This window comes from Rhinoraja longicauda, chromosome 11 (assembly GCF_053455715.1).
Source record: "Rhinoraja longicauda isolate Sanriku21f chromosome 11, sRhiLon1.1, whole genome shotgun sequence".
Lineage (NCBI taxonomy): Eukaryota > Metazoa > Chordata > Chondrichthyes > Rajiformes > Arhynchobatidae > Rhinoraja > Rhinoraja longicauda.
The window spans coordinates 25,756,593-26,246,343 of NC_135963.1; the positions used below are offsets into that span (position 1 = coordinate 25,756,593).

General features: G+C 41.1%; 12 protein-coding genes across 28 annotated transcripts; 5 read left to right on the plus strand and 7 right to left on the minus strand.

The window, feature by feature from the left end:
• Positions 1-242: 242 nt before the first annotated feature.
• On the minus strand, positions 243-11,544 carry LOC144598391 (leucine rich adaptor protein 1-like). The gene is made up of 2 exons (XM_078408514.1): positions 11,059-11,544; positions 243-3,586 (listed from the first exon to the last, which is right to left on the minus strand). Exons 1-2 carry the CDS (start codon positions 11,305-11,307, stop codon positions 2,993-2,995), a joined length of 843 nt encoding a protein of 280 aa, XP_078264640.1. The 5' UTR covers positions 11,308-11,544; the 3' UTR covers positions 243-2,992.
• A 20,868-nt stretch (positions 11,545-32,412) lies between these two features.
• LOC144598392 (uncharacterized) lies at positions 32,413-111,819 on the minus strand. 3 transcript variants are annotated; one of them, XR_013547855.1, is made up of 4 exons: positions 111,403-111,819; positions 61,473-61,564; positions 55,297-55,419; positions 32,413-33,951 (listed from the first exon to the last, which is right to left on the minus strand). XR_013547855.1 is itself a non-coding variant. In XM_078408515.1 (2 exons), exons 1-2 carry the CDS (start codon positions 43,285-43,287, stop codon positions 33,785-33,787), a joined length of 513 nt encoding a protein of 170 aa, XP_078264641.1. In that variant the 5' UTR covers positions 43,288-43,604; the 3' UTR covers positions 32,413-33,784. The 3 variants fall into 3 exon arrangements, 1 of the variants encoding a protein (XP_078264641.1); XM_078408515.1 differs by lacking the exons at positions 55,297-55,419; positions 61,473-61,564; positions 111,403-111,819 and adding an exon at positions 42,942-43,604; XR_013547856.1 differs by lacking the exons at positions 32,413-33,951; positions 55,297-55,419; positions 61,473-61,564 and adding an exon at positions 103,593-103,947.
• Positions 111,500-126,677, plus strand: ebna1bp2 (EBNA1 binding protein 2). The gene is made up of 9 exons (XM_078408511.1): positions 111,500-111,830; positions 115,613-115,696; positions 118,699-118,871; positions 119,025-119,148; positions 119,990-120,079; positions 122,353-122,428; positions 122,603-122,708; positions 123,799-123,967; positions 126,540-126,677. The coding sequence occupies exons 1-9, from the start codon at positions 111,765-111,767 to the stop codon at positions 126,591-126,593; spliced, it is 942 nt and encodes a 313-aa protein (XP_078264637.1). The 5' UTR covers positions 111,500-111,764; the 3' UTR covers positions 126,594-126,677.
• Positions 126,606-180,001, plus strand: LOC144598385 (fizzy-related protein homolog). Of its 4 annotated transcripts, XM_078408506.1 has the most exons (15): positions 136,857-137,040; positions 139,638-139,699; positions 144,530-144,731; positions 152,056-152,178; positions 153,313-153,376; positions 156,105-156,232; positions 158,222-158,304; positions 159,171-159,354; positions 161,787-161,852; positions 163,298-163,400; positions 164,772-164,956; positions 167,295-167,528; positions 170,510-170,614; positions 173,387-173,479; positions 175,174-180,001. In XM_078408506.1, the coding sequence occupies exons 3-15, from the start codon at positions 144,657-144,659 to the stop codon at positions 175,213-175,215; spliced, it is 1,485 nt and encodes a 494-aa protein (XP_078264632.1). In that variant the 5' UTR covers positions 136,857-137,040; positions 139,638-139,699; positions 144,530-144,656; the 3' UTR covers positions 175,216-180,001. The 4 variants fall into 4 exon arrangements, with proteins under 4 accessions (XP_078264633.1, XP_078264630.1, XP_078264632.1 ...); XM_078408507.1 differs by lacking the exons at positions 136,857-137,040; positions 139,638-139,699 and adding an exon at positions 126,606-126,729; XM_078408504.1 differs by lacking the exons at positions 136,857-137,040; positions 139,638-139,699 and adding an exon at positions 136,180-136,356.
• Positions 175,596-204,537, minus strand: LOC144598386 (AP-1 complex subunit mu-1-like). Its single transcript, XM_078408508.1, has 12 exons — positions 204,394-204,537; positions 203,121-203,277; positions 202,948-203,015; positions 199,092-199,222; positions 196,986-197,133; positions 190,361-190,487; positions 189,062-189,195; positions 187,838-187,909; positions 186,436-186,594; positions 183,932-184,057; positions 180,390-180,465; positions 175,596-179,007 (listed from the first exon to the last, which is right to left on the minus strand). The coding sequence occupies exons 1-12, from the start codon at positions 204,433-204,435 to the stop codon at positions 178,988-178,990; spliced, it is 1,260 nt and encodes a 419-aa protein (XP_078264634.1). The 5' UTR covers positions 204,436-204,537; the 3' UTR covers positions 175,596-178,987.
• A 7,068-nt stretch (positions 204,538-211,605) lies between these two features.
• On the minus strand, positions 211,606-302,456 carry ipo13b (importin 13b). 6 transcript variants are annotated; one of them, XM_078408502.1, is made up of 21 exons: positions 302,448-302,456; positions 299,891-299,963; positions 292,219-292,952; positions 280,039-280,179; positions 277,477-277,618; positions 268,856-269,022; positions 267,045-267,165; positions 266,734-266,881; positions 262,519-262,700; positions 261,645-261,671; positions 260,317-260,451; positions 246,584-246,727; positions 246,333-246,413; positions 243,815-243,952; positions 240,142-240,238; positions 230,372-230,424; positions 229,185-229,251; positions 227,265-227,323; positions 225,226-225,315; positions 221,173-221,354; positions 211,608-214,585 (listed from the first exon to the last, which is right to left on the minus strand). In XM_078408502.1, exons 2-21 carry the CDS (start codon positions 299,951-299,953, stop codon positions 214,489-214,491), a joined length of 2,868 nt encoding a protein of 955 aa, XP_078264628.1. In that variant the 5' UTR covers positions 299,954-299,963; positions 302,448-302,456; the 3' UTR covers positions 211,608-214,488. The 6 variants fall into 6 exon arrangements, with proteins under 6 accessions (XP_078264629.1, XP_078264628.1, XP_078264626.1 ...); XM_078408500.1 differs by lacking the exon at positions 302,448-302,456 and adding an exon at positions 300,638-300,717; XM_078408501.1 differs by lacking the exon at positions 302,448-302,456 and adding an exon at positions 300,249-300,581.
• An 8,589-nt stretch (positions 302,457-311,045) lies between these two features.
• Positions 311,046-341,709, minus strand: armh1 (armadillo like helical domain containing 1). Its single transcript, XM_078407959.1, has 12 exons — positions 341,628-341,709; positions 337,690-337,923; positions 332,625-332,693; positions 328,068-328,234; positions 326,853-327,049; positions 325,523-325,607; positions 323,350-323,460; positions 318,469-318,541; positions 317,216-317,345; positions 312,068-312,145; positions 311,483-311,564; positions 311,046-311,378 (listed from the first exon to the last, which is right to left on the minus strand). The coding sequence occupies exons 2-12, from the start codon at positions 337,893-337,895 to the stop codon at positions 311,356-311,358; spliced, it is 1,221 nt and encodes a 406-aa protein (XP_078264085.1). The 5' UTR covers positions 337,896-337,923; positions 341,628-341,709; the 3' UTR covers positions 311,046-311,355.
• Positions 341,710-342,169: 460 nt separating this feature from the next.
• On the plus strand, positions 342,170-347,650 carry tmem53 (transmembrane protein 53). Its single transcript, XM_078408512.1, has 3 exons — positions 342,170-342,320; positions 344,486-344,577; positions 346,888-347,650. Exons 1-3 carry the CDS (start codon positions 342,266-342,268, stop codon positions 347,584-347,586), a joined length of 846 nt encoding a protein of 281 aa, XP_078264638.1. The 5' UTR covers positions 342,170-342,265; the 3' UTR covers positions 347,587-347,650.
• Positions 347,651-355,165: 7,515 nt separating this feature from the next.
• On the plus strand, positions 355,166-372,015 carry echdc2 (enoyl CoA hydratase domain containing 2). Of its 2 annotated transcripts, none has more exons than XM_078408509.1 (10): positions 355,166-355,400; positions 356,628-356,695; positions 360,219-360,306; positions 361,321-361,407; positions 361,987-362,079; positions 364,340-364,396; positions 367,718-367,905; positions 368,234-368,284; positions 370,635-370,682; positions 370,791-372,015. In XM_078408509.1, exons 1-10 carry the CDS (start codon positions 355,214-355,216, stop codon positions 370,866-370,868), a joined length of 945 nt encoding a protein of 314 aa, XP_078264635.1. In that variant the 5' UTR covers positions 355,166-355,213; the 3' UTR covers positions 370,869-372,015. The 2 variants fall into 2 exon arrangements, with proteins under 2 accessions (XP_078264635.1, XP_078264636.1); XM_078408510.1 differs by lacking the exon at positions 355,166-355,400 and adding an exon at positions 355,427-355,897.
• Positions 372,016-379,926: 7,911 nt separating this feature from the next.
• On the minus strand, positions 379,927-410,815 carry zyg11 (zyg-11 family member, cell cycle regulator). 6 transcript variants are annotated; one of them, XM_078408518.1, is made up of 15 exons: positions 410,694-410,815; positions 406,165-406,330; positions 401,662-402,419; positions 399,552-399,692; positions 397,850-398,026; positions 396,113-396,177; positions 395,781-395,880; positions 392,706-392,756; positions 390,619-390,780; positions 388,020-388,067; positions 387,328-387,395; positions 386,575-386,704; positions 383,777-383,829; positions 383,050-383,147; positions 379,927-382,465 (listed from the first exon to the last, which is right to left on the minus strand). In XM_078408518.1, the coding sequence occupies exons 1-15, from the start codon at positions 410,715-410,717 to the stop codon at positions 382,269-382,271; spliced, it is 2,238 nt and encodes a 745-aa protein (XP_078264644.1). In that variant the 5' UTR covers positions 410,718-410,815; the 3' UTR covers positions 379,927-382,268. The 6 variants fall into 6 exon arrangements, with proteins under 6 accessions (XP_078264644.1, XP_078264645.1, XP_078264647.1 ...); XM_078408519.1 differs by lacking the exon at positions 410,694-410,815 and adding an exon at positions 409,768-410,298; XM_078408521.1 differs by lacking the exon at positions 410,694-410,815 and adding an exon at positions 409,501-409,755.
• coa7 (cytochrome c oxidase assembly factor 7) lies at positions 410,107-416,542 on the plus strand. The gene is made up of 3 exons (XM_078408522.1): positions 410,107-410,514; positions 413,244-413,384; positions 414,195-416,542. The coding sequence occupies exons 1-3, from the start codon at positions 410,406-410,408 to the stop codon at positions 414,641-414,643; spliced, it is 699 nt and encodes a 232-aa protein (XP_078264648.1). The 5' UTR covers positions 410,107-410,405; the 3' UTR covers positions 414,644-416,542.
• Positions 416,543-456,486: 39,944 nt separating this feature from the next.
• LOC144598075 (protein shisa-like-2A) lies at positions 456,487-477,975 on the minus strand. Its single transcript, XM_078407962.1, has 3 exons — positions 477,794-477,975; positions 459,935-460,074; positions 456,487-456,785 (listed from the first exon to the last, which is right to left on the minus strand). The coding sequence occupies exons 1-3, from the start codon at positions 477,973-477,975 to the stop codon at positions 456,607-456,609; spliced, it is 501 nt and encodes a 166-aa protein (XP_078264088.1). The 3' UTR covers positions 456,487-456,606.
• Between the last annotated feature and the right edge of the window lie 11,776 nt (positions 477,976-489,751).

Genomic DNA, 489,751 nt, shown 5'->3' on the forward strand with positions numbered 1-489,751 from the left:
CAATATTGCATTCAGCATCTATTGGAATGCTAGCACATCACGTAGCCTCCAAACTATAAATGAATAAATAAAAAATGATCTATAAAGACAAATGGCCAATATATAAAGCATTCAATGGATTGATTGTAATACTGTTTCACCAATTCATTATCCAATTACTTACGCACAGATTGAAATTTGTAAAGAGTTTAATATTGCTGTAACTGCATTAATCTGTAATATTTTAAAGATATCTATGCACTCATTAGTAACATTGAAAAGTATATTACCACTCTATGATTATATTTTAATCATAAAACTAAGCTTTGAGTTTTATAGTAAAATATAAATTGTATAATCATTATTAAATACAGTTAACAATAGAACAAAGCAGCTTAGTACAAATATTTGTTTGGTTAGAATATGACAGCAAAGTTCAAACAGAATTGATTTGAGGGTCTATCATAGTATAGATTAAATTCAAAAAATTATACCACACAGGCACATACCACACACATCTCACACACGTGCGCAATTGCATAACAACACGGCACATTAACACTTTAGTGCATTATATCACTTTGCTAAAAAATGTTTATTTTCCTACTTTTGTTAAAATTTGGCAGACATTTCAAACTTTTTGCTTTAAATCAATACATATAAGCTATAATATCAATCAATTTTAGACAGTACAATAATCAATTAAACTAGAGAGTTCAGACTTGGTTTATCCATAATTAAGACAGTCACTCTTTATCCCAGTTCTCAGTCCAAACAGGCAGGATAATCGTAAACTTGCATTCAACTGGCAAATTCTTGCTAATTCATAATGGCTAACATTAATGCATATGATTTTCACATTGCTGTCTAACATTTGCTAGCGTACATTATAAATTAGACCAAGCTTTATAAGTGTGGAGGTACAATATAAATATGAACAAAGCAGTTTTTGGCACTTTTGTCAGCTTTGCTAGAGACGTACGTACTTTAGCCCATGCCAAACGCATTCACTACTGCACTGTATTAGAGGATACATCCTACTAAATAAAAAGGCCAAGGCATGGTCTGAGCTTAGCTTGTGGCTTCATCTGGGAAAATTGGGAGAAGTGATTCAACTAAACCACAGACCCAGCTGGAACCGTAACAAATAGCAGGAATGTTAAAAGCTCAAAGCTTGCGGGATGAAGGAGAAACTTTAACCCGACCACATCTCCAATAACCTTGCAGGGCTTCCCTGCCTAATGCATGCCTGATCTGTTGGAATGATGAACATCTTTAAATTATGGATATACAGAAGGACCAAAGTTCAAGACAAAATAACCCAAAAGAATTTGCTTCCCTTTCCACCCCACATTCACCAATCAATCTGTCACAATATTTTAAGCATGCAAGAAGATTGTATACAGTTAATACATTGAATATGTTCTTAATGATCTGCAAACCATGTACACGTTTCTAGTTTATGATGAATGTTTTTGTCTTAAATAAAGTTATTTAGTGTTTTTGAATGGAAAGAATAATCCAGTGGTTTACAATTCAATAAAATACTGTATCCAGAAGTGGTTGAACAAATCATGTCAAACTATGGTTATGGTATTGTAGAACTTTAACTACTTCAGCAAGAACAAAATTCCCCAGTTACCAAAAAAATCCATCATTTAAAATGCTGAAAAATCTTTTTTTTGTACCTTCTCAAAATTGGTCAAGAAATGTACACCAGATCTCCAAACACAAAATTCCCCAATAATTACATGGAAAGGTGGTCATTCCTGTAATCTCTGCAAAAGTACAAAATATTAATGCTACCATTTTATTGGAAAACAGGACCTTTGGCAACCTTCCTAAGGTTTGCTTGAGCAAAGTATATCTATGGAACCAAATGACAGTTGAGCAAAAATATCTCACTCGTGGAGGGAGAGATTAATTCACAGCATTGGCCTGTAATTTATTAAGAACCAGACCTCTGTCTTCAACAGATCAGAAAAGAGGAATGTGTGTAAAATTCTCCCTGACAAGAGACTAGGACCATCTACAGAAGGAATTATAGCTTTGCAGAAATTGCCCAACTATTAAGTTTACATGACTGTTCAAACCTGCTGAGCTTTGGAACCCTGCCCAGTTTAGTGAAGGAAAAACTTTACTAAATGAGGGGCTATCTTCATGCGGGTAAACATGACTTTTCAATTACTAAAGTAATACCTCCAACATGCACCAATACTGCAAAAAAATGTAATCCCAATATTTTGACTATATTTTAACTTCATACTTCATAATGACTGAAATTATTGATCTCCCATTTAATATAACATTTAATTTAAATTCACTGCCAATCCCATGTGTTACAAAAATGGTACTCTGCACATAGCGCGCATCATATCTCCGATATACATTCATAAATTCATAAGTTCTAGGAGCAAAATAAAGCCATTCGGCCCATCAAGTCTACTCCGCCATTTAATCATGGCTGATCATTCCCTCGTTAATAGCCATAATCTCCAAAATGCATTTGGAATTATAAATGTATTATGGTACTGAGTCAGTGCGAAAGAATTTCATCTTAATTTCTGGTGCAATCCAATGTTACGTCCAACTTAATTGTGTTTTGTACCAGTGTCAATTTAGCCCTGGACTCCAGATTAAAATTGCATTTACAATACAACAGTGGTTCACAGTGACAATTAACTATTTTTCACTGACTCCGATTCTAATTTGCAATCCAAGTCATTGCAAATGGTTAGTTTATCACTGTCACCCACAGGCTGATCTAAATGTGGTCTCAGTGACTGAAATCTCACTTCAATTCTCCAATTTCCAAAAAGTGACAATTCTCAGACCTCCACTCTGAACCTTGAAGCATTTTACTTTTATTACGAGTAACTTCAAATGTGTTTTTCTACACTTTACCATTCTGACCACCATATGTTTCAATTTGACTATTGGAGTCTATGCAATGGTTTGATGGAGATAAATTGAAAAATCATTGCTTTGATCGAATAATGTCAACCCGACCTCCTCACAGAAATGTTACATCATCTTGCGACTGCACCCAGTGCCAATGGGCATCATATTCAATGTGCATTTTATTTTTGCAACCATCATAATCAAGCTTCCCATTTTTCTGTATCTTCATTTTCCCACCATCTTTGCATTGTTTATCATGAGAGAATTTGTTTTCGACATTGCAATCTGCAACAAAGTTCCCTTGTTTCTCTAGAAAGCCATTCCCAATACTGGTCTGTTGGCAATGTATCTCGTTGGGATATATTTCTTTCTCTGTTGTGGTAAAGGGGCCTTTTTGACTCGATGGTGTTGAGGACAACGGATCTATGGTAGGCTGACAGTACTCATCCATATCATCTGCCAGAGTGTCCAAAAAACTTCCAATAGAAATCCCATCCAATTTATCATTTGGATCCTGGAGACTGTTCCAGCTTCCTCTCCTCGAGGTCTCCTGGCTCTCCACAAGGCTGTACATACTGCTCGTGAGACTGCTGCATCTACTGGCAAGGGTGCCCTTTTCTTCCAAAATCCACTTCACTGCCTCAATCCCTTCATTGATGGACATCAGCTGGTGCATTATCTTGATATCAATTGCCCTTAGATATGCCTGGTGGTAAAAAAAAAAAGACATGTCATTGAAATATCACTGAAGCTTCATATTTTACTGCCCAAAGAAAAAAATATTTGTTCAATAGTTTTTGATCTTGATGGTTAGGTATATTTAAATTAAAAATCATTTTAATTGTCATTCATGCAGATTCAGTGCAAGTGCAAGTACAATGAAGCTTTACCCTTAATCTCACAGTATTATTTAAATCAAGTAATTTAATTTTGAATAAATGTCTTTCAAAGTATGTTATCTGTATTTATATCTGCTATATTTCAACTCAGAGAATTTAGCATTCAATCTAAACATATTCTAAATATTTCCTTCCCCTCCCTGAATCAGCTCATTCATACTGGGCCTTCTTAGTGCCACTCTGATATAAGCCATTGGGAACTCTTTATCCTATTTCCTTCCTTTCAGTGAGGAAAGCAATTTGCCACTGCTTATTGCCTCGTGCCCCATCCCAGTGCCACCCACCCACTCAATTATCATATCAGAGGGGTCCGTAGCCCTGGAGCCACAGCCATTATTGTGTTGCCTTGCTTGGGAAATAAATCTGTTCTGCAACCACATATCTTTACATCTCTGGTAATAATGAAAAAGGAAATATAAAAAGAAGTTCCACAGAGCCTCTGTTTACCACAGAGGTAACTACAGCCCCCCAGAGTTAATGGCATTAATTCAGGTTTACAACTTTACCTACATTTTAAATTAGGGCTCAAACTATTAATTTGCCATTGATCTGACAGCAGCTATAATTACTATGGGGAGATGATTACCAGCCCAGGAGACCAGGTAATGTACAGAATCTATAAGATGCTGTTCAAATGACTGCACAATTATTTTTAAATAGGACAACGCAGGAACGCTTTAATTAAGTGGCTCATAAATAGGTTTTTGCCTGGGTTCCTTTAGAGGACATCCATAAATCATTTTTTTGTTCAAAAAGTGAACATCGTTTTTACACCTCAACTTCCACATTCAGGATAATTAAAAAAAAACATGGATTGACATTCTCAAACTGTGTTTTGAACTCACATTCTGCATTAGTAGTTCAAAATTCCAGACTACCATTCCTGTATTAAAACCACTCCCCCATCATACACCCCTTGAACTCGAAAACGGAACTTACCATCTCACAAATAATGATATCAAATACTTAATAATCATTTCCCTAGTGCTAGTATTGCTCTATAAAGCCATCCATGATCATAAATTTCTGACAGTGGTGTGAGTCATTGAAATGGATACATTATCATCACTTTCTGACAGTGGTATTAGGGAGTGTCTCTCTCTCTCTCTCTTATTGAGAACCACTCCTTCAGCTGCCACAATACAAAAATTTAGAATTTTGTCCCTGAATCACTCCCCTCTTTCTTTCCCCAACTTAAAACCTAGTTTCTTGACCAAGATTTTGTCCATCAGCCCAAATATACATACCCTAATAACAAGTTTTGTTTGATAGCATGCCCATTAAGTGACTTGAGATAAAAAGTTTTATAAAACCATCAGCTTACATTGGTTACATTACATTACATTACACTGAGCTATTGATCTGAATATTGATGAGGTTTCTTGCAGATCTGCAGTTGCAATGTAGTGGAGAATCAAGAAGTGTAGGAAGTCTAGTGAAGGTAGATGGCCAGCCGGGGGAGTCCAAGAGGAGGGGTTCCGCTGGAGACGGGAGAAGGGGTCATCACTGGGTGGCAAGGACTCCTTCCCTTGGAAAAAGGCTCGGAGGCGGAGGCAACGGAAGAAGAGCTCCACGTCATGGCGGACCCGGAACTCGTTGAGGTGGGGGCGGAGGGGAATAAAGGTGAGGCCTCTGCTGAGGACAGACTGTTCGCTATCTGAAAGGGGGAGGTCAGGGGGGATGATGAACACCCGGCAAGTGTGGGGGTTGGGGTCGGATGAAGGCAGGCGAGCAGATGGAGGTCGAGGCGATGTCTGGTGGGGGTTTTTTGTCTAGTGATGGCCAGCAAGGGGTCCAAGAGGGGTTCCGCTGGAGACGGCAGAAGAGGTCATCACTGGGTGGTGCGGACCAAAGGGGTCATCAATGGGTGGTGAGGACTACCCAGAGCAAGAAAGAAGCTGGGGAATTAGCTCAAATGGTAGAGCGCTGGCTTAGCCTGTGAGAGGTAGCAGGATCGATGCCTGCATTCTCCACTGGTCTATTGGATGCCGGCACCCACCCGGTGCCAACTGCCTGGCGCCATGATGCTTGGTCTCTTGCTTGACACATGGATGTGTCAAGGTGCAGGAAGGAGGTGGGACAGCAAATCTTGTCAGCCTTTGTAGCAGTCAAGAAATGTTGGCCTGTGTGATTTGAAAAAAGAGAAGCTTTTCACGGTACCTCGGTACACGTGACAATAAACTAAACTAAACCAAACTGATATGTGTAGTCCTGGTTAAGGCATCTCTGCTTCACATCGGTTGAAACTGGGATTAATTGCTGCTGCAATTGGGATGGGAGGTAGCTCCACCAAGTGGCAAATGCCTCCTTAAATGAAGAGGTGCAGTGGTCATAAAGCCTAAATTGGAATTGCTTCAATAGCTAGAGCGATCTTTTTAAACAAAGTTAAGAAAAATCAGAATGGAAGCAGAAAACACATTTGTAAACACAGATCAAGTTATTCTAATGGTGGAGAACATACAATCTGATGAAAAAGTACAAGAAGCCCAATACTAAAGCAATAATAAAGATGGACACAAAATGCTAGAGTAACTCAGCAGGTCTGGCAGCAACTCTGGAGAAAAAAGATGGGTGACGTTTTTGGTCAGGACCCCTTAAAGCATTAATATCTGCTCAATTTTATCAGAAAGTAGTGCAAACAATCTGAGGGTTAGAGGCTAATGAGCATTTCATAAAAGCACTTGAAATTGTTTCTATGGGAATATTTTGTCTTCACTTTACAAATAAGAAGTAAACACATCCCTACTATTCTCTCTGAGGGGCTCCTCACAATTACCCCAATATATGGCACTAAAAGCTCAGACAATTTCTAGTTCTCTGACATCTTACATCTTCTGGAGTTTGAATCATTTGACCTTGGGTGATTTTAACTGCTGTAACAGCTCATAATGGAAATTTGGAGAAGGTATTTTTTTAATAGAAATTCCTTCTCCCAAAGAGTACTATACATAAATCCTCTTTTATTTCTGTTTTCCATCATAAGACTTCACATCGCTGAAAGTACCACAGAACAACCAAGTGCATCTCTCGTCTCCTTTCAATAAAATAATTGCTACTGCTATGATTCAGTCTGATGGCAAACTCAATAGCTTACTTGGAACACCAAGCAGTTTATGCAGCAGATAAGATTTATTGGTTCACACTATTGTTGCGCATACTGGCAAATGATGTCCTGACATTTTTAACATGGAAATCCCAGACGCACAATAATGTGTGCTGGAGAACAAAGATTTGAAACATCAAGGCAATTAGAGGGAAATAAACTGTACAAATTATCATCAACTGTATTAATATACAAAACCTTATCTGTCTTTTCTGGAAAACACTGTTAAGTGCATGAGATAAAGCTGGATATTTCCTCTCGGGTAAGACTGTGGTGTTTGTTCTCACAGAAGAAGCTCCAGAAAAGATGGAACATTTTTAACAGCCCTACATTATTAGCATTGCATCATTAGTGTCACTTCCTAAACCAAAGGGAGGGGGGGGGGGGGGAAGAAAGCTGGAGCGGTTTTACATTAAAATTGTGCAATTTAGAAGTAGTTGCTGGAGACGACTGGAAATACTCCCAGACGTCCAATGGAAAGTAATTCCAGAGTATAGACAGGATAAGGATCAGTTCAGGAGCTAAGAAGTACAATGTTGTTCTTTGTTCAAGGTAAAACAATAAATTCTACTGAAGTGTCATCACCTTGAAATGTTAACTCTTGATTCTTTCTCCACAGTTACTGCTTTAAGTCTTGAACAGCCATCCCATTTGTTTTGATATGGAAAACAAACTTACCTTGCCCCTTCTCGCAATGCATCATTCTAGACCCTAAGTCCAAGGTTAAAACAGCAGACTCAATTCTGATTACTTCAGAGCTCAAACTAAACGCACTTGCAGCTGTCCATATTGTGGGAGTATTACAAAAATAAGCGCACTGTGCCTTCTGCAGTTGAATTATCTAACCTAGTTTCCATCATACGTGGATGATCTAATAAAAATAAATTTCTCCCTGCTGTTTCTGCATCTATCCACTTCCTAAGAATGACCAGATAATGAATATTTCTCATGCATTTAATGCATTAGCTATTAATCACGAATAGACTGTTGACACCCTACAAATAGCAATATCTTGGATGAATCATACACAATTAAAACAATGTTTAAAAAAAAGCAGTGCTACAAAAGCAAAATACTGTGACTGCTGACAATTTGAAATAAAAACAGAAAATTTTGGAGATTCTAGATTGATCTGACACTAACTGTGGAGAAGGAAACAGAGTTTGTGCTTCAGGTAAATCAGCTTCCATCAGGACACCAGACGCTGGGTGCTATATGACTGAATGTTTAGAGTTTTGGAGATCCCATTACAGAAAGTATATGGAGGCTTGGAACAGGAACAGGAATACTTTATTGTCACATGTGACTAGGCACAGTGAAATTCTTTGCTTGCACACAAAATGTATGCAGAAAGCAGCCAACTACGGCGCTGACAAAGTTACAAAGCAGGCCGGTTTCCCCTTTTGCCCCCCCCCCCCAACTGTTCCCACTAGCCGGGTCCCCATTGTCCTTTATCCCCTCCCCCCCCCCTATTGTTTTCATTGTTCTCCCACCATCTCCCTCACAGCGGTCCCGTCACGCCGGGTCCTCCATTGTTGTTCCCCTCCCCCCTCACGGTGGTCCTCCACGCTCTCATCGACCATCGGCCGCAGGTCGACCCGCGAGGTAACGCCGCGGCTGCGAGGCTTCACCACCTCCGGGTGCAGAAAAAAATGACGAAGATGTTACCTGGATCTAGCTATAAGGGGAGGTTGAATAAACTTGGATTGTTTTCTCTGGAGACTTGCTAGGGGTATATAAAATTATGAGAATCATCTAGTAGAATATTTTTCCCAGGGTGAAAATGTCAAGGACGAGAGGGAATGTGTCAGAAGGAACTGTAAATGCTGGTTAACACCAAAGATAGGCAGACACAAAAGGTTGGAGTAACTCACTGAGTTACTCCAGCATTTTGTGTCTCTCAGAGCTAGAGGGAATGTCTTTAACATCATAAGGGGAATATTTAAAGGAGATAAGTGACAAGTGACAAGTTTATTTTTACACAGAAGGTGGTGGCTTCCTGAAACATGCTGCCAGGGCTGATGGTCGAAGCAAATACATTAGAGGCATTTAAGCTTTCAGAAAGGCACATAAAAATACAGTGAATGGAGGGATGCAGATCACGTCCAGGCAGAGATTTGTTACCTTGGCATCGTGTTCGGCAAAGACATTAATAGACAATGGGTGCAGGAGGAGGCCATTCGGCCCTTCGAGCCAGCACCGCCATTCAATGTGATCATGGCTGATCATTCTCAATTAGTACCCCATTCCTGCCTTCTCCCCATACCCCCTGACTCCGCTATCCTTAAGAGCTCTATCTAGCTCTCTCTTGAATGCATACATTGTGGGCTGAAGGGCCTGTTCTGGTGCTGCACTGTTCTATGTTTGAATTGCCATTATATTAATGCCATAAAATGTCACATTCAGAACTAAAGTCATAGAGTCATACAGCATGGAAACAGGTCCTCTGACCCAACTTTCCCATGCTGACCAAGATACCATCCACACAAGTCCCAGTTGCTTGTGCTTGGCCCATTTCCTTCAAACCTTTCCTATCCACTCCTCTGGCATTCATATCAAGCACTGACACCGACCGAAACGGGATCCATTCATCTCCAACAATGTGCATTAATAAAGTTAGCTCAGGTGAAATTAGAAGAAAAACATGAAAAAGGGGAAAAGGAGAGGAAACAGATGCAATAATTTCACCTTTAAAAATACACAGCAAACATTGGTAATACTTAAAATATTATAAAAGTAAATGTCAATGCGAGCTTTGGCTGGATGAATGTGTATGTGCGCAGCATAGCCCTGAAGATAGGACAGATATCTTTCTGTGTCTGTGGTCGGAACTAACCACTAGACCTGGGTGTGGTTTAGCTGCAAGTGTCTGTGGCCAAGACTGAATCAGGTAAACAGAAAACATTGTCCTGTGCAAAATAATGGATTTTTTAAAGCGAGATCATGCAATTTTGTGGATTTGTTCATGCACCTGTTATTCCTAATCTTTAACTCACTCTGTGTTTTGATTATTTTTAATCTAAAGAATTGGCTAACATCAGGACGAACCAACGTGTAACCAGAAAAAACAGAACTGCAAATCTGGCCAATATTTTCAACAAAACAAAAACAATGATCTGTCAATGGTTAAAGCACACCATTAGTCAGCGCCGATGATTTTTTATTTCATCAGTCCTCTGTTGAAAGCCGTGCAGGGAGAGAGCCCCACACATGACAACAAATGCCAGCGATCGCCTGCACCCGGAGGCGAACCTCAGGATTTGGGGCAAGCTAGTGCCTCAGATCCTAGTGGACCTGGTCGCACATTAAAACGTGCAGTATGCTGAAGAGAATGACCACTCATCACCTGCACGGATAGGGTAGGTTTAGATGGATATGGGCCAAAAGCAGGCAAGTGGGACTGGTGTCGACGGGGCATGTTGGTCGGCGTGGGCAAGTTGGGCCGGAGGTCCTGTTTCCACGCTCTGTGACTCCAAAGAGTTTAAAATATAAAACGATGCCCCCCACCACCCACCCACTCCCAAAGCAAAATCACTACATCGCTTGCAAGTTCTCTCCGGTCCACTGGGCGTGACGAGGACTCCGCCGCCCTCACCTCTGTTTACAAGCAGTAGAGGAAAGGGTTAAAGGCACGACTGGCTTGGGCGCCACCTGCTTTGGAAGGGTACGTTTAGCTTTTGGCTTGGCCCGGCAACCCGCAGGAACCTCCTGTCATGGAAGCGTTCATTATCCCTGGGTCCCACTGGGTTATCCCTGGGTCCCACTGGATTATCCCTGGGTCCCACTGGGTTATCCCTGGGTCCCACTGGGTTATCCCTGGGTCCCACTGGGTTATCCCTGGGTCCCACTGGGTTATACCTGGGTCCCACTGGGTTATCCCTGGGTCCCACTGGGTTATCCCTGGGTCCCACTGGGTTATCCCTGGGTCCCACTGGGTTATCCCTGGGTCCCACTGGGTTATCCCTGGGTCCCACTGGATTATCCCTGGGTCCCACTGGATTATCCCTGGGTCCCACTGGGTTATCCCAGGGTCCCATTGCCCCCGACTGAGCGAATGCAACAAGCCGGGTGAAGGGACACAGCTGATGGGGCAGGCAGTCCCCTCTGACAAGTGGGGCAGGGGTTACAGTGGGGTGGGGGCAGGATAACAGCCGGATCAGCGGACGTGCACCTCACCATTTCCAGCCTCAGCACTCGGATCTTCTCCTCCAGCCCCTGAGACTGTGGTGTGGCCGGAGCGGACACCGACTCGCCGCTGTCCCCGGGGCCGCCAGAGTCCGCCTTGTCCCCGGGAGCCGGAGCCGAGCCCGAGCCCGTGTCCTCCCGCAGCCAGCGCAGCAAGGCGTCGGGCGTCTTCCGTCCCACCTTGTGCTCCAGGTCCGTCAGGCTCAGCTCGGGCAGCGCCTCGCCCGCACTCTCCTCCATGGCAGAGCAAGGGCAAGAGCAAGAGCAGAGCGGCTGTGTGAACGGTGCGAGTTCAACCCAGCTCAGCTCAGTGGGCTGCCCGTCTCACCGCCTTCTGCCTGCCCGCTCCACCTGCAGCCATCAATGAATGAATGAATGAGAGAGACACTGCGGTGAAATGCACCGCCACAGCCTCCGCTCTCTCTGCTCTGCTCTACTCTACTCTGCTCCGCCCCTCGCTACCGTACTGCACCTAAACACCCCACTCCCGGCAACAGGACTTGAACCCCTGCCCTGCCCTGCCCCTCCCTTCCTGCCCCTCCCTCGACTCCTCATCACTGCCGGCTTTCACACCTAGAGAAGCAGAACGAAGAATTGTTACTTGTGCAGGAAGGAACTGCAGGTGCTGGTTTATACCGAAGATAGACACAAAAAGCTGGAGTAACTCAGCGGGACAGGCAGCACCTCTGCTGAGAAGGAATGGGTGACGTTTCAGGTCGAAACCCTTCTTCAGATTGAAGAATCCCTTCTTCAAGCGTCACCTGTTCCTTCTCAGCAGAGACGTTGCCTGGCCCGCTGAGTTACTCCCGCATTTTGTGTCTTTCCGAGGAATTGTTACTTTGTCTCCTGGATAATATTCATCTTTCAATCATCAAATCTGTTTCTCATGTTGCTTTTTTATGGGGAAAATAGCAGCCCATATGTCAGCTGTGACCTCACGTCAAAGCAACTTTATTGCCGTGAGGTATTCGTCACACACTGCTTTTATCAAGGAGGGATAAAGTTAACTCGACCAATCTCAATTATTTAGAACATAGAATCCCAACCACTAATTAAATCTTTTCCAGGTATTGGGTGTTGAGAGAAGAGAGCTATTAAGGTAAGACTGCACCAACAGATCAAAGAAGATTTTAGGAATTAAGTGTGGAACAGGGTGTCACATCAAATAGCTGTAACACTGAGACTTCCCAATGTTTGGGGATCAAGAACTAGAGGGCTTAGGTTTAAGATGAGAGGAGAAAGATTTAGTCAGAAATTGTGGGGCAACTTTTTTCACGCAGCAAATGGTGGTTATATGGAACGAGCAGAATGGTTGAGGCATGCACAATAATAATAACTACAAGACATTTATTTCAAGGGACATGAGTCAAACACGGGCAAATGGGACCAGCTTAGATGGGCACTTGGTCGGCATGGACAATTTGGGGCAAAGAGTTTGTTTCCATGCTAGATGGCTCTGTAGAGGAGGCATGGTTCATGATGCAGGGATCATGAAGAGATGTGCTAATTAGAATTGTAAATGTTTCTATATAATTCCTTCAATTTAAAATTATGGATTTAGTAAGATAACTTCTTTCTTGGTTACCTTATAGTAAAATTGTTTAAAGTTTTTTTTAATTAAAGCAAATCTTTGATTAAAAAAGCTGAACGGAACTTAAACGTTTCTTCAGGTTTGATTTCCTTTATAATGTGAAGAGTTATTGTAATGCATTGGAACATGACAATTATTTGGAATGAAATGGAAGTTCTATGTTTTCTCAAGAATGACGTATATTACAGTCTGCAATAAATGTCAAACATTTTAAAGAATTGAACAGCCATTTTCTGCAGAGTTACTATGATCAATGTTTCTTTAGAGTGACTAATCATGGTATAAACTTATGTACTCACCCTAATTACTCCACTTACTGAAGAATGAGAAACTGAAAAAAATCAGCTGAGAGTAGGAAATATCAGTATTGGAGAGATTAATAGAAATGAAATATAATAAAACCCTTCGACAATGAACTGCATGCTAGGGGGTTTGAAGGAAGTAACCGTGGAAATAATGGGTGCTCTTCCACAATTTTCTAGATTCTTTAGGGCCCCACCCACTATTTTTCAGTCTTTAGGACGCCCATTGCCTGATTCCTCCGATCAACCTGTCAGTCCCTTTAAACCTCCATCCCCCACCAGGAAGGTCTCAAGGCCCTCTGGTTCTTCTGCTAACAGAGACCCAATCAATTTCCCTGTGCTAACGCTCTCCTCTGCCTGACAGAACTTGTCCTTGCCTTCAACAAGTTCTCTTTTGACCTCTCTCACTTTCTCAAGTTAAATATGCAGCCATGGGCATTCGAATAGGCCCCAGCTATATCTGCCTTTTTGTCAGTTATTTCGAACAATCCCTGTTCCAAATGTACACTGGTACTGTCCCCCAACTGTTCTCTGCTCCATCAGGGTTGCCTCCTGCACAACTTCATCACTAACTTCCAACCTATCCTCAAATTCCCCAGGTCTATCTCTGACACCTCTCTTCCCTTTCTTAATGTCTCTGTCTCCAAGAAACTGACATCTACTATAAGCCTACCAATTCCTAGTTATCTGAACTCCCACCCTGCCTCCTGCAAATACACTATCTCCTTCTCTCAATTCGACTGCCTCTGCCGCATCTGCTCCTGAGATGACGCTTTAAATTCTCGACTTCCAAGATATGCTTTCTTTAGTAAACATGGTTTCCCCCTCGCTGTCCTGGATGGATCCCTCACCCACATATCCTCTCTGTCCCATAGTTTTTCATATTTTTCATATTTCAGATTCAGCGCGGAAACAGGCCTTTTCGGCCCACCAAGTCCGCGCCACCCAGCGATCCCCGCACATTAACACTATCCTACACACACTAGGGACAATTTTTACATTTACCCAGTCAATTAACCTACATACCTTTTCTTCATACATAGTTCTTCTCTCACTCACACTCCCCCGAGCCAGAACAAGGATAGAATTCCTCTGATCCTCACCTTACATCCCACCAGCCTCTGCATCCAATGTATCATCCTCCTCTTGGTCAGTCTGAAGAAGAGTCTCGCCCCGAAACGTCACCCATTTCTTCTCTCCAGAGATGCTGCCTATCCCGCTGAGTTACTCCAGCATTTTGTATCTACCATATCATCCTCCAATATTTCCGTCACTTCCAATGTGATCCCACCACCACTAGCATCTTCCCATCTCTACACCTTTCCGCCTTCCGCAGACCGCTCCCTCCACAACTCTTTGATCTCTGGGTTCACGTCCCTTCGCACCCACACCATCCCCTCGCCAGGTACTTTCTCCTGCAACTGCAGATGTAAAACCTTTCTCTAAACCTCCTCCCTCATCTGCATCCAGGGCTGCCAGCAGACCTTCCAGGTGAGACACAGATTCATGTGCACCTCCTCAAAACCCATCAACTACATCCAGTTTTCCCGATGTGGCCTCCTGTACATCAGCGAGACCAAGCATAGACTTAGCGACCATTTCGTCGAACTCGGTCCATCAAGGCATACTGGATCACCCAGTTGCTAACCATCTTAACTCCCCATTCTAATGTTGACCTTTCTGTCCTGGGCCTCCTCTATTGCCAGTGAGGCCACATGCAAGCTGGAGGAACAGCACCTCATATTTTACTTGGATAGCTTACAACCCAGAAGTTTTAGCATTGAATTCTCCGATTTTAGGTTACCTCTGACAACTCCTTCCTCCCCCTCCCCTTTCTCCCCCATGCCCCCTTTTCTTCTCCTTCCCCTTGCCCCATCTGGTCTCACACCTATTTCTCCCATCCACGTCCACTGATATTCCTCTGGCTCCGTAATTCACAACTCTTCAGATCTCTTTGTCTCACACCATCTGTTTTTTCATCTCTGGCCTTTGTCCAACCATCTGCCTATCAAAATCCTCCCTCGTCTGTGTTCATCTATTACCTGCCATGTTTTGTCTTACCCTTCCTTTCTTCCAGCTTTTTTCCTCCTCTCCCCACACGAACAGTCTGAAGAACGTTCCCGATCCCAAATTTCATCTATCCACATTCTCCAGGGATGCTGCCTGACCCTTTATCTTCTTCTTTATGGAATCAAGTATGGTCAAGGTAAGGTCAAGGTTGGATAGTAACAAATGGAACCACTACTTATTGAGTATAAGAGTCATGATGTCATGATGCAGCTTAATAAGATTGTTGTTAGGCAGCATTTGCAGTATTTCATTGCAGAAAGGATGAGGAGGCTTTGGAGAGGGTGCAGAAAAGGTTTAAAAGGACGATGTCTGGATCAGACGGTAATAGCGACAAGGAGAGGTTGGTCAACCTTGAGTTGTTTTCTGTGGAATCACGGAGGTTGAGGGTAGACCTGATAGAAGTATATAAAATTGTGAGAGGCATGGGTACTCAGAATCTTTTTTCTCAGGAGGGAAATGTTAAGTAGTAGAGAGCATAACTTTAAGGTGAGGGGGCAAATTTCAAAGGCAATATGCGGAGCAGGATTTTTACACAGAGGGTGAAAGGTGCTTGGAACTCGCTGCCAGGGGTGGCGGTGGATAGTGGCTTTGAAGAGGCTTTTAGATAGACACATGGACAAATGGAGAGATATGAATTATATGCAGGCAGATGAGATTACTTAATCTTGGCATCATGTTCAGCACAGACATTGTGGGCCGAAGGACCTGTTCCTTTGTTGTACTTGTCTGTGTTCTATGTTTTATATAAGAAAGGAGGGTAAGATAAAACAGGAAACTGCATATCAGTTAGGCCAAATCCAGGCCAATTATTGCCCCATTATTCTAGTCTTCATCATCAGCAAAATGCACTTGCACACATAAGCCACGTCTGGAATCTGTCAAATATCACTCAGCTCCTGACATTATACATTGGTCCAAAAGTGGATATGAGCTGAACTCAGATGAAGTGAGAGTAACTGCCCTTAACACCAAAGCAGCATTTGATAGAGTAAGACATCAAGGAGCCCCGGCTAATCTGAATTCATTGGGAATCAGAGGAAAGCCCTCCACTGGCTGAAATTATACCTTGCACAATGGAAGACGTTTGTCACTGAAGATAGGAGCAGAATTAGGCCATTCGGCCCATCGAGTCTACTCCGCCATACAATCATGGCTAATCGATTTTTCCCCCTCAACCCCATTCTCCTGCCTTCTCCCCATAACCTTTGACACCTTACTAATTAAGAACCTGCCAATCTCTGACCCACCCAATCTCTGGCCAAACTCTTGGCCTCCACAACCACCTGTGGCAATGAGTTCTACAGATTCAGCACCCTCTGGCTAAACAAATTCCTCCTCATCCCTTAGGCTTGTCCTAGTTCTAACAATCTTCAGCTGTTCTTCCAAGTGTAAGGTCATAGAGTCATAGAGTGATACAGCGTGGAAACAGGCTCTTCAGCCCAACTTGGACACACCGGCCAACATGCCCCAGTTACACTAGTCCCACCTGCCCAAGTTTGGCCCATATTCCTCCAAACCTGTCTGACTATTTCTTAAACATTGGGATAGTCCCAGCCTCAACTAACTCCTCTGGCAGCTTGGTCCATACACCCACCACCCTTTGTGTGAAAAAGTTAACTCTCAGATTCCTATTAAATCTTTTCCCCTTCACCTTAAACCTATATCCTCTGGTCCTCGATTCACCCACTCTGGGCAAGAGACTTTGTGCATCTACACGATCTATTCCTCTCATGATTTTATACACCTCTAAAAGATCACCCATCATCCTCTTGTGCTCCAAGGAATAGAGTCCCAGCCCTACTCAACTCTCCCTATAATTCAGACCCTCTAGTCCTGGCAACATCCTCGTAAATCTTCTCTGTACCCTTTCCAGCTTGACAACATCTTGACAACATCTTTCCTGTAACATGGTGCCCAGAACTGAACACAATGCTGAAGTAAAGATGTTCACTGATGATTACTCAATGTGCAGTGCCATTCAGATAACACCATTGGTCAAAGATCAGTCATCAGAACTGTCTGGTAAAGGCTTAGTGAAGTGAAATCTTAACTCAGTTTCTCTTTCAAATAATGCTGTCTGTCCTTCCAGCACCTTCAGTTATTATTATGGCCCAGACTCTGTTGAGTTTCGAAGAATGAGATGATCTCTTTGAAATTCCTTTTGAGCCCAACAGAGTAGCTGCAGTGCTATTATTTCCCTTGTCTGGATGGATTTCTAGTGCTGCCATTGAGGGTCTGAAGGCACCAGCGGACCAAACTTGAGGAAATAAAACACAGCCTCCAGGAGGAGGTGAATCATTTGAATCAATACTCTTAAGTCCTTGGCAGTAACAAAATTGAATGACATTACAGGTTAATTAATCCTGAAGGTTGATTAAATTTACAGTGGTTTTAGATTTTTTTTTAGAGATACAGCTCGGAAACAGGCCCTTCGGCACACCGAGTCCGCGCCGCCCAGCGATCCCCGCACATTAACACTATCCTACACACACTAGGGACAATTTTTACATTTACCCAGTCAATTAATTTACATACCTGTACGTCTTTGGAATGTGGGAGGAAACCGAAGATCTCGGAGAAAACCCACGCAGGTCACGGGGAGAACGTACAAACTCCGTACAGACGGCGCCCGTAGTCAGGATCGAACCTGAGTCTCCGGCGCTGCATTCGCTGTAAGGCAGCAACTCTACCGCTGCGCCACCGTGCCGCCACTGGTTGACTGAGTATTTATATATAAATATCCAACATATGAATATGTTTATGAAATAGGTAATTATGTGGGGATTGCTACTTAATATGGGTTTGGTGTTTTTCAGAGGAAATCAATGTTGGAAATATTGATTGTATATATATCCTTTAAATATTATGTGCACCGGATGGTGTAACCTTTGATGCATTGTTGTATTAACCACCACTGTTGGTTGAGTGTGATCTGCTTTCATTAATGGATATTTGGTTAAAAGCTGCTTCCAACCTACTTGCTTTATTAAACTGCAATGTTGAAGAATGTATGATCAGCTGCTGTGTGGGAGAGTTTGGGTTGCAAATGGAATGGTGAATAATCAAGGACAGAGTTGAGATGTGGTGGTGGGTGTGAAATGTTGAAATAGTCCCTTTTGAAAATCTTTAAACACAGGCCTTTGTGGCCAGCTGCAGCTGGGACTGTAAAATGGCACGGGAATGGCACCTCTTGCATGTGGACTCAGTGGGCTGTTCGGTACATTCTGTACTACCCGGGGCATTGTGCTTATGTACAGGGATAGTCTCGCTGAGCTGTCTGCAAAAAAAATGTATTTCACTGTACTTGGTACACATAACAATAAAGAAACCACTGAACCATTGAACCATCCACCACCATAAAAAGGTACAGGTAGGAGGTTTCAATTGCAGTACGTCACAGCTTTGAATCTTTTCAAATTAATCCCCTTTAAGCAATGCTATTGCACACCTCACTGTCTGTGTAAGGACTACCTCTGCATATGTGCCTATTGCTATCCATTGCCATGCACGTGTGAATGATGTTCCCAATAAAGATTTAGAAGGATATTGGCCAAATGTGGGCATATGGGGTGAGCTTAAATGGAGCTAGCTTAAATGGAGCATCTTGGTTGGCATGGACAGGTTGGGCTGAATGGTCTGTTTCCATACTGTATGACTATATGATGGTCTTCAAACATTTATTGCATGCCATTGCAAGTACCGTGGTTGGCTTAGTGTCCCTATGCAATATATTAGGGCACCTTATCTACAGAGGGCCTGCAAACAAGTTCACAAGCTTCAGAGAGGTATCATATCATATCATATCATCATATATATACAGCCGGAAACAGGCCTTTTCGGCCCTCCAAGTCCGTGCCGCCCAGTGATCCCCGTACATTAACACTATCCTACACCCACTAGGGACAATTTTTACATTTACCCAGCCAATTAACCTACATACCTGTACGTCTTTGGAGTGTGGGAGGAAACCGAAGATCTCGGAGAAAACCCACGCAGGTCACGGGGAGAACGTACAAACTCCTTACAGTGCAGCACCCGTAGTCAGGATCGAACCTGAGTCTCCGGCGCTGCATTCGCTGTAAAGCAGCAACTCTACCGCTGCGCTACCGTGCCGTACCGTACCGGTAACAGTATGTGCAATGTGATAGAATGTCTAGACTTTAGACTTGAGAGATACTGCATGGAAACAGACTCTTTGGCCCATCGAGTCCACGCCAGTGATCCCCTGTCCACTAGCACTACCCTACACACCTGGGATAATTTAAAATTGAAGAAGCCAATTAACCTACAAACCTGTACACCTTTGGAGTGTGGGAGGAAACCGGAGCACCCAGAGAAACCTAGGTGATCACAGAGAAAATGTACAAACTCCGTACAGCCAGACAGGATTGAACCTGGGTTTCTGGCGCTGTAAGGCAACAAAACTCTACCACTGCGCCAATGTGCTGACTTGGCTTTCTAGCCCACTGGGGCTGCCCTGGAAGATCCAGACCCTCTTCAGGCTACTCATACAGAGGCAGATGTCCACAGTGCCTGTCGGGCCCTGCCCTGTCATATTCTGAAAGGAGCTCGTCCGACCAGATCTCAGGATGGCCCTGGACACCTGACTTGCACAGGTCTCCTTTTAGGGAGTTGCTAACCGGGCACTGCTCGCATCCCTCCAACCATATTCCTGGATGAACAAACCCCTCGTCACAACTAACAACATTAATGAGCGTTGATTACTTCTTACCATTCCAAAGCCCTCAACTACTGACATTACCACCTGATTCCTAAGCCTACTAACCCCACACTACCTAAACTACTTCCTGACTTCCAAGCCCACTGCCCACACCCAGCCCCAGATAAGCCTTTTCCCAACCCTACCATCCTACCCCTACATCCACCAAGGTACCAAGCCCCTGATTACTGATCCAGTCCCTGGCTGCAAACACCTTCCCTGCTCCCTCTCAACCCATCAATTGGCATCAATAAACCATTGCCCTCTACCCTACTCTCTCCTGGGGTCTGCAGGCCTAGCAAGGTCCCATCCTTACCTTCTGCATTGCAGAGATGTGGATAACGGCCTGGGCGTGAGGCCTATTCGGTGGCACAGTGCAAGACTAATGAAAGACTTTCGAAGAGCCCCCTCCCCACCCCACACTCACCATCAACAACATCACAGTCACATCTGTGGAGTCATTTAAGTTCCTTGGAACCATCATCTCCAGGGACCTTAAATGGGAGGCCACCATCGACTCCACAGTCAAAAAGGCCCAACAGAGGATGTACTTCCTGCGGCAACTGAGGAAACACAATCTGCCACAGGCAATGATGGTCCAATTCTATACTGCTAACATTGAGCCCGTCCTCACCTTCTCCATCATGGTTTGGTTTGGCTCAGCCACCAAGCATGACATTCGGAGGCTGCAACGGATCGTTCGATCAGCTGAGAAGGTTGTTGGCTGCAACCTTCCCCTCTTGATGAATTGGAAGGTGACTCCAGACTGTCAAAGCAGCCACAGCCAGAGATAAAGCAGCTTATTTCCATGAGTAGTAGTTCTACTCAATAACCGAAGTCTTTTGTCTCATTTTTGCTCTGGTTTATTTTCTTTGTTTAGACCGTAACATTTTATCCTTATTGTTTTGATGTGTTATGCTTTATTCTTAATTGTTACCTGTATGTTTGTGTTGTCATTTGTGAGCGGAGCTCCAAGGCACATTCCTTCTATATGCACATACTTGGCCAATAAACATATTCATTATTATTATTATTATTATTATTCATTATTTATTATCATTAAGAGCCACTAAATCTGCTCACACTGGCTTACCGGTCAAACCACTGACAGACCATGCTCTCACCAATTTCACAATCAATGTTATACTTCTCTATTATTTAATAACATCTCTGCAATATAATTATATGATACGATACGATAAAACTTTATTCATCCCTGGAGGGAAATTGGTCTGCCAACAGTCACAACACACAAGGTACACAAAAACTTGAAATTAAAAGTGAAAACAAAAAGAAAAAGGCATGCGACTGTTGGCTGGCTGCCGTGTGCACAGCGCCTGCACCGAATCAAAAGAACAAACAAACACAGAGTTATCCCCTGGGCAGAGGATTCTAAACAAGAGTGCTTCCCCTCCCCCCCCCCCCCCCCCACACCAGGTCCCCCATTGATTTCCCACCGTCCCCCAAACCGTGTCCCCATTATCTTCCCCCCCCCCCCCCTCCCTCCCGCTGCCACCGCCGAGGCTCCCATCGCCACCGTCGCCGAGGCTCCATCGGCCCAGACAGGCCTCGCCGCCCGGCTCCACTGCAGTCCTCTGGGAGACCTGTGGGCCGAGTCTGGCCTACCGGGGTGCATTCCGGTCTCCGTTCGTCGGCGGAGCGGTTGTTCAGCGGGTGGATCGAGCCCGCGTGGCTCCCCGGGACACTCCCGTATTGGGTGATAGTTCACACACTCAGGCCAAGCAGTACCAAAACAATTATCAAGCAAAATGCAGAAACTGCACATTTACTGGGAACTGGGTGGTCCTGAGCTAAGAGCTTAGAAATACTGGACATATTTGTTGGTTTAATCTGCTCAAATGTCTCTGAGATGGGTTACAGCCGAAAGCTTTCCTGCTGTATTACAGCCATCTAGGTTTACCATACTGATTTGTGTCAAATGACAGGAAACGGATGCGTTTAGGGACTGATATAGGCTTAGAATTGTTTTGGCTTCCTCTGACAGGATTAGTATTAAACTTTGTATTTACATTTTCTCACTCGTATGAAGACTGGCTGCTGTGCAAGGCATTATTTCAGATATTCCACTATTTTGTTATAAAATGCCTTTGGCATGGAAAATCATCTAAGCCACTTTGCCGAGGCAAGGCAGGAGCAGCATTTTAAACAGGAGACAATTCACTGTAATACCTTCACAACTATATATCATTGTTTTGCTCCACAAAAATAATTCACCTTTGCTTCTTTTCTTTTGCCTTCAGTTTATTGACAGCCTAGTTTTTGATGTAGTCATTCACCCAGCGTCTAATGTAGTGGAGCGTCTGCCAGAATATCAATTTGAAAGCTGATACCCATAGCATAATTATTAATAGGATTTAAAAAATATTTTTCCACATTATATTTTTATTGTTTCATATTTTATTATAAAATATTGAACCATTTGCACTATCAGATTAACAGACCATTTCATCAATCTCTATCCCCAGTTATTTCCTATTAAGTCAGCCAACTCCCACATAATCCCCTCTGATTCTCCCGTGGCAGGAGCCAACTAGCCTACAATGGTCCACCCTACTGCTACGCTTCTGAGCCTCCTTGTCTGAAAGGACTGCAGGTTAAACCACCTGAACTGAATATAGAGAGCCCTGGGTCACTGTGTCCCACTGGAAGATTGGGTTATTTCTCAGGTCAGAGGGGTGCTACTTCCATATTATTTGTATACAAAGCCATCAGTTTCCATTGGTTTGTTTCAGCCCAATGAAAACTCATGGCTGAGTATTTAAAGAGTTCATCATTCAGCCTCTATTACTCTGATACATTGATTGGTGTTCCAGGATGTGGTGCAAATGTCTCTTTAAACAAATTTACAATTTCAACAAGAAAGTAACTTACTTTGTGTGGTGTAGTCCCTGAGTTCTTTCATGTGAGTGAGAAACTAGACGGACAAAATGATCATCTCTTCCACAAGGGGCTCTAGTTTGAAATAAAAACTGACAATGGTGGAAACAGTTAGCCACAGGCAGCATCTGCAGAGAGAGAAAAACAGAGCTAACTCTTCAGATCAATTGAGCTTTCATCAGAAGGTAATCATCCTGGAACATAACCTTGATTATTCCCTCCACAGATGCTGCCTGACCTGCTGAGTATTTCCAGTATTTCCTGTTGTTAGATTATCATTATTTTCATTGTCTCGCCTTTGCCTCTCCAGATTGATTTTGCAAGTCTCTACAAAAACTGGCCTCTACCCAAAGAGCAGTTGATCCAAGACACTTAACATAGTAGCAAGCTTAAAGCTAATCACCCTGTAATACCATATGCACTCTAATATGTTTTTAACGACTATCAGTTATTTCTGTCAACTCACATTTACAGCTTTGACAAGAACAAGGTCCTTCCGCTCACTCCCCCCCCCCCCCCCCCCCCACATAAGATCTTCGCAGTAGAGATAGAATATCTCTTTGTGTGGTGTAGTCCCTGAGTTCTTTCATGTGAGTGAGAAACCAGCTAAAATTCAAGACCATTCTGTCCTACAGAAACATGTAAACCAGAAGGCCTGGGAATTGTCATGGCTATTCTGATTACTAAGGTCACTCCTTATATTCAATCACTGTTCGCTGCAGTTCAATGGGTAGCATTCTTGTTTTTGAGTCAATAAGTTGTTCTCTCTCTCTCTCTCTCCTCTTTCTCTCTGCTGTACCAGAGTATCTTCCAACACTTCAACCACCACCTTATGACTCAGAGGCTGGAATGTTACCAACTGACACCAAAGCATCAAGGCTTCAACTGGAGCTAAACTGAAGCAGGTGCAGAGATGAGCAACATTGAGAAGGGAGGTCAGAAGCTGAACACTCTTGGGAGTACCTGAATGACACTGGAACAGTAACAACAACTTGCCTTAAATTACAATCCCAAAGGGAAATGCTGAGGTTGAAACCCCTCAGGTGCAGCCTGAAACAGGTACCCGTGCAGGATCCTGTTCTGGTGAGATGTATGGACGCTGGCACATGGCACATTATCATGCAGGGAATGTAGGGATATGGATTGTATGCAGGCAAATGAGATTAGTTTATGTAGGCATCATGTTCTGCACAGACATTGTGGGCCAAAGGGCCTGTTCCTGTGCTGTACTTTTCTATGTTCTATCTTACGTTTTGGAGAAATTTGATTCAGAAGCAGCAGAGCCACCATTGCCTCAATCAACATGTCAAAATGTTCAAAATCCCAACTACATTGTCTGTCTCTGTCTCTCTCTCTCTCTCTCTCTCTCTCTCTCTCTCTCTCTCTCTCTCTCTCTCTCTCTCTCTCTCTTCCTCTCTTCCTCTCTCTCTCTCTCTCTCTCACTCTCTCTCTCTTCCTCTCTTCCTCTATCTCTATCTCTCTCTCTCTCTCTCTCTCTCTCTCTCTCTTTCTCTTTTACTCTCTTTCTCTCTTTCTATATTTTTCTCAGTCTCTCCCCCTCCTCTCTCCTTCTCTACTCTCCCCTCTCCTCTGCTCTCTTCTCTGCTCATCGGATTCAAAATAGACTAATTGTACATTCAGATATAGTCAATCAAAATGTTAATTAAAATAAAAATGAGATCCTGTGCCAGTGAGATTAAGCATGAAGAGATTGCAGCATAGGAAATAAATAGTTGCATCTTTGGATATATTTGGTGCTGCTAACTGTGCATGCCATCTTACAAGATACAGCTTTAACTTCAACAATACAATGCTGACCTCCAGTGAGCTGTTCAGGAAGGAACTGATGTCTTCCACAAGATGGCACCCTTGATCAAAGATTTACTTTTAGAAAGCAAGTGCTCATACACACTTCACTGTCGGTTATCCAGAGTTGCGGAAGGGACGGCCTCAATGGGTTGAGCAGAGCCTTGAAACCACAGCAACAGCCTGCCCATGGTGATCACGGTGTCCATGTCTACCCGCAGTGCCACAAGTCTACAGCAACCGATCTACCTGAAGATTATTCAGTTAGACAAGCCTGAGGCAGGGGCATGTCTGCCAGCTCTACCCTCAGGCCCTGCTCTCCCTCTACAATGTCAAAGAGTACCAGTGCCAGGCCCATGAGCATGATAGAATCTGTAGGTTGTGCCCAGCTGCCCAGCAATGCTTTACATGCATGGCCTCTGCTTGCATGCACCCAACATACTCAACAGTCAAGTTAAGAGTCAAGAGTGCTTTATTGTCATATGTGCTGGAAACGGAACAATGATTTCTTTCTTGCGGCAGCACAAAAGATATTTAAACAACACAACAGATATATATATAAATATGTGTGTGTAACACACAGTCACACACACACACACACACACACACATAATTTATATTTTATATATATATATATATAAATAATACACATATATATATATATAATTATATATATATATATATAAAAAACACACACACACACACACACACACACACACACACACACATATATATATATAATACACATATAAACAAACAATAATAGTGCAAAGACAAAAATAATGCCCCCAAGTGTATGGAGTTTGAGCTTATTTGGAGGTTGTAGCATTTAATAGCCTGATTGTTGTTGGGAAGAAGCTGCTCCTGACCCTGGACGTTACAGTTTTAACGCTCCTATACCTTCTTCCCGATGGAAGGAATGAATTGAGAGTGTGGCCAGGGTGGTGTGGGCTTCTCATGATGTTGGCTGCCTTTTTGAAGCAGTGACTCTTGGAGGTCCCTTCGATGGTGGGGATGTCAGTACCCGTGATGGATTGGTTTATAATTGTCACATGTGCCAAGATACAGTGAAAAGACTTGTTTTATGTGCTATTCAGGTAAATCATTCATACTAAAGTATGATCAAACCTTACATGAGTACAAAGGATAGTACAAAAAGAGAAAGGAAACAGAATATGGAATATAGTGTCACAGCTACAGACAAAGTGCAGATTAAAAAATAGAAGGACTGCAACTAGGCAGTTTATGAGAGGACTTTTCAAGAAAAATCGATAACAGCTATTCTTGAATTTAGTGGAACGTGCTAACAATCTTTTGTATTTTCAGTCTGACAGGAGAGAGAAGTGGGGAATGAATGGTGTCCTTAGTTACGTGAGTACTTTCCCGATGCAGCGTGGAGTAGATAGATTCTATGGAGGGAGGCTGGTTTGTGTGACATACTGTGCATCCACAACTCGGCAATTTTTTGTGATCTTGGGCAGAGCAGTTGCCAAACAAAGAGGTGATGAATCACAGTACAACGGTTTCTATGGTGCATCTATAGTAATTGGTAGGAGTCATTGGAGACATGCTGAATTTCCTTAGTCTCTTGAGGAAGTAGAGGCATTAATGTGCTTTCTCTTGGCCATAGTGTCAATGTGATTGGACCAGAACAAAATGTTAGTGATATTTATGCCTATGAAATTGAAGCTCTCGACCATTTCCACTTCAGCACCATTGATGCTGACTGGGCCTCCTTGTACACCATCTCATTTCCTGAAGTCATTAACTAGCTCTTTTGTTTTGCTGACATTGAGGGAGAGGTTGATTCCTGACATCGTTTTACTAAGCTCTCTATCACCTTCCTGTTCTCTGCCTCATTGTAGATCATGTTCTGGCCGACGACAGTGGTGTCACCTGCAATCTTGCAGAGTTAGAGCAGAACTTGGCTGCACAATCATGAGTGTATGTGGGGTATAGTAAGGGGCTGAGAGCACACCCTCGTAGGCTACCAGTGTTGAGAATCATTGTGGAGGATGTTTAAACGCCTATTCTTACCAATTGCAGGCTATGGGTCGGGAATTCAAGGATCCAGTTACAGAGGGGGCAGTACTGAGTCCTAGGTCCAGGAGTTTGGAGATGAGTTTAGTTGGGGATGATGGTGTTGAAGGTGGAGCTGTAGTCAATGAATAGGAATCTGATGTGGGTGTCCTTGTTGTCCAGATTTCCAGCAGTAAATGTAAGCCAGGGAGATGGCATCTGCTGTGGACCTGTTATGGCAGAAGGTGGATTGCAGTGGATCAATGTTGTTTAGCTTTAGTTTAGCTTTACAATAACTAGCACCATACGTTAGCACTGTTCTACACATAGGGAACAATTTACAATTTATTTTACCGAACCCAATTAACCTATAAGCTTGTATGTGTTTGGAGTGTGCGAGGAAACTGGAGCACCCGGAGAAAACCCATGTGGTCACAGGGAGAACGTACAAACTCCGTACAGACAGTACCTGTAGTCAGGATCGAACAAGTCGCTGTAAGACAGCATTCTATCGCTGCATCACTGTACCACCCTGTCTGTGAAGGCTGGACCTGATGTATATATTTGACCAGTCTCTCAAAGGACTTTATGGCACTGATTAATTCTAGCCTCTCAGCCAACTGTGATGAAAGGTTTGGTCAAATAATTAACTTTGGTCTTTGGGAGAAGAGAAAAAGAAATGGTTAGATGGAGAGGTACAGGATTAGTGGTTCCAGAGCTAAGGACCTGGGCAACTGAGGGCACCATTGCCAATGTGGTGGTTAAATCTGGAGACATCACGGAAGCCAGAGTTGGATGATTGCAGATATTTCAGAGAGTTATGGGGCCAAAAGGGTTTTACACAGCAGGGAAAACAAAGGCAAGAATTTTTAATATGAGGCTTTTTTTCACTGAAGCTGTACTGGGTCAACTAGCACAAAGGTGGTGGGTGAATGAAACTTATTGTGAGCTAGTGTCACAGTTTTGGATGAACTCATACAGCTGAATTAAATCAAAACTCCCAGATGATGAAAATCAGATATAGAAACAGAACATACTGGAAATAAACAGCAGTTCAGGAATCCTTTGTGGAGAGAGAAATAGAGTCAATGTTTCAGGTTGATGGCTTTCCACCATAACTTGGAACAGTAAAAGATGAAGATGCAGAGAAAGCAGAAGAGGGAACAGGAAACAACAGGCAAGATCAATGACAGTGTGAAGAGTGGAGAAATTAAACAGCAGAAACAGAATTTTAAAGCACAACGAAAATAACCAATAAAGGGAGAAGAATTTTTTTGTAAATTTTGGAGAACATACTACACTCATATACATCTCTCAATTTATTAAGTATGTTCTAAAACTTAGAAGAATACAAACAAAACAAAAGAGAAAAATGCTATCACAGCAATCACAATGAGCAGATAATTAGTCTGGACCTAGATGGTCAGGTACCCAGAGGTAGATGGGAACAAATACAGACATGGGTCAGGAATGTACCACAGCCAGGTCCAATTCTCATACCTGCACACCTGTCTTGTATTTTCTGTCAAAGATCATGCATATTACAAAGAACTATAATCAATATTTTCCCAGTTGATTGGTTTTGAACATTTCCTTGATGAGGTGCCAAAGACCTTGACAGGAGGATTTTTGCAATTGAAAGGAGACGATCAGAATATTATAAGGTCAGCAGGTCAGAAGCTCATATTCAGTGAGCAACTGACAACAGGAATAGTGAAGTGGTATTTTTAAATGTCAGCCACATAGTTTAATTTAGTTTAGAGATACAGCGTGGAAACAGGCCCTTCGGCCCACCGAGTCCACACCGACCAGCGATCACCCGTTCACTAGCACTATACTACACACTAGGGATAATCTACAGAAGCCAATAACCTACAAACCCACACTCCTTTGGGATGTGGAAGGGAACCGGAGCACCTGGAGAATACCCACACAGTCACAGGGAGAACGTGCAAACTTCATACAGACAGCACCTGCTGTCAGGATGGAACTTGGGTCTCTGGCACTGTAAGGCAGCAACTCTGCCGCTGCGCCAAAGTGCCACCTAAGCACATACAGTTTTGCTAACTGAAAGCAGTTAGCGTGGGTGCATGAAAAGGAAGGCAGATACAAGTGGTCTGGCCTTATGGAGGGTAAGTGTGAGGCTTTGGCTCCAGAGCTGTGGCGTGGAGGAATATGGTAAGATAAAGTACAGTCTTTTTTTTTCTTTTGTAAATCTATTGTTCTCCATTGCAGAAAAGCTGGCAGGTAGGACAGTGGTGTGATCCTCCAGGAGGAGGTAGGAAGTTAGGGAGGCTTCCAATGTGCCCGAGGACTACACCTATGTGAGGTGCATCCAACTGCAGCTCCTTTCAGACCGTCAGGGAACTGTAGCAGCAACTGGATGACCTCTGGATCATCCAGAAGATTGAGGAGGTTATAGATAGAAGTCACAGTGAGGTGGTACATGCATGGGTATGGGCAGAAAGTAGATGGATCCCACCAGGAAAGGGAGTGGACAGAGAGTGCAGCAATCCTCTGTGGCCATTCCCCTTGACAACAGGTATGCCCCTTAGGATACGGTCAGGAGGAGATGACCGGACAGGGAAGACCAGCAGTCAGGTCTGAGGCATTGGGTCTGGTTCAGAGGCACAGCTAGGAAGGGTGAATGCAGGCAGACCCATAGGAGGCTTGTTAGTTAGGGGGCAGACAGGAGATATCTTGTAGCAGATGCACAACATTCTCAAGAGGGAAGGCGAGCAGCTGGAAGTTGTTGTGCACATCGGCACAAATGACGGGTATGAACAGAGATGACATTCTATAGAATAAAAACAGGGAATTAGGCAAAAGATTACAAAGCAGGACCTCCAGGGTAGTGATCTCTGGATTACTCCCAGAGCCAGGTGGTAGTGAGGGTTAAAACAGGAAGCTAAGACAGGTGAATTGGTGGCTGAGGAAGGGGGCAGGAATTCTGATCTTTGGTTCATTTGGATCTCTTCTGGGGCAGAGGTAACCTGTAGAAGAGTGATGGGTTGCATCTGAACTGGAGGGGTTTACCAATATCCTGGCAGGCAGACTACATTGGTAGAGGGATGGAATCCAATGCCAGAGTGAGCCGATAGTCACCGAGAGACGCAGTGAGGAAACAAGCCCTTTGGCCCAACTTGCCCACACCGGCCAACATGTCCCAGCTACACTAGTCCCACCTGCCTGCGTTTGGTCCATATCCCTCCAAACCGTTCCTATCCATGTAACAATGAGAGGCTGGAAGTCGGAATGGAAGGCACTGAATGCAAGTTCAGTAGAGAGGATAGGCAGGAGCACGGTGGGGAACAAGATAGAACTGTTGGTTTCAGTTGCATTGATTTCAATGCGAGAGACCTGACGGGTGTGGCGGATGAACTTGAGGCATGGATAAGTACATGTGACTGGGACAATATAGTCATTACAGAAACCTGGCTAAGGGAGGGACAGGACTGGCAGTTTAAGATTAAGATTGATTAAGGAGAATGATATGGCAACAGTCTGAGATGACATTACTGATGGTTCACCTGGTGAGGGTGGAATTACGAAATCACATGGAATGATCACCATGTTTGGAGTGTACTATAGGCCCCCAACTAGGCAACTGGAATTAAAAGAACAAATATGCCAAGAGAATACAAATATGCCAAGAGATACTACAAGACTATTAGGATTGTCATAACAGGGAATTTTAACTTTCCCAAAATGGGCCGGTACTGCAATAATGGCATGGACTTAGAGGGGGTGAAATCTGTCAAATCCATTCAACAAAGTTCCCTTGAGCAATGTATAGAGGGCCCTACACGAGAGAGGGCAAACCTGGATCTGCTGTTAGGACATTGGGATGGGCAAGGGACTGAAGAGTCAGTGATGAGCTTTTGGAACCAGCAATCACAGTCCTATTAGCTTCAAAGTAGTTATGGATAAGGACAGGGCTGACCCACAAGTTATGAAGTTCTAAATTGGTATTAGAAAAGAACTTGGTAAAGGTGATCTTACAGAGGTGTGTAAAATCATGAGAGGAATAAATAGGGTGAATGCACAGAATCTTTTACCAAGGGTAGAGGAATCAAACACAAAAGGACGTAAGTTTAAGATGAGCAGGGCAAGATTTAATAGGACTTTTTCACACGGCAGGTGGTGAGTATTTAGAACAAGCTGCTGGAGGAGGTAGTTGAGACAGGCAGTGTAACAGCATTTAAAAGACATTTGGACAGATACATTGATAGGAAATGTTTGAGGAATATGGGCCAAACACAGGCAAATGTGACTAGCTTAGGTGGAGACGAGTTGGGCCGAAGGGCCAGTTTCCATGCTATATGTCTGACTCTATGAGCTAAGAAAGTCCAGCTAAGCAGTTTAAAAGGTGAAAATATAGAATGCTAAACCAGCCAACAAGTTTTAAGGAGATAATGAACGGACCAATGGAATAAATGTTTCACAGGGCCCTTTTCCTTGGTGAATACCAACTTGGAGAAAAATGGTTGGCATAGCCTCAAGAGAAACTTCCCTCTTTACATTGAATCTACAATGATTCAGTCAGTCGAATTTAGTTTCAGAAGGAAACTAGCATAACCCTACTATTAAAGAATGGAGGGAAAGTTAGCCTGATATCAGGAGTGGGACAAAAGAACGATAATGTGAAGAAATGTGAAGTTATAAGTCAACAAAATAGGAAAACACATTTTATTTGAATTGGTGAAAGGCCAAAAAATGCTACTATTCAGAGGAACCTGGGATTTCTTATGTCTGGTAAACATATAATTAAAGGATGCAATTTAGTCTTCATTAAGAATCAATTGCATTATAAAGAGATGTTTCATAACTGTATGGAGTACTGGTGAGATCGGATTTGGGCATGCATAAAGCTTTTGGCCTGGAAATTTAACAATGTAGCAGAGTGTGAGGTTGGGCTGTCTTCATAATGAACATTATTAATCTATTACAATATACATTGTGCAATATATAGCAGACATCCCAGTAATACTTGAATCATAATTCTATGATTCCTATTTTGCATACTCTTGAGACTAGATGTGCAACTGTAGCTCAGGAATGTGTCAGTTATTAAACTGCTACGATTTAGCCTTCACAAGGAATGAATTTATCTTTTTTTATGAAATGAATCATATTTGTACATTGGGAAATTGAGTGTCCATGTATGTGTAAGGATAAGATGCAATATTTAATCTGAAGGTCTGCACTTTTTCTATAAAGATGCCTTTTGTGAGAAGGAACTAGAATGCTCAAAGTACTTTAATTCATCATCATGATTTGCTACTTTGCAATTGCACAGCTAATATATTAATTGCACAATCTAACAGAGTAAACTATTGTGAAATGTTGAAGCTTAGAAAGCATTGAAGCTACTCAATAACAAACAAAATATGTCTGGTATTAGGTCGCTTTATGTTCAGATTTTCTTGACTTATTCAATACAGAATTGGCATCGGCAACATGTTAGATATTTTACACAGAATTATAAATTACAATGACCTGGAATTTACAGTGGAATGATAATAGAACAAAATCACTATTATTATTCATACAACGGGTAATATACAGTATCCAATATTCTCACTGTTAAAATGTTGAATGAGATTTGTTGAATAAGCAGAACTGAGTTTTAACGCAATTTTATGTTAAAATTTTATGTTAAAATTACAGATGAATTAGGGGATTAGAGGAAGATAATTAGGGGATTGGACACATTAGAGGCAGGAAACATGTTCCCAATGTTGGGGGAGTCCAGAACAAGGGGCCACAGTTTAAGAATAAGGGGTAGGCCATTTAGAACGGAGATGAGGAAGAACTTTTTCAGTCAGAGAGTGGTGAAGGTGTGGAATTCTCTGCCTCAGAAGGCAGTGGAGGCCAGTTCGTTGGATGCTTTCAAGAGAGAGCTGGATAGAGCTCTTAAGGATAGCGGAGTGAGGGGGTATGGGGAGAAGGCAGGAACGGGGTACTGATTGAGAGTGATCAGCCATGATCGCATTGAATGGCGGTGCTGGCTCGAAGGGCTGAATGGCCTACTCCTGCACCTATTGTCTATTGTCTATTGAATTGTTGCCAAATTGTTTATGATATTAAAACTTCTATCCTGTGTAAATTGCAAACTTGACTTTATTCTGCAGAAAACGTTTAGTCAATCATTATTAGTGTGTCTTACTCCCGGGTTTGTTCGTTGTCAGAGATGTCCAGTCCAAATGTCTTCTTGACTTTTTTCATGCCCAATAAACTGAAAGCCATATTGGAATAAGAGAAAAATGATGCAACAGGACCCACCAAATCTGGTGGCCATCTTCTCTCCAAGCAAATGACAAACACCATTCCTTTCCTCCTGATTTCACAATACTGATCAATGTGAACAACTGCTTATCACTTATAAGCAATTCCATGACAGATCTCCTTAACTGAGGGGCCAACAAAAGGGAACAGGCAGCAAGTAATTAGTCGAGTTTGTAATCACAATATTACATTCATCACTACATGGATGCTTTTCACATCTACTACATATCACAGGTACATTCTTACAGCAAGCTCCACTTCTCAGTACGGTGGGTGTACAATTTAGTGAAGTATTTTTGTCATCTAGTGACAGACTTGAGAAACATATAACACGATGAAAAGGCATAATTACAATTGATTTTAAAAAGACAGTTGAATGATCAATCACATGTCCAGTATATCCAATAATAGTATATTTTATATTCACACTTTTTTAAAAAAAGTCATTTTCAGTTCTTCTCATCATTTACATTTCAAAATTAATTCAGCCAGTTCAAATTATTGAAAATATATCCTATAAAATGATGCAAATCAAAAATAGTACAGCACATTCCATCTCCCTGTGAAACACCATTAACATTTTAGTTTCTGGTTTTCTTTAAATAGCATTCAATGGTCAGTTAATTCTCAATATGATACTTTAAAGGACCACCAGACTGCAAAAATATCTATAGACCTAATCCACTTGAATTTTAGGAAAATGAAGGTTAATATATGTACACATGTGCGCTCAAGTGCAGGGTGGAAAGGGGAAACAGAATAAATGATCTTTGTATATAAAACAATGTCCACCGTTCATCGTTCCAAAGTTATGGTTATCATCGTTCAAATTGCCACTCTTGGGAAAGCTAAGAAGAAATTGGCAATATTTTTCTCTTCTTTTCCATATTCATCTTTAGTCTGTATGTAAGAAAGGACTGTGAGCAAATGCTGTATTCAGCTACTCATTCGTTTTTAATTAAGTAAAGAAGAACCTTTTGCATTCACATTTCATCGTGTCCCCAGCCTGAAGCTTTGTCACTTTCATGTCGCTTGCGGTACATATAAATTATCTTCTATAAAAATCACCAGTTCATCTGGTTTGCCACCGACTCCCTGGTGCTTGCTGACTACTTCATTCAAGCTGCTGGAAATACTTTTTATTTCACTTTTATTGCTGCTGTCATCTGAAGGTGGTCCAAATATCCAATCTACAAAAAAGATCACGATATAACTTAGAATGCAAAAAGAAGAACACATTTACGATGATGAAAGTACACTAAAACCCAGGTTATCGTGTCACAAATGGAACTGCATTTCATCTAACAGTAGTATTGGAATATTTTGTTCAAAATAGGAGATATCCTTTCAAAATGATTTCAATATCGGATGTGACTGTAGTTACAAATAGCAATCACTATCTAATTGACATATGATCACTTCAGTCCCCTGTGTCTAATTATCATTTAAATAGAAGATTAATGAAAGACCATTTTCCAGATGTCAGGTTCCAGCTCAATAAATGTGAAACAGATGTGGGGAGGAAATCAACCAAATCCTGAAAACAGCTTCTTTTTTAAAAAACATCCAGCCTTTTAAATAACAATTTGTAAAATCAAGGTGTCTTTAATGTTCTTTTTATACATTTATTCAGTGCATGTTTTTTTAAATCAATCTCCCCATTCAAATGCTGATTTCATTTCGGTGTAGCATGGCTAACAGAAGGAATAATGACACATGATGGCTGCAATTACAGGGAAAATGGCAGATGTGCAGCAATAATCTGCTAGAATAACATATCTGCAGAGCTGAATTCACAGAGGATAATAAATGTATTGAACTAATTAGATAGATGGGCTTGATCTGATTTTATGGGGAAAAGTGGATGACATACTGAATCACTTTATTCCATGGTATAGGGCAGGTGTGTACAACTGAATAAAGAGACATAAAAAATACAGGCTCTTGCAGAGAAATAGAACTGTTTACATAAGAAGCCACAGATAAATTGGACTGATTAGTTGCAGAAAAAACAGTAAAACTGAATGTAGACAATAGACAATAGACAATAGGTGCAGGAGTAGGCCATTCAGCCCTTCGAGCCAGTACTGCCATTCAATGTGATCATGGCTGATCACTCTCAATCAGTACCCCGTTCCTGCCTTCTCCCCATACCCCCTCACTCCGCTATCCTTAAGAGCTCTATCCAGCTCTCTCTTGAAAGCATCCAACGAACTGGCCTCCACTGCCTTCTGAGGCAGAGAATTCCACACCTTCACCACTCTCTGACTGAAAAAGTTCTTCCTCATCTCCGTTCTAAATGGCCTACCCCTTATTCTTAAACTGTGGCCCCTTGTTCTGGAGAATGTACTGAATAACAGATACCTGGATTTCACTACATGAAGAAAAAATAATAAGGGACTATTTCACAGAACTTAAGAGATCCATTAGGCTACATGTGTGGGAGTTGCACTGTGTGTAAACCAGACTAAAAGAGCATCCATCAGTGAACCAGGATCAATACCATGATACAACATTTTTTTTAATTCATATCATAATCCGTACAGATATCTGTCAACCTGTAAAATGGATTTTTTTTATTTTTATTTGGTTATGTTTCAATCCTCCAACTTAAACACTTTACCTCTTTGGATAGTTGACTCATTCTCCGTTCTGGAATAACAATTAAGTCTCTTTTCTGCCTCTGCCATCGTCTTCTTCCAGCACTCTCTCTCCCCTCCTGCTAGAATTCTCCAATTCTTGACTTTCCCCTGCCTTGTTTATTTCTTCCTTCGCTCCTCAGATTTTATTTCTCCTCAGCCTCTTGACTCTCCTATTTTCTGTTAATTTGCTTGCCTCTATTATGATTTCTTACCTCACTTCATTGCTGAGTGAGAGGGAGTTAAGTTTTGCATTTCCCTTAGAACAGGTAAGTTCTGTGTTTGGTGCATGTGAATAGCTATCACTGTCTGTGAGGTATGGGACCATGAACATATTTTTAAAGTCAATCATTTTTCTTACAATGATTCAGATCTATTCACTGGCGAAATATAATCTCCCTATGTGCAAACCAAGTGGCGTGTAAATTTGAACTCCTACCCATTTTACACAGCAAGATCATAAAAGAAGTAAATGAAGAAATAAATGACCAGAATTCTAAGTTTCGCTCACTGAATGATTTCTCTTGTGAAAGTCCAAACAACTTTCATTCAGCAGTGTGATGGTCAATACTTGGTTCTACAACGGGGTAAAATGTGTCATAAGAATTGCAAACTACTAATATGAATTTCACCAAACACTTTCTGACGTAGATTGCAGATTAGGGTGAGACCCACTGGTTATAAACTTTTAAGCCTATTTTAAACACGTCAAATAAATGTACAGAGTCACAATCAAAGCGACCCATCTACATTTCTATACAAATACAGAAAATGGTGGAAGAACTCGGCAGGTCAGACAGCATCCATGGAGAAACCAATGTTGTTTTTTATGTTTCAGTGAGTTTAGGCAAAAAAAAAGGACATTATAGTGGTGCAGCGGTTGAGTGGCTGCCTTACAGGACCAGAGACCCGGGTTTGATCTTGACTACAGATGCTGTCTGTATGGAGTTTGTACATTCTCCCTGTGACCATGTGGGTTTTCTCCATGTGGTCCGGTTTCCTCCTACATTCCAAAGATGTACAGGTTTGCAGGTTATTTGGCTTCTGTAAATTATAAATTGTCCCGTGTGTGCAGGATAGTGCTAGAGTACAGGGTGATCCCTGGTCCGCTTGGACTCGGTGGGCCGAAGGCCCGTTTCCACGCTGTATCTCTAAAGTCTAAAGTGGGTGATGGCACATCAGAAATTGAAAACCATTGCCAGTGAGCCGGTCAGTTTAGTACCTTCCACTTCTCATGTCGTTTTGAAATATGCAGGAGAAAGGGCCACGACAATGTGCAGATTTTAACTAAAAAAGCTGCAAGTAGTATGTCTGGAGCACACAAGTAGAAACTAAACTCTCAGTAGGGAAAAAAAAACCCTGCAGATGCTGGTTTAAATCTAAGGTAGATACAAAATGCTGGAGTAACTCAGCGGGTCAGGCAGCATCTCAGGAGAGAAGGAATGGGTGACGTTTCTTCAGATTTTTAAAAATTCTCAGTTTTGCATCTCAGCACCTGACTCGGAAACGTAGTGATAGAATGCTGCCTGGCCTGCTGAGGTCTTCCAGCATTTTCTGTTTATGTATCAGATTTCCAACATCTTCTGGTTTTTGCTCCAATTACCCCTCCATCCCATCTCACTTCTTACATTAGAAAATAGACAAACTAATAAACTAATGGTGCAATCTGTTTCGTAGGCTCTTGCACCTGTTTATTGGATTACTTTTCCAGTTATCTGATTACACAAAACCAGCTGCTAAATGTTCTGCTTTTCACAAGAGCGCTGTGGCCCGATAATTTGCAGGCAATTATTATTATTATCTGTCGATCTTTCTGGTCCTTTTTTCAAAAAAGGGGGAAAGGAAGATGCAAAACTGACCTGCCTCTTGGTCATAAAAGCTTCAGTGACAAAACCAGCAACATTTGTTTATCCTATGGAAAGTGTATTCACTGGGAGCACCTCCTGCTGTTTTTGTTATTATTCACTGTGGACTTTCACAGGTTAAAAGTTGCTCACCGTTAATTTGTCTTGAGAAGGTGGTGATGAAAGTGCCTTCTTTAACTTCTGCAGTCCTTGAGGTGTTGACATACCTACAATGCCGTTACGGAGGGAGTTCCAGAATTTTAACCCGGCAACAGTGAAGGGCCAGCGACATATTTCCAAGCCACCAGACTGTGTGGCTTTGAGGGCAATTTCCAGGTGACACAACTAAGTTCTCAAAGTTAAAGTGTCCCACCTAATGGGCCATGATGAGGCATTGTACCAGTGTAGTTTAGTGTAGTTTTGAGACAGAGTGTGGAAACAGACCCACCGAGTCCACGCCGGCCAATGATCCCCGCACACCAACACCAGCTAAGGACAATTTTACATTTTACCAAGCCAATTAACCTAAAAACCTGTATGTCTTTATAGTGTGGGAGGAAGTCGAGCACCCGGAGAAAACCCACGCAGGTCACGGGGAGAACGCACACACTCTGTACAGACAGCACCCGTGGTCAGGATCGAACCTGTGTCTCTGGCACTGTGAGGCAACAACTTGACTGCTGTGCCACCATGGCGCCCTCAGTAGATTACAGGAAAATAAGCGAGTGAATGGGTTTGATGGGAAAGCATACTCAATAGCTGAATTGCCTCTTTTAATGTCACAAGAAAAAATAGTATGGTCTTTGGAGCTATATAGATCAAATCCACTAAGACCAATGATTTTTTTCCACCAAGTCACAACAGCAAAGATGACAAACGTGGTTGATGCTGATGACTTGAGTCATACATTCCTAGAGTCATAGAGTGTGGAAACAGCCCTTTGGCCAACATCTGCCCACACCAGCCAACACGTCCCATCTACCCTGGTCCCACCTGCCTGCATTTGACCCGTATCCCTCCAAACCTGTCCCATCCACATACCTGTCTAATTGGTTCTTAAACACTGCAATTGTCCCAGCCTCAACTACCTCCTCTGGCAGCTCATTCCATACATCCACCACCCATTGTGTGAAAACGTTACCCCTCACATTCCTATTAAATCATTCCCCCTTCATCTTAAACCTATGTCCTCTGTTTTTCGATTCCCCTACTCTAGACAAGAGACTCTGTGTGTCTACCCAATCTACTCCTCATGATTTTATACATTCCAAGAAATAGAGTCCCTGCCTGCTCAACCTCTCCCTATAGCTCAGATCCTTGTCCTGGCAACATTCTCGTAAATCTTCTCTGTACCCTTTCCAACTTGACAACATATTTCCAATAACACGGTGCCCTAAACTGAACACAATGCTCTGACTTAAGCACGGAGATCAGTAAGGTTGCATGAATGGAAACATGATTTTTCCAAAAAAAAATTATTTGTTTTCTGTAGTTTGGAGGATGCAAATATTTGATTTGATGTTTCCCTAAATATTGATATTCCAGTTGGTGATCAGTAATTACTTTCTGTTTCTTTATTCCATCTAGCTAATCTTATACCCTGTAAGAAACATCTTAAAATACCTTGTTTTAAATGTTTTACATATCTGTGCAGTTTGTACCTATTCACATCTTCATTTCACAACCTCCAATTGGTACCTCTTATTGGTAACACCATTCAAACTATCATTATTATTGAATCAAGAAACCACATCCTTCTCAAAATGGCTTAGGATGTTTAATACTGATTATCTTAAAGTACCGGTTATCCGATGTAGCGTCTTTTGTGTGGATTTAAGCATATAATCTGTGCTGATGTTTCAGGGCAGCATTCATGTAGGGAGGTTCCATCTGCCCAGTCATACAGATCTAAAGGATTGCGAGGAAAATCTGTCCTATTTCCAAAATAAATAAGATTAATTATTGATTGTGTTTGCTTTTATTACCCTGTCTGCACAATGGTGCAGCTAGAAGAGCTGCTGCCTCACAGCGCCAGAGACCCGGGTTCCATCCTGACCTTGGGCGCTATCTTTGTGGTGTTTGCATGTTCTCCATGATGGCTTGTGTTTCCTCCAGATGCTCCACTTTCCGCCTACATCCCAAAGATGTACGGGTTTGTAGGTTAAATGGCCTCTGCAAATTGCCCCTTCTCTGTAGGGAGTGGATGAGAAAGTGGGATAACATAGAAGTAGTGTGAACAGGTGATTGATGGCCAGTGTGGACTTGGCATACCAAAGGAGCAGTTTCCATGCTGCATTGAGTCACTGAAGCAATCATAAAGTACAGAAACAGGCCCTTTGGCCCATCCTGCCTGTGCTGACCTAGATTACCCATTTTTAGATAGGCACAAAAAGCTGGAGTAACTCAGCGGGACAGGCAGCATCTCTGGAGAGAAGGAATGGATGACGTTTCGAGTTGAGACCCTTCTTCAGACTGACCCATCAATGCAAGTCTCACCTGCCTGCGTTTTGGTCCATATCCTTCCAAACCTTTTTTGTCAATGTACCTGTCCAAATGTTTTACATATGTTGTTATTGTAATTAGTCATTCAATCAATAATAACTATGATTGCTCAAGAATAGACTGAATCATGAACTGTTATGGAAACCCATTGGGAAACCAAGGAAAACTATAGTCAATTAGGCCACTCTCTTGCAGATATTCTGCACAGAAAGTGATTTTAAGCCATTTTCTGTTCATCATTGGCATACCATTACTTGTTCAATTCTCCAATAATTATGTTGGCTATTTTGTTTCCGTTCACCGAAGTTGGCTGTAGGGATTGAACGGGTCATTATATCCTCGAGATATTTCTCAGTAACGTTTGTGCCAAAAAGAAATGTCCCAGGTGAAAGGGGGGAAAAAATCATTCCAGCCCAACTTCGAAGGTATCACAAAATGCTGGAGTAACTCAGCAGGTCGGGCAGCATCTTGGAGAGAAGGAATGGGTGACGTTTCGGGTCGAGACCGTTCTTCAGACTGATGTGGGGGGGGGCAGACAAAGAAAGGATATAGGTGGAGACAGGAAGACAGTGGGAGAACTGGGAAGGGGAGGGGAAGAAAGGGTCAGAGGAACTATCTAAAGTTAGAGAAGTCAATGTTCATTGACTGGGCTGGGCTGTAAGCCAGCCCAACTTCAATGGAAACTATTTGAGCTTCCGCTGAAGTGTCTAGTTTGCAATCGTACCCAAGTATCCACATTCCAAATACATCTCCTTCACAAGTATCCACATTCCAAAGACATCTCCTTCACACCACGGCATCGTTCACCTTTCAGAACTTTAACAAATATGCTGAAATGGCACTGTATGTGAAATGAAACCGTCTATGCACCAAAAGCAGCAGTGCGAGCGAGATAAAGGGCTGATCATCCAGATCATTTGCTGGAGATGAGAATTTTACAAACACAACAGGTTAAATACTGGTTGCAGATATTTGTTTCACCAAGCAAAGCTTTGTGCAGCAATGTAAAAATGTAAATCGTGTTTCTGGCGCGTAAATCTATGGTCAGGGTAATTTAAGATGTTTGTAATGCTGTGGCAAATGCCTTCCCTGTAACCCCTTACCTTTTTAAGAAATAAACAGGAAGTTTGCGGATCGGGAATTGATATGGCGATTGCTCCACTTTTTAGTGGCAATCTAGGTCGGCCCCCGGGTTTCTAAGAATAGGTGCCTCCTGGGAGCTTTGAAATCACATTAGGCAAATTCTGATAACGCTGAATGAATATATTCTCGAATCTAAACAATTTGAAAACAAAATACTTCCGTTGTTAACCACGTCTACTTGGGAGTCAACTATGATTCCAAACTAAATCCCAATTGTCGTCTGATCTTTGCCAAGTTTCCTACCCCGGCAATCCAATTACATCGTCTGCGTTAAAAAAAAAACTACAGGCGAAAATCGTTCCGTATCGCCTGGCTGACGATGGCAATTTTACTAAAATAATAGCAGAACTTTATTTCCCAAGTTATACTAACCTTCACTCGGAAGAAAATCTCTACAGATGAGTTGAAATATGTTGCTATATTGCGTAACATTTTAATACTTATACCAAAAAACAAATGCAGCATTCCGTATTTCAATCCTGAATTTTTAGACCGTGTCCTGGGATTGTACATGTTAGATACGATAGTGGTATTTAAGATACTTTTGGATAGGTATGAGCAGGGAATGTAGGGATATGAATTATGCGCAGGTAGATAAGAGTTGGCATCATGTTCGGCACAAACATTATGGACCGAAGAGCATGTTCCTGTGCTGTAGTGTTCTGTGTAGGAAGGAACTGCAGATACTGGCCTGCCCCGCTGAGTTACTCCAGCTTTTTGTGTCTGTACTGTTCTGTGTTCTATGTTACGTTGAGAACAAGAATCGTTGGAACTAAAGCCTTCCTTGTGAATTGTACAGTTCTGTAACTCGGGACATTTCTAATAAGGTTACCTTTGCCGAAGTCTTTAGCAATGCCTTCATTCCAGATAAACAGACCAAATATATGAGGTTAAGATAGCACACTCCCTCTTGCCTCCTTGTTAAGGATTCGATTGCATATTTCATAAGTTTTCTCCCTTTATTTTGCAATTCAGTTGTTGCAGGATGCCTAATTGTAACTGAAATTGAGCGACAGTGGTGTACCCGAGTTTATTGTGATGTGTCGTCATCTGCTTCCAATTAGATCTGACTTCTCATTATTTTATTCAGGCACGCGTGTCATTCTGTGCAAGCCTTTTATGCGGCGATGGTGTGTTAATGAAATAGAGGGAGCTGACCTCAGACAGAAGATCAAATATAACGCGCGTTTCGGCAGGTACGTTGCGGCAGAAGTAACTTAGTGTTTGTCCACCTAGGTCCGGTGCTGGTACTGAACTCACCAAGCCCCAGTCCCACAACACAACTATTCAAGGAATACGTCAAATAAATTGTTTAATTAAGTTATTCCTCGAATAGCTTAAAAAATAACAAGCTATTGTACAATAGAATAGAGAATAGATCTATTTATGGGGGGGGGGGGAAGTTAAATACATAAGAATTATTTATTTAAGTGATTCCTTGAATAACTTAATAAATACGAATTCGTTTTATAGACAATGGACAATAGACAATAGGTGCAGGAGGAGGCCATTCGGCCCTTCGAGCCAGCACCGTCATTCAATGTGATCATGGCTGATCATTCTCAATCAGTACCCCGCTCCTGCCTTCTCCCCATACCCCCTGACTCCGCTATCCTTAAGAGCTCTATCTAGCTCTTAAGTTTTAGTTTAGAATAGAATAGATCAATTTTAATATAGAATAGATGTATTCATAGAATGTTAAATAAGTAAGAATTCTTTATTTTAGTTATTTCTTCAATAGGTCCATGGTTAATGTGTCTATAAATTGCCCTTTACTTGCTATCTTCGTGTTATTCGTCGTCTTTTAGTTCTAAGTAAACTGATTTCAGAAACTATGTTACTACAAAAATAAATCTGATGACATTAAATAAAATCATCTGTTCTGCTCGCTTAGGTGGGGTTCCAAAAATTGAGGGGGAGAGAGTTATATTTGAATAAGTTGTCATAAACTTTCCATGTGTAAGCAAAGGTCGCAATTTTATTCGCTCTGTAAATAGGTGCGGTTTTGTTTTTAGCCGTTCAAATAGCATAATGGTGAAGTCAGCTACTCACCCACAAAGTGATGGGCAAGGTCCTTGATGAGGTGCCCCACAATAGCATAAGCCACAGCCACCATCACCAAGGCGGCCATCAACAGGTAGAGCACAGCCTTGGGCAGTGGGATGGCGTCCCGAGGCGGCGGCTTGTACTGCTTGTTCAGCAACTCGTTGTCGGAGAACGAGTACTGCAGGAGATGCTCCATGTCACCCGTGGAGTTGCTGGCGTTCACGGCTGCCGCCGCCGATGTCGTTGCCTCCAGCGACTTTTGCACCAGGTTGGCGGTGGTGTTCACGACGGGTAAAAGGCGAGCGAGGAAAGTGATCCAGTCTTTGAACGCGGTCCCATTACACACGATCATGCTGCCATGGAAGGGAGCAGAGACCGACCGGCGGACTGTGTACTGGACCCTCGCACTAATATCCACAGCGTGGCCAGACAGGGCAGCAACAGTTTGGAGGTGTAAACTGGAGCGGCACACTGCAGTCTGTGCAGACGGAGAATGAGTGCTGTCTAACGCTGAGCCTGCCTCCCATGGATTAGTCGCAGCCAGAGCTCCGGATGAGCTTACACTGGGCGATAAACCAGCTGTGTGTGTGAATGTGTGGGGCGGGAGAGAGGATACTCGGCAACAGTCTCTGGATCTCCAATCAGGGGCGTCTCCCTCACTATTTTTAAGGCTCAGGTCCCCCCCTTCCTCATCACAAAGTTGCATCCAGATTTCTCGTGGACCTTCATATTCAAAGAAGCAAACAACGAAGCGGAAACCGGGTTGGAGTGGTGAATGTTTCCAGCCGGAGTGGTCAGACTCCGAAAATGCCCTGCACCATATCTCAGACCTCTTTGCCACTAGAGTAGTCCCCATGTTATGATTGCCGATTAGGAATCGCCGGTCATTTGGCACACAACAAATGCCCACTAACGATCATATAATGTTGGTTGGAGAATAAACTTCGGTATGTTCCCAGGTCAGGAAGAACCTTCGTCAGGTCCTTCCTCAAATTAGAGCCACTGAATCTTTTGTAAACATCCGGGAGGCAGTTCAACCTATCGCCCTGATGCCAGTGAACAGAATAGAGTGAAAATGCAAACTAGATGCTCTAGTTTTACGTCTCTGGTTAAGAGACAAAGTGCCTGAGGCACAGCCCACACAGTTGGCCGACTGGGGTAAAAGCATCGCCCAGTGGATCTGAAGGCAGAGACCGTCCTGCTTGAGGGTAGGCACAAAGTGCTGGAGTAACTCAGCGCAACAGGTAGCATCTCAGGAGAGAAGGGATGGGGGACGTTTCGGGTCGAGTCCCTTCTTCAGACTGATGTCAGGGGCCACATCTGTAGTTATTTCCTAACATTCCGTCTTGATTGAGTCTGTGATTGATTCGTGCTGTAGATGGACACAAAAAGCTGGAGTAACAGCGGGACAGGTAGCATCTCTGGAGAGAAGGGTGGCGTTTCGGGTCGAGATTCTTCATCAGATCAGATCAGATCAGATCTGAAGAAGGGCCTCGACCCGAAACGTCACTCATTCCTTTTCTCCAGAGATGCTGCCCGTCCCGCTGAGTTACTCCAGCTTTTTGTGTCTATCTTCGGTTTAAACCCGCATCTGCAGTTCCTTCCTGCACATTGATTCATGCTGTCTTGACCAAGGCCACGATGAATCCCGCACACTTTTGGCTCCTTTATCTTTCTTTTTTTAAACTTCAACTCTCCCTGGTTTATTTGCAAGCAGAAATGATTTGCTTCCACTTGTGTCCAATTTGAAGTCAGTTGTGTGCTATAGCCATAATATTATAAAGCCATTCCAACCCTATTTCTAACATTCTTCACATCAACACACATACAACATAAGCTATTTTTATCTACATTCCAGTTACCCCACTTTCTACATTAATCCTTGTCCATTTCCTTATTGTTCCTCCACCCTCATTTCTCCTCTCCACTGCTTATCCTTGAAGCCTCCCACACCAAATAGCTCTGCAGCAGTTAACCTTCCTCCACCATATTAATATAAAGCCTTTTCTTCCTGGTTTGCTGTCCTAATGGATATCACTGTACTCTGTGACATACCCGAGATACTTCATTTCATTAAAACCCTAAAAAGCTTTTCCATCTGCAGCTTGATCTCCAACTTTGGGAAGAATTTCCCATGATAATTTGTTATTCTGAATATCGTGAAGTCAGCAGCAACCATCTAAAATGTATTTCCAATACTCTTATACATAAAATTTATTCTACACTACACTTGCAATGCCAGTGAGAAGATCCAAATTGTGACTAGCCTTTAACTTGTTCTGTTTCAGTTTCAGATGTAACACTGCGCCAATCATGATCCTAAATTGGATAAGTTCTGCATTAAAAAACTACTTATACAAATCAAAAGAAAAGACATTTCACAACCAAGGAGCCAATTATTTTCCTGTTGTGGGAGTGGGTGATTTCAACAGGTCAACTAAGATCTAGCCTAGCATGCTATAAGAGAGATAATGTAGTCTGCAATTTAATCTTTAAACAGATAGTGAAACAACAAAAATGATGTGCCATAAAAACAAGACAAGAGGCCTCTCTCTGCTTTAGGCCGTTGAAGAGTAAGTCTAAACAGTTGAACATCTGGAACATAGTATACTCTACTTACAAAGTTAGCAATGTAGAGAATCAGAATGGCATTCAGGTCCGATTGACAACATATACCATCATTTAAATAACAATGTAATGCTTCCACCTGCTTTGTTGAATCCTGCGCTGGCTTCATGAACTGACACGATGTCTGAAGAAAGGTCTCAATCTGAAACCACCAATTCCTTTTCTCCAGAGATTCTGTCTGACCCGCTGAGTTACTCCAGCTTTTTGTGTCTATCTTCACAATGGATGATGATGTTGGGCAGGGCAGGGTGCAGCAAAATGAGATGCTTTCTTTTTCTATTACTACCATCAGTGCCTTCTGAAATCTAAGTCTTATTCTACCCGAGTCCCATTTGCACTGACCTCAGGCAGCACCCTCATCCCAAGTTAAAATCTCCACAATCTCCTGCTCTGGAGGGGCAGACTTTTAAGTATCCAGTTTGTCTTCTCTCCCTTCAGTGGATATTTTTAAGGCAGAGATAGATAGACTTTTGATTAGTACAGGTGTCAGAGATTATGGGGAGAAGGCAGGAGAATGGGGTTAGGAGTGGGAGATAGATCAGCCATGATTGAATTGCAGATTAGACTTGATGGGCCGAATGGCCTAATTCTACTCCTATCCCTTATGATCCCCATGCCCAAGTTAATATCCACCCATCAGGTTGCCACTGGATATTTCTATTCTTTGGAAACATTCTTTTTTTTAAAATAGGGTTAAAGAATTCACCAGGACAGAAGCCAGTACATTTATGTGAGACTAAATTTAAGTGATACTTAGCTTGAAGATAGTCAAAAGTTAACATGCACACTTATCCTTAAGTTCTTCACATTTGACAATGTTACTTCCTCATTTTCAACATGCCAGTTTGTGATGTAAATTCATAGCTTCTTTTTTGAATTAAAGTATTTTTGTTTTTTGGAGCATTTTTTAAAATGCAATGTGTTTCCAATCTAATTACACCAAGGACCCATGGAGATTTGCATATTTTAAATGGCGTGTTTAAAATGCAAATATTGAAAAAAATCTTATTTAGCCTGTGATATTCCTTTAATTTAAGTGTAAGTATGTATGGAAATTCTCATTTTTTAAAATTACAGATGACTCAGGAAATGTGGAGCTCACAATGGTCCATTGTTGGCTGGCGAAGAGGAGATAACAATGGAATACATACAGTAATATTAGCAAAAGGACAAGGGTGGGAGAGGGACGGGGAGAGAGGGAATGCAAGGGTTACTTGAAGTTAGAGAAATCAATAATCATGCCACTGGGTTGGAAGCTCCACCGATCTGAGTGAGTCTGACATATATTGTGGACCTCCCCTGAGCGGCTTGTAAAACAAAGGTGACTGTATCCTCTTTGGTGCAGCCCTGTGCAGCAGGAGGACATTTAGTATTAAAGACCCCTCACGTGGGGTGGGCTCGGACTGAAGTGGAATGGGAAAAAAATTAACGTATCCACGAAACAGCCTACAGCCAGCCCATGACTATAAACCACAGCCCTATTAGTCAGCTTTCAAACACATCAAGATGCTATGAATGTACCCATCATTCAGAAACATCAAAATCATTTTTAAATTCTTAAAATTAATCAAGCTAATATAATTTTAGAAATGGAATGAAATAGCAAAACAGGATGTATACACAAACACCAACTACAAACATGTAAATTCATTTTAAAATGTTAAAGATTGTAGATTAACCAAAACCTACCCACGCCCTGTGCAGCCATTCCTATCAATTCAAATTAATATAAACAGCATTCTAATACCAGATCCAATCTAGCACAGTTTGTGCAAACAGATACTCCACCATAAAAGGTTTGTTTTGCATGCTACCCGATCTGTTTGGAAAGGATAGAAACCAAGGCTTTTCACTCTGTCTCGACAAGTGACAATAATAAACCTAAATTTAAAATGCTGTAGAATTGCTATCAATTCCCACTCAGTTGCTGGGCTCCAGTGTCATAACACAGTCAGAGATTCCCTGGTAAACAGATGTCTGGAAGTTCAGGAATTCAACATTCACACAACCTTGTGAAAATACCCAACTTGATGGTACTTATTGAGGAAAATGCCAGCAGTACTGCACAGAACAGACGGCATTGCCAGCAAAACTCAGGATATTGCTGCAGCCTCTCTAAATGTTAAAAGATGTTCAATAATGCCACCGATAATCACCCTGATATTTAGAGTAATTTGGGTGCAACTTTAGAGATACAGTGCGGAGACAGGCCCTTCAGCCCACTGAGTCCGCATTGACCAATGGCCCCCACATATTAACACTATCCTACACACACTAGGGACAATTTACATTTATACCAAGCCAATTAAACTACAAACCTGTACGTCTTTGGAATGTGGGGAAACCGAAGATATCGTAGAAAACCCACGCGGTCACAGGGAGAACGTACAAACTCCATACAGACAGCACCCAAAGTCAGGATCGAACCTGGATTTACTGGCGCTGTAAGGCAGCAGCTCTACCGCTGCGCCCACATGCCACCCTGATTAGTAGAACAAAGTGCAAAAAAGGATGTATTTCTTGAAATGATAGTGTAAGTTCTATGGTGAAGAGATTGAGTGTACGGTCAACAGTGATTTCTGAATTTAGCTGAAATTATTTGTATTTGGCCAGTGCCTACTCTATTTTCCAATACACCAGTGTACTTATAAGAAAAAGGCATTATATATCATGATAGAGATTGCATTTGTACACACAATGCAGATGTGTTTGCACCATACGCATTTACATCAATGGCTGAAGCGTCTCAATGAGAATAAAGAAAGTATCAAAATCAAATTCAGCAACAGAAACCAATCATTAAATACTGCAGAGTAAACAGAGACAATCATCTAGGTTCATAGTACAAAGAATACCATCCTCTGCCTTAATTACAGCAGGTGATTATTCAGATAATATAAGTGCTAAGTCTTTAAATTTTAATTTGATGCTTTGATGGTAATTTACCAAAGAATGTAAAACAAGTGCCCTCACATACACCCTCTCCCAAATCATTTACTGATTGCTTAATTCAATATTTCTGTTACTTCTCCAGAATCATAAGAATCAACTCGTGTTAAAATAATAAATATCAAACCCCAGCAAAATTGATTATAACGCTAAAGATAAATGATGGTCTTCAAATGGCTCTGCTTCCTCTCGCTTCAAAAGGAATAGTAAATGTTTGATTTGAAAAGGGGAATGGAAAAGAAAATGACAGTCAAGACTGAAGGAGCTTAAGATCATTTGTAACAATCTATCCTGCTGTGGTTCTCTGAGCAGCAGAACATTTGGGCAAATGCTATTTACAGATCCCAGCACAACATCCTGCAGATCATGATTAACTTCAGAGGGCACTTTAATGGTCAAATTGTTCCACACTTAAAGACACTTTTGCAATGCAATATCAGTCATCACTGCTGAAAATTAAATCTATACTAAGCAAACAGATTTAAGGAAAAAGCTAATTAAAGCTACTCTTCCACATATTATTTTATATAATTTCCAGGATATATAATTTAAGTTTTAACTGAGAATGATACAGGTTCCATTATATCTTTTAAAAAAACCTAAACCAAATAAAAATACTTTGGAACTGAATTTCATGAAATGGAATGAAGTGGTAGTTTGATGAAATAACCAATTATGTGGCACATAAGATACAATGCAATCAACAAATGGGTGTGGATGCAGTAATCCTGAGAGACATATGCACAAGAAATAAACTGTCATCCGAGTGTCTGATCTGAAAGGCAACCATGTGGATTCCGGACATGGTAACAGTCCATGTTAATATGCTGATAAGAGAATTCTAAAAACCTTAGAAACAGTATGATAAAATGAGAGAGATTCATGACAGAAATGAGCTGCAACATGCTGCCCGATCAGAAACTTGGTAAAATCCCAAGACTGGGTGTTTATTTAACATTCAAGGTGTTCACGAAGGACAGAGAGGATATAAAACATAGGGAGAGGGGTAATGTGCACATTAATGTCAAGCACAACTTAGGAAATAAATGAGATGGATCCTGTCCAAATGGTTGAAGTGATTATTTGGGATAAAAACTACCTATAAATATACCCAGGTTAGCATTAGGTTCTTCCAAACAAGGGGAATAACCTGCTCAAAAATGTTTTTAGAAAGTGAGTCTTCAATCAATATAACCAAATAGTGATTATAGTCTCGTTCGGTACCTGATGATGTGCAAGGGTAACTATGGAAGGAAATATCCAATCAGTATTTGCAAGTCACTTAATCAACACATAGAAAATGAAAACCATTATTTCTGGAGTACAAGCAGAACAGAATGATCTTTAAATTGGCCAAATTCATAACAATGAGGCAAGATTCCAGATAAATGGCCACTATCCATTACCTACTAAAAATTCTGATTTTTTTTTAGTTACTCTAGGAATTGTTAAAGCTTGTGTTTTTTAGAATGAACATATTTTAATACTATGTAATACTTTCTTTTGTAATATATTTGCTTCTTCTGCTAGTTTTATATAGAATATCCACTGATTAATACCTAACTGTGACATTATCATTAGTTCAGCATTTGTCACAATCTGTGTCGCTCAGGGCCGGATTAAGCTAGTGCCGGGGCCCCTAGCTTATGTTATAAAGGGGCCTTAAATGAAAAAATACACATAAATATTAAAACATAAATTATTTACTTTTTCAATTTCAAATATCGAAAGTAACAATTTTAAAGGCATATTTTCTAGATTTAGCATGAGCAAATTTGTTGATGATATTGGAAATGTCAATTTCACACAGAAGTTCATGTTCAATGCTCATTAGAGTGAGGTTGTTCAATCTGTTTTGACTTATGGTACGCCTTAGTTCATTTTGAATCCTTTTCAGTCTTGTTTGGTGCCAATATGAGAAGCAAGATCAGCTTTCAACAGTTCAATAAACCACAAATTCTTCACCAAGACTTTCTTCCAGATCTTCCCGATATGATTTGATAAGATTTGATGACCTCTTTACAATCTCTTCAGATGTAAATGACTGTAACTGATGAAGGAATCCAAATACACCATTCACCTATTGATAAGCTTTCTGGCGTTTTGACAGGGCAGAAAGCAAGCTATCAATAATTGCAAGAAATGTTTGGCTTTTAAACTTCTGAGAAGGCGTTTGAGATTCAACAAGTGCTGGAACCACTGAAATCATCATCTGCGGGATTTCACGTGTTCTCTTCGAGTTTGTTGTTGATAATCTTCACACTCAGTCAGATCCTTGGCTTTTTGCTCAATGTCTGAAAAAGTAGACCGCATAGCTTGAATATATCCATGCAAGGATTCATAGAGTGCACAAGCTGTGTTCAAGTCTTGGCCAGAAGCACTGGTCATTTGAAAACGCTGCAATACTTGATCCCACTATATGACCATTATTCCTGCTTCCATCTTCACCATGGTTGAAAGTAGTCCACGAGCCTCTTGTTGACACTCTGCCTTCTGATCAATGTTATTTGAAATGTCATCCAAGACTTGTTTTATTGCCGAAAAGCTGTGTAAACATGCTTTTGTTGCATCTGCACGAGCTGACCACCTGGTATCTGACATTCTTTTCACAATGGGCGAATGAGCACCACCATCAGATAATGCAGCAGAAAGGAGATCCCACCGATAAGTAGAAGCAGAAAAAAATGTGTACAGGCTTTCTACAAAGTCAAAGAAAATTAATGCTTCTTGACAACATTCAGCAGCACATTTTCCAACCAAATTTAGTGAATGTGCAAAACATGGAATGTAATCCGCAAACTCATTCAGCTCTTTCATTCGTGCTTGTAAGCCACTATACTTGCCACTCGTGTTGCTGGCATTGTCATAACTTTGACCATGGCAGTCTTTTGAATCAATGTCATTTTCCTTGAAAAAGTCAAGTAAACTTTGAGCAAGCTGTTCAGCACTATGACCTTCCATATCCAAAAACTTCACAAATCTTTCAACTGGTCCAGACGGCAAAACCTAGCGCACAGTCAAAGTCAGCTGGCCCACATTAGATATATCTGGAGTAGAATCCAATGAAACAGAATAATACTTGTATTTCTTCACTTCACCGATATTGTGATCCAGTATGCTGGATCCAATCAGATTGATGAATTCCTCACATGTTGTTTTAGATAGCTATGATTTATGTCCCTTTCCTTTGTTTGCATGAGTATTTATATGCTCTGCCAGAAAAGGGCCAAACTTGGCAAGTAATTCTAACAACCCCAAGTAATTTCCATTATGAGGAGAGCCAACAGTTTCATCATTACCACAAAATGAAAGGCCTCGTTCTGCTAAAGGGCCGAATGGCCTACTCCTCCACCTATTTTCTATGTTTCTATGTTCAGCCCTGTAGCAAAACCTATCCTTTTTCTCCAGAGATGTTGCCCGACCCACTGAGTTACTCCAGCACTAGCCATCTATTTTTGGTTTTAATCAGCATCTGCCATTCTTTTCTTCTACAAGGAGAACAAGGTCCCTTTGTATCTCAGATCATTTGGATATTATGCTTTAAGTAAAATGTGTTTGGCTAAATTGACAAAGGGCCCATGAGTTAGTGGGCAGTGCATCAAGGGCCCTTAGGTTGGGGGAGGGGGGGGGGTGCAGCAGACACAGAGGTTTGGAGGGCTTAGGGACAGTGTGGGAGTACCAAGGATTTAGGGGCAGGGGATAGATAGAGTTTAGGAGTGCAGGAGATTTGGAGGATTGAGAGGCAATGTGAGAAATAGAGGTTCCAAGAGTTTAGGAATGAGATAACAGTGTTCATGAGGTTTGGGTCTATAAGAGGGAGACAAGAAGGATATAGGAGGGAGATGGCAAAGGTTAGGGAAGGGGGTCGGGGGGTGGGGGGGGGGGGGGGGGGGCAGAGGCCCCAAGGATATAAGGGAAGGGGAAAAAGAGGACCTGACAAGAAACGGTAAGGGCTAACTCAGCGGCTCAATTATTGTACCGTTACCGTATACTGAATAGTTGGCAGGTGATTTATTCAAGGACTCATTCCTTTAAGAATGTTGGGATTTTAATCAAGCCCTCCATTATTATCCAGGATTAGAAATATAGAAACATAGAAAATAGGTGCAGGAGTAGATCATTCGGCTCTTCGAGCCAGCACCGCCATTCAATATGATCATGGCGGGACGTTTCAGTGCCCGGTGCGGCTCGGCTGCGGGACGTTTCAGTGCCCGGTGCGGCTCGGCCGCGGGACGTTTCAGTGCCCGGTGCGGCTCGGCCGCGGGACGTTTCAGTGCCCGGTGCGGCTCGGCTGCGGGACGTTTCAGTGCCCGGTGTGGCTCGGCCGCGGGACGTTTCAGTGCCCGGTGCGGCTCGGCTGCGGGACTTAACATCGCCAGCGCGGCTCGGCTGCGGGACGTTTCAGTGCCCGGTGCGGCTCGGCTGCGGGACGTTTCAGTGCCCGGCGCGGCTCGGCTGCGGGACTTAACATCGCCGTAGTACTTTTTTTTTAAACTGTAAACGGTGCGCAAATGATTAATCTACAACAATATCAAGTAAATAAGAATTTTGGAGCGGCTGTGCTCCATAACATTCTATCCAGAATGTAATGGTCTTCAAATCATATTGCATCTCAGACAAGAAGCTAACTATTAATAGCATTGAGTATGATGAATGAGATGTTCTTAGCAGTGAACAGGTCTAAGACTTACTGTGAAGTCACCTTGAGTTGCACGAGTTACTTAACCCATTACAACCACCAGTGGCGCAGCGGGAATTCTTTCAGTAGCTAGATGAAGGTTAATTAGTGTGGTGATTTGCATTGCAGTCCACAGAGATCAAAGTACCTGAGGAATTAAATATTTCTTGATATTTTTTCTTGAAAGTGTCCATAGGGATATTTTGTTCTCAAGTATTTCACAGCTCTACTGACAGTACCCAGATATCTAATCAAATTTAAATCCTATCTTGATTAATTTATTACACTTGTTCAAAGCACCTCTGACTGGATTAGTTCTTTGTCAAACCCAATTTTGTTGGCTGGATACACTTAAAGTCACGCATAAATTCTCTGCAAAATTAGATATGTGCCTCTAAAATATTTTCTGCTTTTTATTTTGGTGCCTCTCAACTACTATTCCAGCAAGAATGTGAAGCAGCGATAATGAGGTGAAAATTACAGTAGATTGATTTATGTCAATCCTACATAATTTCTGTCTCATTTCCATCTGTCTGTCTGAAATTGGGTTGGCACTTTGCCCAGCTAGTAGAGATGGTGGCAAGAAAGAGGGGTGCATTCAAATGTGTTTAAAGTCACAGTATATCTGAGACACAATAGACATATCTGAGACATATCTGGGCAACAAGGTGGTGAAGTGGTAGAGTTGCTGCCTTGCAGCGCCAGAGACACGGGTTCGATCCTGAATACGGGTGCTGTCTGTACGGAGTTTGTACGTTCTCCCCTGCGTGGGTTTTCTCCGAGATCTTTGGTTCCCTTCCACCCTCCAAAGACATATAGGTTTGTAGGTTAATTGGCTTGGTATAAATGTAAAATTGACTCTCGTGTGTGTAGGATAGTGTAAGTGTGCGGGGATCGCAGGTCGGTATGGAATCGGTGGGCTGAAGGGCCTGTATCCATGCTGTATCTCTAAACTAAACTAAACTAAACTAAAGGAACTGCAGATAATGGAATCTCAGCAAAATACAAAGTACTGAAGTAACTCAACGGGTCAAGCAGCATCTATGAAGGGAATGGATCACAATGATTCAGGTTGGGACCCTACAGATTAAGACAAACCCCCTGACTCCTGGCAATTCAATTTATGCATTAAGAAATCAGAGAAATAAATTCCAGGTTTATTAAATCTACCCCTCAACAACCCTGGTTTTCTTTTATGTAAAATATATTTTTGTCAACTTAACATAAAGTAAACAAAATCTCCGACACCACAAAAAGTGAATTGCTAGAGGAACTCAGCGGGTCAGGCAGCATCTGTGAGGCAAAGGGATAGGTCGAGTCCATGCATCAGGACTTCACTAAAAATCGACTATCACTTTGCCTCCATAGTTCCTCAGCATTCTGTTTTATGCACCTTTCCAGCATCTGTAGTTACTTGCATCTCTGATACCACTACAGCATACAGCTTTTCAGCATGCTGAGGTTTTTGAATAAAATGTTTGTTGTATTTGGTTTGGTTGATAGAGGAAGGCTTCAAGCACCCTTCCTCAAACACACTCTCCTGTGGTAATTTCCACTGCAAGGAGAAAAGTCAAAAGCGTAATGCTAATGCCCAGTCTCAAACTGCAGTCAAGATTTCTGCTTCCCAATGAATGCATTATGAATTATCAGTTTATGAAACAGATGAGAACATTATCTTCTGAGCCACACCGTGCACAGATGTATAATATCAACATGTAAATGTATGAAGGAGAGGTTCTTGTAGATTTCATTCCTGTTCTGAAATGGAAATATTTACCAAATAAACAGCTTCAAATATACAAAGGCAACTTTCATTATTAATTCTAAAGAATGAACTGATCTGAGAAATATTGATTGGTTTGAGAGTTCCCCAGGAACAGAGTGACACATATACCTTCAAATTATTTGAAACATTATGTTCTGTGTGGAGGTTAAATTACCGGATTGGCATCCAAAGTACTGTAGCATTTATCCTGAAACATTCATTCAAATCCCACCAAGGTAAATTTAAATTCAGGCAATACAATGAATATACATTTTTGTTTTTAAAAAAAATTGTTCAACTAATCGTAAGCATTAAAGCACCAAAATGTTGTAAAATCCCACCTGGTTTACTGATATCTTGGAAGGAAAACTTCCATCCTCGCCCGGCTCCAGATCCACAATATGCTTTACTCTTAACTTTTGCTTCTCATGTTAGAGACAGGGTTCGCCTGGAATCGTCCCAGCCTAAATAAAGAATAGATATGGGAAATAGACACAAAATGCTGGAGTAACTCAGCGGGACAGGCAACAAATCTGGAGAGAAGGAATGGGTGACGTTAAGGGTTGAGACCCTTCTCTAGTATATCATAGCAAAGAAGAGTGGGAAGCCAGAGGATTGGGAATCTTTTAAAGAGCAACAGAAGATTACTAAAAAGACAATACGGGGAGAAAAGATGAGGTACGAGGGTAAGCTAGTCAATAATATAAAGGAGGATAGTAAAAGCTTTTTTAGGTATGTGAAGAGGAAAAAAATAGTCAAGGCAAATGTGGGTCCCTTGAAGTCAGAAGCAGGGGAATTTATTATGGGGAACAAGGAAATGGCAGACGAGTTGAACCGGTACCTTGGATCTGTCTTCACTAAGGAAGATACAAACAATCTCCCAGATGTTCTAGTGGCCAGAGATCCTAGGGTGACGGAGGAACTGAAGGAGATTCACATTAGGCAGGAAATGGTGTTGGGTAGACTGATGGGACTGAAGGGTGATAAATCCCCAGGGCCTGATGGTCTGCATCCCAGGGTACTTAAGGAGGTGGCTCTAGAAATTGTGGACGCATTGGTGATCATTTTCCAATGTTCTATAGATTCAGGATCAGTTCCTGTGGATTGGAGGGTAGCTAATGTTATCCCACTTTTTAAGAAAGGAGGGAGAGTGAAAACCAGAAATTATAGACTAGTTAGTCTGACATCAGTGGTGGGGAAGATGCTGGAGTCAATTATAAAAGACAAAATTGCGGAGCATTTGGATGGCAGTAACAGGATCATTCCGAGCCAGCATAGATTTACGAAGGGGAAATCATGCTTCACTAATCTTCTGGAATTTTTTGAGGATGTAACTAGGAAAATTGACAGGGGAGAGCCAGTGGATGTGGTGTACCTTGACTTTCAGAAAGCCTTCGACAAGGTCCCACATAGGAGATTAGTGGGCAAAATTAGAGCACATGGGGTACTGACATGGATAGAAAATTGGTTGACAGACAGAAATCAAAGAGTGGGGATAAATGGGTCCCTTTCAGAATGGCAGGCAGTAAATAGTGGGGTACCGCAAGGCTCGGTGCTAGGACCGCAGCTATTTACAATATACATTAATGACTTGGATGAAGCGATTAAAAGTAACATTAGCAAATTTGCAGATGATACAAAGCTGGATGGTAATGTGAGCTGTGAGGAAGATGCTATGAGGTTGCAGGGTGACTTGGACAGGTTGTGTGAGTGGGCGGATGCATGGCAGATGAAGTTTAATGTGGATAAGTGTGAGGTGTCCTAGTGCATCATTCACTGAAAGGAAGCATGCAGGTACAGCAGGCAGTGAAGAAAGCCAATGGAATGTTGGCCTTCATAACAAGATGAGTTGAGTATAGGAGCAAAGAGGTCCTTCTGCAGTTGTATAGGGCCCTAGTGAGACCGCACCTGGAGTACTGTGTGCAATTTTGGTCTCCAAATTTGAGGAAGGATATTCTTGCTATTGAGGGCGTGCAGCGTAGGTTTACTTGGTTAATTCCTGGAATGGCGGGACTGTCGTATGTTGAAACACTGGAGTGGCTAGGCTTGTATACACTGGAATTTAGAAGGATGAGAGGGGATCTTATTGAAACATATAAGATTATTAAGGGGTTGGACACATTAGAGGCAGGAAACATGTTCCCAATGTTGGGGGAGTCCAGAACCAGGGGCCACAGTTTAAGAATAAGGGGTGGGCCATTTAGAACGGAGATGAGGAAAAACATTTTCAGTCAGAGAGTTGTAAATCTGTGGAATTCACTGCCTCAGAAGGCAGTGGAGGCCAAGTCTCTGAATGCATTCAAGAGAGAGCTAGATAGAGCTTTTAAGGATAGCGGAGTCAGGGGATATGGGGAGAAGGCAGGAACGGGGTACTGATTGAGAATGATCAGCCATGATCACATTGAATGGTGGTGCTGGCTCGAAGGGCCGAATGGCCTACTCCTGCACCTATTGTCTATTGTCTATAAAAGATTCATCCAGACCTGTAAGAACATTGCAAACATCTGACCAAAGTGACATCCAAAGGTTAATAATCTCATTAATAAGAATTATGGAAAATGTTCTAATCACAGGAGAGTGAGTGGGTTCACTGAATGTCTTACTTAAAATGTAAATTGAAAACAATGCATCTTAATCTTTCAAGCTTGGGTAATCAACAACATGAATAGAAGAGCAAAGTTACACATAGCTCTCCAACCTCAAATATGATACCCTAATCTTCGCATAATATTAAACCTAAACAAGCACCACAGCGATCTTTCTGAACAATAGTCTAATTTATATCACAAATAATACACCACTGAGGTTCATTTTAAATCACAGGCCTTGAGTGCCAGGTCCCTGCCACCTACATCAGCTGCGAAAAGCAACAACTAGTGGAGGCATTAATTGAAGGAATGTTGAAAATTGCATTGAGTGTCCAGAGCATTTAATGTAGAAAGCTCCGACGATGCGCCGCGGCGGTGGCAGAAAGCTCCCTTGATGCACCGCGGAGCCGAACGAAGACAGACACAGTGGCCACTGAGAACATCGCAGCGGGCCACGGAGAACAAAGATGGACTCAACAGGCTGCCTTTGGCCACATCCAGCGGCAGGCCTGGTTCGCAGCTGCAAAAAAAGATACCTCGGACTGCTGCCAACAGCCCTGATGACCTAGAGTCGAGGAGGAGGGAGCCGCTGGCAACCACGAACGCAAGGAGTGGGCCGGTAGAAGAGGGACCAGGGTATTGCTTCCAGCACCTTCAAGGTCGGCTGCAGGAGACATCCCCAAGACACAAATGCGGTTGGACGAGGAGAGGGACATCAGTTCATGGGCTAAGCCAGTGGAGGGCGATGGAGGAGACCCTGCAGCAGCCTGGGATTTACCTGGATCAGGCACGCTCCAGTACATCCAGCATGTAGGCCAGACTGTGGACTTTGGACTTTTACCTGTTGTAAATGGCACCAAAATATGGCAACAGTGCATGTGTAAGCTGTGCAAAAAAGAATTTCACTGTCCGATACATACATAACAATAAAGAACCATCACACCATTGTGAATTCAAGTGATTTTTTTTAAAAATCTGCAGATGCTGGAAATCTGAAATATAAGTAGGAAGTGCTTGAAATACCCAGCAGGTCAGGCTGTGTATAGAGTTAGGAATTCATGTCAATGATCCTTCAATGGTTAGCAACGTATCTTAATCATTCAAACCAATTACCTTTCATTATCTCTCCACAGCTACATAAGTATCAGACTTTTGTACCTCTGTCAAGGTCAGCTGAGTGACAAAGCCAGGAATACTCAACCAGTAAATTGGAAAGAAAAAGTTCAGATACAAACTTTTCACTTTGGAATCTCCACCTGCTGAACTTTATCTGAAGAAGGGTCCCAACCCAAGATGTCACCTATCCATGTTCTCCAGGGATGTTACCTGACCTGTTGAGTTACTTCAGCACTATGCCTTTTCTTTTAATTTTTTCACGTATTTTGCTATTTTAATATTTGAAATAATTTGATAGCCTTTTACTGTGTTTTAATCAATAATTTATTTAAATGTAATTCCTTCTAATATTTAGCTCATCGGAAACATTTAAAAAGACTCTTGCCAGCTTTGACGGACTGCACCACTGGCTTTGCCTTCTCTTGTGTGCTGACACAGCATTCTGGGGCGGGGGGCTCTTGTGGGAGGGATGGGGGGCTAGCAGTATACCAGCAGAGACAATCAGCACTGAAGTTTCATTGTGTATCAATATCCAAGGTTTCAAGGTCAGTTTATTGTCACATGTACCAATTAAGGTACAGTGAAATTTGAGTTGATTATCTCTCCACAGCTACATAAGTATTACAAGGTCAGCTGAGTGACAAATCCAGGAATACTCAACCAGTAAATTGGGAAGAAGAGGTTCAGATACAAACTTTTCACTTTGGAGCCCCCACCTCCGGAACTTTATCTGAAGAAAGGTCACATCTCCAGAGTTGGAAGGTCCAGGTCAAATGGATTGATCATGAATTTGGTTGATTGGCCAAATCAAGCACAATTCAGCCCTATCGAACGTAAATGCAACCTGCACATCAGTGGAGATAGAGGTAATGATTGGAGGTTGGAAGGAGCAGCAATGGGGAGGAAGGGATTGATCAGATCTTTATTCTTCATAACTGTAGCTATAAGTTTAGTTTAGTTTAATTAATTTTCACGTGTACCAAGGTACAGTGAAAGGTTTTTGTTGCGTGCTAACCAGTCAGCAGAAAGACAATACATGATTACAATCTATCTATTTGCAGTGTGTAGATACATGATAAGGGCATAACGTTTAGTGCAAGGTAAAGCCAGCAAAGTCCAACCAAGGATACTCCGAGGGTCACTAAAGAGGTAGCTAGTAGTTCAGCACTGCTCTCTGGTTGTGATAGGATGATTCAGTTGCCAGGTGGTATACGTTTTCACACTATAACTATACATTACAACAACTTGCAAGTTTATAGCAATGACAAAATCAAGGCTTTGTACGTACCAGAGCTTAAATTTAGCTATAAAATACAATAAAGAATATTGGGGCTTTTAATGAACATATATCTCTCTGTAACAATATATCAGCACTATCATTCAAGGTTTTAAATTGCAGCCAGGTCAAGAAAACTGTAAAACTATATCACTTAGTTATTCCCAGACTCTAAGGAAGTATAAACTAATTTAATTGAATGGTGAAGTCATTAATTAATGACTTGGATGAAGGGATAAAAAAGTAACATTAGCAAATTTGCAGATGACACAAAGCTGGGTGGCAGTGTGAACTGTGAGGAAGATGCTATGAGGTTGCAGGGTGACTTGGACAGGTTGTGTGAGCGGGCAAATGCATGGCAGATGCGGTTTAATGTGGATAAATGTGAGGTTATCCACTTTGGTGGTAAGAATAGGAAGGCAGATTATTATCTGAACGGTGTCGTTAGGAAAAGGGGACGTACAATGAGATCTGGGTGTCCTAGTGCAACAGTCACTGACAGGAAGCATGCAGGTGCAGCATGCAGGTGCAGCAGGCAGTGAAGAAAGCCAATGGAATGTTGGCCTTCATAACAAGAGGAGTTAAGTATAGGAGAAAAGAGGTCCTTCTGCAGTTGTACAGGGCCCTAGTGAGACCGCACCTGGAGTACTCTATGCAGTTTTAGTCTCCAAATTTGAGGACGGATATTCTTGCTATTGAGGGCGTGCAGCATAGGTTCACTAGATTAATGCCCGGAATGGCGGGACTGTCGTATGTTGAAAGACTGGAGCGACTGGGCTTGTATACTCTGGAATTTAGAAGGTTGAGAGGGGATCTTATTGAGATCGGGAGTCCCGAACCAGGGGCCACAGTTTAAGAATACGGGATAGGCCATTTAGGACGGAGATGAGGAAAAACCTTTTTCACTCAGAGAGTTGTAAATCTGTGGAATTCTCTGCCTCAGAAGGCAGTGGAGGCCAAGTCCCTGGATGCTTTCATGAAAGAGTTAGTTAGAGCTCTTAATGATAGCGGAGTCAAAGGATATGGGGAGAAGGCAGGAACAGGGTACTGATTGTGGATGATCAGCCATGATCACAGTGAATGGCGGTGCTGGCTCGATGGGCCGAATGGCCTACTCCTGCACCTATTGTCTATTGTCCAACTACCTACTGCAGCTGGCGTCTGATAAAAAGTGAACAATTTTATGATTGCAGCCTGGGTCCTTTGGGAAATCCATTGTCACATCTGAACACAAGCAGATGGTGAACTGTCTGAAAGCTCAGTGTACAGGTGCCTGATAATGGTGTAGTCGATATTACCTGCTGTGCAAAACTTAGAGAGATTACAAGAAATGCAGCTGCAGAGTAAAATACCAAAAACACATGGTAATCGGTGTTTTGCCCCTTCATTTGCCCTACTGCCATTGCCACTCTTATCACTGTGGATACAGATGTGCCTCAAACTCCTCCAATATAATTTGGAATGAGAAATAACATTACAGTTATCAGTTTTTACATTTATACCAGAGGAAACAGACAGTAATTTCTGGAATACACACGTGCACAGTAAACATGAGGGTCAAGGTGGTGTTGTCAGTGACTGGTGGTTGCTCTCCAGGGGATGCGGTTTCATGGACTACTCCAGTGTAATCTGAAATCAGAGAAATGACAGGTTCCAGCTATTTAGAAAAATATTATTGAAAATGTTATGCTTTGTGATATCAATGCAGTGAAATAAACCACAATTACTGGTACACAAGCCCTGTGGGTCTTAAAAAGCTGATATAATGCATGCAAATTATCATTCCCTAGGAGTGCTCCTTCAAAAGTTCCTGTTTTTTAAAATAATAGAAATTAATTTATATTTAAATTTTAAAGTAGTTTTTGTGTGATAGTTTCCCTTTATTTGACTGACTGGATTGCCGTTACTTTAGCTCATCTGGTACTGAAACTTTCCATTATTCCGTAACTATTCCAAAAGACCCCTGCTGGCCTCTTTTCCTTAAATTTAACCTCACCCAAATCTGCTATCCTTTCCTAACTCATCCCATTGGTCCCATGCTTGCTGATGTGCAATGGTTTCCAGTTGAACAATACCTCAATATGTTCATTCTCTTATTTTGAAATCCCTCCATAGCCTCTCCCATCCTACCTTCAAGCTTAGAGTCACAGTCACACAGCATGGAAACAGGCTCTTCAGCCCAATTTCAGCTAAACCATTTGCCTGCATTTGCCCCATATCCCTCTAAACCTTTCCTATCCATGTACCTGTCCAAATCTATATATTAAAACTCTCGTTTGTTTGTTTGTTTGTTCCTGAACTACAGCCAAAATGGTACACGATAGCGTGATAATTTTGGGCCCACCTTACTCACCGTCGTCCCTTTGGTGCCAATGGAAGAGGTTTCATTGAAATCGGTGTTATATTTTTAAAGTTATTCACATTTTAAAGTTTAAATCTATCTCCTAGGGAGGGAGGGGGGAGGGAGGGAGGGGGTGGAGGGAGGGGGGAGGAGGGGAGGTATGGGGGGTTGAGGGGGATGGAGTGGGGGGGAAGGGGAAGGGGGTGAGAGGGAGGGAGGGGAGAGAGGTGGTGGGTGGAGGGGAGAGGGGGAAGGGAGGAGGGGGGGACAGGGGGAGGGGGGAGGGGCAGAGGGGGGGGAAGGGGGGAACGTACAAACTCTGTACAGACAGCAACCGTAGTCAGGATCGAACCCGGGTCTCTGGTGCTGTAAGGGAGCAACTCTGCCGCTGCACCACTCTGCCATCCCATTCTGTCTGACCAGAATTCCTGCACACCTATTTTCTGGGATCAAACTCCCTTGGTGCCAAATTACCAGAATATTCTGGTCTTTCTTATTTCTTCCATCAATATTCTTACCAAAATTTTGGAAAACCTTTGGGCTTTGATTATTGCTCTTCCTTCTGCCATTGTTTTCCAATATTCCTGCTGAGCTTGAGGTGTATGTCTCACTGACTCCTTCATTAACACCCATCCACAGCCGAGTCATCGGAAGTTTAATGTTAATTGATCCTTCCATCTGCATGAACGTGTCCCAATTTCACTCTATCCAATTAATGCGGATGCACAAGATGCAGGATGCCCAGTAAAATTGGAAGGCCCCACCACAACAAAACACAAATTCAGGTGCCAATATAATAACATGAGCAGCTGCAAGTCCAGTCACACCATTTTACCAATGACATCCTGAATATCCAGATCCTGATCATGACTTTGATAGCCATATTTGCAAATATCATGGCAAGCCAATTCAAAAACTGAATGAAATACTCTCTGCCCCTTAATAACTCTGTATAATCATCTTTTGTCCCCGACCGCAATCCGTGACATAGAAGAATCAACTGCCTGATAAATCAGTTATGCAATTAACTGGAGATTTCTGTCATCAGAACTCTACAGAATAATTTGTTTACTTTACAGTATCATTTGTTTCAGAATTGAAATAGCAAAATTACATTTCAATGAATGTATTGGCACATAATAAGTGTATATATTGTTCAACACATTTAAGTTATTCATCACTCTGCGCAATGAGACTGTCCTTTCAAACCAAAGAACGTCCATTCGTTATACGTCCAGTCATCAGAGCATCGCCGAAAAACATGCAAATCTTCCCAATGATTTATGGAGACTAGTGTATGAACAGAATCTATTTTACAGGGGTTATATTTGTTAATCTTTTCAATTAACGTTGAATATCGCCCTGAGTCAAGAGTCAAGTCAGTAGTGTTTAGTTGTCAAAGGTACCGACGGCAAAACAAATAAATTCTTACTTGCTGCAGCTTAACATGCCCGTAAATGGAATAACACACAAATAAATATATAATGATCAATAACACAATAAATTAATAACCGTAATACTCGATAATCAGTAATATTGCAAAACTGAAGGCTGAAGCGCAAACAAAGAGATAGTCCATAGAAGATTATAGTTGCTGAGGTTAGTTTTCCAAGGTATTCTAGAGCCTGATGGTTGCTGGGAAGAAGCTTGAACTAGGTGGTCATGGTTTTCAGGCTTCTATACCTTCTTCCTGATGTTGGTAGTGAAATGTGAGTGTGCTCAGTGTGCTGCAAGTCTTTTATGATATTAGAAACATAGAAACATAGAAAATAGGTGCAGGAGTAGGCCATTCGGCCCTTCGAGCCTGCACCGCCATTCAATATGATCATGGCTGATCATCCAGCTCAGTAGCCTGTACCTGCCTTCTCTCCATACCCCCTGATCCCTTTAGCAAAAAGGGCCACATCTAACTCCCTCTTAAATATAGCCAATGAACTGGCCTCAACTACCTTCTGTGGCAGAGAATTCCACAGACTCACCACTCTCTGTGTGAAGAAATGTTTTCTCATCTCGGTCCTAAAAGACTTCCCCCTTATCCTTAAGCTGTGACCCCTGGTTCTGGACTCCCCCAACATCGGGAACAATCTTCCCGCATCTAGCCTCTCCAACCCCTTAAGAATTTTATATGTTTCTATAAGATCCCCCCTCAGTCTTCTAAATTCCAGCGAGTACAAGCCCAGTCTATCCTGTCTTTCCTCATATGCAAGTCCCGCCATCCCAGGGATTAATCTGGTGAACCTTCTCTGTACACCCTCTAAGACAAGAACGTCTTTCCTCAGGTTAGGAGACCAAAACTGCACACAATACTCCAGGTGCGGTCTCACCAAGGCCCTGTACAACTGCAGCGGAACCTCCCTGCTCCTAAACTCAAATCCTCTTGCTATGAATGCCAACATACCATTCGCTTTCTTCACTGCCTGCTGCACCTGCATGCTTGCTTTCAATGACTGATGCACCATGACACCCAGGTCACATTGCATCTCCCTTTCTCCCAATCGGTCACCATTCAGGTAATACTCTGCTTTCCTGTTCTTGCCGCCAAAGTGGATAACCTCACATTTATCCACATTATATTGCATCTGCCATGCATTTGCCCACTCGCCTAATCTATCCAAGTCACTCTGCAGCCTCCTAGCATCCTCCTCGCAGCTAACACTGCCACCCAGCTTCGTGTCATCCGCAAACTTAGAGATGTTGCATTCAATTCCCTCGTCCAAATCATTAATATACACTGTAAATAACTGGGGTCCCAGCACTGAGCCTTGCGGTACCCCACTAGTCACTGCCTGCCATTCCGAAAAGGACCCGTTTATTCCTACTCTTTGCTTCCTGTCCGCCAACCAATTTTCTATCCACCTCAAAACTGAACCCTCAATACCGTGTGCTTTAAGTTTGTACACCAATCTCCTATGTGGGACCTTGTCGAACACATCGACTGGTTCTCCCTTATCCACTCTACTAGTTACATCCTCGAAAAATTCTATAAGATTCGTCAGACATGATTTGCCTTTGGTAAATCCATGCTGACTTTATCCGATGATTTCACCACTTTCCAAATGTGATGCTATCACATCTTTAATAACTGACTCTAGCATTTTCCCCACTACCGATGTTAGGCTAACTGGTCTATAATTCCCCGTTTTCTCTCTCCCTCCCTTTTTAAAAAGTGGGGTTACATTAGCTACCCTCCAGTCCTCAGGAACTACTCCAGAATCTAAAGAGTTTTGAAAAATTATCACTAATGCATCCACTATTTCTGAGGCTACTTCCTTAAGCACTCTGGGATGCAGCCTATCTGGCCCTGGGGATTTATCTGCCTTTAATCCATTTAATTTACCTAACACCACTTCCCGACCAACCTGGATTTCCCTCAGTTCCTCCATCTCATTAGACCACCGGTCCCCCGCTATTTCCGGCAGACGGTTTATGTCTTCATTACCTGGTAATTAGATGCTAGAGCAAAAAAAAAGCCCGGAGCTCAGGTAGCATCAATACGATATATTGCAGCCTTTTTGAGGCAGAGCCTCCTGTGGACCTTTTTCAGTGGTGGGGAGGTCAGTACCTGTGATAGATCGGGCATCTCTGGTTGGTGTGGACTCGGTGGGCCGAAAGGCCTGTTTCTGCACTGTATCTCTAACTAAACTAAACTAAGATGCTACTTGAGCTCCGGGCTTTTTTTTTGCTCTAGCATCTAATTACCAGGTAATGAAGATCTTTCCCCTTTGATAGCTGGTAATGACATGGAAGTGCCACTGGGATATTTTGTTGGTGACCTCAGACATGATCTGTTTGCACCCAGCTTCATTAGTGCTGACACATTTCAAAATATGCAAAAATAAATAAATATTAGCCATGAGGAAAAGTATCTAAAACAGATATGCTTGGCAATAATGAAGAGTAATTGGGCAGGCAATTAAACATTGCTGGCTGAAAGTCAGAATACTTTATTCAGTAATGACCAGTCCCTGGAATCAACTCTTAATTGTGATGAAGTTTAACACTGCAGCTATTTCTTGAGGTATACAATCCACAGCAGAAGGACAAATCAACATCACAATCTTCCTGCAGGAGGACTGGAAGTCAGATTTAAAGTCGGTGATTGGTAGATGGACAAGAAGTCACAGTGAAACAGGAGTAGGAATAAGCATGTCTAGAATGAAAGACTGCTTAATTGATCTGAAAATGAATAGATCTTGCATGCACAAGCCCCACCCAGTTGTTCAAGAACTTGGGTTTCCTAACCAGCAATTTTTAAAGTATTTTCTCTAAGATACCTCCAGAAAACATGAACACGCCGTTCCTGGCCTCAGTTGTCCATGTCTCATCTGGTTAATGACACTAGACCCAATCAAACAACTTTATCAATCAAGATTAAATTTATTTTTATTCTCCTGAAATAAATGTATCCGCTATTCATCATCTCTTCTTCCTAAGCCTCCTGCTCCTCCAATGCACCCAGACTAGAATCAAGTAAACTGTTGCCCTGAGATTCTTTCTGCCTCAAAGAGCTCTTCTGATACAGGGATCTTGATTCAGTTTATGACACAACTCTGAACAAACTCCACTGAAAGACATTTTACAACATGACATCCAGCACAATTCCTTTGTTCCCTATCAGATAATCTCTATTAGTATTCCACCAGTAAGGCCAACATAGATCCAGAGCTAAAATGTCCAAGCACCCACATTTTCCAGTAATGGTCTGCAGATACCATGAGCCCCATGTTGAACGTTTTATTCTTTCCTCCAGTTTTTCAACACTGAGGCCTGCTGAGCCTTGGCTAGGACCAGACAATTCACCCAAGACTTAGACTTAAGAAAAACACAAAGTGCTGGAATAACTTAGCAGATCAGACAGCATCTCTGAGAAAAATTATGAATGATGTTTCTGGTCAGGACCCTACATCTGAAGAAGGGTCCTGACCCAAAATGTCAACTATCCTTTTTCTCCAGTGATGCTGCCTGACCTGCTGAGTTATTGCAGCACATTGTGCCTAATTTTTGTGTAAAATCTAGATATCAATATATATTGTTTTGATCCTAAATGGACAGAATAGATTTTCTTCTCGATTATTTGCAGGTGTTGCTGCCTTACAACAGAGAACACATTTTTTTAATCTCAAGTGCACTCCATACCAAAAAATTAATTTGATTTGCAAGTTATGTTCTATTTCACAATGAATTCAAACATCCAATTCTTTCTAATAACATGACAATAACTGTTCACAAAATGGAAATAATTAAATTGAAATGATTAAATATTAACCAACAATGCAGTCTCATTCAGTTTACATTCATATGCATCTTTAAGGTCTGTTATACCACAAACATATAGGGATCTGCATTGTTATAGATGCAAGTATATTAATTGTATTTATTGCAGTGCATCCCTCACTAGTACAATGCATTCTGTTTAGAATAACCAACATTATATCTGCCTGCAGCACATAGCCTGTGATCTGAAAATAAACATGATGTAAGCCACAGATTTGGAACTTAAAGCGTAAATATGAATCAGAACTCTGGGAACAAGAAGACATTATAACAAATCTGGGACTAGGATAAAAAATGAATCAGAACTCTGGGAACAAGAAGACATTATAACAAATCTGGGACTAGGATAAAAAATAGCTGTTTTAGTGTGCTTATGTAAAAATGTATTTGGTAAACACCTTTTATCAACAAGACTTCATGAAAGCTAATGAACACATGAGGTGAGAGAAAAAAAACTTATTTGGTATCAACAAATAAATCTCTTGGAACCTGCACGCACAACAGTAACCTCAGCAACTATATATTTATAAGGACTGTGTCTTTGGTTGCACTTCGGACTTCGGTTTGCATGACTATGGTTACCTTGCAATATGATTATTAATTTTTGTATTGTTGATTATGATATATTTATCTTTGTGTTATTGCATTTATGGACCTGTTATGCTGCAACAAGTAAGACGTTGCATTACGATTAATGTTCTGTTGCCGGTACAAATGACACTTGAACCATCTGAACTCTTTAATTGTGTGACGCCTGCATGATTGCAAGCCTCATATTCTCAGTACAATTTTACACAAGTAATGTCAAAACAGGTATCATTCAGCAACTGGTGTGCCTGGTATTGATACCCCAACAATCTGAACCTGTGCATGTCATAAGCACATGGAACCTAAATCAAAAATCTGCAACACATAATGTGCACGATTGGTTGTTAAATACTCTTCTATCACAAAGCACACTTTTGAATTTCTAGGTAGAGGGCAGCACAGTGGCACAGCGGTAGAGTTGCTGCCTTACAGCGCCAGAGACCCGGGTTCGATCCCTGGTTTAAATCGAAGATAGCTGGAGTAACTCAGCGGGACAGGCAGCATCTCTGGAGAGAAGGGATGGGTGACGTTTCGGGTCGAGACCCTTCTTCCGACGTTAGGGATAAGGGAAATGAGAGATATAGACGATGATGTAGAGAGTTAAAGAACAATGAATGACAGATATACAAAAAAATACAGATGATAAAGAAAACAGGCCATTGTTAGCTGTTTGTTGTGTGAAAACAAGAAGCTAGTGTGACTTGAGTGGGGGAGGGATAGAGAGAGAGGGAATGCCAGGGCTACCTGAAGTTAGAGAAATCACTATTCATACCACTGGGCTGTAAGCTGCCCAAGCGAAATATGAGATGCTGTTCCTCCAATTTATGTTTAGCGTCACTCTGACAATGGAGGAGACCTAGGACCGAAAGGTCTGTGTGGGAATGGGAAGGAGAATTAAAGTGTTTAGCAACCGGGAGATCAGGTAGGTTCAGGCGGACTGAGCAAAGGTGTTCAGCGAAACAATTGCCCAGTCTACATTTGGTCTCGCCTATGTACAAGAGTCCACATCTAGAACAACGGATACAGTAGATAAGGTTGGAGGAGGTGCAAGTGAACCTCTGCCTTTCAGGTTAGGCAGAAGTTCAGTGCAAACACGGTGGGCTGAAGGGGATGGTTTTCATGCTGTATCTCTAAAACTAGAACTAAAACTAAAGACTGGATTGCTTGCCTTGCCCGCATACTGTTTATTTTAGAGAGACTTGCAATTCAACATCTCTTTAAGCACTGTGTTTCTGCTCAACAGTCCTTAAAAGACCTTTGAACAGCTTCAAGCACAATAAAGAGCCATATTCCTTTGCATCTGACCATTAAATCCAGGCCAAATGCTTTCACCATTTGACCATGAAAAGCAGCTGCTGGGAACATCAAAAACAGACAGAATCCTGTGGGTGCAATTGTATAATACTTTATTACAGCAATTTTTATTCCAGTGGAAGATCAGAAAAATAGTTGCAATTTCCTAAACTCAAGTATTCAATTTAAACTTTTTTGTCAAACTATTTTAAATGACGCAAAAGATAATAAAGACTGACAACAGACAATACAGGAAAGCTTTTGATCTCAATACAAGGCAGTAGCACTAGAGTTTAAGGCCAGCAATCCATGATACCATAGATAGTCGACAGCTGGATCTTGAATATCCCACAATTGAGACTGCTACCATTCATATAGTAGTCCAAATGCAATCTTACAGATGTCCCATACTGTTGTAATCTGCTTCACATAACCTCCTTCAATGTCCACTACCAATTTTACTAACCATGCCATCTACATTCACATCCAAATAATTAATATAAATAACAAATAACTGTGGAGTTCATTAGCTCTCAGGAGAAGTTGGACAACTTGGATTGTTTCTCTGGAGCATCGGAGGCTGGCATCGGAGGCATCGGAGGCTGTGGAATTCTCTGCCTCAGAAGGCAGTGGAGGCCAATTCTCTGAATGCATTCAAGAGAGAGCTGGATAGAGCTCTTAAGGATAGCGGAGTCAGGGGGTATGGGGAGAAGGCAGGAACAGGGTACTGATTGAGAATGATCAGCCATGATCACATTGAATGGCGGTGCTAGCTCGAAGGGCTGAATGGCCTTCTCCTGCACCTATTGTCTATTGTCTATTGTCTAAATAACCTGTTAATTGTGAAAGTTATATTTGGGTCGATAGTTGAAGTCTTTACCCAGAGTATTTATGTGAAATATTAGAATGCAGTTTATGATGAGAGGAGAAAACTTAAAGGAAGTTTGTGAGACAAATATTTTACACGGACTGGTTGGTGCCCAGAATGAGCTCTTAGGAATTGGTACTGGCAGATACAAGAGCAATGTTTAATAGGTCAGAAACCTAAACAGGCAGGGAAAAGAGGAATATGGAACATTTGCAGGCAGATGTGGTGAATAGACTGGCATCAGGGTCAACACAGACATTGTGGGCAGGAGCTTGTTCCTGTGAATGTGCAGGGAATGGCAGAAAATGGATCACGTGCAGACGGAGAAGATTAGTTTAATGCTCAATGTTTTATGTTCTATTCTCTTAAGGAATTCCCATACCATTTGAATATATGTAAGCATGGTATATAACTGCTATATCTTTAAAGTGAAAGGAGATGTGCGGGGTGATGGGTGCTGGAATACGTTCCCAGAGGTGGTGGTGGCATTTAATAGAAGCACATGGATTATGCAGGGAATGAAGGGGTATGGATTGTGTGCAGGCATAATGTTCAGGACAGACATTATGAGTCAAAAGGCCTGTTCATGTGCTGTAATGTTCAGTATATCTCATCAGAGATTAATTTATCTAATGTAATATAATGTTTATTGGTGAAATGGTAAGAACCTGTTTTTTTCTTAAATAAATTCCCCCGCTTTACCTAAATATGGCAGGTTATTCAACAATGAGAAATGTTCCACCTTGCATTATTTATGCCTCTCACAATAAAACAACACTTTTTTTCTAATTAAATAAGAAATCTAAGTGAAGTCCTTTATGTTTTATCATGGAGCTGTTTTAAATTCCAGTTTAATAATCCAGTTACCACAACACTTTGAAGCTGCACATCAGGTCATGAAATGCACTGATTGATGTCCACATCTGAGACAAACCTTTGCTGATTGCTGATTGCAGCCGCTGTTCCTCACCAACCTAGGTTTTTTCAGTATCATCTCAGGCAGGAAGCCCACATGTGGAGTAAAGAGCCTCAAAATTCATTTTAAACATTAGTCAACAGAAAATGAAAATAAATAACTAAAATAGGTCTAGGACCATTACATTTATAAACTACTGTAGCAATGACAGATTTTAATATACACACACACACATATGAATTAGAAGCAGGAATATGCTACTGAGCCACTCAAGCCTGCTCTGCCATTTAATAATATCATGGCAGCCTGATTATAATCTCAATTGCCCATTTTCATCTATCCTCCTGTTTATCAACTTACCTCTGCTTTAAAAACGTTGAAAGATTCTGCTTCCATCACTCTTTGAAGAGGAGACTTCCAAAGACATGGCCCTCTACCAAGGCCAGGAATATTTAGTTGCCCTTAAATAGTGATGGCACATCTGAGTGGCTGGACTACTTTAGAGAGTGGTGAGGTCAACTGATTTTGTGTGATTCTGTGTCACATGCATGCCAGTAATACATCAAAATATCAGCCAAGATTAGAGCCGATAAATTCTAAATACTCACTAGGACACATCTAAGTGTGACAAAGTGGGGCACCTCTGCCAAAATCTGGGCTACAAGATAATTTATATAGCTTAGCCGCATCAGCAGTTCAACCAATTTTATTCTTCAGCTGACTGATGATGGCCTTCCGTCACAGGATGGCACTTTGGCTTCTGAGTGAGAGGCTTCTGGGTTTTAATACACTCTCCATATCCTTCAGTATGGACATTTAATTCGATGGGCCAGTGCAATGCAGTGAAAGTTGCTACACCGTCAGAGGAGCTAGCCTTTGGATGAGATGTTAAACCGGAGGCCCATTATCCTCTCCATTGTGTATATAAGGAACTATTCTGAGCAAAGAAATAGGGAAATATTCCAGTGCTTGGCCAATATTTAGCCCTCGTTCAGCAACACTAAAATAGCTTATTTGATCTATATATCACATTATGAAAGTTGGGAACTTACTTTATGCAAATTGTTACCATACTCCTTACAATCCAAAGCAGCTACACTTCAAAAATACTACATAACCTGTGGGGCATCTTGAGACCTTCTGTAAATGGTCTTTTATATGGTGGACCAATGTAAACTTCAGGATAAATTATCCTTAATTCTCCACATTGCGAGTTCCATTGAGCTCTTCACACGTATTTCCCAGGGTAACTGCAAACTCCTCTAATAGGTACTCTCGTTTCAGATGTGAACCAAATGAGCAGCATATGGATAACCCACAGCTTCATGATCCAAGTGGCAGTCTCACCAGAAGCATAATTAGGAATTTGCCATGTGCTGTGTTTGATTCTCTAACCATGTAAACTAATGGGCAGAGAGACAATATTATTATTAAACTTATCATTCAACCCATAACATAGAATAGAATATTGCTCGTGCTTCAGTCTTGACCAAACCTCTGGGAATGTTGCGTAAGAGCAGGTGGGGAGAATTACTTTCTTCCCCATTCCCCCTCCATTCCCAATGCCTCATCTGGACACGCACCCATTTCTTCCCCCCCCCCCCCCCCCCTTCCTCCCCCCCCCCCCCCCCCTTCCACCAATATTCCTCCTCTGGCTTCACAATTCACATTTCTTCTTTTCTGACATCCTGACTGGTGTCAGGGGTTATGGGGAGAAGGCAGGAGAATGGGGTTAGGAGGGAGAGATAGATCAGCCATGACTGAATGGTGAAGTAGATGATAGCCGCATGGCCTAATTCTGCTCCCATCATTTATGAACTTTTGAACTTATCTCACACCTTTTGTCATTTCACCTCACACCTTTGGCTAACCATCTCCTGTTCAACCAACCCCCCCCCCCCCCCCCCCCTTCTCCCCCTCCTCCACACCGGTATCTGAGGAAGGATCCTGACCCAAAATATCACCTATTCATGTTCCCTACAGATGCTACCTGACCCGATGTGTTACTCCTGTACTTTGTGTCTTTTTTTGTAAACCAGCATTGCAGTTCCTTATAGCTCCAGGAAGAATTACAATCTCCACTGAGCTTCAACAAGAGTTAACAGTGTAAATTTAACACAGAAAAGTCAAGTTTGCAATGTTAACTATGGATAACTACATGAAGATTTAAATACCTGTTGGAATATAATTTGTTTCTCCAGACTGGGCTTTTTGTACAATCAAATGGAGTGCAGTTTCAAAGCAGAAGCAGTAATTTTCCTGCTTTCTCCTTGGGGCTGGACCAACGACTGCACCAAAATTGACCCGTGGGCTTTAGAATACATCGCAGTCTGAGAATTCTATAACACAACGTCATCAATCAAGTCAGATGAAAGGAAAACTTTTGCCCTCAATCTCTTCCTTTGAAGAATATCCCAGTTCTTTTTCAGCCAGCAGTAATTATAATTATTTCCACCGCTTGAACAGATAGGGATATTTATGGTTGTCCGGAGAGGTGTTTTCTAGGTCAGTCCTGAAGCAAAACATTACAGAATTTTCCTTTTGTTATGTGTTATGTTTAACACCATCACTAACAAATAGATGTGATTATTAACACAATGATAAACATACATATATTTACTTTGTTTCAAACAATTTTGACTATTTACAATACTCAGTTTAATTAGGTATTGTTCGTATCCAATTGCATTAACAATACTGTTACCTCCACTGGAAACCAATGATTAATTTCAGGTAATACTCTTTACTGCTCCATTTAAGGACCAAGGCAAATGAGCCTGGCTAAAAATCTACATTTTGCAGACAATTTCATTAATTTCATGGAGGCAAGAGACTGCGGATGCTGGAATCTTGAACAAAAATTAAGTCCTGGAGGAACTCATCAGGTCAGACAGCATCTGTGGAGGGAAATTAACAGACAGCCTTTCAGGTCCCTACCCAAAGCATCGTCTGTCCGTTTCCCTCCACAGATGTTACCTGACCCATGAAATCCCTTCAGTACTTTGTGTTTGGTTCACTAATTTGATATTCTCATTCTCACCTTCAGACCATAGATCAGAATCAGGACTGCAACAGAATTGGACAAATTCATTAGGAGAAAGAAAATAGCTTCCCACTGGATATGACAAAATAGAAATCTTATTGTTTGGTGCAAGACAATACTTATTTCTATTGCACTGACAACATATTATGCTGATATGGAAAGGTAAATAAATAAATGTATGCAATTAATTAAATGTAAATCAATGAATGTAAGTCAACTACTTTGGGAGAAATAACACGGAGAGTCAATATAATTTAAATTATACAATTTTGAGTTAAGAATACGGTAACATGCATAATTAGATTAAACTTGGTTACGTATTTACAAATCATTGATCAGATGGTTAAGAAACCATTTTGTGATACAATTTTATAAATGAATATTCAATTAAAAAAGGTTATGCCAAAAAATTATTAATTTCTAGCTAAACCTGAGCTAAAGTATTACATACAATTCTGAGCCCTGCACTCTTGGACAGTGTGGGTCAGGAGGTCTACCCAAATTATGCCATAAATGAAGGATTCCAAATATATGCATGGATTAGAATAATGCACTCGATTTCCTCAGAACAAAAAAGTTGGAGGAAAGATATAGTAGAGATATGCAAAATGATAAGGTGTTATGATATAACAAGTAAGGAGAACCTACTTCTAAGCCAAATGGTATTTGGCCTTAATAACAACAGGTTTTGAAAACGGAAGTAATAATGCTTTGTAGAAACAAGGAGCTGCAGATGCTGGTTTATAAAAGACACAAAGTGTTGGAGTAACTCAGCAGGTCATGTAGCATTTCAGGAGAACATGGAGAGGTGATGTTTCAGGTCGGGACCCTTCTTTAGTCTGCCAACTTGCATTAAAGATGTTTTGCTGCAATTGTGTAGGACTTTGACGAGACTGCACTGAGTATTGTTTACAATTTTGGTCTCCGTTATAAAATTGACACAAATGCTGCAAAGATTCATTGATTGTATTACAGGGATGGCAGTTAGTTGTCTGAGGAGAAGTTGAATAGACTAGGCTTGAATTCTCTAGTATATTTACAGAATGAGAAGAGATCTCATCAAAGTTTCTGAAATCTTATGGGGCAAGTCTGTGTGGGTGCAGGACAGATGTCTCCCTGGTTGAGAAATCAAGAAAAAAAGGGTCACAATATCAATATGAGGAGCAGGCCAATTAGGACTGAGATATGGAAAAAAGAGAGCAATAAATCTTTGGAAGTCTCACTCCATGAGGGCTGAGCGTTCAAAACAGAGAAACAAACCTAATTTATCTAACCTTTCCTAAAACAACACACCCTTTCCAAATACCAGTCTAGTAATCCTTCTCTAAACCATATGAATGTGAATCCTTCCTTAAATAAGGAAAGCAATACTGTACACATTTTTCCAGATACAGGATAAAGGGAATACCATTTAATGCAAGATAAAGTCTGATTAAAGATGGTCCAAGGGTCTCCAATGAGGTAGATGGTAGGTCAGGACTGCTCCCTAGTTGGTGATAAGATGGTTCAGTTGCCTGATAACAGCTGGGAAGAAACTGTCCCTGAATCTGCCAGGTCTCATCAATTCCCTGTATAACTGAAGCATTACCTCCCTACTTCTGTACTTATTTCCCCTGAGCAAAAAGTCAAAGAGTTTTTTTAAATTTTCCTAATTACTTGTTGCTCTTTGAAAATCCTGTGTTAGGACATCCAGACTTCTCTGGATCTCTGTGGACACATCAGGACTGGTGCACAGAAGATAAGCACCAGCTAGATTACATCATGGTGCGACACAAATGGCGCAACAGTGTCATGGAAACAGAAGCGTACAGCACTTTTGAGACCGTGAGCTTGGATCACCGAGTGGTAACAATGCGAGTGATGCTTAGCCTGAGGCAGCCTAAATTTACAGGCCCCAAGGAACTGTGGACTGGAAGTTGTTTTCCTCTCGACCAGATCTACAGGCCCAATACACAGTAGAGGTGGAACCGCTTCCAGATGCTGGAGGAGGAGAAACAAGAAGAAGAGGAGGAGAAGGAGGAGAGGGGAGCTGCTGAGGCGAGGGAAAATGCTACGGTTCACTATGAACGGTTCTTAGAGGCCAACTCTGAGGCAATGAAGCCTACCCAAAGTGAAGCATGTGAAGAGAGGTCGCAACTCTGAGCACCCGGAAGTAGTTGCAGCACGGAAAGTAGTTGTTGAATGCCAAGAGGCCTACACTAGGAGCAGGAATGAGCACCTGAAGACAGCCAAATCCCAACTCATTGAGGTGCACGACAAACTGAAGGAGGAGGAGGATGCAAGAATGATAAAGGGTGCCAACGATGGCAAGCGCTAGGAGGGTTGTGAACGAGATCAGTAGCAGAAGGAAGGCCAAGTCAGGTCAAGTCAACGGGAACTCTCCAGAGGACCAAATCAACACGTGGTTCACCCACTTGAAGAACCTATTTGGATCACCTCCAACAGTCATTGAGGAAGATGAGGAGACTGTCCTTATGGATATACAGATTCATGATGGCCCCTTTATTTTGGAGGAACTACGAAAAGTGAAGACCTCGCTGAAGCAAGGGAAGAATCCAGGCCCTGATAACATCTCTCCAGTGGTGTTGAAAAACTGTGAGCTCGATGACATCATGCTCAAGTTCTGCAACACAGCGCTAATGACAAAAGACAAACCAACACAATGGTCACAATCCAACATCATCCCCGTCCGCAAATCTGGGAGCCTGAAGAAGACTGACAACTATCGTGGCATCAACGAAGAAGTGGAATATGCAAAATGATGAGGATTTTGAAGGCTTATAGTATCCCTCGTCTCCTGAGAGCCATTGAGGTTATGCACTTGGGCACCACGACCAAGGTTGTCACCCCGGATGGCGAGAGCAAAGTGTTCTAAATCCTCGCGGGGGTCTTACAGGGAGACAGGCTGGCACTCTTTCTCTTTGTCATTGTCCTTGATTATGCAATGAGGCAGGGGCTCAAGGAACACGAGGACCTCGGCTTCACAATCACCCCAAGGCGTTCGAGAAGAATCGGGTCAGTCAACTTGTCAGACCTCGACTTCGCTGATGACATCGTCCTGCTGTCAGACCAAATTGGGTAGGCACAAGAGCTGCTCGGCAGGGTCGAGACAGAGTGCGAGAAAGTGGGCTTCCACCTCAATGCCAAGAAGATGGAGTACATGGCGTTCAACGGTGGTGACCATGAGCCTATTAAGACCAGTGGCGGTGCATCCCTCAAGAAAGTGGAGGACTTCAAGTACTGGGAGCGAGAATGCAGAGATCGGAGAATGACATCAAGGTCCGGAAAGTGCTCGCATGGAAAGCCCTTAATATCACGGGGAAAATCTGGACGTCTCGGATGTCTAAGGGTCTCAAACTAAGATTCTTCCATGCAACTGTAGAGACAATATTATTGTACGGGTGAGGCATGGACTCTCACTCGAGCACTGTCTAAGTATCTCAATGGTGTCTACACCCCAATGCACAGAAAAGTTCAAAATGTCAGTTGGAGGGACCACACCACCAACGCCCAGCTCTATGTGGGGATTCCACCTCTGACCAAGAAGATTAGGTCGAGAAGGATGAGGCTCGCTGGTCATTGCCACCGCCATTCTGAAATACCAGCAAACAAGGTTGTGCTGTGGGAACCCAGCCATGAAAGACGGAACCCGCGACGACCAAACAAGACAATGCTGAAGACGTTGATGGAAGACACATATGTGGAGACAAAAGAGGAGCTTGCCAGCTGTATGGAGGACAAAGATGTGTGGTGCGTCCGTCACCATGCCCGTCGGAAACCAGCACCACTGCGTCGTTAATTTTTTTAACTATTTTAAATAAAAAAATTAAATGTATCTCAGAGTTTTACAACTCTCACCAACTTTAACTTTCACCTTACTCAAATCATTTATTTAAATAGTTTAAAAAGTTTAGCCAGAGGGAGACAGAGGAATTGACAGAAATTTGCATTAGACAAGAAATAGTATTGGGTAAACTGATGGGGCTGAAGGCTGATAAATCCCCAGGGCCTGATAGTCTGCATCCCAGGGTACTCAAGGAGGTGGCTCTAGAAATCGTGGACACATTGGTGATCATTTTCCAATGTTCTATAGATTCAGGATCCGTTCCTGTAGATTGGAGGGTAGCTAATGAAAGAGAAAACGGGGAATTAGAGACCAGTTAGCCTGACATCGGTGGTGGGGAAGAAGCTGGAGTCAATTATTAAAGAAGTAATAACGGCGCATTTGGATAGCAGTGGTAGCTCGAGGATGTGACAAGTAAAATGGATGAAGGAGAGCCAGTGGATGTAGTGTATCTGGACTTTCAGAAAGCCTTTGATAATATCCCACACTGGAGATTAGTGGGCAAAATTAGAGCATATGGTATTGGAGGTAGGGTATTGACATGGATAGAGAATTGGTTGGCAGACAGGAAACAAAGAGTAGGAATAAACGGGTTCCTGTCAGAATGGCAGGCAGTGACGAGTGGAGTGCCGCAAGGCTCTGTGCTGGGGCAGCATCTATTTACAATATATATTAATGATTTAGATGATGGAATTAAAAGTAACACAAGCAAATTTGCACATGACACAAAGCTGAGTGGCAGTGTGAACTGCAAAGAGGATGCTAGGAGGTTGCAGGGTGACTTGGACAGGTTGTGAGTGGGCAGATGCATGGCAGATGCAGTATAATGTAGATAAATGTGAGGCTATCCACTTTGGCGGCAAGAACAAGAAGGCAGATTATTATCTCAATGGTGTCAGATTAGGAAAAAGGGAAGTGCAACAAGTCTTGGGTGTCCTTGTACACCAGTCACTGAAAGTAAACATGCAGGTACAGTAGGCAGTGAAGAAAGCTAATGGCATGTTGGCCTTCATAACGAGAGGGTTTGAGTATAGGAGTAAAGAGGTCCTTCTACAGTTGTACAGGGCACATCTGGAGTATTGTGTGCAGTTTTGGTGTCCTAATTTGAGGAAGGACATCATTGCTATTGAGGGATTGCAACGTAGGTTCACGAGGTTAATCTCGGGATGGCGGGACTGTCATATGAGGAAAGATTGGAAAGATTGGGCTTGTATTCACTGGAATTTAGAAGGATGAGGTGGGATCTTATACAAAGATATAAAATTATAAAAGGACTGGTTAAGCTAGATGCAGGAAAAATGTTCCCAATGTTGGGGGAGTCCAGAACCAGGGGCCACAGTCTAAGAATAAAGGGGAGGCCATTTAAAACTGAGATGCAAAAAAACATTTTCACCCAGAGAGTTGTGAATTTGTGGAATTCTTTGCCACAGAAGGCAGAAGGCCAATTCACTGGATTAATTTAAAAGAGAGCTAGATAGAGCTCTTGGGGCAAGTGGAATCAAGGGGTATGGGGAGAAGACAGGCACGAGTTACTGATTGTGGATGATCAGCTGGCTCAAAGGGCCGAATGGCATCCTCCTGCACCTATTTTCTATGTTTCTATATCATTAAGCTGAAAATATTACAAAAAGGATTTGCAAGAATGTTGCCAATATGAAAGGGACTGAGTTATTGAGGTTGGGCAGGCAAGAGCTTTATTCCATAGACCATGGGAGACTCAGGAGTGTTCTTTGAGGTGCATAATATCACAAGGCGCATAACACGGTAAATGCACACAGTTTTTTCCCCAGGAAAGTGGAATCAAAAACTAGAAGGCACAGGTTTAAGGTAAGAGATTTTAGGGAAGGAAATCTTAAGTAAAGATTTAAAAGGGACCTAACATACAACTTCTTCACATAGAGGAGGGGTTTAATTTATAGAGAAAAAACACCAACTGTTAGGGCTGAAAATTATTTTTCTATGAACTATTGGATCCTTTGCAATTCCAAGCATTTTCTTCTCACCTCCATCCAGCATTTTTTTAATACCTGTATTTTATTTTCATGAAATGGCTATCATCCCTGACATTGTTGCAGGATGGAATAATACACCATACATTTCTCAAACTATTTTGAGTCAATGTTTGGAATAATGTATCTGAGCGAATATTGCAATTGTCTGTCCACTTTTTATTCTCAGTAGCATTATATCATTTCATGTCTGTTGGTGTTTCTGAAGGAATCCATGAAAATAGCTGCACAATGGCGCAGCGGTAGAGTTGCTGCCTTACAGGGCCAGAGACATGGGTTCGATCGTGACTAGGGGGGCTGTCTGTACGGATTTTGCACGTTCTCCCTGTAACTGCGTGGGTTTTTCTCCGGGTGCTCCAGTTTCCTCCCACATTCCAAAGATGTGCAGGTTTGTAGGTTAATTGGCTTCTGTAAATTGTCCCTAGATTGTAGGATAGAACTAGTGTATGGGGTGATTGTTTGCTGGCATGGATTCGGTGGGCCGAAGGGCTTGTTTCCATGCTGTATCTCTAAACTAAACATTATAATCATGAATTTACACTCAGCATTCTGCTTCAATTCCTATCACTTTTTCCACAAACTAAGAATATAAGAAATCTCTTTCTCTCTCACGCTCGCACACAAACACACACACGCACATGCACAAACACACACACGCACAGATATATTTCTGTTAAGGAAATTTACAAGATTTGAAAGTTATTCAGGCTGGTGTACAACTAGTTCAATAAAGAAACTGATTTCAGAACCCCTACTGTGAAGATAGTTCCATTCAAAGTAAAATTATGGCAGAAATTTGCTTTGGACAGTTTAATTCTGAAATATGGACTGGATCAATATTCCATTAAAGTAGTATAATCTCACTCACACTCTATTTCCAAGATATAGTTTGCACTTCTTCTTTCCATGGTCAAGTTATTGATTTTCCTTCGGTATCATAAAGGATCCTGTGCCCAATCAATTTCATCGCAATGCAAAATATGAGATGGACCAGAATATAAAAAGATTTTGAGTTATCAAAAATTATTAGTTGAACAAAATGAATCACGGTCCACTGAGGAGACCGATATGTTTTATAAGAACAACTTCCATCATCTGCCAAACTCAGTCACTGTATGATAAAACAATGTTTTCAACTAGTATGGACCTGCCTCTTCATCGTGGTTATATATGTGGGGTTTGAACACCCTAGGTGACGGCTCTTTAATCATCAATTATTATATAAATTAGCCAACTGGTCCTTGTGGAGATAGTTATTGGTGTTTGCATATTCATGCCAGAAGGCTGTTAACTTATTGTAAATGAATGAGCCATTAATTTTTCTGATTTATTCCCAACAGACTTGTCCATCAGTTCATCTGTAGCTCCACCACTGATATCCTTTTTAGGCTACTTCCGAGGGTTTTCAGGGAGATTTCTGAGTAAAACATTCCACTTACCATTTTCCACTTTTCTGACTTTTATAATTTCACCACCTTATGTTAAGATATGACCTAAGAAACATTGAAGTTTAAAAGGGAGGCAATTGGTCCATGCCGCTGAACACAAAGTTATTCAACCTCATTGCATGCCCCAGCTTTTGATCCATAATCTTTTGGGTTAAGGCACATAAATACTCTTCAAATTCCAAAGTTCTGCATTCTGATGAGAGCATATTTCATTAACTTTTAATCAACCCATTTACCTTAAATGTGGCCACACTACTTGATGATTTCTCTGTTGTTGGAATATTTCCTATACATTCCATTTTTCTTCTGTCATAATTTTATAAAGCTCAATTAAATCTTCATTTAGCTTCCTGTTTCCCGAGGAAAATAGCCACAGCCTAACCAATTCTTCCTCAGATCTATAAATTTCCAGTGATGACAACATAATGTAGTATGTGTACTGCACTGAGTTTGAGTTTGTTTAGTCTCACAGTGCTGACATACCCTTCTTTTGATGTGATAATGATCGTGACATGACCTACATTTTATACAGCTCTTGTCTAACCCTTCAACATTGTATGTCATAGCCAACAAAAGGTTTTTGCTTTTTTACTTCTTAAGCTTTTTGTCCTACCTGGCAACTTTTAGGGATCGGTGAAAATGCATTCCAAATCTCTCTTCTCAATATCATATCATCCTCTAGTCTTGCCGTTTCTACCAAATGCAAAATCTGACATCTCTCTGGATTGAATTCCACTTCCCCTTTGTCACCTAATTATTATTTTTAGAGATACAGCGCAGAAACAGGCTCTTCAGCCCATTGAGTCTGCACTGACCAGCGATCCCTGCACATTAACTACCCTACACACACTGGGGACAATTTCACACTGATAAGAACACCAATTAACCTCCAAACCTGTGCATCTTTGGAGTGTGGGAGGAAACCAAAGATCTCAGAAAAAACCCCCGCATGTCATGGGGAGAACGCACAAACTCCGTACTGACAGCACCCGGAGTCGGGATCGAACCCGGGTCTCTGGCGCTGCAAGTGCTGTAAGGAAGCAACTCTACCACTGCGCCACTGCGCCACCCTTGATCTCTCCATTGATGTACTGCTATAACTTTCTCCCATATTATTCACACGGCCAACTTTTCTATCATTTAGTTCAGATATAAAGCATGGAAACAGGCTCTTTGGCCCGCCGAGTCTATGCCAACCATCGATCACACGTCCATTATAGTTCAGTTATCTCACTTTCCCATCCACTCCCTATACACTGGGGGCAATTTACAAAGACCAATTAACCTACAAAGCCGCACGTCCCTGGGATGTGGGAGCACCATGAGGAAACCCACACGGTCATAGAGAGAACATGCAAACTCTCCACAGCTGGTACCCAGGGTCAGGATCAAACCCAACACTGGCTCTGGTCACTGGCACTGTGAGACAGCAGCTCTACCAGCGCCACTGTGTCACCCACCTTTTAATTATGGCACTTGTATTTAAGTCTCAAATGTATTTATGTCTAAAATGGTGCTGTCACAAAAATGAAAGGACTTAACAAATAGCCATCCAATTACTGAAACAGCTATCAACCATTATTTGTGGCTGACAAAGTTTCACAGGTAGTGGTGCTGCTGCTTCACAGTTCCAGTGACCCAGGTTCATTCCTCATTTCTAGTGCCTTCTATGATACTATTTCATACTGTTGAAGCAATTTTAGATTCAATTTGTCATTTCCCCCAAGCTTTTCGCCTTTCTGACCAGTCTTAACATTTGTATTTTATCACAATATACTGGTTAGTGTAGGAATAAGAACTCTGGACAATATTCTTTTATTGCTACCAGGCTAGGAAATTAACTGAAACACCTACAGTCTATGTAGCAGAGCTATTCATGGAAGAAAATGATCAAGGTTTGAGAGGAATTTTATCAATCATGTCAATCATTGGTTTTCCAATCTGGAGCATTAGGTTTTAACTCTGGATTTATCTTTACTCCGGTTTTCTCTTTCATGTGAAAGCGAATGCTTCTCTGTTTTAAGTTATTACTGGTCCCTCAGGGCAGTGTCCCAGGCAATCCATCTTCAGGTTTATTCCTGATCTTCTCTGCATCACAAGGTCACTACTGATTGCATAATTTTCAGTTCCACTTGCAATTCTTTAGTTAATGTAGCAGTTTGTGATTGCACACAGAAAGATATGAACTTTCCTGATCTGATAAGGGGACTAGAGGTAAAAGAGCCATTAGGAGGCAGTGATCACAACATGATAAGTTTTACTCTGCAAATGGAAAGGCAGAAGGGAAAATCGGAAGTGTCGGTATTACAGTATAGCAAAGGGGATTACAGAGGCATGAGGCGGGAGCTGGCCAAAATTGATTGGAAGGAGGCCCTAGCAGGGAAGACGGTAGAACAGCAATGGCAGGTATTCTTGGGAATAATGCAGAGGTTGCAGGATCAATTTATTCCAAAGAGGTGGAAAGACTCTAAGGGGAGTAAGAGACACCTGTGGCTGACGAGGGAAGTCAGGGACAGCATAAAAATTAAGGAGAGGAAGTATAACATAGCAAAGAAGAGTGGGAAGACAGAGGATTGGGACTCTTTTAAAGAGCAACAAAAGTTAACTAAAAAGGCAATACGGGGAGAAAAGATGAGGTACGAGGGTAAACTAGCCAATAATATAAAGGAGGATAGCAAAAGTTTTTTTAGGTACGTGAAGAGGAAAAAAATAGTCAAGGCAAATGTGGGTCCCTTGAAGACAGAAGCAGGGGAATTTATTATGGGGAACAAAGAAATGGCAGACGAGTTAAACCGTTACTTTGGATCTGTCTTCACTGAGGAAGATACACACAATCTCCCAAATGTTCTAGGGGCCGGAGAACCTAGGGTGATGGAGGAACTGAAGGAAATCCACATTAGGCAGGAAATGGTTTTGGGTAGACTGATGGGACTGAAGGCTGATAAATCCCCAGGGCCTGATGGTCTGCATCCCAGAGTACTTAAGGAGGTGGCTCTAGAAATAGTGGAAGCATTGGAGATCATTTTTCAATGTTCTATAGATTCAGGATCAGTTCCTGTGGATTGGAGGATAGCAAATGTTATCCCACTTTTTAAGAAAGGAGGGAGAGAGAAAACGGGTAATTATAGACCAGTTAGTCTGACATCAGTGGTGGGGAAGATGCTGGAGTCAATTATAAAAGACGAAATTGCTGAGCATTTGGATAGCAGTAACGGGATCATTCCGAGTCAGCATGGATTTACGAAGGGGAAATCATGCTTGACAAATCTACTGGAATTTTTTGAGGATGTAACTAGGAAAATTGACAAGGGAGAGTCAGTGGATGTGGTGTACCTCGACTTTCAGAAAGCCTTCGACAAGGTCCCACATAGGAGATTAGTGGGCAAAATTAGGGCACATGGTATTGGGGGTAGGGTACTGACATGGATAGAAAATTGGTTGACAGACAGAAAGCAAAGAGTGGGGATAAATGGGTCCCTTTCGGAATGGCAGGCAGTGACCAGTGGGGTACCGCAAGGTTCGGTGCTGGGACCCCAGCTATTTACGATATACATTAATGACTTAGACGAAGGGATTAAAAGTACCATTAGCAAATTTGCAGATGATACTAAGTTGGGGGGTAGTGTGAATTGTGAGGAAGATGCAATAAGGCTGCAGGGTGACTTGGACAGGTTGTGTGAGTGGGCGGATACATGGCAGATGCAGTTTAATGTAGATAAGTGTGAGGTTATTCACTTTGGAAGTAAGAATAGAAAGGCAGATTATTATCTGAATGGTGTCAAGTTAGGAGGAGGGGGAGTTCAACGAGATCTGGGTGTCCTAGTGCATCAGTCAATGAAAGGAAGCATGCAGGTTCAGCAGGCAGTGAAGAAAGCCAATGGAATGTTGGCCTTCGTAACAAGAGGAGTTGAGTATAGGAGCAAAGAGGTCCTTCTACAGTTGTACCGGGCCCTGGTGAGACCGCACCTGGAGTACTGTGTGCAGTTTTGGTCTCCAAATTTGAGGAAGGATGTTCTTGCTATGGAGGGCGTGCAGCGTAGGTTCACTAGGTTAATTCCCGGAATGGCGGGACTGTCGTATGTTGAAAGGCTGGAGCGATTGGGCTTGTATACACTGGAATTTAGAAGGATGAGGGGGGATCTTATTGAAACATATAAGATAATTAGGGGATTGGACACATTAGAGGCAGATAACATGTTCCCAATGTTGGGGGAGTCCAGAACAAGGGGCCACAGTTTGAGAATAAGGGGTAGGCCATTTAGAACGGAGATGAGGAAGAACTTTTTCAGTCAGAGAGTGGTGAAGGTGTGGAATTCTCTGCCTCAGAGGGCAGTGGAGGCCAGTTCGTTGGATGCTTTCAAGAGAGAGCTGGATAGAGCTCTTAAGGATAGCGGAGTGAGGGGGTATGGGGAGAAGGCAGGAACGGGGTACTGATTGAGAGTGATCAGCCATGATCGCATTGAATGGCGGTGCTGGCTCGAAGGGCTGAATGGCCTACTCCTGCACCTATTGTCTATTGTCTATTGTCTATTGTCTATTGTCTAACACTGAGGCACGGACTGCTAAAGGGCCAGTCCCACTTAGGCAATTTTTTAGGCGACTGCTGGCGACAGTCATAGTCGTAGCAGGTCGCCGAAAAAACGGTGACTGGACCCCCCCCCCCACCCCCCCCCACACGACAATGTCTATGACAAGCTACAACAACCTACCACCTAGTCCATGTCAAGCTACGGCAAGCTACCGACAACCGGCAACCCAATCGTCGAGAGTAGGACATCCACCTACGATCGCACCTACGACCACACAGGTGACAACCTACGACAACCAAAGTCAACCTACGTCCACCCGCGACAAGCTACGACAAGCTGTGACCCTGTCGGCGACAACTGAAGACAATTCACGTCATTTTTGCCTCCGGTTTTGACGCCGGTACCTGTCGCCGATTGATGTAGGTAGTCGCCAATGGAATTCACCGAAGACAGCACCGGCGACAACCTATGTCACCTGGCGACAACCTACGACAGGACCTATGTCAGGATATGTCAAGCTACGCTCATTGGCGTCAAACCACTGGCGCCAAAATTTTTTCAACATTATGAAAATCCAGCGGCAACCAGCAAGACGCTACGACTCTTTGGAGACCACTCATGACCATACAGGCGACACCCCGGCAACCATGTGGCAGCAGCCTAGTCGCCTGTAATCGCCTAAAAAAATTGCCTAAGTGGGACAGGCCCTTAAGTGGCAAGCAACATGTGTGCAGAGTCATGACTAAGAATGCATTCCAGCCTCGTCCCTTTGACGGTCAGTCAAAGGTATTAGCAAAGCTGAAATCTCCACTTTAAGCATCTGGGAAAATGGAGTGAGGGAAGGGGTAGTGAAAGTTCATTAGATGGTCACCATTGTCTAGAAACGTAACTGATTAGCCTTGTAAATACCGAGATTTCAAGAGCTGTTCAGAAGTTTGGGTGAGTGCAACTCCAACAAAAATCTCAACACCAAGTCGGACAAAATAATGCAATTGGTACTCTAGCCATCATTTTCTCAAGGAAGAATTAGGAATTTGCATTAAATACAAGCATTTCCAGCAACATCCACACCCAGAAAATAAATAGAAAGTTTTATCCTCGAAAACGTTCCAATTTCAGAGAATCCCACAATGCAGAAGGAAGCCCTTCTGTACCAGGGAGAAGGCAGGAACGGGGTACTGATTGAGAATGATCAGCCATGATCACATTGAATGGCGGTGCTGGCTCGAAGGGCCGAATGGCCTACTCCTGCACCTATTGTCTATTGTCTATTGTCCTAACATTTGTGGAACAAAATGCAATTAATCCCTAATCTATCAAAGTACCCAGCAAATTTCAACATGGTGTGCTCTAGATACTGACTCTTTGACCAATAAAAACAATCATGTTCTATGTATTCGATCAAAATCTCCCCAAATTTGAAACAAGGAGAACAATTCTAGGGGAGAACATCACTTTTGTTCATTTACATTCTAATAATTTTCTGTTCCATTTTTGGTTTAATTAGGGCGTTGTATAAAAGATTCTAGTACACAAATTTCCTTTTTAATATGGGTACGTGCTTTAAAATAAAAAAATTGGAGTTGATTTGCTCTTCTTAATTTGATTTCTGCTGCTTGTTAATTCTCCTCTTTGACAGTCCCTCAATTGGGACTGCGTTGCTTTCTCTCCAGTTCTGAGGAGTATGAGATTTCTGCATGTGATTTCCTTTCACATGGGTCTGCAGATCAGTGACCACATGGTCTTACCAGAGTGAAATAAAATGAGCAGGATCGCAGTCCAATGACATAGAGATCCAAAGGTGACTGGGTGGGTTACATTAACAGACACAGTTGCAAAAACACACATTTCAAATATATTCCTGTATTTTTCGCAGTTAAGCCACTGTCCTTCACATCAATGAATCCACAGAACTTCTTTGGTTATCGATATAATGGATTTGTACTGCGCCTTCTTTAATTCACACATTATCGCTGTTATTAAAATGATTACAATAAAACCAATTATAATATTGACATCATCCTGCTAAGTTTAATGGAAGAAAATGTTCCCTTAAGTACCATTTCTGTGAGGTGATTGTTTACCAATGATTCAATATTGATCATTTGCAATTTACCATTCCCCGTATTAATCAGAATATTGCAATTTGCTTATAGCCTTATTTCATTATAAAGCAAGTCACTTCAGTTATTTTGTAGCTTTATTCAAAATATTGATTACCACTTCAGACATCGATCACCACCTAAACCTAGTAAAATACAATTGAGAATATGTTACACTAAGTATTAAACACGGACCAGAGAAAGGGCCGCATAGCGATTTTGTTACTGGAGTAGCAAACCATAGGCCCAGCCATTAAACTATAGAGACAAGTTCCAATCCTACTGCTGCATCCAGGGAATTTAAATTCAGTTAATTAAAAAGTCTGAAAAAATGCTAAATTTGAATCCTTAATGTCCTTGAGAGAAGGAAATCTCCAGCCGTACCTAATCTGGCCTATGTACAACTCCAATCATGCAACAATGTGGCCAGCTCTAAACTGGTCATGTTGCACCTTCTATACTCAATGCCATGTTCTACATCTGTATGTAACTTATTTTCTCTGTCTAGATCAAAATGGACCATTTGCAACTGGTTTCTGGACTTACTGACCAGCAGACCTCAGTCAGTTCGAATTAGACATAGCATATCCTACACCTGACCCAACACTGGTGCCCCTCTGCGTTATGTGCCCTGTCCCTTGCTGTACTCCTTGTACAACCATGACTGTGTGGCAAGTGCAGCACCAACTCAATCTTTAAGTTCGCTGATGATACCACTATTTCCGGCAGGATCACTGACAATGATGAGACAGAGTACAGGAAAAAGATCAGCAAGTCTATGCCATGGTATCAGGCAGCAACCTATCCTTTAACATTAACAAGACAAAGCAGTTCATTGTTGATCTAAGGAAGTGGAGGGGTGAACACAACCCTGCCCTCATCAATGGAGCTGCTGTAGAAATGGTCGACAGATTCAAGTTCCTGGGCATCCATATTATCTGCAATTTAACCTGGTCACTTTACACTGATGCAGTGTATTTAATTTTTTGGGTGTCTGAGGGGATACGGCATATCGATGAGGATTCTCTCAAACTTCTTCGGATGCACAATAGCAAGTTTTCTGACCGGATGTATTTCAGCCTGGTATGGCAACTGCTCTGCTCTTGACCATCTGAACCTACGATTGGTAGTCGATGCAGCCTAGCATCAAAGGCCTGTCACTTCCTTCCATCAGTCTCTTCATAGTGTGTTGCATCAGGAAGGCTGGAATTATCATGAAGGATGCCTACTGATGGCCATACCCTTTTATCTCTTGTGTAGGAAGGAACTGCAGATGCTGGTTTAAACCGAAGATAGGCACAAAATGCTGGAGTAACTGAGCAGGACAAGCAGCATCTCTGGAGAGGAGGAATGGGTGACATTTCAGGTCGAGAACCTTCTTCAGGTCTCGACCTGAAATGTTACTCCAGTATTTTGTGTCTATCTTCCCTTTTATCTCTTCCACCTTTCAGGAAGAGATAAAGGAGTTGGAAAGGCCAATTGTCCAGAGTTGAAGAGCAGCTTCTTTTCAGTGCTATTAGATTCCTGAACTAATACCTTTGTTGCGTGCCTTCCGGGAGGTGCTGCCAAGTACTCTACCTCTTAAATCCTCCCTCATTCAGTTATTCTGCTATTAATCACAATCTCGGGTTGAGACCGAAGTTGGGAGCTCCAAGCTGCACGAGGTTTGACAAGCCCCGCCCCGGGTAGTTAGCCCGGTGTGGGGGAGCTGAGATGCCCCTCCCCTCCGATGCAGGAGCTTGATTGCCCCGACGAGGAAGGCCCGCCGCCGGCTACGGGAGTCAAGATCGTCCCGTCAACGGAAGGTTAGAGGCCCCCAATCGCTGGAGGACAAAGAAGGGAGAGAATGAACTTTATTCGCCTTCCATCACAGTGAGGAATGTGGAGGAGTCACTGTGGTGGATGTTCATGTTAAAATGCTTTTTATTGTTATGACTGTATGGCAAATGAAATTCCTCGTATGTTGCCAAACATACTTGGCTAATAAAGTATGATTGTGATTGTGATTGATTGTGATTGATTATACTTCAGTATTTTTGTACTACTTCAGATTACACTACAATCTTTGCACCATTCTGTTGTGTTGTACTCATTGTTGTATTTATCGTTATTGCATGTGTACTGTTTACTCTGTGAATAAGGGTTCCGTTACACACTGGTGCCTATGACAATAAAACGAATCTGAACCTGACAAGACACCCCCTGCTGGCCACACATGAAGGGAACTGGCTAGCTGGAAATGTAAACAGGCACTTGTTCCCAGTAACTACTGAAAATTTACTCTGTTATAAGATTATATCGGAGCCACTGCAATATGGTTGATCTTCTTGGCAACAATCTCTGAATGGCAAAAACTCAATGCTTGCCATTACTGTTTTGATCTGAGGTGGCAATAGATCTTAAAGCCTGTTCTTGGCCTTGGTCTGACATGGTGTAGGTGCAGTGAGCAGACATTGAGGACCTGCAGCACGTTTGTGCTCCACCATCAGACTCCATGAGGAATCTGGTATTGAAGAGCACTGCTAAGTCTCCAGTGGGGCGTCTAACAAGTTTGGGCCTTGGACATTTGACAAACATCCCGAATATCCTGGCATTTCCAGAAAGCAAATGTATTTCCTAACCAATTCTGGCACTTTCTCGCCTCTGCTGTCATCTTTGAGGTCATTTATTGGTAATCAATGGACCATAAAATATCTTCTTTGAGATTTATTTATCAGATATTTTCAACATAGACATTCCCTCACGGTCAAAGCTCTGTACTGGGAAACATTTCAAAGCTTCAGTTTAGTGATGTGTGGCTATTGGATCTCCATTAATCATCCCAGGTAGCTTCGGTGATAGTGATCCAAATTTTTGCATGAATATATTATCCAAGATTTAGGTGCTTGATGTCAGAACAGCAGCCAAGTGAGGTTGGTCTGCCATCTAATCCCACCAAGCTCACAGAATTTTAATTTTAAATATTCACCATCTGTAGCATTTTCCCTAAGTGTTAATGGACTGCAATCCTCAGTAGGGGCTGGTTCCAAACTGCTGTAAATTGGCCTGTGAGTATGTATATCATCGTGGGGAATGGAAATATAATTATCCCAATCGTCACTGCAACTATCACTTTCATCATCATGGCATTGGAGAATTATTCAACAATTTTAATATATTTCTATGGTCACTCTTACTGAGAGAGGATTTTCTACTGCCAATGTTGAATTCCTTTGTCAGGTCAACGAACTGATTGGAGAAGGCCACATTTTGCTCTTTGCACCTACTTTGAAGTCTTCAGGATGTTGTCTCTTCTTTTGTTTGGTTAAATATTTTAAACAATTTAACAAAAGAGAGCATGGCCATTTAAGCACCTTACTAGCAAAAGAAAGAAGACATTTTCTGGTGATTAGCACAAAATGAATTCCCCTTCCCTTGTAAAGATGGACAATCAAAAGAATCCTGAAATTCTGCAGACCTTTTCTATGTGCTACATGGAATTGGTTAGAGCATTTCCATTGGGTAGGTATCACCAGCTGCTAACAGCTGGAATAACTTCCATGTGCTTTTCCATTGATTACCTTTTCATTGTCGCATCAATTTGGAAAGAAAGCATACATGCAGAAAAATGAAGAGTGGCCAAAATCATAAATCATCAATAATATTGCTTCTCAGACTGGAGGCCTGTGACTCGTGGTGTGCCTCAGGGTTCGATGCTGGCCCCATTACTGTTTGTCATCTACATCAATTATTTGGATGAAAACATACAGGGCAAGATTAGCAAGTTTGCTGATGATACAAAGGTGGGTGGTTTTGCAGAAAGTGAAGATGGTTATGAAAGATTGCAGCGGGATCTGGATTGATTGGCCAGGTGGACTGAGGAATGGTTAATGGAATTTAATACAGAAAAGTGTGAGGTGTTGCATTTTGGGACATCAAACAAGGGCAAGACCTACACAGTGAATGGTAGGCCTCTGGGGAGTGTTGTAGAGCAGAGGGATCTAGAAGTGCAGGTGCATGGTTCCTTGAAGGTCGAGTCGCAGGTAGATAAGGTGGTCAAAAAGGCTTTTGGTACATTGGCCTTCATCAGTCAGAGTATAGAGTATAGAACTTGGGAGGTCATGTTGCAGTTGTAGAAGTCGTTGGTGAGACTGCATTTAGAATATTGTGTTCAGTTCTGGGCACCATGTTATAGAAAATATATTGTCAAGCTTGAAAGGGTTCAAAGAAGATTTACGAGGATGTTGCCAGGACTAGAGAGTGTGAGCTATAGGGAGAGGTTGAGTAGGCTGGGTCTCTATTCCTTGGAGCGCAGGAGGATGAGGGGTGATCTTATAGAGGTGTACAAAATGATGAGAGGAATAGATCGGGTAGATGCAATCTCTTGCCCAGAGTAGGGGAATCAAACACTAGAGGACATAGGTTCAAGGTGAAGGGGAAAAGATTTAATAGGAATCTGAGGGGTCACTTTTTCACACAAAGGGTGGTGAGTGTCTGGAACAAGCTGCCAGAGGAGGTAGTTGAGGCTGGGACTATCCCAATGTTTAAGAAACAGTGAAACAGGTACATGGATAGGACAGGTTTGCAGGGATGTGGACCAAGCGCAGGCAGGTGGGACTAGTGTAGCTGGGACATGTTGGCCGGTGTGGGCAAGATGGGCCGAAGGGCCTGTTTCCACAATGTGTCACTCTATGACTCTATCTTAGTGTTCAAATTATACTTTGACCTACATCATCCAATCTCCAAAATTAGATTATTGCCATATTTTCACTGACATTATCACCTGAAAGTCACTTTTAATGAGAATGTTTTATTCATCCAAATCTATGGAATTTAAACTGATTAGGTAAGGCATTTTCAGAAATTTTTAGATTTGGTAACCTAATAAAAGTATAAAAGTAAGATGAAATTGAGGAAGGAAAAGATTTGAAAAGCTCTGAAGAGTCATTCGGAAGCCAATAACCTGGACAAATAAAATTGAAAATGACGCATTCCAGTCATGTGTAATGATATTCATTCATAATCAAGCATTGGAATTCCAATAAATGTGACAGGCACACTTTGAAGTGATGGGATTTAAATGTAAATCTTTAACTCTTCACAAGGTGATTCCTGATTTCTGTCATATTACTATGGATGTCTGCTAAGTTTAGAGATACAACGCAGAAACAGGCCCTTTCGGCACACCGGGTCCGCGCCGACCAGCGATCCCCGCACAGTAACACCATCCTATACCCACTAGGAACAATTTTTACATTTACCAAGCCAATTTACCTACATACCTGTATGTCTTTGGAGTGTGGGAGGAAACCAAAGATCTCAGAGAAAACCCACGCAGGTCACGGGGAGAACGTACACTCCGTACAGACAGCACCCATAGTCGGGATCGAACCCGGGGCTTAAGGGTGTAAGTTGCAGTAAGGCAGCAACTCTACTGCTGCGCCATCGTGCCGCACCTGTGAGCCAAAAATTGTGTTATCTATATTTATTTAGGTTTCTTTTTCTCTGTGGCATCCTGTTCAGGCTACCAAACTAAGATTACAGCCAAGATCTGTAACAATGTAAAATTCTAACATAAATGGGTACAGCCGAAATCAGAGGCAATCGCTGGCAACGACACAACTCTACTAGATGAGCTCAATGCATTTTACAACTGTTTGAACAAGCAAAATAAGTACCACCATGGTGCAGACATCCCCCAATGGCTCTACACCATACAACTTGGAAGCATCAGTCACATTTGGTTTCATGCTCATAAACACTTGGAGAGCGGCCGGCATGAATCGAATCCTGAGATGGTTTCTGAAATTGTTTGCCAATCAACTGGCCATAGTCTTCGTTGACTGCTTGACCTTCTCATTTCAACAGACTGCTGAAATGACATTAGACTAATGTTCACAACAGCAGCAAGGAAACATCCATCATTCCAGTCTTCAGGAAAAATAAAGTGACGTGACTCAACGTTTACTATCCAGTAGCTCTAACATTAAAGAATGGTAATAGCCCACATTTGCACCAATCTTCAGGACAATCTAAACCCCTTGCAATTTGGGTACAGGTAAAATAGATCTATGGAGGACGTCATTTTTCTTGTACTACACTCAACTCTAGATCACCTTGACAAAAAGAATACATATGTCAGGATGCTATTTATTGACTACAGCTCGACTTCAACTTCATAATTCTGATTAAGCTCATCCCCAGACTTCTGGACCTTGACCTTACAGCCCTGTAAAACTAGCTCTGGACTCTCTAACCAATAGACTTAATTGGTCATAATATTTCTTCAACCCAGACCAACAACTGCTGCCTCTCACGCTTCATTACTCAGTCCCCTGCTCAATACCCTCTACACCCATGACATTGAAGCCAAGTACAACATTTCTCTCGATCTTTAAGTTCGCCAATTATACCACAATTGTCAGCAGGATCAACAATAGTGATGAGATGGAGTACAGATATCAAGATACTTATATCATGGTGTCAGGACAACAGACTAGACGTTAATTTCAGCAAGCCAAAAGAATTGGTTGTTGGCCTAAGGAAGCGGAGGGTGAAGACAACCCTGCCCTCATCAATGGCGCTGCTGTAGAGTTGGTCAACAGCTTCAAGTGCCTGGGCACTCATAACACCAGGAATCTAACCTGTATCTTTACACAGATAAAGAAAGTGCATCAGCATATTTACTTTCTTAATTGTCTGAGAAGATTCAGCATATCTACACAGATGCTGTTGAACTTCTAAAATTGCCCTATATAAAGTATTCTGACATGATGCATCCATCTCAGCCTGGACTTGACCACCTGAACCTACAGAGAATGAACACAGGCCATCTATCACAAGCTTGTCACTTTGTTCCATCCAATCCACTTTCATGGTGCATTGCATCAGGAAGACTGGAGTCTGAGAGAAGATACAGGAGTTTGAAACCCTGAATGTCCTGACTTAAGAACAGCTTCTTCCCCATTGTTATCATATCATATCATATCATATATATACAGCGCGGAAACAGGCCTTTTCGGCCCACCAAGTCCGCGCCGCCCAGCGATCCCCGCACATTAACACTATCCTACACCCACTAAGGACATTTTTTTACATTTTACCCAGTCAATTATCAGACTCTTGAACCATTCATCTCTTGAACACCCCTTCCCGGAGATACTGTCACTCTTAACTCTATCTCATTCAGTTATTGTATTGTTGTACTGTTGTATGTTTTTCACTACTTCAGATTGCAGTACAATCTTGCATCATTCTGCTGTTTTGCACACAATTTATTTATTGTCGTAGTTATCATTTCCGAATGTATACTTTTAATTCTGTGTGTTTTATGTTAACAAGGAATTTTATTGCATCTGGTACATATGATAATACACTAACCTGAATCCGATATCACCTATGAAAGTGCTGGAAATATTGAGCAGGTCTTTGAGTTAACAGAATGTTAACTTTGTTTCTCATTGCACAGATACTGCCTGACCTACTAAGTGTTTCAAGCATTTTCTGTTATATTTCAGACTTATAAGATTATTAAGGGGCTGGACACGTTAGAGGCATGAAACATGTTCCCAATGTTGGGGGAGTCCAGAACCAGGGGCCACAGTGTAAGAATTAGGCCATTTAGAACAGAGATGAGGAAAAACTTTTTCAGTCAGAGAGTTATAAATCTGTGGAATTCTCTGCCTCAGAAGGCAGTGGAGGCCAATTCTCTGAATGCTTTCAAGAGAGAGCTAGATAGAGCTCTTAAGGACAGTGGGGGTATGGGGAGAAGGCAGGAACGGGGCACTGATTGGGAATGATCAGCCATGATCACATTGAATGGTGGTGTTGGCTCGAAGGGCCGAATGGCCTACTCCTGCACCTAGTGTCTATTGTCTATTGATTTTCAGTATTTGCATTTTTATACTTTCTATTTAAGATAGGACCTTTCCAGTTTTTAGTTGGTGTCCTTAACTACCCACTCAGTTTAGCATATTAAAATAACAGTCAGTCTCCGATGATTCCAGAATGCTTTATGCATTTAATTGAACTTTAAAATTCAGCAGGCTTTGCCTGAAGTGTTGAAGCTTGATTTGGTGTTATTTAAAGGCTCCGATCATATTTGGCCAACCTTTGGTGACCAATTGCCCCATCACTCTTCTCTGCTGTTATGCTAAAGACCATCTCAGCTGCCTTTGCAAACATTCCCCATCCCCCATCAATCCCTTCCCCATTCCCACCCACATTGTCTCCTCAACTCAATTCCAATCATCTCCCCATTTCCCAAGCATGTCCCAAACTATCTATTCATTCTGTCAGCTCCACAGGCAAATTCCACATTGTTAATTCCCAGTGTTTGTAATCAGAGCTTCAATATTGCAGATGTTGGTGAGAAGCTGGCACTGAAATTGGCTTGCTTATCTCGACTAAGTCTCGGAATCATATTGAAGGGTAGAAATAAATGGTGTTCACAGGACAATGTATCCTTGGGATAGTGCGCACACTTAAGGCAGATCACGGTGCAAGCAAACTCTGAGAATTTCCATCAATCTACCTCTGTTCTTTGCAGCAATAATTCAGTTTAAGCAGGACTTCCACTGCACATCCAGAAAATAAACATAGCAGACGAGGGGCATCTCCTAGTAAATTCCAAGCATTTGTTTATGAGGAATGGCAGGACTGTCGTATGTTGAAAGGCTGGAGCGATTGGGCGTGTATACACTGGAATTTAGAAGGATGAGGGGGGATCTTATTGAAACATATAAGATAATTAGGGGATTGGACACATTAGAGGCAGGAAACATGTTCCCAATGTTGGGGGAGTCCAGAACAAGGGGCCACAGTTTAAGAATAAGGGGTAGGCCATTTAGAACGGAGATGAGGAAGAACTTTTTCAGTCAGAGAGTGGTGAAGGTGTGGAATTCTCTGCCTCCGAAGGCAGTGGAGGCCAGTTCATTGGATGCTTTCAAGAGAGAGCTGGATAGAGCTCTTAAGGATAGCAGAGTGAGGGGGTATGGGGAGAAGGCAGGAACGGGGTACTGATTGAGAGTGATCAGCCATGATCGCATTGAATGGCGGTGCTGGCTCGAAGGGCTGAATGGCCTACTCCTGCACCTATTGTCTATTGTCTATTGTCTATTGTCTATTGTCTAACATCTTCATTGCTTTCACAATGGAAAATAAATGACAAATATGCATATTTCCACCTGTTTGCTGAGAATTTAAATTTAAGACTTACACAATCAAAGAAATGTTCTGCCAAGTGTCTTAGGCCATCATGCTGAAGCCATGTTGTACTCTGACCAGGCTGCACCATAATTAATCGTATTTAATTTTGCACATGTCAAGTAAGGTAGAAACAGTACAGAAAAAATAACAAGGTTGATTCTTCAAAGACTGAATTATCCAGAAAGGTTAGCAAAATTAGACATGTGCAAACAGCAAGAAAATTGTCAATTAAAAACAAAATAGTTTGTTTCAAGATGAATACTTAACTTGGTACTACTTCGACAGAAAATATTGTCTGTAAAACGTTGGGTTTTTGTAGATGGTAATTTGCTCTGTAATCCCCTACAGCAGTTTAAGATTTTAATTTATCTGTGTTGTGACTTGCTTTTTAATTAGTGCTCAGAATGTGTGGCATACTCTCATGGACATCTTGGGGGCTTTAATGTGCAAATATCAAAAAAACTAATTATTCATTGAGAATAACTAAAGCTGTAAGTTTACCCTGCAGACTATAAGTTTTCAGAAAGATATGAAGTCAGATTTTCTCCAAGGAAATAGTTCCAGGAACTTTAGAGATGTTGGCTTTGGGAGAATTATTCTGAACTTTCCTTCCATGGCTTCTCTGTCTTGAGGTTTTAAAATTATAACTCATCAACAAGGTTTCAACATGCTTCAAGAACTCAATAACAAGGGCAGGATCAGCTTTGAAGGTATTAATGTCTGCTTTTACTTATTAATGAACCATTATAACTCAGACAGATATATTAAATGCTCGGTTTAATAATCTTTTAAACATCATTACATTAAATTGTATACACTGGAATTTAGAAGGATGAGAGGGGATCTTATCAAAACATATAAGATTATTAAGGGGTTGGACACGTTAGAGGCAGGAAACATGTTCCCAACGTTGTGGGAATCCAGAACCAGGGGCCACAGTTTAAGAATAAGGGGTAGGCTATTTAGAACGGAGATGAGGAAAATCTTTTTCAGTCAGAGAGTTGTAAATCTGTGTACTCAGGAGCATTTAAGCAAGATTGGCAAGGGAGAGGGTCCCAGAGCAGAAATGAGACAAATGAAAATTTGGGGGCAAATACAGTAGATTTGTGGCAAATTTAGTAGACAGGATGGTCATTAGCGCGACAAAGAGAGAGGAAAAAACTGTGATTTAAATTTATTTCAATGCAAGAGGCATTGTACATTCTCATCCAAATTGTTTACATAAATGACAAACAATAATGGGACCAGTACCTGTGGATCACCGTCAGTCACAAGCCTCAGGTCTGAAAAACAATCTTCCCCCATCACCCTCTGATTCCTACCATCATGACAACAGGTAAGGTATGTACACTTGGGATGTGGATTGTCTCAGGGAACTGGGATATCACAGCCATAACAGAATTATGGCTGAGAATGAGGTAGTATTGGCAGCTCAACATTCCTGGGTACAGATGCTACAGACATAACAGATGTACAGGTAAGATAGGAGTTGCCTTTTTGATGGTGGTGAGCGTAACAACGGTGCTTCAAGAGCAAATTCTTGAGGGATCATCCAATGAGGCTATATGGGTAAAACTTAGAAACAAGGAGATGATCACATCCATGTGACAGTATTATATGCCCTCATTAACCAGCAGGAATTAGAGAAGCAGATGATTAGAAAGATCACAGATACCTATAAGAATAAGAAAGGGTGGTATTAGTGCAAGATTATATCTTCCCCTATATTGATTGGGTCACCCATAGTGCAAAGGGCTTGGAGGGGATGGAATTTGTCAAATCTGTTCAAAAAAGTTTATTTAAGGGCCCCACTAGAGAAGGTAAAAAGCTGGGTTTCCTATTATAGGGCAAGTTACTGAAGTGTCAGAGGGGGAGCACCTTGGGACAAGTGATTATAATTCAATTTGTTTTTAAATAATTATAGAGAAAAAAATAGGCCTGCTTCACAAGTTAAGATCCTGTATTGAGGCGAGGCCAAATTTGGAAGTACTAGGCAGGAACTTGCAGAGGTCGATTGAGTGAGACTGCTGGCAGGTAGAGGGATGTCTGGCATGTGGAGACGTTTAATAGTGAGATAGCAAGGGTTCAAGGACAGCATGTTCCTGTTAGGGTGAAAGTCAAGGCTGGGTAGTTTAGGGAACTGTGGTTGATGAGAGATATTGAGGCTCTGGTCAGGAAAAAAAAGAAACGTCATCAGATTTAAGCAGTGGGGATTAACTTCATCCATGATGAGTAGAAGTAGTTTTAGAGTTTAGAGAGACAGCGTGGAAACAGGCCTTTCGGCCCACCGAGTCCGCGCCAACCAGCAATCCCCGTACAGTAGCACTATCCTACACACGAGGGGCAATTTATAATTTTTACTGAAGCCAAATTAACCTGAAAACCTGTATATTTCAAATGTGGGAGGAAACCAGAGTACCCGGAGAAAATCCAAGCGATCACGGGAAGAACGTACGAACTCCATACTGACAGCAGGCAGGATCGAACCCGGGTCTCTGGCACATCCCGTTATACTTTTAGCAATGCATATTTATATTGCAAATTAAGGTGAAAGTGCACTTGAGAACAGCTGTCAGCAAATGAAATTTGCTGTCCAAACTTAACAATCAAAATTTTCCAGAAGTCATTTACAAACATTTAGTTTTAACTTTTCTGACCAGTTTATAAAATCAATTTGCATTTTCAGAAAAGGACTCTTGTGAAAGCTAGTTTTTGTGTCAAACCTCAATTCTTTGGTTAAATATTTACCAACAGTTCGATTAATCTTACATTTACAATGGCTGGACTTACATAGCATTGGACCATGGCTAGTGCATTGGACCACTAGCAGTTAGTCCATCTGCAAAACATTCTGTAAGCCATGTCTTGATTCATCACTTGAGGTTTCCACCCACCCACACGTACTTGGGCCAGACACAAAGGACCAGAAGTGCTGACCCCCTCACCAAAAATATTAAATCAAAGCAAAATAAGTAAAAGGCTTACCTTGCATGTACTTTCCTATCTAATGTGCAGGACTAAAACTTCTATTCAGATGAATAAAAGCAATGCTCCTACACCTGATGCAATTTGGAGCCTACAAGGAGCACAGTATCAGTGTGAAGTGAAGACACAATTACATTTGTTGGCACAAGTCCAGGACCTATAGGGGATCCAGCACGGGTGGCATAACCAGCTGGGAAGATAAAGAATTTTATCTTGAAATATGACGGAATAACCATGTTCCAGACTGCTGGACTGCTGTGACACTTTGCAAACTCTTTCAACACTGATATCTACAGCAGCCATCTGAGCTTGCAACAATAGATAAATTGTTTTGCAGTGTAGAACTCAGAACTTCATCTCTTTCAGTAATTAAATGCTGGGTGGTTTCTGCTTGTAATTACAATGGAATCTGACATCAGCCATTCAGAACTGTATCAGGATTGTGCCTCACAAAGCAACCCACTATCCCATAGTGAATGGAATCTGTAGTAGCAACTTCGGTCCTTCCCACTGAAGTCCTCTCCTCTTGCCACCACTTCACGGAGGAGTGGAGTGAACGTTCTTGATGCTATAGTGATAACTATGTTACAGTTTAATTAGTCGTTTATTGAAGTAGTGATACAAACAGATTACGATTTCTTCCATCATAGATCTGGTAAGAATTGTATCTCGCCATAGCTTCTCCGCGTCTGACCGACCTATCTCTGCATTCCCAAATATGCTTCTAATTCTGGCTCCTCCCAGTCCATATATGCCCATTATGCCCATATATGTATTCATCTCAACCCCCAAGTGTCCAAAAATAATACAACAAGATACAAAATAATATAATATGCTAAGACAGCTAGCAAACACAAATGGCTTCTACAGAATCGATTGTAGATGCTGGAATCTTGGGTAACAACAACTGCTGGAGAAACCCGGAAGGTCAGGCGGCATCTGGGGAAGGAAATGGCCTGAATAGGGCAGCTGTAGAACAGAGGGGACTCACAGAACTCCCATCAGAGAGAGGACTTCTTCAAAGTAGGCATGCTTTGAGGAGAACAGAACTCCCATCGGAGAGAGGAGGAAAATTCTTCAAAGCGGGCATACTTTGAGGAGAACAGAACTCCCGTTGGCGAGAGAACTTCTTCTAAGTGGTCATACTTTGAGGAGGCTTCATAGTGCTGCAGTAAAATAGAAACTAAAGTGACTGCAAATGCTGGAAAAAGTTCCTTCCATAGTTGCTGCAGGTATTGCTGAGTTTTTGCAGCAGTTTATTATGCTTTTATTTTTATTTTTTAAATCTGTTTATTAGTTTTTACAATTATTTCAACAATGAACAAACAATACGTGTAAAGATACACCCCCACCCCCCACCCCCGCCCCATCCCAGACGCAGAGATAAACATTGACATTAGTAAAACAAATACAAAGTTGTTTTTTTTAATTAAAAAATTAAAAATCAAAATTTTGATTACAGACAAGGGAGGAAGAGTGTAGGCAGACATATAAGCAGTCAACACTTTGGTTTATCCCCATTCTCTAAAACAATCATTAAAGTTTTTGCATAATTTAGAAACGGTAACCATGTTTCTTTAAAGCTTTCCTGTGAACCTTTAAGAGAGAATCTAATCTTCTCTAGCTTTAAGTGATATAACACATCCTTGATCCATCTATTATGAGTGGGTGGCAATACATGCTTCCAATTAAGAAGTATAAGACGTCTAGCCAAAAGAGAAGTAAAAGACATAATTACTTTTAGATATCGGGGGGTATTAGTTCCGGAAGGGACACCAAAAAGAGCTGTAAGAGGATTAGGTAGAATATCTATACCGGATATATCCCTAAAGGATTTTAAAATCCCCGTCCAAAATTTAGACAGGCGGCGGCACGTCCAAAACATGTGAATCAAGTCGGCAGGTGTTTGTCGACAACGGTTACATGCGTCACTCGTGCCGGGAAATATTCTTGCTAGTCTAGCGTTAGTGTAATGCGTGCGATGCAAAATTTTACATTGTATAAGACTATGTCTAGCACAAATTGAGGAAGTGTGAACAAGTCCCAGCACAGTTTCCCATGTCCGATCCGTCATGCCAAATCCCAAATCCTGTTCCCAAGCTACCTTAAGATTATGGAGAGATTCAGGCTTAATGGAGTCTATTTCAGTGTGTATAATTGAAATCAGCCTCTGCGCATTGGGATTCAAAAGAAGAATAGAATCAATTTCAGAGTAAGTGGGCTGACTTGGAAATTCTGGAAATTGCCTTTGTAAGAAGTGCCTGACCTGAAAATAGCGAAATAGATGTGATCGGGGCAAGTTGAACCGTTCAGACAGCTCTGGAAATTACAAGAAGGTCCCATCACCATACAGATCATTAACAGTTCTGATACCCTTATCAAACCAGGTTTGAAAAGTAAAATCAGTACATGATGGTTTAAACAAATAATTGCGATGTATTGGAGAATACAGGGATGGCCTTGTAAGACCAAAGTGTCTCCTGAATTGCATCCAGATCTTTAAAGTGTGCGTAACGGTGGGCATAGAACAGGCAATAGAGGTAAGCGGTAAACCTGAACAAACTAAAGAGCAAAGAGAGTACTGGCACGAGGACAGCTCCATTTGTGCCCAAAGAGGAGTGTTTTCCAGATTAGACCAGTAGAGAAGCTTCTGAATATTACATGCCCAATAATACTTAAGGAAATTTGGAAGGCCCATCCCCCCCCATTGACTTGGACCGCTGGAGATACTCTTTCCTGATGCGCCGTGGTTTGTTTCCCCAAAAAAAGGAAGCTATGGTCTGGTCCAATTTTACAAAAAAGCTTCCCCTAATAAATATTGGTATATGTTGAAAAAGGTATAACATTTTTGGTAAAGTAACCATTTTAATTAGGTTAATGCGACCGGCCAGTGATAAGGGCAGAGTAGACCAACGGTTAAAATCTTGTTTACAACGTTCTAGTAAGGGGAGAAAATTTGCATTAAAAATATGGGAGAAGGATTTAGTGATGACAATGCCAAGGTATTTAAACCCACTATCCATGCGCTTAAAAGGGAAAAGTGAATGAGGCATTCTTGTGGCTGCGGGGTTTATCAGAAAAAGCTCACTTTTCTGAATGTTCAGTTTGTACCCGGAGAATCTACCAAACTGCTCAAGGATAGATATAATAACTGAAACGGAAGAGTTGGGGTTAGATATAAATAAAAGTAGATCATCCGCGTACAAAGACACTTTGTGGGACCCCCCTCTGACAATGCCTTCGAACCTAACCTCGCTACGGAGCCAGATAGCCAGAGGTTCTATGGCGATTGCGAATAACAACGGTGATAGAGGACAACCTTGTTTAGTACCTCGTTTGAGGGGAAAGAAAGGTGAGTGTAAGTCATTAGTGATAACGGAAGCTACAGGGGCTGAATATAAAAGTTTAATCCATGAAATAAAATCTTCATTAATCCCCATGCTTTTAAGTAAGAGATGTTGACCATATTGATTTTGTCTTCTTTGGCAATTTCTGGGCAGCCATTGGACATAACCTGAGCCATGGCCATTCAAATTATGATTATAATTCCCAGTTTACTTCAGCTGTCGTTACATATTGTTCTGTCCTACAAGAGAAAGGTGTCAAAGAATCATACAATATGTTTACATTATATATATGTCAAGCATGATTGCAATAGTTGATAATGTGTAGATCAGCTGTGAAGATTGAAACAGTGTAGTGTCTGTGAGAATTTAATGCTCAAGATAAATTATGGAGCAATTCAAAATTAATTATAGAAAATCAAGAGATTTGCCTCTGAACACATGAATGACTAAAATCTAATGAATATAAATGATTTACCTAAAAATCTCACAAGACTGGAAAACAATAGATGAAGGAAAGCTTCAATTTCGTGGAGCCATGGTCAAACCTGACCTGGAGAATTGTGTGTTTTCTACTATATGGATTTCACTGCAACGAAAAAAAATCACTGTGTTAAAAAGTAACTATAAAAAAAATAAAACAGATTAAAATGTTACCAAGGGTAATATTATTAATGAATGCAAAAGGTTCATGGTGACGTATTTTTCACCTTCTGTCTGAGGAGAAATGGACCACTAATTAGATAGATGTGAAGTTCCACGTGTGGTATCAATATGGACCTAAACTAAGCATTCAATATTGCTGTGCAAAGGAGGTTATTGTAAGAAATGGATTGGAGCAGCCTTTGAATTTGATTTGGAAATTAGCTGCAAGGAAAATAGCAAAGAATACTGATTGATGGAATATGTGCTGTGCTGTCCACGAGGAGGTTGTTACACAACCTAATGTCCTTGCAGAGATTATACAGAGGGTCTCCTGGCCCTTTGTGGATCAAGTATATCTCTCCTCTTCGTCAGCAAAAACCTCTATAGGTATGGTTAGAAAATCTCGGGATTTTTTCCTCTATTCTGCAATTACTTTTCAGGTCAAAATAGTCTCTACAACAATTTATATTTGTCTTTATCTTTTAACTTTTCCTTACCTGTCAATTTCTTTCATTAAACTGCTGGCAAGATTTTCCATTCATTCCATCTGCTGTGCTTTCTGCACATGCAGCAATGGATAATTATTCAAATTGGGGACCATCACTGCTGCACCATTGGCCACCTTTGATTCTCACAATGCAGCACAAATAACATAATTGCTTTGGCAGTGAAAAATCTCTGCATTATTTGCCACTAATCAGTAATTATATCTGCGGTAGGTTCCTTGCCAACACCTGGATTTGGCTGCTTGCGAAAATCAAAGGTCACTCTCCTCTTCTACATTTCTATTCGAGGACAAACAAATATGTCACATCAACAGAGCGAGATATATGGGAGAGGCACATGAAGGCACACAGTGAGAAAATGCGAAACACAAAGAGAGACACAGAGCCCAGGCACACAGGGTGAGGCACGAGGTGAAACAGGATGAGACTCGAGATGAGGAACACAAGGTGAAGGTCTAAGAGTCAGGCACACAGGGTGAGGTACTTGGAGTGAAGCACAGGGGGAAAGGAGTACAAAACTGGTTCATGGTGATGTGAGGCAGACAGCAAAGCCTGCAGTGAACCACACAGTATGAAGGGCAAAAGATGTGGTACAGGTTGACAGTTAGGATTAGACTAACCGAATATGTCATTGGGAAAATAATGGAAGTTATTAGAACATAGAATAGTACAGCACAAGAATAGGCCCTTAGGCCCACAATGTCTGTGTTCAACATAATATCAAGGCCAGTTCTTATCTGCCTGCACATAATCAATAGCCCTCCATTTCTTGCATATCCATATGCCTATCCAAATGTATCTCAAACATCACCCCCAGCAGCATGTTTCAGACACTCACCACCATCTATGTAAAAAACTTGCACCACACATCTCCTTGAAATTTTGCCCCTCCTATCTTTAAACTATGCTCTCTAGTTTTTAATTTTTCCATCCTGGGAAAAAGGTTCTGGCTGTCCACCCTATCTTTGCCTCTCATAATTTTAGGTACTTCTATCAAGTTTCCCAGCAACCTCGAATTCCAGAGGAAATAATCCAAATCGGTCAAACTTGGCTGATATCCTCTTGTATTTGGAAAGTGTGGATAAGGGAATGCAGAGAAAGATTATTCATATAATTACAGAATTCAAAAAGGAAGCAAATTGGTCAATTATGCTTTTGCTGGCTAAAGCAGAATCATCAGCTCAATACCACTTTTCAGCTCATTCTATTTAAAAGAAAATTGGATTCAACGACAAATAATTTTGCATGGCTCTGCAGGTATGTTTTTCTGTCATTTGGTTCTTAGGACTGTAAATTACATTGTGCGTTATTTTAGTTGTGCTCAGCTAATAAAGTTAAACCTTACCTGAAACCATTAGGAATTTGTGGATATGTACTCCAATGTTCCTCTAAATTAGATTTAAATTCCATCTGCCACTTTTTGCACATTCGATCAGTCCATTTTCTCCAGTCTGCATTTTCTTCCTCACATCCATGCACAACCAATTTCTGAATGAGCCCTGTGATTATGTACCTTCAGCACGAGAATCCTCCTCCTCCAGGGAAGAGAGATTGGACTGTTGTGTAACTAATGAAATGCTTAGAGGCACAGAAATGGATCAGAATTCTCTACTTTAAAATGTTAATCACTAAGCTCATCATGATTTTTTCACGTCATGGATTTCGACAATTTTAAAACAATTTTAAAACTACATATAGAAATTAGGAGCACTTATGAAGGGTCTATCTACTTCCACCTTAACATGTGAATGGGTAGTCCATGGTTTGACATGGACACAGTGGGCCGACTGGCCCGTTTCCATGCTGTATCACTAAAATAAAATAAACCTTTGTTGCATTAATTTTCACAGTAGTTGAGATGCTGTGCAATGCCATCATTTAGAGAGCGCATTCAGTGGACAGCTCCCTTCTAAGAGATGATTTATTTGTATTACTCACAAAAACATCCGCAAAGGAACAAACAGGACTACGCATTTTATAACATGCATTACAATTTCTACACCTATTTGTCTTAATTTATGTAAAAGATCCCTTTGATAAAAGATTTTTAAGTGGTAAATAATACTTATTTTCAAAGGTAAGGTACTAAACAAACTCCGCAATGATCTGCTTATTTCAAAAGTTTATAGAAAGGTCTCTATGGTCCTTACAACATCAAGTTTTTCACTTATGTCCTCCAATCTTGAAATAAATGGAACTTGACAGGCCTTAACTGAATGAAATGGGATTTGTGATTTCCAAACCAGATTAGGGATCCCTGTATTGGTTTTCAAATAGAGATTCCTGAGCTGGGGATTTACATATTGTTCATCAAGATCTATTACATCTCTGCAGAAATTGTTTCCTTTCTTCAGGTTCCTACTTGCCCTGAATTTTCATTTGCCATGTTCAGTCCAGGTCAAGGATTATAAACTAATTCACATGCACCTAACTTCAGAGATGCAAAATCTTGGTATGCTGTAATATGAGACTGGTACTTGGCATTTATATAATTCTACCTTGATTCTGTAACAAGGTGTATGATGTCATGAACTAGAAAAATGCACGTGTGCATCAATTTTTTAAATCGTGTCTTCATTTAAAAAAAATCATACTTACCAATAAAACAAAATACAATTATCAATATCATTAATTGATACTTTTCAAATTATCTAACCAGCACATAGTTATATTACAAATGAACAAATCAAGAAGTCATCAGTTCTCTACCCACAATTTACCTGTTATTATGCAATTTGTGCATTGGTGGCAGAAGTGGTGGAGAGTGAGGTAAATGCTGAATGTAACGTATGCATCTTTTATTTTATGAATGAAAGCAGTCACTAAAGGGCCTGTCCCACTTTAGGCGATTTTAAGGCGACTGCCGGCGACTAGATTGTCGCCAACAGTTCGCCAGGTGTCGCGGGCATGATCGTGAGGAGTCTTCCAAGAGTCGTAGTGGATCTCAGCGCGTCGCTGAGAAATCATCTGGTTTGAAATTTCTCGGCGACAGCTGGCTTGTCGGCAGGTATCGTTGCTTATTGCGGGCGCTGTCGCATGCTGTCCCCAGGTTTGATAGGTTCTCTTAGACGCATTTAGAAGCACATAATATTAAAATAAGTAATTTCAAAATACCATAAAATGCTTGTGTTTAACCAATTTATTTACCGTTAAGACATTTGACAGGTAGATTAGAGGCGACAGTTTGACGGTCAGGTAAGTGTGGGAATTTTCGCGATGTTTATGGCCACTTTTTAAATTATTTTTTAATACAGCTATTAGTAAACTGGAAGTAAATCCATTTTTTTTCCTTGTTACAGTGAAGCTTGGTTTTCAAGTAACCCGGGCAAGATGTTTTATTTCAAAACTCTCAAGTACTTACCGACTTGTCAGTGATTTCAGCGAAAATTAGGACGCCGGAGAAGTATTGACAGCGTGGGAATTTTCACAATGTTTATGGCCATCAGCCATTACATTTAAAATGGGATCCAAACCCAGATATGCAACCCAGAAACCAGATATGCATCTCCCTTACATTTTCAAAGAATGCCCACACAGTTTTCACAAAAATCCACTTAACCACTTTAAAAATTAATGTTTTTAATACAGCTATTAGTAAACTGGAAGTAAATCCAGTTTATACCTTGTAACAGTGATGCTTGGTTTTTAAGTAACCCATACAAGATGTTATAGTTCAAGGCTCTCAAGTACTTACCAACTTGTCAGTGATTTCAGCGAAAATTAGGACGCTGGAGAAGCACTGACAGCGTGGGAATTTTGCGATGTTTCCGAAGACGCTGTAATTTTGACCTGACTCGGCATTGTCGTGGGCATTGTCGTCAGGTAAAAGAAAAGTTTGGCGATCTGCTACAACTTTGACAGTCACCGGCAGTCGCCTTAAAATCACCTAATGTGGGACAGGCCCTTAACTCTCAGAATCCTGCCAGACAATTAAATCAGACAGTTTATAGGGTTACTATTTCTTTTGAACAATTTTTTTGTTAGATATTTTATGTATCTTAGGTTACAAAATGACATTATATGAAATCACAACAGATATCCTCACTAATCTGAAATAAGGCAGAAATACAGAACTACTGCCTATATAATTGCTGATCAGGACATTGGCAGATCTGCCTGAAATCTTTTTAATTTTCTTTATCAACCAACAGAAACTATAATTGCCTTTTTTGTTCATTTTAAGGCTAATTAAGGAAAAAGGCACATTTCTTCACAAACCATAGGACCTGTTTGCCAAAGCTCTCAATTAAATATATAATTACAAAGAAGTATGCCCATTTTGACAACAAGCATATTCTGAGGAAAGGGCCAGCAACCTTAAAACAGAAACATGTTCTGATCACTGCAAAATCAATATTGATCGAATAATCCTAGGTTAGATTTCAAATCTGAATTTTGGAAGAAATGCTATAAGATATTTGCTAACACTTATCAAAACAACCACAATTGGCTGGATGGGTTTGTTAATATGTTTCTTGCTACTTGTGGACATTCTTAAATTTCATTAACACACTAAAACCACAAATATTGTCCCATCATTCACACCAAGATTGGATAGGACCAATTTCTAATCAGAAATCTCAAGGGCCAGACTAGATAAACATGCATTTTACAAATTCCACTCAACAAAAATTCAATAGCTGCGAAAGTGAAACAGAAGCCAGGATTTATTACTTAACTATGTTATAGGAACAGAATTTGAATCAGAATCAAGTGAAGTGAAGATGGGTTTATTATCATATGCTCAAATGCAGTGATGTACAGGTTAAATTAAAATATTGCTTTCAGCAGTATCACAGGCATATTGACAAGCCAACATACAAAATATAAATTACACATCCATTCAACAAGACAGTGAACAGAAAATGTCTGTGCAAAGACATTAGTGCAAAACACAATTAGAAATTAAGTCCATGGTGGAGCAAGTAGTAGTTCATGGTGCTCCTTTGGTGAGATAGGATTAGGGTTGTACAGGTTGGATTAAGAACCTGAATGTTGTAGAAAAGTAACAGTCCCTGAACTTCATAGAGTGGGATTTTAGTCTTTTGTAACTCCTGCCCAGTGATAGCAGCAAAAAGAGGGCATAGCCTGGCTTGTGAGGATCCTTGATGACAGATGCCACCCTCTTGAGGCATTGGCTCATGTAGATGGTAGGGAGGGCTGTGCCTATGAAGAACCAGACTAAGTCCACCACTCTCTGCAGCCTTGTGTGTTCCTGTGCATTGGAATTAATGTATCAGGCCATGATGCAACCAGTCAGGATACTTTCTACAGACCATCTGTAGAGGTCTGTTGGTGTATTTGATGACATGCCAAATCTCTTTAAGTGGCATGCCTTCATTAATATACTGATTTGCTGGGCCCAATGCAGGTTATTCGAGATGGCAATGTCCAGGAATTTGAAGCTGCTAACTCTCTCCCCACCACAAACCCACCAACGACAACCACCACAGAGTCTCCCGAAAAAAGAGACAAAGTGCTGGACCTAAGAAGGGTCCCGACCCAAAGTGCTGGACCAAAGAAGGGTCCCGACCCAAAACATCACTGATCCATGTTCTCCAGAGATGTTGCCTAACCTGTTGAGTTCCTCCAGCACCTTGTGTCTTTCTTTGTAAGACCCAATCTGCAGTTCCTTGTTTCTACATTGTCTCCCGATTTTCTCTTTCTAAATCTTCACAATTACGCTGTGTTTTATTTAACTATTATCTCCTACTTTTGTGTTGCATTATCATACTTTTTCTCATTTAAACATTCTTGTTGTCCACAATTAACACACAAACACCACAAAGATTGTTCCTTTAATCTTTAATCTTTTTGGTTCTTAGTGGAAGGACTATATTTTTGACAACATATGTATTTGGAAATGAATTTTTTAATCACTAAATGTTCAAATATATTTCTTTAAATGCCAAGCATTATTTATCTACTGTCAGACCATTTAATTTCCTAACCTATCTTAGCCAATTTACACTCGCAAACATTTAACTATCTTTTTGAAGGATGATCTTTATGATGGATGGAGACAGAGAATAAACAATAGGGACAATGTAATGTGTCACATATTCAAACCTTCGGGAAAGTGGCAAGCCAGAGTTCGAAACCCAACATGTGGTTGCAAGTAGCAATGAAAATATTTATTTTTATAATGAAGGGGTGCTCTGATCCGAAACTAACTGTGGCCGCTGGTTCATATCGCCCTCCATCTCTGGACATGACATTTTAATTGCTTAAAGGAAAACACAAAGTGTTGAAGGAAGTCAGGCAGCATCTGGGGAGGGAATGGCCTGACGAACCTTCGGGCTGTGACACTTCTTCAGACTGGGATCCCCACAGATGCTGCTTGACCCAGTGAGTTCCTCCAACACTGTGTGTTTTGCTCAAGATACGAGCATCTGCAGTTCCACGTGTCTACATTGACGGTTTCTCTTTCCACGGATGTTATGTGACCTGCCGAGGGATTTTTTTCCAGTATTTCTGTTGTTATTTCAGATTTCCAGAATTTGCAGATATTTATGGTTCATTCACTGTCAGCACATATTTTGTTACCTTTTTCCTCACAGTCCTCTCCGTTCGTCTGTCTTGCCCAGATGCTGAGCCTGGATAGGTTCAGGTCTGGATACTCCCGTCGCCCTGACAACAGCTCGGCCCTGTGCGCAGCGATGTAGTGTCCGACCTGCAACGAACTGACGCTTTATGGCTGCGAAAGAAACTATCTTCCTATCCGGACTGAAGCGAAAAGAGATGGAACATATATAACAAGATTGTTGCATTACGTTACACCCCGGAAGCGGTGCTATATAAATTGCGGCTTGCAGCGACCGCTTTTCGGAATTAGAAGGTGCGTGTTGCCGGCGGACAGCGGCTGGTGAGAACCGGGGAACCGCTTCCGCTTTGACCACGGCGGTGGCATGGCCGGCGACAGCATGTCTGAGTCCACGTCCGACTCAGAGAGATCGGATCTGTCCGATTTAGAGGTGAGAGGTCCTTTAATGCTCGGCTTCTCGTTTTGTAATCTCGGGGGTCGGAGGCCCGATGGGTTGGGAGCTGGGGACACGGGCCTGGTTGGAGACGGCCAGGCTCATGGCGGTGCAATGGTGTCCGGCGCCTGGTAACTGCTCGCCGTTTATACGTGAACTACTTGTCTTTAAAGCAGAACGGAGTGTTTTAATTACCGGTTGAATCAGATTTTCAAATCTCGCAATTTTTGATAATTATCGAAAAAGTAAGGAAAGTTTAGATATGTGGGGAACTGAAATGGTATGGTTTACGTGCAGGCAGAGGAGATCAGTTTGAATTGGCATCATTTCGGCACGGACATTGGGGGCAGCAGGTCCTGTCCCTGTGCTACAATGTTCAATGAAAGCGATGTACACAGACAATTGTGAGTGTAAAATTGTTTGTCGTTATATAGTTAGAAACAGAAAACACCACTGTGTTATACCGACCAATCGGATTGGTTATACTTGTTTCTATTTATTAACTGCGTTTTATAGACAATAGACAATTGGTGCAGGAATAGGCCGTTCGGCCCTTTGAGCCAGCACCGCCATTCAATGAACATGGCTGATCATCCACAATCAGTACCCTGTTCCTGCCTTCTCCCCATATCCCTTGACTCCGCTATCTTTAAGAGCTCTTTCTAACACTCTTGAAAGTATCCAGAGAATTGGCCTACACTGCCTTCTGAGGTGGAGAATTCCACAGATTCACAACTCTGAGTGAAAAGGTTTTTCCTCATCTCCGTTCTAAATGGCCTACCCATTATTCTTAAACTGTGGCCTCTGGTTCTGGACTCCCCCAACATTGGGAACATGTTTCCTGCCTCCAGCGTGTCCAATCCCTTAATAATCTTATATGTTTCAATAAGATCCCCTCTCATCCTTCTAAATTCCAGTGTTTACAAGCCCAGTCGCTCCATTCTTTCAACATATGACAGTCCTGCCATCCCGGGAATTAACCTTGTGAACCTATGCTGCACTCCCTCAATAGCAAGAATGTTCTTCCTCAAATTTGGAGACCAAAACTGCGCATAGTACTCCAGGTGTGGTCTCACTAGGGCCCTGTACAACTGCAGAAGGACCTCTGCTCCTATACTCAACGCATCCAACACTTCCGAATTTGGCAGAAAGTTTCCGCTTTCTTATTTCATTTCCACCATTCCGATTTCATAGAAACATAGAAAATAGGTGCAGGAGGAGGCCATTTGGCCCTTCAAACCAGCGCCACCTGACATTTTTCTGCAAAAAAGTCGGTAATTGCAATTTGTCAATTCGGCCGCTAAAGGTCACTAGGAATCCCCCGCGCCCTGGATGTCTCCCTGAAAATGTGGCACCTAGGCTGGGCAAGGCATCCAATCTCAACCTCATCGGGACTTCCATGGCTGATCGGTGGGTTGAATTTGCAACCTGCGGCCAGGGCTCTGGAACGCCAGCCCAGCTGGAGCCAGGACATCTCTCCCCTTTGCCGTCTTCCTTGGCCGGCTGGATAAAGCAGCAAAGCTCTGGAACTAAGAGTGGCAGAAAATCAGTGGTGGAACTGTAATGAGTAAATATTAAATTTAAGTGCAAGATTATATAACTATATATTAATTAAGATGGGGTTAAAATATAAAACACAGCAGAAAAGCCAATTACCATCTTTTTGGGCTGATTATCAATTAATGTGCGAATTTACTTCAACAAGTACTTCCGTATTCTTAGTCGAGTCGCATAAATCAACTCTTTCTTCATAACTTAGTCATACATTTTATGACCATTGTTCTTTTATTCAATACCAAGAGAATTGGGATGTGTAAGGAAAAAGCAAAATAGAAAAAACAAAACAAAACAAATTTGTCTTTGTGTTGCACAAAGTATCAAGTTCAATAACCTTTCTATAAATAGCAGAATATACTCATGATAGGCCTGACATTGTACATGTAGTCCAAGAACTGCAGACTGTTGGAAATAGTAGTAGTTTTCACACATGCATGTAGCGCATTTGGCGTGCATACTTTTTTTTGCTGAAAAGTTGCATTATGTGCCATATTATGAATTTTGATGTAAAATTCTGAATTTTGGACATCAAAATTATGAATTTGTAAAATCAAATGTTGGGAGGTCTGTATACTCAACTCTTGTTATGAAGGCCAACATGCCATTAGCTTTCTTCACTGCCTGCTGTACCTACATGCTTCACTGCCTGTTGTACCTGCATGCATGTTTTCTGGGATTGTTGCAATCGTCGAGAAGAAATGGCCAAATTATCTTCTGGGCATTCCAGTCAGCAAGAATGATAGATGCTGAACTATGCCAATTGGCCAGGGCACCTCCATGGAGCTTGGGGTTGATACATTCACTGGATGACCGTCAACTGACTACCTAAGCCTGCCTCGCTCTCCTTCCAGACATGATACGATAAACCCATTGGATGCCATTGTGCAAAGTGAACCAAAATGCATTACTTCTGGATGTACAGTGCTTTCCAATATTTTACCATGGGAAACTGGTAACAAGGATAAATTGAATCCAGATACAGATTAGTTTGTCTGAAGCCGAAGAAGTGCTACATTGTGTCTGACTCAATTTTTGTGCTATTGTACTCCACAAACCAGTGTACGCTATCTCTGGTAAAATGTAAAGTATCTATTTTGAGGATGGAAATGGCATAATTTTGCACTGTGCCATTCCATGAGTATATTACATGGTAAAACTGAACTGAACAGTACATTTGTGTGTTTGCATGTTGCAAATTGAGTTTGGAGACCACTTTGTTGTATTGATGATTCTGCAGTTAAGTAATGTAAGGCTGCTTATAGTTCACTCTAAAAATGGGAGGGAATGATGTTACTGATGAAAGTGGCAGTTATAATTACATAAACAAAGTGTATTGGTAATCATTGTAAAAATATGTAATTAAATCGAGGATTTAAACGTCTGGGTTAAGTTTAATTGTAGAATTTTACCTTCTGGATTATATTGCTATTTTTTAAAAGAAGAAAACAAAATGAGCACTATAGAACAACAATCGTAAACGTCCCAAGAATATCATTTGATTAGACAAACAATAAATTTCAATAACCTCAAATAGCATTATAAGATGTAATGTGGCGTTGGAGGAATGTCATAATCTCAACTACAGTGGTAAAAAAATGTCCACGTGGTATTCTAAGGGATAAACTGTTTGAATGTTAATCTGAGTTCATTTTGGGTGGGGATGTGGAGAAATACTTCCAAACTGTGTAAATGGTTTTGTGATAGTCAATGAAAATTAACTTTCATCACAGATTTTTATCTAAAAACTAATTTACTTTGGCTCCAACAAAAAAAAAACACTAAGTGGGTCAAGCAGCATCTGTGGAATGAGAAATTGTTCAAATTTAAGGTCAGCGACCCTTCATCTCTGCAGTGAATTTCAAAACATGAGGCTTAATTTTCAGGGGGATTGTCATACAAGGGCTAGCATAAATTTGCTAGCCCCTTGAAATCTATATATTTTTAGACAAAATTCAGAAGAACAGTGAGCCAATATAACATTACCTAATGTTCAAACAGTTAAAATGCCTTTCTTCGTAACCTATAGGGTCTGTGAATCAGTGTTTATTAAATTTGATAAGATGTTCAATAATGGAGATGACAAATTTAAAAACTTTAAATTCTGTATTTCAGTCAGAACCTTTTTGTTTTACTTTTACCTATACTTGTTGGGGGTTTGGTGTTGTCTGAACAAAAACATTTGTGTTTCTACTTAGTTACATTAAATGTTCATTTTTCTACAGCTTCAAGAGGCATATTCCAAAGGTCTGCTCAAACCTGGTTTGAATGTAGTGGAGGAGGCAGAGGAACAAGGTGTCAACAATGTGGTGAGTTTTAGCCATAGATTTTCTTAATGTAGTCTATAGAATTGATTGTCTTTTGCCGTAAGGTAACAGAAGCTGCTGCCATGATCTTCTGACACAGTAAAATAAGCACATTAATGGTCCTAATTGTTTTTGTTCTGTTTATTTTACTGAATCTGCATATCAGCAAGGCCACCAAGTCTATTCATCATCACACGTATCAAGGTGGACTAAGCAGTTTCTTTCTGTAACCGCTCAGTCCTTCTGAAGAAGATGCTTCTGCAGCATATTTTGTATCTCCCACATAAGATAGCTCTTATGTGTGACATAAGAACTCCCACAACTTTTGCCTTATTCTTGGAGATAAAAGGATTCAGATCCTATACATTATGATGAAATGGCAATGTATTTTCCATTCAAGATATGCAACTTTGAGGGGTTCCCATGCACTTAAACATTTTTGTCACTTGGAGGTAGAGGTCACACATTTCGACAATGCGGAAGCCAGTGCTCCCAGCTGCTTCTTGATGCCACATGGTGCAAATTGAAATGGCTGAAGAGTGGCTTCTGTAATGGAGCTCTACGAAGGAAGCAAGGATGGATTATCTATTTGGCACTGTGAGGGGAATGTGGTTGTGATTGCTTCAGCATTTGCATGTTGAGCCCTGTCATTGTCAAGAATGGGGATGTTCATGGGCTGCTTCCTTTCCATTGGCTGTTTAATTGTCCACCTGTACTCGCACCTGGATGCGGCATGACTGCGCAACTTGGGTCGGTTCTGTTGGTAGTGAGTCTGGGTTGGACACGACTTAATGCTGAAGATAGCGTGAAGAATAATCACGGCCATGTGGTTACAGTGTTGTAAATTTCTGTTATTGTGGATGATCTACAGCTCTTTATGCATGCCCATTTTCGAGCTGACAGATCTGCTCTTGAGTCAAGACACTTTTGATGGTATTGCGTCCCCTGCCTATGTTCCATAATACCATCCCATCTGGTGGGTCTGTTCTACCAGTGAAATAGGACATACCCCAGGCTTACAATGGAGGGGTCTGGATCACCATTGTAAGGCACAGTGCATTCAGAAAGTATTCAGACCGCTTCACTTTTTCCACATTTTGTTACGTTACAGCCTTATTTTAAAATGGATTAAATTCTTTTTTTTAAATCATCAATCTACACGCAATACCCCATAATAAAAAAACAAAAACAGATGTTTAGAAATTTTTGTAAATTAAAAATAAATAACTGAAAAATTACATTTACATAAGTATTCAGACCCTTTACTCAGTACTTTGTTGAGACACCTTTGGCAGCGATTACAGCCTCAGGTCTTGGGTATGACGCTACAAGCTTGGCACACCTGTATTTGGGTAATTTCTCTCATTCTTCTCTGCAGATCCTCTCGAGCTCAGTCAGGTTGGATGGGGAGTGTCAATGCACAGCTAGTTTCAGGTCCCTCCAGAGATGTTTGATCGGGTTCAAGTCCGGGCTCTGGCTGGGCCACTCAAGGACATTCACAGACTTGTCACGAAGCCACTCCTGCGTTGTCTTGGCTGTGTGCTTAGGGTCGTTGTCCTGTTGGAAGGTGAACCTCCGCCCCAATCTAAGGTCTAGAACTCTCTGGAGCAGGTTTTCATCAAGGATCTCTTTGTACTTTGCTCCATTCATCTTTCCCTCGATCCTGACAAGTCTCCCAGTTCCTGCCGCTGAAAATCATCCCCACAGCCCAATGCTGCCACCACCATGCTTCACTGTAGGTATGGTATTGGCCAGTTGATGAGACGTTACGCTTGGCATTCAGGCCAAAGAGTTCAATCTTGGTTTCATCAGATCAGAGAATCTTGTTTCCAAGAAAAACTCAGAGCAGGCTGTCATGTGTCTTTTACTGAGGAGTGGCTTCCGTCTGGCCATTCTACCGTAAAGGCCTGATTGGTGGAGTGCTGCAGATATAGTTGTCCTTCCGGAAGGTTCTCCCATCTTCAGAGGAACCCTGGAGCTCTGTCAGAGTGACCATTGGGTTCTTGGTCACCTCCATGACCAAGACCCTTCTCCCCTGATTGCTCAGTTTGGCCGGGAGGCCAGCTCTATGAAGAGCCATGGGTTCCAAAGTTCTTCCATTTAAGAATGACGGAGAAAACTGTGCTCTTCGGGACCTGCAATGCTGCAGAAATTGTTTTATACGCTTCCCCAGATCTGTGTCTCAACACAATCCTGTCTCGGAGGTCTACAGACAATTTCTTCATCTTTATGGCTTGATTTTTGCTCTGACATGCACTGTCAACTGTGGGACCTTATATTGACAGGTGTGTGCCTTTCCAAGTCATGCCCAATCAACTTAATTTACCACTGGTGGACTCCAATCAAGTAGAAACATCTCAAGGATAATCAATGGAAACAGGATGAACCTAAGCTCAATTTTGAATGTCATAGCAAAGGGTCTGAATACTTATGTAAATGTGATATTTCAGTTATTTCTTTTTAATTACTTTGCAAAAATTTCTAAACACCTGTTTTCGTTTCTTCATTCTGGGGTATTGTGTGCAGATTGATGATTTTTAAAAAAAGAATTCAATCCATTTTAAAATAAGGCTGTAACGTAACAAAATCTGGAAAATGTGAAGGGGTCTGAATACTTTCTGAATGCACTGTATGATTCCATAAGATCAACTGGAGTTTGCTTCACTGATCTGTTCTGCTCTCGGAACAAATTTGCTTTGACTGCTTTGGTGGATATGTCAATGCTGGAAGGTCCAGTTTTGAGATTTCTGTTTCAAAATGATGGCCTCAATAAAAATGAGTGCATGAGTTAGGCCAAAAGGCCTGTTTCTGTCCAGTATGTGTTTGTCTGAACTAGTCCCATTTGCCTGCATTTGACCTGTTATCCTCTAAATCTTTTCTATCCATGTACCACTAACTGTCTTTTAATATTACTTTTGTTTGTGCAAGTGCTTATGTCCTTATGTCATTGTTATTATGAAGATGATTGCATATTGACACTCCTTTGCATATTTGTGAATCTTCAGGTGGGTTTGAAGCAGTGCTTGGAAGACTTCAAGAAAGACCTGAAGTGGGTGGAGAGGCTTGATATGACAAATGGCCCAGCCGCTGACATCATTGCAAAGGCTGAAGGGAAATGTGTGGGAGAGGAGAGTTCAAACATTGATCCAGAAGATGACTTTCAGCGTGAGATGTACTTGTGAGTATAAGATTTGGCAATTTAGTTCTGTCTTGTAGTCGTATAATCACTTTTAAGAGCAGCTACGGTTACTCAAAAAAGTTGAAATATTCCTCGTCGTTGAAACAGCAAAGTTGCAAAGTCATTATTTTTTTAATTTTGCTTCTTGTTTAGTTATCGACAGGCACAGGCCACTGCATTGGATGCATTACCTCGGCTACAGCAGCTGAAAATCGCAACAAAAAGACCAAATGACTACTTTGCAGAGATGGCCAAGACAGATCAGCATATGCAGAAGGCAAGTAACTACCAGCAGGTCTTCATATGTTGGAGGGATTTTACTTTTACGGGGTTAAAGGGTTTGATACCAAAAACCATTTTACAATTTTGTAAAAAGCATAATGTTAATGATCTACGCAATGCTTCCTGACAATTTAATATAATTCAGGTAAGAAATAAAGCGTAAATGCCTGTACACAGGTGATTTGTATTTATTTACTGAAGCAGGCATAGACCCTGATTGGTTGTGATGGTGAAGCAAAGAAGCTTCAATAGAATGAGTGAGCAAAGACCTGCTGGATGCTTGGAAAATGTAAAGTTTTGCACTTAGGTAGTAAAAATAGAAAGGCGAGTGATAAATTGAAATGTTGATGTAGATCTCGATCTGTAAATCTGTCACAGAAACTAGGTGATGAGGTGAGAGGTATGTCGGTCTTTGCTGTAAGAGACTTTGAATACAGGAGCATTATAGTGCCTTGGTGAGACCACACTTAAGAGTATTGTAGGCATTTTTGCTCATCTTATCTAAGAAAGGTATGTATGTAAGTGAATGATTTTAAACCGAGTATTCAATGCAGCATTGCATTACTAGAGATGTTATTCTCCTGCCTAAAGTTCTACAGTATTCCAGCCATGTGTACAATAGCTTCAGGAAATATTAAAGGTTCCCTGTCATTACTTGAAGGATGTGTGGTGTTCATCCATTGTCTTTTTCTTCAGCATTCTTCCATAAAACAATATCGGAAAGCGTCAGGAATATTTCTCTGCATATCAATGAGTAAAGCTTAAGGTAGTTCACGGTGGAAAGTCCTCTGGTCTAATTCTTTTTTTTTTTTTTTTCTCTCTCCGCTGTTTTTCAGATTCGAGTAAAAATGATATCAAAACAGACGTCCATTGAAAAGTCTGAAAAGGCTAAGCAGCTCAGAGCATTACGGAAATATGGAAAGAAGGTATTTATTTTTCTGTGTATGAACATACAAGATTCGATAATCTCGTTGATTTATTTTTAATAAGAATAATTCAAATGATGGTCTTGTTTAAACAAAATATAGGGATGTTTGTCCATGGTTAAAATTCAGCTACTGTTACTGGATATATTCAGATATTGCAGGAGTTTGTAATGATATACAATTTTAACCCATTAGGATTTTTTTTGGTCTAGTGAAAATAATAGGGCAAGAATAATCAATGTTAACAACTTTATTTTACTTAATTATTGAGGCTTGATGAGTATTCTATCGGTGTTTTATTTAGGATGTTGAAAGACATTGATATAATTAGACTGTTGCAAAAGCCCAGGACTGAAAGATGTAACCATAAAATCATTGCCAGGCCAATCGGTAGAGTTCGGAGGCTGATAGATCTTAATGTAGTGGCAAAGCCTAGAATTCTCGCCCACAAAAGTATTGAAATGTGAGCTTAATTTTTTGAATACCAACTTGTTAGTTTTTGATTGTGTAAATAAATGTAGAAACATGGCTGGAGAATAAAGATGCAGATCAACAATGAATGTAGGAGTGGTACCAATGGCATTTAAGAATTGTGATATTTTAGGAAAATGTTTTTGAACTGAATTTTCAGTTTGGAGTGCGTGTGTTGCACTTTGACTCGTATAGCACAGAAACGGGCCCTTCAGCCGAACTCATCCATGCCAACCAGGTGCTCATCGATGCAAATCTCATTTCCCAACATTTGACCCATGTTCCTCAACCTTCCCACTTGCCTGTTTAACCTAAAGGGGAAAAAAACATTGTTTCCAGAGAATAGAAATGATAGGCAGCCACCAACAAAATGTCCTCAAGAAATTTACAATTACTTTACGAAAAGGCAAATCAATTTCTTAAATTGGTAACATTGGTAATAACGGTATAGCATTTAGTTGTTGGATATTTAAAGACTAGGCAGAAGGGCTGTTCCAGACATGCATAATAATGTGCAATCATCATAATCATACTTTATTAGCCAAGTATGTTTTGCAACATATGAGGAATTTGATTTGCCATACAGTCATACCAATAAAAAGCAACAAAACACACAAAATACATTTTAACATAAACATCCACCACAGTGACTCCTCCATATTCCTCACTGTGATGGAAGGCGAAAAAAAAATTCAATCTCTTCCCTTCTTTGTTCTCCCGCGGTCGGGGGCCTCGACCCTTCCTTTGTCCGGGCGATCTTGGCTCCCGCAGCTGGCAGTTGAGCCCTCCACGTCGGGGCGATCATGCTCTCGCATCGGGGGGATCTCAGCTCCCCTGCCAGGCCGGGGCTACTTGAACCTCCTGTGACTTTGGAGCTTCCCGACATAAATCTCTACCCGAGACTGCAAGCTCCTCGATGTTGAAATCCGCAGGCCGCAGTTGGAGCGTCAATCCCAGGCAAGGGATCGCAGGCTCCGATGACAAGTCCACGGCCCCGCAGTGGGGCTCAAAGTCAGTCTCGATCAAGGCCCCCAGCTCCATGATGTTAGGCCACAGAGCGACCGGAGATACGATCCGGAAAACAATCGCATCTCCGGCAAGGTAAGAGATTGAAAAAAGTTTCCCCCGATCCCCTCCCCCACCCCCCACATAAAACAAACCAGAGAACATTAACACAAACTTTTAAAAACAAACTAAAAATAGCAAAAAAGACAGACATACCGATGGCGAGGCTGCCATCACTGACGGCACCACCCGATGTGACAGTCTCCAACATATAAATAGCTACAAGTAATTTGTTGAACCAGAGCATTTATTATAGTTATATCTATATTATAGTTATATCTATGTGAAGGACTGGTCTCTCTTTTACCTTTGTTCTTAAAATCCATCGAGTGTATTCTATAATATGCATCTGTGTTCTAAAAAATTCAAGTGGATTTTCTTTCACAATTTTATCTGGTGTTCTCATGATAACCCCCTCCCCCCCAAATATTTTCACTAAATAGATTCCTGATTACATATATTTGTATTTTGGCTGTATGTACATACTGCTCTTTTTTATTGGCACCGGTAGTATCTTTTGATGCCATGAAGGCCATCGACCTTCAAGTACTTTTGGTTCAAGTGCCATTTCTTAATTGGTGACTAAGCAGTGAATGTTGGCTCACTATTCATATACACTAACAGTGTAACTGAACATGACCTTCAAAATATCCATTTATATATACTTCACTGGCACAGACACTGAACAGCAAAGGTGATTTGCAACTTATCAACAAATTCTATTCTTTATTCATTAGGTTCAAGTAGAAGTTATACAGAAGCGACAGAAAGAAAAGAAAGCCATGATGACTGCAGTGAAAAAGTACCAAAAAGGTTTGGAGGTTTATGCACATACATGACAGAAGATCTAAGGCTTGTATTCTTTGAAATTTTAACTTTTGTTACCAAATTATTGGGTCCTGGTGAAAACAAACAAGTTAGACATTCATGCAAAAATACGTGAAAGTGATTTTTTTAAATTCTCTCTAATTTTGCTTTGATATTCAGGACTTTCAGATAAACTTGATTTCCTTGAAGGTGATAAGGCTGCTTTACAGGGAAAGAAACAAAGCAGTGGAGGAGCAGCAGCAGGATCTGCACAGCAGAAAAAAAAGTAAGATCTTGATGAGAAAAGTACATTCTCAATCTATTATTATGTTTCTTGGTTACCACCGGTATAATCTGAAAATCAAGTGGATAATTGTTTATTGTTCAGAAAATGTAGTTAAACACAATTTTAAAAGAAATGATTTCTCAAAAGTCAGTGAACGAAATAATCGAAATCAGTGTAGGAAGTAAACACAAAATTTTGGAAATAGTTGATCAGCATCTGAAAAAAAGTGGGGAGTGGGTAGTTAATAACATTCCATACTGGGAGATAATGACAGTATAAATTCTGCGCAAATATGAGACCAAAAAAAGTGCAATAGAATGGAGTCTGGGGGGAAATAGAAAATGTGGAAAACCAGAAAGGTGATATAGGATTACTAAAGAAATGAGCAAGAAGGTTAGTTGGGATATATAAATGATGACAGTTGAACAGCTGCTGTATGAAGAAATGAAAGCAGAAGTTATTAGCTTAAAGTTGAGTTGAAACTGGAAGGCTGAATGAAGGGGCCGTTTCTTGAGGACTTTAATACATGGTGTCCATAATAGAACAACATAGAAGTCTCCAACTGGATGTCAGGCAATTGGAAGCTCTGATTCATTCTTGCGGACTATACAGGGCTGCATGCAAAGCAATGGAATGCAGTGTCAACATTGAAAATAAAATGCTGTTTCACTTAGCAATTAGACAGCGAGGGCAACTGTTGTGTCACAGTCAAGGACAGATCATGAAAGTTTATAAGATTTGACTTTTTTCCTTTTTGTGCACAGTGCTTGTATGGTATATTTGGATATAAAGGGATGTGCTTCATTTTAGTATCTACAGTACTTCAAGATCATTTTGTTTTAATGAAGGAGGGTATACCTAAACCATTTTGTCTCCTCAGCCAGCATTAGAGTCTTGATTGAATCTTATCGAAACCAAACAACATTCCGTGACCTGGGTTGTTGTGTATCAAGATAATATTGTATACATCTTTGTAAATTAGTCCTGAATTGATCATGGGTTTTTTTTAAATGTAAGTAGATCATTAATGGGTAAAACTGTAGAACTAGCGAGATTGGTTATTGAGAGCCATTTTTTTCTTTTAACCCAGAATAAATGCGAAAAGGAAATTTAAAAATGAAAAGTTTGGTTTTGGAGGAAGGAAAAAAGGCTTAAAGAGGAACACCAAAGAGAGTTACGATGACGTCTCCAGCTTCAAAGCAAAAATTGCACATGCAAAAAACAATCGTTTTGGAAGAGGAGGAAAGATAAATGCAAACGTGAGTTTTTAACTTCCATTATTTCAGGAAGAATCAACCATTAATGAAAAATACTATTTTAGAAGCCAGAAGATACCCACAAATACATTAATGTTCTACTTAAATATCTACCTGCCTCTGCAAATGAGGTTTAAATTCATTTGTCTTCCAACCAACTGGTAGGATTTAGAAGAGCAAGTTTACTGGGGAATTGTAGAGGTGAAAAAGCCAGAGTAATAACAGTGGTAGATTTAATGTAATCTTAAGATTATCAAGGATAATGTAAGGGAATAAAAGGAGTGAGGGATTTTGCAGTGTGCTTAGAAGAACCTACTCTGGCTCGATGAGGATTGATGCAGATCAAGTTGGAAAACATTTGGGAAACAAGACTTAAAGTAGCCATGGAAAAGGATATAGACCACTCAGGTAAAAAAACATCAATTTGAGAAAACCGTTTACTGAATGAGATCTGCTCGGGCAAATTGGAATTGAAAATGGATAAGTAGAATTGTAAATGAACAATAATAGTCCATTTGAAGAGGGTTGTACGGATATTTTCTAAGTACCTTCCTATGAGGGAGACAGCTAGGATTGTTTGATGTCTTGGTTTCCAGAGCAATTGGAAAGGGAGGCAGAATATAATCAGGACAAAAAGAGCTTGTGGCTGGTTTATAACACAGACGAGAAATAGCTGAATATAATGCTCAGGAAGAAAATAAAAAAATGAAGAGGGACATGTAAATAATAAATGGGTGGTAAGGAAAGAGGTGCTTCTGATCAGAGACCAAGGAATCAACTCTTGGAAAGAGGGCATGGCCAAGATACTAAATACTTTACAGTGGTCATTACCAAGGAAGCCAATGCAAGACTTGGCCAAAGTGATGGATCAATTAAAATTCTCACCAAGTTTCAAAAATTGATAATTATTAAAAGGCTTGCAGCACCTATTGGATAAATCAGTCCAGATGGGATCCACTTGAGTTATTCAGTAAAGACAGCATGGAAATTGCAGAGGCATTGCCCAAATCTTTCGAATATGTAAGGGGAGATCATGGGGACAGGAAAAATGTGATTGTTTTTATTATGTTGCGCAAGGGTGTGTAGAACAAACCCAGCACAAACCAATTTCTGCAGTTTAACTTCTGATGGAAAAACCTTTCAGAAACAATGAGTTTAGAATTAGCAGTCTCTTGGGCATGTACTGATTTGATCTGTAAAATCCAGCAAGGTGTTTAATTAATTTGTTAGATTTTGTTTTGGTGTGAAATGCAGTTGAAATGGTAGATTTTGAAAAAGGTGACAAAAGTGACACATAATAGGAATGCCATCAACATTGAAGCTCGTGGAATTGTGTAGTGGCAGTATATGGAAAATTAGCTAGGTATGAGAACCACCATTTTCTTAGTTGTACTGCAAAGAAACAGACGCTTGGGCCCATTGTGCCCACGCTTGCATTAATCCCACATTTTACTCTCCACGTCTTCTCCTGCCCCAGATTATCTATTCACTTTTGCACCCTGGGCAATTTACAGTGGCCATTTAACCTACCAATTTGGGGTGGAGAATGAAACTAGAATACCTGGAGGAAACCTATGTGGTCACAAGGATAATGATCAAACTCCACACTGACACACCGAGGGTCAGGATATAATCTGGATCGCTAGAGCTGTGAGACAGTGGCTCCACTAACTGCCCTGGATACAACTTCCAGATTTGCGAACAATTTAAAAGATGGTAATTTGGTGTACTTTTGAGGAGGATACTAATTGACTTTCAGAGAATACAGGCAGACAGGTGGAATAGGCTGATATGTTCAATTTCATCTGCTATAACAAAATATGAAGTATCTGTAGGGAGAAAGAAGTAAGATGATATCAATTAGGGCATGATTTGGGAGCATTTGTACATCATTGAAAGTTGTAGAGAATGCATACAAGATCCTGGATTTATTTAGGGATTATTGAGGCATAGTGTACAAGAGTTAGACATTCATGATGAACCTTAATACTGGTTTGGTTACATCTACAGTATTGACCAATTCTGGGCATTGCACTTCGTGAAGGATGTGAAGGCCTAAGAGAGCATGCAGAAGAGATGTACTACAATAATGAAGGAACTTAGTTACGCAAACTAATTGAAAAAGTTAGGTTTTTTATGTTGGAAACATTGAGGGAAGATCTTAAGGCGGTGTTTAACGCGATGAAGGATCAGGGCGAGAATATATTGATAAACAGAAAGTGAATGACAAAACAGTCAAAGGTGACATGAGGAATTTATGCAGCAATTGTTTGGAATCTGAAATGCACTAAATGGGAGGTGAATTTATTTTCCAATCAAAACCAATTTCCAGTTGATATTTTTTAAGACGGTCACATGTTTGCACCATAGAACTAAACTGAAGCTCTAGTTATTAGCCTTTAATGGAGGGACAGAAAAATTAGATGCTAAAAATGATAATCCATGAAGATGTACATCTTCACTCCATAGCTTCTGTTTATTTCAGATGCCTTACCTTTTGTTCCCTCATGGGAGAAAGAAAAGAATGCTCAAAACTTACTCACCTAAAATAGAATTTCTGCATTTTGTTTTGCAGAAGCGGCCAGGCAAAAGGAATCGACAGAAGATGAAAAACCGATCACAAAAATAAACTGAAAGTCGTTTTATTTTCCAGTCTAGTTTTCCCGCAGTGTGGGATTTAATGAACCTGGCTTTGCTCTTTTGTATATTTACATCGTTTACCTGAGGATGATGATACCAATAGAAGTGAATTCTGCTTTTGAATAGTAAGTCTTTGGGTTTGGCTGGACCCACGGTCTGGAAACATCATTAACTGCAAGTCAAAAATGATTTTATAATAAACAGTCATTGTGCATTTGAATTCTTTTGCAGTTCTATTACTTTTTTAGAGGGACGTGTGATCTATGATAAATCAGCTTGCTAGTGTTTATCTCCACAAAATTATCCAAACCTAACTGTTAATCTTATGGGGATAATGTCATGTACTGAGTGATTGATCTGAATGGAGATGAAAGTTGGTTATGCTGACTCAATGATGGCTTTAAAGCATATTATGTTTTGTCTGCCAAACATGGGGGTTTGAACATTGAGTTTGCATTTTTGACATGATGTATTTCCAAGCAAAGATATTTCCCCAAAATTTCTCATAAAACGTGCAAATATATAATGCAGTATGTACTTGTAACTCAATTCTGTATAAAATATTTACATAATTTTACATCTTATTGGAATCGTATCCATTTTTCTTCACATGTGACATGTGAACAAAGAGTTGGAGCTACTGGCACTGATTCTATCTCATCGATGTCCAAGGACAAGAGGCTAAGGACTGTGGCCTTTCCCCATCAAGTCTGTGGTGGCTGCACCCAGCTTTGGTATATTACGCAGCACATAGTCTGGGACTTTGCAATGTGCCAATTTGCAGCATTCACCAACTTCCCGAGGGACTTTTTATGAGGGACCGGAGATGTGACACGGTGCAATTGAACGGAATGTTATGTGATACTGCTTCCAGACTCTTACTTCAGAATAATAGGCATAGAACATCAACACCTAATTGGTGCTTGTATACCCCATAATCTCTGCATAGTTTGATAGTCATAGAGTGATACAGTATGGAAACAAGCTCTTCGGCCCAACTTGCCCACACTGGCCAACAATGCCCCAGCCTACCATTTACTGTGTAGGTCCTGCCCTTGTTCAACGTCCCAATATGCAACACTTCACACTTCTCTGTATTAAATTCCATCAATCATTCCTTCACCCACCTGGCCAATCGATCCAGATCCTGCTGCAATCTTTCACAACCATCTTCAAAACCACTCACTTTAGTATCATCATTTGATATGGCCACACAAAGGTTAATGACCATTTTGAGTAGATCTCGATGCTTTGCAAGAAGTTTATTCATAGCACTTCTATGAACGAAATCTATATTCATCCTCCAGATGAACTTGAAAACTGGTGCAGGGAATGAAGCACATCTGTGCAATATATAGCAACAGTGAAAACACCAGGTTTCTTGTGTAGAAACAAAGAACTGCAGGTGCTGGTTAATACACAAAAAGACACTGTGTTGGAGTAACTCAGCTGGTCAGGCAGCATCTTTGGAGAACATGGATAGGTGATGTTTTGGGTCATGACCCTTCAGTCTGAATGTCCTGGAATCTCACGATCCAGTTCTTCCCCCAAGTGAGAGAATATATTTCCCACAGCCTCGGTTTCTGCTTCACCTTGGCCTCAGTCAAACCAGTTCTGGTTGCATGCCCAGCCCATCGTGCAAACTAGCTGATGTCCCCACCCCTTCCATGTAATCCAGAGCTGAATGTAATGCTACATAGTGCTCTATGTTTCTCCTGCAAGCAATTTTCAAAGGGACTAGATTATCCAGAAGAGTGGTACAGATATGGGCCATTAGCAGTCTTTCAAAGCACTTCAATATAGTTAATATAAGAGCTACTGGATGGTAGTTATTGAGACGGGTCACTTGGGGACTGAAATGATGGAGGTTTCCTTGCAGCAGGCGTGTTCAGTAGATTATTGAAGATGCTGGTGAAAGACTGGCCAGTTGATTAGTACACAATTTCAGTACACATCCAGGAACACCATCTGGGCCGGCCGGGAGTTTACCCTCGTGAAAGCAGATCTGTCACCATGCTGAATGGGTCAGAGCCAGTGAGGGATGGCGTGTCACATCTTGGTGGAACTTTGTTACCTGTTCGACAAGGAAATAAAAGCATCAAGCTCATCTGGTAGAGGTGCGTTGTTGCCAGAGAACACCCCAATTTTGTCTTGCAGCCCATGATGGTGTTCAGACCCTGCCTCTGTTTAGCTTTCCATTTCATCTGTGTCCTCTGGACCAATCTCAGTTATCGCTGCGTACATTACATTCCTCCTTGCTTTATATCCTACTCAGCTGAGATGGCGGCAGAGGCTGGAATTCTGATAGTTTTTACAGGAGCTACTTCTGCTGTTCTTTGCTGTTGTGTTTCTTTTCATCTGACTGTTAGGCAAGGCGTAGTTTGTGAAAGGTTTTGCAGAGGTGGTCCATCTCCCCTCACAGGTTGCAGCATTTGGCTTGCTGGTAATTTTGTTTCTGGTGATCGTCCTTCCTGCATGTTAGATGTGATTTTTTTGCTTCATATCTTGAATTCCGCTGGTTTAACACATTCTTGTCCTGGGTTTGATAAAGCTCATGCCAATCAAGAAGTAGCATGGCAGGGTGATGATGTTTCCATCTTTGTGAGCTCTCAATTTCACCCTCATAATTCTTATGCTGGACCAGGTCTCCTTTAATTAATTAAATTATCTGACTTTGCTCTTTCTTCCATGGGAATGTGAAGAGAGATACTAGAACGTGGACCAACTTACACATTTTATTTTCTTCTCCGCTTCAATGCTTTGATATTATTTTTGGGGAGTTGAAGGATGCCTTAAGTTGATCAAAGTATCGACTCTGAGGAAAATCTTGCAGGCAGAAAACATCTTCAGACTTCTAACACTTTGCCCAAGTCCTCTCACACTTTTTTCTCTTTGGAGGACCTTGCATGAAACCATGGTGTTTTTTAAGACAGTTATTTGACCCTTCAGGTCATTTGAAAGTCATCAGTAACTTAATTTCAGTTAAATATTTAGCTTTTTTTCTCTTAAGTGTAGGTTTATTATTGTCACTGTACTGAGGTACAGTGCAAAGCTTTTGTTTACAATGCAATCAAATCAGATAATAGTATGCATTAATGTAATCAACCCAGACACACGTACAAAAGATAAATCAAAGAAAAAGATATGGATTTACAAGTAGATAACAGATTTTTTAAAGATTGGGGCAATTATATCAGATGATAGTAGATTCTCCTCTGGGACGAGCATGTAAAGAGTTGCCGCACTCCTGTGCCATCTTGGAAAAGTACTTAGGAGATCTAGCAATATTAAAAAATAAATACATTAATAAACATAGCACAAAAAGTAAGGAAATTTGTGTTTGGTAGATTATTTCTTTGTTGTAACAATGCTTCTTGGCAATGAATCTTATACCGTTGGAAAGCCTGTTTATTTCCCTTTTAAATGGTGCCAGATTTGTAAGGAACATGCATTTGTGGGATGAGCAGCAGAGCTGAGTATGTGGGTTGCGCCCATGAAAAATCTGCCAAATCTTCTCTGCCAATGCCAAACAGCTTATTCTGCCATTGACTCTTGTTCGGTGTTGTTTGGTGGATTGGATGATTGAAGTCTGAAGAAACAAGACATATTGGCAATTTAACAATTTATTCATTTAATAAACAGGAGCCTCAGTAGCGTGTGGAAGAACCATACACAGCCACAACAGCTTGGCACCTCCTCCTCATGCTGGTCACCAGCCTGGTCACACACTGTTGTGGGATGGCATCCCATTCTTCAACCAGCATTTGTCGCAAGTCAGCCAACGTGGTTGTGTTGGTCACTCTGGCACGAACAGCCCGCCCAAGCTGATCCCACAAGTGTTCAATGGGGTTGAGGTCAGGACTGCTGGCAGGCCATTCCATCCTCTCCACTCCCAAATTCTGGAGGTAGTCTCTGAGAAACCCTGCTCTGTGGGGGCGAGCATTGTCATCTTGGAGGATAGAGTTCGGTCACAGACTGTGGAGATATGGGATTGCCACTGGTTGCAGAATCTCATCTCGATATCTCTCTGCATTGAGATTGCCTCCAATGATGACAAGCTTCGTTTTTCCAGTGAGGGAGATGCCGCCCCACACCATCACACTGCCGCCACCAAAAGATGTTACTCTATCGGTGCAGCAATCAGCATAGCGTTCTCCGCGTCTTCTCCACACTTTGACCCTATGATCCAACTGCCGTAGGCAGAATCTGGACTCATCGCTGAACATAACGTTCCAGTGCACGTGTTGCCGACACCAGCGCAAATGGGCCTGACGGTGAAGGGCAGTCATGGCAGGCCTCCTGGCAGCCCTATGAGACCGGAGATCGGCTGCGTGCAGTCTGTTCCGAATTGTCTGGGCAGAGAGCCATCGGCCATATCGTCCTGCAAACCTTGACTGCAAATCTGTAGAAGACGGCATACGGTTCCTAAGTGCTGACAGGGTGAGGAAACGGTCTTCTTCGGGTATCGTCTTCTTGGGACGCCCACTTCGCGGCCTGTCTCTGACATCCCCCGTTATATGGAACTTGGCCTTCACTTTGGAGATGGAACTAGGGCTCACTCCAAATAATGCCGCAACTTGGTTTTGCGGAACACCAGCTTGAAGTTGCCCTATCGCACGGGCCCTATCCAGATCAGTCAAACGTGGCATGCCGATTCTTGGAGCTGACACCTACTGACCACTGTAGCAGGGCCCATGCTCACAGATGCTGCCAATCAGGTGCCAATCAGGCACCTGATTGTCAGCCCCTGGGGGTACCAGAAGCTCAAAACAAGAGTCAATAGCAACAGCAGAATAAGCTGTTTGGCATTGGCAGAGAAGATTTGGCAAATTTTTAATGGGCGCAACCCATATACTCAGCTCTGCTGCTCATCCCACAAATGCATGTTCCTTACAAATGTGGCACCATTTAAAAGGGAAATAAACAGGCTTTCCAACGGTATAAGATTTATTGCCAAGAAGCATTGTTACAACAAAGAAATAATCTACCAAACACAAATTTCCTTACTTTTTGTGCTATGTTTACATGTATCAATACCCCTTTCAGAAAATTTATGGTACAGAAATTTATGTATATATAAATATTTTAATGACTTGTTCGCTCAAATCTGATGATTGTCATTGCAAAACAGGCCGACTGAGCAAGAGTACAACTGCAGGACAGAACGGGGCGTGCAGATTGAAATTGGGTTGAGATTCCACACGCTGGAGATGTCTGCTTCCTCTTCCCTGTAGGGCCCTTGTAAAATTCATCTCTTTGGCTGACTTTTAGGCGTTTGCAAATCACTTTTATCTTGTCATCTACTTTTGTCTCGTTATGTTTTGGTGAAACATCTTGGTAGGTTTTCTTTGATTAAATGAGTTATAAAAATACAGTTATTGCTTGTGAACGATGTAGAAAGGAAGAGCCATTCAGTATTAAGCAGAAAGCCAACATGGAAATGGCATATTTTAGCATGAAATTAACTAGACACTGAAGCAAATGTCTCACGGAGGAATTGTGTTTTGTACAACGCATCTGGTACTCTGGTGGGTAAACTTGAATTGTTGATAAATTTTGATCAGAGCAAGGATTCTATGGTTCGAAGAACAGATTTTATGTTTTGTACCAACATTTCCCAGATAAAAAACATTTGTTCATGTAATCACCTAGACAAACAAAACAGAAGAAAGATTTGAACCTGAAATGTCATCTGTCCATTCCCGCCACATATGCCACCTGACCTGCTTAATTCCTTCAGGTTTATGTTTTAAACAAAACAGCGCTCGCGGTTCAAATTAGATTATAGATTTCAAGACTAGGCCATTTGTTCGATGCAGCATATGTTTTCGCAATGAAGAGAGCATTGGAGTTAAACTGACAGTCATCTGACACCTCTTCTGTGAAGACATTGCACCTGTGTGTGCGTGTGTGTGTCTTAAGGAAGTTGATGATGTAAAGAAGATCATTCACAAAACTGAGTATGGGTATATGTGGTGACTGAAGAATGTTGCTAATATCTAGAATGAAGGCTATTAAACTTTGGGCAGTTCTATAAACATTGGCATAATTTAAAGAAAATGTTATGGAAGGATGGATGGTCAGTTTACAGATCAACCACAATTTCATTGAATGACAGAACTGGCTGCAGAGGATGAATGGCTTCTGTTCCTAGTTTTCTGCAAAAGTCACAATTAGTGCCCACATCTATTATTTCCATCGGTGTGAATAAACTCCCATCAGTATGAAGAAGGGTCCTGATACAAAACATCTGTCCATTTCCCTCCACAGATGCTGCCTCGCCTGCTGAGTTCCTCCAGAACTTTGTTTTTTGCTGAAAATTCCAACATTGGGTTATCTTATGTTTCCTTTATATCGTTATTGGAATAAATTACAGTTATCATGAATGTTCTAAGAGTGTCATTAAATCTTGTTATATGTCCACTACATGATCATTTACCTTCAGTCAGCTCCCCATAAAGTAGCTGCTTGGATATTCTGTCATCAGACATTCACACACATTGAGAATAACAACCGGTATAAGAAGATAACTGCAGATGCTGGGACAAATCGAAGGTTTTTATTCACAAAATGCTGGAGTAACTCAGCAGGTCAGGCAGCATCTCGGGAGAGAAGGAATGGGTGACGTTTCGGGTCGAGACCCTTCTTCAAACAACCGTTGGATTGTCCTGTTTGGCACACAAAGAATGGTGTTCGTTCATATGAAAAAGCTAGAATGGAGAAAGCAAAGAGGAAAAGAGAAACTTGAAAATCAAGAACCACTGATGCTAAAGCATCCCTGCAACTGTGTCACGTGTGAAAGAAACTTCCAAACTCACATTGGTCTAATCTGTGCACATCACATTATGCGGGATGTAGACACGACAAACTGCAAATGCTGGTTCACACAAAAAGACGTAAAGTGCTGGAGTAACTCAGTAGGTCAAGCAACATCTCTAGAGGACATGGACGGGTGACATTTCATGTCAGGACTCTTCAGACTGATTCTCGTTTTGGGTCAGGACCCTTCTTCAGACTGATTGTCGATGGAGATGTCATACTAGATGTCGTGGTCTTATGCGAGGACAAGTAATGAACAAAAAAAAAATCTATTATAAAATTATTGTATGCTTTATTCAAAATCAGAGCTAATTGTAAAACAGGCCATTGTAGCTAAAACATGTAATCAATAATTGCACAATAAATATCTCAGAATGACTTTCAGGGATGTTGACAGACTTAAATTTTTTACATGTTCATAAAATTTAGGTGTCCAGTTCTGAGTGAGGTTATTGACGTAAGTAGTAATAGTTGGTGCAAAAATAGTTTTGAGTTTCCTGATTTTGCATTTACAACATGCTCGGGGACAGATACAATAGGGGCATTTAAGAGGCTTTTAGATAGGCACATAGATTTGCAGGGAATAGAGGGATATGGATTCACTGCAGGCAGAGGAGATTAGTTTAACTTGGCTTCATGCTCAGCATGGACATTGTGGGCTATAAGTCATGTTCTTGTGCTGGGCTGGTCTATGTTGTATGTTCCCAGCCCATTCTCTCCCCTGTCACTTCCAGCGAAACTTTTCATCTCACCTACTATCAATCACTGAATGTGCACCCACTTTCCCTGTATTTCACGAAATAGGTGGCAATCTCCTTTCCATTTTAATTCAATGAATCCACTTGATATGTTTCTATTATAATATTATTATAACCATGATTTGGCAGATAAATATAATTACTTATTTTTAGATATAACTTATCTTTAAATATAAAACGACCAGAATTCATTTGAAATGGTAATAATTTTAAGAGAAAATATGTTTCAGACAATAGACACAAAATGCTGAGTAGCTGAGCGGGACGGGCAGCATCTGGAGAGAAGAAATAGGTGATGTTTCAGATCGAGACCCTTCGTCAGACTGAAGTCGGGGGAGGGAGATACATAGATAAGGAAGTGTGAAGGTGTGAAAACTGGGCAAAGGGAATGGAGTTCAAGGAAAATGTAGAATAGACCACTGTTAGCTGGGAGAAGGTAACAACAAAGCAAACAGAGATAAAAATGTACTCGGAGACAGTGGTCGGAGAACTGGGAAGGGGGAGGGAAAGGGAGGGTTCCTTGAAATTAGCGAAGTCAATGTTCATACCGCTGGGGTGTAAGTTGCCCAAGTGAAATATGAGGTGCTGATCCTCCAATTTGCATTGGGCCTCACTCTGACATTGTAGGATGCCCAGGGCAGAAAGGTAAGTGTAGGAGGAGTTAACGTAGAGGAGGAGTTAAAATATTTAGCAATCGGGAGATCAGGTTTAAGCAGACTGAGTGGAGGTGTTCAACAAAACTATCGCCAAGCCTGCATTTGGTCTCGCTGATTTATAGGAGCCCGCACCTGGAACAGCAGATAGAGTAGATGAGGTTGGAGGAGGTGCATGTGAACTTCTGCCTTACCTGAAAAGACTTTAGGGGTCCTTGGACGGAGTCGACGGGGGGGGGGGGGGAGGTAAAGGGACAGGTGCTGCATCTCCTGCGCTGACAGGGGAAAGTACCTGGGGAGGGGATGATTTGGGTGGGAAGGGACGAGTTAACCAGGGAGTTGCGGAGGGAACGGTCTGCGGAAAGTGGAAAGGGGTGGAGATGGGAAGAAGTGGCCAGTGGTGAGATCCCGTTGGAGGTGGCGAAAATGTCGGAGGATTATGAGTTATACACGTCGGCTGATGGAGTGGAGGTTGAGGATAAGGGAGACTGTCCCTGTTACGACTGGGGGGAGGAGGAACAAGAGCGGAGCTGCGGGATATCGAGAAGACCCTAGTGAAGGCCTCATTTATCATGGAAGAGGGAAACTCCCGTTCCCTAAAGAATAAATGCATCTCTGATGTCCTGGTAAAGAATGAGGACAACTGTTCTCCCAGCCAACAATGATCTATTCTACATTTTCCTTGCTCTCCATTCCCTTTGCCCTGTTTTCACACCTTTACACTTGCTTATCTATATTTCTCCCCCCTGACGTCAGTCTGAAGAAGGGTCTCGAAACGGCACCCATTCCTTCTCTCCAGAGATGCTGTCTGTCCCGCTGAGTTACTCAAGAATTGTGTGTCTATCTTCGGTTTAAACTAGCATCTGCAGTTCCTTCATACAAGTTTCAGACAATCCTTGTTTGTACAGTGTGTCAAACACCTTGCAGCCTGTATATGACATCATAACGAGAATTACACACAGCCCTTCTGCCTCCTCTTGTCAACCACGGCTTAGTAACTGAAACTTTAGCTGTGTATTCCTGTTTTCCGACATTTTTATGTGTTAGAAATCTAAAAACATCAGATTTTGGGTGACGTTACAGATTTGATTCTAGAGCCTTTATTGACTGAACTTGCCTCCAATTTCACGAATAACTACACTACTGTTTATTACCAGCAGGGAGACTAAACAGACTGCTGAGAAAAGGTATACAGATAAGACGGTAAAGGTATCTTCTAAATCGATGCAGGTGATTACAAAAACACATATATACACACAATGAAATACATTTTACTCACAGTTCATTTGTCTGTGATGAAATACAACCCTCCCATTTATGGCAGCCATTCCCATAGTGCTGTGCACTTTCTTGCCACGGAGCCATATTGAGTAGGGATTCTTTATAAACAGGCTGAATGGGACGCGAAGGGTTTTTTATTTTCCTTATCCTGTCATTTTGAATGAGGTTACAGGCCACACACCAGTTTAAACATTCCACGGCGAAGGAGCAAATGATTTTTTATTACCGGTGCGCAGAGAAGGTAATCAAGTCTACTCAATTGCGGGGAAAGTCCTCCGTGACAACTCTGCATCCACGCACAGTAAACGGCGTTTTTGGGGGCACCAAAAGTGGACAGACGGGATGGAGATTTATTTCACTGCCGAACGTTGATACATTTCGTTGCAATGTTTCCATTGTGTTCCCGGAGATCTCGTGTTGCTCATTTCGAGGCGAGGCGTTCCATTTTAGAATGTTTTGGATTTTGTTGTGGTGTGAAATTGACACAACTGCCTGGTAACCAGGTTTGTTGCTATCAGGCCGGCCTTCCCTCACTATGTAGTCGAAAAATTATATTTGTGATTGTTCTCCCCTCTACAACTTTAATTAAAACCTCGCAACATATTTGACTTGCAATCCTTTTATTCCCTGACAAGGTAGACTTGTCTTCCGGATCTATTTTTCGAATAGTGCGTGCTCTTCAAATTTGATGTGTGTAGTTTATAGTCGTAGACGTAGCACAACTCTTTTCGTGAGTGCCGGGAACTTTTTCGAAGGGTTTGGACCGGCTAGTTGAACACCTCGGGAATTACATGTGTGAGCTTTGAGCTAATCACGGACGTCGTTTACCAACTGGTGTTTAATTTACCAGTGTCCGAGAAGGGGGAACAAATCGTGATTTGTGCGAGCGTTTGGACTTGTAAATTTTCTTCCTGGAGTTTGGAAAGTAAGATTGTTACATCTCCAGTTCTGGACATTGGCTATTATTTATTGAACTTTTCATTTCTATTTGCGACTGGATTGCGTTCATTCTCTGACACCGTCTTGTTTTATTTCACTTTTGTATTGTTTTGTGGGAATGTAATCGTAAAATATTGACAAGAGACATTTTAGGATTTCCTCTTTGCTTCTTTAATGTAACCATACCATTGAAGGTAACTATACCATTGCATCGTACAACTGAATACACGATTAATTATTCACTGTCTATGATTATTCATGATGTAGAAGTTTCCATTATAAAGATAGTAATAGGAATTTAGAATGCAAAAAGGTATACCATACCATATGTGTGCAGAAATATAGATTTTTCACATTATGGTAGGAAATCCTAATTTTAAAATGCTTCCTCATTTTAAGCATTTGGTGGCGATGGTAAGGCTTGAGAGAGATGTTTGACAATAGACAATAGACAATCACTCAGAGTTCCAATAATATAAAAGTAGAGCAAGAATCAGAAAATTAAACTGATGAGAATGGAAGGGTGACATGAGATAGGGGCAGAATATAATGAAAGAACGGCGAGCTGATAGTTTTCTTTTAGTCTGGTTAGATCATATAGAATAGAGTTGCACAATAGTGGCATTGAGCCCAATAAACTCCTGAGAGTTGAATTGTCTAATAGATAACATAAGCAATAGAAATGGCACCGATTATTCCTGCAGCTTCCCTTGCTGCTTTTTCAAAGTTTATTCCACTTTGATTACCAAACTCTGCTACGTAAATTTATCTCAGCAGTGATGGGATTAGAAGTTGTACAGTTGGCCTTTGCACACAAACAAAAATTGTATTTGGCTCCTGCTCCTGTTTGGTATATTGTGGCATCATCTGAGTGTGTAGTTGCATTAGGTTCTGCCCTGACTTTAATAGTTCTGCAGCCTGCATGGATCCTACTACACTGCATCACTTGCTGACATGCAGCTGAGGCATTGCAGTGCTCAGTCACCAGTCTCACTTGAGGAGCAGGAAGGAATAATATCAATGACTGCTTTATTTTGGAAAGATCTGTGAAGTAATTTTTCTGCATTTGGCTCTAATGTTTGAGCTCTATCAGTTCAATTTCAGAACAAACCACTGCATTGCATAAATGAGTGACCTAGTGCTATGTTTACCAGATTTGTTGTATGGAAGTACCTGGGTAATGAGATGAAACCAGAGTGTAGTGTGAAAGTACAATGTATCATCCAAGCTCAACAATATAGTGAGACGTAAAATTTTATCTTTGTTGCCACTGATTTACAGATATTTAGCATCTGAACCCAATGTTAAAAAGACAAAAGAAAACACTAGGGCTGGAGTAACTCAATGGGTCAGACAGCATCTCTGGAGGACATGGATAGGCATTGTTTCAGGTCAGGACCCTTCTCAGGCTGATTATAGTGGAGGGGGGAGATAGAGGTGGACAAAGCCTGGCAAATGATAGGTGGATACTGGTGCATGGGGGTTGAAAGGCAGATAGGTGGACAAAGGTTAGAGGTGAAAAAGAGACAAAAAGGTGTCATATAAGGAGAAAAGAAGAGGGGAATATAATGCCAGAGAGAAAGATATAGAGGGGGGGGTGGAATGTGATGGGAGAAATGGATGCACACCAGGGTGGGAAGGACGGAAAAAAAGGCGAGCATTAGCTAAAATTGGAGAAATTGATGTTCACACTGTTTGGTCGTAAGCTACTAGAGTGGAATATTAGGTGCTGTTCCTCCAGTTTCCAAATGGCCTTACTCTGGCATTGGAGGAGGCCAAGGATAGAAAGGTTAGGAATGGGAGTTAAAATATTTAGCAAGGAAAGGGTGAATCCAGTAAGCCTAGGCAGACCAAGTGCAGTGCTCGGCGAAACAGTTATCTAGTGTGCCCTTGGCCTCACTGATGTACAGGAGGCCACATTGGAAGTGCTGAATGCAGTAGATGAGTTTCAAGGAGGTGCATGTGAGCTTCTGTCTCACCTGGAAAGGCAGCTGGGGTTTCCTGGGTGGATAAGAGGGCAAACCTAAAATTACGCTGACTTCAAATAGATATTCTTTTCTCCCCGAGAAATATATACCCAATTTTCTTCTTTTTTTCCTTTGGCTACATTGGTCGAAATAAATGATGAATATGTGAATTTTAATATTTAGGCCATCAGACATGTTTTTGTTCAACTGACAATGTAGAAAAAAAAGTGGGATAACTGCTCCTATAGGAATGGGATTGAAGTTTATCTGAGGATATTTTGGGAGGGGCAGTGCGATTAGCTTAATTTTGCAGAGATTTGTAATATAGTGGATTTTAAAGTTAAAATACCATCTGTAAAATACCATGTTCTTAAATACATTTTAAAAAACCCAAATATAATGCAAATATATTTGTGAATATTGCTAAATTTAACAAAGATTTGAGTTGTAATTGTGATAGAGTAGTATAGTCAATGATTTAGTCTCTGGTGAGTAGACTGGTGACCTGAAGGGTTACTTCCCATTTTAAATTTATGTATAATTATAAAATTATGTAGTTAGATGGTGGAATCTTATCCTTGCCTCATTGATTTGAATTATGCATCCTGTTATATAGAATAGATCAGGACTGAGAAGCCAGTTACATAGAAGAGGATAGAGGTACCATTGCCTTTTATAGTAAGTAATCACTTTATAATGAGATATTAGAAATGTGTAGAATAGGTTATTTTTAATGAATGCAATTGAAGATGCTGGATATAGTGCAATTGCTCTGGCCAATTTTATTCTGCAATTGCAACAATCAATCACACCACTTGTATTTCAAGTGTTGATATTTTACAAAATTAATCCAAGTAATGTGACAAAGGATTGAGGATACGAATTTGAAATTAGTATTTAAAATGAAATTAGATTATGTTGCTTTGTAGATAAATGGAATTGACTACCATTATATAATGTGCATTGTAAATATATGTTACTACTCATCCCTTCCCTCCAGTTAAATTGATTCCTTTTCCTTGAATTCCAGTAAAAATCAGTTGTGGCGTTGGTGTACGTTTTAATTAGGAATAAACTCATTTCCGTCCTTTTGTTGAATTCAGCAATCTGAATTTTTCTTAGATTATGAGCTTGTTTGCACACTGGAACAGTGTCAAATCTATTCTTTAATAGGATTTCATTTTCTGATTCATTGTATCTTTTGCTTGTGTGTATCTGGCCCTGTGACTGAGTGACCAATTTCGTACTATTTATCTACTGTAGGACTGGCGCAAGGTGATGCTGCAGTGGCCGGTACAGGCTAGGGAGTGTTTCCTTTTTAACAAGCAATCCCATATTCAAAATAATAGATATAGATTGCAGAAAATTTGCATTTAAATAAGTGAGAGATTCTGTGAATCTGCAGAGTAACTTAACTCTGATAACAAAATCCAGCTGTTTGCCTTATTCTGTGATGACACTTTCAAAAGTTGTTCGGGCAATTTGTTTCGAGTATTATTTTCTGGCTAGCCACAATGTGCTTCATGAAATAGTTTTCATTTTAACAGGCTTTCAGTAACAACATACTATTTAGGTGCAGTCTTTAATACTTTGTGGAATTACAAACCAGGAGCATTCTTGTAGTTCTGAGGTGAAAAGGAGACATAAATGGAGTCAGCTAAGAGGTGGAGGGAAGGACCTGGGTGGAAGGGAATTGTGCTTTTCATTTGGCTGGGGATGGAAAGGAAAACATGGAGATATTTTTCATCTATGCTTGCATCTAGGATTTGGGAATTTAGGTATATAAAACTTCTAAGAGGCATTGGTAGATACGCTGAGAGGCAGACAGAACCACCTCAGGATGGAAAATATAAAATATTAGACAACAGAGCTAATAAGAGGGGCAAAGTTTAAAGGAGATGTGTGGAGCAAGTATTTTACACTGAGGGTGATGAGTGGCTAGAACACACTGCATGGAGTGATAGTGGAAGCAGAGGCTACTGCGGTGTTTAAGATACTTTTGGATAGGTACATGGATATGTAGAGAATAAATTATGTGCAGGCAGATATCTTAGTTTAGTTTATTGTCATGTGTACTGAGGTACAGACAAGCTTTTGTTGCGTGCTAACCAGTCAATGAAAGGACAATACATGATTACAATCGAGCCATTCACAGTGTACAGATGCATGGTAAACGGAAACTTTATCTTGGCCTTGTGTTTAGCATGGACATTGTGGGCCACAAGGCCTGTTCCTCTGCTGTACTCGTGTATGAATCCCTCAACCCCACCCTCTCCAATCGTTAATGGGACAGACCGGGCTGTTGTTAGAATAGATAGATGCCAACATTATCCTGTACTCTTTGCTGTTCCGATATAGTTTTGCAAGAAAGAAGATGGTGAGAGCAAACAAGATAAAAAACAAGAATCAATTCTGAAATAGGTACAAAGTGGTAAATGTTGTTTCTATGATTCAATATTTGTGCAGAGTGAATTAAACATTTCTAGATAGTATGTTGTTGAATGATTGAGGACTGGTATTGAGCAAACAGGGTGGACACAATGTGGCTGCCTTGCTAGAAGAGCTTAAAAAGCAGAGAATTTGGAATTGCATTCCACTTGAAAAGAGAGATTGGATACAATTTTATAAAAATCTTTAACTTAGTAAAGGGAATACACCGAATGGAAAATAGGTGACTATATGTGACTCTCGTGACTGGGAGCACCCGGTGTAGTGAGGCCTTGAAGTGCAACACGGTGAAGTTAGTGATTTGAAGTACAGGCTTTCACAAATTTTAATACCAGGTTCAATAAGGTTTAGATTTTTTAGATTTAGATTTAGAGATACAGCGCGAAAACAGGCCCTTCGGCCCACCGAGTCCGCGCCGCCCAGCGATCCCCGCACATTAACACTATCCTACACACACTAGGGACAATTTTTACATTCACCCAGTCAATTAACCTACAAACCTGTACGTCTTTGGAGTGTGGGAGGAAACCGAAGATCTCGGAGAAAACCCACGCAGGTCAAGGGGAGAACGTACAAACTCCGTACAGACGGAGCCCATAGTCAGGATCGAACCTGAGTCTCCGGCGCTGCATTCGCTGTAAGGCAGCAACTCTACCGCTGCGCCACCGGGGATAAAGACAAATGTATAAGATTACAGGTGTGATGGCATAGAAGGCAAATATCAACACAGAAGTGGTCTGAAATTGAATCATAACTTCCATGTGGAAGGTGGAAATGCACCTACACCAGGGGGAGTCACTTAAGCACAAATGAGCCTGAGTATCACAAACTTTCTATTGAAAATGGTATTTTCTAGGAAATATAAATCAGAATTACTTGCACATACCTCATTAGTGCAAGACTAAAGAAAGTATTTTCTAAAGGCTGGACTTGCTACACCATTTACGAGTAATTCTTGTAACAAACTACAAATATTAGTCACTACATGCGGCATGCACCAACAGCCATTGTAGTTTACACTGAAATGACTAGCTACTGCTTGGGCACCTCTCTACCGCTGTTCTGCTTCAGTTGTTTTCTGAGTATATTCAGAAAATTCCATTTTAACCTTGTTTTACAGTCAAAGTGTAGAAACAAAGAACTGTAGATGCTGGTCGACAAAAAAAGACCCAAACTGCTGGAGTACCTCAGCAGGTCAGGCAGCATCTCTGGAGAACATGGATAGGTGACGTTTCAGCTCGATGGCCCTTCTTCAGACTGATTGTAGGAGGGGGAAAGAAATGTGGAAGAGAGAAGGGGCAGGACAAAGCCCCGTATCCCTTGATTCTGTTAGCCGTCAGAGCTATATCCAACTCTCTCTTGAATTGACCTCCACTGCCTTCTGTGGCAGAGGTCACCTAGCCATGGATTCCATTTGCATTCTCATGGTGACCATGACATGTACAAGCTGGCAAGTCATTTGTTCTCTATACAGTTATTTTTGGGATGTGAATGATGCTATGTAAATACAGAATATATTCCTACTTTGAACTAAGCAAAGGGCCACATAATTGCGAAAGAGCAACTGATTTCTGCTTAATATTCCCTCTCGTTGTTGTTCTGAACTGTTGATTGCTGGGTCTGACAGATAGTTTTCCTGATTGTATTTTACTTCTATCCTACCTATTTTTGATTTATAATAGGTTAAACTTAAATGTTTCTAAGCATTAGGAGTAATGGTTGTAGTAGCAATTTTATGGCGTAGGTACCTCTAGGCATACTTTGAAGCTGCTGATCACATTACATGATGCCGGCCTGATGTTGAGTATTCGTGGGCTCCCAACTGGCTTATGTTTATGTGTGGTCTAGAATGACTCTAGTTTTGCCTTCAATCATAATTGCATTAAATGACTCCCTTGAACCTAAGGAGTTTGCTGGTGAAGTAAATCGACCTAAGCAAATCTGGTGAGGCAGATTATAGTGGACAGAGCCACCCACTGTCACTGCCAGGCTGCCAACGTCACGCCCGGCCTGCTCTGCCTCCCGGGCTACTTCCAGCCAGGGCTGCTGATGCTGGCCTGCACCGCCTTCACGGCCGGCCCACCAGCCACCACCACGGCCGGCCCACCAGCCACCACCGCAGCTGACCCACACGGCCACCACCACGGCCGGCCCACACAGCCACCGCCCACCGCCGGCCCACACGGCCACCGCCCACCGCCAGCCCAGATAGCCACCACCACAGCCGGCCCACACAGCCACCACCGCAGCCGGCCCACCAGCCACCACCGCGACCGGCCCACATGGCCACCACCATGGCCACCCCACGCAGCCACCACCGCCGGCCCACACAGCCGGCTGGCCCAGGCGGCCACCACAGCCGGCCCACACAGCCACCACCGCAGCCGGCCCCCACAGCTTCTTTGGCAGCGCCTGCTGCTAATGATCCTTAAATGCACTCCGGCTGCCTGGGGGCCGTAACCAATGACCCTTCTGCTCTTCCTCCCACCAACTGACCTGAATTCCAGTCCTAGTTCCTGACCGAGAATCTGAACAAGGTCTTGAACCGAAATGTCACCAATCCATGTTCTCCAAAGATGCTGCCTGATCTGTTGAGTTACACCAGCACCTTGTAACCAGCATCTGCTGTTCTGTTACTACTACTTGTGCAATAATATTCTATTACTTGGTATTCCCTCACTCAGTTATAGTGCACAATCGGCAATAACGCACACCATTCTTCCCCTCCCCCCCCCCCCCCCCCCCCAACTATAGTCTGTTATAATGGGGGTTTGCTGTACATTTATTTATCTGGTTAATATCTGGTGCACATGACAAATAAACACTCTAATATCAGTGGTAATGCTTTGTAAATTGCTACATAACATAATCTTGCCTTCACACATTAATATCAGGTAATAAATGATCTTCATGCAAATTGGACATTGTCAGCAACTGAAGTAACCTGTAGGATGACAGTTGTGATTTAGTATTGATATATATATATATATATTTGTCCATAATTGAGATCTCATTATTTTGGAAGCATAATTTGAGTTTTTTCTCTCTCTCTCTCTGCAGGAATGCGAATTAGTAAAGGCTGCAGGGTGAATGGGAGTTCATATCCTCAACTGGCCGACGGTGTTACCTGCTGTGTTGCTGCTGCTTCCCTGCTCAACTCCTGCAGTCGTGCGCATCCCGTGGAACTATGGACCAAGAATATGAGCGGAGGCTTCTTCGACAAACACATTTCCAAAATGTCTCAGAAAATATGCTTGCTCCGGTGAGTGAAGCAGTAGGTTCTGCAGCGAGTTGTAGATCAATATTGTACTGCTACATATAACCCTTGTGCTGGTGGATTGATCTTTAAAACATGGGTCTCTGGCGCATCATTGAACATGAGAAACGGAAGCAAGGTGTAGGCCTGTCAGTCCTGTGAGCCCCCTCTGCCTTTGGATCAGGTCATGGCCGATTTATTAAATGAAAGATACAGCACGAAAACAGGCCTTCAGCCCACCGAGTCCATGCTGACCATCGATCACCCGTTCACTCTAGTGCTATGTTATCCTACTTTCTCATCCATTCCTTACACATTCAAGGCAACGTACAGAGGCCACTGGGCGGCACAGTGGCACAGCGGTAGAGTTGCTACCTTACAGCACTTGCAGCGCCGGAGACCATGTTCGATCCCGACCATGGGTGCTGTCTGTACGGAGTTTGTACGTTTTCCCCGTGACCACGTGGGTTTTCTCTGTGATCTTCGGTTTCCTCCCACGCTCCGAAGACATACAGGTTTGTAGGTTAATTGGCTTGGGTTTGTATATTCGGTATAAGTGTAAATTATCACTAGTATGTCAAGGCATGAATTAATGTGTAGGGATGGCTGGTCAGTGCGATGGGCCAAAGGGGCTATTTCCGCACTGTATCTCTAAACTAAACTAAAAAGCTAAACTAAATTTACCTACAAATCCACCCGTCTTTGGGATGTGGCAGGAAACCAGAGCAACTAGAGGAAACCCACGACATCACAGGGTGTACTCTGTACAGACAGCGCCCGAGGTCGGAATTGAACCAGGTCTCAGTGAACCCTGTGAGGCAGCAGCTCCACCAGCTGTGCCACTGTGCCATCCAAAGCCAAGATTGATATGATCTTGGCTTCAACATCACATTCTCACCCTCAAGACCTCTGGTTCTTATTTGAAAATCTAATTTTGTAATGACAATTGAAAACAGAAAGCAGTGCGTGGGCTTAATTACTCACTTTAGAAGCGAGCGTATGCAGTCTCTACGGTCAATTTACATGTAAAATATAGGAACATTAGAAACTATTGCATGTGAAATAATTGTCTCTTTTTTAAGAGGCCTTGCCTCTGATTTCCTGCCTCAGTGTTAATTCTACACTAATCCTCTCCCACATCCATCAACATGCCCACTTGCAACCCGTCATTTACCATCACTGCTTCCCCTCTGTGTTGAGTGTCATTGGATTGATAGCTCTTTGCTCATCATGTTATCGCCATAGTAACCGCCTCCATGCACTCTAATCACAGCATCAAATTTGAGTGACGTGATAATTTCAAGGCTGATACTGGAATTACAAATGAGGCAACATTTTTTTTCTTCCTTCTATTTCCAAAGTATGGGCATCTGTTCCAAAGCTTTTGTGAACAACACAGTGGAAAGAACAAATGCCAATTCATACTCTTACTGCTTTCTTTGGTGCTTGGCTGCTCTGAGCAGTGCCATTGACGACATGTAACTTCACGACAAGCCGTGGTTGTAAATGACATGAATGGAGATATCCTGTTTCAGATGAGAAATTTCCGATAACGCCATCACTCAAGTGATCCGATTCCTAATCTCTGTACGTAACTGGGAAGGATGCAGGAGGTATACTGAGCTCTGTGATTTATTTAAAAATCCTTTTGTCTCAAAACGATTATTTTGTTTTCTGTCAGTCTCCCAAAAGTTGTCGATCTAACAGATTTGCTTCTTGTTCACTGTTATCGCCATACTAGGATTTGTTTTGTGGATTGTTTTTGAAAGTGCCTCCCCCTCCCCTGCCTCCTGGGGGTTGCTGTGTGCAGTGCTGCTGATCCTGTTTGTCTGGGAATGATGCTGGTTAGCAGAGAGGGGCAGGATTAAGCTTGTAGTAATTGTTATGGGAGGGGGGGAAATAATCTAAACTTGTGTCGCCCAGGTCAAATTTCAGAGGTTCTACATCTGATTGGATGTCTGATGTTGTTTGCCTTCTGGACTGATGCAACATCTGTATGAGATGAAAGCCTAGTTATAAAAAAGCATAGTTAATTTCACAAGGGAATGTTTAATACTCTTGGGGACATTAACCCTCCAGCTCTTTCCAAGCATTTCACTGCCCCTGTACTGTTATGTACAGAGACTTGCACACACTTGGTGGCTTATTATAAATGGGTAGACAGCAACATCTACTAAAGAATGTGCTGAGGCAAACTTTGGGGTCAGCAGATTTGAACATTTATCGATTGATTGCTGTGTGTCAGTGGGCAGGCTGGTATAATGCGACAGGAACCTCTGGCACAGTGATGAATTTAAATACAGTTGTATGAGCTGGAGGATGAGCTAAGTGGAGGAGGAAACGTATAGGGTGGCTCAGCTGGTAGATCTGTTGCCTTGCAGTGCCACAGACCTGGGTTCAATCCTGGCCTTGGGTGCTATCGGTGTGGAGTCGGTATGTTCTCCTTATGACTGCATGGGTTTCCTCCAGGTCCTCTGGCTTCCTCTCACATCCCAAAGATGTGCAAGTTTGTAGGTTAATTGGCCTCTGTAAATTGCCCCCTAGTTTGAAAGGAATGGGATAACATGGAAGTAGTATGGTCGGGGTGGACTCAGTGGGCCAAAGGGCCTGTTTCCATGCTGTATCTCTAAATTAAAACGAAACATTATGCTGTACATTTCTTGATAATGTGCAGCAAATAAGCAAGCCTTCTGACCTGCCTTCTTTCCCTCTATTTGTGTGCACTTGAGCTTCCTCCTGTGTTTCCATACCTGCCTTATAACCCCTTCTCCCTAAAATGTAAAAAAAAATTTGCGTGCAATCCTGTCAAATGAAGTCCTACTGTATGGGAGTACAATGAAGCTGTTCACAAATATAAGAAATACCAGAGAAAAATAGCAGAGTGAAGAATCTAGCTTTGCAGCATTATAGCATTACACATAGAGAAGTAGTCACACATATGCATTGAGGTAGATTGGACGATTGTGACTACACTCTAGTTTATGGGAGGACTGTTCTGTAGTCTAATAACTCGGGCACAGTTCCTGAATCTAGTGGTACACGCTTTCAAACTTTTATTTCATCTGCCCAACAGGAGAGGGGAGAAGAGAGAATGACCATTGATTCTATCTAATCTTCACGCTGCCTTGGAGTTATATTGGCTGCATTCCTGAGGTAGCGTGAAGTGTAGATGGAGATAATGGTGAGTAGTTGGTGCTGCTCATATGATTTTTTTTTTTCACTTGCCACATGAGGCAGATGACGTTGATTCTCCCTTTTAATAGGAATCCACATATTATTTGGGAGGAGAGGGTTGAAGAGGATCATTGAGATGACCACCAGCAGCAGACAGTAGGATTGCTCCTCTGTAATTACCCACACCCAACACATCTCTGAAGAAGGGTCTTGATCTGAAATGTCACCCATTCCTTCTCTCCAGAAATGCTGTCTGTCCCGCTGAGTTACTCCAGCATTTTGTGTCTACGGTTTAAACCAGCATCTGCAGTTCCTTCCGACACATCTTCCTTCCTTCCATGTGGTCTCAAAATAGTGCCTGTCACATTTAAACATTATTCACTTATCATGTATCTGTACACTGTGAATGGCTCGATTGTAAACACATATTGTCTTGTAGCTGACTGGTTAACACGCAACAAAAGCTTCCCACTGTACCTCGGTACATGTGACAATAAACTAAACTGAAACTGAAAATGATGTGTTCACCATGTGGGATAGACCATCAATCCCATTGCCTTCGGTCTGGAACACATCAAGTTGCCCAATTACCATGGTGTGCCAACGGCAGACAGCATCAGGCGGGCGACTGGAACTTTTCCTGAGATTTTCTGGGGCAACCTTAGGGTGGTCAGTTGTAGTCTATAAGCAGCTGTGGTGCTCGGGGAGAAAGATGATCGGAGGATAGTTGCTGGAGCTTGGAGAAGGAAAGTGATTCGCTTGACTGCAAGCAATTTGGGAGAAGGTTGACCATCAAGAAGAGCAGCTTGGAGAAACGGAAGGACATTTTGAGAAAGGTTTTGTGGGAGCCGGAGGCTGAGAGAAAGTCGGGAACCGAGAGATGAGGATTTGCTGCATTACACTGTGCTCGGCCCTGCTCTTCTCGAATACAAAAAGCTTGGCTAAGTAGGCCGGGTAGTCACTGCTTCATTTTTAGTTTCCAAATGTTTCATTATTTTTTCCTTTAGTTTGATTGTAACATTTTTCTTCCCACTTATGTTAAGCTGCCCATTCTTTTAATTTACTACATGTTTTAAGATCATTGTTAGATGAGAATAGGTGTTAGTTATCCATCAGTCGTCTGGAACAGAGCCATTTGTTTTTAATAAGTTATTAGATATTTCTAATATTGCCTTTGCTGTCTCTTCCCCGGATTTGTTTAAGCAGTTAATCTGCTGAGTTCGATTAGATTTTTCAGTGCGTTTGTGAGACTTTGCCTTTGCCTTCTTGTCTCCTTTGTAAATTCTGAATCATGCATTATTCCATTCCCTTCCTGCTGCTTGAGATTCTATCAAGTCTACCGCTCAGTATTTCTTGTCCTTTTCCTTTTGATTATATTTCATACTTGTCACTTATTATTGCACTCTCCTCCACTGTACTTGTTGCATGCCTCTTTTCTTACCCTCAGCTTTTCCTTTAAGGGGTCTCATAAGTGTCACCTAGTGCTAAAGAAGTGCCTTCGGCCCAACTTGTCCATGCCGACCAAGATGCCTCATCTAAGTTAGTCCCTGCATTTGGCCTTTTTACCTGTAAACGTTTCCTATTCATGGACCTGTCTATGGGTCTTTTAAATGCTTTTACAGTACCTGGCTCAACGATGTCCACTGGCAGCTCGTTCCATATGCCTAATAAACTCTTGAGTGAAAAGTTGCCCCTCAAGTTCTTATTAAATCTTGCCCCTCTCTCCAAACATATGCCCTCTAATTCCAGTACCCTGGATAAAAGACTCTGTGCATTCACCATTTTATTCCCCTCATGAGTTTATACATCTCCAAAAGATCACCCATCAGCCTTCTGTGCTCCAAGGAAGAAATTCCTGGCCTGCCTAACCTCTCCCTGTAGCTCTGCCTTGTGTCCTAGCAACATCCCTGTAAATCTTCTCTGCACTCTTTCCAGCTTAATGACATCCTCCTTACAGCAGGGTACCAAAACTGAACGAAATACTCCAAATGCAGCCTCACCAATGCCTTGTACAACTGTAACACGACCTATACACCATTCCCTGACTGATGAAGGCCAATGTACCAAAAGCCCTCTTTACCACTATCTACCTTTGACGCCACTTTCAAGGAACTAAGTACCTTTACTCCTCGGTCCCTCTGCTCTATGATACTCCCCAGTGCCCCACCATTCACTGTGAATGTCTTGTCCTGGTTTGACTTCCAAAATGCAACACCAGGCAATTATCTGCACTAAACTCCATTAACCATTCCTCAGCCCACTTGCTCAGCTGATGAAGATCATGCTGTAATTGTTGATAACCATCTTCACTGTCTGTGGCACCACCTACTTTCGAAACATCTGCAGACTTACTAATTATTCCGTGTACATTCTCATCCAAAACGTTGGTAGAAACCACAATGGGCCCAGCACCAATCCCTGAGGCACACCAATTGTCGCAAGCCAATTCTGTATCCAGCACAAATAATGCATAATTCAGAATGTACAAGTGTTTAGTCAGTTATAGTTTTTCTACAGAATATATATTTCAAGCATATCTAAAGTGTTTCCAATTGCTTTCCTGCATCATTATTCACTAATTTAGCCCATCGTATTTTCCCAAGTGCCATTGTAGCCCTTTCTATTGGTGTTCTTGCTTGTTCATTTGCTCGATCCAGTTCCCTCCTTGCCTGCTTTGCATGGTAGGCTATAAACAAGTGTGGTGCATATAACTGGAGCTCTATTTTGTTTTCAGTGTTATGTAACACCACTCACCAGTTAGCTACTCTTGGTAGTTTTATCGAGCCTGCATGTATTTCCCTCTGTCTACATGAATTTTATTTATTGTAGTGAAAGCTATAATGTTTTTTTGTAATTTGTTAAGTATGACTAAATCATCTCCCTTTTCTCTCTGGAATATATTATGCCATGCACCATTTAATTTCAAATCCTGTTTTGTTTTTTTACTGTAGCCCTATATCGGTCATTCATGATAAAATTAACTCCATGTACTGTGCCGTTGTCTCCGATTTCTTGTTTGCTGTAGATACTTGAATGCTGCTATGGTGTTTAACAGGGTTCTCAATAGCATTTGTATTTGCTCTATTTTTATCAATATTTTACACTATTCTATAACTCCGTATTCCCCAGGCACTTGCAATTGCCTTTAGTTCTGCTGGGTGTAACTGTTTACTCAGAGCTGGAAATGTGAGTGGTTAAAGGAAGAGAAAAGTTTATTTGAAGGGAGAAGTGAGCAACTTAATAGTTCTAATAAAATGGGAAGGACTACGCTGGCTGCTTTTGTCTTCTCTCACACAGCACCCATGACCTGAAGAATTGAATTTAGGGGCCAGGTTTATGGTGAACCCAGTTAAAAGTAATTTGTGCTGTTTTAGTGCATATGTTAAGAAAGCCGCAGGGGTAATTTATGGGTAAATGTTTACAAAGATGATGCCAGGAATAAGATACTGAGGGGGGAGAAGAAAGGGGAGAGGGAGCCACTTGCCCCGGCCCCGGACGGCCAGAGCGACCGTTGGGTGCGAACCTTTCCTGCAGCGGCAGCTCGACGGCAACGGCCGTTGCTTTGCAGCGGCAGCAGCGCTACCCCCACGTGGGACCCAGAACAGCGACCAATCGGGCGTCAAGTGGGAGGTCGGAGCCAGTCAATCGACCCCACATGGGGGGGGGGGGCGCCAGGAGCCAATCAGTACGCGCCAGACCACATGTGGCGGGAAGGTGGTAGAGCCGATCAAATTTATTAAAGTTTAAAAACTGATTTATTAAAGTTTAAAAAGTGAATAACTTTTAAAATATAACAACCATTTGAACCACAGGCCAATGGTGAGTATGGTGGGCCTAAAATTGTTGCACTATCATGTACCGTTTTGGATGTATTTCAGAAACGAACTAATATACAAGATGAGAGTTTTAGTCATATATATATATATATATAAATAAAGTATAGATGATGGAAGATGTTATACATTTGAGCGAATAAATATATCTTTAAGCTAATGATTAATAATTCAATAGTTGCACAATAATGTTGTCCGATTGTGTTCATTCATTGTTTAGTTCTTAAATAGCTTTTGTTTACGATGCTCAAGATTATATGCATTTTAGGATTAGTTTATCTTTTAAAATATCTACTGCTGATGCGAACACTCTTTTTAAACAGGCTGCCTTGAGTACGCGACATCTAACCTCAAACTCGCCAACAACCCTTCCTCGCAAGACAGGCGACCGATTTATACCAACGAGAGCGAGTTCCAACTGGAGCATCAACTTCCATACCATCAATGTAAAATAATAATCGCTATGATTGTAGACTAATAGTAGCTGTTGTCACCTTCTCCCAAATCCTTTATAAACTAATGATGAGGTTTACTGTCAAATAGGACTGATATTTGGGTATTTTGAGGGGAAAAATATTTCTGTGTCGGGTTGTGGACACGTTGAGCATGGCTGTGAAATGCATCTTGTGGTAAATGTGGGAGGTGCCTTATTCACACCAGTGCACTGAGGAGCTTTGAGTATCTTGTTACTCTTGGGGAAAAATTAAATGAACTGGGAATATTCAGCTGAACAACGACAGATGGAACTTTCAACGGACAATAAGGAATTTTCCATTTGTTGATGATTATTTGTAGTTGGAAAATTGCTGTAAGCACATGCAAGAATTTGCCATTAACTGCTACCTCTGAAGACCCAACTTGTTCAATGTCTTGTTTTAAAAAAAAACTTTATTTTATTTTTCCACCAGATTTCTTTTTTTTTGGAGAGAGTTAAAGTATTAAGTCCTGGTGAGTTTAAATGAAGTGCAGGAAACGTCACCTACTGCGTCAAATGGCAATCCATCAATTCCTCGACATAAGATAGACACAAAAAGCTGGAGTAACTCAGCGGGACAGGCAGCATCTCTAGAGAGAAGGAATGGGGTGACGTTTCGGGTCAAGACCCTTCTTCAGACTGATCAAGAAGGTTCTCGACCCGAAACGTCACCCATTCCTTCTCTCCAGAGATGCTGCCTGTCCTGTTGAGTTACTCGAGGTTTTTGTGTCTATGTTCTGTTTAAATCAGCATCTGCAGTTCCTTCTTACACAATTCCACTGCATAGATTGTGGGAATTTCCTGTGTCCCATGTTCATATTTAACATATCTGGGAAGGTGCAGAGAGAGGTTAGGTACCCTAGAAAATGTTGGGCAGGCAAGGGAAGAAACACGTTGTCCTATCGCCCATTGCGAAGGTTACCAGGGAAAGACATTCACATGTTCATCAAAACATCTGATCCCTTAAATATAATTGCAACCTTGTAACAAATACTTTAATCCATTCGTAATTACATTCTGGTATTAGCAGTACTGTGTTAATGATACATGTGGAGAGAAAATGTTCATTCAGTAGAGACTTTGCTGTATTTTTGGTCTTTATCAGGAAAATGGAAAATCCCCGAACCAGAATCGAAAAACAAAAGAAGCAAATTCTGACAATGGGAAAGGTACAGTACATGTCTATGTTGTTGTCACCTTGTTGAACTTGAATGTCTCTTTACATTGGGTGTTGCTGTTTGCTTATTGTCAGGACGTAAGAGGACTTTGTGATATAATGACCTAGAGTACACTATGACCTGCCCAATGTCCTGGTATTGTGCCAGCATTTATCGATTTGAATAGAGAAAGGTTTATCATTGACTGGAATCTATTGCATGCCATTGTTTGATCTTCTGAATTTTGGAAGATAGAAGGTTAATTTGTCAAGTGGGAAATAATTCTGATTGGAGAAACTAAGAATATTATAGCAGGTAAATGAACCATTAGTCTAGCAAAGCTGCCATGATTTTCACATTCAATTAACTCCCAGACTTCTGTATGGTTTGTATAACCTTTTACAACTTCTTAAAACTTGGGTCTACTTTTCTTAATTTAGGAAATTTAGGTACTCTGTGTCAATTATGATGTCATAACCATACAGCACAGAAAGAGGCCTTTTGGCCCAGGAAGTCCATGCTGTCCGCATTGCTAAAGAAAATGCATATCTTATCACCTTCAGTGGAGGTCACAAAAGTAGTTTCCTCTCCAATTATTTTCAAGCTGTTCGTCTTTCCAGAAAGCGATCTGGCACAATCCTGTTACTTATATAAGCAGAGAGGGTGACCGTTCCTCAAACATTCAGTGATGGCAAGACCAGAACAATTGAATTGTCCACTTGAATGCCAGTGGTTGTGGGAGCTCAGATGCTTCCTTCATTTTGTGGAAGTCGTTGTCCCCATGTGATCCGAAGGTTTATAAGGGGGATCTGCAGGTGCATTACATAGTGTGGTTGGTAACCTCGGGAACAATATGTGGAGCATGCTGGCACCGGGAGAAAGCTGAGCATACAGGAAAGACGAGCACAGACAGTATTGTAGCTTTGTTTCAGGCCACGTTCTTGCTATGCATGGCATTACTGGAGATACCATCATAGATATTTATCAATCTCCCAGTTAGGCCACCTCTTCCCGGATTTCAGTCATAATAGTGGGTTTGGTACAATTGGATTCTTGATAGTTAATTGAAAAGTCCATTCTTCATTTGCATCTTTAATTTTTCTACAGTTATGTTTGTGCTTTATTCTGTATAGAACTGTACAGCACAGGATCAAACCCTTCAGCCCACAATGTCTGAGCATGATGCCAAGAAAACTTAATCTCATCTGCCTGCACATGACCTACATCCCTTCATTCTCTGTATTCTGTGTATAATCTTGGTTTCACTCCTTCCCTTATGTTTCACTCCTTCCATTCCATGTTTGTGGTGTAATTTCTAAATCCAGCTTATCATTCAATGTTAGTGCTGGTAATTTGGTACTTTAGTTAATGTAGTACCTTTCTGTGAGCTTTGTATCCTTCACCATCTCTGACTTGCGAGCAATTGGTAATTTGAAGGAAGCTTTTGCTTCTTATGCCCCTTGCCATGACTTATAACTTGCCCTCTGGCAGGCTGGTTTGATAAAGCAGAATCATTTGGCTTTTTTGTCTCTTTTTACCCTAACTTTCTAGTGGGGGGGGGGGGTTGTAGTCCTTACTGATTTCCCCCTGGATCGGTTGTGCAAATAAAACACCTTTTTTTTTTCATTTTGGTTAACTCTCCCCTAACTCAGCATTTATGAATCAATGTAATTAAAGAGTTCATTAGACATTCCGTATCTGGCAACTGGAACTTTAGTTTAGAGATACAGCGTGGAAACAGGCCCTTTGGCCCACCGAATCCATGCTGACCAGTGATCCCCATTCACAAGCAGTATCTTGCACACTAGGTATAATTTGCAATTTTTTCAGTAGCCAAATTAACCTACAAACCTACGAGCGTGGGAGGAAACCGGAGCATCCGGGGAAAACCCATGCTCTCACGGGAAGAATGTACAGACTCCATACAGACAGCACCCGTAGCCAGGATCAAACCTGGGTCTCTGGTGCTGTAAGGCAGCGACTCTATGTGGTGCATAAACCTCTGTAATTTAGTAACCTGGCTGCTAAATATGGGGAAGATCATGGAAAAGCCTGATCTATCCATGTGGGAGTTGCTGAATAATGCTCATCATGCCAACATTAGCTAAATCTCTCTGCCAGCCCAGCCCAAATATTATATTATTTACAGCATGTGGTCCTGATGCTGGCAAATGGGATTAGTGTGGATTGACAAAAAGATCACTATAAACATGGTGAACCAAAGGGCCCGTTTCTGTGCTATACAACTTCATGACTCTATAACTCAGTTGGGAGGATTCTCCCATCTCGGTCAGCAGGTTATGTATTCAAATCCTACTCTGGAGGTTTGAATACAATTTCTAGGTAGTACTAATGGAATTCATAACTGACATGGATGCCACCTTTTGAATGAATGTTAATCCAAGTCCCACCTTGCCTCCCAAAACATCCATGAGATTTTTGAGGAAGTTTGAGTGACCTAATGACCTGACCTATGTTTACCTTTGTCAACATCACCAATAGATTATACACTAATTGTTTACTGCTATCGGTTTGAACTCGCGCTGAGAAGAATGGAGTCCTGATTTTCTTTCAGTCGTGGTTTATGTTACCAGGGGAGAGATTCGCCATTGTGTTTAGATATTGATTCCAAGTGGTGAATGAATTAACATGATGGTTTGACATAAGATGAGTTGCTGTTCTCCATGGCGATAACAGGGTAGTGGCATTGCTGTAATGAGAATTTCTTCCCCATCGGCAGATGGCGTGGCATATGCGGCCTTACTAAAGAACGAGTTACTGGGAGCAGGCATTGAGAAAGTAAGTGACCCACAAACTGAAGATCGGAGATTCCAAATGCCAATGCAGGAACGACGCAATCTATTCAGAGTAAGTGAGCAAAGTGTTCGATAATTCCATTATTTATAGACTGGCTAAATTAGCCCCTTTGTCTCTGGTCAGCCAAATTGTACTGTGCAAAATTAGAAGATGTTTTCCTGAATTGTATTATTAAACATGACAGCTTTACAGCCAGAGCTGTACCAGACAGCTGGCACTGGTTCTTAAACAGTCACCCTGTTGATGAATTATCTGCCCCGCCAGCCTTTTCTGTTCAATTCTGTTGCATCCACAATATGTTCTGGACTGCAAGTGACATCTTTTTTGATTGGCTTCCAAGCTACGTGTATGTTTCTTTTAATACTAAGACTGCCATTCATTCCAATGCTTCTAAATGCAGCATCTACAAATAACTACATCTGCCTGCACATTTTTTCTTTCTTTGCTGCTGTGATAGAAGATTGTCGACCCATGAGCAAAATAAAATAAAGTGCTGGAGGAACTCAGTGGGTTAGGGAGCAGCTGTGAAGGGAATGGGGCAGGTGACATTTTGGGTCGTGACCCTTCTTCAAACTGAGGGCAAAGGGAAGAAAGATGGAAGTGAGAGATGGGGGTGGGCCACAGCCTGGCAAGTGATAGTTGGATGCGCTGTGGTGAGTCCAGGTCAGAACGTGCTCGAAGGGCAGGAGAGCGCAGGATTCACAGAGGGGGAGCAGTGAAACAGTGAGAAAGGGTCTCTCAGAACTCCCATCAGACATTTTGGGTCAGGACATTTCTGCAGATTAATGGTGTATTCATGCCTCCCTGAAAGATGGGTAAATATTAGTGAGTGACACAGTTGCACAGCCGGTAGAGCCGCTGCCTAACAGCGCCAGTATCCCAGGGTCAACTCTGACCTCGGGTGCTGTTTGTGATCATTTTGCATGTTCTCCCTGTGACTGCACCCTCCCGATGCTCCACTTTACCCAGATGTGGGTTTATAGGTTAATTGGTCTGTAAATTGTCCCTAGTGTGTAAGGTGTAGGTGCAAAAGTGAGAAAACAAACTAGTGTGAACAGGTGATCAGCAGTCAGCATGGACTCGGTGGGCTGAGGGGCCAGTTTCCTTGCTGTATGTTTAATCAGTGAGAAACCCTAGGTGAGCAAGTTAATGTCTCATTGCCTGAGATTTCTCCTTCAGATCAGTTTGGTGTAAAGTTCAGGTGAATTTCTGTTACCTTTTTGAAGAGGAACCAACAATTTACCCAATGTCCCAAGAAACACTCTTCCCTCTGTTTATGGCATCAGAATTAGATTAATCAACTCTTGCTCTCATTGTTTAGTTTATAGATACAGCATGGAAACAGGCCCTTCGGCCCACCAGTACCATGCTGACCAGTGATCACCCGTACACTAGTTCTATCCTGGACAATTCCCAGAAGCCAATTAACCTACAAACCCACACGTCTTTGGAATGGTGCAAATTGTGCCAGAAGGTTAAATTGATTGAAAAGTAATTTGCTATATACTAGTTACTGGTGTGATGCCATGAGATCCCACTTCTCTCGTTGACTTATTCTCCTATGGATATTTAATTTCCAAATGATGAAGATGCATCCAGCAGACTCCAGATTCTCACAGATCAGCATTGGGGAGTTTCCTGGCTTCTTTGCCTACATTCTTGTGTACTTGCTCTTTTCCTGGTTTTGAAACACTTTTGGAAGGTTTTGATCTTAAGATATAACACAAAATTCCAATTACCACTGAATCCTTTTATCTGAATAAAATGCTGATTTGCATCTGTGTATTTAAGATTAGTGCGAAGAAAGACAAAGTGGCCTAATATTTTTAATTATTTATTGATGAATTTAGATGGTTCATTAAGATGGCATAAACCATTATTCATTCTATTATTCATTAATGATTCATTTTATTGTTAAATGTTTACCTTGTGCAAGGATTTCACTTGTCAGTACTTAATTCTGCTTCATTATGTGTTGCTCATGGCAATAGCACGTGACTTTCAATCGAGCTTTAATCAGTGTACTGCATTATTTTGCAGTATGCCTTGAGCACAAAGAGATCTACTACTGAAAGTGGGAATGAGATTTCACCGTATTCATTATCCCCTGTCAGTAATAAAAGGTAGGTTACGAGCATTATTGACTCCTTGTTCAGTAATGTTTTCAAGAATAAAGACTTGTGGTTATAGATTAACTTTGAAAACAAGTGGTTTGTGCGTTCTCTCAACTAACAGCCTGATTCCAAATTCCCGTGAGCCAAACTTCCACTGCTTTTTAAATAAGCATTCGTTTTTTTAATGAGTTTCTTTAGTGGTGAAACATTCTTTTCAATTGCTGAAAATTGAATTTCTTAAACTCCTTTTAGTTGCTTCCAACATGAACAATTGTGACAAATATTTATAGCCTACAAATGAAAATGAATCTTTTTAAGATGAAGTCAGCGTTTATTGAAGTAGTTCAGCTCACCCTTGAATGCCAAGTCAGCTGGGACTGCTGCATACAAATAGTTTCCGTGTCTGATGATTAGACATGCTTATTATATATATATATGTGATTGTAGAGTCAAGGATCTCCATGTTAAAAGGAATTATTTTGCTAACACATGCAGCACTTTAAAATATTACACATTTTAAGGGAAATTTTACTGACCTATGACAGATATATTTCCTTCTCTGCTTATTATAGATCTTTATCTATATCCACTATTTCCAAAGTGCTAAATTACCAGTCTCATTCAACAGTTTCACTGTAAACGTTTCTCTTGGGCTCATTACTGGAGAGATCTCGGCAACCAACTCTGGAACATATTTATAAAATAGGTTGAACCCACTGTGATATGTTTCAAAACTAAATTTGTCGATGATTTAAAGATTCTGGTCTGAATCAACCAAGACTGAGTTTCCTTTTTTCTCCCAAGATGCAATCAGCATACCAGACCTCTTAACTAACCATAAATGTAACTTTCTGCATTCTACCCTTCTTGAACAGTCAAAAGCTATTGCGGTCACCACGGAAACCAACAAGGAAGATTTCAAAGATTCCATTTAAGGTTCTGGATGCTCCAGAATTGCAGGATGACTTTTACCTCAATCTAGTGGATTGGTCAGCAGCAAATGTCTTGAGCGTTGGTCTTGGCGCATGTGTTTACTTATGGAGTGCGTGCACCAGTCAGGTAAAGTGGAGCTTGGCTAAATTGTTAGACTTGTCATATTAACTTTCTCGTATCTTTTCACATAAAATACAGTATTTGAGCATTCAGTAGAGAAGCTTGTCCTGCTGCAAGGGGTCATATTGTGCAGCTGCTCAGCCAGCATTTCCTTAGCAACAGCAGAGGTCAGAGGTCAGCATTTCATGCCAAGATGGCTGGACGATGCAGAGGCAGTCTGAAGAAGGGTCTCGACCCGAAACGTCACCCATTCCTTTTATCCAGAGATGCTGCCCATCCCACTGAGTTACTCCAGCATTTTGTGTCTATCTTGGATGTATCTCAACCTCTCTTTTGCTGGGGTCAGTGGCATGATTGAAAAAGTGCTGGAAATAAAAACAGAGAATGCTGGAAACACTCAGCTAATCAGGCAGCATTTGTGGAAAGAGAAGCTTATTATTTTTTGTGTTTTTTTTTAGTAAGTTTGGGTGAATATTTTGTTGTCTGCCACAATGCATCTGGTCACACCAACCATGTACCATTAAAACTGCTTTGTTCAGACTCAAACTGTACCTTCCTAACAAAGATATCTGAAATTTTGTTCCTTTAGTTTCTTAAGTTTACTTTGCTTACAACTTCCACGTTACCATCTCTGTTGTCTTCACATATAATCTACCTAAAGAACTGTTGCTGAGAACTGCAGATGGAGCTGCTCTGGACTTGAATAGAGGATTCTTGCATTCACTGACAGAGGGTGCTAGCTTGCACTCGATATTTAGAGTGACACAGAAGTTTTCTGATGCAAGCCAAGGGGAAACTTTTACTTGGCTTCTCTTCACAGCCAGGCAGGTAGATTACATGATTGTGAGCATTGTTTAATTTGTCACTACGTCCTCCAACATTTCTTGAACTGCGAGCCAGAATTAAATCCTCAAAGTTTGATAAGACAAAAGAAGCTGTGATGACCTGAAATTCGTCTGGGGCAGTGGCAGTGGTGTACTTTAGGAGGGGTGAGGCAGCCAAAGCGCCGACCATCGATCACCATTTGATGGCAACACTAGATGTGGGCCATTTAATGGCAACACAAGATGGCAGCCAGGCATCACTCCAACATTCGTGGATTAGGTGCATTGTAACAGCGCCTGCAAAATTGCACCCACCAATTACTGTTGTAGTTGTGAAAGAAGGACAGCAGATGAAACCTCTGGGCTCATACTCAAACTGAATGGTGGTTTAATGTCAGTCTTGATGGCTCTGTGTTAATGTGTTGTCGAGCTCTGTTAACATCACAGCTTCTTTTGTCTTGCCAAACTTGGAAGATTCAATTCTTGCTCTCGGTCCAAGAAATGTTGGGGGACAAAATAATGTTATGTGAGTGACAAAATAAACAATGTTGCCCCCTTGAAGTCTAATATTCAAAATTGACAAGGGTGCATTACCAGCAGAACCAGGAGCAGGGGAATGAATGAAGGTACGTCTGCAGACTGGGCTTTTTTTCCAGCAGCGATTGAACTCTCTTCATGTCCAGAAACAACAGGGACTCGCCGCTGCTAATAGAGGTTCTTTAATGCATTTATTTTTATTTGTTGCTTTTTGATATTTTTTTTATCTATTTCTGTGCAACATGACCTGCTTTTGTTTCTTAAGTTCTGAATTGTCAGCCATTGCCCACAGTTTTAGGTCGAGATCTTTCTTGTCCCAACCTATATTATTAAATAGCTGGCATTGGTAGAACTGCTGTCTTGCAGCTCAAGTGATCCAGGTTTGATCCGAATCTGTGTGGACTTTGCACACTTGCTTTGCGACTCTGTGGGATCCCCCTAGGTGCTCCAGTTTCCTCCATCACCCCAAGGCTGTGCAAGTTGGTAAAGTAATTACTGTAAATTATCCCTAGTGGAGAATCAGGCTGAGGTTGATGGGCTTGTGAGAGATTAGGGGAATGAAAGGGGTGGGATTGCTCTGAGACCCGGCGTAACTAAATGCTGGTCCAAGTCAAATGCATTGCTGCAGACAACAAAATATTCACTCGTTTTGTTTATTGATCGTGCTTGATATTTTTCACTGCCCACAACAATCCTCGTGGGTCCACTTCCTTTTACGGCCTCACATTTGTGAGGAAATATGGAAATGGATATGAATTCAAACTATATTTTCCAAGCATATTTTACCATTTATTTATTTATTTGCAAACGCAATCTCCCGTATTGTATTCTTGAGACATGATACAAGAATTGAGAAGGCCTTGCATTTGGCCTGAATACATTACTGGTTCAATGAATCATGTGGCTTCTATCTAATAAAGGATTCTGGTCTTTCGGGACAATTATTCTGTAAAGGCACCCAAGCACGTCTGTTAAATTGGGGGTTGGGGAGGAAACGTTGATTTATCGAGGGGCTGGATCATGTCTTTATTTAAAGAGAAAGCAGAGTTAATTGTGTTTTACTTTTTCGTTTCCTAGGTAACAAGGCTATGTGACCTCTCCATAGACGGAGACTCTGTTACATCTGTTTGTTGGAATGAGAGGGTGAGTGTAATCAGGCGCATGGTCATTGTTTGCTGCATTCAATTCCTGTTCTGCTCACTGACCAAATGTTCAATGAGAGTAGATTTTGTGGTACAATTATTTTCTGATATTAATGTTTTTTTTCCCTCTGAAAATAATTAATATAAATATTGTGAAATATTCTGTTTAGCCCATTCACTTTAATTAATTGGCTGTGCCATGGATGATTTCCAATCTGTGCAAATGATTAATTGTCACTCAGTCACTTAAACTGCTGTCTCTGGGTTAGTTGAGCTGTGTACCTATAGAAAATGGTGATTATTTTTTAGTGAGAGAACCTGGTGTCTATTTGAATGGGCCTTTGTCCTAAAGTTGTTATTTTATTTTTAAAAGAATAGAAAACTAGAAACTTGGACTTAAATAGAAAATATGTGAGCAGTTGTGTGAGGCAGCATTAGAATGCAGATGATATTTTCATGGAATGACTTGCTGTGCACATTTTGTAATTAATGTTTAGTTTAGAGATACATTGTGGAAACAGGCTCTTTGGCCCACCAAGTCCTTCCAGATCAAAGATCACCAGTACACTAGTTCTATCCGACACACCAGGGACAATTTATAGAAGCAAATTAACCTACAAACCTGCATGTCTTTGGAATGTGGCAGAAAACCAGAACACCCAGAAAAATTCTAGTGATCACAGGGAGAATGTCCCAGCTCCATACAGACAGCACCCATAGTCAGGATTGAACCTGGGTCGCTGGCGCTGTAAGCCACCAACTCTACCACTGCACTATTGTGCTGCCCCTAATGGAATTACTGTTGACTAACTTCAATACAAAGGCCAAGGGGATACTCTAAATATAATGACCAAATGATGTGTGAGCAATTTCTGCAGGGATAGAAGATTGTGCAACGGTGTACTGAGTGTTTCTGTGAAGCATAGAGATATATTTACTTCTTCCTTTCATCCCTCCCTTCATTTTGGCGGTGCCTGATCCATTAACTTGCGTCACAATTTCTCTCTGTCCTGGTTTTCAGCCCTCATTACCAGCACCATTGCTTTGCATCTTGAATTGTGAGGAAATATGGAAATGGATATGAATTATAGGAACTTCCATCTATTGCAGTGCTACAAACAGGACCTGGTCTTTGGGTGGCAGAATGGTACAACTAGTAAACTGCTGCCTCACAACTCTATTGATTTTTGGGGTTGCTTTTGACCTGTGATGCTCTCGATGTGGAAGTTGCTTGTTCTTCCTGGGGCTGCATATGCTCCAGTCTCCTCCCATGTTACAAATATATGCTCGGTACGTTAACTGGCCATTGTAGTTTACCTTCTGTGTGTAGGCAGATTGTAGTGTCAATGGCAATGTCGGAGGATTAACTTGGATTTGGCCAAAGAACCTGTTTCTGTGCTATATTGTTATGATTGATAAGGTGAAATATTCCTTTAACATACTCAGGGGAGTTTTGTGGCTGTGGGCACCCATAAAGGATACGTACAGATCTGGGATGCAGCAGCTGGGAAGAAGCTGACCTCTCTCGATGGACATTCTGCCAGAGTTGGTGAGTACTCGCTACTTGCTGGTCAATAGTTTAAAATGGGAAATGGAAGTGTGGGAGTATAGATATCATTAGATGGTATAGACACCAACTAAAGTGACTACCAATATCTTATAATGCCCCTGAAATATTTGTGGTATGAACATGTCCTTTGTTTGTATTTTGGATTCTGTAATTCTGCCATGAATCTTAAAACAATTAAGACATTCAGTGGTAAGAACAGAACAGCTCATCGACTTCAGTGGTGTAATGGTAATCTATTACCATTACACCACTGAAGGAATCTCTTCCTCCCCACTCCCCCCCAAGGATCAGTTGAAATATTCAGTAGAAAGATTGATGGGTTCTTGCTAGGCAAGGTTTACAGAAGTAAGGTGTTGCTTTAGTTGAATTGTTAAACAGATTTAAGGGACCAAATGAACTACTACTGTTTCCGTATGCCCAAAATAACGGTTTAGTTCAGATATCCCTCCATTGTGAGATTATTTTAATTGTCTTGTGTAACCTTGAATGGAAGAGCAGCTGATATTTAACAATATATTCTGCAAACTGAATAATTGAATGAGATTGGTCAGTAAGAAATGGAGAGGCTTGTGTTTTTGTATACCAACTTTATGTCTCTAAGGAATCTTGAACAAATGAAGTGCAGTCATTGTTGTAGGGAACAACAATGTTGCAGGCAGGCAGTTTGTGATGATCATGATCTGATTTTATATATATGTATGTCAATGCTTGATGTAAATATCGTCGCAAAGGTAGTCTAACTATACTACCTCTTTGCAACAGTGCCAAGGAATATTTCGCTTCTTGCTGTGATTGTAACCAGAACTTTAAAACATGGCTCTTAAAAGTGTGCAAATGCGGAAAGTCTGTTTAATGAAATTAGGTTTTCTGATGGAATGAAATGGCATTTTCTATTTATGCAGATTAAAGTTTTTTTTAATGCTAGAATCCATTATTATATAGATTGCCCAAGAAGAGCAAAGGTCATTATCGTAGTCCTGATTGTGTTCTAAAGTTTCAGGGTTGACAATAATTGCTTATAATGTAAATTTGTGTTTACACTATTAATGAATGCAAATCTATGATTGTTTCATGAATACATTGTCTTAATTTCCTCTTTACTATGCAATCTGTTAACCTATGTTATGTGAACTACAGGCTGATATGTTTTGATCATTTTCAACCCTGTCCGCTAATTTTCATTGTTACATTACAAGATCACCATCATAAAGTTTTGGTAACCTGTTAACTTTGAGTAAAATTAGGCTATTATTGCTTAAATATTTTACAATATTTCTGAAATGACAGTGATGAGGGTCATTTATACAAACGCTATTTTAATGCATTCTTGCTGTGTTGCTCAATGTGCAGGGGCTTTGGCCTGGAATGCTGATCAACTCTCATCAGGCAGTCGAGACCGTCTCATTCTGCAGAGAGACGTGCGAACACCCCCACTTCAGTCGGAGCGCAGGTTACAAGGTCACAGGCAGGAAGTTTGTGGGTTAAAGTGGTCTCCTGATCACCAGCATCTGGCCTCTGGGGGCAATGACAACAAGGTACCTGACATCTGTTCCAATGACATCTAGGATGGGTGCAATTGTCACGAGACCTTTTCATTTCTAACTGCCGGCAGGGACATCAACCGCCTCAGATTTTCCACTCGCCTGACTTACTCTAACCTCTCCCCTCCTGAACGTATAGCCCTCCACTCACTCTGCAGCAACCCCGACTTAGTTATCAAACCCGCTGACAATGGAGGTGCCGTGGCAGTCTGGCAAACTGACCTCTATCGGACTGAGGCAAGACGACAACTCTCAGACACCTCCTCCTACTTATCCTTGGACCATGACCCCACTGACGAGCACCAGACCTTAATCCCTAACACTATCACTGATCTCACCACTTCCGGCTCTCTGCCCTCTAATGCCTCCAACCTTATCGTTCCCCAGCCCCGCACGGCCTGATTTTACTTTCTCCCTAAAATCCACAAACAGACATGTCCTGGCAGACCCATTGTTTCTGCCTGTTCATGTCCCACCAATGAATTTCCACCTACCTCTACTCCGTCCCATCCCTCCCTATATATGTCCAAGATACCTCGCATGCTCTCCATCTCCTCAATAACTTCCGTTTTCCAGGCCCCCACTCCCTCATCTTTACTATAGATGTCCAGTCACTCTACACCTCTATCCCCCACCGGGATGGTCTTGAAGCCCTCCGTTTCTTCCTCGACTGCAGAACCAGCCCATCTCCATCTCCCAATACTCTCCGCATAGCAGAGCTGGTTCTTACCCTCAACAACTTCTTCTTTGACTCCTCACACTTCCTCGAAATCTGAGGCGTAGCTATGGGCACTCGCATGGGCCCCAGCTATGCCTGCCTCTTTGTAGGGTACGTCGAACAATCCCTGTAAATCCCCGTACTCTACCTCTGCTACATTGCCGACTGCATTGGTGCTACCTCTTGTACCCATGCAGAACTCAATGACTTCATAAATTTCACCACTAATTTCCATCCTGCTCTTAAATATACTTGGACCATCTCCGACATCTCCCTACCGTTTCTGGATCTCACCATCTCCATCACAGGAGACAGACTAGTGACCGACATCTACTACAAACCCACTGACTCCCATAACTATCTTGACTACACGTCTTCCCACCCTGTTTCCCGTAAAACCTCTATCCTCTACTCCCTATTCCTCCGTCTATGTCGCATCTGCGCCCTGGATGTCCTCATTCTTTAGGAAACGGGGGTTCCTCTCTTCCATCATAGATGAGGCTCTCACTAGGGTCTCCTCTATATCCCACAACTCCGCTCTTGCTCCCCCTCACCCCATTCGTAACAAGGAGAGAGTCCCCCTTGTCCTCACCTTCCACCCCATCAGCCGTTGCATACAACAAATTATCCTTGAACATTTCCGCCTCGTCCAGCGGGATCCCCTTTCCCCTCCTGAACGTATAGCCACCCCTTTCAGCGTTCCGCAGAGACCGTTTCCTCCGTAACTTCCTGGTCCACTCGTCCCTTCCCACCCAAACCACCCCCTCCCCAGGTACTTTCCCCTGCAACCGCAGGAGATTCAACACCCTGTCCCTTTACCCACCACCCCCCCCCCCCCCCCCCCCCGACTTCATCCAAGGACCCAAACAGTCTTTCCAGGTGAGGCAGAGGTTCACCTGCACCTCCCCCAACCTCATCTATTGTATCCACTGTTCCAGATGTCTACTTCTCTAGATCGGCGAGACTAAGCGCAGGCTCGGCGATCGTTTCGCTCACCACCTCTGCTCAGTCCACCTTAACCAACCTCCTCTCCCAGTAGCTCAGCACTTCAACTGCCCCTCCCTTTCCCAATCTGACCTTTCTGTCCTGGGCCTCCTCCATTGTCATAGTGAGGCCCAGCGCAAATTGGAGGAACAGCATCTCATATTTCGCTTGGGCAGTTTACACCCCAGCGGTATGAGCATTGACTTCGCTAACTTCAGATAGTTCCTCTGTCCCTCTCTTTCCCCTCCCCCTTCCCAGTTCTCCCACTAGTCTTCCTGTCTCCTACTACATCCTATCTTTGTCCCACCCCCTCCCCTGACATCAGTTTGAAGAAGGGTCTCAACCCGAAACGCCAGCCATTCCTTCTCTCCAGAGATTGTTCCTGGCCCGCTGAGTTAATCCAGCATTTTGTGTTGCAGCAAGGAATTACATACCAAGTATTAAAATGAATTGATTGCAAAATCTCGGAAGCTGAAATGGTGCGTGCTGTTAAACTATATTTCTGCTGACTGTGAGCAAATGGAGGGAGTGGATGGAAGTTGTCCAATTATTTTATCATATAAATAGGTTTTTGAGAGTATTTGAATATTTGTTCCATTGTGTTATTGATGCAACTTCTTTATCTTTCAGCTATTTGTGTGGAACAATTCCAGTCTGAGCCCAGTCCAGCAATATACAGAACATTTAGCTGCTGTAAAGGCCATTGCCTGGTCCCCCCATCAGCATGGGCTGCTGGCTTCAGGAGGGGGCACTGCCGATCGCTGCATCCGGTTCTGGAACACACTGACCTGTCAGCCGCTGCAGTGTGTTGACACAGGCTCCCAGGTCTGCAACCTTGCCTGGTCGAAGCACGCAAACGAACTGGTGAGCTTCTCAAGCCAAGCCTTGTGACAAACTGAATCTGCGGTGTGTTTGTAATCCAGTAATGGATGCATGTGGGTGCACGGGTCACATCAGCTTAGAAAAGCAATTATGGACCACGTTGTTTCCTCTGAAAGTTCCACTTGCATTGCAGACGACCTGTTGCCTGAAGATATTTTGGAATATATTAATACTAGAAACATAGAAAATAGGTGCAGGAGGAGACCATTTGGCCCTTTGAGTCAGCACCGCCATTCAGTGTGATCATGGCTGATCAGCCACAATCAGCAACCTGTACCTGCCTTCTCCCCGTATCCCTTGATTCCACTAGCCCCTCCAGCTCTCTTTCAAATTTCAAAGGCTGGAGCGATTGGGCTTGTATACACTGGAATTTAGAAGGATGAGGGGGGATCTTATTGAAACATATAAGATAATTAGGGGATTGGACACATTAGAGGCAGATAACATGTTCCCAATGTTGGGGGAGTCCAGAACAAGGGGCCACAGTTTGAGAATAAGGGGTAGGCCATTTAGAACGGAGATGAGGAAGAACTTTTTCAGTCAGAGGGTGGTGAAGGTGTGGAATTCTCTGCCTCAGAAGGCAGTGGAGGCCAGTTCGTTGGATGCTTTCAAGAGAGAGCTGGATAGAGCTCTTAAGGATAGCGGAGTGAGGGGGTATGGGGAGAAGGCAGGAACGGGGTACTGATTGATAGTGATCAGCCATGATCGCATTGAATGGCGGTGCTGGCTCGAAGGGCTGAATGGCCTACTCCTGCACCTATTGTCTATTGTCTATTGTCTATTGTCATCCAGTGAACTGGCCTCGACTGCCTGGCAGAGAATTCCACAAATTCACAACTCTGGGTGAAAAAGTTTCTTCTCAGTTTTAAATGGCCTCCCCTTTATTCTTAGACCGTGGCCCCTAGTTCTGGATCCCCCCAACATTGGGAACATTTTTCCTGCATCTAGCTTGTCCAGTCCTTTTATAATTTTATACGTCTCTATAAGATCCCCTCTCATCCTTCTAAACTCCAGTGAATACAACCCCAATCTTTCCTCATATGACAGTCCCTCCATCCCAGGGGTGAACCTACGCTGCACTGCCTCAATAGCAAGGCTATCCTTCCTCAAATTAGGAGACCAAAACTGCACACAATACTCCAGATGTGGTCTCACCAGGGCCCTATACAACTGCAGAAGGACCTCTTTGTTCCTGTACTCAAATCCTCTCGTTATGAAGGCCAACATGCCATTAGCTTTCTTCACTGCCTGCTGTACCTGCACGCTTACTTTCAGTGATTGGCGTACAAGGACACCAAGGTCTCATTGCACTTCCCCTTTACCTCTGACACCATTGAGATAATAATCTGCCTCCTTGTTTTTGCCACCAAAATGGACAACCTCACATTTATCTACATTATACTGCATCTGCCCACTCACTCAACTTGTCCAAGTCACCCTGCAACCTCCTAACATCCTCTGCAGTTCACACTGCCACCCAGCTTTGTGTCATCTGCAAACTTTCTAGTGTTACTTCTAATTCCATCATCCAAATCATTGATATATATTGTAAATAGTTGTGGCCCCAGCACCGAGCCTTGCAGCACTCCATTCGCCACTGCCTGCCATTCTGAAAAGGACCTGTTTATTCCTACTCTTTGCTTCCTGTCTGCTAACCAATTCTCTATCCATGTCAATACCCTACCCCCAATACCATGTGCTTTAATTTTGTTCACCAACCTCCCGTGTGGGACCATATCAAAGGCTTTCTGAAAGTCTAGATACACTACATCCACTGGCTCTCCTTCATCCATTTTACTTGTCACATCCTCAAAAAATTCCAGAAGATTAGTCAAGCAGGATTCCCCCTTCATAAATCCATGCTGACTTGGACCAATACTGTTATATATTCAGAATATTCAGTCCTTTTTAATTGACCTTGCCCTTCTGAGGGGAGCACAACAGATGTCCTTTACATTTGTGGCACAGTTTAGTTTATAGATACAGCGTGAAAACTGGCCCTTTTAGCCCACAGAGTCCGTGCCGACCAGCTATCCCTGTGCACTATCCTATACACTAGGGACAATTTACAATTCTTACCGAAGCCAAATTAATCTACAAACCTGTTCGTCTTTGGAGTGCGGGGAGGAAACACCACACAGTCACAGAGGGAATGTACAATCTCCGTACAGACTGCACCCATAGTCAGCATCAAACCCTGGTTTCTGATGCTGTAAGACAACAACTCTATCACTGTACCGCTCACTTCATTGTCCTCAGCACAGGAGGTGGCTACTCAGCCCATTGAGCTGATGCTAGCTTTGTGGTTTCTAATCAGTCCTTTACCCAGCCTATTTGTTCGCACATGTACAGACTACATAGAGAAAAGCCAAGCAGTCACAGGGAGAACAGACAGACTCCACACAGCCTCACTGGGGCTGTGCAGTGTTATGCCAGATCTGATTATAAATTTACTTTAGCGCCCAACTATCAATGGCAGAGTTCAGGGCATTTTGTCATTTAATTTTGGATATCAAACTTTTTAACAAAATATTTTCTCTCTTTTCCTCTTCCCCTCAGAGGAAGAACATTATCTTGATGCTTTGTAGCAGCGGGTGGCCATATCCCATAAGATAACGTGAAAATCAAAAAAACTAGGTGCTGGAAATCTGAATAAAAACAGAAAATGCTAGAAACATCTGTGGAAAAAAAAGTTAATGTTCTAGTTCCTTCATCAGAAGTGGGGGAAAAAGCTTTGGGTAGCAGAGAGTTTTGCCTTGTTCTATTCATCCCTTCCCCACTTTCTCTGATAGTGATCGTCCAGTTCTGGATATGACTGCAGCTCTTGGAGTGCAAGTGTTTATAATTGTGCCTCAAAGAGAAGATCAGTTGTCTTCAAGCAACTACAATTAATCTTATTCTGTACTAAATCTTATAATTGCATTAAGGTGCAACTTTTGTTCTGATACTGCCTTGTTTTGCAGGTTAGTACACACGGCTATTCCCAGAATCAGATCTTAGTGTGGAAATATCCATCCTTAACGCAAGTTGCCAAACTAACAGGGCATTCATATCGAGTGCTCTATCTGGTAAGTGTTTTAATGCTGTAACTAGTTTGGCTCCAGTGCTGTAGACACTTTAGTAATTAAGTCGTTACTGGGCAAAAAATGCAACATTTATAGGTGTAGATTGTCACCAAGTGACTAACTCAGACAATGTTTCACATTTCCTTAAGAATACCTGGAGAAGAGCAGCATTCTCAGTCTATATGCTGTAACTTCTCATTCGAACCTTATCAGAAACCCAAAACACTGACACTTCACATTGATTATTTTCCACTGTAAAATCAATAAGGTATCTTCAGGAAGTCTTAAATTGTATACAGTGATTGAACAAGAGTAATTTTGTGGTCTTCAATTTCACAAAGTGATGATGTCTACTTCAATTGTTTAATGTTCCTCGAATCCTATTGTTTTGTTTGAAAATCTTGTGCGGTGTCTGAGAAATTGATTTTGATCTATCGATTGTAACTGGAACATCTTTTACTGGCACAAGATTTCAGCATTTACATTATTTTTACAAAGGTTATTTGCACACAAGTAAATCATGCAATAGTTTTGTTTTAATCTCCAACTCTAGCTTTTTTAACACTTTACATTTTTTTTAAAACGATAAATTAAGAAATGAAGTAACTTCACACTTGTCTTTTCAAATTCCTGAACAGGCATCTATCACTACCTTATCTATAGGCAGAGAGCAATTCCTCACTAAAATTATTTTTTTAACTAATACGCTTGCAAATTATTTTCAAAGCTGTGTCCTTGCATGGACTTCTGAAAGTCAGCCTGCAGGGGGCACTCTCAGTCAGTGAGCAAGAGATTTCCAGTTTGAGTGTGGCGACTGTTTCAAATTAGTGTTTCTGTCAATGCTTTTATTTTAAAATAAGATTTCCCCATCCATCTGAGATTTTTCACTGCAGTCCTTATCATTCAAAACACATCCAGTTCAAGACCAAGTGGATTAATGCACCATTCTACTGGCATATAGGGCAAATAGATCGGTTGACGACGCAGTCAATCTCGGCCTGCACTTCATCCTCCAGCACCAAGACCACAGGGGGACTGATGCCAGGATTCTGTTTGTGGACTTTAGCTCTGTATTTAACACCATGGTGCCAGAGCTACTACACTCCAAACTCTCCCAGCTGACTGTGCCTGAACCCCTCTGTCAGTGAATCATCAACTTCCTGACGGACAGGAAGCAGCATGTGAGGCTGGGAAAGCACATCTCGGACCCGCAGACCCTCAGCATAGGAGCTCCGCAAGGCTGGGTACTCTCCCCTCTCCTTTACTCTCTCTACACCAACGACTGCACCTCCACAGACTCCTCTGTCAAGCTTCTCAAGTTTGCGGATGACACAACCCTGATTGGACTGATCCAGGATGGGGAGGAATCTGCCTACAGATGGGAAGTGACACAGCTGGCGTCCTGGTGCCATTGCAACAACCTGGAGCTCAATGCTCTCAGGACAGTGGAACTAATTGTAGACTTTCGAAGAGATCCCCCTCCCTTCCCCCCACTCACCATCAACAACACCATAGTTACATCTGTGAAGTCATTTAAGTTCCTTGGAACCATCATCTCCAGAGACCTTAAATGGGGGGCCACCATCGACTCCACAGTCAAAAAGGCCCAACAGAGGATGTACTTCCTGCGGCAACTGAAGAAACACAATCTGCCACAGGCAATGATGGTCCAATTCAATTCTGCTATCATTGAGTCCATCCTCACCTTCTCCATCATGGTCTGGTTTGGCTCAGCCACCAAGCACGACATCCAGAGGCTGCAACGGATCGTTCGCACAGCTGAGAAGGTTGTTGGCTGCAACCTTTCCCCCCCATTGACGAACTGTACATTGCAAGGGCCAGGAAGCTAGTGGGCAAGATTATCTCTGACCCTTCTCACCCTGGCCACAAACTCTTCGAAGCACTTCCCTCTGGAAGGCGACTCCGGACTGTCAAAGCAGCCACAGCCAGACATAAAAACAGCTTTTTGCCATGAGTGATAATTCTACTCAATAACCAAAGTCTGTAGTCTCTTTTTTGCTCTGGTTTATTGTCACCCACATGCTTAGACCGTAATGGTGTATCCTTATTGTTTTGATATGTTTATGCTTTATTCTTAATTGTTAACTGTATATTTGTGTTGTCATCTGTGAGCGGGGCACCAAGGCACATTCCTTGTATCTGCATACTTGGCCAATAAACTTATTCATTCATTCATTCCCTACTTTTGCAAACTAAAGTTAGTCATTTAAAAAACATAATTGCAAAATCCAAAACATTATTGGTGGTTGAGTCAAAGTACAGGAATAAAGAGCTAATTTATACCAATCCATTTCAACTGGATCAGGTAGTAGAAAAGGTGTTTTAAAAACATTACAAAATCAGTAACAGAACTGTCACTAACTTTTCAAGCAAAGGGTTGAAGGTTTTAGTTGTACAGGGTTGCTGAAGAGTTTTGAGGAAACTAAGATAAATAATTCAACCAAGGACAACCAGAAGGTAGGTTTTCTTTTGCTGTGGAAAATGGGCGGTAAAATGGTGGTCTCCTCCTGTTAACACAAGGTTTCATATTTGCATATCTAACCATAATGTCCATTAGAGCAGTCTACAGATCCAATACACAGATCCTAAAATTATACACGAAAAATATGGTTGTTTTTCTGACCTTCACATAGGGCATCCAACCAGTCTCCTGTTAGAATCATGGTGGGGCTTTGTGTCCTATTGCCCCCACATATGCGCATGCACACTTTCTATTTATGGGTTGGAATGATTTTGCCTTTCATTGATCTTTAGGCTATATCACCAGATGGAGAGGCTATTGTGACAGGCGCAGGAGATGAAACTTTACGGTTTTGGAACGTTTTCAGTAAAACCCGTTCTACAAAGGTACCAAGTGTTTTAATACTATTTGCTGGAAAACAATGATTTATTTTTGAGGGAAAAGCTTTGGTAATCAGTTGTGGATAAAATACTTTTTGTTCCTTTTACAATGTTTTAAAATGTTGTCTTTTTTTTTTTGCATCAGTTTGATTCTAATATTCAATTGCACTTGTTTGTGTTATTACATACAGCAGAATATTAATCGCTTCAGTCTGATTTGGGATTAAGTCATTAAAAAGACCTTAAACCTGGGGAGCCATTAATTTGTTAAATTATTGAGGCATTGGCTGTCCCCCATTTCAAATCCAGTGTACTTGTGACATCCTGCTTTAAGATTAAATATAAATCTCTATAATTGCACCTTTTTCAGCCTCTGTATCCCACATTGCTTCACAAGAAATGGAGCAATTTGTGAAAATTTGGTTAATTAATGGAGGAAACATGTTAGAAAATTGCACACAATAAAATCCTACAATCAGCTATGCGACAAAACCTTGAATTTTGTTGAAACAGTGATTTCCTACCCCCTGCAAACTCAATGCATCTCCCTTGCCCACTTTGATTCTCATCCACGAGGCCCTGTGCAGAGCAACACATGCTACAAGTATGTGGCCAAGCGTCACTATTACTTATTAACATTCCTGCGAAAGCATTGGGTTATTTTTAAAGTGACAAATAAAACTGGAACTGGTTCATGGAACCACAAACATTTGCAATACAAATACAATACACGGGAGGCTACTCAACCTTCACAGACACAGTGTGATAAAAGAAAAATAATTCAGGCAAATATACTTATAAATATATTTCCCTTTGTGGCCCTGATCTGTTAGTGATGTTGGTGTTCTCCATGTAGTTTCAAACACAAATATGTAACTGTTTATCACCCAGACTTTAAGCATTGCCTGCACTTGTCCTGACTGACAGAATTATTCAAGGTGTATCCTGCGATATGCAAAGATAGCCTTGCCTTCCTTTATTCACTAGCTATGGCCACTTAATATTCTCTCCTTCTACTTTCCATACTTCGAGCAAATCCTAGGCAGTGCAAGGACTCCATCTACTCGATGACCTCAGCCCAGCCCCATTCATCCACCCCCTCATTCTTCCTGACGGAATTACTCCCTCCTCCTCTGTCCCTACATTCCCACTAAACTGTTGACTACTTTGCTACCACCATAAATCATTTTCGTACAATTTCAGAATTGAAAGAACATTTCCTGGGCCTCTGCCCTTAAACTAACGAGATCCCCGCAATGTGTTGCCCTTTATAAGCCCACACCAACTCTGCACCGCACACCCACTATTCCCATAACTGGCGATCATGCTTTTGGCATTCTATACTCTAAATAGTATAATTTCCCCCTCAATTTCTTCCATTAAACCCATTGCTTTGGACCAATTATTCCTAAAGAAATTTCCTTTGCTACAAACCAATCTTTTATTCTTCACAATTCTTCTTTGAATTGAATATTTTTCATGCTAACTTAATGCAAGTTGTTGGGAGCAAATCAAAGTTAACAGTTGCATTTAATATTTATGGTGTTAGATTTTCTTTTAAATAGTAAAAAGACAGCAATTCAAATAAGTTAAACGGATCATTATTATGTCTTCCTAATGTGTTAAATCTGGTAACTGTTTACATGCATAAATGGTGCTTCCTGCTAGCACTGTTAATTGTTTAATTTCTCTTTTTTTAGGAATCAAAATCTGTTCTAAACCTTTTTACAAGGATACGGTAAAACTGTCCCAAAGAACACTGCTAAAGCGGATTCCGTCATTCCCAAACATAAGCAGCAGTAAAGTTCATCCGAGCTAACATAACCCCCTCTTCACTGTTTTTGTTCAAGTGGTCAACGCTCTTTCATTGATGAGATTGAGGCTGATTGGACAGGAGAAAGTTGGGACATTAATAACTCATCTCAACACAGGTGGATGAAAAAAAAGCAAAAGGAGTTGTGTTAAGGGATAGAGTTCACTTTATATATATCTATTTGTACAATGTGTACAGAAACTATTTATTGGACTAAGGTTGACACTTTGCTCTGTTAATGCTTGCATGGAAGTGGGAGTTGGATCTAGAATTTCTTTGAATCTTTTGTATAGAAAAAAACATGAAGAGACTTATTTGTATTGTCTTTAAAAATTGAAAAGGAAGACAACTGGTTTTTATTATAAATTAACCACACCCATTCCATGTGATCATTTAACAATATTTGCTTCTGGAGCTGAGGAATGTCATTTTCTGTAATTTACATTGCACTTACGAATCTTGTTCAGTTGGAGTAAAGTCATTACAAATGGGATCCATAATTAAAAAATATTTAACATGCAAGTTTAAATTTTATTTATAAACTACCTTCTAATGATTCCAGTAGTTTGATATCTGCCTTATGTGACTTCCATTCCAAGAGTAGCCACTGTAAATGTCCTCCTAGCATCATCTCAAGATGGCTTCAACTGAGCCCTCATCAGGAACTATTGTATTTCACTTTTGGGATCTAGAGCTGAAGTTGCAGTGTTTTTACATATTTGGCCCAACTTGTAAAAACATCCACCATAATAGTACACATACTTTTTGTTTCTGTTGGACCAAATTGGCTAAACATTCATAATTATTAAACGTGGCTTTTGAAGGGAACAGCTTTGACCCATAGCTCCTTTCCACTTACCAAATACACCAAAGCACACGCGACCTTGAATCTTGGACAACAGCTGTAAACAAAGGTTCTTTACAAGCCTTCTCCTGGTGTAAAATATTACTTTCTGGCAATAAAGGGTTAAGCTAATTTTCTCCTGAAAAAAGTGGACCATTGCTTGGTAGCTACCTCTTAGCAGCAGCCTTTGCCTTTGGTGAAGTTTGCCATTGCCTTTAATGTACCACCATTGACTTTTGTTGAATGAGAGGAAAATAGTACGTAAAGAGCAAGGCCTCAAACCAACACATAGCTTAGCATAGCAACACATAGAGAGGGCAAGAGTAATCCTTGTACCCTTATATACCTCTGACATTTGGACTACCTACATACAGCTTGCAGCATCTGAAAGATACCACTAATGCCATCTCTGCACGATCCTCCAAATTCACTGGAAAGATAAAACCCAGGACCAGGTCCCCTCCTAATTCAATGACCTCTGCATTAACTTCCTTGCTACATGTACTCAGTTGGCACTTTCAAGGCATCCACATTGTTCATATTACCATATCACTGAAACACATTCCATTCCAAGCTCATTCATGGGTGAAAATTATTAGATGAACAGAGAAAAAGATTCAATATGTTCAGAGCCTCCTTAGAAATAAAAAGCACGTTTCTTCCTGGCCCATGACCACTCGAGTGGAGCAATTGTAGTGAGAACCTCAAGTCCATGCACCTGGCTCACGCGGAAGCCCAGTGTAAACAGCGAAAGGAGTGCCTCTCCTCACAAACCACCCATCCACCATCAATGGAAGAGGTACCCATCAGTCACCTCAGGCTCCACAGAACTAGAGTTGAAACAAGTCGTCCTCACTTCTGGGTGCCAGCCAATGGTGATGAGCATGCAGAAAACAGTGGAAAATGGTTCCACTTGGAGCCGAAGGTTGCACTTTCAAACTATAGCTGGTATAGGACAGGAAGAAAAGTTTAAAGAAGAGTATTTACTTAGGGGTGTACAAGTTTGAGCTTATCACAGATTCTTAAACCCCTCAGCATTCTGTTTCCGCTTTGTTTCCCAGAAGACCTTATTCCACTGTTCAAAAAACATAACAGTTTGGAGAAAATTTAAAGATTTCCACTGGTGTTTTGGGCTACAGGTCTTGCTATTTACAAAAATCTACAGCAGAGACTATCCAGCACCCTACCTTACCCTCTGATTATTTTGTTCCATATAATCCCCTCCCATATAATTTATTAATTTCCATTTAACATCTTTACTATTGCTTTTACCCTTGTGCATGACTATTGTCCCTGCTATTGTATTAGAATAGGAGCAGGATAGTCCATCTGGCCCCTAGAGCCTGCTCTGCCATTTACAATGTTCAAGGCTGATCTACCGCTGATCCCAAAGCTCGGCTCCCGTTCTGCACCAATTCATTTAATCTTTTGAAAATGTATCTACCCATTTGAATATTGCCAATGATCTAGCCTCCAAAATCCTCCAGTGTAGAGAATTTTGCATCAAATGCACCACATCTTTGTGCTGACTTTCCTCTTCCTCCTGGAGTTCAAACACAGAGTGTTTCTCAGTGCCTCAATGGTGTTAAAGATTAGAAAACAATATGTACTTTTTGGCAACGACCAGTTTTCTTCCAATAATAACTGTGATGATTGTAAATGTGACCTTGAAGGATTAGCTGCAAGTTTAGTTTTCCTGCCCAGTACCTGAAACCTGCATGTGCACCTACTGCAGTGTTAGAAGGGAGCAAAAAAACTGCCAAATAGCAGCTGTGAGTGGCAGCAAGCAGAGTAGACTGGATGCTAAAGAGCAGCAACTGCAGTAGGAAGAAACTTAAACTCCCCCAACCCAAAATTTAAGAGGGAGATTGCAAGTTTTGCATTCTGTGACAGGAATACATGAATTGAACATCAAGTAGATACGGTAGTTGTTCCCCATAACAAAAGCTTAAAACGTACCTGATTATGATCACGCCAGATATGTGCAATTTAATTAAACTGCTTTGAATAACCACACTAACCAGATGTGGACCTGGGAATTGCACTCCCATGCATCAGTCTTGTGGATGATCCAATTTCCCCACCAACTGTGCCATCCCATAAATTCTTATAGCTTATAGTTTCAGCACATTACTTTCACAATGATCTGTTAACTGTTTTGCCTGTATATTTTGAAGGTAGTGTAGTTTTGCCAACAAAATTGTACTATCTTCCTGAGCTGCACTTTTTAATTATACGTTGGTGTTACAACTATGCCCATCCCCAACCTCACTTAAGATGATAAGCCACTACCGTACATCGCTACAGCAAGATCCAAACAAGGTCTGCTGCAAAAAATAAAGTGCCCTTGCTGCTTCTCCCACTGTTGCCTTTTTAATATTCCCAGAAATTTTTCTAAAATGTAAAGCACAATTATTAATGGGAGAATTATTAGCACAAATTGGAAGCATCAAAGTGCCAAGCCAACTAGCATTATATATTTTAAAAAGTCAGTTCACGATGGGTCTGCGCATGCATACATGTTTAATGAATGAGTATTTTCACACTGACAAAGTAATGGTATCTGAGGCTGTATTCACAACCTGATGGCATAAAAGACAGATGTAACTTCAGAACTAGTTGCAATAGTGGTTAATAACTTTTCTGCACAATATACAAAAGAAAAGTAAAATAAACAGTTATTCAAGTTAAAATTTGACCTTTTTTTAAATATCCTTACTGATCCTAACTTTATCCCAAAAGGAATCATGTACCAAGGTTTTTAGTTTCACAGTTTCAGAGAACAGTAAACTTCTTTTGAATGACATTCATACTTGGAATCCTCCTGGTGTTCTTTCTCTATGATCTTGACAATACTTTAAATGCGAATTTGAAAATCTAGGGAGAAATTACAGATGTGTTATTATGTAGTTCTACTTTTGTAGCCGTGGTCATCCCAAAGTACGCTACAAGCTATGTTAATCATGCCCCATGTGGAATAAGGCAGCCAAGTGAACTGGTAGGTTCATCATTCCAAAATTGTCCGGGGATATTCACACTTCACCGTCTGTATTTAACCAGATACTGTAAATGCCAGTGATTCCAATCGTGCCTCTCCTCAGGTTCCGAAGTTGGATTTGGGGATTTATTTCTATCTTTCAAACAATTCACAGAAATAAAAACATTACAGTGACAGTCTGCATAAATATATGGACAATTAGATAAGATTGTAAATTGGGATCACTTGCATTAGATTAGATTGTAAAGGGCCTGTCCCACTAAGGCGATCTTTTTGGCGACTGCCGACGACTGTCAAAATCGTAGCAGATCGCCAAACTTTTCTTTTACCCGACGACAATGACCACGACAATGCCGAGTCAGGTCGAGATTACAGCGTCTTCTGAAACATCGCTAAAATTCCCACGGTGTCGATGCTTCTCCGGCGTCCTGGTTTTTGCTGAAATCACTGACAAGTCGGTAAGTACTTGAGAGTTTTGAACTATAACACCTTGTATGGGTTACTTAAAAACCAAGCTTCACTGTAACAAGGAATAAACCAGATTTACTTTGTTTACTAATAGCTGTATTAAAAAAAAAAATTTAAAAGTGGTTCAGTGGATTTTTGTGAAAAGTGTGTGGGCATTCTTTGAAAATGTAAGGGAGATGCATATCTGGTTTCTGGGTTGAATATCTGGGTTTGGAGCCCACTTTAAATGTAATTTACTGAGGCCAAAAACATCGCGAAAATTCCCACGCTTACCTGACCGTCAAACTGTCGCCTCCAATCTACCTGTCAAATATCCTGACGGTAAATAAATTGGTTAAACACAAGCATTTTATGGTATTTTGAAATGACTTTACTTATTTTAATATTATGTGCTTCTAAATGCATCTTAAGAGAACCTATCAAACCTGGGGACAGCATGCGACAGTGACCGCAAGAAGCTACGATACCTGGCGACAAGCCAGCTGTCGCCAAGAGATTTCAAACCGTTTGATTTCTCGGCAACGCGCCGAGATCCACTACGATCTTTGGAAGATTCCTCACGATCATGCCCGCGACAGCCTAGTCGCCGGCAGTCGCCTTAAAATCGCCTAAGTGGGACAGGCCCTTTAGTCAGGATAACTCACTTTACATTGATATTTTTAGTTTGGTACCACCCAGTAGCACAATTAAATTGGCAGATCTCCACATGCATCAGTATTTCATGTTGTACATCACTGAACTCCAGAAAATACGTGTTATAAAATCATGCTTTAAATTTTTGAATAAAAATTACCTCCACTTTTTGTAAAGCATCGAACCCAGGAAATCGCTTCATAGGTCCCTTTTTCAACTATTCGCACGTATTTGATCTATAACAATCAAATTACAGTATTGAGATGTTTGTGGTGTAATATGTAATATTTCACTGAAGAAAATTATATTTGTATTGGACAGTGGTTGTAGAGAAAAATTATGTGGCTGCCTAGAATCTGTTATAATGCATCCAATATGAAACATAATGACTCCCACAGCTATCTTGACTACACTTCTTCCCACCCTGTCTCCTGTAAAAAACTCTATCCCCTACTCCCAATTCTTCCGTCTGCGCCCAGGATGAGGTGTTTCATACTAGGGCATCAGAGATGTTCTCATTCTTTAGGAAACGGGAGTTCCCCTCTTCCATTATAGATGAGGCTCTCACGACGGCCTCCTCTATATCCCGCCGCTCCGCTCTTGCTCCCCCTCTCCCCATTCGTAACAAGGACAGAATTCCCCCTTGGCCTCACCTTCCACCCCATCAGCCAGCGTATACAACAAATTATCCTCCAACATTTCCGTCACCTCTAACGGGATCCCACTACTGGTCACATCTTCCCATCTCCTCCCCATTCTGCTTTCCGCAGAGACCGTTCCCTCCGCAACTCCCTGGTCCACTCGTCCCTTCCCACCCAAACCACCCCCTCCCCAGGTACTTTCCCCTGCAACCACAGGAGATGCAACACCTGTCCCTTTACCTCCCCCCTCGACTCCATCCAAGGACCCAAACAGTCTTTCCAGGTGAAGCAGAGGTTCACCTGCACCTCCTCCAACCTCATCTATTGTATCCGCTGTTCCAGATTAGCAACATGACTATTAATGGTACTTAACTCATAGGACTTCTTTCCGTTCTTTAGGATTTGTTGAAGGAAATTGCTAATTTGTGAAAATATTTCTTCTAACAGGGCAAGATTCACTCAGGAGGTTACTGCATGGGGATGCAGTAACACATCCCCAAGACTATCAAGAGAGACAGAATTAAAGCAAGAGAACAGTGGGTGGGGGTGACAAATAGCAAAAGCAAGAGGGAAAGAGAATAAGTAATAATTTCATCAGATCAGTCATTTGGATTCTGACAAAAACTGGGTAGGGTGGTAAGGAAGGCATATGGCATATTTGTTTTTATCAATTGGGGCATTGAGTATGGTCATTGGAAAGTCATGTTGCAGCTGTATGAAACTTTAGTAAAGCCACATCAGGAGTATCTGGTCACCTCATTACAGGAAGGATGTGGAGACCTTTGGGAGGATGCAGAAGAGGTTCAACCAGGATGTTGCCTGGATTAAGGAGGATAAACTATAATGTGGACAAAAATTGATTGTTTTCTCTGGAACATAGGTGGCTGAGGGGTGACTTGATAGATGTATCTATATCAACTTTTGAGAGGATTAGATAAGGCAGACCATCACAGTCTTTTCCCCAGGGTGCCAATGTCTTAGAGGGCATAGGTGAAAATGGTTTAAAGGAAATGAGCGAGACAAGTTTTTTAAAACAGTGTAGGTGCCTGAAACGCACTGCCAGGGGAAGCAGCAATGATAGCAAAATGTAAGGCATTTAGACAGGCACGGGATGGAGTAGAGAGACGACATGAAAACAGAGGAATTAGTTTAAATTGGCATTAAGGTCAACACAGACATTATGGGCCAATGGGCCTGTTCCTGTCCTGTATTCTATCTTAAGGCTGATTTGAATTGATTTGGGATTCATCACTGTCTATCTTCTCTACAGTCTATGCAGACAGTCTGAATTTAAACTCAAGGTTTCTTATTATTAGATCAGAATTTCAAAGCCAAAGATTTGTTCACAAGTCACTTGAAATAATTGGATTTGAAACCGAGAAACATTGCATTTTAGACAGTTGTTGTTAATCACTCATTCTCGACATCCCACCAATGGTGTTGTGATGTGTACGGAGATGACAGATTAGACCAATCTGGGCTGAAATGTTCCTTCCACACAGGTGGCAGTGGTGCAGGGATGCTGTAACAGACATAGTTCCTGACCTTTGAGATTCTCTTTTCCTGTTCACTTCTTCCATTCTGGCTTCCTCGAGTACCATTTTCTGGTACGGCAAAAAAGGATGATCCAATGGGTGGCACAGTGGAGCAGAGGTGGAGCTGCAGCCTCAGCGCAAGAAACCCCAGGTTCAATCCTGACTACAGATGCTGCATGTGTGGAATTTGCACGTTCTTCCTGTGACAGTGCGGGCTTCCTCAGGGTGCTCTGGTTTCCTCCCACATTCAAATGATGAGGTTTGTATGTTAATTGGCCTGTAAATTTTCCCTCGTGTGTAGGACATAGAACTAGTGTATAGGCGATTGATGGCCGGCATGGACTTGGTGGGCCAAAGGGCTTGTTTCTGCACTGTATATCTAAACAAAAATCTCTAAACAATGTTTGTAATTCCCAGTGGTGCATGTTAATGTTGACAGTCTACAGGGATGTTCTAAGACAGAGTCTTTGAATTTCTTTATCTGACCACCATGTGATCATTTGCCCTCAGCCAACTCTCTGTAAAATAGCTGCTTTGATATTCTGTAATCAGACATTCTTCTGACATGTCCTGCCCACTTGATCTGTGACACGTTCAACAATGTATAGATGCTGAGGAGGTTTGGCTGGGACGAAATCTGTGTGACTGGAATCTTGTCTTGCCACTTGACGTGGGGAGACAGGTCATGTGGAAATAGCATGTCTGCTGTGTACTGTCCATGTCTCACAAGCATAGACTAAGGCAGGTATAACAACAGCATGTTACACCTCCAACTTAGGCTGATTCTTCTTTGTTCCTTCACTTTACTTCTCAGTTGCCCAAAAGCAGAATTAGCTTGTGCTATCTTGTTGACTTCATCACTAATATTGACTGATCTTGATAGAGTGCAGACAGGTATGTGAACCTGTCCACTACTAAAAGCCTCCAACCATCCACAAGAGAGTTTGGTTCTGTGCATAGGGCGTTTGGTGCATAATTTCTGTTTTCTTAGAGCTAATTGGGAGGCCAAAGTTGCCACAGACACCTACAAATTTGTCTAAAGTATCCTTGCAATTCAGCTTCCAGGTTTGCATTGTTCAGTCGTCAACAAAGAATAAGTCCCTTTTGGTGATTGCTCATACTTCCTTTTGACCGACACTCTCCTTAGATAAAAAGAGCACTGTCAAAGTTCTGAGGTTGATTCCATCTATACCAGAGTAGGTGCCAGCAAGATATCACATAGTATGATGTAAGGCAGTGGCCTTTCATTACATGCATAAGGACTATGCAATTTAACTGCAAGAATTAAGCTATCTCTTCCATGTCTAGCAGTGCTATTCATCAGTACAATTTTATTCATTTTAGGAAATATGCCATAAAAATAATTAATTAAATTCATCATCTTTCTGATATTGTAAGGATAAGCAGGCAAATTGGACGAGCTTAGATGGGGCATCTTGGTCGGCATGGGTGAGTTGGCCCGAAAGGCCTGTTTCCATGAAGTACAACTCTAAATGCACTATTTAGTAAAGAAGAATGAACTATACCTGCAAACCTGATGCTGCAAGGTACTGGATTTTGAACTTTACTTTGATTGGAGGTTTCGCTTCAGGTTCCTCTGCCTCCACACTCGGTAGTCCCAGATGAGCCTTCATTGCAAACTCTTTCCCTCCCTTAAACAATGATAATGCATCATTAGCCATATCTTATTCTAGAACAAGTTTTCATTAAAGACAACTCCTAATTGTTAAATGGCTATTCCCCATAATTATTTGTTATCATTGTTATATAACCACAGCAAATAAACTGTGTTCAAGGTATTGAAGGAAGATATTGGTCTCTAGTGGAGTCATCAACTCGTTGTAAGATCTTTGTATCCACTATTTGATTTTTGTTTTGAAATTACCACAAAATCTAATGCATGAAACTTAACCCTTTTTAAAAATCCTCAATATGAATTATACAGAGGCCTAAGAATATGTTTCTATAACAGATGGACACAAAATTGCTGGAGTAACTTAGCGGGTCAGGCAGCATCTCTGGAGAATAAGGCTAGGTGATGTTTCGGTTGACCCATTGCAGTACACGGAAATCTGGGACGGATCTCTATGTGTTCAGCTAATTTTAATTAAAATCCATGATATTCATAGACATGGACAAGGTTCTTCAGTTTACTCATTGAAGCAAAGCTCATTTCATGAAAAGTTATGGTTTCCATGGTTTCAAATAAGCTGCGTCCCGTTTTCATATTATAAATAACTTTTGAGGGGTGACCTCTATAAAACAGCTAATTATAGACTTGTTAGCTGAAGAATAACAACTATAAAACAAAGTTAACACAGCAAAATACCCAAAATGAATGAACTAGACCACTATAAAATGTCACATCACCAAGCCACAAATATGTAAATGATTTGGTTCTTAGAGAGGTTTTAAGAAACATCTTAAAGTAGAAGTGACGAATGAGGCAGAGGCTTTACAGAGAATTACAGAGCATTGAACCAAGGCAGCCAACACATGGCTCCCAGTAGTTCAGTGATTAAAAGCATTAAATGTGTCAATCCAGGAGTGCTAAGATCTCAATGGTGTTAGGGCTGAAAAAGGATAAAGAGTAAGTGTGACCACAGATGAATTTAAAACATTGATAAGGATGTTAAATTAAAATCGTAATTGAATGGGGTCCAGCATAGTCCTGCAAGCACATGAGTGGTGAGTTACAAGTGTTGGCACAAAGTACTGTTGCAGTGTTTTGGATGAACACAGTATTTGGTGAAAGATAGGAGTTTTGGAATATCAAGTCTAAATGTAACAGATGCATGAATGAGGATTCCAGATAGATCAGCTCGACAGTGTTAAACATCAGTGCTGCTATGAAGTTGAAAGTAGAAAGGCTAAGTGATCTCATGGATACATTGTCAGCAAACTCATAATAAAGGTTAAAAAATAACACCAAGATTGTGGAATGGACAATCACAGGGCTCAGCTTCAATAAGTGGCCTGGAAGAGGGATGGAAATGCTGAATAGGGAACAAAGTTTGAGGTCGGAACCAGAGAGAATGGCTTCAATCTTCCACATATTTCATCTTGCAAATGAAATTATCAAACTAGCTTTAATGATAGAAAAGATGCACAGGAGTTGACAGGATGCAAGTTTGCTCTGTCCCCCCTTTTGGCTTACCTGTCCCCCCTTTTGGCCTACCTGGCTTCCAGTTTAGAATACAATGATATGGGGTGGCCCATTATTTGTAAGGAAGGGTGATTTTGGGAACTACTAATAGCTCAAAATGTCAGGCATTAATGTGAATCTGACCACCATCTGTTGTATGTCCAAGGTACTATAGAAAAGAGAAGAGCTGTGCCATTAGAAAATAGTATCAGGGATCAGGTTCTGAAGGAAGTACACCAAGCAGATATTCAATGGTATCTGTAGTTTCAGTTTCATTGATTTTTGCAACAGGTGAAGCAGTGAATGAATTCTACTGCACATCATTGATAGCTGTAGAAACGGTTAGGCTTTTATCAATAATAACTCAGAAGAAAATAGGTTTCATTTTTAAAATTATGCTTAAAATGTTTTTCCTTTTGAATTAGCAATGACAGTTATGAAAACCAATAATTTATGGTGCAATTTAATATTGAATAATTACCATAGACATGGTTTGTTCTAGCTGATATACTTCTTACAGATCAGTAGGGACCAATGAGGTATTAGAAATATAACTATTTTCTTAATGCAAAATTCAGACATAGTAGATTCCACAGCAAGAAGCGAAGTTAGAATACAAAAGCATAAAAAGACATATTCATTTTAGACTCATCTGTCATTAATAGAGTGAGGTGTCAAAGTTAATAGCATACAATCCAGATTCATTGTTTCTGACAGAGCTAAGGTCTGAAGTGAACAAACAATTTTAATGTTGCCAGTATTTGAAGAAATGCAAGCATAAATATAGAACAAGATTTCCTGCTGTGATAAAAGACATTCGTGGTATTCCAATTATTCCAGATTCCCATATGAAATGAGATGGAAAAATATTTTACAGTAACTTACTTTAATTGAATTTATGGACCAGATGATAGCACTGTCTTCAGGAGCCCACACTACAGAACCTTTAACAGCGCTGAATCTTGGGGATGAAGCATCACTAGGGACAGGGATAATAATGATGACATCTGTAGCTACGAGACGCTCCTTGAATTGCCCTTTTACCTGCAACATCACAGACAATCAACCAGAGAAAATCTTTTCCTATTTTAAAAAAATAATTTGATGGCTTAACATACAATTCATTGCCCGAATGATGCTAACTAAATTATTTTTAGTAATTATTTGCTGTATGGAGAGTGCAGAGGAGGTTTACACGGATGTTGCAAGGCTGAACAACTTTAGCTGTGAGGAAAGATTGAAGAAGCTGGCAATGTTTTCTTTGGAGCAGAGCAAAGGGGAGCTCTAATTGAGGTCTATAACATTTTGAGTAACAAAGATAGGATTAGAGGGGAGATGAGAAGAAAAACAAATCACAGTGGGTGGTCGGGTCTGGAGGTCACTGTTAGAAAGAATGGCAGAGATAGGAACCATCAACACACATAAACAGTGCTTGGATATGCATTTGACGAGCTGTAATTTGTATGGTTATAAACCAATTGCGGGGAAAATATGTTGAGCTGGGTAGCTCTCCATCAGCTAACATGGAAATAATGAACAAAACAGCCTCCTGTGATGCAAGATTTATGTGGTTCTAAAATGTTAGTGCACGTTTGGTGCATATAAATGCTTCGTGCACATAAATGCTGTCAATTTCTCAAGCTAGGGAAAATAAAACGTTTCAAGATGATTTATTTTTGTTCTTCATCTAATTACTCAATGAGGAAACTATGTCAGGTGACAACGGATTGCAATGCCTTGATACTGACTCTTTTCCACGTTTGGAAAAGATGAAATATCTCCAAAACCGTGGAACATAGAACTGTACAGTACAGGAACAGGCTCTCGGCCAGCAATGACTGTGCCAAGTTTTGACACATTTTTACACAATAGTCAACCACGCCAAAGAGAATAAATAGAATTTATTTCTAAGTCTCTTCACTATGGGATGCAATACACTTGAAGGATCTGGAACTGTGCAAGTTTCCCACTGAAATGACCATGTTGAACCCCATCTTGAGCTTCAAAGTCAAAGATTAAAGGACAATTTCCTTGACCTCAGCTCTTACCATATGGAAGGTCGGCTGAGACATTGAAACAATTTCCTTGACAATTCATATGACCAGGGAATAATGCAAAGACATGGGAGGTTGGGTGGGTTAGGAAAAAGAGGGAACAAAACTGTTTTATAAGAATGATATGTTTAATGAGATTTCTTATATGGCACTGGGAAAAAAATAGACCAACTAAAGCATCCAATCTATTTCATATACACAACCATCATTGGCTCCCTACTCAAGTTCCTTACCTTTGTTATGATCTCCAGTCTGCTGTGTGCATATTTCTGTACAGTTGCTTCAACTATTATATAAGGGCTGACCTGAAAGACATGTGCTAAAGATAATCATTTCTACATCAATAATTTTACAACTCAATTTATAAGAAATCTATGCTCTATTTTGCTTGTTTCGTACATTAAAATCTAGAACATCATTTTCACGGCTTTTATTACTTCAAATTTAACTTTGCACCAAAAAAGCGAATCCTGCTACAATCTATAAATTACTAAAAGACTAAGCTCTTCAAACATTTCTATAATCAAAAATCTATCATTTTCAGTTTTACCTTCAGCTGTCACCAGAAGGCAACAGGTCATGGCGGCACAGTGGCACAGCTGAAAGAGCTGCTACCTCACATTGCCAGAGACTGGGACCAATCCAGTGCCCAGACCTCGGGTGCACTCTGCATGGAGTTTGTACGTTCTCCCCATGACCACATGGCTTGAAGGGCCCGTTTCCATGCTGCATTTCGAAACTAAACACATATTATTGACAAAATGTAGATCAAGGAGTGACCATGTCTGACCCGAAATGTCACCCATTCCTTCTCTCCAGCCATGCTGCCTGTCCCACTGAGTTACTCCAGCTTTTTGTGTCTATCTTCATGTTCATTGAATACCCCGTTTTATAAATTTATATAATTTATAGACAATAGATGCAGGAGTATGCCATTCGGTCCTTCGAGCCAGCACCACCATTTAATGTGATCATGGCTGATCATTCTCAATCAGTACCCGGTTCCTGCCTTCTCCCCATACCCCCTGATAGATTATCTTTTCGATTGAATTATTAATTTGGCTTATTTAAGTACAGATGATTCAATGTGTAAGAAGGAACTGCAGATGCTGGTTAAACCGAAGATAGACACAAAAAGCTGGAGTAACTCAGCGGGACAGGCAACATCTCTGGAGAAAAGGAATGGGTGACGAAATATCGCCCATTCCTTCTCTCCAGAGATGCTGCCTGTCCCGTTGAGTTATTCCAGCTTTTTGTGTCTATCTACTGATGATTCAAGGATGAGAACAACACATAGCAGCATGATGTATTATAAACTCATTCATGTGATACCTCACATGCCCAAATCATCACTTGGATGTTTTCTGAGAAACTTTCAAGTATTATAATAAACGTTAGACATTAAGACATTAAGACAGTAAGACAGTACGACATTAATAAAATCAGTCATATCTCACTTGATTGGTAACTCGGTACGACATCAATTCAAACTCTTTATCTGGTGGGATGAAGGAGATGACACGTTCATTCTCAAAGCGAGATAGCCGAACACACGAATGGAATTTTATATCTTCAAAATCCACAACAATAGCTGTTTTAGAATGAGAGAGTAAATATTAATAAGGATCAACTCTTTTTTTCTCATTTGATCTATAAATTAAATACAAGTCAGCGTAATTGTTAAATATTCTGCAGGAACCCAGATCATCTGAGTGTACATTGATTTGGATTCAAATGGAAACATTTGAAAATGTACAGAATAACAGAGTGATTTCTGGATAAGGATATAATTTCAGTTTGATACTATATCCCGAATCGCTGATATTTGTATTAAATGGTGTTGGTGTATTTTACACACGCGTATGTAACGTAACATGTCACATAACATTGATGCAACAAACACTGCTGTTAGTTGAGAGTTTACCACCTAAAAGTATGTCCCACTAATAGCCCTTCCTTCATTTGCCTTTCCAAGCAGTAACAGTGAGGTTGCTTTGAATAAAACAACATTATATTGAATTCATTCTCAATTGATGATCTGGAGAAAAGATATATTGCAAATAGTAGTCATTGAATTTGGGTGCAATTTGAATTCGGGAAAACATTGCTCCTCCAGATCGTCACCTTACAAGAAAATAATAGTGCTCATCACTCCAAAGTAACAATTTATAGACTCAATAAATACAAGTGAAATACAAACGAGAGCCACAGATTCAAGAATGTTATCACATAAGCAGCCGCAGTTAAAATCACTAACACAGGATTATAGATTTTAAAAGGTTATTGGGCTCTGAAAATATGTCGACGAGCAATAATTTCTATTTGAAAGTAGAGATTTGCTTTAATCTCCACTGCGTTACCCAAAATGGTAGTGAAACCAGATCAGCAATAACTTTTAAAAGGGACAAATATATTTAATTGGGCAGGAAAACAGATACAGAGCAGTGGTACAACATACAGTGGTAATAAGCAGGATAATGGATCTAATTAAATCAGTCATTCACAATAGCCAGAGGCACAATGATCTGAATGACAATGAGTTTCCATCTGTACTCACTTTTTGTGTTTGGAAAAGTAACAATAAATGCCTATATGTAAACTGTTAAATATATATATATTTTGGCTATATATACTGGCTTTTCGTACTTGTTAATAAATTTATCAAGCTCAGATAAATAGGGTCAGTGCGAAACTGGTCTGCTCAATAGGTCATTCTTTGGGTTCCAGCAATTTTCCTCCTGAGCAAATGTACTTACTTTGATTCTGGTTGAAAAGAGCATTGTCATTAAAGCATAAGCTGACTTCAGGCATCCCACTCAGGCAGCAATTAATCACAATTTGCCCCAGAATCTCACTGTTCACCACGGAGCCCCGAGTGTTTACCTGCAAAAATTCATATTATTAGAAAGAAAAAGCGCTTCACAAGGTTTACTATTTAATCAGTGGCTTTGATTCTGAATATTTATTTGACGAGAGTTTAGCAACATAACTTCAGAATGTCCCTGCTTTCCTCTCTATACCCTCCCCTTCCCAGTTCTCCCACTAGTCTTCCTGTCTCCGACTACATCCTCTCTTTGTCCTGCCCCCTCCCCTGACATCAGTCTGAAGAAGGGTCTCGACCCAAAACGTCACCCGTTCCTCCTTCTCTCCAGAGATGCTGCCTGACCCACTGAGTTACTCCAGCATTTTGTGTCTACCTTCGATTTAAACCAGCGTCTGCAGTTTTTTTCCTACTGAATATTTTTACTGTCATGCAGAATGTGACTGCTTCCAATTCGCCAACTATACAGTTTTATGGGATGACAGGAGGGTAACAACCTTTCCTAGTTTATGATCTAGAATTACATGGATGTCACAGCACAGAAACATTTATTATGCCAACCATCTTAAGGAAACCACAAATTTGAGAAACACACTGGCTCCAAATCAAATGATAGATGCACAGAGTGAGCAGAAACAGTCCCTAAATAGAACTCTTTCGGACAACGTATACAAGAAACTGTCCTGAACTTCTCCTGATTCCCTCTCTTTCTCTCGGGACCATTTTATATCCAAGTTGGTACCATTTCCATAACTGCCAGCCTTTAATCTTCTCCAATATTCTTATGTGTGATACCACACACTACATAAAATGGTCAATATATATTCTGTCCCTCCTTTCTTGCCTATCTGTTCCTTACAACTGATTGTGCTTTTGTTACTGCCAGTTTCAAACCAAGTTTATGATTATGCAGGTTTCATTAGATCATTACAAATAGAGTTAGGCATTAGAAATATGTCAATAGTTGTCCCACTTTTTAAGAAAGGAGGGAGAGAGAAAACAGGAAATTATAGACCAGTTAGTCTGACATCAGTGGTGGGGAAGATGCTGGAGTCAATTATAAAAAACGAAATTGCGGAGCATTTGGATAGTAGTAACAGGATTGTTCCGAGTCAGCATGGATTTATGAAGGGGAAATCATGCTTGACTAATCTTCTGGAATTCTTTGAGGATGTAACTAGGAAAATTGACAGGGGAGAGCCGGTGGATGTGGTGTACCTTGACTTTCAGAAAGCCTTTGACAAGGTTCCACACAGGAGATTAGTGGGCAAAATTAGAGCACATGGTATTGGAGGTAGGGTACTGACAAGGATAGAAAATTGGTTGACAGACAGAAAGCAAAGAGTGGGGATAAATGGGTCCCTTTCAGAATGGCAGGCAGTAACTAGTGGGGTACCGCAAGGCATGGTGCTGGGACCACAGCTATTTACAATATATATTAATGACTTGGATGAAGGGATTAAAAGTACCATTAGCAAATTTGCAGATGATACAAAGCTGGGTGATAGTGTGAACTGTGAGGAAGATGCTATGGGGTTGCAGGGTGACTTGGACAGGTTGTGTGAGTGGGCGGATGCATGGCAGATGCAGTTTAATGTGGATAAGTGTGAGGTTATCCACTGGTGATAAGAATAGGAAGGCAGAGTATTATCTGAATGGTGTCAAGTTAGGAAAAGGGGACGTACAACGAGATCTGGGTGTCCTACTGCATCAGTTACTGAAAGGAAGCATGCAGGTACAGCAGGCAGTGAAGAAAGCCAATGGAATGTTGGCCTTCATAACAAGAGGAGTTGAGTATAGGAGCAAAGAGGTCCTTCTGCAGTTGTACAGGGCCCTAGTGAGACCGCACCTGGAGTACTGTGTGCAGTTTTGGTCTCCAAATTTGAGGAAGGATATTCTTGCTATTGAGGGCGTGCAGCGTAGGTTTACTAGGTTAATTCCCGGAATGGTGGGACTGTCATATGTTGAAAGACTGGAGCGACTCGGCTTGTATACACTGGAATTTAGAAGGATGAGAGGAGATCTTATCGAAACGTATAAGATTATTAAGGGGTTGGACACGTTAGAGGCAGGAAACATGTTCCCAATGTTGGGGGAGTCCAGAACAAAGGGTCACAGTTTAAGAATAAGGGGTAGGCCATTTAGAACTGAGATGAGGAAAAACTTTTTCAGTCAGAGAGTTGTGAATCTGTGGAATTCTCTGCCTCAGAAGGCAGTGGAGGCCAATTCTCTGAATGCATTCAAGAGAGAGCTAGATAGAGCTCTTAAGGATAGCGGAGTTAGGGGGGTATGGGGAGAAGGCAGGAACGGGGTACTGATTGAGAATGATCAGCCATGATCACATTGAATGGCGGTGCTGGCTCGAAGGGCCGAATGGCCTCCTCCTGCACCTATTGTCTATTGTCTATTGATAGAATAATATTTCTAATTAGATCATTAGAAATATGCTAGAAACCTGCCCCGCCATTATGGCTATGGAACTGCTTCTAACATCTGCAATATCTATATCTGCTTCTAATTCCTTCATCTTATTTCTCGAATTGAATGCAGGTGCTTTGATTTGGTATTCTGTAACATCTTTCCATTTTTAATCAACCTATCTCCCTTGAAAAGTGCAAAAGATGTCAAAGCTCATTTAAGGAAGAAAGGAGAAGGGCAAAAATGATCATGAGATATTCTTGGCAGATAAGTTAAAGGAAAATCCTAAGAAATTCTACGTATATTAAAAGCGAGAGACCAGGCTCCATTAAGGATCAGTAAGGTCATCCACATTTGGAGCCACAAGTGATGGGAGAATTCTTAAATTAATACTCCTTTGTATTTACAATGGAGAAGATCATGAAAGCTAGGGAATTCAAGAGAAAGAACAGTGATGTCCTGAAACATATTGCTATTATGAACGAGAAGGTGTTGGCAGTCTCGAGGCACATGGAGGTGAATAGATCCCGGGGGCCTGACCAAGGTTATCTGAGGACATTGTGGTAAGCAAGGAGAGAAATTACTGAGGCCCTTGATTAGTCATGGGAGAGATACTGGGAGATTGGAGGTGGCTAATGTTGCGCTTTTATTTAAGAAGCAGGGAGCTAAAGACTGGTGCGCCAAACCAAAGTTACTGGAAGGGATTCTGAAACTGGGTCTGCCTGCATTTGGAGAGCCAAAGAGTGATTAGCAATAATCAGCATGGCTTTGTGCATAGGAAATAGTGTGTTACAAATTTAATTGAGTTTTTTTGTTCAAAGAGGTAACCAAGAGGATTGATGAGGACAGGTTGGAAAACATTGCCTACCTAGACTCCAGCAAGTGTCTTTTCAAGGTCCTACATGGTAGATTGGTCCAAAAGGTTAGATCGCATGGGATCCAGGATGAACTTTCCATTGTAGACAAAATTGGCTTTGGGGAAATAGTTAAAGGATGGTATATAGGTGTGCTGGACAGTGAAGAAGGTTGTTTAATATTAGAACAGAATATAGATCAATTAGAAATATGGGCAAGCGAATGGCAGAAAGAATGTATCTCAATAAGTGTAAGGAGGTGTATTTTGGGAAACTAAACCAGAGCAAGACTTGCAACAATAAATGGTAAGACCTTGAGGAGTGTGGTAGAATGAAGAGAGGAGGGAGGGGGAGGAGAGGGTGCTACACCAATGCAGGAGAGGTTTTTGCCCAAGGGGTCCACTTGGTCTAGTAGTTCCCTGATAGTGACGGCACAGATAGACACGGTGATGAAGGTGACATTTGATGGGACAGCGATTAAGTACAAGTGTTGGGATGTCATGTTACAATTGTACAGAATGTTGGTGAGACCACACACGCCTGGAATATTGTGTGTAGTTCTGATCGCCATACGATAGGAAGGATGTGTTTAAGATAGCGAGGATGCAGAAAAAATTGACAACGTTGTTGCTGGGACTGGAGAGTGTGAATTATAAGGAGAGATTGGAAAGGCTGGGACCATTTCTCCTGGAGAAAAGGAAGCGGAAAGGTGATTTTATGGGTCATAAAATCATGAAGGTCCATAGAAAACTTGGATTGAATTGAATTGAATAAATTTATTAGCCAAGTATGTATACATACAAGGAATTTTCCTTGGTACTTTGTTCGCAAGGATAACAACACGATATACAGTAGACAATTAAAAATAAAACATTATAATTTAAACATGTGAAGAAAATAAAATACCAGAGCAATAGGAGGCTTCAGACTTTTGGCTCTCGAGTAGAGCGACTGCTCGTGGAAAAAATCTGTTTTTATGTCTGACAGTCTGGAGTTGCCTTCCAGAGGGAAGTGCTTCAAATAGTTTGTGGCCAGGGTGAGAGGGGTCAGAGATGATCTTATCCACTCGCTTCCTGGCCCTTGCAGTGTACAGTTCATCAATGGGGGGGGGAAGGTTGTAGCCAACAACCTTCTCAGCTGATCAAACGATGCGCAGCAGCCTCCGGATCTCATGCTTGGTGGCTGAGCAAAACCAGACCATGATGGAGAAGGTCAGGACAGACTCTAAGATGGCCGTATAAAACTGGACCATCGTTGCCTGTGGCAGATTGTGTTTTTTCAGCTGCTGCAGGAAGTACATCCTCTGTTGGGTCTTTTTGACTGTGGAATCGATGGTGGCCTTCCATTTTAGGTCTCTGGAGATGATGGTTCCAAGGAACTTAAATGACTCCACAGATGTGGCTGTGGTGTTGTTGATGGTGTGGGGGGAGGGGAGGGCGAGCTCTCCTAAAGTCTACAATCAATTCCACTGTCTTAAGAGCATTGAGCTCCAGGTTGTTGCAATGGCACCAGGACGCCAGCTGTGTCACTTCCTGTCTGCAGGTAGATTCCTCCCCATCCTGGATCAGTCCAATCAGGGTTGTGTCATCCGCAATCTTGAGAAGCTTGACAGAGGAGTCTGTGGAGGTGCAGTCATTGGTGTAGAGAGAGTAAAGGAGAGGGGAGAGTAAGCAGCCTTGAGGTGCTCCTATGCTGAGGGTCAGCGGGTCCGAGATGTGCTTTCCCAGCCTCACATGCTGCTTCATGTCTGTCAGGAAGTTGGTGATCCACTGACAGAGGGGTTCAGGCACAGTCAACTGAGAGAGTTTGGAGTGCAGTAGCTCTGGCACAATGATGTTGAATGCAGAGCTAAAATACACAAACAAAATCCTTGCATAGGTGTCCTGGCGGTCGAGGTGCTGGAGGATGAAGTGCAGGCCTAGGTTGACTGCGTCATCCACTGATCTATTGGCCCAGTATGCAAACTGCAGGGGGTTTGTGATATTTTTCAGGTGGGCCAGCACAAGTCTTTCACGGGTTTTCATGATTACAGAGGTCAATGCGACAGGCCTGTAGTCATTAAGACCAGTAACAATAGTGGAGACTCTGAAACAGGCAGGGGCAGTGCAGGTTTGTAGGGACTGATTGAAAACTGTTGTGTAGACTGGTGCCAGTTGTTCAGCAGAGCTTGAGGGTAGAGGGGGAAACATTGTCCAGTCCTGGAGATTTCCAGCTTTTCTGTCTCCTGAATAGCTTTTCCACCTCCTCAATTGCTATTGTTAGTGATGGAGAAGTGGCCAGACTGATGTTGGGCAGCAAGGAGGAGGTGGGTAGTGGACGAGGCCCCAGTCTTTGCAGACTGGAGTCAGGGTGTAAGTGGATATGAAGTGGTGATTTGGGAGGAGTGGGTGGGGAAGTGTCCAGTCTTTGCAGACTGGAGTCAGGGTGTAAGTAGGTGTGAAGTGGTGATTGGGGAGGAATGGGTGGGGGGTGGAGGAGGATTGGGTGGGGGGGGGTGGAGGAGGATTGGGTGGGGGGGTGGGGGAAGGAGTGGGTGGGGGGTGGAGGAGGATTGGGTGGGGGGGTGGAGGAGGATTGGGTGGGGGGGTGGAGGAGGATTGGGTGGGGGGTGGGGGAAGGAGTGGGTGGGGGGTGGGGGAACCGAGGTTATGTTTCTCTTCATCAAACCTGTAGTAGAACTCATTCAGGTCGTTGGTCAGCTGATGATTGTCCAAGGAGCCTCGTGATGCTGGTGATTTCTTGCAAGCCCTTCCAAACTGAAGAAGTGTCATTAGCTGAGAACTTGCTCCTCAACTTCTCAGAGTACCTTTCCTTGGCAGCTTTGATTCCTTTTGTACTTAGCATGCCTGTAGAGGTCCTGTTGGCCTCATCTTTAGACTGGCAGAGCTGTCTGAGTTCTACTGTAAACCAGGGCTTGTAATTGTTGAACTTGATCCGGGTCCTAGTGGGAATGCAACTGTCCTCACAAAAGCCGCTTCCCTGAACACATTCCAATCAGTGCAGTCAAAGCAGGACTGTAGGTTTCCAATGCCCTCGCTTGTCCACTTTCTGCCTGTAGGTCGGAATCTTGAACTATAGCTATCAGTCTTAAACAGAAGTTCAATCAAAAAGAAAATGCTTAAACATTAGAATATAAATTAGTCACAATGGTTAAAAATGAAAATTAAATATAATTTCCCACATGTCAGATCAGTGTTGTACACTACTGAATTCTAGCTGTGCCTGCAATGATAGGCACAATTAACAAAATTGTGTGCATCAAAGATTACCTTCAAAATTGATACTAACCAGGAAGTTAATAGACTCAATGATGTCCATGAAAAGTTCATTCTTTCGGTATTTGATTCCTTCTGATCTCCAGGATACAGCATTGGTTACAGCAGCTGGAGGTCGAGGCGCCCCCTGCTTCAATTTGTAGCCTTCCTGCATGATGTATCTGTGTCAAATCATGGAGAAATGGTAAAAGGCAGATGTTATTGTGAATTTAAATATTCCATAAAACTACATAACAGCCACTTATGTATAAGCTAAAGGAGCAGAATTAGGCCATTCAGCCCATCAAGTCTACTCCACCATTCAGCCATGGCTGATCTGTCTTTCCTTCTCAACCCTGTTCTCCTGCCTTCTCCCCGTAACCCCTGTCACCCGTATTAATCAAGAATCGGTCAATTTCCGTCTTTAGAATATCCATTGACTTGGCCTCCACAGCCTTCGGTGGCAATGAATTCCCTCGATTCACCACGTGTTGATAGGACCTTTAAAGTTACCTCAAACCACCTTCGCAAAGAAAGAAAGGAAGGAAGTAAAACAAAAAGCAGGGTGCAAAAAGGGACGATAATGGATGAGGGAGATTCGATTAGTTTATTGTCATCTACACCAGGGTGCAATCAAATTCCTTGTTCACATGAAGTTCAGAGTTAACAGTACACATACACTAATGATAAATATCAGTACAATAAATACAATGACAAATTCAAAACAGCAAAATGGTGCAAGATCATAGAGCAAAATCACATAGGCTAAATACATAAGAGTCATTTGGAAAGGAATTGTTTTGAAAATGCAAGCTTTGGCAAGGAATCAGTTTTAGTATATTGGAAAGGAAAGGTGTGATTTAGAAAGCACAGCTGCGGAGATTTATACTGCGCATCTGAATGCTCCCAATACATTGACTCAAAGTTCACAATGACCCCTGAATGTTTCTGCTCCATTTTGAGCAGTTATGAGCCAAAGAATTGCAAGAGATGGTGAAGGTTTCCAAGGAGGTTTAGAGGACATTCTTAAAGCTGATATTTCCACCTGATATGACCACCTGATATTTCCCACCATGCTGGACCTTAGAATGGAGCGTTTGGATTGGCAGTTTGGTCTTGGGCATGTGACAGATATAGCCAGCCCACCAGAGAGAGAGTGTAAATAGTGCCACTTTGTTGACATTGGAGAGGGTGCTGCTATGGTTCACCTATTGTATATGAAAAAAATTGTGCAGACAGCATTAATGGTATCTCTCTAATCATTTCAATCAGTGCGAAGTGGCTCCTGAAATACAGGAAATGGTCAACATTTTCCAAGATCACACCATGAATCTTTATTGTCAAAGTGCAGCATCGTTCAGTGGGTACAGGTTGGTGCAAGGCATTTGCATTATCAATGTCAAGTGTAAGCCCCTTTCTCAGCCACTTCAGCAACTAGGTCAACAATGACTTGAAGCTCAGCTTCCAACTTGTGCTTGTGTTGCCTAGATATAGCAGTTAATGGATGTTATTAGGGCATTGTTGGTTGATGGAGTGGGTTATATTGGTGGAACATATAATAACTTCTATTAAAAGTACAGTTGTATGGATGATAAATTGAAACTGGAAGGTGACTGTGCTATTCAACTGGCACACACCAGTTCATGAAAATATGAAGAACATGGGCAAATTCACAAAGGTTTTCACCTTGTTGGAACTGTCCTTCAATGTTGGTTAAGCTAATTAAAGGCATATTTAAAATGAGCAAAATAAGGACAGATTTGAAAAAAAGTAGCCAATGTCAACAATTCCGTAACTCAGTTCACTGAAATGAACATACAATTAATGTTATGATGACCACTTAGACAACAAGAGAACATTTTAAAGTTATTTCAGAAAGAAAGGAATTAATTAAAAAGGGTCCTGAACTTTTACTGGAATGTAAGAACAACAGCATGCCACTTAAACTGCCCGGCAAGCATGTTTTGTCATTCAGTAAGATCATAGTTGATCTGGATGGTAACTTATTTTCTCCATATTCATCAAGCATTTTAATAGACAAATACCTGGCAAACTCGGACACCCAGCATCAAATGCCTTTTTACAAAAGAAAGTTCACTGGATGGAGTAAACATACGGCAGACATGCTGAATATACCTACTCCTGCAGGATGTTAGTTTCTGTGATCTGCGGGTAGCCAAAATCCATAATCTCATCAAGGAGCTCATAGATTAGAATAAAATTGTCTTTTATACTCTCCTGTTCGAGATCTCCAAAGTACTCGATGAAAATCTAAATTATCAAAAGAAAGCCACGTTAATTTATTGAGCCACATAAACAACAAAAGTGACAGCTTTGCATTATGAATCTCTCTTGGTTTATTGTTTGGAATGTTGAGCATCCTTTGCAGTTTGTAAAATTCTGGTGACTTTATCACGTATCAAATACCTGCAAAAATAATGTTCTCAGATATTAAATGGGACAGGAAACAGATTTAGGTAATTGGAGAATTTGGAGATGGAGATGGAGATATGTTATTCCATTCAATTCTGAGTGAAGAAATAATTTCATCAATAAGAAGTGGAAGCCATTTTTGGTGAGAGGTGCATGAAGTAAGGCAGATTAACAGCACACTGTGGGTCCATTATGTGCAGGTGTTGCATCATTGTGATGGAAGTGAAAGTCAAACAGCATCAATTACAAAAGTGTGTAGGAAGGAAATGCAGACGCTGGTTTAAACCGAAGATAGACACAAAAAGCTGGAGTAACTCAGTGGGACAGGCAGCATCCCTGGAGAGAAGAAAAGGGTGACATTTCGGATCGAGACCCTTCTTCAGACTAGCTAGTCTTCCACGTATAGGGTAGGGGTTGCATGACAGAATAGGCAAGACTAGCTAGTCTGAAGAAGGGTCTCGACCCAAAACGTCACCGATTCCTTCTTTCCAGAGATGCTACCTGTCCCGCTGAGTTACTCCAGCTTTTTGGGTCATTCTTCAATTACAGAAGTTCCTAAGGAAGACTCTATGAGGGAAAGTAAAGTGGGAAGCAGGCCTCCCACTATTGACTTATTTACTAAAGCATACGTCTTAAACTCAACATCCACAAGCCAATAGTCCTCTACCAATCTGTCTCAATTCTACAACACTGCTCCCAACAATAATGTTTCATGGTGAATCCCTGGTAAATGGCCTACTTCTCATTTTTTAAGTCACATCTCAACAAATGGAAGACAATTGATGATGAAATTAATTATTGGCCTCATTGCACCATATCCATGAACAGGGAACAAGCACATCATCTCACAAACTACCCCTTGCCCATTCTGTCATGCAACCCCTACCGCATATGTGGAAGAGTCTGGCCTCATCATTCACCTGACAACACAGAAAAGCAGAGTGGAAGCAAGTCCTCAAGGGATTTCTTAAGATGATCTTTAAGAACTAACTGTACAATATTGTTTCCTGTTTTAACAAACACTGCTATCAGTGAGTTTTACTGCCTTTAGAAAAGGATAGTTGCTAATAGCCACAAACTCCAAATGAAGCAAAATGCAGAGCACATAGTTGATTATTAACCAATGGACTGGCAATATTTACATTTGGTTTACTCAGTCACTTCCCAACACCAAAATCTTTCTGAACAGCTATTTTTTGAACAACAAATTTAGCTTGTCCCTTCTTCCCTTCCCATTCCTTTTCCAGCTCAAGCATTGATCCTTGAACTAGGCTTGCCAACTGTCCCGTATTAGACGGGACATCCCATATTTTGGGCTAAATTGGTTTGTCCCGTTCGGGACTGCCCTTGTCCTATATTAGTAGGGTTGCCAACTTCCTCACTCCCAAATAAGGGACAAAGGGTGACGTCCCGTGCCCCACGTGACCTCACCCAGCTAGCGGCCACGTGCTCCCGCTCCACCAATGGCGGCCGCCCGAGCCAGGAGGCAGGTTGCTACGCAACCTCTGTTAGGGGCTCCCACAAATTGCAACAAAATGTAGTAATAATCAGCGAGGTCTTAAAATCCCGGGTTTAAATATGCAGGTTTCGGCTAACTCGGTGTAAAATTTAACAGAAATGCCGTGGGGGAAAAGCTCAGCGGGTCAGAAAGAGAAACAGAGTTAATGTTTCGAGTTGGCAACCGGTCGTCATTCCCAAATCGCTTTAAGTTGGACGGTGGAGCATTGTGACTCCTTATGTAAAGGTCGGAAGGTGCTTTCTAAATTACAAGTGGGGATGTCTGCAGAGTGTAGGCAGGAAATGTTAGTGTACGGGGATCGCTGGTTGGTGCAGATTTGGTGGGCAGAAGAGCCTGGTTTCACACTGTATCTCTAAACTAAACAATAGGGCATAAATTTAAGGCAAGACGGGAAAGATTTTACAGGAACAGGAGGGGCAACCTCTTCACATATGGTAGGAGCTGCCAGAAGGGGTAGTTGAGGCAGGTGCAAAAATATATATTTTTAAAGATATTAGGACAGGTACATGGACATGAAAGGTCCAGAGCCAGCACATCCTTCCTCGGATATGGTGCCCAAAATTACTCACAATATTCCAAATGCGGCCTTACCAGCACCTTATAGAGCTACATCTCTGTTTTTGTATACAAGCCCTCTTGAAATAAATGCTAGCATTGAGTTTGCTTTCTTTACTACTGATTCGACTTGCAGATTAACTTTTTGGGAATCCTGCACCAGCACCCCCAAGTCCCTTTGCACCCCCGATTTCTGGATTCTCACCCCATTTAGATAATAGCTACTATTTATCCCTACTACCAAAATGCATGACTCCACACTTTGCTACACTATATTCCATCTGTCACTTCTCTGCCCACTCTTCCAACCTGTCCAAGTTCTTCTGCAGAGTCCCTGCTTTCTCTACACTACCTGCCCCTCCACCTATTTTCGTATCATCTGCAAACTTTGCCACAAAGCCTTCGATCCCCTCGTCTAAATCATTAATATACAACGTGAAGAGTAGCGGCCCCAGCAGAGACCATTGCGGAACTATTATGGCTCTGAGCCTTAGAAAAATTAAATGATTTTGTTTTGCACAAATGAAAAATTAAAATTACAAAATTACAAATTCTTTTCCATCTGTCTTATAAACAAAACAGGTAATAGCTTTGGCTTATAAATTACTTGGAAAGGCATCTGAGGCACATAATATGAATTACATTCAGGAAATAATTCATAGCATTTTCTGAAAAGGGAATTAAAAAAAAGAAATTTTAATCAGATTCTGCACTTAAATACTTTTACCTTTTTGTTTTTGTGAAATTAACATTTAACTAGAAAAACTTTTAGTTCAAGTACAAAGGATCCTAAAGACTGAAAATTAATATGTGTTTGTTCATCACATTCTATTTCAAACTGAAATAAAATAACTGAACATGAACAGTTTACAAGGGTTTGTATTAAATTGCTTTATGATGTCATAAAGAATTTGCTATGAGAACACAATATGCAGTAAATAACTGCTTACATACTGCCGATTAACATTGCATCCAGTGTAAATATGCATTTTTACCTACCTTGCAACTAACTATGTCTTAACTTTAAAATGAAAAAAGATTATCAATTACTTATTTTGAAAATAATACCGAATATTTACTCTGATGCATTTATAACCATGCTCCCTAGAACTAATTTATATCCATTTTATTAAATTATGTTGGTTAGAAAAAAAAAAAATTCTAGTCGTTGAAGTCAGTAACTAACTATTTCATAATAAGAATTTAAACATTTGTATTTATGTTTAGTCACAAGAAGTAGGACAAGCATCTGATGTGAAATTGGTTCGTTTTATAACCAAACACGGATCTCCAAATGGCCGTTACTATAATTAAACGAAATCTTTTTTAATTCTCCATTTTATCAAATTGACATCGCTATTAAACTGGGCAGTTCAGAGAAAACAACAAAGCCAGTAGCACAACTACATTTTATTCTATGAGGTAGATTAGGAATATATTTTTGCTTGAAAAACACATTTTAGAAAAGGTTGTGCATCTTTTTGCCTACCTGCTTTACTTTGAAGAGAAATGCAAATGATAATGAAATGTTGGTGTTTCTCTTTGTTGTACACACCACTGGATTTCAGGTTAAGGTTCTATGACTTTAACAGGATATGACAAAGTATAAAATTATGAAGGTACAAAGTAAAAAAAAACAGCTCAAAATTAATTCAAGGATACTGTAGATGTTTTTGTATTTAATCCATAGAAAATAGGCTTGGTCTTGCTTTAAAATGGGATACAAAGCTCCATCCTCCTCCTTGTTTACAAGTAAAGGCATGAACTTCTCAATCATCGACATTTCAACATCCCCTCGGTAATTTCGTGAGATAAGAACCTATAAATTATTACCAAAGTTTATCGTTGACCATAGACTATACTATTTCATTAATGCAGAGTATGCTATTTTGACAATTAATTTCAAATAATGAAGTCCTCTCCACATAAATTCAGAAACTAGAATAATCTTGTTGAAAATATTGTTATCAATAAGAATACTAAGCCAAACTGGGAGTTAAGTGAATGATAGATGTATTAAAACAGTTTATATTCATATGGTGATTTATTTGCTAGGCAGCACACAGGGTGACTGTGACAATGTAACATTATTGAGAAAGTGGATTAGAAAAATTCACATGCATTCTCAGTTCACACAGTATGAATGTCAGAAGATTGCTAGCATTAAGGCACCTTTAAGTTGAAGCATATCATCGCATTTCTACAAGTAGGGAAATGTAGTAACTTAAATACACAAATAGCTTATCATAAGGATCTACATTAAGTGAATCAAGCAGGAAAATGTACAAGATGCAATATTATGTATGATCTTATTGATCGAAATAAAAGTTTTGAGGGTCCATATGTCTAATACAGCTGCTATTTGTTTTGTTAAGTCAAGTCCCAATGGTTGCACTTCTGTGCTGAATAATAGTTTAAATTAGAGACTGCAGTTTTCCATTCAACCAATTTCAGATCTTCAATGAACCTCGTGAAGAATGGACTGCTGCTCCCAGAATGGCGACGAGGTAAATAAGATTGATTACTTCAGGTCATTTACTAACCTTCTGGTATAGAATTGGTGCAGGTATTTGGTCTTGTCCTTAACCATTTGCTTTTAGGCCATAAATGTATACATTTGTGGAATTAAATAAGCTACAATAGTAAGGTAACATTCTTCATTAAACATTTTAAGCATTACAGATTTGATTGGTGGGGAAAATCAGGCATTAAAATTGGAATAATTCAGAAATTACCTTACACAAATCAAACTTACAGAACTAATGTATTGAGTACAAAAGAAAAAAGAGACATTTTGTAAAACTTCATAAATCTCTAATATTTGATTGATCTATATCACAATATGAAAAAGTTCAGAATTTAGGAGGAAAGAATGAAATAGACAGAACATAAAAGTACTTTAACTATATGGCTCCACAAGTTCGGCTCAACCTACCTGCCCTCTGTTATCCAAAAAGTAAATGGCAGAAAATGCCATCTCCACAAAGTTTCCAAGCACTTTGTTACATTGGACATATAATTCTATGAAAGAACACAAATCAGGAAGAAAACTCTTAACTTTTAAGCTTCAAAAATCAATACGACACTGACTGGCAGAGGATAGGACAGAAAGCAAACACAAATCGAAACCTGCACCTTAGTACTTTGGCCTATTGATTAACTGGAATGTGCAAGTTTTTGAAATAACACTTTGGTGATGTTTGACAATACAATACATCACAATTTAATAGCTGACATAATTAACTGCTCAATAATAAAGGAATCATCGCTAATTTCACAGTTTAATTCAACTGGTAAAATTGATATAAAGAGTTCATTGATAAAAGGTTTACAAAAATTAGAAAGAACATAACATAATATGTCAGTTAAACCATATTAAACCATATAATATGTCAGTTAAACCATATTAAACATAATTGGACAATAGCCATTAACCACATTACCAAAAATGGAAATAGAATGTTTGTAGATAGAGTCCTAAACGCATTTATATCCTTAACACTGGTAGCATTCCATCAATTAAAATAAATCATGCGAATATGGAGAATCATTATTATGTATAAATCACCAAAGATTGAATTGAATGTGTTTAATTACAGACCTTAGCATCCAATGCTCTGTAACTTTCCTTCAGGTTAAATGTAATACAATACATTCCAAATATTGGAAAGAAATTTCATACATTACTAAGACATTTTATGTTGCCTCTTGTTACATTCAGATAGAAAGGCTGTAAGACAAGTAAAATTATTCCAAAATAGGGAAAAAGAACTGAGTTCGTGAGGGTTGGTCTATTGTGTCCAATGCCTGGGACTTCTCCAAGAGAAATACTTGCCTCCAGAGACCATGTGTAAAGCTGGCACAATGCTCATTTAAAGCCATAATTTCTAGCCTCATGAAATCATGACTCCCTTTGTGGATCTGTTTTCATGTACAAATCTCCTAAAAATATGGCTAATTGCTTAATAGCAACAAATCCTCTGGCACTTCACTGTGCACACATTTTAGAAAAAGCAGAAAACTGCCCCCTACCCACAGACCTGCTGAGTATTAACAGGTTAACAATTGCACTAAATAACGATGGCAAGTCCAGATGCACAAAATAGTGGGTATGAGGGTAGGGTGGGGTAGTTGGCGTAGGGGGAGGACCAGCTGCATGCTGGGAACCAGAAGACAGACAACTGAAATAACAAAGCATCAGCAATACCCTATTATCAATATGTTTGCATCCCAAATGTTCAGATTAAATAGAGCAAATAGAGTCTAACATATGTTAATTAAAAAGGACAGTTCTGTAAAACGTCTGGAAGGATCTTAGCCAAGTCAGTTTATGATGAGCGGCAATGATATTATTTTGACAAATTATTATACGTATGAGATGATTTCATAATTTGACAGGGAATATCAAATTACTGACTCTGCACACAGATATAGAGACATTCAGCAGCCAATAATCCAGACAGACACAAAATGCTGGAGTAACTCAACGGGTCAGGCATCATCTCTGGAGAAAAGAAATAGGTGACATTTCGATAGACCCTTCTATAGATCCGAAATGTTACCTATTCCATTTCTCCAGAGATCCTGCCTGACCCGCTGAGTTACTCCAGCATATTGTGTCTACCTTCAGTGTAAACCAGCATCTGCAGTTCCTTCCCATACTAATAATCCAGACACCTGGATTGACATTCCATACATCACACTTCAAATCAATGGCAACTGTGGAACTTAAATTATTAATAATGAGAATTTGTTTAAAAGTTCTGCAATGGCAACTACAAAACTGCTAGATTTTTGTACAAATTCCTTTGGTTTACTAATAACCTTCAGGGAAAATATCTGCTCTCCTTACTACCTTGGACCTATATGCAACTCTGTCCTATATGCAGCTCCTCCAGCTTGAGTCCGTTGACATTTCTCCTCTGTCAACTATCACATCAAATGAAGGACTCAACTCAACTATACTTTAAAGTTCTTTAATACTTAGTTTAAATTCTTCCACAACTTAAAATAGTTTAGTAATTACCTCCTGGATTCAGACCCAGGTATTACCTGATGTAGAAAGACCGGTCAGGTTTACCCTGAGGGAGACTCCTCTTCTCTGAGCCTTGGGGTTGTAGTCCTCTTCTTGGTGACATTTGGTCTCAAAGGTGCAATAAATGGCAAAACCCAGGAGCAGAGAAATCCTGGGGTGCAATCCAATAACTCCCTAAAAGTGTTAACCGAAGGTTTAGGGTGGTAAAGTGGACATGGTTGCCTTCATCGGTTAGGCCATTGCATATAAAAGTTGGGAAGTAATGTTGCAGCTGTAAAAATCTTTAGTTTGGCCACATTTGGAGAATAGCATGCAGTTCTGGTTGCCACATGATAAGAAGGAATGTGGAGGTCTTGGAGAAGGTGCAGAAGCGATTCACTGAAATGTTGCGTTGATTGGAGTGTATTAGTAATTAGGAAATATTGGACAAAGTTGGATGCAAGGAACTAAAAAGTGATGGAGTAACTCAACTCGTCAGGCAGCATCTCTGGGGAGCATGGATAGGTGACGTTTTGAGTTCTCCAAGTTCTCCAGAGATGCTGCCCGACCAACTGAGATACTCCAGCACTTTGTGTCTTTTGTTTGGACAAATTTGGATTGCTTTCTCTGTGTCACCAGAGGCTGAAGGGTAATCTATCAGAAAAATATAAAATTTTGAGGGGCATAGATAGGGTAGATAGTCTGTTTTCCCATGATAGAAATATTAAATGCTAGAGAGCATAGCCTTATGGTAAATATGACAGCCAAGTTTAAGAGGCATTCAATCAGATGCATGAACAGGCAGGGAATGGAAGGACAATAGACATAAAATGCTGGAGTAACTCAGCGGGACCGGTAGCATCTCTGGAGAGAAGGAATGGGTGACGTTTTGGGACGAGACCCTTTTTCAGACTAATGTCAGAGGAGAGGGAGATACACAGTTAAGGAAGTATAAGGTGTGAAAACAGGACAAAGGGAATGGAGAACAAGGAAAATGGAGAATAGATCATTGTTAGTTGGGAGAAGGTAACAACAAAGCAGAGATAAAATGTAGTTGGAGACAGTAAGACTGGAATGGAAGGGTCTGGGCTATGTGCAGGCAGATGGGATTAGTTTAGATTGACATCATGATTGGTGCAGACATGATGAGCTAAAGGACCTGTCCTGCACCTTATAGTTCTATGTTTATACAAGTCATTGTTGCTTACATCTCCCATATCCTTTTATATGTTTCTTCCAACTTTCCAGCATGTTTCTTGGCTGTCCATGTAATTTCCTGCACACCTTCCTCACCACCATTTCTATCTGTTGGTGCCACCTTCAGGCATCATTATACACTGTGACTCCCCACATTTCTCAATAGTCCCCTGGACCTTACCATTCTCAGTATACACTACTTTTATTATAACTCCCAAAGTGTATCACTTTATGTATCAGGATTCTGAGATCAGCCATCCAAAGGTTATGCAAACAGGATGCATCTGGCCCATTGCTCACTCTTCAGTCTTCTGATTAGAAAAAACCTTGCAACCACAAAGGTGTAGGTGATCCTTAGCATTTAGACATTAGATGAATCAACAGTTTTGCTTTACTTTCCTTCTTTAAATGGGCAGGTGCTCACAATAGACCTGGCTTCTTGTGGACATTTACTTGTTGGTCACATGACTACAACTCTTTAAAAAGCCCAGAAGAAAATGCCTAGCAAAGCCTGTTTTGTACCATAACAGAGAAATAGAATGTATTGTATCATGGGTGGCAGTGTGAACTGTGAGGAAGCTGCTATGAGGTTACAGGGTGACTTGGACAGGTTGTGTGAGTGGGCGGATGCATGGCAGATGCAGTTTAATATGGATAAATGTGAGGTTATCCACTTTGGAGGTAAGAACAGGAAGGCAGATTATTATCTGAATGGTTAGGAAAAGGGGAAGTACAACGAGATCTGGGTGTCCTAGTGCATCAGTCACTGAAAGGAAGCATGCAGGTATTGCAGGCAGTGAAGAAAGCCAATGGAATGTTGGCCTTCATAACAAGGGGAGTTGAGTATAGGAGCAAAGAGGTTCTTCTGCAGTTGTACAGGGCCCTAGTAAGACCACACCTGGAGTATTGTGTGCAGTTTTGGTCTCCAAACTTGAGGAAGGACATTCTTGCTATTGAAGGAGTGCAGCGTAGGTTCACGAGGTTAATTCCCGGAATAGCGGGACTGTCGTACGTTGAAAGACTGGAACGACTGGGCTTGTATACTCTGGAATTTAGGATGAAAGGGAATCTTATTGAAACATATAAGATCATTAAGGGATTGGACACGCTAGAGGCAGGAAACATGTTCCCGATGTTGGGGGAGTCCCGAACCAGGGGCCACAGTTTAAGAATAAGAGGTAGGCCATTTAGAACAGAGATGAGGAAGAACTTTTTCACTTAGAGTTGTGAAGCTGTGGAATTCTCTGCCTCAGAAGGCAATGGAGGCGAATTCTCTGGATGCTTTCAAGAGGGTTAGATAGAGCTCTTAACGATAACGGAGTCAGGGGATATGGGGAGAAGGCAGGAACGGGGTATTGATTGTGCATGATCAGCCACAATCACGGTGAATGGCGGTGCTGGCTCGAAGGGCTGAATGGCTTACTCCTACACCTATTGTCTATTGTCTATCACCTGTGCATTGCTTTGGGAAAAAGGCAAAGTAGATCACAGCCCAGATGAATTTGAAACATCCTCTTCAGAACATTGAGACTTGTCTAAATTAGAAAAATGAACCTATAGATAGGCCAAGCAACTATCTGACAGTTCCTCAGAATCATACCTTAGTTAAGATGGCAGACCCCTCCATCAGATTCCCACTAGATACAATGACACAGTGATATGCAAGCAGATGGGGGTGGGCCTGGGAGCCCTCAACATCGACTTCACACCCATGAAATCTCATGGCGACAAGTCTAACCTGGATCAAAAGACCACCTACCATTCTCCCTCAGCACCAAAAGTAGCAAGTCATGTACTTTGGGTGAGGGAAGTTCAACACTTGTGACAGCATGTGCCTTGGTAGCACTTTGGCTGACTGAGTTAGCTAAAGCCTAAAATATAGTGTTCCCAGAGTCTACAGCAAGTATGAACTAACAGTAGGAATTAAACTACTTGACCTCATCCTTGCCAATCAATCTACCTAAAGAAGGTGCAATTATCAATGATGGCACTGGTGGAGGTAATAACTAAATCCTTGTGGAAACAAACTCCTGTCTTTCAACTCAGGCCACCCTCCGTCACAAACTATTCACTACTTAGCTTACTTTCAAAATTTAACACAGTTCATTCTGACAGTGACTTATCTTCTCTGAGCCTCCAGCTTGCAGTCCTCTTCTTGGCAACAATTGGTCCCAAGTCATCATTGTTTAGGTCTCCAATGTTCTTTTGTGTGTTTTCCCCCCCAATCTTCTTGAAAGTGCACTGTGCTTCTGTAATTCCCTGCGCACATGCAACATCTTATCTACATATGCCATGCATTGTCTATCTTACCAACTGATCAATATCATTCTGTGACTAACCTATTAACACCATTAATTTTTATGTCATTTGCAAACTCACAAATCATGCTATATTCATATTGAAATCCTCAAAGTTTAGTAATAATCCCAGTACCAATCCCTGGTGGCACACCACAGGTCACAGGCTTCCAATCAAAATAATCCTCTGCCATCACCCTCTGCTTCTATTAGCAAACTAACTTGGATCAAATTTGCTATCTTGCCTTGAATCTCATATGATCTAAATTCTGGACCATTTTCCAACATGGGACCTTGTCAATGGCCTTCCTGTAGTACCTCCACAAACAGTACAGAATAGTTGAAGTGAGCACTCCCTACACAATTCACTGAAGTTACTGATCAATCATAGCAATTTCCAAACTATTTTTCACTAAATTCAAGGCTACTTGATGCATGAGAGTACCATTTGAGAGTACCATTACTGGAACATTATCATTGTTCCAGTAATAATACTCATCTCAAAGAATTCTGGGATTAAATTCACCAAAATAAATTGGGCAGATCAATGTGGTAATTCACCATCACCTTCTCAATGACATTTAGGGACGGGAAATGTTATGCTGGTCTTATTAGCAAAGACTTTGAACACTGAATAAATGTTTTTAAAAAATCCCAAACATGTGCTCATATTTTCAACATTTTTATGTTGCACTCCAGTAATCATTCTACTTCAAGCTTTCCTGGTCTGTCAGTCCTACCATATTGCACTTTTTTAGCTGCACTTCTCTGTAGCTGGACACTATATTCTGCATTCTGCTTTATTTTTCTTGACCTGTTCTACTTGAGTTTGGCTTGATTGTATTCATGGTGTGAAATGATTTGCTTGGATTGCACATAAACTGTTTTTATTATATCTCTGTACGCAACAATAATAAACCAATACTAATATGTACAGACTATCACAACTTATACTGAAGTATATTTTTTCACATTTATGATCATTCAAGTTATTTGGGGATTAATATGTGCCTAGATAGAGGGTAATCACTTTGGTAATATACATCAATTTCTAGGTGCACATCTTTTACTTTAATCCCTCGAACCAATGCATAAATATTCTGCTACTCTGTACCTGCTCCTGACCAGCAATTCCCTGGACATCCACCAGTAATGTCCTCCTTACGGATCAGTTCATCCTCCATTTTCATCTCTGTGCTTTGAAACGTGGAAGTCAGGGATGAGTTGGATTCACTGCCAAGTCTGGGACGAGACACAAAATACTGTGGAAGCGTCACATGCAGTCCTTCAGATGTGCACCGACTATGTCAGCAGTAATATAACTCCATTCATTTGAACATGGTAGTCAACCTTCAATAAAAACATCAATAAAATATGCCACTTACCTACATTGTTTTTAAAAAATTAATTTCACATAGTCAAGATAATTACATTATTTTATTTGTCTACTTGAATTGGTTTTAAATGTCTGATTTTCAGAGACATTTGAAACCTGTCGAAAAGGCCGTCAGAATGTTCTGAGGCAGGGCTTCAGGACACACAGTCTTGTGGCCAGATCCACTTCATAGGATGACTACTGCTTCCAGACTGAGTTAATTGAAAGCATCAAGCTGCAAATAACAAGTGTGTTGCAGAACAAATATGGCGGCAACATACAGGGTGGATAAACATGATCCTCCCAAAAAACCCCAGAGCAAGCTAAACTAAGATAACATGAGGGCGATGAGGCAGACAGACCTGTGATGGCAACATAGACACAAATAATCCAGAACACATTTCTGCACAGAGATCTCAATTGCAAAGAGAACATATTTTTGCCTACATATCAGCAAGCAAAAATATGTGGAGATTCTATGAACAGTTAATTGGGATTCTTAGCATTGTGACAGCGCTCCCTCCCTTGTATGCCGCTCCGATCTCTATCACTGGCTGACAGGCCAGGTGAGGCCAATCCCCAGCATCATTGGTACCAGTTGGGTCCAATTAGCTGATATTGGTTTGGCTGCCTGAACCTCGTCAGCCTACTCCCTGTAAAACCCAGGCGTTCTAGCCAGAGGGGAGGTGAGAGAAGGAGAGAAAGAGGAAGGAAAAAGGAGAGAGGGAGAGAAAGTGGAGCACCTTCCTCCTAGCTGTGTTTGCCTGTTGCAGGTTCGAGGAAGAGTGAGCCACTGGCACACACCCGAGAACACCAGCACCAATGCGTGATCAAGACTGGGCTGCCAGGAAGGAGCCCTAGACAGCCAACCCCTCTACTGAAGTTGAGTGGCCAGGGCAAGCCTGAGATGCCAGTGCCTCTTCCTGCCCACAGACAAGGGACAGCTCTCTCACACAGGATAACCTAGAGACCACCAGCACCGCCTCTTCAAGCCCAAAGCTGAGCCGCCAGGATAAACCTGAGACCATATCTCAAGGCATGGGTGAACTGTATGGATAAGCCTCAGATCACCATGCCTCCTTCTTCGAAGACTAGGACTGAGCTGCCAAGATTGCCAGCGCCACCGCACATGCTGCCTTTACGGTAAGGGACAGTGCCCCCATGTGGTCCTGGACATTCTTACCTCTGTAAATAAAATATATACACGAGTTCACCCTATTGCAAGTGTCGGTGTGGTCATTGCCAAATGCGGTGTCATCTGCGATGCCACAGCATCCAAAAGGTTGTAGGCCACATTTACTGTGCAGATTTGAACAGTGTAGCAGGGGTGAAAGGACTATTCCAATCTGCACTAATAATCATTCCATCACAGATTAACAGGACAGGTTTCTGAAGTGAAATCTAAAGTATTTAGCTCAAAGAAATACTCCAATATATTGATTGTACTCAGAGATACAGAGCACTTTGTGTTATAATGCAAATATAATCATAAATCATCAGATTAACACATTCATATTTAGGAGCCCTATTAAAATTGTTATATCTTTCATTTTATCATTTAGTGCATGCGAAAGAAAAAGTGAGTTACTTAAAAATACCAGGGATTGTTGCATTTGATTTGGTCAATATTTATTCCTTAACTAACACAATCAAAAGCATCTCAATGGGTAATTTTCCATTCCCATTCTAGTCATTCGCAAAGTAACTTTCACTACCATCCAAACCACTCACCAAACCATTATTCGTTGTTAAATGTTTTGGACTATTCTGATCTCATGCAAGACATTCTACTAATGCAAGATATTCCATAATTTTACTCAGTTTTTTATGAACAAACATTGTTCCAATTTAATTTTAAGTCAGAGTATCTCAACTCAGAATTGATTATACTTTATTACACACTATGGTATCTGCATATAGTTATATATTACACAAAATTCTCTTTACAATTCAAATGGTGAAAATGTTATGGATTAGATGTATATTTCAGTCTTTTCTCGTGAACCACAATAGATGTTTAAAAAGATTTGGGGAGGAAAAAAAGTCACATTTATAAGTGAAGCTTTATTTCACAATAAAAAACGAATTGGCTGCAGTGTAATTTCTCAAGATTTTACAAGTGGGCTTTCTATATTAGTTCTAGACTAGAATATATACCATACTTGTGGAATTCCCAGAAAAACCTAGAACAAGTAAATAAGTTACAAGAACACAAGTACAACTTGGAGTTACATTAAGTGATATCTTTGTTGACAGAATGCAGCACAGAGCATGTATATTACAAAAAGTTTAAAAGACGCAAAATGAAATAGGGCTGTAACAAAGCTTTCAGAGCATCGAAGCATCAGCAGACTGTTTGCTGCTTTTTGTCAGTTCATTGCTTTAATTATCCCTAGTGTGCGATTAGTCAGGTCCTTTACCAAGGCAGAGTCATTCTTTTTCTGTGGTCAGAATGGATGACTGAAAGCTTTGGTAAATTTCTCATTTTCTTTTAAATTAATAAAGCTTTGAAACTCAACTAGCCATTGTTACAGTAACAAACAATATTTTAAGTTCTCAGACTGTTGCAACATCCTCAACTTTTACATTACAACAGGAATCCACATCATATCTGTAATTAAATTAAAATGAAAAAATAAACTAAAATTCTAAATTTATTTAAAATAGTTTCAGACATTGTAGCAGCATCACCAGTAATATTCCACAGTTGAATCATCTGGGATTAACTCCCTCAACAAGATATTGTTATGTTTACAAAGTGCCAAAAATCACAGGACTCCAGCAGCAAGTTACATTGCTTCCATAAAGCTTTAATTACGACACAAAACATGTACACAAATTACTTACAAGTCAGGGGGGCAGGCAGCTTATGCCGTAAATTCCCTGATACATTTCCCTCTATTAAATGACCCCATCCTATGACAGGAAGTCATTTAAAAAATCAAAACCTCATAGTATGGCAACACATGAGAGCACGTATTCTTTTATCCTCTCAAAAATGTGTGCAGACACAAGCCCGTTTGATACTTTAAAAACATATCTTTCACACTAGAATGTATTTTTACAGAAGAAAATGGTGCAAACATGTGTTGAAGATTTTAGGAAGCATGCTAATAAGGAGTGACACTTCAACATAAATAATCAGTTTCAGTACTCAGCTGCATACTCTGTACCATGAAGACCTCTGCACAGTAATGTGAACTCCTTAACAATGTCCTTTACTCTTCTCTTATTTACTCGATCTCTGTAAAATAATGAAAGTGAAATGTTACATTTTACAAATTTATTTCAAAAACACAAGAAACAATCTATAATATATTAATCTGTTCATGGCTGTACAGAATTGCTGTCCAGCTTTGACTTCCCATCTCATGACTGTGGCACACATTACCCCAGTGAACATTGGAATGAAGTCATGTTAAAAATCAAAGGCTGGTAACTTTAGTTTTAAGCCTGATATTATTACCTTACCGAATACATTCATTATAACACCACAGCTTTGTTATTACTTTTCATAATTGCCTTTAGTTTGCTGGAGGATCACTTTCAGTTAAATTACATAAACTCCACTTGAAGTAGTTATAAAATATTGAAGGAAAACATCCAAAAACAATAAATCGCTATCAGTTTGGAGCTTGAAATCCATGTTTGAAAGAGATAATAGATAATAGCAATACACCTTTGTATTCTCTCTTCCAATTCCATGCATGATTGTCCTTTTAATCTCTTTTTCGAATGAAACTGAACACAAGCCCAGTGAATAGCAAATGTTAAGCAAAAAACATCTCTAGGTGCTGTATACCTGATATAAAGGCAGAGGATGCTGGAAATATTCAGTGGGGCAGGTAATTAAACAGTTAACACTTCAGGTTGATGGACTTGCATCATATTTCTTACATCCAGGTCTTCAAAGGAGAACATACAAACTCCACATTAACAGCAGCTGAGGTCATGTTCGTTCAGATCACAGGAGATGTCCAGCAGCAGCATTCAATGCTGTGCCACTGTGCCCTTCAGTGCATGAAATTAACCAATCTTGATAAAAGGCCAATAATCCAAAACATCAACTTGGTCTCCTTTCTGCACAGATTTTACTTGACTTGCTGAGTATTTCCAGCATTCTGTTTGTATCTCAAAAAAAATAGCACCCCATCTTCCCACTAAGAATTTTATAGCCTTCTAGAAGCAACTCTTTGTTCAATTATTTCAGATAATGAGCATACTAGCAATCTCTGTTTTCATGTCAGATTTCCAGCATCCATAAAATCTTCTTTTGGTGCTATGGAATTTGTTCCTGACGGACAGGAAGCAGCATGCGAGGCTGGGAAAGCACATCTCGGGCCCGCTGACCCTCAGCATAGGAGCACCGCAAGGCAGTGTACTCCCCCCTCTCCTTTACTCTCTCTACACCAACGACTGCACCTCCACAGACTCCTCTGTCAAGCTCCTGAAGTTTGCCGATGACACTACCCTGATTGGACTGATCCAGGATGGGGAGGAATCTGCCTACAGATGGGAAGTGACACAGCTGGCGTCCTGGTGCCATCGCAACAAACCTGGAGCTCAATGCTCTCAAGACAGTGGAACTAATTGTAGACTTTCAAAGCGATCCCCCTCTCCTCCCCCCACTCACCATCAACAACACCATAGTTACATCTGTGGAGTCATTTAAGTTCCTTGGAACCATCATCTCCAGGGACCTTAAATGGGGGGCCACCATCGACTCCACAGTCAAAAAGGCCCAACAGCGGATGTACTTCCTGCGGCAACTGAAGAAACACAATCTGCCACAGGCAATGATGATCCAATTCTATACTGCTATCATTGAGTCCGTCCTCACCTTCTCCATCATGGTCTGGTTTGGCTTAGCCACTAGGCACGACATCCCTAGGCTGCAACGGATTGTTCGCACAGCTGAGAAGGTTGTTGGCTGCATCCTTCCCCCCCATTAACAAACTGTACACTGCAAGGGCCAGGAAGCGAGCGGGCAAGATCATCTCTGACCCCTAGCCACAAACTCTTTGAAGCACTTCCCTCTGGAAGGCGACTCCGGACTGTCAAAGCAGCCACAACCAGACATAAAAACAGCTTTTTGCCATGAGTGATAGTTCTACTCAATAACCAAAGTCTGTAGTCTCTTTTTTGCTCTGGTTTATTTTCACCCACATGTTTAGACCGTAATGGTGTATCCTTATTGTTTTGATGTGTTTATGCTTTATTCTTAATTGGCGGCTCCCAAGGGTCGGGCCATACCACTACCGACCCCTCGGCACGGGAATGGACCAGTCCAGGGGGGGCGGTCCTGTACTAGGTATATAAGGACAAGGTTTTGGGCGCGAAGCCATTCCAGCAGACTCGACCAGTCTGATAACTGAGAAATAAACCGAACGCCCCAAAATACCCGGCTCCTTGCCTTTATTTCGGGCCTCTCTCGACGCGCCACAAACTGTATGTTTGTGTTGTCATTTGTGAGCGGAGCACCAAGGCACATTCCTTGTATCTGCATACTTGCCCAATAAACTTATTCATTCATTCATTCATTCATTCGTTTATTTAGCCATATTGAGAAGGCTGGCACCTGCTGTGAAGGCTGGCACCTGCTGTGAAGGCAGGATTGCCTGTCCTTCTCTACTGCTGTATTAAATCTTTGCTTCACTACAAGGAACATTACAGTACATCTGTTATTTTCATAGGAGTTGCACATTTCTGTACATTATAATTGTTTTTTGTTAATTTTGTACACAATGTTTTATTTAGGGGACAAATAGAAACATTTTTGCAGCACAGAAATAGGCTCTTAAGCCCAACTTGTCCAGGCCAACTCAGATGCCCTATTTAATCTAGTGCGATTTTCCAACATTTAGCCAAGATCATTCTAAACCATTTCCATCCATGTATCTGTGCAATTAGCTTTTCAATCTTGTTATTATAACTGCCCCTAAACCTCTGGTTCTTGATTCCCCTACCTTGGGGAAAAAAAACTGTGCATTCACTCTATCGATTCACTCTATCGATTCTCCTCATGATTTTATACATCTCTATATTCATTCCTTGGAACACTTCTCAGCCTCCTGTGTTCCAAAGAATGAAGTCTTAGTCTGCCAAACCTCTCCCAACAGCTTTGGACCTTAAATCCTGGCAACATCCTTGTAAATCTTCTCTGGATTCTTTCCAGCTTAATGGCATCTTTCCTATGGCAGGGTGACCACAACGGAACAAGTGTGGCTTCATCAATGTCTTACACAACTGTAATATTACGTCGCAATCTTTATACTCAATTTCCTGATTGATGAAGGCCAGTGTACCAACAGCCTCCTTCAACACCCTAGTACCTGTGACACCACTTTCAAGGAATTATGTACTTGTACACCTAGACCCCTCTGCTCTACAACACTCCCCAGGGGCCTGCTGTTCACTGTGAAGGTCCAGCCCTGGTTTGACTTCCCAAAATACAATACCTCACACCTTTCTGAATTAAATGCATTTGAAATTCATCAGCCCATTTGCCCAGATAATTCGAGATTCCACTGTAATTCTTGATAACGATTCTCACTGTCTACAATTCCACCTATTTTAGAGTCAACTGAAAACCTACTAACAATGCCTTTTATATTCTCATCCAAATTGTTGATATAATTGAAAAAAAGAGCAATGGGCCCACACCGATCCCCGAGGCATACTAGTCATAGGCCTCCAATGGGACTATATTAGATGGGAAAAACAACCTTCCACCATCACTCACTGTTTCCTACCATGAAACCAATACTCTATCCAGTCAGTGAGGTATCCTCTGGATCCCATGAAATTTAACCTTCCAGAGCAGCCTACCATGTCCTCTGAGCCTTATCCAATACCTTGCTAAAGTCCATATTGACTACATCTATAGTCCTGTCATCAACCTTCTTGGTTATTTCTTTAAAAAATTCACATCAAATTTATGAGTCACGATCTCCCATGCAGAAAACCATGCTGACCATCTCCAATTAACCCTTGTCTTTTAGTTTGGTTTAGAGATACAGCACGAAAACAGGCCCTTCGGCCCACCAAGTCCGCACCACCAGCGATCCCTGCACATTTTACACTATCCTACACATACTAGGGACAATTTACACTTATACCAAGCTAATTAACCTACAAACCTGTACATCTTTGAAGTGTGGGAGGAAACTGAAGATTTCAGAGAAAACCTACGGGGTCATGGGGAAAATGTACAAACTCTGTACAGACAGCACTCATAGTTGGGATCGAACCCGGGTCTCGGGCACTGCAGGCGCTATAAGGCAGCAACTTTACCGCTATGCCACCGCGTCGCCTGTGTGTTTCCAAATGCACATATATCTTTTCCCTCAGAATCCTCTCCAGTAACTTTCCAACCACAGATTATAGGTTTACTGGTCTATGTTCCCAGGATTATCTTTGCAGCCCTTCATAAACAGAAGCACATCAGCCACCCTCCAGTCATCCGGCACCTCACCTGTATCTAACAATGATTCATATATCTCAACCAGGACTCCTGCAATTTCCTCTCTGTCTTCCCATAGTGTCCCTGCATATATCCGATGAGGCCCAAATTTATATACCTTCATATGTCTCAGGACGTCCAACAGCTCCTCGGCTGTACTACTGACTGTCACAAGACATCTCCATTAACTGACCTATCCTTAATTATCCTTAATGTCTTTCTTTGTGGTAAAAACAGAGAAATATTTATTGAGGACTATGGCTCCATGCATAGATGACCACTGGTTTCTGAGGGGCCCAATTCTCTCTCTAGTTATTATTTTACCCTTAATAAACATTTTTTTGGGGATTCTTCTTAATCTTAATGGCCAGAGGCATTTCATGCCCCCGTTTTATCCTCCTAACTTCCTTCTTCAATCCTCTATACTCCTCCAGCGTTGCACTTGATCCAAGCTGCCCATGCCTGCCCCCTTTTTTCCTGACCAGAGCTTCAATTTCTCATCATCAGGGTGCCTTATTGCCACCTGCCGTGCCCTTCATGCATTCTTCAATTCCAAATTGAAGATGCATTTCTACGGAAAAGTCACCTTCCTAGCATAAAGACAACAAAACTGCTGCAATGCTTTTACAGTGAAGACTGCTCATATGAATGTAAGTATATATGCTCAGAAAATTCAAGCCATATTTCCAATGAATGAAAAGGCATTTAGCATTCTTAGAAAGCTTGGGCTCACTGCCCCATTGCCCATCAACAAACATGTACTAAAAGTGAAAATCTGGTTTACAGTACACAAAGTGCTTCTTTGGAGACAGAATCATCTTTTGTGAAACATTTGTTGAATTAAATGTTTAAATGGAATTGGATCAATTCCAAGTATTGTCAATTGCAATACAATTGACTATCTACCCACTTTGCATACAAAGTACTGAACATATCACAGGCACCATGACAACGAGTTTTGATATGAATAAAAACATCTCTCGTAGCACTTTGTACAGTGTTTATATGAAAGCCATATTTAAAAAAATGAAATTCTTCAAAATAAAAAGAAACAAGTTACTTTGGCAAACATCCCACAGGTGGATGGATTGACCTTTACCAGTATAACAGTAAGAGCAAAATGCATGAATTTTCTAATCCATTTACAAATTGAACAAGTATATTAAATATACAGTAAACCCTCATTATAATGGACTATTGGGGGGGGGGGGAGGAGAATGGTGTCGCTTATCACCAATTGTCTCCTATTATCATTGTATGTAGCTGGAGTAACTCAGCAAGACAGGCAGCATCTCTGGGGAGAAGGAATGGGTGACGTTTTGGGTCGAGACCCTTCTATCATTGCATGTAGTACAAACAAACAAAAGCAGATGATGGTTAATGCACAAAAGGACGCAAAGTGCTGGAGTAACTCAGCGGGTCAGGCAGCATCTCTGAAGAACATGGATTGTGACTTTTCTTCAGACTCATTCAGCCTGTTGAGTTACGCCAACACTTTGTGTCTTTTCACCTTAAAGCCAGGTGCCAATGCCGCTGGTCTGCACCAGTGAGCCCTTCTTCACGCACCGCACAGTCCAGTTGACGTGGCTGTAGTTGACGTGTCCCCTGGATGGCAGTGCTTTCTTCAGGCCACTGCCATCGGCAAGATGTGCTCAGTCACCGTGAAACTCCCTCTCCTCTCACCAGTTGTCGCTCTTTCCCGTCAGCCAGTCGCCGACATCTTCCAAGGAGGAGTACATCGGCGACTCCGCGGGATGAGGAGGAGGTGGCGCCGGTGAAGGGGAGGAGGCCAAGTGGGCAGTGCAACAGGAGAAGGTGGTGGTAGGTAGAAGAGGTGGAGTGGGGAGCGGACAATGCGCCTCCAACAGGAAGAGGCGGCAGCTGGTAAGAGGGAAAGGAGCCTGCGCGTCCTGTCTGTGTCCTCTGGCTACAACGTGAGTCGCAACAACAGTCGCGTCAATCGGACCATGCGGTGGGTAAAGAAGGGGCTTGCTGGTGCACCTTGCAACCTGGGGGTGGCGTCAGCAGGTCCATCCGCTATAACTGAAATCCATTAGAAAGGGGTCTGTTAAAATGAGGATTTACTGTATTGGGCAGTTTAAAACAAAGTTAGTGCAATATTTACCCAACCAGTTTCTTTGCAATATACTCTCATTGAAAGTCACTGGAGGAGCCTAATTTGTGACATCGGGTAAAATGAATTTCATGAGTTACCTAATTTTGGGAATTGTCTTTGGGAAATACAAACTATTTTGACTCAAAATACATAAGCTTACAAAAAAAGGCTTACAAAAAAACGAAGATATTATAAAACAATTTTTTATTTCCCAATAAGTTAGCTTTGCCCCATGCATTTTGAAGATACATACCTTAAAATTTGTTGACTAAATGTTTCTTTTTGTCCTTGAGTAAGGCGGCTTGATGGAAAATTCTGTTGCTGCATCACTTCCTTTAACCAAATGCTCAAATAGGTAACACAATGCTTGTTCAAAGCAAACAGTATCTCAGCAAAGTGATCCATTAAATTCCTTGGGGCTTGTCCACCAATAGCCTGGCCAACATGAACAACAAAGTTAATACTATCAATGAAGGGATTAAAAAGGACCTCTACTAAAATGCATCACTTTAGAGCTCCAACTACAATTATAATTGAGCATTTTAAAAGGTACAACAAGATCTCAAAAGTTAGTGTGTGGCCAGGTTAGTTTTACTTGTGGGTGAGTGAGCTAGTGAGAGGAGGAGCAGTGTAGAAGATTTTAAAAGCACGTCAATGTCCCAGTGTGACTGCTACCAGTGCTGTATAATAGGAAGGCAACCACTAATGGAGTGGCCTGTTGGGAGTGGCTGTGTTGGAGAGGCTGTTTGTTGAGATGAGGTGAGGTTCTATGTCTGAGCGTAAGTGCTGAGGCTTTGGCTCGTGAGGTGTCTGCAAGGAGGCAGAGAAGAGGTTGACAGCAAGATTAGAACGCACTACTCCTGGTATGCTCCTCCTGCAGGATGTGGGAAGTTAGGGAAACTTCCAGCATCTCTGAGGACTTCACCTGCAGGAAGTGCATCCAGCTGCAGCACCTGACTGACCACATGGGAGAAATGGAGCTGCGGGTTGGATTTCGGGTTCTCGATTCCACTACTATGGGTAAAAGACTGTGCATTTACACTATTTATTCCTGTCATGATTTTATACACCTCTATAAAATCACCCCTCATCCACCTGTGCTCCAAGGAATAAAGTCCTAGCCTGCTCAACCTTTCCATATAGCTCAGGCTATATAGTCCTGGCAACATCCCCATAAATCTGCACCCTTTCCAGCTTAACAACATCTTTCCTATAACAGGGTGACCAAAACTGAACACTATACTCTAAATGTGGCCCTACCAATGTCATGTACAACTTTAAAAACTTTATAGATGTCCCAACATCTATACTCAATATATAGGAAGGAACTGCAGATGCTGGTTTACACCGAAGGTAGACACAAAATGCTGGAGTAACTCAGCACGAGGGCAGCATCTCTGGAGAGAAGGAATGGGTGACGTTTTGGGTCGATACCCTTCTTCAGTCTGAGTGTCAGTGGAGAGGGAATCAGGTATCAAATGGGACGAAGATCAAGGAAAATGTAGAATGATGAACAATGATCCATTCTACATTTGCCTTGACTTTCGTCCCCTTTGATCTCTCGTTTTCACACCTTACCCTTCCTGGTCTCTATTCGCAAGACACAATCTCCCACATACAAAACTGTGCTGACTTTCCCTAATCAGCCCTTGTCCATCTAAATGCATATATATCTTATCCCTCAGAATACCATCCAGAAAATGTTTCTCACTGTACTTCCCAGGTTTTTCCCTGCAGCCCTTCTTAAATAGCATAACATTTGCCACCATCCAGTCTTCCTGCACCTCACCCGTATTTAATGATGACTTGTAAATCTCAGCCGGGGTACCTGCAATTTCCACTCTCCTACAGTAGGTAGATAGGGGGTGAAGGTGGCTTTTGGTGCGTTGGCTTTCTTCAGTCAGGAAATTGAGTATAGAAGTTTGGATGTTATGTTACAGTTATACATGATGCTGGCGAGGCCGCATCTGGAGTAATGTGTTCAGTATAAGAGTATAGAGAAAGGTTGGGCAGGCTAGGACTTTATTCCCTGGAGTTCAGGAGGCTGGGGGTGGTCATATAGCAGTGTATAAAAGAATTAATAGGAACCCAAGGGCATCCTTTTCCAGGGTATATGGAACAAGCCACCAGAGGATGTAGTTGAGGCAAGTACAATAACAACATCTAACAGATACTTGGACAGCTACATGGATAGGAAAGATTTGGAGGTGTATGCAGGCAAATGGGAACTCGATTAAATGGGGCATCTTGGTCAGCATGGATGAATTGGGCTGAAGGGCCTATTTCCATGCTGCCTGCCTTTCCGACTCTCTATGACTATAAATGTGGCAGCACACCATACCTGCAAATATATCAATGAGAAAGAAAAGAATGATCTTGGGTAAGTGAGGATAACAAGGGGGAAACCCCGTTATGGCAATTGTATTTCATTCTTTACCTCTACAAATGCACATTCATAAATATTATTTCAACTGACTTCATTGCTGGGATTTTCTACACATTTTCTTCACCAAATCAATAGCAGAGAAAGCTTGAATACTTTATGTTTGCTCTCCTGTGCATTGAAATATGGGCTAAAGGCCCAATTTAGTTTGTTGTGCACTAATGAATCATGAATGATTACAGCTTAGAAAGGAAGCCTTATCAAAGTGCCAATTCTCTACCAGGACTGTCCATTACTTATCCCACCATCTTGATATGTGCGAAATGATGCACTTTGGAAGGACTCATCAGAGTAGAACATACAAAATGAATTGTAGGAACGGAGGGACCTTGGTGTTTAAGTGCAAGGATTCTGGAAGGTGGCAGAGCAAGCAGATCAGATGAAAGTGTATAGAATACTAGCTTTTACTAGCAGAGGCAGAGAATAGATGAGCAAGAATGGTATAATACAACTTTATACAATTTCTTCAGCCAGAGTATCTGTTGTACACTTTCTTAGTGGAAGGCTGAAGTGGGTACTCCCTGTACACACATGACTGTGGGGCCAGGTTCAGCTCAAACTCCATCATCAAGTTTGCTGATGACACTGTGGTGGTGGGCCGGATCTCCAACAACGATGAGAAGGCCTACCGGGAGGAGGTGGCTGATCTGGCACTCTGGTGTCAGGACAATAGCCTCCTCTTGAATGTCACTAAAACAAAGGAGCTGATTGTGGACTTCAAAAGGGCTAAACATCCAAGGACATACACGCCACTGGAGATAAATGGGTCTACTGTGGATAGGGTGAGCAGTTTTAAATACTTGGGAGTCCGCATCACAGAGGATCTGACGTGGGCAACGCACATTGCCGCACTGGTGGGTAAGGCAAAGCAGCGCCTTTACCACCTTAGACAATTGAGGAAATTCAGAGTGTCTCTGAGGATCCTTCATTGTTTCTACTCTGGGGCTGTAGAGAGCATCCTGTCCGGCAACATTACAGTCTGGTTTGGGAACAGCTCTGCCCAGGACAGGATGGCCCTGCAGAGAGTAGTGCGTTCGGCAGAACGCACCATGGGAACTACACTCATCCCCCTGCAGGACCTATACATCAGGAGGTGCAGATCCAGAGCAAGCAAGATCATGAGGGACCCCTGCCACCCCAGTAACGGACTGTTCCAGATGCTACGATCAGGCAAACGCCTCCGCTGTCACGCTGCGAAAACGGAGAGGATGAGACGGAGTTTCTTCCCACAGGCCATCAGGACTGTCAACTTTTATAACCCCAGAGACTAAATTTTTGTCGACACTAATAGTGACTTATTAACTTTATTTATATGCTGTAACTGTAATTCTTTTTTTGTGCACAACCCGCAGGCATTGCCACTTTCATTTCACTGCACATCGTGTATGTGTATGTGACAAATAAATTTGACTTGACTTGACTTGGTATTCTGTCTAGGCGGATACATGAATTGCCCTGGCTGCAGACCAAGTGCCAGGATTATCAACGATGAGGAATTAATTATCCCCATGGACATAATGGGCCAAAGGATCAGTTTCTGTGTGGCATGACTCTTGGATTATGTAGAAAGGACACTAAAATCATACATAAAGGAGAATACAAAATTGGACATTGTCTTCTACAAAGGTGACTGTGCCATTCTTTTGAACAATGCCACATTTTTTTTTTTTTAAACTGCAAAAAGCTTTTGCACATTTCTTGTTTCTCCAAACCAAAATTCATTATCCAACACCGCTTCATGCATTTATTTCTCATTTGTCAATGCCACATCAATTTTTTGGTAACTAATAACTTTACATAAAATGTCATAGAAACAATTTCCCCCCTGTTTTCATCCTATTGCTACTTTAGATGTTAACATACTTCCAGAGTAGCTTGTAGCAACAACTTTCCATTCTCATGGACGACCAAGCCGATAGGCTGTATCTCCCGACAACGCGGTAGGAGCTCAGTCTAGCAAAAATGACAAGTGGAAAAAAATAAAAAATTGTCAATACATGCAGGATTGTAAATTGGTTTTAATTCTATATCATTTTGCTAATCATCATAAACACCACTGAAAATCAGTCCAATGGATTAATGGATTAATGAAATTTATTATATGGCAAAGATAAATATGAAAAAGAATTAATATTATGCCTATGCATATTTTTGCAAGATATACATTGTAAAAACATTCTACACCAACATTATAAACATTAAATGGCAGTGAAATCTAAACTAGAAGGGTTAGACCAGTTGGCTAGAATTGAAAGAGGGCAATTTATTATTTGAACAAACTTTCCACTCAACTTGATTTTCAGTACCCCAGAGGCATTGATAACCTTTCTGAATTTTACACCACCACCTACAAAGAGCTTACTGTATACTGGAGTTGCTTACTGTAACACACACACACCCCACCCTGATTGTTAAATTCTGATGGAACATTTAATATATAGATTCACTAATTATACTGCATGCTATTAACCAAACTATTTAAATAGTTACTAATATACCAAAAGATTTTAAACAACTGTAAAATCAAAATTTTAATTTAAAAACTATTTTACAAAAAACAAGTTACCAGAAAATAATATGAAACATCACTAAACAGTTAAGGGGATTTTATGTTAAAAAAAATTAATCAAAATATACAAAGTAGAAATCAATAAAAGCACTTAAAATAGTGAGGGGGTAAGGGGAGAAGGCAGGAACGGGGTACTGATTGAGAGTGATCAGCCATGATCGCATTGAATGGCGGTGCTGGCTCGGAGGGCTGAATGGCCTACTCCTGCACCTATTGTCTATTGTCTATTGTCTTGCAGCATAGTTGAATGTGTGCATATCTGCAGCGGGAAGAGGGGCGCGAGAAAGAAAATACAGAATCAAGTGAATCAGGTTATAGAGAGAATGGTTAGAAGGGTAGGGGATGACGATATGGAGTTCACAGCAGGAGAAAGAAATGGCAAAAGCCTAGGAATTGGGGAGAAAGAGTGAGAAAGCGAGGGAGAGCCTGGAAAAATTGAGCAAGACATCTTGGATTTTTAACATGGTGAGTAGCTTGAAAAGGTAAATGTATTAATGTACTTTTAAAGGCTTACTATCTTTGAAAGAAATGCTGGAGCTCTAGAATGTAAATAGAATTAATGGGAAACACTCCTTGATTTACAAGTTGTCTTAACACAACTTTTCCTGAAATGTAACTCCTTCATCAATCAATAAATATTTATATTGCAAAACTCAGGAAAATGCATCCCATTAATGTACTAATGTTCCCTATTTAAAGTTCTTCTGCGTAGCTTCCCTGATAACAAGGCACCTAACAGCATATACTGCAGAAATTATTCAATCTGTTAATCTGGGACAGCACTGAAACTGCATGGGAGTGAAGAATGAACCACAGAACCCGTGGAATGTCCACACCAATTCCTGAATACTTTCCACTTGCAGACCAAGTGGATATTGAGTAGGAAAGAACTGCAGTTGCGGGTTTAAATCCAAGATTTTGTGTCTATCTTCGATTTAAACTAGCATCCAGCATTTGGTGTCTATCTTCATGGCTATTGAGTCAGCTGTGACTGTGACTACTCCCCACAGTCAAGATCATCATTAAGTGCACATAAAGAACTATCATTCTGGCTAATTAAAATGTAATGAGTCAACAAGTTGAAAATCAAAAAGGGAAAATTTGCATTTGACACAATGTTACAGCTGATTATGACATTACATATGTGATGGTAGTTACATAATATTGTAACACCTCACAGAACTTTCAATGGTAACACAATACTGCAAAGGAAACAATTTCAGTGAATTTACCGTCACTGTCAGATAAAGCTGCTATAACTGGCAAAGACTGAGTTTAATTAAATTAATTTTAACATAGTTCCTGTACACATGTTGACACAAAGTATACTTACAAAGAACATGCATGTTGCTTTGACTGTTGGTGCTTCTGGAAATTTCAAAGAGATAATCCCTAGGAACATATTAGATTAATTGTAGGTTACAAAGATTATCTATCGCAAGCAGACACATGTATAAAAAGTCAATAGTAGGATGATACTTGTGAAAGCACTTCCCGCCTAAAGACATTTCTTATTGCCTGTCATTATCATATACAGTAATATTGTTTTCTTATATCCATGTTTTGCTCACCTGAGTGCAGCAATTAATGTGCAATTAAATACATTTATTTATACAATTACATTTATTCACAGAGGTGGGATGCTTAAAGAGGAAAGAGATACACTTCTGAAAGGTCTAGAAATTTTGGACTAAGGGAAAATGGCAGAGAAAAGGAAACTAAGCCCGAAGCAGATCGGCTACGATCATATTGTCAGGCAGAGTTGGCTTGAGGGGCCGAGTGGCCTCCTCCTGCTCCTATTTTCTGATGTTCTCATGAAGAGTTTTTAATGTGGCTTAACTGTGGGAAAAATAATGTGCTGAAGTTAGGCAAACCTTTGAAAACACCGAAAACCTGTAACCCTTTGCTGCTATTACAAATTATTCTGCATTTCTTGAGTAGCTTACACTGTTGAGGAATGATAAATTTCATTAAACTGCTTTTTCAGCTTGGGAATAGAGTACAACTAAAAAAAAAAAATCAGAAGAATTATGGGATCTTAGGCGTTGTAGAGAAAAGGTATAAAAAAACAGGGAAGTTGCACAAAACAATTTAGATCCCACATTATGTCTCAGCTGGAGAATTGGGTATCAGTAATGTTTATTTCAGCAATCACACATTAGGAAATTATGTTGAAGCCAAAGGAGTGCCAAGTTGAATGCAACCATGAATACAAAGTTACATGAAGAGCCTAGAGAAGCTGGGAATATCTCTTGCAGCAAAAAAAGATAGGATTATTATTATAATTTACATTTATCAAGGAATTTGACACAATAAGGAGAAACTCTGAGGGTCAGTAACCCGAGGATACAGATTTCAGATAACTGACAAATTGAAAAAGAGAATAGCCATGATTTGAAATATTTTGTCTGAAAGGGTGATGGAAGCTGATTCAGTAATAACTTCAAATATTAAACTTTCCTTTGAAAAATAAATCTGCTGCGAACGAGAGAGGTAAGCAAACTAAATACTGTACCCCTTTTTTTTTTTTTTAAAGAGAAAATTAAACTGTTCTTGCAACAAGGATAAATTGAATTTACCAATCACTGGTGAATTTGTTAACTCATCCTTTGTTACTTCAAAATCAAATTGTCTAAAAATACTTTTAATGTACATATACATTGCAATGGCAAATAATAGATGATAATTTGCATGCTACTCATTGGAGATGATTGAAAGATTGTGGCAATTCTGGCAAGGTTTGTTCGCGGACAAAAACAACATTATAAGTGTTTAGAGACACAGCATGGAAACAGGCCCTATGGCTCACCGAGTCCACACCGAATAATGATCATCCGTTCACAGTAGTTCTATGTTATCCCACTTTCACATCAACTCCCTACATTCAAGGGGAATTGACAGACGCTGATTAACCTACAAATTGCATGTCTGGGTTTTGGGGGGGAAAACCTGACAACCTGGAGGAAACCCATGTAGACACGGAGAACATGCAAATTCTACACAGGCAGCAGCCGAGGTCAGGATTGAGGCAGCAGCGCTATCAGTTGTGCCACTGTGCTGCCCTACAGGGAAGCATTATAGGAAAATATTAAATGAGAACATGATGTCAGTGACAAAGAAACAAAAGAATATAATCCACGTTTGATCACATTTTTGTCTCTTAAGTTCAATCTTTTTAAACAACTGCAACAGAACAAACTAAAATCAAAATGCTTAAAAATCATGGTCAACACAAAACACTTCTAATACTTACCACACTGAAACAATGCTTTCACATCACAGTTCTCTGCTAAAAACAAATCTGGCTTCCTTTTGAGAGCCTGGGAATCAGATACAAAGCTTCATTAAATCATTCATAAATGGATGATTACCGAACCCTTATTACCGAGACTGTTCTTCATTTGCTGCCTCAGTTACCACAAGGGTGGTTTGGTGGTGTACTAAAAGGCCATGCTACAGAAGGCTAGATGGTGATAATATGGAACTCCTGCTTTTGATTCCCTAAGGAGCATGTCCTCAAACAATCCAATATAGGGGCACATTTCTGCACAGGAAGGGAGTGAAATATTTGTTTAAGATAGGGACTGTGCACGGAATGACAATCAGCTGGAAGAAAGATAAATACATTTATTCCCCAAAATAAAAATGAAATGGGATTACAAATTTTTAAATACTCTCTATGAAATGTTATTTACACAAGCGAATAAAAAACAGGAATTCTACTTATAAATAGAAATGCATCACAGATCATCAATTCCTGAACGAATAGTGAATAAAGCCATCTCTGACCTCAATGTAGAATACATGAATCAATAACGAGCAGGCACAGGTAAACGGGCAAATGAGAAAGAAAGAGCATTAATCTGAAAGTACCAGTGACCTTTACAGCTGTAGTTTTCTGACACATTGGTTTGATGTTCAATAATACTGTTTCTCTGAAGGACACAACTCACTCGCAGGTGCTGTGATCACAACTCAAGCAATACCACTGTCCACACTGTTGCATGACCAGTTTAGCTGCACAAGGTCATAAACTGATTCAGTTTAAATCTCATCCTTCATGTCCTTTCCAAAACTCCCTCATAACTTTCTAGACACTTGGCACATGCTTAAACCTCATCTGGTTACAAAATAGAAACAGCACAAAACATTATGAAACCATGCCAAATTTTGGCATGAATTTCACGAAGTGGTCTGACTGCTGATGAATTGCACCTCTTCTGTCAGAAGATAGTCTATCAATGAAAGGGTTCAAAACTGATGCCAATGCAGACTACTACACCCCCATAAAACAGCTGTGTTCAGTAATTCAACATGCCTGAAGAATCTCAAATTAACCTACAGTTTATTTCTGCAAGCTTGTAAATGAAAAAAAAAGCTGATTTCAGGTTTAATTAAACAAAAGAAAGAAAGTGAATGAAATAAGAAACAAAAACACACCTGTGCCAGGAGTTGCATAAATGAATCAACAATATCAGGATGATCCCTGGGTCCTAAAATATAATAAGATGTAACTTAAGAAATAATATACAAACAACAAATCAATTTTCTTATTGTCTCATGAACTCTACATAACAGTTACAGTGAGGGGGTACAATGAACAGCTTAAAGCAGTTAAAGAAAAGAATGTACAGAAATATGGAACTTCAGAGCCCAAAATAAATAAACAGCAAAGAAGATTGAAACCCAGGTATAGAGAAAACCGATCAAAAATATGCTTTTTGTCAAGAACCCAAGGCAATTTTCAAAGAACTGGAAACTTACAGAAATTACTGTTCAAGTATTTTTAGATTTACTTTCCCATTGAAGAGGAAAAGTTGGCATTTCCAACAACTGAAACGTTGTATCACTTGGGGATCTCAAAAACTACTGTAAATAAAATGTTACAAGAACAAAATTTTGTAAACTTAAGACAGACCACACAATTCTCGAGGATGTCAAAGATTAACATTTCTATTTCTGTTGGTATGCCTCTAATCTGGGACAGAGAAGATCCAAGACTCTCTTTCAAACTTGTTTTTAAGATGATACAACATCTCTGAACATATCTCTATTTTCTAGACGTGGTCCAACAGATTATGCAGCTATTAATCACTGTCATGCAGAATATCTGCAAGACTCCAAGACGTGCAAATAGTAGAAGTCTAAAATGTACAAGGCTTAATAATAATCTACATTAATATCAAACGTTACAGCTTAATTTTGCTTATACTACCAACTCAACTCCAAGTCAATATATCAAGGATAGAAGGGAGCACCTCTTTATTCAGCTGTCAAATTATCAAGATCAAGCAGCATTCAGCATAATTCCTTTCACCTCTCCCCAAATGTCCAACAGCCAGGTGGAGGGGGAAGAATAAGACCACTATCACCCCAGTGCCAATGTAAACCAACAAAATCTGCCTTAATGACTACAATCTGGTGGCTCTGACATTCACTGTGGTTTTGAGAGGCTGGCCAAAGACACTTCAATTCCAGCTTCTAAATACTGCAATTCTCCTACGCTGTAACTGTTCCGCAATGGACTCCATCTCTCTCTCTCCCTACTCTCATTCCTGGAACATCAGGATAGCAAGGACACCTATGCCAGCCTCCTATTATTTGACTATGGCTCAGCCTTCAACACCATAATCCTAACCAAACTCACATCCAAACTCCTGGACCTACATTCAGCATCCTCCCCTCTGCAACCGGATCCATGACTTCCTGACCCCTAGACTGCAATCAGGATGGATAAATAACAATACATGGAGAATTATCCACGATAATTCTCAATGCCAATGCCCTGCAAGGATGCATCCTCAACCACTTAGCATACTCCCTGTACAATCACAATGGTACAGTCATATTCTGCTCAACTTCATGTACACGATTGCAGATGACACCATCATAGTGGGCCAAATCTCAATGATGAGACAGTACGGGAGGAAGATAGGGAGGTTAGCAGCATGGTATCAAAACACCAACCACTCCCTCAATGTCAGCAAAACAAAGAAGCTTTCAGGAAGAGGATTGGAATGCACATTCCTCAGTCTGCATCAATGGTGCTGAAGTGGTCGCGAGTTTGAAAATTCCCAGGTATGAATATCACCAACAATTTGTCTGGTCCAACCACATTGACACTATACCCAAGAAAGAATACTAATCCCTATATTTTGTTAGAAGACCAAGGAAACGCTCTGGTAACCACTCTGCCCAAGACTGCAAGAAATCACAGAGATTTGTGAACCCAGGCCAGTCCAACACACGTACCAGCCTTCCCCATCGCATCGAATGCATCCACACTTCAAGCCACCATAGGAAAGCAGCCAACATAATCAAGGACTACAAAATGCTGGAGTAACTCAGCGGGACAGGCAGTATCTTTGGAGAGAAGGAATGGGTGATGTTTCGGGTCGAGACATTAGGCAGGAAATGGTGTAGAGTAGGCTGATGGGACTGAAGGCTGATAAATCTTCAGGGCCTGATGGTCTGCATCCCAAGGTACTTAAGGAGGTGGCTCTAGAAATCGTGGACGCATTGGTGATCATTTTCCAATGTTCTATAGATTCAGGATCAGTTCCTGTGGATTGGAGAGTAGCTAATGTTAACCCACTTTTTAAGAAAGGAGGGGAGAGAAAACTGGAAATTATAGACCAGTTAGTCTGACATCAGTGGTGGGGAAGATGCTGGAGTCAATTATAAAAGACGAAATTGCAGAGCATTTGGATAGCAGTAACAGGATCGTTCCGAGTCAGCATGGATTTACGAAGGGGAAATCATGCTTGACTAATCTTCTGGTATTTTTTGAGGATGTAACGAGGAAAATTGACAGGAAAGAGCTGGTGGATGTAGTTTTATTCACAAAATGCTGGAGTAACTCAGCAGGTCAGGCAGCATCTCGGGAGAGAAGGAATGGGTGACGTTTCGGGTCGTGACCCCTCTTCAGACCCCTCTTCTCGACCCGAAACGTCACCCATTCCTTCTCTCCCGAGATGCTGCCTGACCTGCTGAGTTACTCCAGCATTTTGTGAATAAATCGATTTGTACCAGCATCTGCAGTTATTTTCTTATACTGCTGGTGGATGTAGTGTTCCTTGACGTTCAGAAAGCCTTCGACAAGGTCCCACATGGGAGATTAGTGGGCAAAATTAGAGCACATGGTATTGGGGGTAGGGTACTGACATGGATAGAAAATTGGTTGGCAGACAGAAAGCAAAGAGTGGGGATAAATGGGTCCCTTTCAGAATGGCAGGCAGTGACTAGTGGGCTACCGCAAGGCTCGGTGCTGGGACCGCAGCTATTTACAATATACATTAATGACTTGGATGAAGGGATTAAAAGTACCATTAGCAAATTTGCAGATGATACAAAGCTGGGTAGCAATGTGAACTGTGAGGAAGATGCAATGAGGTTGCAGGGTGACTTGGACAGGTTGTGTGAGTGGGCGGATGCATGGCAGATGCAGTTTAATGTGGATAAGCGTGAGGTTATCCACTTTGGTGGTAAGAATAGGAAGGCAGATTATTATCTGAATGGTGTCAAGTTAGGAAAAGGGGACGTACAACAAGATCTGGGTGTCCCAGTGGAACAGTCACTGAAAGGAAGCATGCAGGTACAGCAGGCAGTGATGAAAGCCAATGGAAAAAAGTTGGCCTTCATAACAAGAGGAGTTGAGTATAGGAGCAAAGAGGTCCTTCTGCAGTTGTACAGGGCCCTAGTGAGACCGCACCTGGAGTACTGTGTGCAGTTTTAGTCTCCAAATTTGAGGAAGGATATTCTTGCTATTGAGGGCGTGCAGCGTAGATTTAATTCCCGGAATGGCGGGACTGTCGTATGTTGAAAGACTGGAATGGCTAGGCTTGTATACACTGGAATTTAGAAGGATGAGAGGGGATCTTATCGAAACATATAAGATTATTAAGGGGTTGGACACGTTAGAGGCAGGAAACATGTCCCAATGTTGGGGGAGTCCAGAACCAGGGGCCACAGTTTAAGAATAAGGGGTAGGCCATTTAGAACTGAGATGAGGAAAAACTTTCAGTCAGAGTTGTGAATCTGTGGAATTCTCTGCCTCAGAAGGCAGTGGAGGCCAATTCTCTGAATGCATTCAAGAGAGAGCTAGATAGAGCTCTTAAGGATAGCAGAGTCAGGGGGTATGGAGAGAAGGCAGGAACGGGATACTGATTGAGAATGATCAGCCATGATCATATTGAATGGTGGTGCTGGCTCGAAGGGCAGAATGGCCTACTCCTGCACCTATTGTCTATTGAGACCCTTCTTCAGACTCGACCCGAAACGTCACCCATTCCTTCTCTCCAGAGATGCTGCCTCTCCCGCTGAATTACTCCAGCATTTTGTCTCTACCTTCGATTTAAACCAGCATCTACAGTTCTTTCCTACAGATAATCAAGGACCACTCAGACCCTGGTTATTCTCTCTTGCATAGTGCAGAGGATACAAAAGCTTGAAAGCGTATACCATCAGATTCAAGAACAGTTTCTTCCCTAATGTTATCAGATGCTTGAACAGACCTCTCATTTGCTGGAGACGAATTCCTGAACTTCCAATTTACCTTGAGTTTGAAGACATATTTTCTAGATTGTTAGCCCAGTATTCTCAATTATTAATCAATCATTTTTTGCATAGACCAAAAAAGATCCACATCCTGAATTCAGTACATTGTTCTCTGAAGCCATCAAAAATTAATCTCCTACCAAGCCTACCAGGATATTCCAAAGTGCATTCCAGCTAAAGCACTTCTGAATTGCAGTCACTGTAGTTAGACAGGAAACACTGCAGCACAACAAGCCTCAAACAAAATGTGATGAACATCAGGCAATTAATTTTAATACTACTTCAGCGGGATAAATATTGGCCAAGATGGAACCTTGCTGGAATCCTTTATGTCCTCCTGTTAAACATTATCATCTGAAAGTTGGCACCTCTGAAAGCACAACACTTCCCACATCACATTACAGATTATGCTCATGTTTTTTAGTACAATTTAAAATATTGACCCTCGGATTCAGAGGCAAGAGGGCAACCGACAAAGATACACCAGACACAGATGGCACAGAAGCATGAATACTGATTTAGAAAAGTTGGAATGTTTTTTAATGACTAAATAAGATAGCAACTACAATGATGCAACTCTCCCCTAAATACCAATACCTAGTCAAGAATGATACTGGTATTCATAATTTAATAGATTAATAACAATCTAAAGCCTGTGGCAAGTAGTAATAGGCAACTGATAAGATGAAATAACACTAAAAGAAGTTGTAACACATTGGATTTTCCACTTTGGCAAAATTCTATGGCTCTCTGGCAATATAGACGTTTGGCTATGTGCTAAAATGAACATTTTCTCGACTGTTTTATGCAAATAACTGTGGAAATTTTGTTTTGGGATTTAAGCTTCAAGTTCTATGGAGACATATCAATTAACTCCAGGGCACTAAGCTTAAATTTACCATATTGGCGACAGATACAATGTTGAGACCCTGCATAGAGTACCACTATGGCAGTAGTAATAGCACACAAGTTGTTTTTTCTCATTTTCATACACAACCTTATTTCAATACACTCAATGTAAATTCGAGTTGAAAATTTGAATGTGGTGTAAATCATGAGCAGCAAGTTGAGTTTTCCCAATTATTGTTTTTATTAGAATCTCTACGTGTCTGTCCAGCCTTTCTCAACATCAGAGGGGCGTGGGTGAGTGCTTAAGCCTCCCAACACCACTGGGAGCAAGTTGAGAAGTGGCACTGGATTTTAACATCACGTCCTGTGTATTTGACAACATACCACCAGTTTAATGAACCAAAGCAAAATAAGAGCCTAGAACTACCTGAACATCATGAGCAAAAATAAAGCAGAGTGCCAATTAAATATCACCATTTCAAAAGAATCATTAATCCATTTAAAAGTGAAGCCACCCAGTCTTTATGGTTACTAATTATACCAACACTCGCAAAGTCTTCCTACTACTGTAGTCTCCCTACTACTGTAGTCTCCCTACTACTGTAGTCTCTCTACTACTGTAGTCTCCCTACGACTGTAGTCTTCCTACTACAGTCTTTATGGTTACTAATTATACCAACACTCGCAAAGCAACAATTGTTTATTACAATTGTATCAAAAGCGATTTTGCCCATTTTCACCAATTTGTAATATATACCTATACCAATCAAACTAGATTGATTGTTTTGATTGTTTAGATTGTTTAGATTGACTCTTCCCACCCTATCTCCTGCAAAAAGTCTAACCCCTACTCCCAATTCCCTCGTCTACGTCGCATCTGCGCCCGGGATGAGGTGTTTCACACTAGGGTATCAAAGATGTCCTCATTCTTCAGGAAACGGGGCTTCCCCTCTTCCATTATAGATGAGGCTCTCACTAGGGCCTCTTTTATATCCCGCAGCTCCGCTCTTGCTTCCCCTCCCCCCATTCGTAACAAGGACAGAATCCCCATTGTCCTCACCTTCCACCCCACCAGCCAGCGTATTCAAAAAATCATCCTCCAACATTTCCGTCACCTCCAACGAGACCCCACTACTGGCCACATCTTCCCATCCCCTCCCCTTTCTGCGTTCCGCAGAGACCGTTCCCTCCGTAACTCCCAGGTCCACTCGTCCCTTCCTACCCAAACCACCCCATCCCCGGGCACTTTCTCCTGCAACCGCAGGAGATGCAACACCTGTCCCTTTACCTCCCCTCTCAACTCCATCCAAGGCCCCAAACAGTCTTTCCAGGTGAGACAGAGGTTCACCTGCACCTCCTCCAACCTCATCTGTTGTATCCGCTGCTCTAGATGTCAACTTCTTTACATCGGCGAAACCAAACGCAGGCTCGGCGATCGTTTTGCTCAACAACTTCGCTCAGTCCGCCTTAACCAACCTGATCTCCCGGTGGCTGAGCACTTCAACATCCCCTCCCACTCCCAGTCTGACCTTTCTGTCATGGGCCTCCTCCAGTGCCATAGTGAGGCCCACTGGAAATTGGAGGAACAGCACCTCATATTTCGCTTGGGCAGCTTGCAACCCAGCGGTACGAACATTGACTTCTCCAACTTTAGATAGTTCCTCTGTCCCTCTCTTCTCCTCCTCCTTCCTAGTTCTCCCTCTATCTTCCTGTCTCCACCTATATCCTTCCTTTGTCCCGCCCCCCCCCGACATCAGTCTGAAGAAGGGTCTCAACCCGAAACATCACCCATTCCTTCTCTCCCGAGATGCTGCCTGACCTGCTGAGTTACTCCAGCATTTTGTGATTCCTTCGATTTGTTCCAGCATCTGCAGTTATTTTCCTAAACTAGATTGATTGGTATTTCAGGGAGGCAACAGCTTCCATTGATCCCAACCCCCAAGCAGAAGTAAAATATCTTACAAGTACACCTCCTCAATAGCATTGAAGGAAATAGCAAAGTTACGTTTAACAGGTAGGATTCAAATCTCAATGAATGCTTTGGCTTCCCTGATGGAGGTAGTTACCAGCCATATTCACAGATTTCCTTGCTTTCAATCCAAAACATTTAGGCCCAACATAATGCAGAAGGGACACTATTCATCAAAAATCTGAACACAATATATGATCCGTGTGATGCTAAATAATTGTTTGAACATTTAAAAACAGTTATTTGATAATAATATAGAGAGGCAAGGAGGGCAATAAAGAATGGAATAATGTAATAAAAAGGAACTGCAGATGCTTGTTTATACCGAAGATAGACACAAAATGCTGGAATAACTCAGTGGATAGGCAGCATCTCTAGAGAGAAGGAATGGGTGATGTTTCACATCAAGACCCTTCAGACTGAGAGTCAGGAGAGAGGGACACCAGAGATATGGAAGGGTACAAAGAGAATATTTATCCGATTGGGGCCTATGACACATGGATCAGTTGGATCCACTACTGTTTGTCATATGTATTAACAATTAGGTTAAGAATGCAGATGACATGGTGGCATGATCAGTAACTTTGTGGATGACACCAAATTCAGTGATGTGTCATCCAGGGCTACAACCGGCGGATCCTGATCAACTGGGAAAGTATGTGTGCGCCTATGACTGGCAGATGGAATTATCTCAAACAAGTGCAGTGCGATGCAGTTTGGGAAGTTAAACCAAGGCAGGACTTCTGCTGTAAATGACATAGCCTTGGTGAGTATTGTAGTGCAGAGAGATTTAGGTGCACAAATACAGGTCCCACCACCGATTCCTCCCCCCCCCCCCACCCACACACTCTTAAATCCAGACAAAATCCCCCTTGAAGTTTCCCTAAAAATGAGGCGCCTAGACTGGGTGAGGCAGCCGATCTCAAACTCATCGGGACTTACACGATGATCAGCGCGTCAAATTTGTCCCCTGCTCTGGACCTCGGGCCTGGCCGGAATTGGCAGATCTGCTGCAACAGCTAACTTCCGTGGCTGATCAGCTGATCGAATTTTCCGCCTGTGTCTGGGGGTCTGGAACGCCGGCCAGGCCAGAGCCAGCAGATCAGTTCTCATAGCCGACTTCTACGGCCGATCGGCGGGTCGAATTTGCTGCCTGCATCTGGGGCTCTGGAACTCCTGCCAGCCAGACTCGGCAGATGGGTTCTCATAGTCGACACGTGGCTGACTTTGATAATCAGATAATCCAGAAAGGCAATGGAACCAAGGGTACCGGGCATGAGCAGTTTCCTGAATACGGAGACGTAGGTAAACGAGTTGGTGAAGAATGGATGTCATGTTACAAGATATCTGAGAGACCACAACTGGAATATTGTGTTCAATTGTGATTTCCATTCTATAGGAAGAATGTGATTAAGCCAGAGGATGAAAAAGGCTGTTGCCAGGAGGAAGCCTTGAATAATAAGGAGAGGCTGAATCGGCTGGGACTGTTTTCCCTGGAATGAAAGTGACTGAGGGATTATCTTGCAGAAGTTTATAAAATCATGAGGGGTACATATAAGATGAATTGTCACATGCTAAGAGAGTCTAAAACTAGGGGACATTGGTTTAAGGTGAAAAGGGAAAGATTTAAAGGGACACAAGAAGCGAGTCTTTTTTCCCACACAGAGGATTGTGGGTATATGGCATGAGCTGCCAGATGAAGTGATACAGTTACAATGCTTAAACGATGTTTTGACAGGTACAGGAATAGGATAGGTTTAGTGAGACATGGGCCTAAGCACGCAAACGGGACTAGCCCAGTAAAATAAGAGTTGGGCCGAAGGGCTTGTTTCTGTACAGTATAATTCTATGACTCATTGAGTAAATGACACTTGGTCCCTTCAATGAGTAGAGCAAATTCTAAGTAGCAAAGCCCCTTAGCACTGACACAACGGTATCTACCAATTTGAAAATTACTCATTTATTCCTGTTCCATTTTAAATCTTTATCTAATCCCCAAACCATGCTAACATATTAATCTCAACAGCATGTTCTCTTAATAACAGATCATGCAAATACTTCACAAACGTCTTTTTAAAATGCAAACAAATTACATCCACAATTTTTCTTCATCTACCCTGCAAATTATATCCTAACAGAAATCTTAAATTCACAAAGCAATTTGCAAGAGTAATTTTTTCTAGGAAATATGGAAACTTCAAAAATCCTTAATCTGTTTTTCAACTCTTCTTCCTCCTTATTTTTACTACTATACTTTGAAATATCTTTAAAATTTACATAATATTTGAGAGCTTTTCTCATTTCATTTGAAACACATTTGGAAGATGAATTTAACTTTTTATCCACAAGCACCCATTTCACAAACTGTGCAGCAAGCAAACACTGGAACAGCAGTGAACCACATAACAGAGTGACTCACCCTCTACTCATCCTAAAAAGATTTAAAGCACTCCCTCCATGTGCACATGAGTGCTCAAATTATTAAATCTTAACATGGGGAAATTGCCAACAGTGTAAAACAGCTTCTCACCCCCATTTGGTTATTTTATTGAAAATCCAAGGAATTAACATGAAACAAACACAGTGATTATATGGGAACCAAACATTTAATTTTTGCATCAAATAAGTAAAATGGTCACTTTTCATTACTAATTATACATTTGGTATTTTTAAGGTTCAGGAAGGATTTACAGCTCTGCATACACCGCACTGAATAGCACAGAAACCACTAAAACTGTACGGGAAAAACTTCAGCATGATCAATATTGTTGAAAGACAAACAGGCAGCATACACATCCTGTCATAAGGATTCAAACTTAAAACTATGGTCACCTACCTTGCTGGAAAATTGAGAGGGTCACAGATGTTACAAGGAGAAAGAGCGCCTTTACTGGGACAAAATGAGTTGAATCATTGGCAAATATATGCACCAACTGAAAAACATAATAATCCAAATAAACACAACATGAGTAGACATAAGGAAAATAAAAGAGCAAGATCAAAGAAAAAAGACACACCCCACAAAATCACTAATGACCAGTGACTGAGATTATTAATCTGGAACAGGGCCAACACACTGTGCAAATTGGGATTGAAGTAGAATGGAATGCATCAAACAATGCACATTGCCAAGATAATGGTATATAGTAATCCCAGTTTTATATATTCCATGATATCTAACCTTCCAGAGCAGCCGACCATGTGGAACCTTATCAAAGGCCTTGTTGAAATCCATATAGACAATGTTGACGGTCTTGCCTTTGTCAACCTTTTTGGTTACTTCAGAAAAACTCAATTAAATTTGTAAGACATAATCTCCCATGTACAAATCTATGATGACTATCGCTAATCAGCCCCTATCTATCCAAATGCATACATCTTATCTCTCAGAATCCTTTCCAGTAACTTACTTACCACAGATGTTAGGTTCACTGATCTATAGTTCCCAAGCTTTTCCTTGAAACCCTTCTTAAACAGAGGTACAACATTACCTAATCACCAGTCATTCAGCTCTACCCCCAAGTCTAATGATGCGTATATCTCAATCACGGCTTCCGCAATTTCTTCTCCAGCTCCATGTACTGAGAAATGGCTAATGTAGTTTAATGCAGATAAGTGTAAGGTGTTACATTGTGGAAGTCAGACCAGGGCAGAACCTTCACGGTGAAAGGTTGGGGCCTGGGGAATATTGTAGAGCAGAAGGATCTCGGAGAACAGGTACATCGTTCCCTGAAAATGGCGTCACAAGTAGATAGGGTGATAATGAAGACTTTTGGTACAATGGCCTTCATCAGTCAGGGTATTGATTATAGAAGTTGGGATGTTATGTTACAGTTGTACAAGATGCTGGTGAATGCAAGATGTTGGTGAGGCCACATTTGGAGTACCATGCTCAGTTTTGATCATCCTGCTATAGGAAGGATGTTATTAAGCTGTAAAGAGTGCAGAGAAGATTTACAAGGATGTTGCCAGGACTTGAGAGCCCGAGCTATAGGGAGAGGTTGAGCAGACTAGTACTTTATTCCTTTAAGTTGTTGAAGGCTGAGGGGAGATCTTATAGAGCTATATAAAATCATGAGGGGGATAGATAGGGTGAATGCACAGAGCCTTTTAACCAGGGTACTGTAATCAAGAACCAGAGAACATGGGTTTAAGGTGGAGGGGCAAGATTTATTAGGAACCTGAGGGACAGCTTTTTTCACTCAGAGGGTGATGGGTATGTGGAACAAACTGTTAGAGGAGGTACTCGAGGCAGGTACTATAACAGCTGAATGTGTTTGTTGATTGCCAAAGCTTTTGTGGAATCTAGCCTCCTCAGTGCACTGCCAGGGACCCCATTTCTACTTGGGCCGCATCCACAGAGCTTGGAATGCCAAATGGCAGTGAGATTGGTCTTCCCCATATCCAGACAAGGCAAGTACAGATTTGGAAGGACCATGGATGCTCTCTCCAAAGATGCAATCTGATTCATCTAAGTACTTTTTTTTAAAAAAGTTTTTAAATTATTACGTGCAAATATCATAACAGGAAGAAAAATAACTTTTCTTTTCAATGGGTCAATAAAGCCAATCTGACCTAGGCTAGTACAATTATCTACTTTCTTTGTGGAGAAGGATTTTATGCATACAGGCAGAGGTAAATGATGTAGTTTTAGTCCAGTAGTGTAATAACCCCAAAATCTTTAAACCCTGCTAAACCTCAAGCCGCTCAATAGATTGAAATATTCTCTTCCCTTAGGGAAACAACTGCTTCTTTTTCTAAGAAATATAATCTCCATTTGCACTCCTAAATACCAGGCAATCAAGTTTTGAGCTTGGTGATTTATTAACTATGACTCCCAGGTCTCTCTTTAAATCTGCAGCACATCTATAAACAGAATATAAACATAGATAGGTTTCCAAAAATCAAATTGCACTATTTGTTCACATTAAAGGAGGTCTTCAGAACTCTGAATATAACTTATTTTCAAAATGGGTGTCTACAAAAGTTATAATCTATAGACCATTTTGCTGAACACATGCTATTATCCATCAAGGTCTGTTGGATCTCCTGGTTGCTAGCCATTTTAACTCCCCTTTCCCACTCCCATACCCTTAATGTTCTTAGCCTCAACCACTACCAGAGTGGGGCCGCACACAGTGAAAACAACACCTCATATTTTGCTTTGGTAGCCTGCAACCCAACAGTATGAACAGTCTGAAGAAGGGTCTCAACCCAAAACATCACCTATTCCTTTTCTCCAGAGATGTTGTCTGACCTGCTGAGTTACTCCAGCTTTTTGTGTCTATCTTCAGTTTAAACCAGGATCTGTGATCCTTCCTATGCAGTATGAACACTGAATTACCCAATTTCAAGCAATACTCCCCTACCCCCTATTTCATTTCCCCACCCCCAACTCCCCCGATCTCAGTACATGCACATTTCTTTCACCACCAGATGAGCTGTTCCTTTCCTGTCCTCCTTACACTCATCTCCCACCCCTCTCATCCCAGTCTTCAATTTCCCTTTTTTCCCCCCTCTTTCCCTCTCCCCGTCCCCATTCACCCATATCCCTCCATCTGGTTTTACATTTTATAACCCCACTTTTTGCCTACTGTGACATCTTTTTATCCCCTTGCCATCTCTAGACCATCACCATCTCCACCCATTTACCAATTCCCCCCTCCTGTACCCACCTTTCACTTGCCAGGCTTTGCCCACCCCCATCTCTCTTTTTCAGTTTCCTCTCCCCTTTCGCCATCAGTCTGAAGGACCCAATCGATAAGTTGTCTGTCCATTTCCTCCATAGATGCTGACTGACCCGTCGAGTTCTGCAGCACTTTGTTTTTTTGCTTCTGCACTCTCTTGTGTCTTATCTTCTTTATAATCTATGATCAATACATTTAGTGGGGGGAAAAAGCAAATTTAGCTGTTTTAAGGGACAATTTTTGAATTATTTGATTATTTTGTTTTACGTGTGTACTAAATAGTTTCTGATCAGTTGCATCATATTTCTGTGATATTTATGTTTCTTCTGTCTTTTCAAAGCTCCGTTTGAGATGATCCAGACTAGCACATATTTTGGATGCAAAATCTATGTTAACTAAGAGTGAATCATGAGGACTCAACAATCAGAATCCATGAAGATTTAACAATCAAAAGCCTGGTGCCAAGAAATCATATTTCAGGTTTTCACCCCTCTGTTCCTAAAACACCCATTGGGGATTTGGTACAAGAGCTTTGGCCGACTTTCTGCAATCTCAAGCCTGCATGGACCACAGACTGAAGTTATACCTCAACGGTAGTTCCGGTCCACATGGTGGTTAGTTATTTCATTATGCTATACAGCTAATTCACAAGTACTTTATATGATCATAATAAAGTTGCCTGTTCACATGATATCAGGGAACCAAAGAAAGGAATGGGACAATATATTCAACAAAAAAAAGCCTGTTAAAAAAAATGTTTTCTTAGTTCTATAGAAGTAAACAAAAATATATATTTTTTAAAAAGGAAAGCATTGATTCTACCTGTCGTGTTAGTTCCAATGCAGATGCCTGTGGAATAGTACTGTACATCTGACCCAGCATTTCCGAAAGCTGCGGAATCATGGGTGCAAAATCATCCAGAAGAGTTTTCACGGACTTTTCAAAGATTGCACAAACAGCCTAAAAAGAATGGTGAAATCTTAATTGTTAAGATACTGAAGGTCAAATGAGTTTTATATAAATAAAGAGCTTTACAGGCCAAGTCAAATGAAAACCTCATTTTAAATATATATATTTTACCACAAATAAAGATCTCTTAATGCACAAAAACTTAACCAGGATATTGATCCAGCCCCAACTAACAAGAGTAATGGAAGTATTAGATCAAAGAGTGAAAAATAGCAAAATAAATAATAATTTATCAAAAGGAAATCCTGTTTTACAGATCTCCAAAAGTTTGGGGATTATAACTAACAGATTAGATATGGAGAAACGTATGAATGTGGTGCATTTGGATTTTGAAACACAACAAAAAGCTTAATCCAACCCAGGAACATAAAATTAGCACATGGGATTGGGGCAATACATTGGCATGGATTAAGGACTGGTTAATGATCAGAAAATAGTGGCAATTAGCACATAATTTTTGAGTTGCTGGACTATAAATGCAGGCTCAGGGAAAGGGGTTTCAGGATGTTCAATGATATAAAGCTAGATGGCACTACAAGTTGTGAGCAAAATGTACAGAGGTTTTAAAATGACATTGACATGCTATGTGGATGGCCAAGAATGTAGAAAATAGAAAATCATGTTGAAAAATGTGAAAACATCAATTTTAGTAGAATTAAATAGAAAAATAGAACATTTTTGAAAATGACATAATGAAAAACGAGAACTTAAGCCTTGTAGAAAAATTATTGAATGTTAACTTATTAAAAGAAGATTTGAGTACTTTAATTACCGAGGGCCCTGGAAGGGACACCTGGAATGTGGTAAACAAATCTAAAGTCCCTTCCAAAGGATACACTTGCAAAAAGGAGAGTGCACACTGAATGCTGATATGAGAGTCCTGTCCCATGAGGGATTAAACTGTTGGTATTCCCTCAACTTTTGAGGTATTCCCGCAACTTTTCAATGCAAAATCTGTGGAATTCACTGCCTCAGAAGGCAGTGGAGGCCAATTCTCTGAATGCATTCAAGAGAGGGCTAGATAGAGCTCTTAAGGATAGCGGAGTCAGGGGGTATGGGGTGAAGGCAGGAATGGGGTACTGATTGAGAATGATCAGCCATGATCACATTGAATGGTGGTGCTGGCTTAAAGGGCCGAATGGCCTACTCCTGCACCTATTGTCTATTGTCTATTGTCTCTTGTCATTGAAAAATGCATATTCAAGACAGTGATCAAAAGATATTTGGATATTAAGGAAGTCAAGGGGCACGGGGTTAGTACAGGAAAGCTGGACATTAGGAAGGATTTTGTTACAATCCTTCAGTTCTAAAAGCATCTACTCATCACTAATCTTCATTGTCAACAAAGTGAAGAAAGGCAATAGTAGTCTTGACTATACAAAAGAGATAATTTGTATGCCATTTTTGGAAAGTTCAATTTTTGGCAATTAAAAGTGGCAAACTGATTTTGCTGCAAACAGATTTTGTTTACCATGCACTTCAAAGTTGACTTGATTTGGTGAACTGAGATACCTGCTACGACTACTCTACAATTAGCCAAATACAGGTGGACAGATGACATCCAGGGTGACTAGCGGTGATTTAATATTGGTTATTACTATGTAAGTAGTTCAGAAGAGAACAGTAATTATAAAGGGATCAACATGAAAATTAACTTACCCTAAAAGAATGGTTAATCTAAAAAATTCCAACAACAGAAAGTACAGTAGAAAACAAAGAACGATTTGGTCAACGGAAGCAATTTCAGAATAGCCAAAGGTTTAATCAAAAATGTGACTCAATTTCTACATCCTTCTCCACCCTATAATCCTCTGAACTTGTTCTTCACACAGAGTTGTGTGTAATTCCCAACCCCTCTACTCAGAGCGATATCTCAGATATCAAGAATTCTTTCCCTTAACCCATCTGGTTCTCCATTTTTCTCCTTCCCATTTCCTTGAACAAAGATATTCACCTTTCCAAAATCTCCATTATCAGACACACATTTTTAGCTGGTCATACCAGAAATGTCTTGAATATTTTAACACATTAGAAAAGTGCTGTACAAATGTAAATTGGTAGCATAAGAGACAAACAAAAGTTCTGAATTAGATACAAACCTAAATACATTGTGTGTCAATGCTCTAACATGAAATGCAAATATGCTACCCTAGCACTGAAAATTACTCTTTACACAAAAAAACTAAGGGCTTGAAGACACTTTTTCTTTAAAAGGGAATTTCTAATCGACTGAGCAAGGCCAACTGATATCATTTTATTTATCTTTTAGAAGCCACATTGTATACATAAAAACATAAAACTCAAGTCAAAAATGAAATCAACAGGTCACATGACTTTAAAAAATGTAGTTCTCCTTAATGATTTGCCTTACCTCAACAACCTGAGCATCATTCAGCCACTTAGACAACACTTTCTGTATGAGTTGGAAGACTTGTTGAAGGACCACCACAACCTGTGAAAAAAAATCACCTTTTGTAGCTCACTTTGAACCTCAAATAGAGTTTATAAAAATGCAAAATTTTCCCACAAACAAGTCCCTGGTTAAATAAACAGCATTCTATTTCTAAAAAGAATACGATCAATTCATGAGAAGCCCATGTCAGTACCACTGCTAGTACTTACAGGGTTAGGTCCTTGCAAGGTGGGTTTTTTCTTTGCTTCACTGCCTTCTGGCTCATCATCATGGTGACTGATATCCAATGTGGTAAACAAATTGGACAACAGACCCAAAATATGTATTATTGCTAGTTTATTTGATGGATTTGGCTGCAAGGGAAGGTCAAAAACAAAGCTATAATTGCATGAAAACAGAACAGAATTATGAGCAACTTAAATGATCGATACTTACAGCATCAAAACTTAAGTGTGTTCATAATGGCCATAACAATTCAAAATAATTAACATGAGTATAATTATCACGGTAAGTACATAAACAAATAAATCTAATATAAAGAAAAATGATAGTAATTAATTTGAAATAATTACTTTTACTAGAAACAAAGTTTAATCAAAACAAAATTAGCAATAGTTGTTACACAAATTTCATAAAGGACTTAAAAATGTCAAGAGGTAGTATCAAATTTACATTGCACAACAAGAATACAAATTATTGAAAAAATATTCAAACCGATTATAAAAAAGATTTAAGAAAATATATCAGTGCCAAACAAAATTAGATACGGGAAAACAATACAAATTGAGTAAAAATCACAAAGAAAGCCCATGACCTCAAAAAAAGGCAGAATAAGAGAACAGACAAAGTAGTGAAGGAAAATGATGATGATATTTTTATTTAAGGATAGATTAGAAGAACCTTTCCCCAGCAGCTTTTCAAATTTAGGTAAAAGTTTATATTTGAGATTTCAAAATATTGTGCGCAGTGGATTGAGATTAAGAATTATTTAAATTGCCATGAGCATACACAGCCAAAGATAGCAAAATGCAGCCAGCCATTTTTGGTGAACAACGCATCCTACCAGAAAGCAAGTTTATGTAGAAAGTAACATTAGAAAATTTAGCAGGCAGATAGCAAGGATGGACAAGCAATCCACAATTAACATGCGAGAGCTTTCAATCAAGTATTTTCATCTTGAGAGTACCTTATTGGAGCTAGTTAATGGAGCTCCTGTTTACACTGGAGAGCAAGAATTAGTGAAATCTCACTTTTCATTTCCTTTACATTAATCACTGGATTGGTGCTACTTTCCAACCCCATACTAAACTGTAAAATTGCATTACCTTTGCTGCCAATTTCTAACCGTAGTTCAACATTACACGGTCTATCATTAAGTCTGCTCATCCCTTTTTGATGTATCCACCATCTTCAGGAATAGATTAGTGACCAATATCCAGTATAAGCCATCAACTTTCTCTGCCATTTGACTGTACCTCTTTCCTGCTGCTTGCAAGAATCCATTCCATTCTAGTTTAATCATGTCCATTGTATCTTTCCCATAATGAGCCTTTTCCTTGCTGAATACACCTTTTTTCCTTAACCTTGGGTTCCCCTCCACCAGTTGACAGTACTGCCAATCAATCACACATTTTTGCCCACTCCCTGCTCCTCCCAGTTGGACAAAAGATTGGGCTCCCCTTGTCCTCATTTTCCATTCTACCAGTCACCACATTAAAGAGATGATCAGAATTTCCATCACATTCAATGGAATTCCAACATCAGACACATCATCGCCTCTCCATTCAGCATTACAAAGGTTGTCAAGGCAAGGCAACCTCCATGAATCCCTGATCCCTGCTTCCATCACCAAACATGCCTCCTCAAAGCACTTTCCTGTGCAGCAGCAGGAGATGTGCCAACTTCTATTTTCTATGGCCTCTGACCATCATCCAGAAATGGAAATTATTCTTCCACATGAAATAGTAATTAATTTGCACTTCTTTCACTTTAGTGAGATGTAGTTTCCTCTACTCTGGAAAAAACAAATATATATTGAGTAACCAATTTGCAGAACATATTTGTTCTGTAAACGAGGATGACCTTGAACTTCCAGTAGTCTGTAATTTTAATTCTTTGCCCATCCCCACTATGGCCTCTTAATCTTCACCACCTCCACTTCTCCAACAATGCTCACTGTAAGCTCAAGTAATAAATCATCTCTCACATATGTGCATGTTGCAGCCTTCAGGACTTAATACTGAATTTACCCCATGCAGGTAACCATCTTTCACAGATATCCACAGATATGACTAAACCTTCCTGTTTCTATTGAGGTTTTTCTCTCACCTTTGACTACCAGTTTTTAAAAGTAATTATTACCATAACAACTTTGACCTGCATCCTATCAGAGACATCCTCTATTCTCTCAGCAACATAAATCATTCTGGTTTTCAATTCCGATGAAGGGTCCTTGGCCTGAAACGTCAATTCTTTCTCTTTCCCCATTGATGCTGTTGGTCCTGCTGAGTACTGTACTTTCAACATTCTATATTTTTGTTATACCAATTTTCAACCTTGCTAAAATACAGCAGACTTTTTCTGTCTCATAACAGGCTACCTAAATGTTATACGCATGTGTTTGTATTTCCATAAACTTAGAAATAAAAACTTTGTCAGTGCACTTGTACTGGGAATAACTGCCGTTGATTCATCTGTGAGCATTCCTCTCCGTTTCCCATCCCACCCCACCAACTCAAATTCCACTCGTTAACGTGAGAGGCAAAAGACATGTCCAAACACTTATCCCTCAGTTTAAAACATTGACACTAAATGATGTACTAATAACTCACTCTTAAAGACTTTTGGTTATAAACATCCATTCTCGAGCAGTTAAAAATGTATTCAACGAAACAGGCAGTCAGTTGGAGAGCATTTTCAGTCTCACAGTTCATTTAAATTTTATTTGTACACTCAATTGTTAACCTGATACCAATTCAATGTTATGCTTAATAAATTACAAATATGCCTCAAATGAATTAAAAACTTACTTCATTTAAACATGCTCATAATTTCACCTGATACTTAAATGTCATTAACTATAATAGGAGATATGCTTAGCCAATCATGATCTTCAATCTACTGCATACATCAACCTATAGATTATACAAACAAATAAGCCATTATGAATATGGTTGACACAGCTCTCAATCAAATTTACAATCTGACATGCCAATTAAAGTATAAATCAATGACAGAAACATGAGTAAGTGTACATTGTTATTTAATCTATCATCAAGTATGCAACTGGTAGCTTCTTCTCCACTATTTCAGTAAATTGTATTGGAAATAGACAAGGTAACTTCGCAGGAAGACCCATTTGGTGTTAGAATTGGACACTACAACCTTGTGTATACTAGGGCAACAATGTGAAAGAAATCACCTGGTGTTTCTAAATCAAAATACTGTAAACACCACTGAGATACATTAGGATATACAAAAGTATTCCTTGACAAAACACAAGATTTACTTAACTATTCTTCCATTCAATATGATTGCAAGGGATCAGATATTAATCCATGCCAACTCAACTGTTTAGAACAATGCCGTCACTCTCTTCCCAATTCAATTGCCAAACATTAGATGCTCGAAATCCTGTTGTCGTTTAATAACAGTCAGATTATTTATTTTCATTGTGTCCAGCGTAACAAAAACTAACAGATTCATTTGCAAGAATGAAAAGTGGAACTCTCAAAATAAATAAAGCAGAAAAGTGATGTGTCACCAAGGAATTTCACACATCTTAAATGGGTTGAAAGCAGGATGTTAAGAGCTGAAAGTGATGCTCTAGGTAGCAGAAACTGCAGCTTTGAATTCTTAGGGATGCTTTCAAATGTACTTGAGATACTTGAAACATCTTTTGTTTACATACTGATGGTGAGGAATCATCAAATTTAGAACAATGAAAAGATAATCATTTCTTATTCATTTATTAAGAGCATTAATTTAAAATTGATACACAATGAAATTTGCTACTTAACAAATGATTTATTTAATAGCCAAGCCATATCGCATTTTTGAACAGTTTAGTTGGCACAAACTATGATTAATTATCTCACCCCCCTCTGCTCTCAAAAGGACTTACCAATTAATTGAAGGAAAATCAGAAGTTTGTCAGGCTTCTGTAAAAAAAGTTACACGCAACCAATTGGTATAACGCAACTGATAATCAAACCCTCATCGAAGTGACAAGTTCTTGGCTTTGTAAATCTGTATCCTGCCTGTTATTGCTCCTAAATTACAAGGCACCCTGACACGTAGTTTATTACTAACATTTTCTGTACAATTAATGAGGGCTCACAAAGGAAGCTATCAATTGGTATTATATTAAAAAAAAGAAAGCTGGCATCAAGGAGAGATTTAAATACAGTGGGAAGAAAATGCCAAGAATGAAAATGTACAGTAACTATCAATTATATTTTCCAGCTTAAGCTATTATTAGCATTTATCAAACTGTCTTCTGAACAGTATGCAACCTACATTCTGCTACGATGTTAATCTTTTTATTCCTATTAAAGATTACATACAACTTTTAATGAATGAAGGACATCCAAGCAGGTGAAATTCAATATGAATTTTAACAATTACAGAAACAGACAACTTTACATTAATAAATTGTCACTTTGGCTTATTTTCCAAAATACTAATTATTGTAGGCACAAAGTAAAAGAAACTCCATTGATCAACCAAGTGCCAAGACAGAAATGCATATAATCAGTCCCTCGCAGCTTACACACATAGGAAATTATAGTTATGAATTATACCGTTTCTTTCTCCACTGATGCTGCCTGAACTGTTGTGCATTTCCCACATCTCCTATTTTTAGTTATGTTTTGTTGCAAGGTTTCAATACTTAAAACATTTTCAATAATATCAGGTTGCAAAAAGAATGATCGGTTCTGAATTCTCCAAATCATAAGGTCCACCAAAAAGATACTTTTAGAAGATAGTAAAGGAAAGACATTTTTACCATTCACATGAAACTAATTTTAAAGATTAAATAGATGGAAATTTGCTTCAGATTTCACATGCGTCATTTAGAATAAACAGCCATGTAGATAACTAAATACTTGCTTCACTTACTACAGAATTGAGTTCCCTTTACAGTGAGGTTATTCAATGTTGAATCTATAAATAATACAAATGTTATAACATGGAAATAAGCCATATGGGAGTCCATCTACATCAGTGCTTACCTGCTATGCAAGCAAATAGCTTGAACCATACTTTATACTTTTAAGTTTTCACTCCATCCAAACTAATCTTGAACATTGGCACAGTTTCTGATTTTCTCAAAAAACCTAACAAATAATTTAAGTCTCACATTGCTGTGTAATGACCTGTCCACTTTTTAGATCTACAATGCCTCCTTCTTGACAATGCTCAACCACAGGAAGCAGTCTGCTTTGGAGACACAGGAGACTATAGATGCTGTAATCATAAGCATGCTGGAGGAACTCCGAAGGCATAGACATTTCAGGTGGGGACTTTTCTTGAGATGGATCAGTCTGAAGAAGGATTCCAATCCAAACTCTCTGGTCCATTCCCTCCATAGATGCTGCCAGACCCACTGAATTCCCCACTTAGGTTTTTTGCTCAGTCTACTTTTGTTTGTCTGAAAGTCACATAATTTATCCGATCTCTGCATCACCCCAAATCCTGCATCACATGAATAAAAAATGATTACTTTGTCTTTTTTCTTTATCAAACATCCTAATGTGTCATACCCTCTCCAACATCTCAACTTCTGCCATTTGCCTGAAGACTACATTCAGCAACTCCACTGACTCACTGGAAGCAAAAATCTACAATTCTATTTATGTTTTAGTCTCACCAATAGGTAGTATTGCCCATGTCAATATTCTCCCATGTCGCTTTGTTCTTTCACAGCATTAAACCAACTAGTGCGCCTCTTTTTGAAAGCAGACTTCTATCGAGCATTTTTTTTAAACCCTTTGCACCATCTTATGAAACTGCTTTTGTAGTTTCCTTTGGTGTTTAGAATTAGCTATTTATTTTATATTAGTGCCACCTTTTAAGTCCAAACAACTCTCTCTAACCAAGTCAGATTAGTGAACATCGTATCGAGTTCTAAACTATGGGTGAAGCACCACCCATCCCAATCATTCTCTAAAACACGTTTAACTCTGAAATGAGTGTAAAGCATTTGCTGCCCTTTCTTTCGTTCCACTTTCCTCACTCTTCCCTCAATCACCCTTGTAGTACATTGTCAAAGACATTCATAAAGTCCTTGGCATAGAAATTCTACAATATGGCACAACATTAACGTGAACTACACATTTTGCTTCACAGACTATCATTTTCTTTCTCAATCCAAGATGCATATGAGTTTAGTTTAGAGATACAGCGCGGAAACAGGCCGTTCAGCCCATCGAGTCCGTGCAGCAATCCCTGCACATTAACACTACCCTACACACTAGACAATTTACATTTTTATACCAAGCCAGTTAACCTACAAACCTGTATGTCTTAGGAGTGGTTTGGAGTGGTTTGGAGTACGTCTATGCATATGTTGAACAAATGCAGTGATGCATGCCGAACTCAAAGATCTACTGTTAGATTCCTTACCATGCATCACATGTCTAATAGACACCCATAAACATTAAGCATGTGTGACCTATGAATGTTAAATACAACATGACAGCTATGCTGGCTTTCTACAATACTTTCCAAGGCTCTGAATTTAACACCCATCCAATGCCAGCAACCCAACACATCCCTCACCATGACTCGGATCTCCTTGGGGATTCAGTGGTTTCCACATCGTCCAACTTGATATTCCCCCATCATTCCGCTGCAACAACCTGACAACCCTTCAGGCATTTCTCTCTTGCACAGAAATATATTAACAATTTCCTTTATTTAATGCTAAACAAAAGAGGACAGAATATAAATGGGTCAATTTAAGGTTGGCAGATTATTGCTAATGGAAGGCCGATGTGATTAATACAAGGATCAGGTACAAGGACCAAGTCTTCAGTCATTTATATAGAACAGTACAGTACAGGCATGGGCCCTTCAGCCCACTATGTTTATGCTGAACATGATGCCAAGAACAACTCTTATCTGCATGCACATAATCTATATCCTTATCCCTGTCCCTATCAAAAAATCTCATAAATCATATCTGCCTCCACCACCACTTCGACACAGCATTCCAGGCACTCACCACCCACTGGGTAAAAAAAAAAAACTTGCCCCACATATCTCCTTTAAACTTTGACCCTCTCACCTTAAAGCTATGCCCTCTAATATCAGGTTTTCCATTTCTACCCATAATTTTGCATATTCATCAGGTCTCCCCGTAATCTCCAGCATTCCAGAGATAACAATCCAACCTTCCCCTACAGCCAATACCTCTTAATCCAGGTATATTTTTGGTAAACCTCCTCTGCACCCTTTCCAAAGACTCCACATCATTCCTGCAACGGAGCTGCACGCAATAATCAAATGCAGTTTAACACAAGTCCTATAAAGTCACAACATGACTTCCTGACTCTTACACTCAATGCCCTGACCAATGAAGGCCAACATATGCATTCTTTACTTCTCTATCTACTTGGTTTGCCATTTTCAGGGAATTTGCAATCTACGACAATGTAGCAGATTTTTCATTGCCACAAAAATACTGAACACCCATCCCTAACATGCAATATATTTAGCAGGGGCCCCAGGCACAGTCTTCAGCTGAAACCCATCACTGAGCTTGCTGCACCCATAGAATGGTTTTGACAGTTGGTGTGAACCCACCACCAGGTTCACCAGTTGTCAGTGTTACTGAAAAGGTATGAATATCTTCACAAACATTAAATCACACGAGACTTGTCAAAAAATACAAAGAAAACACATACTAACAAGAAAAGCACTTAAACCAAGTGTAATCAGAAAAGTGCAAAAGTGCTACCTCACTGCCAACTGCCACTTCCATTTATTTGTGGAATTGCACTGTTTATCCTGACTCAGGTTTGGTGAGCAGGTTTCCCAGTCCAAGAGTTGGGGACCTTAGGAAAATCCTCATGTAGCTCAGTGGTACAGGAGACACAACTGGTTTCAGCCCACACCCAAAATAGAAGTCAGGACTTCTGTGGAGAAATGTAGGCAAGGAGGCATTGATGGCAAGGTGGGCTAGAAAGATTTGGCCCGATAACTCAGATGAACAGAATACAACTTATCCACGTTTGCCAATAGTACAAAGTTAAATGGGAAAGTGAGCTACAAGGAGCATGCAAAGTGATGTAGACAGCTTAAGTAATAGGCAAGAACAATGCAGATGCAATGGACTGGGAAAATTTGACGCAAATCAGATTAGCTAGATGAATTGAAAAATTTGTAAATGTTCATGTGAAGGAGGATGAGAGAGTACAAGAAATAAATGAAGTTACTGAGCAGCTATATATCGGCATTTCCCACAAAGATACTATGGTATCTTGCTGTTACTGCACATTGTTTGGTAAAACCGTTTCTGGAGTACTGTGATTTTGATCAATTTGCAGCTTTAATGGGAACCAAGTAGAATTCAAGTCATAAAGCGCAGAAACTTGCATCGGACATGACACCCACCACTGATGTTTATTTATATTCATCCATTTATTTTATTCTCCACACACTCCTATCAACCCCTTACAGAACCCGTCACTCAGCAACACACTGGAGCTGATTAGCCCATCAAGTCATAAAGGTTTTGGGCACAAAATGCTCGAGTAACTCAGCGGGACAGGTAGCATCTCTGGACAGAAGGAATGAGTGACGTTTCGGGTCGAGACAATTCTTCTGAAGAAGGGTCTCGGACTGAAACGTCACCCATTCCATTCCTTCTTCTGAAGAACGGTTTTGAACCGGAACTTCACCCATTCTCTCTCCCGAGATGCTGCCTGTCCCGCTGAGTTACTCCAGCATTTTGTGTCTGTCTTCGATTTAAACCAGCATCTGCAGTTCCTTCCTACACAGAAATGTTTGGGATGTGGGAGGGAACTGATGCAATCAATGCTGTCTCAGGGAGAACTAGCAAACTCCACAGACAGCGCAGGACATTAAACATTAGGAACTTGATTTAACTCATTCACTACAAATCATTAAACTGTGTGTCTAAATGCAAAATCACGAACCCAGTAATAAACTTAAATAAATTCAGACACTGTAAAACAGGTAAAGTTTACTACTCATTAATTCACACACAATCGAGGTTGTAGAAATTCACATTAATTTACTCAATTTAATAAAAGAACCTTCGTACCTCAAAAGTTAAAACAAATACCTAGTTTAGAGCCAGCATTAATTTATTCTGCAGAACTTCAGCCTAACTTCTATCTCCAAGATAAGTCCAACAGGAGAAAAGAAAGCGTTGCTGAGAGCACTGACTACCAGTGTTTTCGCTTGTGCATATTCAGTTACACCAGAGCAAATGGTGTCGACATTGTGCAGAACACAAATTTCTCCTACTATAGCCTTCTTGTTGATACTGTCATTTGCACAGATGCTACAAACTGTATTGTTATATCTTAACGAAAGCTATTAATCTTGCATTCCTTGCCTTTTATAGTCATAGAGTGATACAGTGTGGAAACTGGCCCTTCGGCCTAGGTTGCCCAACTGGCCAACATGTCCCAGCTACGCTAGTCCCACCTGCCCGCGTTTGGTCCATATCTCTCCAAACCTGTCCTATCAATGTATCTGTCTAACTGTTTCTTAAATGTTGGGATAGTTCCGGCCTCAACTCTTTCCTCCGCCAGCTTGTTCCATACACCCACCAACATTTGTGTGAAAAAGTTACCCCTCAGATTCCTATTAAATCTTTTCCCCTTCACCTTAAGCCTATATCCTCTGGTCCTCGATTCACCTACTCTGGGCAAGAGACTCAAGAAATACAGACGCTGACACAAATACAAGGTGAGATGTAGATCACACCTTCCCTAGTCAACAATGGGCCTACCTGGGTACCACCCTGTCCAAGGTCATTCACCCATCCTCTCACCTCCAGGTCTTCACCCACCCTTTACTTGCAGTCTGAAGAAGGGTCCCGACCCGGAACATCACCTATTCTTTTTCTCCAAAGGTGCTGCCTGACCCACAATGTTACTCCAGCACTTTGTGCCTATCTCAGGAGAAACACAACCGGATTAGACAGAGTATGCGAGATAGCAAAGGGTGATAAGGCAACAACAATGGAAGAACATTCAAAATAAAATTAAGAATTTTTGTTGGAATTGACAGAGTGGATGGACGATAAAACGGCATAACAAAAAAAAAAGTTCAGCACATTCACTGCTGCAATTTAAAAAAAACGTTTTGTGTAAAGGGTATCCCACTGTGAATACTCAACGCAACATGTTGGATATGATTTGTTCTAAAGATATTGAACGATGTAGAAATTTCCAGTACAGTGTTAGGGAATGAAAGTACAGTGTTAATTATAGACTAAAAGGAGAAAGGAGTGCTCAAGAAGGGTGCAGTCAAGGAGCATGATACAGCGCCAATTCAACCATTTTACCCTTGCAGAGTATATGCAACTCACCACAATTTTTTTGTGCAACTTTGCAATGCCCTACCCACTCCATCCCCATCATATAAATGGAATTCCAAGATATAAATTAATCGGCTTCTATCATCCTTTCTGGAAGTGCACTACCACTATTAAAATTCTTATTTTCAAAGGCTTTGAATTTCATTAACTCCCTCCAACACCAGTCCAAAATCACACAGAATTTACCAAATTCCCCCAACATTTTTCCTGCATCTATCCTGTCCAATCTTCTAAGAATTTTATGTTTCTATAAGATCCCCTCTCATCCTTCTAAATTCCAGTGAATACAAAGCCAGTCGACCCATTTTTTCATATGTCAGTCCCTAAATCCCGGGAATTAACCTGGTGAACATACGCTGCACTCCCTCAATAGCAATAATGTCCTTCCTCAAATTTGGAGACCAAAATTGCACACAATACTCCAGGTGCGGTCACCAGGGCCCTGTACAACTGCAGTAGGACCTCCTTGCTCCTAAACTCAAATCCTCTCGCAGTGAAGCTTTCTTCACTGCCTTCTGTACCTGCATGCTTATTTTCAGTGACTGATGTACAATGCATGCTTACTTTGAGTGACTGATGTACATACAACAGAATGCTGGAAATAACTTAGAAGCAAACCTGTGCTTTTCGACATATGGGAAAATATTGATTTTATATTTAAAAATGGAAAATATTGTTCACAAATGACCAACTCATTAATCAATTAGTAACAAACAAAATAATGGCAATTACTTGAAGCAACAAATTTCTTTTTTTTAGGTGACCCATCTGAACCAAACAGTTCACATATGTGATCCACTATTAAGAGCCTGCTAAGTATAAATCTAATTGCAGGTGCAATCAAAACCCTTTGATTTAACCCTAAAATGCTGTGTCATTAAAAAATGATATTTTCTGTTTATTTCACCGTTACCTACCATTAGCAAGTGCAGCATGACCAGGTGAAAGCAGGAGTCCAGACAGGAGATGCAGTTCTCCAACCTCGTTCTCCCCTGGGCCTTGATTCCACTTCACCTTGCTCCAACTTGCAACCTGCATTCCTTGGGCACCACAATACTGACCCTTTGCTAAACCATTTTGGTGACCCTTGTTTTTTAATAAACCCCCCACCTCCAATTTGAAAGCCACTGCTCCAAATTATTGGATAGATTGTGCCTTTTAACAAAACAACAGCATAAACAGAAAAAGGAAAGATGGTGTGTTACTTGCTTCTGACTTTTTGATAACATTAAGAATGCTCTATGACTTAGTAAAGGGGATTGGAAAACTTCTTAGGACACCATTTACAAGAATATTTAAGAATTCTTGACGGTCTACATGGAATACTTTATTGTAAGCGAGAAGCTGCAGAAAATAGAGGTCATAGGTGAATAGTAAACATTAAAAATATGAATTAAAGGTTATTTGACATTCACTTTCACCTGAGTAGAGGGAAGAGTTCATGACGATGTTTACAATCTCATTTGCTCAATAACCTAAAAATTAATCTAAGGTTGCCAAATTCTTGATCGCAATAGGGAACAAAGGAAATGGGGAAAAAAGCCAGTAGGTTTTACCATTAAGAAAACATTGCAACACAAATTTAAATACAAAATATTGCAAATTCATCAAACTCCATATGATGATTTTAGGATGAAAAGGGATAAAGTTGGAGTTAAAATAACTTTTTAACATTGGCTTGTCAGACAGTAAAAATACAGTTAAAGCCAGAATTTATGACCAGCCTTATAAAGTTATGTAGATATCCAATTTTAAAATGGATGTTGGGGGGAAAAAAAACGAGATTTAGACTGGTTGGTAATAACTACTTACACAATTAGGAAAAATGTGACTATTCTGTGGGCAAAATTCAACAATTCAAAATTACCATTAATGAGAGACTCAGATGAGGATCAGAAAGTAGTAGAAGGCATGTAAATTTTAATTTCCAAGTTAAACAAAAACTTAAGTAGTGATATGCATGAATTGTTAACAGTTATAAAAAGGCATTGGTTAGGACAGTTTGAAGTCCAGTGTTTCATTCTGATCACCATGACTTGGCCCATCAGGTGCATAACTGCTCCCAGGAGAGCATTTCCAGTCTTAAAAAAAAAAATCTGGAATGCTGGAAATACTCGGCAGGTCAGGCAGCATCTATGGAGATAGAAATAGTTAACATTTCAAGTCCATGCCCTTTCATCAGCTCAGCTAGAGTATTCCCAGAACTTAGTTTTCATTTCAGATATCCAGCATCCTCATTTTCTCCACCTCCAATCTGTCCCATTCCCACAAACCAACTTCCTTTTGAAAGCATTAACTGATTGCGTTTCTACTATCGTTCCACATAATTACTTCTCGTTCCTAACCACGACTAGTAAGAATTTTCCTCACGTTCCTTGCACAAACAGCCAATTGGAGAGCTTTCAACTATTTATCTGGACTATGCCAATTATAAACTTATACAACTACTATCAAGTTTCTCCAGTCTTCTTTGTTCCAGGAAAACATCCTTAGCTTCTTCATACTAAACTTACAGCTGAAATCCCATTCCAGAAAACGTTCTTATAAAAGTTTCCTACAGTCATTCCGGTTATTCCTAAAGTGTGCAGCTACAATCGGACACATTACTCCGGTTAAGGCTAACTACAATTTGTACATGTTCAGCATAACTTTTTTCTATTTATGAATCCAAAGATCCAGTAAGTTTTGCTAACCATTTACAAGATGGGCTGTAGATGGGGTTTTTTTTAAATGGGCCAAAATAGGTGACACTGGACATAGAGTAATCCATTTAAGCCTATTTTCAGATGGAAAGTGGATGAAACATGGAGTTAAAAAAAGCAAGCAGCAGGTTTTTAAAAAAATGGGAGGGTGCAGAAGCAAAACGATTAAAGAATTTAATGGTACATATAAAATAATACAAAATAACACTGAAAATAAAACAGAAGAGCAAGACAAAAGAACATAATGTTAGAACTTGCTCAGAAGAAAGGACGTGTTACACTTTCATGAAATATTATTTGCACACATATCCAGGAGACAATTGAAGGTTTGCAGTATTTTAATCATTGCCAATAATTACAGTTGGTCAAAATTTGATTACATCCTTTAGAAATTATGTAATAACTAGTCTTTAATTATATGTTTTTGATATAAAATGAATTCTGTGCAAGAATTTGCACATCTGTGTGTGTAATATGTTTTGAGGTTCAGGATACAAGAAAAAAAATAAAACAGCCTACCAAAAAGCAAGGATGCGAAGTTAAGAAGATGAAAAATGAAAATAAAACTGCTGGAGGAGTAATAGAAGCAAAACTTCAAATAAAATAGTTCTACAATCACAAAAACTTGGTTGTTAAGATGCTGACTTTTCATCCTACATACCGGCTCTTCAGCAAGTTTCTCCAGTTGCTGGATGTAAGGGCTGATGAGGGAGTGCAGGTTCCTAAGGATTTCCTCCACCTGAAGAGCAGAGAGCAGGAATCCTAACGCCTGCATCAGCCACATACACTGACTTGTCTAAAAAGGAAAAAAGGAAAAGCTCAATGATGACAAAATATATATTTTTAAATCATAAATTCGTATTTTGTAACACCAAAAAATGTATTTTATAAAAGTAAATATTTACCAAAAATTGCCTCAAAACAAACCACCAGAACCAAACAAGTAAAATCAAACAATTAACATTGTGTAATCTGGGCAACTTCAGTGGATTTTGAAATACATATAAATGCTGATTAGTCACATTGTGAAATGTCCTGTGGGAGCTTTGAACAGCCCACACTCAACATTACATACTCGCTTGTATTCACTGCAGTTTAGAAGAATGAGAGGGGATCTTATTGAGACGTATAAAATCATAAAAGGACTAGACAAGCTAGATGCAGGAAAAATGTTCCCAATGTTGGGGGAGTCCAGAACCAGGGGACACAGTCTAAGAATAAAGGGGAGGCCATTTAAAACTGAGGTGAGAAGAAACTTTTTCACCCAGAGTTGTGAATTTGTGGAATTCTCTGCCACAGAAGGCAGTGGAGGCCAATTCACTGGATGAATTTAAAAGAGAGTTAGATGGAGCTCTAGGGGCTAGTGGAATCAAGGGATTATGGCGAGAAGGCAGGCACATGTTACTGATTGTGGATGATCAGCCATGATCAGAATGAATGGCGGTGCTGGCTCAAAGGACCTCGTGCACCTATTTTCTACATTTCTATCATTTTCAGTAACTTTTTAATAAACGTTGCACAGGTTTCCCCCATGCCACCCCTCCCCAGCTGGCTCTGCAGTCTAGTCATGCAGTTAATTCAGTAGAAGTCTTGTTGAAATTACATTGTCATTGAATTATCATTTACCAGTAATGTTTAAAACTACTTAAAATAGATTTAGATGGAAATTACAGAAGATACACTGCTCATTTTATACCATGTGGCATTATTTAAGTTGTATAAAGTTTAAACTTTCCACTTTTTTTGCACTAAAATTAATTTTATATAAATGCTAGGATGAACACATTTATTAAATACTATGTACTAAATCAACATATTTAATCCAGATATATAGGGCATTTAAAACATTAACATTTAAAGCAGCTTGGTATTAATTTTACATTTATCTTCATAAAGAGTGAAAGAAGAAAAAATGTGATGGAGAGAGAAATAAGCACAAAAAGTTATATCAGAGTTTTAACTGTCATCAGTAAATCTTAATCAACTGACCTTATGAATTTGCTTCATTAAAACTTCCTATAGAAAACAATAGCAAAAAAAAAAATACCAGTTATCATCTGTTACAATGCAAGAACCTACTTCATAGCTGCCTATCATTTAACCTCAGGCCTGACAAGTGTTTCACTGAAAATTCCAATCCGGCCAACTAATTAAAAGTAATAAATAATTAAATGAATGTATCACATTATTAAAGACACGTAGATGGAAAATAGATATGAACAAAACTCAAGAAATATACCCGTTCAATCTATTTCACTAGAACTGCAGCTTTTATACTATTGATTTTCAAACAATGCTTCTAACAGAACACAGCAATCTTTATTCATTTTTGATTCTGCACGTATTTATTTCACAGCTTCCAAAAAAACAAAAAATGGAAATATAATGCTAAAGTGGGCCTCAATCTATAGGCAAGGACTTCACAGTGCAAGGTTCTTTTTACTAGAATATTTTTTACTCGCATTGACAATTTATCAGATATTGTTGCTTGTCCAGCTTTCTTCTTATCTATGCACATTACAGTGCTTCCAAAAGTGCATGATAAACACCAGACCATTGTTAATGATGGAATTTTAGAAAAGTTCCTTGATCCATACGATTCTTGCATCTCACAGTGAATTTTCAACCTCAGAAGCAAATATCATTAACTATTTTGCAACAGACTCTCTGAAAAGTCATTTAGTTTTTCTAAATAAGTGTCGTACCTCACACATATAGCCATGCAGAGAAATTAAATTTTCTATTATAGCCTAAGCATACTGCGCACTATTTCTAAAATAGCAAAACCTTTAGTCTTCTAAATGTAAAGAGATACAGTAACTTGTTGCAGTAAATATAGTCATTAAATCTCTACAATCATTACCTGAGAAACAGCCACAATATTTGCAGCATAGGGAGGTAGGTCATACTTGCATTCTCTACAGATCTTCTTCAGTGTGGAAACACTGGATATGGAAAGCTCTGGGTTGCCCAAAGCATGCAATACCAGTGGCAATACACTGTTAATCATCACTGGATGATCAGCTAGCCATTCGGCCAATGCACCTACAAAATAAATTGATGGATTTAGACCAGCAAGTTATACCTGTCAAAATCACACTTAAACTGCAACCAACCAGAGCGACCATCATAAGAATGTGGAATCAAGGAACTGCAGATGCTGGCTTACAATAAAAGACGCAAAGTGCTGGAGTAACTTAGTGGGTCAGGCGGAATCTCTGAAGAACACTGATTGGTTGACATTCCGGGTCTGGATTGCAGATCCAGAACGTCTGATTGTAGGAGGGGTGGGGGGTAGAAAGCTGGAAGAAAGGTGTGGCAGGGCAAAACATGACAGGCAATGGATGGATACAGGTGAATTTTGATAGGCAGATGGTTAAACAAAGGCCAGAGATGAAAAGACAGAAGTATGAGACAAAAGATTGTAGAGTCAACCACGCCTGTGGTTGAGACAGATGGATCAAGAACGGGGAGAGAAGTGCCAGAGATAGTCCAGGTGAACTTGAGGGAAGGGTGGAAGTTAGTGTAAAGTTAATGAAGTCAGCAAGTTCTGCACGGTTGTGGGAGGCAGCCCCGATGCAGTCGGCGATGAAGCAGAAAAAGAGTTGGGGAATGGTGCTAGTGTACATTTGGAACAAGGATTATTCCACACAACAGACTAAAAGGCAGGCATAGCTGGGCCAATGCAAGTGCCCATGACTACACCTTTAGCTTGAAGAAAGTGAGAGGAACCAAAAAGGAAGTTGTTGAGTGTCAGGACAAATTCTGCCAGGCAGAGGATAGTGCTAATATATAGAAATTAATTGGGTCTCTGGTCAAGGAAGAATAGTGAGGGCCTTGCGATATTCCTGGTGGGGGAAAGTGTAAAAGGACTGAGCATACATGGTAAAACTGAACCAATGGGGGCCTAGAAATTCAAAGTTATCGAAGAGTTAAAGGTATGAGAGATGTCTGCACTGCCTCAGTTGTAGAAACATAGAAAACAGGTGCAGGAGGTGGCCATTCGGCCCTTCGAGCCAGCACCGCCATTCATTGTGATCATGGCTGATCATCCACAATCAATAACTCGTGCCTGCTTTCTCCCCATATCCCTTGATTCCACTAGTCCCTAGAGCTCTATCTAACTCTCTCTTAAATCCATCCAGTAATTTAGACAATAGACAATAGCAATAGGTGCAGGAGTAGGCCATTCGGCCCTTCGAGCCAGCACCACCAATGTGATCATGACTGATCAACCAGTACCCCGTTCCTGCCTTCTCCCCATACCCCCTGATTCCGCTATCCTTAAGAGCTCTATCTAGCTCTCTCTTGAATGCATTCAGAGACTTGGCCTCCACTGCCTTCTGAGGCAGTGAATTCCACAGATTTACAACTCTCTGACTGAAAAGGTTTTTCCTCATCTCCGTTCTAAATGACCTACCCCTTATTCTTAAACTGTGGCCCTTGGTTCTGGACTCCTCCAACATTGGGAACATGCTTCCTGCCTCTAACGTGTCCAACCCCTTAATAATCTTATATGTTTCGATAAGATTTGGCTTCCACTGCCCTCTGTGGCAGAGAATTCCACAAATTCACAACTCTGGGTGAAAAAGTTCCTTCGCACCTCAGTTTTAAATGCCCTCCCATTTATTCTCAGACTGTGGCCCCAGGTTCTGGACTCCCCCAACATTGGGAACATTTTTCCTGCATCTAGCTTGTCCAGTCATTTTATAATTTTATATGTTTCTATAAGATCCCCTATCATCCTTCTATACTCCAGTGAATACAAGCCTAGTCTTTTCAATCTTTCCTCTTATGACACTCCCGCCATCCCAGGGATTAATCTCGTGAACCTACGCTGCACTGCCTCAATTTCAAGGATGTCCTTCCTCAAATTAGGAGACCAAAACTGTACACAATACTCCAGATGTGGTCTTACCAGGGCCCTATACAACTCTTTACTCCTATACTGAAATCCTCTCGTTATGAAGGCCAACATGCCATTAGCTTTCTTCACTGCCTGCTGTACCTGCACGCCAACTTTCAGTGACTGGTGTACAAGGACACCCAGGTCTCGCTGCACCTCCCCCTTACCTAACCTAACACCATTGAGATAATAGCTTGGAAGGGACTGGACAAGATAGGATGGAACCAAACTCTCCCAACCCAAACCACTCCCTCCCCAGGTACTTTCCCCAGCAACTGCGGGAAATCTAGCACTCATCACAATACCTCCTCCCTCACTTTCATCCAGGGATCCCATCAGACCTTCCAGGTCAGACACAGGTTCATGTGCACCTCCTCCAACCTCGCCAACTGCATCAGGTGTTCACAATGTGGCCTCCTGTACATCAGTAACACCAAGTGTAGACTCGGTGACCATTTCACCAAACACTTGCATTCGGTCTACCAAGTCTACTGGATCTTCTAATTGGTAACCATTTTTGAACTCCTCTTCCCACTCTGACCTTTCTGTGCTGGGGCTCCTCCATAGCCATTGAGGCTACACGCAAAGGGGAGGAACAGCACCTAATATTTGGCTTGGGTAGTTTACACCCAAATGTTATGAACATTGAATTTTCCATTTTTGGTAACTACAACCCCCTCCCCCTTCTTCCCCTATCCCCTCCCCCTTGTTTCCCCCCCTCTGTGCCCTAGCTGGACTCACATCTATTTCTCCTCTTCTACCTACATTCCTTCCTCTAGCTTCATAATTTGCAACTTTTCAATCCTTTTGTCTCACACCGTGTCTTTTCATCTCTGACCTTTGTTCAACCACATGCTCATCAAAAACTCCCCTCACCTGTATCCACCTATTACCTGCTAGGCTTTGGCCTGCTCTTTCTTACTTCCAGCTTTCTTTCTCACCTTACAATTAGTCTGAAGAAGGGTCCTGACTCGAAACATTACCCAACCATCATAAGACTATCATTTTCCAAATTAAGTGGGAAGCCACAAAAGCAAATGTTTTTTATGGAGCTCTCGGGTTTGGGTTTTACAGGGCAGCATTACATTTACTTCATTGAATGGTGTTAAGCGATTGTTATTCAGTGACTGGGCAGCCAATTTGAACATAGCAAGCTCCAAGTAACAACAACATAGTAATACAAAAGAGTAATATCACAGTTGCCGATGACTGGAAACTAAAATTAACTACTAGAAATACTCAAAACAGCATTTAGGGGAAAGACACAGAGTTCACATTTTAGGTTACCAGAGCATGTTAATGACTGAATAATCTATGTTTAGTTGCCTTGATGAAGGGATAAATATTAAGCAGGACCCCGAGCATAATTTCATTGATAGTAGGAAAGCTTTTCCCAGAACATAGGTATCAAAATCCAGGGGACATACTAGAATAAGAGCATAGTGGATTAAAAAAAAGATTCGAGGAAGAAAATTTGTCAAGTGGGTGGTGGAAATGGGTACTCTCAACATTTAAACGCTATCCAGAAGAGCAAATGGTGGGCTGACAGGCTGCCTTTCTACGATAGACTTTTAAGTTCTTATTCAAAAGGAATGCCGTATGCCTGCAAAGACAGATTGGGTCTTGGTTTAACCTATCATCCCAAAACGGATTTAATCTATTGATTAAATGGTCAGAACACTGGCTGTTGGAATTTAATTCTGATAAGTGAAAGGTGATGCACTTTGGGAGGATTAATAAGGATAGGATATGCACAATGAATAGTGGGGCCCAAGAAAGGATTGAGAAATGGAGGGATCTCAGTGTGCAAGTCCAAGGATCCTTGAAGGTAGCAGGACAGGTAGATAAGCTGGTGAAGAAGGCATACTGATATCAAGAGGGTGGTTGAAATCTGGAAAACACTTCCTGGTAGTGGAGGTGGATACCCTCACTTCCAATAAAGTAACTGGACAAGGACTTGGATCATCAACACATAGACAGCTACAGACCAAGTGCTGGTAAATGGGAGTAGTATAGATAGTACATAATTATCACTGTGGACATGATGGTCTGACAGGTATGTTTCTACGCTGTGTGACTATGAATTCGTGAGGTTATCCAAAATTGAGTGCAACGACAACTATTAGGAAGAGTTATCCCACTAATAAATATACTCAACGGTATAAAGCATACCTATCGTAAACATTACTGTGTCAGCTAACTGCACATTGCTGATGTTTATCCTTGGGATGAGACCAATCAATCCTGGAATTACATCAGAATAGTTGACATCATTGGTTTCTGCAATAGACTGAAACCCATACAAACAGGCTTCAATGTGCTAAACAGAAAGAGAAAACAATTATGCAATACATCAAATTAAGCACTTTCCAATTATAAAGAAATCAGGATACCACTTACTCAAATTGTAAATTAAATACCATATTTATAACAAATTGAACACAAATATTTTATTAGTAGTGGTGTAGCAATCGAGTATTTACCTGCCATGACGTTGGTTGCTCAGTGTTAGTTAAAAGTCTTCCTAATTTGTCGTATAGATTACTTAGCAGTTCAGCTCCCAGCATTTCATAGACATACATCAGAGTGTCAGAGATATCAACTCTGCCACAAAAAGATACATTTTATTGTTATAAGTAATTATAGATTACAAATGTGTTTACAACAAAAATACTCAGAATTATTTTAAACATACAATGGAATATCCAATTGTTTTAAAGTTTGAAAAGTGTATCATAATCTCTTATGTCAAAAAGTGAAATGGGGCATTTATCTAGCACTTTTGGCCAGTGTATAACAAGTAATAGGAGATACGATAATTAGGAAATGTAAGATTCTGGCATGAGAACGCAAGAAATAGAACCAGGATAATGTCATACGTATGGCTCCACCTAATTCCTCCATTTAATAAGATCATAGTAGACAATGACTTGAACCCCAGTTTCCTACCAGAAACTGTAGAAATGCCAAGTATCTTAAATCTATTAATTTTGATAACACTAAATAATATATTCCTTTATTCATCCCACACCGGGGAAATGACTGAACATCCATGATCCTCTAGGATAGGGATTTACAAATATTTCAATAACTGATACTATTTGTGTAAGAAGGAATTGCAGATGCTGGTTTAAACCAAAGATCGACACAAAAAGCTGGAGTAACTTCTCTGGAGCATCTCTGGAGAGAAGGAATGGGTGATGTTTCGGGTCGACCCTTCTTCAGACTATTTAAATAATACTATTTCATTGGCTGTAAAATGCGTTGTGCTCTCAGGATATCAGAGTGTAGTTCGCTTTGCAATGTGCACAAACCTCGTAGATAAATGGCACACAGAAGAGATAACTAATAAGAAAATTTGACAATGTTAATTGAGCAATGTTTCAGTTAAGATTTCAGCACCTGGTCTACCAGCTCTGCAAATTGTTTCATGGGGTCTTTTAAATCAACCTCAGAAAGCCAAGTGCATTAGCTTAATTCTCAACCAAAAGACAACATCTCTGGCAACACATTTAATATTTACTTCTGCACCGCATTTAGGCTTAGATTTAATGCTTAAGTCTTAGAACAGAGCTTTAACCCACACCTATTTGGCTCCTAATATTTTCACATGCCTTCAGGAATTGATTAATTTCTTAGACCAGTTCTATGATTGCTGAGAAACATATTCCTCGCCAATTTTCTTTAGTCTTACTAGGTACAGCTAATCAATGTCATCCACTCCCAATCCAGACCCCACTTCTCCAAATGACAATTCAAGTAAAGGTTAATGCAAAATATTCAGAAGCATAAAACGTGAAAAATCTTTGACCTATCCTTGTGATAATGCCTATTATAGCATCTCCTATAATGATCACCCCTCCAAATGCAATCAGATTATTCTGAGAATGGTTCCAATTCACACTTTCATATCATTCTTCCACTCACTTAAGCTTACTGCAAGTTACTGATCAACAGCAACTAAAAACCTGTTCCTTTTTCAAGAATATCCACTAAATTATATCCTGCCCCTTGAATGTGTTAAAAGAAGACCTCATCATGAAAACAAGAGTGGCATCAGGAATTCACAAAAAAAAAATCAGAAGCATAAAACAAATCACCCATCCGCAAAGTGGGAAAATATACTCAATCCAACTCTATCCAAGTCTGCAAAAAATCAATAATCTGCAAAGTACCATCAGCAACTATTCAACAATCATTATGTTTCAACAATCAGAAAGCTTATTAAAGCACGTGAAGCTTGCAGATCTACAAACACCTAAATATGTTTTGTTGTGAACAATTGCTTCCTTACCTGTATATTCTAAATTGTTCTTTTTCATCAGAGGACCATGAGGAATATTCTTCATCTGAAGGGAACTGAGCTTTGTGCAGAAGGACATCAACTAATTGAAAGTAAACAGGACGATAAACTTGTAGATACACCACCTGTTTTTCAGCTTCAAATGACATTATGTCATCCTAGATGTCAGAAGAGAAAAATGATTTTAATTAATTATTTTTAAAAGCATGCATTGGAATGAAAGGAAACAAGCCTAACAAACCTTCAGCAAAACAAAACAGATTCCTCTTCAGTTTTCAGAGATAATACCCAACTGCACATCTGAAATTAAAATCTATTCCTCATTTGAAAAACATGTTTACCAAACTATCCAAAATATTTTTTGTTGAGAATTAAATTTTTGACATCCAAACAGCTTACTTCCCATGTTAAAAATAAAGCACAAAGTAAACATTCAATTTTCTTTCAACTCAGTCAGCTTCTGCCAAAGAAAGACAAAATGCTGGAATAACTCTCTAGTCTTTGTGCAACAATCTGCCTGTCAGTGAACACCATTGCCTGAGGACATCTGTTGCCAAACGTGATTTGTCCAACCTCTTTTCGCTTTCAGATTTTCCCCTGTTCCCCCCCTACAATCAGTCCGAATAAGGGTCCCAACCAGAAACATTATCTATCCATTTTCTTCTAACCCGCTGAGTTAATCCTTCACTTTATGTCTATCTTTAGTATAAACCAGCATTTGCAGTTCCTTGTTATTACCTTCTTCTGCTAGTCAACATTGTTTAAATACAACTGAATTTCTACCAAAAGTGCCTCTTAGCTCTAAATAGATAATGGGAAGTTCTAGAAACTTTAAAGTGAAATAAATGGAATAAAGTACCAGACTAACATGACAAGATGTTTGGCCTCTCAAAACAAGGTTGGGGATAAAGCAGTTAGAAGCAGCATGACATCTAATGACAGTATCTGTAGACAAGAAACTGAGGGACCAAGAACATGACTTCTATTTAGTGACCACAGAAGTAAGGTGCAAAAAAAATCCTTACAAAAGTGCAATTTATCTGTATGCCACATCATAGGATTGGTCCCACTGGAAATTTAGTCATGAAGAAAGAAGATGTTATGACCCACTAGTTTGAGCCTCTCACCAAAACCTAGGTATCTCATGTAGAAACAAAGAACTGCAGATGCTGCTATACAAAAATAAAGATACAAAGTGCTGGAATAACTCAGCAGGTCAGGCAGCATCCCAGGAGAAGAATCTGAAGAATGGTCCTGACCCAATATGTCACCTAAAGAAGGGTGTCAAAAGAATGGTCCTGACCCGATACGGGGATCACTGGGCGGCACGGACTTGGAGGGCCGAAAAGGCCTGTTTCCGGCTGTATATATATGATATGATATGATATGTCACCCAAAGAAGGGTGTCAAAAGAAGGGTGCTGACCCGGAACTTCACCTATCCATGATCTCCAGGGATGCTGCCCAGCCCGCTAAGTTACTTCATTACTTTGTGCCTATTTTTCCCTAGGTATTTCATGTTTGGCATCACCCTAAATAAGATTGTGCATATGTGCATTATAGTTTAAACATTAAAATTCTCATATTGGATGCTTGATATCGCAGTCAGTTATTGTCCAGCTTTTATAGTGCCTGAACTGATGAAGCAGTTATGTTCATAAGTTATGAGTAGAATTATAAGAGTAGAACCCATGCAATGTGTCAGTTAAGTGAACTTGCAATTGGCTAAGAGACATTATGGAACAAGATGGGGCATCCAGAACCAGTAGTCAATATCTCAAAATAAATGGGTTGGTCATTCAGGACCAAGATTTTTTTTAAATTCCATCACCCAGATGAAAGGAATTCTTTGTAATTCACTACCCAAAGCAGCTTGAAAGGCTCAGTCATTGCATATTCAAGATATTCAAGATGGAATAGAAGGCAAAATGTGTTGGTATAGTTTTATTATTGTAACATGTACCAAGTACAGTGAAAACATTTCTGTTTGTACTACCCAGTCAAATCACTCAGTCATGATTTTCCCCCCAAAGTTGAAGTAAAAGGGAGGGGCCAAATTGCCTACACGTGCTTTGACTCGTGTTTTGTAAAGATTAGATCAACACTTTTCAGCTGCATACTGGAACAAATACAATCCTGATTGATCTTCTGTACAGGAGAGGAGGAATGGGTGACGTTTCGGGTCGAGACCCTTCTTCAGTCTGAAGAAGGGTCTCGACCCGAAACGTCACCCATTCCTTCTCTCCCGAGATGCTGCCTGACCTGCTGAGTTACTCCAGCATTTTGTGAATAAATCGATTTGTACCAGCATCTGCAGTTATTTTCTTATACTATATGATCTTCTGTACATCTTCCTTTCCCTTTCCTTACGCAGGGTGCAATTTCAGCTCACAGAATTAACATAAATTATAAGAAATATACAAAATACAGTTACCTTTGTAGGCTTTTAGTACTCAGAAAAGGCTCAATACTAACAATTTATATCAACATAGCTGTTTACAGTTGTATAAGAGGACTTAAAGCCATTTTGCACATCATCAAATTATCAAGGCGATAATTTAAAATGTTCTGCATCATCAAACATAGAAATTGGATTTATCTTCCATTATAAAGCTTATCATTCCTAAATTTCAATGTCGATCAAAAGTTAATGAGCATGTGAATCCAATCATGAAACTTATTCCATAACTAAATTTTGAGGCAAGAGTGCAACATTTACAGCTTGTTGCATGTGTGAAGCGCAGGTCAAGTTTCTTTGTTTAAAGGAGATTGGGAGATCTTAGGGAGTGAAAAATACTCGCATTTGGAAGAGTTTGGACAAATTAGGGAAAGTCAGCATGACTTTGTCCGAGGCAGGTTATGTGGTACTAACTCAATTGAGTTCTTTTGAGAAGGTGACTGATGAAGATAGGGCAGCAGATGTCGTCTACATGGACTTCACAAGGAATTTGACAACGTTCCTCATGGTAGGCTGATCTAGAAGATTAGGATGCATGGGATACACAATGACCTAATAGTTTAGATTTAGAACTGGCTTACCCATAAAAGACAAAATAGTGGCGAAAGAGTGTTATTCTGGCTGAAGGTCTGTGACCAGAATGGTTTCGCAAGGATCTATACTGGAATCTTTGTTGTTTGTGACAACACATTACTCAGACAAAAATACAGAGGGGTTAGTTAGTAAATTTTCAGACGACGCTAAAATTGGTGGAATTACAGACAGTGAAGGCAGCTGTCAAATGATTACAGCAGATCAGAAACAGAAATGGGCACAGAAATGGCGGTTGGAGTTAAATCTGGGAAAGTTTAAAGGAGACTAGACGGGCATGGACCCGTTGGGTCCGGATCTCCCCTGCAGTCGCAGCAACCACCGTTGGATGCAAACCTCTCCTGCGGGCCCGGCAACCACTCCCCCGACGATCTCTCCTGCGGGCGCGGCAACCCCGAGGGAGCCACTCATGTCAGCCCTGGACGGCCAATGCGTCGGCCAGAGCGAGCCGTGGACCTGTTGCATGGAAACCTCTCCTGCAGCAGCAGCTCAGCAGTCATGGCCATCTTGTTTGACCCTCTGCCGCCGCGCTGCACCATGGGAGCAAGGTCAGGCGCAAGGCACGCCGGGACAGGCGCCGATCCTCCGGCAGGGCCGGGGGAGCACATTTATTAAAGTTTATTTAGTTAATTGTTTTTAAAATGTAACGAAACTTGCTATTTGCACACCCCAGGACAATGGTGGGTAAGGTGGGCCTAAAATTGTCACGTAATCTATCGTGTAGCGTTTTGGCTGTTCTTCGGGAACAATAAATATATATAAAAACTAACAAGATGAGAGTTTTAGTAATATACTAGCACAAGTGTGCCCGTTGGGCCCGTCCTCGTAGGGTTTCCATTGTAACCGGGAGGGGAGTGGGGGGAGGGAAGGGGGAGGGAGGGAGGAGGGGAGGGGGAGGGAGGGGGGGAGGGGAGGGGGGAAGGGGGGGAGGGAGAGGGGAGGGAGGGGGTAGGGGGAGGGAGGGGGGTGGGGGGAGGGGAGGGGGGAGGGAGAGGGGAGGGAGGTGGGTGGGGGGGAGGGAGATGGAGGGGGGAGGGAGGGGGGAGGGGAGGGGGGAAGGGGGAGGGAGGGGGACCTCCCCTTTTCCCATTACCCCTCGTAGGGTTTCCATTGTAACCGGGAGGAGGGGAGGGAGGGAAGGGGAGGGAGGGAGGAGGGAGGTGTGGAGGGAGGAGGGAGGGGAGGGGGAGGGAGGGGGGAGGGGAGGGGGAAGGGGGGGAGGGAGAGGGGTAGGGGGGGTAGAGGGAGGGAGGGGGAGGGAGGGGAACCACCCCTTTTCCCAGTACCCCTCTTTCCCCGTTGGGCCCGTCCTCGTAGGGTTTCCATTGTAACCGGGAGGGGGGGGGGAGGGTGGAAGGAGGGGGGAGGGGGGAGAGGGATGGAAGGGTGGAGGGAGGGGGGGGGAGGGAGTGGGGGAGGGAGGGAGGAAGGGGGGAGGGAGGGGGACCTCCCCTTTTCCCAGTACCTCTCTTTCCCCGTTGGGCCCTTCCTCGTATGGTTTCCATTGTAACCGGGAGGAGGGGAGGGAGGGAAGGGGAGGGAGTGAGGAGGGAGGTGTGGAGGGAGGAGGGGAGGGGGAGGGGGACCTCCCCTTTTCGCAGTACCCCTCTTTCCCCGTTGGGCCCGTCCTCGTAGGGTTTCCATTGTAACCGGGAGGAGGGGAGGGAGGGAAGGGGAGGGAGGGAAGGGAGAGGGAGGGAGGGAGGTGTGGAGGGAGGAGGGGGAGGGAGGGGGAGAGGAGGGGGAAGGGGGGAGGGAGGGGGGACCTCTCCTTTTCCCAGTACCCCTCTTTCCCCGTTGGGACCGTCCCCGAGGGGTGAGGGAGGTGGGGAGGGATGGGGAGGGAGTTGGGGAGGAGGGGGGGAGGGAGTGGGGATGGAGGTGGGAAGGAGTGGGGAGGAAGGGGTTGAGGGGGGAAGGGGGACCTCCCCTTTCTTTTTTCGTAACACTTGCCCCGGTGGCCCACGAGCATAGGGGCCCCATGCTGATCTGTGTATGTTAAGTGACTTGCAATTAAAAACACAACTTTAAAAAACAACCATTTGCTTTTCGCAACAATGTAGCCCAAGCATTGTGACGTCACAAGCTGAAGACCTTGGAAAAAAAAGGTTAAAAATTAAAAAATGTAAATTTGTAAAGAGCAGACACCCAATAGCAGCTGCTTGGCACAGGGGCATTGTGACATCACAATGAAGATTAATCCGCACCGCAGCGCCCCCCTTCTGTCAAAACTTCGATAAATCAGGGGGGGCAGCGCTTTAAAACCTCTGTAACTTAAAAAATATATGACCAAATTAAATGAAAATATCGCGGCCGGTCAGACGGGAGGTTGGTGATCAAGGCGGTGCAAAAACCGTGACGCGACGGTTTACAGTTTTGCCGCAATCAGTGATACATACACAAACCCAGGATACAAACATATTTATAAACAAGAAGTGAGTTTTAATAGTATATAGATATACTAGACCAAGTGGATCCGTGGGCCCCATTCCTCAGAAAGGGTGTCACTGACCTGGGCCCCGTGGCGCCAGCGCTGCAGCCGGAGCGAGCCATGGACACAAAGCCTCTCCTGTATTGATGTAGCACCCTCACCCCCCCCACTCAAACCCCCTTATCCCCCCCCTCCAATCCCCACTGACCCACCCCATCCCCCCCTCCCCCCCACCTCTCCTCCCCTGCCCCCACTCCCCCCCACCCCCACCTCCCCTCACCCCCACTCTCTCCTCCCCCCCACACCCCTTTCCCACAATCTCCCTCCTGCTCGGAGTGTCCCCCGGAGCCGGGTGCAGGCGAGGGGGGAGAGGAAAGGGGAGAGGGAGCCACTGACCCCGTCCTGCCAACGGCCATCTTCTTTCTCTTGTCTCTGGTGCTGCGCTGCTTGGGGGGGGGGGGGGGCACAATTAAAGTTGTGCGGGTCCCATTGTGACGTCACACGCTGAGGACCTTTAAGAAGTCAGATTGAAAGGTGATTTTTAAACTTTAAAATCTCTCTAACTTTAAAAATATAACACCAATTTAAATAAAACTTTTCATTAACAGTACCAGGACAATGATGATTAAGGTGGTGGTAAAATAGTGGCACTATCGTTTACTGTTTTGGCGTAGTGCCACGGCCAAATCTCAGAAATATAGATATATATATATATATATATATATTTATAGATAGATAGATAGATAGATAGATAGAGATAGATAGATAGATAGATAGATAGATAGATAGATAGATAGATAGATAGATAGATAGATAGATAGATAGATAGATAGATAGATAGATAGATAGATAGATAGATAGATAGATATATATATAGATGTGTGGAACAGGTTTTTACACAAAGAATGGTAGGTGCCTGGAACACACTGCCAGGGGTACTGCTGGAAGCAGATACGATAGTGTAGTTTTAGAGATGTTTAGATAAGACATTAATACATAGGGAATGGAGGGATATGGATCATGTGTAGGCAGAAGTTTAATTTGGCATTATTTTCAGCGCAGACATTTATGGTCCAAAGGATCTGTTCTGTACTGGTTGGTCTATGTTCTAAGTCAATTTTTCAAACATCAGTATTGGCAGCCCTGTGGATCCCTGTGGATCCTAGCTTTTGATGAAATGTTTACTGAAAACACAGTATCATCTGTTCAGTTGGCACTACATTTCATCCATAAATCATTATTAAACCATTTTCACAAATCATTGCCGGCACAAACCAAAATTTGAATATTAATTTTATTATGAGAATTTATATTTTGGTCACATAAAATTACTAGCACTTCAAGAGCTTTATTACTTTCATAAATTGCTTATTATAAACTGTCCTGTAACATTGAAGTTGAAAATAAGCAACTGACTGGGAATAAGAATACTCCTTTGCAGTCATCTCTCGCAAGGAGTACACCAATTCCCAACATCCAAACATACACAATAATGTGCTGCAATGCTGCAATGCATCACTGTATCAAAATCAAAGCAACATTCCCACTGTACCCACACAAAAAAAAAAAATACCAGTTACATGGTAAATCATGAAAGGTAAGAAATAACAGATCACGGTCCTGAAATTCTAGTTATTAATTCAAAAATGTATATTTATAAACGTGTTTCAAAAAAATGAATCTCATAAGGTCTCGTTGTATCAACGTTATGATTAATTGTGGTGCACCTTTACATGTTTTAATTATAGTTAAGAATCTGCACTCTAGATAAACAAGGCACCAGTAATGAACACATCAGCATTTCCAAGCAGAAAGGCAGTAATTAGAAATTCAGCACAGTGATCTGTTATTTCTTACCTTCCGTGACTTACCGGGTAACTGATATTTTAAATTGTTGTAATCATAGATACATAGAAAATAGGTACAGATGTAGGCCTTTCAGCCCTTCAAGTCAGCACCGCCATTCACTGTGATCATGGCTGATCATCCACAATCAGTACCCCATTCCTGCCTTCTCCCCATATCCCTTGATTCCGCTAGCCCCAAGAGCTCTATCCAACTCTCTTTTGAATGCATCCAGTGAATCAGCCTCCACGGCCTTCTGAGGCAGAGCATTCCACAAATTCACAACTCTCTGGGTGAAAAAGTTTTTCCTCATCTCAGTTCTAAATAGCCTCTCCTTATTCTTATGCACATGTATCGTCAGGAATATCCAAAATTTAAAAGGCACCATGCATTTTTGAACTCTGAATTGAAGAATGTTTCAACAGAAGGGCATATGGAAAACTGATAATGATTTCAGATTCACTGTAGTTATGAAAAGGGCAGAGAAAAACCAAAGCATTTAACTAGAAAAAAAGCAAATATAAATATAACTGAAAAAGAATATAGTCCAGGTAGACTGAAATAATGGATTAACATGCAAAACAGTAAATGAGCCAATCTTTTAATGTCTCAAACAAGTAGTTCAGAAAAAGGCAAAAATCTTTGATGGCTTTGCCATGTATAATTCCGTATAAATCAGACTTTCAAAGACTTAGCAAATACTGAAATGTTTAAGTTATAAATGAACAATGGAAAATGATTAGTGGTCATTCACTCTACAACATGCTGCTATTTATTTTTGTTAAAGATGACTTTACAAAGTTCTCATCTGTAGGGTTAATTTTTCATGGAGACACAAGGAACTGCTGGTTTACACAAAGAGCTGGAGTATCTCAACAAGTCAGGCAGCATCTCTGAAGAACTTGGGAGAGGTGATATTCCAGGTTGGGTCCCTTCTGTAGTATGAAGAAGAATCACAACCTGAAAAGTCACCTATCCATGTTCTCCAGAGATGCTGCCTGACTCACTGCATTATCTTTTCATGTTTTAATGAGACATGCACGCACACAGAACAACTATTTCGAATCTAAACTAAAATAATGGCATTCTGAAACGAGTAAAATAAATAATCAGCAAGTTAGGAAGCAGACAAAATTTATAATTTTAAGAAGTGTTCTAATATTAACAATTTTCCTTAGAAATTTCCAAAAAGGTTCCTCTATATAATAGTGCAAAACTATGAGAAAAATTACTCTAAATTGGCATAATGCATTTGGAGCTTATATATGACCATTAATATTGTTCATACCTGTAACGTGTACCAGAAGGTTAGGGTTAATGAGCTAGTAGTTTCATTTACTGGATAGTGGCCTGGAATTCCTGTGCAAAACATTATCATGTTGACAAGTGCAAGAAATGTCTGCCAATGTTCTACTTGCTCCAACAAGGCTCTGTACAGAAAACACGCAAGATTTAGTTAAAGAATGTTTACAGTAAATACATACCCATAGCATAATTCAGGAACAGAGAAAAGCAAAAGTAATTCATAAGACTGTAAAAGCTTCAGCTAATATTCAATATTTGAAAGCAGGTGTTTTAATATTAACTGTTGTTCGGTTCATGATGAGTGGTCCTGAACGTACTGTAACCAAAGTGCTCACTGCAATGAGATCATTTTACTTTAACAGTGCCTCACACTAAAATATATACAATAAACCCTCGTTATAACAGACCACAGGGATGGAGGGATAGAGAGCAATGGTGTCAGTTATTGCAGGTTGCCCGCTATAACCGAGTAATAGAGTATCATTATATTAGAAACAAACAACTGCAAATGTTGGTTAAAAGGACACAGTGCTGGAGTACCTCAGCAGATTTGGCAGTATCTCTGGAGAACATGGATAAGTGATATTTCAGGTCGAGACCCTTCTTCAGACTCTGGAACTGGGCCTAGAATCCAAGTAAGTTGACAGCCCCAGCCTGCTGGAAGCCGGGGGAGAGGCTAGGATTAGTGGAGTCATTGGTTACGGATCGCGGGCAGCCAGAGGAGTGTACAAAAGGGTCGGTGGTGGCAGTGTCCATCATAAAGTCCATAATTATAAGGTTTTACTATACATTGACCTTTTCAGGGTGTTCACAGTAATCACATAAAATTCAATTTTTTTTCGTTCTACATATTTAAAATGTTTATTGTATTCAAATTTGTATGACAAATACTACTGTCATCCCTTCATGGACAGGCAACTGTATCTAACCAAAAACTACATTTACCCATAAAAACATTAACCCTCCAGCAAACAACAAATTTGCATCTCGCCTCTAGTTTGATTTTCATGTTCTTTTTTCCCCCCCAGTGGTCAAGCTTTGCATTTATCTGAGAAGCAAAACATGTTTTTTTAAACAAAAAATTTAAATGAATCATAAATTAATAAGGGGGGGAAAAATCAGAACTTATCAGCATTAATTTTGCAGTTCTCCAAATGCACACTCACTTTGCTCCAACATTACAAACACTGCAAGATCTTAAATTTCCTCCCAAATGCTCTTCACCCTCCTGCTCTTGCTTCAACTCTTCTTTGACCTAGACTTTGAATTACCCTCCAAATTGCTACTTAGCTTTAGCTTGGCATCAATTTTCATTGAATTATACTTCTGGAAAGGACATTCAGACTTGTACATTGTTAAAATAGTTACCGGGAGAATCCACCGGGTGGCGCCAGCAATGGCTGCCTCGCCAACAGTCTGTCTGTCCCTTTCTTCTTCGTTGTTTTTTAGTACGTGTTAAGTGTATGTTTTTAATGTTCTTTAGCTTGTTTTATGTGGGGGTTGGGGCTGGGGGAAACTTTTTCTAATCTCTTACCTCGACAGAGATGGAATTTTTTTGCTGGAGACCGACTTCAAGAGCTCCACCGTGGGTACCTTTGGACTTAACATCACGGAGCCCGCGATCCCTTTGCCAGGGATCAACCTCCGTGCTCCACCACGGGTGCCTGCAGACTTTAACATCATGGAGCCCACGGTTTCTGGTCAGAGACCGACTTCGGGAACTCCAAGCCGCAGGAGCTTCGACCACCCCGACGCGGGGGCTTCGATCGCCCCGACACGGGGGCTTCGACCGCCCCGACGGATGGTTCGACTGCCCCGACCGTCGGAGAAAAATGAGGGATGAAGATTGAACTTTATCGTCTTCCATCACAGTGAGGGATGTGGGGAATCTGCTGTGGTGGATGTTTATGTTAACTTTTATGTAGTTGTGTGTCTTGTTGCTTTTTTAATATGGCTGTATCGTAATTCGCATATCATTGTACCTTAATTGGTACACGTGGCAATAAAAGTCCTTTGAAACCTTTAATGGAGTTTGAGTCTTTATCGCAACAAAATTACACCATCTTCAGATCATTTAATTGTTAATTTGACAAGTCATTGCTCCATTATTTTGGCAAAAGTTAATTCAATGGCCAATGTCCTGATACATTTGCTTTATCTATTGATACAGTGCCTTCATATTTCTATTGTATTTCCTACACCCAAGATTTTCAATTACATTAAAATTCAAAATATCCACGGCATTTTCACATCAGCACATCTGAAAAGGTTTGTCATCCGGACCACAATTGTTCATTTATGGAAAGGCTTGTGCAACAGGTTTGTCACATACTCAAATTGAGCAGCATATGAAAATGTGAAGATGTGAAGATAATTTAAAAAGCTCTACCTAAATATTTCAAAACATTTGCTCAAGAAAGGCCACATGCAGTGTGGGTTCAATTTTAGTTTCACATGGTTATCCAGAAGGTGAGCTAAATGCATTGCAACAATTGTCAAAACAAGATTGAAATACAAAGGTAAATTAAAATAATGCAAGTTAAACCTTGAGTGATTTTCTCCAAGCGCTACAGCAATTCTGCAGATGCCATGTGATGTTTCCATATCTCCATTTTGGACAGCTTGTCTCAGCTGTTCCTGTAGCTGCAATACCTGAGGGATCAGCTTTAGTAACGTGTTTACATATCTGTAGGTTCCAGAAAAGAACCAGGCGTTAACACCAAGGATAAGAAAATGCACATAATAGGTGACAAACATTTCGGGTTTCAAAATTACAACAGAATCCAGGAATATTCCAAACAATCAAACAAATGAATCAACATAGGAACAGCCAAAGCAACAAGTAAATAGTCAAACCACTAATACAAAGTTTGATTTTCCACTTTATTTGCCATTGGATGTATCAGGTAAACAGGTTGGCACGGGAGGCATTTGGCAAGCTTGCCTTCATTGGGAAAAGTACAAAAATTAGGACTTCATGATACAACTACACAAGTCGATGGTGGGAGCACATTTGGAGCAATGTGCAGCTCTGGTCACCCAGCTATAGGAAGAATGTCATTAACTTGTGTAAGGTGCAGAAAGGATTTACAAGGATGTTGCTAGGACTTGAGGGCCTGGGCTATAAGAAGAGGTTGGGCAGGTTAGGACTATTCCTTGGATCGCAGGAGGATGAGGGATGATCTTATAGAGGTGTATATGATCATGAGGCAGGTCCGATAACAACATTTAAAAGACATTTGGACAGATCCATGGGTAGGAAAGGTTCAGAGGGATATGGGCCAAATACAGACACGTGGGACTAGTGCAGATGTGGCATCATGGTCAGCACGGGCAAGTTGGGCCATAGGGCCCTTTTCCATGCTGTATGACTCGAGGACTCCAAGAGATTCACGGGCTTGAGATTGGGAAAAGCTGGATAAGCCGATAATTTTTAAACTCTGAGTAGTCCACATCAAGAACAAGATGCCAGGCGAAGCCATAGAAATGAATACAAATACAGTGCCCTCCATAATGTTTGGGACAAAGACCCATCATTTATTTATTTGCCTCTGTACTCTACAATTTGAGATTTGTAATAGAAAAAAATCACACGTGGTTAAAGTGCACATTGTCAGATTTTATTAAAGGGTATTTTTATACATTTTGGTTTCACCAAATTACAGCTGTGTTTATACATAGCCCAGGATTCACAGCAACTGGGACCTCAATGCCTGTCATCTCGTCACCCTTTCTCCTGTCATGCAGCGACCCTCTGTGGCTCCGGTTTTAACATACTAGGAGCATGGAGAACCAGCTAGGAACAGACATCGCGACCTCCTCAATTCACTGTCGCACCGAACACCACAGCCCCACCCGGGCTCAGAAATGCCCCGCAAAGAGTGGGTCGCCCTGAACGGCTCTGCACAGGGGTCGCCCGGTTCAACGCCATCATGCACCGTTGGGGGTTGCGTCCATCAGCAGCCTGCGTGTGTGGAGCAGACCAGCAAACAGCGCAGCACGTCATTTTCAACTGCACTGTCCTCCGTCCCCCTGGTGGAGTAGACCTCACGGCCCTTGACAACAGCACATTGCACTGGCTACAGCGCCTGGAGAGCGTTACATAATTTCTGCTGCCTCAAACGCAAGAAGAAGATTGATGATACAACTGCTGCTAGTAGTAGCATAATGAATTCTGAAGTGTATAGACACATCCTATCTGCTCAAGTTCAAACAAATGCCTCAAAATTTAATGGTCAGCGGTTCATTCTACAGCAAGACAATGATCCCAAACATACTGCTAAAGCAACAAAGGAGTTTTTCAAAGTTAAAATATGGTCAATTCTTTAGTGGCCAAGTCGATCACCCGATCTGAACCCAATTGAGCATGCCTTTTATATGCTGAAGAGAAAACTGAAGGGGACAAGCCCCCATAACAATCGTAAGCTAAAGATGCCTGCAATACAGGCCTGGCAGAGCAGTCTCATAATGGCTTCTTTGACTTTCATTGGCACAACTTTGGTCATCATGTTGATAAACAGCAATAAAAGTTTCCAACGGTGATGGAAAGACTGGAGGAAAGACAAGGTGCTGAGAGCTCTCTTATACCTGCATTAAGGAGGCAATTAAACACACCTGAACAATTACAAACTCCAGTTTAACAATAGAAATTGCGGAGGTGGAGAGGCTATTCAGAAAATAGAAAAGCTGGAAATCTCCAGGACTGGACAATGTTTCCCCCTCTACCCTCAAGCTCTGTGCCGAACAACTGGCACCGATCTACACAGACACTTTCAACCAGTCTCTGCAAACCTGCAGTGTCCCTGCCTGCTTCAAGGTCTCCACTATTGTCCCTGTACCCAAAAAGACAAGGATCACTGGTCTTAATGATTACAGGCCTGTCGCACTTACCTCTGTGGTCATGAAGACCTTTGAAAGACTTGTGCTGGCCCTGCTGAAAAACATCACAAACCCCCTGCTGGACTCCCTGCAGTTTGCGTATAGGGCCAATAGATCAGTGGACAACGCAGTCAATCTAGGACTGCACTTCATCCTCCAGCACCTAGACCACAAGGGGACCTATGCCAGGATTCTGTTTGTGGACTTTAGCTCTGCTTTTAACACCATTGTGCCAGAGCTACTACACTCCAAACTCTCCCAGCTGACTGTGCCTGAACCCCTCTGTCAGTGGATCATCAACTTCCTGACGGACAGGAAGCAGCATGTGAAGCTGGGAAAGCACATCTCGGACCCGCAGACCCTCAGCATAGGAGCACCGCAAGGCTGCATACTCTCCCCTCTCCTTTACTCTCTCTACACCAACGACTGCACCTCCACAGACTCCTCTGTCAAACTTCTCAAGTTTGCGGATAACACAACCCTGATTGGACTGATCCAGGATGGGGAGGAATCTGCCTACAGATGGGAAGTGACACAGCTGGCGTCCTGGTGCCATCGCAACAACCTGGAGCTCAATGTTCTCAAGACAGTGGAACTAATTGTAGACTTTCGAAGAGATCCCCCTCCCCTCCCCCCACTCACCATCAACAACACCATAGTCACATCTGTGGAGTCATTTAAGTTCCTTGGAACCATCATCTCCAGGGACCTTAAACGGGGGGCCACCATCGACTCCACAGTCAAAAAGGCCCAATAGAGGATGTACTTCCTGCGACAACTGAAGAAACGCAATCTGCCACAGGCAATGATGGTCCAATTCTATACTGCTATCATTGAGTCCGTCCTCACCTTCTCCATCATGGTCTGGTTTGGCTCAGCCACCAAGCACAACATCCGGAGGCTGCAACGGATCGTTCGCACAGCTGAGAAGGTTGTTGGCTGCAACCTTCCCCCCATTGATGAACTGTGCACTCACTCCAAGGGCCAGGAAGTAAGCGGGCAAGATCATCTCTGATCCCTCTCACCCTGGCCACAAACTCTTCGAAGCACTTCCCTCTGCAAGGCGACTCCGGACTGCCAAAGCAGCCACAGCCAGACATAAAAACAGCTTTTTTCCACGAGTGATAGTTCTACTCAATAACCAAAGTCTGTAGTCTCTTTTTTGCTCTGGTTTATTTTCATCCACATGTTTAGACTGTAATGTTGTATCCTTATTGTTTTGATGTGGTTATGCTTTATTCTTAATTGTTAACTCTATGTTTGTGTTGTCATTTGTGAGCGGAGCACCAAGGCACATTCCTTGTATATGCATACTTGGTCAATAAACTTATTAATTCATTCATTCATAAACACAGCTGCAATTTCTACATGGCGAAACCAAAATGTATAAAAATGGCCTTTATTAAAATCTGACAATGTGCACTTTAACCACATGTGATGTTTTCTATTACAAATCTCAAATTGTGGATTACAGAGGCAAATAAATAAATGATGGGTCTTTGTCCCAAACATTATGGAGGGCACTGTAACTCGCAATAAGATCCCGCAAACCACACACCTTCACGGCTTTTAAATGCCCAATGTATTACAAATCCGGTTTCAAACTCCATCACTGTCAATTTATTGTGCATCATGTAGATCTGAAATTATCCTTAAATTGAAAAAGATTCGTCACAGGAAACTTCCATTGCATTATTGTTATGAGAAGTGCAGCAAGATTTTCTCTGGTTATTTTCTTTGGCAAGGATTTAGTTTCGCATTGAATCTTTTTTTTTCACCTTAGTACTACAAATCAGGAATAGACCATCCCTTAGAAGATTCCTTAAATCTTTGACCAACTGGGATAGATAGACCTTGTAAAAGCTTTCCATTGAATGTTCTTCACCAAAATCATTAATTTATTTCCAAGTACCTTAAATCATAAAATTCCTTTTTCCATAAGCATCTCCATCCAGCAAAAGTCAAAATAACCGAAAAGTGGTGTTATCCATTTATCGTCAACGACACATGTAAGAACGGGAGGAGTATAGCACATTAATCCACAGGCCCGCACAGGCATTCAGTAACATAGCAGCCAATACAATCTTGGCCTCTAATCCATTTTCTTGTCGATTTCTCATGACTAGACTCCCAAAAGTCTTTTTTTTTTGTAGCATCTCCCCGCACAATGCCGGATTCTACTTTTCTTTTCTTCCTTTCTAAGTGTAATCCTTATCTGTCAAAAACATACCTACTCAGGGGATCCATATTGCTTTGCAGAGTCAGGCATTCTTTCAAAACTTACTTTCCCCACCTATCCTTGTATCATCAAAACATTTAGTTCTAGACCAAGTGGACCCGTTGGGCCCAAACCTCTCCTGCATTGGTGCAGCACCCTCTCCCTCCTCCCCCTCTCCCCCCCTCCCCTCGCCCCCCTTCCCCAGTTCATGTGAATAACTTAAAAAATATAACACCAATTTCAATGAAACTTCTTCCATTAGCACCAAAGGGACGACGGTGAGTAAGGTGGGCCTAAAATTGCCGCGCAATCGTGTACCGTTTTGGCTGTAGTTCAGGAACAAACAAACAAACAAACGAGTTTTAATAGTATATAGATACACTCAGTCCCTTCATCCAAGTCATTAACATAAGTTGGAAATAGTTACTACTGTGGCCCTGACCCCTGTGCCACTGCACTAGTTAGTTTGCCAACTTTTTTTTCCACTGCTGCTTGTGCCTAGCATGAGATTTGGTTATACTGAATTTTAAAATTCATTTCATTTAGGGTTAGTGGAATTACTGTTTCATTATTTTTGGAACTGCTACAGAAATCCTACCTAGAGTTATAGAGTGATACAGTGTGGAAACAGGCCCTTCGGCCCAACTTGCCCACGCCGGCCAACAAAGTCCCAGCTACATTAGTCCCACTTGCTTGCGCTTGGTCCATATCCCTCCAAACCTGTCCTATCCATGTACCTGTCTAACTGTCAATTAAACGATGGGATAGTCCCAGCCACAACTACCTCCTCTGGCAGCTTATTCCATACACCCACCACCCTTTGTGTGAAAAAGTTACCCCTCAGAATCCTACTAAATCTTTTCCCCTTCACCTTGAACCTATGTCCTAGATTCCCCTACTCTAGGCAAGAGACTCTGTGCATCTACCCGATCTATTCCTCTCTTGATTTTGTACACCTCTATAAGATCCCCCCCTCATGCTCCTGCACTCCATGGAATAGAGACCCAGCCTACTCAACCTCTCCCTATAGCTCACACCCTATAGTCCTGGCAACATCCTTGTAAATCTTTTCTGAACCCTTTCAAGCTTGACAAAATCTTTCCTATAACATGCTGCCCAGAACTGAACACAGTATTCTAAATGCAGTCTCACCAATGTCTTATACAACTGCAAAATGACCTCCCAACGTCTATACTCAATACTCTGATTGATGAAGGCCAAAATGCCAAAAGCCTTTTTGACCACCTTATCTACCTGCGACTTGACCTTCAAGGAACCATGCACCTGTACTCCTAGATCCCTCTGCTCTACAACACTACCCAGAGGTCTACCATTTACTGTGTAGGTCCTGTCCTTGTTCGACATCCCAAAATGCAATGCCTCACACTTCTCTGTATTAAATTCCATTAACCATTCCTCCGCCCACCTGGCCAATCGATCCAGATCCAGCTGCAATCTTTCACAACCATCTTCAATATCTGCAAAACCACTCACTTTTGTATCATCAGCAAACTTGCTAATCTTGCCCTGTATGTTCTCATCCAAATCATTGATATAGATGACAAACAGTAACAGGCCCAGCACCCAACCCTGAGGCTCAACACGAGTCACAGGCCTCCAGTCCGAGAAGCAATCTTCCACCATCACCCTCTGCTTCCTTCCATGGAGCCAATTTGCTATCCATTCAGCTATCTCTCCTTGGATCCCATGTGATCTAACCTTCCAGAGCAGCCTACTTTGAAATATTTTTAACATAAAATGTTAAAATTTACTGATATCAATATATATTTTCCAAATACTTCGTCAAACCACTCCCAAGATTCTAACGTGAGCTAAGCTCTGCTACAGGAAAATGTTATTACAGAAACTAAGCAGAACTGAATAAATCTTTCGGGTTGCATAACAGACGCCACAAGACTGTATTACATACATGTTGAGGTTCAATGATTTTCTACACAAAATGCCGAGACCAAGATAAGTAGAATTCAAGCTGTAGTGAATACTTTCACATTTTTACCCAAGTTTTAAAAAGTTAAAATATATTAAACATAATGGTACCTTCTGCATTTCAAAATAAATAACACCTGTGCATTCTGCAGGACGCTGATATGTAATTGCTCAGATGAGCATAATGCATTTCAGTTTAGCACTCCCATGTGGTGAACATTTGACTTCGGTGGTCAACATCTGACCGGAAGAAAGCAGACAAAAATGATTATCCTCAAATCTGTTCCATGTAACTGAGTTATATCTATTCATTTACTCATAGCTACTATAAACCTCCACACTCCCACAATTACACCTTCCACCCTGACTCCTGTTACCTTCTCTAATTTTTTTTCTGTATCTGTGCATCTATTCTCATAATGAAACTTTCCATTCTAAAACTTCTGTAATGTCCTCCTTCAGGAAATTTGGATTCCCCTCTGCCGTAGTTGATGGAGCCCTCAGATGCATCCCTTCCCAAAATAGAACAGAGATAAAGTTCCCCTCATCCTCACCTATCACCCTGCCAGCCTCTGCAACCGACATATCAACATTCACCATTATTGCCAGCTGCAATGAGATCCCACATCACCCCCTCTAGGGACCACTCCTTCCATGATTCCCTGGTTTTCTCATCCCTTCCCACCTAATAATCCCCATCCCCAGGCACTTTACCTTACAACTGTTGGATGTGCAACACTTGTCCGTATACCAACTCCCTTACCACCATCCAGGCATCTAAATACCCCTTCCAATACTCCTCTCATGTTCACGTCCTCTAACTTTGACTATCGCATTCAATGCTCCATGTGACCACCTTGACATTGGCCAGACAAAGTGTAGATGAGCAACTGCTTTGCAAAGCACCTGCACTCCATCCACAGTAGTCACATTGTGCTTCCAGTTGCATGTCATTTCAACTCCTCTCCCATTCCCACACCACCTCTCTGACCTGGGCCTTCTCCACTGCCACATAGGCCAAACACAAACTAGCGAAATAGTGCCTTGGCTTGGATAGCTTACAGCTCGAATGGTGTGAATATTGAATCTTCCATGTTCAGAAAAGCATTCCCGTCAAATTCCTTTCCCACTTCCACCAATCTATCTTTTCTTTCTCCGTTTGTTCACCTTTCCATTCCTCCCCCTCTCATTACCTAGACTCCCACCCACTCCCACGTAGTTTCTTCTGCCCATCACCATGTACACATCTACCTGGGTTTCTTCCCCTTGTTTCACATTTCCAATCCCCTCACCCCTCTTCCCCCATTGCCCATGATCCATCCCCTTCACCTGGTTCCACCCATCATCTACCTTGGTCTCACCCTCCCTCTCACTTCCATATTTTGATCATCTTCCCTCTACACTCTCAGTCCTGATGCAGGGACTTATTTTTTTGCTCCAGATTCCAGCATTTGCAGTCTGCTATTCTACCCCCAGGCAGCATCTCTGGATAGAGGGAATGGGAGATATTTCGGGTCGAGACCCTTCTTCAGACTGGTTACAGAACTGATACAGACTTGATAGATTGTTTTTGCCTCCATCCATGCTGTGATTCAAACTGCATGATTGACAATGTGTGTAAAGGACTCCAAGTAGTAAGTAAAAAAGTTGACACTTTTCAAACCTCCATACTTGCATTCCATCAGGTATGATCTCCTTCATGCATTTGACCACTTGACTAATCAGTGATATATTATATATTATTTCAAAGTGACTGTAAACCGATTTAACCAATGGCTTTTCCTCATTTCCTTTGTGTAAATGCTTCACATCATTCAGCACTGCACAAAGCGTGTGGTCTTGAACAACACAACTGCATATATAAAGGCATGAATTTTAATTTGAACAAGTTAAAAATCTACTTGGTTCTTTTCTTCCTTCAATAAAACTCTATGCTAGCAAACATGCACAATTTATACTTTATTTCATTTTGCTTTAAGAGTGCTGCATGTGGTTTCCAAAATATATATTTTAACAAACAAACTAGTTGTATTTGCAAGTTGGTGGACTGACAGTGATCTGATAGATGGAGTTATATTTTTTTGTAATTTAATATGTGCTTCGTTACCATTCTAATTAAGAGTTCAATTAGGTTAAGATTTTATAGAGCAATTGTTGCATCTGCTGAAAACTTTTTTGTTAAATAACAAAAAATGCCCACATTTTGCCAAACATTAGAAAACAAAAAATAAAATAAAGTCCTATACATTTTCGCTCAACACCTTCGCTCAGCACGCCTTAACCAACCTGATCTCCCGGTGGCTCAGCACTTCAACTCCCCCTCCCATTCCCAATCTGACCTTTCTGTCCTGGGCCTCATCCATTGTCAGTGAGGCCCAGCGCAAATTGGAGAAACAGCATCTCATATTTCGCTTGAGCGAAATGAGCGAATTTCGGTATGAACATTGACTTCTCTAACTTCAGATAGTTCCTCTGTCCCTCTCTTTCTCCTCCCCCTTCCCAGTTCTCCCATGAGTCTTCCTGTCTCCTACTACATCCTATCTTTGTCCCGCCCCTCCCCTGACATCAGTCTGAAGAAGGGTCTCGACTCGAAACGTCACCCATTCCTTCTCTCCCGAGATGCTGCCTGACCTGCTGAGTTACTCCAGCATTTTGTGTCTACCTTTGATTTAAACCAGCATCTGCAGGGTTTTTTCCTATTCATTTTACTAGATCAATCCAAAGCTCAAATGTATTAAAAAATATTTACAAGAAGGCAGGCACAGGATCCATATAAAAAGGCTATGTTAATCTCAATTGATGGAAGAAACTTAAAACTAACAGCGAAGGAATAAAGCCAAGTGATAGTATTAGCATTCGTGTTTGCAGAGTTCAAGACCAAACAGAAATATTTATCTATTTCCACCGGAGTTTGCAAGTCTGCAAAAGCTTTGTGTTGGTATGAGGATGAAGACGACAATTAGCAAGAGCTCAGCAGTGCAACTATATTATAGATGAGCACTTCACAGGAGGTGGATGTCTGATTTCATTTGCATTGTCTTTCATCCCTTGAAATAAAAATATTTTGAAAATTAACTAAATAACTTGCATATTTTCTGAAAAGTCAACTTTGAGTCATGACGAAGTGTAAGCTTCAGAATGTACGGGATTTTGGCAAAGATGCTTAGGTACTTTACCACTTTCAGAATTAATTACTTGGAAAGGTAAATAATGCAAATAAAAACAGCAAAAGCTTTAAACAAACATGTTAATCAGCATTGATTGAGACAATTGCAAAAATGATCTTATTTTTTCCCTTCAGCCCACAATGTCTGCAACGGAGATGATGCCAAGACCATCCAGCTAAACTCTATCAACCATTCCCTGCATATCCATGTGCCTATCCAAAAGTTTCTTAAATGCAACCATCATAGCTGTTTCCACCTCCACCCCAGGCAATACATTCCAGACAATCACCAAGCTCTGCAAAAAAAAAACTTGCCCACACATCTATATACTTAGACTCTCATTTGTTTGTTTGTACAGCCAAAACGGTACACGATAGCTCGACAATTTTAGGCCCACCTTACTCACCGTCTTCCCTTTGGTGCTAATGGAAGAAGTTTCATTGAAATCGGTGTTATATTTTTTAAGTTGTTCACATTTTAAAGTTTAAATCTTTCTCCTAGGGAGGGAGGGAGGGAGGGAGGGGGGAGTAGGGAGGATAAGGAGGGTTAAGGGGGATAAAAACATAGAAACATAGAAAATAGGTGCAGGAGTCGGCCATTCGGCCCTTCGAGCCTGCACCGCCATTCAATATGATCATGGCTGATCATCCAACTCAGTATCCCATACCTGCCTTCTCTCCATACCCCCTGATCCCTTTAGCCACAAGGGTCACATCTAACTCCCTCTTAAATATAGCCAATGAACTGGCCTCAACTACCTTCTGTGGCAGAGAATTCCACAGATTCACCACTCTGTGTGACAAAAAACTTTCTCATCTCGGTCCTAAAAGACTTCCCCCTTATCCTTAAACTGTGACCCCTTGTTCTGGACTTCCCCAACATCGGGAACAATCTTTCTGCATCTAGCCTGTCCAACCCCTTAAGAATTTTGTAAGTTTCAAAAAGATCCCCCCTCAATCTTCTAAATTCCAGCGAGTACAAGCCGAGTCTATCCAGTCTTTCTTCATATGAAAGTCCTGCCATCCCAGGATGAAATAGGGGGGCAGGGAAAGGGGGAGGGGAAGGGGGAGGGGAGCTGGAGGGAGGGGGAGGAGAGGGGGAGGGGAGGGGGGAGGATGGAGGGGAGATGGGCGGGAGGCATTGGAGGGGAGGAGAGGTGGGGAGGAGGGTTGAGGAGAGGAGGGGGAGGAGAGGATGGTGAGATGGGAGTAGAGGGTGCTGCACCAATGCAGGAGATATTTGGGCCCAATGGGTCCACTTGGTCTACTCTCTTTTAAATTTTGCCCCTCTCACCTTAAAGTTATGCCCACCAAGATTTATTATTTCCATCCTGGGAAAAGGTTCTGACCTTCTACCTAATCTATGCCTCTTATAATTTTTTTAATACTGCTATCGGGCCTCCCCTCCACCGGACTCGATGGGCCAAATGGCCTAATTCTGCTCCTGTGTCTTATGAATTGGTGACCTTTAACATGCATGTATTTTGTGATTTCCAATTTGTTATAGAAATGGAAGGTTGATTCCCTAATTTTTCCCCAAAAAGTTGATTCCCCAATTCTGTAAAATGTCCCAGAATAATACCAACACACACAGAAATACTGTACTACATTTTCTATCACAGCGCCAGAGACCAGAGTTCGATCCTGACTGCGGGTGTGTGGAGTCTATTCAAATAGTGCCAAAATAACGCCTCTTGTATATAGACACAGTGGGCAGCTTGGCACATTCTGTAATTCTGTAATAACCGGGGGTGGGGGGGGGGTGGGGGGGTGCGCTTGTGTATGGTTTTAGACTTGCTGAGCTGTATGCAAAATAAGTATTTCACTGTACCTAGATACACATGATAATACAAATAACATTGAACCATTCATTATTGATTATGGATAACCAGGTTAGCATTTTTAAGGCCACAAAATTAATATGTTCATACCAATCTGTGGCCAATTTCCAACAGACAATTATTTGTGCAAAAGAAACAAAAAGAGTAACTATAATTTTGAGGATTCTTTGGGGAGCGTTGAAGATATAACTGAATAAGCATAACTATGCATATTCTACATAGTTCCAATACAACCAAAATTATTTCTGAGGGAAAATGTAATGAAAAGGAATACCTAACCTAATGAAATAAATTTCTCCCCAGCCTGAGCCAGCTCTGTATAATTCAAAAAGAAATTGAATACTATATCAAACATTAAATATTCACTGTGTAAGAAGGAATTGCAGATGCTGATTTAAACCGAAGATAAACACAAAAAGCTGTAGTAACTCAGCGGGACAGGCAGCATCTCTGGAGAGAAGGATTGGGTGATGTTTCGAGTTGAGACCCTTCTTCAGAAGTTTTCTTGAAATTGAATTGTCTTCTGTTTTAGTGTACAACAATCAAGCTACTGAATTTAAATGTTGCAGAAAGAAATGTGATAAAATATTGCACCCAGTACATAAATTGGCCTATTCTCTCTAGAAATGCAAACAGCCCACCGAATTTTAGCATAAAGTCAACCAACTCCCTTACCTTTGAGCATCAGGTTGGGAAATAGCATTTACAAGGGCTTCAACTGCTGTGTCAAAGAGTTCAGCATTTTGCAGTGATGAAAATGAAGCCTGCATCAAAGATTCACAATCCATGAGAGGAATGTCCAGTTGCACCCAGCTTGAAAAGCACTTTAGAGCCTTCTGGCTGATGAATACAAGGGAATCTGTCTGTAGCAACTGCTGAAGAAGCGGAAAGACTGCACCAGACTCTTGTGCTAGAGCATTTCGCACTTCACCTTTCCGATACTGAGGCAGACGGCTTGTTTGGAACTCTTCAGGGAGGACGGTTAATAGTTCCAGCAAAGCCATACATCTAGCTTTGCCATCCACATCTGAACTTTCAGTCTGGAACATCTTCACCATGTCACCTACTGCATTGGGCCATCTCTCAGGCATCATGTTGAGTGCCAACGATGCTAACGCCACACATAATCTGGTGAGCACAATCTTGGAGCCAGAGGCAAAACACGCAATCTGATTGAAAAGTTGGGATTTCAAACTCTCATATTGATCTGATGGTATATCATTCCAGTACCTTGAGATCTTGATGTGAAGAGCACTGGCTCCAAAGTATTGGATCTCAGGCACTTTATTTGGATTGAGCAGTGCCCAACTAAACTGCCAGGCTTGAGGAGAGACTTGTGCCTGCATCAGCCATTTCTGAGCCAGGTTCTTATTATCAATATTTGGATCATAGTACAATTGATGCAATGCCTGCAAAGATAAAGAGGGGAAAATATGAGACCAACATCCTCTACCCAATGAGAAAGGGATAGTGAACCGAAAGGAAGATATTCAAATTGAAATCCTAAATCTGTCCAACATATCTGTAGTTTACTATTAATAAAGTTAAACAAAGGATAATAAAAATATGTCTGCCCAAATACTATGCATTTAGTTTAAAGATACACTACTGACCCCCCCCCCCCCCCCCCTTTTGGGCTACTGAGTCCACATTGAGCATCAAACATCAAACATCCAGTTAGATCAGCTCTACATTGTCCCATAAATCCACTCACTACACACAACTTACAGTTGCCAATTAACCTATAAACCCACATGTCTTTGGTATGTGGGAGGAAACCTGAGCAGCCAGACCAAACTCGTGTGGTCACAGAGAGAATGTGCAAACTCCACCATCCATGATCAGGATTGAACCCTGTTCTCTGGCACTGTGAGGCGGCAGCTCTACAGCTGCACCAATGTACCACCCTGTATTGTGTAATAACAAGTCAAAAATATAAACATCTTTTAGTTAAAGCAGTTGGAGAAACATAGCCTGCAAACTAACTTGAAAAATAAGGTTAAATATTGAAATTCTACTTTTCAATCCAAGTATGTGAAGAATGTACACAACCTTTGAATCAAATACTACGAAGGAGGAAATGGCAAAGAATTTAGTCTTTGGAAATAATTATGGAATTAATAAACAGTAATGATCTTACGATCAAAACATACATGGAGAACTGATACATTTAAATGCTTGTATACCATTACAAAAGACCTCAGTAGGAAGATATAATTTGATGGTAAAATGGATCTTTAGTTCTTTGGAATCTATCAGAATTGCAAGAAATGGATGGAAAACCATAAATAAATCTGCACAAACATCCAAAGGGAAACAAGAAAAAGATTGAATATTGAAGATACATTTCTATAAATGTATCTATTTGAAAATACAAGATCTATTTTGTAATTACAAGATCTCTGAAAGTCCTCAATACAAAACAACAATCAACATCATTTGAAAGTGCAATTAAAATCAGGTAACTGAAAAGTGCATGATGGACGTTCTTGGCCACAGTTCATTGAAGCTCTTGATCTTTCAGAGTGACTGCTGATTCTATTTGAAAGGACAAAATTACAAGGGCACCAGTAATTACTGATGAGGAAGCAAAGGTGAAGACAATGAAAGTGGGCAAGGCCACAATTCATATGCTGAATAAGTGATAGGAGCAGAATTAGGCCATTTGGCCCATCATGTCTACTCCGCCTTCAATCATGGCTGATCTATCTCTCCCCCCTAAACCCGTTCTCCTGCCTTCTCCCCATAACCTGACACCCGTACTAATCAGGAATCTATCTCTGCCTAAAGAATATCCATTGACGGCGACCAAGCCCACAGATTCACCACCCTCTGACTAAAGAAATCCTCATCTCCTTCCTAAAGGAATATCTTTTAATTCTGAGGCTATGACCTCTAGTCGTAGATTCTCCCACTAGTGGAAACATCCTATCTCCAAATACACTCTATCCAAGTCTTTCACTATTCGGTATGTTTCATTGAGGTCCCCCCTCATTCTTCTAAACTCCAGTGAGTCCAGGCCCAGTGCCTTCAAACGCTTATCATATGTTAACCCACTCATTCTTGGGATCATTCTTGTAAACCTCCTCTGGACCCTCTCCAGAACCAGCACTTTCTTCCACAGATATGTTGCCCAAAATTGCTCACAATACTACAAATGCAGCCTGACCAACTCCTTCGAGCCTCAGCATTACATCCCTATTTTTGTATTCTAGCCCTCATGAAATAAAAGCTAGCATTGTGTTTGCCTTGCTGATTAGCCTTTTGGGAATCCTGCACCAGCACACCCAAGGCCCCTTGCACCTCCAATTTCGGGGATATTTATGGAAGCAAATGGCGAATAAAATTAGTCATGCTGGTGAACGCCTTCAGTAAATCTGGAAAGTAGAGTGAGAGGGGAATACAGCAGTATTCTAAACTTAATGGAACATACAAGCTTGTACAACTACATACCAATGAGACATACAAATACTGTGGATTGAGCCTTAAATGTTAGTTTGAAGTAGACTACACTGAAGTTCCTGGTAAAGTTTGAATTGAGCAATGCATATCAGCATACAATTTCAGGTCAAAATAAATAGTAAGCATCCATGTTACATATTCTGGTTATAATTGTTTGTAGAGCCATTAACGATTTTGAGATAAAGAGTACAGAGGAAATTATCATGAAGACTTCCAATTTAATATTTAAATATTAGGAAGATGTGATAGTTTTTGCAATATAATTGTAAGTATTAAAAAGGCAGAGGCTGGTTATGCATGAAATTATGTTGGCTGGAATTGAAAATGAATTAAATGCAAGCCCCAATAAAATATCAGCTCTTTTCTACAAAGCAAAATAATTTAGACAAGTCAAAGGATTAGAAAAACAGTCTAAATATTCTTAAAATGTATTGAAAAGGTACAAGCTGCAAAAGTAAAAGTATATCAAAAATATTTGGACCAACTAGAAAAGGTGAATGAAAATGCAATTCTGACAAGAGCAAAATGATGCAGTAATTTCATTACTTTGAGACTATTACCAGGTTATTGAGCTACTACCTTTGGCAGAGAAAAATTATTTGGAATACCGTGGATAGATTATTGAAACTATTCACAGAGACAATCTCAACAATAAGAACATGAAGATGATTTTGTATTCAACATTTATCTATTTCTTGCTGTATGAACAACTGTATTATCCTCACCCATATTTTGAGGTCTCTTGTTAAACTCCTTCTGCCCTCATTCTTAACCAGCCCCTGTTCCTTTTGCAGTCTCTCACTTCAGATTTTTCCCATCCAGCTTATAGCATCAACAAAGCTGGATATTTTTCCTATCTTTTTTGTCATTAACACAAGTCATGAATAGATAAGGGTCTAGTATTGATCCCTGGAGCATTTCATTAATAACAGTTTGTCAAGTTAAAAATGATCTGTTTACTCCAACTATTTTTTTTTCTATTATATTAACATTATATTCTTTTAACGTAATAATCTTTTCTGCAGCACCTTTCCAAATTCCTTCTGAAAATCTAAATACACCACATCCACTGGAATCTCTTCATATTTAGAACAGACCCTTCACCCCAACTCATTCATGCCAACCAAATTGCCGAACAGAGCGTCCTACTTGCCTGCAACTGGTCCATATCCCTCCAAACCTTTCCTATTCATATACCTAGCCAAGTGGCCTTTCAATGTCATGATTGTACCCGCTTCTACCACTTCCATGGGCAGCTTGTTGCATATACACGCCCAGATCCTTTTTAATTCTTTCTCCCTTCACTTTAAAACAATGCCCTCTAACTGTAGACTCCCTAAACCTGGGGATAAGGCAATGGTTATTCACCACATCAATGTCCCTCATGATTTTATGAACCTCTATGATAACCCGTTAGTCTCCTGGGCTTCAGGAAAAGAAAAAGACACAGCCTATCCTTATAACTCAACTCTCCAGACCTAGCAACACCATAGTAAATCTTCTCTGTTCCCCATCCAATCTAATGACATCCTTTTTATAGCAAGGCGACCAAAATTGTACACAGTACACAAAATATGACCTTGTACATCCCATCTCCTGTACTCAAATCACTGACCGATAAAGGCAAGTGTGTCAAACCTTCTAACCACCCTGTCTACCTCTGCTGCCACATTCATAGAACTATGTATCTGTGCCCCTCGATCTGTTTGTTCAACTCACCATTTACTATAAATTTGGTTTGTCTTAGCAAAAAACAAATACTTCACATTTATCTAAATCAAACTCCATTTGCCTTTCCTCAGCCCGCTGGCCCTGTTGACCAAGATCGTGTTATACCACCAATTTTAGTGTCATCCACAAACTTGCTAAACATATCTGGATATGGATATAAAGATTCATATCCACATTTTGAATATAAGTAACAGACAACAGTGGACCAGCACCAATATCTCTGGCACACCATTCCTTTCAGACTCCATTCTGAAAAATCCTTTATCACCACCCTCTGTCTCACACCCTCAAGAGAATTTTGCATCCAATTGGCTAGCTCACCCTGAATGTCATGTATCTAACTTTCCAGACTAGCCTACCATACAATATTTCAAAGGCCTTGCTAAGTCCATGTAGACAATGTCTACTGCTTGCCCTCATCGATCTTCTTGGTCATCTCGACAATCGTGTTTTCAGCACACCTGGCTATTATTAAAACCCTTGACCCTTTGTGTGCATGAAAAACCAGAGAACGTTTTTTGAAACCCATGATACATATCAAATTGGTTTATTTGCTCTTGTAGAGAAGGAAATGGGCTTTGGGGTTTCAGGTAGACACAAAATGCTGGAGTAACTCAGCATCTCTGGAGGGAAGGAATGGGTGATGTTTCGGGTCGAGACCCTTCTTCAGATTTCAGGTGCTGGTTACTTGCACAGTATACACAGCTTCATGTCTGCATTTTAAGTCATGGTCCAATTATAGTCTATACACTGAAGGGGGCAGAAAGTAGCTAAAATGGTTGACGCCTGCTTTTTTTAATACTTTGGCAAATTTCCACAATTTCAGGTAGATACAACCATTGCAACAGAACTAGGACTGCAAGTGTAGCTAGTTCTGGACCATACACTCACCTTCAGTCCTAAGGCTTGAACATTGTCTACTGCACAAGACTTGGTATGGGCACATTTGGAGCATTTTGCACAGTTCTGGTCCCCCAGCTATCGGAATGATGTAATTATACTGGAAAGCGTGCAGAAAACATTTACAAGAATTTTACCAGGTCTGGAAGGTTTGAGATACAAGGAGAGGCTGGAAAGGCTGTCCTTTTTCTCTGGAGTGCAGGAAACTGAGGTGTGACCTTATAGAGGTATATAAAATCACGAGGGCCATAGAACAGGTGAAAAGCCAGTCTCCCCCCCCCCCCCCCCCCCCCCCAAGCTTAGGGCGACTAAAACTGGAGGGCGTAGGGTTTTAAGGCAAGAGGAGAAAGATTGAAAAGGGACCAGAGGGAGCAAAATTTTCATAGAGTGCAGCACATACATGAAATAAGTTACCAGGATAATTTGTGAATACTCATACAATTATGACATTTAAAAGACAGTCAGGAACATGGTTAGGAAAGGTCTGGATAAGGGCCAGGCACAGGCTTGTGGGACTAGATAGATTAAGCAACTTGATCAGCACAGAGGTGTTCGGCCGAAAGGCCTGTTTCCATGTTGTATAGCTCAATGACAGAGCTTTTGTAGTATCCAGTAGTCTCAGGGATTATTGACATCACTTGGAGCTAATCATATTTTCTAAAATTGGTCTGTTTGATGCTGGGAACTTCAGGTGGAAGTTGAGCGGGATTATACATCTGTCAATTCTAATTAAACCTGCTTGAAAATGTTTCAGCTAGGTCTTAACTGCTCACATTTTGACCCCTGTTATTATCAAGAATGGAAATATTCTTGGAGTTTTGATGAAGGGCTGCAGGGCTTCAGTCTGAAGCAATAGTTGCAAAACTGCTTAGCTTTGTGCACTGCATCTGTTTAGCACAATCCAGTCCCAAATCACATCTTCATTCGGCTGGCACCCATTTTTACCTATACCTATTAACCATATAACCATATAACCATATAACAACTACAGCACGGAAACAGGCCCGTTCGGCCCTACGAGTTCACGCCGACCACTCTCTCTGACCTAGTCTCATCTACCTGCTCTCAGACCATAACCCTCCAATCCCCACTCATCCATATACCTATCCAATTTACTCTTAAATAATAAAATCGAGCCTGCCTCCACCACTTCCACCGGAAGCCCATTCCATACAGCCACCACCCTCTGAGTAAAGAAGTTACCCCTCATGTTACCCCTAAACTTTTGTCCCTCAATTCTGAAGTTATGTCCCCTTGTTGGAATCTTCCCCACTCTCAAGGGGAAAAGCCTACCCACGTCAACTCTGTCCGTCCCTCTTAAAATTTTAAAAACCTCTATCAAGTCCCCCCTCAACCTTCTACGCTCCAAAGAATAAAGACCCAACCTGTTCAACCTCTCTCTGTAGCTTAAGTGCTGAAACCCAGGCAACATTCTAGTAAATCTCCTCTGTACCCTCTCCATTTTGTCGACATCCTTCCTATAATTTGGCGACCAGAACTGCACACCATACTCCAGATTCGGCCTCACCAATGCCCTGTACAATTTTAACATTACAACCCAACTTCTATATTCGATGCTCTGATTTATAAAGGCAAGCATACCAAACGCCTTCTTCACCACCCTATCCACATGAGATTGTCCCAACATGACCGTCTGAATCCATCACTGAGGTGGGTTAATCCCTGGCTTGATTGTAACAGTAGAGAGAGGGATGTGCCAGGATATATTGTGCAATGTTCATTTCTGTTGCTGATGGTCCTCAACATCTCATGGGTGCCCAGTTTCAAGATCTTCTTAACACAACTCCTGTGTCTCGTAATTCAACCAAATTCCAGCCAGTTTTCTTTTAAATGCCTTCAAAGCTACAAGTTTCAATTCTTTCTTACAATAACTCATTAAAGACCTCGTGAAATGTTTTCTGCCAATCCATTTAAATAACATCCACAAACACGCCCTCACGACCTATTCAAAAAAATTCAATCCTGTCAGGCGTGACCCACCATTTCCCAGATGGACTGAAAAAATTAAGGTAACTTACAAAATAAACGCACAAAAATAAAGATTATTAACAAGGCAAAATGCAATTATTATTTACCTTTTTACATTTATGACTCTGCACTGATTGGAAACACGTTTGCCAGCAAATGGTTTAAATATACCTGGGTTGTTATGGCTCGGCAAGATCACCGAAACCAAACTAGAATGACGAAGGGAGCAGCTTTATAAATAAATGAAAATGCCCGATAACTTTACCTTTTCTACATTTGCAACCGAGTAATCCAGATTATCCTCGCTCTCTCCTCTTTCACGATCCATTTTAACCGTTCTGCGAAGGAAGAATATCACTATTGTTGCTCTTTCTCTTCAGTTTAGTAACAGCCCTGTAGAGATGGAGATGGAGATGGAGATGGTGGGGAAGGGGAGGGGTTGATGACAGTCGGGATGACCCTGTTCCCCAGCTTTCGCTTCCCTCCACCTCAGGGTAATAGATGAAGCAGCCCCACACGGCTCTCCTTTGTGTCCGAACCACCTCGCACACCCGCTTCCCGCTTTACGCTAAATTATGTGAAGAGCGATTCATCGTTCGCCTTTACAAATCACACGCACACACTTGGCGACAACAATGGCGATGCTCGGGAGGCTGCGGCAGCGGCAGCGGCAGCACGAGCACGGGCGGTAGCGGCAGCGGCTGCACGAGCACGGACGGCGGCAGCGTCGCCTCCTCCTCCTCTCCCCGGATCGTCGCTCACACCGCGGGCCTCCTCCCTCCTCCCTCCCTCCACTGACAGCTCCGCGGCTCCCGGCCGCGCCAAGGCGCTGGTCTGCGCAATCGCCGGCTTTCAATTAACCCATTAAGTCAACTATCGAATAAACCCTCTTTACTGTATTCTTTCACCAAAAAAAAGGCTGTTTTTGTTTTTAAAAACATTTTTGATGACAGAGTTATGAGCCGCCCTTCTGAAACAATGACACGGTAGCATAGAAATTGCCATGACTTACTCTATGGGCGTTGCTACGGAGAGAGACCGGCCGCCTGAGTGATGTCGTCCTTCACAGGGCCTTCCAGCATTCTGGGTGATGTAGTCCCACACTGAATCTCCCTATAGTCTGGGTGATGTAGTTCACATTGGGTCTCCATATAGCCTGGGTGATATAGTTCTACACTGGGTCTCCATATAGTCTGGGTGATGTAGTTCCACACTAAGTCTCCCTATAGTCTGGGTGATGTAGTTCACACTGGGTCTCCCTATAGTCTGGATGATGTAGTTCACACGGGGTCTCCCTATAGTCTGGGTGATGTAGTTCACACTGGGTCTCCATATAGTCTGGGTGATGTAGTTCACACTGCGTCACCATATAGTCTGGGTGATGTAGCTCACACTGGGACTCCATATAGTCTGGGCAATGTAATTCCACATTGAGACTCCCTATAGTCTGGGCGATGTTGTTCTGTTATGAGTCTCCCTATAGTCTGGGTGATGTCGTTCTACAATGAGTCTCCCTACATTCTGGGTGATGTAGTTCAACGCTGAGTCTCCCAATAGTCTGGGTGATGTTGAGTAGTTCTACACTGAGTCTCCCTATAGTCTGGGCAATGTAGTTCTACACTGTCTCCCTACATTCTGGGTGATGTAGTTCAACACTGGATTAAGTATACATTTCAAATGTATTCAGAATCATAGAATGGTTATATGTATCCTGTTGAGTCCATTCTGGCTCAATGTAAGAATAATCCAGCTGCTTCCTACTCACTACCCACCCCTCCCTCACAGCCCAGCAAATTCTTTCCTTTCAGATATTTATCCTTTTGAATGCTATAATGGAATTTACCTCCACAATTTCCCCAACCAGTGTGTAACATACTCTATCCACTTACCATGTTGAAAGTAAGGCTTGTCCTCATGCCACTTTCTTTTGCCAGTTACCTTCATTCTTTAATACTTGGTTCTTAACCATTCCCTCAATTAAAGCAATTTCCCATTATGTTTTCTGTTTTATATGTTGCATGATTTTAAATAATTGTATCAGATAGTCTTACAATTCTTTGTTCTAAAGAGAACAATAGATCCATGATAACATAAATCCCTCAACACTGGAATAATTTAAATAAAAATTTACTGCACGTTCTCTAAAATCATTAAATCTTTGCTCAGCTTAAACACCCAGAACTATACACACTCTTCCAGTTATGGCTAAACCAGTGGTGTGTAAAGATAGATCATGATTTCCTTGCTATGAGACACTATGCCTCTATAAAAAGCCAGGGTCCCAAGTGCTTTTTAACCACTTTCTCCACCCGCTCTATTTCTTTCGATGAACTACACACAAATCCTCTTCTTTGTTCCTTCCCTCATTTTTAAATTTGTCTTTCTAGTTTATATTGCTTCTTCATATTCCTACTATCAAAATGCAACACTTTATTTTCTCAACCCTTTCCGTCAGCCTATCTGCATCTCCTTAAAGTCTGTTCATCTTCTTCCTCACAGTTCACTATCTTCCAAGTTTTGTGTCAAAGCAAATTTGTAATTTGTGCCTTGTATACTTAAATCGAAGTTGTTAATGTACATTAAGAAAGGCAGTGGTCCTAGCAGAGACTCTTGGAGAACATTCTGCACTTCCCAAGCCAGATAAATAGTCTTTCACTTCTCAAGTAAAATTTTAATTTACATGGGGGATTTCTTTCAGAAAGAACTATGAATCCCACAAACCACAAACATATTTTTAGTGTAAATATTGAAGGCCAGAAAATTTAGGGAGAACATGTATGTTAATTGCAATGAATAATAATATAAATTGTTAATAAACTTACCTGAATATGTACGAATAATATAAGTATTAAAATCATGTATTGTGGTGGTAACTCTGCTGTTTTGCTACTTCAGTGCATCCACTTTAGTGGATGGTGAAAAAAATTATACCCTAGTTGTTACGGCAACTTGGATTCTTCTCATCGAGCCATCTCCGCTTGCCATTTCACGGAGGAGTGGAGTGATAGTTCTTGACGCAAACAACAACAGAGAGATCTTCACGATGTTTCAGTTTAATTAGTCATTTATTGAAGTAGTGATACAAACAGATTAGTATTTCTCCCGTCGTTTATTTGATAAGAACTGTATCTCGCCATAGCTTCTCGCCGTCTGAAGCATTATGTCAGTGCATTCCCAATTATACTCCTAATTCTGGCTCCTCCCAGTCCATATGTGCACATATGCCCATATATGTATTCATCTCACGACAACCCCCAAGTGTCCAAAAGTAATACAGCAGGATACAAAATAATATAATATGCTAAGACAGCTAATAAATACAAATGGCTCCGACATACCGGCCCCTAATTGTTCTAATTATATAACAAAACAATTACTAATAAACATTAAAAGGAGCCATAAAAAACTTCACACATAATCAAAACAAAGCATGCACTATATGTTGGCATCTAATCTACTTAAGTGATTCTTCAATCTTCAAGCCACCAGTCTTTGCTGTACTCAGATATCAGCCTCTAGGAGCAGACATATCTTCGTAATCGGTCTTTCCAAGATGTTGTTCTTAGTCTGAAGTCGAACTGTGCACACAAGACCTTGTGCATCTGGTATGGTCTCCAATATTTTGCTCATTAGCCAGGATCTACTTCAATCTTCTCTTCCAGCTTAAGAAGCGGTCTGCTGTTAGTCCTCTTGATGCTCCATCTGCAGGATTTTCCTTTGTGCTAACATATCTTCATTGTGATACATCAGTAGCATCCCTTACAAAAGAGATTCTGTTTGCTACAGATGGTTGAAACCGTTTGGTTTCGGTGTGATATACTTAAGCACCATTGTGCTATCAGTCCAGAAGATGGATTTGTCCAGTTGAAGCTGTAATTCTTTTCGCAGCATTGTGTCAACTCTGGATTTTCCCATTATGAAGTTGTGATTGTATTGCTTGACCAGAAGCTCCTCTAGGTTTGCAATAGATATTTGATTGACAGCAGCGGCAGGGCAGCCATTCGCATCCCTGCTGTCGTGGTATCTTCTCAGGGGACCATTGATGACCCATCCCAGTTTGGTCCATCTCCTTGACTATTGACCAGCTCCTGAGGTTCCAATACCTTGAGTAGGTCAATGTCAGAGTCTATTTCAGGAATCTTGACATCCTTCAAGTGAGACCATTGTTTCAGTTCTTCTTGTCTGGGAATGTTTAGCTGAGAAACAGGCAAGGTCTTTTATGTGAACACATCAGATAATTGAATAAAATCATCTTTGTCCAGACTAGATATTTCCAAACCTGAGATAAGACGACTGGTCACAGGCTTCACTTGATTCATGGTACCCATGAGAATTTCAGTCCTTGGTCCTGAAACGTTCAGCCTTCTCATCAAGCTTTCTGGGCAGAAGGTAGATGAACTTCCATGATCCAAAAATGCGTATGTTTGCAACATTGTACTCCCCTTGTGGCTCTTTACTCGTACTGGTACAATGGGGAAAATGGAGGTTTCATCACCGGCCCCAATATGCCTACACCCTTGAGATGGGTGAACAGCATCATACGTAATTGGCTTTTCCTTTTGTTCTGTATGTTCTGGTTTCTTTTCCTTGTCCTTTTGTCTAGTATGAAGTATTTCAGGGTGATTTTCTTGCACCTGTGCTTCTACCGGTTCTGCAGTTATTGCAAAACTGCCTCCTGCTGTTTGTGGCTTTTCTCTTGCCTTAGCAAAGGCAGGGCCTTTGACAGTTCTACTTTTCATAAGAGAGTTCATCCCATCAGATACCATCAAGCTGTATCTTGATTTCATAGCATGAAGTACATTGAGTCTTGTCTTGTTTGCTGCCATTGCAGCATTTAGTTCCAACCGTTCCTTCCGGCTTCTCAGCTGTTCCTTCTTTCTCTACCGTTCTTCCTCCATTTCAAATTGTCTTGACTTCTTCCTCCATTTCCAATTGTGTTCTCTTCTGTTCTTCCTCCATTTCCTCTAATTGTGCCTGATTCTCTTCAATTAACAATTCTGTCTTTCAATTGTTCATCTCGTTTCTTCTGTTCTTCCTTTCTTCTCAGTTGTTCTTTTTTTATTTTCAACTGTCTTTTCCTCTGTTCTTCTTCAATCTCACGCTGGCTTTTCAGGATTGCAACCCATTTCAAGACATAAGAGAACTTTGAAGTTCCACAACATGAAGAAAAAACATTTTCCCCTTGGGAATCCATTCTGATGTCGCCACCTTGTGGCTGAACAGATCTAAGTCCAAGCATACTTGTACTTCAATATCCCTTTAAGTGTTGACGTGATGTCGTATCTTCAAAGGAATTCAAAAACAAACTGATATCTTGCGATGCTCAATGTCATTTCTTTGTTCTCAGCATTTCCAAATTTTTCAGTGGCAGCTTTCCTATCCAACTTCTGAAAAACAGCTTTTCCAATAAAGCTTAATGCTGAACTTACAAATTCCCGTGCGAAGTCTTTCGAAGTTTCAATCTCCGTAGTCAGATCATCGCAGGTAAAGACCCTGATCAGTCTGTAGTATTCGGGACAGGCTTGTGAAACAAAACAATCCCTGTTCCGTTCAGTCGATTTCCAAGCTCCAGTCTCACTCCTAAAGCCAATTATAACTTTAAATGACTCTTTAGAGACAGGTCTACTTGATCTTCACTCACCGAGGTCAGTTTTTAGTTTTTATCACTCTGGCTGAGGTCATTCTTACAATGTAGTGGCAACTTGGATTCTTCTCATCGAGCCATCTCCGCTTGCCATTTCACGGAGGAGTGGAGTGATAGCTCTTGACGCAAACAACAACAGAGAGATCTTCATGACGTTTCAGTTTAAGTATTCATTTATTGAAGTAGTGATACAAACAGATTAGTATTTCTCCCGTCGTTTATTTGTTAAGAACTGTATCTAGCCATGGCTCCTTCATGTCTGAAGCATTATGTCAGTGCATTTCCAATTATACTCATAATTCTGGCTCCTCCCAGTCCATATATGCCCAAATATGTATTCATCTCACGACAACCCCCAAGTGTCCAAAAATAATACAGCAAGATACAAAATTATATAATATGCTAAGACAGCTAGTAAACACAAATGGCTCCAACACTAGTTGATATCCTCCCTGTAAGGATGCAGTAAATCAAAAGCAAAAGGCCAATGAAAAACTGAAGCATTTCAAGTCAGTTACATCAACAGTGTTTATATTTATATTTTCAATGAAATTAGTTTATTTAGTATGCTAGGAAAAGTGAACCAGAGATAACCAAAACTGATTAGCTGAAGTGTGGTAAAAGCCTTTCATTTTCACAATTCAATTTGAACACTGGGAAGATTCTCTGTTGTTTTTCTTTTACATTGTCCTGTTAAATTTCTAGAAGCAGTTACATCCTGCAGGTATAGACCACAGATTTGTGAAACCTACAGAAGTTAAACACAAATAAATTGTGAGTTTACTGTATAATCTGTTTCTTGTTATTTAATTATTTATTTGGGAGGTCAAATGCAAGTGGAAAATATACAATTAATGGCATGAACCTTAACAGCCTTGTGTACAGAGCAGGGCCGTTTTTACAGCATTATGGGCCCCCGGGCAAAGCAGTGTACTGGGGCCCCTACCGTTACTCTCCCCCACCCCCCTTTCCCTACCAGCCCCCCCATCGTGCCGGCGAAAAGCACTTACCGAAAAGCACTTAGCGATGGACTTAGGGTGCTACATTGTTGCGAAAAGCACTTACAGATCGCTGTGAGAAGCACTTAGTGACCGAAAATGTTGCGAAAAAAGCACTTATTGAACCTACATTTTTAAAGTAGTATTTATTTATTGCAAGTCACTTAACATACACAGATCAGCATGGGGCCCCTATGCTCGTGGGCCCCCGGGCAAGTGCCCATCAGGCCCATGCTTTAAGACGGCCCTGGTACAGAGGGATCTTGGGGTCCAAGCGCTTAACAAGTAGTGGCAAAAAGTAGATAAAGTGGTAAAAAAGGCATATGATATGCTTACTTTAATAGGTCAGAGCAGTGAACACAAGAGTCAGTTAGTCATAATGCGGCTTTATAGGTCTTTGGGTAGGCCATATTTGGAGTGTTGCTTGCAGTTCTGGTTGCCGCAATACAGGATGTGAAGGCTTTGGAAAGTAGAGAGGAAGTTTATCAGAGTGATGCCTGGATTAGGGGGTATTAGCTACAGGGAGAGGTTGGACACACTCGGATTATTTTCTCTGGAATGCCGAAGGTTGTGGAGAGACCTGATAGAAGTATATAAAATTATGAGAGGCATTGATAGGATAGACAGAATCTTTTTTCCAAGAAAGAAAAATCAAATACTGGAGCGCATAGCTTTACAGTGAGAAGGGCAAAGTTTAAAGACGATGTGAGGGGCAAGTTCTGAGTGCCTGAAATGCACTTAGAGTGGCCAAATTTCTAACTCCCCAATACGGGACAAGGTGACGTCACCGCCCGCTCCCCACGTGACCTCACCAAGACAGTGAATGTCGGTGGTGTATCGCAGCCCACTGGGCGACCGCTTCCCCCATGAGTGGCCGGATTACTGCAGATTAAAAATGCAAAAATCATTATTAACTCACGGGCCATACAAAAACTGACCGTGAGCTGGATTAGGCCCGCAGGCCGTAGGTTGCCGATCCCTGGTCTACAGCGTCCGGGCCTACAGCGCCACCCGAGCTTAATATGGGACAAGGGCGGTCTCGTACGGGACAAACAAATTTAGCCCAAAATACGGGATGTCCCGGCTAATATGGGATAGTTGGCAAACCTAAATGCACTGCCAGGAGTGGTGGTTGAAGCAGATATGTTAGTGGCATTTAAAAGATTTGAATAGGCATGTGAATATGCAGGGAATGGAGGGAAATTGATTATGTGCAGGTAGTCTTGCATTATGTTTGGCACGGATATTATGGGCCTGTTCTTGTGCTGCACTGTTCTATGGTCTATCAAGTTTAAATCATTTTGTTGTAGACACTTATCATCCACAAATGTCAGTCTTGATGATAAGCCTACCATGCAGGATCTTATCAAACACAATAGTCTGCATATATCACACAAATGCACTTCTGTCATTAATCCGCTAAGCTCTTTCATAAAAAAAACTCATGAAGTTCGTTAGATATAATTTGCCTTGAACAAATCCATCTGGCATTCCATAATTAATCCATACTTTTCAAGTGACTACCAGTTCTGTCCTAATTATTTTTCTAGAATGTGCCTCAGCACTGTCATTGAACTTTGTGTTTACCTAACCTTTTTGAATATGGGACTAGCATTTGTGACTTTCCACTCCTCAGGCACCACCCTTTAATCTATAAACATTTGGAAGAATACAGCCACGACCCCTGCATTTTCTGATAAAATCAAAAATTGGACCAGATTTAGTCTGATGAAGGGTTATTGACTTAAAATGTTAATTGGTTTCTCTTTCCACACATGCTGCTCTACTGGCTACGTGCTTCCAACATTTTGGCTTTTGTTTCAGATTCTAGCAGTCTTTCCCCCCCCTCGGCAATCTCTTCCCTTATTTCTCTCAACAACATAGAATGCATGTCATCAGGACCAGATGATTTATCCACATAAAATTTAGCAAATATTTTTAGTACCATCTTTTTATCAATATTTAACCCGTATGGAAGATCAACTACTTTTCTTTTATCTTTATTTTGTTCCAACATTTTCCAGACATTCAGTTAGTTTCTGATCTGGTGGTTTCATATGCTAATTTAGATTGTATATTTAGCATAGTTGGAGTTAAAAGTATTAAGAATTCCATGAGTAAGGATTTGAGGCTTGAGGATGGTTGGGAATCCAAAAGCGACATACATTAGGTGCTGCAAGTGAAATATTAATAATTATGTATTTGGGAATTTAAAAAGCTATAAAACATTAATATTGAACACAGTATAACATCTTTATCTTTTTGCAATCTAAGTCATGTATCTTTCTGCTAACAGTTGCTAATTGGGCTCTGATTCTAAACAATGGATGGCAAATTCTTGAGTAATGGTAGACTTAAAATAGAGGACAAACACACGTACAAGTTCCATATTGAGAGAAATTCACAAAATGAGAAAATGCGTGCCATTTTCTCTAGAAGCAGATTGTAGGTGCCAACTAAGGATTGTTAAACACCAAAGAGATAAAATCTCCCAGTTGTGTATGATATACAATTGCAAAGAGATGTGTATGCCATTATCTTTGAAGTTTCAGATGAGGCTGAGAAGAATCTAACCTTGGAAAAAGCCCTTAGAAGATCGAAGGAACTGCAGATGCTGGTTTACAAAAAAAGTTAAAATGCTGGAATAATTTAGCTGGTCAGGCAACATCTCTAAAGAACATGGATAGGTGACATTTTGAGTCAGGACCCTTCTTCAGACTGATTGTGGTGGATGGGGAGGAAAAAGCTGGAAGAGGGGCAAGACGAAGCCTGGCAACTGATAGGTAAATACAAGTACGGTGGGAATTAATAAGCAAATGGTTGAACATAGGCCAGAAATGAAAAGACAAGAGGTTTGAGATAAGGATAGAACAGGTGCGAATGGTGAAGGCAGACAAAGGAATACAGGTAGAAGGGAAGAAACGATAGCAAGTCTAGGTGGGTTATAGGGAAGAGGGGGGGAGGGGAGAATGTTGTTCGTAGGTTAGCCACATAAAATTAGATAATTCCATGTTCATAACGTTAGGTTGTAAGTTACCCAAGCAGAATATGACATGCTGTTCCTTCAGTTTGCACATGGACTCACTTGGCAATGGAGGTCCATGACAGAAAGGTCAGCATAGGAGTGGAAAGGGGAGCTAAAATGTTTAGCAATTAAGAGATCTAAAAGTCCTTGGCAGATGGAGCGCAAGTGTTCGGTAAAATGGTCACCGAGGCTACGCTCGGTCTCGCCATTGTAAACGAGGCCTATTCGGGAACAGAGAATGCAGTAGATGAGGTGAGAGGAGGTGCACATAAACCTTTGTCTCACCTTGAAGGACTGCTGAGGACCCTGGATGGATATGAGCGAAGAGGTATAGGACAGGTATTACAGTACATCTCCTGTGGTTGCAGGGTAAAGTCCCTGGGGAGGGGATGGTTTGTATGGGAATGGATGTAAAGCAAGGTTTTGCAGAGGGAGTGATCTTTACAGAAGGTAAAATGGGGTGGGGTTGGGAAGATGTGTGTAGTGATGGGATCAGGTTTAAGGTGGCAGAAATGTCAGATATTGTTTTGGATGTGGACACTGGTGGGGTGAAAGGTGGGGACCAAGGGAGCTCTATTCTTGTTCCATCTGGGGGAAATGGAAACAGAACAACAGGACACAATGTGGGTGAGGGATCCATCTATGATAGCTGGGGGGAAACCACATTTACTAAAGAAATAGGACATCTAGGAAGATTATCCCCTATGATCAATTTCTCTGTCTTTCCCTAATCTGCTCCCAAGATGAGGCTTTCCATTCTAGAACCCTGGAATGGAAAGCCTCATCTTGGGAGCAGATTAGGGAAAGACAGAGAAATTGATCATAGGGGATAATCTTTGCACGAGGCAGGGTGGGAGATGTAGTCCAGGCAACGGTGGGAGTTGGTGGGTTTGTAGTTGATGTCAGTCAATGGTCTGTTCCCTGCGATGGGACAGAGAGATCAAGAAAGGGGAGAGAGGTGTGAGGCATAATAAAACACTTTAGTTTAGTTTAGAGAAACAGCACGGAAACAGAGAATGACATAAAGATTGAGAAGCTAATCAAATAGAAAAATAAAATATTGCTGGTTTGGATACTTTACCATTATTCAAGGGAAAAGAAACATTTGTTATCAATCATGAAGGTTTTCAAGAGAATTAAATTTAGCTCAGGGTTACGGGAATCAAGGGATATGGGGAAAAAACCAGAACAGGGTAGTGATTTTGGATGATCAGCCTTGATCATATTGAATGGCAATGCTGGGTCGAAGGGCCGAATGGCCAACTCCTGCACCTATTTTCTATGTTTCTATGTAAAAGTCCAGCAAAAAATAAAGTGCCTAAAAACAGCACAGGAACTTCACCAACTTGCTATGGACCTAACACCCAAGGCCTCATCCCATTGATATCATCCTTGTGGTGAGCTCATCAGGGATAGAGAGGAAGTCAATATTTTCTGGAAGGAGCACTATGAAGACCTCCTCAACCGTGATTCTGTGCTTGAATTAAGCTCCTGACTGATGGAGTACAACCTATTGCACTTAGCTTGGCATTTTGCATGACAAAAGCATTTCCTCCGGCAGTATTAATTTGAAGGATTAGAAACCATGGATGAATTGTTTGTTTTCGTTGATGTCAAATCAGACAGCCGAGTTGAGAGTCAATGGTCACCAAAAATTGAACAATTTTATTAGCAGATTGAAATGCAGGAATCACATGATGTTTTGTCAATCTAGAAAATATATTTGCACGTTTTGCAAAAGTAGAAGCATGCAACTAATAGATATTGAATTTTGCTAATTTTGTAGTTGTAGAAAGGTGGAAATAGACCATTAATTAACTTACACTTTGTCAAAATCAGTTCAACAGCTATACCTTGATAGATGATTGTGCATTCCATTGTCACTGAAATTAAGTTATTTCACGTTTTATGCTGGAACAGAAGAGATCTTGAAATATTCCAAGCACTGTAATTCTTTATCTCTGATGTTTGTTTGAAAAGATAATTTTCTCAGAACAATTTTACATTGACATGTTTTACTTAAAAATAGCTTCATCTTGTTGTGCTGCCACAGACAGCTTGGTTTATTCTGCTGCTGCTTCCACTGCTAGGGGTAAAACATAACATATTATTTTAAAGCAATTATTTAACTGATAAACATGCAACTTCAATTTTTAGCATTTCTAAAGCAGAAAATTAACACTGCCTTACATGCTGGAATGTTGACTTTGTTGTTAACCAAAACAGCAGCTTGGATCGAGTCCATTATCAAGTACAGATTTTCTGGACCTTTCTGTATTAATTTGGAAAGTAGAAGATTAAAAAATGCAAAACAATGCTCACATTATGGCTACTTATTCCTACTGTTTTAGAAGGTATATTTCTGTATTTTCAAGTTATATAAAAATGTAGCCTGTATTTTTGAACTTAAATAGTTCCTTAAATATATTGAATGGCACACAGCATTGTAAAATCTAATGTGATATTATCATATTGAAGCCTAACTCAAATTTAATGTGTTTTTAAAAGGTTATTGTGGCTGCACATGTATAAGAATATGCTAATTTGTCTTGTTATTCAAGTTGTCTTGTTATTCAAGTTGACTGTCCCTGACCATTCATCAAATTACCGATAGTTAGGCAGTCAGATGATTCACTACAAATATTATTTTGAAAACAGTTTCTGCTTGTAAAATAAGTTTTTATATATTTTAGAAAAAGCATAACTGCAGATAAGTGATGGCAAAAATTAATCTGTTATCCATCATGTTAATATAATGATAATTTAAAAAATTACCATATACAACTCATAAAATGATTCTCCAATGGCTTGTCGTACTTGTTCTTCTACAACTGGAAATGTATGAATCAGGTACTGAAAATAAGATGTACAGGTTTAGTTCTTGTGCAAACATAAATTATTTAAAAACTATGTGATGGAAGCACAGCTCGATCATGCTTTAATGGAGGATAATGCATCTAAAATAGTTATTTTCAAAATAAAATATTTATAAAAACAAATATCAATTTGTTGCATTCTTAAGAGCATTCATTTTGTTGTGGCTGTTCTACTATGGGATTTAACTTATTGCAGTTAGTTTCTGGTTTCACCACTTCAGAAATTAGTTACATTAGAAATTCCTTAGGCATTTTGAGCCTGGAATGAACTGTACAACTGAGAGGCGGGAGGAACAAAGTTAATTATAATTCAGAACATCCTTCAAACAACTAATTTGCCACTTGAAATTCCAATATTCTTAAGTCAAGATCGCGTATGAATTAGAAGTAGGCTATTCATTCGTCAGAGGATGGTGAATCTGTGGAACTCATTGCTAGACTGCTGGCGATGCCAGCTCAATGGGATATTTTTAAGGTGGAGATTGACAGATTCTTGATTGGTAAGAGTGTCAGGGATTATGGGGGAAAAGGGTTTGAGAGGGAAAGTTTGATCAGCAATGACTGAATGGCGGAGTAGACATGATGGGACGAATGGCCTAATGCTGTTCCTATAATTTATTAATTTATTCAGCTCCTAGCACCTGCTGTACTATTCAATAAAATCATGGCTGATCTTTTGCCACGGTATCCTTTTCATCTGTATTCATATATTTCCATAATTCCCCAAATTTCTAAAAATCTATCAATCATTGTATTAAAGTCAAGAACATCTCTTATTTTTCCAAACCAGAATGATTGAGCCACCACAATCTTTCCTAAAGGAATAAATACCCCATCTCAGGAATCAAATTGGTAAAGTTTGGTTGCACTCTCTCTGCTCCAAGTACACCTTTCCTTAGTCGGAAGAGCAGATTTGTATGGAATATATTGAAAGTGCTGTCTCACCACAGCCCTATATACACCTACTCTTGTACTAAGATCCTTTGCAATAAAACCTAAACTTGCTTGCTGTATGTGCATATAAACCTTCAGTGATTCGTGTACAAGGATATGAGAGTCCCTCGAAACACCAACACTTTTCAATCTCACCATTAAAAAGCATTTTCCTTTTTTTACCAACTAAAATGGATAATCTCTCATTTTCCCCACATTATATTCTATCTATTATCTTGTTAGTTACACGCCTGTCTCTATCCTCTTGAAGTTAAAGCAAATTGAAAAATCTGCATTACAGTTCTGTGGTCTATTCTATTACTATATGCCGCACTACGGTAGAATGTTTATCATTTTAGAAATAGCTAAGTCTGTCTCTATAGTTGCAAGCTAGTTACCTTCCTATTTACTTCTCTTAGAAACTATTTTTTTGTCTGTACCAGATAGAAAGAAAATTAGTTCCAACTAGGCCAACTTTGACTGGTGATGCTTAATGTAGAATCAAATGAGATTATGTTACAAAACAACAACAATTACAATTTTGTAACCATTCTTGTGTTTTTTGTGTACATTAGCTGCCACGTTCACTTTACTGTCAGGATAGGCAACTGTGCACTACATTTTTAGAACCTTCCATGGGTATGAAGTACTTTGCTCTCTTCACTGGAACGGTGACAAAATCTACAAAATCGAAAGACTTCAATTAGAGTATTTGTGCTTTACTGAACTTCACATATTAGCAAATCTACCCAGGTTTCAAAAATATAAAGTAGATTAAGTTGTTTCTTCTCTGGCATGAATAAATATAAATAGGAAAACAGCAAAATTGAAAATGTTTGTTGGAGCAATACAGATTGATGGGCAATATGATGGTGGTTAAAATTCTGCAAGGGTGTGACTGAGCAAATAGAAGCAGATTGATTCCAATTGAAGATGACGATTTGGTGTAAGCAGTTTATAACAGAAACCAAGAATGAATTTTCAACTGTGAAAATGTAAAATTCATTTTCACTGTTGATGACAGAGGCAGACAAATAGAAACATGGAAACATAGAAAAATAGGTGCAGGAGTAGGCCATTCGGCCCTTTGAGCCAGCACCACCATTTAATATGTTCATGGCTGATCATCTAAAATCAGTACCCCATTCCTGCTTTTTCCCCATATCACTTGATCCCTTTGGCAGAAGAGCTAAATCTCTCTCTCTCTTGAAAACATCCAGTGAATTGGCCTCCACTGCCTTCTGTGGCAGAGAAATGTTAATATTCACGATTTGACTTGTTAAACGGATACAGATACCGTGATGGTTAAATGTCATCAGGCATTAAGTCAATAAGATATCATCCTGTCAATCATTAGCTGTATTTATTGACAGAATAATTTTTGTTATAAGTATATACAGCTACTTCTTTCGTGAATGTTGTCAATATGATATTGCTTACAGCTTTTTGAAATAGACTGGATGCTGTGGAGGATATTAATCTTCTCTCGTTCCTAACAAGCATCTGCATCTGACCTTCAGTAAATCTGGTGACACAGAATATATGAATATATCCAAGCATTCATCCAAGCATCCAAGGGCAATAGATTTGCCCACCTATACCAATCCCATTAGCCCACATTGCTCTACGCCCATGCAGAACTCACTGACTTTATACACTTCACCTCCAATTTCCATCCTGCCCTTAAATATACCTGGACTATCTCTGACATCTCCCTCCCGTTTCTGGACCTCACCATCTCCATCACAGGAGAAAAATTAGTGACGGACATTTATTACAAGCCCACCGACTCGCACAGCTATCTGGACTACACTTCTTCCCACCCGGTCCCCTGCAAAAAGTCTATCCCCTACTCCCAATTCCTCCGTCTACGCCGCATCTGTGCCCGGGATGAGGTGTTTCAGACTAGGGCTTCCGAGATGTCCTCGTTTTTCAGAAAACGGGGCTTCCCCTCCTCCATTATAGATGAGGCTCTCACTAGGGTCTCTTCTACATCCCGCAGCTCCGCTCTTGCTCCCCATCCCCCCACTCGCAACAAGGACAGGATCCCCCTCGTTCTCACCTTCCACCCCACCAGCCAGCGGATCCAACATATCATCCACCAACATTTCCGTCACCTACAACAGGACCCCACCACTGGCCATATCTTCCCATCCCCTCCCCTCTCTGCATTCCGCAGAGACCGTTCCCTCCGCAACTCCCTGGTCCACTCGTCCCTTCCTACCCAAACCACCCTAACCCCGGGCACTTTCCCTTGCAACCGCACGAGATGCAACACCTGTCCCTTTACCTCCCCCCTCAACTCCATCAAAGGACCCAAACATTCTTTCCAGGTGAGACAAAGGTTCACCTGCACCTCCTCCAACCTCATCTATTGCATCCGCTGCTCTAGATGTCAACTCATCTATATCGGCGAAACCAAGCGCAGGCTCGGCGATCGCTTCGCTGAACACCTGCGCTCGGTCCGCATTAACGCCACTGATCTCCCGGTGGCCCAGCACTTCAACTCCCCCTCCCATTCCCAGTCTGACCTCTCTGTCATGGGCCTCCTCCAGTGCCATAGTGAGGCCCGCCGGAAATTGGAGGAGCAGCACCTCATATTTCGCCTGGGCAGTTTGCGGCCCGGTGGTATGAACGTCGACTTCTCCAACTTCAGATAGCTCCTCTGTCCCTCCCTTCCCCTCCTCCTTCCCAGATCTCCCTCTATCTTCCTGTCTCCACCTATATCCTTCCTTTGTCCCACCCCCGACATCAGTCTGAAGAAGGGTCTCGACCCGAAACGTCACCCATTCCTTCTCTCCCGAGATGCTGCCTGACCTGCTGAGTTACTCCAGCATTTTGTGAATAAATCGATTTGTACCAGCATCTGCAGTTATTTTCTTATACTACTGGTTGCTCTACGCCTTTCCTATTTAAATGTCCATCTAAATGTCTCATATAGTAATTGTATTGATTTCACCACCTTCTCTGGCTTGGCACACTAGACTTCAACAACTCCCTGTATAAAGAAAATCACCCCTCAGATCCCCTTTAAAACTCCTTCCACTCACCTTAACCTATGCCCTCTTGGTTTTGATACCCCTACATGAGAAACAGATTTTAACTATCTCTTAAATCTTCAAATAGTTACCCACCTCAGGATAAGGTTATAGATTGTTCACACATAAGACATTGTGCAATTCAAATCTATTCATAAACTACGAGGGCTTTCATTCTTTTAATGTGCAATTCAGTGGTGACCATAGCACTACATGTTGAATTTGAATTTATGATTTTCTGGAAACTGGGATAATGCTATTATTTAATGGTTTCCAAATATATTTGGCTTTGCCTTTGCTGTCAATTCCTGAAGATGCTACTACATGGATTCTAGCATCCTTTGAATTCTTTATTTTTTTAAATGCAAGGTCAAACATTACTGTGGAACCCAAAATACATATTTTTACCATTAATGAATACGTTCCTGCACAATTACGAGAATGTGGGTTAATCAGGTTGTTAATCATTTTAACTCCCCTTCCCATTCCCATACTGACCTTTCTGTCCTGGGCCTCCTCCAGTGCCAGAGTGAGGCTACATGCAAACTAGAAGAACAGCACCTCATATTCCGCTTGGGTACCTTACAACCCAACGGAATGAACACTAAGTTCTCCAATTTTAGGTAACAAAGCAACAAACTGCCACCTCACTTTTTACCCCCTTCTCTTCCACGTGCTCACCTACACTCACAACACCTACATCACCTACTACAATTAGTCTAATAATAATAATAATAATAATAATAATAATATATTCCTTTATTCGTCCCACACCAGGAAAATTTACAGTGTTACAGCAGCAAAGTGGATAGCAAGACAATATAAATAAAAGTAAAGACAAGGATAAATTGTCATCAGTTTTCTGTGTGTTGGGATTCCAACCCAAAATGTCACCGATTCATATCCTTCAGAAACGCTACTTGACTCATTGCGTTACTCCGTTTCTTTTTTGTAAATTAGCATCTGCCATCCCTTGTGTCTACACTAACCCTCCACTGATTTCTTAGGATTTCACATTTCCAATAATCAATGTGCCAACGGCAGAACGATGAAAATACACTCCCATAAATGCTTACTTCCAATGTCATGCAAGCTTGTTTTTGGCTGTCAGCATATTCCAGGTTTCCCATGGCAATCATGAGGCGATGTACCACTCTAAGCTGCAACATTTCCTCAGCCATGTCAGTGGATTCCTTGATGATTATACTGTGGAAGGCAAAGAGAAGGTAGGTCAATCATAAACTCTGGTAATATAATAATATTATAAATATAATAAATATAAAAGGTCCTTATCCCAATAAAGCAATCGTACACTCTAGTGACTATGATCATGCATTTGAAATCATACACAGACCTACGCAGACAATAAATAGCTGAACCATAACATTAAAAGAGCATTTCCTAATCCAACTGTACTACTTTATACTGTGTCATTCAATCTATGATTGTATCAATTTTATCAAATTATTGTCGGTCTGGTGCCCTGTCATACCTGTTCACAAATTTCAATTCACAAATGGAAATTTAAACGTCCTATTTCTGCAACTTCTGTTAATATATTTAGCTATGTTTGATAGAAAGGAATTGTTACTGTGAATTGTAGGATGTGATAAAATCCAAAGAGAGAAGACGCATTTGAAAAACCCTGAACTCTGAGTAAAACGTCTTGCCTATTTTACAAATTGCTTGGATAACCGACTTATTTGGTAACTAGTGAATTGAAAACAAAGCTCCCCACAGAGTACACTAATCTATAATGTAACTATTTACCACTGTGCTTCTCATAGGAAACTAATTAAAGTATGTACTGTGCCCATTAACTTTTACTATGCATTATTTGTATATGGTGCTCCATGCAAAATAATGAATCATCCCTTGGATTCTTGATCAGTTGGTAGTTATTGGTGTACCTATCTGGTCCAATAACTTATTTTCTGTGGAAAACAAAACTTTTCATGTCAAGATTTACAATTGAAACTTTGTAAAAATTGCAAATAGCAATATTCTTTAATTGGATATCTCATGGCTATTTGAAAAGTTACTGTCCATTTTATTTCTTACTAATAGTCATTGCTAAAGTTCTGAATAAGATTTTAATCTAAGTGTAAAATTCCAGTCAGAATCTTATGTCAAGATGTTAGTTAAAACACTGCTTAAGCATTCCCAGTGTTATCAAATTGTAGCTTCCATTAACTGTGCATAATGCCTTAGGAGATCTACGTATGCCCCCAAGATTCCGTTAGTTTCTCAGTTGTCGTTTAGTTCAAAGGAATGTAGAAATCCACTTAAGGATTTTGTCTTAGATAAAATAAGTTGTCATAGGACTTACCCTATAACTTTTGCTGCGGCAGCTTGTTGTACGTATAATGGTGAGGATTCTGCAAGGTTTAATGTGGGTTCATCTAAATGTAAAACAATACCAATACCATCAGAAAAAAATGGATACATTTATTTAATAACAGAAAAATGTACATATTGGTACTCAAAATACACTGAATTTACAACTTGAAATAAATCAAATACTGAGCTATAGATAGCAAGTATTTGATGTGGCACTGCACCTACAGTTGTCTAAAACTGGCGAATAACCATCAATGAATTTTAATCCATCTGGCTCAGCTGAAAGAAAGCTATAACAACTGGTAGATCCCAGATTTAACATCTGGTTTTCATTGATTTAGTGGATCTTAATAGAGGAATATAATTAATCTGTGTACTATTTAATTGGGCAAGGAATGTATCCAAGTTCCCAGTGGATTCTTCTGTGCACGTAGATGTCTACGCAAACATGGATGGTGGCACTTGTTGTATGATAGTCTGCATTTGAGTGGTTTGGGGGATTATTCCTGCAAATATGACCTCTTAGATTTCTGTCCTTAACATAGCATTGCAATAGTACTTATCAAATTCACAATGTATATTTCCTATTAATGTGAGCATGGTTCCCTATCATATTCCCTATTAATGTGGGCATTCCTTATTAATGCAAGCATAGTTTTCAGAATACACATTGCATAATTTGGTGACAGATGACGACATCACCCTTATCCAGTTCCTATGTTAACTAGGCTAATCATTTGATTCTACTCTTAAACCCCTGTCCCACTTAGGCGATTTTTTAGGCGACTAGAGGGAACTAGGCTGTCGCCACACGGTCGCCGAGATGTTACCTGTATGGTCGCGAGTAGTCTTCAAAGAGTTGTCGCGTTTTTCTGGTCGCCACTGGATTTTGAAATGTTTAAAACGGCGACTGTTGGTTTGACACCATTGATCGTAGCTTGATGTCTCCTGATGTAGGCGCTGTCATAGGTTGTCGCCAGGTGACGTAGGTTGTCGCCGGTGCTGACTTCGTTGAATTCCATTGGCGACTACCTACGTCAATCGGCGACAGGTACCGGCGTCAAAACCGGAGGCTAAAATAACGTGAATTGTCTTCAGTTGTCGCCGACACGGTCGTAGCTTGTCATAGCTTGTCATGGGTAGATGTAGGTTGACCTTGGTTGTCGTAGGTTGCCGCCTGTGTGGTCGTAGGTGGACGTCCTAAGTTGCGACGATTGGGTCGCCGGTTGTCGGTAGCTTGCCGTAGCTTGACGTCGACTAGGTGGTAGGTTGTTGTAGCTTGTCGTAGACATTGTCGTAGGGGGGGTCCAGTTGCCGTTTTTTCGGCGGATTGCTACGACTACTGCAGTTGCCGGTAGTCGCCTAAAAAAACGCGTAAGTGGGACAGGCCCCTTACACATCATAGGCAAATTATGCCTTTTCTTTCTACCATCCAAATCATTGGTACACAAGTCCCACTAGATCGATTACTTCCGCATATTTCATATTGTCAACATCACATATATACTGAACTCAGCTCCACTTCCCCACATTCTTTTCCCTTTCCATCAAACATTCTTCCTGGTTCTGCCTTTTATGGAAATGTACATTTCCACACCTGCTTTACTCATTTTGATGGAGAATCCCTCATCCTTACTTCTGCCACCTTGAATTAATAAGTGCAATGCTATCCTGGCTAGCTTACCAAACCCCACCATTTACAAACCTTAAATGTGCCAAATGTAACAAAGTGAACATAAGATTGAACAATTAGCTCAGATGAAAGATGGGTAGGTTGAAAGCCATTGGGATAGAAGTGGCACAGCTGAATTATTTTTGAATAAGTAATGAAAGTAACAAATAAATGGGTGACTTAAACGCTTATCGAGGAGTCAACGTTTCTCCTACAGTTATCTTCTGAGTTCGGCTTGAAAACCGTCTTAAGTGGGGAAACATTGAACACGTCCCAGAACGCTTAAAAGGTTTATTGAAAATCTAATTGAACACCAAAAAAATGACATAAAATGTCACATAAGGTTTCCAAAGGTAAATAAAAATATTCAAAATTGTTCTACTCCAATAGGAATTGTGTATTCTGCATTGAACATACCTTAAACTTTAGTTGTAATGCCTAGCATCTCTTCCTTTCTCTGGTGGTCAATTCTGTTTGCAGTTCCCTTGCAAATTACCCTTTAACTCCAATTATTATGTAATTGTTAATTCTAGATAACTTTAGATTAAATTAACCATGCCCACTACTCAGGATTCTGTCAATATTTATTTCCAATATGCTTCCCTCGCTAAGCCTTCTTTATATATTTATATAATCTAAAAATCACGCCAGAGATTTGATCAATACAGCCTTTTATTTTGATTACAATATCTCCACCCTGTTTGTCTAAGTGAGGAATGTTTGATGTCCAACCATTAAATCAAGAAACTTATTCATGGACAAAAGTTTGAGTTTATCAGCAGTTTAAAAGTTGCTAAAGCGTACAGCATTCCTCCTAATATTTACATTTACAAATCCTTATTGAAGTCGGATTGTGAAGCATCTTGTTATCTATACAATGACTTGTAACTCTGGTGACATTGTCACATAGAAGAGATCCAAGAGAGAAGTTTGCGTTTGCATCAACAAATATTCATAAATTTTCACTCCCGTTTACAGCTTGTTTCAAACATTCAACAAACCAATTCTAGGAATATTTTTATATTGAGTTGGTTTCAAATTGAATACGGAAACAAATCTATGAAATTGGGATGCTTAAATTGGAATGTCCTAGGATTAAATAAAATATACTTTTTGACTGAGTGCAGTAGCCTTTGCCTCACATCAATTTTATGTCTTGCCAACTGATAAGATTCCATAGGAAGCAACGCCATTTATTCCAGCACTAAGTGGAACTGAAGGGAATCCACATTAGTCAGGAAATGGTGTTAGGTAAACTGTAGGGACTGAAGGCAGATAAATCCCAGTGCCTGATGGTCTGCATCCCAGAGTACTTAAGGAGGTGGCCCGAGAAATCGTGTATGCAGTGGTGATCATTTTCCAATGTTCTATAGACTCTGGATCAGTTCCTGTGGACTGGAGGGTAGCTAATGTAATTCCAAGTTTTAAGAAAGGAGGGAGAGAGAAAACAGGGAATTATAGACCAGAAAGTCTTACTTCAGTGGTGGGAAAAATGCTTGAGTCAATTATTAAAGAAGTATAGCAGCGCATTTGGAAAGCAGTGACAGGATCGATCAAAGTCAATGTGGATTTATGAAGGGGAAATTATGCTTGACTAATCTGGAATTTTTTGAGGATGTAACAAGTAGAATGGATAAGGAAGAGACAGTGGATGTGGTGTATTTGGACTTTCAAAAAGCCTTTGACAAGGTCCCACACAAGAGATTAGTGTGCAAAATTAGAGCACATGGTATTGGGGGTAGGATATTGACATGGATAGAGAACTGGTTGGCAGTCAGGAAGCAAAGAGTAGGAATTAATGGGTCCTTTTCAGAATGGCAGGCAGTGACTGGTGGGATGCCGCAAGGCTCAGTGCTGGGACCCCAGTTATTTACAATATATATTAACGATTTAGAAACATAGAAAATAGGTGAAGGAGGAGGCCATTCGGCCCTTTGAGCCACACCGCCATTCATTGTGATCATGGCTGATCGTCCACAATCAATAACCCGTGCCTGCCTTCTCCCCATATCCCTTAATTCCACTAGCTCCTAGAGCTCTATCTAACTCTCTCTTAAATCCATCGAGTGATTTGGCTTCCACTGCCCTCTGTGGCAGAGAATTCCACAAATTCACAACTCTCTGGGTGAATTTTTTTTTTTTTCTCAACTCCGTTTTAAACGGCCTCCCCTCTATTCTAACACTGTGGTCCTTGGTTCTGGACTCGCCCAACATTGGGAACATTTTTCCTGCATCTAGCTTGTCCAGTCCTTTTATAATTTTATATGTTTCCATAAGATCCCCTCTCATCCTTCTAAACTCCAGTGAATACAAGCCTAGTCTTTTCAATCTTTAGACAAGAGAATTAAATGTAACATCTCCAAGTTTGCGGATGACACAAAGCTGGGTTTCCTTGTACATCAGTCATTGAAAGTAAGCATGCAGGTACAGCAGGCAGTGAAGAAAGCTAATGGCATGTTGGCCTTCATTGCGAGACGATTTAAGTTCAGGAGCAATGAGGTCCTACTGAGGTTGTACAGGGTCCTGGTGAAACTGCACCTGGTGTATTGCGTGCAGTTTTGGTCTTCTAATTTGAGGAAGGATATTATTACTATTGAGGGAGTGCAGCGTAGGTTCACCAGGTTCATTCCCGGGGTGGCAGGACTGACATATGATGAAAGAATGGGTCGAATGGGCTTGTATTCACTGGAATTTAGGAAGATGAGATGGGATCTTATAGAAACATCTAAAATTCTTAAAGGATTGGACAGGTCAGATGCAGGAAAATGTTCCCGATGTTGGGGGAGTCCAGAACCAGGGGTCACAGTTTAAGAATAAGGGGTAGGCCATTTAGGGCTGAGATAAGGAAAACCTTTTTAACCCAAAGAGTTGTGAATCTGGGGAATTCTTTGCCACAGAAGGCAGTGGAGGCCAATTCACTGGATGTTTTCAAGAGAGAGTTAGATTTAGCTCTTAGGGCTAATGGAATCAAGGGATATGGGGTATGGGGAGAAAACAGGAATGGGGTACTGATTTTGGATGATTAGCCAGGAACATATTGAATGGCAGTGCTGGCTCGAAGGGCCAAATGGCCTGCTCCTGCAGCTATTTTCTATGTTTCTATGTTTCCAAGTGACAAGTGGAAATAAAATTGACCAACTGTTAATGAGATGTGATTCTATTCTGTAGAGTTACAGAAGCATTTTAGATATTTCTTACCTTGAAGAATTTTTGGTAGATTCTCCATTGATGGAGTTAGACGTGCAACTAGTCCTTCAAGCAAAGCTTGTCGTACTTTATAATTCAGGAGTATCTTGATGAATTCAATAACTAAAGAACAGAAATTATTACAGCAAATAACATATTTGAATGTTTTGTTGAACTATGAGATTGGGATAATATAGTTTTTCTTTGGGTTTAATTTTTAATTCTCATTCCACTCTGAAAAACAGCATCTGAAACATTAGGAAGCCATGATAATAGAGTACTTCTCACATTTAAAAAAACAGTTTTGGGACCATCAGGCTTCATAAAATAGAGAAAAAGTGCAGTTAGTTTGTGATCATGGCTGATCATTCACAATCAGTACCCCGTTCCTGCCCTCTCCCCATACCCCCTGACTCCGCTATCATTAAAAGCTCTATCTAACTCTCTCTTGTAAGCATCCAGAGAATCGGCCTCCACTGCCTTCTGAGGCAGCGAATTCCACAAATTTACAACTCTGAGTGAAAAGGTTTTTCCTTATCTCCGTTCTGAATGGCCTACCCCTTATTCTCAAACTGTGGCCCCTGGTTCGGGACTCCCCCAACATTGGGAACATGTTTCCTGCCTCTAGCATGTCCAATCCCTTAATAATCATATGTTTCAATAAGATCCCCTCTCATCCTTCTAAATTCCAGTGTATACAAGCCCAGTCGCTCCAGTCTGTCTACATACGACAGTCCCGCCATTCCGGGAATTAACCTAGTGAACCTACACTGCACTCCCTCAATAGCAAGAATGTCCTTCCTCAAATCTGGAGACCAAACCTGCACACAGTACTCCAGGTGTGGTCTCACTAGGCCCTGTACATTTCAGAAGGACCTCTTTGCTCCTATACTCAACTCCTCTTGTCATGAAAGCCAATATGCCATTAGCTTTCGTCACTGCCTGCTGTACCTGCATGCTTCCTTTCAGTGACTGATGAACAAGGACCCCATATCTCATTGTACTTCCCCTTTTCCTAACTTGACACCATTCAGATAATAATCTGCCTTCCTGTTCTTACCACCAAAGTGGATAACCCCACATTTATCCACATTAAACTGCATCAGCCATGCATCTGCCCACTCACACAACCTCTCCAAGTCACCCTGCATCCTCATAGCATCCTCCTCAAAGTTCAAACTGACACCCAGCTTTGTGTCATCTGCAAATTTGCTAATGTTACTTTTAATCAGTCATCTAAGTCATTAATGTATATAGTAAATAGCTGCGGTCCCAGCACCGAGCCTTGTGGTACCCCACTAGTCACTGCCTGCCATTCTGAAAGGGACCCGTTAATCCCCACTCTTTGTTTCCTGTCTACCTATCAATTTTCTATCCATGTCAGTACCCTATCCCCAATACCAAGTGCTCTAATTTTGTCCACTAATCTCCTTTGTAGGACCTTATCAAAGGCTTTCTGAAAGTCCAGGTACACTACATCCACTGGCTCTCCCTTGTTCATTTTCCTAGTTACATCCTCAAAAATTCCAAAAGATTAGTCAAGCATGATTTCCCCTTTGTAAATCCATGCTGCTCAAGTAGTATTCAGACAAAAGAGAGAGCAGACGTTGGAATCTGGAACAAGAAACAGAATGCTGCAAGAACTCAATGGGTCAAACAATACATTTAAGAACCTGCAAATGTTCATTCTTGTTACATGGAGGCTACAAACAGAAACCTGTTTTAAGATAGAGCACCAAAATACACAAATATTTCCCCTTACAATTCCTTGACATAGTACGAGCCCATTATTTAATTAACTGGGATCCCTTTGAATAGCAGGTCAACATCACTGGGCAATGAAGAAGTAGATTTTACATATCATGCATGTCATTGACAAGTGCTGGTAACTTATAGTTGGTTCAAGTTCAATCCGTTAAATTCAAATTCAAATGGAATGTGAATGTGGCATTTATTATTCTATGGAATATATTTATAGTATATGACTTGGACTTTTACATTTTCTGTTTTACCCATTTTAGCAAAAGAAATCAGTCTAATGAAATATAAATACATATTTTTCAGCTTTGCAGTTTTTGAAGCATTTAGATTCTAGATGAAACTAAAAAAAGATAAATATAGTTCAAATGGTAACCCATTCAATTATTAGCCAATTTATTCTTTATTCAGATCAACAGTAATTTACCTTCATATTGGACTTCAAAATGAATTGTTCTTAGTATGTTCAAAAGAGGTTCGACAATACAAGGATGTACGATCTTCACAACACTCTAAACAAAACAAATATTGTGACATATAGTTAAGATGCCAGGTTAATATAATATTATTTGTTTTATAAAATATTTATGCCAAAGAGGCAACAAGAGCTTTCTCCAGTAAGTGTTTAACAGCTGGTCACTTGGCTTTATAGTATAGACATTTGAAGTGACTTTCCTTATGTTTTTTTTGGCTGCGAGGAAAGATTGGATAGGCTGGAGTTGCTCAATTTGGAACCGAGGAGGCTGTGGGGAAACTTAATTGAGGTGTATAAAATGAAGGGGCCAAGATAGAGAAAATAATAAGGATCGATTTCTCTGAATATAGGAGTCGAAGACCAGGGAGCCTGCAATTTAAGTTAACTGGTGGATTGAAGGGGAGATGACAAAAATGTTTTCACCCAAAGGACGGTGGTATGGATCAGGAACTCACGGTCTGAAGGATGGTGGAAGCAGAAAATGTCATTGCAATTGAAAAGTACTGATCAACAAAAACCCTGGGGAAAAAGGAGGAAAAAAAGTAACAAATTAAATCATCTCAAAGTATACAGATTTATCATAATTTTTAAATAAGGCCAATTTGAGACACTCTAGGTGAATAGAATTCTTATTTTTTGCTGGGATGGGTTTATCATTGTCCTGTGCGCCTAAATATATATTATATTATACAGGCAAATCGTACCATACTTGGGTATATCAGGGTGTAAAACAGAAAATAAATAGAATGCACAATACAATGTTACATAAGGTCAATTAAAAGATCAGGAAATACACCCTAAACATATGAGAAGTTCACTCATGGGTCTGATATTAACAGTGCAGAAGCTGTTTTTGAATCATAGTATGTGAAGCTTTCAAGCTTTTCTTTTTTGAGCCTGGTGGGAGAGGGAAGAAGAAAGAATGACCAATGTGTGAGTGGTCCTTGATTATGTTGGCTGCTTTCCTGTGGCAGTGTAATGTATAGATGGAGTAGATGGTGGAGGTTTGTGTGATGGACTAGGCTGCATTCACAATTCATTTCTTGGGATTTCGAGCAGAGCAGTTACCATACCTTTCCATCTGGAAAGGATTAGATGCTTTCTATGGTGTATCTGTAGAAATTGGTACATCAATGGAGATATGGTGACATTCGGTAGCCTTGTGAGGAAGTAGAGGCATAGGTGTCATTGGCAAAGCATTAATGTTATTGGCCCAGGACAAATTGTTGATGATATTTACACCTTGTTATTCATAAAAGTCCATATAATTATTGCCTCTCACCTGTAGTGTCCTCAATGCCTGAAGAGCCATTTGTTGTACTTTAGGAGACGTGCATGGCAATAATGCTATTAGTCCTTTGTAAACTTGCAGCTGATACTTTGGATTGCCTTGGGCTAATTGTTCTAACAAGATCTGAGCCTGTTCTTGTGTTTTTTCCAATTTTGAGTTTGCTAAACATTCTGCAATATTTCTCACACCTTTAAAAAATGTAGAAGGTAATGCCAAATTATTATTTATTACCACTGTTATTGCAAAATACATTGAGCAATATTTGTACTGGTGAGGCCATGCCATAATGGAACTATTTTGCCGCTCAAACATCCTATTGCAGAGTGACAGAAAATGGAACGCATCCACAAAGGCTGATTTGTTTTGAGCATCGTCCTATTTGTTGATGAAACTAAATACGTATAGAGATGACATATGCCAGTCGTCAATATTGTGAAAATTATTTCGCATCATGTAATTCATTTCCATCACACATCATCAGTATGCATCAACTAAAAATATACCATTGATTCATGTTTTAATTAGTGTAGAATTGTGCAGGTTACAGTTGGCTTAGATTAATACTCCGCGAGTGCCCAAACAATTGAGGAACATTAAATGCCAGCATTCTCTATCAGGATTAAAAGGTTAAATATTGTATGACCCAATGTGGCCTTTAATGGTAAAGTTAATTGGGAGCTTGTGTGCAAATCATGCACAATTCTTCGTCCATGAGACAACTTTAGGTCTTTTGATAATATAATAGAAGCAATGTTTCAACATAGCATACAATTCCACCAGATATCACAAGTGAGACCACAATGATTTTGTTTTGCTAATTTCCATATTCACCTTTTGCCCTCATTAGCACTCAACCGGAAAATATTATTAACTAGACCAAGTTCACCCATTGGCCCCAAACCTCTCCCGCACTGGTGCAGCACCCTCTCCTCCCCCCTCCCCCTCCCCTCCCCTCCCCCCTCCCTTCCCTCCTCCCCCCTCTTCCCCCCCTCCCTCCCTTTTCCCCCCTCCCTTCCTCCCTCCTCCCCCTCCCTCTTCTCCTCCCCCTCCCCCTCCCCTCCCTCCCTCCTCCCTCCCTTGATAATACATTGGGAATGGCATTGAACTACGTTAATTAGCTGTCATCACACAATTCGACCGGTTTGATCACTGGGCAGATGCAGTTAGAATCAGATGAAAATCAAATGTTACTTTAAATGAGTTTACCATAGCTTTCACAGATTAATTCCTTGAACGTTCGGCCTGCATTTGCAATAATTGTAAGTAATTTTAATGCTTCCTGTTTGGTATCTTCTTGCAACTGTTTTAGTTTCAGAATCTCCAGAAGAGTCAAAATGCCACCAACTTCTAAAATTTCTATCAGGTAACGATGGCTGAAATATAATTAAAAGTTAAAGTAGTTAAACATGGCATAATTGCCCAATCCATATTTTTAATAAAATTTGAAAATGTATAAAGCAAAAAAAAATATTACAAGTACTTGTACAACAGGAATTATATTATTTACACAATCCAAAAAGTGAACAAATCAATTCAAAATCAAAGAACAAAAAGGTTGGGAGGAAATCAGCAGATAGAGCAGTATCTGTAGAGGGAAAGGAATTGTTAACATTTCAGGTCAAGTTCTTGCATCGGAACTGAGAATGGTGGGAAGGCATCCCGGTATAGAGAGGAGGAGAGGGATGTAGCAAGTGCCAGTGGGTGACAGGCAGACCAAGGAAGAGTGAGGGATGATAGGCAGATACTGTTGTGGGGGGGGGAAGGTTGAAGGTGGAGAGAGGCTGCGGGTAGAGAGCAGGGACACAAAGGCTACAAGTGCTGGAATCTGATAAGTAAGGAATGAAGTGTTGATAACCATTCAAGGGAGACATGGGCAGATGGAACCAGACTTGGGAGAGGATACAGTGGCATACTGGGTGGGTAACAGGTCGATGAGAGGTGCTAAAAAGTGTAATAGAATGCTGGGTGTGGATGGGGTAGTAGTTACCTTAAATTGAAAAATTCAGCGTTCCCCTCTCGCAATCTGGTTCTATCTATCCTTCTCTCCCATCAGCAAAATGGTTATTTCTACTCATCTCCTTGCCCTGATCCCAACAGATTTTCCCTTCTTTCAGGTGTCCATTAAATTCAATTTTTAATAGAAAGGATTGCCCTCATTCAATGTTTATTAGGTGTGCAAAATTTCAGGATAAAGCAGTAAAGTCATGGAGTCACGTTATCAAACAGCAGGAAATTTGTCCCGTCATCAAACTGAGTGTGCATCAGTCTTCAAGTGTCCATTTTACACAAATCCTACACTAATCCCATTTTATTTTCCTCAACTTTCCCATCAACTCCCTCAGAGTGATCAACCATCTGCACTAAGGATAGTTTACTGTGGTTAATTAACGTACAAATACCAAATGATTGTGATGACAAAGATTTCAAAACAGAAAATACTTGAAATACTCAACAGATCAACTGCCATCAATGGAAAGAGAAACAGATAACATTTCAAGTCGATATCCTATCATATTTTTGCACAAATGATGTAGAAAAAGGCCAGTAAGACCATCAAGTCAATAGACAATAGACAATAGACAATAGGTGCAGGAGTAGGCCATTCAGCCCTTCGAGCCAGCACCGCCATTCAATGCGATCATGGCTGATCACTCTCAATCAGTACCCCGTTCCTGCCTTCTCCCCATACCCCCTCACTCCGCTATCCTTAAGAGCTCTATCCAGCTCTCTCTTGAAAGCATCCAACGAACTGGCCTCCACTGCCTTCTGAGGCAGAGAATTCCACACCTTCACCACTCTCTGACTGAAAAAGTTCTTCCTCATCTCCGTTCTAAATGGCCTACCCCTTATTCTTAAACTGTGGCCCCTTGTTCTGGACTCCCCCAACATTGGGAACACGTTTCCTGCCTCTAATGTGTCCAATCCCCTAATTATCTTATATGTTTCAATAAGATCCCCCCTCATCCTTCTAAATTCCAGTGTATACAAGCCTAATCGCTCCAGCCTTTCAACATACGACAGTCCCGCCATTCCGGGAATTAACCTAGTGAACCTACGCTGCACGCCCTCAATAGCAAGAATATCCTTCCTCAAATTTGGAGACCAAAACTGCACACAGTACTCCAGGTGCGGTCTCACCAGGGCCCGGTACAACTGTAGAAGGACCTCTTTGCTCCTAAGTCGAGAACAAGTCGATGTCAGTTCTCCGATCAAACCATCCCTCCCATTAATTTTCCTGTAACCTAACTCTGCCCAAATCTTTTATTACCTGCATGCTCTAAGCTTAATTTTCACTAACCAAAGAATCTTTATCTTTATCTTTATCCAGCTAATCTTTAGGAAATTGGAGGAAATTTATGCACCGGGAGAAAACCCACACAGTCACTGAGAAAAGGTGCAAACTCCGACAACGTCAAATCAAAGTGTAATCACTGGAGCGGTGCAGCAACAGCACTAGCTTTCATCAGAACTATCATGTTGGAAATGAAAAAACTATTAACTTGTAAAAATGCGAGATGGAAGAGTAAACAAGAAAGAATTTCAGTCTGAAGAAGGGTCTCGACCCGAAACGTCACCCATTCCTTCTCTCCAGAGATGCTGACTACAATGGGTGGAGAACAAGAGAATTTAAACTGAAATAAGTAGTATGTCACTGGCAGTGTGGGTATATCTGGTGAAGATACAATTAGGAGATAATGATTGAAACCTAAATTCTCAAGAAAGCAAAAAAAAAAGAATGCTGGAAATGTGAGTTACAAGGCATGAACAGCTGATTATCTGAAATTGTTGAATTCATTGTGGAATGTGGAAGGATGCAATATACCAAGATGGAAGCTGAGATTATATTTTTCAAGCTTATGTTTTGCTTCATTTGAACAATTCAATAGGTCAAAAGCAGAGATGTCAAAATGGATCTGGGACGTAGAATAAAATTCTATACACGTTACTTTTAGATTATTACTAGACGGGCGTGGACCCATTGGGTTCAAATCGCACCTGCAGGCCGGGCAACCTTCGTGCAACCCCCCCCCCCCCCCCAACTCACCCACTCCATCCCCCCTCAACCCCTCTTATTAAAATTGTCACGTTATCGTGTACCGTTTTGGCTGTGGGATCAACATACGGGACAAACATACGGAGGAACAAACAACCATATAGAGGAACAAACAACCATACGGAGGAACACACAAGATGAGAGGTTTAGTAATATATAGTTTTAAACACTGCCACATCTCTTCCAAGAATGACCATCTTGAACATCGTCTGCTGGTCCCTGTGATGCAATTTCCATTTGTCTCTTTTACTTTGTTCAACACTATTGGTTTCTGCTTCTGTTCTCATTTTCGATAATCTGGTTACCAAAGCTTGTTTCCACAGCTACTTCTCATTCTATAGTAAATATCTGGTTCCAACTTACCATAGTTAAAAGGGTTCTCTAATTCTAATTTTTTGCCCTTCTGTTCTCATCTTTCCCTCTCCTAACCAGATCAAGACTTCCTCATTAAGAATAATGGGTAGGCCATTTAGAACTGAGATGATGAAAAAAAATTCACCCAGAGAGTTGTGAATCTGTGGAATTCTCTGCCACAGAAGGCAGTGGAGGCCAATTCACTGGAGGTTTTCAAGAGAGTTAGATTTTGCTCTTAAAGGGGGGGGGGGGAGGTGGGAGGGGGGAGAGTGCAGGAGAGCCATTAAGGGTGGAGGGGGTGAGTGGAGGAGGGGGGATAAGGAGGGGAAAAGGGGGGTTGAGGGGGATGGAGTGGGTGAGTGTGGGTGGCGGAGGGTGCTACACCAATGCAGGAGAGCTTTGGGCCCAACGGGTCCACCCTGTTCTATGTAAACTAAATCTCCCTCCCACAAATACTGCTTAACCCGAGTTTTAGGATTTCAAGCATTCGCAGTATTCTGCATTTGAATGACAAAGATAAGTTTTTACTTGATAGTGACAAACTATTTTAATTTTGACAATCTATATTAAGAGTTACGATAATTAAGAAGGATTCCAACCCAAAAAGTCGCCTATCCACGTTCTCCAGTGATGTTGCCTGATCCGCTGAGTTACTCCAGCACTTTGTGTCCTTTTGTGTAAACCAGCATCTGCAGTTTCTTGTTCATACAATAATTCATGTTTGATTGTACATGAATTAGAACTCTTTTAAAGATGTTGTACCAAAATAGTCGATGCTACAAATTTCATTGTCGCTCATTTCTCAGAAGCTGCATTTTTTTAGTTTAGTTTAGTTTAGAGATAGTGTGGAAACAGGCCCTACGGCCCACTGAATCCGCGCTGACCAGTGATCCCCGCATATTAACACTATTCTCCACACATTAGGGACATTTTTTTTACATTTATCAAGCCAATTTACCTGCATACCTGTACGTCTTTGGAGTGTGGGACGAAACCGGAGATCTCGGAGAAAACCCACACGATCACAGGGAGAATGTACAAACTCCGTACAGACAGCGCCCATAGTCAGGATCTAACCCGGGTCTGCGGCGCTGTAAGCGCTGTAAGGCAGCAACTCTACCGCTGCGCCACCATGGCGCCCTTGGAAAAGCTTGGAATGGAGGCTGTGCACCTTTCTGGAAATGTGGAGAAACTGTAAAATGGAACGTCTTACCACTGAGTAGTAGCTCAAGAAAGTCTTCAGAGTTCTTGAATAATGTGCCTATTTCCTACACATACAAGGCAATTACTCAGGACAGCAGTTAAATAAATTCATATACTAATTTCTAAACTACCACAATTAAAGTAAAACTTACCCACTTGCTGCTGATAAAAATATACCAATGGCTTGCAATTGCTCAGTTACACAGGTACCAACCATGTAACTATTTAAAGAAGTTAAGAAAATAATCATTATTCTTTATCAATATGACATTTTGGATATCGCTTCCAATTAACAGTGAATATATAAACTATGCACAATGTATATTAATGAAATAATTTTAGTTATATTGTATAATTTAAAACTATAATCAAACCATATCTATTGCCATTTTAAACAGCAGAATCATGAATGATATAACAGAAGATATAGCCATTCTGTTTTACGGATATAAGCCTTCCCAACCAGCCTGGGAGGGAAAGCCAAAGAGCAAAAAGGGAAGCTTGATAGGCAGTTGCATCTCCCATGAAACTGTTCCTTCCAACTCCTTATCAGATTTCCCACACTCCATTACACAGGTCTATGGTTCAGATTAAATAATTCTATGATATATTTAAAAAATTACAATGAGATGAAAAAACTGGAATGCAGAAAAAAACAGAAGAGAGATTGTGATTGTGCAATTGGATTCCTGTGACTAGTGGTGACCCACAAGGATCAGTGCTAGGACCTTTGTTGTTTGTGATGTTCATGGAGGTTGGAGACAAGATCAGTAAATTTGTGGATAACAGGAGGATTGGTATAGTCGTTGAGAGTATGGAAAGTAGTTTTAGGCTGTGGAGAAATATCAATGTTTTGGTGAATTGTGTTCAAAAATAGCAGATGGAGGTTAATCTAGACAAAGGAAAGATAATGCACTTTGGAAGCACGAATGAGACTAGAACATTCACCATGAACAGTAAGGTCTTAGGGAATATTGAGGAGCAGAAGGATCTCGGAGTACAAGTCCATAGATCTTTGATAATGGCAACACAGGTAGCCAATGTAATTAGGAAAGCATACGGGATACTGGCCTTCATTAGTCAGGGCATCAAATAGAGGAATAGGGAGGTCATTCTCCAACTTTATAAAACCTTGGCCAGATCTCAGCTTGAGTACTGCGTGCAGTTCTGGTTAGGTATAGGAAAGATGTGACAGTGCTGGAGAGGGTGAAGAGGATATTCACTAGGATGTCAATCCTAGGATGGAGCAATTCAGTTATGAGGAGAGACTGGATAAGCTGGGGAGGGGGGGGGAGGCTTGTGTCCATTAAACAGAATGGCAAGATGTTATGTTATGATTCTGCTGTTTAAAATGGCAATATAAATGGTTAGATGGTTAGATATACAGTGCATTCAGAAAGTATTCAGACCCCTTCACTTTTTCCACATTTTGTTATGTCACAGCCTTATTTTAAAATGGATTAAATTCATTTTTTATCATCAATCTACACACAAACCACATACTAAAAAAGCAAAAACAGGTGTTTAGAAATTTTTGCAAAGTAATTAAAACGAAATAATTGAAATATCACATTTACATAAGTATTCAAACCCTTTACTCAGTATTGAGGCACCTTTGGCAGGGATTACAGCCTCAAGTCGTCTTGGGTATGACGCTACAAGCTTGGCACACCTGTATTTGGGTAATATCTCCCATTCTTCTCTGCAGATCCTCTCAAGCTCTGTCAGGTTGGATGGGGAGCGTTGATGCACAGCTATTTTCAGGTCCCGCCAGAGATGTTCGATCGGGTTCAAGTCCAGGCTCTGGCTGGGCCACTCAAAGACATTCACAAACTGATCACAAAGCCACTCCTGTGTTGTCTTGGCTGTGTGCTTAGGGTCGTTGTCCTGTTATAAGGTGAACCTCTGCCCCAGTCAGAGGTCCAGAACGCTCTGGAGCAGGTTTTCATCAAGAATCTCTGTACTTTGCTCCGTTCATCTTTCCCTCGATCCTGACTAGTCCCCCAGTTCCTGCTGCTGAAAAACATCCCCACAGCACAATGCTGCCACCACCATGCTTCACCGTAGGTATGGTATTGGCCAGGTGATGAGCGGTGCCACTTGGCATTCAGGCCAAAGATTTAAATCTTGGTTTCATCAGACCAGAGAATCTTGTTTCTCATGGTCAGAGAGTCCTTTAGGTGCCTTTTGGTAAACTCCAAGCGGGCTGTCATGTGCCTTTTACTGAGGAGTGGCTTCCGTCTGGCCACTCTATCATAAAGGCCTGATTGGTGGAGTGCTGCAGATATAGTTGTCCTACTGGGAAAATATCCCATCTTTACAGAGCAACTGTGGAGCTCTGTCAGAGTGACCATCGGGTTCTTGGTCACCTCCCTGACCAAGGCCCTTCTCCCCTAATTGCACAGTTTGGCCGGGCGGCCAGCTCTATGAAGAGTCCTGGTGGTTCCAAAGTTCTTCCATTTAAGAATGACGGAGGCCACCGTGCTCTGCAATGCTGCAGAAATTGTTTTATAACCGGAGGTCTACGGACAATTCCTTCGTCTTCATGGCTTGGTTTTTGCTCTGACATGCACTGTCAACTGTGGGATCTTATATAGACAGGTTTATGCCTTTCCAAATCATGTCCAATCAATTTAATTTACCACTGGTGGACTCCAGTCAAGTTGTAGAAACATCTCAAGGATACTCAATGGAAACAGGATGAACATAAGCTCAATTTTGAGTGTCATAGCAAAGGGTCTGAATACCTATGTAAATGTGTTATTTCAGTTATTTCTTTTTAATTACTTTGCAAACATTTCTAAACACCTGTTTTCACTTTTTTATTTTGGGGTATTGTATGTAGATTGATGATTAAAAAAATGAATTTAATCCATTTTAGAATAAGGCTGTAACATAGCAAAATGTGGAAAAAGTGAAGTCTGAATACTTTCTGAATGCACTGTAGTTCCCAGAGGAGGTTAAGAAGGGACTTAACTGAGATATATAAAATTATAATAGATACTGATAGTATGGACTGCAGAAAACATTCCACATATCAGAGGTAGATAAAACTGTAAAATGTAAGATTAAGTTAAGTGGGAAGAGATTTAGAGAAGATAAGAGGGAGACCTTCTTTAGCCAGTGAATGGTAAGTACCTGGTTTGCACTGAAGCTGGGCTGCTGGCAGTATTTTAGAAGTGTCTGCATCAGCACTTGTGTTGCTTAAGCATAGAGGACAATGGACTAAGTACAGGCCAATAGAGTTAAAACAGAAGTGCACAATAGCCAGCATCGATGAGTTGGGTTAAATGGCCTGTTTCCCTGCAGTACTTTTTTACGATTGTAGAAAGCCACACAAAAATATGATTAAGAAAGAGAGAGAATGGGCAGGGCATACAGTAGCAATGGATTTTGTATTTGAACACTTGGACCAAATTGGGTATCATTCTCCTCAGTTTCCCTTACCACGATAAATTCTGGAATTTCTATGCGTTCCATGATTCAAGACAAATTTCCACTGCAATAAACTTTTATCAGCATCCTCCCGATACCATGGCATTGTAATGCCTTGTTCAAAAGGACTAAAATTAAAAATTATCATCCTTGAATTCAAATTACTTTTAGCGACCTCACCTTACTTCTGCAATTGTTTGCAATCCTATAACTCTGAGAATTCTAAGTTTTTGTTGTTCATTCCCTTTCCTTCCCCTTCCTTCCACATTCAGTCATTCATTATATTGACTTGGCTCAACGCTCAGGAATTCACAGCCCAAACCATATTATCTCACACTTCCTTTAATAATCTCCTTAAACACCCCAGCACTTTGACAATATATCCATCCTTTTTGTGCCCATTATCAATTTTTCTCTAGCTATTATGAATTTTTAAAAATCACAGGATAACCCTGATGCCCCCATTGTTGTATGAAAAAGCTTTACAATCAGACTGATATCTCTGCTATTTCCCACATAGCCCTATAAATCATAGCATCATAGATGGTTGCAGCACAACTGGTCTTTAGCATTTGTATCTACGCTGGCTCTCTGCTACAGCACGTCGCTTGTTCCATCCCTAGTCCTTTTTCCGTGGAATTGCAATTTTTTGTTTTATCACCATATATTTATCCAATTTCTCCTTGAAAACCACAAAAGAACATCCCTCCACTACAAGTGCAGGCAGTACTTTCTAGAATCTATTCACATGCAACATAAAATGTTTTCCCTATGTCGCTATTAATTTTCTTCCCATACATTATATACCAATGACCTCTAATTCTCAACCACTGAAGGAACATTTTGAACATTTTAGGTATCCTCTTATTAACCAACCCACATCTCCCCTTCCCCTTTTTCCCCCACATCACACCTTTTATCCCCTCCTCTCCTCCCCTTTGCCCCACCTAGACTACTACCTATTTCTCCCCTCCCTCCTCTCCATCTACTACTTTCCTCCCTCTAGCTTTGCATTTCACAACTCTTCAATTCTGTCTCACACCTTTTGCTTTTATCTCAGGCCGTTTTACCAACCATCTGCCTATCAACCCCCCCCCGCGCTTTCTTGTATACCTGCCAATGCATTCCTATTACCTGCCATGCTTCATCCTGCCCCTTCCCCTTCAATCCGTCTGAAGAAGGGTCTCGACCCAATACATCACCTATCCTTGTTCTCCAGAGATGCCGTCTGACCTGCTGAGTTACTCCAACCCTTGTGTCCTTCACTGAAGGAACAATCCCCTACTATTCTGTCCAGAAACCACATCTTCTATAATTCTTCTCTGAGCCTTCCCTTCTCAGGAAAACAGTCCCAGCCTCTCTGACACAACCTGGCAAGTGTCGTCCCTCAGGAACAACTAGTAATCTTTTCTTTTCTAGAACTTTTCTAGATCCCTCCTGGCCTCACATTCTACCTGTAAGGTGGCAACTAAATACTGAGGACACCAGTGTTTAAAAAAAAACCATCAATGTGAATTCCTAAGATTTATTTTTACTTCTGCTGGAAATCTACTATTAAATCTGCTTGCAGCAAGTGATGAGCTGTGTCTGATAGCTTCATGACAGATTTTTATCCACAGAGATTATATCAACATAGGAAACAAAACTATTTGCCTAGTGACAGAACTCAATTTGTCTCTTCTGATTTTCATTGAATAATTGCAAATAATTAAACATTAATAATTGAATATTCCTTAATAACTTCAAGGTAGGTATCATAACTTAGTTTAAAGGAAAGGATACGTTATTCTGAGCCATGCCGTCAATCTAGTGAGAAACAAACTAGCTCCTTGAGCAAACTGTAATTCCAACTCTGGACTTGTTTTACCTTTACTTGTATTTATAAAGTCTTTAAGTATTTGATGTCGGATATCTTTGGTGCCATGGTCCCAGTCCTGCAGAAAACTCATAAATTTGGAAATTTCTATTTGCTCTGTTGACAAAGTCATTTTCAAAGTTTCACAAATGGCTCAGCAGCTGGAAAAAATAACATTTTAAATTCACACTAATGCAAGCAGAAAATTGTAGTTCACAAATAGAGACATATATTAGGCGGCGGGGGGCCGAGAGGTGGAAAACAGGACGCCGCTGGCGGGACAAGTGGGGCGGCCGCAGTTCGGCCCCGGCGAGGAGGTTGGGCCATCGACACGGGGCGGTCCTGGTCCAAGCGGCTTGAAACGAGCTCCTGACGAGTTCCCACCTGTAAGGTGAAGGTGACAGTCCCTCTTTTCAGCACCTGGAACGGGCCCTGGTACCGGCTGAAGAGGGGGGCAGTGGGAATCCCTTCGGAGGAACACGAACTCACAGTCCTGCAAGTCCGACGGGACGTGTACTGCCGTGCTTCCGTGACTGGAGGCCAGGACTGGAGCCAGAGACCCCACCCGCGCCCGGAGGGAAGCCAAAACCGACGGGACGGACGGCGGCAAGGCGGGGGTGGAGGGAAGAATGTCACCTGGCACCCGCAGGGGCGAACCGTAGACGAGCTCAGCCGAGCTCAGCCGAGGATGTGCCCAGCTCAGGCCACCCAGTGCAACGCTAGGGCCCGTGCACAGGAGGCCGCCGAGGTGTCCGACAACAGGAGCGCCTCCGGCCAACGTGTAAAACGATCGACCACCGTCAGCAGATGAGTATAGCCCCTGGAGTGGGGCAACGGGCCAACCAAATCCACATGGATGTGGTAAAAACGGACGGGGGGAACCTCGAATTTCTGGTACGGGGGCTGACAGGCCGAATTGGCATTTGGACGGGTGGAGGATCAGGCCGTGGTCTTGCAGCCTCTGGAACACCGTGCGAAGGTGGACAAGGTGCTCCTGGACTGAACGACTGGCAACCAAAATGTCATCGAGGTAAATAAACACGAACGGCAAACCTCGACCCACATGGTCCATCAGACGCTGGAATGCCTGGGCCGCGTTTTTAAGACCGAAAGGCATGCGCAACCACTCAAATAACCCGAACGGAGTAATCGTAGCCGTCTTTGGAATGTCCGGCGGGTGGACCGGGATCTGGTGATATCCCCGCACCAAATCGATCTTGGAAAAAATTGTAGCCCCCTCAAGGCTTGCTGAGAAGTCCTGTATGTGAGGGATCGGGTAGCGGTCCGGCCGGGTTGCCGCGTTGAGTCGCCGGAAATCCCCACATGATCCCCAGCCCGCAGATGCTTTGGAGACCATATGCAAGGGGGAGGCCCACGGGCTACTTGAAGGCCGAACAATCCCCAGCCTTTCCAAGTTGAGGAACTCCTCCCGAGCCATGGCCAGCTTGTCGGGTGGGAGGCGCCACGCCCAGGTAAAAACCGGCGGCCCCTCGGTAGGGATGAAATGGACGACTCCATGCTTCTCGGAAGGTGCATCAAACCGTTGAACGAGGAGCTGCGGGAAGTCGGCGAGGACCACATCAAACTGACCGGGCGCCGTAGTGATGGCCTGAATCGCCGGGCTAGGTGGAGCGGCACCTAGAGGAGCAGCAGGCTCCGTACTGCTAGCCGAGGGTTGCAGGCCCCTCCCTCGGACGTCTGCGACCAACGAAAAAGCCCAGAGGAAATCCGCGCCCAAAATGGCTTGGCCCACATCCGCAACGATGAAATCCCAACGGTAGGTCCTGGACTCGAAGGACAGGGACATGGCCCTTTTACCGTAAGTGCGGATGGGGCTGCCGTTGACCGCATTGAGGGGCGGGCCCTTCCCACCTGCTCGAACTTCACAGTCGTAGGGGGGCACAATACTCACGACCGCTCCCGTGTCAACCAGAAAGACGGTCCCGGTGCCTTGATCCGTAGCGTAGAGGCAGCGGTTGCAGCCGATCGAGACTGCCTCTACATTCGATCGGTCGAGGCATTTCCCGGAAACGAACACGGGGCCCTGCAACTTCGGGCCTCACTGCCCCACCACTTATGGAAAAAACACCAGCCGCGTCTGTGCGGCCCTGTTGCTTGCGCCCGCTGCCAATAAGCAGGTGCTGCAGCCCCTTCTTGGCGGGCTGACTGCGAAATGGCAGCCGATGCGCCGCCATCTTGGCCGCTCAACCGACTGCTGCTGGGCCTCGAGACCCGATTAACCGAGTCGTCTCGGGTGGGACGCTCCGTGACGAGCGCGTCGGCTTTCTCGGCGAACGCTACCGGGTCTTCAAACGAGACGTCCGCCAACACTAACCTGACGTCCCTGGGCAGTTTCTCCTGGAATGCCGCTTCAAAAATCATACACGGCTGGTGGTCGCCCATCAAGGTGAGCATCTCGGTCATCAACGCCGATGGTAGCCGATCCCCCAGCTCTGGTAAATGGAGGAGCTTCAGAGCCCGCTGGTTCTGGCTCCAGCCGAAAGTCCTCAGTAGGAGCCTCTTGAGCCCCACGTACTGCTCGGTTTGGGGAGGGTTGGTCAGGTACCGACCCACCCACGCGACCACCTCCGGCTGTAGGCAGCTCACCAGGTGGTGGAACTTCTCCTGGTCCTCCTCCACCCTCTTAAGATGGAACTGGGATTCTGCTTGCACGGGCTGATGGGCCCAGAACGGCGGTAGGTGAATGCCGCTCGCGCTCTGCTGCCCACTGCTCGCTCCCACCTGTGACATGCTGCTGTGATCTTCCGATCACGTCGGGTCACCAATGTAGTGAGTCCGAAACCGAGTGATGTTGCCAACGGAGTTTATTCTGCAGTTCAAAACCCATGACAAACCGCAACACACTTTAGTTCTGGACAACGCACTAACTACAACCTAATCTCTAGAGTTTGGCGCTAGACTGATGAATTCCCCGCGCTGCCGCAGCTCGTGACCCGCTAGCCAATCCGAGGGTTCGAGACCCCCTGGCCAATCCGTATGTCCCTACAGTTTCCTGTTCGGAGTGTGGAACAGCAGTGAATCCTTAGACTCAATTCTGCCTTTATGGGCTTATGCACTTCTCATATCTCCTTATTTATCCAACTAAATATATCCACAAGTAACGCTAGGTTATTTTTGCTTGAATTCCTCCGTAGTTTCTTAAACTGTCCCTTTTAACATTGAAAACAAGGCTAATAAACAAAATAAAATCAAAACCGAAAATGCGGAAATAAGTCAAACGCCATAAACGGCAGAACTAATAAATATATAAGTTAATCATATCATATCATATCAATGGTTTCCCTGAACTCAAACAGTCGTTATCGTTCCGAGGAAATCACTAGGTGCTGAAGTAAGTCAGCGGCTCAGGCAGCATCTCTGGAGAACATGGATAGGCGACGCTTCGCTGAACACCTGCGCTCGGTCCGCATTAACGCAACTGATCTCCCGGTGGCCCAGCACTTTAACTCCCCCTCCCATTCCCAGTCTGACCTCTCTGTCATGGGCCTCCTCCAGTGCCATAGTGAGGCCCGCCGGAAATTGGAGGAGCAGCACCTCATATTTCGCCTGGGCAGTTTGCAGCCCGGTGGTATGAACGTCGACTTCTCCAACTTCAGATAGCTCCTCTGTCCCTTCCCCTCCTCCTTCCCAGATCTCCCTCTATCTTCCTGTCTCCACCTATATCCTTCCTTTGTCCCACCCCCGACATCAGTCTGAAGAAGGGTCTCGACCCGAAACGTCACCCATTCCTTCTCTCCCGAGATGCTGCCTGACCTGCTGAGTTACTCCAGCATTTTGTGAATAAATGGATAGGCGACGTCCGGGGTCGGGCTCCTTTCTCAGACTGCTTCGATAACACGTTTACCTGATTCAGAAAGTTGATTCTTTTAATTTCACATTTATTTCGTTTAACTAGTTTTGTCGATGGGAACCAACAACAGTGCAACCGGCCGCGGAAGGGGGGCGGAGGAGCTGTCCCACTGTTGCAGTACAAAGGGGGCTGGAGTGGACCAATGTGAAGGAGCCGTGGCTTCATGTCCGAGCAGCCTGCCTGAAGCGGTTGCTAAGGAGACACAAAATGCTGGAGTAACTCAGCGGGACAGGCAGCACCTCTGGAGAGAAGGAAAAGGTGAATTGTTTCTTCAGACTGAAGAAAGGTCTCGACCCGAAACGCCACCCATTCCTTCCATCCAGAGATGCTGCGTGTCCCGCTGAGCTTGCTCCAGCATTTTGTGTCCACCTTCGGTGTAAAGCAGCACATCTGCAGTTCCTTCGCACTCATTGCGGTTGCTAAGGAAGTGGCGGCCCTGTCAGAAGCCGCTTCCGCATTGGCTGCCGAGCGGGGCTGGTGTGGACCAATGGGAAGGAGCCGTGGCTCCATGTCCGAGCAGCCTGCCTGAAGCGGTTGCTAAGGAAGTGGCGGCCCTGTCAAAAGCCGCTTCCGCATTGGCTGCGCCGGGGTGGTTTTTGCCGGCGGTGACACCTCGGGCCTCCGGGTTAACCATGGGCGACACGGAGCTGGAGTACTCCATCGTTTTCCCCGATCCCTCCGATTCAGGTAATTAATTGAGGTTGCTGTCCGATTCACGGCAATCGTTTTGAAAGGCAATCTCTTTCCGTGGCGTCCCGCGAATACAGGGAAATAGCTTTCAGGCAGCCAGCGGGGAAATAGCAGTTACGGAAGATCACTAGAAACAGGTCATCGATAGGTCATTTGGCCTTTCAATCCTGCTCCGTTAGATAGACAGTTATGGTTGATCATCTACATCAAGGCTATTTTACTGAAATCAGCAAAAAAAAAGCAAAGTGTCGGATGAACTTGGTGGGTCGAGCAGCATCTGTGGAGGCTGAGGGATTTCGGGTCGGGACTGTATCTTTGGTCGGGACTCCGCGTCAGGACTGAGGGGGGTGGAAGGAACTACAGGCCAGTGAGCGGTGGTGGGAAAGTTACTGGACAGTGACACAGGATCTACCAACGCTTTGGTCTGATTATAGATAGTTAACAAGGCTTTGAGTGTGGGAAATCATGTCTCACAAATTTGATTTACGTTGTTTTGAAGAGGTGACACGGGTTTGACAAGATGGGTGGAGGATGTTATCTACGTGCACTTCAGCAAGGATTGTGACAAGGTCCCACATGGTAGACTATTTAGATGGGTTAGATCACGTGTGATCTAGGGTAAGTTAGCCAAAGGGAAACAGAATTGAAAGTGTTATTGGAGTGTTATTCAAATTGAAGGCTTTGTAACCAAGTTTGCAGATGATGCTAAGTTTGGTGATGGGGCAGGCAGTGTAGAGGAAGTAAGGACTCTGCAGAAGGATTTGGATAGGTGAAGAGGGGAGGGGGAGGGAAGTGGCAGATGAAATCCAGTGTAGCAAATTGCATAGTCATGCATTCTGGTAATAAGAATAAAGGTGTAGATTATTTTCTAAATGGAGAATCCAGATATCGGAAGTACAAAGGGACTTGGGGGTGTTGGTTGAGGACTCCCAAAAAGTTAATTTGCAAATTGAATCCATAGTAAGGAAGACAAATTCAATGCTAGCATTTATATCATGAGTACTGGAATGCAAAAACAGAGATGTAATACTGACACTATAAGGCCCTGATCAGGCTGCATTTGGAATAATGTGAGCAAATTTGGGCCCTATATCTGAGGAAAGATGTGCTGCCTCTGGAGAAGGTCCAGAGGGGGTTTACAAGAATGATTCCAGCAATGAGTGGGTTAGCATATGATGAGTACTTGACAGCACTTAGCCTCTACTCGCTGGAGTTTAGAAGGTTGAGGGGGGACTTCATTGAAACTTACAGAATAATGAAAGGCATAGATAGAGTGGATGTGGAAAGTATGTTTCCACTAATGGGAGAGTCTAGGACCAGAGCTTATAGCCTCAGAATTAAAGGGTGCTCTTTTAGGGTCTAAAGGGTCCTCAAGGTGAGGAGGAAATTCTTTAGTCAGAGGGTAGTTGATCTGTGGAACTCATTGCCACAGAGGGCTGAGCAGGCCAAGTCAGTGGATATTTTTAAGGCAGAGATAGCCAAATTCTTGATTAGAACGGGTGTCAAGGGTTATGGGGTGAAGGCAAGAAAATGGGACTAGGAGGCAAAGTCAGCCACGATTAAATGGCAGAGTAGACTTGATGGGCTGAATGGCCTAATTCTACTTCTATAACTTGTGAACTTGTGACTTCTTTGATTTTTCTTGTAGTTTGTGCTAAATATTTCAAATCAGATGTATAATCCATTCACTACTGATGTTGCTTTTTTATGCTTCTTAACTTGTAAAAGGATAGTAAAACTAGAATTTGGTTGAGCAGAAAAGTCAAATAATTTCTGAATATATATGTGAAAACAATTCAGTTTTATCACAAATTCTTGTATTAGTTTTCCATCGCTCTCTATTAATTTATACCCTTTTGAATTGAATTGTGGATTACTTTGCACAATGTATTATTCAGAGTAGACAAACAAATCTTTCAAACTCCTGCATTGAGCAAGATAGACATTCATTCCCACATCAGTTTGAGTTTAACTGAAATCTGAATCCTTGGAAATGGAAGGTGAATATGGAAATAGAAGGTGAATATTCAAATATTCAAGATGCTTGAATGTTCTATATGATCCCATGTTTCAACAAAGCCAAATTGTTTAAGATTGGAATCTGAATACAAAATTATTTTTATTATATTGAAAATTATAAAATATAACTTTGTGTATTTCAGACCTTAAAGAAGACCCTGTGATAATTTTGTTGGGTTGGGCTGGCTGCCAAGACAAACATTTAGCCAAATACAGCTATATCTACAAAAATCAGGTTGGTGTTGGGAAATACAGCTTCTCACATGTATGGATATCAAAATTGTTCAAGATTTATTTGTGGTTGGCACACGTTATTTAGGTTTTTCAGATTGTATGTTAGAACATTTAAAAGGCTAATAAAGACATTTGAATCATAAAGACAAAGGAGATGGCAGATCTGGATAGGAAAGGTTTAGAGAGATATGGGCCAAACGTGGGCAGGTGAGACTGGTGTAGGGGTATCTTGATCATCATGAGCCATGTTTTGCTGAAGGGCCTGTTTCTGTGCTGTGTTACTCTGTGACCCTTTTCCTTCCAGTAATGACTGTTGACTTTCAAACAAAACTTTCTAAAAAAGTTTAGCAAACTGGCAAGATCTGTTCAGAGTGAAACATAGCGCTAAAGTCAGGCAGTGAGTGCTTCCAGATGAGATGCATGGTTATCAACGTGAAAAGTTAACCCTGTTTTCCTCTTATCATAATCATTGTCCAACTTGCTGAGTTGGATCATTTTCTGTTATTTTCAATTCCAACATCTGCAGCGATTTCCTGTTTAAAAATGTACGAAAGAGGAATGGAGTATATCATTCATATCCTTGTATCCTATGTTGCCACTGCTTCTTTATCCAGTTATCTTTAATGTGTGAGTTTTGGTTACTGCCACAAAAAATAACCCCTCTCTGATTTACTGTATTTTGAAGAACTCGTATCTTTACTGATTTTATATTGTGGGATAATAGTTTCCCTTTTTAAGTGAATGTATTTAAATAATCTCTGTGCTTTTCTCAATCACTAGGTTTATCAGGAAGCACAAGATAAAACTAAATTAATATTTGTATATGGTTTTTTTACCTGAACTAATTTGCATCAACTTGCAATTCATTAAATCGAACAGAATCCTATTCGACATTTATGAATTAATTCCTCCTTGTATATTATTCAAAGAAAGACAAGCCTTTAAAAACATTTTCACGCAGGCTTTCACCTCTCACAAAGCAAACCTGTCATCCAGAAATGGATGGCCTTTATCTTTGGGGAGTGAGACCATATATACCACAAAGGCTGGTATACTGTTTGCCTAAATCTGCTTGTTAACCTTCAGTCATTCATATACATAACAACCAACATAATCGAGGTCCTTTCCTACCCTAGTCATTCCTTCTTCTCCCTGTTCTCGTTGCGCAGAATTTTCCAGCAGCTTGAAAACACACACCAACTGACTTTGGAACAGCTTTTTCTCTTTTATCACACTTCTTAAAGAGTCCTTCCATCAGCTAGGGTATAGTCTCGATTTTCCAACCTACATCATTGCAGACATGGGACTTTTTCTCTGGAACTGTTTTGCTACAATGCTGAGAAACTATATTCTGCACTCTGGGTTTTTTCTCTTTGCTCTACCTTTTGTACTTGTGTTTGGCTTGATTGCCTTAATGCACATATTATCTCATTTTATTGAATAACACAAATGTTTTTTAATGTACATGTGACAATAATCAACCTAATGCTAAACTATAGATGCTACATGGGTAGATAGCGAGGTGAAAAAGACATATGGCGTACCATGCAAGACCTTGTCAAAGGCCTTACTAAAGTCCACATAGACAAAATCCACTGCCCTGCCCTCATCGATCTGCTTATGACCTCTTCCAAACCTATCAGATTGGTGAGACATGATTTCCCACACACAAAGCTATGCTATCTCTAATTAGTCCTTGCCTGTCGAAATACTGGTAGATCCTATCCCTCGGAATCACAGAGGATTTGAGAGGAAAGTTATTTTTAACAGAATAGTTGAGAATTAGAACTTCTGGAAGTGTTGGAGTCGGATACAATCACATCTTTTAAGAGAATTTTTGACAGGCACTTAAATAGGCAAGGCATTAAAAGGATACAGGCCTGGTGTAAGCAAATGAGATTAGTGTAGTTGGGCACATTGTGGACAGAAGGCCCTATTTCAGTGTCATACAACTCTATGATTCTATGACCCTGATATTTTCTCAGAAGATATAGGTCACTTGAATAAAATTGTCCACATGATAAAAGATATGTCTATTTTGTTAGCTCACCTATAATAAGAACGTATTCCACAATTTAAAAAATCTGGCATTTTACCATATTGCAACCTTCACCCCTACTTCCCAGATCTGCATCTTTAATTCAATTACTTCAGTAACATTCAATTACTACTTTGTTTCTGAGATGTTGACAGTCAGTCCATGTTATTACTGAAGTTACCATTATCTTCCTTTTTTAACATATTCACCTGGAAATTGTAGTGAATGCATTATATGCAGTGTATTGAACGATATTTACTTCTCTTATTACAGGGCTGTGTGGTCATCAGATACAGTGCTCCATGGCGGCAGATATTTTTCCCAGGAATCTTCAGAAGAAATCTCCGCTACATTGCAAGAAAACTCTTAGATCTTCTGTTTGACATTGGAGTAGAAGAGCATCCAATCTTGTTCCATGTTTTCAGTAATGCTGGCAGCATGCTATATCGCCACATTGTCGAGCTCTTGGTCAACCAAAATGAAAATTACTTCACAAAGTTTAATGTCATAGGGACCGTTTTTGACAGTGCACCTGGAAATAGGAACTTACTAGGTAGTGTCCGAGCTCTGAATGCAGTTTTGGGTTCTTCAGTCAACAGTTTTGTGAAGTGTTTTGCTCTTCCTGCTTTCATCTTGATGGCAGTCTTTCAAGTTTTGTTCTACCCGGCAATACAATTTTTTTCCCTATCACACTATGATGCTTTGAAAGTGGACCCTTCAAGATGGCCTCAACTTTTCTTATATTCCAAAGCAGATAAAATAATTTCTTACAAGGATGTAGAGGAAATGATAAAAGCTAGAAAACGGTTAAATATTGAAGTGCAATCATTGGATTTTAATACATCGCAGCATGTAAACCATTTTAGAGAATTCCCTGATAAATATTCTATCAGCTGCATCGGTTTCTTCACAGAATGTGTTTGGAAACATTTACCTAAATACTATGATGAGAAACCATTGAATGTATTATAAACAACTCATAACCCAATACACCAAGCAAATCATTGCAGTTGGCCTTAATGCAATTGGCTGGCTGGGGTAGGGAGGGTGGGGAAAAGAAGGGAGGGATGATATGAAGTCGGTCAGTGTCCCGCTTCTGATTGTAATTTGGAATTTCCAGGAAAGTTCTCATGTTAAATTTAAATGGGGTAACAGTAAACTCATTTATGGTATCCTTTGAAATTAATGCTTATGCTAATGCTTGTAGCTGTTTTAATGAGTTTTTTTTAGGTTCTCAGGATCTTCGAGAATGGATGACAAAGTGAGGTGGACAGCAGAATTTCTTTTTAATCTTCAATGGATGGATACCTTGCTGGATATGACCATATACACACTATAATGATTTTAGCTCCTGAATATTTGGAAGGAATGTCAAAGCTGTGCAATGCCAGTTCAAAGAGTCATGTTGAATTTGCTGTCGTGTTCTGATAATACATCATAAACCAATCTTTAGCTTATTTTTATTTGTACACTGGCCCACAAGAAAATAGAAACAGAAGTAGGCCATTAGGTCCTTCAAGCTGCTCAATCATTTAATATGATCATACTAGATCTATGCTGGGCTCAAATCATCTGCTGTGCCATTTCTCCATACCCCTCTATTGCTCAATCTATCAAATATTTATCTTTCTTCACTATAAATTGTAATAGTGATCCAGTTTCTACCAACTGCTGGAGCAAAGAATTCCAGAGACTCACTGCCTTCTGCGAGAAGAATGGTGTGAGATGACTCCCTATGGCATTTAATACTTTGTGTTAAAATATTAATGCAAGATTCTGAATTGTTCATAGATTGGGGAATTTGTTTTTTTCAAATTGACTAATTCCCTTCTTAGCAAGATCAGCACTTAGTGGCTTAACCTCATTTGGGAATATGGTTGTTTGTCTTTTTCTCAAACCATTACAGACTCCATGCTATGTGTGCTGCATTGTTGTCAGGCTGGTATTTTCAGGATTTTTGCCTAGCAATGAACAAATATCAAAATGTATGATATGGAGAAGATGGTGCTTTCATTGTCTGCCATATCTTGCTTTCATTGTTCTGGTGGAAATTGTGGATTTTGACATAGCTGTTAATAAACTATGGAAAGATGTAGGAGTGCTCTGCAGAAAAAGATTCATGCAGGGTTCAAAGTCAAATCGCTCTCTGAGTAACTTCCTGCAGTCATTCAACCCTTTGTGATCTAGGTTCTGCTAATTCGGGCATCTTCCTCATTTCACTGCACTGTTAATAATTGTGTTTTCAGTCGTTTGTCCTCTGGAATTCTCAGCCCCTCTTTAGCTGATCTTTGAAATGTTTTTCTGTGGCCAGGCTTTAGGTCACCAATTCTAGCTTCTATGGCTGGTTATATTTTATAACCAGCCATGGAAGTGTCTTGAGATGTTTTGAAATGTTAAACATCTCGTATGAATGCAAGTTGTTTTTGTTCTGTTTCTGAATAACTTGACTAACAAGGTTCATCAAACTTTTAACACATCGCTATAATCATGTAATTCCATTAACCTCTATAATTTGTTTTGTGGGGCATCTTGGGTTTTGGGTTCTTGCAGACCTGATGTCAATGCAAGTGCATTGATTGTTTTGCTCTTTGTACTACTCTTGATGTATGATTGATACATATTTATTATTAACCCCCATAGCTACTGCAAATTGAGATCCTTCTGTTTTGGTAGCTTGAATATCCCCAATTTTAAACAGGATTTAAACATTTAGTGATCAGTATCCCTGTTCTGTGTATAGACTTTGTTCTGTTTCATGTCTTGATACATAAAATAGTAGTAGGCTTTAGTTGGTGAATTTTAAACCACCCGAACAATGAATCCAAAGCTTGTTAAATAAAATGTCTTCAACTTTGTCGTAACAATGCAAGAAGAAACCTCCCCTCTATCTTTTAGTTATTTATTTTAATTGAGTGGTTGAAGGTAATAGTTTTGTTTTATAATGGATAAATCTTTTCAATTTTCATTCTCTGACTGTGGATTGTCAGTGCTTTCCTAATTCCTCAGAGATGCATCTTGGCTAGTCAACTTTAGCAGCTGTTGCACTAATTGAATTGCATTTGTACTTGCATGTCTTTATTATCTGAGATTTATCAAAAACCAAATATATTGTACATTTATCAAAAACATACCTCTCCACTTTGTCAAAATGGACAGTGGAAACTATTCATGATTAGATGTTTTATACTTTTGCATAATTTAAGACTGTGTATAATAAACTGAAGTTTAATGTTGGTAAAACCAAATAAATAATTGGTTGTATTATTTCCAGTTATTAAGGGGCGGGGCTGCATGGCAGCAGTTAAACTTAGAACCTCTCATCCCTTTTAAAGTCAGAATCTAAAATGTGTTACTTTGTTCTGTGAGTGTACAACATTCATTGCATTGCTGAAAAAAAATTGTGCAGGATTTATATATAAAACCAATTTTGAAAAGCTTGTCAAGTGTCATCTAAGTTCAATTCTTATTCTCTGAATACTTCACTTAAACCATCCCTTAAGGTTGGTTGAAAAGCTTAGCAATCTTACAAAAGATGTTTTAAGAATTAGCAACCATATGGTTTCTCAACACTTTTGCAATTCAATAATTGTAAGATATTATGGCTTCAGCATGTAGGTAGAAACCAGCACAGTTTTTCAGTACACTGTTGCCAGTTCTTTATTTTGCAAAAGTACACTGTGCATACTCACACATATTCATGAGACTGGTAACATATAGAATATATCACATGACACAAATCATATCATTATAGTACTCAGTTCTTAAAGTTACAGTTACCATTATACACTACACTGCTCTCCCCTTAGAAAGTAAAATAACTTGTAAATTAGACAAACAAGAATAATTTTATAAATTTAATCTCCTGAGTGGTTTAGGAGGAGTGTCGGGTTGTGGTTCTAGAGGAGAGTCAAGTTCGGAATCATTTACCTTTGTCTACTTTCTTTGGAGATTCTGCTCTCACATCTGAACTTGGAATAATACCAAAGTCTGACAGATCTGCTTCTTCGTGTATGCTTTGCTCTTGTACTGGTTCATCCCTTGCTGGGATCATATGGTTTATGTGCACACTTCTAACACATCCTCCCATTTCTACCAAGTACCTCCTGTTACCACACACTTCAATGACTGTTCCCACCTCCCATTTGTTTGCTTTGTAAGGGGGGCTCAGAACACAAAACCTACATTCCTTTTAATTTCCACCATAATGACATTTCTGATTAGATTATTTGCATTCAACCTTGGGACATAAGTTAGATAGAACCAAACTCAGTCTAGTTCTGAGCCTTCTTTTCATGAGAAATTCAGCTGGCGTATATCCTGAGGTAGATTGTGGCGTGGTACAAGACTTACTTCTACAACTCTGACAGGTGCTACCGGGTGGCACCGTCAGCGGGCAGCCTCGCCAACGGTCTGTCTTTTTATTATTTTTAGTGTGTTTTAATATTTGTGTTAATGTTCTCTGGTTTGTTTTATGTGGGGGGGGGGTCAGAGGAAACCTTTTTTCAATCTCTTGCCAGCGATGTGATTCTTTTCCGAATCGTATCTCCGGTCGCTCTGCGGCCTAACATCATGGAACTGGCGGCCTTGCGCGGGACTGACTTTGAGTCCCCCCGCGGGGACGTGGACTTATCAACGGAGTGTACGATCCGTTGCCTGGGATCGACGCTCCAACCGTGGCCTGCGGACTTCAACATCGTGGAGCTCGCAGTCTCAGGTAGAGACCGATGTCGGGAAGCTCCAAACAACAAAGAAGGTTCGACCAGCCCTGACCCGGGTGAGATTGCCCGGCACAGGAGAGCTGACATTCCAACCCGATGCAGGAGCTTGATCGCCCCGATACAGAGGGCCTGACCGTCGGCTGAGTCAAGATCGTCCCGTCAACGGAAGGCTCGAGGTCTCCGACCGCGAGAGAACAAACAAGAGAAGAGATTGACCTTTTTTCGCGATCCATCACAATGAGGAATGTGGAAGAGTCACTGTGGTGGATGTTCATGTTAAAATGTATTTTGTGTGTTCTGTTGCTTTTTATTGGTATGACTATGGAAAATGAAATTCCTCGTATGTTGCAAAACATACATGGCTAATAAAGTATGATTATGATGATGATGATGATGATTTGCTTGCCACTGCTTCTATGTCATTGTCCAATCCTGGCCAATACATGAAACCTCTGGCTGTAGACTTCATTCACACAATACCTGTGTGTTCACTATGGAGTTCTTTAAGTGATCTTTGTCTTAAACAATTGGGTAGTACTATTCTGACCCCATTTAATACACCATTGCTCATATGACAGTTCATGTTATCTATTGTGATAAGGTTTTAGGTCAGTAGCACATGGTTTTATTTCTGACCATCCACACAAAGTTTGTTCGTATACTTGTTTCAGCAATTTCAGCTGCTGTGACTGGAAAGTCATTGTCCACTGCTTCTGTGATGTAGATAGCACCTTCAGTGCCCACATCTGATTATTCATGAGGCAAACGCGATAATGTATCAGCAATAACATTTTCTTTTGAGCTGCGGTACTCAATGCTATAGTCATACTGTGACAGGAGAACTGCCCAACTGCCCAAATCTCGAGGCTGCCATTGCAGGTATTGCTGATCGAGGACCAAGAATAGCGAGAAGTGGCTTATGATCAGTAACCAGGGTGAATTTCCCATCCACAGATACTGATAGAATTTCCTGATCCCAAAGATGATGCAAAGGGCTTCTTTCTCGATTTGTGCATAATTACGCTCACTCTTGGTAAGTGTACGTGATGCAAATGCTAAGGCTTTTCTTGTCCATGTTCCATTACATGTGAAATCACAGCTCCCACCCCACAACTAGATGCATCACAAGCTAACTTTAACTCACGATTTGAATCGTAGTAAACAGGTAATGCATCACTGGTCAAGCTCTTCTTACATGCATCATAAGCGTTTTGTTGCTCTTTGGACCATTCCCATTTTTTATCCCTTTTCAACAACTTGTGAACAGGAGCTAGCTTTGTTGATAACTCGGGTAAGAAGCGTAATACTGTACCATGCCCAGGAAGGAGCGGAGATGAGACACATTCTGTGGTGTTTGGTGAGTTTGCTATAGCTTCAATCTTTTCCTTCACTGGATGTAGTCCATGTTGATCCACTTTCAAACCAAGATACACTACTTAGGTCTGTAAGAATGCACATTTGCTTCTTTTCAACTTTATCTTATCTGGCACTTCTTTGCTTTATGTTGATCATTGCATCGATAGACGTATCTGCGCTTTTCCCAGAACTTTTCCCTGTCTTATGCTTGTGTTTTGGAACTGCCTTTTGACTGTTGACTGTACCAGAGTCGAAACTCCATGGCCAAAGCAGTTTTGCGTGCCAGATCAAACATAAGGCCTGGTGTGTTCAGTAATTTTGATTGGATTCGCTCATCCAGCATTCCACATACAAATCTATCACGCAAAGCTCGATCCAGAAATGTCGCAAAATTGCAGTGTAGAGACAATTTCATCAATTAGATAATGTACTCACCCACAGTCTCACCAGACTTCTGATTTCTTGTGTGAAAATTTTAACTTTCTGCAATCTCTATGGGCTGAGGGTTGAAGTGACCATCAAGTTTTGAAAGAACAGTCACAAATAAAACATTCCTTACTTTCTCTTGGGCTAGGATGTTGATGAGAGTTTCATAAACTTCAGGAACAATTTCAGTTAATAGAATAAAAGGTATAAGAAAATAACTGCAGATGCTGGTACAAATCGATTTATTCACAAAATGCTGGAGTAACTCAGCAGGTCAGGCAGCATCTCGGGAGAGAAGGAATGGGTGACGTTTTGGGTCGAGACCCGAAACGTCACCCATTCCTTCTCTCCCGAGATGCAGCCTGACCTGCTGAGTTACTCCAGCATTTTGTGAATAAATCAGTTAATAGAATGGTTTTCTTTCATTCCTGGATGGCCTTGTTTTGTGCTCTTACCTGCACTTGATCATCATCCTGTTTCTTCAGCTTCAATAATGTAATTTGTAATAAAAAACATTACCTCGTACTGTGAGCGAATGGAAAAGGTTTCACGGTTCTTGTCGAAAGTCCCTAGTCGACCTATGAATCCCAAGGACGCCATCTTGCCATGTAGACACAACACAAAGATAGCCTGACAAACTCTGGATGATTTGTACAGTTGCTGATTTAAACTACAGTCCCATGCGGCCTATTGTGTCCAGTTCGCAAACAACTGCGACATAGATTTGTATTTGCTGCTTAAACTGTTAAACAATACTGCATATTGCAAAACAGTCCTGCACTGTATTTAAAGGTTGAATTCACCAACTCTATCCGATCCTCTTCGCCATTGTAACATATTACGGCTTCAGCATGTAAATAGAAACAAGCACAGGTTTTCAGTACACTGGCGTGGGTCTACTTTATTTTGCAAAAGTACACTGCGCAAACTCACACATATTCACTAGACAGATAAGGTATAGAATATATCACATGACACAAATCATACCATTATAATACTCAGTTCTTACAGTTACCATTATATACACTACAATAATGGCTGATCTTTTACCTCAAGTCCCATTATCTTTGTTTAACTCCATATCACTCTCATATTAGTCACAATTCTTGGAATTTGTCTTTCAAGCCTTTTAAACTGAATTACAATCAAAACAGGTCTCTCAACCCTGCTCCCCATTTAACACAATCATGGTTGATTCTCTCTACCGCCACAATAGATTAATGGGGGTTGCAATCTCACTGGCACACCACTCTGCAATGGACTACTTGGACAATAAGAAGACAGACATCAGTCAGGCTGTAGTAGTTCAAACACTGCAGCTCAGCGCAGAACATCATCATCCCCTCCAGAACTGGGTCTTTGCCCATCCCTTTGCAACTGGATCCACGACTTCCTCATCAACAGGCTCCAATTGGCACAATCCTAATGACTCTTCGGCCATCAGAAACATTCTCCTAATATGCAGGCATTTGGTATTGTTAGATTGAGTTCCTATGTGATCCCTTCCCATTCTAAACTCCAGTGAATATGTGCCTAACTGATCCAAACTCTATCAGAGGGAGTTTTTCTGATAGGGTGCCAATTGGTTGGTTAATATTTCTCCTTTCAGATACAGCTTGGGCTGTAGAGAAAATGCAAGAATACGCATTTTATTTTTTAAATATTTTGCTGTTAGTATCTAAATTAAAACTAGATTACCTCAATTCAAAGATTGGGATGAATGTTTTCATTATTAGATCAAACATTCTCATTTGAAATACACATATTTAAATAGTACATATTCATGTGGTTACTGAGAATCAGATGTTCCCTGGCTTGTGAGAACCACGATTTGCCAGTGCATCGATCAGTCGGGCCTTGCTTCCTCTACTGGCCCCGCAGTGCACCTGCTAATTTTTAATTCGGGCGACTCCCCTCTGAAACCTTTCGGGACATTCATTGCCTTTTGATAAACGAAGGTGGTTTGCTGAAAGGGGTGGGTCATTGAGTCCAGTCTGATGGGTGTCGAGGCAGGATTTCCGTTCGCCGCAAGCCTCGAAGTGAGGCGACAATCTGACAAGCTCACTTCCGCAATCCTGCAAAGGGAAATAGAGGAGCAGATGTGGGTGCTGAGGAAGGTGGTCTCTGCCGGCCCTCTGGCCTCTGGAGCAATGCATGCCCGGGCAGCTGTCAGTGGTTATGCGGGAGGAGGGGCGGCTCTGGGTGGTCGCACAAGGCATTACTCAGACACTCGTCCGCCCTCCGGCTCCGAGATTCAATTGCAACATTTAGAAGGCAGCAACTCGGGTAAGGGAGCCGGTGGTTGGTGAACTGGTCTGACTCACGTTGTTCTAAATATACCATTAACCAACGAGAGCAAAGAAGTGTCGCCCTCTGCGGAACCTCCAATAACTTCTCCATTCGCGAGTTCCCTGACCTGGTGAGATGGATTCCGATAAATCTGAAGGATGAGTTGGAGTCCTTGTTTCCCCGTGACTTCCCAGAGTTTCCGCCCACCAATGGCATGCAGCTCTTTAAAAATGTGAAGCGATGGCTGGCGGAGCAACTTGTTTGCAAACGGCGAGGTCCCACGAGCAGTACGAGGCAGACGGTGGGAAAAAACAAGGCAGGGCAACGTGTGCCTTCATCATGTCCAGATGGTCTGATTCGGTGAAAGGATTCCTGAGCGGATCAAACTGAGCCAACCCACACAGCTGGGCGGGTGGTACAAGAGCTGTCAATTCGCTCTCCCTCCCATATTGCTGGTCCAGCGCATCTCACCCCTGGCAGGGGTGACATTTCAGGTTGGGACCCTTCTTTAGACCCTCTGGTTCTTGAACTTTAAGGAATTGAGGATTAACCAGATTTTCTAGAAATGATTTTTATGGGAAACATTTATCAGGTCGATCAAATCCCGAACAAACAGACTTAAGAACAGTTTTTACCCCAGGGCCATACGAGAACTGAACATTACCTTTGCACTAGGCAACACCGTTAAAAAATCTTGTACTTAATATAATTGTATTTATGTATTTATTTGTTTTTGCATTTATTGCATATATGTTTGTACGCACCGTCAGGATTGGCTATTTTTTAATTTCGTTGTACTCGTTGCAATGACAATAAATGAATATTATTATTATTATTATTATTATTTAAATACTGTAGTTCTTCTGGTTAAGATACTTCCACTATGTTCTTGGAGGGAAAGTTTTAAAATTTGGATCCAGCAACAATGAAGGAACATTGATGTATTTCCAAGTCAGGGTAGTGTGTAATGTGGAAGGGAACGTGCCCATGCATCTGCTGTTTTCGTCCTACTTGGTGAATGAGGCTGCAAGTTTAGCAGATGATGTTAGATGGGGTAGGAAAGTGGATTTTACACCAAAGGTCAGAAGTTATTATCTTATTGAAAAGCATGTCAAGTTTGAAGGGCCATATCACTTGTTCCTGCTTCAAAATCTTATGGTTTTTCATTATCAGCAAAAATTGAATCTTGCAACATCAGAACATTTTTTTTATCATTTGTTTTAGGAATTGCAACAATTTTAATGAACAGAATTCATGCAAGAAATTCCCTCGGAAAAGTATTTGTTATGCAGGTTAGTACGTGCAGTTTATTACAGTGGAGTCTGCTTTAAAGCAAGTTTCTTTCTATTAGGATGCTCAAAGTTTGCTCTTTGAATGAATTCTTACAGAAGTAGATGTAGCCAAGTTGCTGGACCCTGCTCCACCATTCACAGAGATGATTGATGTGGTGTTTCAATTGCATTTAAGGGCCAATCCCTATAGCTTCTGATTTTCTTTGTGTAAAAGTCTACCGATCTCAGCCTTGAATGCACATCCAAAGCCATCTGAGGTAACAGGAGACCTCATTTGAAAGGCAAATCATGAAAGGCATGATTTTATGAAAGGCAAATAATGCCTGACGAATCTTATAGAATTTTTCGAGGATGTAACTAGTAGAGTGGATAAGGGAGAACCAGTCGATGTGTTATATCTGGACTTTCAGAAGGCCTTCGACAAGGTCCCACATAGGAGATTGGTGTACAAACTTAAAGCACACGGTATTGGGGGTTCAGTGTTGAGGTGGATAGAGAATTGGTTGGCGGACAGGAAGCAAAGAGTAGGAATAAACGGGTCCTTTTCGGAATGGCAGGCAGTGACTAGTGGGGTACCGCAAGGCTCAGTACTGGGACCCCAGTTATTTACAATATATATTAATGATTTGGACGAGGGAATTGAATGCAACATCTCTAAGTTTGCGGATGACACGAAGCTGGGTGGCAGTGTTAGCTGCGAGGAGGATGCTAGGAGGCTGCAGAGTGACTTGGATAGATTAGGAGAGTGGGCAAATGCATGGCAGATGCAATATAATGTGGATAAATATGAGGTTATCCACTTTGGCGGCAAGAACAGGAAAGCAGAGTATTACCTGAATGGTGGCCAACTAGGAAAAGGGGAGATGCAACGTGACCTGGGTGTCATGGTGCACCAGTCATTGAAAGCAAGTGTGCAGGTGCAGCAGGCGGTGAAGAAAGCGAATGGTATGTTAGCATTCATAGCAAGAGGATTTGAGTATAGGAGCAGGGAGGTTCTGCTGCAGTTGTACAGGGCCTTGGTGAGACCGCACCTGGAGTATTGTGTACAGTTTTGGTTTCCTTATCTGAGGAAAGACATTCTAGCCTTAGAGGGAGTACAGAGAAGGTTCACCAGATTGATCCCTGGGATGGCAGGACTTTCATATAAAGAAAGACTGGATAGACTAGGCTTATACTCGCTGGAATTTAGAAGACTGAGGGGGGATCTTATTGAAACATATAAAATTCTTAAGGGGTTGGAGAGGCTAGATGCGGGAAGATTGTTCCCGATGTTGGGGAAGTCCAGAACCAGGGGTCACAGCTTAAGGATAAGGGGGAAGTCTTTTAGGACCGAGATGAGAAAACATTTCTTCACACAGAGAGTGGTGAGTCTGTGGAATTCTCTGCCACAGAAGGTAGTTGAGGCCAGTTCATTGGCTAAATTTAAGAGGGAGTTAGATGTGGCCCTTGTGGCTAAAAGGATCAGGGGGTATGGGGAGAAGGCAGGTACGGGTTACTGAGCTGGATGATCAGCCATGATCATATTGAATGGCGGTGAAGGGCCGAATGGCCTACTCCTGCACCTATTTTCTATGTCTATGTTTCTATGAGACATGGAAGGAAGCGTAGAGCACACGGACCCTTGAGTTTGCTCTGCGATTCAAGACGATTAAATCAATTTCTTGCATGCTCAAGTATACAGTATTTTAAAAATCCAGATGCAATATACTCTGGTTCCTCATCTACTCTGCCAATAAAATCAAAAGCTCATTCCTTAAGCAGGAAACATTTCATTTCAGCCCTTATCCTGAGTGAATGGCCTGTTCTTTTCTCTTCAGCTGGAGGAATCTCCATCTATATTGTCAATTCCTCTGTACTCCCATTGATAAATTTCTTTCTTCTCAACTCCCATGTATATCATACAAATTAGGAGCCAGTGCAGGCTACTCCAATCCTTGTGCCTGTTCAACCATTAAATAAGATCATGCTGATCTGATTCTATCCGGAACTCTGCATTCCCATATATCTGCACAAGAATACAAGAAAATAGGAAAGGTCAAATCTACTTGACCATGGCTGATTTGCTCTAGGGGTCATCTGCTGTTTTATACCAGTTTCCCAAAGACCTCAATTCCCTGAACTTACAAAAATACTTCCTATTTAACGACCTGCAATTGGGAGTGCAGAATTCAACATGGAAGTTACACGGAGCACAGTTCTATCAATTTTCTCTCTTGTATGTCTCTAAATGCGACTGCTGTAGTGTTGCCATGCATACCAAATATCTTTACAAGCATCTCAAAATTACATTATCCAATTGAAAGTGTCAGCGCTTTCACTCAGTCATGCTAAAGCAATGAGGCAGAACATGCTGTTGCCATAATATTTTACAACATCATATTCATAATCTGACGAGATCACTTGCATTTAACCATAAACAATCCAACTTTAATTTTATAGTTGATATCAGGAAGAAAATAATTTGTTTTACCTTTGCACACTCCCCCAACCACCTCTATTAATCAAGAATACATCTACCTCTGTCTTAAAAATATTCAGACTGCTTCCATCGCCCTTTGTGGATGGGAGTTCCTCAGGCCTCTGAGAAAAAATAATAATTTCTTCTGTTTCAAAAGGGCAACACTTTTTTTTTAAGCATTGACTTTTAGATTCCCTCATAAAAGAAACATTCTGACCGCATCCATCCTGTCAAACCTCTTCAAGTTTTTGGAGTTTAATCAAGTGATCTCTCATAGTTCTGAAAGCCCAGTGCCCACTGTGCACAAGCCCAGCGTGCCCATTCCAGGAATCAGTATAGTAAATGAAAATTAAAAGCTGTGGATGCTGGAAATCTAAAACAAAAATGGGAATTGTTGGAAGCACTCAGCATTCCAGACAGTGTCTGTGCAGAAAGAGAGTTAATGGTACAGGTTTCATCAGAACTAAGGGAAGTTCGCAATCAATGATTGGGAGATAGACACAAAAAGCAGGAGTAACTCAGCGGGACTGGCAGCATCTCTGGAGAGAAGGAATGGGTGACGTTTGTCGAGACCTTTCTTCAAACTGTTTAGGGATAAGGGAAACGCGAGATATAGACGATGATGTAGAGAGATAAAGAGCAATGAATTAAAGATATGCATAAAAGTAATGATAAAGGAAACGGGCCATTGTTAGCTGTTTGTTGGGTGAAAATAAGAAGCTAGTGTGACGGGTGGGGGAGGGATAGAGAACGAGGGAATGCTGGGGTTACTGGAAGTTAGAGAAATCAATATTCATACCACTGGGCTGTAAGCTCAATGACTGGGGGTCAGTATTGTATGTTAATATGTTGACACAGTTATAACTGCGACTGCCATATTTTTAATGGATGTGAGCTTTCTCTTGCCACATGCTCATTCAATTTCTTTTTTCAGTCTCATTACCTATTATATAATTAGCTTTGCCCTGATCTTGTGATTGTGGTCATAGTTCCATTGTTGTACACGTCAATATGGCGTGGTTGAGGAAAGTCAAAGAAAAAAGCAGAATTGATTTCTTGTTTCAGCTTGAAGAAGTCATTGAAAATCTGCGAAAAGACAAAAGTGTGCGTGTGGTGTTGTTCAAGAGCCAGGTCAAAGGAGTTTTCAGTGCAGGTAAGTTCTAGGATCTGAATAATCAACAACTGTTGTCTAATAGGTCAGAAGAAAATAGTTTCTATTTCATTGAGGTTAAGTTCTACTCATTGTAATCTATTGCAGTATATGATAAAGCATTTTGTATTTGGAGATCAGTCTACTCTCCCAAGCTTTGTGACAGTTGTAATACTGCAGCGATTTATTGGGAACCATCCTCAGCATTAAAATCTGCAGATTTGCAAACAGTGCACCAAATTGCACTTGATCCATCCCACTCCTAATGTTCACTACCACTACCCTGCACCCCAATCCTGCAGTGTTATTTCTAAAACCACATTTACTTCTTGCAGTCCACACGAGTTCCAGGCGCTACAACTACAGTTGTGCTGCAAAGAAGAATGATGAGGTCTGGGGCCATCCCTCAGGCAATGGAATCTGGACTCCAGATGACTGAAAGACAGTCCAAATGATTTCTTTATAATGTTTCATACTTGATATATTAACAAAGTCAGAGACTTTCCAGCCCAATTGTCGTGTTATGAACGTTAATAAGTTCATTATTAAAGAACTCAAAAGATTGGCTCTGGAATTCTATCTGTGGAGTCTCGCAAGTAATTTAGAAGCACTAATGGTTTATTGCACTGTATGATTTATTGGCAAAATTAAAATTTCCCTTTTTACATATCCAGCTCTATTAAATAGAGGATTTATGGATAAAGCCAAGAATATAGTTTAACATATGAACAGTGGCAAATGAAAACCTGCAGTTTTAATATATTTTAATTTTAAAACATTTGGCATTCCAATGTTAATTATTGGGTCCATTACTGATCCCAAATGTGTTAACATTAGGTGATCGTATTGATCAACACATGTGTGCACCTCAGAGAAGTGTTTATTTACTGCTGACCAGTGCATATGAGCATTATTCTGTTGATTCTAATCATTAAGCAATGTATTGTGCATTTATATTATTAAATAAGTTGTTTTCTAGATTATTATTCTTTTCTCTTACTCAGATTTATTTTCTAGGTGCTGATTTGAAAGAACGAGCAGAAATGACAAATACCGAAGTTGGCCACTTTGTTCACAAGCTGCGAAGTTTAATGAGCAATATAGGCAAGTACAAAGAAATTAATCTAACAGTTTTGCTGTGGTGATATTTTCAATCAATTTTTGTTTTAAATGTAGTGGACTTTGAGTTTTTGAGCAATTACACCTTGTGCAGGATTTTCTAACCTTCTCTGAAGAATGCCGCTATTCTAATTATACTTTTGGCCATATACTAACAATTTCTACTGTTTTTTGATGACTACCCATGTATTGAGAGATTTCGAGAAGGGTCTTAACGTTGCTTCAAGTGGTTATAATCACTACACCAAGGTGCTTGGCTACTGTAATAATACTTTTGTTTAACTCTTCTCATACTACTTGGTTCTTCTTTTCATCACTGTGAAGCTTTTTGACATATTATGTGGCTGATAAAGTCAATTTCCAATATTACAAGCTTTGCATTCTAAAGATTTGGAATTACATAAATTTGCCTTTTTGGTCTGAGACCATCAAACTCCACCTGGTTAAATGTAATTCAAAAGGTTAACTCAGTTCACTTAGCTTTTGATATCTTTTTTTGAATCGTGCACAGATCCAGTTTTAACTTTTAAAATATGTTAACGTGGTGTGTGTTTTCTTTTACAGCATCCCTGCCCATGCCCACCATTGCTGCAATAGATGGTTTTGCACTTGGTGGTGGTCTGGAGCTGGCATTGGCCTGTGATCTTCGTGTGGCAGGTATTGTCAAACACTGTTGTTGCACCAAATACAACATCACGCCATCTAAACTGTGAAAATTGTCAAAATTAGAAATATTGCATTCAGAATGCACAGTGATGTCAACATTTGAAACATGGATGATGGACACCAAAGAAGAAGAAGAAGAATAAAGATTGCTTTACAATAATTGCATTTTGATTACAGGATTAGACAATAGACAGTAGGTGCAGGAGTAGGCCATTCGGCCCTTCGAGCCAGCACCACCATTCAATGTGATCAAGGCTGATCATTCTCAATCAGTACCCCGTTCCTGCCTTCTCCCCATAGCCCCTGACTCCACTATCCTTAAGAGCTCTATCTAGCTCTCTCTTGAAAGCATTCAGAGAATTGGCCTCCACTGCCTTCTGAGGCAGAGAGTTCCACAGATTTACAACTCTCTGACTGAAAAAGTTTTACCTCATCTCCGTTCTAAATGTCCTACCCCTTATTCTTAAACTGTGGCCCCTGGTTCTGGACTCCCCCAACATTGGGAACATGTTTCCTGCCTCAAACGTGTCCAACCCCTTAATAATCTTATATGTTTCAATCCTTCTAAATTCCAGTGTATACAAGCCTAGTCGCTCCAGTCTTTCAACATATGACAGTCCTGCCATTCCGGGAATTAACCTAGTGAACCTATGCTGCACGCCCTCAATAGCAAGAATATCCTTCCTCAAAATTGGAGACCAAAACTTCACACAGTACTCCAGGTGCGGTCTCACTAGGGCCCTGTACAGCTGCAGAAGGACCTCTTTACTCCTATACTCAATTCGTCTTGTTATGAAGGCCAACATTCCATTGGCTTTCGTCATTGCCTGCTGTATCTGCATGCTTCCTTTCAGTGACTGATGCACTAGGACACCCAGATCTCGTTGTATGTCCCCTTTGGCACGATTGAGCCTTCAATACTGTAAACTATCTAAGTTTTATTAATTGTTAAACAAATCTTTTGTGTGAATATCTTCAATCTCGCAACTTTTCACTCCTATTCAATTGAGAAAGAGGCAAAGGATGAAAATGGTCATCCTTTATTTACAGTGTTCCTTTGCATAATTTACTAATCATTGCCCTATACATTCTCATCCAAATCATTAATATAAATGACATCAGAGGACACAGCATCAGTTTCTGCGGCACACCCTTGGTCACCGATCTCCAATCTGAAAAACAACCCTCCACCACCACCCTGTGCCTCCGACCACCAAGCCAATTTTGTATCGAGTTTGCTAAAGTAAGTGAAGAAAGTTCCAGTTTTCAAGTTCATCTTATAGTGGCACATGAAAAATTATAAATAAATCCAGAAGATCAAACTGAGGATGTCATCTGCTCAAATTAATAAAGAGCATATTGATGAATAATTTTTTTGTGAATTTTCTGTGATTGGTCCATGGAATTGACAGGTGACAGACAGGAAATTCCTAAGACTATTTACAAACAAATTAGACTTTGCATTGAAATTTGAACATTTCTTGGATGGAATAACCAACATGCAGCACACACAATTTCATTGGTATGTTTCAGTGGATGGAACCCATTTTATAATTGAAGAATATAGCAATGAGGATCAACAGTCAAAACTACCACTGATCTACTGAGACATTGCTTACAAAACATTGCTTTCTATTAATGATTGTTTGTCTTACACTGTTTCCTTCTCTTTATTGTCACCGAGTCATACGCATCGCTTGGAAACAGTTCTTCGGCCCAACTTGCCCACGTCAACCAACATGCCCCACCTACACTAATCCCACCTGTCTGTGTTTGGCCTATATCCCTCCAAACCTATCCTATACATGTACCTGTCCAAATATTTTTTAAATGTTGTAATAGTACCTGCCTCAACTACCTCCTCCAGCAGCTTGTTCCATATACCTACTACCCTTTGTGTAAAATAAGTTGCCCCTCGGGTTCCTATTAAATCTTTTCCCCCTCCCTTCATCCTGCTCTCTAACTATCATTGCTGTTTCACCTTCAGTTTTGGCTTTTTTTTGTCGTTTTCCTTGCTGTTTCTGTTGCATCTTTCCCCATAACTGTGCTATCTCTTTTTCTCTTTCCCCTCTTTTTCTCGGTGCCATTATATACAAATACATAGAGCATTCTAGGTTTCTGATTCCGATGTTAATACTCCATTGTTGCAGATATGAATCTACCGGTCATCTTCTACAAAAATATGTTAGGTCAAACAGCCTATGTCCTTTAATATATGTGCCTGACCTGTCTCTTGTTTTCTTAACTTTAGCATCTTCTGCCAAAATGGGTCTTATTGAAGTTACCAGAGGCCTCCTCCCTGGTGCTGGTAAGCTATTTGTTTTACGATATGAAAGGCAAGGCTTGAAATGAAGTTGGTTTTATTTGGAGACTGAGTATTTTTACATTCTAAGTAATAAAATGGGCAATGATTAAACTTTAACTCTGATGACTGTACTCTGTAAAACAAAGGTAGAGTCATAGAGATAAACAGCAAGGAAACAGACTCTTCTGAGAGTCCATACCAACTGTCATGCCCATTTACTCTAATCGTACATCAATCCCATTTTATTCTCCCTTGTTCCCCCTTGATTCTACCACCCATCTATATACTAGGGACAATTTACAATGGGCAACTAACCTACCAAACTACGCATCTTTGAGATGTGGAAGGGAGGTGCATCACACAAGAGAAACCCCCATAGCCGCAGAGATTGTGCAAATAAATAAGCTTATATTTATAATTAAAGAAAACCATGCCACTTTTAACTCCCCAAATTTGTCTATTGTTCAGTTCAGGATCTCTGATCTCAAGAGCTGCTGTAATTCCAGCAAGTGGCCCTCTCCTGCTCCACATTTGAAGCTTCGTCCCCACTGTCATCAGACTCTTGAACAGAATGCTCTATGCTAGGGGTACATTTCTGATCTTCTAATCTACCTTGTTGCAGCCCATGGGTTTTTTCTTTTTGCACATTCTCGGTAGCTGCAACACTATAGCTGCATTCTAATTCCTTTTTTGCATTACCTGATGCATACCTCGTGTGATATGATTTGCCTGGATACCATGCACGATTTTCACTGTCTCTTGGTACACATAACAAAAAATACCAATAGCCAACGTCCTTCTCTTCATCCTTAACTTTCTCTGTGGAATTGTTCAACTTACAATATTGGTCTTTGTTGCCTTTAGGCTTTCCTCGTTACTTCCTTTACTCTGACTGTACTTTTCCCCACTTTCTTCTTCTGCTGTCATAGAATCGACCCAATTCCATGAGTCCTACAGCATGGAAGCAGGCCTTGCAGCCACCGATTGGATACCACCATTAAGCCTCCAATTTTACACTATTACTATACTAATTTTATTCTCTTCAACTTCCTATCAGTCCCCCCAGATTTTATCACTCATCTATTGAGTTTCAGGGTCCAATTAACCCACTAACATACATGTTTTTGGATTGTTGGAGGAAATTGTATTATCCAGAGCAGGGAGAACATGAAAACCACACAGCACAGGAGCTAAGGATTGAACTTGGAGTTGTAAGGCAGCAGCTCTCCTATATAGGCCGTTGAGCTACTCATCTCATATAGGGAGTTCGTACTTTATTGAACTGAAAGGATTACTATCCAGCAGGAAATTGAGAAAGGTTATGGTGAACATGCGTGCTTAAGAAATAAATACAATAAGCAGTTGCAGCTTCATAAGTAGATGGTGTTTAAAATATTGTAGAACGGATTAATAATAAAATGTGCAAGTAGTGTATACTAAATATCTATATACTAAAACTCTCGTTTGTTTGTTTCTGAACTACAGCCAAAACGGTACATGATAGCGTGACAATGTTAGGCCCACCTTACTCAGTCATCCCTATGGTGCTAACGGAAGAAGTTTTATTGAAATCGGTGTTATATTTTTCAAGTTATTCACATTTTAAAGTTTAAACTGATCTCCTGGGGAGTGGGGGAGGAGGGGAGGGGGTAGAGGGGAGGAAGGGATGGGGGAGAGGGAGGAAGGGATGGGGGAGAGGGGAGGAAGGGGAGGGGGGAGAGGAGGGGGGGAGGAGAGGGTGCTGCACCAATGCAGGAGAGGTTTGGGCCCAACGGGTCCACTTGGTCTAGTAGATTTTTTAAATTCTGTATAAGAAGGAACTGCAGATGCTCATTTAAACTAAACACAGACACAAAAAGCTGTAGTAACTCAGCAGGACAGGCAGCATCTCTGGAAAGAAGGAATGGGTGACGTTTAGGGTCAAGACCCTTCTTCAGACAGGTTAGGAATAAGGGAAATGAAAGATATTAACGGTGATGTGAAAAGACAAAGAACAATGAATGAAAGATAAGCAAAAAAGTAATGATGATAAAGGAAACAGACCATTGTAAGCTGTTTGTAGGGTGAAAATTAGAAGCTAGTGCAACTTGGGTGGGGGAGGAATCGAGAGAGAGAGGGAATGCTGGGGCTACCTGAAGTGAGTGAAATCAAAACTTATACCACTGGGCAGTAAGCTGCCCAAGCGAAATATGAGATGCTGTTCCTTCAATTTGCGTTTAGCCTCACTGACAATAGAGGAGACCGAGGACAGAAAGGTTTGTGTAGGAATGGGAAGGAGAATTAAAATGTCCAGCAACCGGGAGATCAGGTTGGTTCACGAGGGTTGAGCGAAGTTGTTCCGTAAAACGATTGCCCAGTCTGCGTTTGGTCACACCAATGTATAAGAGTCCACATCTTGAAAAACAGATACAGTAGATAAGGTTGGAGGAGGTGCAAGTGAACCTCTGCCTAACCTGAAAGGATTGTCGGGGTCCCTGGACAGAGTCGAGGGAGGAGGTATAGCGACAGGTGTTGCATCTTCTGCGGTTGCAGGGGAAGGTACCTGGGGAGAGGATGGTTTGGGTGGGAAGGGATGAGTTAACCAGGGAGTTGCGGAGGGAACGTTCTCTGCGAAAGGCGGAAAGGGGTGGAGATGGGAAAATGTGACTAGTGGTGTGATCCCGTTGGAGGAGGCGGAAATTTCGTAGGATTATGTGTTGTATGCGATGGCTGATGGGATGGAAGGTAAGGACTAGGGGGACTCTGTCTCTATTGCGACGAGGGGGAGCCAGGGCGGAGCTGCAGGATACGGTGGAGACACGAGTGAGGGCCTCATCTATGATGGGAGAGGGAAACCCCTGTTCCCTAAACAATGAGGACATCGCGGATGTTCTAGTATGGAACACCTCATCTTGGGTGTAGATGCGGCGTAGACGGAGGAATTGGGAGTAGGGGGTAGAGTCTTTGCAGGAAGCAGGGTGGGAAGACGTGTAGTTGAGATAGTTGTGGGATTATTTTTCATTGGATTTGTATTAGACGTCAGTCAATAATCTATTTCTTGTGATGGAGACTGAGATCAAGAAAGGGGAGGGAGATGTCGGAGATGGTGCAAGTAAATTTGAGTGCAGGATGAAAATTGGTGGTGAAGTTGATGAAGTCCATGAGTTCTGTGGTTGGATACATGAATTACATCTTATTTGTGGAAAACAACTGCAACGATAAACATTAACAAATAAAATTTGAATGTAACATTACTGATCTATTGTAATTAATCCGTTTTTCTTTTTCATCTTCCCCCTCTCCCTACTCCTCCTCTCCTCTCCCCTCTCCCATCCCCTCTCCCAGGTGGTAGCCAGCGGCTGCCTCGTGCTGTGGGAATCAGCAAGGCAAAGGAACTTATTTTCACTGGTCGACAGGTTGATGGCAAGCAAGCAGTGTCCATTGGTCTAGTGAGTGATGCTGTGACTCAAAATGACTTGGGAGATGCAGCGTATCAAAAGGCTCTCGATCTGGCCAAAGAGATCCTTCCACAGGTTTGTATTAAACTGAATGCATTAAAATAAATCAATGATGCTTACAGTTGCTATTTTTTGTTTAATAACTTGTGACTAAGTGGTAGATCAACAAATGATGCATCATGAGCTGCTTTCATCTTCCTCCCAAAAACCGTGAGCATTTCACAGCTACTTAGCTTAAGCTAATAGTTGATATACAGTATGTATTACCCACATTAGTGTAGAATTATGCTAATTTGTGGTGGGAGGTGTTAGTGATAAATTATGAGGAAAGAGTCCAATTTCTGTCTATAAATATCTGAATATTGTATTTGAATTGGAAAAATAATTCTAATCTTATTTGAAGGCTCCAGTGGCTGTCAAGATGGCAAAGCAAGCAATGAACAGAGGCATTGAGGTAATGTTTTTCTGGACGTGGTAAGATCAATAAGAACCAAGAAGCGGTAGAGTTGCTGCCTTACAGCGCTTGCAGCGCCAGAGACCCAGGTTCGATCTCGACTATGGGTGCTGCCTGTACGGAGTTTAGACATTCTCCCCGTGACCGCATGGGTTTTCTCCGAGATCTTCGGTTTCCTCCCACACTCCAAAGATGTACATGTATCTAGGTTAATTGGCTTGGTATATGTGTAAATTGTCCCTAGTGTGTGTAGGATAGTGTTAATGTGCGGGGATCACTGGTCGGTGCGGACTCGGTGGGCTGAAGGGACTGTTTCTACACTAACTTTAAACTAAAAAACCTAAACCTCCACGATAGTCAAAATTCTTGCCAATCCATTTTACTGCCTGATAAATAGGTAAATAGCCTTTGGTGGCATTCACTCGAATGCTAGCCATTGTAATCCAGCAGACTTCCAAAGTAAATTTTAGCAACCTCTCTGCCACTTGGAGTTAAATTTATCTAACAGAGACTTGGTGTAGCCCTGACTCGTGCACCTTAACAATTCTGATTGTTTTAGCAACAAGGGCTTTACAACTGGTTCCAATGTGCCTTGAACAAGGTGATCAAATTTTCTTTAAAAAAAAGTTAGCACCTTGCCCTGGCATCAGGAACCAGTAGTTGTTGTTCAAGATTCTTTTTAAGGTTATTGAAATGTGTTGACCCGTATAACCTACACTGCTAAACCATATGACAAACTTCTCTATGCTTTGAGCAAGTCACTTAAGCAGTAAAAAAAGGATAACTTTACATTTTCCCCCAATATGTGAGACAGTTTCCATGATAGCATATTATTCAAACATAGTCTAGCTACATGCCATAACATTGCCATTTAATCAACAGTACAAAACCACCTATTTCAGACTTTCAGGTCTTGCCTTTGTGGAATTTTTTGAAATGAAAAAGAGTACATCCCTATGTTATGTAGTGTGGCAAAGGATACAGAAGACTCTGAGTGCTTGAAGGAAGTGGTTGAATTGATCTCTAGAATTTACCACAAATAAGCTGATTTGAGCAAATCTGAGCTCTTTTTGAGGCAGCGAGTATAGATGAATATTTTGAAAAGGAACAGAAGTGGGATAAAGTTGATCAAGTAATATAAACCAACTATTTTAACTTCAGCCTTTTTCGCAAAATAGAGGCAACAATGAGCTTGAATAAATGAATTACTTCTTCAGCTAGCTTCTTTTAGTTAATAAATGAATTAACATTGTATGGGTCTTACAAACAGAAAACTACATAATTAACTATTGAATTTGTTGTGGTGGTGGTGGTGGCTGAGGGGTTGTGGAACATGGCACTACAAAAGAACTCTGCTCATTGTGCAGTGCTGTGGAATATTTTTTATCATTACCTGATCAGGCAAAGGTCTTTGTTGAAAAGCTTTTCTAAACCACAACAGCTTGGTGGCATTATTTCAGTACTGCACAAAGAGTCAGCTGCCCCTGCAATCTAGTTCCCGAGTGGCGCTTGAACCAACAATAGCTTTGGCTGAATCTGCTACTAAACGCACAACGGAGTATTTTAGTCCCAAAACCTTAATTGTTTCTCTTTCGATAGATGCTGCCCAATCTGCTGTTTTCACAGCATGTTCTTTATTCAATACAAATGAATTTGTTGACCCTTGTTCTTTTATTACTTTTATTTTACTTCAACCATGATTGAAGATTGTCCAGTTGTATTTTCCTAATATTTCCTTTCATTGCTGAAAACTGCGGGTAGTGATTCTTCATCTGTGAGCCTCCATAAGGCGAAAGGGGTTATTTAATTATAGTAGACAAACTAACCAAATAGGATTGCGTTCTCGTTCAGTTGCTGGTAATACTCAGCCGTGTGAATCCTAGTCCATGTTTCCCACCCCTACCCCCACCCCCACCCTCCCTTCTGGAATGAAAGTTAAATTGTAGCACTTTACTGTTGTCCGAGTAAATGTCACCCTTTGCAAAGCATTGTTGCCTGATTGAAGTTGTAGCTTTCCCAATTTAAAATACAGGCATGTCCAGTGTATTGTTCTCACTCTTGACTTTTATCTCTAACTTTAATCACCTTCTAGTTTGTTTTGACAGAAGGATTAAAGAAAAGACATTCATACTAAGTTAAAAGATTTTCCATATCTAAATGGTTACATTTTATAATCCCAGAATAAATCAGTGACTAAAATACAAATGGTGGATTAAATCCCCAACAGTACCTATTATTCAGAAAATAATATTCCGAGCAATGGTTTAAGAGTACAGAATCTGAAAATTAAATTTCTTTCATAATTACCAGAACATTTTTTCTAACCCTAAGTATTTTCAATTCTCTGTAGGTAGATGTTACATCTGGAATGGCAATTGAGGAAATGTGTTATGCTCAGGTATGGAGTGCCTTTATTTTACTTTGAAACCTTGTGCTATTTCAGATGAGAATGACTTTAGAAAATCAAATTAAAAGATTTTGACATTTGTACCTTTTTCTAACATAGGTCATACCCACAAAAGACCGATTGGAAGGGATGGCAGCATTTAAAGAAAAACGATTACCGCACTTTACTGGAAAATGAAATAAAATACATGTCTCATATCTGCAATATAAACAATTCTAATTGCAATCACAGTTAAGTACTTAACTTGAAGATTATGTTTCCTGATATGGCACATTTACAGATTACTGTAAATTTTCAGTGGTTCTACACTATGTGTACACAGTGACATTTGGCTGGGTACTGATCAGAGGGAAATGTAGTACAGATTAAAACACTGTAGCATGTTTTGAATCTGTAGTGCAGATCCGTACAAATTAATTAATTCTAAGATCTAAAATTAGCTAAATACTAATCTGCAGCTAATTAACCATCCAGTGCAACATATGCAATATTAGCCTACAGTCATCTCAGCCAGCACCATTTCCAATTTATGGAAACATTCGGCTTATGGGACCGTTCTCAAACCCTTACATAACCCAGCGAGTGTCTTTAATGAACAGTTCTGCTCAGAGGAGGATCGTCAGGGAACAATTTCTGTGGTTTGGCAGCAATTAGATCCCAAGAGTGTCAGACGAGAGTTTCAACCAGTAGTAACAAATGTCGTTGGCAGTTTAATAGGAGCCCTTACATTGGGTACCCCCAGGTCGTTCATTTTCCATATGTATTATTGCTATTCTCAAATCAGTTTTTTTAAATTGCATATCTGACAGGATTTTGCTAAATAATTGACTTGTCTTTTGTTTCAATAAAGTTAATCAAATGGAATGGGGTTGTCAATCTGATACTGAATTTGAAATGTTAAAGGTACAGTAGGAGCATCTGTTTTTGCACGCATTAAATCCATAAACCAACCACATTATGTTAGATTTATTTACTGCTAAGGACTAGTTGGCTCTGATGGTTAGTGTATGCTGCAGGTTAGCCCTGATACCATGGCTATGATTAAATAAATACATTTAAGAAATGTCATGCAGAGGTTTGGGGTGGAGAATTTTAAACAAAAGAAATCAGTGATTTCAGGCCATCAATGGAATATTGCAAATTTTGTAATTGGTCAGCGAGCACAATTTAACAATAGGGTATAGGAAGTAGCAAACTGGACAAGTTCATCCAAGTTGGAAGACTAGACAAGAGGTGCCAATGGCAGAGGTGTAACGTGATTGTCATTTTTGACAGCTAGATTGCCACAGAAAAAGCTACAGTGGAAGACGGCTGTGGTACCAAAGCCATGGATTTATGTTAGCTGAAGATAGCTGCTGTATTACCAATCTTCACTGGAAGAAATTACTGCAGCTTCACAATTGAAATTCTGACAAGATGAATCACCTTATGGACTGATTGCTTATTGCGCCTATTAGAATATCAAGTCAAGAGTGTTCTATTGTCATATGTCCCACATAGAACAATGAAATTCTTACTTGCTGCAGCACAACAGAATATGTAAACATAGCACACTGTAAACAATATGATGAATGAGAGAAAAAAAGTTTGTCTCTCATTTATCATATTGTTTAGTGTACTATGTTTACATATTCTGTTGTGCTGCAGCAAGTATATATATATATATATATATATATACATACACACACACACACACATTCAAAAAACAAATAATAGTAGTGCAATAATAATAATAGTCTATTGTAGTTCAGAGCTTATGAGGTTGTAGTGTTTAATAGCCTGATGGCTGTAGGGAAGAAGCTGTTCCTGAACCTGAACATTAACAGTTTTCAGGCTCCTGTACCTGCTTCCCGATGGCAGTGGTGAAATGAGTGTGTGGCCAGGATGGTGTGGGTCTCTGATGATGCTGGCTGCCTTTTTTAGGCAGTGACTCCGATAAATCCCTTCAACGCTGGGGAGGTAAGAGCCGGTGATGGACTGGGCAGTGTTCCCAACTTTTTGCAGTCTTTTCTGCTCCTGGACGTTCAAGTTGCTGAACTAGGCCATGATGAAACCCGTCAATATGTTCTTTACTGTACACCTGTAGAAGATCAAGAGAATCCTCTCTGACATAATAAATCTCCTTAATCTTCTCAGGAAGTAGAGGTGTTGATGTGCTTTATTTATAATTGCATCAGTTTGCTGGGTCCAGGAAAGATCTTTGGAAATATGCGCACCCAGGACTTAAGGTTTTGACTCTCTCCACCATAGTCCCATTGATATAAACAGGATTGTGGGTCATCCTTCCTCTTCCAAAGTCCACAATCAGTTCATTGGTTTTACTGATATTGAGAGCCAGGTTGTTGTGCTGGCGCCAATTGGTCAATCGGTCGATCTCACTTCTATACTCTGACTCATCGCCATTTAATTTGTCCATCAACGGTGGCAAACTTGAAGATGGAATTCGCACTCGGAAGGTTTTTGTAGGAACACAGTTCTCCACACATTTCCTTATGAAGTCTGTAACGACTGTGGCGTATTCATTTAGGTCCATTGCCGCGTCCTTGAACATTGCCCAGTCTACTGACTCCAAGCAGTCCTCACCTCTGCGGGTGTGCTCTTCGGTTGCTGCCTATATGGAGGATGAAGCAGCACCTCTGAATAGTCGGATTTCCTGAAGTGAGGGTGAGGGATAGAGCGATAGGCCTCCTTGATGGTCATATAGCAGTGGTCAAGGGTGTTTAATCCTCTGGTGCTGCAGGAGACATGTTGGAGGTAGTTCAGGAGTGATTATTTTCAGGTTGGCTTTGTTGAAGTCCCCGGCTCTGGTGGTAAACGCTTCAGCGTACGCTGCCTGGTGTTTGTTGACCAGGGCGTGCAGCTCCTCCAATGCTAGACGGATGTCTGCCTGGGGTGGGATGTAGACCGTAGTCAGGGTGATGGAGGTGAATTTCCTCGGGAGGTAGAAGGGGCGCACTTCAGCACCAGGTGTTCCAGGTGTGGAGACCAGGAGCTAGACATCTGCCACGTTTGAACGTTGAGTTGACCATGAGGCAGACGCCCCTGCCTCTCCCTTTCCCAGATGCCTGCGTACGATGGATGAAGAAACCTTCAGGCTGGACGGCTGAGTCTGGGGAGCTGGGGGTGAGCCATATCTCTGTGAAACAGAACACGGAGCATTCCCTCAGCTCCCTTTGGTAAAGCAGCCTTGACCTTAAATCCTCCACTTTATTTTCCAGTGACTGTAGATTGGGTAGTAGGATGGTAGGGAGAGGGGGTCGTAGTCCCCTGTGCTTGTCTGGCCCGCCGGCCACATTTCCAGACACCATGGAGGCCCTCCCTGGTGTTTCCAGGTACAACACTTACTGCTCCTGCAATCCTCCGCCAGGTCGGGGATTCCCCTGCGATCGGGAATTCCCTTAGTCGACAGCTCCGTTGCTGCCAGTAGATCGCAATAGCGCTGCTTGTCAGTTACAACGCTGGTTTCTGCTGTTTCTTTTATGCAAGGAAGCTGAGAATTATTTTTGATGATTTTCTGCTGTGCTGCTGGCAACATGTCGCCACAGACAGGCGCCATCTGGAATATTGTAGACCGAGAAGCAGGTACAACAGATGGCACTTGCAGCGTCCTTTGTGAGGCACTAATAGCAGTGGGGCCACAACAAAGGAGATCCCAAAGCCAACATCTATTTGCAGCTCACAGACTTGCAGTGGACAGTAAAAACACAAGACTGCTAATTGCAGTGGCTGGAACTTGAAGAAAAGCAATTGGTAGATGTAAATATTTCTGCAGGAGACCAGAATTACAGCAAAAGTCTTCTAATTCAGTATACTTGTTACTTGGGGGAAGGGCTGCCAGATTTTCTAGAGTAGTGGATATTAGCTATTAAGTACAAGGAAAGGTTAGATAAACTTGGATTTTTTTTTCTGGAGCATCAGATGCTGAGGGGAGAACTGATAGAAATATATAAAATGATGAGAGGCAGAGATACGGTGGACAGTCACCAATATTCTGGTTATGGCAAGTAAAGATGTATAAGTTCAGGAAATGCAATAAAGTGGAGAATCTCTAGCTACAATTGAAATAAAGGGAGATGGAAAAAAAACCACAACCTCCACAACCAGGGACGATTCTCAGTTATGACATCCGTAGACTCTCACACTTTCCTTGAACTTCTTGTTTCCTTAGAAATAACAGCAGTCCACTAGAATCATAGAATGATACAATGTGGAAACAGGGCCTTCGGCCCAACTTGACCACAATGGCCAATGTGTCCCAGCTACACTAGTCCCACCTGCCTGCGTTTGGTCCATATCCCTCCAAACCTGTCCTATCCATGTACTTGTCGAACTGTTTTTAAATGCTGGGATAGTCCCTGCCTCAACTACCTCCTCTGGCAGCACCATCACCCACCACCATTTGTGTGAAAAAGTTACCCTTCAGATTCCTATTAAAACTTTTCACCTTCACCTTAAACCTATGTCCTCTGGTCCTCGATTCACCTACTCTGGGTAGATGCACACAGTCTGTTGCCCAATCTGTTCCTCTCATGATTTTATGTGCTAGTTTCATGTTCACTAACCATTCCAGATTTATTTATGGCAAGAAGGGCTGATTAAGTAGTTTTGTAGCCTTTGCAAGAACATTTTTGGATTTTCTGGGGCTGGGCAGAAAGAGTTGAAGAAAAAAATCCTCCTCATAGAATATACATTTACTACCAATCTAGGCAGTCAAAGTATGTTCTAGACTTTGAGGACTAGTAATTTTCTGCCAGAAACTCACGCTGTAGAAAAAAAGGTAACTGGAATACACCAAATCCTCATTTTAACGGACCCCTGTGGCAGGTATGGACAGTTCAGACGCTAAGACTAGACGCTAAGTTAATCCTGTCAGGAAGCCTTTATTTTGACGGCAAACCATGAGCACCAAAGTTCTCCCTCTCCTCTCTCACACGAGAGCGCACACCACGAGACCCGATCAGTCACCAGACCCTGCCAGACTCAGTGCTGATGGTTCATTAAGGGAGTGGCCTAACTCTCAGGTGGCGTCACAGGACCACCCCCCCCCACCCCCCCCAGAACCGGAGGCATGAAAACGAACCGGCAGACGAACAAGGCGGCTGGACCTCGTACACACATCCTCCTTCTCGGGGGACCAGACCGGCATAGGTACAGGCGGAAGCGGCAGGGACGGCGGACGCCCCCGACGAGGAGACAGGGCCACCTGCACCGGCTGACTAATGTCCAAGTGGACCGGCTTAGGGCGAGCCACCGACACAGTCTCGCACCGGCCTCCTATGTCCAAAATGAAGGCGGTAAGCCCGTTCTGCAGCACCCAGAAACGGCCCTTGTGCGGCCGCTGCAGTCATGACGCAGGAACATGTACGGACAGTCCTGGAGAGCAGATGGGACATGGGGGGAGTATCGGACCCACGATATCCACGTGGATGTGGTCGAACCGCCGGCGAGACACAGCAAAATCCTGTACAGGCGTCTGGACGTGACGCTGAACCTTGGACGTCTGGCACGGAATGCACGCCCGGGCCCAGTTACCAACTTGTTTACGCAAGCCGTGCCACATGAACCGAGCGGCCACCAAGGCAGACGTCGCCCGGATGGAAGGATGGGCCAACCCGTGGATGACGTGGAACACCCGGCGGCGCCAGGGACGATAGGTCGCAGCTGACCAGTGGACACATTGCACAGGATCGTGGTACCAGCAGGTCCAAACGGCACGTCCTCCAGCACCAGATCGGAAATCGCGGTGCGGTTGGCGAGCGTCTTGCTGTCCTCCAGCTGGGCTGCCGCGGAATAGTCGATCCCCGGGGCCACATCAAGGACGGCACTAATGGCGGGGCGGGATAACGCGTTGGCATGCAGAGAAATTTAAACAGCCCAAAAGGGGTGATGATGGCCGTCTTGGGTACGTCGTCTGGGGGAAAATGGCGCCTAACAACGGCTGGGAGACGTCGGCGACTGTGAAAGTCCAGGTGAAAAGACAGGGACCAAAAATAAGCGGGATCGTGCGAACCCATACGTTCGGATGGAGCTGACATTTACTGTGGTGAGAGAGGGCCCCTGCTTACCTGAACGAGTGTCGATTCCCGATGGGGGCAAAACGCTCACCTCCGCCCTGGTGTCAACAAGGAACCAACCAGGAATGTCGGTCCCAAGCGTAGAGGCAGTGTATCAGGCCGGCCGCCACAGCGACTACTGCCGGCCGGCCCCGGCATTTCCCGGGTAAGAGTAGGGTGGGCGGCACTTACTATCGGTGTTACTATCGGGCCGCAGAACCCCAGTAGTAACACCAGCGCCCTCTACCGGCGTCGCCCGGGACCGGCCGTCCAGCCGAACTCCCGGTGGATGCAGGGCGCGGTCGCTGGGCCATCCAGGGCACTGCCGACACTCGATTGATAGAGGTACCGCCCTGCTGCGCCATCCAAAGCGCTGTGGACTACAGATCCAGCGCGCCCATCTCCTGCTGACTGGCCAGCCATAGCTCATTGGCACGCTCCGCTAGCGCCAGGAGGTCATCAAACCGCCCGAGAGGAGCAGGCAGATGTCGTCCAGTAACGGCGGCAGGAAAGCATACTCGAAAAAGCAGTGTTGGTGGTCGTCCATGAGCGTGAGCATCTCACTCATGAGGGCCGACGGCTTCCGATCGCCAAGCCCACCCATGATGAGGATCCGCGCTGCTTATTCCAAAGGTGCGGAGAAGCAGCGACTTGAGGCCTTGATATTTGCCTGCTGTTGGGGATCGCACTGGTAAGGCACTACAATACCGGCCATTTCCTGGTCGAGCGCGCCGACGACATAGTAGTAACGGTCTCGTCGACCGTGATCCCACAGATGTAGAATTGTGCCTTGGCCTGCTGGAACCATACCTGTGGCTGAGAGGTCCAGAAGGTCAGCAGCTGCAGGGCGACTGCCTTCAGTTGGGCCTGGTCGGCCAGAACGGCGGGGTGAGCGCCGGGTTGCATGTTGTGCTCCAAAATGACTAGTTAAGAGCGTCGGGGTCACCAATGTGGCGGGTATGGTCAGTTCAGCCCGGAATAAGACTAGACGCTGTTAATCCAGTCAGGTAGGCTTTATATAGATGACAAACCACGAGCACCAAAGTTCTCCCTCTCCTCTCTCTCTCTCACACGAGAGTGCACACCACGAGACCCGGTCAATCACCAGACCCTGCCAGTCTCAGTGCCGAGGGTTCGCTAAGGGAGTGGCCTAACTCTCAGGTGGCGCCAAACCCCTTTATATAACAGATTTTGGTTATAGCAGAGGACTAACCTGCCAAAGTCATCCCGGTTCGCATGGCCTCCCCAGCCCCGGCTTTCAACACTAGGTGAACTCACAAGGTGCATCAGCAAGCCTGCCAATCGCCTGATCTGATTCACGTGGCTGTTGTTGCAGCGCCCGTTGTGGCCACCAGGGACATCGCTTTCTGACGACGCGCTCAGTCACAGCGGGGCTCCCTCCCCTCTCAACAGCTGCCACTTCTTCCTTCGCTTTATCTGCTCACAGCTCCCCTGCCGCCGCCACCTTTCTCCCATCGCTTTTGTCCACTGGAACTCCCTTGCTTTCTCCTTTTCTCCTGTCACTGTCCACTCGGCCTCCTCTGCTGCCTCCTCCACTTTCTCCTGTCGCTCTGTTCACTCGGCCTCTTCTTTCTCTCCTCCATCACCATCTCCTTCTCCCCGGAGGGCCGACATACTTCACCTTGGAGGGTGTCTGCGGTTACAGAGAAATGCAGGCTGGACTGCGGCTGCTGGGAGCGGATGGGGGCACTGCAGTGGCCAAATGCATCTTGTCCTTGGTGGTAGACTGAGGGGGAGCTGACGGCCGGGGGCTATGACATGGGCCTCGACAGCCACGGCGTTGTCTGGACAGCTGATGGGGAGGAGTTCGCTGGTGCAGACCTGCAGCGTCAGTGCTTAGTTTTAAGGTGAAGCAACACAAAGTGCTGGAGTAACTCAGCAAACTGAATCAGTCAGAAGGATCCCGACGTCACCTCTCCATGTTCTATAGCAATGCTGCCTGACCCACTGAGTTACTTCAGCATTTTGTGTATTAACCATCACCTGTAGTTCTTTGTTTCAACTACAGGTAATAACTTATATCCGCTATAACCCGATAATAACTTACCGGGTGAGAGCGGACAATCGACAATAACAGAATCCACTTCCTCACCCCCCCCCCCCCATGGTCCATTATAACGAGGATTTACTGTATATCAAGAATAGAAATGCCAAGAGGAAGTTATTTGGGGATGGATGATGCCAATGTTTAAACAGGTCAATGTGCAAAGAGCAGTTGTTTATAAAGTAGACTTTGAGTACCCTTCCACAGAAATTTAAACAGTAGCAGATCAATAAAATAAATATGTATGAATACGAGTAGGCCAGTTTGCTCCAAGTGTGTTGCCCGGCTCACTGAGATAACTGGTGATATGTAACCTTTTTCTATATACCACCCCTACTCCACCTCTTATCCCATGTTCTTTGAAAATTAATACATCAATCCTTAACTCAAGTTCTGAATAGAACTGAACTTTGTCAAAAAAACTTCCTTGCAATTTAACCCTTTGAGTTCAAGAGTATTCTGATATTTCTCCAAGTTGGAGAATGGGGGCAGGAGCATTCCCCAAGGGTGAGTGCTGGATCAATGCTGAATAATACTTTCAATGGCAAATTGGACTGGCTCTTTAAGGTGGATAGACGCATTAAGAGCATGAACCTGCTGAGCTCCATGGGCACAGCAGGGAAATAGGATTGATTGGATTAGATTGGTCTATAAAGAACAAGTGTAGACTCAATTGCGAAATAACCTCCTTGCGAGCTGTTATAATTCCCTGGTAAACTTTTGCAGCATATCATTCAAGAACATGTAATTACCCATGCCTTAAATTACCCATGTAAACTTAGCAACCCAAAGATCTATGTGTGTACAACTATTAACCTCCACATAGTTGAAGTCAATTTATAGATTATTTGGACTTGCATGGCCTTAAATTTATCATGAAGAGTAGTTGTTTGAAAAGGTATATGGACATGTACATAGGAAAGGTTTAGAGGGATACTGGCCAAATAGAACTAGCTTGAATGGGGTATTGTAGACAAGTTGGGCCAAAGGGTGTTTCAGTGCTGCTCGCAAAGCATGGATAAGCAGGGCAAAAGGGACTGTTTCTGTGCTGTTGTGTCAGGGTAGAAAGAATTGAAGAACCAACAAGTCAAAACACTATTCAGACTATATTTCCACACATAAATTTTAAAAATCCTTTCATAATCCTAGACATGTATTGCAAGCAGTCAGAATACCCGACCCAGACAAATAGCTAGGCTCAATCGCTCAATTGTGGGCATCCGTTGTCAATGAAGAAAAGGAAAATCTAAGCCAGCTGCCCCAAACCAATTTGTCCAAAGAACATTAACAATTACAGTAGATCACAATGTTAAATCATACATTTTTAATAGAATGCGTTTTAAAAATGAGGTATTGAAAGGAACAGTATTTGAGCAGAAAATCATGAAACCAATGATATGTAAAATATGTGCAAGCAGTATGGAAAGAAAAAGCCGTTTAGGATTTGCAAAAACTTATTTCTTCAAGGGAGGTAATATGTTGTACAAAATAGTTTCAAAAAAGGAGCAAGAGGGGTTTGAGGTGAAAATCAAAGATTATGCTTCTTACAGTTCAACTTTTCCATTCCTTATTTTATAAAATGTAGCATACAAGTGACATCCAGATTTAATAAACAATTCATGAGCAGCATTTATTCAAATAAAAGCTGCTTTTTGAAGAATAAACAAAACACTTGCAAAGACAACACCGGAAACCAGACCAAAAATCCACAATGGTAAACTCCATCTAGAACTTGTAGAAATATTTAACAGCATACACTATTATCGTTGCCTTCAGAAATAAAAAAGGTTACACTGGACATCATGAATGAATCATTATCTGTTTGTTATACTGAGATGTTTTTGGTGTTTTTAAATCACTCCTATGGTTTCACCATTTCAATACATTTTTTTAAATTTCTGCAAGATGGGGTTTAAGATGTACTAAAGAAAATTATTGCCAGGCGGTATTTGGAAGAAATTGTAAAGGCATAAAGCAAAGTTGCAAGTATTTTCATCGCTAGGTTAAAAGAACCTGTTGATCTATCCAGTCCCTAAGATTTCAACCCAGCTGTAAAAAGTTGTAATTAGCAGGAAGTTCCACTCTTTAATCCTATCAAAATAGTCCGAGTTGAATTCAAACCAAACCAAGATGCAATGTTATAAATGTAATACTTTGCAAGAATCCAATGCAAAACAGCTGCAGCACCAAGAAAAAAGTACATAATCTGCATCTGCAGGATTTACTATGCACTGAACATCATCTGTTCCTTCTACAAGTCAGGATTAATAAGCACCACACCATCTCAATATTAAAATACATGATTACCCCAAGGATTCCACTGCTAAATATTTATCCACGGTGGAAAAAGCATTATTTTTTTTAGGGAGGTATTGAGAGTAATTGGATAAACGGCATGTTTTCAAAGAGCTTTTCTTTAAAATAACACCATAAAGATTTTAAGCAAAATCTTTAGAGCTTGTTCCCAGAAATGCCTAACGTTAAAAACTGGGCTCCCCTTGTTGAATTGTACCAGACATAGTGATTGCAATATCGTTTTAATGTTTTTTTTTTAGGGGAATAAGAATTTGTTATCAGAGGACAGTGTTGTATTTTGTTGTAGGACTGAATAAAATCGTGATGTTTAAAGTAGAAACAGAACGAGACACATGCACTAGTTCATAAATTCTTCCCCCCAACTTCAGTTACAGGAAGATAAAGCTGTAAAAATAAGAACCACAGCTTTAAAGACAGGTGAAAACAAAAGGATAACAATGTATGTGCTGTAGCTGGACCAGAAATTAATGTGCTGGTTTAATCCATCAGAGAAACAATATTAAAATGAGAAAATGACATTAATACTTGGGATAGGAAATTATAAATATTTTATTAAAAGGGTGATTAGCACTGAAGCAGAGATGATTAAAAGAGTTACAAGATTTTTCAATACAAGATTTTGTAGAATAAATAATGAAAAGCTGCTTCTAGTTGAGAAAATGTGGCAAATTGTCAACTTTTCAGAAATTGGTGCATGGATTGGTATGCCATTCAGAGCAGCTGAGACAGGGGCCACTACCTCATTCAATATTCACTTTAAAAGATGTAGTGATGTAAAGTAAAATGCAAGTGAGGTCACATTGGATGGCTGTAAGAAAAGAACCAGCAGATACATAATGGATTAAAGAGCTAACTTTTTGTGTTGTAAAATTGTACAACACTACTTAAAGACAATACATTTTGCAGCACACAAGTTAATGAGTTTTAAATTCTTCAGGAATAGCATGGTTTAGAATCTTATACACAGAAATAGGTCAGTTTCAGGCGTCTTCTGCTACTTGGCTATTCTGGGCTACTGTACCTGGACATCATATGATGTGTATTTTTGTGGAGCTTTTTAAAAGGATCTTACAAGTTACCAAATGCGTTTTGTTTTAAAAAAACTTACTGGTACAATCTCGCAAACAATTGTCTGGTTACTCTTTAAATCACGCTGTGTTTAGTTTGTGGCTTTTTGTGACAGGAAGAGACCTTTCCATGGCGCATAATGTACTTCTCTAAACTTTCAATAATGTTAGTAACAATCTGCAAAACATCTGGCGAAATCTGTGGATGGTTCTTAATTTTGTATAACTGCTGCATTCCACCTTCTTCAATGAGCATGCTGCAGTACCTTGGTGCTGTAGAAGACAAAAAATATATTTGAAGCCGCACTTGAAATTTAAGTGAATGATCAGAGGTCTCTATCATAACACAAGATTATTCCTGGAAATTTTGGCTTTGCAGTCTGTTAAACCAATTATTATTTTGCTCCCCAACAGTATAGAATTCGGTGGTGTACGTTAACCAAGCCCTTCCAGAGGTAATTCACATTTATTTTTACATCATAACTAATATTACTCATCAATTTCTGCAACAACCAAGGTTAACTTACACTCATTTTAAACTTAAACAACTGAACAGTAAAGTCTGACATTTAATTAATCAGAATATATTCCTAGCTCAAATGTTAGTGTGAGTTATGACATGAGAAAAAGAGCACAGCTTTATATTAGAGAACGAGTCAGCAAATGTAATTAAAATTTGCAAACCCAATTAAATCTATAATGTAAACATTTTTTTTAAATTACAGGAAATTGGTCCACTTTATTACCAGTCTCCGTAATTAATAGCTTCAATGGGAAATACAGCTTAACTAATCCTGTCTATGTACTCACACAAAAAAAGTGAACATCACTGCATTTGGCTCCAGATCTCCACTTACCATTTTTGCTGCAGACATGTTGCATTGCCCATACAGCCCAAATCTGCACTCCTGGTGTATCAGAACATTCCAGCAATGGAAAAAATGGACTGAATGATCTAGGAAATAAATATACTCCATTTTAATAGAAAGGAAAGAAATATTGTAATTTTCCAGTTGAAAGTCAGACTACATTGCACCAAATGGAAAGTGATGGATCAAGGAATATTCATAAACTGTTTTATTCCGTTTTTACCAAGAAGCACAATAATCCTGTAACATTTACACTCCTTCTCGCATATATATGTAGAAAATTGAATCCAATTTATCCTTAATAAATAATTCATAGAACTGCTTTAGGAAGGCCAGAGATATTGGAAAATTATAAATGTATTGCCCCATCTAAAAGACAATATAGCAATACAGCCCTTGAAGTTACTTTGATGTGCCAGCCCAGATTGTACAGGTGGGGATTCAAACACACCAATCTCATACAAGAGGCACAGATCAATCATATAATCTTGGCAAATAGCATTAAAAAATAAAAATAGAAATTTGATATAATTGTTTTAAAAATTAGGATCTAAACCAATTTTATAATTAATTCTCAACCACCCTGCTCCTCTCTGCTACCCCAGTTTACTTACTCTCACAATAGGCCTGTCTAGTTAGTGTGAATGTAGGATATATTGGCAGATAAAGCCAAATCAAATACCAATAAAGAGAAGGGTATCAAAATTTAACATACCTATAAGCTACCATCTCACAATCCGGTGTTGGCCAATTTAAAATAACAGAATGCTGAAAGGAAAAAAAGTCAATATTTATCTAAAGGTAGTTAACCAATTACAGTTTCTTGGAAATAAACTGTAGAAAAGACGAGTTATTTATGGCAGCTTAACACAGAAATATAAATTTAGCAAAAAAATGTTTAGATTGACAACAACAAAAATTCATAACAGAAATTTCATGTATTTTGCAATTTTATACAATCTACACGTATTAAATAAGATGAATCTAAAAAATCATATGGAGAAATAATAAATCTGCATTGAAGTCTAACATCTCTTATGCTGCAACCAAAATTATAATTTAAAAGGTACCAAGATTGGAGTAAATTAATTTATGTAAGACATCAAAAAACCTAATGAACAGCCAATTTAGCAGCACAGTAATAATGGAAGCTAGTTTTCACTCTGCACTGAAGATGGTTATTTTCGATTTTTAAGACCTTTGAGTAAGTACAGCCCTATTTTTCAAAATTTGAAAAGGAAATAATTGTTTAGCTAATCTTAGGGGAGTCAACTAAATTTAAAATGTTTTGTGCCTATCCTTGAATATTAAGCTACACAGTTTAAAATGCACAAAAACAGCAGTATTCACAATGTTTACTGTCAGCAACAACCATAGAATGTTTTTCTAATGGTGAAGTTTGCAATTGCAATTTGTGAGAGGATTACAAAACAAGCCACACAGAGTTTATTCAAGCATATAGAATTGGCCAAGATGGTAGGTTTTACTGAACTTCTTAATGGAAATTAAACTTAATGTGGTGTAGAGGTTTGGGGAATAAATTCCACAGTTTAGACTCAAGACATCACAAGGCACTAATGCAAATACACGAGTGATACATCAACAAAAGTAAATGATTAACTCAAGGTCTGAATTGAAGGAGCACAGAGATCTTGGTGTGTGAGGCTAAGAGAAGGTCTTAATGGTTAAGCTCATAAGACATAGTATCAGAATTAGGCCATTTGGCCAATCGAGTCTGCTCCAACATTCAATCATGGCTGATCTACCTTTTCCTCTCAACCACAAGGCATGGCCTCCACAACCATCAGTGCCAATGAATTCCACAGATTCACTATACCCTCTGGCTAAAGAACTTCCCCCTCATCTCCTATCTAAAGATAGGTCCTTTTATTCTGAACATGTGCGACTCTGATCCTAGACTCTCCACTAGTGGAAACATCCTCTCCACATCCACTAGACATTTCATTATTCGGTAAGTTTCAATGAAATCCTCCCTCATCCTGAACAGTGAGTACAGGCCCAGAGCCATCAAACGGTCATCATAGGTTAACCCAATCTTCCCGGTGATCATTCACATAAACCTCCTATGGACACCTTCCATCGCCAGCACATCCTTCAAATATGGGGCTCAAAACTGTTCATAATACTCCAAATGCAGTCTGACCTGTGCCCTATAAAGCCCAAGCACCACAACCCAGCTTTTATATTCTATCCCTCTCAAAATGAATGCTAACATTGTATTTGCCTTCCTTACTATTGATTCAACCTGCAAACAAACCTTTTGGGAATCCTGCACTTGGACTTCCAGGTCCTTTTGCACCTTCGATTTCTGAAACCTCTCCCCCTTTAGAAAATAGTCTACACCTTTATACCTACTATTCAAGTGCATGACCACACACTTTGCTACGCTTTAATCCATCTGCCACTTTTTTGTCCACTCTCCCAACCTGTCCAAGTCCTTCTGCAGAGTCCCCGCTTCCTCTACATTGCCTGCCCCTCCACATATCTTCATATCATCCACTAATTTGGCCACAAAGCCATCAATTCCATCATCCAAATCGTTAATATATAATGTGAAAAGTAGCGGACCCAACTCCCACCTCTGTAAAACACCACTAGTCACTGGCAGCCAACCAGAAAGGCCCCTTTTATTCCCACTATTTGCCCTCTGCCAATCAGTCAATCTTCTAGCCATGATAGTATCTTCCCTCTAATACCATGGACTCCCTTGATGTTTAGCAGACTCACATGCAGCATCTTATCAAAGGCTTTAAAGGGGATTATGAAAATTAATTTTAAAATAAAAGTGCAGTTAGAACCCAATATAAATCAAAGAGGTGACAAATTAGATTTTGGCATGATTTGGCATGAACAGAATGGTTCTGGAAAATCGTAGATAGTAGAGGATCAAGGGTGAGAGGCTGTAAAGAAGAACCTTGTTATCTTTATATTTGACTTTTCCAAAAGAAACAGTTAAATGTTCTGGCAGAAGCAGACCCACAGATGGACAATATTATGGAGACAGAAGAGGACAATCTTGTTGATGGAGTGACTGTGCAACAGGAAACATGTCAGAATCAAACAAGAGTCCAATTTTGCAAACGATTTGGTTCTGCCTCATTGGCCAAACGACAGGGATGGAATCTGTGGCCAGCAAAGCCAATCTGTGGTGATAGGTTCGAAGACAATGCTACAATGCTCCAAGTTTAGAGGAGGAAATTACTAGTATAAATGTGAGATAGAGAAGTACAACAAACCAAGAGATACCGACGAGGTTAACACCATTGAGGATAAGGTCCAGCTGAGTGTCATTATATTCTGTGAGGCACTAAAGGCAATGTCACAGCATTATAAATGCGCAATGGTATAGTTACAATATTTCTATACAGCATAAATAATGGAAGTTTTTCTCCCAGGATTAGTTCAAATAGCAAGGTTCTTATTTATTATGAAGAGAATATTATGCTTTAGAAATCTACATGCAGATCCACTGACCAATGTGTACAAACATACCAATTGTTCCAGAAGAGATGCTCGGAGGTCAAGATCCAATGTCCAGATATGTAGCCCCCGGGATATCAAATGAGCTATTATTCCTGCAGCAAAGTAACTGACCTCCACTTCTTTGTTATGCAGTAAGACACTAAAACAGAACATAGTTACAGTAGTTATTCCAAAGATCTACTGGATCAGAATGTCTCCCAAACCTGCTCCAAGCAGAAAATATTAATTGGGAAGTCACCTTTATAATGATCCTGAAAATTAATCATAAAGCTAGTACTCATTGGCATCCCATCCACCTAAACATGCCCTTTTCAATAATTGCAATCTTATTCCAATCATTATTCTGACAATGGCACAGCAAATCCACCCAGTCAAACTACTATTCCATTGTTCTTACTGTGACATCTATATGCCCCTTCCCTCACTTTGGCAGAAAATGGATAATGTGCAGACGGACTTAGTTTAGATTGGTATAATGATTGGTACAGATATGGTGGGCTGAAGGGCCTGTTCTTATTCTTTAACAAGATCTGTATACTATTCAAACCAATATGATAATGTTGATCTACCCATCCCAATAAAAAGACTATAATCATCATTGCTATGCAACTATTTTACAAAACTGTTTTGAGCATTTCTTGGGGGAATAGCTGATTTTCTTTAGATTTTAGCCCTTTCTATTTGGATGTGAAGAGAAACCTATTCTAATAATTGGAAACAAGAGTTTTTGAAAAAAGGAAAAAAATGCAAAATAGTTGTTACCCGATGTGCTCAATGAAGCTCTTCTTCATCAGTTGAGGATGGAGTTCTTTTACTTCAGCTATGTTGTTCTAAAATAAAAATGTTATTTGATTGATAATGCTGTGTTTAATAGTCAAAATTCATTTCTAACTAAAGTTCTTTTCTACTCAACCCCAATATTAATTCCTACTGCAAAATATTGTTTCGGGCATAGATGGAGTTCAAATGCTTCCAGCAATAGATTATTTCAGAGTACAAGAATAATATTGATTCTAATTTTCTTACTTTTTGAGAAATGTTGTGTTTGCATTATTTACCAACCATTATGGCAAACATAATTGGAACAAAATAGGAATAGCATGTTAGAAAAGAGCATGGTTTATATTTATGCACACAGGCTTCTGAAGAGCAAATAAAATCTGCTGTTGATACATTTATCAAAATGATGTCCCATTTTCATGAAAATGTACAACACATGCAGAAAGATAATACAGGCAAAAACTGAAAAATCCATTGTATTATTTCCATTAAAATCAGATTTGAAAATTAAAGAGATTTCAAAAATCTAAAGTATTTTATATTTCAGCAAATTTATATAAATGTTCTCGCAAAAAGGTAAAGGAAACATGTACCTGATTTTTACTCACCACCCCCCAATAATTTTAGTTGCAAATAGGAACTGGATTTTCAACAACAATATTAAGCATACTTACCAACAAACCGAGAACCTTCTGCTGGATGGATGGCTCACCTGGAAAAGACTGCAAAAACAGATTAGGAGTCATCAATATGTACTGTTATCGTACAAATTTATAGTACAAAATAAATTTTAGTGTTTCACAGGAGGAAGCAAGTTCGATTGTGTCAACTGCACCAGAGCTGTGGCAGAAGTGTTGAAGAGCCACAAAAACTTGCAAGTTAGGTTAGTCGAACACTATCTGCCATTTATCCATCCGTGCTGGCTAAGCACTTGTTAACTTTTTTCTCTGAATATGGTTTCTAAAATGTTACACTCTAACATTAAATAAACTAGCCTGAAATTAATAGGCATGCATGTCTTTACACCAAAACTTCAAAATTTACAATTATGCAAATCTTTTGTATTTACCCCATAGCTATAGATGGATGAAAGATTATGGTAAACACTTCTGCTATTGTCATCCCTTAGTAACTTGGGATGCAATTGTCCAAACTAAGCAACTTATTCACTCTATACATAACCAGCTGTTCCCACTTATCCTTTACTTCCTCTTTCTTCATTTCAACTCTTCTTCCTTGGTATGCGTTAATGCAAAATACTCCCAAGTGTTCTGGCTGTGTTCTATGCCTCTGACTGTACATCAAACTCATCTTTCCCAATATATTTCACCCCACATCTTACCATCCACAATGTTTCATTGCTGGTGACAGACTTTTGGATTCCCTTTTACATTAACTGATATTCAATTGTCATATTTTGTCAAGAGTTCTTTAAGGCTAACGTCCTAATTCTACCCATCTTTTCTACCTCATTAATGATCTTCCCTTTGTCATAAAGTCAGAACTGGAAATATTTCCTACAGTTTTGACATTCTTCAGTTCCACACACAGGTTGTCTGAAAATGGTACAACTTTTGCTTGCAAACAAAAACTGGTCACCATTACTTGCCATGAATCCATGCACAAGTTTATAAGTGGCAAAGCAACCTTCATGCCACACAATTACTATCCGAATCATTACCATTTCTACATTTCCCAAATTCATAAATGGGGATTGTTTTCTTCACAAACAAAAACAGAGGCTACAGTGAATTGCTCACCTCCAAAACTTTTAATCATTCCACCATTTATAAGGTACACATGGAGTGTATAATAGAATACTCTCCACTTGCCTGAATGAATTTGGTTCATGAACTCATAATATCCTTGAATAGTTAGGCATAGAAGATGGTAATTTACCCTGGAGTTAACATGGTTCTTTATGGAGAACTGCATCCGTCCCATTTCCCCACTCTTTCCCTGCAACACTACAAATTATTTTTCTTCCAAATCTTACACTGTTCTGACTATAACTGATCCTTGAGCCAAAAAAAACCAAAACTGGTCGAGGAACTCAGCAGGTCAGGCAGCAACTGTGGAGGGAATGGACATGCCACATTTCGGGTTGGGAGCCACCTTCAAAGATTTCTATCTGCTCTAGTTTTCAGTATCTGCAGTTTCCTGTGTCTCCATATAAATGAATCTTGTTGAATGCTAGAAAGCAATCAGAAAGCAGGACTGCTTTCACCAGATGGACGGTACTGGTTCATGGCAATAGTTTTCCATCACCTTCTCAAGAGTAATAGGAAGGTAAAAATGAACACAAGAATAAGGGGATAGGAGGTGGTTATTTAGCTCCTCAAGCAAACGTCACCATTACAAATTGTTTTGGCATTTAACCCATCAATTTTTGAAGTAATCAAATCACCTCTCAATTTTCTGAACACCATGACGTATGAACCAGTCTTACTATTTATCATGCTTATTATTTCTCTGGCAGCAGATATTAGTGATTGATCTATAGTTTTACTTCCTTCTTTCAGTAATAGGTGTTACAATTGTAATCTGCCAGGACTATTCCAGAATTTAAGAGATTGTGGAAGATCAGTAATACATCCAATTGTCTGCTGGGACGTGGGCTCATCATTACTTCTGATTAATGACAATTCCTCACCATCATTAGATTCCTTACATTTCTGCACCATTTAACTGTGTCCTGTAATCAAGGTAGATACAAACTATGTGTTTAATGTCTCAGCTATTTCTTTATTCAAAGTTATGTCTTTAAGACTCTCAATTTATGCCTTTTTATGTACTCATAGATGTTCTTTCTAGCATATAAAAATGGTGGGTGTTTATTAAGTACAAAATAGGAGACCAGAGTCAATACCTATAATATCTCTATGAAGATTTGTATCACAAATAATTCAAAGTATGAAACATGATTAAAATAATATCCAGATTGTCATTCAACTATTGCAATTTCCTTATTATGATCATGTATGTTGAAATTCAACAACAGAAATACAGAACTTTAAAAAATGGTCAACACAGGACAAATCAGAATTAGAACATACAACTGGCAGTTCACACATATATGTAACTAGGAGACACTCAAAGGGTCCTAGAAATTTGTCCAAGGTCTATCTGGAAGACACCATAAAAGGAAAAGGAAAACATGGAAAGGATGGAATAGAAAATCTGCCCAACTTCTCTAATCAAGGAATGAACCGCTATCAATAAACAGGGGAGTAATAAAACAAAATGAATTATTATCCATTTGGATGAAATTACCTCAAGTACTTTCATAAATAATTCTAAACCCTGATTTTCTATAAAGTGCTTGCAGGTGGTTGGAGATTCATCAGTCAGGTTCCAAAGTGCACTAAGAGTAAACTTTAAAGTGGTATCCACCAATGACAGAGCTGTCTTCTGCTCTACTATATGCAGCAATTTCTGTGAAAGAGAAGAAGAGTCTGTAATTCACAGATTTGCAAGTGTTTTACATAGTTGTCATGTGCATTTAACCAGGAGACATAAATGTCTCTTAGGACCAAGATGGATTGAAGAGGTGTCAAGATCACATAAAGGCATTGCCAATGTTTATACAAGCACCATAGTATAAGAAAATAACTGCAGATGCTGGTACAAATCGATTTATTCACAAAATGCTGGAGTAACTCAGCAGGTCAGGCAGCATCTCGGGTGAGAACGAATGGGTGACGTTTCGGGTCGAGACCTTTCTTCAGACTTATACAAGCACCGTCTGACTGAGATCCAACACTGCGGCAGTTGGAAATCTTCAATCATGTATTTGTTCGACTGAGATAACTTTCTTTATATAGTGCTTTTAATTTCATCCTGATATCCCAAAATATTTTATTATCAATTAAATACTTTTCTGTTCAGATTGTAATGTGATCATCTATATATGCTGAAAGAGATTTTTGGTTTAACAATTTAAAACAGCATATCCAAAGTGCATTAGAGCATTAGGAATGATGGAAGTCAACCTAGAATTTTGTGCTCACGCCACGAATAACTGAATGCACATCCTCAGAAGACAGTGAAACTGAATGATATCCAACTTAACACAGCCGTTGACAAATCAACTAATGGTTCAATTCTTGCCATGACTTAGATTAGTGAGGAACACATGCTGGACTGTAGCACTATATCAAAGCCTGTTTAGCATTTGAAATGCAATACTGGTTTCTTGCAAAATGTTTCAGAAACAAAATACGTAGGAAAAATTGAAAACAGGACACGAAACACCAATATTTATTCTTTAACCTAGAAGATACTTAGCAGGATCCAAAATAACTTGCTGCACATTTCTGCATAGGTACACAAGAACCATGAACAAAACTATATACGCTAGACTGCAAATAACCTTTTTGTTAACAGAATAGGGGAGCATAAATGGATTCCATTTTGTTTCAGACAAACGTTTTACAAAAAAACAAAATTGCATTTAAGATGTTAAAAAAGTTCCAATATAGTAGTAATGTCTGGCCTAGGCGCCTTTTTAATTTATGTTAAGGCGAGAATGAGCCATTGATTGACTGTCACGGTGGTGCTCAGTTGCATATCACTTAGTTTCACTGTCTTCCGAGGTTGTGCTTTCATTTATTCCAAAGGCACGAGCAAAATTAAACACATTTGCCCACTAAAATAGGAATCGTGTTTCTCTGGTGTACTCTTAATACATTGGAAATGGGTTTAACAACAAAAATAAGCATTTCAATAAGAGCACACTTGACCAACTGAAAATATGAACTATTCAATAATTTAAATAAGAAAACGGTAAAGGTGCTGGAAATCTTGAATCAGAATAGAATTTCTCAGCAGATTAGGCTGCATCTTTATAAAATGTAAGATTTCAGATCATCGACTGTTCAAAGCCAGATGAAAAGGCGATTAACCTGAAAAATTAACCCTGCTTCTCTCTAGATGCTGCCTGACTTGCTGAGTATTTTCAGATTTTGTGTTTTTATTTAATTATCTGTTATTTTTGTTGTTTTAAATCATTTTTGATATACGAAATAAGACTAAAGTAGCAGTAGTAACTGAATGCCAGTGAACCAGTACAAATGAAAAAAGAAAGTGAATATAATTCAAAAAAGCTTTCCCAAATATGCAACTTTTGCAGACAGGTACTAGATTTAACCTTAAACTAGAAAATAAAACATTACAAAAATAGATGTACAAGTAGTTCAAGGTATAATTCACATTTTTAAGTTATTTAATTATTTGTGCTGGTTCACTGATGACAGAAGAAAGTATTCCTATTTCCAGCATAAACAATTGGAATTCTATTCTCATGAGAAGATAATAAAAATAGATTTGTGCATATGTAGCAGCAAGAAATTATGGATTACCTTGACTATGAAGAGTTCTGTACCAAGTTGGGCAGTCTGTTCGGTTGAAAGCTGTAAAATGTTATTTCAAAAATTAAATTAATTTTCCATCATCCTCCATTCTGATCTCTTAGATTAGAACAGAGAAGCCCAACTTAACTCAACACTACAGTGCTCAGAATTGAGCAATTTCAGATAACATGCCTTTCTGGACTGCATCAGAATTGGTCATTTTGAAGAAAGCTAATTTCACAGGTTGATGACCTCTGTTTTCCCATTCTGATTCTAACTGATTTGCTTAGTATTTGCAACATCCTCTTTCATTTAACATTTATAGTTTGTATCTCACACTTTTTTGTTCACATTCATCTAATTCTGTTTACATCTTTTCCACTGATCAGTTGCATGCATGCAAGGTAGCATGCCTTAATGACTACTGTCCAGTGGCTTTGATATTCACCATTATAAAGTGCTTTGAGAGGCTGGTTATGGTGCACATACAAGGCTTTCCAGACAGCCTTGATCAACTGACATTTGCCTACTGCTTCAACAGGTCCATGGCAGGCGCCATCTCTCTAGCCCTCACTCATCTCTGGAACATCCGGATAACAAGGACACCAATGTCAGACTCTTATGTTTCAATTATAGCATCTCCTTCTGCACCATAATTTGAAACTTCAGTCCAACCTGTCCATGTGACCAAGATGCCCCATCTACACTAGTCCCATTTGCCCGTGTTTACCTCAAATCCCTCTAAACCATTCCTATCTATGTACCTGGACAAACCACTTAAACATTGTTATTATGTGTACTTCCACTATTTCCTCTGACAGCTCATTCCATATACCTACCATCCTCCATTTGATGCAGCTGCTCCTCAGGCTCATATTAAATCATTCCCCTCTCACCATAAACTATGCTCTCTAGTTCCTGATTCTCATACCCTGGGAAAAAGATAATGGACAATCACTATATCTATGCCCCTCCTGAGTTTATACACTCTATTCAGTCCCCTGTGTTCCTAGGAAAAAAGTTCTAGTCTGTCCAACCTCTCCCTATAGCTCAGGCCCGAGTCATGGCGACAATGTTGTTGAGACTGCACATGGAGTATTGTGCTCAGTTTTGGTCACCCTCTTCCAACTTAATGGCATTTTTTCTTCAACAGGGTGACCAAAACTGAGCACAATACTTCAAGTGCAGTCTAAACAATGTTATTTATAACTATAACACTTTGTCCCAACTTCTATACTCATTACCCTGACTGATGAAGGTAAGCTACCTGCGACACCACTTTCAGAGAAAGTGGAATTTGGGAGAGATTTGCTCTCCCAAATCCTTCCGCTCTATAACATTCCCAAGGGCCCTACTATTCAATGTGAAGGTCCTGCCCTGGTTTGACTTCTAAAAACAAAATACTTTACACTTAGCTGAATTAAACTCCATTTCTATTCCTCACCCCCCCCCCCCCCCCTTACCCAATTGATCAAGATCCCATTGTAATTTTTGAAACCTTCACTGATTACAGCACCACCTATTTTAGTGTTATCTGCAAACATATTAATCATGCTTGTACATTCTCATTGTTGATATAGATGACAATGGGCTCACCGTCGACCCCTGAGGCACACTAATAACAGACTTCCAGTCAGAAAAACAACCTTCCACCACCATCCTCCGCTTCCAACCATGAAGCCTATTATGCATTCAGTTCACCAGCTCTCCCTGAATCCCTTGAAATCTAAACTTTGTTCCCTTGATTTCATGTATTTCTCCACAATAAAAACAGGAGAAATATTTGGAATGATTGCCTGGATGACACGCACAAAATGTTTCCACTGTATCTCAGTACACACAATAACAATAATAAAGTACCATTTTTGCCCACTCATCCCTCCCTCTTTTCTGCAATTCAAAACATGGTTGATTTCCAGTATTTGGGCCATTCTTAGTCACGTGTGTGACCAAACATGTGAAAAATTGTGCAATACATCTCTTCTAATACTGAAAGCATTACAGGTATATTGTTTTGTACTGTATATATGACTTATATATGTCGATGTTTATCGTGAAATTTTTATGTTATGCTGACAATGTTTGTTTAGGGTCAGAGGTCAAATAGGACGAGTCGCGTGTGTGACCATGCGAGGCCACACACATGACCTGTCATATTTGACCTCTGACCCCAAACAAACATTATCAGCATAACATAAAAATTTCACATGGTAAACTTCGACTTATAAAAGTCTTTTTCTACAGTACAATATACCTGTAATGCTTTCAGAATTAGAAGAGATGTGTTCCACAATTTTTCACATAGCCTGTTGAAAACAAGTTTCCAGACGCTTTATCTCCTCGCACCTGTGATCATTGCCTGGGCATGCAGTCTTTCCCAGGTTATTCTATGGGAAAGTGTAATATTGGCAAACACAACAGCAATAGTTGGGTGGACCACCCTGCCGCTAGTAGTGCAGAAACGTTGCAGACAAGGAGAGCTTGTGATTGGCTCAGGGAGGGGGCAGTTGTGCGGCCTGCTCTGATAAGAAATGCCATAAAGGATGGTGTTGGGCGCCCTTTCGGCGAGAGAACCTCAGCCTTGGACCGTGTCGCGAATGGTGCCAGGTGATCTTGAACGAAACATCCTATGACGTGCTCTGATGAGTTTGCGAGTGCATACGGGTTTACGTGAGTGTATGTAGAAACATCCCGCGATGTGCTCTGCTGTGTACTCGGGGATTGAGAGTACATTCGGGGATACGCGAGTGTATGTGCCTTATTTAGTAGTGTAATAAATTACTGAGTGAATCAAAACTGTTCTCTGAATCCAGTGATTTATCGAACACAACAAAGTCTTAAACATATTACTACCTACAATCAAGGCCAAACTGTATCGCATTCACTCAGGCATTAAAAAAATGACAGTTAAAAAGTGGACACTAAGGGAATTCTTGAGGCAAATATTCTGTGGGAAAGAATTGAGAACTTCACTTTTGCACCAACATCCAGTTCAATGCAAATATTCAAGGTTTGAAAAACCCGAGTAATGAGATACTTCAATGTAGAAAACGCACATAAAATGATACACACAAATATACACACCTTTGCTGCCAAAATAGAAATAATAGCCACTGCCATCCTCTGCATGTTCTGATCTTCATGATTACAAAGCCATTGCATTACCAATTTGGCTGCCTCAAACCTGGAGGGGGGAGAATTTTTTTTAATATAACCAGTTTTTAAAAAACACACCAAGAAAGAACAGACACTCCAATCCTAGGTAGCAGCAGTGCCAATAATTAAAAAACTAAGGCAGCACTGGGTAGTGACTTTATTTAAGAATGAGCATGTATTCTTAAACAATTTTCTCCTCTATGCAGAAGTCATACTATCCTCATTCAGAATTGATACTAAAAACCGACACGATTACTTGCCTGTTAAATGGAACATCCTGCAGGATACGATCACTGCAAAGAGACAACAGACAATTCTTCTGAAGCTAAAAATGAAAATATAAAAAATAAAATTTCCATGACAGACCAAAGGGAAACATTTGTTTGGCTCATTTAATATCAAATACATTCTCTTAACTATAAAAGTTCAAATAAGTAGAAAATTCTCCAAAGTCAAACTTAAACTATAGGCAAAATAGTATATATTGCAGTAATTTTCATCCTAGATATGGACCCATTCCAATTGCTCTGAACATAAAAGTTACATTTTCTACAAATATGTGTGCATGAATGTTCTAGTTATAAGGAGCATATTTGAATAGTAGGGAGCAGTAAGACAACGATATGTTTCAATAACATTTCAGTCGTGATTTTCGTGTCTGAACAGCTCAGACCATTTCAAAGGAATCGTGTTGGGAGAAAAAAGAAAAAAGTGTGATTGGCCTGGCACTAGAAAGGAGAGGCGAGAATGGGCAAGCTGAAGATTCGGGAAGAACACTAAAGAAAAGAACTGTAAGTAGAGTGGAGCTGGGATGCAGACAGAGGCCACAGATCAAAGATAGAGTGAAGCAGAGACATTGAGATTGCTGGGGCTTCAGTTAATTAATCTAATGTCAGCAGTCGGGAAATTATGTGAGAAGGGACAGTTGCAGAAGAGAATGCGCTACATGAAGTAATGGTGAAAGCAGCTACTCGAACAACATTTAAGAGGTATTTTGAGGACGGTTTGAATTGCCAACACACAGTGAGCTATGGACCAAGTGCAGGTAAGTAATATTAGTAAAGATAGGTACTCAATATAGAGATGATGGGCTGAAGGACCTGTTTCGTTGCTATATGATTTTATAGCCAGATATTCTTAATTTTACTGGTCCCTCATGTCAATTCTTCATGTTAAGAACACAAGAAATTGGACCTGAAATAGATCTTTCAACTCCTTGAGCATGCTCCACCATTTGACAAGATCACAGTCAATCTTTTGTCACAGAATTTTCCTGGCCTGCCATTTGATCCTCCGATATTCAAAAACCTAGCAATCTCAGTTTTAATAGTAATCAACAATTGCGTCTGCAACTGCTGGAGTAGAGAATTTCAGATTCATCATCCTATGTGTAAAAAGACACTCAAAGCCAGACATCTCCATGACAAGGTTCCAAAGGGAACATTGCACAGCGAATTGTGCTATCATATGCGTGCCTGACACAAATCACAATGGGAGCGATGGGACAGTTGTAAAAAGGATTAAAAGAATGTCGCCATGTGGACTCATGACACAAAGTGCCTGTTCATATTCCATGTGCAGTATGATTTGACTTGGAAATGATCAAACACCTTTTACCCCAAGTTGCCCAGATTTTCAATTGTGGAGCAGAGCAACAGAAAGAATGAAAACTATTTTCTACACACTAGTTCTAGAGTGCAGTGCATAAGGTCCTATATCAATAGGCAAAAGTTACCACATGATCTCACCTTAAAAACAAAGGCGGATTTCATGTTCTACCTCGCTATGAAATATTTATAGAGTTTTCAGGTTATTACAGTAAATGGATGTATCATTTTAATTATTACTTAATCACACAGTCTACATGAATGAATCAGTCACAAGGTATCACATCATTCTATAAATTATGGAAAATTCCCAGATAATTAAAGTAGAAAAGGTACGTAGCCTAAAATAAGGCAAAGTTTGTGTGTTACTTAGTTTTTTCAGCTCTTTACCTGTTGATGGTTGGGAAAATGTTCCATGGCTTTCAACAAGAGACGTGTTACTTCCGTTAAAAGGCGTACGGGCATGCCACCTGCCAAGTCCTGCTTCGTCAAATTGAATACACATGCACTAGCTGCCAGCTGCACGGGTAGATTTGTTGAATGGTTTTTCATTCCAATAACCACAAGCTGAAATAAAAATAAAACGTACAATCTTTTCGATGCATGTTTGGCTTGATTGACATCAATCAATATATTACTAAAACTCTCATCTTGTTTGTTTGTTGCTTTGTTCGTTTGATCATACGTACCCGAAATACAGCCAAAACGGTACAGGGTAGTGCAACAATTTTAGCCCCACCTTACTCACCATTGGCCTGCGGTTCAAATGGTTGTTATATTTTTAAGGTTATTCACTTTTTAAACTTTAAAAATCACTTTTTAAACTTTAATAAATCCCTTTTCCACTTGCCCTGCCTGTCAGCCTCGCCTGTGCAGTAATACCTCCGTGTTTAACGTCACAATGGGAACCCAACGGGCCCGCGCCTGCGCAGTTGGGGCCCGTTGATCTAATACAGATGCTCCCCGACTTGCGATGCTTCGACTTACGATATATCGACTTTGTGATGGTGCAAAAGGCAGGGCCGCATTGGGAATATTGTGAGCAATTATGGGCACCATATTTGAAGATGGATATGCTGGCTCTGGACAGGGTCCAGAGGAGGTAAACAAGAATGATCCCAGGAATGAGTGGGTTAACAATATGATGAGCATTTGACGATACTAGGCCTGTCCTCGCTGGAGTTTAGAAGGATGAGGAGGGACCTCATTGAAACGTACCAAATAGTGAAAGGCTTCGATAGATTGGATGTTTCTACTAGTGGGAGTCTAGGACTGGAGATCATAGCCTCTGAATTAAAGGATGTTCCTTTAGGAAGGAGATGAGGAGAATTTTTTTTAGTCAGAGGGTGATGAATCTGTGGAATTCTTTGCCACAGAAGGCTGTGGAGGCCAAGTCAATGGATATTTTTAAGGCAGAGATAGATAAATTCTTGATTAGTACAGCAATTGTGGGCAGCTGTACAGCTGTAATGGGGAGAAGGCAGGAGAATGGGGTGAGGAGGGATAGATAGATTAGTCACGGTTGAACGGTGGAGTAGACTTGATGGGCCGAATGGCCTAATTCTGCTCCTATCACATACGAGCTTATGACCTTATGAGGAGCACGGCATCACAAAAAAAATATTCTAGATTCATATTTAACTGTACAAGTATTCCATAAATTACTGCCACGTCTCTTAATCCTGAAATTGCAGCCTAAAATGCCATAGTCAAGTTCACAGTGTAACATTGATGCTTTTGTTGTCGTCAGTCACAAACCCACATTATATACAAAATCAAAAGTGAGAATCCTTGTTGACATCAGGCAACATTAGTCTCACGGTATGCCTCGAATGATAGTTTCAAAAAAGAAACATTTTACCAGCAGAGAATTTGCCCAAGCAATAACACTACATTCAGAAATTCCCATTTCTATTTTCTATGTCACTTGCACTGGACCACCACTTCAAGTGTGCAGGAATCAATATACTGCAGAATCAAGGTCTGTGTGTCTGAGTATATTAAGCATGCTAACTATGATGCATTCTGTGTCACTAAATGCATCAATGAGATTTTTAAATAGGAGAAAATTGCTGTGCAGGTGTCAACTTACCTTAAGTAGCTCAGGCTGTGTTTTTTCCATGCTGTGTGTAAGACTAAAAAGATGGAATAATGCTTCTCTTACAAAAAATGCCCTTTCGCTATATCGACGTAGAGCCTCAGAGATTTGTACTTCATTTGCTTCTCCTGAAACCTTTCAATGCGAAACATTGGGAAATGTTACAAATTGATTTTCCTTTCTGCAAGTAAATATTCTCTTTCATTGTCACACAAATTAAAAGTCATGGTAACTAACAATAACTACTCTCTTACTAATTCATAATTTTCATTGTCTTAGAATGAAATCAATGTCTTAGAAATAAATCTTAATTCCATTACAAACCTGAAGATTGTTATTAAAGCAGAATGTGTGCATCAAATACAGTTTTCACATGGAACAGTTTAGTAATAACTTGAATAAAATAATGAAATAATTATTTGACAACTCTTTGGCAGCAGACTTGGGTAAAATTGTAGTTAAATCTACACCCTGTTCCCAAAGGGATTGTGTCACCGCATAAAAAGCCTTCAAATCAACAGTAATAAAATTGTTTTTAATACTTTGGGTATAAATTCAGTCACATAGCAACAATGCTCTTCAAAAAAACAAACGAGTATGTAAGGGTCCAGGAGACAAATAATGGGGGATTGAACCCATGTCAAGCACAAGCTCATGTCAAATGCAAGATGGATGCAGATGAAGTTAAAACAAATATATTTTTCAATTCTTCCACATTCATTTTAATAAATATAGGGAAAAGAATCAAGAAGGACCAGCAGCCAGATTACAATCTAAATTGCTGCAATAATTTCAAATCCCAGTGTACAATACCGATGGAACATCACCAAAATAAAATCACTACCTCTGCCTCTCTATCTCATTAATACAGATAGGTTGTAAGCAGATATGTTGTCAGCACAATGTGTACTTGCAATCAAATCAAACAGATATAGGCAGAGCAAATTAATAGACTAGAGCTGAATTAGTTCCTGTGTGTTTTAATATATACATTCCCCAGCATTTTACTGAAATTATGAATCAGTTGGGTAAATACATTGTGCATGGCCTGATTGTATTCATGTATAGCCTTTTTTTAAAAAACTTGATAGCACGCAAACAAAAGCTTTTCACAACCTTGGTTCACGTAACAATAAAAATCTAAACAGCATGTGACAAAGAACTATAGGTAGGGACCATTTCCCAATTCACCTAGTATTTGATATGCAAGTTTTTAATAACAATTTGTCAATTTTCACAATGAACAGCTGCTATTGGTCCATGTCAAGTAAAGATCATATCTTTTTAGGGGTGTAAATAAATTCTAAATGTCTTGAGAAACTCTCAATGTGGTCTGACTCATCTACAAGTTACTCCTGTAGCTTGTGCTCATCATGGCAATAGACCAAATGAAATACGAATAAAGAGTCACCAAGTAATCCAGACGTTTGTATCAAAATGCCTTGGAGAAAGACTACTAAAATTAAACATAAATTTAATGATTTTAGCAAATGAATCTTACAAAATACATTCAATCATTATTTCAAGCTATTTCCTGTTGAAATTCACTTCCTATTGGAGATAGATTCCCAATCTCGTTGTACCCCTGTGCAATGACAATAAAGATATATTGTATTGTATTGTATGCATTGATCACACCCAGATACCTCTGTTTTTTTGACATAGCCATAAAGCAAACCAAGGTGCCACATATTTGCCTGCTTGTTTACTGAAAAACACTTCTGGAACTTTTCAATATAGTGAAGCCACTGTATTAAATGTTGGTTGCTGCTAAGAAAGGAATCAATTTTTTGGCTCTTACCAATTTAATTTAAATGAAGCCAAATATGTTAATTAATTGATTAAAGTAACACCAATAAATAGTGGTCCTAATGATTTTTGTTCGAGTGCAGATTATGAAATTTAAATTAAAACGTTACTACATGTGGTAATTTGTATAAATGTTCTGTTTAAAAAAAAACTAAAAGTAGGTGAATCATCTGAACTGAACATGGGAGTCCTCAACACAAAACAAATCATTAGAATTGAAAGCAATAGCTTTTATACAACAATAATTTCCAAGCATAAACACTAAGATTGTGCTCTTTAAAAAAAGAAAACCAACCTTTAAGTTTCCTTCTCCAGAAAGGAATTCAGAATAGCCAGCATCTGTGGCAAGCAACCCCATAAACTGCATTGCAGGCCGGTGCTGGACAAATGCCTGAACAGCCTTATCTGTTATGTGCTTCCTGCCCGAAATGTCCAGAGATCGGAGATTAGGTAGTATGCCAGATAGTTCCAGTAAACGAAGTGCAATATCAGAGGTAAACTGCTTATCATCAGAGATGTCTAAGTGTTGCAGAAGCTGTAGTTCCTTAACAATTTCCAAGATTTGTGTGGTTGTCATTTTCAGGCATTTGAGGTGGTGCATGGTCAAAGATTTAAGCCTGTCTTTACAGGTCAGAAGTGGTGTGATATCAGTAACAGATGTGTTTGAAATATCTAAACTTTCCAATTTTGGAAGAGAAGTGACATCTCTGAGATCATCATTGTAGAAGAGAACATTGGTAACACTTAAAAGACGCAGGCCTGTCAGCTGGCTGAAACATCGCTCATAAGGATCTTCGAGAGACAGCGTTAAGGAATTCAACACAAGACACTGCAAGTACTGTTGATTCCATTTGTTTGTGACAAGTGCATTTACAATATCTGTTATTGTGATATCTGCATTTACACCAGAAGCGTCCAGATCAATAAGCTTGTGGTGGCAGAATGCTTTCCTGAATGCTACCGCTGACAGTTTAGCATTCCGAATACAAGCACGCTTTAAGCGCAGCAGATCATTCCTGCGGAAAATCCCCACTGTCTTTTCATTGAGCACACCTGTTGCAAAAGAATGATAAAAGAATAAACAGTGTATTCTGAACAAATAGTTTTGTAAATTTTGATTTGTTATTATGTTAGCACCAAAGAAAGAAAACAATTCTCATAATCATAAATATGAAATGTTCTCATTTGATCTGTATAAATTTAAATTATCTAGCAATCTCTGCATGAAAAGATCTCAGAACAAAAAAATAAGTTTTTTGATTCCTTATTCCCCAGAAAACCTTTAAGTTGGCAGAAAATCCCCTGCTAGAATATCTGTGTCCAGGCTATCATGAATTGATAGGTATGCAATAACCATATTTTAAGTAAAAAATTATTATAATACATTTAAATCATTCTCCAGCAAATAAAAAATTTAAAAATCTAAATATGTTGTGCTTGTTGACCAGCTGATTTAAGCCACCTCTCTATTTTGCAGTCCTTATTCTTATTTTCAAATCACTTCATTGCCTCAATATCTCTAGTCCAATAACCCTCAAGATATCAGTGCTCTTCCAATTATGACCTCCTATTTATCTCCAAATTTAATTTTAATATTATTCATACCTATAACTTAAGGTCCCAAATTCTGAAATTCCATTAGTAAATCTCTCTTACTAATTCCCCTGAACAGTACTCTTGATCATTTCCTTTAATATTTCCTTCTCTGACCAGACTTTTTTTCCCTCATGGCTGCTTTGAGATTCTACACAATAAGCGAGTTCAGTATCTTGACTGAGCATGCGCCGGTCATAGGGCAAAACATTCTCGCCAGCTGAGCTGCAGCATGTATACAGACCTGCGTTTCATCCGCATTTTCCAGTTTTACTTCTTCGAGGTAAGAAAATACTGCTTTAAAGAATATTAATTAGGTGTATTTATGGTTAATTTGAACAAGACTACGATGATTTTGTAGGTTTTATTGCTTTATGCTTCGGTGAGTGAGCGAGATCGTTACGATTTTCTTTTGCATTGTAACCCTACAGGAAGGGTCTCGACCCGAAACATCAGCTATTCCTTCTCTCCAGAGATGCTCCCTGTCCCGCTGAGTTACTCCAGCATTTTATATCTATCGGGTGATATTATAGGGAGGTTTGATCAGACAAACCTCTCTGCTGGATGCTGACCTCTGCAGCTGTCTAATCGCTGCATGAACAGCAGCTTCAAGTTTACAGTGGTCATCCATTGACATTCCAAACTGTAACCACTGCCCGCACGAAGCAGCAATTCATTCACTCAAACGTTTGTTGTTCTTTTGCAACGCCGACAATCCAGAATACCAAGAATAACTCATGGTTTGGGAAGTGCAACATATTCCCGCTTGAGGAGCAGCTCTGGTACAAGTTACAATGCAAAAGAAAATTGTAACGATCTCACTCACTCACCGAAGCATAAAACCTACGGAATCATCGTTTTCTTGAACAAATTAACCATAAATGCACCTAATTAACGTTTTTTAAAGCAGTATTTTCTTACCTCTACAAAGCAAAACTGGAATACATGGATGAAACGCAGGTCTATATACACGCAGCAGATCAGCCGGCGAGAATGTTTTGTACCTGCGTCCTATGACCGGAGCAGGCTCAGTCGAGATACCGAACTCGCTTATATAAATGATGCAGCTGCATTCATGCATCATTTATCTTTCATCAAAGCATAGTTATCTATACAAACTAATGTCAGTATTGTTATTTTAAATATCCAATGGATCAGAACACTGCATTGTCATGACAATTGTGGTATTAACCAGATTCATCTGCAAAGAAATTATCGAGGCAATACATGATCATTATGTAATGACAAGCACATTTTCCACCAAATTTAAGCAATTAGAAAAGCATACAACCGCTGTAACTATTGCTAACACAAATGTACCTCATGTAGAATTTCAAGTGCCTTCTGAAAATGTTCAATATATCAGACACTGTCCACATTAGCAACTGAGGTCAAATTTATTTTTTACCCTCATGGAATGTGATGATTTAAACGGGATAAGGTCGAGCTGGGATTTATTTTCCCCAAGGCATTACTAATCACAACATAGAAACATAGAAAATAGGTGCAGGAGTAGGCCATTCAGCCCTTTGAGCCTGCACCTCCATTCAATATGATCATGGCTGATCATCCAACTCAGTATCCCGTACCTGCCTTCTCTCCATACCCCCTGATCCCTTTAGCCACAAGGGCCACATCTAACTCCCTCTTAAATATAGCCAATGAACTGGCCTCAACTACCTTCTGTGGCAGAGAATTCCACAGATTCACCACTCTCTGTGAAAAAAACTTTCTCATCTCGGTCCTAAAACTTTCTCATCCCTTATCCTTAAACTGTGACCCTTTGTTCTGGACTTCCCCCGGGAACAATCTTCCTGCATCTAGCCTGTCCAACTCCTTAAGAATTTTGTAAGTTTCTATAAGATCCCCCCTCAATCTTCTAAATTCCAGCGAGTACAAGCCGAGTCTATCCAGTCTTTCTTCATATGAAAGTCCTGCCATCCCAGGAATCAATCTGGTGAACCTTCTCTGTACTCCCTCTATGGCAAGAATGTCTTTTCTCAGATTAGGAGACCAAAACTGTACGCAATACTCCAGGTGTGGTCTCACCAATGCCCTGTACAACTGCAGCAGAACCTCCCTGCTCCTATACTCAAATCCCCTCGCTATGAATGCCAACATACCATTCGCTTTCTTCACTGCCTGCTGCACCTGCATGCCTACTTTCAATGACTGGTGTACCACGACACCCAGGTCTCGTTGCATCTCCCCTTCTCCTAATCGGCCACCATTCAGGTAATAGTCTGCTTTCCTGTTCTTGCCACCAAAGTGGATAACCTCACATTTATCCACATTATACTGCATCTGCCATGCATTTGCCCACTCACCTAACCTATCCAAGTCACGTTGCAGCCTCCTAGCATCCTCCTCACAGCTAATACTACCCCCCAGCTTCGTGTCATCCGCAAACTTGGAGATGTTGCATTCAATTCCCTCGTCCAAATCATTAATATATATTGTAAATAGCTGGGGTCCCAGCACTGAGCCTTGCGGTACCCCACTAGTCACTGCCTGCCATTCTGAAAAGGACCCGTTTATTCCTACTCTTTGCTCTACAAAATATAGTAGGGCAGATAATATTTAGAAGTAATCTTTCAGAAACTATTTTTAATGCTACAAGAAGGTGTGAGACTACAACATCCCAATTGCTTAAACCTTTTACTCTATTTTTCCCTCTGAGAAAAACAGTCAAATAAATAGGGATGTAACAGAGCAAGTAATCAAAACAAACTAATGCACTGGAATTAAAAGCAGTGAATAAAGTCAACAGCTATTAATTAATTATTTAATGCATTGCAGTGACCATTATAACTTGGCTCACCTGAGCTCCGGGCTGGTGTGCTTACAAGAGGGAAAAAATAAATTAATTACCACCAAATGTTAAGAGGTTCACCAATTATTTGTAGGGACAGGGAGAAGGTGGGGAAGAAATTCTATTGAGGACACGCCTCTATGCAAATGTGCTTTCACTTCCCCCTTCCAGCATATTCATCCCCTCAGAAGTTTACAATATTCCAGGGTGAAAGATTTAAAAGATTATACACTGGTATTATTACAGACAAATCTCTGATTTTGTGGAGATAGTGGTTTGGGAGGGGAAGGAGAAGAGAAAAAGCAAAATATTGCTTGCAAACTCAGATGTATTATGAACAGGAACTGCAACTGAGTATTCTTGGGCTTCTCTAGTTAGAAATAAAAATCTTACCATTCAGGGACATTTTCTGCAGTAAACGATCTGCCAGTTCTTGCGGAAACACCACAGCTTCCTTGAGACAGAATGAGCCATCTGTCCTTTCCCAACAAAACGTACCCAAATTTACCCTCAAATAATCCAAGCAGATATCGGTTAATGAAAGAGGAGAAAAATCTTCCTGTTGATACAAAAATAATAGGAATGTTGGTATATAATATGAATACATATACAAGTGACCACTATGTTACGGGGTGGGGGTGACAATACAACAAAACAGTCCCATCACGATTTTTTGTAATGCAAAGCTACATCACCTTCACAAGTCAAGAAACACATGTTGAAAGTAATAAATTGTGTTTACTTATTTACTTTTCACATAAATTCTGTGAAAGCAAATTTTATACTATGTCTCAAATTTTTAGACAGTGATTTCTGATTACAAATTTCAAAGATTTTAAAGGACAAGCCTCCATCGCAGATATAACTTCTTCGCAGATGACCCCGTAATTCCCCAAGAAGAAAGATACAGGCAGAGGAAGGAGTGACAATAGGTTATAATAAGAAAACAGGTTCAGCATGTTTTCTAGGATTGGCTAACCTTTTCGTAATGAGCCTTGTGTTATTCACAAGCATAAATTTTCCTGAGTCAGTAAATTATGGAAAACAGACACAAAATGCTGGAGTAAATCAGAGGAATAGGCAGCATCTCTGGATCAAAGGAAAGGGTGACATTTCGGGTAGAGACCCTTCTTCAGACCATAAGACATGGGAGCAGAATTAAGGCGTAACCTGTGACGTTCTTACCAATCAAGAATCTAGCAATTTCCACTTTTAAAATAGATTCACCACCCTCAGGCTGAATAAATTCCTCCGCAACTCCATTCTAAAGGTACATTCTTTTATTCTGAGGCTGTGCCCTCTGTTTCTATACTCCCATTACTGGAATCATCCTTTCCATGTTCACTCAATCTAGGCCTGTCATTATCTGATAATGAGATTCTCCCCTCGTCCTTCTAAATTCTAGCAAGTTAAGGCCCAGGGCCATCAAACGCTCCTCACACGTTAAGCCATCATCCTCGAGGATTATTTTCGTAAACATCCTCTGGACCTTCTCCAATGCCAGCACATTCTTCCTCTGGTATTGGGCCCAAAACTGTTCACAATATTCCAAATGTGGCCACACTAGTGCCATATAAAGCCTCAACATTATATCCTTACTGTTATATTCTAGACGTCTCGAAATGAATGCTAGCTTTACAAGTGCCTTCCTTAATGCTGATTCAACCTGTAATGTTAACCTTTTGGGAATCCTGCACCAGCACTCCCAAGTCCCCCTGCACCTCCAATTTCTGAATCCTTTCCCCATTTCGAAAGTAGACTACACCTTTAATTCCTTCTACCAAAGTGCATGACTGTACATTTTGATACGGTGAATTCCATTTGCCACTTCTTTGCCCACTCTCCCAACCTATCCAAGTCCTTCGGCCGACTACCTGCTTCCCCAATAATATCTGCCCCTCCATCTACCTTTGTATCATCTGCAAACCTCGCCACAAAGCTATCAATTCCATCTTCCAGATCATTAACAAAAAAACATGAAAAATAGCGGACCGAACACCGGCTCCCGAGGAACACCACTAGTCACCGGAAGCCAACGAAAAAAGGTCCCCTTTATTCCCACTTTTTGCCTTCTGCCAGTCAGCCAATCTTCTATCCATGCTAGTACCTTATCTCTAATACCATCTGGTTTAGCAGCAAAACATGTGGCATTTTATCAAAGGTCTGAAAATGCAAGAAAACAACATCCACTGACTCTTCTTTGTCTATCCTGCTTGTTACATCCTCAGAAAAATTTCTAACTGATTTTTGTAGCTCCCTTCTTATACATTTAAGTTACATATGTGATTTTCCAGCCCAAGGAACATTAGTGACTCTTGAATGATGACTAATAATGCCTCCTCAAAATCAACAGCTTCCTCTTTTAGAACCATGCAGTGTATTCCACCTGGTGCAGATTCCACCAATCCACCTTCAGACCTTTCAGCTTCCCAAGCACCTTCTCCTCAGTATTAACGACTGCACTTACTTCCACCACCTGACTCTTGAATTTCTGGCACATTGCTGGTGTCTTCCACTGTGAACACTGGTGCAAAACACTTCAGTTCATCCGCCATTTCTTTGTCCCCCATTATTACCTCTTCAGCGTCATTTTCCAGCAGTCCAATGTCCATTCTTGCCTCTCTTACTCTTTATGCACTGTCCTCCAGTATTCGATATTTGCAATGCTGGGAAAAAGGTTATGAATATCTAATCTATCTATGCCTCTTACATTTGTATATACTTCTATCAGGTCTCCCCGCAACGTCTGGCATTCCAGAGAAAACAATTCAAGTCTTTTCAATCTCTCCTCGTAGCTAATATCCTCTCAACCAGGCAACATTCTGGTGAACGTCTGCACCCTCTCCAAGGTCTCCGCATCCTTCCTGTAAAGGGGTGATCAGAACTGTACACAATACTACAATGTAGCCTGATCAAAGTCTGTAAAGCAACACGGCTTGCTGACTCTTATACTTAATGCCCTGACCATCAAAGCCAAACATATAATATGCCTTCTTTAACTCTCTAATTGTGTTGCCACTTTCAGAGAGTTATGTGAACTTGGACCCCAAGATCCCTCTGTACATAAAATTTGTTTTGCCATTAACTGTATACTTTCCTCTTAAACCTGACCTCCCAAAGTGCCTCACATTTGCTCAGATTAAACTCTGCCATCTGTAGCTGATCCAACTTCCACTGAAAACTTTGACAGGCTTCTTCACAGACCGCGACGTCACTAATCTTGTCATCTGTAAACTTACTCGTGAATCATCTATATTTACGTCCAAGTCATTTATTTAATTCTTCCCCCTCAACACTATTTTCTAATCAGTAAGCTATATGACCGTCTCTGTTAATATTGTGCACCTTAATCTTTTGGATTTAATGTTGGTCATTAGACTTTATCAAATGCCTTACGAAAATTCATGCAAGCAAGATTTATGAGACGACTTCCATCTGATTGTTTTAAAATCTTACAAATTTTGTTTGTGTATTAACCCCTCCAAAACGTGGCAATATTCATTCAGGCAAACGAGTTGTGCGAAACTGAAAAATGTTACACCCAACCACGTTTGAAAACAATTTAAAGGCTATAATTTTTCAATTATAAACATTGACCCCATCTTTTCACGGTAGCCCTGAGCTCATTGCAGTTATTATATTGTCATACACTGACGCATTAAAGTACAACAATTTTTTTTAATGGATTTTAGGAACCAACTATTGCTCACACATAAAAACCATACCTACACAGAACTTGCTTTATAAAATAACTCTATTGGCAGATGCGAAAGCTAAATTAACGAACTGGTCTTAAGTCACCGAAGTGCAGAATTCACATCGATGAAAATCGTGGATCAACAACTTCCAGCCATCAATAAATGGAGGCGGCCGTACGCCGCAATAGGCCGGCGGAGGCGGCAGTTGCTGCACGGGCGGCACTGGCCTGGCGTTCGCGAGCCCGAGCCCGAGCCCGAGCCCGACGGTTGGGCTTCGACCGACACAACGTTCTCTTACCATGGCGACAGAGCCGGCGGGTTAACGGAGCTTCCGAGGGAACACCAGCAAAAACATGACCGGCAAACAAACAAGGGCAAGCACCTGGTTACACAAGGAAGGACGTTTTACAAAACCAGACCACTCTGCAATTTAAGAACACTAAATAAGTTCCTGCTCCGAATGCAAAAGGCGTTTTTTTCTCGATGTCAAATATTCCATGTAAATAACTCTAGAGATCCACCACCCGGAAATAATTTCCGGGGTGACAGTCCCGGCAACAGTTAAGCCCGCCCGCCCGGCTCTTCATGCCCATTAGTCACAGCCCGCGTTACGATGATGTTCAATCATTGGACGTTTCCATTTCTTCCTGCCTCGTCCTCGGTTGCCGGCCGACGTCAATCAATGCCTCGCCGCCGCCACTCTTGACTGTTTGCCCGCACTTGGCCCAGCAGACGGAGGTAAACATGAGCGAATACTTGCAGTGACGCTCCCGGTGAATGGCGATGGAGGATGCAGGAAGTTCAGACGCGGGGACTGGGAACGTGAGTCGCTTCATGTGAAGGGTCAGAAAGGCGGTGCTTCCAGGAGCTTGCCTTGGAGCCAAGCGTGGAGCTGCAGGTCGGCGTTGGTCGGAGGCTGATCCCTTCTCCACAGTGATGATGTCGAGCCTTATTGATTTCCAAAATGAAACAGAAGTTAAAGAGTTCCTGGACAATCTGGGCATCGAATACAGTTACCAGTGCCGCAAGGAGAAGGACCCGGAAGGTAGTGAGTTTTCTTAATTCAACAGGATTGCGAGTGTTGTTGCCATGACCAGTATTTAATACCCATACGTATTGCCCCCTAGTATTTAATGAGAAGCCCCCACCCCCAGCCCACTTCGATTGGTGCCATTCTTAGTATAAAAACGCGGCAACTTTACAAATTGAAATTGTGTACCGAACCTGTATTAAAGAAGAAACGGTCATGTTTTCCACGTGCGCACGAGTTGTAACACCTCCAGACTCAGGAACAGCTTCATCCCCAGGGCCATAGCTGCTATGAACCGGACCTGCTGAGCCGGGTGGTCACATCGCACAGTGAACCGGCACAGATCTACTTACACTTTATTCTGTTTTAAAACGGTTCTAATTTGTTTCATTGGGTTGTTTAAATTAATACTGACTAGTTAATGATTTATTGCATCGTATGGGAGGCGCATTCCCAATCTCGTTGTACCCCTGCACAATGACAATAAAGATGTATCGTATTGTATTTGCGGATTTGGTTTTCCCCAAATGGGCCATTCTTAGTCACGTGTGTGGCCAAAAATGTGAAAAATTGTGGAATACATCTCTTCTAATTCTGAAAGCATTACAGGTATATTGTTTTGTACTGTATATATGATTTATATATGTCGAAATTTATCAAATGAAATTTTAATATGTTATGCTGACAATGTTTGTCTAAGTTCAGAAGTCAAATATGACTGGTCACATGTGTGGCCTCACATGGTGATCTGTGATCATCCAGGCATCATGCTCCTGACATAGCCCTTGTAGATGGGAGAAGTGTTTCCCACTGCACTCGGGATCCTCCCATAACTGAAATTCAGAACAAGTCTTGTTGTTGTTCAGTGATAAGTGTCAGGATTTGAAACTGTTGGTGTTCGGGTTTGCCCAGATTTGTTTTCATGAGGTACAGGTCGTATAATTCTTATTTATTTGTACAAATACTACAATGTTTACTTGTGTAGCACATAAATATGTATATTGTTTGCAATAACTTTTCTGTTTCTAAAGCAGTTAACTTAACAAGTCAAGTCAATTTTATTTGTATAGCACATTTAAAAACAACCCACGTTGACCAAAGTGCTGTACATCTGATTAGGTACTAAGGAAAAAATGAAACGTACAGTAGCACGCAAACATAACAGCACATACAAAACAGTTCACAGCGCCTCCTCAATGAGCCTCAAACGCTAGGGAGTAGAAATAGGTTTTGAGCCTGGACTTAAAGGAGTCGATGGAGGGGGCAGTTCTGATGGGGAGAGGGATGCTGTTCCACAGTCTAGGAGCTGCAACCGCAAAAGCGCGGTCACCCCTGAGCTTAAGCCTAGACCGTGGGATAGTGAGTAGCCCCAAATTGGCCGACCTGAGGGACCTGGAGTTAGAGAGGTGGGTTAGAAGATTTTTGATGTAGGGGGGGGGGGGGAATGTCCATTTAGGGCTTTATATGTGAATAGGAGGAGCTTGAAGTTGATTCTGTACCGTACAGGGAGCCAGTGGAGAGAGGCCAGAATCGGCGTGATGTGGTCCCTTTTACGGGTACCCGTCAGGAGTCTCGCTGCGGCGTTTTGGACCAGTTGCAGGCGGGACAGGGAAGATTGGCTGATCCCAGTGTATAGGAAGTTGCAGTAGTCTAGGCGGGAGGAAATGAAAGCGTGAATGATTTTTTCAGTGTCGTCAAATTGGAGGAAAGGTTTGATTTTAGCTATGGTACGAAGTTGGAAGAAGCTGGCTTTTACCACAGCATTGACTTGCTTGTCAAATTTTAATGCAGAGTCAAATATCACGCCGAGGTTTTTGACATGCGGTTTGACTAGGCAGGATAGGCTTCCAAGACTGCCTGTTATCGGTTTGATGGAGTCGGGGGGGCCGAATAGGATGACCTCAGACTTGCTCTCGTTTAATTGGAGGAAGTTCTGTGCCATCCAACATTTTATGTCCTCAAGGCAGTGTAAGAGGCTGTTTAAATTTGACTGGTTGTTGGGTTTCAGGGGGAGGTAAAGCTGAGTGTCATCGGCATAGCAGTGGAAAGAAATGCCATGCCTTTGAATGATTTGGCCAAGGGGGAGCATTTATAGAGAGAAGAGAATGGGGCCTAGGATGGAGCCTTGTGGAACTCCGCAGGAGAGGCTAGCTGGAGCAGAGGAATAACTGCCTATGTTGATGGCAAAAGTCCTATCTTTGAGGTAGGAAACGAACCAGCTCAGGGCAGTGCCATCAATGCCAACCGCGTACCGGAGACGGTCAATAAGGATGGTGTGGTCCACTGTATGTAACAGGTGACATTTATGCCTTTGGTTATGCCCACATCCATTTACAAGAGTTTGGATGTGGCCATTTCAAATGAAAGTTGCAGATAGAAAATATCAATGGATATTTGCAGGAAGATGAGCTATTAAAGGCCAAATTCACAATTGAACTTTGAGTTTCTGTAACATGTGATAGAAGCCAGCTTGAAGGCTGCAGAGCACTTGCTGTGGACTGGAACATTGACTTTTGAAGGAATTTTGCAGCGTAGTCAAGTTAATCAAACTAATGATATTGGCCCTGAATGTTCTTTAGTGTTCCACGAAAACTACAATTACAGTATTTTACCACCTAAATTGTTTGTCATTGTGAATGTTTAAAATTAATTTGTTAATAGTTAATGCGTTTGGAACAGCTAAAATGTGGATAAACATCTAGTTAGGATATTTTATATGACATCTAATATTTCATTCTTGGTAGGATGTCAACGACTTGCTGATTACTTGGAAGGAATTAAAAAAAACTACGAGGCTGCTGCTGAGATATTGAAACACAACTGTGAGGAAAACCATCATGGAGAAAGTTGCTATAAGCTTGGTTCTTACTATGTGACTGGAAAAGGTACAGTTTATCTTTTGGCCTTTTTGAATCTATCTTTGTTTGCACGGTTATTGTTGACTTGTCTCTAACCACATAGGATATTTCTAAATGATCCCGGAGCTGATTGGATATTCCTCTTTAGTCATGGAAATTAAATGCTGTATAGGGAGGCTACATGAAGCGGAGTTTTTAAAATAATCTAAAAAGGTATGTGCATGGGGATAGCTGCAGCTTCTCTTTTTGAAAAGTGCACTAAAAGTTACCAAACTAAGTTTGAGCAAAACCTTGGCTCAAAGGATCACAGTGCACTGATGCAATATAATTGCAGATAACATCTGCACTGATAGAGAAATCAAATGGAGCACTCTGAAAACACTGGCAACATTGAACACCAAGTCATCAAAATTATTTAATATGAATAACATTATAAAGCATTGCAAAAATAACCAAACTTAAACTTACATTGGCCACTGTGTACCATCTTGCCAATCGTATATAAACTGAAAATGCACCAATCTAACATAACTTCACAGGTTAGTCGGATATGGTAATTCCAATGGCACATGCTTTTAAGAGTCATTCCCTCAATTTAGGTGGGATACATTATATTTTACTTAAATCTGTATATCTAACGATGCTGAGCAAAATTGAATGAATCAATATTATTAAATTCATAAACCTCTGATCTCATGAGGATTGTGATTTTGTAATGGTATTGGGAAAGCAGTTGAAACATTACCAATGTTTTTGGTTAACAGAGCGATGCATAGGTTAGTGATTGAAGTAGTGATTTTTTTTTGACATAACTAAATATTTGGTGTTTTTAAACAGGTGGATTACAACAAAATTTGAAGACTGCATATGAATGCTTTGTTAAATCGTGTGAGAAAGGTGGTAAGAAGTCAATTGACGCCTGCCATAATGCTGCACTGTTGGCTCACGATGGACAAATATTCGATAATAAACCAAACTCCGTAAAAGCCAGAGATTATTACATCAGATCTTGCAATGGAAACTTTGTAGCTAGCTGCTTTAATCTCAGTACTCTGTATATCCAGGGAGCTCCAGGTGTGACCAAGGACATGGCTCAGGCCATGAAATATTCTCTTAAAGCATGTGAGTTAGGTCACATCTGGGCTTGTGCAAACACTAGTCGAATGTACAAATTAGGAGAAGGTGTATCTAAAGATGACGAAAAGGCAGAACTTTTCAAAAACAGAGCTAAAGATCTACATAGGGAGCAAAAGGAATTTTCACAGCAATTAAAGTTTGGACAATGATATCAAATTCTAGTGTAAACTTTTTTTTCTTCGTGGAATATCTTTGCTTCAAAAATGAACAAACAAACGTTGGGCAAAACAGAATTGGGCCTAAATGTGGCATAACCCTCAAAGTTTCTGATATGATTCACATATGAAGTGTGGACATCTCCTTGGGTATAAAATTAAAACTGCATCCAAGGTTGAAGACATTTTTGATACCTACTACAGAATCCTCAAGAGCCTTGGCTCTCGGCTTCACCAGGTCAGCAACTTTCAATGGGTACATCCAAACTAAACTCCACACGGTGCATCTGTAGCCCACAGGTGGCACATGCCAACCTGTAGCAATAGGCCTGCTTCCTTGCAAATTATAAGCCCACCCAGTATTGAGAGCCACCTTCAAGTAAGTCCAAAAAGTGTAAACCTTCTAGGCTGTCATCTGTTCAGTTTTCCTCAATGCCTCAATCTTGCTTCCAGAGGCAGCTATTCATGACTTCATATCCCCATTCTAATGGTCTAGGCTCCCGGCTCTGAACAACCTGCCACCGTTCCAACCAGCCTCTCTGTCACCTACAATCCACACCACCATCCTATCTGTTATTATGGCAGGATGAGCAGTCTTTGAATGCTTCAACCTTGCAAGGTTGTGTTAATTGCTCATTAAGTTTACAGCCTTGCCTCAAAATTATTTTGCTGCTGCAGCAGCACCAGGACAGTTATGATTTTATTCGGTCTGCTGCACGTTCACCATATCCCAATGAAGAATACAACCCACCGTGTAGCTTCAACCACAAAGTGCAGTTCCAATAGCTGCAGGGAGCTGTTCCATCATTTTAACATTTAAATTTGTACATCATTAAAAAGTTTTCAGAACTGATCTTATCAAAGCTATTTTTTATGTGAGAGCCTTCATCTAATGGAAGGGGAGCAGGGGTTGCTTTTAATAGTTCAGATCCAACCTATTGAATAGAAAAGAATGAAATGTACTAGCATTACCTTAATAAACTGTGATGGGTTTTTCAGTCTGTGATTGTTTTGGTTACCCAGAAATCCCATTTTGAAGAGTTCCTTCCTTGGAAGGTACCCAAAGTTCATACAGTTTTTGTTGATAAAGCTGCTGGCTGTTCAGGTAGTTTCTTGGCCTGTTGATGCTCTCGTGTAAAGGAAGAAAGCATAGCAAGTTTACCATGATGCTGCTAGAACTTAGTACATATTCCAAACAAAAAAGGATGTGTGACATCATTCTTTAGATAAAATGTGCCTGTTTCATCGCCCATTTATTTGCCTTTTTTTTTAACATCTTGCCCTTATCACATACTATTTCTCATTCCAGACAATCAATGTGCTTTGAGGCCATAGCTGAGGTTGCTCTTACACTGGCCATTTTCACTTGGGACAACAAGGCACTTGGATGTTTTTGTTCAGGAAAACTTCTCAACGTGTTACACATGCTTTAAGTAACATAATGAATTACTATTACATTTTACCATGCCAATTATTAGCTTAAAAATATTTGGACTACTCCAAAAAGTTTATGCTTAATAAAAGTGCACATCATTGATACAAGTAATGGAATTGGCAAAATTTGTTGTCTATATAAAATATACAATTGGAATAAGGGATACAAGGAATACATTTACTTATGTTATTTATAAACTAGTGGATTGCTTTACTTCAGTTTACTGAAGTTAAAATTAAGCAGTACTTGAGATAATGTTTTGGGCAGTTCTGCCTGATCAGTGAAGTCAATGATAGTATGAACACCAAAATTTCATTGCCTTGTGGAAATAAAATTCAAGAAATTTGCAGTTCAAGATCTTTTTCTCAAAGAGAGTCCCCAAAATGTCTGCCTTATCAACATCATGCTTCTTTTCTTGGATTGTTACTTGCACATGGCAATTGATGGTCTCATTGCCATCTACCTGGTTGTCTGCTTAAAACTTTCATAATGAACTTGTGTCATTTGATGTCTGAACAAGGCTTAAATTATTTTAAATTATGTTTTGCCTTTTTTGTTTTAATATTTTACTTTTTCACCAACACCTTGCATTTCACATATTTCCACATATGTTTACTTTCTTATGTTCACCATATAGTTCTGAGTTTTAACTCTATTTCAGATTGCTTAGTTTACAATTTTGATTAGATTTTAGCCTGCCCAATCCAGTTCCAAGCCATCTACCCTGCATAACTAGGTCAAATTGTTCTCCCTTGGAAAAAGGTAAAACTGTTGCAAAGGATCAGAGCACTCATGAGAAAAAGGTGAGAGCTTATATTTAAATAATAAAATAACCACAAGCAACATTAGAGCACATTATTTAAAAATGTCAAAGGTGCATAATCTCATACCTAAATCCAAGAGATTTTCTAGTGCCATATGAAAGAGATGGTGGCCATTTCCTTTAATCCACAAAACTGTGCAATCTGGAACACTTGAGAATGTGTGTGAAATGGGGCCATATAACCTACAATCTGAAAGAGCAAATTATCATATCTAATAATACAATAGTCAAGTATCACATAGTTACAGTCATGTTCAAGATTGACAAATGCATTGATACCTGAAACTGAAATCCAATCTATAAATATGTCAACATAGAGCAAGTATTGTACAAGTATTGGGCTAATAAACAATATAAGAAAAACATACATTTTATTTAGTTTACCAATATTATATTGTTATAAATTTCCCATATACACACTAGAGTAAAACTAGTTGGATCAAATTGTACAACGGAAGGGAAAAAGATGCTTTGCCAGGTGTGAGCATAAGGGTTGGCCTTAGCTTTGACGTTCAGTAGGTTAAAAACTCGCCATGTTCACTGGTTCAGGTGAAGACACTACTGGAGAGTTTCAAACTGCAGAGCCATAGATCAACAACTTCTGGGCAGCAATTAAGAACGGATTCTAATTCTGCAAACGAGCAAAAAAGCAAACCAATGGAGGAATTCAATGTGCTGAGAAATATTTGGCTTGCTTGTCATTAGATTTGCAAGTTATTTTAATTCATACAGCAATACCTTCAACAACTAGTCATGCTTTTATTAAGTTTATTGCAAACTAAACATTTACCTCACATTGCCTGGTGACACAATGTCTCATTCAGCCAATGAAAATTTGCCATTTCTAAACTACATTATGATTTTATTAAGTCTAAACAGTACCTGTGCGACTTATGGCATCAGTTCAGACCTTGAAGCACCAGCTAACCTTTCCTATCATTTGCTTTTTACAAGTAATGCAGTAAGTGCAATAATTTTTCTGTTTGCTGACTACATGACCTCACAATACCTGGTTAACAAACATTTAATTGATTAAGTGACTAGTTATAGCATCCTCTGAATACATGTTGGATTTTGAGAAAATAGGCATGTTTTATTGCAGTGTTGACCAAAGCAAAATAATAAAAATATTAGAAATAGGAAATACAGAAAATTGGAGAGAGAATCTGTTGCCCCGTTTCTCTACCGAATGAAAAGTTGTAACAGGTTTACAACAAGTCAAGAAGCAAGGAATGGGGATATCGGAGGAAAAAAAACCCAGGAAAACCATGGATGGCATAGAAATTAAATGACCAAAGGGATGATGGTGCAAGGCAAATAAAATTGGCCATGGAATGCATAAAGAAACCGGATGATTCCAGAGGACTTTGTCAGGTTTTGTTACTGCAGACCAAACATGTGAATGAAGTCACTTTTTCATTCTATTTAAAAAAGAATAGGTGCACTGTGCAATAAAATTTTGTTTGATAAAATAGAACTAAAATTGTTCAGATTTATGTTTTATGTTTCAGGATCCCATTGGGAGACCGAAAGCTTCCCAGATAAGGAAGGTTTAAAGCAGTTGTTTTTCTTAAACAGTTGCGTATTAGCAGATTACACTTACAAAACTACGAGAATGATTGCTGACCAATCATTCCTTACCAGGGAATATGCAAGGATATCACATAATGGCATAGAAATAATAGATGAACAATACATTCATGCTTTTCTCTGGGGTCACTCACCTTGCCAACTTTAAATTTGCTCTGAATCACTGGTAATTTGTACAAAATTGAGCAGAACAGGAAGCTCAGTAATCCATTTTATCTGGCAGCTCTGAAAACTAGCTAAATAATTCCACTTATTAATTCTTCACCTATTGGTCTGCAATACCTTGGTCCGCAATGATTGTGGAAAAGATTCCTTGTGTTTGGATATTCAACTTGGGGAGAGGATTACCTAAAAGAAAACATTTTTTCATCATCAAACAATGACAGTAAGCAGATTGCCCACACACATATTCATAATTTTCACAAACCCAGTCTTCTCCCACCATACTCCCCATCCTTCATTTACAATCAAAACAAACATTAAAATCTTTATTCAAATAACCCGAATTCCCTCTATTTGCGCAGTTAGGCAGATGGTTCATAGTTTTGTCCCTACTGTGGACTGCTGTCCTCTCCTTCGTCCTGCCCCCTTTCATAATTTTCAGCAATTCAATACAAAGCATCTCACATCCAGATTAGAAGTCTGCAAACTTGAAACTGTTCTCGATTCCATCATCCACCGACATTTCCATCACCTCTAACGTGATCCCACCACCTGTCACATTTTCTCATCTCCACTACTTTTTGCTTTCCCCATAACTCTTTGGTTCACTCACCCTGCCCACCCAAACCATCCCCTCCCCAGGTTTTCCCATGCAACTGCAGGAGATGTGACACCTGTCCTTGTAATTCCTCCCTCGCTTCCATTCAGGGACACTAGCATTCCTTCCAGGTGAGACAAAAGTCCATGTGCACCTCCTTTAATCTCATTTTCTACATCAAGTGTACCCGATGTAGCCTTCTGTACATTAGCAAGACCATAAAATTGTTGTTTCCTTGTTCTGCATCTTTCTATTTGATGAAAAGGGTATTGTTGTGATTTCCACTCACATTTGCAAGGGTTTTACTTAGTTGAACATTCTCTTTTCACCATTAGGTGACAGTATTACATTAAGCTCTGAGCAATTGTGCACAGTTGACCATAATGATATTATTTCCTCTGAAAGAGGAACCAAGGAGATTTCATTGTAAATGATTCAATGGTGCTTTATTTGTCACATATGCAACTGCACAGTAAAATTATTTTTGCATATATGACACATGCTAGTACCATTTTTGGGGCCATTATTCAATGTCCAAAGTCTGGTGGGCCCGCGCACTTGTAGCAGTTCCCATGAACAGACGTCACTCTCTCCTCGTCTGGTCAGCTTTGTGTCCCGGGGGCATCTCCTGCAGCCGACCTTGAAGTCGCTGGAGGAAAATTACTCCGGTTCACTCGCCTACCGGCCCACTCCTAGTGCCCAACGTCTCCAGATTCCTCCCCGTTACAAAATTACACCAATTGTAGTCGGGTAAAAAGGATCAAGAAAAGAAATCCATACAACACGGTATGGAAATGTTAAACTTTATCCCTAAAATGGTTATTGTGGTAGGATGGCATGTTCTGTGCTTCAAGACTGAGGGTAAAAAGAAATAGTGGAATGTAAGCAGAAAATGAATTGAAGTGCAGATAAACCACCATTCAATTGACTGGAGTGGTGGATGATTTCAGAGAATGAGCTAGTCTTGTTCCGAATTTTTGTTTAAATAATGTCTGACATATTCTGGAAATTATAAATTTATAACCAGGAAACAGCATTACATTCCCCCCCCTCCCTCCCAATGGTCAGCAGACATCTATTAAATAAATTGTTCAACATCGGTCTTTAAGAGTTCCCATTAATGCACTTAGCCCAATGCACATATGAACAGCAAGGTTCAGTGCAAATCAAGTTTTTGAACATTTGTAGCCATTATCCACAGCAGCATCCATTTAGAAAGCCAATAGCATTTTACACTGATGAGCCAAAACATTGTGAATACCTGCCTAATATGCTGTTGGACCTCCATGTGCCGCCAAATCCGCGTCGGCCCACCGAGGCATGGACTCTACAAGACCCTGAAAGGTGTCCTGTGGTATCTGGCACCAAAACATTAGCAGCAGAACCTTCAAGTCCTGTAAGTTGCGAGGTGGATCGGACTTGTCGATCCAGCACATCCCACAGATGCTCAATCGGATTGAGATCTGGAGAATTTGGAGGCCAGGGCAACACCGTGAACCTCAATGTTCCTCAAACCATTCCCGAACGATGTGTGCAGTGTGGCAGGGTGCATTATCCTGCTGAAAGAGGCCACTGCCATCAGGGAATACCATTGCCATGAAGGGGTGTACCTGGTCTGCAACGATGTTTAGGTAGGTGACACGTGTCAAATTGACGTCCACATGAATGGCCGGACCCAGGGTTTCCCAGTAGAACATTGCCCAGAGTATCACACTCCCTCCACCGGCTTGTCGTCTTCCCACTGTTCATCCTGGTGCCATCACTTCACCAGGTAAACGCTGCACGCATACACGGCCATCCACGTGATCTAAAAGAAAACGGGACTCATCAGACCAGGCGACCTTCCACTGCTGCAAGGTCCAGTTCCGAAGCTCGTGTGCCCCATGTAGGCGCTTTCGACGGTGGACAGGGGTCATCATGGGCACTCTGACCAGTCTGCGGCTAAGCAGCCCCATATGCAGCAGGGTGCGATGCACTGTGTATTGTGACACATTCCTCCCGTGACCACCATTAAAATTTTCTGTGACTTGTGCCACAGTAGACCTTCTGTCGGTTCAGACCAGAGGGGATAGCCTTCGTAGCCCTCGTGCATCGATGAGCCTTGGGCACCCAACACCCTATCGCCGGTTTGTGGTTTGTCCCTCCTCGGACCACTGTCGGTACATACTCACCACTGCTGACCGGGAGCACCCCACAAGCCTTGCCGTTTTAGAGATGCTCTGACCAGTCATCTGGCCATAACAATTTGGCCCTTATCAAAGTCGCTCAGATCTTTACTCCTGCCCATTTCTGCATCCAACTCATGAACTTCAAGAACTGACTGTTCATTTGCTGCCTAATATATCCCACCCCTTGGCAGGTGCCATTGTAACAAGATAATCAAAGTTATTCACTTCACCTGAAAGTGGTTGTAATGTTTTGGCTCATCTGTGTATATTTTGTGGCAAGATCTGTAGAAAATGCAAGTCAATATGTAATAATGAAATTAAATCTGTTGCACTCAAAGCAGTTTTAGGCTGCAGAGAGTAGAAAGTATCACAAAGTACCGCACAGATTCAGCACATACTATTTACGGATAGAAATATAAATATTAAATGCACTCCAAACATTGGGTTGCCTTTTATTAGAACAGATTTGCTTCAAGAATACTCTACACTTGGCTTGAGCTTGTATATTGCTGCTTCGTTTATAAGTAAACCAAGAATTGTGGACAGAAAATTGGTTATTACAAACATGTGATCCATTTATGTACCATCTCTGAAAAAAATGTCCTTAGATCTCTTCGATCTTTTCCCTCTCACCCAAAACCTATACCCTCATGTTCTTGATTTCCCTACCCTGGGAAATGCATTCATTCTATCTCTGTCCCTTAAAATTTTATACACCTCCATAAGATTACCCCTCAGTCTTTTGTGCTCTAAGCAATGAAGTCAAAGTGTGCCAACCTCTCCCTATAATTCAGTTCCTTGACTCCCGATAACATCTTCAAAGAAGCAAAACAAAGTGTGGAGTAACTCAGCGTGTCAGGAAGCATCTCTGGAGGGAATGGATAGGTAACATTTCATCCTGTAGACCTCAGAAACTACAGATAGAGTTAGATGACAACCACTGTGTTCACTCCATTCCACTTCTCTTTCTCTGAATTTTAATTTATTTTACCTCTAACCTTTCTCAATTGTGCAGAAGAGTAATTAATCTGGAATATTAACTGATTCACTCTGCAGAAGCTGCCTGACCCTTTGAATGTTTACATTCTTTCCAATTTACCGCCATCCTCACCTTCCTCCTCAGATTCCACTATCACAGGAGCCAGTCTGTAACAGTCAATTTTGTTGATTCCACATCATGTCAGAAGATAGCCATGGCAAAGGCTACAGGAAAAGACTACATCCTGCTGTTATACTGAAGACCTGTACTCTTAAAGTAGAGTCACAGAAAGAGAGTCATAAAGCACACTAACTGGCTCTTTGGCCCGCCAAGTCCTTGCTGACCATCAAAAACCTATCCACACAAATCCCACACTCTTGGAGAAAAAGTTATTCCTCAAATCCCTTCAAAGTCTCCACAGAGGCTTTGAAGGGATTTGAGGAATCTGTTCTTCCATTTTGTCTTTCAACATGGGCAGCACTTCACTCTGTGGGAATCAAACTTTACTCCAGTGAATGTAGCCTCTGAGAGCTAGGCTAAACATGCCTGGTGCCAGTGGCCCATAGTCAAGAAAACAAGTTTGCTAAACACAAAGAAGTGCTTGTGGACTCAAGGCCTCACCTAAACTCCATGACCTTCCTACATTGATAAAGAAGTCTGTTATTCAGTGGAAGAATGCTGGATCACAATAGTTAACCCTGCAAACAAGTGTACCTGACTAACCTTGCTATTATGCTATCAAAAATTATATTAAAATACTTCATGCTTTGAATCTGCAGAGCAGTCTTTTGCTTGACTGTTCTCCTTATTGCGAGTAAAGTATCTACAGTTTGATAGTCACTCACGTCTCGTGTAAATTATTCCGACACCTCTTAACCTGAGACTCCGTAGATGGGAACAATTAATAATGCTAGCTCCATTTTTCTCTCCATGTATACTGCATGATCTGCTGGGTATTTGCAACATTCTCTTTTTAGTTTCAGTTCTCTACAACAAGTTTCAGTTCTCTGACTTGTATGTGACAGCATTTACATGTCTGTGCTTTCTCTTTGTTAACAACTTTGATCAATGACTCAAGCAGATGGCTTCATAAACAGCATGGCAACCCTGTCCTTTCTCTCCCCTCCCCTCACCTCCCCCACCCCCGCAACCCGGCTCCATTAAGAGATGGAAATCTACCCTGCAACCCGGCAAGTGTGTGCTGACCATCAAACACCTATTTCACATTAATCCTTTATTAATCTCCCCTCAGTTCTATCTACTACTCCCACCTTCAGCCTCTCTGCATTTTTTTAAACTAACTTGCTTTCTCACTTATCCAGTTCAGATGAAAGGACTTCAACCTGAAATGTTATATCTGCTTCTCTTTCCACAGATGCTGCCTGATCTAAAAGTAATACTGTTGTCCTGTTAAGACATTTATCCATCATCCTCTTAAAAAATTAAACATTTTCTGATTCAGCTAATCCCAGATAAAACGATCCCAACATTGCACATTTTCCAAATTTATCTTTCTCTCTTTTTGATTCGAGTGACAATTTTTACTTCCAAGCCCATTCATTATTTGTCTGCCCAAATTTTTCATAATTTAAACACTACCAGCACCCTCCTTGCATACAGCAATTCGAGCATTCTGTACCATCTTGTTATTCTTTCTTTAAAACCCTGTGTTCCAAAAAGCCTTTGTTCTAAATTCTTACTCATCACACCATTATTTGTCAGGTCCAAATTGATTGTAACTACAACATATTCATGCAGTTCTAAAGCAGACTAGTGCTTTATTTAAGCCTTATTCCTTTCATGAATAGTCAAGAATAATTACAGTGATTATGGCACAAATTTCTGCAATTACCTGTATCATCAATCAAGACATTTGTTGGTTTGGTAGGGATGGTCTCATTAATATCAACTGTGCCAAGATTGTGCCTCAAAAATATCAAACATGTTCCTTAAGAAACATAGTTCAGTAGTTCAATGGTACTTTATTGTCACATGTACCACATGCATGAGCAGGGGACCAGCTTGTCAGGCTCCCAATGTAGCCACAATTTGCTGGTCCAGGTCTTGAGTTTGGCATTGGGGACCAGCTCGACGAGCTACCCCTGAAGCCACGATCCACTGGTCCGGGTCCTGAGTTTGACTGCGCGAAATCCATGGCTTCCTGGGAGCCTTCGTTGGATTGTTGGATTGTTTTCTTGGGAATGTCAGAGGTCAGGGGAAACCTGATAAAACTATATAAAATTGTGAGAGGCATCGATAAGGTAGACAGTCAGAACCATTTTCGTTAGGGTGGAAATGTCTAAAACAAGAGGGCATAGCTTTAAAGGCAGTGGGACAAAGTTTAAAGGAGGTGTGCAGGTCAAGGCTATTCATTTATTTATGTCTATTTATTTTAATATTTGTTTGTTTATTTATTCTGAGTGTGTGCTAGGGATAGTTGTGAATGCAGATACGATAGTGGCATTTTAATGGCTTTGAGATAGGCACGTGCATAAGCATGGAATAGAGGGATATGGATCACATGCAGGCAAAGATTAGTTTAATTTGGTATCGTGTTCAGCACAGACACTGTGTGCCTCTTCCTGTGATGTACTGTTCTCCATTCAACAAATGTTTTTGTGTTTGTTTTTGTTTCAGTCCCAGATAACAAAAACCCTGGAACTTAAGGACGGCAAGTATCCTAACAGTAATCAAAAACTGATTTAATATTTTTACAAAGTTTAGCAGAGAAAAAAATTAAATAGAACTATAAATTGAAACTTTAATACCAGGGTCAATGTGGAATTATATTTGATTGTTTACTCTTCTACATTTTGGAGATAATGGTACGAGTGGTTTTTTCTTTCAAACTGGTTCTCTCTTAGTCTTTAATAAGAACATTATTATGTAAATCAAATATCCTCCAGCTCTAAACAGCTGATTTGAAAACCTAAAACCAATTTGCTCTTTGGAAATTAATGCAATCAAGTTTTACGCTTATCTTACACTGCAACTCAATTTCCCCTTTTCCACCAGAGGAAATATTCATTGAATTTAAGAAACTAAAATGCAGTTATGAATTTACATATAATGCAATACACATTGCGCTGATAAAAAAAGCTATCAGCAGAAAGCAGAAAAGATTAAGTTCTTTGCACATTTAAAGATGGGCTGCACAGTGGCACAACTGGTCGAGCTGCTGTCTCTCAGCACTAGGGACCTGGGTTGTTCCTTACCATGGCAGCTGTCTATGTGGAGATGGCATGATGGGTTTTTTCTGAGTGCTCTTGTTGCCTCCCACATCCCAAGGATGTGCGGATTTTTAGATTAATTGCCACTAAATTGCCTATAGTGTGTAAGGAATGGATGCAAAAGTGGGATAGCATAGAACTAGAGTGCAAACGGGTGATCGATGGTCGGCATGGACTTGATTGACTGAATGGCCTGCTTGCAGGCTGCACATTTTAACCAATCAATATCATAAGCAATTCCTTCATATATTTACCGAAACAAAAATAAAATACATTTTAATCTTTCTTTCTTGAAATTGTTATCTTTTTAAAAGATGTATATTTTGTTTAGAAATCACGAGTATCATTATCAAGTTTAAAAAGTAACATTTTCAGAGTATTTTAGATTATACTTCAAGTATTTTAAAATCACTTAGCCAATAAGAGAGTTCGGTATCTCGACTGCGCATGCGCAGGTCAGAGGTCAATTGCTAAACATTCTCGCCAGCTGAGCTGCTGCGTGTATACAGACCTGCGTTTCATCCGCATTTTCCAGTTTTGCTTCTTCGAGGTAAGAAAATACTGCTTTCAAAACTATTAATTAGGTGTATTTATGGTTAATTTGTACAAGACTACGATGATTTTGTAGGTTTTATTGCTTTATGCTTCGGTGAGTGAGCAAAATTGTGACGACCTGAAGGGTCTCGACCTGAAACGTCAGCCATTCCTTCTCTCCAGAGATGCTGCCTGTCCCGGTAAGTTACTGCAGCATTTTGTGTCTACAGGAGTGATGTGTTTCTGGGTAATATTATAGGGAGGGTTTGATCAGACAAACCGCTCTGCTGGATGCTGACCTCTGCAGCTGTCTAATCGCTGCACGAACAGCAGCTTCAAGTTTACAGTTGTCATCCATTGACATTCCTTTCTGTAGCCACCGCCCGCACAAAGCACCAATCATTCACTCAAACGTTTGTTTTTCTTTTGCATCGCCGACAATCCAAGAACGATAGAGAAAACCAAGAATAACATGGTTTGGGAAGTGTGACATCTTCCCGCTTGAGGAGAAGTTACAAGTTACAATGCAAAAGAAAATCACGATCTCACTCACTCACCGAAGCATAAAGCAATAAAACCTACCAAATCATCGTGGTTTTGTACAAATTAACCATAAATACACCTAATTAAAAGTTTTGAAAGCGGTGTTTTTTTACCTCAAAGAAGCAAAACTGGAAAATATGGATGAAACGCAGGTCTGTATACATGCAGTAGGTCAGCCGGCGAGAATGTTTAGCCCAAGTGACCTATGACCTGCGCATGCGCGGTCGAGATACCGAAATCACTTATTCTTTCTCCAAACCCATCAAACAAAAGTCTGCAGATTAGTCTGAGGTCTGTCCCTGATAGCAGTTTGTAACCCGAGCTGTTCATAAGACGGAAATGAACAGAAACAGTGTGTGGGAGAGGATCCCAGAAACCAGTGTGACAAGAAAGCAAGAGGATGCAGGAACAGTGGCCGTCAGCTGATCTCACTGACCCAAGGTGAGTGAGGATGCCCAGTGCTCTTGGCTATGCTTGGCTTCACCTAGCTTCTGATTGTTGCAACTCCCCTCCCAGTGGAGCGAGGAGGAAGACACCTGGAAGTGTCCCTTTTCTAGCTATCAGATGTTGCATGTGGCCCCGCAGCAGCCAGCAAATCCATCCCCATCACCTCCAAAATGTTTGTTTGTATGCCCATTAAGTTGCATATCCGTAACCAGTGGAGGACCGGCTCTTCGATACTGCCTAGATGATAAAAAAAAGTCAATTAATTGTAAATTATTGATCCGCTGATATTAGTTAGACTTGCAGCACAGTGGAAGAGCTGCTGCCTCACAGCGTCAAAGACCTAGGTTAGATCCTGACTACAGATGCAAACTGTGCAGAGTTTGTACATATTCCCTGTGACTGCGTGGATTTTCACCGAGTGCTCCAGTTTTTCACGCATTCCTAAGACGTGCAATTTTGTAGGTTAATTAGTTTCTGTGGGATGCGAGTGTGAAGAATACGAAGGTGGGATAATATAGAACTAGTGTGCGGGTGGCCTATTGTCGGCCTGGACTCGGTGGGACAAAGAGCCTGTTTCTACATTGTATCTCTAAACTAATCTAAATTTCAGAAATGCCATTTACTTATTTGATCATCGATTGCCCTGGCTTGGTTTTCATTTTTTTGAATAATAACTGAAAAATCACATTGGCAACAACTAAAATCAGGCTCTCACAATTTAATTCAGGACCACTTTAATTTTAACTGAACACAATGCACAGCAAAATAAAGAACTATCGTTTTTAATAAACAGTGGCAAATTACAATAATCATGTACCTTCAGATAACTTTCCAAAAAGGTGTTCAAATCCAACTGTTAGATTTCAGTGACCCCAAATCTTTAGCACACTTACATAAAGGGACTGAAGAATGGAGATGTCCATAGATTTTTGGCTCCAATGTATTTGTATTTTTTCTAAATCCAATTGAAAGCAAAAAAACTCCTCTAACATTGAAAATAGAAAATAGAATAGAATCTTCGCCTTCCATTTTATATTCCAATTTGATTTTTTTTTCTGTCGGAATTTACAACTTAAATGTATACATATAAATTTCAGATGTCAGGAATACTGAGCTTCAGTAAGTTTTCAAATTCATTTTAAACAAGCACACAATCTTAAATTTAATCTGGGGAAATCAATAGCAATTTCAAATTATAATCAAATTCAAATAAAATACTCTGAAAAGCTCCATTGATTTTAAATAATTCTTCCTTTTAAAGCAGAAACATAATTCGTAAAAATGTAATCTTATATTTTGCAGGTGGCACAAGCTTCAGTCAAAATAGAAACATACCTTCATCTGTGGCCTAAAAATCAATGCAATTTGAACTTTCTCCCATTTCTGGATGGTCTTGAATTTTTTAAAAAAGTTTAGCTTAGAGTTACAGCAGGGAAACAGGCCCTTCGGCCCACTGAGTCCACACCGACCAGGGACCCCTGCACATTAATACTACCCCACGCATTCTAGGGACAATTTACACTTGTACCAAGCCAATTTACCTACAAACCTGTATGTCTTTGGAGTGTGGGAGGAAACCAAAGATCTCAGAGAAAACCCACGTGGTCACGAGGAGAATGTACAAATTATGTAAAGACAGCATCCGTAGTCGGGGTCGCACCCGGATCTCTGGCACTGTAAGGCAGCAGTTCTACCATTGTGCCACTGTGCCAAATCTATTTTGAAATTCCCAAATTGCAAGCCGCAGAGAGACAAGAGAAAAGGATTTAAGTGTATTTGAAACACAAACATTTCTCAAAAGGATCTCAAACATAATGCCCAATTATACATGCAAATTGAAAGCAAATAGATAACAAATTTAAAACAATCACTTCTTCAGTGACCCACCACCGCCATCGTGACGACCCAAACCACGACCACGACCAACGTGTTCTTAAATTATTAAATGGCCCCACATCTTTAATTGGTCCAGCTACCTGACTGAGCAACTCAAGACTGGTAATTGGGCTTCAACTGGGGGATTCAAAAACTCATTCCCCCAATGCACTGATCACCTTTTGATATATAAGAACACAAGAAAATCAGGGCAGCATGCTTTGCCATTCAAAATGCTCATGGATGAGCCCCAGGTGTCAATTACTTTTTGTCCCGATTCCACATACCCCTCAATTTCATGATCTTTCACATATATCTACTTGGAATAAGTTAAAAGATTTAGCCTCCTCAACCCTCCAGAAACAAGAATTCCAGAGAATCACAACCATCTATGAGAAGTTGCTATGCACCTGTTTTAAATGACCACTCTTGTCTTGTATGTATAAACACTGCTATAAAAAACATACATACAGTATGTTTAAAACACTTTTAAGTGCCAGATATTAAATGCATGATCATAAAATAAAAGATAATTCATTTGTTTGCACTTTGCTTTTCAAATTCTATTCACATGGTTGGGATTGTACCTTGTATGCCAAAGGGCCAGAGGTAAAATCTGTCCAGTGTCTTAGCTCTACAACATTTGTTCTCTCCTCCTAGACCCAGTGGTAAACCAAGCAGTGGAGTGAATTTTTTAAAAAGCAAACGGTTGGAAGAACAACAGGGAACATCAATTGAAGAAGTTAAAATTAGAACAATCGTGAATCCTTGAGAGTTACGTTTTGGAAATTCACACATATAATCTGCGTCTATTCTGAGGCTACAGGTTGCATGCATTTTCCAACTAAAATATACTTTCAAAATGTATGGGCTAAAATAGCCTTTCACTACAAACAGTAAGTACACTTGAAGCTTTTTAGTCCATGACTTGCTCTTGCTGTATAAGCAGTGGGAGGAGAACTTTTTTTTGCCCCTTTCTATAGTGAACCTGTGTTGAACACTGTATTATGCGGCTGTCATGGGCTTCACTAATAATCTGTAAATGACATGGCGTGCATTTACCATCCACAGCACTAAACACTCTTTGTCAGCCATTTTTTTCAGCCTCATATACTGTATCCGCTCCTGCTAATGAACTCTCTACAAGATGGTACCAAAAGTAAATAGTATGACAACTTTGCAAAATGCCTCCACACAGTCTACATCCTGATTTTCCACTAGCCTCTCATTTTAATTTAGCATTTAGCATTAATCATTGACCTTTGTTTGCAGTTCAAAATATACTTTGGATACTGAAACTCTCTGCCTCATGAACGAATGATTGGCTGATATCGTGAAGAGAACCAAGCTTTATGATTTGGTTCAATGCTGCCATTTTTTGCACAAGTAACATACACCAATCAGCCAAAACATTATGACCACTGGCAGGTGATGTGAATAACATTGGTTATCTTGTTACAATGGCACCTGTCAAGGGGTGGGATATATTGGGCAGCAAGTGATCAGTCAGTTCTTGAAGTTGATGTGTTGGATGCAGGAGAAATGGGCAGGAGTAAAGATCTGAGTGACTTTGACAAGGGCAAATTTGTTATGGCCTGATGACTGGATCAGTGCATCTCTGAAACGGCAAGGCTTGTGGGATGCTCCTGGTCAGCAGTGGTGAATACATACTGACAGTGGTCCGAGGAGGGACAAACCACAAACCGGCAACAGGGTGTTGGGCACCCAAGGCTCATCGTGGCACGAGGGCAACGAAGGCTATCCCATCTGGTCCGAACCGACTGTGGGAAGACGACAAACCGGTGGAGGGAGTGATGCTCTGGGCAATGTTCTGCTGGGACACCCTGGATCCGGCCATTCATGTGGACGTCAATTTGACACGTGTCACCTACCTAAACATCGTTGCAGACCAGGTACACCCCTTCATGGCAATGGTATTCCCTGATGGCAGTGGCCTCTTTCAGCACCCTGCCACACTGCACACATTGTTCGGGAATGGTTTGAGGAACATGATGAAGTGTTCACGGTGTTGCCCTGGCCTCCAAATTCGACAAGTTCAATCCACGGCGGCTCCACCTCGCAACATACAGGACTTGAAGGATCTGCTACTAATGTTTTAGTGCCAGATACCACAGGACAACTTTAGGGGTCTTGTAAATCCCATGCCTCAGTGGGTCGGCACTGTTTTGGCGGCACACAAAGGACCAACAGCATATTAGGCAGGTGGTCATAATGTTTTAGCTGATCGGTGTATCTCAATGAAATGCACATAATAATGTAGCATCTAAATTACACAGAACTAGTCATTCAGAAAGAAGAGCAGCATTAGGAGTCGAACTACACATATTATTAAACGTTTTCTTATTGAAAATGAAGCAATTATTAGGTTGTATAGACTTAACTATTTACTAGTATTCTGCTGTCATTAAAATTAACTTCTTACAATATAGAAATTTAATATTCTGCACGTGCGTGCACATCTGCAACCTTTGAATTTTTTTTTGCATTACCCGGGGTTTTGAAGCATAAAAATATTCAAATTAATTTGATTAAAATGCATTAAAATGGAGTTCAAATTGCTGTGAATGATTTCATCAAAATTCCACTACATCCAGCTGTAGGGTTTCTTGCTCTCCTTCCTCACAATTTACGTAAAGGTAGTCAAAGAATAAGGGGTAGGCCATTTCGGACTGAGATGAGGAAAAACTTCTTCATCCAGAGAGTTGTGAATCTGTGGAATTCTTTGCCACAGAAGGCAGTGGAGGCCAATTCACTGGATATTTTCAAGAAAGTTAGATTTAGCTCTTAGGGCTAAAGGAATCAAGGAATATGGGGAAAAAGCAAGAACGGGGTACTGATTTTAGAGATCAGCCATAATCATATTGAATGGCGGTGCTGGCTCGAAGGGCCGAATGGCCTACTCCTGCACCCATTTTTCTATTTCTATGTTTCAAAGACAATGGATGCAAATGTAAACAGGTAACGTCACATCCTTTGACACAAAGTGCTGGAGTAATTCAGTGGATTAGGCAGCATAAAAAGGATAGATGACAATTTAGATTGGGTTGCTTCTTCTCACTGAAAGAAGGGGGGAAGGGGAAAGAGCTGGAACCGAGAAAAGACCAGGACAAATTAGGGCCGTCAACAGATGACTTCATGACTTGGTGCCGTGGTAGGCCAATTGCTGGCTAGGGAAGGTGCAAAGAACAATTTCAAGAACATGATATGTTTAGGCCACCAAGAGAGCTCGTAAAATGCCAAAATATCAGCAGCATACATCAACACTTTGGGGGGGAAATCACACATTGACCAGAAATTCAGCACACATACAATGAGTTTCACCCATCATATGTAGAGCAGGTGTATCATAGCAAAACAGCAAACAATGCTGACCTAATGCCAGCTTTCCCACTTTGAAGCACAATGTGTTTGCTAACATCAGTCCCTAGTCTTAAACAGGTCTCCAGCAACTAGGAAGAATGCCCCACTCATAGCCAGATTCACAAGGTTAAGCCGTTGGTGCAAGGGAGAGAAATAACAGGGCTTTTCTTCTGCTTATTCCAAGCTTTCTTCATAAACTAGTTGCTCCTGAACATCAGTAGCATTTACTTTGGAGTTTATCATGACTAGTGTAGGAGCCATTTTGTGTTTATTAGTTACTTTAGCATATTCTTATATTACTTTGTATCCTGCTGTATTTTGGACACGAAGAGGTTAATAGTGTAGGAAAATAACTGCAGATGCTGGTTCAAATTGAAGGTAGACACAAAATGTTGGAGTTACTCAGCGGGTCGGGGCAGCATCTCAGGATAGAAGGAATGGGGGAGGTTTCGGGTCGAGACTGAAGAAGGGTCTCGACCCGCAACATCACCCATTCCTTCTCTCCTGAGATGCTGCCTGATCCACTGAGTTACTCCAGCAATTTGTGTTTACCTTAATTAAGAGGTTAATGCTATGCTTACGTATGGGCTGGGCGGAGTCAGAGAACGTCCAGCTTCGACATGTCGACAGTTCAAGCGAGGAAGCAGCTTATAGAGGAACAGCCAAGAACCAGCAGCTGATATGTAGTCGGTTGAAGAACTTACTGACAAGAAGATCAGTGGGAAAACTCCACCAAAGATAGATCCGGTGGTTCGTATCAATTGCATAGATTGGGGTAGGATATAGATTTTTACCAAGCAAATCAATAACAAATTGATGACAAGGGATATGCCAACATGTTATATTGCAACTTCAAATAAAAACGACTAACTGATTCAAAAAACGTCGTGGGGCTCTCTGTTATTGTGATTGCGTCAGAAACTTTCGTTCCACCTGATCTGTGTCTGGCAGTTTGGGAGCTAATTTGATGGACGAGAAGCTGGCCATTATATCGTAAAAATCTATATTTGTGACATCATAGATTCATCGTAAAAATCTACCTAAGCTGGAATGATTTATTGGAATTTACTCTTCGGGAAGTTCAGTCAAAGCTTATTTTCGCAAGAGACGAAGGCTACGAGAGTTTACTGAACCAGGCGAGATTTATTGCCAAAATCGTTCAACCGCAAAATTGAGCAAGCAATCCGTGGAAGCGGAAGCGTTATATCTGATACAGACCCGCTAATCTTACACTATCTGTCTCTTAGAGTAATTTGAAAAGAGAATTAGCTCTTGTATAGAGACTGAAGTTTGTGGCTTTGAGACAGTGAAGAAATCATTGCTTTAAATTCGTTTATGAAGAAGCCTATTTTGCAGCAAGTGATAAGAAAGTCTGTCTTCCTAACTGGTACAGGGAGTAGAATGCGAACCACATAGCAACGACCTTGGCAGTCCTTGGTTACCGATCTTATTTGAAATTCCAAAGGAGATAAAGGACATCTGTTTTTTTTTTCAAGAAGCTCACAATCTCTGCAATTAAATCTGATGTTCGGTCACAAGGTGGCGAAAGCGGTACATAGCCTAAAGTGGAAAAAAGGGCCATTAAGCTCACTCAAATTGGTAAAGATGGCTTATGAAAGCCATGAAAAAACAAAGAGACGTAAATATAAACTGGCTACAAAGATAATGGATAACATCAAAGATCTAATAAAATCAGCAAAGGAGCCAAAGGTGCGGTTCAGTCTGAATCATCTAAGCCACCTCAAAGACGAGATCTACGAACTCTATGAAGCATTGAAACTGCTACAATTATCACGAAGAATTGGATAAGCAAGAGAAATGGATGCGCCAGGTGGGGGACACTCGATGAATTTAGCCAAGATGTGGATGAGCGGCTGTGCCGAGGTGGTCATGAGGCCGTACCCTCCAATGTCGAGGGCGCCTTATACCAGGCTGGTGAAGACGCAGACTCCATCGGACCTGGAGATAGTGCTTCAAATATTTCAAACTCTAAGTTGAGCATCAAATCTCATGCATCTTCGACGCGTTCTGTTCATAAGGAGGCTGAGTTAGAACTGGCTATTCTTGCAGGGCAAGTTGCGTCCATGAAACAGAAGCACGAGATTGAGGAGCTAGAAAGCCAATTAGAAGAACGGAGGAAAGAAGAAGAACAGAGGAAAGAAGAACAGACGAGAAGACAATCAGAGATGGAAGAAGAACGGAAGAGAAGACAATCAGATTACAAGAGGAGGAGTGATCAATTGAAAAGAGAGAAAGAACGATTGGAACTAGAGTCAAAAATGGAAACAGCCAAGACAAAACTCAGTGTACTTGATGCTCCAAGATCAAGAAGCAGCTCAATAGCATCTGATAGGAGGAGTTCTTATCCAGGACGAGGAGCTGCCCAAAGCCAATTGCCAGTTGGACAGGAACCATCCACGACTAAAACCTGGCATGGTTGGGAGTCACAGGTTGTTAGACCGCAACAAACAACCTGAAGACCATTTGCTAAAGCTCGTGATACAGCACACTTAACCCAATACCCTCTTCAAGGACGGACAGCAGGGTTTCATGAACTAAGGGGTGAGCAGGGGCATGCTCGCATTAAATCCCCGGAATGTCATAATGGAGACCAAAGTAATATGTGTGACCTATTACGGAAGCAAAATCAAATCACCGAACTTCTGGCTAAACAAAATGTTTCTTCCACTCTACCATCAAGAGACATTCTTGTGTATGATGGTGATCCTTTGCAATATCAACTTTTTATCAAGGCATTCGAGGGAGGAGTAGAAAGGAAGACTGATGATGAAAGTGATCGTTAACATTTTCTGGAACAATATACGAAAGGAGCAGCCAGAAAATTAGTTTGCAGCTGTCAACATTTACCTTCCAGCCAGGGCAATCAAAGGGCAAGAAAACTGCTCAAAGAGCATTTCGGCCATGAGCAGAAGATTGCCACTGCTTATATATCCAGGGTGTTGGCCTGGCCAACCATCAAGCCAAATGATATAAAAGCATTACAAGCATTCTCATTATTCCTTAAAGGTTGTTGCAATGCAATGCAGCAGCTTAAATATATGGATGAAATGAATGTTCACTCCAATATTATGACCATCCTTCAAAAGCTGCCTTACAAGCTCAGAGAAAGGTGGAGAGATCGGGCATATGAAATCGAAAGAAACAAGGATCGTTCGCCTGTGTTTCCCGAATTGGAAGACTTCATAGAGGTACAAGTGAAGATATTAGCAAATCCACTTTATGGGAATATTGATGCGGCTAAAACATCAGCAGCTGCTTAAGGCCCTAGCTTCAGTAAGTCAAGAGAAACGCTGAGGACGGCCAGGAGCAGTTCTACTACGGTTGCTGAACCCGTGGGAGAACAGGCTCAAGGGAATTTGACAACTAAAGGAGAGAAAGCTGACTCACCTATCGGCAAGCAGCAGGATCCTTGTCTGTTCTGCAACATGATGGGTCACACACTGGAGAAGTGTCGGCAGATCCAAAGGAACTTCTGGAGGAACTTCTGGTCAAACAAGGAACTAAACGAGAGAAGAGAATTTATAAAGGAGAAGAGAATCTGTTTTGGATGTTTGAAAGTAGGTCATATGAGTAGAAACTGCAAGAATCGTTTGACTTGTGTTGTATGCAAATGAGAGCATCCTGAGATACTTCATGCTGAACAGAAGGACAAAGAAAGGAAACCAGTGTAAACAGATCAGAAGGAAAAGGCGAGCTAGAGTGACGCCACTCCTCTTTCTCCGATGTGTGGACATATCGGGGCCAGTGAAGAAGCTTGCATCATCTCGATCGTACCAATGCAAGTGAAGAGCTACAATGGGAGCACGGTGTTGCAAACATACGCTTTCTTGGATAGTGGAAGTTTGGCTACCTTCTGCACCGAAAGCCTGGTAAGAAGGCTGAAGATTTCAGGACTAAAGAAGGGGATTCTCCTGCATAACATGAATCAAGTGAAGTCTACAAACAGTCATGTTATTTTAGGTTTGGAAATATCAGGTCTGGACAGCAATGATTTTGTTCAACTATCTGATGTGCTTCCCAGTAAGACCATTCCTGTCTCACGGTCAAACATTCCTAGACAGGAAGACCTAGAGCAATGGCCTTATTTAAAGGATGTCAAGATAGCTGAAGTAGACTCTGGCATTGACTTACTCATCGTAACTAATGCTTCCAAGGTATTGGAACCTTAGGAGGTGGTCAACAGCAGAGAGGATGAACCATTCGCCATGAAAACCTTGTTGGGATGGGTTGTTTATGGTCCACTGAGAGAGGACCATGACATGACAGCAGTGATGGAAAGGGTTCTCCTGCAGCGGTTATCAATCAAATATCCATTGTTAATCTGGAAGAACTTCTGGTCAAACAATACAATCATGACTTCAATGAAGAATCCAGCAAGGAAAAGGAAGAGATGTCTAGAGAAGAGGTAAAGTTCATGGATATTACAAATCGTTTGACAAGGATGACAGAAGTACATTATTGTTTGGACTTGCCTTTCAAGCAGGAGAATACCAGCATGCCAAACAATCATTGCATAGCATAGCATAGCAGCGTATCCAGAGCTTGAAAAGCAAGTTTAATAAGAATGAAAAGTTTTGCAATGAATACACATCTTTCCTCATAGAAATGATTGATAGTGGTTATGCTGAAAGGGTACCAATGGACCAGCTGAATCGAAGTGATGGGAAACTCTGGTACATCACTCATCACGGGTGTATCACTCGAAGAAAGGAACCATAAGAGTGGTCTTTAACTGTGCGGCAGTCTTTAAGGGGACATCACTTAACTGCCAGCTGCTACTAGGTCCAGACCTAACTAACTCACTCATTGGAGTTCCCATTAGATTCAGACAAGAGCCGGTTGCTTTGATGGTGGATATTAAAGCAATGTTTCATCAGGTCAAGGTATCGGGAAAGCATATGGACTATCTGCGATTTCTGTGGTGGCCCGATGGTGATGTGCAGCAAGATCTTGTGGAATACCGGACGAAGGTACATCTTTTCGGAGCCGTGTCGTCACCAAGTTGTGCAAACTTTGCATTGACAAATACTGCTAAGAACAACAGAGCACACTTTTCAGAAGAGGTGGTAGACACGGTGAAGACCAACTTCTACGTGGATGATTGTTTGAAATCCGTGCCTTTGGAACTGGAAGCAGTTCAAATGGTAAAGGACCTAACTGACATCTGCCATATGGGAGGATTTACGCTATCAAAATGGATCAGTAATAGCCATGCTGCATTAATATCCATTCCTCAAGCAAGTGGAGCTAAAGAGATCAAGGAGTTGGACTTGGACCAGGACAATCTGCCGATGGAGAGAGCACTAGGATTCAAAATTGCTGTACAGGAACGACCATGCAACAGATGTGGCATCCTATCGGTAGTCAGCTCTATCTATGATCCTTTAGGATTTCTAGCACCATTTACTTTGCCTGCTAAGTTGATTATTCAGGATTTCTGCAAGGAGAAGCTTGGTTGGGATGACGATATACCCCAAACTTTCCATCAGAAATGGACAGGATGGGTGACGGATCTCGACAAGATTGCGGAGTTTGAGGTGGACCGGCATGAAGCCTACCAACTTTGGCCAAGTCAGAAATGTACAGCTACGCCACTTCTCAGACGCAAGCGGAAGCGGTTACGGCACTGTTTCATATCTGAGACTGGAAAATGACAATAAGAAGGTACATGTTGCATTTATAATAGGTAAGGCCAGAGTGGCACCATTAAAACAGATGACAATTCCCAGAATGGAGCTTACAGCAGCAGTCTTATTTGTTAAAGTTGATGTAATGCTGCAAAAAGAATTACAGCTTCAACTGGACAAATCCATTTTCTGGACCGATAGCACAACAGTGCTTAAGTACATCAACAATGAAAACAAACGCTTTCAAATGTTTGTAGCTAACAGAATCGCTTTTGTGAGGGATGTTACTGATGTATCGCAATAGAGATATGTTAGCACAAAGGAAAATCCTGCAGATGAAGCATCGAGTATTCACGGTGTACCGGTTTTTAAGTGCGAGAGATGGATTCAAGGGCCAGAATTTCTCCGTAAACCAGACAGGGAATGGCCAAAGCATCACGTGGAAGCCACGATTTCTGCTGATGATCCAGAAATTAAACCAGACATTATTATGAACGCCATTGTCAAGGAACCATGTAACCCCACGAACACTCTGATTACTTATTTTTCTTCATGGATGAAGTTGAAGATTGCAGTAGCTTGGTATCTTAAGGCCAAGACGATATTCTTACAGCAGTCTCGGAAGAGAAATTAAATTCAAGTTGCTGTGAGTAGCCTTGAAAAGGATCCTAACAAGTTGAAAGAAAGAGTGGAAAGGGAGATGCAAGCCTTCAAAGCAATACTACCAGGACAATGTTTATGTTCAGAGGATCTTTCTCAGTCAGAAAGTGCAATCATCTATTTCAGTCAAAGACAGAGATTCGAACCAGAACTGTTAGCACTGAAAGGTGGTAATCCTGTCAAAGGAAGCAGCCATTTATACAAACTGTATCCAAAGCTGCAGGATGGACTTTTGAGAGTAGGAGGTCGTCTGAACAAACTAGCATTGCCTGAACAGGCCAAGCATCCTATTATTCTCTTGAAGGACTTTCATATTTCAACATTACTGTTACGACATATTCATGAACAACTCAGACATGGAAGAAGAAATCATATGCTGGCTCATCTTCGTAAAAGGTATTGGATTATCAAAGCTAACTCCGCTGCAAGAAAGGTTATTACGGACTGCGTTGTGTGCAAACGGCAGCGGGAAAGAGTTGGGGAGCAAATGATGGCAGACTTGCCTCTGGGAAGGATTCAACCTGATAATCCTCCGTTTACAGATGTAGGAGTTAACTACTTCGGTCCCATAGAGGTTAAGAAAGGACAAAGTCGAGATAATCTTCACTTGCATGGCTAGCAGGGCAGTGCATCTCCAGGTTGCGTATACGCTTGATACAGACTCCTGCATCAACGCATTAAGAAGATTCATTTGTCGGCGAGGTCATGTTTTGACTTTAAGATCCGATAATGGCACAAATTTCATCGGAGCAGATAGAGTGTTGAAGAAAGCAGTCAATGATTTGGACCAAGACAAGATTCAGCAGGCCATGCTTAATAAGGGAATAAAATGGTATTTCAGCCCTCTGGCAGGATCTCATCACGGTGGTGTTTGGGAACAACTGATCTGCATGGTTTGCAATGTGCTGCTTTCTGTTCTTAAACAACAAGTTTGGGACGACAAAGGGCTGCAAACGTTAATGCGTGAAATAGAAGCAATTCTAAATGATCGACCCATTACCAAGATTTTGGATGATGCGATGGGCGTGGAAGCACTTACACCAAACCATCTTCTTCAACTAAAAGGCCAGCCAATATTGCCAACTGGACAATATTTGTACATCAGACGTAGACGGAGACAAATACAATACATGGCAGATCTCTTTTGGAAACGGTGGATATGAGAATATTTGCCTTTGATCCAAGAACGACAACGGTGGTCTAGAAACATAGAAACATAGAAAATAGGTGCAGGAGTAGGCCATTCGGCCCTTCGAGCCTGCACCGCCATTCAATATGATCATGGCTGATCATTCAGCTCAGTAGCCTGTACCTGCCTTCTCTCCATACCCCCTGATCCCATTAGCAAAAAGGGCCACATCTAACTCCCTCTTAAATATAGCCAATGAACTGGCCTCAACTACCTTCTGTGGCAGAGAATTCCACAGACTCACCACTCTCTGTGTGAAGAAATGTTTTCTCATCTCGGTCCTAAAAGACTTCCCCCTTATCCTTAAGCTGTGACCCCTGGTTCTGGACTCCCCCAACATCGGGAACAATTTTCCCGCATCTAGCCTCTCCAACCCCTTAAGAATTTTATATGTTTCTATAAGATCCCCCCTCAGTCTTCTAAATTCCAGCGAGTACAAGCCCAGTCTATCTAGTCTTTCCTCATATGTAAGTCCCGCCATCCCAGGGATCAATCTGGTGAACCTTCTCTGTACTCCCTCTAAGGCAAGAACGTCTTTCCTCAGGTTAGGAGACCAAAACTGCACACAATACTCCAGGTGCGGTCTCACCAAGGCCCTGTACAACTGCAGCAGAACTTCCCTGCTCCTAAACTCAAATCCTCTTGCTATGAATGCCAACATACCATTCGCTTTCTTCACTGCCTGCTGCACCTGCATGCTTGCTTTCAATGACTGGTGCACCATGACACCCAGGTCACGTTGCATCTCCCCTTCTCCCAATCGGTCACCATTCAGGTAATACTCTGCTTTCCTGTTCTTGCCGCCAAAGTGGATAACCTCACATTTATCCACATTATATTGCATCTGCCATGCATTTGCCCACTCGCCTAATCTATCCAAGTCACTCTGCAGCCTCCTAGCATCCTCCTCGCAGCTAACACTGCCACCCAGCTTCGTGTCATCCGCAAACTTAGAGATGTTGCATTCAATTCCCTCGTCCAAATCATTAATATACACTGTAAATAACTGGGGTCCCAGCACTGAGCCTTGCGGTACCCCACTAGTCACTGCCTGCCATTCCGAAAAGGACCCGTTTATTCCTACTCTTTGCTTCCTGTCCGCCAACCAATTTTCTATCCACAAGGTGAAAAGGAATTTCGTTGCAGGTGACATTGTTCTGGTGGTCGATTCTACTGCCCCACGTAGCTCCTGGCTGATGGGCAAAATATTGGCGACTATACCAGACACACGAGGGCACAAGGCACCGTTCGGCTTCAGACTAAGAACAATATATTGGAAAGACCGATAGCCAAGATATGTCTGCTACTGGAAGCTGATACTTGACTATAGCATGGACTGATGATTTTGAAGATTGATGAATCACTGCAATAGATTAGATGCCAATATATGGTGCATGCTTTTTGATTATGTATGGAGTTTTTATGGCTCCTTTTAATATTAGTAATTGTTGCGCTATACTCTTATAACAATTAGGGGCTGGTGTGTAGGAGCCATTTTGCATTTATTAGTTATTTTTGCATATTATTATATTACTTTGTATCCTGCTGTATTTTGGACACTAACAGGTTAATGCTATGCTTATGTATGGGCTGGGCAGAGTCAGAGAACTTCCAGCTTCGATGTGTCGACAGTTCAAGCGAGGAAGCGGCTGATAGAGGAACAGCCAAGAACCAGCAGCTGATATGTAGTCGGTTGAAGAACTTACTGACAAGAAGATCTGTGAGAAATCTCCACCGAAGATAGATCTGGTGGTCCGTATCAATTGCATAGATTGGGGTAGGATATAGATTTTTACCAAGCGAATCAATAACAAGTCGATGACAAGAGATATGCCAATATGTTATATTGCTACTTCAAATAAAAACAACTAACTAATTCAAACGTCGTGGAGGTCTCTGTTATTGTGATTGCTTGCGCCAGAAACTTTTGTTCCACCTGATCTGTGTCAGTGGCAACTTGGGAGCTAATTTGATAGACGAGAAGAGAACACGCTGCTGAAAGGGAGAGGCGAAGGAAAGGAAAAAACGGATTCTTAGCAGCAGACCATTTTCAACAAGAGAGATCAATTAGTAAATCCCCTGCTTGTTATTAAGCCATCCATGCACTAATGAGGATTTACACAACATGATCTTTCAACCAGTCACAGCTAAAAGAGTACAGGGTTGTAACTGTCATAATAACTATGAAAATGAACGTTTATGCATCTGACTCCTTCCAATTAGGAGCCAGAATATTTGTAATGTTTCACGATTCACCATCCACCGTTGCTTAAGAAACACCATTGAAATTCTCTATTCAAAAAGGGCTAACCCAATATTATTTTATTTTGTAGGCACTAGGATTCCTGACCACTGCACTCCACACATTGCTGCTGAACACACAAACTATATAAACATCACTGTGTTGGCACAACATGTCAATTCTGCCTTACACAGGAACAGAGAGATTCCACCATGGACAGCAAGTTATGCAAATCAATGCAAGGAGTCCTACAAGCCATTGCAATGCTTTTATACTCTCTGTCCCTTCAAGACCATTGTTCTTGTGTTAACATTGTGGTCAGCTTCCATATGTGAGAAAAATGTATTTACCATTTGTAAAACTTACATCCTGTAACATTGCATTTCTGCTGTTATATTTCCACCATCGCTCTCTCTTCACCTGGCTCCAGATAAAACAATGGCAGATCAGAGCTGACTGAAGAAAGGTCTCAACCCAAAACGTCACCCATTCCTTCTCTCCTGAGATGCTGCCTGACCCGCTGAGTTACTCCAGCATTTTGTGAAGTAAATACCTTCGATTTGTACCAGCATCTGCAGTTATTTTCTTTCACTATGCATGTGCTATGTATTCTATGCACAAGAACAGAGTAAGAACTACAGAGGTACCGAAGTCATCGTGGGCCCAGGGCTCATGTAGTTTGGGGTTTGGAAGAGCAAGTGAGTGAATGAGAATCTTAGAGGGAAATGCAGAGGAGAGTGGTTATTCCGCAAGGAGGCGGTAGGAGTGAGATGAAGTGGTTAGGATGAATTTCCCCACCATTCAACAACATACTGGGTGGGATGCTAGGCCAGAAAGAAGAACATAGAAACATAGAAAATAGGTGCAGGAGTAGGCCATTCGGCCCTTCAAGCCTACACCGCAATTCAATATGAACATGGCTGATCATCCAGAATCAGTACCCTGTTCCTGCTTTCTCCCCATATCCCTTGATTCCATTAGCCCTAAGAGCCACAGTATATCTAACTCTTTCTTGAATACAGAACGAGACAGATGGAAAAGTGTAAATAAAGGTCCCAACGAAAACATCATCTTTCCATCTTCTACAGAGATGCTTCCTGACCCAGTGAGTTACTCCAGCACTTTGTGTTCTTTTGTGTAAACCAGCATCTGCAGTTCCTTGTTTCTACAGATGGGATTGTTGTTTGTAAGCCAACAATGATGGGCACCGTAAAAAGCCTTTTGAAGAAACTTATTCAAGAATGCAGCTTTTGTGAGGAAAGCTACACTGGTTACGTAGTATTTCTGATAATTTGGAGACACAAGAAACTATTTTGCTCAAAGTTCTAGCATCTGCAAAGTGCTGGAGAAACTCAATAGGTCATGCAGCAGCAGTGGAGGGAGTTGGACAGATGACATTCTGGATTAGAGTAGTTCTACAGACTGATGGAGTGGGGGGGGGGGGGGTGGAAAAGAGAGGTGAAGTTGGGCAAAGCCTGGAAAGTGACACGTGGATACATGAGAGTGGGAGGAGATGGGAAGATGAATAGAGTAAATGACAAAGGGTAGTGGGATAAAGGAGACAAGAGGGTATCAAATAAGATAAGAAAAGAAGGAATGAAATTAAAGCTAAAGGGAGGGTATAGGGATGAGAGCTGAGGGGAGATAAAGGGAAAATATGGGATGGGACTGGGAGATGAGCATACGGAGAAGGGAAAAGGAACAGGGTGACTAGGGTGGTGGGAGAGCTACTCATGCAGAATATGAGGCACTGTTATTGTGACCTTATAATATTATGTACATTAAATAGAAGTTCACATTATGATATTATAATATTAAAAGATTTTAAGTGTTGTTTACAAGTAAGATTAATTGAGTTATTGTACAATAAAATATTATGTATATATGGTGAAATGTGAAAGATGATACACTACCTAAAAGCAGAAAATAGAACTAACTAGCCAGAAAGCTCTCTGTGTATTTTTGATCTCAATAGGTTTAATGAAGATAGAATGAATCTCCATTTGGAAAAGGTTATTTTGTGTCAAATACACTGTATTTTGTGATTACAGTGTTTCTCTGTTTTATTGATATGGTATTTCTTAGAAATTATTCTTATCTCAGTATGGCAAGCACACAACCCAATGTGAAAATAAATTACAATTGAAAGAAGACTTAAAAAACAGAATATTCCCAAATCTACCATGAAGTATTTTCATTTGAAGATAGCTTCAGTTTCTCATACTTTATAAAAAGCCTTTTAGCCGCACATTTTGGAGAAATAATTGTTTCAGCTATGTCTTGAAATATTAAAAATGAACAAGTAAAGCAATATTTTATTCTCTTCAATCTAAATTGCTGATGATGATGTAGCTGGTGCTACATGCCTGCTCAATATGTGGCTGATGGAAGAAAATGATAAACGTGTTATCTGATTTCCAATTTTTTAAGAACATAATGAAAGGAAAAGGCACTTGACCTAAATCACAAATACACAGACTTGACATCAGAAATGTTCTCCTCCTCCAGGATAGAAATTTCGTTTTCGTAGCCTTTTTGCTGGCAAGTGACAAATTCAGTCAATTGATTTTGATCTGAGCTTCACTGTTCTGTTGGGCAAAATGCCTTAAGTGCCATTCCTTGCACATGAGTTGACCCAAATTGTACTCTCCATTCCTTGCACATGAGTTGACCCAAATTGTACTCTCAGTAAATTGGCCAGAGAAACAAAATACAGAATATTTAAGATCAACTGCGTAAACTGAACAAAGTGCTGGTAGCAGACTATAGTGACGGTATGGTAAAATCTCTCAGCTCTTCTGTTACCTATAGCACAAAGGAAGCAATGGAGCAGAAACAGAAAAGGCAAATCGTAGATGCAAATTTGCCAAGTGGTCTCCCTCTCCTAATCAGATGCAAGTCCACATTTCAGCTAAATCCAAAAAGAACAGCTGAAATAATATAGTCATAGTCATACAGCACAGAAAAAGGCCCGATTGCCCAACTCATCCAAGCCAACCAAAATGCCCCATGCCCTAAGCTCGTCCCATTTGCCAGTGTTTGGCTGATATCCCTTGAAACCTTTCCTAACCACGTGTACCTGTCCGTGTCTTTTAAATGTTGTTATAGTACCTGCTTCAACTATCTCCTCTGGCAGCTCATGCCTTATACCCACCATCATCTAAGTGAAAAATTTCCACTTAGGTTCCTATTAAATCTTGCCCCTTTCACCTTAAACCTCCGTCCTCTGGTTCTTGATTTGCTTACGGGTGGGTAAAAAACTGTGCCATACTAGCCATAAAATATATGTGCCTCAACTTTGCCCTAAAGTAATGATAAAAATACTCTGCCGTTTTGGAATATGTTTTGATGAGGTTTAGTACCTTAAAAAAAATTGCTGAGGCAATCAACAAATGAAAGGTTTGTACTGGTTAAATAAAACGTAAAACAACCAAAATTACATTTCCATCATTTTGTTTTTTCCTGGAGAGAAAATGTCAAATACTGCAGGGCAAAACGATAAAGTCAGAGGAAGAACGTTTAAAGGAGATGTGTGGGGGAATTTATTTTTACATAAAGAGTGGTAGGTGCCTGGAACACACTGCAAGTGATGATGGTGGAAGCAAATACAATGGGCTTTCGGATAGGCACAAGGATATGCAGAGAATGGAGGGATATACAATACAATACAATACAATACAATATATCTTTATTGTCATTGTACCCAGGGGTACAACGAGATTGGGAATGCGCCTCCCATACGATGCAATAATTTAGGTAATTTAGACAGCAGCAACCCAACGAAACGAACAGTTGTAACAGTTTTGGACAGGGTAAAGTGCAAGTTGATCTATGCGTTGTGGCCATCCGGCTCAGCAGGACCGGTTCATAGCAGCTATGGCCCTGGGGATGAAGCTGTTCCTGAGTCTGGAGGTGCGGGCATAGAAGGCCTTGTATCGTCTGCCCGATGGAAGGAGTTCGAACAGACTGTTGCAGGGGTGTGAAGAGTCTTTGTGGATGCTGGTGGCTGGTGGCTTTTCTGAGGAGCACATATGGAGCACATATGGGCAGAAGGGATTAGTTTAAGTAGGCATTAGGTTTGGCACAGGCACCGTAGGCCAAAGGGCTGGTTCCTATCCATGGTTCAATGTCTATGTCAGGCACTGGTCATGCTAATTTATTTTATAGTGAAAATATGAACCCTACATCAAGTTATAGTTATATAGCCCCATTAATCACAGTGAGATATCCTCAGGAGCCTCAGTGGACTGAACAGAACATTGTAGCTTCATTTTTTTAACATAAATTAAATTGTCTAGTTCCTTTTATCATCCCCATTATTGGTGCTTTCTGAGGTAATTACAGCCTACTTTTTAGATCAAAGTTATATGTTATTTTACACTGAGTGAGCAGATAACCATTTTTGTCATTCAAAGTGATTCTGTGAATGTTATGACATCCCAAAGATAGTGAATTCATCATAAAATTCACTAATTATTGTGTCAAAAACCAATTCAATGTGAAGTTTCATCAGGTTTACTGCTGGTAATTAGCAGAAGTTGATACTTCATATGTAAACTGCAGCTATGGGGAGCAGTGCACTCAGAATTTGAATTGAGAATCACTCCAGTGTAAATTAAGCAACAGTGAAAATAGCTCCAGTTAGAGCAATAGTCATACAGTCACAGAGTCATACAGCACGGAAACAAGCCCTTCACCCCAGCTTGCCCATGCTGACCAGGGTGCCCCATCTACACTGGTCCCACCTGCCCATGTTTGGCTTAAATACCTCAAAAACTTTCCTACCCACGTACCTGTAAAAATGTATTTTTAATGTTGTTATAGTTTCTGCTTCAACTGCCTCCTCCAGCAGCTCATTCTAGATACCCACCACCATCTGTGTGAAAAATGTGCCCCTCAGATTCCCACCAAAATTTTCCCACCTCACTTTAAACCTATGTCCGCTGGTTCTTGATCTCTACTCTGGATAAAAGATTCTGTGCATTCACCCTTTCTATTCCCTTCATAATCTTAAACACCTTCATAAGATCACCTCTCATCTACTAGGCTCCAAAGAATACAGACCTAGGCTGCTCAACCTCCTCCTATAGTTCAGGCCCTTAAGTCCTGGCAACATCCTTATAAAGGATGTGAAGGAAGGAACTGCAGATGCTAGTTTATACCAAAGATAGACACAAAATGCTAGAGTAACTCAGCAGGTCACCTCTAGAGAAAAGATGATGTTTCTGGGCGGAACCCTTCTTCAGGCAGAGAGTAGAGGTAAGAGGGGTGTTGGGGGGATTAAGCTGGAGGCGAGAAAAAGCCAGAACAAATCAGGCCGGCAACAGATGATCTCAGGAAGGGTGGAGCCCATAATGGCCTATTTTTGGCTGGGGAAGGTGTGATAACAAGAGGAATGCAATGATGCGACCAGTTCAACTGGTAGGGCGAATAGGGTGGGGAGGGGGAGGGAGAGGGAGGAGAGGGAATGGAGGAGTTACTTGAAATTAGAGAAATCAAAGTTCCTGCCACTAGGTTGCAAGCTGCCCAAGCAAAATATGAGGTGCTGTTCCTCCAGTTTGCGTGTGGCCTCACTCTGACAGTGGATGAAGCCCAGGATAGAAAGGTCAGTGTGGGAATGGGAAGGGGAGTTATCATTAGACTGCTCCCACTGCAACTCCTTGGTTCACTCATCCTTTCCCACCCAACCATCCTCTTCCCAGGTACTTTCCCCTGCAACCACAGGAGGTGACATTACACTTTCTCCCGCTTCATCCAGGAACTCCAGTGGTCCTTCCAGGTGAGACAGAGAATCTCATACGCCTCCTCTAACTTTATCTACTGCATCTGGTGTTCCCAATGTAGCCACCTGTAAATCGGCGAAACCAAGCATAGACTCGGCCACCATTTCACTGAACACTTACTACTGTAGTTTGCCAAGGCCTGCTGGATTTCCCTGTTGCTAACATTTTATCCCTTCTTCCCATTCCCATATTGACCTTTCTGTCCTGGGCCTCCTCCATTGCCAGAATGAGGGCACAAGCAAACTGGAGGAAAGTACCTTACCTTACAACCCAACAATATGAATATTGAATACTCCAAATTTAGGTAACTACATAACCCTCCTCCCATCCCTTCTTCCCCCATATACCCCCCTTTCTTTCCCCCCTCTCCCCTATGCCCCACCTGGAATTGCACCTATTTCTCTTCCCCCCCCCCCCCCCTTCCACCTGCATTCCTTCTCTAGCTTCATAATTTGCTGCTCCTCAATCTCTTTGTCTCACACCTTCTGTCTTTTCATTTCTTCCCTTTGTCCAAATATCTGCCTATCAAAAAACCCTCCTCACCAATATCAGCCTATTACCTGCTGGGCTTTGTCCTGCCCCTCCTCACTTCCAGCTTTCTTCCCCTCCTCCCCCCACAATCAGTTGTAGAAGGGTCCCGAACTGAAACATCACTTATCCATGTTCTCCAGACCTGCTGTCTGACCCGTTGTGTTTTCTTCTGGAAACAAATCATCCTCCTTCCGAAGAGACAAGCTAAAAAGAAGAAAGAAGTTCCGAAGAGATGAAACCTACACTAAAGCAATAGACTGGGTGAGAGGTTTGCAGATTGTCACATCATTACATGAGACTTCAACTTCACAAGCCCAGAAAAACACAAGGCCTGAACATTTCTCATCAGGAGTAAGTAGGTTGCCCTGGTAACACAATCAGCAGCTAATGTACTTCGTCAAGCCAAGTTTATTTGTCACATACATATACAAGATGTGCAGTGAAATGAAAGTGGCAATGCCTGCAGATGGTGCTAAACTACAAAACAGAATAGCAACAACAACAAAATTAACACAAAATAAATTAATACAGTAAATTAAATTAGTCCCTGGTATTGGGACCTCAACAGCTGGAGGAGGGGGTCAACCAAAGTGGAGCAATTAAAATCTGACAAGAAGCCAGAACTAGTAGAGCTCAAATATCATGGAAACTGTTATAACTGAAGGAGATTAGAGAGAAAGGCAGACTATTCTGACCACTCAGGGGCCCAATTACAGAAATTAAGGATAAGAAAAAAAATTGTGATAATGTGAATAAAAATATATATATTTAGTGAAATCAGCCAAATATATGTATTAATTAAATTGAAGAAAATCTCAATGCATTACAGGCTATTACTGACTCAAACAATAATTGTATTTTGAAAGTAAACAGCTATTATTTGGTTGCATTTTAAAAATAATTATGAGAAACTACCAGTATATTAGGGGATAAATGGAAAATGTTAGTAACTTAGTTACCTCAAACTCGCAGTTAATCAGTGCCTCAGTTTTGAAATCATCATCCTTGCTTTCAAACCCCTGCATGCATAAAACACAAAGTGCTGGAGTAACTCCAGGCATGCAGCATCTGTGGTGAAAATGGACAGGTGATGTTTTGGTTTGAACCCTTCTTCAGCCACAATAGTGTGCCTTTCTCTCTAATCTCCTTCAGTTATAACAGTTTCCATGATATTTGAGCTGTACTAGTTCTGGCTTCTTGTCAGATTTTAATTGCTCCACGGTGGTTGACCCCCTCCTCCAGCTGTTGAGATCCCAATATCCCTTAAGTCAAGTAGGGATTACAGATTCTCTTCCCTACAGTTGGGATAGGCATGGATCTGTCACTGTCTATCACTGCAATACAGTACTGGTGGGCATAGTACTGATGGACACAGGTCTGTGTTGTTTAACACAAGGGAACAAATCGGTTGCTCTGTAATACAGAATAGAGTGTTAAAGGTTGCTGTTTCATGCAACGTTGGGATACAGTATTGGAGGGTCCATTGTTCTTTTGCACAATGCTACACACTGGCAGGTACAGGACTGTTGTTATATAACACCGGGGTGCAGAATTAGTGGATGTAGGTCTTTTGCTGCAGAGCAGTGGGGCATAATACCAATAGACACAAGACCTTTGTTTCATAATACAATACTGAGGGTGTGCCATTTCAATATGACTTTTAAATATCCACAACATAATAGGAAAAAAGGGCAATTTTATATGAGCATGCCGCTGGCGGCGACGGACATAAGGAGTGGACCGGTTCGAGACGGACCAGGGCATTGCCTCCAGCGCCTTCAAGGTCAGCTGCAGGAGGCGCCCCCTGGGACACAGAAGTGGTAGGGTGAGGAGAGGAGTGTTGGGTCGTGGGCCTGCAGCAACCTGGGGCTTACCTGGATCTCCAGTACTTCCAACTTGGACATTTTCTTTTTCTTTGTAAACGCTGCCAAAATCTGACGACAGTACATTTGTGGATTGTGCAAAAGAATTTCACTGTGCTATACAAACATGACAATAAAGAACCACTGAACCTATTTTTCCCCGATCACAGAGGAGGCTAAATTAAGCATTGGTAAAAAGTGCTGGAGGTAAAATGAAAACAGAAAATGGTGGAACCACTCAACAGCAGAATATCTTGGATTGATGCCAAGGTTATTGTGAATGTGGATCATTAATTTAACAGTTAGAGGGTGGCAAACAGCTGGTGTGCTCATGTACAAATGGAAAAAAGACAGACAAAGAAACTAAACTAAGCTAACATCACAGGCAGATCACTTGTAGCAAAAACAGTTCATTCTGATATAAACAGAAAAAGTGAATAACCAGTAGAGAATTCAACATTCAGTCCCTCTGGCTGCAATGTTCCCAGGTGGACATTGAAATAATCTTCATAAGCTTGCGTTTGACCTTGCTATAACTGTGTTGGGGGCACAGACAGTGGATCAGAGTGGGAGTGGATGGAGAATTAAAGTGACATGGAAAGGAGATATGCAAGGCAAGTTTTTTTGTAAAGAGGATGACGGGTCAACCAGAACTGCAGCGTGTGATTAGAGAATATTAGCTATAAGGGAAGCACAGTGCCACAGGTGGTAGAGCTGCTGCCTCACAGCGCCAGAGGCACGGGTTCATTTCTGACCTCAGATACTGTCTGTGTGGAGAACTTCATTGCACATTCTCCCTTCGACCACGTGGGTTTCCTCTGGGTGCTCCAGTGTCCTCCCACATCCCAATGACATGCGGATTTGTAGGTCGATTGGCCTCGGCAAATTGCCCCTGGTGTTTAGGGAGCGGACATGAAAGTGGGATAACATAAAAGTAGTGAGAATGGAAGATTAATAGTCAGTGTGGACACACTGGGCTAAAAAGCCCGTTCCCATGGAATACCTTTCAATCAATCAATCAAAATGCATGCAATACTATAAATGCGGCCTAACCAAAGTCCTATTACATGGCTTCATGACTTCCTGACTATTATACTCGACACCCTGACCAATAAAGGCAAGCATACCATACACCTTCTTTAATACTCTATCTACTTGTGTTACACAAATTGGCTTTCAATCTGCATTTGGATTCTCTGAGCTCTTTCGCAATATCCTGCTGGCCAAAGGTTTACCACCACATATTACTGGGGTATATGACTGGTGAGAACTAGTCTGGTAAGGCGGATAGGATCACTGGAAATGTGGTGCATGGACTAGTGTGGGAGAGAAGCAGTGGACGGTGAAAGAACTGCAAGAACTATGGTATTTGGCTCTAATCATGACTCAAAATAACAATATGTTGGTATGATCAGTTAATATAATGTGTTTTCTGTGGGTAGCACTTGGAAATGGCTCAGATTGTAACACTGTACAAAGAAGTTACACAAAAGTTCTGTAGGTGCTAAATTACACATAATGTTCTCAACAGTGGAACAATCAATACAAGTGAAATAAGTGCAAATAGAATGGTCTTTCATCTAACCGTTTATCATGTTTGACTAAATGGCTGGCAATCATACCAACTCCATTGGGAAAGTAAAAATAGTTATATTGATGGCTTGAACAAAATAGAGGCTGAATGATATTCGTTCATGCAACTCTTCTTAATAGTTTTCCCAATAGCCTGTCATTGATTTCTCTTCAATGAAAATTCTTGAAGGTTAAAGAAATATTGGGGTCAGATATAAATATAAAACATGTGTTGATCATGGCCCAGGGATTTATCGTGATTTTGACATCCAACCTAACCATAACGCTGCACAATTATATGATCAGGTTGTGCTCTGGCGACCCAGCTGTTCAACCAAACATGTTAATCAATGTACTCAACAGTGTCAGTCTTCATTACTTGACCACGACCTAGGTCCATGTGGGTGTGCATCTGTCAAAAGCTTGGCCCAAATCCGTGGATACGTCAGTGGCACAGCGGTAGAGCTGCAATCTCACTGTGCCAGAGATCAAGGTTTGATCTCAGAGGTGCTGTTTGTGCAGAGTTTGTACATTCTCCCTGTGACCTGGTTTTCTCCGGGTGCTCCAGGTTTGTAGGTTAATTGGCTTTAGTAAATTGCCGCTAGTATGTACGACATAGAACTAGTGTCCGGGTGATTGATGGTCGGCACGGATTCAGTGGGCCGAAGGGCCTGTTTCCACGCTGCGTCTTTAAACTAAACTAAACCAAGCTGCTCCCAGGACCTGCACAGTACACATGATCGGGCTGTTTCAATATGGTCTTGTAGAAGTGAATACCCACATGTTTGCAGGGACATTCCAGGATTGGGCAGTTCCAGAAAATATATTCGAGGCATCCAAAATGACCAATTCTTTGCCTAGTACTGAAAGTGTAAATAAGCCAGAAAAACAGGTGGAACTGTTGATATGTTGCACTGCACGTCTGTGCCTTAAATTGAATTGAAACATAAGAACTTACCACTGAATCTTACCTGACTGATGCATTCAACTCATCGGACCTAGGCCTGTTATAGACAATAGAAATAGACAATAGGTGCAGGAGTAGGTCATCCAGCCTTGCGGTACCCCACTAGTCACTGCCTGCCATTCTGAAAGGGACCCATTTATCCCCACTCTTTGCTTTCTGTCTGCCAACCAAGTTTCTATCTATGTCAGTACCCTACCCCCAATACCATGTGCTCTAATTTTGCCCACTAATCTCCTATGTGGGACTTTGTCGAAGGCTTTCTGAAAGTCAAGGTACACTACATCCACCGGCTCTCCCCTGTCCATTTTCCCAGATACATCCTCAAAAAATTCCAGAAGATTAGTCAAGCTATTCTCAGGGGAGCAGTTCTACTAGTCCCAATTTATACAATTTATGTATCTTTTATTTATAATGAATAATCTCTTGCTCTCTTGCTATCCACTTTGCTGCTGTAAATTTCCCCGGTGTGGGACGAATAAAGGAATATATATATATATATATATATATATATATATATATATATATATGTGTGTGTGTGTAGAAGCCACCCATGATTACAGATGAAGCTTTCTTGTTTAATTGCATCCCCTACACTACCATTACCTTTAAGAGGCCCATAGACAACCCCCAGCAACATTTTCTCCCCTTTATTGTTCCTTAGCTCCAACCATTCAAAGTCTGCATCATGATTTGCTGAGCTAATGTTCATCCTTACCATTGCTTTGATTTTCTTCTTTACTAATTGCACCACCCATCTCCTTTTCCTTTCTACCTGTCTATCCTAAATATTCACATTTAAAACACAACGTCATTAGGCTTGTCTTTTTAACATCATTAGGCTTCTTGGCTATTTATTTGCACAATGGCTCCACCTGCCTCCTGCTCGTGTTTCCTCTGCCTTCTACTTTTGCTTCCTTTTCATTTTTCATTTATTTCCTTTCATGAATATGAAATTCTCAGATGACGCTTCCTCTCAGCCACAATACTGTAACCTAGACTGTGTCTGCTCTGTTTTCTAATCCTCTGTTATGGTAATAGTAGTGTAGGGGATGCAATTAAACAAGAAATTAGAGATGCATGCAAGAAAGCTTCATCTGTAATAATGGGTTGGCTTCTACATATAGATTGGCCAAATCAAATTGGCAGTCATACTGTGGAGAAAAAAAAATTCCAGTGTACATGATATTTTTGAATCAATAGTTTAAAAAGGCAACAAGGGAACAATCTGATCTCAGGGAGGTCATTATGCAATGAGAGAGAAACGATTAACAATCCTGTGATGTTGCAGATGATGGTGTGAATTCCTGGCCCTGCTCCTGTTTTCCATGTTTCTATTTTCCCGTAAATTCATTTAATTCCGCCTAGAAATGTATTGATCTCGGTTCTGAACGAACACTGTGATTTAGCCTCCGCAATGCTCAGAGATAGAGAATTCAAAAGATTCACAACCAAGTGCAGAAAATGAATGTTTTTTTCTGTAGTATACATCAAATTAGATCATTTCAACTTTTTTCACATATTATATTTGTTTGCCATGTTCTTATTCCTCAATCAATTTGTCTATATTGCCTTGAAACCTTTTTAACAGCCGGCTCTATACTCAAACTAGCCCTTATTTCGATCAGCAGAAAACCTAGAAAAATGACCCTTGGTTCCTTCTGCTAAATCTTTGATATAAATCATGACTAATCGGGACCCAAGCGCTGATCCCTATGATAGCCCATTAGTCACAGCCTCCCAAATAGAAGGATGCATTCAGTCCCACCATTTGTGCTCTGTCCTATTCCAATCTATGTCAAGAATACTAATTTTGTAAGCTTAACCACATTTCCTACTTGTGACCTTATCGAAAGCCTACCAATACTACCAAAATACTACCTTATCAAAAGCCAATACTACCTCCCTTGGATCCCCTTATCTATTTTACAAATCACATTCTGCAAGAATTTAGTTAAAACATGATTTTACTTTCATGTATTCATGTTGGCTGTGATCTATTCTATTATTCTTTATAGGGTGTTCTATTATTATATCCTTCATTATAGGTTTCAACATTTTCCCTACCATTGATATTAGGCTTAAAGTGAAAGGTCACTTTAAAGAGCCCGAACCAGATAAAACTTTGAATTAAGAAGGGTCTCAACCCAAAACGTCACCTATTTCTTTTCTCCAGAGATGTTGTCTGACGCGCTGAGTTACTCCAGCTTTTTGTGTCTATCTTTATATAAACCCATCTTGTCGTCATAATGCAGTGCCATTGGAGCAGCTAAATTAAATTTTGAAATTCTGATAGGCACATCTACAGATGTATTTGTCCAGTTGTAATTTTCTGTTCTTGCATCCAAACGTTTAGGTTGCTATTCAGATATTTCCCCTGTGCAAACCAATAATCATTCCAATTAACCAATCTCAATTTGACATAAACTTCAAATAGAAAATGCCGTGGATTCTCAGAAAATTGAGAGGGAAACACAGGGTACAATGACTCTCCCTCCGAAGTGAGAAAACAGATTTATTAAATTGCAGAGTGGAAAGGGTCACATAAACAGCCAGCTTCACTTCATGGGTAGGAAAAAAAAAGAATTGATCTTAAAGACTGAGCAAAAACCCTTACTCCTGTAATCAGTTCATTGATCGGTCTGCACAAAGTCATTATTCTATAATTATTCTACTGGAACAGGGTTTAAGCTAAAGTTTAAGATAGTTTTGATAACCATCAAAATATAAACAATATAAAACAATACAACACAGGAACAGAACCTATGGCCCATAGTTTCTGTGTCAAACAGGATGTCAAGACCAGCTCTTATCTGCCTGCACATAATCCATATCCATCTATCCCTGCATATTCAAGTGCCTATTCAAAAGTCTCTTAAATGTCACTACAGGTTGAACGTTCTGGCAAATGATGGTCCGCCCATCCCTATAATCTGTATAAAATTTGAGAGCTCATTTAAAATTCCCTGAGCGGCCATAGATGGCAATGCGAGTCGTGTGGGCTCTTTCAGGTGGTGTCTCTCTGTTGCGAAAGAGTTATTTGTCTAAATCTACAGATGTTAGCGGTGATTCTTCGGTTTTGCGCAATTCTTTGTGTACACCTACTCCTAGTTATGGCTTCCAAGCAAGGTCCAAGTGACAGTCAAGGTCTCAAGTGCAAGCATAAGTCCAAGAGAAGGCAGAGCAGTTGAGTCAGCTCGACAGTGATGTTTCCATGTGGAAACTGTGCGATACTTATAGTTGGTTCATCAACTGTTTACGATAATAAGCAAAGAGACAAAATAATTAGATTCTTTGCAGGTAATGATTCCAAGAAGCAAATGAGCATGAGAAAAATTATGGAAGATAGTGAAACTGTATGAACTGGAAGCTAGACTGACTTACCATCTAAGAAGTGAGTGATTGCTGTGTGCTCTGTTTCACAGAGACATGGCCCTTCAGGTCAATTTGAATATCTGGCAACTTTGCAGGAAATTACAAAAACTATTTCCTTAACTTCTTTCATTCTTTCTTCACAGGTCATATCTGACATATTGCTTAATTCCCTAATCTTTCTTTCACATCTCAAGTTCACTGTTCATGACATTAAAGACCAAAATCTGTTGTGCACTTCAAACAACGTTTAATAAAGCCTGTTTGTAACCATTGTCCAAGACAATATTATAACATGAGACAATTGCACAAGCACAACTCATACAACAATTTATATTCATTAATTCAAAACTAGAAAGAGCAAGAACTTCAGGAGGATCCTTGGATGTTCATTCTTGTCACAGTAGCCATGAAACATCTCTGGAACAATCGATCAGGTTCAGGCGGCTGAGTTGGTCGGCTGCAATCTAACTTCCGACTCTGAAGTTGCTTCTGAATGGTGCTTGGTCCACTGGACTGATTCGGAGTTTCCAGTATTTGTTCAGTACCTGCAAAACAAAAAGTTCTTTTAAATAATTAAACTATTTTAAGTAATATCCTTGAAAATCGGGAGAAGCCTTGTGTGAAATTATTCAGGTCGACAAGAATGGTTAGTTTAACAGTTTGATATTGAGTCAGTGTGTAAGACCGGGAACTCACCAGAAGGCTCAGCGGACAGCTGAACCGGGAGGGAGCTGGAGATGTCGGACGCAAGGAGCAAGGGCGGATAGGAAGGTGAAGTAAACTAATGCCACCAGCGCCTTCAAGGTCAGCTGCAGGAGGCGGTCCCTGGACACAAAGATGGCTGGACGTGGAGAGGGACGTTGGTTCGCGGAACCTGCTCCAATACATCGAGCATGCGGGCCGACCAGACCTTGGACTTTGGAAATGGCGCCAAAACACGGCAGCGCCTGCATATGTAATATACCTGTATACGAAAATAATTTCACTGCGCAGTTGCATATATGACAAATAAAGCACCACTGAACCATTGATCAGTGGAAACCAGAATATGAATTCCCAAATTGTCGAGGACGGGGATGATGAGTAAATTGTACCAGATTAAGTTAAGGTATGAGCAGCACAGTTTTTGGATCAGATCAGGTGTGCACAGAGTGGGAAATGGGTGAGAGCTAGGACTGTGTTGATATTGTAAATATAGACATAATAAAGGGATGTTTGAGAGCTCAGGACAAATGGATCATGTTATGGAAACAGATAATGTCCAATGGTATCGAGGATAGATGGTCAGGATGAAATAAACTGTCATGTTGCTAAATGTCAGGTTCACCTTTGGTTACATGGGAGAGGGATTTACGTGATTAAACAAATCTTTAAAAAGCCAGATTACATGTCACGTAATGTCAATTTATCATGGCTCAGTTTTAATTCAGTAAGTCCCCATCCAGAAAAGTATAAAAATCCATCACAATACCATAATGCAATACTGAAATTTGAAATCTGCAAATGCTGGATGTTGGAAACAAATGAAAATGATGGGAAAACTCAATAAATTAAACAAAAGCAATGAAAATATAAATTTCATGTCAAAGAACCTTTATCAAAACTGAGCAAACAAGTTAGGTTTAACTTGCACAGAATTTCATTTTCCGTTACTTTGAACAGGAGGAACAGAAATTGTTACTTCCGTGCAGGAAGGATGGATTGTACTAAGGTGATCTATCAAAAGTGGACACTGGTAACTTAGCGGGTCAGGCATAATCTCTGGAGAACATGGATAGGTGACGTTTCAGGTCGGCACACTTCTTCAGACAGATTTGGTCTGCTGAGTTACTCCAGCAATTTGTGATGTTTCACCTTAAAACAAGGCACTGATGCTGCTGGTATAGTCCCTGGGGACAGCACTTTCTTCAGGCCGCGCCACCGACAGAATGTGCTTGGTCACCATCGGGCTCCCCCCTCTCACCAGCTGCCACTTATTTCTGTCGGCCTTTGCTTTGTCCGCTCCCCGCTCATGCACCTCCTCCTTCTCTCATCACTTTGTACACTCTGCCGCTCCCTCGTCCGCCGCCACCTCCTCTTCCTTCGCTGACATTATCCAAGGTGGAGTACGTCGGCGACTCCTGGGGAGAAGGAGGAGGAGGCGGTGGTGGGGGGGAGGGGGTGGCAGGGGGAAGAGGCCAAGTGAACAAAGCAATGGACAACATGAAGAAGCGTTAGCTAGTGAGAGGGCAGGAGCCCCACGGTGACCGAGCGCATCCTAACAATGGCAGCAGCATGAAGAAAGCCCAGGGGCTACAACATGAGCGGAGGCAGTAGCCATATCAATGGACCGTGTGCCAGTTGGTGAAGAACGGCTCACTGGTGCATCTAACGAGCCAGCGGTGGCATCAGCAGGTCCGTCTGCTATATCCAAAATATGTTATAAAGGGGTTCATTAAAACAATTGTTTATGTATATATAAATGACTTGGACATAACAGATGTTGGTTGGTTAGTAAGTTTGCAGATGACACTAAGGTTGCTGGGGTCACAGGCTGTGAGGAAGGCTGTCAGAGTATAAAGGGGGATATAGATCAGTTCCAGAAATGGGCAGATGGAGTTAAATCCAAACAAGTGTGAGGTTAGGCATGGGTATGCCGGGAATGGAGGGAAATGTGTTATGTGTAGGTAGATAAATAATGGTCTTGGCATCATGTTCAGCACAGGCATTGTGGGCCAAAGGGCCTGTTCTTGTGCTATAGCCTTCTATGTTCTAAAAATACTGCAATCTTCCAGTTCTGCTTGATTGCTGGAAGCAGCACTAATGTTCTGAATTCAACAACTTCAGGTAGCTCCCTTTCATTGTTCTATCAATATTGCCATGTACTGCTATAGGTCATCCATCTGTAATATTCATCGTTTTTCACACTCCACTAGCACTACTTGATCTGCTGGGCATTTAGTATAGCTCTGCATTTCACAACTTCACATGTTCCTTTGCTGTTCTCCCTCCACCCCTCTCTCTCAAATCTCTTTTGTTATCCAATCAACCACGTGGCTTCATCAGCAGCTTAACAAATAGCAAAACTGATATAAAAAAATGTTCCCTTAATGCTATCCAACCCTCCTGCACTGTCTCCGCAATTTAAAACAAACATGCTTCTCTCTTTCCCATTTTCACGATGGATCTTCAAGCTGAAATGTTAATTTTGTTTAGTTTCTGCAGATGCCATTGACCTGCTGAATATTTCCAGTATTCTCTGTTTCTGAATATTATACTGAGAGGAAATATCAAACAAGGTTCTGTGCTTTAATGAGTTGATGCGCAATTCACTGCAGAACCGCTGCGAGGAAGGGCAAGGGCATAAAATCACCTAGTAAAAGCATATTCCCCAACCAAGATTATTTGAATATTTTGTTATTATCATGTCGCTTGTGGAACTTGCCATGCACAAAATTGGCAGATGCATTTCTTACATTAAAACAGAGATAACTCTTTAAAAAGCCTGCAGTAGATGTGAGGTGCTTCGAAATGCCCCAAGGTCATACTTCTTTCTCTCCTATTTATGATTCAATCAACATCAGGCTGAGGCTATTATTTCAAGGTATTTGCAAGCAGTCTACAAGACTGTTGCAAGATAATTAGGTAAAAATGATAGTTGCATACACAAATTCAAATATAAGTAATAAACACTGTCAAAAAACATTAATCTTACCCAGTATTTGCAGATCTAATCCAGTATCCAGTCGAGAATGTGGTTTAGTGCAGATGAAAAGGTAGCACAAAACACAAACCATGATGACGAAAACCAGGAGAACCACAGCAGCTATGGAAAGCCCCACCAGAGCCCAGATACTGAAACAAAATGTGCAGGCAAATGTTCTAAAACTTGTACTTAGGTTGCAAGTCAGTCGCATTATTACTTTTTTAAAAACGAATTAATTTGCCTAAAGAGTTGAACAATACTTAATGACAGAGACAGTTTTGCATTTAGAAACATTTCCACTAGTTTATAAACATAACACAACTTCAAATGAAAAAAGATATTGAACCTATTATGTTTGGAACCTCCACAAATTATTTACAAACTGCACCATGAGGGACTATTACTGTCCTCTTTATATTACAGACAAGTGGAACTGTAGCCTAACTGATTAAACCATAATAGCACAGATTGCTCCATCACTCACACAAGATGTATTTACTCGATTCGGACCATTCGTATCTTTGCTGTTCCATCAAAATTTTCTAAGCCTGACAACATGGATATTTCTTTCCACAGAGACAAATCTGTCTTTACCAATAATACCTTGGAAGCGAACTTGCAACTTTGAATAATAATGCAGAAGACTAGTCCTCCTTTCCCATCATTACCAAATCCCATCCTCCTCTCTTCCAGTACCTCCCCCTTAGCTAATAATGATACAAATATCTAAATATCTTTGCCAGGGCCCAAACAATGTATTTGTTGCCTTCCCACAATGTCCTAGGATACACTGTAAGTGACCTCCTATCATTTCATTTTACAAATTCATAATTTTGATGTTCAAAATTCAGAATTTTACATCAAAATTCATAATATGGCGCATAATGCAACTTTTCAGCAAAAAAAAGTATGCACGCCAAATGCGCATACGTGTTGCGCTACATTCATGTGTGAAAAATGACTATTATTGCCAACTGTCTGTAGTTCTTGAACTACATGTACAATGTCAGGCTTATCATGAGTATATTCTGCTATTTATAGAAAGGTTATTGAACAGAAATACTTTTTACAACACAGAGAAAAATAGTTTAGTTTTGTTTTTTCTATTTTGCTTTTTCCTTAAATATCCCAATTCTCTTGGTATTGAATAAAATAACAATGTTTGACTAAGTTATGAAGAAAGAGTTTCATTTAAAACGGCCCATACCTAATTTCATTGAAGACATACTTGCTCCAGTGGTCTTCAACAGCAAATCACAACGGTCCATGTCCCCCCCACCCCCACTCCCCTCCCCCCACTCCCCTCCCCCCACGCCCCTCCCCCCCACCCCTCCCCCCTACCCCCCTTTCCCCACACCTCCACTCCCCCCATCCCCTATCCCCACCCCCACTCCCCTGCCCCACTCCCCATCTCTTACTCCGCCGCCCCCCCACCCCCACTCCCCACTGACCCTCACTCCCCCCCTCAGGCCAGGCGAGCGGCGAGGCGAAGCAAGCGTTGAGACCAGGCGAGCAGCGGGGCGAAGGGCAGGGGGAGCAGTGGGGCATGTGTTTTTCAGAAAAATCTGAGGCAAAATCGGAATGGCGGAAATGAAATAAGAAAGCGGAAACTTTCCGAAGGGTTGAGAGGTCTGCACTTCGTCAGGCCTTGCGGATTTATTCATCTTTGTGTGTTTTAAGACCGACATTACCTCCGCTTTGGTAACATGGACAACCACATGGATCCCCAAAGGTCTATATTATCCATTTAGTTATCTATTTGCTCTTAATATACTTATAGAATCTCTTAGAATTCTCTCTTAAATGTGCTCCTACATCCCCTATCAGCTGCCTACACTTGACATATGTCTCCTTTTTCCTGAAGGGAGCCTCAATATTCCTCAGCAACCAAGTTTCCCTAATCTTGTCCATCTTGCCGTCACTCTAACAGGAACCTGCTGGCCCTGAACTCTCCTTAACTCACCTTTAAAAGCTTCCCACTTGCCAATATCCCTTTATTGCAAACCGCTTCACCCAATCAACCTTTGCAAGTTTCAGTCCAAATCCATCAAAATTAGTTTTGCCTCATATTCAAGTTTCAACCCGCGGACCAGTCCTATTCAATTCCATAACTATTTTAAAATTAATAGAATTGTGGTCACTAGTCCAAAAGAACACCCCCAATGAAAATTCTGTCATTTTCCTGCCTCATTTCCAATGGGAGATCCGGTGTTGCCCTTTTCCAGAAGGGCCATCTTTCTTGGATGTGCATAGCACATTTCACCCCCATCAAAGCCCATAGCACTATAGCAGCCCCAGTCAACATTAGGGAAGTTAAAATCACTTACTATTACAACCCTATTATTACAGTTGCCTGTAATCTTCCCATATATTTGCTCCTCTAATTCCCACTGATTATTGGACCTGTTGTACAATCCCATCAAGAGATCACCCCCTACTTATTGCTGAGTTCCACCTTTACAGCCTCAATGGGTGATCCCCAATAAATTGTACAACATGTACATTGCAAGGGCCAGGAAGCGAGCAGGCAAGATCATCTCTGACCCCTCTCACCCTGGCCACAAACTCTTCGAAGCACTTCTGGACCTCTGGAAGGCGACTCCGGACCGTCAAAGCAGCCACAGTCAGACATATAAACAGCTTTTTCCACGAGTGATAGTTCTACTCAATCAACCAAAGTCTGTAGTCTGTTTTTTGCTCTGGTTTATTTTCACCCACATGTTTAGACCGTAATGGTATTTCCTTATTGTTTTGATGTGTTTATGCTTTATTCTTAAATGTTAACTGTATGTTTGTGTTGTCATTTGTGAGCGGAGCACCAAGGCACATTCCTTGTATCTGCATACTTGGCCAATAAACTTATTCATTCATTCAATATCCTCCAATTACTGCTTTGATGTTTTCCCTAATAAAAAAAAAACAACTCTCTCTCCTATCTTACCCCCACTTCTATCACTGCTGCAGCATATGTTTCCTGTCCATCGTTCAGCCATGTTTTGGTAATAGCTAAAATATCCCAGTCCCATGTACCTATTTATGCTCTGAGTACATCTGCTTTACTTGTCCGGTACCTTCCCTTAAAATAAATGTAGTTTAGCCTCCCAGTCTTTCCTCTCTCCCTGTCCTTCTCCTGCCTCTCCTGCCTACTGAATTTGCTCGATGAAGAGGATGTGAACCCATATTTCTACTTTCGGGTAGTTGCTACTGTAAAAGATAAACTAAATGACAGCCTTGAAAACTTATTTTCTAGATTTTTTTAGAATATGAGATGCAGTAATTTGGTATAAATGCAATACAAAGGAAGTTAACAAGATTTGGTAATAATTAGCATAGCTGGAACAAGAGGAGTCTCGAATAACATAACCAAGAAGAATAAAAAAGATTAGGATTATTCTTACAGATTATTCACAATTTAGTTAGTACTTAGAGACTATCTGTTGGAAGGCCTGTAGCAATCATATGACCTAGCATTAAAAGATAAAACCAGACTGCAGAAGAGAAGGAAATAATTTCCCATTTAATTATCTAACAATTTTCTCCACATAAAAAGCTCCTTTCAACAAAGAGCAAGAAATGTCCACGAGAAAGGAATTGATAGAGAACCCATCAGTTATGAAGCTACATACATCAGTTACAGCACAACATGAAATTGCATGCAATTATAATCAAGAATCCATGCAGAACAAGTTGCTGACATTTTTTCAGAATTGAGAAAAGCTGCAAATTTTTACTTGGCAGAGAATGGGGAGAGGCAAACTGAAGGAAAGGACTGTGATGGGGGGAGACCAGGAGATTGAATGGCGCGTGTGATGGGGGTGCAGGCTGACAGAGGGTAAAGATAGGAGATGTAAATTAGAGGAGCTGGATAAAAAATGAAGAGAGAAGAAAAAAATACACAAATATTGGTTGATTGAAAGAGGTAGCATGGCAACAGTCCATGCCAACCAGCGATCACCCATTCACACTGGTTCTATGTTATCCCACCTTTGCATTCACTCCCTACACACAAGGGGCAATTTATGAGGCCAAATTAATCTGCAAACCCACATGTCTTTGTACCCATAATGCAGTTATTAGAGCAGGTCAATGGTTAGAAATCCTGTGGCGAGTAACTCACTATCAGCAAGGATCAAGTCCGGAGTGTGAGGAATACTCTCCATTTGCCTGGATGAGTGGAGCTTCAACATAACTCAGGAAGCAGCCTGCTTAATAGGCCACAATCATTTACTCACTCTGCCGCTGATGCATATTTGCAGCAGTTTGTGCCATCTACAAGATGCACTGCAGAAAGGTCAGCATGGTGGCGCAGCGACAGAGTTGCTGCCTTACAGCGCCAGAGACCCGGGTTCGATCCCAACTACAGGTGCTGTCTGTACGGAGTTTGTACGTTCTCCCAGTGACTGCATGGGTTTTCTCTGAGATCTTCGGTTTCCTCCCACAATACAAAGACGTGCAGGTTTGTAGGTTAATTGGCTTGGTATAAATATAAATTGTCCCTAGTGTGTGTAGGCTTGTATCAATGTGCGGGGATTGCAGGTCGATGCAGAATCAGTGGACCAAAGGGCCTGTTTTGACGCCATATCTCTAAACTAAACTAAACTCACCAAGACTCCATGGAGAGCACCATCTACCAGCTCGAAGGACAAGGCAGAAAAGCATGGAAACACCATCACATAGAATCGTCCTAATTTAGAAATAAATCAGTGTTCTTTCATCGTCACTGGGCACTCTCTCCCTAACAACATTGTGTATACTCCTACATCTCAAGGACTGCAGAGGTTTTAGAATGCTGCTCACCACCACTTTCTCAAGGGGAACTAGCAAGGTGCAATTAAATGCTGGCTCTTCCTGCAAGTCCACATCCCTTGAATAAATATTTTTTTAATATTGACAAGGTCCCTCATGATAAATTGGTCCAGAAGATTAAGTCACGTGCGATCCAGGTTGATTAGCGGTTTGATTTCAAAATTGGCTTAGTCATAGAAGACAAATGGTGGTGGTGGAGGGGTGTTATTCTAAGCAGAGGTCTGTGAACAGTGCTGTTCCACAAGGATCAGCGTGGGACCTCTATTGTTACATATATTAATGATTTGGATGAAAATGTCAGCAGTCCAATCAGTAAGTTAGCAAATTGCATGGAAATTAGTTGAGTTGTAAATAGTGAGGAAGGAGTTAAAGGTACAGGGGGATATAGATCAGCTGGAAATCTGAGTTGAGAAAAGGCAGATGGAGTTCTGCTATCTTCATCTGACTTGAATAAGGACAAATGTGAGGTGCTATATTTTGGGCACCAAATACAAGAGTGAAGAATACAGTGAATGGCAAGACTTTTAGGAGCATTGATGTACAGAGGGATCTTGGGGTGCAAGTCCATAGTTTCCTAAAAGTTGCAATACAAATGGAAATGGTGGTAAAAGTGGTGTATTGTGTGTCCACTGGTCAGGCCATCAAGTATAAACATTGACAAGTCATGTTGCAGCTTTATAAAACTTTGGTTTAGCCATATTTAGAGCACTGTGCAGTTTTGGTCAGCACGCTATGGAAAGAATGTGGAAGTTTTGAAAGTTCAGAAGAGTTCACTGAGGTGTTACCTGTATTGGAACATATTAACATTAAGAATGGGCAAATTTGATGTGTTTTCTCTGGAGAGTTAGAGGCTGAGAGGCAACCTGTTGGAGGTATATAAAGTTATGAGATGAGTAGATAGTCAGAGTCCTTTGCCCAGAGTAGAAAAGTGAAATACTAGAGGGCATAGGTATAAAGTGAGAGGGGGAAAGATTTAAAAGGAGATTTGCAAACAATTTTATTTTAAAGTATCGTAGACGCCTGCATCCCATGTCAGGGTGAATGGTAGAAGTAGATACAATAACAACATTTAAGAGGCATTTAGGCAGACACGTGAACAGGCAACAATTAGAAGGATATGGACCATGCACAGGCAGATGGGATTAGTCTAAACTGATGTCATGTCAATACACATGGTGAGCTGAAAGGCTTATTACAGTAATGTACTGTTCCATATTCTATGAGGCATCAATTTCCATATTGTAGAGTAACACGTAATATAATTTTTAAAAGAAAAGCTCTCAAAGAGCAAAATAGATAATAATCTGATAATACATAAAGCACAATCCATTTGAACTCACAGATGAATAATAGTGTGGGCTAAACTCCTTGACTGGACCATTGTGGTGAAAATTCAAGTTGTATAAACCATGGAATGAACCAAAAGACATAGGAGCAGAATTAGGCTATTCAGCCCATCGAGTTTGCTCCACCATTCGATCATGGCTCTCAACCCCATTCTCCTGTGTTCTGCCCATTACCTTTGATGCCCTAACTAATCAAGGACATTCAGAATAACAGAGTATTCAAAGTAACACATTTGTGTTTCTTAAAAAGTCATTTCTGGTTAATTAAATCTGGGTTTTTGCAATGCTCCAAATGCTACCATCTAAAGACACAACCCAGGAATGTGAAGGAAGACTTCCCACCTGCCTGGATGAGTGCTGTATTCAAGAACCTTGACAACAAATGTGTCAATGCACCCCAGTTGAAAGGCACCAACGAGCAACTTTAAAATTAAAACAAATATCCAAAATATTCCTTGCTATTTTTGGCAACGTGATCTGGTGGCATTTCATAAATAAAACAAAAAATGGATTAATCACCAATAATCATCACTTTTAATGACTAAAGAAGGGTCCCGACCAAAAACAATGCCTATCTGTGTTTTCCAGAGATGCTGCTTGACCCATTGAGTAAATGCAGCGCTTTGTCTCACTTTTAAATCACCCACATTCACCACCGTCCCGATAATCAAATTATAAATGTTATAATTACTCTTGTGAAAAATGTGGAGAACTATGAAGCCGTTATATTTTAAACAAATTTAACGTGTTTAGTAATACATTTTTGAGTTAAATCAGTGTAATTTTAAGGTTAACACTTCAAGACACACAAACAATCCAATTTGCAGCAAAACAAGGTTTGATCTGACTGCATCATCCGCTCACAAGCCTTCAACATATTGCCCAATAATCAGGTGGTGCTGTTATCATGAAACTAAGTCATTAAAAATAATAACATGCAAAGATTAAATTGTTCTAATGAATAGTTACTGACCCGAAACTTAATTCTGCTCCTCTGTTCATGTATGTTGCATGAGCTCTTGGGTATTTTCTGATTACATTTCCAATTTCTAACACTCGGAGACTTTTCCCTTTGACACGTCCATTTTCTATTCTTATCAATAGAATTAGCAAAAAGTCATGTCTCCAGTCATTTATTTTCCCAAAGAGAGATTGTGAGTAAGACTCCTAAAATTACTATGCAATTGTATTTTCTTGATAATGCTTCTCTAATAATTTGAATAAGTCCATTGCATGGTTTGTACAATTGTGAGTTTTCACCATCATAATCCATTCAAGTAGTTCAGCCCACATTATAAATCATCAAATGGTTTGAATTATCATACGCAACATTGTGCAATATCATTTTCTCATAAGAGGTTTTTTTTCAACACAATAGCATATTTTACCCCATTCTTGAAGATATTTGCACTTCATTGTAGTTTTCCATGGGCACAGGTCAATATTTCATGGGGAGAGCCAATATTCCTACCCAAGTCTTCACAATACGACAAGGCTATTCTCTACATGGTTCACTACAGGTAAAATAATACTGACTATAAACAACATTCTTGCAGCATGGTTCCCTGCTGAGGGACTAGAAATCTTGCTGAGTGTCTCCTAAATTTATGATTTTTTTCCAACAAGGTAATCACTCTCAGCACTTTCAAAGACTTGGCTTCATATCCATTAATTGCTCATCCATCCAATAATGCAGCCTGGGACCTCATTTAACATGTTATCCAAAGGTGACACCCCAACAGATACAGCATGTAAACAGGCCATTCGACCCACTGAGTAGATGCCGACCATTGATCACCTGTTCACACTAGTTCCATGTCAACCCACTTCCTCATCCACTCCCTACACATTAGGAGAAATCTACAGAGACCGATTAACCAACAAACCCTCACATCCTTGGGATGTGGGGGGGGGTAGAAACTGGAGCACCCAGGGAAAACCCACGTGGTCACAGGGAGAACATGCAAACTCCACACATACAGCACTCAAGTTCAAGATTGAACCCGGTTCAACCAGCTGCACCTCTGGCAGTGTTAGGGTAAGATGGAAAGAATAAATTAAGTCAATCTACAATCTTGACCCCCATGTATGCTGCATCATATCCGGACCAAGTGACTTGAACAAGTTAAATCCTTGCATTTTTAAATATCCGTGTAAAGAAATAAAATACATATCCATAAAAGTAATAGCTTAATAATCATATAGACTTTACTAAACAGTAAATACTAATTTGGACCTATTATAACTAAGTATCAGATTTTCAAATAACTTATACCAGTTAATTTGCAAATCACCAAAATTCATGATTGCTTGGTTTGCAGCTACTTTAGCCAAGACCGCAACAAATTGCAGTGTTGTAGATGTAACCCTGCCCATTATACCAACCATCCTGGATTTAGTGTTGTCCATTGAACCAGATTTGATAAAAAAAGAACTCGAGGTAAAGGAACCGCTTGGAGGTAGTGATCATAATATGATTAGTTTTAATCTGCAAATTGAGAGGGAGAAGGTTAAATCGGAAGTGTCAGTGTTGCAGTTGAACAAAGGGGACTATGAAGGCATGAGAGAGGAGCTAGCCAAGGTCGACTGGAAAGGGATCCTAGCAGGAATGACGGTGGAACAGTAATGACAGGAATTTCTGGGCATAATCCGGAAGACGCAGGATCATTTCATTCCAAAGCGAAAGAAAGATTCTAAGGGGAGTAGGAGGCAACCTTGGCTGACAAGGGAAGTTAGGAATGGAATAAAACTAAAATAAAAGATATATAACACAGCAAAGAGTAGTGGGAAGCCAGAGGATTGGGAAACTTTCAAAGGACAACAGAAGGTAACAAAACGGCCAATATGGGCTGAAAAGATGAAGTATGAGGGGAAGATTGCCAAGAATATAAAGGACAGTAAAAGCTTCTTTAGATATGTTAAGAGAGAAAGAGTAGCAAAGTCAAATGTGGGAACCTTGAAGGCAGACACGGGTGAAATTATTATGGGTAACAAGGAAATGGCAGAAGAGTTGAACAGGTACTTGGGATCTGTCTTCACTAAGGAAAACACAAACAATCTCCCATATGTACTAGAGGACAGAGGATATAGGGGGGTAGAGGAACTGAAAGAAATTTGCATTAGGCGAGAAATAGTATTGGGTTGACTGATGGGACTGAAGGATAAATCCCCAGGGCCTGATGGTCTGCATCCCAGGGTACTCAGCGTGGTGGCTCTAGAAATAGTGGATGCATTGGTGATCATTTTCCAATGTTCAATAGATTCAGGATCAGTTCCTGTGGATTGGAGGATAGCTAAGTGGATGTAGTGTATCAAGACTTTCAGAAAGCCTTTGATAAGGTCCCACACGGGAGATTGGTGAGCAAAATTACAGCACATGGTATTGGGGGTAGGGCGTTGACATGGATAGAGAATTGGTTGGCAGACAGGAAGCAAAGAGTAGGAGTAAACGGGTCCTTTTCAGAATAGCAGGCAGTGACGAGTGGCGTGCCGCAAGGCTCGGTGTTGGGGCCGCAACTGTTTACCATATATATTAATGATTTGGATGAAGGAATTAGAAATAACACTAGCAAGTTTGCAGATGACACAAAGCTGGGTGGCAGTGTGAACTGCGAAGAGGATGTCAGGAGGTTGCAGGGTGACCTGGACAGGTTGAGTGAGTGGGCTGATGCGTGGCAGATGCAGTATAATATAGATATATGTGAGATTATCCACTTTGGCGGCAAAAACAAGGAGGTAGATTATTATCTCAATGGTGTCAGGTTAGGTAAGGGGGAAGTGCAGCGAGACCTGGGTGTCCTTGTATACCAGTCACTGAAGGTTGGTGTGCAGGTACAGCAGGGAGGGAAGAAAGCTAATGGCATGTTGGCGTTCATAATGAGAGGATTTCAGTATCGGAGTAAAGAGGTTCTTCTGCAGTTGTAAAGGGCCCTGGTAAGACCACATCTGGCGTATTGTGTACAGTTTTGGTCTCCTAATTTGAGGAAGAACATCCTTGTAATTGAGGCAGTGCAGTGTAGGTTCACGAGATTGATCCCTGGGATGGCGGGACTGTCATATGAGGAAAGATTGAAAAGACTAGTCTTGTATTCACTGGAGTTTAGGATGAGAGGGGATCTTATAGAGACATATAAAATTATAAAAGGACTGGACAAGCTAGATGCAGGAAAAATGTTCCCAATGTTGGGCGAGTCCAGAACCAGGGGCCACAGTCTTAGAATAAAGGGGAGGCCATTTAAAACTATGGTGAGAAGGAACTTTTTCACTCAGAGAGTTGTGAATTTGTGAAATTCTCTGCCACAGGGGGCCAGTGGAGGCCAAATCACTGGATGGATTTAAGAGAGAGGTAGATAGAGCTCTGGGGGCTAGTGGAACCAAGGGATATGGGGAGAAGTTGGGCACAGGTTTCTGATTGTGGTGATCAGCCATGATCATAATGAATGGCGGTGCTGGCTCGAAGGGCCGAATGGCCTCCCCTGCACCTAGTTTATATGTTTCAATGTTTCTATGAGCTCCACCTACACTTCACACTGCCTTTGGAAAAGCAGCCACTATAATCCAGGACCACTTAATGACCACAGGTCATTCCCTCTTCTCCTCTCCCCTTTGGGCAGAAATGCAAAAGCTTGAAAGTACGTATCATCACATACCAGAACAGTTTCTTCCCTGCAGTTATCAGACTACTGAACAGTCTTCCCATAAGCTATGGGTGATATCCCGATCTCCCAACCTGCTTCATTGAGTCCATTTCACTTTTTTAAATCTGCACTTTATCTATAACTGTAACACTACAATGCTGTAAAACTATATTCCCCTCCAACAGTTTTCTCTTTGTACTACCTGTTATACTTGTTTATAGCTTGGTTGTTTCTCATTGTATCTCTGCACACATGACAATACTAAATCAATATATCAATTCAAGTAGATTTTATTGGAATAGTGGAAACTGTGCAGTCTGTGAAAGTCTTCGGGTGAGTAGGATCACAAACTGCAAATGCAGGATTTCGAGGTTAAACTATTAATGTGGAAATATCACATAGTTGCTGTCAATTTAAATTGTATCACAGTAATTTTGTTATCACAACTACCTCAAAATTTGGACCAATGGTTAATGCAATTTGTCATTAGCAACGGTGTTGGATGTAGCTTTGGCCAGGAACAAGACCCATCGGATTAACTGTCATTCCCACTGGAATATCCTGGAGGTTGAAGTGATTGAAGAGCGATTGTAAGTGCTCAAAAAGCAATTTACTGCTCCTGCTCACTGAGTTATACTGTACCAATCAAAATCAGGAAGGAACAAAGAGAAAAGTTCAAGTTGTGATGATAATGTTGTCCTTGATATTCTCCATCAAGCATTTTCTCTAGATTTTGTTAAATCTCGTCACATTCCTGCCTACCAAGATCAAACCTTAGCTGTCATTCTCTTTCCAGTAGGAACAGTCAGACAAAAGGTGACAAGCCAGTCAGGAATAAAGGTGTAGATTATTGTCTAAATGGGGAGATAATCCAGAAACTGGGGGGTGCAAAAGGACTTGGGTTTCCTGATGCAGGATTCCCAAAATGTTAATCTGCAAGTTGAATCAATAGCAAAGAAAGCAAACGTGATGCTAGCATTTATTTCCAGAGGGCTTGTATACAAAAACAAGGATTTAATGCTGTGGCTCTGTAAGGCGCTGGTCAGGCACCATTTGGAATATTGTGAACAATTTTGGGCACCATATCTGAGGAAGGAAGTGCTGGCTCTGGAGAGGGTCCAGAGGAGGTTTACCAGAATGATCCGAGGAATGAGTAGGTTAACATATGATGAGCGTTTGACAGCACTGGGCCTGTACTCGCTGGAGTTTAGAAAAATGAGGGGGGACCTCATTGAAGGCTTAGATAAATTGGATGTGGAGAGGATGTTTCCACTAGTGGGAGAGTTTAGGACTAGAGATCTTAGCCTCAGAATTAAAGGACATTCTTTTAGGAAGAAAATGAGGAGGAATTTATTTTGTCAGAGGATGGTGAATCAGTGGAATTCTTCCTGTGGAGGCAAAATTAATGGATATATTTAAGGCAGAGATAGATTCTTGATTAGTACGGGTGTCAGAGGTTATGGGGAGGGCAGGAGAATGGGGTTAGGAGGGAGATATAGATCAGCTATGATTGAATGGCGGAGTAGACTTGAAGGGCTGAATTGCCTAATTCTACTCCTATTTCATGATCTTATGAAAAAAATGGACGTGTACAAGAACATTGACAGAAAGGGAAAATTAAAACACAGACTAAAGAAAACCTTTATCTATTACAACATGAAGTCAATTTTAAACAATATTAGACCGTGGACCCATTGGGCCCAAACCTCTCCTGCATTGGTGCAGCACCCTCTCCTCCCCCACTTCCCCCACGCTGCCCTCCCCCACTCCCCCCCCCCCCTCCGCCCCTCCCTTCTCCCTTCCCCCTCCCTCCCCCTCCCCTCCCCTCGCCCTCACTGCAATCGCCACCCAATGCAAGGGCGTGATGTATTTCCTTCCCATACTCTGCAGAGATCCCCACTTGTACTTTAGAAATCACCTTCCGACCTTTACTCAAGGAGTCACAATGCTCCACCATCCAACTTAAAGCGATTTGGGAATGATGATCGGTCGCCAACTCGAAACATTAACTCTGTTTCTCTTTCTGACCCACTGAGTTTTTTCCCCGCGGCATTTCTGCCAAACTCCACACTTAGTCAGCCCAAACCCGCACATCCAAACCCATGATTTCAAGACCCCGCTAACCACCACCACACCTTGTTGCGACCTCCGAGAGCCCCCAACGGAGGCTGCGCAGCAACCTGCCTCCCGGCCCGGGTGGCCGCCACCAGCGGAGCGGGGCGGTGACACGCCGGCTGCCCATTGGTCCACGTAGCTCTGCCAATACATTCAAACCGCGGCGGTTGGGAGCGGCCGGCGCAACACAGCGTCCCTGGCGATTTCAAGCATTTAGGGATGCTGATTTCAAGCATTTAGCTCGGGACCCTAGAAAACACGGGGCACGTAGCAAATGCTACTTTTGCTACTATCTTAATCCGGTCCTGACTGATTCTCTGAACATAGCTCTAGTAAGCTCACTCTAATGGTGCATTTAGCTTGTTATCTCCAACACCAGTCACTGTTGGAAGGAAATCCTCCCTGCTGGTGCTGCTGTGTTTTAATTTAACCAATTTTTTTCTCCCCCAGGAATCCATTCAACATTCAAAAATTGACAATAAATAAGCAGGGATTTTTTTTCTTCCTTTTTAACCCTTGATCAGAAAAACGAAATAAAAAGCAAAAACGGGCATTTACGGGCCTATTAAGCCACTGATTTGTCATATGTGTGTTTAATTGTCAAGGCGGATATCAAGGCAATGTTTCATCAGGTCAAGGTATCAGAAAAACATGTCGACTACTTGCGATTCCTATGGTGGCCGGATGGTGATGCACAACAAGATCTCATTGAATACCGAATGAAGGTACATCTCTTTGGAGCAGTGTCATCACCAAGTTGTGCAAACTTCGCATTGAGGAAAACTGCTGAGGACAATAAAACTCATTTTTCTGAAGAAGTGACAAACACAGTAAGGAGCAATTTCTATGTGGACGATTGTTTAAAATCCATGTCTACGGAACAGGAAGCAATTCAAATGGTAAAACATTTGACTTCCCTCTGCCACAAGGGAGGATTCATGCTATCAAAATGGATTAGCAACAGCCGTGCTGTATTGGAAACCATTCCACTAGATAACAGAGCCAAGGAGACCCGGGAGTTGGATTTGGACAAAGACAATCTGCCATGGAGAGATTGGGATTGTACTGGTGCGTTGAAACAGATGTGTTCAAGTTCAGAATTTCGATTCAGGAGCGACCATGTACAAGACGGGGCATCCTATCTGTGATTGGTTCTGTTTAGGACCATTTGGGATTTCTTGCACCATTTACACTACCAGCCAAGTTAATTTTGCAGGATCTCTGTAAGAAGAAACTTGGATGGGATGAGAGTATAACATGTCTTCTCTCAGTGATGGACAGAGTGGTTAGAAGATCTTGACAAGATCTCGGAGTTCAGAGTGGACCGGTGTATGAAGCCTACAAACTGGTTGAATCAAATTTGCACAGCTGCATCACTTTTCTGACGCAAGTGAAAGTGGTTACGGTACTGTTTCATATCCGAGACTGGAAAATGATAACAAAGAAGTACATGCTGCATTCTTAATGGGAAAGGCCAGAGTGGCACCCTTGAAGCAAATGACGATTCCCAGGATGGAGCTTGCAGCCGCAGTCTTAGCTGTCAGAATTGACATATTGCTGCAAAAAGAACTGCAGCTTAAGCTGGAGGAATCTACCTTCTGGACTGATAGCATGACAGTGCTTAGGTACATCAACAATGAAAATAAACGCTTCTTAACATTTGTCACAAACAGGATCTCTTTTATAAGGGATGCTACTAATGTATCGCAGTGGAAGTATATTAATGCCAAGGAAAATCCTGTGGATGAAGCCTCTAGAGGATTAACAGCAGACCGCTTCTTAAGCAGTAAGAGATGGATCAGTGGGCCAGAGTTCCTCTGTAAACCAGACCGAGAATGGCCAAAGTTTAACCTGGAAACTGAAATCTCTGCTAATGATCCGGAGATCAAGCAAGACATCTTAGTGAACACCATGATTAAGGATCCATTGCATTCAACAAACTATTTAATTACCCATTTCTCATCATGGAATAAGTTGAAGACTGTGGTGGCTTGGTTTCTTAAATTAAAAACAATGCTTTTGCAGTGGACTCGTAAGAGAAAGGAAACTCGGGCTGCTATAAGTAGCTTTGAAACGGATCCTGGCAAGCTGAAAGAAAAGGTTGACAGAGAGATGCAAGTCTTTAAGGCATCATACCGGGGACAGTGTTTATGTCCGGATGATCTTTTTAAGGCGGAATATGCAGTTATCTCTTTCTGTCAAAGACAAGAATATGAGGAAGAGCTATCAGCATTACAAGCTGGTGAACATGGTGTTAAAAGAAGTAGTTATTTATACAGGCTTGACACGATACTGGATAAAGGACTACTGAGTGTAAGTGGTCGCCTAAATAAACTAGCGATGCCAGAAGAAGCTAAGCATCCTATCATTCTCTCGAAGGACTTTCATATTTCAACATTGCTGTTACGACATATTCATGAACAGATCGGACATGGAGGAAGAAATCACATGTTGTTGAAACTTCGTAAAAAGATACTGGAGATCATGCCAGACGTTAAAGGTTTTGTGCGTACTGTACGACTTCAGACTAAGGACAACATCTTGGTAAGACCGATAACCAAGATATGTCTGCTTCAAGAAGGTGAAGAAGAAGATTGAAGAATCGCTAAAGAAGTTTGAATGCCAACATATAATGCATATTACTTTTGTTTTTGATAAATATTAAGCTTTTATAGCTCCTTTTAGTATCTAGTAGTAATTGCTTCGTCATATACGCAGAACAATTAGGGCCGGTGTGTAGGAGCCATTTACGCTTAATTTAGTTACTGTCATTGTATTATGGCTATGTTTAATATTTCTAGTTTCTGTCTTTTTTGCATGCTTGTGGGTGTGATTTGATACGTAATGGGGAGTGTCTACATTGGAGGAGGCTAGCATAGCAACCGAGATTGTGGGTCAGTTTAGTCTCGGAGGATGGAGAGAATACAGCTTTTAAACAACGCTCGCACCAGTCATACTCACGTCTGCCACACTTACATCAGCCACACTCACGTCTGCCACACTCACGACTGCCACACTCATGCCAGCCACACTCACAAGGACCACACAGTAACGACTACATGATTTTTACTGTATTGTTTGAAGAAGAAACAGTTGACAAGAACGAAAAGTTATGAATTACTCTTTTGATTTGTGCTACTTTAATAAAGACCAATTAATCAAGAAACAGCGTTTGGAAGATTCATTTTTGTTATCTCAGAGTGCGGTTTGTGCCTAAGCTATACCTCCATTCCATCCCCGAGCAGTAATGGCTATCGAAGTTGGACTTTGAGAAGGTATAGAAACTGCCATTACAGCCTGGTTGTTATGGAATCCATGTCACAATACTGTCAGACACCTTACAGTAGAACCACCCCTTGAAAATGTTGCAGACTTATAAACATGGTTTGGCATTTTCTGGACTAAAATTGATGCTCACTAGTCCTGCTGAAAATATTCTTCTTCATATTTTGTTTATTTTTTTCTATTGCTGATCAATGCATATTTAAGCTTTTAAATGTTGTACAAAGTATGCATATAAATTTATTTTTGCTTGACTACAAGCACTAGGGTGTGCATTTATAAAGAGGTTTTACTTTGTACAAGTCTCTAGTTTGTGTTTTCACAACATTTTCGTTTGAGGACAAATGATTGCAAACAAAACATAAATCTCTTACTACTCAGTAAAACTAAAGTGTGTAGGAAGGAACTACAGATGCCGGTTTAAACCGAAGTTAGACAAAAATGCTGGAGTAACTCAGCGGGACAGGCAACATCTCTGGAGAGAAGGAATGGGTGACGTTTCGGGTCGGGACCCTTCTTCAGACTGAGTCACGGGAAAAGGGAACGAGAGATATAGACGATGATGTAGAGAGATATAGAACAAATTAATGGGTCTTTTTTGCTCGCAGTCGACCAGGCTTCTATTTAGCAGTCGCACGGGATGTGAGTCAAGGTAAGCTGTGCCTGAGGCAGCTCGAGTTTCCCGCCAGCAGGGGGCACAAACGAGTAGCATTTCCACTCCATTAAGCGTTCGGTCGTAGGGCGTGACCCACTACTTACTACCACTTGTTCTGATTTAGACTTAATGCAAACATGTATTAAATTATATTAGCCTTGTCAATAATGCCAATCCACGTAAAAGAGCAGGCGCAGCACTTTGCTAATCGTGCCTTTGCATGGACTATTACTCCGTTTCCATAGATGTCTGTCTGAATCATTGACTCGCCAAGATTCCCCGGAAGATGCCTTTTATTAATAATAATAATATATTCCTTTATTTGTCCCACACCGGGGAAATTTGCAGTGTTACAGCAGCAAAGTGGATAGCAAGAGATCATTCATTATAAATAAAAATAAAGACAAGGATAAATTGTCATCATTTACTGTGTATTCCTTAACTGTTACTGTTGACTCGTCTGCTGGGAGTAGCGCTGGTTGTGCAGTCTCACAGCTGCGGGAAGTAAGGACCTCCAATATCTCTCCTTCACACACTTGGGGTGAAGGAGTCTGTCACTGAAGGAGCTACTCAGTGCAGTGACAGTGTCCTGCATGGGATGGGAGTCATTGTCCAGCAGCGATGTTATCTTTGCCATCATCCTCCTCACTCCCACCGCCTGCACTGAGTCGAGGAGGCATCCCAGGACAGAGCTGACCTTCTTGATCAGCTTGTCAGAGTCTCTTCCCCTCCGCTGCTGAGATGCTGCTGCTCCAGCAGACCACTCCATCGAAAATGACTGATGCCACCACAGTGTTGTAGAAGGTCCCTGCACTCCAAAGGACCTGAGTCTCCTCAGCAGATAAAGTCTGCTCTGGCCCTTTTTGTACAGATGTATTGATGTTTTTCGGTCCAAAAACCCAGGTACTTATAAGTTATATACTTATATTAGTTGCTAACACTCATATTAATGAGTGTTTTTTCAGAGAAAATTGAGACAAATGTCCCCCTGCAGACGATAGAAACAGGAAAAAAAAGTTGTCTTTACCTTAACCACCACATGTAGTTGTAGGCGTACGGGAAGAAGCTGTTGGGGTCATCACAGCAATATTTGATGTCGTTAAAGCCGCAGCAGTATTTGGCGCCGAGATTGCCTTCGAGTTTGGGACAGGTGAAATTAGAAAGGAAGACATTTTCGATATTATAATAGCCGCTGCAATCAGCACTCATGGTGACCCCGGGGGCACCTGGATGGTCCGAGAGGCACGAATCCGGGACGGGTTTGGTCCGAGTAAACCTTATAAAAACCAGTCGGAGAATCTCCTCGGGAACCGGCGAAATATCTGTCTCTGAGCTGTAAAGCCGCCGCGTCCCGCACTTGCCGGCTCTACAATGTTCTTCTGCCCACGGCCAGATACATTAACCCCATCCAAAGAGCTTCGGTTGCTAAACGCGCCTCAGTGCTTTAGTTGTTTGTCTGCTGGATTAACTTCCATCGTGGTCCAGAAACCTATCGCTTTACTGGACAAACTAATGGTAATCAATTCTATTCCTTTCAGCTCACTCGTGGAATAAGTGCATCGTGTAGAGGAAATGAGTGAAGCCCATTTCAATCTGACCCTTCAGTCCACGATTTCCACTGCCCCGTGACTTTCGATCCCTCGGTTCATTTACAAGAGTGTTGCAGTCTGTCCACGCTTGATTGCATAACCTTACAGGGCTCTATGCACCTCTTCACAGTTCATGAATGTAAACGATATATATGAACCCCAGCGACTTCTGAGCACAAACAGCACTTATGATTCTGGGTAGGAACGAACTGCAGATGCTGGTTTAAACCGAAGGTAGACACAACAAAGCTGGAGTAACTCAGCGGGTCAGACAACCTCTCTGGAGAAAAGGAATCGATGACCTCGAAACGGGTCTAAATAAGGGTCTCGACCTATTCCTTTTTGCCAGAGATGCTGTCTGACCCGCTGAGTTACTCCAGCTTTTTTATGATTCTGTGTCTCTATAAATCTTTCCATCATCTGACCACTGATTTGGTCTGAAGAAGGGTCTCGACCCGAAACGTCACCAATTCATTCTCTCTTGAGATGCTGCCTGACCTGCTGAGTTACTCCAGCATTTTGTGAATAAATACTTTCGATTTGTACCAGTATCTGCAGTTATTTTCTTACACTGATTTGGCAAAGATCAGTGATCAGAAATTAAAATACACATTCGGCCCATTGCCAGTGGTGCTGACCCCAGTGCCGGATTAACATAGTAGCAAAAGTAGCATTTGCTACGGGCCCCGCACTTTCGAGGGCCCCGCACTAAATGCTTGCAAGCGAAATGCTTGAAATTTGCATCGCACTGAGGGGCGCTGTGTTATAGACAATAGGTGCAGGAGGAGGCCATTCGGCCCTTCGAGCCAGCACCGCCATTCAATGTGATCATGGCTGATCATTCTCAATCAGTACCCCGTTCCTGCCTTCTCCCCATACCCCCTGACTCCACTATCCTTAAGAGCTCTATCCAGCTCTCTCTTGAATGCATTCAGAGAATTGGCCTCCACTGCCTTCTGAGGCAGAGAATTCCACAGATTCACAACTCTCTGACTGAAAAAGTTTTTCCTCATCTCAGTTCTAAATGGCCTACCCCTTATTCTTAAACTGTGGCCCCTTGTTCTGGACTCCCCCAACATTGGGAACATGTTTCCTGCCTCTAACGAGTCCAACCCCCTAATAATCTTATACGTTTCGATAAGATCTCCTCTCATCCTTCTAAATTCCAGTGTATACAAGCCTAGTCGCTCCAGTCTTTCAACATATGATAGTCCCGCCATTCCAGGAATTAACCCAGTAAACCTACGCTGCACGCCCTCAATAGTGTTGTGTTGTGCTGTGTTGTGTTGTTTTGTGCACGCCGCTCCCCAACCGCCGCAGTTTGAATGTGTTGGCGGGGCTGTGCGGACCAATGGGCAATGGGCGTGTCACCGCCCAGCCTCTGGCCCTCTTACTCCATACACCTCCGGTCTCACCCAAACACCTCACTCCTCCGGACCTCTCTGCTGGAATATTGGCCTTGTCTTCCCACACATCCCGGCCCTCTCTCTCCTCGCTCATCGGCTCTTTTCTCTCAAGTCCCCAGGCCACTTTCACCACCTCATCACCCCCCCCCCCCCCCACCCATCTATCCCACTCCTCCAGCCCTCCTTCTCCCTACTCCTCCGGCGCTCTCTCCCCACTCCTCTGGCACTTGTCCCCCACATCCTCCACTGCTTACTCTTCCACATACCTCCCGCCTGTTCTTTCCCTACCCCTCCACCCCTCCCTTGCTAGGGCCTTCTCTCTCTTCACTCCTGCGGACTTCTCTCTCTCCCCACTCCTCCAGCTCTCCTTCTCCCCAATCCACTGGGCGTCTCTCCCCAATCCCTCTTCCCTCCCAGACTTTCGTCCCTCCAAATAGTTACTGTTCCAATCCTCTCTTCTGCCAATTTACCTCCCCCCTTTATTCCCAGTCTTCTGTCCCACTTTCCCTCCTCTTCTCCATCCCACTCTACCCCCTGCGCATCTCCATTACGCTCTCCCCGTTTCCTCCGAACCTCTTTCCCCCACTCCTCTCTCTATGCCCCCCTCCTCCGGCCTTTACTTTCTATTTCTATAGGCACTTTCCCTCACACCTTTGGCTTTTTCTCAGCCCCTACCCGTCCGCACCTCTATCTACTCTTCTGGCCCATACTCCCAAAATTCCGCAACTCCCTCTCACCCATCCCAAAAGCTCGGGCTCTCTTTCTCACCAATCCCCCGGCCTTCTCTCCTCACTTCCCAGGCCCTGTCTCCTCCTCCACTCTTCTATCCCCTTCTCTACCCACAACTTGCTTGTCTCTCAGCATCTCCGTCCCTCTCACCCCTATACCTCCAGTCCTGTCTCTATTCATTCCTCTGGCCCTAACTGTCTCTACATCTCTGGCACCCTCGGTTCCCACTCCTCTGGCCCTCTTCTCGCAATCCTTCATCATTCTCCCCACAATGGCGCAGCGATAGAGTTGCTGCCTTACAGCGCTTGCAGCACCGGAGACCCGAGTTCGATCCCGACCATGGGTGCTGTCTGTACGGAGTTTGTATGTTCTCCCCTTGACCTCATGGGTTTTCTCTGAGATCTTTGGTTTCCTCCCACACTACAAACATCATTGGCAAACTGTCACTCAATGAATGAGATTAGAGTGCCCTTGCTTCTGGAGTAAAGACAATATAGATTATGAATCTTCCCATTTATCTTGTAGAGTAGCTCCACTCCAGCAGGAAGCTTGTTGGGGTGTGATTAGAGCAACAGAGGAGCAAGAAAGATATGAGAAAAGTAGAAAGAGGGTGATTCAGTGTTGATGATCCCAGTCTGTCCTGTGATTGAGTCTGTGGTTGACTCTACAGCTAGCATCACAGTTTGCATGCTGTCATTTAACAGAACTAAAATAGTTGAATTCTTGGGACAGAGGACTTCCTCAAGGTTTTGAAAAAGATTCATGATTGTTCCTCTCATTTGACAGAATTCAAGGGTTGTGTATGTTGACATAGTCATTAATGCTGTGCCTTGCATTTTTCATGGCATTGACACAAAGTGAAGAGCACGTCCAATGTACTTTTGGACAGATGGAATCCAAATTGTGAAGAGGGGAGCAGCTGTCCAGTCCTCGGGAGGAGTAGTTGAGGAGGATCTTTGCACTGATTTTCCCTGTGGACGATTGCAGTAACTACAACGGAACTTTCCTGATTTAAGAATCGTCTCCGCTTTTTGAAAGTGGCATCTCTGAGGTATTTTGGTATGTGAATGAATGAATGAATGAATGAATGAATGAATGAATGAATACTTTATTGTCGTATGTGACAAGTTACAAATAAATTATTTGCTTGCATACCGAATGTATGCAAATAGTCACCACATAAAGGGCGCTGTCAAAGTTACAAAGTATCCGTGCCAAGTCTCTCTTTGTTCTTCCCCTCCCCCTGTGTTCTCTCCCGACCCCCTCCTCATGGTGGTCCCCCAACGCCAGATCCACCATTGTTCTCCCCCCCCCCCCCCCCAGGCCGGGTCCTCCGCTTCCCTGATATGGGAAATGTGGCGATGAACTTGAGTTTGAAGTTCCACTAAGCCAAGTTTAAGAAGCTCAGAGGGATATGGTATACACCATTGACTTTGTTTTTCAATTAACACAGTCTTTTCAACTTTTTGTTGGTCTGCGGTGATAAAGACACAGGGTCGAATAATGTCCTGTGGCATGGAATTTAGAAACACTTCTTGATTCATAGGCAGAATCATGATTAAGAAACTCTTTGAAATTCCAGGAGGTATTGACTGCCTCTTTGTTCTTGATAAGGTCTCCTGCATTTTCAGTTCTTAGCGGGTGCATTAGTAGCTGTTTGGTCCAGAGGTAATTGTAACACTACTGAAGATTCCACAGAAATTGTGGTCTTCAGTTTGTGGCTGGATTTCCTTCCATTTATGACCTGTTCTTTATGTGTATCACTCAGGGCAGCAATATCAATCTCAGAAATTTCATACTGTGAACATGGAATGACATCTTGGTTAGGCTGTGCATGAAGCTCCCGGTTATCGTCACAGAATTCTTATTCACAAAAGGAAGATGCTTGGGCCTAACTTATTTTAATATGGAATGGCTATTACACAGAAGCTACTACCTGGACTTGAAAACATGATGTCTTAGTCCAGAAGCAAAGGGCTGCCAGATGACTGGAAACCAGCATATATTGGACATTAGCACATATTCATTGAAGGCCAGATGAATGAGCACACACACAGGTAAAGCTAAGGCACATACATCCTTGCCTCCCTTTCACTGCCCCTCACCTGACTCCTCTTGCTGTCAGTGTTCCCCATCGCTGAATCTTTTCTCCTTGTAACCCCAAATCTCTTTCATCCTCCCACTCTCTCTGTTGATTCCCTCGTCCTCTCTCTTACTGCCTACCACTCAGCCCCCACCTTCCTTCTCTACTGCAGGACTCCTCCAGTTCTTTCCTATGACCCTCCATTTTCCCCCTAGCCCCTCTCGCTCGATCAACAACTCTCATCACAGCCTCTTACATGCCCCTGCTCCTGACTGATAATATACCCAAAGAAGTCAGCACTTGGGTTGTTGTTGATCTAAGCTCTACATCAAATTCATTTCTGCGGACTGTCACTGATTTTAAGTGTCAGGAGGCAGGCAGACACCAGTTGTTAGAAGGAGCAGTTGACAATTAAATACAACAGTGCAGGAGAACAGAGCAGTAGCCAATGCTTGAGCACATACACAATCTCCAGTTTGCTTCAGTACCAGACCAGATTTTTAAGTAGAGTCTGATCTAATTAACACTTTCTTTAAGCATAGACACAAGGAACTGCAGATGCTGGTTTACAAATTAAAATATGCAGTGCTGGTGTAACTCAGCAGGTCAGACTAACCATATTCTCCACAGATGTTGTCTGACCTGCAGAGTTATTCCAGCACTTTATGACTTTCTTTAAGCACCTTGATTCTATCGAAGATGTATCTATATCAATATCTATATGTATCCTTCACTACTACGGCACGGTGGTGCAGCGGTAGAGTTGCTGCCTTACAGCACTTACAGTGCCAGAGACCAGGGTTCGATCCCGACTACGGGTGGTGTCTATACAGAGTTTGTACATTCTCCCCGTGACCGCGTGGGGTTTCTCCAAGATCTTCGGTTTCCTCTCATACTACAAAGACGTACAGGTTTGTAGGTTAATTGGCTTGGTATAAGTGTCAAAATTGTCCCTAGTGTGTGTAGGATAGTGTTAATGTGCGGGAATCGCTGGTCGGCGCGGACAGTGAGTCGAAGGGCCTGTTAGTATCTCTAAAACTAAAACTAAAAACCGCTGAGACAATTCAACTAAACTCATTACCTAACAGCACTATAAAATTACCTTTAACACCTGACTGTCACAGTTCAGGAACGTTCCCATCTTGAGGATTATTATCAATAAAAAATAAACGTGGTGTTCACATCCAAATAAAGTATAAACAAAACAAAGAGCCCATTTTGTTCTTGTTCCTGTGCTACTTTGCTCTTCGTTACTAAGATAAGTATTAAAATACAAAACACAACAGGCTAAAAATGCTGGAATCTGGGGCCAAAAATAAACTGTAGGAGAAACGCTATTGGGTCGAGCAGTATCTGTGGGGGGGAAAGCCACTGTTGATATTTAAGATCAAGATCCTGCATCAGCCCTGCTGCCAGGCCACTGAATTCCTCCAACAGTTTGCTTTATGATTAAAATGGGTGAGAAAACAGTCAGAAATATGCATTAACTTTGCAGTGAATCTTGCCCTTTTGATTTCTCCCCTTTGTGACTTTCTGTGGTAAAATGTGTAACATGATTAATGTGAAAAGTGCAATTCACTATTAATCAGAGAGCTTCTCCAACAAACGTTAACACTTGATGATCAGTTTATTTACATCCCTTCTCACCTCCACTCCCCACCCCCCTCCCCACCATTCCCAAATGCATTCCACATTTATATTCATTTATACCTTCATACCAATGATTTCCATCTCAAAACTTAATCTTCAGCTGGAAAATTCATGGAATCTGAGTGTAACCAAATTTGTATGTCCTCATTTTATGATCTCGAAAGGGAGGAACTAGGGAGAGATCATCAGGAAAACCTCCTGAACCTTTATGTTTTGATTTATACACTATTAAATCAAATTCATACATAATGTTTAATCTTGAGTGAATTCCCAAACCTCCAGGTCTAGATCATGGAGGCACAAAATATAGCCAAGCCCAAATTTAGTCCCTCCAACTCTTGACTTAACCGTCTGTGGAGAAGCTCTCCTGATGAGAAAGCCATTATATTTTTTCATGCAAGAGGCTCAATTGGTCATTTAGTACCTCATGATCTCCATGAATCTGGTGAGTTGGGAATTGTGAAAGGGTGGGATGCCAAGCAGAGGATGATTATGGTGAGCAGGTAGATCAGTATTAGTGTCAGGCAGATGCCCAGGTGGAAAATGTAAGGGTTGGGTGTAGGTTAGGAAATTTAAAGAAAAGATCTACTCGAAGATTGAAATGATTCCGGATATATGTCCAGATATGATTAGGCCCTTTAGTCAAAGCAGACCCCAACCCTCCATTAACATCACCACAATGCTCTGGTTGGCTTTGTGTGTGGTATAATTTTATGTAAGCAACATCAAATGATCATCCTGATGGAGTCAGCAGCTCACATGCACCAGCACATGGCAACAATGATTGTAACGCACAATCTTCATCTCTAGCCTGGAAATAACCCTTCAGGTTCGATGACTCCTGATCTAGATGCTTATAGATAGGGTTCATTCTGGCATGACATATGATTAATAATGATTAATCATTAATTAATCACTTTACCCCTGATTAAAATGATTAATTTTTAAAAAAACAAATTGTGATTGTCAAATTAAAACTCATTCATGCTTGGCTAATTTACCTTTTGTAGATCAACCATATTTATCTCTGTCTATATAACCTTCACCACATGTCCTATGCATGATACACATTCCACTATGTAATCCAGTCCAGAATTTAGGTAGGACTGGAGTCACTGATATAGTTAGCTTGTTGCTTGTTCCCTTAGTCGTTAGTCTGTTAGCTGAAGTGAGGAACGCAACAATATGTATCGCTCACTCTGAATGAGTTTAATAAATGCTTTATGGTTCATCAAATACTTTGTCATGGATTGATTACAAAACACCTTTATTTCACAAACATAAACCTAGACTGTCATTATAAACATTAGAACGTATAAATCTACTTTTCTTATGCCAATCTTCCAGCTCCACACTCATCTGCCTCATTCTATTCTTCAGTTTTCTTTCTGAGGTGAAAGAATTTTCTAATTTAAATAAGATTTAAATAATTTAAATATGTTTGTGGAGTAAAGATGATTTAGGGAAGCAGCTGCCTGACAGCTCTATTAACTCAGGTTTAATCCTAACCTCTTGTCCCAAGTGCACAGGTGATATGGCCACCGTAAATTGTGTCTGTGCAGGTGTCTGGTAGAATCTGGAGAGTGCTGTTACACTAAGGTGGGTTAGAATAGTTAGTGTAAAAACAAGTCCAATAGTCTAGAAAATTTGCTAGTCCAGCATGACCAAAGTCCCAAGTATGCCAGATTAATAGAGTTTTATTGCACCTTTGGATGCTGGAACAGGAAAAGGATGCCCAGCTTTGTGAGCACCTCACTATCAAATACAAGCTTGCTTGAGACAAGGGCCACGTCATCTCATGAACCTCATTTACATCATCAGGAGAAAAGCAGGTCTTGCGACACAGGCCTGGAGACAATTTCAGACACGGTACGAGAATGGGAAAAAGCAAGATATAAATAGCACGATCTTAAGTAGGAGTTGATAATAGACACAAATGTATTCTTCTGTAAGTATGCACTCTTTTATTGAGTAACGTTGCTTTGCAGTATTTGAGACAAAGAAATATTAATTAGGCAAAAATTCCCATCAAGCTCCTGTGGTTTCTGTGCCTGAACTAATTTTTTTTTAGATTTAGAGATACAGCGCGGAAACAGGCCCTTCGGCCCACCGAGTCCGCGCCGCCCAGCGATCCCCGTACATTAACACTACCTTACACACACTAGGGACAATTTTTACATTTTACCCAATCAATTAACCTACATACCTGTACGTCTTTGGAGTGTGGGAGGAAACCGAAGATCTCGGAGAAAACCCATGCAGGTCACGGGGAGAACGTACAAATTCCGTACAGACGGCGCCCGTAGTCAGGATCGAACCTGAGTCTCAGGCGCTGCATTCGCTGTAAGGTAGCAACTCTACCGCTGCGCCACCGTGCCCATAATCTTCTAAAGCCACTGTCTGAAGAAGGGTCTTGACCCGAAACGTCACCCATTCCTTCTCTCCTGAGATGCTGCCTGACCTGCTGAGTTACTCCAGCATTTTGTGAATAAATACCTTCGATTTGTACCAGCATCTGCAGTTATTTTCTTATACTTTTCAGGATAAACTGTCACTCCTATCAGTGCCGCCCTGTAGCTAATTTATTGTGGTGCCGTTTGTCCTCCAGTCAGAACACTCACTGATACATACCCCTGTAGTTTTAAAAATACACCTTCTTTCCCATTGTATATTGAGCACTGTTGCACCATAAACTGGTGGAAAACCCAGCAGCAGGTAACAGCCACAGCTCAGTGTGGAGAGGCTGCCTGCAAGGGCTATTGTCACTGAGGCAGTGATGAGTGGTGTGGCTATTCAGCACTGAGGTGTAGGATCAGAGCTGGCATGGTGACTTTGGGCTGTTGCTCCATGATGTTGATGCTCAAATCCTCTTGTGTTCAGTATCACCTGCTGCTGGGAATGATAGAAGCTGTCATCGTTTATCATCCTACTCTCCCCCTGACTCTTGGCTGCTTAGCACTCCCCCCCCCCCCCCCCCCCCCCAAACAGTTTTTTTCTCTGGTAGTAAGTTCAATTGCCAGCATCAAATGTTGAGCTCATAATTATAAAGTGCAGGGCCAGCACAGGTTGATGTTGGATTCCCAATCCAGGTTCTGAAGCAGCTTCTTCCCTACAACCATCCGGCTTTTAAACACTACAACCTCCAAGTAGGCTCCGAACTATATAGACTTGGGGACATTATTTTTGACTTTGCCTTACTATTGTCCATTGAATTGTCTGTTTTTTTGCATACATACTGAACTTTTTGATGATGTTTATTATGGGTTTTACAGAGAAATATGTTTACATATCTTTGTGCTGCTGCAAGTAAGAATTTCATTGTTTTATTTTAGGACATATGACAATAAAACACTTTTGACTCGACTCTAATGTACCTCTGTCCAATTTATAATAATCTGTTTAGCAGGGCTTCCAATGATGGGGGAGAACAAAGAGGGACCTGGTGCGGATACTGTGTATACTTTGTAACTTTGTCAGCGTCCTCATGTGGCAACTTTTGCATACCTTGGGTATGCAAGCAATGGATTTCACTGTGACTTATCATATGTGATAATAAAGTAGTAATTCATTCATTAATTCATTGTCTTAATCAATGCACCAGTGTTTTGGAACTAGACTTTTAACCGAAGATACAAAAAGTTACCAGGACTTTTAACATAAGATACTGATGTCAGGCATCATAATTTCCACCCAGCACCACTCTTTTATAAGTTGCAGAACTATTAAGTCCACTGAAGGCATTTATAATTTAAATGATCCATCCCAGTCAGAGCAATAATCATTGGGTAAATAGGTCATAAGTTCTAGGATCAGAATTAGGCCATTTGGCCCATCAAGTCTACTCCACTACTCAATCATGGCCGATCTATCTTTCCCTCTCAACCCCATTCCCCTGCCTTCTCCCCATAACCCCTAACACGCTTACTAATCAAGAATCTGTCAATCTCCACCATAAAAATATCCATTGACATGGCCTCCACAGCCGTCTGTGGCAATGAATCACACAGATCCAACACCCTTGAAATAAAGAAATTCCTCCTCGTCACCTTACGTCCTTTAATTCTGAGGCTAATTCTGGTCCTAGATTCTCCCACTCGTGGAAACATCCTCTCCACATTCACTCTATCCTGGCTTTTTACTATTCGGGAAGTTTCAATGAACAAAGATAGATGTTCAAGCATTAGGGAAGTGTAAATTAGGACCAGGAAACTAATTCCCAGTGACAAGGTCAAGCCATCAGTGACAGGACGGCACAATGGCACAAGTTAGTAGTGCTCCAGTGACCCAAGTTCACCTGAACCTCTGGTACGGCACGAAGTTTGCACATTCTTTCTGTGGCTACGTGGATTTCTCACAGATGCTCCAATTTCTTCAGGCATCACACAGATGCGTGGGATGGTAGGTTAACATGGATAGGCAACATTTTCGGTCGAGATCGTCCTTCAGTCTCTTCTCATGTACCAGTACTTGCTATCCAATAAAATGAAATGTCACTCCAGGATTGCTCTGCAAAATAGGATATACTCATTTCTTATTTAATGGATCTTTGACAATGACATTCATTGTGATGTCTTGTTTGATTTCTGGATCATTAGCAGAAATTGCAGATTCCAAGTGAGGTTTTGGCCATTCTCTGTCTGGCTTTCAGAGAAACTCTGGTCCCTTGATCCATCTTTTACAGCTTAAGAAGCGATCTGCTGTTAGTCCTCTAGAGACTTCATCTGCAGGATTTTCCTTTGTGCTAACATATCTCCATTGTGATACATCAGTAGCATTCCTTACAAAAGAGATCCTGTTTGCTGCAGATGATTGGAAGCATTTGGTTTTGTTGTTGATGTACTTAAGCACCATTGTGCTATCGGTCCAGAAGATGGATTTGTCCAGTTGAAGCTGTAATTCTTTTTGCAGCATTGTGTCGACTCTGACAGCTAGGACTGCAGCTGTAAGCTCCATTCTGAGAATCATCATTTGTTTTAATGGTGCCACTCTGGATTTTCCCATTATGAATGCAATATGCACTTCTTTGTTATCGTTTCCTTGTTATTCTTTGTTTTGAAACATTACTGTAGCCATTTTCGCTTGTGTCTGAAAAGTGGTGCAGCTGTGCGTATCTAATTTGACCAAAGCTTGTGGGTTCATGCACTTTAAACTCCACAATCTTGTTGAGATCTGCTAGCCATCCGGTCCATCACCGAGAGAAGGTTTGAGGTATGTTTTCATCCCATCCAAGTTTTTCCTTACAGAGATCATGCTTGGCTGGCAGAGTAAATGGTGCTAGAAATCCTAAAGAGCTGACCATGGACAAGATGCCACGTCTAATGTATGGTCATTCCTGTCCTGCAATTCTGCACTTGAACACATCTGTTTCAATGCACCTGCACAATCCCAGTGCTCTTTCCATTGGCAGATTGTCTTTGTCCAAGTCCAACTCCTTGATCTCTTTGGTTCTGTTTTCTTGAGGAATGGATGCCAATACAGCACAGCTGTTGCTGATCCAGTTTGACAGCATGAATCCTCCCATTTGGCAG

What these genes read in the sequence shown, in the direction of transcription:
- LOC144598391 (XM_078408514.1), bottom strand. Translation starts at nt 11,307, where the DNA reads ATGGAGGAGAGTGCGGGCGAGGCGCTGCCCGAGCTGAGCCTGACGGAC. An exon ending in GAGTGCTGAGGCTGGAAATG is followed by an intron (nt 3,587 to 11,058) that starts GTGAGGTGCACG and finishes TTTTACCACCAG; the next exon opens with GCATATCTAAGGGCAATTGA.
- LOC144598392 (XM_078408515.1), bottom strand. Translation starts at nt 43,287, where the DNA reads ATGATCGTGTGTAATGGGACCGCGTTCAAAGACTGGATCACTTTCCTC. An exon ending in CCTTGCCCATCACTTTGTGG is followed by an intron (nt 33,952 to 42,941) that starts GTGAGTAGCTGA and finishes TCTTTTTTGTAG; the next exon opens with ATTGGATATTTGGACCACCT.
- ebna1bp2 (XM_078408511.1), top strand. Translation starts at nt 111,765, where the DNA reads ATGGCCGGCGACAGCATGTCTGAGTCCACGTCCGACTCAGAGAGATCG. An exon ending in AACAAGGTGTCAACAATGTG is followed by an intron (nt 115,697 to 118,698) that starts GTGAGTTTTAGC and finishes GTGAATCTTCAG; the next exon opens with GTGGGTTTGAAGCAGTGCTT. An exon ending in GAGGAAAGATAAATGCAAAC is followed by an intron (nt 123,968 to 126,539) that starts GTGAGTTTTTAA and finishes TTTGTTTTGCAG; the next exon opens with AAGCGGCCAGGCAAAAGGAA.
- LOC144598385 (XM_078408507.1), top strand. Translation starts at nt 144,657, where the DNA reads ATGGACCAAGAATATGAGCGGAGGCTTCTTCGACAAACACATTTCCAA. An exon ending in CTGTTTGTTGGAATGAGAGG is followed by an intron (nt 161,853 to 163,297) that starts GTGAGTGTAATC and finishes TAACATACTCAG; the next exon opens with GGGAGTTTTGTGGCTGTGGG. An exon ending in CATATCGAGTGCTCTATCTG is followed by an intron (nt 170,615 to 173,386) that starts GTAAGTGTTTTA and finishes ATTGATCTTTAG; the next exon opens with GCTATATCACCAGATGGAGA.
- LOC144598386 (XM_078408508.1), bottom strand. Translation starts at nt 204,435, where the DNA reads ATGGCATTTTCTGCCATTTACTTTTTGGATAACAGAGGGCAG. An exon ending in TTTTGGATAACAGAGGGCAG is followed by an intron (nt 203,278 to 204,393) that starts GTAGGTTGAGCC and finishes AATAATTTATAG; the next exon opens with GTTCTTATCTCACGAAATTA. An exon ending in TTGAGTCTATTAACTTCCTG is followed by an intron (nt 190,488 to 196,985) that starts GTTAGTATCAAT and finishes GAATTTTTGCAG; the next exon opens with GTAAACACTCGGGGCTCCGT.
- ipo13b (XM_078408502.1), bottom strand. Translation starts at nt 299,953, where the DNA reads ATGGATCGTGAAAGAGGAGAGAGCGAGGATAATCTGGATTACTCGGTT. An exon ending in ATATTGTGGCTGTTTCTCAG is followed by an intron (nt 261,672 to 262,518) that starts GTAATGATTGTA and finishes TGTTTTCTATAG; the next exon opens with GAAGTTTTAATGAAGCAAAT. An exon ending in TAATGAAGCAAATTCATAAG is followed by an intron (nt 260,452 to 261,644) that starts GTCAGTTGATTA and finishes TTTCCTTTTTAG; the next exon opens with ACAAGTCAGTGTATGTGGCT.
- armh1 (XM_078407959.1), bottom strand. Translation starts at nt 337,895, where the DNA reads ATGACTTTGTCAACAGAGCAAATAGAAATTTCCAAATTTATGAGTTTT. An exon ending in ACGGCATGGCTCAGAATAAC is followed by an intron (nt 332,694 to 337,689) that starts GTATCCTTTCCT and finishes TTCTTTAAATAG; the next exon opens with TTACATGGTTGGTACCTGTG. An exon ending in TTTTTATCAGCAGCAAGTGG is followed by an intron (nt 328,235 to 332,624) that starts GTAAGTTTTACT and finishes ATTATATTTCAG; the next exon opens with CCATCGTTACCTGATAGAAA.
- tmem53 (XM_078408512.1), top strand. Translation starts at nt 342,266, where the DNA reads ATGGGCGACACGGAGCTGGAGTACTCCATCGTTTTCCCCGATCCCTCC. An exon ending in CCCCGATCCCTCCGATTCAG is followed by an intron (nt 342,321 to 344,485) that starts GTAATTAATTGA and finishes TGTGTATTTCAG; the next exon opens with ACCTTAAAGAAGACCCTGTG. An exon ending in GCTATATCTACAAAAATCAG is followed by an intron (nt 344,578 to 346,887) that starts GTTGGTGTTGGG and finishes CTCTTATTACAG; the next exon opens with GGCTGTGTGGTCATCAGATA.
- echdc2 (XM_078408509.1), top strand. Translation starts at nt 355,214, where the DNA reads ATGTGGGTGCTGAGGAAGGTGGTCTCTGCCGGCCCTCTGGCCTCTGGA. An exon ending in GAAAAGTATTTGTTATGCAG is followed by an intron (nt 356,696 to 360,218) that starts GTTAGTACGTGC and finishes TTCTTGTTTCAG; the next exon opens with CTTGAAGAAGTCATTGAAAA. An exon ending in AAGTTTAATGAGCAATATAG is followed by an intron (nt 361,408 to 361,986) that starts GCAAGTACAAAG and finishes TTTCTTTTACAG; the next exon opens with CATCCCTGCCCATGCCCACC.
- zyg11 (XM_078408516.1), bottom strand. Translation starts at nt 408,383, where the DNA reads ATGGACATTGGACTGCTGGAAAATGACGCTGAAGAG. An exon ending in CACAGCCTGAGCTACTTAAG is followed by an intron (nt 398,027 to 399,551) that starts GTAAGTTGACAC and finishes TTTTTATTTCAG; the next exon opens with CTTGTGGTTATTGGAATGAA. An exon ending in AGCTTCATTGAGCACATCGG is followed by an intron (nt 386,705 to 387,327) that starts GTAACAACTATT and finishes GTTCTGTTTTAG; the next exon opens with TGTCTTACTGCATAACAAAG.
- coa7 (XM_078408522.1), top strand. Translation starts at nt 410,406, where the DNA reads ATGATGTCGAGCCTTATTGATTTCCAAAATGAAACAGAAGTTAAAGAG. An exon ending in CAAGGAGAAGGACCCGGAAG is followed by an intron (nt 410,515 to 413,243) that starts GTAGTGAGTTTT and finishes CATTCTTGGTAG; the next exon opens with GATGTCAACGACTTGCTGAT. An exon ending in TTACTATGTGACTGGAAAAG is followed by an intron (nt 413,385 to 414,194) that starts GTACAGTTTATC and finishes GTTTTTAAACAG; the next exon opens with GTGGATTACAACAAAATTTG.
- LOC144598075 (XM_078407962.1), bottom strand. Translation starts at nt 477,975, where the DNA reads ATGAGTGCTGATTGCAGCGGCTATTATAATATCGAAAATGTCTTCCTT. An exon ending in AACTACATGTGGTGGTTAAG is followed by an intron (nt 460,075 to 477,793) that starts GTAAAGACAACT and finishes ATTTTGTTTCAG; the next exon opens with TATCTGGGCTCTGGTGGGGC. An exon ending in ATTAGATCTGCAAATACTGG is followed by an intron (nt 456,786 to 459,934) that starts GTAAGATTAATG and finishes TTTGTTTTGCAG; the next exon opens with GTACTGAACAAATACTGGAA.